This window comes from Lissotriton vulgaris, chromosome 5 (genome assembly GCF_964263255.1).
Source record: "Lissotriton vulgaris chromosome 5, aLisVul1.2, whole genome shotgun sequence".
NCBI classification, from domain to species: Eukaryota; Metazoa; Chordata; class Amphibia; order Caudata; family Salamandridae; genus Lissotriton; species Lissotriton vulgaris.
The window spans coordinates 1,992,884,185-1,993,354,862 of record NC_141693.1 but is presented as its reverse complement, the minus strand read 5'-3'; the positions used below and the strand labels follow the sequence as shown (position 1 = coordinate 1,993,354,862).

Sequence of the window (470,678 nt, the reverse complement as noted above, 5' to 3'; positions counted from 1 at the left end):
TCAGCTCATGGATTTCTGTCTGGGTGGAATCGACACGGTCTCTTAGTTCGATCACCACAGAATCTGCTGTGTCGCAGCTGTATAGTTGAGTCACATGCAGGGCCCAATCTTCTTCACGAACTGCGTTCCCTCTGATGTTATTCGAGGAACGGAGCCAATATGGGACAATTGGAATGACTTTGGTCCCATCTTTGCGGATCTTCCTCAGAACTTAAAGAAGAGTATGGTGTGGAAAATTGCTGAATGCAGGTCAAAGACCCACCTAAACTAAAAATGATGTTGCAAGGCTTCCCTCAACGGATACTGGAGGGCTGGCACTAAGCTCTTTCTGCGGAGGCAAACAAGTCCACCTTAATGAAGATGTCCAAGGACTACCTCCAACAGAAAAAGCCACTTGTGATCAAGATAACATCAGCAGAAGCGGTCAGTTCTGACATTCCGAGACTCTGCCAGGTGATCGGCCCTTAGCCACGTCCAGTGACTGTGTGCCCAAGACAACAGCCTTAACGCCTCTAAACACAGGAGTGGAGACTCTACTCCCACCTTGTTTGTTCATATACCACATTGCAGTCATTTAGTCTGTCAAGATCTAGACAGACAGACCTTGGATGGATGAATCGGAGGAAGGCCCGAGCGCCAGCTGAAACACCTGCACCTGCTACTCCAGTACCAAAAGACACCTGATCTCCCGATGAGCCCTCAACCCTCTAGAGGAGACATCCGTTACTACAGTTGTCAAAGTTGGGAGGAGAACTGAAGGGCATCCTTTAGGGAAGGTTTACCTGGTTTATCCAACAAACTAGAACCACATCCGCTGTAGCACCCCGGAAGACCACAATAGTGTCAGATAGATCTCTACCTCTCCATATTGAAGCTCCTGCCTGTGGAGGCACCACTGCACTGCCCTCATATGCATAAGGGGTTCTGAGACCAGGAAGCTAGAAGACCTTGCAGGCGTATTACTATCAGGAGTGGAACTCTTGTGTCGTCCATGAAAGATGGGACCATCGTCTGGATGTTCTGGATCATCAGGAGGAAAGGTATGGAGAAGTGCACTCCCTGATAGAAGCCCTCTGGAGGGGGAAAGGTAGGGTGCTATGGATCACCCCCCCCCCCCGCCAGACAGGTGCAATCACTCACTGAACCCCCATGCAAAGGGATCTCTGATACCGCTTTAAAGTGCAGGCAGGCTTCCCACCTGCACAGTAAAACTAGGAGCAGCAGCTTCGTATTTCACTTGAATATGCTGCCCCCAGGGCTGCATGTGTTTGGGGCTGCCCCTGGGGAAAGTACATTCACTGTTAACAAGCACACTTTCCTTGACTGCGCATGGCACGCCTATTTAAAGGAGCGTGTTGGCACAAACAGAAAGAGTGTGATGGGGCCCCTGGTGTTCCTTGGTATGATCAATCTACTTGCTCAGCACTCTTTTTGGATCCAAGCTATGGAGCGTCTCCTTCCTAGAGGGGTGAAGTGGAGTATAGAACACCGTCAAAGTGGAAGGTATAGCAGGGAAGAAACAAAGGGTAGGCATAGCCCCTACAAATGATCTAAAGTTAGAGTGGGTGGATTCTGCCTCAACAGGGGTCTGTGCTCCTGTAAGGGCATCCAAATAGCTTTGTCTGGTGCAGCTGCAGGGAAAGCAGTAGGGTGGGTTGACGGTTAACCCTGGCTCATGGGGCTGTGGGCACCTCGGATGCAAAACTGCCGGTTTCCTTGCAGAGGGGAGACAGGCTCACGGTATGGGGGTACCTCAGCCAATTTCATGAAAAGTGGTGAAACTATAGCAGGAGTGAGGTGGGGTGGAAAGGCCTAGCCAGTGAGCAAGTGCACTGCCCTCCTTAAAATGCTCTAGATTGGAACCAGTCTTGTCCCGGAACAGGCTAGTCCCGAAGACCAGGTCAATCAGGTAGGACTGGACATCACCTGAAAACCAAGTTGAGCCCAGCCACACATGGCACCGCTGGTGCCAGTTGCCCGTTCGATGGAATCTGATGTACAAGCCACAACAAATCATGAACTTGGCCACATCAAGATTACCCTGAATTGCCTGAGTGAGAACAGGATGAAGGTCTTTGTGCACAACAAGGAGGACTAATCCCACCGACCCCATGAGGGCATGGGAGTAGCAGCTGGTGTTAACCAAGAGGAAGGCAAAAATGGTGGAAGAAAATAAGTCTGCCAAACTTTTCCACTCACTTAGATTCTCGGTCCTGTTAGAGGACAGTTTTAACCTTCAAGGTGGGGAGCTCGGGGTCAAGAACTTCAGCTGCCCTACATATCACCATGGCGTAGAAAGCAGATTCTGCTGTGGCCGGGTCAGAGAACACCATTTCCTGGGAAGTATCAGGATCACTAGCCACCTGTAAGTCCTTGTAGCAATTATCTTGGTAGGAATGAGCCAACTCATCACCCGGGTCATTGTCAGAGTCCGTTCCAAAAAGGAATGTTCGCCCAGGTGGAAGTGGCAAATCAAGTGGCGGACGTGGCACCTCAGGCAAAATCCGGTACAAAGTCGGTCGAGATCGGACCAGCATTAACTCTGCTTCAGAAAAAACTATTGTGACCTCCTCCGCTAGCGTGTCAGTCTTCATTAGCATCAAAGTGCTTGCGGCAGGCAGTGGTGTCAGGACAGAGGCCGGAGACCAGACATGCATGGAGGGCCACACTAGCGGCGAGGGCGAAACAACTGGCAGTACTCCAGATGGGAGGACTCTCGGTTCCTTGGGGCCCAAAGGTGTGGCAGAGTCTGCAAGGATCCGAAGAGTCTGATCATGGCTGTGCGGAACTCTTCAATCTGATGTGGCATGGCTGCAGGCCTCAAACTCTAGTTTAGCTTCAAAGTTGGTCGAATTTATGAGCAAGATTGAGGAGTATAATGCCACCCCCTTGCACCCTCAGGCAAATGGCACAAAGAAGCAGAATACCGCTTTGATTTCTTGTGTTTTTTTTTACTTACCTGACAATTTTGACTGTGACGAAAACTGACGTCTGAAATGGCTTCAACAACTCTTGCAACTGGACCAAACTTTGGACACAGACGGAGACTGGTCCAGACGTGAAGTCTAATGCTTGATGATGCAAAGTTTCACCTTGCGGTCTCATACAGCCTTTGGGTTTATACGACACATAGACGTTGCCAGCCTTGGTGTTGTGGCCCCCATCTCAGACACACCTGGTGGGGATCGGCCACAGACATTTGTGTGCGACAGTCTCTTTTTGGGGGTGACATCCCTTGCACCTTTAAGAAACAATATTTTGAGGGAAATATCCAGGAGCCATGAGGGGTTCTTCGGATCCACGTCTGGTGGCACGGAGAGAAAGAAACGGACCTTGTGCAAGGGTGGTACCTGTATAAGAGCTGTTCGGCGCCACCCGACAGTGTGCTGTGGTACTGCTCAAACGTTTCCTGATCCAGTCAGATGCCTGGGGAATATTCAAAAGGTGAGGAATCCGGGACTAGAGGACTGCTTCAGAAGTAATTTTAACAGTGCACACCATAGAGCCGTGCTGGGCTAAAGGATGAGAACTGCAACACATCTGAACGGTATTCCTTAACGGGATCTACATTTTCCTATGCACCCCAGGCTGTGTCTGGCATACACAAGACTGTGTAGGGGTTGCAAGCTGAAAGGAAAACAACCATCTCCAACGGAAGGCACAGGGAGCCTTGTCCATGCTCCATTTCCTAGCAATATGATGATGGCCCTGGTGGTTGGGGTGCAGAACTTGTACGTTTGACCGTGAGAGAAGGTCCACTTTAAAAGGCATTTGGCAGGGAGGACACAGGAGGTCTGAATCTCACACCCTCCTTGGCCAGTGCAGGGGTAATTAGCATGACTTAGGCCCAGTCTTAGCACAATTTCTTCAACACGCAAAGAATTAAGATAAATGGCACCAACTCAGGCCGTCTGCTCTGGTATTCAGAGAATCTGCCACGGTTCGCTACCAACTAGATCCCATGTTCTTGCGCCCTAGCCCAGAGATCCTCAGCGAGGGGTTGGGATCCCCAAGCATCCCCGCTTGTTGACATATCCTATTGTCTGTCGAGAGCTGTATGGACCAACTGCAAAGGTAGGGCAGGAAAGCTTTCAGGGTTATATCGACACCTACAGCTAGGGCAGACTCTTGTGCAATACCTACCCCCTCATAGAAGAGTCCCTTAATATCCAGTTCCTCCAGATGCACATCCCACGCTAAGGCATCACTACTGTGGCCACTGTTAGGAGTGAGCACAAGGGTTTCCCTTTTTCAGGTTCTCCTCTTCTAACCACCACAGGAAAACCATCCCAGTACCCAGGGAATTCTGTTCAACAGATCATCTTGTTGGAACCACTGCAAACAGAGGCACCACTAGAGACCCCGTATTTGCCAACGTGCATGCGTGACCAGCAGAATACAGGAAGCCAGAAGACCTAGCAGGTGGAAAACCTTCAGGACTGGAATTCAAACTACCTCCTGAAAGAATGGGATCATATCTCAGCTTCCCAGGACGCTTTGGAAAAGAGGGAAAGTTTGGAAGGATGTGTACCTATGGACAGGATGCACTGAGCAGGCTCTAAGTGCATATTGGGTAGATTAACAGTGGTGGTGCTGGAGTCATCCACCGGAACAGTTGTGTTCCCTGGAATTCCACCCTCCAGACGCCAGGTCGAGTTTAGGTTTCAATAAACTCGTTTATGTCACCTGTGTTGGCGGAACTCCCTCCACATTGCCCCAAATTGATTGGTAAAAGTGACTAATACCCTTATAGCACCAAACTAAGGTAAGGGGGGTATTATATGAGACTGGGACAGTCAGATGTCCTGAAGAAGACCGAGGTGACCAATCATTTGAGGGCACGCATAGGTCGAAACATGTTGACTGTAGCAGTAAAGGAGGGGCGCTAGGGGGCCCTAATATCCTACCTTAGCACTACCATCCGTTATTTAGTTTTAATCCTGACCCTGGAACCTATTAATAAAGTTCTACTTGGTATCCAGGAGCCAGTTTTAATCTCACTATTTCCTACTGCAATTTTTTGTTCTATCACTGTACCTAGTCTTGGACTGTTTGTGTTGGTTTGTAAACATTGTTGTCACTTTCAGTTTTGTGTTGCACTTTGTTCTTGTATTATCTGTTCCCCCTCCCTATGCTCCGCCCGGTACGTGGCTACTCCTGGGCGTCGCAGCAGACCCAATGATGAAGCATGTCACACACATTGTGAGTGAGGGCAGTTTTTCACTATACACTAATGTGTCACTGCTTGTACACTTTCGTATGTGCTTTTCTTTCATCTCCATCCCTCTTTTTGTGTACATTACATTTACTTTAGGGGGTTCGGGGTGGTGGAGTTATGTGTAGACCCTCTCCCCTTTGTGTGTGTGAAAAAAAAACCTTTTGAATTGCCCATAAACTTTTGGCATGTTCTGTAATCTCAGGCTGGGTATGCCAGTGCCAAGTATCAGTCAGTTGCTCAAACCACCTGGAACCTCTCCACGGCTTAGTTGGATTTGTCACCGAACGTTGCCATATCCATGAGACTCTGCTGCATGTCTCCAAAGAAGCTGATGGACCTCCGCCATATCTGTCGGTGGCGAGGGCCATGGGCTTATCTATAGCCTGATGAAGATAGTCTGTGCCCAGGCCTGCTCCGAATTGATGATTTACCTGGAGGAGTCCTGGCCATCTCTGATCACCTCTGAGAAGCGCCCCTTTAGATCCTCTCCCACCACACCCTATGCACAAGACTCCGCAACGCCGGCATCTGCGAAAAAGCCTCAGAATGTATGGTCTCCTTCACCGGCCGAACACAGAGTCAGGCTACCACCGTTCCACTGTGAACGCACAGAGATCAACTGCTGAGTGCCTCTGGGCTCCTTCCGGAGGCCCACTCTCTTCAACACCTACATGGCCCCGAATGCACCATCGTCAGGAACCACGGACTCAACAATCTCCAACGCCAACACCCAGGTAATACGCTCCCTCACCAACTAACCCACAGTCAACAAGAACAACTTCAACAACGGGATGAGGGCTGTCGCCACCTGGATGACGACCAGCTTCCTGAAGCTAAACTCAGAGAAGACTGAAGTCCTCATCATGTGCTCAACCACCTCTGCTTGGGACGACTCCTGGTGGCCCGCAGATCTTAGACCTCATCCCTCCCCACACACCCATAGACCACGCACAACATTTTGGCATCATCTTTGACTTCTCGCGCAGTGTAAACCGCCAGATCAATGCAGTCACATCATCCTGCTTCCACACACTACAGCCAGCTCAGAAAGATCTTCATGTGGATCACAGAGTTTAGAAAAATGGTCACCCACGCACTCATCAGCAGCAGACTGGACTTTGGCAACACACACTATGCCGGCATCACCCAGAAAGTACAAAACATACCTCAATCACCGCCTCGCATTCCACGCACCCACCAAAGTCCTCAACTCTGCCCAACTGGCCCTGGCTGCCATCCTACGTACCCTCAAGACCACAGCCGGGGAAATATCCTTCTACCTCACAGCAAAGACCTCTCCACCTAAGGCAATCACTGTCATTGCCTCAATTCAGGAAGGACCTCTAGACCTAGCTCTTCGACTGAACCATAGTGCCGGCGACAGACCAGCACGTTGGGCTGAGAAAAAGGCTGGGTCCCCTGGAGCTGGACTGAACCAGCAGGCAATTAGTCTGTTTGTTCTAAGCCACCGAGATGTGGTCGAATATGGCCTCATTACAATGCCTTACTGAACCTGGCCAAAGCAGGCTACAGTACATCTGTGACAGTGCTGGGTCTAGCCTCTACTGTGGTTAGAGGCAGATATGAAACTGTCACTGCCTTCCTCAGGCCTGCATGGAAGGCGGTTACCTTAAGGCGATGCCAGCACTGAGTGAGAAACCATCTCTGTTTCTGGGGAGACAACAACCTCAGGTGTTTTGTAGTGCCAAGTAGACCCCTTCCCTGTGTCAGAGGGTGCAAAAAGAAACAAGCCTTCACCTCACTGAGGTATCTCCATAGCGTATTACTTCTGAAATCTGAATATAGACTGAATCTGACCCTAAGAGGTCATCAGTTATCTGACAGTACCATTAACGTAAAAAGTAACAAGCATTTGCAATGCAATAGGTCTCGCAGTTGCAAACAATAATGCAACGCCAATAGCTCAAACTTTCAGTAATGTGAGACCTATTGCATTTTTAATGCTTCTTGTTTACTCTTCTTGGGGAATGTCCATCTTTGGTGAGGAGCAGGGCAGCTCTCTAGTGCCACGACCGAGTTGGGCCCCCCGCGCTATTAAAGCAACGTGTAACTTTGAGGCAAGTAATTCACTTGTTACAGCGCTCCTAAGGCGGGTAGCCGGGAGCTAGGGCATTCTTTAGTATTATTGAATCTGCTTTTTAACTGCACCGTTTTTTAATAAAATTTGCATCATTTGGTGAATTTCTGACACTTCGCTACACTTTCTCTTTGCCTGCAATCACGTACCTTTGCCAGCTTCTCGAGTCGATTTAGGGCTCGACAGGCTCACGATTCCCTCCCTCCCAGGCGCAGACTTCGGGCGCCATCTTTGGTGAGGAGTAGGGCAGCTCTAGTGCCACGGCAGAGTTGGGGCCCCCGCGCTATTAAAGCAACGTGTAACTTTGAGGCAAGTAATTCACTTGTTACAGCGCTCCTGAGGCGGAAGCCGGGAGCTAGGGCATTCTTTAGTATTATTGAATCTGCTTTTTAACTGCGCCGTTTTTTTAAATAAAATTAGCATTATTTGGTGAATTTCTGACACTTCACTACACTTTCTCTCTGCCTGCAATCACGTACCTTTGCCAGCTTCTCGAGTCGATTTAGGGCTCGACAGGCTCACGATTCCCTCCCTCCCAGGCGCAGACTTCGGGCGCCATCTTTGGTGAGGAGCAGGGCAGCTCTCTAGTGCCACGGCCGAGTTGGGGCCCCCGCGCTATAAAATGAACGCCATTCTACGTCTGCGCAGCGGGCGCGACGATGGCGCGCCGGAGACACGCCAGAGGCAAGCCAGTCTGGGCCCAGCCGGGCCTAGGGCCACAATTAATGCCGGTTTCTGCAGATAGCAACATAAAATACTTAGAGGGATCGTCTTCGCCTAAGGCCCCCCAAAAATTTCCTCTGTCATTCTTTATGGGAGCCTGATAACCCTTTCTCTCATTGTGATCTCTGCCGCCCGCATTCTTTCAGAGCAAATCACAATCGTAATGCTTCTACACAGCTGCGGATGGCTCTGCTCAATTGCAGGTCACTCCCCTAGCATTCCTTGGAGATCAATTTCATGATACAGGACCATGATTTAGATATCCTATTTCTTACGGAAACATGGCTAACCGCCAACTCTGAGGCAGATATTGTCCGGACGCTCCCCCCAGGGTTTTTAATTCAGTCGCAGATCAGGCCCTTGGGAAGAGGGTGTGGGCTGGCCATTATTTACAGAGACCATTTTGTCTGTAGAGCTAAGGATGGGGGTATTTCGGAGGCTGAGAGCTGCCATTTCTCTCTTCAACTCTCGCCCACCCTCTCCTTTGCAGGCCTGCTAGTGTATCGCCCGCCAGGGACCCCTGGCGACTTTGTTAATTCGCTACTGGAAAGTGTCACGATTCTTGCGTCCTCCGCCCCGAACTTTACCATTCTAGGGGATTTTAATCTCCATCTGGAGGACCCGCTAGATACAGTGGCTGTTGACTTCAATCTCGACCTCAGATCATTCGAGCTGCAATCTGTTAACACAGGGGCCACACATAATAAAGGTCATCTGCTTGACCCAGTTTTCACCAACATACGAGCAATTCAGGCCAGCCCCCCTCTGCCCCTTCCTTGGTCAGACCATTTTTTGGTCACGTTCTTTTGGCAGGGTGAATTTGAAAGCAAACGCACCCCCAGTACCGGCATTGTTGACAGGGCGTGGTCCAAGCTCTCGGTGGGAAACTTTACCCGTGTGCTTGATGATTCTACCCCTCCCCAGATCACGGACCCGGTGCTAGCAGACACCAATTTTAAAAATTGGCTCACGAACGCTCTGGACTTAGTCCTCCCCCCCAAAAAAAAACTGGGATATAAAAAGAGCGGTGGTGTGGGTTCCGCCCCATGGTATACTCCTGAGCTTAGAGCGCTGAGAAAGGGTTGTAAGAGACTCGAGCGCCAGTGGAGGAAAGACTAGGACCATGCCAATAAGGACACATACCGTGCCGCCATTAGAGCATATAAAGTGGCTCTTAGGAAAACTAAGGCAATATTCTATGACAATAGAATTAAAAGTGCTGTTAATTCTACCAAAGAAACTTACCTTATTGTCAAAGAATTATTAAAGATTCCTGATTCCCCCCGCTGTCCCAAGATCCGTTAGGAGCCAAATGCAATGAGCTTGCGACTTTCTTTGATTCAAAAATCAAAAACATTCTGGCTACCTTGGCTCAGCAGCTGCCATTGACCGATCATGCTCTTGATGGCACTCCGCCCTGTGTCCTGGGCCCCCATCTCAATGCATTTAGTTCCATTTCAGTGGAGGAATTTCTTAAAGTCCTTGCCAGTATGGAAAGCGGCTCTCCCAATGACCCAGTCCCTATGCGGTTCTTTAAACAAATCGCCACCTCCATTGCTATACCAGCAACCGAGCTTATCAACTCCTCTCTTTCACAGGGCATCGTGCCCCCCAGCTGGAAAGGCGCCATTGTTAAGGCCCTCCTAAAGAAACCCCACCTCGACCCTATGGATCCTGCCAATTTTAGGCCGATCTCTCTACTCCATGGACTCAGTAAGATCACAGAAAGATTGGTGAATGTCCAACTCTCCCACTTTCTGGAGTCAAATCAGCTACTACGGAGTTCTCAAACTGGGTTTCGACCAGGCCAGGGCACGGATACGGCTCTCCTCGCGGTCATCGAGGAAGCAAGGTGCATCTTGGATTCGGGAGGATCAGTGGCAGTGATCCCCCTTGATCTGAGTGCAGCCTTTGACACCGTTAATCACCGTGTCCTGATCCAACGCCTGGGTGAGGTGGGAGTAAGGGGGGCTGCCTTGACATGGTTGACATCATACCTGAACAAACGCACCTTCCAAGTCTGGGATGGCAACTCGCGATCTGCCTTAGTCCCCCTCCAGTGTGGTGTGCCACAGGGCTCGTCTTTGAGCCCCACATTGTTTAATGTGTACATGCCCCACCTGGAAGATGTGGTGATCCCGTTTGGTATCAAGATCGTGAGTTACGCTGACAACACTCAATTGTCGTCTCACTTTCCCAACTCGACCAGCGCCCCGACAGTTTGAACTCATGCCTGCTGAAAATTCATACTTGGATGTGTGACATCACTGAAACTGAACGGGTCGAAAACCGAGATTATGATGCTAGGCAATAAGCTGGCTACATTACCAACCTCTATCTTGCCCAACTGCCTGGGTGAGCTCCCTAGCCCTAAAAAAGAAATTAAGAGCTTGGGGGTCTGGCTGGAGCAGGACCTTTCCTTTAAAACCCAGGCATAAAACACAGCTGGCATCTGTTTTGGCGTTCTTTGGTCTGCCCGGAAAGTCCTTCCCCTCCTTCCACAACATTCTAGGAAGTTGTTGGTACAAGGACTTGTCTTGTCCAGACTAGACTATAGTAACGCGCTCTTTCTGGGAGCCCCCCAAATCCACCATTAATAAACTTCAAGTCTCACAGAATGCTGCAGCAAGGCTACTGATGGGCACCTCCTCTAGGAAGTCAGCAAAACCAGCACTAAAAGCGCTCCATTGGCTCCCTGTTCGTGAGAGGATCAAGTTTAAGTCTATGAGTATTGCACACAAACTTCTTCAAGGCCAGGGCCCCGCTATTATGAAGAGTTTAGTCATACCCTACAAAGCCAACAGGCCTTTGCGCTCAGACAATGAACATCTGGCCACAGTCCCTAGATTTAGGAAGACACGCACGGGTGGTCGCCGTTTCTCTGTAATGCTCTGGAATTCCCTTCCCCTAATACTACATGCGGAACCCTGTCATCTAAGCATTTGTAAGCTTTTGAAGACTTTTCTCTTCCCCAAATGATTTTCTGTTCTTTCTCCCTTGGGTAAGCCTGTTTCAAGTGTAGCGCTGGGATGCCTCCCGCGCTTTATAAATCTGCTTACATTACATTATTCCACCCAATGGTGCACTTTTGCATCGCCTAGAAGACCATTTGCAGGCGTGAGTCCAGCTTCAGCAGCATCCTCCTTCCGCCTTGCGGACTCTCACCCTCCTCAAAGGGACCCCTTGAAACAAGAGCGTATTTGTGAATCTCCCCCGGAACTGCGTGCCAGGGCCCATCTCCTCTCTAATGAAAACCTTTAATCATATTCAAATAGGTTACTATTCAACGGGGAAATAGAAATATGGATTTGATAGCAATACATGTCAATCGCTGGCTAAGCTCACTGCTTAATTGTCCGGCCCCAGGGCTCACACATTTCATTGTTCGATGGGTGCTTAAGTCCCGCTCTCATTTAGTGTCGGTGACATTACTGCTGATGGGCCTAATACGCTCATAATTTGAAAGGGGATTGCATGATAGAACGCAGAGTATTAAAAGACGAGTTTAAGCTATTGACAATGCCTTTTGTTTTTGTTTTTAAAACATAAATAAAAGGCATTGTCATTTGCTATGTCAATAGCTCAAACTCGAATAAATACTAGACCTATTGTATTGAAAATGCTTACTTATTTGATTTCCTAAATGATGCAAGGATGCATTATGTACTCGAAGGAGGAGCACTACTTTCTTTCCCGAATCTAGCTGCACGATAATAAAGCAAGCAACAAACTTGTGGAAGGAGACTGGGAACAGGAGAAGGATTTGTGTTGTACGTAGAGCATGTACAATGCCTGGCTGCTCCTCGCCGCGGTGCTTCGAAGATAAAAAAAAAATACAAAATTGTCTAGTTAAATTTCCCCACTCCATTTTTCGCAATATAAGTCTACTAGAAACAGAAATATTGCACAAAAAAAAAAAAGGCCCAGTAATGAGGAGAAGACATGCATAATCATTCATCAGTTTCGTTACTGCACCGAGGGAGAATTTCTAGTACAGGATTCGATTCGACAATTTCCCTCAGACATTTCTGTTGCAACCAAATGCCACATGTGGCAAGGCTACATAAGTGGCTTAGATGTAAGGAAATGGGGAACACACGCAAGATATAGGTAACCCATTCATCGTGGTCTAAGTCAGAACCTGGTGTAACAAGCTCTTGGCATTGCTGTGGGGAGGGGGGGGGGGGAGGGAGGGGAAGAGGAGAAATGCGAGACACGGCCTGGCGGCTGTGAAGTGTGAAGAACACAGCGACTGCTCTCAGGCTTTACCCGCTGGTATTTTTACGGCTGAAGGTGCAAACAGCATCAGTGGAAAAGAACAGCTGTGGCACGGGCCGACCGAGTGTGCTTGGCTTGCAACACTTGCTTAGAACTAACACGCAATGTGCACACCTGGAGACAGAACTGCAGTCACAAGAATGCAGCAGTCTCTCGTGGGACTGCCATGCCTTGCAGCCTCCCTCTGTGGGGTGCAGCAGCCACGCAGCTCTTATAAGGCCCACATTGGTAATGCGAGCAGATTCGACTAAATCCCTTCACTGTTTGCACTAGGAGCGGAAATAAAACATGCACTGCACAGGTGCCTGATGCCCCCATCATAACAGTCATATCCACTGTAAAAAGACCTACAACTCGGAGTAAAAACGATAACTGCATCAAGTATCGAATATGCTACTTACCAGTATGCATCTGTTCTTGGCATGTACGGCTGCTGACATTCATATCTGTGCATAGATCGCCGCCTAGTGTTGGGTCCGGATGATTGCACATTGTTGTCCTGGAAGAGTCTTCGAAGTATCACGAGATAGGTGGCTCCTCCCCTGGAGCACAGTGCGCATGGGCATCCCCTCCATCCTCAGATTGTTTTTCGCCATTGTGGCAGAGATGGAGTGAAGTACAGTAAGTGATGACCATGCTAAGAGTAATTCTGAGTGCAGCAGCTGCTACAGGCGCAGAGGAGGAGGGCGGGTGATCTGAATGTCAGCAGCCCTACATGCCAAGAACAGATGCATACTGGTAAGTAGCATATTCGGTTCGAGGCATGTGGGCTGCTGAATTCATATCTGTGCATAGAATATATAGCAGTCCCTCTATTAGCGGCGGCTGCCCGTGCCAGCTGCAGCAGTCTGAAAAAGTGTTTTTAGAACAGCCTGTCCTACAGCTGCTTGCTGTTTGGAGTGCACATCTACGCAGTAGTGTTTGGTAATTGTGTGTATGGTAGACCATGTGGCTGCTCTACAGATTTCCTCTAAAGGAATGTTTCCAAGGAAAGCCATGGAAGCCCCTAACTTTCGTATTGAGTGGGCTCTTGGGGGAATCGTTAATGTGCGCTTAGCCTTTTGATAGCAAATCTGTATGCACTTACCGATCCACCTGGCTATACCTGCTTTTGAAATGGGGTTGCCTTTGTGTTGTGGTGAAAAGGCAACAAACAGTTGTTTTGTTTTCCTGAAATCTTTTGTCCTATCTATGTAGTACATTAGAGCTCTTTTGACGTCTACTGTGTGGAGCATTCTCTCTGCCACGGAGTCTGGATTCTGGAAGAACACGGTCAGTTCAATAGTTTTATTCATGTGGAACTGTGAGACTACATTAGGCAGAATCTTAGGGTTAGTGCGTAGTACCACCCTGTTGGAGTGAATCTGTATGAATGGCTCTTGGATAGTTAGTGCTTGAAGTTCACTAACTCGTCGTAGCGATGTGATTGCTATTAGGAAAGCCACTTTCCACGTTAAGAATTGTATCTCGCATGAGTGTAGAGGCTCAAAAGGTGGACCCATCAGTCTGGTAAGGACCACATTCAGGTTCCATACAGGTGCCAGTGGGTGTCTGGGAGGAATAACTCGTTTGAGTCCCTCCAGAAAAGCTTTGATGGCAGGCACTCTGAAAAGTGAGAGATGCTGCCTGTTTTGGAGATAAGCTGCTATTGCAGATCAATGTATACGAATGGAAGCATAGGTCAGATTGCATTTGTATAGATGTAATAGATAACAGATGATGTCGTGAGTAGATGCATCTAGCGGATTAATGTTATTGTTGGCACAATAAATGACAAATCGCTTCCATTTCACCGCATAACATGCTCTAGTTGTGGGCCTTCTTGCCTCCCTTATGATATTCATACAGTCAGGAGGCAGGTTGAGGTAGCCAAATTCTAAGACCTCAGGAGCCAGATCGCCAGGTTGAGGTGTTGCGGATCTGGATGCTGAATGTCGCCATGGCTCTGCGTCAAAAGTCTGGGTGTAAGTTGTAGCCTTTGATGCGGTACCACGGAGAGTTCTAGAAACGTGGTGTACCATGGTTGGCGTGCCCACGTTGGAGCAACCAGGATGAGAGTCATCAAGTGTTGCCTCAGTTTGCGTGCCACCAGCGGAATTAGCGGTGCTGGGGGAAAAGCGTACGCAAATATGCCTGACCAGTTCATCCATATTGCATTGCCCTGCGACTGTGGGTGTGGGAACCTGGCGGCAAAGCTTTGGCATTTTGCGTTTTCCCTTGTGGCGAATAGGTCTATCTCTGGATGACCCCACTGCTGGAAGTACGGTTGGGGTACTTATAGATGTATCTCCCACTCGTGCATTTGGTGGCTGTGCCTGCTGAGCAGGTCCGCCATCTGATTGTCCTTGCCTGGGAGGTGTTCCGCCATGAGGAAGATGTTCCTCTGAATGGCCCACTTCCACATGCTCTGAGCCAGATGAGACAGCTGCGGAGAGTGTGTGCCCCCCTGTTTCTGAATGTAGTACATGGCCGTCATGTTGTCCATCCGGATCAACACTACTTTGTTGCACAAATGTACCTTGAATGCTTTCATCGCCATGAAGATTGCCATCAGTTCCAGAAGGTTGATGTGCATCTTTTTCTGCTGTGTCGTCCATAGTCCCTGCACTGTGTAGTGGAGTACATGAGCTCCCCATCCCTGGAGAGATGCGTCAGTCAGTATTATCTGTGGTACAGGCTCTTGGAACGATCGGCCTTTGCAAAGGTTTTGTGGGTTTCACCAATGCAGAGAGCTGTATGCACGACCGGTCACCAACACTAGGTCTTTCAATTATCGGTGAGCCTGATTCCACTGACGTGCTAAGCACTCCTGAAGCGGACGCATGTGTAGTCTCGCGTGCGGGACTATGAAAATGCAGGAGGCCATCATGCCTATCAACTGCATGAACACTCGTGCTGGAAGTGTGGTTTGAATTTGCGTATCAGCAATTGCATGCTGTTGATCCTCACTGAATTTGGCTGTGCTTTGGCTGCCAGAGTGTCTATTGTCGCGCCCAAGTACTGCCGTACGTGGGCGGGCTGAAGGTGAGACTTTGGATAATTCAGTGAAAACCCCAGATTGTGAAGAAGGTGAATGGTGTGGGACATGTGGGTAGCACATTGCTGGGCCGACTTTGCTTGGATAAGCCAGTCGTCCAGATAAGGGTAGACGTGAACGTTCTGTCTCCGTAGGTGTGCAGCCACTGTCGCCAGGCACTTGGTAAACACCCTGGGTGCTGTCGTCACTCCGAAAGGGAGGACTTTGAACTGATAATGCTGATCCTGAATGGTAAATGGTAAATCTGAGATACTTTGTGTGACGGGTGTAGCGGTATATGGAAATATGCATCCATTAGATCTAGTGTTGCGAGGAAATCTCCCTGACTGAGTAACGGTAGAACCTGCTGTAATGTGAGCATGTGAAAGTGTTCTGACAAGATGTATTGGTTAAGAGGCTGGAGGTCCAGTATGGGTCTGAGGGACCCATCCTTTTTTGGGATCAGGAAGTACAGCGAGTACACCCCTTTGTTCTACAGGTACGAGCTCTATGGCTCCTTTTTGCAGCATGCTGACTACCTCCTGCTGCAATAACTGTATATGCTCTGCGGACATAGGACGGTGTCTTGGGGGTATGTTGGGTGGAGTGGATGTTAACTCCAGACAATAACCGTACTGGATAAGCTGCCTCACCCACCTGTCTGTAGTGATGGATTTCCAGACGGGCAGGAACTGCTGTAGTCTCCCCCCAGACCGGTGTTATATGGACGGGGCTAGTGACAAGACGTCACTGTTTGTTAGTGGCGGAGGATCGGGAGCTGTTGTTTCCACGACCTCTGCCCTTGGTGCTGTTTCCACGACAGCCACCCCTATTGTTCTTGTTGTAGGTGGTCTGCTTGCCTCCTTTACTGATTGTGCCTGCTGGGACACCTGGCCTCTGGAAGCTCCTCTATTGTTGGAGCGACGAAAAGAACCACCCCTGAACTGCTGCAACTGTAGAGCCCCCATAGACTTTGCAGTCTCTGTGTCCTTCTTAATTTTTTCTAAGGTGGTGTCCATATCTGGGCCAAATAAGTAATCAGACTGATTGAGTATGGTGGTTTGTATCTCAGGCTTAAAGCCGGAGATTCTCAGCCAGGCACGTCTTCATAACATAACGCTTGTATTAATAGCCCTGGCTGCAGTGTCTGCTGCGTCTAGCGCACACTTAATAGATGCGTTGGATATAAGTTTTCCTTCTTGTATTAGCATTTCTGCTGCCTCCTTATACTCATCTGGCAAGTGTTGTAACAGGGTCTCAAGTGTATCATAATGAGCCCTGTCGTATCTGGCTAAGAGTGCCTGTGTGTTGGAGATGCGCCAGACATTGGCCGCTTGAGCTGCCACCCTTTTCCCTGAGGCTTCTAGCAATTTACACTCCTTGTCAGGGGGAGGAGCATCACCCGTGGTCTGCGAGTTTGCTCTTTTACGAGCATTTGAAACAACCAGAGAGTCCAATGGCAACTGTCCTGATATATGTAGGGTCCACAGGTGCTGGTTTATATTTTTTCTCAATCCTGGGGTTTACCACTCTTGCCCTTGTAGTCTCCTTAAAGATGTCTCCAGCGTGTTTCAGGACACCTTTTAGCATGGGTAGAGTCTTGACAGTTCTCTCCGACGTTAAGGTGTCAAATAAAAAGTCCTCTTCAACAGGGTCAGCATGGAGCTGGACATCGTGATTTTTTGCTGCCCTCCCAATAAGCACGTTAAACGCAGCTGTGTCTTCTGTAGGTGAGGTTTTAACAGCATAGATATGACTGTCAGGGGCATTTTGTGGCTTCCCTGGGTCAACAGTGTCTGCCCAGGGTTCAGTGTGATCTTCTGGATCAGTGTCTACAGGATAACTGTAATCCTCATTGTCACCATCCCCTACATCCACATCTGAATGTGTGTCAAGTCAAAAATATGTTTATTCAGACCATTTGATCTATAAACCACAGTTCATCCTTTATCATTTAAAATCACATAACACAAATTCATATTCTTAACAGTAAAAATTATCCTACATCTGAATGTGTGGGTGAAAAAGGAGCGGGTTCTTGACCATATTGTTGTAGAGGTTCAAAAAGAAGAGGTGATGTTGCAGAATCCCTTTTTTTCTTGAATGGAATTTTATACGACTCCATAGGCTGTTCTGGGGCGATTTTTCGCTTGAAAATGGAAAGTCTACCAGTCTCAGCGTCGATGAACTGCCTCGACTGATCTTCCTGCAGAGGCTGTCAATGCTTTGTGGCCCCTTCAGTAGTTGCAGGCTTTTGCTCCATGGACACCTTTTTTGGCAGCCCCAATGCCCGTCTTGGGGGCGAACGCCTTAGGTGTCACCGGCGGCGGCAATACAAACTTAATCGGTGCCGACGCCTTCGGAGTTTTACTGACTGTCTTAGGGGGCGGAGTGGCCTTCGGTCCGACATCTATAGCTTTATCCTTAATGCGCTGCAGCGAGTCCAACACCTGCTTTGAGAAAGAGGCGGATGGTTGTGACGACTCGACGGGTCCTTAGAGCCACTACTTGGTTTGGGCTCGAGGTCTTTGCTGACCTTTGCTTTGTCGAGTCGACGTTTAGGATCGAGAACGTTCTGTGTGTCGAGTCCTTTGTTTGTGTCGACGGTCTTCGGCGCCAACTTCGTTGGGTCGATGTCTTTGACCTTCTTCTTTGGTGCCCCGGTCTTCGGGTCGACACTCTTTAGCGACCTCTCCGGGTTGATAGCACTCTTTTGTTTCGTCGGAGCCGATGTTTTAGAAGCCTTCGATCCGACCAAAGTAAGTTGTACTTTCGATTTGGTTTCCGGTGCTTTTGGTTTTGTAGTCCCCGATGTTTTTGGTTTCGATCGATCAACCGATGGCTCTTTTGAATCGTCCGTAGCCAGGCCTTGAAGCGAGGCTGTAGAACTATGTGTTTGATCTTGAGTAAGGCCTTGTGGCAATCCCTCGACCTGAGCCTTATAGAGTGTGTCAGTCTCGGCCCCCATATTAACGGTTGGGCCTAGCTCCTCGCTCGAGCTATCTTCTACCGCCCCAAAGGCCTCATCGTCGTCTCCTACCTCGTCGACGACGAGGTCTTCACGTTCGAGCATCTCCTCATCCTCTGCGTTATAACTGGAGTCAATCTCCGATGCAGGATCCGAGAGGTTCCCTCGAACCTCCTGCTCGACTCCATCTTCCTCAGCATCGAAGATGTTCACCGGGTCAGGTGCCGTCTGCTGGGCTTCCTTCCGCGCCGCGAGTCGAATGCGAAGTGTTTTCTTGGATCGGTACCGCGAACAAGCCATACAGCTGGCTTCATTGTGATCCGGAGACAGGCACTTGTTGCACACCGGTCGGACATCGATGTGAGGATACTTGGAGTTGCAAACGGGACATCTCTTGAATAGGCTCCGTTCCATCATCGATCAGGCCTCTGGCGTCGACCGGGCCTCAGTGCTGAATAGCCACGCGGCTCTTCTTGACGTCCGGCTCTAGGATTGAGCTGGAACGAGTACTCGGCACCGATCGCAAAGACAATACCGACGATACCTCGAGGCCTTCAGGCCAAATATAAAGTGTTCCATCGATTCCGAACTTGAGTTAACATATATACATCCGAACCCAATGGCGGAAAAAACAATCTGAGGATGGAGGGGATGCCCATGCGCACTGCAGTCCAGGGGAGGAGCCACCTATCTCGTGATACTTCGAAGACTCTTCCAGGACAACAATGTGCAATCATCCGGACCCAACACTAGGTGGCGATCTATGCACAGATATGAATTCAGCAGCCCACATGCCTGTATGTAAACCCACGTTTGACCATATGTACTAAACTTGCAATCACCTGCAGATACTATCTCCAAAGAAAAAAAGAAGTTCCTCTGCTGTATCCAGTGCCCTACCAAAGAAGAGCACCAGCGTAGAGACCTGTTCCACTTGGGGATGTGCAACTCCCCGGGGTGAAGCTGTGCACTGTGACCCTGACGACCAGGAGCCTCTCACAGCACTCTTTGAGAGGTGCATGCCCCTAGTGAAGGAAGATAGTCAGACACAAGCATAAACAGCCCTGGAAACAACAAAAAGCCTCAGTGGTGGCTGGAGCTGCCACAAAGATGGCAGCTGTAGAATAAATGGGGATTAGTGGCATGTGTGGGGGCAAAGAGTTGTGTGTCAGGCAGATGACAAATGTGGGGGAGGGGAGGGAGAAGTATCTACGGATGGGAGTTTGGGCTGTCCGTGCGCTGCATCTGAGGGGGTGGGGGAGAGTCTCTCTTTGCCGGAGACCATCTCACCTAAGAGCCCGCTGTAAGACTGAAATATGCCCCTGCTCTGATCTAAAATGTGAAAGACCCTCTTCAAAATATGGCTGAATAATGTGGTTGACCCTAGCCCACCAACGGCTGAAGGATGCTGACCCGCACCCATGTTTTTGACGTGGCGCTCTGACAGGCTGTCTTCAGCTACACCTAAAAACAACATTTTCCGAAAAGAGAAAAATAATCAATGGTTATTCGCCATATTGCCTTCCGTAACCCCAGGCCATCAAACAGAGATAAGTTACAAAATACAGGCACTTATTTGATTTCCTAAATGATGCAAGGCTGCATTATGTAATCTAAGGATGAGCACTACTTTCTTTCCCGAATCTAGCTGCACGATAATAAAGCAGGCAACAAACTTGTGGAAGGAGACTGGGAACAGGAGAAGGATTTGTGTTGTACGTAGAGCATGTACAATGCCCGGCTGCTCCTCGCCGCGGTGCTTCGAAGATAAAAAAAAAAATACAAAATTGTCGAGTTAAATTTCCCCACTCGGCTTTTCGCAATATAAGTCTACTAGAAACAGTAATGTTGCAAAAAATAAATAAATAAATAAATAAATAAATAAATAAAATGGCCCAGCAGGAGAAGACATGCATAATCATTCATCAGTTTCGTTACTCCACCGAGGGAGCATTTCTAGTACAGGATTCAATAATTTCCCTCAGACATTTCTGTTGCAACCAAATGCCACATGTGGCAAGGCTACATAAGTGGCTTAGATGTAAGGAAATGGGGAACACACGCAAGCTATAGGTAACCCATTCATTGTGGTCTAAGTCAGAACCTGGTGTAACAAGCTCTTAGCATTGCTTTGGGGATGGGGGGTGGGGGGGAGTAATGCGAGACACGGCCTGGCGGCCGTGAAGTGTAAAGCAGTGGGAGGAGAAATGGGAGACACGGCCTGATGGCCGTGAAGTGTGAAGCAGTGGGCGGGGGAGCCCTTTGAAGTGATGCACTCCGAGGGAAAATCGCGTGCTTGTGTTCACGTGAACTGTCGGAAATCCTCCCGATGGTTTGAGAACTTATTTTGCACACTAAAATTCGACCCTATCCATTCCTTGCGGAATGGGATAGGCTCGACCTAAAAAAGGGGCAGCCCAATAACCCTGTGAACAGGCTTCAATCATAAGAGGGCAGTGAGCTGCAGCTCCTTGAATACCAATCGTTTCCCAGTGGTGCTTTGACAAACAGACCCATTGATCCCTGGACAGTGGTTGCGTTATTAAACTACATTGCATCCTTAGACACTTTGAATGTTTGACAGTGGTTGTGTTATAAATTATTTTGAATCATTAGGAATTTTGAAATGGTAAGCCTTGCCGAGCTCGCTGGTGCACATTACTGATGATGGTTGGTGGAATTAAATACCCGACACCATGGCATGAAGAGACTAAGTAAAGGATTACCAAAGCAATTGGTTGCTTCCAAAAGCCTTTTTTTAAAATATTTTTTTTAATCCTCATTTGCCTTGCCCTCCTCTTGATTAGCCTCCAACTGCCATGCGCGTCTTAGATCTAAGTGCATAGTTTTACTGCACTTGAAAGCACGATTTCTGAGAATCGGCAGGAGATGACCCAAAGAGGTACAGGGGATGACTCCAAACTTGGTGTTAAAACCTGTAGAACCAGCCGTGAAACCGAGAGGAGGGCCTAGTTCTTGGAGTATTATGGCATAATCATCGGACCTGGGGAAAAAAAACACGGCTACTGTTTCCATTGAACCAAAAAGTCCCAAAAAGCCACATTACGTGTGCTGCAAGATCTCAACAAGTCTGTCTTGGATGTTTCATACAGGGATGACAGCCAGTTTGCATGTGTTGGTGCCGTATTTTCTATCCAAACTTTACATATCTGTCTTCTAGCAAGCAATACTGCATAGAACAAGAATGTCCTTGCATGACCCTTTATACTATTGTCCCATCCAAATATGATAAGTGGTAATGTGATGGACACCAAGATATTGAGAATAGGGTCCAGGGTCACTTTCACTTCATTCCAAAACTGAGCTATACAAGGACAATCCTTGAACATATGGATTTCCGAGGCTGCGATGTAATTACACTTATTGCATTTCTTTCCTGGAATGAATTTAGACAGTTTTAGAGGGGAGAAATAGGCTCGATGTATCGTGAAAAAATGATTACGCCTCAGCCATGCAGGTTTAACACTTTTATATAGCAAGGTGCAAGATTTCTGCCAGATGTCTATACTTTGGGCCCCAAGCTCGAATCCCCATAATTCTTCCGGGAGGGTGAATTCACCATCTATCTCCTCCAGCAGATTCCAGTACTACTGCGAAACTTCTTTACCCCCACCCTTGTCGTTCTACCAACCTTTGTTCTATGGTGCTGTTCTTCCCAAGTGTTACCCCTGACCTAGCCAGTGCTTTCACCCAACTATCTAGTTGTATAAACTTGAATCTCGAAAACTCTGGGCCCAGTTGTTCCCGTAACTCCTCCCAGGACCTCAGTGACTCTCCAACAAGCAAATCTCCCCATGTTGTTATTCCTCCATCTCTCACCAGTATTGCCAGCCTATCTTTGAGACACAACGGTAACCCGGGAGATTCCCAGATGGGTGCATAATTTGAGAAATACGGCAGACCTAATTTTTTCCTTATTTGTGACCAGACCTTCCGTCCCGATGAGGACCCTGATATGAGTAATGAAATAGGGTCGAAACATTGACAAAGATACTAGAAGACGGTTTTTAATATGATGTGGAACATTATACTCTGATAGAGTGGTGTTAATAATTGCATCCATATCAGCCACAAGTCATGTACATATGAATTAACGTAGTCTTATATTGCGCAGACTTAGCCCATGGGCATCAAGGCGCCTAATATACCTTCTGTATAGCACTTGCACACTTTAATTCACTCACTTCACTTTCCCTGCACCATTTTTGGAGCACCTTTCTACAATACAGGTTTGTAAAATATAGCTTTAGCCATGTTGTTTTAATGACTTGAATAAATGTGATCCTTTATCAAAACAATTTAGTGATGGTTATGTATGGTTGCTGAGGAAGTGGTCTCATTTCCCCCAAAGGGACTATTGTTTTTCTTTATGCAATACCATTTATGCGGCGTTGATTTGGCTTTAGACCAGACTGGGATTCTTCCTTGTTACTGACCTCTCCAGTCAATCTTTGTGCCTCCCATCCTGGATCTCATCGGATTTGCTATGGCTTTCGGGGTCTGTTCCTGGGAGGAGCTTGTACCAGGGATGGCTCTGGAATCTGCGCTAGTGGAGGAGCAACCAACAGGTGGGTTCAAACCGGTGTGGCTCCTGCCAGCAAGGGATGTGTGCCTTGAAAGATCTGGGTTCGGATAGCACAGAGGGCCAACCCGCCAGCGGTATCCTGAAAGGAACCCTGGGGTCCACAGGCACAAAGGGGGGTGCTACAGAGCTGAAGATCACCATCATGCCATGAAGGACTGTGGTGGGTTGGCACCCTGCGTCTGGTATTCTGCATCACTCTAAACAGGTACCAGAGCAGAGAGTCATGCTTTGACCCCAGGCAGACCTTGTGGAGTCAGAGAAGTACGTATTTAAACAGAGAGAGACCCCTTGTTAACAACCAATGGAGTGGAGTACTATCAGTACAAAAAACAAATTGTCCCTTGATTTAATCAACAAGAACACCCTGAAAAATGGTGGAATTCTCATTCCAAAAGGAATGAAGTAGGAAGGGGAATCCATGAGCCAATAAAAGCGCGACGTAAGCGCATCGGCTGGGGAGGAGGTGTATGTAGTAAAGCCCCTCTATTATTATTATTTTATTATTTTTTTCAATTTGTAGGGCGCAACAGCTACCCAAAAAGGGTTTCCCGGCGCCTAGACTCAGCTAGTTAGAAAAACAGAAGAAGGGTTTTGGCTATTGAGATTATTGTTCAAATAGCCAGGTCTTAACATGCCTTCTAAACCTGGCATAATTTTCCTCCTTTCGAATGAAGGGAGGGAGTGTGTTCCAGAGGGATGGTCCCAGATGGGCGAAAGATCTGCCACCTACTCTTGCCAATTTGAATCTCGGCACACAGAAATTGGCCGCCGATTGCGACCGCAGGTTGCGCTTGGGAGTGTAGGGGTGGGCTAGAGCTAGAAGGTATTTAGGTGCCGTGCCCGCTTTAATTCTGAACATATAGTTCAGGGCTTTGAAGCGGATTCTGTTCGACCATGAGCCAATGGAGTTCCCGGCGGTGACTCGAGACTCCGGAGTTTTTAGGAATTTTGCACAGTAGACTGACTGCTGCGTTCTGGACCAATTGTAGTCGGCCGACTACTGATTTGTTGGCTCCCAGATACAGAATGTTGCCGTAGTCAATCCGCGATGTTATAAGGGCATTGACTACGGTCTTTTGCGTGGAAAGAGGCAGCATCCAAAGGATTTTCCTCAACCATTTGACTATGGTGAGGCAAAGAACAGTAACTTTACTGGCCTGTTGATTCATGGAAAGGGAATTGTCCAGAATAAATCCCAGATTCCGAACATGGGTCACCGGGGTAGGAAGAGAGCCCATCTGGTCAGGCCAGTGTAAGGGATTCCACAAATCTCGATGTTTTCCCAAGACCAAGATCTCTGTCTTGTCACCATTGAGTTTTAATTGGTTTCTCGTCATCCAATTTAGGATGTTTTGGAGTCCTACTTTAAGTAGAGAAGGGGAATTTGGACAGGATTCGGATAGGGAAAAAATTATTTGGGAGTCGTCGGTGTAGGTCATAAGGGTGAGACCAGATTGTTCCACAAGGTCGGCCAGGGGTCTAAGATATAGATTAAAGAATAGAGGACAGAGAATAGATCCCTGCGGCACTCCATGGGGTGCCGGCAGGGTATCCGAAGAGGCTCGTGAGGAAGTAATTTGAAAGGTTCGTTCCGCCAGGAAAGACCGGATCCATTCAAGGGCCTTTCCGCGTACACCATTTTTGTGCAGTTCTTTAATGAGAGTTTTGTGGGAGATGGTGTCGAAGGCCGCGCTTAGATCTAGTAGCACAAGCGCGACCGTCTGACCTTGGTCTAGGAGCTTTCGAATGTGTTCAGTGACTCCAAGTAGGGCGGTTTCTGTGGAGAAACCAGCCCTGAAACCCGACTGTGAGGGGTGCAGCAATGAATTTTCTTCTGCAAAATTGGATAGAACTGAATGCACGTGCCTCTCCAGACATTTGGAGAAGGCAGGGAGTAGGGATATAGGTCTGTAGTTGGCAAGGATTTCCGGGTTTGCTGTAGGTTTTTTTTAGAAGAGGCGTGACCATGGCATGTTTCCATATGGCTGGGACAGTGGCAAGGTTAAGAGAGGAGTTCAGAAGGTTTACAATAATCTCCAAGGAGCTGTCGTCAAGTTGCTTGATGATTTTGATTGGAATAGGGTCCCTGGGGGAGCCGGATTTGATGGTCTTAAGAATCACTTTCAGTTTGTCTACTGAGAAGGCAGGCCAGGATTCCAGTACATTGGCACAGGAGGGAGTTAATTCTGAGTCAGAGGAAGGGGGTGGTTCTTTATTGTTAGCATTAATGTCAAGGATGATTTTTTCAATTTTCGCCGTGAAGAAGCATGCTAACGCCTGGCACTGTTGAGTATTTAATGGGGGTGCTGCGGCTATAGTGTGAGCGCCAGCCAGTTCTTTGACTTTATTGAATAGGGTTTTAGGCATATTAGTGGCTTCCATGATAGTTTTTGAGACGAATGCAGCTCGTGCTTTTGCGCAGGCCGTGTGGTAAAGATTCCTAGCTTCATGATAGCTTTTTTTAGCATCAGGGGCGTAGTGTTTTCGCCATTTGCGCTCAAGCGCTTTACAGTTAGATTTTTCAGTTTTTACCCTTGACTTCACATGCAGATTTTTTGGACACAGAGCTAGAAATCTGGGGATACGGTTTGAACTGTTCAAGAATATACGGGAATTGGGAAACGGTGATTATTCAAGTCTGTTTAAGAAGAGGGTCCATTAATAGACTATTCTTCGAGTCTGCAAAAGAAGTACAAGAATAAGTGCAAATATCAACTCCCTTTCATTCATGGTATAACAATCAAATCTACCACAAAGAAAAGTGAACGCAATGACTTGATAAAGATGGAATAATCAGATAACCATTGAAACGTGTTGACGCATTTCTGTTCATTATCCTGAGGACAAGTTGAACCTGTAGATACAAAATAGAGTTCATGTATCCAGGTTAATCTTGTAAAATTATTCCTAGGAAATTGTTGAGCTAAAAGAAAGTATACGGTCTATCATTTCCCTTCTTTTCCCTATTTTTTAGGGCTCTCTGTGTTAAAAGTTTCGAATTGATGAATGTTATGGTTTTTAATTATGTTGAACTGATGCATTGCATTTTATTTTAGGTGTTTTAATATATAAATGGTGTTTTAATAATATCCACATGTACTAAAGAAATAAATTGACCTCTTTGCACTGGATGTTATGGTGGGATCATTGTTTGAGTGTTTCAGGAATTTTGAGCGAGATCGTTTTCAAAGTTTATCTATGAGCTCTATATGAATTGAGAATGACACTATTGATAGGGTGTTCTTGTTGATTGAGTGAATCAAGGGACAGAGAAGTACACCAGGAGTGGCAAGGCTTAACCCAAAGCCACTGACAAAAGACATTTTTTGGTTGAAGAAAAGCATTGGGAAGATGTGAAAATCTACTGCCAGCAGATCAGGATTCTGGTAAAAAAAAAAAAACAGGAACCGACGTCAGAGCGGTGTGGTGACATTATATGACTCCAATGACATCACACCTGCCCTGTTTCTGGTGCCAATACCACCCAACGCTGTGGAAGAGCTATTGCAGTTTGCGCACCCATTCTGGCACTGGAGGGATAGTCAAACGGAGGGGAATCTGCAGGTAGAAGTATCGAAGAACAGTGATGTTTGCATTCTGAAACCACTGAACAGCAGGCTCCCTTGACACACAGCTGGAATTCATGAATTGCTGTAACAGCACAATGGACCCCAAGAGCATCCGAATTTCCCAACCTGCCCAGTCATGAAAGAAGCACAACAGAACCAGTGCAAAACAATACGTTGTATTTATTTCTTCACAGTTGAACACAAAGCAGCCGCCTCTACAGCGCAAGACTACTCTTGTCAGGACACCACACACCCAATATTCTGGCTTCACAGTCTTCCCATTGTACCGTTAATTCTGGGGGAACCGAATGGCTTGCTTTGTCAGTAAATGGTGTGTCGCTTGTGCGGATGGTCCAGCGCGCTTTAAATACTGTGGCAGAGAACATTGATGTGGAGAGTGAGACAGAGGTGAGGGGGGCTATGTGGAGATGTAGAATCACCCTGTCCCACCCATCAAAAGAAGATGAACAAAATCATTCAGTTTACAAGGAAAATCTCTTGGCATCTCATTGTGTATTTGTCTGTTACCCCACTCTAAAATTCTAAGAATTTACCTGTAACTGCAGAGACATCAAAAATTCTGCATGGGAGGTGACACTGCAGGAGATGACTGCGCCCTCCAATTTATTTGAACTATAAAAAATGGACTGATTACAGCAGTCTCTTTTCTGCAACAGACTGTCTAACCCAACTCCAGAACACAATTCTGTTTTTCAGCTGATCCAAATGCTTCATGGCTGGCCGCCATTTTTGATGACAGTGGCAGCAGGGACCCCCCCCCCCCCGCACCCCTCCAACACTCTGGTCCTGGGTCAAGAGGACTGGCCTCTGGGGAGGAGCTGTGGGGAAACCACCTACATCGTTAACAGTGGTGAGCCAATGAGGGAACAGTGTCTTGTAAGAACATGCAAACTGGTAGCAGAGGGAGTTTCTTCAATTATAGTGGCATGTCTGCTCAGCAAGGTACAGGGTCACTTCTCCCACCCTTACCTATCCCACTAGAATGTAGAGGTTGTCTCATCGATAGCCATCATATCCAGTATACTAGAAGGATAACACCCACTGCACCCATTGTAGCAGATCAAGCTGCAGAGGAGATGGACCTGGTCCAGGGGATTGACTGCACCCATTACTAGAAGGGGAGCTAAGGAATGACAGACACTCCCAGCCCCTGACCCGAGGACATAGTGCACCCAAACAGCAACATGCGCACAAGCCGCAGAACATCCACCATGGTCTTCTGCTGCAAACCAGACTCTTAAAAATAAAAAATGCTTCCGCTATGCCTTTTGCGTTGCTCCTGCAGTCAGTAATACTTTGCATTTGTGCTCTTCCCAATATGTAAAGGAAGGAATGAAGCAAACCCACTTAGGCTTGGGAAAGGACAGGCTGCTTAATCTTTAACCAAAACAGCAAATTTCTGGAGACAACAATAACCAGAAGATGACCAAATAGAGCACAGGTTGCACCAGTGGAGGGGGCGAAGCAGGCTCACAGCCAAGGAGTTTGTGGTTTGAATTAGTACAGCCTGTAACAGTTTGCGGTTACTGGCTACAACACCACAGGCAGGCCACATGAATAAGACTACTACTGGCAACCTGGCAAGCATGAATGTAGAGGTAGTAAATTTAAAAATACACTGACAAAGTAAGTCCTTGTTTGGCCATAGGGTAACAAACCCTGCAGTATATAAAATACTGGTTTAAGATTGTGCGAATTTTCACAGCTTAATCTGAATTTAAGATCTGTCTGCCTGCATGCTCAAAGCCTCTAATAACACACAATTCTGCAAGTTTGTGTGCTGATAGTGAGCTATGGATTTAAGAGACGTGGGTCATTGGATTTATTTCGATCAAGAATCACCCTTCTAACCATGCTCAGGGCCCATTAGCCTTAATTTTCCCCAGCAGGGCAAAAACTGCAGATTGACTGCACCAGACATTTCAGGTCACTTAAAGGGAGTAGTTACCCCTACACATTCTTCCAGTGCAAGCAACACGTGCTCTTTCACAGACAGACTATAAAGAAATGACCCTCTCTCCCAGAGAACCTCATCTACCTCCTAAGTGACGAATGATCTTAGGACACCTGTCCGTAACACATAGGAGAGTGAATGGGACCTCCACGCCCAGAAAATATTAGTTTATGTTCAATGTTGTGTATATGTAGGAGTGGGGAAACAAAGAGCCAGCAGTGGGGGATGTTCATAAGAATACCTTAATCTCAGAACACCAGTCTTGCTCAGAAATTTAAAACTAGTCAAATTTGTTAAATAGTTCTCAAAGAAATTGAAGACTTTCAGCAAAACAATCTTTTCCCAACTTTGTTAACACATGGGTCAAGCGGGATAACCGGTGCCAAAGAACAAAAAAAAGCACAAAGTCAAAGCCACATTCTTCAATCAATTAAACAAAAAGCATATAATTCACACCTTTGGAGAAGACATTCCCTTGCCCCTTCTTGCCGAACGCAAGGAAAGGCATTCATACTCTCATTCAGATAAGGTAAATAGGGACTGGGCGTGGGTGGAGGAGGTGTTGGTGATAAGGCAAGTAAGAGGGTATAACAAAGAGCAAAAAGGTTGCCCGGAGTAGTAGGGTAATCAGGAGGTTGGCAGCTGAGACCTTATGTTGGTTAAAACCCATGCCAATATGCCAGGTGGTACCAATTTTCGCTTCCGTAACTCAACATGATGGCTGGGTTAAATTGGTAGAAAGACGCAAGGAGGAAATGTGTGATAAGTGTCACGAGGTCAGAGATTCCAGTTGACTTTAAGCACCTTCCTTAGGTGCACAGACAGCACTCAAAACCAGCAGAGTATTGTGAGCTGAGCATCTGCATCCGCCCAGCGCAGCAACGGGATACGACTGAAGCCCACTAACACTGATCTCAGAGTTCTAGCTGTGGTCCCGCTACTCGTTGTAGTCCATGATATGAAACGACCTGGTTGAAGATTCACGAGTGGTGGCTGGTGGACTAGGATTGTCTGGGCTCAGAGGTGGCCTGGTTGTGCTGCCGAGTTCAGATTTGGGCACCTCAGCAAGGCTGCGGTTCACCATGCTCTCCCCGTCGCAATGACTCTCGCTTTTGTTGCGAAATAGCTCTCGTGCCCTCATGCCCAAGAAGCTCTTGGAGCTTGGGTACGAGCCAATGGTCAAAGGCACACGGGAACTGGGTTCGAGCTGCACTTTTGCGTTCATATAGTCACTGTGGTAGCCCAGAGGCAGGTGTGGGGGCTTCTCTGGGCTCACCCCTCCACTGCTGCTGCTGCTGCTTGCGCTACTGCTTCTGCTACTGCTGCTGCTGCTCTCCGCACTAGGCTGCTTGGGCGATTGCGCCTCCCCATTGGTTCCATTTGCCTCCCTGTTGGCAGTCGGAGAGAAACGTTTTACAGTAGAATTGTTAGCAGTTGGGGAAGTATTCTTTAACTGAGAATTCTTTGTAGAAATCGAAGAAGCCACAGGGGAAAAACTTTGGGGTTTCGGAGAATGGGGCATCACTGCAGAAGCTGAAACTTCCTCGTATGCGGAGTCGGGTCTGTATGAAATGAAAGCATATTATTAATGCATCAGAAGACAAAACCAGAATTACAGACAAAACTGCTAAAGACACGATTGAAAGAACTATAGCACTCTCCCAAGCTAGAATTCACCTCCCACCCGCGCACAGAAAAAAGCATGGCCATCAGCAATGAAATCTTCACTCAGAGAAGGCACAACAAATAGCCAGCAGCAGTGCATGCCTTCCTCACAAAAACACAATTAACAGCAGAAGTACAATCTTCCCCTCACGTAGTAGAGGGCATGGGAGGTCTCTTCCAGACGAGGACAACTTCCTAAAGCAAAGCTGCACATGAAGCATCAACTAACTCAAAATAGCAGGAGTTAACGTGTACGCAAGTTCAGGTTTGTGAAGTGTCTCCTACTACTAGAAAAAGGCCCCATTTACTTGCATCTGGACTTCTGCAGTAGTGTGTTGTAGTTTGCCTAATTTTACATTCACAAATGTAGTTTACTCTCGAATGCTTGTGGATAACGATAGCCCTTAAAAGGATCACTCCCATGAAAGATTATTCATGAAATATTATTCAGGCTACAAGAACAAAGCTCAACTTTTCTTGTTCAGCATGGATTTGCATCAAATAGGATCAACTTGGCAGGCCAAGTGTCACGCATCAGGTGTTAGACAAACGCATTTTAGTGCGGTTGTCCGCATCACTGCACTGAAATTCGAAGTCACGCATAATAGGCCTCCTTGGCGCTCGGTAAATCATGCACTAATATTGAAAAACTAAAGCTGGTCTCCCAATCTCGTCAGGAGTGGCAGTGCGCATGGCGAGCTGCTTCCGGCAGGCTTGGGGCGAGTCTGCTAAACACACACCCTCCGCACAGCATGATTAATGACTATACGTTATGACGCTGCGGAGCGAGTGGTAAATAGGTGGCTCGTGGCTGTAGTTGGGATAAACTAGTGACTGCAGGCAGTGGCAAAGGCAGACGCTGCTCACACAATCACCAAGGTGTGCAGCGGTGTTGTAACCAAACAGCGATGGACCCGTCTGACAGCTCAGCTGGCCCTTGGCCGGACCGTGGCGGCCACTGGAATTGTTCCTCAGCGCACAGCCCTTCCCATGTAGCTGCTGCTGCTAAGCTTCACAATCATGCCCGGGCTGGTGTTTGTTGCGGCCGATGGCCTTGTGGCGAGATGCGGCCCGTATGAAGATTTGCGCTGCAAACTAAGTAAGTTGTGCCTCGTGAGGTATCTCTCTGCAAAATTATGTGCTTTTAAATTGTTTTTCCTCGACGGTAAGGCGCACTCAATCGCTGCCATTATCCAAGCTGCTGAATCCTTGTAAAACACAGGTAGTCAAACCGGCACCACTGCATGCACTAGAAGTGTGTGCAGTGGTGCCTGTTCAACTACATGTGTTGTACAAGCATTCAGCAGCTTGGATAACGGCCGCAATTGAGTGCGCCTTACTGTCAAGGAAAAACAAAGCCACTGTTAGTGAGCGATGATTAGTTGGCGTGATGGGGCTAAGCAAGAGTGACCGTTTTCGCCCATCATGTGAAACCCCCCACACGAACCATCTGAACAGCTGTGGAGAGTCCAGTAACAGGGCCATAAACATCAGGCAGGCAGCGAGGAACTTCCTATTAAAACCCTATTCCGTAAAAGTGACTTTTTTGTGCTGTAAAGCAAGATTAGCGTTTGGTTTAATAACAGTTTTCACGAAAGAACATGAACCATTCATAATCTCAAAACTGTATTTAATGACAATTAGCTGTGAGTTATTGCTTTTTACTAGGCTAGTGCCCATCCATTTCTGGTGCTTTAAAGCAGTTTAAAGATTTTGTAAGAGTTTATTGTTGCTCAAATGGGCGTGATTTAGGATATTTATATGTTGCCCTGGTCTTCATTCCTTGATTTTGCGCCTGAGAAAATGTCACTCATAGTGGTTGAATGTCACTCATAATTACAATGAAATTATGAAAATGTCACACATGAGGCCCCCTGAAACCTTGGCAGCTACGTATGCACAACAAAATAAATGCTCTTTAGGTAGGCACAAAACTGTGAAGCATATTCTAGTAATACTAAGGAAAATTTCCTCAACAACAAAAAACTAATGAAAGTAGTACACTTCAAATCATGTTCTAGAAGAGTATGTTTTCTTGCACCGTGCTTTCAAAAGGCCATAATCAGATTGATGATTTAGATTCCATCATGGAGTAACTGTCCAACAGGGGCTTTTAATGCCATGCTTCAGCAGAAACAAATGATTTTTTTTATGGGCCTCTGGGCACCACTGTTTGAGTCCTGGGACAAGAACCGTACTCAGGCCTGTGCCTCATTTCTGCAGAGCAAGGAGCACCACTGCAGTGTTATAAACTCTGCACAAATCGAGAACACTTCCTGCTTTACATGTAACCAATTATGTGCTTCGAAGGGGTCTGCTTTGCTAGTACAATGCTGTAAATTAACCCACCGATAGACCAAATACTTCAACACACTAAAGCCAGACGCAAATGCCCTGGTCCATGCACCCACTGTCATCCTACAATCATTCCAGTCTTCTGTACTGGGCGGTGTCCTCAGTTAGTTTAAAATACAACAAAGTTTGTTTGTAGCGCATTCTGTGTAGAAGGGCAAGAACCACAGGTATCCAACCTCTCGACTACATAAAATGTCCCCTTTTAGAAGTGGTAGGTGTCTAGAGTGGTTCTCCCAAACAAATTTACAGTTCAAATAACATGGTAGCTGGACTGAAACCTGTATGGCCATTATAATAGTGACTAGCAAAGACAGGATGGGATCGAGGAAGAGCACCACTCCAAAGTATCAGGATCACATCCTGAATGTCCTCAAGTCTCTGGGGGTGGGCGAGAAGCTCTTGAGGGAGGCAGTGTCCAGCTCTGCTGTGATAAGGAGGAGAGGCTGACTGGGCTGTAGGTCAGGAATGGGTCAACCTGGAGTAGCCTACGTCAAATGGAGAGACTGTTCTGAAGGTGGTCTGCCACTAGCCGTTTTTAGATTGCCTTCAGCAACCAATTCTCCAGGTACAGTAACAGAAATCTCTGCTCTGCAGAGATGCGCCACAAGCTCAGTCTTTGCAAAGACATGAGACGATGGTAGCCCAAACGAAAGTACTACAAATGGATAGTAGGTGGAGCTCAGACTTTCTTGAAACAAAGTAGGCCTTCATGAAAGAGGCAGCAGACTGAAAGATTTCTGTGAGAATGTTCGCTTTGTTTTCCTCGACTGCTAAAGGAAATTCCATAACTTCATCAGACTTATGCAATACTGCTGTAAATGAGGCCGCATCTTTCGGGGGAGGCCCTGAGGAACACTCCAGCCCACCTTGGTGGAAGTATCTAGGGTAATGGTGTTCTGCAGGCCGAAACAGTCACGTGTGTCAGTGCCAGTAGGATGGAGAACACTGCCCGCCTCAGTGCAGTCATTATGGTATACCATGCCTGGCATCTAAATGTGGTCAGAATCTAAGCCAAAGATCTCCTCAAGGAGACCAACATTTTCAGCACAAGGCAAGTGTAAGGGAATTTTTCCTTCAAAAAGGAAAAAGTTACTGCCACTGTAAGCATCTGTTTGTGGCATGAAGTGCTGTAGATTCACATGCAGTGCATAGATTCCTGCCACCTAGTGTTGGGCTTGGACGTTGTTTTCTTTGAAGAAGTCTTAGAGCCAAAGTCTACTGAATCCACCTATTACTAGTAATGTGAATGGTCATAGGTTCCATTGTTGGATTGTTAAATTGTTTTTCCTGCAGTCTAGTGAGTATGGCAATGCAGTTTAGAGATACAGAAAAGGACCATGCGGAGAAAGAAAGGTATCTGCAAAATTTAGATGCTTCTGGGGAGGAAGATGGGCACATGTTAATCTACAGCACGCCATGCCACAAACAGATGCTTACAGGGTAACATGTTCCATTTGTGGCATCTGTAGCTGTAGATACACATGCAAAGCAGCCCTCTCCCAAGTGGTGGGTAGCTGGAGGATGTTGCAGAAGATTGAAAAAGCATATGAAGAACAGCCTAGGGCATATTAGCTTGTTGGTGAGCTAAGACATCCACACAGTAATGCTTGGAGAATGTATGGAGGAGACCAGTCAGCAGCTTTGCAGAGGTCAACTATTGCAGTGTTACCCAAGAAGGCCAGAGGGCCCTTTTTGAAGGTACACTAGGGATCGGCAAATGTCTTTTAGCATAACAGGTCTGGATACAATTAACTAACCAATTCCTGCCTTTGAGAAAGAGCACAGCCTTTGTGTGGTTTGGCATTGGAGATATAAAGCTGCTGTGTCTTACGGAAGGGTTTTGTTCCGTAAATGTAATACTTGAGGGCTCTTGTAATGTCTAGTGTGCCAAGAGCTCTCTCTGCCATGGACTAGTGAAAAGTATCAGGTAATCAATAGTTTGATTGTGGTGGAAAGAGGAGATAACCTTGTGAAGGAATTTGGTATTTGTCGTAAGGACTAGTCTTTCGGGGTGAATTTGAAAGACAGGTTCTTCCAGTGTAAGAGCTTCAAGCTCACTCATGTCTAAGGAAGGTGACTGCCATTAGGAAAGCTACCTTCCAAGAAAGGAATTGTAGAGGGCATGAGTGAAGTGGCTCAAAAGGAGGACCCATAAGTCTATTGAGGACTGTGTTGAGATTCCAAGCAGTGGCTATAGGCACCTGGGTGAAATAACTCAAAATCAAACTCTTAAATGACTGAGAACCTTAACAGGGATAGGTGTTCCATGTTCTGAAGGTAAGCAGGGACAGCAGCCAAATGGAGCACGATAGGGGTGTAAGCGAGGCCAGACTTTTGCAAGTGAAGCAGGTAATGTTTTGGATGATTGCCTGGAGAGGGTTGATGTGCCTAGGGAAAGCGGTCCCAGGATGCTTGTTTCTGGTCTAGGGAGGATCTGGTTTGGCAGCTCAGGCTGGACTGTTCCCGTGAGGCACAGGGTTAAGACGGATTTGCATATGGCTGGGTCCAAACTGTGGTGGTATAGTGAGCAAAAGAATGATGGATTTAACCCGGATCCTTGTGACTGGGGGTGAATGTTTGCATTGTCCAGCATTCCGGCCATCAATTGTATCTTTTGCATAGGAATACAGTAGTGCACAAATGTTTTCCATTTGGCAAAATAACAGGCTCCCGAAGGTCTGGCACCCTCGTTCCGGATGGTCATACCCTCTGGAGGCAGGCTGGGGTAGCAAAAAAAAAAAAAATCTCAGGAGACAAATCACAAGATTAAGCTATTTGGAGTTCGGGTGTACCAGTGTGCCGTGACTCCGCATTCGTAGGTCTGGCCTGTTGGGCACCTTCACTTGGGTCACTAGGGAGAGGTCGAGGATAGCAGACATGTGGGCCATCAGGATGAGCAAGGGATGTTGTTGAAGTGCTTGAACCACAGAAGTTCTGAGAGGTAGAAAAGCACAGGCAAATATCCCAGACATTTTCATCCATAGTGCATTGCCCAAGCCAGTGGGTGTGTGTGTATATGGAGGCAAAGGTTTGGCATTTTGCGTTTTTGGCGGTGGCAAAGAGGTCCATGCTGGGAAAACTTCACCAAGGGGAGTAGAACATGTGGGTGGAGCTCTTACTTGTGGACTTGTTGCTGCATCCTGCTAAGAAGGTCAGCTCCTGGCAGGAACTCCAGCTGTAGAGAAACTCTGTGGTGGAATGTCCACTGCCAAATGCTCTGGGCTAGCACAGACCGCTGTGGAGAGAGTGTGCGCCCTGCTTCTGTAGGTAAAACACTGGGGTCACGTTGCAGGTACGTATGAGGATTACCTTTTGCTGTATGTGACAGAGGAACACTTTGAAGACCAGCTGGATGGCCAGGGCTCCATGTGGTTGATGTAGGGACCCTGCTGAAGGGGTGATCATATTTCTTGCCTGGTCAAATCCTAGAAGTGCGCCCCCATCCGTTCAGGGAGGTGTCTGTGGTGATGGTCACCTGGGCCACTGGATCAAGAAAGGGCCGGCCTTGCAACATGTTGATGCTGTTCCACCACTGCAGAGAGAAAGGAGTGCAGCCTCATTACAACATTAGGTCCTACGAGGCACACCGATTGTGACCACTGTGCATCTAGGCACTCATGCAACGGAAGCATGTGTAACCTGGCGTGGGGTGAACTATGGCGATCCAAGAGGCCATCATGCTGAGACAACGCATGACTGTCCTAACTTACTTCGTGACCTGGCTGAAAAAGGGGGAAGCCGTGCTTGGGAAGCTTGCACACTCGCAGGGCTGCAGTAGGCGTTCCTGGCGACTGAGTTGAGTGCGCCCCCAAGACGGGCAGGATTTGAAGGGGCTGGAGACAGGGCTTTGCAGTATTGATGGTAAATCCTAGGCCTTCGAGGAGGTCTATGGTGGACTGTGTGTGAGGCAAGCACTTCTATTCGGTTGTTCTCCTTATCATCCAGTTGTCTAAGTATGGGAAGACATGGACACCGTTCCTCCTGAGAAAAGCGGCTATCACGGCAAGACTCTTTGAGAACACCCTGGGGATAGTGGTGACCCCGGGTGGCAGCATTTCGAACTGATAATAGTGGGCACTTACCATGAAGCTGAAAAACCACCAACGTGCATGATGGATGGGGACGTGGAAGTCGGCGTCCTTCAGGTCGCGGGCGGTCATGAAGTCGCCTTGCTGTAATAGAGTGATGACTTCCTGGAATGTTCCCATGTGGAAGTGCTCCGACGGGACGCATTCTTTGAGGGGCCTGATGTGGAGTACGGCCTAAGAGATTCCTTTTTCTTGGTAATGGGAAGTACAGGGAGTGCACTCCGTTGTCATGGTGGAGAAGCACAAGCGTTACGGCCCTTTTCGGAATAAGTGGCCCCACTTCCTCTTGAAGGACGCTCTGATGTTCTGGGGCGAGGGTGTGTTTGCGGGGATGGATGCCTGATGGAGCGTTTGTGAGATCCAAGCAGTAACCCTTGCTGAGGATGTTGACGACGCATCAGACAGGTGTTATGTGGTCGTTGGGGGCATTTTTTTTGCAACGCTGTTCGCTTGGTGGCTGCGGCTCGGCCTCTGGTGTTGTTGCTCTTATATTTCCCAATATAGCAGTCCCGGGGAGAGGTCTGCTGAATTTGCGGTCTCTGGAAAGATGTCGATATTTCAGGAGAGGTGGTATTGGAACCCTGTAGGACTCGACCAACGAAAGGAACCACAGGTAGAAGGTGTTTGTAGTGCAGCCATGGCCTCTGCGGTATCAGTGTCCTTTATCGTTGATCATCTGGCCAACCTGCGCTCCAAATAAGTACTCCCCATTGGTAGGCAGGTTGATGCTGGAAGTCCATCAGCCAGCGCTGAAGGACTTCCAGCTTGAAGCCGGAAATCTGTGGGCATGCGTGATGGCAAAGGAGGACTCTTGAATTTATCCGCAATTTATCCAGCAGGTTGCAATTTTGGCAGTATCAAGGGTACATTGAATATTGGTATTGGAGAAGAGTTTGTCCTCTGCCACAAGTTCCTGTCCTCTATTTGTACTGGTCCGGGAGGTGCTAAAAAAGTTCCTCAAATCATCCCAGTGCACCCTGTCGTACCGGAACAGTAAAGCAATAGAATTAGTGGTGCACCAATGTGTCCGAGTAGACCATGTCGAGTTTAGGCTGTATCTATTTTCTTACTTTCCCTGTCTGGAGGTGGTGCATCACCCATGCCCCAGGCGTTGGCATGCTTGTGGGCAGTATGGACGACAAGGGAGTAGAGGTGTAAGTTGTCCCCTAATGTATACTGGGTGAGAGATGGAGACCTTATAGTTCTTATCCACCTGGGGGATAGTAACCCTGGATTTTAAGGCTCCTCACCGAGGTCAGGAGCTGGCTTAAGCATTCCCTTAAGTATGGTATTAGATGGCGTAGTCCTGGACGGTCTCCTCCAAACCCAGAGTGTGTTGACACCTGTGGGCAGTGAGTCAATGGGTCAGCATGTGGTGAAGGGGTAAGAGGGGGAGGTCGAGAAGGAGGCAAAGGAAAGGAAGAGTAGGGGAAAATGTGAGGTGGATGTAGACGAGGCAGTGGAGGAGGTGGACTGGTGCCTCTGCCTCACACTGTGGAATCTTATGCACTGGCTCGGCGGGTGGGCTGAGGGCCTCCACAAAAAGCAGCATCATACTGTGAGGAGGGGGGGGGATCTTTAGCTTTTGGAGAAGGCAGAGTAAGGTTCATAATAGTTTTTGTTTGTTTTTTGAGGCATTGAGCTTGACGGTAGCGCAAGGTTTTTCCTATTACGGAATGCGAGGCAAACATTACAGGAGGCCTTGTGGGGCTGCGGGACAGAGGTTGCATACCTGATGGAGGTCTGTCCACAGATACTTAGAGCAACATTTCGGTCAGTTTTAGAATGGAGTCTTTAATCATGGATGTAACCTATTCGGGAGTCGAATGTCTACAAGGGCTGCAGCCCCGAGTGGGGTGTGGAGAAGTCTTGGTCGTGCTACTGAACGAGGGTGAGCGATCCTTTGAGATGACGAGAAGATGTGACCATTGTTACACAGACTATTCTAAAGGATCCGAACGGGACCAGCAGGACCACCACAAGGAGTCGACCCAGAACTCGGTAAGTACATACTAAACCTGAATGTGGGGAAAAAACAACAATCTAACGATGAAGCCAGTGCCCATGCGCATTACCAGTAATAGGTGGAGGCTTCCCCCTTTTAATAGGTGGAGACCTCGTGACTCAAAGACTACTTAAAGGAGTCCGAACCCAACACTAGATGGCAAGATTATGCACAACATGTGTATCTACAGCTACATATGCTACAAACAATGTTCCCTAGCCCTGAATGCAATGGCATTTCTGTTTTACAGAGAGAGACTTTCTGAAAAACAAAGTTGTTGCTAGATGTATTGAGGATGGATTTCCCACTGGCTCAGAGTGTAGAGCAACTGGCAATATCTTTGGCATTGGAAGAGGTACTGCCAGAACAGCATTAGAAGGGGGTAAAGCAGTGTTGGCCGGTTCCAGGAATGGGTTCGCTAGCAAAGACCCATATGTAGGCCTGGAAGGCTCCTTAGAGCCCCAAGATGAACCAAGGGAGCAGGACAAAAGCAGAAGATGACCAGCAAAGCCCGCTTAAGAGCTCAAAACTCTGAAAAAGGAGCAAGCGTCTCACATCCAGTAGTCATCTGCATCAACACCAAAAAGACTTATAGGACTAAAAGGGAGGCTGGAGCTGGGGAACAACGCCATTGACTTGATGACCTCTCTCAAGTGGAAGTGATGCAGGGAAGCAGAAAAATCCTTCTTGGTGTCCTTATTGCAATGCAGCTCGTCTTTGTTACCGGCCCACTCGGGAGACTTTACCAAAGAGAATCAGGAGTGGGACCTAGAGCGGTGGCAGTGCTAGCATTTGCTGTGGGTCCACGCCTTAAACAAATTAAAGTAAAATAAACACACAACAAACTTTCCTGCTTCTTCTGGAAGGCCTTAGCGTGCAGGTGGCCTTATCGCATAACCTGCAGCCATGTTTAAGCCCACATAACCAGATACAGACATTGAAGGCTCAGAGATAAACTTTGTGGTAAGAATGACATCTGTTAAACTTTGGTGAGACACTGCAAAAATATTGCAATGTATATTACTCTGTTACGTTATATCCAGGAAGGCTATCAGAAATTAATTGGAGCACCAGTGCCAGCTCTCCGTGCACGAGATCTATTCTGGATCCAGTCTGGGGCTTGGAGAAGACTCGAGAGCTGAGGAATAAAAAGACTAGTAATCTGCAGCTAGGAGTATCCATCAGAAAAGCCACAGCCAGACACATCGGAACTCTTGGGGGAGTGAGTGCCGGTGCATCAGATTGTGATCAAATGCCAACCATAAGCAAGGAATGGAAGGGGCACTAGGAATTATGGGCCCTGCTCCAGGAGCAGGGTTCCTGGAGGGGGCAGGGATGGGACATGCAAGTGGAGAATGTGTTTTATCTGACACTCCCAGATTTGCAGGTGAAGGCCCTCCGACACCTGGAGTACTGAAAGGAGACAGCCTAGGTTTCGAAATAAACAAATTATTTGAAGGCAATGCTTATGTAATTACTGTATGTAACCTTTCGGAACATGGCCTCTATCAACTGCTGAGCAGCGATTTTATTTTTCAGCCTTTAACTACAGCCTCAATAAATTAACGAAAGGCAGCTCATGTGATAGCTTTCGCTCCTGGCCCTCTGCCTCAAAGTCTCATGTGTGCTACCCAGTCCTATCTCTCCTATTTCACCAAATCCCACCACGCCAGCCTCACCGTTCCTCAGCCACCTCTGCTGCTTCGGCTTTCTCCTCGTTGGGGTTTTGCTTCGGACCCTCTTTCTCTAGACGGCTGTAAAGTCCCAGGATCTCCGCCTCAAGTGCCTGAGTGATCCGTCGCTGAGACTTGTACTTGCTCTCTACAGCCTCCAGTTGCCCCCTGCTCGGACACAAAAAGGTAAGATGATCACAAACTATCAAGCGGCACTGCCACTCACACATCATCCCAGTCTCTTAAAACAGAACTGAGTGCAACTGCCCACTGTTCAGGGTGTTAAACAATGATAGCTGCCCACCCCACAGCTGCTTGCAGACATCCGCCAAAAATACTGAACTGGAAAGTGGAGTGGAATGGTTCCAACCCTCGAGAGCCATGTGTGCTGCGCGTTCCTAACCTGGCCATGCTCTTAACATCCTCCAAGTACTTTTTTTGCTCCAGCAGCAGCAGCTCCTTCTTTGCCACATAGGCCTCCATCTCAGCTATTCCCCTCTGGGCGCTTTCCAGGCTCTGGCTTTGCTTTGCAAGACGAAACTCTGCCTGGTCCTTCTCGTTCTGGAAAGCAAGTTTCAGCATTTCCATCTCCTATGTGAAGGAAAAAAAATCAAACACAGCTGAACAAATGCACAACAGAGTCACGAATGAAGCTACATGTTCACGAACAAAGATCATTTACTAGGTTGGTGCAACCAACTTGGGTGCAGGTGCTGACAAAAAATCAAACACAGCTGAACAAATGCACAACAGAGTCACGAATGAAGCTACATGTTTACGAACAAAGATCATTTACTAGGTTGGTGCAACCAACTTGGGTGCAGGTGCTGACAAAAAATCAAACACAGCTGAACAAATGCACAACAGAGTCACAAATGAAGCTACATGTTCACGAACAAAGATCATTTACTAGGTTGGTGCACCCAACTTGGTGCAGGTACTGACTGCATAAAAGAAGTGGTTCAAACGCATGAACTGAGGGGCACAATACACCAAGGTCCACTCTATAGTTTAGTTCTGGAGAAGCACACGAGTTAGACGTAGGAAGAGGGCCTCCACATCCAAGGCGGTGTACCATTTTAATAGATGCGAGGCAGGTTGCTGTGGCAGAGATGCAGTGCAGGAGGCAAATGGTTAAATTTAAGGGCGCGCTGAAAGCAAACCATGTACGCCATATTTGGTGAATTCATACTTAAATCGGTTCCTTTTAAAAGTACTACAGAGGAGCAAAAAAAGAAATAGGGGCCGGACGGTGAGGAAATAAGTGAGATTCAAGCATAGCATAGAAAAAGAGGGATCATGGGTAGTGAACATTAACCACTGAAGGCTCCAGACTAGATATAACGGGAAGCTGATGCTTTAAGTAGTTATTATAGTAGCAAGGATGCAACAAATCGCATGCGCCTAGAACAAACCACAAATGACTACATTAGCTCGGGAGCAATGGGGTGAGGGGGTCAGCTGGGTGCTGCCTGTGCTTCAGAGGTTCTCTAGCAAGTGCATTGCTACAAAATACCAGGTGAATCTGCAACTCACTAAATAGCACCGAGGAGATAGCACCCTGTTAACACCAGTTAACTGCACAGTAAAGCAAACCATCTATAAAAACTGCACTCAGAAAGACAAACATTGCCCTTACGTTGGCCATACAAAGAGCAGACAGGGAAATGTAGGTGCAAATGAAATGCTTGCTTAGCTTGCAAAACAATATAAGCGGTACCCATTGCTTTCCCTCTCACCCAGTCAGGCTGATTTGTGGACCTTCCATGCTTTGTGTGCATATACATATTTATATTTTGCGGTGCATACAAGGGAGGTGTATGCAACTGCATGGAGTGCATATATACCTGTGTGGTGTGCGTGCGCTTGTTCTGCAACTGTTCCAGGTATAGCTCATTCACTTCTCCCAGGACCAGGAGTTGACGGTTCAGGAACTCCATCTGCTGCTGCACAGACTCGCTGTTTGATAGCTAGATAAGGAAACCAGAAAAGAGAGAAAACAGGATTTTTTTTTTTTTTTTTAAGTGCCCAGTTTGTCATTAACAGCACACATCACAAACTATACTCATTTCAGCACAACTAAACTACTTTACTTCCCTATACAGGATGAGAACTGGATGCCTTGAGACTGGAAAAGACTTATCTGAGGACATAAAAGCTACAAAGTGCAATTTAATGAAACAAAAGAAAAAGTACTTCTTTAATATAGGATGAGAGAGAGGGAAGCGTGTGTGTGTGTGTGTGGGCAAATTTTACATTTACAAACATTTATTGCATTTGATGTTGTTTGACAAGTATAACAACGTTCAATTTATTATAGTTTGCAAGTTTATCAATTATTCCCATGTATGTATTTACATAGTTGAAAAAACAATTTTTTTCAAGTCCAGGTGCAACAAGATTAGTCTGTTGTGAGAAAATGGGGTGTATTATATGGTGTAGTTGTGTGACCTCACCATGTAATAGTGTGACTTACACATAGTACACTACCAACCCCTTTCGGGCCAGTTTAGTTTGATACACCTTAGCTCAACCCTGGGTAGCTGTGGCTCTGAGCAGTCCGGCTTACACAAAGGAAAACGCGTAAAACATGTAAACAGCACCAAAACAACTGAAGAAAAGAAAGACAGGAAGAAATCAGACACCAATTTATAAAAAAAAGCGCAGATTTTTATGAATTTTAGTCAAACAAAAAAGATCCTTTGGATGGTTATGGAGATACACATTTTACAAGGTATAATGAATCAAAACTTTTCACTCAACCACTAACAACTTCAACAAATTTGACACTTACCAAAGTGTTTCTTGAAAGCGTTACTATGTGTTTACTTTACGCAACTAAAACCAACAGGGAGCTAAGTCAGAGGGACTAGCAAAACACTACTTCCTCCTTGTGGGGTTGCTCGTGTTATCCCCTGCCAATTTGTACATTATCGCTGATATTGCTTTTAATTAATTTTATTGTATCTGCTGATTATTTTACTATTGGGAACTTGCACTATGAATTTGATGTGGAGTTTAATACTTAAGGGCTTTAGGTAATACGCAAATTCATTTACCTTGGACAGGGGAGTCCGGGCCGGCAGCCACTTCCTGCTCTCTTCCACTTAACAACTAGAGACGCCATTTTTGTTCAGTGCGCACTCTAGTTGTCAGAGTGGCTTCCCCATAAGAATGCGCGCTGCGCAGATGCACCGCTGGCATGCCAAAGGCGAGCCCGTCTGCGCCCGTCAATGTCCCGGATGCGGCCAGTGCCAGCCACACTGTCCTTCTGCCATTGTGCCAAGATGCCCCTCGGGCCTACAGACGCAATGAACTGCTCATGCTTCGCCCACACCCTTGCCTCCAGTCTAGCAGGTGGGAGGTTTTAGATCAGCCTCCCCCTGTCTGCAAAAGATGCAATTTTTGCTGCGCCTTGGTATGGCGTTTCCCACTACTCCAGTACCCTTTCTAGTGACCGTAAGGAGGGGCCCCAGTTTAAAGCAGCGATTATTAACACTCGCTCATTAGGGAGACCCCATCAGGACATTTTTGACCCCCTTTCCGATAAACCGCGCGACCTGGGCCCAATGAATCCTCAAATCCCATTATTGAGATGGTGATACCAGTCGAATATAAGATTTCTCGGGCAGACCGTAAAGTCGGTAGGGGTGGTGGTGTTGCGGTTATATACAGGGACAAGTGGGCCTTCCGCCATGGAGAGTCTTCACAGCTAGGAGAGATTGAAGTCCTTGACTTCAGTATCATTATTTCCCCACACGCTTCACTAGGTGGAGCATTGGTTTATAGGCCCCCTGGCCCGGTAGGGCCTTTTCTCAAACATTTGGTGAATGTTATTATTCCCTGCGCTCTACGTTTTACGCACGCTCTCTTCCTGGGGGATCTTAATATTCATCTGGACCGGGCAGATGTAGGGGATACCAGGGAATTCTTAGACTCTAAGCCTTGCCCAGTTTACTTAATGGGTTAGGGCACCAACTCATTCAGGCAGTCATATCCTTGATCCTATTTGCTCCAACTTCCCAATTATGGTGGAGGATCCTCTTCTGGTGCCATGGTCTGACCATTTCTTGCCATACTTCTCCTGGGTCCCGGACGGTAACATTCTTCCAGGCAGCGCCGGTCAAGGTTCGGCCACTGCCAAAATGGACCTGCTGACTTTCAGCTGTGCTCTGGCTGAGCAAAGACCAGCCCCCTCCAATGATTTGGAGGGAGCTCTTGAAAGCTTCTCTAGCTGGATCAAGAGGGCAGTGGATCTTCTCTCGCCTACTTCCCTTCTCAAACGGTCCAGGGATTCTCCCAAGCTGTTGTTTTCACCCAAGCTCAAAACGCAGAAGCAACACTGTAAAAAATTAGAACGCTGCTGGGGGCAGGAATATTGCCCCTCGGCAAAGCAGACTCTTAGGAAAGCCCAGAAGTTGGATTTAAAGGTATAATACTTTACTATGCGGATCGTATTGATCTAGCCAGGAACAATTCGAAAGAAATTGTTTACATTGTCAAGAGGGTTATGGCCCCTAGAGCTGTCAGCAACTCTCACATATTTATTGATAACATTCGCTCCATCCAGGCTTCCTTTACTCCTTTACTCTAGGCAATCAAAGTTAACAGACTCATCAATCTGCCCCTCCAGGAGACTTATGTTCCTTCAGTATGGAAATAGGCCAAGATTTTACCACTTTTAAAAATACAGTCACTGGATCCGCTGAACCCAGTCAGTTATCGCCCTATTTCTCTCCTTCCAAGTGTGGCGAAAGTCTGCGAAAAAGTAGTAAACCACTTACTGACTTCCTCCTCAAGGTCTCTGACCTACTTCATGCGGGTTAATCCAGGTTCAGAGCCTCTTCTAGTACTGAATCGGTCCTGGTGGAGGTCTCGGAAGCCATTCGGGTGTGCTTGGATTCAGGCGCTAGGGCAGCTCTAATTCTGTTAGACCTCTCAGCAGCATTAGACACTGTCCCCCACTCTCTGCTGCTAACCCGGCTCTCAGGCGCTGCCCTGAGTTAGCTGAAATCATTTTCGGATGGGCGTACACAACCGTTCTGGCTCCCCCCGTTTTCCTCCTCACCTCAGGAGGTGGCTACTGGGGTGCCTCAGCCCCCTTCTTTTTTAATTTAGATGTCACCCCTCTGATTCACTTGGCTGAAGAGTTGGGAGTCAAAATTGTAGCATACGCTGATGACACCCCGCTTCTATTTACCTGGGGAAAATCATAGTGTTCCACGTCCTTGGCCAGAAATTGTTTGTCAGCAGTCTTTCAATGGCTTTCCTCAGCACAGCTTAAATGTAACGACGACAAAATCAGGAATCCTCCTCTATGGGACCTTTTCCCCAAGTTTAGGGAAGTACTGTGGCCAGTCGAATTTCCCTTGCCAGTCTCGACGGGGCAACCCGCTAAGAATCTTGGAGTCTGGTTCGAAGAAAAATCTTTCTTTTTTTACCCAGATTAAGAAGTTAGCAAGGAATTGCTTTGGGATACTTAAAACCCTTAGGAAATTTCTCCCACTCCTCCCTAGGGCTTCAACAGTATGGGTGACTTGCATGCCCAGGTATCGAAGGGATTGCACTCCCACACAAATGCCAGGGCAGGGAATACTTTTCTGTCCCTCTTTCGACACAGTTGATCATGACACTGTAGGTAGCTGACCATGTAAAGAGTCCAGGGGTTGCCTTATGAGTGGACAGGGGCTTGCTATGCAATCCCCAAGTGCTCTATTAGGGAGTAGTGTGACCGAGCAGCCTTAGGCTGAACACAGAGTAGTGCAAGACATTTGCAAATACACACAATGATAAATGACAGACAACTATGAGAGCCACACTAGTTTATAAAAAATACTAAGTGCCTTTATATATGGTTTGGCATCAGAGAAGGATTATGTTACTTATCCTATAAGCATCTGTTCTTGGCATGTGAAGTTGTAGATTCACATGCTTTGCATACTCCTGACATCTAGTGTTGGGTCCGGATGTTTGCAAGCTGTTTTTCTTCGGAGAAGTGTTTTCCAATCACAAGGTAAGGTGACTCCTCCTTTCGGTGATAGTGCGCATGGGCATCAACTCCATTAGATTGTTTTCCCGCAAGAGGGTGAGAATGGAGTAAATAAGTGTAGTACAGAGATGTCCATGTGTATACAATGTGAATAATAACCGCAACGAATATAGGTGCCCAGCATGGCGGGAGGGAGCATGTCAATCTACAGCTCCTCATGCCAAGAATAGATGCTTACAGGAGAAGTAACGATCACTTTGAGGCAAGTGTGCTTTAGATATACATGCTTTGCACAGACTGTATAGCAGTACTCTCCAAAGCAGTGGCTAACCAGTGGGTGTTAAATTTTTTTGAAAAAGTGTTCTTAGGACTGCCTGTCCTACATTAGCTTGTTGATGTGCGAATACATCCACAGAATAGTGTTTGGTAACTGATGTGGTGTAGACCATGCAGCTGCTTTACAAAACGTTAGCTATGGGAACGTTACCTAAACGGCCATAGATGCTCCTATTTTAAATGTAGACTGTGCTCTAGATACAGCCAAAGGTCTTTTGGGTTTAATATAGCAGGTTTGAATACATTTTACAATCCAACTAGAAATACCAGATTTAGAGATAGGTTTCCCTCTATGAGGGGGGAGGCAAAGGCAACAAAAAAGTTGTTTTGAGAAAATCTTTTGTTCTATCAATATAATACAATAATGCTCTTTTGAAATCTAATATATGTAAAGTCCTTTCTGCTACAGAATACGGTTGAGGGAAGAAAACTGGGAACAACTGATTGGTTAATATGAAAAGCAGAAACCACTTTTGGAAGAAACATTGGGTTGGTGCAAAGAACCTCTCTGTCTTCATGGAGTTAGAAGAATGGTTCTTCCAAGGTTAGTTCTTGAAGCGTACGGCCACGTCCTAGTGAAGTGAGAGCAATCAAGAAAGCAACCTTCCAAGAAAGAAATTGCAGTGGGCAATTATGCAATGGTTCAAAAGGTGGATCCATAAGTCTTGTTAGAACAATAGCACAAGTTACTTACTTGTGTAACGATATATCTGTAAGAGACATTAGTTTGTGATAAGATTCCTTACCTTAGAATATCCCCAGGCATCAGACTGGATCCGGAAAGTTTTTCTGCTTAGCAGTACCTCTGTGCGCCAGTAGGTGGCATCCTGCGGCTCCGCGTCTGTCACTGGCGTCGTAGGTGTCGAGATGACGTCACGGAGAGTTCTTAGGCGCCACCCATGTGCACTGACGTCAGTCTGTGCACAACTATTCTGCGCCGAAACGCAGAGCCATGCAAGATACTGACAAGTGGTGCATAAAACTAGGGCCCTAAATGGGGATGACCTTAACCCTAGCAATCAGTTCGCAAAACGAGGACGACGGGCGGGGCGGTAAGGAATCTATCACTAACTAATGTCTCTTACAGATATATCGTTACACAAGTAAGTAACTTATACATCTGAAAGAGACACATTAGTGATAGATTCCTTACCTTAGAATAGATATCCCAGCAATACCAAGTCCGGTGGAGGGTCTGCGAACAGGATTACACCAGAAAGTCACGAAGCACAGAACGGCCAAAGAAGCCGTCTCTCCGGACCGGACTGTCAAGGCAGTAGTGCTTGGTAAACGTGAGCAGCGAGGCCCACGTAGCTGCCTGACCAATATCCTGCAAGGGGACACCGCGTCCCAAGGCAGTAGTGGCTGCAGTTGCCCTGGTCGAATCGGCACACAGCCCCACAAGAGGCTCCTCCTTGGCCAAGGAGTAACATGCTTTGAGGCACAGAAAGACCAACCGGGAGATGGTCCGTTTGTGCACTGTCCGATCTTTTTTGGCGCCTACGTAGCCAACAGAGTTGATCATCCACCCAGAACTGCTGTGTACGTGCTGCAGAAAGGTCGGCAAAGTGATTGGTCTGCCCGATGTGAAAGGGCGTGACAACCTTTGGCAAGAAAGGACAGGTCCTCAAAACCACCTTGTCCGGATGAACAGAAAGGAGGGTTGAAAGAAAGAGCCTGGAGCTCACTCACTCTTCTAACAGAGGTGATAGCTACCAGGAAAGCTGTTTTGAAGGTGAGAAGACGTAAAGGACCGTTATGAAGGGGCTCAAAAGGAGCAGACATGAGAAAAGTCAAGACAAGATTCAAGTCCCACAGAGGCATTATGAAGGGCACAGGTGGGAACGTATGCGTAATGCCTTTAAGGAAACAGTTAACAACCAGGGATTTAAAAAGAGAAGGCTGATCTGGAAGGCGTAGAAAGATGTAGATGGCCAAAAGATATCCTTTGATAGTGCCCAGAGAAGAGCCCTGCTGGGCCAAAGAGAGAAGGAACAGAAGAACCTCAGAAAGGGGGGCAGAAATGGGATCCACAGCCTTTGCTGTGCACCATGCCACAAATCTGTTAGACCTGAAGGCGTATACCGTTTTGGTGGAGGGAAGCCTGACTGCCATAATAACATCACAGACTTCGGGAGGAAGATCGAAAGGTGTCAACTGTCGCCGCTCAATCTCCAAGCATGGAGGTGGAGGCTGGACAGGTTCGGGTGGAGGACCTGTGAGAAAGTGCCAGCTTTCTTGCCTTGGTATGCCCCCACTTCTTTCTGAACTGCTGATGTCCTTTGACTGAGTGTGCCCTGGGTTCCTGCCAACCAGGTACCCAGGGCCTGTGTTCCTGCCCTAAAACTGTGTTGAAACTAAAACCTAATTGGCATCTCTGGCCACCAGTCAGCCCCTAGTAAATGGTACCCTAGGTACCCAGAGTATGGTGACCAGAGAAGACCCCCGAGGGCTGCAGCACTTATTGTGCCACCCTCAGTAGCCCTGTACCCTGACAGTGGGTGTTTTGCAGGCTGAGTGTCTAGGTACAGAACTAAACAAAGTCGCATGGCACACATCTGTGTGCCATGCCCACAAAACCCACTGCCCTCGTCATAAAGGGGGGTGTGCCAGCCTGTGCCAACCCCACCCCTTAGGTGGGGGAGACTAGGTGAAGCACGACCCCGGGCTCTGGCCATCTTGAAGATGAGGAGCCCTGCCCAATCACAGCTAGGCTCCTTCCCCCCCCTCCCACAGGAGAGGAGCAGGTTAGGGGGTGTACCCACCCCAGGACAGGGACCTATTGGTCCCTGTCCTCGCCCTACCTGTAACGCCCCTAGCAAGTGACCAGGAGCCCACCTCCCACAGCCGCATGGCCTGCTAGCCAGCAGCCACCAACTGGAGGCCCCCTTTTCCTCATTGGATAACATTGGGCCTAACTACCTCTGGACCCGGCCGCCCCTGTGCCGCTGAGGGTGAACCAACTGTACTTACCTGACACTGGGGGACCCTGAGTCTATGCCCAAGACCCTGACTTCACCAGCCAAGTACTCACCTGGAAACCGGTAACTCACTTACCTGCCATTGGATAACATGAAGTAGTGTGGCTCACTGGTTAGAGGCGGCAGACCCGAGAGCAGAGGACGGCCCGGGACCAGGGTTCGATTCCCGGCGCGGCAGGTTTCTGGACCAGGGTCAGCGGACTCGATAATTCTCTCGCCTCGGTGCCCACTCTGATCAGCGATCACACTCGGCAACTCTGGGCATTAGCTTGCCTCATCTTCACTAACGGCCCCACCAGACCGCCGGGGATGCCTGGTCTCACCCTGGAGATACCCATTAAGGGACCATCTCTCAGAGAAGCCAGGAAGGGTTTCGCAGCGGTCGAAGCGCCTTGGGACCCTCCGGGTAAGTAGTGCGCTATATAAATGCCTATACATGAACTGGCTTGACTCGAAAAATCTAAGTGTGAAGTTTTGGAAACTAAAAATATTGATATAAAATCACCCTAATTCCGAAGTACTCACCCGTGAGAAGGGGAGAAGCCATTACTGTACCTTGTAGCCCAGTATTGAATCGCTAAAGTAATCCTTACCGGGTTTACTAGTAATCTGTATTTTCTCCATAGGAATCCATAGTCTGCTTTTGAAAACTTGAAATATTCTGTAAAAATCATACGAAATACTGAAACGCAATTACTTACCTGTTTTAAGATGAGACCCCAGTGCTGGCCCTAGGAGCCCAGTACTGGATTACAAAAGTAACGAGATCATACTTTACCTGCAACCTGAATTTTCTCCCATTGGATAACATTGCCAGATTTAAATTGAAAAGTTTTAAAGTGTGAACTTTTAAAACAGCTTTATATTCCTGAAAATTCACTACAGTAACTAAAACGTTTTTACTAAATTGGTTTCAGCTCAGACCCCCAGGACTGAATCTAGGATTTAGTCCTGGAACTACTAAAGTAATCTACAAAGTATTTAACTGTACTTATATGATGAAAACCCATTGAATTCAATGCTATAGTTTGTTTAGAATTGTGTTGCCTACTGCAACCTCTGTATCTATTGTGTCACAAAGTTTTATTGCCCCTTTACAAAGTAATTACACGAGGGTACTCTTATCGAGAAAAGTATAGTTATGCCTGTTGGTTCTAAAAATAAAACAACTATATCTTTTGATATAAAAACAATTGGCCTGGAGTTCCGTCCTTGAGTGTGTGAAACCTTTTTCTGACTGAGTGTGTACAACAAATGCTTTACACTGTCCTCTGGTACTGCCTTACTGCTCGACCAAGCTACCACTTTGGAGAGTAAGGTCAGCCCTGACTATCCTCTGTTATACCTCTGGGGGCTGTGGACTCTATACACACACACACACACACACACACACTGTACCTTATTCTGGTCCAGTATATATAGAGCCACTTTCTCACAGAACCATCCGCTGCTGCTGCGACAGAAGATCCTCCCGAAGAGGTAGACGGATGCTCATACTGAGTAGCTCGGGTACCATACTCTTCGAGCCCAGTCCTGAGGCACAAGAATGACTTGGGCCCAGTCACATCTGATTTTCTTCAACACTCTGGGCACAAATGGTATAGGCCGAAAGGCCTACAATAAAGCACAGCTCCACTCGCGACGAAAAGAGTCACCGAGCGAGTGCCGCCTTGGAAATTCCATCACGCAGAACCGATGACCCTGCGCGTTCTCTTCGGTGGCGAATAGACCGAACCAAGGCTCTCCCTACTGCAGAAAGAGACCTTGCGCCACGTGAGGGTTCAGACGTCATTCGTGATCGACCATGCACCGGCGTCCTGCCCTGGAGTTCAGAGAACCTGCCAGGTGTTGAACCACCTCGGTAATGCCTTGATGTTCCTGCCATGTTCAGAGGCGCAGAACCTCCTAACAGTGTCCACGACCCCACCCTGCCCTGTTTGTTGCAATACCACATGGCGGTGGTGTTGTCCGTGAACACCTGCACTACACTTCCCCAGACAGAGGGAAGGAATGCCTTCAGTGCAAGCCGGATCGCCCGCAGCTCCAGGAGGAGGATATGGAGCCTGGCTCCGCCGGAGACCAGAGGACTCTGATCTCTGCCTCTCCTATATGGCCTCTCCATCCCAGGAGGGACGCATCCCTCACCACTGTGTTCTCCGGTTTGGAGAAGGGTGAGGGATCTGCCACTGACCCAAACGAGATTCGTGAGCCACCACTGCAACTGTCATGCAGCACCCTCAGATCTGGAAGTGATCTGACAGGTTGCCCTAATGCTGCGCCCACTGGAACTTCAGGTCCCACGGCAGAGCCCGCATATGCATATGCCATCTGACATGCGTCACCAGCAGGATGCAGGAGGCCATCAGGCCCAGAAGCCGGAGGGTCACCCTGACTGAAAACCGGGATAGAGGCTGAAAGAGCGGAATCATAGCCTGAATATCCCGGACTCACTGCTCGGGAGGAATAAACCCGAAACAGTGTTGAATCCAGAACCGCTCCGATGAAGGGGGGCTTCTGAGAGGGACTCAGGTGAGACTTTGGCACATTGATGGAGAACCCCAGCAAGTGCAGGAGGTCGGCCGTAGTCTGGAGGTGGCTGATGACTGCCTGGGGAGAGCCCGTCTTCAACAGCCAGTCGTTGAGGTAGGGGACGATTGACACCCCTGACCTGCGCAGATGAGCTGCGACCACAGCCATCACCTTTGTCAACTCCAGAGGGGCACTGGTAAGGCCGAAGGGGAGCGCAGTAAACTGAAAATGCTCCTGGCCTACCATGAACCGCAGGTAGCGCCAGTGGGCCGGCAGAATGGGGATGTGGAAATAGGCGTCCTGCAAGTCCAACGCCACCATCCAGTCTCCAGGGTAGCCAGGGCCAGAGTTAACATCTTGAACTTCTCCTTCCAGAGGAAGCGATTGACGTCCCGGAGGTCCAAGATAGGGCGTAGGCCCCCCTTGTGGACCAGGAAGTAGTGGGAATAGCAACCACTCCCTACTTCCTGACTGGAAACCCGTTCGATGGCCCCCTTGGCCAAGAGGGCAGTGACTTCCTGACAGAGAAGAGCCAAATGTTCCCCTGACATGCGGTGGTACCAAGGTGGCATGGCCGGAGGGGAGGACAGAAAGGGGAGCGAGTAACCGTGACAGATTGTCTGCAGCACCCACCTCAGAGGTAATTTCGTGCCAGAGGTGGAGGTGGTAGTGGACCCTGCCACCCACCGCCTTGGGGTGACCCCTGAAGCTCGGATTAGGAAGGCTTAGAGGCGGAAACAGCGGGGGTGGAGATGGACTGACCCGCTCGCTGATTACCAGACCCGTCCCTGCAGAAGCCACATCCGCGGCCACGCTGGGGAGGGTTCTGCACAGGCTTAGTGGAGGAGCGTGCGTGGGTGGTTTTACCATGGCCACAAAAGGAACGAAACCCAGACGTGGCAGGGCTCTTCGTGGAAAGACCCAAAGACTTGGCCGTGGCCCGTGAGTCTTTAAAGCGCTCTAGGGCATGGTCAGCCTCGTCACCAAAGAGGCGGGAGCCATCAAACGGAATGTCCATGAGCAAGCTCTGGACATCTGTCGAAAACCCCGTAGACCGCCACCAGGCATGTCGCAGCAACGCTAGTCGTGGAAATCGCCCTGCCCAGCGAATCAGCAGTGTCCAGACCACACCTGATCGCAAACTTCGCTGCATCCTTGCGTTACGCAACCGCTCTGGAAAGGACAGCCTGGACCTCTTCAGAACACTGAGGCAAGACCTCAGCTACAGACTCCCACACCAACTCCCACACCGCATAGGAGTAGCGGCCCAACAAGCAGGCAGTGTTGACTGACCGGAACCCCAAGCTAGCTGAGGAGATCAACCTCTTGCCATATTGGTCCAGCCTCTTTGAGTCCTTATCTGGCAGAGCCGTGGGAAAGGCACTCTGCGAAGTCGAGGCCTGAATGACCAGGCTCTCAGGTGTGGGGTGAGTGGTCAAGAAGGCAGGATCACCAGGCTCTGGGCGAGGACGCCTAGCGACATTCATATCAACCGGCGCTCCAGAGGCCGGCCGCAACCAAGTGCCCAAGAGGACTTTGGGGAGGGCCTCATTGAAAGGAAGCAGGGGCTCCGATGACGCAGGCGCCGTCTGGAGAACCTCCGTAAGGAGGTTGGTTTTAAGGGCCACCATAGGGAGGTTGAGATGAAGAACCTCCGCAGCCAGACGTAACACCTTACTGTAGGAAGCGCCCTCCTCCATAGTAGGTAGAGGATAGGCAAATCCTGGGTCAGATGACATCAAGTTCACCTGCATCCTGAAGGTCATCCACCCAATCATGCTCTGAGTCACATTGCCACGCAAGGGGGTCCTCGGAGCCGTCCCAGTCATGGTCTGGCTCCGGGGTAGAAAGAGCAGGCCGCGGCGGCAGGACCAGAGCCAGAGAGGGGGTCAGCGGCGACGGAAGCGGTGTCGGTAGGAGTGCCGGTAATGGCGCCAGCCGGGTCCGCACTGGCGCCGCATCCCAATGCGGATACCAGGCTGGAAAAAAATGGTCCAGGGGCAGGGGCGGCATAAGCGGCACCCAGTGCGGCGCCTGTGGCGATGCAGGGGCTGGAGCCAAGGGCAGCGTCGGGCTGGATCCAGTGTTTCCAGGGCTGGCACCAGGGGCGGTGCAGCCAGGCCAACAGGATCTGGACATGGGACCGCGATGCCCGCAGGCACGCCGGCGGGAGCCCGAGGCCTTAAAAGGCGGTCCATGGCAGCAAGAAATTCTTGCATCTGCTCGGGAGTCGCCGACAGACCCGGGTGTGGCGGGTAGGCCGTAAGACTCCCAGGTTCCGGAGGAGCCGCAGGGGCGGAGCCCCTGCCCCCCTCGTCTGCCTCCAAGGAGTGACGGGGGATGTCTGAGAGTAAGCACGCTTCTTCGACTTCGTCGCTTACCGGAGTCTGAAGGCGAAGACAGAGCTCGAAGAGCGACGATTCTGGTCCCGGGAGTGGTCCCACGAATGGCCTCTAGACCCCAAGCAGCGGTGAGAGGAGTGCCGGGCCTCCTGCAACTTCCGGTGCCGCTATCGCAAGGCCTTCTGGGCTATGGCTCGACAGTCCCGACAATCCTGTGAGTCATGGTCTGTCTCCAGGCAGTTGAGGCAGACATCATGGGGGTCTGCCACCGACATATTACGGCGGCACGACCACAAGACTTGAAGCCGGGCATCTCTACGTACACTAGGAGACTAATTGAGGAGACAAAAAGTCTCAAAAAGTGGCCAAAAAATGGCCGAGGTACATGCTCAATATAGATCTGCACGAAACAAGAAAGAACCAGCGTCAGCGTGCATGGGTGGCACCCAAGTACTCTCCGTGACGTCATCGAAGTTGGAGTGGAGGTGAAGCTTCTGGTGTAGAATTACTGCCAGTTCTAGTAGTGTGGTAAACCATGGTTGACGAGGCCATGTGAGAGCCACTAGAATAAGGGTGTGAGATGTTTGCCTGACCTTTCAAACCAGAAATGGAAGAGGGCGAGGCGGAAAAGTGTAAGCCAATGTCCCTTACCAATTCATCCATAGGGCATTGCCTTTGGATAGAGGGTGTGGGAACCTGGAGGCAAAGTTTGGGTATTTTGAGTTCTCTGCTGTTGCTAAGAGTTCTCTTTGTGGAAACACCCATTTGTTTAAGTATGGAAGGAGGACTTGGGGGTCGTGTTCCTGTTGAGGAGGTTGGCAGATTTGAGGTCTGTACCTGGAAGGTGTTCTGCTAGCAATTGGACTCTGCGAAGTACTGCCAAATGGTCTGAGAGAGGCGTGATCACTGTAGAGTGTCTCCCTCCCCTCCCCTATTTTTGTACATAGTACTTAGCTGTCATATCGTCCGGACTAAGAAAACTTTCCCTATCAGGTGAGGTAGAAATGCTTTTAGCGCTAGTTGAACAAATAGAAGATCTAGGAAGTTGATGTGGCGATTTCTGTGTTTGGAGTCAGACACCCTGGCCCTGAACTGTTACATGTTGTATTGATGGGCACCCCACCCCGTGAGCGCGATCTGTGGAACAGGGTTGCTGAAGGGCTGGTCTTTAGGGTTTTGTGTGTTCCACCACTGCAGAGAGCGATAGGTGCAGTTGTCTACCAACACTAGATGTTTTAGTTGACCCTGTAATGGATTCCATTGATGTGCTATGCATTCCGGTAGAGAACGCATGTTTATTCTTGCATGAGGTACTATGGCAATGCATGATGCTATCATCCCTACAAGATGCATGAAAGTTCTTACTGTTAAATATTGATTGCTTTCAAATTGTAGTAACACTGTTTTAAAATTGTGAATTCTGGCTGCATTGGGATAGGCTAAACCTGTCCGAGTGCTTAGCATAGATAGGGTTGCAGCTGTGAGGGTGGAAGATGGATTTCTGTGAATAGACTAACTCCTAACTAATGAAGAAGATATATAGTAATCGGAGTGTGTTATAAACACTTGTTGTGTGAGTTAGCTTTGATAAGCCAATTGTCTAGATATGGGAAGACTTGAATCGGCTGTCTTCTTAGATGAGCTGCTACTACTGCTAGACATTTGGTGAATACTATGGGTGCAGAAGTGACTCCGAATGAGAGTGCTTTGAATTGACAGTGCTTTCCTGCCATCACAAATCTAAGATATTTGTGATGTGCTGGGCAAATAGGGATATGAAAGTAGGCGTCCAGAAGCACCTGTTGGAGTTTGTACCATATGGAAGTGTTCTGGTAGTATGTATAGGTTTAATGACCTGAGAACTGCCCTTTTGGGGGATTAGAAAGTGAAGTGAGTAAACCCCTGATCCTTGGTGTTGCATTGGAACTGGTTCTATAGCTCCTTTTGTTAGAGGAGCTTGTACTTCTTGTTTGAGCAGCTGTTGAGGCACTAGAGAGAGAGTGTGAATGAAAGGCGGAATATTGGGAGGGATTGCTGGTGAGCTCCAGAGAATAAAAATGATGAATAATGTTTTAACACCCATTTGTCAGATGTTTTGATTGCCAAATGGGAAGACCTTGTTGCAGTCTTCTACCGACAGGTGTATGATATTCGAGGAGAATAGTAATTAAGTCACTGCTTGCCGGGAGATGGCGAAGTACAAGTTGGTGTACCTCTGTCTCTTACTTTAAAATAGTTTCCTCTGTAACTACCATTGTAAAATCCTCTAGAGGGGGAGCATTGGACGAGTCTTGTGGTAAGATGTGCTGGCATCTGTGGAGGTACTTTTGAACCTCTCCGATAAAATGAGCGACTAAAGAAGCTTCCGCTAGAGGGTGACTGAAGTGATTCCATGGATTTAAATTTTCTTTTGTATTGGAATTCAGCTTTTCTTGCATGGTATCCAGAATTGGCTCCGGCGGCTTGTTGCGTGTTTATCTAGGTTCCTGATCGATACTGCGACCTTATGCCCCTATTCGGCTATAAATCCATTTATTCCCTATATTGGCATAACCGTTCAAGTGCGATATTCAGAAAGTCATCTCTGGCCTCACACGAACAGAGCCACATTCCAGAATAGTTCTCTGCCACTTCCTTTGCAACCAATTAGTGCAATGACAGAGCAGAAGTCACTATCTGATATTCCTAGATTAACACTCCGAGTTCTTCAACAAGATAAAAACTCAGCAAACCTGGAAATCCCCGCTTGCTGTGTTTTGATTAGTAATGGAACTCTAATGAGCAACTGATAGCTATCACTTCCTAGTGACATCTTTAATTGACGTCTTATGTCCAGCAAACTTGCGTCAAACCAGGCACCTGTCAGGTATAAATATTACCAACGTTGCCTTAAGCAATAGCCTGTTGCTGCAGCCTGCTACCCTGTTGCTAGCTGTTGTATGCTGTATGCACCCTGCTGCTGCAGCCTGCTGCCCCGCTGCTGTTGGTGAAACTACTAATACCATTATCGCTGCTACAGCTACATTATCGCTGCTACTGCTACAGCGCGAACGATGGTGTGGTGAGCTTAGGAGCTGAACAGCCGTCCCTCTGCGAAGAGCCCAGCAGATGCCAAGCTGCCCGCGGACGCTGTCCCCCCTCCTCCTCCTCGACGCGCTGAACAGAGAAATCCAGCTCCAGCGTTTCTAGTCTGCCCTCGCGGGTGACTGGGATACCGAGTTCCCCCTCAAGGAAATACCAGACTTCCATCATTCTATTCAGAGGTATGGTGTGGACTAAACCCTTAGATGAGAATTCTTGAAGCAAACCAACTTAACTTAAAGCTACTTACTTACTCCCCTTCCACGTGTTAGGCTTAGGTCAGGCACACTGGGGTAGGCGTAGTTAGAAGCACCAGTTGAGTATTTTAGCCTAATGTATATATGACTGTATATATGTTTTATTACTTTTAAACCATTGTATGGCTAAGAAACCATATCAATGCTTTTACAGTATTATTTCGCAATACTTATCTTACTGTACGTACTTTTTATAATAACAAGTCTTGCAATTGTGGCAATACATTTCTCTTGTACGAGAAGAAAGACTGTTCAATAAATGTTAACCCTTTATTGACAAACGCCCGTCTCTCTATTCTCTACATATCGTGAAAGTAAACTGCACTAATCTGACTGAGTGAAATACCTGTCTATTGTTTCACACGACCCTAGAGATTGACTCTTGATCTGAGGAGCAAAGTTGTCATGTTGCACGGTTGTTGGAAAGCTGAATCCCTTCTTGTCTGTGCCAGGGAAACTGATCACTTCCTATGCAGAGAAGAAAGTTTCCAGTGACCTCTGAGCTAGTTGGTAACACACCCAATTAAGTTTAGCATAGTCAGTGGAGGCCTGGAAGATCCGCACTTCTACATCGATACTACTGTTTATGTTATTCCAATGCGCAGGGCCTAGTGGGAAACTAGGAACTACACGTTAGAGTAACTCAGTCGTGCATATTTCACACAGACCCCTTTCTCCCGTAAATACTCCAATAGACGTCTGGAGTGGGTGAAAGGTTAAAATCCGCCCGACCTTAGTAGGAAGAGATTCCTATGTAAAGCTCTGGTTTATTCAACGTTGAAGGATACAATGTTCCAAAATATTGTGCACCTAATCTGTGTCTTGGAGACCAACTCTGCAAAGCCTGCATTTATAAAAATGACAGACAGTGAAGAAGAAAGGGAAGCAGTTAGACTGGCATCCCTACTAATAGGGGAGGACTCGAGTCTCCTACAGACTGACCCGGATGCAATTATCATCCCGGTTCACTTAAGAAAATCTATAACGTTAAAACTTATAGAGAACGGACTGACACCTCAAGGTGGTACAGTAATTTTCGTGATAGAGTCTCACGAATATCGGCAGACAGAGGTATTCTATTCATGGATAAACTTTCCAGCGGCAAACGCTACAACAAAAGAGTTTCACTATTACAGAATAGAGGAACCTCCGGAAGAGTACGCTCCTTTCGAGGAGATTGAAATTCCACTTAAATTTCAAGAGCACCTGCTCTGGTTTAATGGCGCCCTAAAACATAATGATCACATTACCAGGCTCGGTCCACTAGGTAGACCAGGAGCCACGTGGCCAGTTCTAGCCAGCTACACACCACATCCTAACATTGCAAGAATGTCTAGAGAAGAGCTGTTAGTACAGCTAAAAACATTAATTAAAATACATAGGCAATTAGTCCAATATGTAATGCGGACTGCAACAGTCCAGCCAGCTGTTAATGTACCACAGCTGACCCCTCATCAGGGGAACACTAATAAAATTACACCACAGAACATACAGTCATGTCTTGGTAAAACACCCGTAAAACGGGAACAAATTCCTTTCTGGTTAGCACAGAAAATCACTCAAATAGAGGCAGTATTTCCTGATACTACCCCTATTGAGAAACACAGAATCTTGACAATCTGCCTTCCTATGGGAATCGCACCACATGTGGAGGACTGCGACACTTGGGGTACAGTCTTTGCTTCCATTTACACAAAAACACACGGTGTTCCGTCTATGGCGGTAATACCAGAAGTGCTAAAACAGATTCAAAATGAATACGGTCCAGAGCCCGCTTTAAATCTAGGTATGAAATTACTGAAAGACTTCAAGCAGGTCTCGGCTATATTATTAGCCAACATAAAAGGAGAAGCAGCATCTGTGGCGATCCGCCAGAAGTTGAAGGAAACAGATATAAAAGATCCTGTTGAGCTTGCCAAAATCATAGAGAAATGCTATGAAGAATTAGGTAGAGACAGCTTGGGTGGAAAACCAGTTAAGCCCCAACTGCTCGAAAATCCTGAAAAATTATTTATTAAAAATAATTCAAACACTCCTAAAAAGAGCTGGGATGGAAATAAACAATCCACTCCCAAGGAAAAAGTTTTCCAGTCCAGAGGAAGGTCTCCTCGACGGAGTGAAAGAACTCCGACTCGAGAACGCCAGTCTCCCCAGAGGGAGCCCTCTGAGAAAAGATATAACCTTAGAAATAGGGATAATCTGAAAAAACCTGATAGATATCAAAGTATTGATACACGTCCCTCTCGATCTTTTCCACAGAATTCGGAAAGAAGAGGACGGTCAGACCCAGGAAAGCACACCAAGTCCAAAGACAAGGAACCTGCTCAGAGTAAAAAATCTCAATTTCAGAAAAAGAAGGTAGCCAGTATTAGAGTAATCAACCATGCCGAGAATACTCAGGACACAGTTGAAAAACGGGGAGTGGGCATTGACAATGTTGGACAGTGCAGCAGAAATCAGTATAGCGCGCAAGATCTTGATGAGTCATCTGGAGACAGTGGACACGAATGAATTCATTCAGGTTGAAACTGCCGACACCAGACTTAGCGAGCCCCATAAAATATACGAAATAACATTGCGTATAGAGGGTGATAAGACTAGGAAAATAAGAGGTCTATTTTGGGATAAGCTCTCAAAAGGCTATGATATTCTGTTAGCTGAAAAAAGATTGGCCCCCAGAGTTTGTCAGGGAGTGCCCTAGTGGCGAAGAAGTGATTATGCCTGCCTTCTCGAATCACATTCCGATTCACAAAAAATATACATATGCAAGGAAATGGGCAGTGGCCCAGGCACCTGCATTATATAAAAATCATGTAGGATGGGATGAGGACTCAACTCCTCACAAAATCCAATTAAAAAGTGAACCAACTGCCCAACGGCAGTATCCCATTAAGCAAGAAGCTAAAAAACAAGTCAGGGAGATCTTAGATCAACTTGAGTACCAGGGGGTGATTGAAACATGCACCTCTCAAATGAACAATCCTTTGTTTCCTGTCTCCAAGCCAGACAATTCATATCGTCTAGTTTTGGACTACAGACACCTTAATACATGTTGCAAAACATTTGCAGTACAAAACTCGCATAGTGCAGCCCTAATGAATAACATAGTTAGGAAAAAATATAAAACGACATTAGACATATCTAATGGTTTCTTTTGTCAAAACATTGCACCGGAAAGCAGATATTTGACCGCTTTCTCAGCATTTAGGTCGCAGAAAAAATTCTGTCGACTCCCACAGGGGTTCAAGAACAGCCCAGGACTATTCTCAGCTAGGGTAACAGAGTTACTACAAATATATGATGATGAGGCATTATCTTACGTAGATGATATCTATCTCACAGACGACGACTTGGATACTCACTTGAAAAGAGTGAACACCATTATACTTGGGTTCGCAGCAGAGGGTTACAAATTCAACTTTAAAAAGTCTCGAATTGCCCATCTGACAGTACTATTTTTAGGGTACGAATTATCAAGTGAAGGGAAAAGCCTAGCGGACAACTTCTTAGAGAAGTGCGCTGTACTCCAAGCTCCAAAACGCTGAAGAATTTACAATCCATTCTAGGTTTTCTGAATTTCGGAAGAACATACATTCTAAATTACGCAGAGAGGGTTAAACCTCTCTACGAACTAATTATACCTGATTTTAAACAAATCAATTGGACTCAAAAACACACAGAAATTTTGAGATCACTGCAAACTGACATGTTAGCTAAAACTAAATTAGATACACGTGACAACACGATCGATCTTGTAATCCGAGTCATCCCAGGAAGATGCGGATTCACGTACCTAACCTCTAATGAGGGAGAAAAGGTACCAATTTCAATTAAATCTCACTTGTACACACAAGCAGAAAAAGCATTCAGTCACACAGAAAGAACTGTGAAAGCAGTGCAAATCGCATTAGCAAATGAACGAGAACTAGCACACGGCAAACGGATTAATATCCTTACAGCGGAATCCGCCTTCGAAGCGCTATTCAGACCAGTAAACATGCCTACAGTGTCACTGGATCCGAAATGGATACAGTGTGTAGATTCTCTAGGAGCGGAAGATGTGAAATACTATTTCGCCCCGCAATTTAAAGAACTGAATGATTTAGAATATGAAGAAGAATATCCTCTGCCAATCGAACTTCTGCCTCTCCCACAATACGCATGTATAATCTATACAGATGGATTTGTACAGCATTTCAACGTAGAAAGCAAATCCTACGATGCAGCCTGTGCGATTATTAAAGGTCGTTGGCTGTGCGGTAAATTCAGACCGAAAGTAACAAAAACTGAATCTGTAAGAAACTGTTCGGTTCAGAGAACTGAAATCAGATGTTTAAAGATGGCGCTTGAAAATGCAGAACGTGAATTCCCGACACTTATCGTGTGCGATTCTCATTTTTGCGTCAACTCTTACAACAATAAATTGCAGAGGTGGATTGAAAACGACTACAAAGATGACACAGGTGCCACAATAAAGCATAAATTGCTCTGGAAACAGGTAGCTCTTTTACCAAAGAACTACAAAAGACTAACGTGATACACGCACAGAGTCTTCAACGTGATGGCGTTCACGTTGCAGGGAATTCATTGGCTAATACAGCCACAGCGGAAGCAACTAACCCGGCTTTCGTAGCCACCAAAAAGCGTACGGATAAATACATAGACGGGGAAACCATGCTGGCAGTAAAAACGACCGTAAAAGGCGACTGTGCAGCACTACCCGTGAACTATCCACTCAATTATGCATACGTAATCGATGCAAACTCCGTTCCTTTTGCTCGAATCCCTGGAGTGGGGGACAGAGTAATTCCAAACAGGAGCAGGAGGGGCTTCCTCTTACTGGAAGCACAAATGGGGTTGGGTCTGAGACACCAAACAATTAAGGATTCTCTGAAAGAATTACAATCAGAGTACTGGTGGCCAGGAATGAGCATAGATATTCAATGTTTTGCTCAAAATTGTGAAAACTACAACAGAGATCGCAGTAATGAACAGGCCAGTGTAGTTTCAGGATCCCTGCTAGACAGCATAAGGCGGTCTATCTGCGCAATCAAAGAAGAGAAGCGCGTCCCATTGTACACAGTTAAGGCTAAACACACTTAAATAATGTAGCCTCCTGCGCTCGGCTGACGCTAGAACTGTTATAAGAGAGATCTGAGAGTCCATATCGGCATATACGCAATTACCACGTTCCATTCTGACCAGGGTCCTGCTTTCAGCTCTCGAGCTTATAAGGAGGCCATGGCCAGCATGGGAATTGGGTTGCGGTATTCTTGTCCGTCGCACCCCGAAGGGAATAGTGTGGTTGAAAGGAAAAACCGGGACATAAAGCGATCTATAACAGCAAAGGTATTAGGTTCAGGCGCTGGGTGGGTCAAACATTTAATAAGTGTCCAGACTAGTCTTAATAACTTGCCAAGAAATTCTCTGAAAGGTTTCAGCCCATACGAACTATTGTTCGGAATTAGAATGAACATTCAGGACCTCGATAGCCAGATGTCAGTGGTACAAGAAAAAACAAAGCACTTTGATGTAAAGGATCGTTTGGCTGTTTTACAGGAACTGAATGAAACAAGAAAATCCTTAAGCAACATAAAGTTAAAGCAACAGCCAGATACCACTGACGAGGCACCACAAGCAACAGCCCCAGCAAGGCCTGTCTGGATTCCAAAGATTGGGGAACTAGTCAGAGAAAAGATCGCGGTGAAGAAGGAATTTGGGCCTTCTTACAGAAAAGCAGTACCTGTCTTGGCAGTCACCGGAACAAGATCAGTAGTACTACCGCCCCTTGCTGGTAAAAAGGAGAACAGAGTTGTGTCCATCGACATGGTAAAACCACAAGCATGTGGCCTATAATCAACAGTAGGCCCAGTGGACTCCCAAGAAACAACAGAATACCCAAACTTGCAACAATCCAAGAGGTTCAAACTGAAAGACTAATCACATTCGATCAGCCTGCAGTGCACAGTGAAGGACTATGCAATAATGCCATGGAACTCGTGCCTCTTGAGACACAGATTGAAACAGTTCGTCAAGAAACAACACCAGTCTAAAATAATGTGGCATCAGAAAATGCTACCGAAAGACAGATTGAAAGAACAATCCCATCAATTGACAGAACTGCCTCTGGTTATTTCATCAACTTCGACAACTTCTCTGAAGATCAAAACGACCCCGAAGTGATGCCAGAAACAAAAAAGACTTTTAAAGAAAAAGCAACAGAACTCTTTCATCAACTGAAGGAAATCTACTTTATTTCCCCTTGGCTAGAGTTCTGGTTCGGTCTAGGTGTATTTTTCCTCCTGCTTTGGCTCATCATGGTACTTTGGGAAAATTCATTGAGGGAAAATATAGTACAATGGACACAGCAAGTCAGAACATCAACCTAGTCCTGAAACCACACAGATCATCCCATGTGAAGAAAAGAGAACTGTCAACAGTAAATGTCACAGCAATTCCAATACCTGGTGGGGTAGTATGGGAGAAAACAGACTATGAAATATATGGTCCGGTCGAAATCCAGAAGTATCCTCATCAACTGAAGGTTTCCTTAAGTGACTTTGTAAAACCTAGTACATTCTCTGATGATTGGGACTTTAACAGTATTAATGACATGATGTCTGATTTAGTAATGTCAGCTAGATTCACAGATCATGATTATTTACAGGGTTCATCTAGTTATGAGCAGTTATTCTGTTACACACACTATGGTGATCATTACTTGCATAAATCTGCACAGCCTAGAAATGTTTTTATGTATAATCAATGGGAACATTGTGCTACACCACCTAAAAGCAGTTCTAAAGCATTTTTTGAGAAATTCAAATACTTCTCAGGGTTTAACACCAGTGATGCAGAAACGTTTTATTACAAACTGTTAGATAAAACAGGAATGAAAACAAGCTGACAAATTCTAAATTGATATATTCAGAAGCATTTTATGACAAAATGATGACATTTGGTTTTGATTATTGGAAAAATAACATTGAAACGAAAACAATTTGGGGTACAAAAGATTGGCAGGTACAAGGCCTTGAAGCACTATTCAGAACCTGCATGATACCAGAACAAATGTTGTTTTTAAATGACACAATACACCAAACATCCTGTCTTGGCCTAGCTAAGATCAAAGACCTTAAAACACCGTCTATTCCAAAGCCAATACCTGAAAATATAACTGCAGATATTGAGTTAGACGTGTCACAAATTTTACATTTTAACAGAACACATCCTGATTGGAAAAAGTGGTTAATCTGGCCTACTGACACAAACAACTGTCAAGATAGATTCCTGAATAAAACACAGGGGTTAAAAATGACCAGACTAGACCCGAGATACTCCCAGAGACAACATCCAGGGATAACAACAACAACATACAGTGTAGGGAAACTCTGCCTTGAATGGCTAACATCATCCACACTGGCTGAAATTAAGCAACACTTGTCTATACTAAAAGATGGTGCTGATTTGCGCGATTTCATTCTTGGACCACGCAAACGGCGTCAAAAGCGTTTCATAGCGACCAGTATCTATGCTGCGTACAACGAGGCTTGGAAAGTCAAACAAATTGAAACAGCTGAGAAAATACGAGAAATTGATCGTATTAATTTGGAGAAATCACTTTCTGTAGTAGACAATGGGTTAATGACTCTGTCTTCCAGAATATATTCGTTGGACAATATTGTATCCTCTGCCTTTGATGTGATAGAGAGAGACTTGCTAATGTTACAACATGGCCAATCTCAATTACGTTCTATTATACAATTGGGCTGGACGCTGCAAAATCTTCGTTCAGGCTATGTGCCTTGGCGTTTAATCAACACAACGTCATTATTTTCCATTTTTAACCTTACTGATAATCAGATCAGTTTGGCACAGAAAGGAGCAGACTATACAATCCTGAGCATCGAAAAACTTGAGAGATTACCATTGACAATGTCAGAGTCCTGTCATTGAATGGATAATACACGGAATTATCACTATTCCGATAACAACTTTCTGATTTAAAAAGTGCCTTGAATACATACCTACTGGCCAGTATGAACAATTGGGTAAAGGATATGTAAAATCTGAACGGAAATTACCATACACACATTCTTGCTATAGTGACAGCGACAAAAATGTATTTCTTAGTGGTGACAATTGTAAACATTCACTAAGCTGTATACTTTTGTGTCAGGGTATTAATTTACACGGAGCATGTGATGGAAATTCTAACAACCTTTCATGCCACCAGCTAGTCACACCTGCAACTCAGATAGAGCCCTTCTTTATGCAACTTGCTAACGGGAGTTACATTCTTAGAACGGATCACAGATGTTGTGGCCTTGTGCCAGGGAAAAGTTATCTAGTAAGCGTAACATCCATGGTCAAATGCTGTATGCAGGCATTGTTCCCGAGTGGGCCTGCAGACACAGTGACTCCCATCTGGCCTCGTCTGAATCTCTATTCTATACGAATTGATACTTTAAGCAAAATGAAGTCTGTGCTTTTACAGACAACAGTGCCTATAACGTCATCAAAAGAGACGTATGATCTTCTAGTTGCAAGGACAGCAACTGAAGTTCATGAACTTTTATCAACAAATTGCCCCGTGCATTTCGTATAAATGCTCAGCCAACTCCTTAACATGTCTAGTGCCACAAGCATCCCAGGCATATTTAAGACGGTCTTTACGGGACTGCTAACAACTTTTCAGGCAATTTTGGGAATCATTCCTAATTTTGTTCACTCTGTTTTTGGCGGCATACCACTATTTTTGGGACTTGTAGCAGGGATTTTATTTTTGACCCTCCTGCTTCGTTATGGCAAGCCAAAACTCAGACATAGCTCCCATGGGAATGGGAGAGACAATCCTAGCAATGCGCTACCGGGACAGGATAACTAACGTCCTCGGATTGGCCAGGCTGAGAGATCTAAACATGACCTGGTTCCTTTCATTCAGACCTATATGGCAGAATTGTATCTTACCGGTACTTCGATGTATGCTATGCGGAGATGAGTGCGTGTTGGACGTCTGTCTTTCACTTCCATCAGCAGTACCAATGGACAGTCGATACTTTGCTCAGTCCAATAACGGCTCATGCATTGTGTTGTCCCCAGTGGCTACCAATCCTGATGACGGCATTCGTTGAGACTCCTGTACTACGACTAGGTGGTAACAGTGGAGCGAGTGACAAAAGCAACATCACCCAGGTACGACCTTCTGTGAGCATTGCTGTGCCCGACTATGATGACAGCAATCATTCTCACACCTGCCAAGTTACAGCACTATCGAATTTGGTTGAACTGTCACCTGATTTTGTAGACCAATTCTTTGAGAGCCTGTCTGATACGATGTTCTCACCCGTACAGAAACAATAACTTTGGAGAAGCTTTCCGACACACAGCGTTCCCATGAACTCTGAATTCGGCCTTCAGTTTTGATCAACAAAAACTGCTAAAAGCGTTGGAACTCTATTTCCCCGTTCAAGCATCAATTCTTTTGAATTGGACATTTTTTAATATGGACCCTTTTTTGGCACGAACAATTCTTTGCTTAACGTAAAAACTATTCTTAGAGAACAGAAGCTTCACACTTCTATTTCTACACACATCTAGAGACATAACAAACTTACATAAGCCTCTAGCACATTTTTTGCAATGCATTTATATGTGATGATTTATCTCGCCCTTCTTCTGTTTCAGAGATACTTCATGTGTAATTCTTTTTGCATAATCGTTCATTGATTTCATATGCAATAATTTTTGAATGATTTCTATGCTTCAAAAACGTACAGTACCTATAATTTTCACGTATTACAATATACGCCTATTTCAAATGCATTTATGTATTTTGGGGTGGGCAATGTTACATATGCATCCTATTGCTCTAGTTTTAGTAATTTGATGGACATGAAAACGTGGAGTGGGTGTTGCGTGTTTATCTAGGTTCCTGATCGATACTGCGACCTTATGCCCCTATTCGGCTATAAATCCATTTATTCCCTATATTGGCATAACCGTTCAAGTGCGATATTCAGAAAGTCATCTCTGGCCTCACACGAACAGAGCCACATTCCAGAATAGTTCTCTGCCACTTCCTTTGCAACCAATTAGTGCAATGACAGAGCAGAAGTCACTATCTGATATTCCTAGATTAACACTCCGAGTTCTTCAACAAGATAAAAACTCAGCAAACCTGGAAATCCCCGCTTGCTGTGTTTTGATTAGTAATGGAACTCTAATGAGCAACTGATAGCTATCACTTCCTAGTGACATCTTTAATTGACGTCTTATGTCCAGCAAACTTGCGTCAAACCAGGCACCTGTCAGGTATAAATATTACCAACGTTGCCTTAAGCAATAGCCTGTTGCTGCAGCCTGCTACCATGTTGCTAGCTGTTGTATGCTGTATGCACCCTGCTGCTGCAGCCTGCTGCCCCGCTGCTGTTGGTGAAGCTACTAATACCATTATCGCTGCTACAGCTACATTATCGCTGCTACTGCTACAGCGCGAACGATGGTGTGGTGAGCTTAGGAGCTGAACAGCCGTCCCTCTGCGAAGAGCCCAGCAGATGCCAAGCTGCCCGCGGACGCTGTCCCCCCTCCTCCTCCTCGACGCGCTGAACAGAGAAATCCAGCTCCAGCGTTTCTAGTCTGCCCTCGCGGGTGACTGGGATACTGAGTTCCCCCTGAAGGAAATACCAGACTTCCATCATTCTATTCAGAGGTATGGTGTGGACTAAACCCTTAGATGAGAATTCTTGAAGCAAACCTTGGCAAAACCAACTTAACTCAAAGCTACTTACTTACTCCCCTTCCACGTGTTAGGCTTAGGTCAGGCACACTGGGGTAGGCGTAGTTAGAAGCACCAGTTGAGTATTTTAGCCTAATGTATATATGACTGTATATATGTTTTATTACTTTTAAACCATTGTATGGCTAAAAAACCATATCAATGCTTTTACAGTATTATTTCGCAATACTTATCTTACTGTACGTACTTTTTATAATAACAAGTCTTGCAATTGTGGCAATACATTTCTCTTGTACGAGAAGAAAGACTGTTCAATAAATGTTAACCCTTTATTGACAAACGCCCGTCTCTCTATTCTCTACATATCGTGAAAGTAAACTGCACTAATCTGACTGAGTGAAATACCTGTCTATTGTTTCACACGACCCTAGAGATTGACTCTTGATCTGAGGAGCAAAGTTGTCATGTTGCACGGTTGTTGGAAAGCTGAATCCCTTCTGGTCTGTGCCAGGGAAGCTGATCACTTCCTATGCAGAGAAGAAAGTTTCCAGTGACCTCTGAGCTAGTTGGTAACACACCCAATTAAGTTTAGCATAGTCAGTGGAGGCCTGGAAGATCCGCACTTCTACGTCAATACTACTATTTGTTATTCCAATGTGCAGGGCCTAGTGGGAAACTAGGAACTACACTACAGGCTTTTGATGAGCATCTTTCTGTTTAGACACCAACATTTTCGGTACAGAGCCAGATTTTACCCATTTGTCCTTCGGAACTGAGGTTTTAGGTGCCGACGCATACAGAACGCCTCCGAACACTTGATCCGTGACATCCCTCGCCGCAGCCACATCACACCCCACCTAAAAGACCTGCACTGGCTCCCGGTCAACAAGAGGATCACCTTCAAGCTCCTTACCCACGCACACAAAGCACTCCATAACACCGGATCGACATACCCCAACAGCAGACTCACCTTCTACACCCCGAACCACCTCGCCGCCAAAAGTTGGAACACCCTCCCCATCCTCTTACGGCAGACCCAGGACCTACTCACCTTCAGGAGGATACTCAAGACCCGACTTTGAGAAGTAGCAGCACCCCTCCCCTCGGCGCCTTGAGACCCTCTCAGGTGAGTAGTGTGCTTTACAAAGGTTATGATTGATTGATTGGTATCCTAACTCGAGCCTAAGCTGAAAGATTTGACTTGCACTTTCGGTGCAGAGACAGAGGGCGAGGCGTTCTAAGGAGAGACGCTGTGCCTACCAATGGCCAGATGGCAGTGGTCACCCGGAAGGCTTTTGTTTGTTGGAAGTGGGCTTTGTGGGCAAAGGATTTTTGGTACTCATGGCACCCTGGGACTCCAGTTCGATCTCCAGTTTGAAATCTGAGTCCTGTATGGAGAAGGTCTCTTCCTCTTCCACTGCAGATGCTTCCATTTTTTCCTGTTCGATATCTTCTCAGAAGAAAAATTCAGTGGCAGAGTATCGAAGACACCCCCGATATCTTCAATGAGCGAGATGGTCCAGCAGGGTCTTTTTAGATTGAAATGAGCAACAGGCATCACAGTGTTCTTCCTTGTGCTACAGAGAGTAGCACAGGTTACAGACGTGAAGGTTAGTGCAAGGATATTAAAAGAGACACAGATGGCAGAATTGGAACAGCGACAATTCCATCGGCCGATTACTCCACGTCCTCGAGTGGAAGTTAGCAGAAATGGGCTAGGCATGAAGGCCTCGGTTGGAGTTTTCCTGATCCAACTAGGAAAGGATTCTGATTTTCGACACATGGAAAATGAGAAGCGTGATCAAAACAATACCGACCAGGGTACAATGAGTTGTGCACCAAAGGGATCCCGAAGAACAGTCTCGAACCAGAGCGCCGCAAACCACGTCCTACCAGATGGTGGAAAGAAAACAACCTAACAATGGAGTGGATGCCCATGCACACTATCAGCCAAAAGTAGGAGTCACCTTACCTCATGACGGGAAAAGATTTTTGAAGAAAAACAACTTGTAAACATCCGGATCCAACACTAGATGGCAGGAGTATGCAAAGCATGTGCCTCTACGGCACACATTCCGGAACAAATTGTTCAGGTAAGTAAATATGTTTTTAAATAAAATTATTTTCGCTTTAAATAGCGTACAGTGCAATTTACAAGTTCTGCAATGTTACCCAATGGAAGGAAGAACAAGTTTTGAAAACCGGTATAGTACAGCAACTTACAGGACCAATCTCCAGAGGTTAAGGTGAGCTGGGAGCAAGGTCCAAGGCAGCACCAACAAAACACCATCAGTGGCACGAGGGCGGCATGGTGCAGGGTACAAAAGAGGACTGGGAGCCCAATTGATTTCTATGGAGATCGGTCACTGCAGAAAGAGGCTGCATGCTCTGGCTGGAAGGCATAGCCAGGTTGAACCAATAAGGGGTCAAGACTTGCGATGCTCGGTGACCTAGGGACACTTGGGGTCCTCTTCTACAAGATCCAGGGGGCGGCATGGGTGTCTTTAGGCATCAAGTTTTCTTAGGAGGAGCGGTCACGGTCAAGGGGGTCTGAATGCAGAGGCTGCAGGCAACATCAGGGAGTCCAGGAGGGGTGAAAACACAATGGATTTGAGTTTTGGATGGCTGGGAGACCTAAACACCGGTGACCCCCTTCAACTCGGGCCAGAAGCACAGGGTGCAGTGGTAGCTTCAGGTGTCGGGTTTTGGCAGTTCCGGAGGCCTCAGTCTCTTTGCTTTTTAGAGTTCCAGCAAGATGCAGGGAGAAGAGGTCATCTGATCATGGGTCTCAATCAAAGGCAGGCAGTCATTCCGAGGTTCTGGAGTCACACCTGAAGGACAAGTTGACTTTGGTACAGGTTTGACGAGGGATGTAGACAGGCCGGCAGGGTTGGTACCAGGTCAGCTGCCTCTTCAGTGTCCCCGCTCTTCTTAGGTCAGGTAGTCCGGCTCTCCTCTGGTGCCAGGGGCTCCCTTAAATACTGAATTTAGGGGTGTTATTTAATGAGGCTAAGCAGCAGGTCATCCTGTGGGAGGAGGTGTTACACCCTCTTCCTAGACAGGCTTTTGTTCTGGGTCTCCTGAAAGCAAAAGGCCCTCACCCTAGAGTTCAGACCAGTGTTCGGGTGGCAGGCTGGCAGAAACCAGTCAGCAAAGACACTAGAGGCTGGTAGGTTTTCAGGGGGCACGTCTAAGGTGCCACCTGGGTGCATGTATTGGTAAATCGAACACTAGCATAGTTGTGGGTTTACCAATACGGAATGTTTGATGCCCCTATTTTCAGTGAAGCCATCACACGGCTGGGGAATTCGTTTTCACTAGTGTCGAGCACATGTTTTAGGATGGCTTCCCTGGTCACTTATTCTGGCATTAACAGGACTGACCAGCATAGGCGCATATCTGCAGTTTAATCAAGTGGGCGGGCCGCGTAAGCCAAAGGACATGCGCAGCACTACGGAGGTAGTGCTAGGGACAGCCGTTGGCCGACAGAAGCAGCGAAGGGGTTACTAGAGGAATGAAAAATAACTAACCATCTTCAAAACAAAGAAAGAAATAAAAATATACATTTAAGTATTAGGTTATCATTGTATCCATATATAACAAGATAAATACTTCCTATAATAACATCTGTCATAATGTGTAAATAGAATTATAGCAATTGTATCTATAAGTGCTTCAACACTGAAATACTGGGGGAAAAATACATATGAAAAAAATAAACTGAAAAAAAGTAATTAGAGCAAAAGTGGAAAGCCTAAGTTATGTTTAATATTTATCCATGCATGTACATATGGAACTTTATTTAGTACAATGTTATAGCTCCCAATTTTATTTTCCAAGTGTATCATGTTAAAATCTACATATTTATATATTTTCTTCCCACTGTACAGATGTACAAAAAAAACCTACTAATATCCCCAAATCACCATGCAATGACTCATCCTGTCACTCATCCAAAACATCCCTACCGTGACTCACCCCACTCCTCTTCACTATGAGCTCCCAAATAACCCTTTCCAAATTCTTCCCTCCTCTATCCAATTTAGTCAACTTACAGACTTGTAAGTCTATCACTTCCAATATTAATTTATCCCTTCAACTAATCCACAACGAATCCCCTTTGGGTTTCATAGTAGCATGCTACTCACCAAAAATGACTTCAATGCCTTGTCAGAGGTAGTCAGCACTATATAAATACAAATTACAATAAGGCTAACCATCTGTTAAAGCTCCAGGGATACAAGCAGCCCCAAAAGGCTTTTCCTGCAGCCTCCCAGCCAATCGGTGGCAACTGGACTTGGACTGAATTCTGTCAGACAGCCAGTGAGCCCCTTGGCCTGAGCGGCTTTAGAAGTGTACTCTTATGGTGGATTGGGACTTAAAGAATTAAAAGTCAGAAGGTAAAATCCCGGACCGGGATGACCTACTTTGATATAATTTTGTTTATTAAAAAATGTACTATTCATTTTGGGATTATAGTTTTTTTATTGCATTGCATTTCAACGTTATTACTGTTTTAGTACAGCATACATACTTTACTGATTGCTTTTAAGATAAGCCAGTCTGCTCTGTGCCGAAGCTACCAAGGGGTTGAGCTTGGGCTACTTTAGTTAGTTTAAGATTTCACCCCGACAAGGACTGATTATTATTTGGGGTGGATACTCTCCAGTTTTAACTAAACCCAATTTCTTATAGAGCACATTGTGGTCTTACTGCATGGCGAATGAGCTTCAAATTAACATGTGCAACATGGAAAGACAGCCAAAGCAGAGCTTCAAGATAAACCAAAGCTCCTACCTTCTGTGAGACCTGTTTCAGTCTGAGCTCCGTGTGGCACACCTTGTTGTTTGCCTGCTTCAGCTCCAGCCGCAGCGCTGCAATCATGTTACGACAATCCTCCAGCTTGGTCTGCACAGAATACAAGTGTAGACTGAGGTCATATGTCACATTGTTGACCACACCCTTATCCAGGTAGAACTCAATACTATGATTACTAGAACACACGTACAGATACTTATATAAAATGCTGGAACAAGAGACCCATAAGAGTTTTGAAAAGTAAAAAGAAATGAGCAGAGGATCTCACCAGCCAAAGCATGGAATACAAGGAAAACAGCATTTCAACATTACCAAACAGACTTCAGAGCTACGCACTGTCAGATTAATTTTAGGTTTTAATGCACAGTCTTGAACAGGGCAGTGAAAGTAAAACTCGGTACATGTTTCAGGAAATTCTCAAATGCAATATTAGAGAAAACTATTCAGCCAAGTGGCCAACACACACGACCAGTGATCTTATCAATAACCAGAAATCTAAGTGCGAAAGGAGAAGGCTCAACTCTGGGAAAGAAAACTACTGCCTTTTTTGCATATTGGCAGCTTCGGAGACCAGGCAGTCCAGTTTAGTTGCAGCCTGCTCCAAGGTAATGCTTAGAGGATCTCCAGCCTTCGGTTCTCACTAAGACTGCCTGCCCCAATGCTCACTGGCGTTTCCTCCTTGGCAACCTCATTGATCTCCCACATTCTCCTCTCCCCAGTCATGTGATTCAGTCAGGCCTGGAGGGAAACACTGCCATGTTACATATACACAGGTCTTTCCTAAAGTTGCCTTCACTTTTACACGATGGCTTCCGACACACATTTGCATCTGTAAAAGTCTGTGCGCAAGTATAGTTTCCAAGAAACGTACCCAGAGTCAACTTAGCAAGAACACGATCATGCTATGTTGACACCATGTACAAGGCTTTTACAGATGATGTGCTAATGTGTTTGTTGTTTTTGTAAATATGGTGACATAGCTATTTATGAGTAACTGTGTAATCCCAGTGCACTCGGTAGTTCACAAGAGGGTTATTATCGATCTTGTACTTGAATCAGGTTGATGCTGCATTCGTCGCACGTAATCTAACCGTGCCTTATACAAAACAAATCAATGTTGTGGGTAGAGAAGTCTAACCAGCAGAATGTGCGCACTATAAACTTGAAACATGTTTCTTCACAAAGTTCCATTTATTGGTTTCGAAGTTAGTTTATCATTTCAACAAATATTTTATCCAAACCTTGTGGTTCAGTACATCTTTGCAAACATAATGAAAATCTTATGATGCAATATTCAATGCTTGTTGTCGATATGTTGCATATATACCCAATGCATTTCGGGTCGACAAAACGGGGACCCTTCGTCAGGGGTCTGTAAAAGAAGTTAAACAGGACCAATTCAAAACCTCCACGAAATAATGTCACAATGATACATCACACATTAAGAGATTTGAAGACCTGCGTGCATACCAAAAAGACAAACCGAATGGGTCAAAGGTGTGAGTCAAAGATTAAAATAAAGCTTTGGATTACATGCTGAATGCTTGTGGATCGGCGTGCGTAAAAGAGAAGGAAAGAGTTTGAGAACCGAGGTGCACTTTCTGCATACTAATTAAACGTAACTGTGAAATAAGAGTGGATTGTCATAGAATCAATGAAGTGCCACATGCAATATTTACAAATGCCGTAATCTCAATACAATGTGCAAACCCATAAACGAAACTATGTTAAGCAAACTTACATCGGACTGGACTGTGCCGCGTCTCAGGTTTCGAAATTCGGAAGGTTTACCTAACGGGGCTACCGGTTTGAGGTTGTCTACGCTACGGAGTCACTTGATGAGTGAAGAGTCACCAATAGGAAACATGAATAGAACCCAAAGCTGTGCCATGTGATATGAGTGTCGAAACTTCATAAGGAAAAGTGTGGACAATGTACACAAGCGAAATAGAGTTGTGAGAAAGTCAATAAAGTTTGTGAAAAAAAATTAATGGCGTGGGACATACTATACTACGAATGTCACTCAAACAAAGCATAATACAATGTGAAATTGCGGTCAAATGTGCTGTGCATAAGTCAAAACAGTGACGAAATGATACATTGAGATGGGGGCTCAGGGCATCTCAAAAGTCAATGCTGTGGATTAAATAACCAATTACAAAAAACATGAATGTTCGATCCGATCATTCATCCCGATCGGATGCATGGAATTCAATTTTTTGATCTAGAAATACTCCATTCTCAGTCTCTGTTTCAATGGATCCATGTCGCGACGTTGTGGAGCAGTCTCCCAAACCGTGAATCTGAGTTGAGAAATTTGATGACCAGCTTCTTTCCAATGAACTAGCTATAGTGGATTTCATATTGAGCAGGCGGATGTTACTCTTATGTTCGGTGATCCGAACCTTAATTTTACGCTCGGTCTGTCCCACATATATTTTGCCGAAAGGGCATTTGATGGCATAAATGCAATTGGTGGTGTCGCAGGTACTGGTATGACGTAAATCAATTTGATGACCTTGTGTTGGGTGGGTGAATGTTTGCCCCACTATAAGATTGTTGCAATGTGTGCAATTTGAACATCTGCATTCCTTTCCATGTGACATTTGTTTTCTCAGGAGTGTTTAACAATTCTTTAAGATTCTTAGATCTTTGAAATGGAAAGGAGACTTTTCCACTGTATAAATCTTGAGGTCTGGTTCCATTCTAATCAGTAGCCAGTGTTTGTTAATTATGCGTTTGATTCTGGTAGACTCTGTAGAATACTTCAAGACACATAGTTTTTTTCTCTGTAGTTTTTACCTTCTCTTGTAATAGTGTCACTCTTGGTAGTTCTGTGATTTTTTTTGAGGGATGTATCAAGAATGTCTTGTGGATATCCTCTCTGTTGATATTTAAAAGTTTGTTGTTCAAGGGAATCTTGTAAATCTTGGTCATTTGTGGCGATTCTTTTAAGTCTGATATATTGAGAAGTGGGTAAGTTTTTAAGGATTCTGGGTGAAAGCTTTGAAACAAAAGACTAGCGTTTTTATCCTTCTTTTTCGTGTAGACTTTAGTGCTGATGCTGCTGTTGCGCAATGTGACTTGAACGTCTAGAAAATGGATCGTTTCCGTTTCAATCTTGTGTGTGAATCTAATACGATCATTTTGAGTGTTCAATAATCTGATGTTTTCTTCCAATTGATGACGAGAACCATGTCAAATTAAAAAAATGTTGTCAATGTAACGTTTGAACATAATGAGACCCTCAACCCAACATTGTTCATGTAGGATATGATCAGTTTCGAATTGGTGCATAAAAATGTTGGCATATGATGGTGCCCCCCCGAAGCCCATAGAAGTGCCGTTGCATTGGTTGAAGAGTTGACCCTGCCATTCAAAATAACTGTGATATAATGCAAATTGCATCAGTTCCATGATGAGGATTTTCTGTGACTCTTCTAAATCACTATTCAGAAGGCTCCATTTGAGAGCTTCAATGCCCTCATTATGAGGGATGGACGTGTATAAAGCGGTCACATCGATAGTGCACAACCAATAAGTGTTATTTTTAACCAATGTCACTGATTGAAGCAAATTCTAAAATGCTGTAGTGTCTTTGATGTAAGTACTGCTTTTCTGTACGATGGGTTGTAAAAACCGATCTACAAATTTTCCAATGGGTTCAGAGATAGAGCCACAGGCCGAGACTATGGGTCTAAAAGGAGGTCTAATTGGATCCTTGTGGATTTTTGGCAACATATACAGTTGCGGTCTTCTAGGATATTTCATCTCAAAAAATGTATGTGTTTTTGGACTAATCCATTTCATTTCCAATGCATGATCTACACTTTTTTGTAGAATCTGTTGGTATGCATAGGAGGGATCTGAATCCAGAGGTAGATAAATGTCTTCATTCTTGACGTGCTCATTCACGCTGTCAAGGTAAAAATCTGTCCATCACGATGAGGGCGCTGCCCTTATCGGCTTTCTGAAAAGTTAAGCTCTTGTCTGGAGTTAAAAATGTTAAAGTATTCCATTCATTAGGAGACAGATTGCTTCTTCTCGGTTTAGTGAAAGGAATAACGTTGGACTTCTGATAAGACCGATCTTTCGAAGGCTTCCAGCGTCTTGTGTGAAAAAGGCGCACAAAAGTTATTTTGGTTTGAACTCTTTATCCCATGTATCTGTTATTTGTGTTTCTTGAGTATCTTTGAAGAAAAATCTTAATTTTAGATTTCTGAAAAATTTGAAGAGAGCAATTTCTGTCTCTGCTTGGTTCGAGCGATAAGTCGGAACGAAAGTAGTCCCTTTGTTCAGAAGTTTTTTTTGCGCCGGGGTCAAGGTCTTTGAAGAAATATTAATGATTAAGTCGCTTTTGACATCTGGCTCCTGGTCCTTTTGGCTATTTCTTCTGCGGTTTCTTTGACCCCCTTCTTGGGGAACTTTTAAAATTGGTGGAGCGTTGGCTGCTGGGCTGGTTTATAAAAAAGACGGTTGTTGACTGGTGTGGCTTGTAGATGGTTTTACTATGGTCTTGCTGGCGATGTTTACTGGTGCTCTTGATTGAGTGATATCAGAGTCTGAGACTACGCTTTCCTGTTGCACAGTCCGGTCCGATGTAAGTTTGCTTAACATAGTTTCGTTTATGGGTTGGCACATTGTATTGAGATTACGGCATTTGTAAATATTGCATGTGGCACTTCATTGATTCTATGACAATCCACTCGAATTGCACGGTTACGTTTCATTAGTATGCAGAAAGCGCACCTCGGTTCTCAAATTCTTTCATTCTCTTTTACGCACGCCGATCCACAAGCAATCAGCATGTAATCCAAAGCTTTATTTTAATCTTTGACTCGCACGTTTGACCCATTCGGTTCGTCTTTTTGGTATGCATGCAGGTCTTCAAATCTCTTAATGTATGATGTATCATTGTGACATTATTTCGTGGAGGTTTTGAATTGGTCCTGTTTAACTTCTTTTACAGACCCCTGACGAAGGGTCCCCGTTTTGTCGACCCGAAATGCATTGGGTATATATGCAACATATCGACAACAAGCATTGAAAATTGCATCATAAGATTTTCATTATGTTTGCAAAGATGTATTGAACCACATGGTCTGGAGAAAATATTTGTTGAAATGATAAACTAACTTCGAAACCAATAAATGGAACTTTGTGAAGAAACATGTTTCAAGTTTATAGTGCGCACATTCTGCTGGTTAGACTTCTCTACCCACAACATTGATTAGTTTGACATAGCTATTTATAACATACAAACAATGGCAGCCTGAACGTCAGTTCTGTACACGACTTTCCGCATCAGGAACGCAGAGCCATGCAAGATACTGACTACTGGTGCGTAGAAACTAGGGACCTGAAAGGGATTCCCTTCACCCTAGTAATTAGTTCGCAGAACAGGGAGGATGGGTGGGGCGGTAAGGAATCTATCACCAACTAATGTTTCTTACAGATATATCGTTACCGAAGGGAAGTAACTTGTTCATCTGAAAGAAACAAGTTAGTGATAGATTCCTTACATTCGAATAGATACCCCAGCAATACCAACCCCGGTGGTGGGTCTGCGAACCAAGATCACACCAGGAAGTCCTGGAGAACAGAACAGCCAAAGAAGCCGTCTCGCCGGACGGACTTTGCTGTCCAGGCAATAGTGCTTAGTAAAAGTGTGCACAGAGGCCAACGTAGCTGCCGGACAGATATCTTGTAAGGGGACACCACGTTCCAATGCCATAGTGGAAGCAGTCGCCCTGGTGGAATGGGCGCGCAGCCCCACCAGAGGCTCCTTTTTTGCCAGAGAATAACAGGATTTAATACACAAGAAGACTCATCTGGAGACAGTTTGCATGTGTACGGCCCGACCTTTCTGGGGCCTATCTAGCCAACAAAGAGCTGGTTATCCACCCGGAACTGTTGTGTGCGATTCAGGTAAAATGAGGGCGCGCGTTTTGGGTCCAGACAGTGGAGCCGCTCTTCATCTGCTGCGACAGAAGATCCTCCCTAAGAGGCAGTCTGATCAGGGAATCGATGGTCATACTTTCTGAAACCTGATTGTAATATTTTGATTGGCGCTCTGTGTATTTATTAGTTGCACTTCATTGCTGTAGTGTGCAACGTTAGTACTTTTGTTAGTGGCGCTTTGATAGAGGTATTCTGCAGGAATTGAGAGCATTGGGCTGCCTGTTGACGAGCATTGTGCTGTGCCCTGCTTTTACTTTCATTTTTGCCCTCCCTTTTGTGTTTTCCTCTCCCCTGACCCGCCTCTCTGATCCCGCCTCCCAGCTGACCCTCCCACGCTCCGCCCCCTCCACCATCCATTTAAGCCAGATGGTCCCACACGCAGCGTCCACGCGCTACGTCCTCGCCGAAGGTGCGCCAAAGGTAAGCCCGTCTACGCCTGTCCACGCCTGGACCGCGCCCAGCGCCAGAGCCCCTGGTACTCGCTTTGTCCACCCCTCCCGCATCACCTACGATGCCTCCACCCTCCTAGCCCTTAACCCCGGCCGTTCCCCCAACTGCGTCCAAGCCGCCCCTGGACACACCCATGGACCCTTTTCCTGCAACTCCTGCAAGTTCGACGGCACCAGGAACACCTCCTCATCCACTAACACCAACCAGATATCTGACACCAACCACCTACAATGCATCCTGCTCAACACCCGATCGGTCCACAGGCAAGCCATTGACCTCTGGAATCTACTAGACACCATCTCCCCGGACGTCGCCTTCCTAACAGAAACATGGATGAACGCCTCTTCCGCCCCAGACATCACCATTGCCATCCCAGAAGACTACAAGATCATACGCAAGAACCGTACCGGCCACACAGGAGGAGGTATCGCTATCGTCCATAAGAATTCCATCCGCATCTCAACCAGCTCAGACGTCAATCTCGCCAACTCAGAACACCTTCACTTCCAAATCCACATCGACCCCAAGACCACACTCAGAGGCAACCTCCTTTACAGACCTCCAGGACCCCGCGCACAATTTAGTGAGGACATCACGGACTTCATCACTCCACACGCGCTCCCCTCCAAAGATTACATCCTTCTGGGAGACCTCAACTTTCACCTTGAAAAGAACAACGACCGCAACTCCACCACCCTTTTGGACAACCTCGCCAACCTCGGACTTAAACAACTGGTCACTTCCCCCACCCACATCGCAGGTCACACACTCGACCCTATCTTCACCTCCAGCAGTCAGGTCTCCTTCAGCCACACCACGGCTCTCCTTTGGACTGACCACAGCTGCGTTCACTTCACCTACAACAAGCCCAAAGCCAACAACCACCCCCAATCAACTATGCAAAGAAACTGGAACAAAATCACCATCGACCAGATCTCAACATCGCTCCTTCTAAACCCCCCAGCCCACTCCTCAAATGCCGACCAAGCCGCCACCAACCTCACCCTATGGCTATCCAAAGGCACCAACATCCTAGCACCACTGAAAAAACGACAAAACAAACTCGGCAGCAAGAAGGCCTCCTGGTTCAAATATGATCTTAAGAAATCCAAGTAACTCTGCCGCTCCCTTGAGAAGGCCTGGAAAAAAGATCCAACCACCAGCACCAAGGAAGCCTTCAAGAACGCCACCCGCTTACACCACCAACTGATCCGAAAAGCCAAGAAAGCCACTTTCAAGGACCGACTAGATAACAACGCCCATAACAGCAAAGAACTATTCAATATCGTCAAGGAATTCACCAATCCCACGGCCAACTCCAACGACATCACCCCCTCCCAAGCCCTCTGCGACTCCCTAGCCTCATTCTTCCACAACAAAATCGCAGACATCCACAACAGCTTCGACAACCAACCCGAAGACCAACCCACCCAACCCCTAGCAGGACCCCCACCTCCCTTGAACACCCTCAACGACTGGAACCCTATCTCCACTGAGGACACCATCCGCCTGATGAACTCCATCCACTCAGGATCCCCAACTGACCCATACCCTCACCACATCTTCAACAAAGCTGACTCCATCATAGCACCACACCTCCGAGATGTCATCAACTGCTCCTTCAACTCCGCCACCTTCCCGGAAAGCTGGAAACATGCCGAACTCAGCGCCCTCCTGAAGAAACCCACAGCTGACCCCACCGAACTCAAAAACTACCGCCCAATCTCGCTCCTTCCATTCCCGGCCAAAGTCATCGAGAAAGCGGTCAACAACCAGCTCGCCACCTTCCTTGAAACTAACAAATCCCTCGACTCCTCACAATCCGGCTTCCGAGCCAAACACAGCACTGAAACCGCCCTCATCGCAGCAACAGACGACATCCGCACTCTCCTGGACAATGGAGACACAGTCGCCCTCATCCTCCTTGACCTCTCCGCAGCCTTCGACACAGTCTGCCATAGCACCCTTCTACAGCGCCTCAAAAACATCGGAATACAAGGAAAAGCATTGGATTGGATCACCTCATTCCTCACCGGAAGAACCCAGAGAGTCCGCCTCCCACCATTCATCTCAGAGGCCACTGAAGTCATCTGTGGCGTACCCCAAGGATCCTCACTCAGTCCCACCCTCTTCAACGTATACATGAGCCCCCTCGCGGCCATCGCTCGCCAACACAACCTCAACATCATCTCCTACGCGGATGACACTCAACTGATCCTTTCACTCACCAATGACCCTAGAACCGCCAAAACTAACCTACACGAAGGAATGAAAGAAGTAGCCGAATGGATGAAACACAGCCGTCTGAAACTGAACTCAGATAAAACAGAAGTCCTTATCTTAGGCACCTCCCCCTCTGCCTGGGACGACTCTTGGTGGCCAGAAGCCCTTGGAAAAGCACCCATCCCGACGGACCACGCACGGAACCTGGGCGTCATCCTGGATTCCTCACTTTCAATGAATAGACAAGTCAACGCCGTCTCTTCATCCTGCTTCAACATTCTTCGCATGCTCAAAAAAACTTTCCGTTGGATCCCCACCGAAACTAGGAAAACGGTCACCCATGCTCTGGTCACGAGCCGACTGGACTACGGAAACACCCTCTACGCCGGTACTACCGCTAAACTCCAGAAAAAACTCCAACGAATCCAGAACGCTTCAGCCAGGCTCATATTAGACATCCCGCGCAATGAACACATCTCTGGTCACCTGAAAAACCTCCACTGGCTCCCCGTCAATAAGAGGATCACTTTCCGGCTCCTAACCCACGCACACAAAGCACTCTACGAAATCGGACCAGAATGCCTCAACACACGACTGTCCTTCTACACCCCCTCACGCCAACTACGATCATTCAACCAAGCCCTGGCCACTGTACCTCGCATCAACAAAATCACCATGGGAGGTAGATCCTTTTCCTACCTGGCAGCTAAAACCTGGAACTCACTTCCCACTCACCTTTGCCTTACTCAGAACCACCTAGCATTCAGAAAGGAACTTAAAACGTGGATATTTGACCAGTAATTCCCCACCCCTCTTCAAGCGCCTTGAGACCCTCTGGGTATGTAGCGCGCTATATAAATTTTCTGACTTGACTTGACTTGACTGATTAGCTCGGTATACCAAACTCTTCGAGCCCAGTCCGGAGCGACAAGAATGGCTTGGGCCCTGTTGCGCCTGATTTTTTCAGCACTCTGGGCAGAAGTGGTATAGGCGGAAAGGCGTACAACAGACGCAACTCCATTCGCGACGAAAAGCTTCGGCTAGCGAGTGCAGTCTTGGAAATTCCAATGTGCAAAACTGCTGACACTGCACATTCTCTTTGGTGGCAAATAGATCTAACCAAGGAACCCTGTTGAAAGAGACCTTGCGCCACCTCCGAGTGAAGACGCCATTCGTAATCCATCATGCACCTGCATCTGAGTTCGTGCGCCCTCGCGTTCAGTGAACCTGCCAGGTGTTGAACCAACAGGGAAATGCCCTGACGTTCCAACCATGTCCCGAGGCGCAGGGCCTCCTGACATAGGGTCCACAATTCCACCCCGAATTGTTTGTTGCAGTACCACATGGCGGTGGTGTTGTCTATCAAGGGGAGAGCACTGCAGGTGTTCACAGAGGGAAGAAATGCCTATAGTGCAAGTTGATCGCCCGGAGCTCCAGAAGGTTGATATGGAGCCTGGACTTCGCCAGAGACCAGAGGCCTCTGATCTCCGCCTCTCCCATGCGGCCACCCCATCCCAGGAGGGGGGCATCACCACTGTGTGCTCCAGTTGGGGAAGGGAAAGCAATTTGCCACTGACCCAATGCCGGTTTGTGAGCCACTCCTGCAATTGTTGTGCAGTGCCCTCTGAGATCTGGACGTAATCGGACATGTTCCCCTGATGCTTCGCCCACTGGAACTTCAGGTCCCACTGCAGAGCCCGGATATGCCATCGGGCATGATCGACCAGCAGGATGCAAGAGGCCATGAGCCCCAGCAGCCTCAGTGTCATCCTGACCGAAATCCAGGATAGAGGCTGAAAGATCTAAATCGGAGCCTAAATATCCTAGACTCGCCGTTCGGGAGGATAGACCAGAAAGTGCGTTGTATCCAGAAACACTCCAATGATGGAGCTTCTGAGAGGGAATCAGGTGCGACTTCGGCACATTGATGGAAAACCCCAGCAAATGTAGGAGGTCAGCCATAGTCTGGAGGTAGGTGACAACTGTCCGGGGCGAGCCTGCCTTCAACAGCAAGTCGTCGAGATAGGGGAAGACTGGAACCTCTGATCTGTGCAGATGTGCTACAACCACCGTCATCACTTCCGTAAACACCCGCGGGACGCTGGTAAGGCCAAAGGGGAGCACGGTAAACTGAAAGTGCTCGTGGCCTACCGTAAACCGCAGGTAACGCTGGTGAGCCGGCAGGACGGGATTGTGGAAATATGCATCCTGTAGGTCCAAAGCTACCGGCCAGTCTCCAGGCTCGAGGGCAGACAAGACCTGAGCTAGAGTTAACATCTTGAACTTCTCCTTCCGAAGTCAGCAATTGTCCTTCTTGTGAACCAGAAAGTAGTGGGAGTAACAACCACGTCCTACTTCTGGCGCAGGAACGTGCTCGATGGCCCCCTTGGCCAAGAGGGCCACTACTTCCTGTTGATCAAGTGATCCTCCAACAGGCGGTGGTACTGGGGTGGCATGGCTGGAGGGGTAGTCTTGAAGGGGAGGGAGTAGCTCCCTTGGACCATTTGTAAAACCCACCTGTCTGAAGTGATGGTGCGCCAGTTGGGGAGGTGATGGCGAATCCAGACGCCAACTGGTGTTTGACAGGCCTGAAAAACCAGACTAGGAAGGTTTGGAGGCAGTGGTGGTTGAGGTGGAGGTGGACTGACCTACCTTCTGGCCCCCTGACCCGGCTCAGCAGGTCCCACGTCCGCATTGAGACTGTTTCTGCACAGGCCTGTGGCTCTGAACAAATGTGCCAGGCGCCCCTTCCGTGGTCACAGAAGAAGTGAAACGCAGAAGGCGGAGGAGGGCGTGTGGTGGAAAGGCCCAAGGACTTGCCGTAGCCCACGAGTCCTTAAAGCGCTCCAAGGTACTATCTGCTTTGCCGCCGAAAAGGCAATAGCCATCAAACGGCATGTCCATCAAACTGTTCTGGACATCCCCAGAAAAACCAGTTGTCCTCAGCCAGGCGTGGTAAAGGAGCGCCACAGTCATGGAAATCGCCCTGCCCAGCGAGTCGGCGGTGTCAAGGCCACAATGAATAGTGAACTTGGCTGCATCCCTGCCTTCAGCAATAGCTTGAGAGAGCACGGCGGGCCACCTTCGGACATTGAGGCAGCCCGCGCGCCACCGTATCCCACACAGAGTGGAAATTACGGGCCAAGAGGCATGCGGTGTTCAGCCGCAGCCCTGAACTGGCGGAAGATAAAATCTTACTGAAATGCTCCAGTTTCTTGGATCCCCTGTCCGGTGGTGCGGTGATCGCAGAGGCTGGGACAACCAAGCTCTCAGGAGTGGGGTGTTGGGACAGGAAAGTGGGAGGGGAGAGGGGGAGGTTGCCCGGGGCCAGGCGATGGCGTGGGGCCACGTTCCTATCCATAGGAGCCCCTGTGTTGGGCCTAGACAAGGTGCCCAAAAGAACGTCCGAAAGTGCACTGTTAAAAGGCAGCAGTGGCTCCGAAGAGGTAGCTAACGTGCACCCTCCTCCGTAGCCACATTTGGAGGAGACAGCATGCCAAGGTCAGGAGCGGTATCAAGACTACTGGCATCCCCAACTCCTCTGACCAGTCCGGGTCAAACTCACATTGTGCTGTGAGGGTCCTCAGACCTCAGTTCTCCCCTTCCTCCGAAGGCTGATAAACAGGCCGAAAATAAGGAGGAGGACGCACATAGGGATAGAAATCCCCCATCGGCATCGAGCGACGCCAGTCCGGCGCCGTATCCACATCGGGGGCTGAAACCGGGGGCGACGTCGGTGGGCCAGGCGACGTTGGAGGTGTTGCCGGTGTGGTAGACTTCGGTGGCGGTGTCACAGGGTCAACCAGCACCGACCGGGATCTATAGGAGTCCGCCGGGGCTGGAGCAGACAGCGATGCCGGAGCCAGAGCTGCCGGCAATAAGGGCTAGACGCACCAGTCAGGTCAGCGGGGCCCGAAGCTGCACCAGCGGGGCCCGACAGCTCAAAGAGGCAAGTCTTGGCTGACCGAAATTCCTGCAGCTGGGCCGGAGTCGTCAACTGACCTGGGAAGGGCAGCTAGGCAGGCGGCCACTGCGTGGGATCCGCCGGAGCCGCGGGGAAGGCACCACCCGCACCCTCAGCCGCAACAGGCGAGGGGAAGTTGGAGAGCGATGCCGCTTCTTCAACTTCTTTGAATGCTTCGTCATACCTGACCCTGAGTGCGAAGACTTTGATCCCGATGAAGCAGGGGAACTGCTGAGGAAAACTTTCCAGGTCCAGTCTGACACCTGGGGGTAATTCTAAGGTAAGGAATCTATCACTAATGTGTTTCTTTCAGATAGTGTAATTTTAACGTTGTTGTACAGGACTACCCGCTTAGCTGTGGCATCGATTTTTCTACTCGCCCTATTGGGCAGAGGCGTATCGTATCCTGTGGGGAGAAGGAACACCATTGTGTGATGTGTGTACGACAAGTGAGACAGGTGAACATGCCTGTGAATTTGGTTGGGCTCTTACTGGCAGTCTTGTATTTCTTTTCCACCCCGGGTGTAACAACACGTCTTCATTAGATATTTGAAGCTTTTGGCTGACCACTTAAACGTGCTTTTAAGCATAGGCAGGTATTGGACAGAAAGTGCGGTTTCTTGAAAGGGTCTTGACAAGTAAGGAAAATGCTACTTACCAGTATGCATCTGTTCTTGGCATGTAGAGCTGCAGAGTTGTACACTTTAGCATTAGATCGCCACCTGGTGTTGGGCTCGGACGATTGCAGGTTGTTGTCTTCTTGGAAGAAGTCTTTGTAGTCACGAGATAGGTGACTCCTCCCTTGGACAACAGTGCGCATGGTCATCGACTCCATCCTTAGATTGTTTTTCGCCATGAAGGGAAAGGATGGAGTTAGTATGAGTAAAGAGAAAGGATGTCCATGCGTGTGCATCTAAGTAAGATGAAAAACTGGAACGGATACAAGTCCCGGGGAGGCGGGAGGGCGTGTACAACTCTGCAGCTCTACATGCCAAGAACAGATGCATACTGGTAAGTAGCATTTTCCGTTCGAGTCATATGAGCTGCAGATTGTACACCTAAGCATTGATTGTGCAGCAGTGTCTCCCCTTAGCGGTGGTCACATGTATCCGTTGCAGTCGTTTGAAATAAAGTTTTAAGGACAGCTTGGCCTACTGCAGCTTGCTGCTAGGCTTGCACATCAACACAATAGTGTTTAGTGAAAGTGTGTGGTGTAGACCATGTAGCTGCCTTGCATATGTCCTCTAGTGGTATGTTTCCTAAGAAAGCCATAGAGGCTCCTAGTTTGCGAGTGGAATGCGCTCTAGAAGGGACTGTTAATGTACGTTTAGCTTTAACATAGCATATTTGTATACACTTTACACCTTTGGAGATGGGGTTGCCTTTATGAGGAGGAGAGAAAGCTACAAACAGTTGTTTTGTCTTCCTAAATGATTTAGTTCCATCTATATAGTATAAAAGAGCTCTTTTAACATCTAATGTGTGTCTTTCTGCCACAGAGTCTGGGGTTTTGGAAAAACACAGGTAACTCTACGGATTGATTTAGGTGAAAAGAAGTGATGAACTTTGGAAGAAATTTTGGATTGGATCTAAGAACCACTTTGTTAGGATGTATTTGAAAAAATGGTTCTTGGATTGTGAAGGGTTGTATTTCACTTACCCTCCTAAGAGAGGTAATGGCAACAAGGAAAGCTATTTGCCATGTTAGGAATTGCAGTTCACATTTATGTAAAGGCTCGAGCAGGGGTCCCGTGAGCCTTGTGAGTACAATATTTAGGTTCCACACAGGAGAAGGTGGTAACCTTGGTGGGATTATTCTTTTTAATCCCTCCATGAATGCTTTGATTGCTGGTACTCTAAAGAGACAGGTGTTGTCTGTTTTGTACGTATGCTGCAATTGGTGCAAGATGCAGGCGTATGTAAGAATATGCAAAGTTAGACCTTTTTAGAAGTAAAAGGTAACAGATGATATTCTGGATGGATGCATCCAGGGGATCAATGTGATTATTTTAGCAATAAATTGCAAATCTCTTCCATTTAGAGGCCATAACATGCTCTGGTAGTGGGTTTTCTAGCCTCTTTAATGATGTTCATACAGTCTGGTGGTAGGTTTAGATAACCAAACTAAAACTTCAGGAGCCAGATTGCCAAATTCAGTTGGTTCGGATCTGGGCGTCTGATTGCTCCATGGTTCTGTGTGAGCAGGGATGGTGTGAGGTGTAGCTTTTGATGCGGAGCCAAACAAAAGTCTAGTAGTGTGGTGAACCATGGTTGGCGTGCCCATGTGGGAGCTACCAGGATCAGTGTGAGAGACTGTTTTCTGAGCTTGCGCGCTACTAATGGAATGAGTTGGAGAGGCGGAAAAGCGTACGCAAATCTGCCTGACCAGTTCATCCATATCTCATTGCCTTCGGACTGTGGGTGTGGGAACCTGGCGGCGAAGGCTGGGCATTTTGCATTTTCGTGGGTGGCAAACAGATCTATGTATGGATGCCCTCACCTTTTAAAGAATGGCTGAATAACTTGTGGATGTTGTTCCCATTCGTGAATCTGTTGTGTCTGCCGACTTAACAGATCTGCTTTCTGATTGTGGACCCCTGGAAGGTGTTCCGCTAGCAGATGTATGTTTTGAGGAACGGCCCTTCTTCAAATGTTCTGTGCAAGTTGGGACAGTTGCTGAGAGTGTGTACCCCCTTGTTTTTGTATGTAGTACATGGCTGTCATATTGTCCGTCCGGATTAGGACAGATTTGTTTTGTACTTGAAGTTGAAAGGTTTCGAGTGCTAGTAATATTTCTAGCAGCTCTAGGTTGTTGATATGGAGCCGTTTCTGTTGAATGGTCCATTGGCCTTGAGTTGTGTGATGTAAGAGATGGGCTCCCCACCCTGTGAGGGATGCGTGTGTTGTAAGCACTACTTGTGGAACAGGCTCTAGGAATGGCCGCCCTTTTGTCAGGTTTTTGGTGTTCCACCATTGCAGAGAGCGATATGTGCGGCTGTCTACCAACACCAGGTCTTTTAGTTGACCTTGAGCTTGATTCCACTGTTGTGCTAAGCACTCTTGTAGGGGACGCATCTGCAGTCTTGCGTGTGGTACTATGACGATGCAAGATGCCATCATGCCTATTAGTCTCATGAACACCCTGGCTTGCAGAGACTGCTGGTGTTGAAAACTGGCGACTAAGGCTTGAATGCTCTGTATCCTGGCTGTGCTGGGATACTCTAGAGCTGTGGACGTATTTAGTGTAGCTCCTAGATACTGATGTACGTGCGAAGGCTGTAGGTGCGACTTGGTGTGGTTTATTGTAAAATCTAAGTTGTGCAATGTTTGAATTGTTTGTTGTGTGTGCTGGACAGACTGATTGAACGATTTTGCTTTTATGAGCCAGTCGTCTAAATAAGGGAAGACATGTATCTGTTGTCTTCTGAGATGTGCTGCTACTACTGCTAGACACTTTGTGAATACTCTTGGTGCCGTTGTTACCCCAAATGGAAGGACTTTGAACTGATAATGTTGTCCTTCTAGTACAAACCTTAGATACTTTCTGTGAGCAGGATGTATGGGGATATGGAAGTAGGCGTCCTATAGATCTAGTGTTATAAGGAAGTCGCCCTGTTGTAGCAGAGGAAGCACTTGTTGTAGAGTGATCATATGAAAATAATCTGATTGTATGTAATGGTTGAAGGGCCTGAGGTCGAGAATTGGCCTTAGTGTCCCGTCCTTCTTGGGAATTAGAAAGTATAGCGAGTAAACCCCCATTTCCTGTTCTTCTAAAGGAACTATCTGAATAGCATCCTTCTGTAGAAGTGATAACATTTATTGATGAAGCAGAGTCAGATGGTCTGTAGACATTGGACGCTGTCTCGGAGGTATGTTTGGAGGGGTTGCTGTAATTTCTAGGCAGTAGCCATGTTGGATAATCAGTCTTACCCACTTGTCTGTTGTAATGGAGTTCCAGACAGGCAGGAACTGTGTTAATCTGCCCCCTACAGGAGTGGTATGCTGTGGGGGGAGCAGAGGGAAGTCCTTGTTCGGTGGTGGAAGAGGATCGATTGTTGTTGTTACCGCGACCTCTTCCTTTGTTATTGTTTCCTCTATATCCTCCTCTAAAGTATCCCTTGTTGGAGGATGTCTGTGACTTAAAAGATGTTGTAGTGTCTGCTCCAGTCTGTTTGGAGCCTCCTCTGTAAGAGGCGCAGCAAAAGGAGCCTCTATTTGGTGTAGACTGTACAGCTCCCATAGACTTGGCAGTGTCAGTGTCTTTCTTCATTTTTTCTCATATGGTGTCTACTTCAGGACCAGATAATTGGTTTTGATTAAAAGACTGGTATAAAATAGTAGTTTGCACTTCTTGTTTAAACCCTGAAATGCGTAGCCACGCATGTCTCCTAAGTAGGACACTGGTATTGACGGCTCTAGATTCTGTGTCAGCGGCATCTAGTGCACATTTTATTGAGGCATTGGACATTAACTTGCCTTATTGTATAAGGTCAGTTGCTTGTTCTTTGTACTTGTCTGGTAGATGTTCAAGTAGTTTTTCTAATTGATCATAATGAGCCCTATCATAACGAGAGAGGAGGGCTTGTGTATTTGCTATACGCCACATGTTTGCAGCTTGTGCAGCTACTCTTTTCCCTGATGCATCAATGACTTTTGATTCTTTATCAGGTGGGGGCGCTTCTCCAGAGGTCTGAGAATTCGCCCTTTTCATAGCATTGGACACCACTAATGAATCTAGTGGTAGGTGTCCTTTAATATAGACTGGGTCTGTGGGTGCTGGTCTATATTTCTTTTCAATTCTAGGGTTTAATATTCTTGTGCGTACAGGGTCTTTAAATACTTCTGGAGCTGCTTGATTACTCCCTTAATCATTGGAAGAATTTGAGCAGTCCTCTGAGAGTGCTCAAAAGGTATCTAAGAGAAAATCCTCTTCAATATCATCAGAATGCATAGGGACTCCGTGGTAAATAGCAGCTCTGTTTAACAGATGACAAACTAATTGGGTCTTCTGGAGGGGAAGGCTTTGATGGGTATGAGTTTTCTGGAATGTCAGGCATACTCTGTGGGTTTGGAAAGTCATATATAGGTATATCTTTTGTGTTAGAATAATCCCATATACCCTCATCTATGTGATATGAGCTAGGCTCTTCCTCATCCTCCAAGTTATATTCATCATCATTTTGCTGTGAGGAATGTGATATCTGAGGTGATATGTTATGAGGTACAGGAGAAGTAGGAAGAAGAGGTGTAGGAGAGGAAGGGTGCATAGGAGATGTTGCACAGTCCTTCTTTGCAGGCACCACAGGTGTGGGTGGTATATCTGCTGGTCTCTTCTTTTGAAGATTTGGGTACCTCTGAATCAGGCTTTTTTGTCTTTGGCACCGAAGATGTAGAAGTGAACGGCTTCGGAGCCAGTGCTTCTTTCGGTTTCAGTACCAGTACGTCTTTATGTTTCGGTGGCGGTACGATTTTTGGCTTTGGTACCGAAGGGTCTTTCGGCTTCGGCGCCTAGGTGTCTATGTTTCGGTGCCGACGGGAGAGGTTTATTCGGTGTCGAGGCACTAGAAGGCTTTGTTGGTTTCTTCGGAGCAGAGCTCAATGGCTGGGCTGTCGAAGTGGATTTTCGGTCTCGACTGGGCCCCTGCTGACCTTTGCCTTCGGTTTGGGCTGAGTATGTGGTGCAGGGGCTGTAGTACTCACGCGCTGACCCGATGGAATGGAGTCATCTGAGTCGTCTGCCTCTGATACGATCTGGAGATCAAGAGAGTCTTCTTCGGGAACGAGGGGGACCTCTTCGTCGAAGATATCCTCCGCTGCTGGGGCTGATCTCCTCATCTCGTGTCGACGGGCCCGGATGGTTTTCTTCAATCGGAAGGACGCACAAGCTGTGCAGGTCGACTCGTCGTGTTCCGGCGATAGACAGAGGTTGCAGACCTCGTGGTGATCGCTATGTGGGAATTTTGCCTGGCATTTCGGGCATTTCTTGAACGGAGTTCTTTCCATGTGGTGTAGGCCGCATGGCGTCGATAAGCCTAATGGCCCACTTGATGACCGGAATGGAAGTTATGTAGTCGAAAAGTCTCGTCTTCGATGTCGAAGGTAGTTTCTTGAAGTTTGCGGAAGTTCTGCGCTTCGAAGTTGCTGAAAAATAGTTTTGTGGCCGGAGCGGAGAAACTTTCATCCGAACCCAGTGGCAGAAAAAAACAATCTAAGGATGAGTCGATGACCATGTGCACTGTTGTCCAAGGGAGGAGTCACCTATCTCATGACTACAAAGACTTCTTCCAAGACAACAACCTGCAATCATCCGAGCCCAACACCAGGTTTCGGTCTATAGCGAATGTGTACAATCTGCAGCTCATATGCCTCGAACACCCTCTTCCTTAAAAGGGAGTTTAACCTTTTAATGGTTTGATATCCACTGGATAACAGCATCCAGTCAGGTGAAGAAGGCTTTATGGGGTATGGCTCCAAAGACTGGATGTCTGGAGGGGCCACATCACAATCGTGCAAAGGGCCGTCTCCATCACTGGCAGGAACAGGGTCTTAATATCGCCTTGTTTGGTTTTCAGTAGGGTCCTGGTCCGAATCTGTATTCAGACCCGGATTAATTCTGTATGTAGTGAACATCGTGGTAGATTTTGTTGCTAGCCTCTAGGGTTTCTTCGCAAGACGTCTTGGTTCCAAGACAGGTTACATAGAGTGTGCAGACGCTTAGGCTCAGGAGATCAAGGAGTCTTTTCTGCTGGATGTGTCTGTTGAGGCATTGGGACTTCGGGGACACTGGGCCCAGACACCTTTTTTAGGACTATTTACAGAAGGTTTTGGGCTTAAGGAATCACTTTCTCAAGGCAGGTTCCTGCTCTGGTGCCAGGGACTCTACTCGGTCCCCAAGGGAGTCCTCAGTGTGTGGTGTTTGCGAAACACTGGGTGTCTTTGTCCTGGATCTGGGTTTTAACCTGGTCATTGGAAATTAGTTACCTCTGAAACTCCAGAGTTGTTAAAGGGCACCTATTCTGGACTCCGTTCTCCCAAAGGGGTCTTCGGAGTACCTGAAGTCCCAGCCTCCCACCAGAGTAACCCCTTTGACACCCTGTCCGAGCTGCAGCTCAGGAGTGCCTCTTCACTGCATCCTATTATATGCCCATCATCTATATATTTGGTGCTAGATAGGTAAATGGCTTACAATTTGGAAAAAAATACACTTGTGGTAGCTCCTTGGAGGATAGTGGTTACAGACCCTATGCTGGTCTGCCTACTGGAATACACGTTACAACTGGGGCAAACATTAAATTGAGTCTTCTTCATGCCTTTCCCCAGCACACGTTATTTCCATATATAAAAACCGGGCTTCTTCATCCAACACAGCTCTCAAGCAGACAACAGATATACAAGACTGTTTTGAAACAGCTAATGGTCAAACGAAGATCCTCACATGTGGAAGTTATTGTTCTGGTGCATCAATGTCAAAGTTCTCAGCTTCTGCAGAAAGATGGTCCTGGGGCACTCAACACATTCGAATCTCATTGCAGAAAAAAAAATTCTAATATGGAAACTATGTTCTGGTGCATTGTGGGTTTTGTGGAACATAACTAAAACATCTTCGAGGATAAATCTTGCAGCATCTGTGCCCAACACTAGATGACATGGGAGTGCACAGCATGGGATCTACAGAAGCACATGGTGCAAGTACATCGTTCTCTAAACCAATGCCTCAGACAGTGATCTAGATGCCGTTCTTCGCAGGACGATGAAGGGGGTGAAGTCTCCAGGACATACATAAATAGAAATGCCTGAGGTGGGGAGGAGATGGGAATTGTTCCAATTGCTGTATGTTTGTGACAAAAATGTAATAAAAAATTTGTTAAAAAAAAATATAAAAATAAATAGAAATGCCTGGTCATTACACAACCGACATGCAGTACTACCTCTCATCAAATTCCATGGGTTATTTGGGTGGCACTCAACATGTGGATACCATGTCAACTGGTCAGTGGTTTTCTTCCTTAGTTGTATGTTCTTGGTGAAGCATAGAAAGGAGGGAATGCAAACTAATATGAACTCCGTGTCCAGGCCAGCGGGGCCATCCCTTGCGTTCATATATCAGAAGAAGCAGCGTGGGAGGGTATGAGAGGAGAGAAGTCAGCCTATGGTGTGAACAGCAGCCGTATCAATCAGACTTCACCCTGACGCTAAGAAGTCTACAAGTTGCCCCCAACCCTCTACTGGCTGAGTTCTCAGGTTCTCTCCATTCATCCTCCACATGCTCAGTGCCCCAAGGTCATTTCCCACTCAGCAATGTTTAGTCTTGAATTACTTTTCATTCTTACGCTTATAGTTTTTCAGGCAGACAAGTATTCGAGTATACTTACAAAAGTGACTGAAGAGCATAAAACTACCACACAAAACACATGGCAGGTATCTAAATTCCTTCAAAAAGAGTCTCACATACGTACACGTACTTACCAAGCATCTTCTGGGTCTCTCTGCATCATGGACAAATAACCGCTGTACCGATCAAGCTCACCTGCAGCTCCTGTGTAAGGTTGAAGAATTGGTCCCGGTCCTGCTGCAGCTGTCGCACTTGCCCCTGGAGCTGCGTCACCACTGACATGCGATCCTCCTCAAGGTGCTGGTACCGAGTCTGCTCCATATTCAGACTTCCTTTCAGACACTGAATGTCAGCATCCTGGAGCCTCAGCTGATCTTTCTGCAATGCAGGAGGCACAATGTGTAACTTCACGCAATTGAACTCTGGTTCTCAAAACAAGCAAACTGGTGTACAATCAGCTCACTAATCATACATCTGACATTTTGAAGTGCTCAGCTCAAAGAAAACGGAGGAAAGCACATCATTTTGACTTCATTGTACAGCACGCCCAACAATCAAGCAGCTACTGGGGTCACAATCTGGACTATGCCAATGTTCTGTATGTTGCCTTAGTTCAAAGGGCCGGATTGCTTCCACATGCTTCACACTCCCAGCAAGTCTGTTTGATGGACATACTTCACACTCATCCAAAACAAGCCTTTAGGCTATAGAAATAACATTTTAATGTTCTGTGCGTCACTTGCAAGAGCCCCACAGTTGTTATCCATTCAATCCTAGAATGCAAAGCCAGGCAGTTGAGTCATAACAGCCATCACACGCCTTCCACTCACCATGGCAGCACTCTGCTCCTCCAGCGCAGTCACCTTGATGACTTTTCGCAGTAGCCGGCGGTTGCGCAAGGCGTGCTGCTGCCTCTTAAAGCGCTCATACAGCAGCTGGTTGTGCAACAGTATCAGCTGGTTTCGCAGAGTGTGGATCTCATCAGATGGGGGAGATCCTGCAGCCAAGACAATGTATGGTAATAATTTGAAACCGTAAGCGTGGGTTAGCAAAAGGAGGATTGTACTGCACTCATTTAGAATACTACAGATTACCAAACTCGTGATGACCCAAAATCGATGCAGATTTGGCATATATGGAGAGAAGAGCCTCCCCTGCCAAAGGTTACTTCGAGCAACTTACCACCAAAATGAGTCCAGTCTGCTGCTTTGCTTGGAAGAGGGAGCCTGCAAACAAGGAGGACAGTAAACCAGCCTGTTTCAAGCTACGGTTCAAATGACAAAGTAAAAAAATAAAAACACTTAAGGTACAAGTCACTACTACACACACTACCGCCCACCATCTTTTAAGGCCTTCATCCCTCTCCCCCAGAAACCTGTAAATCTGCTCGCAGTGGGAGGTTATTAGCCATTTACAGAGACAGTTGAGCCCATCATGCCACTATCCAATTACACTTCGTGAGGGGCAATCTTTTTCAGCTTTTGTCCCATTTGTACAAAGGTAATTTCCTTCCGGTTTGTGTCCTGAACCATTTATGCAGTAGAGCATGCCATCAATGCTGACCCTTGAGCACCCGGGGGTTCCAATATCACCAGATCAATATGCGTCACTCACCTCTCAAAGATGATCTGGTGTAGTCCAAGTCTAGCCTTGGTGTGAGGGCAACGCAAAGCCCAACCTAGATTTAGGAGAGCACTACATGATTCATCTCCAAAGCAGCAACAAATGCTTTCTATTGGAGATTGACACACTCTACGTCACCTCCATTTCCGTAAGTTAGAGGTAAGTCTTGTTCTGACTATTCTTGCTCTTCACTCCCAGAAGGTCAGTAACTATTTTTAGGAAGGGACAATGTAAACACAACCCAAATGAGGGGCCTACAAGTACAATCTGTAACCCTGATTAGTAACAGAGATTATGTGCACTTAACTTCACCTTCTCATTAGTACAAAAACCAAACCACAAACGCAATACCACATTGCAAAACCATCCCCAGTCTAATTCCCAACTCAAGCCCAGCAAAGAAAAGAAGGACCAGTCTTGCCCCATCTTACTTGTTGAGCTCCTTCGTATGAGCATCTGCTCCAAACTGAATGAGCCGATCCAGGACCTCTGCAGGCGAGAGCGAGGTGCTACCTTCTTCCATCTCCTCCACATTTCCCTTCACTTTCTTGAACAGCTCCTCGGACTTCTTGCAGATAAAGAGGTTAGCTGCTTTGGGTAAGGCCAGCTCAAAGAGGTGTTCATAAGAGAGTTGTTTGTTGCTGGGGAAGCCCGATCTCCTCTGCGCCGGACCTTTGCAAGGGCTGGGTGTGACAATGCTGCTGGAGGTTTCTTGCACATCATGGTTCTCCTCGGGTTCAGGCAGCCTTGGGCCTCCGCTGGGTCTTTCAATGGGTGTGAATGCCTGCTTCGTTCCTTCACACCACCCATCTTGCCCCAGCTTATCTGCAGCAGAAGAGGAGTGACAGAAGCTCTGGTGGGCTCCTTGCCCACTGTTGGCCGAGGACAAGGCTTTCTTCTGAGAGCCTGTAAGGCTTTCGCTGGAACGGTAGAAGGGAGAATCAAAGCCTCCAGGGCGCACCAGAGGATCCCGGTCAGCGGTTGTGATCTCAGACAACTCCTGAAATATGGCAGCTGGGTTAAATAGATTGCAAAAAAGAAAACAATGGGTGTGAGTAGAGAATATTCACAACAAATAAAAAAAATCCCCACAGTTCGAATGTTGAAGCTCCCTGCTCCTCACCACCAGTGTGCTTCCTCACCACTAATGTGTGCAAGACCAAATACCAGAAGTGTGAGGGTTCAAGTGTAGAGGAGGGAGGAGGACTGGGGGTTACCTGGAAAAAGAACTGTGCCAGGCCGCGGAATACAATGGCTTACAATAGGTGCAACCTTCTTTGGCTCTGAAATGGAAAAAAAATCAGGCACAGGGCTCTAACCAAAGCTAGGACCAGGGAGTCAGCCTCCTCATGGAAATCGACAACAGTTTAAGACCAGAGTATTTAACATGATTACTTTAGTGATTGGCTAGCTTGGGAGTCAGGGGACTGGCATTATACCAGAACAAGTTAAGAAGAGCTGCAGAAATGCATTTACTGCTGCAAGCATCTGCTGCTTTGGATGTGAAATGTCCCTGCATAGCCTACTCTAGCTGCTTCTATTAACACAAACTTCAGAAGACGAGATAAGTTACAAGCTGATAGAGCGGTAGGCAATGCCTACAAAACTTCCAAAAGCTTTCAACGTTATGAGATGCCTAATCGGCTAAATCAAACAAATATAAAAACACATTTCTATTTCACAGTTTGCAGAAATGCACGAACGGAAGGGGGAGCAATTTAAAGAATCCTGCTGAGTGAATACAAGCATTGTTGCCCGCCTAGGTGAAAGTACTTTTTGTCGGAATTCCCTACCACAGATCATCTTCAGAAAGGAAGAAAAAGGACATCTGCTCATTGGAGAAGGGTGAGTGGTTGCTAGAGTTCTCACTTGTGCTTAGTTACCCTCACAGGTGAATAGTCGCGCTCTACAAATCCCGACTGATTTATTGATCACCAGCCACTGTACAGTGGCCATCCCACACTGCAACTACAAGGTGTACAAAAATCATCTCATCTAAAAGTTGGGTATCAAGTAAATTAAATATGCCCACATGCCTCTGGTGTTTGTTGGTTGCAGAGGACGGGGCGATGATGAAGAATACTTACAAATCAAGAACACCACAATAAGTAATAAGAGAAGAGGTGGGGGTGGGAGAGACACAGATGCACTCACACCAATGAATTTACACAGGCACACACCACACACTCACAAATACACATATATATTCATCCACACAAGTGCAAACATTATAAAAAACGTAACTTACCTGCTCCAGCGTCTCGGGTGGGAAGCTTCAGAGGTTCCAGAAGGGTTAGTACTACCGCCGCCTCCTCTCATTGGTTGACCTCAGGTCACCAGTGAGGGGCAGATGAGGAGGAGACAGTTCCTGGCTCATCACAGATTGGGATGGGTTCAGAGAGACTTCGGACGCCCCCACCCCACTCTAACAAGATGCCCATGATTCACTTGGTCCTGGCCACTTCAGACTTAAAACTGAAGGGCCCAGGTCCGAGGCTATCAGTGACTCTACCCCTCTTCATGAGGGGGGAGGTCCTAGAGGTGCTTTGCAGGGTGAGGTCGATACCACTGAGCTGTGATATCAGCCCAACAATGTTCAGCTCAGACATCCAGGCGCCTCCGCATTTACCGCATGTATACTGCTTTGGCTGCATGACCTGTCCATCGGCGTACCTTTGCTCAACCTGACATTCATTCTTTTCGTCAGAAAAAAAAGAGGGGCCTCTACCCTTAATGAAAGACTGCTGCTGGCCACAATACCAAAGAACTTCGACATACAGAGAAACAATCTTGTATGAACCAGAAGTTTTTCAGCAAGCCTTTCCTTAGAAAAAAGCTACAGTCCTCTCATGCCTCTGCCTAATGAGGACTGAGGACTATTGTTTAGGATCCAACCACAAAAAACAGGACAGGACACTTACATTGTTTGAGCTAGAGTAGCCCAACCAGAGACAGTAATAAGTATTTGAACAGAAGTCTGGACAATGTTAATTGTAGACAGGAGTTCTCTTAAGTCCTCAACTGTCAAAGATTCAAGGCTTCGTTCAGAACAATGGATTTCTTGAATCCTTGGCACACTTAATTAATTGACCAACCATGGCCTTTGGTACAAAAACCAAGAGAACTAAAAGGGAAGCTCACTCGGATACTTATTTAAGTTATGGGATAACAAATAGTTTACCTGTCGGTGTAGTTTTGCAGCTTGAAGACTTTCTGGATTCACTATGCTGTGCATTATTCCGCGGTCTAGTGGGGGTGCCTGGAATCATAGTATTTTTCTCTTTTTTTTCGTGGCCCAGGTGGGCGTCGACGTCCCACCATTTGGTGTACTCACGTGATGTCTGCGTGGTTCCTCCAGTAGCTCCCACCTTTGGGCACCATCTTCGGATTCTTTTTTTTCTTGTCTTTGTGCCATCTTGGTTTATCCTTTTCCCTTTTTTCAAAGTCTTTTTTTCCCCTCCTTATAAAGAATTGTTTTTAATCCCCTTCCTCCTGTCTCATCTTTCTGGCGGAGGTGGGTGGGTTCGCTAGTGAATCCAGAAAGACTTCAAACTGCAAAACTACATCCAACAGGTAAGAAACTATTAGTTTTGCAGCATGAATCTTTCTGGGTTCACTATGCTGTGCACAGACTTTATAGAGCTTTGTTAAGTTTGTGGCGGCTGGGTAGAAGATGAGCGTTGGTTGTTGAATATATGTTGAAGCACTTTTTGTCCTACTTGTGCTTCCTTGTTCATCTGTATATCCACAAAGTAGAGCTTATTGAACGTGTGCACCGAGGCCCAAGTTGCCGCCAGGCAAAGTCTTGAATGGGTGCGTTTGCCAGGAAGGCTATTGTTGCTCCCTTTTTCCAGGTAGAGTGGGCTTGTGCCGCTCCTTGTAGTTCTTGGCCTGCCTGCCTGTGGCAGAATTGGATAGTCTGTGCGATCAATCTTTGTTACTTGTCTTCAGGAAACTGCTTGCGAAAGACACAAAGAATTGCTTTGCTTTCCTATGATCTTTAGTTCTTTCAATGTAATGCATCACTGCCCTTCTAGCATCCAGCGTGTGCAGTGCCCTCTCTGAGCTTGTGGATGGTTTCTGGAAGAAACTTGGTATCTGTATTGTTAGGCTTATGTGGAACTTTGACACCACCTTTGGCATAAAGTGTGTGTCTGTTCTCATTACCACCCAGTCATTGTGAATTTGAATGTAGGGTTCTCGTAGTGTTAGCGCTTGCAGCTCGCTTACCCTGCGTAGCAAGGCGATTGCTACCAAAAAGGCGGTCTTTATTGTGAGCATCTGTAGTGAGGCCTTGTGAATGGGTTCAAAAGGCGCTTTCATAAGTCCTGTTAGAACTACATTAAGGTTCCATGCTGGCGGTGGCATCCTTTTTGGGGGGGCGATTTGCTTGGCCCTTCCAGGAATCTTTTTACCACCTGAGATGTAAAGAAGCTTTTCCCAGTCTCTCCTCTTGTATAGGCTATCGCTGCTAGGTGTACTCTTAGCGAGGTACCGCTTAGGTTTGTTTTTAGCAAGTGTGTCAAATATTTTAGCACTGTTGATTCCTTGGTGATTTTCTTGTGGAGCTTTCCCCTGATGCACCATTGGGTGAACTGTTTCCATTTCGCTATATAACACTTCTGTGTGGTAGGTCTACTTGCCTCCCGTAGCACCCGCAGCGTGCTCTCGGGGAGTTTTAGGTGTGCGAACTCTAAGTCTTCAGGAGCCAAGCTGCTAGGCACAGGCCCTCTGTTTCTGCAGGGAGAGCAAGTCTCTTCTTCTTGCGAACTTGTGTAGTGGTCCCTGCGCCATCTCTGCTATTTGCGAGAACCAGGACTGCCTGGACCACTGTGGTGCTACCAGTATCAGTATCATGTTGCTGGTTCTGCATTTGCTGAGCACTTTGTGTCAGTGGTATCGGGGGAAAAGCGTAGGCAAATGTCTTCGACCAGCTTATCCATAGGGCATTTCCCTGGGATTGCTGGCCTGGCTGTCTGGATGCAAAGTATTGGCATTTTGCATTCTGGAGTGTTATGTTATGTTATGTTATGTTACGCAAACTTCTATAGCGTACAGCTGCCCCAGCAAAGGGGCGTCCCGGCGCTTAGGATAGGCAGAAGAATCATAACACTACACAGAACAGAGAACCAGAGGGAAGAAATCCTAGCATTCAGGGGGGAACAGAAAGGTTTTGATAGCCTTCCTGAACTTAAGTAAGTCATCTAAGGCATGAATATGGCATGGAAGTGAATTCCAGAGTTTTGCGGCCAGAACACGAAAGGAACGTCCACCTACTCTGCACAGCTTGAAACGTGGGACAACGACCAGATTTTGACCAAGAGACCTCAGAGAGCGAGACGGAATGTAAGGGGTAAGAAGATTCTCAAGAATCCGAGGGGAGGACAATTTGAGAATCTTAAAGGAGAGACAAAGTCTTAAAATCAATCCTTTGCGCCATCGGTAGCCAGTGTAGTGCACGAATTGTTCCTTTTGAGGAGCAGAACCTTGGTAAGCCTACAAAGGCCCTGGCCGCAGCGTTCTGTGCACATTGTAACCGGGCAATTTCAGCTTGATTAGCCCCTAACAAGAGGGAACTAGCATAATCAAGTCGGGACAAGATAGTTGCCTGAATAATCAACTGCCTAGTGGGGGCATCAAAGAATGTTAATACGGGCCTCAAACAACTTAAGATCCCGAAACAGGTCGCTGCTACTCTTTTTGTATGGCCACAGAAAGAAATGGCCAGGTCCAATCAGACACCTAGGTTTTTAACCTCCAAGACCGGGGTAGGAGTGATGCCTAGCTCTGGGGGCCACCAATTATCGCCCCTAGGTTGCTCTGCTTGCCCACGATCAGGACCTCCGTCTTCTTGGCATTGAGCTGAAGACAGTTAGCTGTCATCCAGCCAGCCACAGCCAAGAGACCATTTCGAAACCTCAGGGCATCAAGGTCAGAGTTCCCACTGAGAGCAACCGCCAGCTGCGTGTCGTCCGCGTAGGAGACAACAGTCATACCCCAAAGCTTGGTGACCGCAGCCAGCGGCTGCACATAAAGATTAAAAAGTGTGGGACTCAGAGCGGAACCCTGAGGAACTCCTAATTCCAAAGGGTAAGGTTTAGACTCAAAAGGCAAAGTGGCAACCCTGAATGAGCGATCTGCCAGAAAAGATCGGAACCAATCAAGTGCCATGCCAGAGACACCTGCGTCTCCCAACCGTTGCAACAGTATCGAGTGGGAGACTGTGTCAAATGCAGCATGGAGGTCAAATAACACCAGTGCCGCAGTTTGACCAGAATTCACCACCGTCCGCAGATATTCCGTCATCGAGAGTAAGGCCGTCTCGGTGCTGTGGCCAGCACGAAACCCATTCTGGGACGAATCCAAAATATTGACCCTCTGCAAATGTTCAGATAAGATGTTATTTACATGGGCCTCAGCTACCTTCGCGGCCCATGGGAGTAGAGAAATAGGTCTATAATTCTCTAATTTGAGAGGATCCAATGTGGGTTTCTTCAGAATTGGAGAGACATAGGCCTGTTTCCATTTAGATGAAACTATACCTGATGAAAAAGATACATTTATAAGGTGGCGCAGATGTGGCAAACATCGGGTAGAAGATTCTCTCAACTGTGCCGGTCTAAGTGGGTCTGCAGGGGACCCAGATTTTACCTTAGTTGCCAAGCTGTCGAATACTTCACCCGACATATCGGGAAGAATCGAAAGGACCACATCAGTGGTACAGCTAGGCCTCGAGGCCTCACCCCGTGGGATGGAGCTAGGAAAGGAGCGGTAAATGGTCTGTATTTTTTCAAGAAAGAAGGCCGCTAAGTCTTCACAATGTGCCACTGAGCGGATTTCAGCTGCTGGGGCTCTTAGCAGTCAGATCTTTAAGAACTTTAAAAATCAATTTAGAAGGATTGGAGTAAGTTTTGAAATCTAGCGCGTAGTAGGCCGCACAGGCTCTACAAATAGCTTTATGATAGATTTTAACTTTAGAAAGATACATTACTTTATTTCCAGCCTCATAGGTTTTATGCCAGCACCTTTCAGCCTGTTTACAAGCTTTTTTCAGAGGCAACAAGGTGCTGTTGTACCAAGGGCTGGGCTCTTGGGAGCGACATTTACTCCAAGTAGAAGGGATCAGAAGATCAAGAGCCCGAGTAATCCAGTCACAAAATAAATCATAGCCAAGTTCCACATCACTAAGGGGACCCAGCGGATTTTCATCAAGTAATCTATGAAAATCAACAAGCTTTCGTTTTTTCCAGGGGCGTTTCCAAGCAGTTTTCTCTAAAGGTTTAAGGAGAGGGTCCTTGGGCATAAGGTGAAATTTCACAAGAAAATGATCAGACCAGGCTACTGGGCTAGGCCGCAGCACCCCAGCTCCTGTTAGATTTGTAAATATGGGGTCCAGGATATGCCCACCCTCATGCGTGGGATGGATCACCAGCTGGCTCAGTTGTGCCTCCAGATCCGCAAGAATGCTGCTGTGTGTTGCAAACAGGTCTATTTTTGGGGTCCCCCACTTTTTGAATATTTTTTGCGTTTCCCGTGTATTGAGCTCCCACTTGTGGGATGCTGATGTCTGTCTGCTGAGCCTGTCTGCTTTCAGGTTGTCCTTTCCTGGTAGGTGTATCGCCAGGAGGTCTATTTGTAATGGGATGGCCCATTTCCATATTTTCTGCGCTAGGTTTGATAGCGCTACTGATTGTGTTCCTCCCGGTTTGTTGATATAGAACATTGTTGTGGTGTTGTCGGTTTGTATTAGCACCTTTTGCTCTTACAGTTGTTTCTGGAAGGCTTTTAGGGCCAGGAGCACGGTCTATAGTTCCAGATAGTTGATGTGTCTGATCGCATCTGTTGGTGTCCACAGACCCCTTACCTTGAGCTGGTTCATGTGCGCTCCCCATCCCATCTGGGATGAGTCTGTGGTGATGGTCACTGTTGGAGTTGGTGGTGTAAATGGCTTCCCCCTTGTTATGTTCTCTTTGTTCCACCACTTTAACTGCATGCGTAACAACCACTAGATCTTCCCAACTCCCTGTTGCTTGTGACCATTGTTGTTGCAGCCATTCCTGGAATGGTCTCATGTGGAGTCGAATATTGGGGACTAGGTGTATGCAGGACGCCATCATCCCCATGAGCTTGTTCGCTGTCCTCGCTGTCCTTACTGTCAGAGGTTGCCCCTTCCGGTATTGAAGTCTCTCCTTCAGCAGGGCAAGTGTTCTCTTCTAGCTGGGGAACACCCTGCTTGATATGGTGTTGATCTGTGCGGCCAGGAAGAGCTTCACCTGTTCTGTTTCCATTGAGGATTTCCCCCAGTGTATTGAGAATCCCAGTTCTGTCAGCGTTTGTGTGACCTGCTCTGCATGTAGTTGGCACTTTTTGTAGGAAATTGCCTTTACCAGTCAGTCGTTGAGGTAGGGATATACATGAATTCCCTATCTCCAAAGGTGCGCAGTTACAGCTGCAAGGCATTTTGTGAAGACCCTTGGTGCAGATTTTGGTCGAAAGGCCAGGGCTGTGAACTGGTAGTGCACTTTGTTGATGGCAAATCTCAGTAGATGTTTGTGTTGTTTGTTCTTGGGAATGTGTAGGTAGGCGTCCTTGAGGTTTATAGTGGACATAAAATCCCCGTCTCTTATTTGAGGAATAACCTCCTGTAGGGATGTCATTTTGACTTTTTGAGTCTTTATTTATTGGTTTACGAACTGTAGGTCCAAGATGGGTCTTAACGTTTCATCCACTTTTGAAACGAGGAAGTTGGAGTACACTCCCTTGTTTCTTCCTTTGAACGGCACTGTTTCTATTGCCTCCTTCCGGAGGGGTTCTTGTGCTTCCTGCAGGAGGAGCGCAAGCTCTTTTGCTGAGCGCGTTCTGTTGTTTGGCCTCCTGTTTGGTGGCTTCCTTTCCAGTTCTATACAGTATCCGAACTGTATGATGTTCAGTATCCATTTGTCTGTTTTCTACCACTCATGGAAGTAGTATTTTAGTCTGCCTCCTATCGGTGTTTTATGTCCCCTCATCTCTCTTTTGTGTGCGTCTAATTGCTTTTTGAGTCTTTTGTTGTGCCACCCCTGTAGAGGTGGTGTGTGGGTGGGCACGCTCAGTGCAGCGAAGTCACTTGGAGGTGGGTTGCTGGCTCCCTCTTCTCGTTTGTCCCCGTCCATTCGGTCGCCCCCGAAAGGACTGGTCCCTAGGTTGGTACTGCCAGGTTTGCTGTTGCGCTTGGTTGTTGCACTGATAGGTTTGCTGGAAGGTCTGGTGGGACGTTCCCAGCTGGTTTTCTCCTCTGCCGTTTGGTCTCCTTGAGGGGGTGCCCTTTCTCATTCCTCTGAACTGCAGCGCTCCCATGGACCTTGCAGTTTTATTCTCTTTTTTGAGCTGTGTCAGTTTCTCGTCTACTGGCGTACCGAACAGGGTTTCCCCATTGAAGGGTGTGTTTAGAATATTATTCTGGACTTCCGGCTTGAAACCTGAAATCCTCAGCCAGGCATGCCTCCTCTCTGTCACTCCAATCATTATGAGCCTGCTGGATGTGTCTGCCGCATCCAGGGCCGATTTCAGGCAGGTGTTGGCCATGTTCTTGCCTTCCTCCACCAGGTGTGTTGCCCTCTGCTGGTATTGTTCTGGGAAATGTTTGAGCAGCTGTCCGACCTCCTCCCAATGTTGGTACCTATGTCTGTTTATTAGGGCATTGGAGTTTGCAATGCGCCAGTGAACTGCTGCATTCCTCTCGATTTTCCTTCCTGTGAGGTCTATCCTCTTACTTTCCTTGACTGGAGGTGGCCCTGAGTTTGCGGGAATGTTGGCCCTCTTCCTGGCTGTTGCTGTAATAATTGAGTCAGCTGGTTCGGATCCCTGGATATATGGTGGGTCCTCAGATGAATGTTTATATTTTTCCTCTGTTCATGGGGTGACAGACCTGCAGGTTTATGGCTCCTTGAAGGCTTCCCTGCCCTGGTCCAATATACTTGGAAGCATGGGCAGGAATTGGCTCCAAGTTTGAATGGGGAGCAGGGTCTCTAAGAGGAAGCAAGCTTTTGGTTTCAATTCCTCAAATTTTACCCCTTACCTTATGTTGCTGAAGCATTCTTGATGACCATGGTATAGATGCCAATGTCATCTGGCGGCGAAGGCCTCGAGGGATATGATTCTACGTCTTTTTCCGTGCTTTCGGCGTAGAGGTCCTGCCAATCCAGGTTCGGCGCCACCGAGGATGTCGACCCCAAGTTAGTTTGTTGGTCTTCCTCGCCTTCTCCCTCATAGTAATATAAACCCTCCTTGTCCTGCTGGTTTTGGGAGTATTCGGCAGAGGAGAACTTCTCTTTGACTTCTACAACCGTCTAGGGCATCGAAGGGGTGGTGTATCTGCTCATCCATTCGTCGAAATCCTTCTTTCTCTGGAGGATACTATCCATTTCGGCCTCGTGCCTTCCCTTTTTCCTCTCCATTTCGACTGCTTGGTCGGCGTCAAGAGTTTCGGCGTTTCTCTTCGATGTTGGTGTCGAAGTCTCCTTCGGCTCTTTTTTCTTCGGAGTCTAGCGTGCCTTTTCGGGAGCGGGCTTTGACGACCTAGGTTTCTCTTGAGTTTTCGCCGGCTAGGAAGGCCGCAGGGCTGTTTGTCCATAAACGCAGCTGTGGCTGTCGATTGCTTCGACGCCAGTGCTCCTTTCGAGGACTTTGGCTCGGATTTTCGAGAGTATGTCCGGGTGTTAGGGGTCGAAGTCTCTTACCTCCTTTGTCGACCTCATATCGGTCTCTACGACAGTATAGTCCTCTGGTCCCTCGGCGATGTTGTCCTCTTCTCCGCTGGAGAGGCCCAAGTCCCGGAGCGACGGAGGCTGCCCTTAGCCCTGCATGGCGTAGTTCGCTCTCCTCTGTCTGACCCATACTCTGAGGGTCTTCGGGGTGAATGCCGAGCAGGCGTTGCAATCCTTGCTTTCTTGGTCGATTGGCAGGCAGAGGTTGCAAACCGGGTGCTGGCCCTTCTGCGCATACTTGTGGTGGCGATTCGGCAACATTTGAAAGGGGTTTTGTCCATTCCTGAGCTCAGGGGGCACCCTTTATGCGCATTCTCTGTTGGATGTCGAAGTTTCTTATCTTACTCTCCTTCTTAGTCGTCCCGGCTCTGTGTTCTTGATTGCGAGATGAAAACTCCAACTCCAACTTTTCGGAGGTTTTCTGCTTTATTCTCTCCTCTTCTTTCCAAAAACTCTGGAACCTCTCGGTGACGATACTGATCCACAGGCAGAAAAAAAAGGAGTAGTTTCTGTCCTGTAACTCCAGTTCTGTAGTAGGCGTATCTCTGTTATAGTCATAATCTAGTGAATAGTCCCGCCCATGTGCGTGGACCCCGGAGCAATCAAAAATAATCTCAAGGTGTCAAAAAATTGCAGAACTGCAAAGACACTTAAGAGATAATTTAAAGACAGATAATGCAGCCTATATCCACAGGCTACACTGTCCAGTACTTCAACTAGAAATTCCACCAAAGACACCACACAAACAGCACAGCCTGCCCAGTTTCCTCCACAGAGAAACTTGCCTCTACCAGCAAAAGTCTCCGGAATGATAGAGAGGAAGGTATGGACAGACAAGTCCCATAGGCTGCCATTATGTGGCTCAAACAGGATACTGTGCCTTTAAGAAAACTTTCCAGAACTCTCAGTATCCCAGAATGCACAGCAGGTCCCTTTTACTTTGTTCTTTTTGAAGGCGTTACACGCCAGACCTGTAGCATTCCTTACATGAATATCTTTCTCCACCGGGGAGGAGGGCGGGCGCTTATGTCTATAACAGAGATACCCCTACTATAGAACTAGAGTTACAGGGCAGAAACTACTCCTTCTGTAGTAGGGGATCTCTGTGTATAGTCATAATCTAGTGAATAGAATGGCAAGCCCATCCCCAGACCAAAGAGTCGGTGGAGAATAAAGACATAACACCACTACTGTGCGAACAGATTTCGCAGCGAAGCCTGCCGAACCTGAGCGTCTGTCCTGGCATCAGTGTCCAGACAGTAATGCTTAGCAAAGGTATGGCCCGACTTCCAAGTGGCCGCCTTGCAGATTTCTGCAATTGGAACATTACGTAGCAAAGCAGTCGTGGCAGCTTTGCCCCTGATGGAATGAGCCTTAGGTTTACCTCCTAAGGTCTTATTAGCTTTTTGGTAACACAATTGTATACAGGACACAATCCACCTAGAAATGGACTCTTTGGAGGTAGCAAGACCGGTCCTGACTGATCCATAATTGATAAACAATTGATCTGACCTACGAATATCTTTGGTTTTATCCAGATAAAATTTCAACACCCTCCTAACATCCAGGGAATGTAAAGTCCTTTCCGCTGGAGATGAAGGATTCTGAAAAAACGTAGGCAAAGTTATGGTCTGGTTGACATGAAAATCAGAAATAACCTTGGGAAGAAATTTAGGGTGAGTACGCATTGGCAACACAACGCCTGAATTTCACTCACCCTGCGGGCCGATGTAATGGCCACGAGGAACGCCGCCTTCCAGGACAGGTGCTGCAACGAAGCCTTATGAATAGGTTCAAAAGGCTCCTTCATCAATCTGGACAGCACCACATTCAATTCCCATGAAGGCGAAGGAAGCCGGACAGGAGGGAATACTTTCTTCAAGCCTTCCAATAAATCTTTGATCACAGGGATCTGGAAGAAGGAAGTCTGTAAGGAATATGCTACTTACCAGTATGCATCTGTTCTTGGCATAGAGGGCTGCAGAGTGGTACATTATGAATAGATCGCCATCTGGTGTTGGGCTCGGATGATTGCACTTTGTTTTTCTCTTGGAGAGTCTTTTGTATCTTGGTGACTCCTCCCTTGGTTGGTAGTGCGCATGGGCATCGGCTCCATCCTTAGATTGTTTTGCCATAGTAGGGTTAGATGGAGTAGTATAGTAGAATACAGATAAGAGTGCCCATGTAAGTGTATCTAAATAAGATAATGTTGGAACAGACACAGGTTTCCGGGGAGGCTGGGAGGGCATGTACCACTCTGCAGCCCTCTATGCCAAGAACAGATGCATACTGGTAAGTAGCATATTCCGTTCGAGGCATATGGGCTGCAGATGGTACATTATGAATAGACTATACAGCAGTTCTCTCCCTAGCGGTGGTCGCCCGTGTCTGTTGCAACTGTCTGAAACAATGTTTTTAATACTGCTTATCCCACTCTAGCTTGTTGTGTTGTTTGCACATCTACACAATAGTGTTTTGTGAAGGTGTGCGGTGTAACCCAGGTAGCCGCTTTGCATATGTCATCTAGTGGAATGTTTCCCAGAAATGCCATAGATGCTCCTAGTTTACGTGTAGAGTGAGCTCTAGGAGGAACAGTTAATGTTCTCTTTGCCTTTAAGTAGCATATTTGAATGCATTTTACAATCCATCTGGCAATGCCCGCTTTGGAGATGGGATTGCCTTTATGTGTAGGAGAAAACGCAACAAATAGCTGTTTTGTCTTTCTGAAAGTTTGTGTTCTTTCTATATAGTACAATATGGCCCTTCTAACGTCCAGTGTATGTAGGGCTCTTTCAGCTACTGTTTGTGGTTTTGGAAAGAAAACCGGTAATTCCACTGACTGATTGATGTGGAATGCTGAAATAACCTTTGGTAAGAATTTTGGGTTTGTTCTAAGAACCACTTTATTTTGGTGTAGCTGCATAAATGGTTCTTGAATCGTAAAAGCCTGCAGTTCACTTACTCTTCTAAGTGACGTGATGGCTATGAGGAAGGCCACCTTCCATGTGAGGAATTGTATTTCACACCTATGCATAGGTTCAAAGGGTGGCCCCATTAGTCTGGTAAGCACTATGTTGAGATTCCAGACTGGGGAAGGTGGTCTTCTTGGTGGAATGACTCTTTTGAGTCCTTCCATGAAAGCTTTAATTGCTGGTACCTTAAACAGTGACAGATGTTGCCTGTTTTGTAGATACGCCGCTATAGCTGCGAGATTAACTCTGATAGAGGTATATGCTAGGTTACATTGCTGTAAGTGTAATAAATAGCAAATGATTTGTTTAGTGGATGCGTCCAGAGGGTTGATGTTCTTACTGTTACAGTGTATAGCAAACCTCTTCCATTTTGCTGCATAGCATGCTCTGGTGGTAGGACGTCTTGCTTGCTTAATGATTTCCATGCATTCTGGTGGTAAATCTAAATACCCAAACTCTATGACCTCAGGAGCCAGATCGCTAGGTTCAGTTGTTTGGGATCTGGGTGCATTATTTCTCCATGGTTCTGTGTAAGATGCATGGGTAATAACTGTGTACTAGCCAGTAGTCAGTGGGCACCAGGAGGGCACCGGATGGTAGCCACCTCGACAAGGTGAGTGGGTGACGCTGTAGCTCGAAGATCTCACGGACCAGGAGGCGTTGTCGGCGACCAGGATGGAGGATCGAGCTGTCCCACGAAGATAGAAGCTGTCGGCGTCGCTGGACCCAGGATTGGGCAACAAAGCCTTGGCAAATTCAAGCCCACGCGGTGGACTTAAAATGGCGTCTGGAGTGGACCAGGAGGGTCCGGGGTGCCTCTCTTCAAGAAGGAAGCAAGGGCCAGTCTGGAGCAACCAGACCAGCAGTCGTGAAGTCGTTGGGCGTCGTTCAGAAGGCCACAAGCCAGCCGGCTAGTAGCCAAACAACGCGGTGCACAGCAAACAGCAGAAGGGCCCCACGCAGATCGTGGAGATGCAGGGAGGCTGACCTTGGGTGCTGGAGCTGCGCAGGGTCGGGGCTTCTCGGACCCCAAAGCACTCACCAGTGGAGGACACGGTGGGCTTGCAGTAAAGATGTCGTGCAGTCTTGGCGATCGTCGGTCCCTCGAGGTCTCGTCGCACTCACGGTTCTCAGCTTGGCTGTAGAGGTGAGTAGAGGTCAGAGGTGCCAGGGAAGCCGGGTCTCGTCGAGCTGGGTCGTCGGATTCGTGATGAAGGACTTGCAGCAGACCGCAGTGTTCTTTAGGATGGTGCCCGCTTGATGCAGGGTGACTACTCCTTAGCCACAAGGGAGAATCTTGAAGAAGAAATCGTGAAGTCCTTTAGAAGAAAGTGGTATCTTGATTCCAAAGATGATCTAATTTGAACAGGGGGCCCGCTCCTATCTTTATACTAAAAAAGGGGGCTGACCCGGTGACTAGGTCCTGCCTATGGGTGGGACCAGGAGGGGGGTGGTTACACCCCTCTCCCCTGCCGGACTTCCCCAGGCCAGGGGCTGGTGTGCCCCTGGAACTGGTTCTGACTGGCCTATGCGTAGTGAGCACCGGGGTGCCACTCAGCAGTCACCTTCCTTAAAAGCCCTGCCTACCCAGGATACACAAAACCATGTCTGGGACGGTGCTAGCACCGCCCCGGACAGGAAACCCTTTGTCCAGGCCTCCCTCGCTGGAAGGACTCCCAGCAGCAGGAGGTCAGACTCGTGTCTGTGGTGGCAGCATCCATTTTGTGGAGCTGAGGCTTCAGTTAACTTTAACCGGGGTTCACAGTTACATACATGTCGTGTCCCTCTAGAAGGGTGGAATGCTAACCCCGTCGCCAGAATTGGCGAGGGGTTAGTATTCCAATTCGTATGACACCTTACTCGACATGTTTTGATAAAGCAATACCAAAGATAGCATTTAACCGCGAGGATTATAATGCACTTAAGAGTATATGGTATGCGATATCATGGAACAGCTATTAGGACTTGGTTCCGCAAGCTGCAGACAGGCTCAGCTCATGCCAGAGCACCATCTCACACGATTCCAAGCACTCTGCCTTCAGGATTGTTAAGGCCTGCCATAGGAGTGACTGATAGGAATCTGTGTGTCCATTTTAGGGTTAGGTATAGGTATACTACACCTACAGCAAAGGGTGATTACACGACTTTGCCCCAGCTGTCATGCAGCCAGTTGTGTCAAATTTAGGAGGCCAGCCAGGGGTGGCATAATACATGCTGCAGCCCCTGGCAGCCCTGGGTACACCTATGCCCTGAGTTACAGGGTCTGATAAGGTGGCCCAGTACCAATTGGTAGATGCACCTAGGGTACATGAGGTAATTTAGAAAGAGAACAGCCAGGCTGTGGGTCTGATTGGCAGGCCCACAGCCAGAGAAAGTCGTAAACCAGTGAAACAAAAGCAAAAAATCTGGGTGATCATAGGATTGCAGACCCTACTCTCCTACATGACCCCCCCCAAACTTTGGGACAATAAGCTAACCTTGACCAGGTGAGTCTTCTTGTTCTAAGTGGAAATATCTGGAGAGCCCATCGGCATTGCCATGATCAGTACCAGGTCTATGTTCCACTGTAAAGTCCATCCCCTGTAGGGAAATGGACCACCTAAGCAGTTTGGGGTTTTCACCCTTCATCTGATTTAGCCATAAGAGGGGCTTATGGTCGGTCTGAATCTTGAAGTGAGTGCCAAACAAGTATGGTCTCAGCTTCTTCAGGGCCCAAACCACAGCAAAGGCCTCCCTCTCAATAGCTGACCAATTCTTCTCTCTGGGGGTCAGCCTTCTGCTTATAAAAGCAATGGGCTGATCCTGACCATCAAAATTCAGTTGAGAAAGAACAGCTCCCACACCCAACTCAGAAGCATCTGTTTGGACAATGAATGGTTTGGAGTAGTCTGGACTCTTAAGGATAGGTGCTGTGCACATGGCCTGCTTTAGGTCATCGAATGCTTTTTGACAGCCTGCGGTCCACTGAACCTTTTTTGGCATTTTCTTACTTGTCAGTTCATTTAATGGTGTCACAATTGAACCATAGTTCCTGACAAACTTTCTGTAGTATCCAGTCAGGCCCAAGAAAGCTCGAACCTGAGTCTGGGTGGTTGGAGGAGCCCAGTCCCTGATTGACTGTATTTTGCTCTCCAGTGGCTGAACCTGGCCTCCACCTACAAGGTGGCCCAGGTACACAACCTGTGTCTGCCCTATCTGGCACTTGGTGGCCTTGATAGTGAGGCCTGCTGCTTGCAGAGCCTCTAACACTTTCCTCAGGTGGACCAGGTGATCCTCCCAGGTGGAGCTAAAGACAGCAATATCATCTAGATATGCTGCACAGAAGTCATCCAGCCCAGTAAGGACTTGATTCACCAACCTTTGGAAGGTGGCAGGTGCATTTTTCAGACCAAAGGGCATTACCACAAATTGATAATGCCCACCAGGGGTTGAAAATGCTGTCTTGGGCTTGGCATCCTCAGCTAACCTGATTTGCCAATACCCAGCTGTTAAGTCAAATGTACTTAAGTAGTTGGCAGAAGCCAATCTATCTATAAGTTCATCTGCCCTTGGTATTGGATGGGCATCAGTCTTAGTGACTGCATTGAGACCCCTGTAGTCTACGCAAAACCTCATCTCTCTCTTACCATCTTGGGTGTGAGGCTTTGGCACTAGAACTACTGGACTAGCCCAAGGGCTATCTGAGGGTTCAATGACTCCCAATTCCAACATTTTCTGCACTTCAGTTTTTATGCAGTCTCTAACATGATCAGGCTGCCTGTAGATTTTACTCTTGACTGGCAGGCTGTCACCAGTGTCAACCTCATGGGTGCACCAATTGGTCTGACTGGGTGTCAGAGAGAACATATGTCTGAAAGACTGAAGAACCTGTTTACAGTCTTTCTGCTGATGTTCAGAGAGGCTGCCACAAAAGACAACACCATCTACTGACCCATCATCAGGATTCTGAGTGAGCAGGTCTGGGAGAGGGTCACTCTCTTCCTCCTGCCCCTCATCTATGGCCATGAGCAAGCTCATGTCCTTCCTGTCGACATATGCTTTGAGCCTGTTGACATGGAGTACCCTGTGGGGACTCCTGGGAGTTCCAAGGTCCACCAGGTAGGTGACCTCTCCCTTTTGCTCAAGAATTGTGTGGGGCCCAGACCATTTGTCTTTGAGTGCTGCTGGGGCCACTGGCTCCAACACCCACACCTTCTGTCCAGGCTGGTAAACAGTCAGGACAGCCTTTTGGTCATGCCAAGCTTTTTGAAGTTCTTGACTGGCCTTAAGGTTTTCAGATGCCTTCTCCATATACTCAGCCATCCTGGAGCGGAGACCAAGTACATAGTCCATTATGTTGGTTGCAGGCTTTTTGAGAGGTCTCTCCCATCCTTCCTTCACCAAACACAAGGGGCCTCTCACAGGATGCCCATACAAAAGTTCAAAAGGGCTGTAGCCAACCCCCTTTTGTGGGACCTCTCTGTAAGCAAACAGAAGGCAGGGCATCAGGACATCCCATCTACGCCTGAGTGTTTCAGGTAGTCCATGAATCATCCCTTTTAGGGTCCTGTTGAACCTTTCAACAAGCCCATTGCATTGTGGGTGATAGGGTGTAGTGAATTTGTAATTGACACCACACTCCTTCCACATAGCAGTTAAGTAGCTTGACATGAAGTTTGCACCTCTGTCAGAGACAACCTCCTTAGGGAAGCCCACTCTGGAGAACACTCCAACTAGGGCCCTTGCCACCACAGGTGCTGTGGTGGTCCTAAGTGGAATAGCTTCAGGATACCTGGTGGCATGATCCACTACCACCAGTATAAACTTGTGCCCTGATGCTGTCTGGGGTTCCATTGGCCCAACAATGTCAATCCCCACTCTTTCAAAGGGCACCCCCACCACAGGCATTGGTATAAGGGGGGCCTTTGTTGTGCCACCTGACTTACCACTGGCTTGGCAAGTGACACAGGAGCGACAAAACTCCTTGGTATCCTCATTCATGTGAGGCCAGTGAAAGTGTGAGACAAGCCTGTCCCAAGTCTTTGTCTGGCCTAAGTGACCTGCTAAGGGAATCTCATGGGCCAAGGTAAGTAGGAAACCTCTCTGAGACAAGGGTACAACCAGCCTCCTGGTCATGCCAGGCTTGGGGTCTCTTGACTCAGTGTACAGGAGTCCATCTTCCCAGTATACCTTGTGGGTACCTGTGGCGTTCCCAGCAGCCTCAGCAGCAGCCTGCTGTCTGAGGGGTTCAAGAGAAGGGCAGTCTAACTGGTCCTTCCCCAGGTCTTCCCTTGAGGGTCCCCCTGAACCCAAGAATTCAACTTGATCAAGTTCAAACTCTCTAGGCTCAGTTTCCCTCAATTCCTGTAGGTCAGCCTCCTCTGAGACTTGATCCACAACCTGGGGCAAGGGGGAAGGCACAGCCTTAACCCTACTGCTCTTTTTCTTGGAAGGTGTCTGGTCCATTGTTCCAGGATCCAGCACCGGTTCAGTGGGGCATTTCCTGGCCTGTGACCTGGTCACAGCAAACACATGTGCTGGCAAGCCTAACATTGCCAGGTGAGTCCTCTGCTCCACTTCTGACCATTGTGATGACTCCAAATCATTGCCCAACAAACAATCCACTGGGAGGTCTGAACTAACTACAACCTTCTTTTGGCCAGTTACCCCTCCCCAGGAGAAAGCTACAATTGCCATACTATGATTGGTAGTGACATTGCTTGCATTGGTCACCAGGAATTCTGTACCTGGCATGATCTGTCCAGGGTCCACAAAGCTAGGTGTCACCATTGTGACACTGGCACAAGTGTCCCTATAGGCCTGAGCCATTTTTCCATTAATGAAAGGTGTCTGTCTGTATTTGCCCAAAGTATTGGGACTTATGTCAGGGGATATATCCATATCCCCTGTACTGACAAGGACAGCCTGAGTGAGGGTGCCAACTAAGTTGTCACTCCCCTCAGAACCCAGGGTTAACCCTACTAAACCCTTGGGAGGTGCACTACCACTGCTGGCTGTACTAGGGGGCACAGGTGCCTTAGGGGCTGCAGTGGCAGGAGTCTGCCCTCCTCCTTTCTTGGTGCACTCACTAAACCAGTGAGTTTTACTTTTACAGTATTGGCACCACCTTTTAGATTGGCCTTCTTTCTTCTTTTGGGGAGCCTGACCCCCACCCTCTTTGGGTTGTTGGGGACCTGTCGAAGACTTCTGGTCATTTTGTTCCCCCTTAGAATCTTTACCCTTCTGGTCTGCTTTCTTCTGACCACCTTGATTCTGGCCCTGGTTCTGTTTAACTCTTGTTCGAACCCATCTGTCTGCCTTCTTTCCCAATTCTTGGGGAGAGGTCAGATCTGAGTCAACAAGATGCTGATGCAACAACTGGTTCTGACAATTGTTTAAAATTTGTTCTCTCATCATCAAATTGTACAATCCCTTATAATCAGTAACCTTACTGCCCAGCAACCAGCCCTCAAAAGCCTTAGTGGCACAATCTACAAAGTCAGCCCAATCTTGAGACTGAGTTTTCTGGGTATCCCTGAACAGCACCCTGTACTGCTCAGTGGTTAGGCCAAACCCATCAACCAGTGCATTTTTCAAGATTTGGTAATCATTAGCATCCTCTACCCTTGTGGTGAGGAGCTTGTCTCTTCCTTTACCTTCAAAGGAGAGCCACAAGATAGCTGCCCACTGACTTGGGGGAACACCTTGCACAGTGCAGGCCCTCTCCAAAGCAGTAATCCATTTGTGGATGTCATCCCCTTGTTTAAAGGGGGGCACTATCTTACCAAGGTGTTTTGTATCAAAACTCCTTTCCCTATTGCTAGGTACAATGCTGCCACCAGTGGGGACTGCCCCACTCAACTGTTGCTCTCTAGCAAAGGCAAGCCTCTCTTTGGCCAGGGCAAGTTCTTCCCTTGCAATCCTCAGATTGGCTGCCTTTTCCTTAGCTGCATACATTCTCCTCTGGGGAGATGTCATTCCTCTTTGAGAGGAATTTAGAGAGCCATTGGTATGAAGGGATCTGCCAGAGCCTCTAGATAGAGACCTAGCTCGTCCATTCCCAATGTTAAGCTGACCTGAGAGTGGTCCCAGGGCTCCCCTAGAATCCCTCTCATGTCTGCTTAAGTTGGTCCTGGTTAGTCTAACGACTTCTACCTGTCCCTGATCTGCCTCACCCCCAGACACCAAGTCATCATCCTCATCATCAGCATCATCTGCTTCCTGAAGGGGATGGTCCTGGCTCTCAAAGGGTCCCTGTAGGGAGGGCATATTGCCTTCTGAAGTAGAAGGGTCTGGGTTACCAGCCCTCCTTGCATCATAAGTCTCTAAGAGACCAATCAGAAAAGCAGTTGTGGGGTTAGACCCCTGTTTTAGTTTCCTGAGAGTACACACCTGTCGTAACTCATGGAAGCTAAGCGCAGTATATCTTGAAGGTATGACCTGTGGAGGGTCAACTGACAAGGGGAGACTCAGTGTTTCCACCTTTGTCCGACATACTGCTTCTAGTGTGGTGTAAGTGATGCACCTACCTACACTTTGTGTTACCTACTGATCCCTTGCTAGAGTTGCAGCCAAGGTGTGCTAAGCCTTGAGGAGCTACAACAGCTGGTTCAGTAGAACTCAGAGTATTCTAAGCTTTAGTTATATGTACCTAACAGTACTTTATGTGATCTTTCAACAAGATATTCTTAGGATACGTGTGGTAAAACAACAGCAAGCTCAAATCCCAACCGCTGCTCACCAATGTGAGAAGGTGGCCTGATATGCAGTGCTCACTATTCTAGTGAACACTATGTATCAGTCCAGCAACCCTTATTGATGATTGGTTGTAAGTCAACCTTATAGACCAGCTATCCTAGTAGCGTGGATACGAGCAGTCTAAGGCTAAAGACTCGAGAGGGCGTGTTAAGCCAGCTGTTTACCACACATATACCCCTTGAATACCAAGTGAAAGGACACCACACAAGTGTTATGAAAATAAACAGTTATTTATTAAGAATCACAACAGCCCTGTACTCTTTATGAGGACAGGGTACTAAGCACAAACCAAAACTCTTACAAAAATACTTAAGTTAGCACAGTATATACAAATGCCCGAGGGGCACGGAAAACCATATACTCTAAAAGTGGAATGTGAAATTCCTAGCAGGTAAGTACAGTACTAATAGCTTTTGGAATCGCTAGGACTTGGCTAGGGAATCGTTAGATTACTTCTAGGAGGCCTAGGGGACTCGGGTGCAGTGTGTGCACTCTCACGCGAGATGCGGACAAAAGTCTATGGTAGCTAGGAAGTAGAAAGTTAGTGTTCTCGGGCGAACCCGACCTGGTAGGGAGAAAACGAAAGTAGATTCTGACCCTTGGATAGTGAGGCTATGCTGGGGCACCGAAATGCCGAAGTTACCTAGCCCAGGGGCTGCAGCTGCATAGGTCTGAAAAGACGTCGGGAATCCTCGTAGACGGACCAGGAGCCGGAAGAAAAGATGCTGGCCGGTGACCAGTGAAGAAAGTTCAGTTGGATCCAAGCCTGGATCTCGAAGGTAGATGACACCTGAAAGCAGAGGGGACCAAGTTCGAGACTACTAGCCAGTAGTCAGTGGGCACCAGGAGGGCACCGGATGGTAGCCACCTCGACAAGGTGAGTGGGTGACGCTGTAGCTCGAAGATCTCACGGACCAGGAGGCGTTGTCGGCGACCAGGATGGAGGATCGAGCTGTCCCACGAAGATAGAAGCTGTCGGCGTCGCTGGACCCAGGATTGGGCAACAAAGCCTTGGCAAATTCAAGCCCACGCGGTGGACTTAAAATGGCGTCTGGAGCAACCAGACCAGCAGTCGTGAAGTTGTTGGGCGTCGTTCAGAAGGCCACAAGCCAGCCGGCTAGTAGCCAAACAACGCGGTGCACAGCAAACAGCAGAAGGGCCCCACGCAGATCGTGGAGATGCAGGGAGGCTGACCTTGGGTGCTGGAGCTGCGCAGGGTCGGGGCTTCTCGGACCCCAAAGCACTCACCAGTGGAGGACACGGTGGGCTTGCAGTAAAGATGTCGTGCAGTCTTGGCGATCGTCGGTCCCTCGAGGTCTCGTCGCACTCACGGTTCTCAGCTTGGCTGTAGAGGTGAGTAGAGGTCAGAGGTGCCAGGGAAGCCGGGTCTCGTCGAGCTGGGTCGTCGGATTCGTGATGAAGGACTTGCAGCAGACCGCAGTGTTCTTTAGGATGGTGCCCGCTTGATGCAGGGTGACTACTCCTTAGCCACAAGGGAGAATCTTGAAGAAGAAATCGTGAAGTCCTTTCGAAGAAAGTGGTATCTTGATTCCAAAGATGATCTAATTTGAACAGGGGGCCCGCTCCTATCTTTATACTAAAAAAGGGGGCTGACCCGGTGACTAGGTCCTGCCTATGGGTGGGACCAGGAGGGGGGTGGTTACACCCCTCTCCCCTGCCGGACTTCCCCAGGCCAGGGGCTGGTGTGCCCCTGGAACTGGTTCTGACTGGCCTATGCGTAGTGAGCACCGGGGTGCCACTCAGCAGTCACCTTCCTGAAAAGCCCTGCCTACCCAGGATACACAAAACCATGTCTGGGACGGTGCTAGCACCGCCCCGGACAGGAAACCCTTTGTCCAGGCCTCCCTCGCTGGAAGGACTCCCAGCAGCAGGAGGTCAGACTCGTGTCTGTGGTGGCAGCATCCATTTTGTGGAGCTGAGGCTTCAGTTAACTTTAACCGGGGTTCACAGTTACATACATGTCGTGTCCCTCTAGAAGGGTGGAATGCTAACCCCGTCGCCAGAATTGGCGAGGGGTTAGTATTCCAATTCGTATGACACCTTACTCGACATGTTTTGATAAAGCAATACCAAAGATAGCATTTAACCGCGAGGATTATAATGCACTTAAGAGTATATGGTATGCGATATCATGGAACAGCTATTAGGACTTGGTTCCGCAAGCTGCAGACAGGCTCAGCTCATGCCAGAGCACCATCTCACACGATTCCAAGCACTCTGCCTTCAGGATTGTTAAGGCCTGCCATAGGAGTGACTGATAGGAATCTGTGTGTCCATTTTAGGGTTAGGTATAGGTATACTACACCTACAGCAAAGGGTGATTACACGACTTTGCCCCAGCTGTCATGCAGCCAGTTGTGTCAAATTTAGGAGGCCAGCCAGGGGTGGCATAATACATGCTGCAGCCCCTGGCAGCCCTGGGTACACCTATGCCCTGAGTTACAGGGTCTGATAAGGTGGCCCAGTACAATTGGTAGATGCACCTAGGGTACATGAGGTAATTTAGAAAGAGAACAGCCAGGCTGTGGGTCTGATTGGCAGGCCCACAGCCAGAGAAAGTCGTAAACCAGTGAAACAAAAGCAAAAAATCTGGGTGATCATAGGATTGCAGACCCTACTCTCCTACAATAACCTTAGCTTTTGATGTGGTACTTGTGATAGTTGTAGCAGCGTGGTGAACCACGGCTGTCTTGCCCACGTGGGTGCCACTAGTATCATTGTCATTGAGTGTTGCTGTAGTTTCCGAACCAGTAATGGAATTAGTGGTAGAGGAGGGAACGCGTAAGCAAATTTGTTGGACCAATTTATCCACAGTGCATTGCCCTGGGACCTTTGGTGTGGGTACCTGGATGCGAATTCCTTGCATTTTGCGTTCTGATGATTGGCAAACAGATCTATCTCTGGTTGCCCCCATTTTTGGAAGAATGGCTGTAGTATTTGGTCGTGCAGCTCCCATTCGTGTACTTGTTCTGACTGTCTGCTATTTGATTTTGAACTCCTGGTAGGTGTTCCGCTAACAGGTAGATCTTTTGAGGAATGGCCCATCTCCATATGTCCTGTGCTAGTCTGGACAGTTGGAGAGAGTGTGTCCCCCCTGTTTTTGAATATAATACATTGCAGTCATGTTGTCTGTTCTGATCAGGACTGCTTTTCCTGCTATTTGCATTTGGAAAGCTTTTAGTGCTAGAAATATTGCTAATAGTTCTAGGTAGTTGATGTGCAGTTTCTTTTGCTGCACACTCCACTTCCCCTGTACTGTGTATTTGTCCATATGCGCTCCCCATCCGGAGAGCGATGCGTCCGCTGTTATTATCACGTGTGGAATTGGCTCTAGGAACGACCGTCCCTTGGAAATGTTTTCTGTGTTCCACCACTTCAGAGAGCGATACGTCCGGTCGTTTACCAACACCAGATCTGTAATCTGACCTTGAGCCTGATTCCACTGTGTCGCTAGACACTCTTGTAGTGGGCGCATTTGTAGTCTGGCATGTGGTATTAGCAGTATGCAGGAGGACATCATGCCTAATAGTTGCATAAACACTCGTGCTGGTAGTAAGTGTTGTGGTTGAAATCTCTGTATTAACCCGACCATTGTCTGTACTCTGATTGGGTTGGGGTATGCTATTGCCTTCTCTGTGTCTACTGTAGCCCCCAGGTATTGCTGAATCTGGTTTGGTTGCAGGTGTGATTTTTTGTAGTTCACCGTGAACCCTAGGTGGTGCAGCAATTGGATTGTCTTCTGTGTGTTGTGAAGACATTCTTCCTTTGACTTGGCCTTTATTAGCCAATCGTCCAAGTATGGGAAGACATGTATTTGTTGTCTTCTTAGGTGTGCTGCCACCACAGCTAGACATTTTGTGAAAACTCTTGGTGCTGTTGTGACACCGAACGGAAGGACTTTGAACTGATAGTGTTGTCCTTCTAACACAAACCTTAGGTATTTTCTGTGGGCTTTGTGAATTGGGATATGAAAGTAAGCGTCTTTTAGATCCAGTGTAGAAAGAAAGTCCCCTTTCTTCAGTAAAGGGAGTACTTGTTGGAGCGTGACCATGTGGAAATGCTCCGAATTTATGTAAGCATTGAGAGGTCTGAGGTCTAATATTGGTCTTAGGGACCCGTCCTTTTTGGGGATCAGGAAGTATAGAGAGTATACTCCCGTTCCTTGTTGATCCTTTGGGACCTTCTCTATTGCATGCTTTTGTAGAAGTGCTAGAACTTCTTCTCTTAACAATGTTAGATGATCTTGACTCATTGGACGCTGTTTGGGGGGGATGTTTGGTGGGGTAGCTGTGAGTTCTAGGCAATTACAATGTTGGATAATTTGTCTCACCCACTAGTCTGACGTGATGTTTTCCCAGACAGGTAGGAACTGTGATAGACGTCCCCCGACCGGTGTTATGTGGTCTGGGGGGAGTTCTATGAAGTCACTGTTTTGGTGTTGAGGCGTTGCGGTTGTTATTATTTCCGCGGCCTCTACCCTTATTGTTGTTACCTCTGTAACTGCCTCTTGAATTACCTCTGGGTGATGTTGGTGTGAAAGATGTGGATTGCTGATTCGTTCCTGTGTTCTTTGAGCCCCCTCTATAGGTGGATCTACGAAAGGAACCTCTGTGTGTTGGCTGTTGCAATGCTCCCATTGACTTAGCCGTTTCCGTATCTTTCTTCATTTTTTCTAATGTCTCGTCTGTGCTTGAACCAAACAATGTTTTCTGATCAAATGGTTTGTTCAATACGGCTGTTTGTACTTCTTGTTTGAATCCTGAGATTCTAAGCCATGCATGCCTTCTTAGCATGATACTGGTGTTAATAGACCTTGCTGCAGTGTCTGCTGCGTCTAATGCACACTTAATGGAAGTATTGGTTATTATTTTACCTTCCTGTATTAATTGATCTGCCTTTTTCTGGTGTTCTTTTGGGAGATGTATGAGAAGTTTTTCTAACTCATCGTAATGTGCCCTGTCGTAACGTGCGAGTAGTGCTTGTGTATTGGCTATACGCCAGCTATTCGCTGCCTGTGATGCTACTCTTTTGCCTGATGCATCTATTAAGTTCGACTCTTTATCTGGTGGAGGAGCCTCTCCTGTAGATAATGAGTTTGCTCTTTTACGAGCGTTTGAGACCACCAGCGAGTCTAGAGGTACATGCCCTCTAATAAATATTGGGTCCTTTGGAGCCGCTTTGTATTTTTTATCAATTCTCGGGTTTAACACCCTGGCTCTCACTGGGTTTTCGAATATTTCCTCTGTGTGACTAAGAAGACCCTTTAACATAGGAAGAGTACCTGATGTTCTCTGTGCATTAGGTAGAGTCTCTAACAAGAAATCCTCTATTTGAGGTTCTGTGTGCATATCTAGTTTGTGATACTTTGCTGCCCTATTAATGAGCTGCACAACCCCTGTGTTATCATCAGGTGGTGAAGGCTTTGAGGGATATAGCTCTGGGTCGTTGTCCTCATCTGACCCTACATCATAATTTTCCCATGGGTCCTCCTCATCTGGGATAGTTTCGTCATCCCCCTGAGGTTCTCCCTCCCCTAGATCACTGTCTACATCTGACTGAGGTGTAGCTGGTCTTGGCGTGGAAGGTGTAGGAATATTTGGCCTATTGTGAGGAATAGGAGAAGAGGGTGTAACTCTAGGACGAGGAGAAGCAGGAGGAGTTATATTCGTCCCCATTGTTCTCTTTTTTGAAGGAAGAGGTTTATCTTCTGACTGTTCACTCTTTCTCTTCTTTGTGACCACTTTCCCAGTTTGTGGATCAATAAACAAGATCTTTTGTTTGGGATCTGTCTGTTGCTCCTGAATCGGTACCGAAGGTCCTGGTTCCGAGAGGTGCTTTTGTTTTCGATCGTCAGATCTTGTTGTTTTCGACACCGAATGCCTGCTCGATTACGACTTTCTTGGTATCGAGTGTCTCTTGGGCGATAAGTCATATTTATGTTTCGACATGGAATGTTTCGATACCGAGCTCTCTTTTGCATGTAGCCTCGGTGCCGAAGTCGATGTCGCCCTTTTCTCGGATCCGACATGGTGGGAGTCCGAGTGTTTCGGTTTCAGTTTCGGTTTCGTTGCCGGGCCCGAGGGCGGGGCGTCGGAAACTTTTTTCAGCGGTTTGACCGGGCCCGAGGGCGGGGTCGTTACCGCACGGGGTCGGTTTTTCGGTAAGGGGACGTCGTCACTCACGGTTTGTTGATCGATGAGTTCTTCGGTCTCCGACTGGTCCCCTTCCGACCCCGACTGTTCTTCTTCTTCCTCGATTTGCTCGTCTCCGAACAACTCTGGGATCGCTTCCGCCTGCATTCTGGAAACCTCGTGTCTTCGAGCTCGACGATTTCTAATCGTTAGCTTGGAGGAGAATGCTGCACAGGCTTCGCAGTCCCTGGATTCGTGTTCAGGCGATAGACAGAGGTTGCACACCTCGTGTAGGTCCTTGTGTGGGAACTTAGCACCACACGTTGGACATTTTTTGAATGGAGTCCTTTCCATGGACTCCGGGCTTGACTGCGTCGAGAAAGGCCTCCTGTTCTTCGACGTAGATCCAAGTTTTTCTCTTCGATTTTTAATTTGCAACGCGTCGGAATGGAAATGACCGCGTTCGATAACAATACCGTCGAATTGGAAAGGGAATACGCGCCGATAAATCACTTTCTTCTGAAGTTGATCTGGAGCGTCTCGATCCTCATCCGAACCCGATGGCGGAAAAAAACAATCTAAGGATGGAGCCGATGCCCATGCGCACTACCAACCAAGGGAGGAGTCACCAAGATACAAAAGACTCTCCAAGAGAAAAACAAAGTGCAATCATCCGAGCCCAACACCAGATGGCGATCTATTCATAATGTACCATCTGCAGCCCATATGCCTCGAACAGGGTATTTCCTGTAGGCAGTCAATGCAGCGAGATGAACCTTAATGGAATGAAAATTAAGGCCAGACTGCGCCAAATGTAGAGATAAGGAAGGATGACATCCTCGTAGGGTCATAGTTCTTGGACTTGAACCAGATGCAGAATCTCTTCCACTTGTAAGCATAAGAAGTCCTAGTGGAAGGTCGCTTAGACTCCTTCAGTATGTCCATACAGTCTTCGGGCAGATTCAAATGGCCATATTGCACTTAGGAGCCATGCCGCCAAACTCAAAGACGAGAGGTTCGGGTGCACCATCTGTCCCCCGAACTTCGTGAGAAGGTCCGGCCTGCACGGCAACCGTGTGTGAGGAAGGAGAGACCGGTGAAGCAGGTCCGTGAAACACCACTGTCTGGGCCATTCCAGGGCGATCAATATCATCCGCGCCCTGGACCGGGACAGCTTGATGAGCACCGCCGGAATCACGGGAATGGGTGGAAAAGCGTACAGAAAGCTGTTCGACCAGTCGATCCATAGGGCATTCCCCAACGTCGCCTGTTGGTAGTACCTGGAGGCGAAGTCTCGGCATTTGCTGTTTTCGGCGGTGGCGAACAGATCTACGTCTGGAGTCCCCCACCTTGCGAAGACTTCTCCTAGCACTTCGTCGTTTATGACCCATTCGTGGTTTTCCTGAATCAGTCTGGTCAGTGCGTCCGCCTGAACATTCTGCACACCTGGCAGATGGGTAGCCGTTATCGTCAGTCCTCTGGCCAGAAGCCAGTGCGTGATCTCAAGCCGCCCTGCTTGTTGAGGTTATACATCGTGGTCGTATTGTCCGTCTGTACAAGCAGAGAGTTAGTCTGAAAGGACGGATGAAAGGCCTTCCGTGCCAAGTAAACAGCTCTGAGTTCCAGGAAGTTGATGTGGTACGTGGACTCCGACGGAGACCACGTCCCTTGAATCTGTAAGTCTCCGGAGTGCGCTCCCCAGCCGTAGAGAGACTCATCCGTCACGATCATCTGTGCGGGAATGTCCTTGTGGAAGGGAACCCCTCTGAGGAGATTCTCCACTGAACACCACCACTTCAGAGACTGAAGAGCATGCAGAGACAGTCATGTCGTCCCAAGAACTAGTCCTCTGATCCCACTGATCCTCCAAGCACTCCTGCAATGGTCTCATGTGCAGCCGTGCGTGAGGCGTGAGGAAGATACAAGAGGCCATCGACCCCAGTAGAGAAGACACCGTCCTCACTGTTGTAGATGGAGCGGTCATAAGAGCCTGAACCTTCCAAAGGCGTGATAACCGTCGCTCCTCCGAAGGAGACACGCTTGCTGACAGCGTATGGATGGAGGCTCCCAAGTACTGTATGCACTGGACCGGAGTCGGGACCGACTTGGACATTTTGATATGCAACCCCAGCTTGTTCAAAAGAACGCACGTCTTCTGGAAGTGTGCTTGAGCTTCCGAGAAGGAGGCCTTGATCAACCAGTCGTCCAGGTACGGGTAGACAAACACCTTGTTCTTCCGCAGGTGTGTCGCTACCACTGCCATGCACTTCGAGAACGTCCTGGGCGCAGACTTCAGCCCGAATGGCAGTACTGTGTATTGATAATGATTGGCGCCGACTTGGAATCGCAGGAACTTCCTGTGTTTCTGTGGAATGGGCACATGGAAGTACGCATCCTGTAGGTCTATAGCTCAAAGCCAGTCTCCCTGCTGCAGCTGAGGGTAAATCTGCTGCAACGACAGCATGCAAAATCTCTCTCTGCGAATCCACTTGTTAGCTTGCCGCAAGTCCACAATGGGCCTGAACTCGTTCTTGTCCTTCTTGCGGACAAGAAAGAACCTTGAGTACAGACCTCTTCCCCTTTGAGGCCGAGGTACGTCTATCGCCCTTTTCCTTAATAGGATGTCGGCCTCTGCCTGGAGCTCTCGCAGCTGAAACTGCGAGCTCACCAGCGGAATAGCTGGAGGCGGGCTGGTGAATCGAAGACTGTATCCATTGCAAACAATATTCAGCACCCAGTTGTCCTGAGTAATTTTTCTCCACTCTGCCAGAAAAAATTGAACGCTTCCCCCCACCGGAGTGGGTAACGGATGTGGGGGAAGTAGACGCTCAGGGCCTAGACCCGGCCGGGCCTTTGGTCGCTCTTTGCGGACTGTTGGTTTCCTCTGCCCCTCTGGCGCTTCTGGAAGGGCTTCCGGAATTGCTGCTGTTGTTGTTGCTGCTATCCGGAAGTCTGCCCCCGCCCTCTGCCTAAGTTTCCGAACCGTCTCTGGAACGGGCGGTAGTTGTTGTTCTCAGGCTTCTCTAACCCGACAGCCGTCAGAGTTTCAGCTTCTGCCTTCATACAGGCCATTTCATCGTCCGCATGTTTGCCGAACAGGGTTTCCCCCGAGAAGGGCAGGTTGGCCACCCGCTGTTGCGCCTCCAGTATGAGTGAGGTGGGACGAAGCAAAGCGTGGCGCCGTTGATTGATGCCGTGGCAGTATCCATGCGCCGCCAGAAGAGATACATCAGCAGCCGCGCTGATGATCTGGTTAGACACCATCATCCCCTCGTTTAATATTTCCAGAAAGTCCTCTTTCTTGTCATGAGGGAGGAGTTCAGCGTACTATGGAGGGACTCCCATAGGGCACGATCATATCGCCCCAGCAGAGCCCCGGCACTTGCCGCCTACATGGTGGTAGATGCCGTCCCACAGACCTTTCTGCCCGCCGAAACCAGCCACCGGCTGTCCTTATCAGGCGGCATTGTTGAAGAAGGAGTGGTGGCATGCTGCTTTTTAGCCGCTGTCACGATAACGGAGTCTGGTGTTGGGTCCATTCGAAGAAAAGCCGGGTCATATTCCGGAGCCCAGTATTTCTTGAGGAGCCTGGAGGGGGCTGCCTTCGTCATCGCCGGAGTGAGGAAAAACTCCTTGGTGGGCTCCTCCAATCCGGGTACCAACGGCAGCAGCGGTCGAGACAAATGTCTTTTGTGAAGTGTCTCAAAGATCACAGACGTCGTAGGCGTTGGCACCGTCGCCCCTAGCTTAGTTGCACCCCTCAACAGCACTTCCTGGAAGGAGACGATATCGTCCATGGGCGACACCCTCGTTCCTGGAGACTCCCACAGCGTCTGTGAATAATCCCTGGTGGAAGAGCCTGTGAGGGATCTGGATCTGCGCCTCCTGTGGCGTCGTCTAGATCGAGATGACGACCGGCCACGGCTCCGCGATCTCCCTCTCCGGCCGGAGCGGGAGCGCGACCTTCTCGGCCTTGGCCGATCCGCAGGAGCAGGCGATGTCGGCCTGGCCGGGGCCCTTTGCCGAGGGGTCCCCTTAGGAGGAGCTGGAAAGCATGGCAACGAGGCCGTCCTGGGTGGCGGCACAGGTGGAGGAGCGGAGGGAAGAGGCGGTGGGAGCTGAGGCGGCGGTGACTGACGAGGAGCCGGCCCACGAGGCGGCGGAGGCGGCGGGGTGGGGTTCCGTGGAGGCGGACCCTTCGGCAAAGGAGGAGTGGGTATCCTAGGTTTTGTAGGTGTATACACCACGGAGTACACCGAGCCTGGTGACTGTCTTCTTCCTTGGCGACGATGGCGAACCAATCGGCGACCTCCTAGCGATCTTCTCTTCGCCAACGGCGGTGCCGCCTCGACGCCGGGCCTTTCCATGACGTCGATGACTCTACGATGACGTCGCCTATGTCGCCGACGTTGCTGTGTATCACACTCTGGGCAACTGTCAAGCCAGGCATTTTGACAATATAGTGAAGAAAAAGAGCTTAGTACTTAAAAACAAGCACTACACACAAGAAAAAGTGAAAAAAATCACCAATTAAACCGTTGAAAGGGAGAGCTCAATGCTCCAGGGTCCTGCTAGCAGGAGCCGGAAAAAAGAACTGAAAGTAAAAGGGACCTGCTGTGCATTCTGGGATACTGAGAGAGTTCTGGAAAGTTTTCTTAAAGGCGCAGTATCCTGTTTGAGCCACATAATGGCAGCCTATGGGGCTTGTCTGTCCATACCTTCCTCTCTATCATTCCAGAGGCTTTTGCTGGTAGAGGCAAGTTTCTCTGTGGAGGAAACTGGGCAGGCTGTGCTGTTTGTGTGGTGTTTTTGGTGGAATTTCTAGTTGAAGTACTGGACAGTGTAGCCTGTGGATATAGGCTGCATTATCTGTCTTTAAATTCTCTCTTAAATGTCTTTGCAGTTCTGCAATTGTTTGACACCTTAAGAGATTTTTGATTGCTCCGGGGTCCACGCACATGGGCGGGACGGGACTATTCACTAGATTATGACTATACACAGAGATCCCCTACTACAGAATCTGAAAATGGTGCCCAAAAGGTGGGAGCTTCCGGAGGAAGCACGCAGATGTCACAGGGAGGACGACAACAAATGGTGGGACGTCGAAGCCCACCTGGGCCACGAAACAAAAAAAAAATTAAAAAAATACTACGATTCCGGACCCAACCACTAGACCGCGGAATAATGCACAGCTTAGTGAATCCAGAAAAATTCACGCTGCAAAACTATGATACTTAACTATTTTATTCAATCCTGGATCATTTATGCATGTATGTATAGTACCGCTTACAAGAACAAAGTGGAGAAATATGTTCTTGCTATTTTTCGTCCCCTTCAGTATTAGAAAAGAGTCAAATAGGAGTTCCACAAATTCAAACATATTGTTGCACGATGGTGTGTTCTCACTCCAAGACGTATAAAGGACAGAACAATTAGGGATTTATAAGTAAAGACATTTACATTATGTATTGATGGATGATTCGGCAAGCAGTGCAGGCCCTTTCCGTGGGTTAAAAGATCACACCGTGCAACTTAAGTTCCACTTTTAACTTATCTTTCCAATGTAGAACTTGGACAATTTTGTGCGTATTGTGAGACATTCATGGGATTGGAAGTTTTCTGTTTTGTTATTGAGTAGGTCCTCTTTTTCAGTTACCTTACCCTTTTCAGGTCTTAATGTTTCCAACAGAACTGGAAAGGCAAATTTGTTCATCGGTTCAAAAGAAGAATGGCCATCACAATCAGTCTGTTTTTTCGGGCTCTGAGCCCCAAAGCCTGTGCCCATTACAATTGAAAAACACGGTAAACGTTGTGAGAATGAAGTGGCAACTAGAAAATTGCATTAACAAAAGAGCGTATCCTCATTTGCCGTTCCTTATATAAACCAGATTAAGGTACTGTGGGGTGCACATGCTATGTGCCATTTTTAATGGATTCTTGAAGTTTATCCAAGGTGCCTTGGGACTGCGCCACCGTTTCCTGTGGACATTCACCACAGCTCTGTTGTGCAGCCAAGCCTCTTCTCCTACCTATACATGTTCCTCTCCAGTGATATCTCTCCATCTGGTTTTAAAGGTCCCCCTTTTCGCGGATGACAACTTTTTGGCTTTGCAATTCACTTCTTTCAACTCAGCCCATTACTACCACATCAATACAAGGATACACACTACTGTAATCACAACAACGATCTCAACTCGTTTCCACACTTGCCTTTAACACAAGAACCTTCACATCAGTCACTAAATCTGCCTTACCCCACATCCTCAATATTAGCCAATTACAGCACTACCACTAGCTCCACACACACACCGAATTTAAATACATTTTTTGCTGGCTTAGCACCCTGTTGTCGAGGAAGTTCACAATGTTAAATTACAAACTCACTCAGCTGTTCCCATTTTCACTCCTGCTCACAAACCCAGACATTCATGCTAACCCCACACAGACTACGTTTATCAGTTTCCAAAGCAATCTCCTTATGCTAGACTCTGGTTAAGACCTCACACACTGCTCGATGAGAACAACTGGCAACTGCAGGAACAACCCTGCAGTCCTCTGCATATATTCCTCTATACTGTTTGGACTATTCCATAAACAGACACCACTGGATGTCAAGCATATAAACAAAAAGACTGAAGACAAACCATATCAGGTGGAGACAAAATATATATTTTCTCTGTGCTATGTTCAATTTAAGTTTTTATGCAGCAAAAGGCTTTCCATCCTCCCCACTTTAACAGCAAATTTAAATCTGTGCAACAAATGTAGCCACTGGGGCAAGTCAGCATTTTTTAAGCTTTCCCTTTTAAAGTATGGTGCACAGACAAGCCCTTACAACACTCACCTTCCTCGTGGTCTTTCTCGCTACTGTCCAGAGAGGATACCAGGCCTTCAATCACTCTGGGAAGCTCACTAAGAGTCACCGTTTTTTGGGTTCCACCAGATTCCTCTGAATAAATGAAAATGCAATTTAATATACTCTGTAAACTACGTACAACAAACGTGTGCGTGATTCCAGGTTTGATCAGAGTAGAGAATTGTAGATGGTAATGAGCAATTTAACAACTAGGAAGAGAATACACTCAGCATCAGTTACCTTTCCCTTATGAAGTCAGACCGTGCAAATTTCACTTTTTATTAATAACAGACTTGGTCGCTGAGCCATGATACTATAGTTTGAGTCTCAGTGGTGCCTCCCCAGTTACTGAAGTGGGGCTCACCCATCAGTTGCAATTGCACTTTACCCTAGCTAGACAGTGAATTGCTGGCAATTTCAAAATCAAACATTTATGAATTAAAAAGTAGAACACAATATGCTCCAAAGTACAACTGACGCTGTGACTTATTACAATAAATGTTTTGACTTTCTTCTCAGTGGGCCACTACGTTCCGACTCTGGGCATCACCAGGTTCCCATTTCACAGGTATACCTGCCACCCCAGGTGGGCGTTGTTTTTACCCCCAACTATAATGCCACTCGGGTGATAAACACACTGCGGCGCAATATCACAAGGGTTCAGTCAGAGCATCATGGCCCACTACCTACCTGCACTGTGCTGGTCTCGGAGCTGGGATGCTCTTTCTGGATCTTTCCGCTCATCCTGAAATGTAACAGAGCATTATATGAAATATTCCTTTCCTTCAATGAAACAGACACCCTACTCAATACATGTCCAAAAATAATAAGAACTTTCAGCAACACAAGAAGTGTTTTGAGAAGAATATGCAGAGCTGTTAAAGAACCAGTAGCATTGAGGGCGTCTCATGTGCAGCCCAGTGGGGAAGCATTGGAGTTATACATGCAGAGCTGTGTGTGGTGATTAGTGCAAAATAACCAGAGGTGCAGCATTCCCGCCAGTGCTTCTGATGTCTCCATCTTGGTACAGCACTTGGTTTGTCAGGCCAGGATTGTGGTGCATACGCAACCGCCTGCATTAGTCAAAGTTAGAGTAGGGGGTGCCACAGCTCACAAGTGAGATGCATTAGCAGGGCTGTGTGCATCCCCAGCACTTCAATAGTATTAGGAGCAGCAGTCAGGATGAGTCTGGCTGCAAGAGGTTCATGCGGCTTCCAGTGCTGGAAACAGAGTCAGCTGCAGCCCCAGGTACAGATGCATTAGTAGAAGTGTGCACACATTCTTCTAGCTCTCCATCATGGGATGCTATATTAAGCTGCTCTAGGAGAGGGCCTCTTGGACTTCTCCATGTGGGTGGGACTCTCCCATACATTCCATTGGCCTTTGCGTGCGGCTTTCTATAATGTAAGCACGAAAATGACCAAAGACAGGTGCATGTTCTGCCTTTCCTCTAAACGTTCACGCCCATGGCCTTTTGGTCTCGGGAGCAAGCAGCGGCGAGCAAGCAGCGGCACGCAGGCTGGTCGTGGATCAGGTTACTAATTTAACATAGCGCGGTCGCTTTTACTTTCGCTGCGCGCTTGTTTTGTGCTTGTTTAAGTGGGCTTAATGGCAATTTCATTTTGTTTTTTTAAAAAGGAGCATGCCTCCATTTTAGATAACATTTACTAAACTCTATTCAGAAATCTGTTCCTAATAAATTGCTTGAGACTAGGAAATGCAATGAAATTGAAAATTATGTTTCGCATTAGCCTCTGCTGAAATGTCGGAGTAGATTCTGCGTATGCTGCAGAGTTGGGTGTGGAATCTCTGGAGTCAGGCTGCACCGCTCATCTTCAGAGCATGTTAAAAATATTCCCGTTAAGGCGCACATGGTAACATCTATTGTTTCAACTCAAAGTCAAAATTTGGTTTCAGATGCGCATCGTATTACTTATTATGCGTGATAATATTGTGGTTGATAAGTTTAATTTTGCTTTTTTTTTTACAATTTCCCACAGGTTTCTCTGTTTTTCTGTGCTTTAAGAGAATTGGTTCCAGGCGCTCTGAAAAATCTAGAAATTTACAAGTTGGCGCTATGTCCAATTCGTAGGTAAACACGCAATTTTAATAATCGCCTAGGACAAAAACGGTTTTCACAATGCAGTTTGTCTTTGAAAATCATTTCATGTGAGGGCAACGGAAGGGCACATCGCAATCTACATATGAGGTTTTTTGAATTATCCTATACTTAAGACCATAAATTAATCATATGCGTATTTCTTTAGTGTGAAATGCTTTTTTCACGTTCTTGGAAAGATAAAACCTACACCTATTGTCTTGGTGTTTGAGCAGTAGCAACATTTTTAGCGCCTTCTGCAAACTGAAAAGCCACTTGGCACTTAACGGGAGTTTACAGTTGTCACGTTTCTGGGTTGTGGCTGTATGCATGCGGGGTAGTCGTGGTTACAAATTATATAGCTCAATGGTAGACGGCGCTATAATGAACTGCTGCAGACACCTGTGTTTGATATGCGGAAGTGCAAGTTAAAATTCTAGCTGACTTGCTCATCAGCCTCCTAGCGTTGGACTCGGTACAAGTGAGATACATTGATCGTTGACAGAAATTTTGTATCTGGCCGTGTGCCTTGCAACCTCGTGCTAACCACTGGGCTGATTTCAATTACGGCATCAGTGGAAATAAGAACTACCTTTAATTCACACACTGTTTAAAATTCAGGCAGTGCATCAAGCACATAAGCATTCTTTACATCAGCAGTCACCTGCAAAATCATATTTTATGCAATCTGCGCTGACATTTCAAGCAATACCTCGGAATCCTGTGCAGCTGCTATTTCAGCAGAGTGACATAAGTTCAGTCTGATTATCATGGACTTTGCCCATATAATGCATATTTGATGGATAGTTTGCAAAATAAAATAATTATTTTGTCCAGAAATATGAGAAATGTATGAAGCATTATAAATCATGTTAAGTTTATTTTGTTCTTAGCCTTGATAGTTCACAGAATTATAACATCATATCATTTTTCGCCTATTTATTTATTATGGGAGTTTCATAAAGCGCTTAGTGCCGCCTTCAGTGTACTTTAGAGCACTGCACTTGAGTCAAGCCCAAATATTGATTTGCAGCAGGTAGTAAAAGAACAATTTGTCGGGGGCGAGGGGGACACAGCTTTCAGGACAAATTTCATTGACTAAGAGGTGTAACTCTGGACAAAGGTAACAAAAATGCTTCAGACACTTTATTATAACTTTTCAACATGCTGCACAGCAGTCACACTTCTCTCAGCATAGCGTAAAGACATTGGCAAAGTCAATTTATCTAGCTAAACACTTACAAGGTCACAAAGGCGAGACCTATTGGCTATGCCAATGATTGTAGTCATTGTCACCCCCACTTTTTGCCACTTGTACTGATATTTTTAGCCTAATGTGGACCAGGTCCCTGCTAACCAGGCCAGAGAGCCAGGAAAACATGGTTAAACTGTCTAATTGTGTTACAATTGGAACACACTTTAGCACCCCTGTAAGTCCCTAGTAAGTGGTAGCCCTGGTACCTAGGGTCTGAGTACTAAAGGGGGTTCGTTAAGGTTGCTGCATGCATTCTGCCACCCTAAGGGACCCCTCCTTACAAACTGGATGCAGACTACCATTGCAGACTGTGTCATGGTGCAAACCATGAATGAAAACACAGCATGGCACACTTATTGTGTGCCATGCCAAAATCACTGCATGCAATATACTTAAGTCACCCCTACAGCAGGGTGCACTATGTTACATGTGACAGCATGAGCTGCTGTGCCCATATGCTGCTCCATTCAATTACTAGATGATATAAGTGAAAAGAGAGAAGCCATTTTAAGTATATGTATAGGGCACTGGTTATTACGAGTTCTCCAGCTACACGATGGCTTTTCTGGTATCAAACACCTTGTCTTACTAAATCTGTATTATTGCCAGTACAAGATTTATTATGATGTGCACCCATAGGGTTACTTAGAAATGCCCACCGAAAAATCTACCACCATCTAGGGTGCTGGCTGTCTTGTTCAGCCTGCCACCACAAACATGTTTTAACCCTTCTCCCTTTGCAGGTGAGAGGACATGCTCTTTGAGGCCAGAAACATTGCCTGCTCCGGAGGAAGGTGTTCACATAACTTCCAGCAGGATGGCTAGTGATCTAGCGTATCAAGACCAGGGGCTTCAAAATCCCTGGTACCTTTGATATGAGACCCTGGCTTCGCCCAGACTTGGGAGAAATTAGCTATGCTAGTAGGCGTGTTGAACCACTAGGCTAGTCACACCCCTAAGGTGGGCTACCTGATTTGCTCCATGAAAGTGGGGTTCCACCATTTTGTTTTGGTGGAATTAGGAACTCTGGGACAGGGTTATGACCACTCCCCACAGGAAGTGGTCATATAGGGGGTGTAGTGACCGTATGCATCATTTTTTTCGCATTTTTATTGTGATTCGGTAAAAATCGCAATTTTTACCGAATCGCATAAAAAATGCAATTTTCAAATAGCGAATTCGCAATTCCCATTCATTCCTATGGGCTGAAATGCCCATAGGAATGAATGGGAATTGCGAATTCGCAATTTGAAATCTGAATTCAACAAAGCATTTCAAGGGTGGAGAGGGGGGGTCCAAAGCACCCCCCCCCTGCACCCATGAAATGCACTTTTACATGTAAGTTACATACACACATGTCCTAAGGACATGTGTGTCTGTAACTTAACAGTTTAAAAAATGCATTTTTGTGCTTCTTTAAACAATTTTGCAAATTACCACGAGGTTCAAACTCGTGGTAATTTGCACTTGCAATTTTAAAATTCGCGAATTTTTTTTAACAATGATGCATTCCATTTAAGGAATTGCAAAAATGCGATTCTTTAAATGCAATCGCATTTAAGAAATTCGCAAAATTAGCGAATTTGTACAAAAACTAATGATGCATATCAAAAAGCATTTTTGGAGTCGCAAACGGCCGATTTTAAGGAATCACACCGTTTGCGATTCCAAAAATGCTTGATGCATCTGGGCAATAGTGTATGTAACCCATAAGCGACTTCCCTTCACTCTCCTCAGTGCCATTAAATTCAGATTTCCAACACCATGCACTCAGATTCGCCTGACCCAGGAAGATGAAGTACAAAGAGGCAGAAGAACGCAAGAACTGAAGACTGTAGACTTCGCGCCAAACCCTGCCTGCTTCTGTATATATAGACAACTGCAAAGACCTGACTCGCCCTGCAGCTGCGCACCCTCCAAAAGGCATTGGAGAGCTGCCAGCACTTTGCCAAACCATCAGCAACTCCCTTGAAGTGGAGGAGCCACTTGCCTGCAGGCACCGACCGCAACACCTGGTTCACAGATCTATTGACCACCAGGTCCACTGACGCAGTAGCAGCAAAGGAGGAGGTCACCGTGCTCCAGGAGATCAGATCACTCTCCCCACCAAGGTTGGAGCTGCCAGGACCCACCCTGGACAAACACCCGGGGAAACTGGACCCCTTGCAGCAACAAACGCTTATTTGAAGCCCAATCCGGACTTCAACACCACGGAGACCGACCAGCTGACGAGGGACGTCAGCATCGCAGAGGTCAACACCAAAAGTGGCCCAGATGTCCTGTTTTGTCCACCTTTGCAGGTCAGACCGAGAACCGTGAGTGCCTTTGACGCACGGGCATAGCTGACCAAAAACCTCTGCACCAGAGCTCCCCGGCCTGGGACATTTACACCAACTGTATCCCACTGTTCCCAAGACCCTCACAAACTGAGCCCCCTGTTAAGAGCTCCCGGACATCTTCCCCAAGCTCCCCTCTGCAGCCCGTTTCTAGGTGCCCCGCCCCTCTTTGCCTAGAGTGTAGCACGCAAGGCTACCAACCAATCCAGCACATCTACACCCGGACACTCCAGGGCAGATAAACTTGAAATGCTTGTGGGAATTTGGAACTTGTCCCCACTAGCACCATAAATCCTTAAGGCGACCCTTGAGAATCGTTTCCAAATACCCACATGCAGTATATGCCTTTTTCTTCCAAGGGAAGCATTACAGCGTAAAACGCATTTGAGTGAACATTTTTGCTTACCTGCAAAAACTGATAAACTAAAAAGTTCTTACTTCATAACGAAGTTCTTAGTATTAAAATAAATATGAAAATATGTATTTTTCTAAATTGGTCACTCGTTTTTTCTTGAGTATGCATCTCATTTATTGACTCTGTTCAACAAATACATTAACACGACCCTCTGATAAACCTGTGCTCGTCAACACTGCCACAAAAGAGCATTTGGGATTATTAATTTAAGCCCTGTAGGCCAATAAGGGTGGTCTGGACTTTCTACATAGTGTACCTAATTTTGGCACATGACATAAAAAGCCAGCTTACTAAAATGAGATATTCAAGTCTACCACACTATCAGTGTGGTGGATGCGAACATCACGTTCAAGGCGTTGTAGTGGTTTAAATATCAAAGACTCCCACTCATGCTCAAGTGTTCCGGGATTCTGCACATAGAGGAGCTAGTACGTGTTCATAAAGATCCCAAAGCGAAGGACCACAGTGGCAAGGGATGCAGCACAAAAGTCTACACTCAGCTATGCTGTAATTTGAGCACACTGATGCCCTCAAGTTTGTTATTGTAAAACAGAGGATTTCTACCCAGTCCCTTTTCACTTAAAAAGTTAGCTGGACTTCAAAAGGAAGAGTAGCCTTATTACAGTTAGCTGTGAAAGTAGGACAGGTTGAAAAGCATCATCACATAGGTTTACATAGCTGTCAACCCCAACAAAGGCGAGGGCGGACTTCTGCAAAACATATCCAGGACTTTTCCTGTGAGCTAGGAAATTTGTGCTCTTGAAACAGACGGCTAACCTTCTTTATGTGTGCTGTATGGGTCTGATCATCCATAAGACAGGACGGAGGGGGAGAAACAGCAGGAGTCCCAGATGGTGTGTCTTTTCCATATGCTGTAAGGAAGAGTAGAGAGAAGAAGAAACACTGAATTGGCTTTGAAAAGTAGGCTTATTTCAGCTAGCTCACATCAACCAATCTTGAAGAAAAAAAAAAAACCTGATTGAATTGTCCCTGTCATTGTATATTTAGTAAGGTAAGCAATGTGAAGGGATTAAGTACAGAAGGAAAGTTCGGCCAGCTGCCTCGCCTCAGCAGGGAGGCAAGAGGATTACATGTAAAACAGGTATGTAGCCTTCTCCTTTTGTAGAATCAGCCTTCACTACATTCAGATGCTGTACACTCAATGAATCGCTTTACTCCCTTACCCCATCAAGGGTGGGGAGGATAGAGTGCAGGTGGTAGCAAACAGATTCTTTAAAGTACTCTGCTGCATGTCCGCCTTCCGTTTAGCCTGAATAGCAACACAGGGATATAGTCAGTGAAAGTAGGAACCAACAACTTAGTGGTCCTCCATAGATCACTGAGTGAAACCGAGAGTTTGGAATGTTGTTTTCTTGTGTATGCCGACTGAAGTAACAATGAATAATACAAATGTAACCACTGGATAATACATCAGGCACCACTAACAGAAATGCCTTTTCATTGGCATGCACAATAGAGTTGCTGTATGATTCTGAATTCCTTGGTTCTCTAGAAACAAGACCTAATGCTCAGACACAGGATGTGCGCAGTGCCCCTTTGACTGCCCTTTAGGGACAAGTATCAAATGGCAATTGAAGTGACTTCAAGCACACACTTACATTTAAATAAAGAGGCATGGCAAGCACATCTTTGTGCACGTGTTAACATGGTTGCTGAAATTAAAGGCCATAACAAGGCAACATCGCTCTATAAGCAGTTAATCAGGAATAACACTTTCAATGTTAAGTATTTGAGCAAACAGCTGTACACTGGCTCTAATGGACGGGAACATCAGGGAAGGGAGCATCATATTGCGACCCAACACAGGTGCAGTCGAACTATGTAAGTCGCTTAACTTCCACCAAAAACCTGGGAGTACATGGTCAGTCCTGCAACAAGTACCTTCAGTGAATCAATTGCTGGAAACTCAGGACCCCTTCTAAGCAATTTCTACAATTTGAATCTCAGAACAATACAGAGAATCTCAGAAACAAAAACACAAAGAAACACAAATTATGAAATAGTTTATTTATTTCACGAACAAATACATGCAGACAACAAAATTTTATTTGGAAGGCTGGAAGTATTTCATTTGAGGTTCCCAGTTGCCGATACTATATTCTTGTTGCTCCCGGAAATCAAGATTAGGATAACTTAATTTTTAGCATTAAAATTTTAAGTTCTTCACATTTACAGAGTACTTTCAATTATTCTTTTTAATGTGGGTATATTTTAGTAATGTGTTCATAGTTTTCCCAACAGAGAAACTCCCTGAGTAGCCGTTGCAGAACCCTGAAGGTCAGTGGACCACAGAATAAGAATTACTGCTAGGGTACATGTTTTACTGGCAGGATGCTGGGCTTGGTGCCTTCTTTTCATGGGCAAACAGCCACATATCACTTTTGCTTTGAACTTTCTTCAGCTACAAGAGACGTGGCACAGCAAACATCTTAGCAACTTTAAGACTTCAGGAGCTATGGTGCGAAGTTAAGCAACTTTGGGTCTGGGCTACTGACTGGACTCTTGTGGACTCTTAAAAGATGTGGAGTAAATATTCAAGGGAGGGACAAGGAGCTGTTTCGATAGGTCCAGCACTCCTAAGGACAACTTGGCAAAAAAGAAGGGTGCAGTTCCTGGAGGGGAGAAGGAAAACGGAGGAGAGAATGATTACTCGTGGGTGGATGCGAAATGACCAGAAGGACCTGTTGAGGGCAGGGAGAGGAGATAAGGAGGGACCAGGCAGTCAGATCCGAATACCCGCAGGAGGGTGTCGTGCTTCATCATAGGGTGCGCATAGTCGAGCCAGCGTTGCAATGCTAGACTGGCCCCTCAGTGGGGGCTCTTTGGTTTTACATTGCATTGCCCGTTTTTTAAAGCCTACTAGAATAGAGGGTGGTATTAGTGGAATGCGCACCGCACATTACTGCTTATTAAAGGTTTCTTTTAAATGAATGCTCATATGTACCATAAACCACAGATGAACGATGTTATACCTTTAAGTGCCACTACGGGGTCTGACTTTACCAATGGGCAGTGTTGTGCCGGGTCCCTAAACTTTGTTGTTGTACTTGCCGAAACAGGCATGTTCTTATGGCTGTTTCACCATTTCTCCCTACACAGCTTGGATCTTTCTTCCTGCAACGCAGCAGGTGCAAGAGCATGGTTTTAGATTGGATACCTACAATTATTTTTTAGTTTCAATCCGTAATAGGGTAGGAATAATTAGGTATGAAACATGTTGACTGCCGCTCACATTTCATATAGCTATCCAAGTAAATTATTACGACCGAAAACCCTTATGTTTTTATTGTGTCAAGGGGACCGCAACATTAAACCATTCTTTGGTTTCTTAGATTCTTAACCACTTGTGCAGCACCCTACACCTTTATACTCTCTCACTTGCACCCACAATAAGGCCAGATCAAAAGATCTCTGCTAAAGAGCCCCCATTGAGAGGCCTGACGATCATTGCAGCGCCAGCTCGACAAGGAGCACCCGATGATGAAGCATGTCATCCTCCTGGCTGTAAGAGTATTCAGATCTGACCACCTGGATCCCCACCCCCAACCCCAGGTCTTTCTGGTCATTTCTTCAGATCCACCCATAGGAGCTCATGCTCTCATCTGTTTCCCTTCTCCACTCAAGGAGCTGCACCCATCTTTTTTGCCAGATTTACTGGGAGTGTCTTATAGAAACCATTTATACACTATCAGATGTCTGATCCATGCAGCTACCATCAAAAAATGCTATATGAGAAAGTGAATCCTATTAGAGGACATCAAGTGTAGGAGGCTGGCTGAAGCACCTTGCACTAATCCAGCCAACCCTTATGGTGATTTTAGTGGTCTTAGAAAACTATAGAAAGTTCTCTAAGTGGTAGCTGTGGAGAGCAGCCTTCAGGCTTAGCCCAGAAGGAGTGTTAAGCAGCTTGTTTTACCAGAATTAATCATAAAGTGTAGGTTAAACGAAAAAGAACCACATGGTGTAGTTATAAAAATAAGTATATTTATTATACACACTCACTAGCACATTGGTATATCTCCTACCCGGAGATCCCAACACAATATTTCGAATGTAAACAGGTAAGTAGGTACAAATACACAGTGGTATCCAGAGGTGAGACCGAACCATACATTAAAGAAGTGGAAAGAACTGCGACCAAAGTTGGGACTTGACCCAGGAGACTTAGAAGAGTTGGGGACCCAAGGAACCACCCGAGGTAAGTACCCAGGAACCCCACGGAGGCTGTGGCAGAGTGGAACCACAGCCACGTATTCAATGCAAGTCAATGGGAAAGTCGAGGTTGCCGTTTTCAAGGAAAAGTTTTCTGAAGAAACCCAGTGGAAGACAGATGACTGGAAAGTCACCCCACCAATGGATACCCCAAGAACCAGGATACCTACACCATGGACTCCAGGTGCATAGGTGTAAAGTGACATTAGAAACCACCGTAGACCACCAAAGAGGACTTCAGGAAAGATGCCGCTGGTGAGGAAGGTGGAAGAGTCTGGTGGAATTCAAGGATGGATTCTTGAAGAATAGTACCTTCCAGAAGAGGGGACAGTTTATGCCACTCTGGGGTGACCAGGAGGCACAGAAGACCAATGACTGTGGTATGTCAGGAGCAGCAGACCAGTCAGCTTTGTTGTGGTGCCTGCAGATGCAGGGGAGTGATTCCTTCACTCCAAGGGAAATTGCTTCGGCTGTCTTTGATGCCCACAGGCCTGGAGATGAACCTGGATGAAGCACAGTCACAGACGATGAAGACTTGCAGAACAGCAAGACCAGGAAAAGCAGGAGTCTCCCTTGGTGCAGTTTTGGTTCCAGGCAAATTCCAGCGAAGTCCAAGGTGACCAGACAATCTAAGTTGAAGTGGTTTCGGGTTCGACTCTTGTCCCACAACGAATATGAAGAGCCACCCACAGGTACGCCCTTATGCACCCTAGGGAAAGGGTTGGAACGATTCAAGGGTTCCTCTCAGAGGAGGGGCTGAACTGAGGATACTCCCATGTCTTTTGTTCAGTTTCGAGCCAGAGCGGATTCCAAGGGCTCACTGAACTGGAAGGAGGGCACCAAATGTGGCCTTCAAAGCAGTCTGGTGGCGCTGGCAAGCGCCCCCACCCGGCCCAATACACTAAGTCCTGTCTGGGAGGTAGTCACACCTCCCTGTGGCAGGAACCTTATTGTTCTACCATTCCCTTCTCGAGCTCAGCACAGCATCAGGAGGAAGGCAGAACTGTGTCTGGGCTTGATTTTAGCACTAGCTTGCAGGCAGACACTGGAAGGCTGTTACCCGGAGCACGGGGACTTACTGGAGGAGCCCCCTGGTGCACAGAATCATACCTCCAACACCGGTAACTGTGTTGGGGTATGAATCCAACATGTTTGATACCAAACATGTAGGTAGTAGTAGTAACAATATGAGAGAGAAGGAAAAAGGGACACCCTCAGTCCCCCAGACAATCTTAGTTAAACAACAAGAGAGTGTCAAAAATAACACAGAAAATTAGCACAGGTTCAGAGATGCAGATCTTCCTATAAGATTCGCATTGGAAGTCTTGCAGGGATTTATTAGAAGCCCTCATTCACCACCCTGGGTGGTGACATGCTTCATCATCGGGCCCACCAGGAGAAGCCGAATGCCTCCCTGGTGTGCTACAACGCCAGATTACTGCGGAGCAGGTTTTGTTTGTGATAGTGATGTGAAAATAAGTGAGGTTGAAATTGTCAAAAGCTGTACCAGAAAGAACATTTTTTTATTCAACGGTCAGCCTGACGAGGTTAAAATATGTGTAGGGAAATGTGCCAATTAATCTTTTGGTTATATTTCCACTCAAGGTGGGGTCGACATGTTTCAGCCCTTATGTGTATAGTTACTGGGCTTTCTTCAGGACCATGTTTTTTGTGTACCTCGGCGGTGTGGGCGCGCTAAGGTCCACCCTACCAGAGGACGTGAAAGTTAAAATTGAATGTGTAAAAATCTGCAAAAAAATAAACAAACCATCAAGTTGTGGGGATTACCTCTGCTCTAGAGGAACCTGTATAGTCTGGAATAAACAAAGACATACAAACACGAAAGACAAACATATAGTTAGAGGGATCTCAACAGTGTTGTTGTCTGGAAGAATTACTCTCTGAATGTGCTTTGGCTAGTCAAGAAGACGTGACCGTTTGTGCCATATATGCTATGTTTAAGATCATAAAAATGATGCTTTCAGCGTGCAGAATGGCAAGAAAAATTGTCCGATAAAATATCAGACTGTGGTTGTAACAATAGTGAATTGCGATCAATTGGCCAGACGGTTAAGGCCCGTGGGAGTGTGTATACCATATTGGTATAGATTACCAGGTAGCTAAGGCTTACATAATAACAAGGTATTCTCACTTGTACAGAAAAGGATCCAAGCCCCATAGGTCTCGGGAGGAGGGTGGGGCGACAATGGCACAGCCTACAAAAGGACAGAGATATGGTGAAATTATGGATAGACAGGTAAAGAGAACCAGCTCTGTAATGGTAAATGGAGGCTGTTCTTACGCCTGCAACGCCCTGCACCCGCTCGGTACCTAGCGTCTCCTGCTACCGGACCTCGTGGATGGTCTCCGGAAAGCAGCGAAGCGCTAAAGAAAGCAACCGGCCAGTGCGTGGGCGCGGTCGGGATGACAGCAACCAATCCCGTGTGAGAGCCAAATTGAGGCTTGGGTTGTCTGCCAATCGCGCTTGCGTGTACCAGAACGAGGCCTGGAACGCAAGCGCGCTGAAGAGGCGACTGAAAGTCTCGGCAGTACGAGGCTTGTTTACAAATTGTATTTGGATGGTAAAGGATTGACGAGAAATGTATGATAAGCATTTCTATTGAAGTAATTTACTTCTTGAAAGAATTGGAGATCTTTATAAAAAATTATTATGTAGAAAAATTATTATTAGCAGAGTTGGGAACAACGTGACTTTGAAAAACAATAAGTAAAGATTAAAAATTAGCGGGTACTCGTTAGTTTCAGGTAAGCCAGAGTGGTATATTGGCAAATGTTATTGCCCAAAGAGGCAGGTGGAGAGTAGAACTGTTCACCAGCTGATTACGAAGTGCTCATGAGTTCAAAGAGGAGACACGAACGTCTTAATACGGAGGACCATGGGATCTGGTCATTAAGACCTGTTAAGTGGGTTCCTAATCTATAGACCCAACGTTGTTCCTTTTCAAAGAGGACGCTGGCAGTATTCTTGTTGGTAGTGACTTTTTCGATGATGGTCCAATGTAGGTCGTTAGGTGTGTGATTTTGCTGTAAGAAATGCTCACTCATTTTAGTAGCTGTTTTGCGACATCTAATGTTGCTACGATGTTCGCAGATACGTGTTTTAACCTTACGGGTGGTCATGCCCACGTATCTTTTTAGGCAAGGGAATGTGATAAGGTAAATCACGTTATTTGAATTGCAATAGCTATGTGTACTTTGTTCCCATATCTTTCCAGGTTCCAATGAGAGTTGTTTAGAGGGTGTAGTCAAGTGACCAACACTGCAGTTTGCACATGGGGTGTACCAAAGTTTCATCAAGTAACAATAATAACACTTACATGAAGCCTACTGTGGAGCCTGCTTTAATATATGCATTAGAAAAATCGCTTAAGGTATGTTTAAAACAAACATTGACAAAGCCAATAGGTCCCCCTATACAAGAGCTATTGGCTTTGCCAATGTTTTAATTGTAGCATCTCGAGATTGCATTAGCCCAGACTTCATTAAAGCACTGAAAGCAATGTTGTACATCATAGTGTATGCTGTTAGCGGGGTAAAGGAGTGTGGCGTGGAGTGTCGTAGAGTGGAAGGGCATAGACGTAAGTAGTGTTGAGTGGAGTAAAGTGCCAGAGTTGAGTTGAGTGTCGTGGAGTGCGGTAGAGCAGAGCAGTGTAGATTGTCAGCGTGGAGTCAAGCAGCATGAAGCCCTCAGAGGAATCTGCGATCGCTTTACCTTAATCTTGCAGTTCCCAAAATCATGCGGACACGATGCGGAGGAAGATCCTTTGTCTATAATGTGGCGAAACTGTGGAACACGCTTCCATTGCACCTCCGTGCTGACGCACAGCCTACCATTCCGGAAGCTTTTAAAAACAGGGTTATTCTAACAAATAGCTGCTTAAAAATATCGGTTTCTCTACTCAGTTGTTTAGCGCTGGGATGCCCGAGGATAGCCATGCGCTCTATAAATGTTTATTAATAATAATAATAATAAAGTGGCATAGAAGGAGTTGCATAAAAGTTGTAGAGTAGAGTAGTGGCATCGAGTGGAGTAGAGTGTCAGTGGAGCAGAGTTTAAAGGAGTAGAGTATTGATGTGTGTCTCTGTGTGTGTGTCTCTGTGTGGGTGGCTGTGTGTGGGTGGCTGTGTGTGAATGACTATGTGGGTGGCTCTGTATGTGTGTGTGGGTGGCTTTGTGTGTGTGGCTCTGTGTGTGGGTGCAAATGCAATAGGTCTCGCATTTGCGAGAGATTAAGCTATTGGCATTGTAAACACATGCGCTGAGAAGTTTCAATTCGGTTTTATTTAATTTAGTATTGTTGTCATGAACGACGGTGATTAATGTAAGCATCAGCGCCCCTTTCAAAGAGGCATACTATTTCAGTTTGGTTTCTCCAACTACACGCAATACAGTGCGTTGTAAGCATACTATTTCACTTTCATCACCCTAACATGGCCGACGGTACCCGTAGCCACTTTCTATGTCTATGTGACCAGCCAGCTTCAAGCATCACGACCCTATTAAGAGTACTCGCGATAACGGTTCATATTAGCCAGTAAAGCGGCAGACTACCGGCGAGAGAACTTGTGCAAACTATAAGCGTGTTTGAGTACACCTTCGGGTAAGCTCCTTTCATCTATCTAACTCGGGAAATCCTTTAAACACGCGTTTGAAATAGGACTGCGTGCACAGTTCGGCTGCTTATACAGGTTTTGTTTTGTGTTTTTTATAGACAGACGGCTACGTCTTTCAAGCCAAGCAGGTAACCACAAGTACCATCATAGAATTGAGGTAATAGAAATTTTTAGGTAGCCAAAGTGTCCCCCAACTCGCACCCTATCCATGCACCCATGTTCCTTGTATGTCGTGTAACTTCTGTTCTGTTCATGTTAGAGAGACGCAAATACATTTGCATCCATCCTTAACATGTTAGCTATCCAACCATACCAAGAAAGCCTGTTAAATATGTTCCTAAACATACGTTGCCACCGTCTTTATGTGGTGCACTTCTGAAATTCGCACACGTTTTCTCCATGTTACCTGACCCAGTCAAGCTAAGCCCTTAACGAGGCCTCTCTGCCTCATCTCTCCTGTCTCCGAAAGCTGCACGCATCCCTGACCCCTGCCTTACTTCCTGCCAGCGCGGCGGTGCCCGGCTCGGCCTGGACTGCCTGCCAAGTTCATGTTTTGCCTACAGGTATCTGCTCAGCCTCCTCGAAAACACATTCCAGTCTAGTGAAATAGGTAAACATCTTCCCGGCTGCAGAGCAAAGGGCCCGGCCTTTTCTGTCCTCCTTGCAAGTGATTTAATGACTCCGTTACCATGGTAGGACCATGGCTCCGCACGTTGCACCCAGACACGTATGCACGCACTAGCTTTCAGTATGGGATGGCCCCTGCCCGAGAGACCTTTTACTTCAGACACTACATCCTCCAAACATAAGATACCAGATATGCTATAGGTACAGGTTGCCCTGACACTCCAGACACCAGTCTACTCCACTAGTGCTAAAGTCACAAGCCCCCATTTTCACGTCATGCTAGTTGCGCGCGCATATAGGCGAAGGGTTTCTGCTGATCCTGCAACTTCTCACTTTACATCCACCCACATGTGACGATTCTTGTGACGTTTTCTCTGACATGTACAGTGTACGCCCATGTGTACGCCTCTTTTTCACGCCTCCTCTTACGCACATGTGTTCTTATCTTGTCTTTTTTCACCTGTTACGCCTACTGTATTGGATTCAATTATGTTACTTTACTATATATAATGTGTAATGTTAATAAAACGTTGACTGTCCCTTCCCGAACCTTAGTGGTGACGGAACATGATATCCATCCTCGAGGATCATCATTGATCATTGTCCATTAAAGCCCGTATGACTCAGATACCACGGACTCTGCCTCTCTTTTGAATGAGCTGTCTTGTAATGATAATTATGCGGAAAAATGTATAGGTAAATTTATTTACACACAGAATACCCATGCACTGCTGCGTAAATTGGAATATCTACGTTAAGCGGTCGTTTACACTCCCTGTCTCTTTCAGAAAAAACATTCGGATAAACGTGCATTCATTACGGACTGCTTCCTGTGAGAACGCTTCAGACACGTTGTCATTTTGTACGCGGCTACGGTAAACACACTGGTAAATTCGTAAAACAGCGTAGTGAGTAATTGAGATAAACGGGCTAGAAATCCTGAACGAATATTCTTTATATTGTTTTTAAACAGATATTGTTGAACAAGTTTGCTCGTACACAGCAAGGCTCTCTGGAAAAAAACCTGTTTAAACTGCGAGTGTTTATTGTTTTATTGTTACTACTTTGATGTGTTGAAACAGTGAAATGTTACGTCACAGTGTTTTGTCCAACAATGCACGGCAGCAATTGTGCTTGTAATGATGTATCTTTACATTGTTTTTGAAGTGATTGATGGTAAACATTGGCACAAAACATGGAAAAGTTCTTCAATGTTGTTACAGCGTAATGATGCAACATAGCAATTTTGTCATCAGGCATATGTATTTGGAGGTAGATATTGAGAAGGTTACAATGACGCAACAGCAATTGACACTCACTGTGGTCTTTTTAAGACAGAGCATGAAGTGTAAAAGTCAAAGCACGTGCTTAGGGAATAAAAATGCATAGCTTTAGTAAATGGCTGGAGATAAAAGTAGGACGGTGGACTCAAAACTGAAAAGTGGCATTTATGAATTAACCAAAACAAAAAATACCTATTTGGTTAAAATGGATTTTTGCTTGTGATCTTTTACAGAGGCCCCTGAGGAAGGGACGAGGTCCCGAAATGCATCGGGCCGACATTTTCAACGATTGTCGAAATTTGAATGTTTGGTTGTATGATTGTTAATACAACAAATGTATCTTTTTGGATTTAATGCAATTGAATAATGTAAGGCTTAACATTCGCAGTACATAATCATTGAAATTCCATGAGCAATTGAATAAATGATTACAAATAAATGTGAAAACCAAGTGATACTAGTCATTAATGTGTAAAGAGAGAGTTATTGAAAGAATTTGAATAGGTGGAAATAATTAATCAGTCCGCTGTGCGCTTGGTTAGGTTGTGATATTTTTATCACGTACCATTTACTTAAATGACAATGCTATTTATTTATATGTTTTAAAAACAAAAACATAAATAAAAATAATGTCATGAGCAATGCCAATAGCTCTAACTTTAACAATGCCGAGATCATTGCATTGTAAATGCTTGTTCCATTTGTGGGAACCCTCGTTCAATGAATGCACTAAAGAATGGCATGGTCCACCTTCCTTGTAAATTAGGGCCAATGCTATGCTCTCCTTGTATTTTCTTAGTGAAAGAACAAAGCTAATTTCCTGTAACAATAGTTTTCAAACTATTCTAGACACACACACACACACACACACAGACACATACAGACACACACACAGAGACACAGACACACACACACACACACACACAGAGACACACACAGACACACACACAGACACACACATGCCTAGAAGGCAGCATAATGTGTGTGTGTGTGTGTATATATATTTCTGTAATATTTATGTAGTCCACCACTAGAAGGCACCACACCCACCACACCACACCAAGCTGCCTTCTAGTGGTAGACTACATAAATACTTTTAGTGTTTAAAGTGTAACATGCACTCCTCCCCTTCACCAGGGAGGCCGGAGTTTAACTCCTGAACCTATCAAACTTTCACAATGCAAACTTACTGTCAGAGAGAAGTAGTTGTTTATTTTGCAACATAAACCTACTCTAGATTCACAAGCTGTGCACTGGGTAGTAAGCAAACATGTTGCAGCAGGATCTGACCTACAGGAGATATTTTCTAGTCTCAATATCAACAAAAGTGTCTAAAGCGTATCTGCTGATGACCACATAGCTGCCGATCAGATGCCATTAAGAGATACGCTTTCGAAGTAAACCAACGATCCCTTTTTCTTGCTGAGCATGCTTCAGGTCTAATTCAATAACGCCTTTCCTACCAATAACGAATATATTATTTGTCTGCACAATCCATGTTGCAACAGTTCACTTTGTAACGGATTTACTCCTCATATTATGTATGTATGTAGTTATTCACATAGCATAATCTAGAAGGAGGACAGAGGAGTGTGGTACAGGCAAAGTCAAAGATGCACTTAACGCGAGATTGGAGGGGTAGCTTGTTTCAGAAAGTGTCCTGTACCAGCATCATGATGTAGTGTTCTTTAAACAGACGGATCTCAAGCTCTTTTCTGAACTGGAGAAGGGTAGGCACAATCCTGATGAACACCCGGATGCTGTTCCAGATCCTGACAGAGGAGCAGGCCTGCTGCATTGTTTGTTCTGTTTTGCAATTCTTTGTCTCCAGTCTCACCAAGTCATGGCTGCAGCTGTGCCAAGAATCACAGGGCTCATCAGTCAGATAAGCATGGGTGCTGTTGGAGATCGCTTTATAGATGACGTAGCTGGTTGTTAAGATGTTGTTGGCTGGCAAGGGGAGCCAGTGGAGTTCTTGCAAGGAGGGGATGATGTCATATCCCTTCAGGCTCATGATGAGGTATGTTGGTTTGAACTAATAGTTGTGAACAGCAGACACTATTTTGATGGAGTTAAGCTTCAGGAAGGTCCTAGAGGTCTGGATGAGGTGCAGTCAGGCTGGAGCTCTGGAGCAGAGAAGTGAACGCTGTGAGCTGCTGGCCCATTGGTGGATTTTAATGTTGCCATTTATGAGAACAGATCTGAGGTTATCCATGTTAAAGCTGCGAAGTAATCATCCCATATATTAGGGAGAATGTTGCATCTGTCTGTACTATGTAGTTTCCTCCATGTAACACATTACAGCTTGACTAACTTCTTGAGCGCTCAGAGCCCTTTTTGCTTTTAGTACAAACATTGCAACTACATACTTCGACTCGCATGAAAACTAAACTCAAAATCAATTTTGACATGCATATTAGTTTTATTCCCATTGCACGCTTCCCTTGCCCAACTTTAAATAAGGCTGTAGAATACCAATTGCTTGTAATTTACAGATCCTCTATAATGACGTTAGCACCATCAAAAAGGTTGTCTTTAGTGTAAGATGGTTTAATGTAGCTTTATGTGTAGGTTCAAAAGGAGATAACATTTGTCTATCTAGAGCCAAATTTAGAATTCCTATTAAATTAGGAAGTCTGAGAAGGAAAAAGTTATTTTGCTTCCTGCCAGCACTGGTCAACTAAATGGAAAACCTATTTTCAATCTTGGGTCCCTTAAGGTTCACTTACATTTCGAATAATTTAGCTTTATCTAAAGCATAATTAGGTTGGCATTCTAGCAAAATCGCTCTGTATTGTTCAGTTTCATTTCTATTTTTAACACCAGAGATTACGATGGCACCACTCGACAAGTCTTCCATTCTGCACGGTCTTTGCACTTCTTAAAAATAAAAACACAGGAACAAGCATTTTTTAGACACATTTAAATGCCCTAAATCTAGGACTTCAGGAAGCTGCCAGAGTCAAGTTCTTGGGTTCTGAATGCTGCAGTGTGATCATGCTGCCTCAGCACTGCTTGTGAATCTTCAACACGTCTCGGAATACAAAAGGCATTGCTCAATTCACGCCAGTGTTGCACACAGCTTATTTTTCAGGGTCTGGAGTTCAGAGACATATGTCGAAAGAGGGGTTGGGCATTCAGACTGTACTAGTCATAGTAGGCATAGGCAGTTTAGGTCCATGGGGCCAGATTACATGACAGAGGAGTCACCCATCATTCTTGCAATACCACCTGTTCATGCAGCACATGCATACCCACATATCCTGGCATCTCCCATTTGCGTGTTCACACGGGGCTGCCTTTGCCCGGCTAGCAGCCTGTGCCATTCATGAGCTCTGCATCGGCCATTGATCATGCTAGTTAAGAATAGCCTTTGATGGCTGTTGGATTACTTTCTAAAAGCCGGGCCGAAGACGGCTGAAATGCCAGAAACCGGTCCCCGGGAAGCTTGTTTCCTTCCCAGTATAAGAATTGGCTTGGTAGTTTGGTCTGCCCTGTTCCCATGATGCACTGGGCCAGGGACAGACTAATTTGCATATAGCCAGGTTCTGAGCTGGGATGGTGCAGTGAGCTAAAAAACGGTGATGGATCAAGCCCTGATCTTTGGACTGGGTAAGAGTGGTCTGCTTAATTCGAACACTCTGTTCATCACCACCCCCTTTTCTGAATTGGATTTCTTTCTAAAGCCTTTAAACTAATTACTTCTTTCTCAGATCTTCACTCAAAACGGCACATCGCTATTCACAGTGCATTTAAAGTTAGAGAATTACCAGGTATGAGGGGGGCTTTGCTGGACGGACGAGAAGTCCCATTCACTGGTGAAGTGGGAGGGGTGGCCAGACCGCAAAGGGTGGACGGGCTCCAAAGAGAATCCTGCAAGGAAGTAAAACAGGAATCATAAAGAACAAGTATCTTGCGTGTAAATTAAAGTATTAACAGTAAGCGCGCTGCTACAGCAAACTATCTCCAACAGAAGCACAAATAAAAACCAATGCTATTATACTGGCTCTTCAGGTGAACCCAGGTTTTTGTGACCATTATCACTTTGAACCCTATGGAATCATGATGTAGCCAAAACTGAAGTGGTCCTAAAACACCACAAGGCCATGTTCCAAATTTGGCCTCCACTGGACACATCGAATGATTCGATTTAGAGACAAAAAAGACCCAGACACCAAGTCTAGTTGATCCTGTTCCAATCTGAATCACAAACAGAAAGGTGAGACAGGTCAAACCACATCTTCGCCAGTACCCTGGAGCCTTCCTGAGTGGAGCCTTGACCGTTCCCATTAGGCAACAAGCATTGGCATAGCCAATAGGTCTCGACTTTGGGACCTTATATGTGTTTAGCCGTGCAACACTTGTTGTTGTTGCACCAAGGATAATGTGCTGGACAACTAAACACTTATAAGGTCCCAAAGGCAAGACCTATTGGCTATGCGAATTCTTGTTTGCATTGACATGGTCATTTGACTACATACATTCTGAGCAACAAGTAGATCCCAGTTTCAATCTCGTAGTTCTCCTTGGCCAAAGTTTGAGATCCTGACAATATATATTTCCCTATGCTTCCATGACCTTATCACCACAATTGGCTGCGCCCACAGACTGGGTGAACCAAATATTAAGCAACAAATGGACATTTACAGAGTTTTACATAGTATTTGTGACGCTTCAGTTACGTACCCTGCGATGTTGAGGCTTTGTCATAACCAAGCATGCACTTAATCTTTCTCGGATTGTGAAAGAATTGGGTGGATTGGTGACAAAGAACACAAATGGTAAAAAGCACACAGAAAATGATCTCGGTCGTAAAAGCCAGGACCGTTTAGGTGGTCAACTACAATGCAACTATTGGCTACCAAATGACGAGAATACTTGCAGAAACCAGGCCATAGCCAGTCATAACCAATAGGTCTTGCCTTTGAGACTTTATAAGTGTGTAGCCATGCAACACTTGATGTTGCACCAAGGATATTGTGCTGGATAACTAAACACTTATAAGGTCCCAGGCGAGACCTATTGGCTATGCCAATGCTGGTTTGTCTGGGCACAGGCGATACAATTTCAGAATTTCCAGCATAGGCACACAAATTGTGTGAGCAGATAGTAATCAATACATTGAAAAAAGAGATCTGGTTTCACATTGGAATCTAAAGCCAATTCAGGAACATAACAAATGTGGAAATTGTATCGCCTGTGCACAGAGTATAGAAAGCTCCACATTTGTAAAAGGCTATATCCAATGGAAACACAGCGAGTTTTTCAACTGCAGGACGAAAAATGTTGTAAACGCATTTATGTGTCCACTTGAAAACATGTATATTGGAAAAACGAAATGTGAATGAGCGAAGGGGCATATCATGGTTCAAAATCCAAAATAAGGCAAGTACTCGTACAGAAAAGAATGAGTTGTTTTATGTCAGGGCACGTAATTTTGTAATATCCTAAATACGACATTGCTGGAAAAGTAATTGCAGTTGTTGTATGTTTAAAAATTCAATAAATAGATTAAAAAAAAAAACTGCGAATAGTACATAAAAAATCCCACATTAAAACCAAAACAGTCTCAGCCCCCCTAGTGAGCCATTTCCTCAATAAAGGGCATAGAGAACAAGGAACCCAGTCTGAAAAGGACGGGGCTTAGCGAGAAAGAAGGTCACTAGGACCTCTTCTCCAATGGCTGGCCACCATTTAGGAAGCCAGCCAATGGAGAAGAGGGGCAGGGCTTAACCTCGCTAGTAGAAAATACCCTACCTCATTAGATCTCGCCAGCTCGACTGCGTATGCGCGCAGTCTTGCCCAGGCACAGACCTAAAAAGACTTCAAGTGGACTATTCTACATGCCCTTCAGCCCAACCCTAGAGGAGGCGACGTTGAGGCAAGACTGATGCAAAAGGAAGCATACTTTATTTAAAAAATCAACACTGTGAACCAAGGACTTACCTAATTTCAGAGGCCAACAGACTTTAATGGCAGATAATGACAAATATTGCATGCCCTGCAGCCATAATTTACAGACTTCACGGAATCAGTATCACTATACAATATAGGCTTCCACACTACAAGTACCATAGTGCACAGCGATGCTGCGCTCAAGATGGACAAATTATGTCTCACTATATTTACCAGAAAGATTCAAGCAGCATTCACCGGCACATTTACAATGGAATGGCAGCGGAGTGAAAAGTGGTAAAACGCAAGAGAAATCAGAATAAGTGCGAGCCCGCTAGACATCAAACTTCATTGTATCCATGGCCTCGTAGAATTAGCCGATTTGGCCTGTTAACCACTACCAGTGTTTTTACCAAGCAGCTCCGCACACAAGTGTAACATAGTTTCCATTCTTTACAACGCATCAGAACAACCCAGCACGGGGCGTATTTCCCCGGCCAAGGTTCTTGGAACAGGATTTAACAGTTTAAAACTGCACCAGCTTGAAACAATGCGATATGAGTTTCTAGTGAAAGTGAAACGGATTAAAGTGATCGCGCGACCTGCTGCAGTTTAGGGGGTAGGGGAGTGGAGGTCAGCAGACTGACGCGATCTGGGGTGGGGGAGGGAATTGAAGCACATAGAGAGGCAAACTAATCTATCGAAAGACAGATGGCAGCTGCGCACGCCAAGGCGGAGTCACGCGTGGATGATGAGGTGCTAATAACACACGTTAATCAAATGTCCAGGACTTAATGCCTAGAACTACAAGAGACACTGGTGATTGTTGTTAAAGGATAGGTACCAGCAGCTTTTCACTAATTGGAAACACACAAGCAAAAGACATGAACTCGGCACCTAGAAGGCAATAACTGAGCACTTTACTGGCTGGTGCACGAATAGCAACATAGTGCCTAGAGGCTAGAGCACTAGAAACAGTGTGCCTGCATTTTGCGGCCCCAATCGCAAAGGGTTACCCTTGTGCAAACAGCAGCGAACATCAAAAACCTGGTAAGGCGGCCCGAGGACAGCAGCTTGTAACCGTGGCGCTTTGGAACTGGGACTATCTGACCAAGTGCTTCGCAGATGACAAAGTGTGCTTGTCGTTCGGCCTCTGGGCGCTGGCCTCCCTGCTGTGGATCACCTCGCATGCACTGTAAATATATCCTTTTAAAATGCCGTGCACGGGGCCGCACAAGCGCCCTCGTCTTCTCGCGTGTGGTTTGGAAAGCAATCATGACACGTCCGCTGTGCCATGCAATGGTGTGTTGTGGAACAGCCAGAGGGGACTTAACGTATAGATGTACGTAAATATAAACTAGCATTGGCCGCGCGCGAAAGTGAAAGCGGCGGGGGAGAGGCAGAGCGTTGAGAGGAAACACAGATGGCGCCTAATCGGCGCTGAAAGCTGGTGGTTGTCTGTGTGCACGTGAACGCAAGCGATAGGCCAGCCAAAGCAGCTTGTGGTAGCACTTTTTAAAGCCCCTGCTAAATGTCTCTCCGAACAGCACATGCGCTGGCTCAGCGAGACCTAAAAAGGGGCAGTGTAGCCCTACAGTAATGTCCAAGTTCCCGGGGTCTCGGCAGGCTGAATTAGTGATAACAGAGGCAAAGCTGTGGGTAGAGTCGATAGCATATGCAGAGGCAGGTGACTCAAACAGGCTGGCAACAGGTGTGTACCGAGCATTCCGCATGGGGAATGCAAAGACATCCAAGAGTAACATTCCCACAAGAATGTCAAAGGTACAAGACTTGCAGCAGAGTGAATTGCTGAAAGGAAAAGCTGGTGAAGGAAGGTGGGAAGAGTCAATTTGCATCATCTTAGGTGTAGGAAGAGATATATATATACATATATATATATATGTGTGTACAGGGAAACCCCAATGGATTTACAGAGAACCAAAGGATAACCCAAATGCTCTCCTTTGGGTAGTATGGGCGAGCAGTTAGGCGTATCAAAGGGTACTGCTAAATACTGCTAAATGTGTAGATTTTAAGAACCCTAGGGCTGAGGTTCTTCCTGCTTTCGAAGGCGTCTGTGGCCAGATAGCCTCCGATTTCACTGTGATAACAAAACCCAGTCTCAACATGGGCGAAAGCTGATTTGATACCAACTGTACACAGGCCCATCGAAATTTGTTTCAAGCCCTAAAAAGTCTCCTCGAGACAGGGATGAGATAGCCATCTTAAGGAAGGAGTACAAGTCCGTAGTTCATGCACGAACAGAACAGTTGAAGATTCTGGGCTATTGTTAATACACTCTTTTTCTGGTACGGAGATCAGCACTATGGAAAGTAACATCACAGAGGCACAGTGGCCTACCCACTTTGAGGCTATTTATGGCTCTAGTGGAATCCCTGGTCCCATCTCTAGCTTGGAAAAAGACAGAGCCTCGCCTCTGTTGGTTTTTAACACCTTGGTTGCTTGAGATATCCCTCTGCAACATTCTGTTTAGGGAATTCATATCAGATAGGAAGCCTTCCCTGGTCTTCGTTACCGAAACCTGGGCTAAGGACTCCTCCGGTCCAGATCTCATTGAAGCAATCCCGGAAGGATATTGCTTGGCTCGTCAAGATAGACTGGGCCAGGTGGGAGGAGGGCTAGCAATCCTTTATAGGGATCATTTCCACCGTCACACTGTTGCTGTTACTGATCCTAAGGACAGCTCCCAAGCTCTCTCCTTTTCGATAAAAAGTGGCCATAGAGCCCTCCTAAATGGAATCCTGGTATACCGCCCTCCTGGCCCACAAACTGATTTTGGGCAACGGCTGCTTTACACCCTAGAACCCTTTTTTGGTCGAAAAGAGTTTACGATTCTAGGAGATTTTAATTTCCATTTAGAAAGACATGACAGCAAGGATACCATCTCTCTGCTGGATGTCATGTCAGCTTGTGGTTTTGACCAGCGGGTTAAAGGGGCTACCCATCGAGCTGGGCATACGCTCGATGGATTCTTCTCCAATGATGAGAGGCTGTCGATTAAGGACCCTATTCCTCTGTCATGGTCTGATCATCTGGCCGTTCCATTTCAGCTAAGCTGTCCGCGCATTTATGCGCCCATAAATATACCCAGCAAACTCCGTAGGAACTATAAGGATATCTCAAACAGTTCCTTTTCTCCGTGGGCCATCCAACTTGTGCTCACCTCAGGAAGAAAGTGTTTCCACAGCTGGTATGCAGTTTGAAAGAACCATGACTGAGGCACTAGATGAATTAGCCCAGTTTCAACCCGGCCGTCGTGCCAGGAAAAGGCCCTCAGCCCCTTGGTTTTCAGAACACCTCAGACTCCTGAGACAGGAGGTAAGGAGATAGGAGCGCCGTTGGCACTCGGGATGGGACCAAAAAGATAAGGAAACTCACAAGATCTTGCTGAGGAAATACAAGGCTGAAATCATAAAAGCCAAACAAGAGCACTTCACGACCTTGACAACTTCATTGTCCTCCCCTAGAGAGCTCTTCAGGGTTGTAGATTCACTTATAACCCTTCAAACCCCAGATCCTGTAGTAGCATCCCAAGAGCTTTGTAACAACATCGCTTCTTTCTTCCAGGCAAAAATATCAGATATCTACTCTGCCTTGGAGTTGCAAAAATCCCTCATGAGTGGGCCCCCTGTTTTAGGGGCTATGGATCTTGCCCCGGCTGAAAAATCTTCCTTGGGAACTCTTGATTCCTTTCCCCCTCTCTCTGTAGAGAATTTGGACAGCCTCCTTAATAAAACCAAATCAGGCTCTCCTTTGGATGTGTGCCCCCCCCTTAGGATCCTAAAACAGTGCAGGGAAACTCTCTTGCCTCCTCTGGTGGATATTATGAACAGAGCCATGAGAGATGGCCTTTTCCCCACCCAATGGAAAAGTGCGGTGGTAAAACCTCTTTTAAAAAAGGCCTCCCTGGATCCGTCGGTCTTAAAAAAACTTCCGGCCCATTTCTCTACTCCCAGCTCCAGCAAAGATGCTAGAGGCGCATCTTAATGCGCATCTTGCCGCTTTTGTAGAGAGCTCGGATTGTCTTGATCCCTCTCAACATGGCTTCAGGAGGGAACACAGCACTGAGTCTGCCATCACCATAGTGTTGGATAATATCCGCACTCGCTTGGATGAGGGCCAGACTACCCTCCTGATCCTTCTAGATCTGACGGCGGCCTTTGATACCCTTTCTCCCTCAGTTTTAACATCTCGGCTGAGGGAGATTGGGGTGCGAGGTGCAGCTCTAGATCTTCTCACCTCTTTCCTCAACCACCGAGTGCAAAGAGTGAAGTTGGGGGAGTACCTATCTCCATCCCTTCCTGTGCAATGTGGGGTCCCCCAGGGGTCGGCCCTCAGTCCGACCCTATTTAACATCTATGTGACCCCACTTGCCAGGCTCATTAGATCTTATGGGATGGAGATAGTTTCCTATGCGGTTGACACCCAGATCCTTGTCTCTCTCTCCCAGCCTAGCGTCCCGACTGCCTCCAATTTTAGATCTTGCATGGAGGCAGTCGGTCAATGGATGATCCTTAATTCGCTTAAATTAAACGGAGAGAAGACGGAGGTGATGGTGTTTGGAGGGAAAGATGACGTATGGTCATCCTGCTGGTGGCCAGACTCATTAGGAGACTGTCCCACCCCTACCTCCTCCGCAAAAAAATCTCGGGGTTATGATTGACCCTGCCCTTGACATGGGTAAGCAGGTCAGCAGAACCATCTCCACCTGCTGGAGTATTATTCATGTCTTGAGGAGGATCAGGCATTACTTATCCCTACAGGCAAGGAAACAGCTTGCTGTTGCCCTCCTTGGCTCGAGGATGGACTACTGTAATGCGCTGTATGCGGGAATGAATAAGAGCCTACTGCAGCGCTTGCAGGTAGTCCAGAATGCCGCTGCCAGGTTTGTCCTGGATCTTCCTAAACGCACCTCAGCCACAGCGGCCAGAAAGCTGTTACATTGACTTCCTGTCGAGGCCCGCATTCACTTTAAGACCTGTTGCATGACATACAGGGCTTTGGCTAGGAACAGTTCTACTGGTATAGGATCTATCCTGTCCCGCTATACTCCCTCTAGGGATCTGTGATCCTCTGGCAGACTCCTGCTAACTGTCCCTCGGTTTAGGAGGGCGAAATGGGGTGGCAGGGCTTTCTCCACTTTGGTGCCCAAGTGGTGGAATGCACTACCGCTGGAAATAAGATCCCTACCCACTCTTCAGAAGTGCTTTAAAAACACACCTCTTTGTGCAAGCGTATCTGTAGTGATGTAGAGACTAATCTTTTGATCTGTTTTGTTAGGCGCCTTGATGCCTTCGGGTTATTGTTTGCGCAATATACATTTTATTCAATCAATCAATCTGCTGTGCTGGGCCATAATGTTAATGGGTGTGGTCATGACTAGCTCAGCTCGTCATGAGCTCCCTAGAGGTATACCTCATGACGAGCAGAGCTCGTCATGGGCATTGAAGGGGTTAAGGAGGAGGCTGTTGAAAGGGCAATTACAGAGACATCGAGTAATCCAGCACCTGGCCCAGATTGTGTTCCTGCAGACTTGTATAAATGCGATCCCAAATTTTGGGCTAGGATACCAACGTCTTTAACCCCTTCGCCGTGGGGCTAATTCCCCCGCGGAGCGGGGGAGGGGGTCCGCGCACGGCACCGCGGTGCTGATGACTAGCCCAGGCTCGTCATGCAGCACGGTGCTCGTGTGCTGGTGATGAGACTGGGCTCGTCATGAGCCCGCCCACGCAATGGAACACTCAGCGGGGAATTATCCCCGCGTGTGAGCGTTCCACGGCTCATGACGAGCCCAGGCTCGTCACCAGCACACGAGCACCGTGCTGCATGACGAGCCTGGGCTCGTCATCAGCACAGAAGGGGTTAATGCCTCTGGTTCTCAGGCGTTTCCTGTATTGTGGTCCTTGTCGACTATTGTACCAGTTTTTAAAAAGGGCCGGAGAGGGGATCCACGGTGCTATAGACCAATATCATTGATTGATTGATTCCGCAGTTCAAATCTTAGGTAAAGTGATCCTGGTTAAAATAAAGGACTGGGCGAACATCAATGAGGTCTTATCAGAATAACAAAATGGTTTTCGACAGGGCAGAAGCACTATGGACCAGTGCCTTAACTTCTACTTATTAATAAGTAAATACACCATAGCAAAAAAGGGTTCTTTACACATGGCTTTTATGGATCTTAGTTCAACATTTGATCTGGTGAACAGATCGAAGCTATGGACTATTTCACTTGATAGGGGTCTTGATCCTCCTCTGGTTCATTTTTTGGCAGATTTGCATTGAAATCTCTCAGCGTCAGTCAGGGTAACCCAGGATGGTAAATGCACCAGGCACTTTAAAATCAGGCAGAGGTGTCCGCCAGGGATGTATATTGGCGCCACTACTTTTTACTTTATATATTAATGCCCTAGACAAAACTTTAGACCAGGCCAGTTTGGACATTCCGCGTGTAGGAGAAAGGACTATTCCAGTCATCCTATACGCGGACGATGCTGTCCTATTAGCCCGTACTGCCCTGGGTCTTCAGAGGCTTTTGGATGCGTTTGGGGCCTATATGAAGACTCTGGACTGGACAGTGAACGTTGCACAATCACATGTCAGGTCAATGGGCCAAAGAAACAGAAAAACATAAGTTCTTTTGTCACGGAATAGAGGTGTCCAGGGTGACCTCTTTTACAAACTTGGGGGTCCTATTTGACGATAGATGCCTCTGGGTCCCTCAAGAAAAGGCTAAAAAACATGCAGTTGTAAGATCAATGTCAGGCTTATTATGGTTCGCGCAGCGTTTGGGAGCAAGGTCCCTGGAAGCCATGCTTAGCATGTATAGACCCAAATGTTAGGCTTTTGCAATGTACGGGTCAGCCATTTGGGGATATAAACAGCTGGCCGGCGTTCAGATAGCAGAACACAGATTTTGTACTTCTTCTTCTGTCTGTACCTCAATCAACCCCCACTTTTGTTATCCATCAGGAAGTGGGGTTGGGTTATGTGTCTGACCTGTTGAGAATAGCTTCATTGATATGTTGGCTTAAAACCTGGCTCAACTCAATTATGAGGGATTGTGTCACCTTGGATAAAGCCAGCAGTATTCCATGGCTATCCTATGTTAAGTCTAAGCTTTTGAATCTGGGCGCCCTGAACTTATTAATGCTCCTGAAAGGATAATAAAAAAAAAAGAGGATGTGAAATGGGTTAAGTTACAATTCACAAACATTCTGATAACAGAACATGAAGAGCTGGAGTTAAAGAAACCCACTGACAGGGCTCATTATTTGACAAAATCCTCACCATTAATGGAGCCATATTTGAGAAACTTAACTAAGCCTTTTCACCGCTGGCTCCTGACCAGGTTCCGCCTTAATCTAATCCATTTCTCGTTTGGTAATTTGACAAGCTGGTGCAAGCCAGAGGATTTAGGCACATGTCGGTGTGATAATTTCTCTCACAGGATACGCTGCATTTCATGATGTTTTGCTAATATTTTAGTAATATTCGTAGGAGGTTCCTGGTCCCCCTTTTGAGGGATAGGGGATTCCTACGGGTTAGTCCTGCATTTCTTTACTTCCAGATGCTGAATAACACTTGGGACATTTTTAATGTTGCCAATTATTTAATTGCTGCGGTCCGCCTTAGGAAAAAGAGACTCCCCATGCTACCTGTTGAATGAAATTCCAAATTTGTACATTTTTATGCAATTTTATCAAATTTGTTGATTAATTCTGATTAATCATATGTGCTGCGGACGCATGTTATGCTTAATTTCATCATTGCTCATATGTATTGTCTGATAACATGCATTGGTTTTTATGGATCTCTTTGTATTGTACTTTTATGATTTTAATTACTCGAATAAAGTGGTTATGTCTGTCTGGGTAGTGCTAAGCATTTGTTGACACAAACAAAGGCAATAAATTGTATTGTAATTGCATTTATATGGCGCTTACTACCCCTGACGAGGCGTCAAAGCGCTTATTCGGCGAGTAGCACGCTACTCAGGGACCCATAGATGATTAGTGTTGAATTAGTATAGTGAAACATGCAAGTACATTTTAAGTGGTGGATAGGTTAGTCAGTTATTTGGATTTATAATGATAGCAGAAGGATAGAGGAGGACAAAGGTTTGTATTTATATAGCACTTGTTGACGCACGCTATTCAGGAAGCCTATAAAGGATTAGTGGTGAATTAATATGGTGAAATATGAAGTAATTTCAGTGGTGGATATTAGTCAGTTACTTGGAGTGAGAAGAATAACAGAGGGATAAAAGGGGAAGAAAGATTTGCATTCATATAGCACTTGTTACCCCTGATGGGTGTTGAAGCGCTTTTCTGGAGAGTAGCACGCCACTCCGGAACCCATAAACGGCTGGCAGTCTCCCGGGGTTCTTGGAAGCTGGTCAGCTGCAGAACGAGTAGATGGGTTGTGATTGTAGAGACAAGGTGCGGCAGGCAGGGTTTAGTGTCAGAAGTCCACAGTAACCTTCAGTTCTTGCGGCTTTGTGTCCTTCCCTTCTTGATCTGTGGAATCTTAGTTCCTGGTGTCAGGGGTACCACCTAAATACTCAATTTAGAGGTGTTACAGGGAGTGATAGGTAGTAGCCAATGGGCTACTTACCTTTAGGGCGTCTACACGCTCTATATGACCACTTCCTGTGGGAAGTGGGTATAACCCTGACCCAGGAAGCCTAATTCCACCATACACAAGATGGTGGATTCCTATTTTCGTGTTCACTTCAGGCTATATCCCCTAGAGGTGTGTCTAGCCTGGAGGTGTAACACCTCGTGACCACTTACATTTTCCCAACTGTCCTGGTGCCAAATGGCCCCAGCAGGGGTGGCATTTCCCCTGTCTGGGAAAGCCTTGGGTCGCATATCAAAAATGACAGAGGCCTTTGAAGCATCCCATCTTGATATGCTGATCACAGCCATCTTGCTTGGAGGAATTGACAACACTGCCGGCCAGTGCAGGCATGGTTTCTGCCCTCAGACGGCTCAGGCTCTCACCTGCAGGGTGGTCAGAAACCGGTTTGTGGTGGTAGGCTGGTCTACACCAGTCAGCCAGAGACCTAATAGTCGGTCGGCTTTCAGGGGCACATCTAAGATGCGCTCTGGGTGCACATATTATTAAATCCATCACTGGAATCAGTGTGGGCTTATTAATAGGAGATGTTTGATACCAAACATTTATAGTTGGTGAAGCCATCATGTTGCAGCACATGTACTCAAAATGGCTTCCCTGTTCACTAGCACTATCCAAGAATGGACTTGGACATCACAGGGGCACATCTGCTCACACTGATATGTCCATACATTTATGAAATTGGACCCGAATGCCTCAACACACGTCTTTCCTTCTACACCCCCTCCCGTCAGCTACAATCCTCCAACCAAGCCCTTGCTACCGTACCTCGCATCAATAAAAACACCATGGGAGGTAGATCCTTTTCCTACCTCACAGCTAAAACCTGGAACTCACCTTCGTCTCACTCAGAACCATCTAGCATTCAGAAAGCAACTTAAAACTTGGATATTCGACAAATAATTCCCCACCCTTCTTCAGGCGCCTTGAGACCCTCCGGGTATGTAGCGCGCTATATAAATCTTCTGACTTGACTTGACTTGGGGACCCTCTTTAGCCACCTTGCCTTAGGTACCAGGGGTACCATTTAATTGGGAATTACAGGGGGTGCTAAAGGTATTGCCAATCGGGGTAACAACTGTACAGTTTCGAGGAAGAGATCTGGCACTCGGGACCTGGATAGCAGGAACCCAGGGCACTTTGTCAAAATTTCATCGAATACCATGCAAAAAGTGGGGGTGACAGGGGCACTTTTCTACATTAGGACAACAGGAATCAACAGTTTGCCGGAGCAAAACAACCACCTCTAGTTCTTCCTCCTCCTACAGAATGTCCAGTGAGCTTTACTACACCAAATTTGGAGAATCCGTTAGGAGTACTGTTGACATTTTAGGGCTTTCCCCCAAGGCTAAAAGCACAAGACATCAAATTGATTTGTTTAGGAGAACGGTCTGCATCTAAAACACCCTCAGCAATGACCAATGTTGTAAATGAAAATCTTCTGTTGTCAATAAGGATGCATCCTCATTAACTAGAAGGGGGGTTACCATGAGTTTTGTTCACAGAGAAAGTCTTTTTTGAACGGTTATGCATGGTGATGGCTCAAATGTGTGTGAATATAGCTAAACAACAAGTTACTTACCTTTGGCAATTCTCTTCTTGGTCGATACTTTAACTCCAGATTCTTCACCTTTAGCAGATTTTCATATATCAGCCCGGATGTGGAGAATTCTTTAGCAATGCTCCTTTGTGCTGGAAAATTGCACTTTTTGGCTCCACAAAGAGTCTGTACTGCCCTGGAAGTAACAGAGCGGAATTGTATATAACCACCACTCCTGCATGCGGAGCTCACTTTTTTGCATCTTTCTCTTTCTGCGACCTAAGACGCAGATGGTAGACAAATTGTGGGAGACTGTGTGCCGAGCTCTAATTGGGGACCTTTTTAGACTATCAAAGAGGCCACTACACAGTACGGGGAGTTAGGAGGGCTGTCAGGAATCAGATAACTTGGTACAAAAGGGGGTGGTGATGGACGGATCATCTGAACCAATCAAACCCTCACACCCAGTCAACAGATCTGGGTTTAATGCATCACCGTTCTTTAGCCCACTCTGCCACCCCAGTTCAGACATGGCTATGTGCAAATCAGTCTGACCCTGTGCCTCATGGGAACAGTCCAGCCCGAACTGCCAAGCCAGGTCTTCCCTGGACCGGAAACAAACTTCCGAGGACCGGTTTCTGGCATTCCAGCCGTCTTCAGCCCGGCTTGCTTGAATCCAGTGGCTAAGTGAGCAAGGGATGTGTGCATAAAATCAAAAGGACACCAGGAGGGTAGTTGCAAAACGAAGAAATTCTAACAAAATTATTAAAAAATTATGTATCACTTTTAATTAGTGTAATAAGTTAAAATCGACAAAAATATACAGAATAAATCCATGACATTTAGACACATTTCCATCTCATAGTAAAATCATTACATAAAAAAGAAAGAAATTTATAATAACAAATTATTATACAGTCACTTAAAAGTACAAAGAAAAAGTGGCAATTAATATTCGACGCGCGTTTCGGCGTTCAAAGCAACGCCTTCTTCAGGAGCCACAAAGTATACCTCTGCGTTTTAAAAGATAATGCCGAACGTGGATTATTCTGGCTTGTGTGTTCGGACGGCCTTCGAAGATTAAAAGTTAATTGGTATAGTTTTCAAGGCTTCTCATTTTTCCCTGTCGTTCATAATCAAATTTAGAATTTATTCCTTTCTTGAAAACTGTATGCTTTAAAATTTCACTGCACAGTCGCTTTTTACATATCCGGATTCCTTTGTTACCAGTTACGTGTTTAAAGGATCGCTGCGTTTAAAAACTGCAGGCGTCTCGGAGCCGTTGGTGGAAGTACAGAGCTATTCGTCTCTTCTTGGAGATATAACGCTCATTGGTTTATCTTTCCAGGCTCTCCCCTACGTGGAACGTGTTTAAAGGATCGCTGCGTTTAAAAACTGCAGGCGTCTCGGAGCCGTTGGTGGAAGTACAGAGCTATTCGTCTCTTCTTGGAGATATAACGCTCATTGGTTTATCTTTCCAGGCTCTCCTCTACGTGGAACGTGTGAGCGCTGCGTACGATAGCTGCTGGCGTCACCGCGGGACCGTCGGACAGGGTGTATACACCCTGTCCGACGGTACGCTGCGTACGATAGCTGCTGGCGTCAACGCGGGACCGTCGGACAGGGTGTATACACCCTGACGACAGGGTGTATACACCCTGTCCGACGGTCCCGCGGTGACGCCAGCAGCTATCGTACGCAGCGCTCACACGTTCCACGTAGAGGAGAGCCTGGAAAGATAAACCAATGAGCGTTATATCTCCAAGAAGAGACGAATAGCTCTGTACTTTCACCAACGGCTCCGAGACGCCTGCAGTTTTTAAACGCAGCGATCCTTTAAACACGTAACTTGTAACAAAGGAATCCGGATATGTAAAAAGCGACTGTGCAGTGAAATTTTAAAGCATACAGTTTTCAAGAAAGGAATAAATTCTAAATTTGATTATGAACGACAGGGAAAAATGAGAAGCCTTGAAAACTATACCAATTAACTTTTAATCTTCGAAGGCCGTCCGAACACACAAGCCAGAATAATCCACGTTCGGCATTATCTTTTAAAACGCAGAGGTATACTTTGTGGCTCCTGAAGAAGGCGTTGCTTTGAACGCCAAAACGCGCGTCGAATATTAATTGCCACTTTTTCTTTGTACTTTTAAGTGACTGTATAATAATTTGTTATTATAAATTTCTTTCTTTTTTATGTAATGATTTTACTATGAGATGGAAATGTGTCTAAATGTCATATGGATTTATTCTGTATATTTTTGTCGATTTTAACTTATTACACCAATTAAAAGTGATACATAATTTTTTAATAATTTTGTTAGAATTTCTTCGTTTTGCAACTACCCTCCTGGTGTCCTTTTGATTTTATGCACACATTTGTTTTTCCCTGAAGTATAAGCTATCATATTTCATCAGGGGGTCCTTGCTACTTACACTATAAGTGAGCAAGGGACTCACGTCTGAGCATACCCTGCCAACCTATGGCGCACACAGTTGTACAAAAGGGGGCAGACTGATTTGCATATGGCCGAATGCATTCACTCCCACAAGAGTCTGTCAGCTATCTAAAACTGGTGCAGCGGCCTTGGCCCTGTAGAAATGGGGCCGTAGTCCTTCAATGAGCGGACTCTTCGCCAGCATACAGCAGATTTTCATGTAAAGGGCTATACACCTTAACAAGCCGTCTTACGCACAGACTTGCCTTTTTTATACCTGAAAATCGTAGACAGAGCTGATTGTCCATCCTATATTTTTTTTGTGCCCTGAATTTTAAAGCTAAGCAAGCTCTTAGGGGTAAAGGCAAAGCTTCTTTGAGCGTTGAGGCAGAGCAAAGAACGCTGGCAGATTGATTGACTGGCCAACATGAAAGGGTGATGCAACTTTGCTGACAATGTTCTCAACAACCTATCTGCCGAGGGGAAAAGGTAGTGAAAGCTGACAGTACCGCCAACGCATGCGTTCTGAAGTGGCGTGCAGATGTGATGGCGGATTGACAATTGTTTTCAGAACCAAGCTCCTCACGAAGCAGCGACTCGTCGGCTCAAGGGGTGTACACTTAGGAAATGTCAGGACCAGATTAAGGTCCCACTGGGGCATCATATATGGCTGGTAGGGGGCATGTGCATCAAATCTTTTTGATAATACATCACAGCTGGTGATTTAAATAATGATTGGTGAGGCAAACAAGGCTGAAAAGGCTAATAAATACCAATTTCAAATCTTTATTTCGATCACATGATCATAAAATATGTACAAAATTACCACATCAGTTAAAATTCCAAAGTATCAATATGTCATTAGTGTTAAATACATTGAAGGTTAAAAAGAAAATAATTATAAAAGGGGTGGCAGTAAATCAAGGGGTAAGAATTTTCAAGAGTCTCCAGCCATCTTTATCAATCGGGTTCGGACATACCACATTGGAGTAAGAAATTTTGCCAAGGCAAACACTTTTATTATTATTATTATTATTATTATTATTATTTTTAATTTGTATACAGAAGCGCAACTAAACCCAAAGGCATCAAGGCGCTGAAGATGGTAACCAGAGAGCTCAGATATCAACCAGGGGGGGAACTTAGGGATAAGCTGCTAGGAATAGCCAAGTCTTAAGTGCCTTGCGGAATTGAAGGTGAGAGGAGATCAACTTGAGATCACTAGGGAGCGTATTCCAAAGTCTAGGCGCAAGGAAGCGAAAAGACCTTCCTCCCCACCGAACCTTGGATATACGAGGAACCACAAGCAGGTTTTTGTTGGAAGAGCGGAGTGCTCTCCCAGGGACATAGTGGGCCACCAGGGCACGAATAGCCTCTGGTCCAGATTCATTAAGGGCACGATGAGTAAGGCATAGAGCCTTAAAGTTGATCCTTGCCTGCATGGGGAGCCAATGCAGGTCTTTTCTGATGGTGGTGCCCGAGGAACGTTTGGGAGCACCTACAACAAACCGGGCAGCCGCATTCTGTACGGTCTGGAGGCGCTGAATGAGACCACTGCTGATGCCAAGGTATAGGGCGTTGCAATAGTCCAGTCTCGAAGCAATGACCGCTATTGCTACCTGTTTGCGTGCCTCAGGGGAAAGGTAGTGAGAGATCTTCCTTAAAACCCTCAGGGCATTACAGCAAGTGGACACTGTCCTACTGACCTGTTTGTCCAGGGAAAGAGAGGTTTCCAATATGATCCCAAGGTTACGGGCAGAAAAAGTGGGCGTAGGACAGGCCCCGAGGACAGACGGCCACCAATCCATAGACCAGATCTCACTTTTGCCTCCGAAAACAAGAACCTTTTACTGTGCCCTCTGCAAGGCAGAATGTTTAGCATGTAAGGGGTCTGGTTTCAAGTACCCATTTGGCTGCGCAATATGTGATAACTCTCCCCATTCACTACCGTAACTGTTACTTGCTGATGTTGATTTTTGCTCATGGGGTGGAGAATAAACGCGTGGCTGGGGAGACCGGGAGCACATATGTCTGGCCCTCCTCCGGTTTTATACGATTCCTTTTTCTTTCCTTCCTTTCATTCCTGTGTCTGTATTTCGGGTACTCTTTTTTTGGGCGACAGGCACACTGCTAGGGGGCGTAGGTCGTAGCCTCTGCATGTGTGTAGGGTGGGGGGTGGGTTTATTTTGTCCATTTTAAGTTTCTATGGGCCTTATTTTTTCTCTCTCCTTTCTTAAATTCTTTTTCTCTTCTTATTTCTTTCTTTGGGTCAGTAGGGTGGCTCGGTATGGGGTGGGTAATGACCGGCACGAAACATAATTTGTGATTGTTTATCCTTCCATATGTATCCTTGTGACGCTACTCTGATTATGTTTTTCTGCTTGTTGGATATCCTTTGGTAGACATTACCCACTCTTGTCCTCGGTGGGTTGTATGGACTCTGATCCTTCTTAGTTTCTATACTTTAAAACATACCTTAAAATTTTTTAATAAGAACCTTAATTTCTCCTGTTTCTCGGCAGTTCGATGATCTCCAGTGTAACTCGGAATGATTGTTATTTTGTATTGAGGTACTGCTGAGTCGCCGTATAACTTGCAAAAGTGCTTAAACTGACGTCGAGGCCGGCCTGATGGTTGTGGGCCCGTATTTGTTTGCTGATACTGCACAATAAAGGTTTTTAAAAAATTAAAAAAAAAAATCTCCTAGTTCCAGAGCTTAAAGAATCAGAGTCTGCATGAGCATCTTAAATTTGTAGAAAGGCATTAAATGGGCAATGGTCTGGAAAAGGCTAGAGTACCCCCACACTTCTTTTGGATGAGGAAATGGCGAGAGTCTGTATTGAATTTGAGCTGGTGGTTGCAGGTAGGGCTCAAGACAACTATTTTTGGGGAACAGCATTTACTCCCACTCAGACTTTGATCCAGAGCAAGTAAAAAAAAAAACAAAAAAAAACAAACAAGGGGGAAAGAAAGGGAGAAAGATCAATCAATTGTGACAAAGGGAGAAAGCAGGAATGAAAAAGAACCTCCAAGAGTGAGATACAGACAAATTGTTTGATGGATGCTTAAAGGGACATTAGGTGGAATCAAAATTAAACAATTTAGGTATTCCACACCCTGACCTCCGATAGCACAGCTGTAGGCTTCTGAGCAAAATCTTTGGCTCCAGAGCTTTTTTTTTTTTTTTTTTTTTAACAAAAGCACTGCCAAGAGCAACATTCCCTCCCTCCCTCTGAATCAGATAGCCACTCAATGGCACATTTAGCGAGCAAATGAGTGGCAGAATTCCAAAGTGTTCTGGAGTACAGGAAAGTGGAAGGAGTAGAAGTAAAAAGGTAGAGCATAACCCTTTCGGATTATTTGTAAAACATATCTGTCTAATGATTCCCCAGCCGGGGAGGAAACTTTGTACCCTGCCTCCTCCCGGTCGCTGCACTCAACCTAAAGCAGTTTGGAATCTACTGCAGCAGTGGAGGATGAGTTTGAAGTCTGTCCCCACCGAGATGTGAATTCTGCCAGTTTCCAGCAGGCAGCCTTGAAAGGAGTTCAGATTCTGTAAAATAGATTGGGAGGCTTGACATGGTCAAGAAACTAGCTCCTTGGAGTAGTCTCCGAATTTACTGAAGTGGTGGGGAAATGGTTTCTCCTGCATGGAGAAGCTAAGGGATCGCAAAGTGGTCTTCTGATTTAATCTTTCCAGCACTGAATCAGACTTCTCCCTGAATAGACTGGAGCCACCAAAGGCATATCCATGAGAGAAGCTTGCATGTCACCCGAAAACCAGGTTGACTCTAGGCGTATCTATCAAGTACAACACTAGTGCTTATAGGCCTACCAATACACTCCGTTGTGCCCAGTCTGGCTTGGAGCATATACTTTGCAGCATTCTGGCCGACATTAATAGTATGGGCTAACAAGACCCAAAGATCCTTTGGGACAGCCAGCAAAATAAGACTGGTCATGTCCCATAAGGCATGTGGGTACTGGCCTAGTAAGCAAACACTACATTGACAGATCCAAGTGCTAGGCTGGCTGAAGAGAAAGCCTCAACAAACTAATCAATTATGTCTGATGCCCAGTCTAAGGAATTGGTCAGAAAGGAACCAGAGATGACTATGTTGGAGCTTGGATAATAATCATCTGGGATGTCCGAGGTTTTGACCGAAAGTATGGTCTATTCCGTCGAGCTATGGGATGATTAACTGGGGGACATGGAAATGGCTTAGCCACATAGCCACGAGGGCATTCGTAAGGGCTTCAATTAAACAGTAGCAGTGGCTCAGATGAAGACCCCGGTTGGAGGATTTTAGTCAGAATATCTGATCTGCTCTCAATCAAGGGAAACTAGCTCTAATGCTTCAGCTACCCTTTGAATCAATACTGCAAATGAGGCACTTTACTGCTGCATATCCAGCGGTGTTTTCTGTATCTAGCCCATTGGCACTTTGGAAGTGCAGGTAAGTAGATAATCAGTATAGTCCCTTTCAAGGGAAGGTGCTTTAAGGGTCATAGGAAAGAAACTGATGTCAGCATGCAGGAGTGGCGCTTATATGCAGTCCTGCTGCAGCACTTTGGGGCAGTACAGACTTATTGAGGAGCCATATGGTGCCACCTACTGGACCATTGCTGAAGAATTATCTGGATCCAGTCTAGCTTCTGAAGCTGAAGAATTTGCGGTTCGAAATATCAATCAAAATTATAGGTCTACAACGTGGTAAATACTGTGGAAAATGTTACTTGTAATCCAGGTTCTGCATGGTAGACCAGATTTAATTACTGTTAGATTTCGGGGTCTCTAGTTGGCAGAGGTAGGTACCTTTGACTACATAGGGACTCTTGTGTCTAGTCAGGATAAGGGGCTACACTCCTAAGATAACCCCTGCTCACCCCCTTGGTAGCTTGGCACGAGCAGGCAGGCGTATCTCAGAGGCAGTGTGTAAAGCATTTGTAAACACATACAGTAATACAGTGACAGCACTATGGATGGACACCACACAGGTTTTATTATTAAAAATAAGTGTTTTTATATAGACATAACACAAGACCAAACAACAAAAATCCACAATACTGTACTCAAAAATAGACTTTAAAATAGTAGAAAATAGCTCAGTTCTCTCAAGTTGGAAATGCAACACTTTACTCTCGCAGTACCTTGGATGCGTAACGCCAAGAAAACAAAAGGGTCACCGGGAAGGTGATGCTTCGGTTCCTTACACTCAGGGGAGTTGATGCGTCGGTTCCTTACTGCTGCGCAGGGGAGTTGATGCTCGCTTCCTTACTGTGTGGGGAGGTGATGCATCGGTTTCTTACTGCTCTACGGTACGATGCAACAAGATGGCACATCAATGCGATACTTCTCTCCGGTGCGATGCAACAACGTTAATGCAATGAGTGCACGCTCGACGGCCATGCGGCAAGCTTTTCCGGTGATGCAACAGTGACCTCTACGGCAGCGAAAAGCTTCTCGTCGTTGAGTCGTGCTTCCAGCGACACGCAGTCCCTCAGAAGGCCCAGCACAACAGCAGGCAATTCAATTCCCAGCAAGGAAATTCACGGGGAGCTGGTAGGTGAAGTCTTGTATCCCTGAGACTTCAGGCAGGAGGCAAGCTCAGTTCAAGCCCTTGGAGATTCTTCTTCAAGTTGATGAAAAGCACACTCGGTACTCTTCTCCTTTCTTTGGCAATGAAGCAACCACTGCAGGCCAACCCCCAAACACACAGCACAGGGGGTCTCCTCCTTCAGTTTCCTGGTTCTTCTCCTCAGCAAAGGTTTGTCTTGATTCACAGACGTGATCTAAAGTTCTAGGTCCCCTCTTTTATACACCAAAACCCTTGGTCTCTGAAGGTAGAGAGTGTCTGTGCCTAGTCCAAACCAGTTCTGTGCAGTCCTGGAGCACTTTGTTTACTGGACTCCTTTCCTTTGACAGTGTGGGCCAGGGGCATCAGACAGATCACAGGAGGTGAAGCCAGCATTGTGGAAGGCAGGTACAACCCTATTCATGCCCAGGTGCAACTCCTCCCATCACTCTAAATGCAGACAGGTCTATTCCACCCTGTGCCGACTCACCCCGTCTCCTGGAGCCTCCTAGCCTCTGTCACTCAAAAACCAGACAAGGAATACACAACCTAGGATTGGATAGTAAGGCAAGAAAATACCTACTTTCTAGACTGCACACAGGCTCTGCAATGGCAGGCCTGATACACACTTTACAAGCTGCTCCGGTGGGTGGCACAATCAGTGCTGCAAGCCCACTAGCAACATTTAATTTAGAAGCCCTAGGCACCATGGTGCACTGTACAAGGGTCTGACAAGTAAACCAAACAAGCCAATCATGGAGTCACTAATCCATACATCAATTTACAATAGAGAACACTTGCACTGTGGCACTGGATAGCAGTGGCACAGTTCCCAAAAGCATTTAAAACCAGCAAAAACATAAGAGGAAACAGCACACAAAATGGAAGGGAGACCCACGCCAATGGTGCCAGGTCTAACAATTACTAAGATTGAGAGGTCTCATTGGAGGACATGTATTCCTCAATCTTTCCAGAAGTCGGACTACTGGAATGGTAATGAAAGATCTTTGAGTTGGCCATTTTCTGTATGGTGTAATGGCAGACAGATGAACTTTGATAGATGCATGTTGTAATTTTGAGTTGGTAAGATTAAGTAAATAAAGTACGATGACTTTATGACAATGAATGGGGTCATATCCCTTTTCTAAACTCCAAATAAAACATCTTTTCTATTTGAAAGCATTTAAAGCCCTAGTGGATGGTCGTTGGACTTCTTTAAGAATGCTCATACAGTGTGGTGGTGAATTCAAATGGCCGTATTGTATGTCCTCAGGAGCCATGCTCCCAAATTCAATGAGTGTACGTTGGGGTGAAGAATCTGTCATTACATTCACTGCAACGTCTTGTGGGGCTTGACAGATAGGTGATCAAAAGAGCATTGCCCTGAGATCTTGATTCCCACAACTTTGAGGAGTAATTTGGGAATTCTGCAATTGCTTTTGTTACAAAGAGGTCTATTTCTGGAAAGTTCCCAGTCGTGGCAGATATCTAATAAGATGTTTAAAAACATTTTTTAATTCCCATTTGTGATTTTCTTGAAAACACCTCCTTATAAGGTTAACCTGACAAGGTTACATTCGTAGTAGGAGAATTGCTTGATTTGACAATCCTCTCGCTAGCAACCAATGCCAAATTGATTGCGATTCCAGTGACAGAATTCTGGATTGGGTGCCACCTTGTTTGTTACTGTGGTGCATCATTGCAGTAGTGCATCGTTGTGGTATTGTCCCTTTGTACCAAAATTCTGTTCTTCAGTGTTAAGAATGCTATGAGGGCTAGGACAGCCTTCATTTCTAGACACTTATGCGGTAAAGAATTTTTTTACCACAAAACCTAAATAGTTATGTTGGTGAACTCACTTCCAGAATCTATCAGGGAGGCATCCAAAACAATTGTTTATCAAATCCTGATGAAAAGGCATTCCTTTCAGAAGGTTATTTTTACACTACCACCATTTAAGAATGGTTACCTCTGTAGAGGCAGAGTTAGACTGTTCTCCCAGTTGTCTTTCTATTGGGACCATCAATACTATAGGCATTGCTGTAAAGGTCTAATGCAGAGACGTGCATTGGGAATTAGATAAATGAAGGAGGCAACGGACCCCAACAGGGAACAGTTCGGATAAGATGTTGGAAAGGGCTTGATTAGTAACTGATGGCATTTTTGTAAAACGGTAATTCTGCTTCTCCAAAGAATACACTTTGTTTTGCATGTTTAGAGTTGCCCCTAAAAATATCAATTATCTGTACTGTAGAAGTGGTTACTTTTTCGAAATTGATGTGTAACCCGAGGCTTTTTAACAGATTGGTTATTGCATTGAAATCCAATTAGTTTTGATACGCAGTCTGTCTCTTGATTAACCAGTCGCCCAAGTAAGGGTAAATGTAGATTCTTTTCTTCTGGAGGTGATCAGCGATTACGGTCATGCATTTGGAAAAATACAGTGGTGCTGATTTCAGCCCAAAAGGAAGTACCTTGTATTAAAAATTAGCCCTGTCGACTATGAAGCTGAGGTATTGTCTGTATTAGGAACGTGGCATTACACAGCTTGCAGATCCAGAGAACATATCCAGTCTCCGTTCATTAGTTGATACATTTGGAGTAGGACCAGAATTAATTAGGAATTTGTTTTGAACCATTTGTTCGCTTGTCTTAGATCAAAAATAGGTCTGAATTCTTGCTTAGATCTTGAGTAGCAAAAAATATCTGGATTATGTACTTTTTCCTTTGTGAGATGTAGGAGTTCTACTGCATGTTTTTGGAGGACATATGGAATTAACAGATGTAGTTGATGTCGGGTTAGGCGGGATTGCTGAAGGTAATGATGCTCTGAATTGAATTTGAACTGAAGTCACAGAGATTGACAATGCCACTGGAGTCTGCACCAGAGGTATCGAGGTCTGTGATGCCATCCAACTTGGATGGCGAACAGAATGATGCTGATGGTTTTGATGTCCCTAGGTGATTTTGTGGCAATATTTTTTGGAATGGTAGCGATTAGGTTTTCTAGGCCTACTCTCTTCAGATCTTACTTTGTGGAAGTCTTTTTCACAAGAGGAAACCTTTTTAAAAGGGGGAAGCCTCTCCTCTCTGTTCTGGTTTTTCTGTTTCTTCCTCCTGCCCTAAGGTCTTTCATTTTACTTCTCAGCCTGATCCGATCACTTTCCTTCATCAACATTTGCTGTTTTTTACTGAACGTGGAGGTGGTAGACACACCACAGAGATTGTACGAGAGTCTGATGCTACATTTTTACTTCCTCATGAAGGGCGTCCAACGAAAAGAAATAGCTTTTGCAGTGAAATATTCACTTCAAATTAGATGAAGTGATGGAAAAGGGTCATTTAAAACTATGAGCAAAGTTGAAAAAACCTAAAAGCTGAAGACATTTTTTGAGGTAAAAATTGGGTTTTGAACCCTGAAGTGTTCGGAGATCTTCTGAGCACAAGCCGAAAAAAAGAATTGAGGCACAGAGCGGGCAAGATGGTCTTAGAACCTTTTAAAATGACCTGACCTCTGATCGCTCCCCACGCCGCACGGCTCCTCCTGTGCGCCCGTGACTCTCTCCTCTGCTGCCGCGAGTTCGCCGCTGGTGTGCCCTTGGTGACTGTTTGTCTTTGTGTTCTCCTGCTAGGTTGATTTTTCGCCTTGGCATTTGTTTTTCTGTATTTTATATTCTGTTTTTTATTCTGTTTGTCGTTCCTTTGCGCCCCTTGCCCTCTGTGCCCCCCCGCTTCACGCCGCTGCTCCCCTGCGGCCCGCCGCTCCCCTGCGGCCCTCCCCTTTTGCCTTCTGTTTTCCTTCCCCTCGCCCATTTGCTGCCCCGCTCCTCCTCCCAGCTGCTCCTCCCTCCCACTTGGCCTCTTATGGAGGTCGCCGTGCGGCAGCGGTTGTGACCTGACCTCTGGTCGCTCCCCACGCCGCACGGCTCCTTGCCCTCTTTGCCCCCCCCGCTCCACGCTTCCCGCCGCTGCTCTCCTGCGGCCCCTCCACCCTTTTGCCTTCTGTGTCCCTTCCCCTCGCCCATTGGCCGCCCCGACCCCACCTCCCAGCTGCTCCTCCCTCCCGCTTTGCCTCTTATGGAGGTCAGCGCGCGCCGAAGGCGCGCCAAGGACAAGCCCGTCTGCGCACGTCTGGGCCTGGACCGCGCCCAGCGCCAGAACCCCTGTACCCCGTGCCCACCGCTACACCAGACTGCACTACGAATCCAGCACCCTCCACGCACTCAACCCCGGACGACACCACCCGTGCTGCCAGGCCATCCCGAAGCACACCCAAGGGCCTTTCACATGCCAGAACTGCAGATACACCAGCATCCAGGCCGCCAAACCATCAGCCAGAGAACCCAACCACCTCAGATGCATCCTCCTCAACACCCGCTCCGCTCGCAAGCACGCCATCTAATTCTGGGACCTCCTAGACTCTACCTCCCCCGACGTCGCCTTCCTGACGGAGACCTGGCTGAACGCCACCTCAGCACCCGACATCGCCATAGCCATCCCACAGGGCTACAAGATCTCCCACAGAGACCGCGCCAACGGAGTTGGAGGGGGAATCGCCATCATCCACAAAGACACACTCAGAGTCTCGACCAACAGCGACGAAACCCTCACCACTGCCGAGCACATGTACTTCTAGATCCACACCGACCCCAACACGACCCTCCGAGGAACACTAGTCTACAGACCACCCGGACCACGACCACAGTTCAGCGACACCATCACCGACCTAGTCAGCACCCACGCCCTCGCCTCCAATGAATACATCCTCCTCGGGGACCTGAACTTCCACCTCGAGAACAACAACAATGCTAACTCCACCACCCTGATCGACAATCTCGGACTCAAACAGCTCTTGAAAACACCCACCCACGCCGCTGGACACACGCTGGACCTCATCTTCTCCGCAAGCCCGCACATCTCCTTCGACCACACCTCCGTACCCCACTGGACCGACCACAGATGCGTCCACTTCACCTTCAGGAAACCCACCACACAACACCGCACCCAACAGTTGCCACGCCGCAACTGACCACCACCCTCGCCCTGAGACCACCCGCCGACACCATCGACCCGACACCACCGCTACCAACCTCAAACAGTGGATCAACGACTGCGCCAACACCCTCGCGCCTCTCAAGATCTCCACAACCAACCACACCAACAAAAAAGCCGCCTGGTTCACCAAGGACCTCCGGACCTTCAAGCACAGCTGTCGGAAGTTGGAGAAGAAATGGCTCCGCGACAGATCACCAGACAGCGTCGCAGCCCACAAGAACGCCACCCGCAGACACCACCCGCTCATCAGGACTGCCAAAAGGACCGTCTAGACAACAACGCCCACAACACCAAAGAGCTCTTCAGCATCGTGAAAGAACTCTCCAACCCCAGATCCAACACCAAAGACATTCCACCATCACAAGACCTGTGCGACTCCCTGGCCACCTTCTATCACCCCAAGATCACCGGCATCCACGACAGCTTCTACTGCGACACCCCAGCGCCCACCACCAAGACCACCATCCCCGCGACCTCCACCCACACCAGTCGCCTGACCGCCTGGTCCAACGTCAGCGACGAAGACACCATCAAAACCATGAACTCCACCCACTCCGGATCCCCATCCGACCCGTGCCCTCACCACGTTTTCAACCTAGCCAGCACAACCATTGCATCCCACCACCGGAAAACAATCAACATCTCCCTCGATACAGCATCCTTCCCGGAAAGCTGGAAGCACGCCGAGATCAACGCCCTTCTGAAGAAACCCAAGGCGGACCCCAAGGACCTCAAGAACTTCCGGCCTATCTCCCTGCTCTCGTTCCAGGCAAAAGTGACAGAGAAGATTGTCAACAAACAGCTAACCTGATACCTCAAAGACAACATCCTGGACCCTTCCCAATCCGGCTTCCGCAGCAACCACAGCACCGAGACCGCCCTCATCGCCGCCACCGACATCAGGATCCTGATGGAAAAAGGAGAAACAGCCGCCCTCATCCTCCTGGACTGGTCAGCTGCCTTCGACACGGTCTGCCACCGCACCCTATCAGCACGCCTCCATGACGCCGGAATGCAAGAGAAGGCCCTGGCCTGGACCACATCCTTCCTCTACGGCAGAACCCAGAGCGTCAGTCTCCCACCCTTCCGCTCAAAAACCATCAAGATCTGCGGCGTCCCACAGGGATCCTCCCTTAGCAAGACGCCGTTCAACATCTACATGGCACCTCTCGCCCATGTGGCATGACAGCACAACCTCAACATAATCTCCTACGGAGACGATACCCAGCTGATCATATCCCTCACCGAAGACCCCCACACCGCCAAAGCCAACCTCCACAGAGGAATGAAGGCCGTCGCCGACCGGTTGAAAGACAGCAGACTGAAGCTAAATTCAGTCAAGACGGAGGTCCTCATCCTCGGGCCCACCCCATCAGCCTGGGACGACTCCTGGTGGCCCACATCGCTAGGGACAGCCCCGGAACCCACCGACCACGCACGCAACCTGGGGTTCATCCTAGACGCCACCCTCTCCATGACCAAGCAAGTCAACGCCGTCTCCGCGTCCTGCTTCAACACCCTCCGAATGCTCCGCAGGATCTTCAAATGGATCCCTCTCGACAAGAAAAACCGTCATCCAGGCCCTCATCACCAGCAGACTACTACGGGAAAGCCCTCTAGTCAGGAACAACCACCAAGCTCCTGAGTCTACTACAACGAATCCAGAACGCCTCGGCACGACTGATCCTCGACGTCTCCCGACGCAGCCACATCACACCTCACCTGAGAGGCCTACACTGGCTCCCTGTCAACAAGAGAACCACCTTCAAACTCCTCACCCACACACACAAAGCGCTACACAACACCGGACCAACATACCTCAACAACCGACTCAGCTTCCACACCCCCCACCCTCCACTCTGCCACCCTCGCCTTCGCCACAGTTCCTCGTATCCGGAAAACCACAGCCGGGGGCAGATCCTTCTCCTACCTCGCCGCCAAGACCTGGAACGCTCTCCCTACCAGCCTACGACAGACCCAGGACCTGCTGGCCTTCAGAAGACTTCTCAAGACCTGGCTCTTCGATCAGTTGTAGCCCCCCCACACCCCACCAGTGCCTTCAGACCCTCACGGGTATGTAGCGTGCTTTACAAATGGTTTGATTGATTGATTGAAAATGGGTTGGACAGCTGTAACTGGGTGCGATATAAACCGCAAGTAATACATGAATGTTTTGTTTCTTATCCATCAGAGAAGCCAATAACCAACAGTGATAATCCAAATGTGAAAATGTTGGAGTACAGAGCAACACTGAATGCAGTGCAGCCTAGCAAAAAGGTGACTAGGCTACACACTACTGAATTAAATGTGTGTTTCACATTTTCCGTCTATAACGCTTCACGAGAGAGAATTAACCTAAAAATGCAGGACCATTTAGAGCACTCAACTGCGAAACCCAATGCTAGAAGTCAGAATCAGCAGCAGTAAACGTCAAAATTAGAAGTGTCCCTTCAAGTTACAGCAACAGCAATACCTGCTTCAGTTTCATCCCCTAGCTGCCACTTCACCTTGTAGCTGCAAGCCACAAAATATTTCACAGTCATGGCTTACACTTACTGCCGCTTCAGAGTCCAGAGTTAGAATCGGACAGGTCGCCAGTAACACCATTTTATCAGAGTTTGGGCATACTCATGTCGGACAACTACTTTCAAAGTTTAATCTGTGTGCATTGGGTCAGAGGCACGTATTTACCATTCACTTACACAACAGGAGTAAGCAAAAGTCACTGGCACAAAGTGATTAACCACCATTCTCCTCTTTACTTCACTTCACTAGACAGGACAAACAGTCTCACCTGCGGTGGCTCAGACGGTGGAGTGGTGTGGCAATGGAGTGGAAGCGGCACTTCTGGAACGTTCGGCCTGGGAGTGGAGTAAGGGGTTGAAGTGATGCTTCCTGAAAGAGAAAAGAAAGGACACCCAACTTTTTAAAGTGCTCTGTCCTGCACGTTTTGCTACTGTAGCTAAACTGACAGCACAACCATCGAGCCCACCCACTGACCATTGTCAGCCCATACACAACCTGCATGAAATGTTAAAAAAAGGCCTTGCGTCTGGTACTGAAAAATGTATTTCACAAAGGGGTGGCTGAAGGGACTCTGATAATAATCTTTTCAACCAGTAACTTCACAGTAAAGCTAAGTGAATTGGTTCTTGCATTCCTCTGCAGAGCACTCAAGCCAACTGGGGAGAGACTTGCGTAAAGGACTAATCAAGGCAAGTGGAGGTGGGAATCGAGACCAACAGATTATTTGGTAAATCGGCCTCAGCTAGCCACCAATAAGAATATGGACACTAAAAATGAGAAGACATTTACATAGTCCTAGCTCCAGTCTTTCCTTTAGCACAGTCTGAGTATCAGACTAGAATGGACTGGGTCGTTCACAGCATGCTTGCAGGCGCCCTTAGTGGTACACGCAGGAAACTACAACAGCAGGACATCAAGACTTAATGCGTATTATAACAGTGCATTTACCGACCAGCTTTTCCAACTATTGCCCATTTATCTATCCTTTTACCTCAGCTTATTTTTTCACTTTGGTGCATCGGAAATGTAAATCTGATTGGCCCTTTAATGCAAAATACTGACATCCAAGAATAGACATCAATGTAAAAGAGTTTGAAACTTCCATATTATGCCCACAAGATCTGGCCAGGGAAGATTTTATAAATCAAGCTGAAGTTTTGAATCGTAATTTAACAATTTACAGACAAAAGTCTAGGTTCCTGGCTGGTGTATGTCTAGGTGTTGGAAATGCAGAACTTTATCAGAATCTGAAACATTTTAAAGATGGCAACTTTCACTACAGAGTCTGAAGGAAGAAAAAAAAAAGAAACATCTTAGGGTGGTTAAAAAAATAAAAATCATAGATCTAGATACATTCTCATGACTTCCAGAAGCCTAAGGGTGTCGCAACGTGCAAGTGGTGCAGCCCGTCAAAAAGCCCTGGCGCTAAACAGTGAGTAGTAAACACATGGAACAAGCTCTCAGCGCTTAAGAAGCAGATGCAGAATGCCATAAAAAAATCCATGGCATCAGTGAGTGGCGCGGAAGCTGGCATGCACGCAGCTCTTACCATAGCTGCTGTTTTTATCAGTGTAAGGGCTGGCATTGTAGTCATTCACCCTGTGGGTATTATGGCATGGGAGATGCAGGGATGAAGAAGAAAAGCCACCCTCGAAAGAGGCTTCTGTGGGGTCCAGAGATATTTTTCCACATTCGATCACCACATCGTGGGTCTCCAGTCGCTTCCACCTGCCAAAACAATAAGGGTTTAGATTTGCATCAAGTACAGTCTGTCAGAGCCCTTCAGAGTAAGCCTACAGAATAGAGAATATATTTGAAGGCCCAGACACAAACATGTCAGAACTGCACCAACAAGAATGCATGATCAGGCCAACCCAAACACTTCTTGGGCAAAACAAACCTGTGTGATCCTGGATAAATCGAGCTTCTTATGCCTCAGATGCCTTATAGCAACACACAGCTCTCACAGAAACATCAATATAAATCACTAGGTAAAGAAGAGGCAGCAGCATGACCACTAACAAGCCACACGATGTGCTCACCAGAACCTGCTATAAATGCATGCTATATTAATAAGCCTCGCTGCACAGCTGACTTTACAGGAGGATTCCCATTTGTGGGCTATAAATGTTTTGAAAAAGCAAACACTGGATTGGACCATACATAACTCTTTCAAAACACCTCAATTGCCCCATTAATGTTTTGATTAAGTAATTTATTTGCAAGGACATTACAAACCATACAAGAAGACATTCAGGGAAAAATTGGATGTAGGTAAATGACCCACCAACATACGTGTTATCACTCAGAACATAATTCATCTACTGTTTGTTGTAGAAACAGTTCCTTTCAAGTGGAATTAAAGTAATATTTGCGAAGCTAAAACTATCCGCCAATAACTGATAGCATAATGGACCAGGTCTAAACAATCTCTTTCTCCTGCTCGGCTATGCCTTCATGCTGGAAAACATGTTCTCCTTTGATGGACTAAACCCCCCTACCACAGATATAGTCTGCTGGACTACCAGGCTTTACTTGCTGCACTAAGAAATTCACATTGCTGAGCTACCACAAAGACTCTGGAGGACAAACAAGTTCCTTTCTGGGTTAACACAATCTGGCAACCTCTACTTGTTAAAGACCCCACTCCCTCCGCTGGGATGACATGCTCTCCCTTCTGGGCTTCCACAGAACCTCTCATGGGTCAAAAACCTCTCCGTGCTGGACTGCCACTGAACTTCCAGTGGGTTCACACATACCTGCTCGGGTCCAGCTCGTGGTCTTTGGAACCAGTGACCAGCTCTGGATGGATCCGGACATGCTCCATCATGGGCTGCAATAAAGATAGCACATATGTAAACATGCTAACCCAGCCCGACTGGTAGAAAACCAAAATAGGGCAAAAAGAGATCAAGTGTTAAAACCACATCATAGAATCCAAAACGCCATACAAACGTACAAGAACTAACAATGAAGTTAAGTAACTCTGCAAAGTCTGTTGCAGCCCAATATGGAATTCAGAAACGGCTTTAAACACCAAGCTGTGCATTTTTTCTAGTTGGAAGACAGACACTTATGCATGGCTCCTACTTTCTAGGGGCATAACAGATTAAGCACCCAATTTGGAAGGATGATTTGTATCAGGCAGGAGATTGAGAGACAGGAAAGTTGTCTTTGTCACAGCTGTAATGGCCAGAAGAAGCATTCCCTACTAGGGCAACAATTTCCTCCTACAGTATTTTCTCGACTAATTTTACCCCAAACAGCAATTTCCAACTACAAGCTGAGTTCACTCACATTATCAAAAGAACCCTTTCCTCTTCAGTAATTACAAGTAAAAACATAATTGGATTAAATTAATTAGTTGGTAGCTAGAATGCCAAAGTGGATTTAGCCAAATAGGTTTATCTATTCTTCACGGGCTCTGTGAATAGGGCCAAAAGCTAAACAAAAGGGACCAGGTGAATCGGTGGAAGATTGGATTGAAAGGCTACGATTTTCTTGAACAAAGATTTTACAGCAGAGGTTCAGAACAATGCTACAATGGCCATAAGTGCCTCTCCCTGCCTACAATATGCAAGTGTACCTTTGCTGCAGCGACGCTGCATCATGCACTGTAGTGCTGACATGAAAACTTGTGCCAAACAGTGCTTAGATAATGTGGTAACAATGGTGACAGTAGCGCAAGTCCACTTCACAGACTCCGAGGTCAGTTTCACTGCTACAGGACACACCAGCCATACCTTGACCAGCTCCTCAAACGTCTCCAGGTTCTCCTTCATACTGTAGTGTGATCGCAAGTAGGATACAAAGTTGCAGGGGTACATCCCATAAAGGCGATGGAAGAGGGCATAAACGCTGGCATGGAGGTGAACCAGATAGATCTCTGCCACGTGGCCTATGGGAAATAAAATGAAAAGTTTGGTCATTTACCCAAGGGAGACACTTTAAAAAAAATGGTTGCATTTTTTATAGCGCAAACTTGACTCGAAGGTATCCGAGTGCATTACAGGAGAACCAGTTGCATTACAGACAGACCCATTCATTTTTGTTAGGCATGGGGAGAATAAATGATTTGCCCAGAATTACAGGATGTTGAGCATCCCAGCTGAGACTCAAACCCAGTTCCCCAGCTCCGAAGTCGACCACTATAGCGGTTCGGTCACATCCTTCTGCAAGTGCAGAAGACTTCAAGCAAAGCCATCAAAAACTCACCAGTCAGTTAATCTCCTCACTGTATATAGAAGAATTTTCAGTATAGGATAACAAAAAGCAAATAAAAAAATTACTCTGCTCCGAATGCCTTTAAATACAGGAAATTTGTATTTCATATCTAGGGTGAGAATTGTTTTCACAGCCATAAGAGAATGGTTAGAATTCCTACGTTGGAGCATGCAAGCTTGTTGTGTGACACTTATTGAAGCATAACACCACCCATGCTGAGCTATACAAAACGTCATTACGAGCAATACAGGAAAACCGTAGTTATGTTTAGTTTCTATCAGGGATTCCGGCTGCTCAGATGAAATATTTGGGCAAAAATTACAGAATTAGGAATAACAAAGGAACTTAGATGTCATAAACATGCCTCCTCCACCCTGGCCAAACCTTTTCCCCTAACAAACCTTACAATGCAATGGGCATTAAGATTCTAACGTGGCGATAACGGAGTCTGGCTGCAATGTAATTTACACCGGTGTAATATCGAGTATTTTACATCGGACTTCTTATGCAAAATTCCAGAAATTACTGTGAGTAATCATGCCCCTTTCGCAGTAAAAAATATACCGCAAATGGCGTAATTTAGTGTACATAAACGCACAGGTGCACAACACAGATTTAAGCAATAAAAACAGTTCTAAGTCCAATAATCACAGGAGTAGAGTTCCTTAATTTCGATTCTTTTTATTCAAAAAACGTGAAGAGAAACGATTGTACAGCAGACGCGTTTCGTCCACTAGGGACTTCTTCAGGGTGGTTTATTCTAATTTGAGTAGTCGTGCTGGTAGGTCCTAATTCTGGATTTAGTCATATTTGGTAAGTGCTGGAACCGGATGATGGATCCATCTATTAATTGTGTCCAAGAGAGGGTCTTCACCAGGATAACATGGAGACCAATAGCAAGTGCAATGCTCGATCAGGGATTCAGCCCTTCAATGTCAATCTGGAGTATATATATATCCCAAAACTGGAAGTCGAGAGTAACCGATTTAAGCAATAAAAACAGTTCTAAGTCCAATAATCACAGGAGTAGAGTTCCTTAATTTCGATTCTTTTTATTCAAAAAACGTGAAGAGAAACGATTGTACAGCAGACGCGTTTCGTCCACTAGGGACTTCTTCAGGGTGGTTTATTCTAATTTGAGTAGTCGTGCTGGTAGGTCCTAATTCTGGATTTAGTCATATTTGGTAAGTGCTGGAACCGGATGATGGATCCATCTATTAGATGTGTCCAAGAGAGGGTCTTCACCAGGATAACATGGAGACCAATAGCAAGTGCAATGCTCGATCAGGGATTCAGCCCTTCAATGTCAATCTGGAGTATATATATATCCCAAAACTGGAAGTCGAGAGTAACCGTGCGGAGGTCAGTGTCAATAATTTGGTATGTCAAGCAAATAGTTGTGGCCGATGTTTTAAAAGGGCCAACAGACAAAAGGTATAGTTCAAGAGACTAGTCAATTATAGGCGATTCTTGACGAAGTGCATACAATCTCATACCAAAAATAAAAATGAGCCCTCAAATATTGAAGAGTGCTTCTTGGCTCATAAATAGACGGCACAATTCCCATCCATAGAAAGCAAGACGGCTTGTGATCGAATCGTCACAGCCCGACACGACCTCCTCTAAAAACTGGCAGCGATACAGGGTCCCGTGCAGCACCGGAGTAATTTAGTGATTTGCAGCAAAAATTTACCATGAACGCACAGGAACAACAGAACGCAAGCGGCTGTTCACTGTGCCTTTGTTTCACATTTATGTTGCAAACCTCTAGTGATTAGATTGTGGTAATTTAATAGTGCTCAACATTATGCTACCTTGCATTACCAACCAAACTATCTCCTGCCACCATTTGACGGATTTAGTATCTGCCTGAAGCTGTCAAAACCAAGCATTTTTTTTTAATAGTCTGGCTGACAGTGCAGTGTTGCCAGACAATTATGTGAGAATCATCAGAAGACGGGCTTTGGCTCTACCGACATGTTGGGAGCCAGGAGTACATGTTTTAATTGGGTAGAAGTTATGTGCTTCCATAAAAAAAAAGTGCATAACTTTCACATAGCTGTGATAATTGTATTTATGGACAATGTGCTAATGTTCTCTAGCAACAGCACCGAAGGAAGGAGGGCAGTCATTAACTTACATGGATTTTCAGGTCTGGCTTGACAGTGCAACTCACTGGACCTCTCAATATCCACTAATATTGGTCTACAGTTTTGTGCTTCAGTAGAAATACTTATCCATTCCTATGATATCTAGTTGCAATGCTTCACATTATGTCAAATGTCAAACGTTCTTATATAGCGCACAAATCACCGTGAGGTCTCATGGCGCTAACATTTACCATACAGCAATCCTTTAAGGCCAGAGCTATGGAATTGCTGATGTTTTGTGTAGTGAAAACTGGTACGTGTTTATAAAACGAGGAGCAGTTGTGTGGAGAACATTAAACATTTTTACAAAATCAAAACAAATACAGTACTTAAATATAACCAGAACGTAATGAACCTCATGATAAACAAGCTTTAGCAATTCTCAGGATTTAAGCTGAGCTACCCTCACAACCCCTATACAAATTAAACATATGACTACAGCTATAGTGGTTCATGTTTAAAACACACATGGAGAATGTTACTTTGACTGTAAGCATCAGTTCCTGGCTGTAGGAAACGGGGCTTTTGTTGCAATTAGCCCCCCACCCTCCAAATTTTTGCCCCCATTTTTAGCTACTAGGTGCTGATTTTCCACTCTGACAGTGCATGGACGCCTCCTAACCAGACCAGTCTAATTGTGCTACAATTGGCATAGGCCTTTAGCAACCCTGAAAGTCTCTAGTAAATGGCACCCCATGTACCTACGGAAAGAAGGTCCCTAAGGGCTGCAGCACATCTTATGCCACCCTAAAGGTCCCACATACAAATTTCCACACAGACTGCTATTGCAGGTTGTGTGACATGGTGAAAACAATGAGTGAAAACATGACATGACACACCCGTGTGTCATTCCAAAGTCACAATCATTTGAATCGGAAGATGCTGAGCAGCTAAAGTTGTTACTTTGCAGAGTGTGGTGTTCGCTGAGGTGCCGCTAGAAGTTCCCTGTGTCACTCTGCGCTTATCAAGATGCACTTTTGGGTTTCCGAAAACAATTGATGGACGGAATGCTGAATAAGGCTGGACTGGACTGTTCCCATTGGGAGCATGGTCAAGACGGATTTGCATATGGATCCAAAACTGTAATGGCACGGTGAGCAAAAAAACAATGGATTTAGGCCCAGATCTCTGTACTGGGGTGAATGTATGACATTGTTCTGCATTCTGTCCGACAATTGTTTTTTTTTGTTGCATTTGTCACACCGAGTGGGACTGGTATGCCCAGACGTGGGTCCCGTGCTCTCCATGCCACTGGAGTCAAGCTATCCTGGCTGATGAGGGCCGAACGCCCGATACCGGTCCTAGGATGCTCGTTTCCTGTACAGGGAAGACCTAGCCTGGAAGTTCGGGCTGGACTGTTCCCATCGGGAGCAGGGTCAAGACTGATCTGCATATGGCTGGCACCAACCTGGAATGACATGCTGAGCAAAATAAAAGATGGATTTAGGCCCAGATCTCTGTACTGGGGAGAATGTATGACATTGTTCTGCATTCTGTCAATCAATTGTTTTTTTTGTGGGTTTTTTTGCTATTGGGTTTCCGAGGTGCAGTTTGAGAGTACTTTATTGGCAACCTTTGCTGGGCATCAGTGTGGGCAGTATTGTTGGTGTTTAGTCTACATTGTGTACCTTTTGTAACGTACCTGGTTCTTTTGTATAGCGCTCCGACACCTTTGGGTAAAATTTGTGCTATATAAAACTGCATTAAATAAATAAAAGTACTAGAGGAAGACGAAAAACAGCTGGGAGAAAGAAGTAAATAAAGTCAGGGATAGAGAGGAACCAGAAAAAAAAGATGTAAACATCATCCATCATTATCAACAATTAGAGAGTGTGGGAGATGTCATCTTACATTTTCCTCCTTGTGTAACCCCCACATATGGCCCACTGCCATTAGTACACTTCTGAATAAACTTAAGCCAGCCATGTGTTTACATTCTTCTATGGGACTACTTGGCTGCAGTTTTATTACATGCATGGACTCTATGTTACATCATCGACCTCATAAATCCCACTGGTCAAGCATCACTCAAGATGAAAAGGCCATAAAACATTATTACAGTTTCATAACTCATTCTGAGTGCCACAAGTAATTCTGACAGGTTAACAAATCGTAATTACGAAACAGGTCATGCATACATCATCTCTGCTGTACATAAATCATTTTGACAGGATCCTAAAACTTCGCAGCGTGACAGATCATAAATCATCCAGGATTGACATGTCCTTTATTGGTTCTGATGTAGCGTGCTACTTGTCAAAAAAGCACTTCAACACCCCATTAGTGGTAGCAAGCGGTATATAAATGCGAACCTTTATCCCTCCACTATCCTTCTCAATCCAAATAACTGACTAACATATCCACCACTCAAATTACTTTCATATTCCACTTTACTAATCCACCACTAATCCTTTAAGGGCTTCGGAGAAGCGTGCTACTCGCTGAAAATGTGATTTGACGCCTCGTCAGGGGTAGTGTTATGTATGCTAATATTTGCGGACTAACATTGTTTTTACTGCTCTTACCTGTAGTTAATTTCAGACCCTCGTTGTTGGTCCTTGCCCTGTTCCGCAGAGGCAGCAGTGCCATTTGAGCGGAGGGCGGTACTTAGTTTTGCACTCACTTCCAGTGTGCTGTTGGTCACAGAGGTTGGCAGCCTAGTTTTGGCTGCTCTCCGCCTACATCAGATGCATGCCGGAGCAGGCGTGCAGTGGGCGTGCCTAAGGGAAGCCCATCTGCGCCCGTCCGCGTCAGCCATTATGTCGGATACAACCCAGATGATTCCGGCAGAATTGGATGACATTATTCGAGAAGCCTTGCAAAACACTGCCCTCACTGCCTTAATGTGTTCCATTTTCTCCTGTTGCCACAAGCAAGACGATGGAGTTTTACCCAAAGAACTCCTGAACAGAGAGACAAAAACACTCTGTGCACTTCTTAATACAAGATCTCTTGCTAAAAACGCTCAGGCTTTCCATGACTTCAGGGAGTAGCATCAAATTGATTTGGCCTTTGTTACAGAAACTTGGGCCAAAGCCTCTTCAGAACCGGATCTTCTAGAGGCTCTCCCAGAGGGTATTAAAATCCCCAGGAAAGAGAGAGGGGAAAGGGTAGGAGGCTTAGCGCTAATCGCCAGAAAGCAGAGTGTGAAGCAGTAATCTTAATAATCTGACTCGATAGTCAGAACACTCAATGGTACATTATGGAGGAAAGATAGTTCCTACTGAAGAAAGAAGATTGAAAAATGCCTTGGGGCTTTTACAAAACTAAGCAAAGTAGGAAGCTGATCTCGAAACAAGAACCCTAGAGTTCAGCAGCACTGGCCAAAAATACTGGGTTAAAATAGTGAACCAGTAAAGTACAGGCATCGCAAGGCCTTACTATACGGACTCTCGATTAACTGGTGATCCAAAGCTCTTATAAATAGAGCTCGGTGTCAACCACACTACTCCATCATACCCATTCACTTTACCCAAAGGGCCCTTGAAAATATTAACTATATGCCACTACGGGCATGACCTGAAAAAATGGCTGACAGGATAGGAGCTTCCGAGTTCTCGCCCAACCAGGAGACATTCTCCCCTGAATCCTGCATAATCCTACCCACAGTGTCTCATTTCACAAAGACATAGGTGCAGCAGATACGGGCAGAGCTGATCCTGGCCCCTGTTCCCGGACAACCAAGGCAAATCTGGGATATTCTCAGACTAAGGCCTCGCAGAGGAGACAAGTGGTAGGCACCGGCTCTGGGCTAGGGACGAGGGTCTAAGTCGTTCCGCACCAAGGCCGCTGGAGGAGGCTGCACCTGAGATGACGGACCGCAGTATACCACCCCACAACAGCCTACTCACAGGCTGACAAGGCAATCATGAGCTGCGGACAGCTGGGGACTCGGGCGAAGAGTGCTGCAGAGCCCTAGAGGGCAGACCTGCTGGTAGATACCCAGGGATCGCTTACAGCTCTGGAGCCTCAAATAGAGGCCATGCCGATAGAGGTCAATCTGCTGCGAGCTGATCTCCGAAATGTCTCCGACAAGCTTACTAATGCTGAAACTAAAATTGAAACACTGCAGGGAGAGGTGGCAACCTTGGCCAAATTGGGGTGTTGTGTTTGTCCAGACAGAGTGAAAATCACAGTGGAATAAACTTCCATTTAAGTTTTTGAGTGCAATAAAATGACCACTGGTGAGCAAAGCGACAAGTGACTGATCACTACACTGCTTGGAATCCGTAATAAAAAAGTGGTATACGAAAATCAGTTATTGACAAAGAGCATCAAAATGTAGGTCTTACAGTACGGGAAAGGGAGGAAAGGTAGGCACATCTCTCGAGGAGCCACGGCTCTACATTTCATTGACGTGCAGCGTCACCAGAAGCCATCTTTCTGTCTTGGTCTCAGCCTCTACAGTTATGAAGCTTTACACCCATCAGTTTTGCACAATGGCTTTAAGAAATGCGCTGTATATATCCATTGTTCTCATTCCACATATGCAAACGTCTCGAGTCCTAACTGAAGTATGAAACAGAGGGATAGCTTTTCATTTGGCTGTTTGTTTCGCCCTGACTGTCACATTCATGTCAATAGAAGAAGTGGAGCGAGGCAGTCCACAATCATGCAGGCCCATCACATGGCATCAAAAGGTGCAAGGTATTTTGCCAAAGTAATTCCATCAACTCTAAGAAATGTTTCCCATTAATATTAGACCCTGGAATGGTAAGTAGTCCTTTTTGTAAACTAGGATACCAAGATTGGTGCCATACAGCCCAGGTATAATTTCTAGCAATAAGCATGCTCCCCAGTGCAAAGGTCCCTTGCCTTTCTTACACACGTGCTGAGGCAGCACAGAGATACTGGGGCAATCCCAGCAGACACAAGGCAGAGCTCAAGGATGTAAGCACACTTTGCTTGACAAAAGGGAAACCATGTGTGGGCTGGATTCCCCTATGCGTCTCTGACCTGAATTGGAAGCATAGGCTCTGCACTTTGCAGTTACAGACTTCATTTTAGTCCCGCATACAGTACAAAAGCAAACAAAACACCACAAACACAAACTTTAATTCCTGAGTCCACCTCTACATGCCAAGATACCTTCACACCATCTATGACAGAACAGTGGGCAATTATCCAGCAATACTGCAGCTCTGCTGCAGCCAAATCACGTATTGTGCCCAAGCAGAAAACCAGTTACCTCTTTGCCATCAGCCTCTTACCTGGGTTCTTCATGCACCAAGTTGACAGACGTCCAAAAATGTCAAAAAAGTCATGAAGGTGCTGCTTTCCAGATTGCGGAATCATCGGTAGCACGGTAATTAACACAAGAACTCCTGTGGTAAGCACTACTACATCTGTGTCAGTCTGCAGAGCAAAACAGATACATTAATAGCAGTGAAATCAAAAATATCTACATACTGGCAGATACAAACCATTTCTACTCCATTATCTTCTAACTATTCTGAAATACATGCCCTGCCATTCCTCTGCCTTCCACACCCCATGGTCTGTGCAGCCTCAGCCTACGCAAACACCAGTGACGTATGTTCCCATGATTGCAAAGTAGTAACTGAGTAACTCAGTAACTTAGAAAACCACTATAGAGTAACCAAAAAGATAGATTTGACGTGGAGTGAACGAATAGTTTCTTACCTGTCGGTGTAGTTTTGCAGCTTGAAGATCTTTCTGGATTCACTATGCTGTGCATTATTCCGCGATCTGGTGGTTGGGTCCGGATTCGTAGTCTTTTTTTCTCTCTTTTTTTTTTTTTTTGTAGCCCAGGTGGGCGTCGACGTCCCACCATTTGGTGCACCTTCGTGACGTCGGCACGCTTCCTGCGGAAGCTCCCACCCTTGGGCGCCATCTTCGGATTCTTTTTTCTTTCCTCCTTTGTGGTGAATCCATGACTATGTGTATTAAACTTTCCTTCAACGTAAACTTCTTCACGTATATTTGTCTTGTTAAGCGTTCCCATCTTACTCTATGTCCTTCCACTTTCTCCAGCCTCATCTTTCTGGCGGAGGTGGGTGGGTTCGCTAGTGAATCCAGAAAGATCTTCAAGCTGCAAAACTACACAGACAGGTAAGAAACTATTCGTTTTGCAGCGTGAATCTTTCTGGATTCACTATGCTGTGCATTGATTTCGTAGCAGTTTTGTCACTCATGTGGCGGCTGGGTGGAAGATGAGCGTTGGTTGTTAAAGATATGTTGAAGCACTCTTTGGCCCACTTGTGCTTCCTTGTTCATCTGCACATCTACGCAATAGTGTTTAGTGAAAGTGTGCACTGAAGCCCATGTTGCCGCCAGGCATATGTCTTGGATGGGCGTGTTTGCCAGGAAGGCGATTGTTGCCCCTTTCTTCCTGGTTGAGTGGGCTCGTGGCCCCTCCGTGAGCTCCTCACCCGCTTGCATGTGGCAGAGCTGTATTGTTTTTGCAATCCATCTTGCTATGGTGTTCTTAGTCACTGGTCTACCCAGGAGACTCCTTGCAAAGGACACAAAGAATTGTTTTGTCTTCCTGTGTTCTTCCGTCCTTTCTATATAGTGCATTACTGCCCGCCTTGCATCAAGAGTGTGGAGCGCCCTCTCCGCATTTGATGTGGGCTTCTGGAAGAAGCTAGGGATCTGGATACTTTGGTTCATGTGGAATTTAGATACTACCTTGGGCATGAAATGCGGGTCTGTCCTCATCACGACCCTGTCACTGTGTATTTGTATGTACGGTTCTTGCAGCGTTAAAGCTTGTAGTTCGCTCACTCTGCGTAGCGATGTTATTGCTACTAGAAAGGCTGTCTTCATTGTCAGTATTTGTAGTGACGCTTTATGGATGGGTTCAAACGGCGGCTTCATGAGTTCCGTCTGTACCACGTTCAAGTTCCATGCCGGCGGCGGCATCCTCTTGGGTGGCGCTATTCTCTTTGCTCCTTCCAAGAACCTTTTCACTACTCTGGAAGTGAAGAAACTTCTCCCTGTTTCTCCCCTTGTGTATGCCACAATCGCTGCCAGGTGAACCCTCAGCGAGGACGAGCTTAGTTTGGCTTTGATCAGGTGCGTGAGGTATCTGAGTACTGTAGACTTTCTAGTCAGTTTTTTCTCCAGGTTTTTCTTATGGCACCACTGCGTGAACCCCTTCCATTTCTCCCCATAGCACTTCCGTGTACTGGGTCTCCTTGCTTCTCTCAGCACCCGAAGTGTGCTCTCTGGTAGTTTTAGATGAGCAAACTCTAAGTCCTCAGGAGCCACGCTGACAGGCAGAGGCTTTCTGGTTCTGGGTGTAGAACTTGTCCCCCTTCCATGGAGAGAAGGTCTCTTCTTTTTGGGAACTTGTGTGCTCTGCCCTGCGCCATCTCCATAATCTGGGAGTACCAAGTCTGCCTCGCCCATTGGGGAGCCACCAGGATGAGAGTCATGTTGCTCGACCTGCACTTGTTCAGGACTCTGGGGATCAGTGGCGTCGGTGGAAAAGCGTAGGCAAATCTCTTTGACCAGCTTATCCATAGGGCATTCCCATGGGACATTGGTTCCTGTTCCCTCGATGCAAAGTGTTGGCATTTTGCATTCCGGCGTGTTGCAAACAGGTCTATTGTTGGTGTGCCCCACCTCCTGAACAGGTTCTCTGTCTCTTGGTTGTTCAGTTCCCATTCGTGGGACACCGATGCTTGCCTGCTGAGCCAATCCGCTTCCACATTGTCCTTCCCTGGCAGGTGTATGGCCAGCAGGTCTATCCTGAGTGGGATCGCCCATCTCCATATTTCTTGAGCCAAGCTCGACAGAGGGAATGACTGAGTCCCCCCTTGCTTGTTGATGTAAAACATCGTTGTGGTGTTGACTGTCTGTATCAACACCTTTTTGTTGTAAAGGTGCTTTTGGAAGGCCTTGAGGGCCAGCAACACTGTTTTCAGTTCCAGGTAGTTGATGTGCTTGACCGCATCTCCTGGGTTCCACAGACCCCTCACTCTGAGCCTGTTCATGTGTGCGCCCCATCCTTTCTGGGATGCGTCTGTGGTGATGGTCACAGTTGGGTCCGGTGGCGTTAGAGGCTTCCCCATCGTTATATTCTCCTTCGTCCACCATGTCATCTCCTCCTGCACATTGTGCGTAACAACCACTAGATCTTCCCAACTTCCTTCTGCTTGTGACCATTGTTGTTGCAGCCACTCCTGTAGTGGTCTCATCTTTAGGCGAACATTGGGGACCAGGTGGATGCATGACGCCATCATCCCCAAGATCTTGCTCACCGTCCTCACTGTCAGAACTTGCCCCTTCTGGTAGTGACGTTTCTCCGTCAGCAGGCTGAGTGTTCTCTTCTCGCTGGGTGTCGCTCTGCATTCGACAGTGTTGATCAGGGCTCCCAGGAAGATTTTTACTTGTTCTGGGTCCATGGAGCACTTCCTCCAGTGGATGGAGAAGCCCAGGTTCGTGAGCGTTCTTGTGACCTGTTCTGCGTGGGCTTTGCACCTCGTGAAAGAGCTTGCTTTCACGAGCCAGTCGTCCAGGTAGGGATACACGTGTATACCCTCCCTTCGCAGGTGTGCGGCCACCGCCGCGAGGCATTTGGTAAAGACCCTTGGTGCTGACTTGAGTCCGAAAGCCAGGGTCGTGAACTGATAGTGGTCTTTGTTCACCTTGAATCTTAACAAGTGTTTGTGTTTCCTGTTCATGGGGATGTGCAGGTATGCGTCTTTTAGGTCTATTGTGGACAAGTAGTCCCCGGGCCTTATTTGTGGGATGACCTCTTGCAGGGAAGTCATCTTGAACTTTTGAGTTTTTACGTAGGTGTTCAGGAAGCGTAGGTCCAAGATGGGTCTTAGGCTTTCGTCCGCCTTTGGTACTAGGAAGTAGTTTGAGTACACTCCCTTGTTCCGTTCTCTTTGCGGGACTGGCTCTATGGCCTCTTTGAGGAGCCGTTCTTGAGCTTCCTCCTGGAGCAGGCGCAGTTCTCTGCCCTTGTGACCCCTTCTCTTTGGCCTCCTGCTTGGTGGGTATCTTTCCAACTCTATGCAGTATCCGTGTTGTATAATGTTTAGCATCCACTTGTCTGTGGTTATTTTTCTCCACTAGTGTAGGAAAAATCTCAACCTTCCCCCTACTGGTGTTGTGTGTTCTCTTGAGCCGTGTCCGTGTGAGCCTCTCCTTAGCTGTAGGTGCTCTCCCCCCGGAGGCTTTGGGTGGGTGAGCGCCTCCCTCTTCGTGGAGTCATTTTTGGGGGGGGTTGATCACCACCTCTCCGTCTTTGGCCCCGTCCGTTTCCTCTCCCTCGAAAGGACTGGCCCCTATTCTGGGAGCTCCAATTCTGCCTCTGTTGACCCTGTTGCCATTGGTTGTCCCCTTGTTGACCATGGTGGTGCGACTGATGCGAATGTGATTGCTGGTTTCCACCTCTACCATTTGGTCTCCTCGTGGGGGTGCCTCTCCGCATCCCCCTGAATTGTAGGGCTCCCATTGATTTGACGGTCTCATTGTCTTTCTTCAGCTGGGCCAGTTTGTCATCCACCGCTGTTCCGAACAGCGTCTCCCCATTGAAGGGGGTGTTCAGGATGTTGTTCTGTACTTCTGCCTTGAAGCCTGATATTCTGAGCCAGGCCTGCCTTCTCTCAGTGATACCTATGGCCATCAGTCTGCTTGATGTTTCTGCCCCGTCTAGGGCCGTCTTCAGGCATGCGTTTGCTATGTCCTTTCCCCCCTCGACGAGGTGGGCTGCCCTCTGCCTGTACTCCTCAGGCATGTGTTTCAGCAACTGGCTCATCTCATCCCAGTGCTGGTATTGGTGTCTATTCAGGAGTGCGTTGGAGTTTGCCATCCTCCAATGCATGGCCGCATTCCTTTCTATTTTCCTTCCAGTGAGGTCCATCCTCCTGCTTTCCTTATCAGGTGGTGGGCCAGATGTGGTTGGCACGTTGGCCCTTCTCCTGGCAGTTGCCGCGATAATAGAGTCAGCTGCCACGGTGCCCTGGATATAAGGGGGGTCCCCGGAGGAGAACTTGTATTTCTTCTCCGTCCTCGGGGTCACCGACCTGCATGTAGCCGGTTCCTTGAAGGCTTCAGCTCCTTGTGCAGTGACGCTCTTCAGCATGGGCAGGAAACTGCTTTTTGTCTGTGAGGGGAGCAATGTTTCCAGCAGGAAGTCTGCCTTTGTCTGTTCCTCCTCCAACTTTACATTGTAGACTGTTGCAGCCTTCTTGACGACTTCATAGTAAGCCCCGATGTCGTCTGGCGGCGAAGGCCTCGACGGATACGTCTCCACAGGTTCCTCGGGGTTATCGGCCTCGAGATCCTGCCATTCTTCGTCTAAGGACGCCGAGCATTCTGAGTAGTAGCTCTCGCGGAGGTAATCTCCCTCCGAGCGGTAGAAGTCCTCCTCTTCCCCTTCATCTGTGGGGTCTGGAGTTTTCGGCGGCTCTTCGGCCTCGAAGTCCTCCTGCAACTCTACCTCTTCGGCTGGCGCTGCGGTGCTCGAGGCGGCAGTCGCGGTCTTCGAGGGAATCGAGTAGTTCTTCATTTTCTCGTCGAAGTCTCTCTTCCTCTGGAGCATACTCTCCATTTCGGCCTCGAGCCTTCTTCTCTTTTTCTCCATCTCTGCCGCCTGCTCGGCGTCGAGCTTCCCGGCTGGTCTCTTCGACGGCGCCTTCGACGTGGAGGCCATTTTGAGCGTCTTCTCGCTCGCGGGTCCCTTCTCGAGGGCCTGCTTCGACGACCTATGCTTATCGCTGGTCTTCGCCATCTGGGAGTCCTTTTCGAAGGATCCGCTGGGCTTTTCGGAGGATGCAACTTCGGACGTCGAAAATTTCGTCGCCGGTGCTCCTTTCGAGGACTGAGCCTTTGTTTTTCGGGGTTCTCCCTCAGGCTTTCTAGGCCCTGTCTGGGTTTTCGGGGTCGTAGACTCTCCTACCTTTTTTGAAGGTCTCACATCGGTCTCTACGACCGTGAAGTCATCTGGTCCCTCGGCGATGTTCTCCTCTACCTCGGAGGAGGCGCCCAGGTCGTAAAGCGTCGGCGTGGTCCCTTTCCCTTGCATCGTCTGGTGGGCCACCCTCTGTCTCTCTCGAACTCTCAAAGTCTTTGGCGTGAAGACTGAACAGGCGTTGCAATCCTCGCTGGAGTGGTCGACCGGCAGGCAGAGGTTGCAGACTGGATGCTGGTCCTTCTGCGCGTACTTGTGGTGGCAATTACGGCAGAACTTGAATGGACTGTTGTCCATGTGCTCGGTCAGGGGGTCCCCTGCCCGCTCCTTCTCCTTGGCTGTCGAAAACCTCGATGTTTTCTTCCTCCTTCTCCGTTCTGGTTCTAGGAGGTCTTCTTCTCCGACCTTCCTCGGTCCTTTTTCTTCCAAAAACTTGTGTATTTCCTTCTTTTCTCCTGAAACTTCTCCGGAGCTTCATGCGACGATCCAGACCCAACGGCGGAAAAAAGAATCTGAAGATGGCGCCCAAGGGTGGGAGCTTCCGCAGGAAGCGTGCCGACGTCACGAAGGTGCACCAAATGGTGGGACGTCGACGCCCACCTGGGCTACAAAAAAAAAAAAAAAAAGACTACGTATTCCGGACCCAACCACCAGATCGCGGAATAATGCACAGCATAGTGAATCCAGAAAGATTCACGCTGCAAAACTTGAGAGTCTTTCCTTCTTGTGATTTAAATTCTGATCGAGGAAGGAAGGCATACATGTGTACGTTTGAAAAGGCTTCAGTAAGAAGGGCCCCTACTGAACTTCAAAGAACTAATTCCCATAGTGTAAACATACTTAAAGTGACCACATTTTATCCAAATAAACAAAAACTGATCTAGGAGCAGTGACAGACAGGCAGCCATACCGGATATTTAATTTGGGGGAAAGATTTCAAGATGTCAAATATTTAAGCAGAACATATGCTGAAATTTCAGCCTCAAACAAATTTCAATGTAACCGTGATTCTGTGCTCCATTAGATTTAGGTCTAGCAACAGGTTTGGGTCTAAACATTAGAAAGTGTGTAATGTGGCATGAAGAAGAAGACCTCCCCACTTACTATGCAGGATAGAGTGAAGCTCTAAGAGAATTCTTCCAAATGGAAGCAGAAACTAACCAAAGGAAGTTTGCTTGGGGAGGCTACACTATGAGGTGATAATCTCTGCAGAATCGGTCAAAGAATTTTAGAGAATTAACTGGAAGAATAAAAGAATGGATTTTGTGGATTGCAAAGAATAACCAGTATGTGTACTTGGTTTGGATAATTTTAGATTCAATGCAAATTATTTTTATAGTACTTGAAATGTAATTTAACTTTAATCAAAGGATCACTTTGTCTGAGTGAAATAGTATCTTGGAATGACCAGGCCCAAGATGCTTGCCTAGATCTTTGAATTCATGCAAGATACATGCTGCAAGAAGTCACTGGCTAACCATACGTCTGAGTAACAGAACTCTGCCTACAATGTATATCAATTTGTAGGAGCTGCAGAATTAGAAAGGCCAATAGGCCTTGCATTTGAGACCTACTGGCTTTGCAAGGTTGAAGGTTGCTAGAGAAAACAAAAATAAAAACATACTGATGCATAAGGAAGCAGCACAAAGGGCGAGCAGATGTAACATGGAGTAGGGGGGAATACAACATCGAAAGGATGGGCATGGAAGCAACATTTAGGGCGGTCGGAAAAGTAATGCCAATGTGGAGCATGTTGGGATCCAGCGAGGGGGGGGGGGGAGGGGGTCTTGATAAGCACCTGGGTGACAGAGCAAGCCCTAGAAACACTCTACGTTGAGCAAAACACAGGGGCGCGGGGGGGGGGGGAAAGCACCAGCCAGAGCGCAACAGGAAGTGCAGCAGGGAGAAGAGAAGTACATTAAGGAGGCAGCTCGAAAACACGTACTCTTATGGAGTCCCTAAGCAAACAGAAAACAGTGCCTGAAAAGCAAGCAGTGGAAGAAAATGCACAAGAACAGGAAGAAAAGCCCTGACAACCTAACAAGCAAAAAGTAAGGGAAAGTGAAAATTAAGTCAACCAATGGTATGCAGTGGGCGAGCTCTAGTCCACTTGAAGCGGACACTATGCGTCGGATTGGTCTGGTAAGCGATACCCATTGACTCCACAGCTCAACTCCTAAGCTGATCATAAACTACGATCTACTTAGGAAGGCTCAATGGCCAAAAGGTAATGTATCTTTCAAAAACAAACAGTAAAGTAGAAGATAAAAGACCACCCCATTGGAGGGACGTGGCTTGGACGGCAACGGCTGCCTAAATCAGTCACTCGGCACACAGGAGAGCTCTCAAAGCCGCAATCGGGAGTTAAATGACAAGGGGATGACCCCTTTTCCACCCTGCCGGGACCTGTAGAACTAGCCAGGACTGAGATATCTTGGTTTGCCAAACTCAATCATACTGAATTTGCCATTGGTAGGCTCGCTGCATGTCTGCTAATCAGGAGAGCCAAAATGGCGGTGGTGCCCACGACTGACTTGAACTCCGAGTAAGTTGCTGCCTCGGCGTGTTCCGTGTGCATATGCCACCCCCTGCTGTCACCCTGCGCAGTCTCCACCCCAAGTAGGAAAATACTATGCTTTCAGGAGTACCAGCGGATTGCAATTGACAACTCCTGACCCCGGCAATGGCGACTATGGCGGCACCCACAGTTTAAGCCAGGACCTAGGGAGTGCACCGTCTCTTACATATCAGTCATCGTGCACGCTTACAACTACCCCTGCGACCCTCGCTGTTCAGCACTCTAACAGCCGACACCAGGACTGCTGGAACTCAAGTTCTTTACTCTCGCGATGCCAGACTCAGCAATAGCAGCACTGGCGGCAATGGCGACATCTACATCTCAGAGCGGTGCTCTGTAATGGTGGCAGTGGCGGCATTGGTGATATCTGAAACCCAGTCCGGAATTTATAGCTTAGTCCCTACGTGCACCTGCAGAGCTCAGCAACCTGCTCATTAAAGGGCCCAGATCTTCGCCAGCCACGCTGTTCGTGAGTAAGTGTGCACATCCTCTCAGGTCTGTGTATGACTCACTGCCAGAGGAGAAGAGCTGTTGGTGGAGAAGAGTAAATGTGAGTGCTTTTGTGCCAGCCTGCAACCGTCTTTAACTGCACCAAGCGACTCTTTCTACACCTGCCACATCACGTACTAGCAGCACAGCGCTTGAGCAACGTATTGGTGAGTGTCTAGACTCCTCCTATGACTTACTCGTGTTACGGCAGTTCTGTGGCCCTACAGATGCCCCGAGGTAGCCCCACATTCCGAAGCTACCTCCACTCATGCACGGACCCTGGTTGTGGATTGTACTCTGATGATTTGAACGTACCTGCCTCCATCTGCGCTGTTTCCGCCCTTTACACCTCCACATCGTGGGAAGTTGCTCTTCGATAGCCACTTTATCAGTGCTGGCAATTTTAAACCTCACAGCGTAATACAGTCTCATCCCTGCATTGTACTTGTGTCCATCACAGCGCAAACACACGTACTGGGGTGAAACATTTCTGCACTGGCCACACTTTCAGAGTTCGCACTTGGCCACTGACAAGCGGGAGGCTAAATCTACCAGTAATCTACCAGTCAGAGAGAGGCTGCCATCCTAAATCCCCTAAGGGAGCGTTTATAGCTACCAGTTTTTCACCTCAAACACTCCATCCCAGCCCCATAATGGCGGACAGGGAAAGCGGAACCAACAACAAGAAAGTACAACAGGAACCAGCAATATCGGACTCTCCAATTAAGGCCAAATCAGATCTGACCAGCACAATGGACATGATTTAAAAAAAACTAGCTGAGGTCCATGAATTGGCGAAATCGACGACAAATAACACTGACTCCATGCAGTTGGAACTTACAGCAATCCGCGCTGACATGAGCACTACGAACAAGAGCATATGTGAGGCAGAGCAACGCTTAAGCGCTGTAGAAGACAGGACCTCCCAATCCTCCAAAGTCATTAATCACCTCCTGAGCACCACAAATGAACTCAAGACAAAACGCAGAATTGGAGGATCACAACAGGAGAGGGAATGTACGTATCTTTGGCATTCCGGAGGATTCAGAGAAAGATGCAGGCTCCTGTGTGGCCTTCCTTGAGGCTTGGATACCAATGAACAGAGGGATTAAATTCCACCACGGCCTGGAACTTAACAGGGCGCACAGAATACCAACATTCAACACTCCAAGGAGGAAAAGTCCCAGACCCATGATCAGTAATCCGCTCCGCTACCAGCACGCAGAGGCCATCTTATACTTTGCCAGGAAAAATCACCATGTCACCTGGGAAGGTCAACGCATAATTTTTACGCAGGACTACTCCAAGGAGACCATCGATACGAAGAAAGGTTTCCTTCAACTGAGAGACAAACTTAAAGAGAAGAATATTCAATATTCCTTTGCAGGCCCTTCGAAATTTTAAAATCACAGAAAATGGCAAAACACATTTCTTTACTAACCCTCAGGACATTATACACCACCTGGAAGACTCTCCCTCACAGAGTATGGACCGGTCTAGCGGCTCATCTAACAACCGGAAAACTGATACCCATGACTCTGCTATTCCTTGAGCTGCCTGACTTGTATGACCCACTGATACTTCTGTAACTCTGTCCTCATCATCTATTTACAAGAATGCTTTAATATGTTACTCTACATTATTACGCTGTCATACACCTGAGGCGTCCACTATTGATGTATAAGCTGTTGCCTCCCAAACGCATATCTCTCGCCTATATCACAAATCTTGCTCCCCTTGTGGGGTGTTCCGATCTCACTGTAGGGTTACGCCACAATGTGTGGTGTTGCCTAACAATCCTCCGGTCACTATTGGTCAATTCACCTGACACTCCTTCAAGTTGCCTATCTGCCCTAATGGGCCACTGCATGATGGAGTTCGCTGAAAACCGATGAGTCCTAGAATTCATAAAATGTACCTTGGTTCACTTTGTTCATACACATTTCGAGTTTACGTTAAATGATATCAGTGACACAGACCCCTATGAGTTTCACTCTTAAGAGTATCCTCGTGCCGTAATCGTTCCAGTTTTACCGCTATCCTTTTACAATTATGGTGTGGCGTAGTTCAAATACAAGTATTTCTCCTGATGAGACACTGTTCCATTATGTCTCTCTGTGTTGCCTTTAGACGGTGCTGCCGTCGTAGCTCCTGTCTTCGAGTTTTGCTGAGAGGGGTGGGTGGATAGGGGAGAGAGGGAGGAGGGGGGTAGGACGGGAGGGGGATGCAGGGCTTGGGGGTAAATGTAATTTTGGCTGTTTCCCTTTTGTTCATTCTTCATTTTTTTCTAATTGTTGATCTAAGCACAAATGTAGTATCTCGTTGGCCTTATTCAACTCGCAGACTCAAAACCAGACACCGCACATATTCCACCTTGAGGAGGGACTACAAATAGTTGGACCCATGTCCAGCTGCAGATACTTCCCCAGCGATATACCTTCAGAGACACCGCCTTACCATTTGCACCCACCACAATGCCTCTCAATCCTCTAGCGATTACTGTCACTTAGATGGCTCAGACTAAATCCCTGGCAGAAAACCTTACTATTGTTTCTCTGAACGTCAAAGGCCTCAATCACCCAGTGAAGCACAGAAAAGTCTGAGCATTTAGCTAAGTCCAAAGGTGATGTCATCCTGCTTCAGGAGACAAAACTCTCAGAAGAGGATATAGGGTTCATTAAACATCACTGGATCGCTCATACTCTGTGTTCTCCGGCCATTCATAAGAAGAGAGGTGTGATCACCCTAATCTCCAAAAAATCCAACATTTCCATCACCTCACACACTCGCGACTTGGAGGGGAGACTCTTAGTCAAACACCTAACGAGAGGCGAAGACCCCATTCACGTGGTAAATATATATGGGCCTAAAGCTGACGAACCAGATTTTTGGAAATCGGTCTCGACTACTATTGAGGGCTTACCTCAAGACGACCTTATTGTTGTAGATGTTGACTTCAATCTCCATTTAGACTCCCTTTCAGACCGGCAATCCAAATGCACATACCAAACCTCTCGCACACATGAGACACTTAAACGTATCTGCTCCAAATTTAACCTAAGTGATTCCTGGCAACTCCAACAACCAGATGTGAGAGACTACACATTCTACTCAGCGCCACATAATTCCTACTCTAGAATTGACTACATTTGACTCTCCAGCGCATTCAAACATCTCATAGAACAAACATACATAACACCCAAACTAGTTTCCGACCATTCATGTATCAGCACCACTCTCGCAGGTACCCACTCTATCCTACCACCGAAACGTTGGCGCTTTAATGAAGACATACTCTCAGATCCAGAGAACAAACGTAAGATTGTGGACGCCATACAAGAATACATCACATTAAATGATCTCCCTGATATTAACACTTCCACCCTATGGGATGCGCTCAAAGCTACAGTTAGGGGTGTCATTATAGGTATCAGAGCACAAAAACAACAAAACTGATACCCAATCTGGAACTAGACACACGAGAGAAAGATCAAATCACTAGAAATATCCCATTCTGCTAATGTAGACAACAAATATACACTGGACCAACTTGTTGAAAAGAAATAGGAGTATAGTACAATTGTGAGCAAACGCGCTGGAGTGTGGATAAATAAATTTAAAGCACTCAAACTATGTGAGGGGAATCGAGCTTGGAAGCTACTAGCATCCTACCTCAAACACAAGCAGAAGCAATTTACCATAGCCTCGATTAACCCCTTGCGTGCTGATGACAGAACAGTTCCGTCATCAGCATCGGTTGAGCTGTGCTGATGACGGAACCGTTCCGTCATGACTCCGCCCGCGCAAGGCGGAGTCAGCACAGGCGGGGAATACGCCCCGCACGCAAGGGGTTAAAGACCACACTAATACCACGCATACCAAACAAAACAAAATTCTAGACACCTTCCAAGCCTTCTACGAGGACCTATGAAATAAGTTAACACTAGATGCGGAGGCGTGCTCTAAATACCTAAACTCGCGGAACCTCCCCAAACTAACAGAGAAAGACAGTTCGGCATTAGGGTCCCACATCACTGACAAAACTCTCGTCAGCTATCAAATCCCTCAAAAGCAATAAAGCGCCAGGCCCGGATGGCTTTTCAGCCAGCTTTTACAAGTTATTTGATTAATGTCTCAGCCCTACTTTACTAATATTTTTCAACTCTATTCCGGCGGAGGGCCGTGTCTCAAAATCAATGGGCGAAGCCACTGTTATTGTCATCCCTAAAGAAGGGAAAGACCCCCTCAACAAAAAATTACCAACCAATCTCGCTCATCAACCTGGATTGCAAGATTTATGCAAAAATCCTTGCCAACAGACTCAATGCAGTCCTTCCAAAGTTGATTAGTAGCTCTCAAGTGGGGTTTCTCAAATACCGCATGTCCAATGACAATACCCGGTTACTGTGCCACGGTCTGGAGAAAGCTAAAATAACGGCCAGCCCCTCTGTTGACATCACCCTGGAAGCGGAAAAAGCGTTCGACAGGGTGTCTTGGTTCTTCTTGAAACAGTGCATGCTATCTTTCAACCTGGGGAAGGTTTATATTGACATGGTAATGGCCCTCTACTCTGCTCCGTCCGCCCAGATTGCCATAAATGGCACCCTGTTAGACCCATTCCTCTTGGAACAGGGCTGCCCTCTTTCGCCTGACCTGTTCCTCTTAGCCCTTGAACCCCTCATCACCGATATAAAACGTAACAATGAAATTACAGTGTGGATTTCGGAGACACACGGGTAAAACTTTCTGCTTATGCGGAAGATATCCTCGTTGTTACAGAGAACCCAGATACTTCCATTGAGGCCCTCATGACCACCATAGAGAGATACTCAGCCCACTCTGGATACAAACTATATCGCGATAAGTCAGAAGTTAAGCCACTGAACGTTTACGGCACCAGAGACATGCTGGGTAACTCTGGCCTCATGGCAGGCTGGTTTTATTAAGTATCTCGAGATTGAATTTGGCAGTACCCTACTTGAGACGCTCCAGCGTAATGAATCCTCCACCTTAGAAAAAATTCAAAGCCTCATGGACGGTTGATCTCCTCGTTTCATAACATGGTGGGGGATGGTCGAGGCCATCAAGATGATGATCTCTCCCCTAGTGAACTACCCAATCACAATGCTGCCCCTCACATTATCTCCAGACTTCCATCACAATGGACGTCTTGCTCTCCAAATTCTTATGGAAGGGGAAAAAGCAAGAATTTGCATAAAGAAACTGCACCTGGATAAGTCCTTGGGAGGGGTCAATCTGGCGGACTTCAAACTAGATCAGACGGTGTTCCTTGCCAAACAAAGCAACTACTGGTTGGCACCCCCGTCGACTATACCCCCGTCTGGCTGGTCATAGAGAAAGCTCTTCTTAGGAATCTCGCCCCAGCGGTCGTCCTAACTGCGAACCTGAACACGGTCACTTGCCCAAAATCCATTTTCCAGAACACTAAAATCGTTTTGCGGAAAACTGACAAACTCTTGGACATCGGTATAAGACATTCTAATATGGCATCGCTTTGGCATATCTCCACATTCCTTAATAAGGGGAAACCACTACATAATGAATTATGGGTTAAAAAAGGTATCTACTTCCCCCATCAGTTGTTTAGCGACTCCTACCCCTCTCCTTCAAAGAGGTCCAATCAAGATAAGACATTAATTACTCACTAGAATTATATCATTTTTAATATATAAAGTCAGCGATTACTAAAGCAAAGCTCTCTACAAAACCTCCTTTTCTCCCAAACTACCTTGCTAAACTAAATAGTTTATAGAGCCAGGAGACCTGGTGGCTGAGTCTAATACGCCTGCAACACTCCTCCCTCAATAAGCATCTCACACATTTTTGGGAATCACACGCCTCTTTTCCAATATCAGAATTCGATTGGTCCAAAACATGGGCTTCAACCATGAGACACAAAATTAGCCCAGCACTCTCCCAGACGAAGTTTTGGCTACTCCATAGAGCTTTCTGGACACCTGCGCGTCTCCATTCACACAACGCAGTTTGTTGGAACTGTAAGGATAAAGTAGGCGAATTAGAACACCTCCTGCTCCATTGTGTATGCGCGATACCCTTTTGGGACCAGATCTTTGCTTTTCTCTCCAACATTTTCTCATACACTCCCCCCCCTCCTCTCCCCCCCCCCAAAAAGAAAATATCGACCCTGGTATTCGGCTTCCTCAAGGCCAGGTCCCTTACTGATAATGATAGGGCCCTGCTAGATCTACTCCTCACTGCAGCGGTCAAGATCATCCTTAGTAACTGGAAAGACACCCGCAAAGCCTCCTTTGCCTGCTGGTTAAATTGGGTCTGCAACCTAAGAGGGGCTGATACTCGCTGTGGCGATCCCCTACCAGAAGTATGTGGGACACTCTTGACACCTATTTAAGCTCACACAAGCCACCATGAACCTCCTACCTTACACTCACGAACCCACCCTACAAAACACGTTCACTACGTCTGCTGGACTTCTCTATGTTGATTCTCTGTCCACCTCTCGTGCCAAAGTCTGCGGCTGTTATCTTCTGTGGGTCAATGCTCTTATACTACATATGCTACTTGAATCATTTATGTTATGTTATTTTTGGTTTCTTAATGTCTGCTACTGCCCACAAATGCTATTTTTCTACATTCATGATTTAAGTTTTGTATGTCTCTTCCCTATGTTTTTATGATTTCATATTGTCTGTATTACCTTTTGTTTGGAAACAACCAATAAAAACTTTTGAACACAAAAAAAGACCACCCCATTCCGGGAAGCTACAGGAGAAAAGCAGCCTTCACTGGCCAGGTGTAGAATCCGATTCACTTTGCTTTGATACTTTCAGGAAGGTTATTACCTGGCAGAACACGCAAGGAAATGGTTCGAGATGCTGAGGTGTACAGTTTATGGGCGCCTAGACGTTCCAGTGCAGTATTTACAACCAAGGGAATATATATTGAAAATATTTTAAGGTAATCTAATAAAACCTCCCTTCAAACCGCTAAAGAACCAACTTTTCATTAATGAAGTGATCATTGTGTTATCTAGCAGTATTTATAAAGCGCCAACAGTTAACCCCAGGGGGATATCATGGTGCTGTAGATGCCACATATTGTATTGCTGAGGGAGAGACCACAGGGGTAGGAGAAGATAATTGTGACAAAGCCACGACCAGACTGTGTTCAGCTGAACAGCCTGGGTCATTTTGTTCAGGAATGACCCAAACCAGCATAGGGCGGGGAATGAAGCCCTGTATTCTGGAGTTTATTTATCAATTGACAATGCGAGACAGTGTCAAATGCAGCGGAAAGATCAAGTAGAATCAGGGCAACAGCTTTGCACTGATCTACTTCTAATCTTGTGTTGTCCAGGACAGCCAGAAGAGTATATTCTATGCTATTCGAGGCTCTGAATCAGGTCTGAGAGGGGTCAAAAAGTTTACTGTTTTCTAGGAAGGCTGTCAATTATCTGTTGATGAGTCATTCCAAAACTTTGAACATAAATTGAGGCATGGAAATAGGGTGTAAATAGGAAACCTCACAGCTGTACCTCTGTCATCACTATTTCACATTACAGATCTCAGAAGCATCTCTCATGGCCCGAGCAGAATGTCCTCGATAAAAGCTGCAGACAAAGTCCACCAAACCTACTTTCCAACAACTGCCCCTCAACTCCTGTCCTCCACTCTTTCAAGGACCTTTATCTTGGTCTCCACAACATTTTGCTGATCTGTCTCCACAGAGCACTTCAAGAGCTACCTATCAATCGTGCACCTCAACCAACCTTCTTAATCGCCCTGCTATCCCTTGCGCCAGTGTGAGTACACTTCGATAGTAAACACGAGTGCTAACTAAACACACAGAAGTCTATAATCTAACTTCAGGAGCAGCCTTGCTTACCACCTCTGCTGCCACACTGACAAAGCAATAACCAGAATAATCTCTAAACTGTTCCTCAGCATCAACTAAACCCTGGCTGAATAAGGCACACAGTCAGAAAGCCCAGGTGCAGGGATCCTTAGGCAGCAATCACTCTGACCCAGTGAAGAGACAGAATGGGGTTTGAAACGCATCCCTGCCGGTACACATCTCAAAACAACAATCAAAGAAATAACAATTGCCTCCTATTTTCCCTAGGAGATGGCTGAAAAGGAAAATGCTACTTACCAGTATGCATCTGTTCTTGGCATGTAGAGCTGCAGAGTTGTACACTATGCATAGATCGCCACCTAGTGTTGGGTCCAGATGTTTGCAGTTTGTTGTTGTCCTGAAAAGTTCTTTGGAAGTCACGAGATAGGCGACTCCTCCTTAGGACCACATTGAGCATGGGCATCGGCTCCATCCCCAGACTGTTTTTCGCCATTAGGGAAATGATGGAGCTTTGCAAGTACAGGAAGGATGCCCGTGTAATTGACATCTAATTAAGATAATACGGGAACAGATAAGGGTAGCCGGGGAGGCGGGTGGGCGTGTACAAGTCTGCAGCTCTACATGCCAAGAACAGATGCATACTGGTAAGTAGCATTTTCCGTTCGAGGCATATGAGCTGCAGAATGTACAACATGCTTGGATTATATAGCAGTACCCACTCTTAGCGGCGACCACCCCTATCTGTTGCAGTAGTTTGGAATAATGTTTTGAGAACAGCCTGGCCCACATTAGCTTGTTGTTTTGTTTCCACATCTATACAATAGTGTTTTGTGAATGTGTGCGGTGTAGCCCATGTGGCTGCTCTGCAGATGTCATGTAGGGGAATGTTCCCTAAAAATGCCATTGAAGCCCCTATCTTTCTGGTAGAGTGGGCTTTAGGAGGAACAGATAGTGTACGTTTAGCTTTGTGGTAGCAAATCTGTATGCATTTGACAATCCATCTAGCTATTACACATTTTGAAATGGGATTGCCCTTGTGTGGTGGTGAGAAAGACACAAAAAGTTGTTTTGTCTTACGAAAGGGTTGTGTTCTTTCTATGTAGTATAGCAATGCTCTTTTGACATCTAAAGTGTGAAGAGCTCTTTCTGCTACTGACTGGTTGCGAGAAGAAAACGGGCAGTTCCACAGATTGATTGAGATGGACTGGAGAAATGACTTTAGGCAGGAATTTTGGATTGGTACGCAGAACAACCTTATTTTGATGCATTTGCAAAAAGGGTTCTTGAATGGTTAGTGCTTGTAGTTCACTAACTCTGCGCAGGGAAGTAATAGCTACTAAGAACGCAACCTTCCAGGTTAAAAATTGTAATTCACATTTGTGTAGGGGTTCGAAGGGAGGCCCCATTAGCCGTGTGAGAACGACGTTTAAATTACATACAGGTGAAGGTGGTACTCTGGGAGGAATTATTCTCCTAAGGCCTTCCATAAAGGCTTTAATGGCAGGCGCTCTGAACAGAGATAGATGTCTGTTTTGAAGATATGCTGCTATTGCAGCAAGATGTAGTCTAATAGACATATACGCTAAGTTACATCTTTGAAGATGTAGTCAGTAACCTATAATGTGTTGTATGGCCACATCCAAGGGATTATTATCGCTATTATGACAATATTTTACAAATAGTTTCCACTTGGCTGCATAATATGCCCTAGTGGTTGGACGTCTAGCTTCTTCTATGACATTCATACAGTCTGGAGGAAGGTTCAGATATCCAAATTCTAGGACTTCAGGAGCCAGACCGCTAGGTTGAGCTGAGTTTGGTCCGGGTGTCTGATCTCTCCACGGTTCTGTGTTAAGAGGTGTGGAGACAGGTGTAATTTTTGGTGCGATACTACAGACAGTTGTAGCAGTGTGGTGTACCACGGCTGTCTGGCCCACATTGGAGCAACTAGGATGAGGGTCAGATAATGCTGCTGTAGTGTGCGTACTACTAGTGGCATGAGTGGTAGAGGTGGAAAAGCGTACGCAAATCTGTTTGACCAATTCATCCATATCGTATTGCCTTTGGACAGTGGGTGTGGATATCTGGCGGCGAAGCTTGGGCATTTTGGTGGGTAGCAAATAGGTCTATCTGAGGGGGTCCCCACATCTGAAAGAATGGCTGAAGAACTTGCATATGAAGTTCCCACTCGTGGGTCTGTTGTGTTGGACGACTTAACAGATCCGCTATAGTAATTTGTACTCCTGGGACATATTGGGCTAGAAGGAATATGTTCTGAGGTATGCCCACCTCCATATTTCCTGTGCTAGTTGAGATAGTTGCAGGGAGTGCGTGCCTCCTTGCTTCTGTATGTAATACATTGCAGTCATGGTGTCTGTGCGGACTAACACAGCTTTTTTGCTACTTGCTTCTGGAAAGCTTTTAGTGCCAGGAATACTGCAAGTAACTTCAGATGATTGATGTGGAGTAATTTTTGTTGCGGTGTCCACCTGCCCTGCATGGTGTGTTGCAGTAGGTGGGCTCCCCAGCCGGAGAGCGATGCATCCGCAATCAAGATTATCTGTGGAACTGGCTCTAGGAACGGTCGTCCCTTGGAAAGGTTTTTGGTGTTCCACCACTGCAGAGAGCGATGAGTTCGACCGTTTCCCAACACTAGGTCTGCTAAGTGACCTTGAGCCTGGTTCCATTGACGTGATAAGCACTCTTGCAGTGGACGCATTTGAAGTCTTGCATGGGGTACTATGAAGATGCAAGAGGCCATCATCCCTATGAGTTGCATGAGCACTCGTGCTGGGAGGGAGTGTTGTGGCTGAAACTTTGTTAGGAGAGTTTGCATGCTGGCTATCCTTGCTGAGGTGGGATAAGCTAGTGCTGTTGAGGTGTTTATTGTGGAACCTAGGTACTGTTGTACTTTGGATGGCTGTAGATGAGACTTGGTGTGGTTTATTGTGAACCCCAAGTCGTGGAGCAGCTGGATGGTGGCATGAGTGCGTTTTGCGCATTGATTGTGTGAACTGGCTTTTATGAGCCAGTCGTCGAGATACAGGAAGACGTGGATGTGCTGCCATCACTGCCAAGCACTTGGTGAACACCCTTGGTGCTGTTGTGACTCCGAATGAGAGTACTTTGAACAGGTAGTGCTGCCAGTCTATTATAAACCTGAGATACTTCCTGTGATCTTTGTGAATGGGAAAGTATGCGTCCTTGAGGTCTAGAGTTTCCAGGAAGTCGTTTTATGACAAGAGGAAGGACTTGCTGGAGTGTGACCAAGTGAAAATGGTCTGACTGTATGTATGTGTTTAGCGGTCTGGGGTCTAAAATAGGCCTTAGAGAGCCGTCCTTCTTTGGGATTAGAAAATGCAGAGAGTAAACCCCCTTCTTTTGCTGGTGCAGAGGAACTAGTTCTATTGCACCTTTTTCTAGCAGAGATACTACTTCTTGCTTTAACAGTGACAGATGTTCTTGTGACATTGGACGTTGTTTGGTGGGGTAGATGTTAATTCTAGACAGTAACCTGATTGAATAAGTTGCTGCACCCACCTATCTGATGTGATGTTGATCCATGCAGGCAGGAACTGTTGGAGTCTTCCCCCCACAGGAGTGGAATGTTCGGGGGGGGGGGGGGGACTAAAGTCATTTGGTAGGGGTGGAGGTAGAGCGGGAGGTGTTCTTGCCTCTGCCTTTGTTGTTGTTACCCCTGTAACCCCCTCTCTGGTAGCCCTTGGTGAATGTGGATTGGCCAGGGGTTTTGTAAGAAGAGGATGGACTTTGAGGAGTAGCCTCTTGTGTTACCTCTGTACGATGAGCAACGAAAAGAACGTCTGGGAGCTTGCTGCTGCAAGGCTCCCATAGATTTTGCAGTGTCAGTGTCTTTCTTCATTTTTTCCAAAAAATGAAGAAAGACACTGACACTGCAAAATCTATGGGAGCCTTGCAGCAGCAAGCTCCCAGACGTTCTTTTCGTTGCTCATCGTACAGAGGTAACACAAGAGGCTACTCCTCAAAGTCCATCCTCTTCTTACAAAACCCCTGGCCAATCCACATTCACCAAGGGCTACCAGAGAGGGGGTTACAGGGGTAAGACACGTCAACATTTGTGCCAAATAGGTGTGTTTCATCAAATGGCTGATTAAGTATGGAGTTTTGCACCTCAGGTTTAAAACCTGAAATACGTAGCCAGGCATGTCTACGTAGTAAGGTGCTGATCAGGGCCGGACTGGGAACCAAAACCGGCACTGGCAAAGTGCTTGGGGATTGCCCAGTGCCCGCTATGGCCAGTCCGGGCCTGGTGTTCATTGTCCTTGAGGCAGTATCTGCAGCATCTAGGGCACAATGGATGGAAGTATTCATGATATTTTTACCTTCATGTATAAGTTAATTAGCCCTGTTCTTGTATTTGTCTGGTAGGTGCTGCATTAGGTACTCAAGTTTATCATAATGTGCCCTGTCGTATCTTGCCAGCAAGGCTTGGGTGTTGGCAATGCGCCAGATGTTAGCTGCTTGTGCCGCAGTTCTTTTGCCAGAGGTGTCAAGGAGTTTAGTTTCTTTGTGTGGTGGTGAGGCTTCCCCTGTTTGGGAATTAGCACGTTTACGTACATTGGATACCACTAAAGAATCTAATTGTGCCGGACCTTTGATATAAGCAGGGTCTGAAAGGGGCAGCTTTATATTTCTTTTCAATGCGGGGATTGAAGACCCTAGCTCTAACAGGGTCTTTAAAAATTTCTGTTGCGTGCTTTATGACGCCCTTAAGCAATGGTAAGAAGGTTGTAGACCTTTGTGTGCTGTCAAAGGTGTCTAAGAGGAAGTCTTTCTACACTGCGTCAGCATGCAAGTCCACCCTATGATATTGTGCAGCCCTCTGGACTAGCAGGTTAAAACCTATGGTGTCTTCTGGTGGGGAAGGTCTGGAAGGATAGGCATCATCCTGTGGGACATAAGTCACATCAGGGGTGTTGTAATAATCCCATGGATTAGTTGACTGAGGGGGGACTATTAGCCTGTGGTGGATAAAGTGCACCTCCACCTTCATAATCAGAATCTGTGTGTACGTCATCGTCTAGATTAGGAGATGGTGTAGGTGAATGCTGTGGTGAAGGAGGTGTATGAAAAGGAGTAGTATGGGAAGGTGGAGCAGAAGGGAACCTTACTGGAGAGGTTGCAATGTCTCTTCTTTGCAGGGGGAGGAGGTACTGGCGCCTCAAGTTGTCTCTTCTTGGAGCTGGGAGTCAATTGTCCCGTTTTGGGATCCTTTACAAGAGTATTTTGTTGTGGATCCGGTGTAAAAAGTTCTTGTGAATCAGGTACATCCTTTGGCGTCGAAATGTTCGGCTCCGTAGGTTTTTTTAGGCACCAAGTTGGCAGTTAGCTTAGGAGTGTGCCCTTTCGAAGTATCTTTTGAGGGAATCTGTTTTTTCGGTTCCGCTGGTTTTTTCGGCTCCGATGCATGTGAATCTGGAGCTTTGGCAGATTTTTTGCTCGGCTCAGAGTGCAGTTTCGATGTCGCTGAACCGTGCCAGTCTTCGGCGCCATGTGCATGGGTGTCGAAGCAACGGTCGCCGTGGAAGAGAAAGATGGCTTTTTCTTCGGTGACGGTACTGGGTCGGCACCGGAAGTAGGCTGGCTCGAGCCAGAGCCGCCTGAAGGCTTTGTTGCCTTCTTTGCCGAGCCCGAAGGCGGGGCGTTAGAAGCAGTGTCTCAATGTGCACCCAAGCCCAAAGGTGAGGGTGTGAGCGCAACCTTTTTAGATTGGTGTCGAGAAAGGGGTGGGGTCGACGGTCTTACTTACGACCCGTTGAGCTGGAGTGACCTCCTCGACGTCTGATTCTTCGGCATCTGATGATCCGATACTCTCTTCGGCGTGCTGGTGATCTGGCACGTCGACGCCTTAATTGAAGATGTCGTCGGGAATCAGAGCTGACGAGCGAGCCTTAGTTCTTCGAGCTAGTCGGTCCCGGATCGTCTTCTTGGGAGCGGAATGAGGCACACGCCGAACAGTCTTTGGCCTCGTGCTCCGGTGAAAGGCACAGGTTGCACACCTCATGTAGGTCGGTGTGGGGAAACTTCGACCCACATTGAGGACACTTCTTGAATGGCGTCCTTTCCATGAGCCAGAAAGTGATGTCTAGGTAGGCCCGAAGGCCTTCGTCGATGACCGTAATCGAAGACTTTGAAGTTGGTAGAGATTCGCGTCTTAGATCGCGATTGAGACAATACCGTCGAACTGGGTGAGGATTGCATGCCAAAGGAAATTTGGTTCCAAACCGAAGCGCAGGAAACACATCCGAGCCCAATGGCGGAAAAAAACAATCTGGGGATGGAGCCGATGCCTATGCGCAATGTGGTCCTAAGGAGGAGTCACCTCTCTTGTGACTTCCAAAGAACTTTTCAGGACAACAACAAACTGCAAACATCCGGGCCCAACACTAGGTGGCGATCTATGCATAGTGTACAATCTGCAGCTCATACGCCTCGAACATGTGAGTTCTGGATCAGGTGGCACCGAGGAAGCCAATTAACTCCAGGTCATTTCTGACAACTGGAACCCAGAGCAATCCAGTGTGATTTTGGTTGCACAGATAGCAGTCTGTTTTCTGACCCAGAATTCCATGCGAACGCCAAATTGTTTCCTAATAGCCCCCACTTTGCCATCACTTTCCTGGCTTCAATATCTAGGCCTGGGTCAACCAGAGAAACATACATACCCTGGGTGATTTCTGACATTGAGACCCCAAGTGTGTTAAGCGTGGGCCCAACATATTTTATTATCCAGAATAAAATAGAAATGTCAAAACTACCAACACCACCAAACCTCTTCTCACTTTCTGCGGCAGGGTTACTGAGGAGTATTCAGGCTAAAGCTATGCCACCATTTTGGATGACCTGACCAAATGGGGAGATATATGAAAAGCAGAGACCAATGTCAATCCTGGGCAGTATGGAGTGCCAGGATACCTGCACGTTCTCTCACCCACAATGCCATGTGAACATCAAAACTAGATCTAAAAATACCCAATCTCTTACCTGCTTCATGGGAGATCGCTGCAGTAGTAGGTAGCAGAGTTGGCCTGGGAAAACCTACCAACCTGGACATTTTTGAAAACTACAGTCCCAAAAGGCATCCAGGGCAGTGTGACTGGAGAATCAATAATCCAATGGTCAAACATTTATTTGGCAGAAATTCCAAGAACCTCCAGGCAAAGGCAAAAGTCTTACCATCCAGCATTCCCACATTTCTCCAGAGACCAAAACTAGAAGTGAAGATCAATGTTGTCTGAAATGGCATGCCCACCTACAAATGTAGGGTACCACTTTCATAAGGAGAAGTGTGCCATTCTAGAATGGGAGTACATTTTCTGTGTCAAAAAATTGACAGACAAATGAGGACAGAGTTTTTTTTCCAACAACACTGTTAGACCCGTCAGCCCTAGGGTGGTCTTTCCCTATTTTTTTCGCCCTGGCCTCATTTTTTCCCACCTTCTTTTTGTTGGGCTTAGGTCTCTGGGCACCTTCCCGTTATTTCCCAATGTTAAGGTGCAGGTGCAGCCCCTAACATGGCTGCCACTGACCCCTGCTACTGCAGAGCGGTCTTTGTAGATGCACTCTAGTAGCCAGGAGCTGGCTGGAACCCTTAAACAATGTTGCGATGCCAGCCTGCCCATAGCTAGAAAGAGGGAAGCTCCTGGAACCTTCTAGAACAGGGGAGGTAACACCAACTGCCACTGCCAACTGTCGCTATATAAGGAAAGGGAGGGAAACTTTCTAGTCAGTTGGGGCATCACTGACCGGGGCGACCCACGCAGGAGATTTAGGCGGTAGGGCCTAGTCAGGGACCTATGCCACTGGGAGTGACAGGGCTTAGGTGCTGCCTTCCAAGTAGAGTGAGGAACCCTGAGCTAGCCCACTGATCTGGCCCGGCGGGAGGGGAACCCAGGGACCATCTGAAGTGACCTGCTGAAAAGCCTTCAACTCAACCCCCCCGCCCCCCTTGTAAGAAACCAGGAACCTACTTCAACCAAAGGGCGCCTGAACCAACAATCGCCGAGAAGAGTCACCCCTGCGCTAATCAGGACTACTGCAGGATCAACCAGGTACTGGAGTGTGCTGCCCCTGCGCAACCCCCTGCCTTCACCTGGGCCTGCGCTGTCCTGCCTGCCTCCCCCCTGCCGAATTGCCCGAGAAGCGCTGTAACCTGCTGATCTGATAAGTGCTCTGGCTTAGACTGCCTTTCCTGTCAGAACTGCTGGGTGGGCCCCTACATTATGTATCACCCGAGCGCTGTAACCTATCCTGAAGCGCTATGTCTCCCAAGCGCTGTCCTGAGGCGCTGCAGGATAGTTGTGCCGTTGCCCACAACTACTGTGAAGCGCTGTGCCCTCGGACCGCTGCTGTGCCTTCTCAGCGCTCCCTGAAGTACTCACCACCACAACCCGTGGGAAGCGCTGTCCTTGAGGCGCTGCTGTCTGCCCCCGGCGGCCCTCAGAGCCAGGAGAGGGCCGCCGCTGTGTTGCTGAGGGCCACGACCGGCCCGACTGTGTGCAGTCCCCCCCCGCGCGCGCGGCGTCCCCCGGAGCCTTGGGGAGGCCACCGCGATCGCAGAGGCCGCGCCGGGATTCCTGTCAGGCTGCGCTGGACCTGTCAGGCCGTGAAGCCTGCATCCACCTCACGTGACGGGGGCGCGTCAAGCCCCGCCCCCGCCGCATGCTGATTGGGCCGGCGCCACACACCCCCCAAACCAGGCCTGCCATTGGCTCCCGGCCCGTGGAAGGCTTCGAGAAGCCGGAGCAGCATTAGGACTACCCCTAAGAAGAGCGTGGGAGCAGCGCGGGCCTCCCCTGACAGTCCACACCTCTGCCGGAGGGCTCCGAGGAGAGAAGGAGCCCTCTCCCTCTTCAGTAACCCTCGCAAGGGGCCGGAAAGGCCCGAAGAACAAAGGTAAAGCCCTGGGGGAGGGCGGAGGACCTAAACAGACGCAGGGCTTCCCAGGAGTGAGCCGGATGCCCCGTTTCCGCCCCTCCCCTCAGGAAAAACTATTGCTGGGCCCCGTTGGCCCTAATTGGCCCCTGCAAGCACTCGGAACTGGGCTAAGAGATTGGGTAACCCCCGCCTGGGGTCCAGGTTCCTGCCAGCTAGTGTAGGCCCTGTCGCTAGGGTTATGGTGACATAAGGAAGTGCTGCTGGCTGAATACTGGGGTATACGAGCCTTAATGAAATGCCAGTTCTCTTGTCTGCTGAGCTGAGGCCTAACCTTCACTGAGATGACATTTATGCTTAATTTAATGTTTATGCCTGTTTAGGATAGGCCCTGGACTGCTGATTCTGACCTAATGTCCTGGGGTAAGGTTCATTAGGCTCTATACATGGTTGGCCTGGCCACTGAAACTTTTACTTCTGCTAAACAACTGGTCTACATTTAATGAAAGTCCAATCCTACCCAATGAGAGGCCTGTTCACTTAGAATGGGATGTTGCATGATCTTTACTGAAATGGTTACCTTTCCCAGATGAAATGCGTCGTTCTGACTAATGCAATATTTATTGAAATGCCTACAGTTATTTAATAATTAATATTTATTCATGTAGTATTTAATGCCAAGTGATGAAATACTAAGTTATTGCTACTGTGAATTTTTGCTTGCCCGGATTCTAATCGTATATAAAAGCTTAGTAATATAAATCAAACACAACTGGTGTGGTCTAAGTCCTTGCGTGCACTTATTGTCTCAGTGGATGCGTGTGCTGTGTAGTCGCTTAACACCTGAGCTTTCGGGTGCCTACCTGCTCGTGCCAGGCTACCCCCGGGGGAACTAGTGACCCCCAGTTCTTACCAACACATTAAACTTTGCAGAGTATTCTGGGTAATAAGGGTAAGGATCCATGTAAACTAAAGTGCCCTGGAATCCCATACTTGCTAGTTTCCGGAAATATGTACGGTTGGTCAACCCTGGTGTTGAAAAGTGAGAAAACGTTTTTATTTCATATTTGCAGGAAATTCTGGAAATGAAAATGTACTGGTGTCCATGCAAGTCACACCAACCTGGATTTCTTGTAGGTGCCAGCCAGCCTAAGGCCTGATCCTACAATCACCCCTCATGGAATGAGTGGAAACTAGACATTTAGGCAGTTTGACAATTTTATTGAGTTTTGGATTGAACAACAAACAGCACCATTCAGAGCTATATTGTAAATTTGGGCAGAAGAACAAATCGCAGTGACATCAAGGCTACAGAAGGAAATCAAGAAGAGCGTAACATGCACCTGAAGAGCGTACCACTCCCTCTCAGTAGTCGAGTACCCCGACCCATTTGCCCCACATGCGGCGAAATTTCTCGGGACACCCCCTGGCTACATATAGAGGCCGCTCCTGCGCAGCGCACCAATCCACCCCCTGGCACCAGCACCCTAGAGTGGGAGGGGCTGTGTCCAGCCAGTAAGCAGCAATGTCCCTCTTGGCAACCACCAACGCTGTATTGGGAAGAGCTTCTCAGCCCTGGAGCCGTCTAGTCCGTCGGTGACCCCCAGCAGAACACGTACAGGATCGAAAGGCACCTCCCAGCCCAGGATCCCCATCAGGTCTTGTGTTAAAGACTCCCAATACCCCTAAATCGCAGTACATAAACCACACCATATGTTAGAAATCAGCGTGGGGGTGGGATCAGCGGGGGCAGTGGGCATCAGGCCACCGCCCAGCGCGGTGGAGACACAGGGGTGTAAGATAGAGGGCGTAAAGAAAATAGACTTGGACCAGGCGGAGCCGCGCCGATACCGCAATCGTCCTAGGGGCCATCAGGCCACCCCTCCAATGCTCATCCTAGAGAGCCCCAAGCAAGCCCTCCCACTTCTCTCGGAGTAGGGAAAGGGAGTTAGGGTTATTATTGTTGAGTGATCGGTAGGTACGAGAGACTTCACCCTTCCCCAAATCCCCGGTTAGAACTTGGCCTCGTGCGGGCTATATTCGGGCAGGGGCGTGCCGTCCGGAATGTGGGAGTGAAGGGCGTGGCGCAACTTCAAGTAGCGAAAGAATTGAGAGGGATAGAGGGAGTGTCTAGCCTGTACGTCTTGAAAGGATCGGATATGAGTATCACTTCCGACAAGATCACCCCGATGAGATCCCATTGCCGGAACCCTGACAGTGAAGCACTTCACAAAGCCTGGTGCCACACCACAAGGGAGTGTAGCGAGTCAGTTAGCCTGCCTGCCCGCCCAATGAGTAGGACGTAGTGATGCATGCCAAGCCAGGAATACTCCACGCTTGACCTCGGGGAGAGCTCGAGGAACCGTTGCCCCATAAAGCATCCCCTGGATAAAGGAGAAGCCCAAGATGTGAAGTTATAAAAGATACGCCTGGTCGGACCAGCCGCCATTAAACCAGTCATGAATCGCGAATAGACGAGTCTCCAAGTAGTAGAGGTTCGTCATTCCGAGACCTCCGTCAAAAGGTGAGATTCGGCATTGGGCCAGGGCTAGCCTGGACCTCCGACCCCACCCCCCCATAGGAATTTAGTGGCCATGCCATCCATGTCCCGGAATCAAGATCTAGCAAAGGAGAGGTGCGTGTTTTCCGGACCATGTACAAAAAACAGGGTAAGATCATCATTTTGTATAGGGCAATCCTGCCCAGTGGGTTCAGGGGCAACGTGCGCCATTTAAGGAGGTCGGCGCAGATTCGCCTAACCAGCGGGGTGCTATTGAGCTCCCATGCGAGGTCAGGGAGAAGGGAGACTCAAATCCCCAAGTACTTGAAAGACAGCCGCCGAAGAGGAATCGACGGCTGCCAGTCGAAACACTCGCACGATAAGTTTAAGGGGACAAGGACAGACTTGGACGGGTTAAGCCGCAGGCCGGAGACTTGTTCAAAAATGGCCAACGCCCGTAGGCAGCGAGGTCCCGATCGGGCAGGGTCAGCCAGGAACAGCAGCACATCATCCGCGTATAATGCAATTCTATCCTCCACTAGGCCGGGCCACCTCCAGCCAGTCAGGGAGTGCTCTAGGCAGTTTTACAGTTGCAATGCAATCTGGTTATGTACAGCAAGTGGGAGCCATGAAGCCAAGATTTACTGTATTCCCAGGTGTCTCGTTTTCAGAAATGCCTGGTTTAGCAGTTTTTCACAAGTGACAGATGACCCTGGGTCTAAATAGAGCAGCTACTCACAGCCCAGGAACTGATGTAGGTTTTTGATGTTGCACAGAGTGTTACTGGGCCACTCTGCTCCCAAGCAATAGGCCCAACCACATAAGTGAGACACCAGTTTTATAGGGAGAAGTGTGGTCACACTGGGTAGGACTTTGTTAATCATTGCAGATTCCAGAATTTTTTCCCAGACAAAAATGTGAAGACATTCTGGGATTTCTGATGAAGTTTGAGGTTTGAAGAGTTCTTGTTCAGACACCTTAGTAGGATCTGCATAAGCCACATCACCCTGCACTCATGCAGGTGTCTAGTTTTCAGAAATGCCTGCGGGTTGGAAGGTTTCCTTGAATACCAGGCGGCCCCCTGCCCAGAAGCTGCAGATACCCACCACCTCAAGAATAACTAACTAAATGGAAAGATTTTCCAGTGGCATATGGAACTGGAGAAACCGATATAGTGTAAGTCAGAGAGCACCCTGTAAAAGGTACTGGTAACACTGAAAAAGGGTTAAAGGGAATGATAGTGGCTGCCTAATGTCTAATGGGCAGAGTGGTATGATGCTGTCCAGGTTGGTAATAAGGCAGAAGCACTCAAGTTACCAACAACTATTGGGAGAACGTGGATGGTCTGGGACAACATGGTGCAATTCTGCCAGTAAGATAATTCCCTGCAAGAGGTACTCCTTGTGAGATTCTTCTTAAATAGACTCCTCTATAGATATAGAACCTTGAAAATATGGCTCTATCAACCCAACAGCACCTTTTTGCTAAAATGTTTGTCCTGTTGGAAAATGTCAGGTGACTGCAGTAATAGTTTCTAAAACATGGACAAATTGTGGCTTCCTCAGAGACTCCAGAGAATCAGAGCATAAGCTCTGCGAGTACTGCCAACCAAATGGGTAACAATGAAAATGACAATGCCTGAAAAGAAGAAAATCTCCAAGTTCTGGTGACAGGTGGGAAAGGCCGAAAATGAGGGTATAACGCGTTTGGTAGGGGATCTGCTAGGACTACAATCCCAGACAGTTTAAAGATTACAGCATATTTTGGAGAAAGGGTCTTGGGCCTGAACTAGTCTTCAGGTGCTCTCAACCATTTATGAAGGACAAGGTAGGATCCCTATCTCCAGAGCAACAAGTGCAGAGTTAAGGGCTCGCATGTAATGGGATTTCTGGAATCCTTTCCAACTCTCCACCACAACCCGATTACCACTAGACTGGAAAGCAAAAAGGGACTCTAAACCGGAGAACCACAGAAAACGTTCATTGTGCATGCTGCAGTCCGCAGACTCAAGGGTCAGGCAGTAGAGACATTAATTGCATGGAAAAGAAAATGAGACGGCACAGGGCCTGATCTGCCATCAACTGGAACCAATACGTAAAAAAAAAAAACGTACAAGAAATATTTGAAAAAGGCAGCTATCACAAAAGAATAAATTAAACAGGTCAAGCAAAATACAGCTTTTAAAGCCATCCTGCCAAACCAATCCTCAATTTTCCAAGCATTAGATCTTCACTTTATTGACACAAGTGTAGTCTAGGATTTCGTGGCTCTGTGCATCACTGGACTATTTGTTAGCTCAAGTCATACCTTAAGACATTTCAGCAGAGCATGGAAGATGGGTGCCTGAGATAGTTTATGCCTCCAAGAAGGCTGCCGCCGGACCACATGACCCAGCAGTGTCAGGACGGTTAGACGGGTCGCAGGCTTGCTGAGATATTCGTTCATTTTTTCCAGAAGGTACTGCAGTGAAACAAGCAAAAGAAAACAAGTCAGGACATCAAAAGCCAAAGGACTAATTGTTGACTTTAGAACCGCAGAGTAGGTATAGTATGGTTATGAATTGAGAAATGATGTAGGAATCTGGGGAGTGCATGTAGGGTACTAATCTGCTCTTACAGTCCTGACTATCAAGTGTTTGATTCCACTTTATAGGAGTAACAAAAGCCTTGCTCTAATTCCTTAGCATTCTCCTGCGTCTCCCACCCACAGCAGTGTCAGGACCCAAGCGCTCAGTGAGCATACGAACACCGGTTGGATTGACTGGGGAGTGATGAAGGTTGTTCTCACTGCATATTCTGGTTCTTCAGTTTCGGCTATTATACTTATTCAACATTTCTTGAGACAAACCAATTTCTTCCCTTGGAGACTCTAAACCACCCGCTCCCAACCACCTTCAAAGCAACATAGAAGGTAGACTGAAACCACCAGATTGCAACCAATAAGCAGAGCCCTATCTTTCTCCCCCAGAGTCATGTCTCAGAACAGATGTAGAGGAATTTGTGCACCTGGGGAAATGGATAGAGGCTCGCCCTAGAGTGATTACAGGAACAAAAGTAGTCTAGCAAAGGAGCTGGAGCATCAAACAACGTTACCAATCAGTTGAAAGAGACTGAAGTAAAACTTCAAGGTCAGGGAGCCAACTACAAGCTTAAATCTCACGTTTAGGGTGTGAAGCAGCATTTGCCTGAATTTAGGCCTTCAGAGCAGAACCAGACAAATGGTCATGTTCTTCTTACAAACAAGGATAGAAATAACATTCAGGAATGGTCCAGTACCAAGATTACTTATTAAGGTACAACACCCCCTTTGGTAGACAGAACCTACAGAGAAGGTTTCACCCTGGCCAAAGTATACCGTTTAATACGATAAGCACCCCTACCAGAAAACACCTCCTTAACAACTTACTATTAAGAGGACTCTGTGTAAATGCCTTTTAAACTGGGAGGTCTACGTTATCTGGTTTATTGCATCAAGGTGGTGTAAAAGGGATATCCTGTGCTTTTGGCATGTGGAAAAGGATGCCAAGCTATTGGATGTACTCTCATTTGGTGTAAGTGCAGCATCATTCGTGTGACGAGACTAATGGTGTGCAGTTGGGAGTGCAGTTCTGACAGCCTCAACAGAGTCAGGTGAAATGATAGACAGCTCAATTTTCATCGGTTTCTCTGCGTTTATTGTTCCATTTATTTTTCACTTAAGAAGTATCACTTGAACATACACCCGGTGCATACGTTGTTGTGTACATAATGTAGGCATAGGGTTGGGGTGGAAATGGTGGTACAAGGCAGAAGGCAAACAGATAACTTAAAGGCAAGTACCAAAGACCCTAATGGAATGGCCGAATTGAGTCAATGTAAACACCTATTTATATATTCCTAAATGTGTGCACGCCTCATAGCAGTGAAAATAAATGTGGCCCAATAACATGTTTAGAGCAACTGTACTAATAAACGCACATTCATGCATTTATTGGTACCGTGCAAAGATCAAAATCCAGTTTAATACCACAGTCTAGCCAACTTTACACGAGAAACACTCATGGAATGCACGTTATAATTTTTTTAACACATAAAAACTCCAAAATGGTCCAGAGGACTCTTCAATGCAATTTGATCTAACTGCAAACAATAGAACAGCTTCCTGCCTGGCTCGGATTAAATGTTTTTAACAGAAATAAACATGATATAATACCATGGGATAAACCAGATTTGCAGAAAGCACTATGCTATTCATTACCACTGTTGATGGACGGACATCATGCTCCACCGTGGCTTCATCTCTCCAGAGTCATGATACCATCCCATATTCAACAACAGCAATTATAAGGTTTTGGGTTGTTAGAGGAGAAGGATGCGAGCCCTTCACAAGTAATACGTTAACAATTGCCTTATTCCTTAGAGTCAAGAACCCCACTGGAGCACTTGACTCTCAGTGGAGAGTAGCCCAAGGCCTATTGAGGGAAGGTGGTGTTGCCTAGCAATACCAATTCGCTGGCACGCAACAACATTGAATAAATCATTGTCCAGTAATTGCTTTTTCAAAGGAAAAGTTATTTACACACACAACGCAAGAGAAGCGCTTTCCTCACATCAAGACCTTTTAAGGTCTCGCGCCTAGCGTTGCAGTGCACAGCACTGCCCGTGCAGTGCAAGTCATTTAGTAGGTGAAAAACGGGGTTCCAGCAGTGACCTAGGAATCGCACACGCTTGTGCTTTTCCTTTTGTGAGACGCGATTGGCCTTTGCGTGCATCTTTTCATAAAAGACAGCACGTAATTGGCCAAAGGCAGGCGCATTGCTCCACCCATGGCCTAATGGTGTCCGATACGAGCACCGTCCATCATGTGGTTTCAATTATCGTGCCCAGACACGGGCGCGATAATTAAAACCACATGTCTCGCTGTGGCACGCACACCACTCGCGGGATTGTTCTTTTTTAGATCCATTTCATATGGAAGCAACTAAATGAAAGAACCGCTGAGTGCAAATGTTGTCCATTGTAGGGTGGTTGTAGGGTGGTTGCCACTCGCTGCTGTGGAGAGTTATAGGGTGGTTGCCACTCGCTGCAGTGGAGAGTTAGGAGAAAACCTCCCCACAAGCTCTAGACCATCAAAACGGCAGGCCACGCAACTCCCCCCAGCCCAGTCCAGGCGCGACCAGGTGGGTGCACGGCAGTCCAGATTCCTCTCCAGCTTCTGAGGCGGCCGATGGCGCAGTGGCATGGGGAATGACAACAGGCTCCAGGTAAGTAGAGGAGGTGGTTCATTCATTCTTCGTTTGTTTGTGATGCTGTTTTATAAGGTGTCTTCCTTTGCTCATTGGATTGTTTGTTTGCTTCGGGTGTTAGTTGGGAAGGAGCCCTTCTGGGGTGTGGGGTGCAGCCCTCCTGCCACTGGCGCGCGTCTGAGCGCAGTCTGAGCAGGATGGTTGATGTTCAAGGGCAGGTGCCACCAGAGACTGTCCGGATTAAGCAGGGACGGCATGGGTGCAGGGTAAGGCCTGTGCATAAGGATTGCCTCATTACACGAGGCAGCCTGCGTGCAAAGGACGACCTGCGAACACTCTGTGCACAAGGGTAGCCTGTGCCTAAGACGGCATGGGCATTTATTGCATATACATATATGTAGGAAAAAGATGGCCGCCTGTTAGGAGCTCCCGTTAAGAGCTCCTCAGTGCTTGGGATCCCATTTCGGGCTGTATCCCTGTTAGCACCCACCAGTCGTCACTAAAAGTAACTGAAATACAACAAAAGTAACTGGATTGCCTTCCTACCTGATCGACGGAGGTTGGAACCTGCATAGCCCGGCGATCGGCTACTGGACACTCGCCTTCAGGCACCCCCATCGCGCTGCGGGACTGTGCGGCTGAAGCTCCGGGAGCCTGCGGAGCCTGCACTTCCCCCGCGGATCACCGCTGCAGCAGAGGAGTCCCTGCGGCGTCGGAGGGCTGAGAGAGGCCCCCCTCCCACCCGCTCCTTGGCAGAGGACGTTGGTTGCTGTGCCGGGACTACAATGGGACGAGACCACAACGGACCCGCCCGCCCGCTCCACTGCACCGGAGCACATGCGGTCTGACACTGGAATGAGCGGATGAGGTTGCCTAGAGCCTGCCTACACTGGCTCCTACCCCGCGGATCATCGCTGCGGCTGGACACGTCAAGCCCCCCCCCAAACGCGTTGCTGGGACTGAGCGGCTGAGGTTCCGGGAGCCTGCCTGCACTGGTCACAGCAGAGGAGTCCCAGCGGCGTCGGAGGGCTGAGAGTGGTCCCCCCCCTCCCGCCCGCTCGACCGGAGGAGCTGCTGAAGTGAACCCTGGGACCAACGAGAGCTAGAGGGCCGACAGGAGCCTGCCCCCACCGGCACCAGGAGTGGATACTTGGTGATGAGATTCCCCACCGCTCAGGGAAACACAGGTTTGAAACGCCTGTGGTAAACATTTGAGCTCACGTCGCCTGGAAGGTCTGGAGCCCTGAGGCAAACACACAGCTCACATATAGCTGCACTTGGAAGGGTCTGCGTCACACCTGGATTAAAACATTGCAACCACAAAAATTCTGCTGGCAAGCTCAACACGCTTACGGAGGCATAAGGAATTTATTTCACCCCACCCGTCTGCTCACATTTTTAGACTATCCCCTTTGTGCAAAATGGCTGGGGCCATAAAACTGCTCACATTTTTTAAACGACCTCCTTTGTGCAAAATGGCCTGGGCCATAAAACTGTAGAAATAAATCCCCTCCGGTACCTTTGATGTCCACGAGGCTCCTCAGCTTAACTCCCCCACACAAGACCACCAAAAAATAGAGATAAGACTCCCTCCCAGCAAGCTATGAGCAGTGCCTGCTCAAATAGAAAGTGAAACTGTCCTTCCCTGGGCTCAAAGTAATAGCAGCAGACAGAGGACTAATATTTCTATCTCCCCTATTGGTTCGGCCATCTTAGTCTGTCTATCTTTGGGCGACAATCATGGAGTAGTCATTTCTACCATCGGACCTAAGGCCTTTTAGACTACTCTTATCGGCTGCACAATTTACACAGCTTGGTGTTTTCACGTCGGATTACGATAGAGTGTCTGCCTTTTACAGTGGTATTATATTACTATATTCTTAATTGTATCCAGCACATTTCACTTTTCTGCACCTATTGCTACCTCATATATTTTTGCCTTTTACAGTGGTATTATATTGTTATACTCCTAATTGTATCTTGCACGTCCCACTTTTGCGTCACATGTAATGCACCGAAGCTACCTCATATTTATTTTTTTTGCTGCTCACTAATGTCACTTGTTTCATATAACTTTTGTTTGCAATTGTATTTTGCTACTGACTCATGTACCTCACATATTTTTGACTACTCACCATTGTCACTTTCGATTTAGATATTTCACTGTCTGCACAGTTATCTTATTCCAGTAGATTGTCAGTATTATACTTCTACTTTATTCTGCACTTGGTTGCAACCCACATCGAATTCACTTTTATTCCTGGAATGTCCCAATGAATATCTCATATAGACTTGTCACATTGATGTAACCTGCACCCATTACACTGTTCTTTCCCGTATACACTGATTACTACCTCATATTTTAGTTGCTCATGGTGTCACCACTGCTCCATGTAACTTACTGTCTGCATTTGTATTCTGCTCTCATATATCATTATTGTGCACCCTACATTTGTGCAACCTGCACCCATCTCAAGTTTTAGTCCTGTATGCACCGATTACTACCTCATTATACCTTGGCCGTTCGCTATTGTCACCCATTTCAAGCCTTATTCCTGTATGCACCGATTACTACCTCATATACTTTGGCTGCTCACTAGTGTCACTTTTGGTCCATGCAACTGGTTATGACTGTGCACCCTCCCACACCTACCTATACCATCATCCCAACATGGAACCCATAGGCAAGCACACATATAGAATCAACTACCCATCCACACTCACCAAAAAAGGCGCTAAACGCTTTAATCACAACTTCCTGAGGTCCCACCCTGAAACTCCTTGTGCAGACACCTACTTCTCACCAGTCAATGGTTCACTGAACATTGATATCATCTTCCACACCACACGCATAGCCCAATGGAGAAAATCGTTCCTCACCTTACTCACCGTCTCCACCTCCAGGAAATTCGCGCATGGCCTAAAACTCTCCATCACACCATCCCAACTCTTCCCGGGCAAAACCACCATCACTATCTACAATAATGGGATTATCCTAATTCAATCCACAGACAGGAACCTGGAACTACTAGACAACCTCTTCCCTACGTTCAAACAACACCTCTCCAATCATCGGACCCCCACTCATAGCACCTTCAGTCCCATCACCCTTGACTTCACAGCCCCCAACCACAACCCTTCTAACCTAGCTCAACCCCAAAACGACACGCACCTCTCCTCTACCCCCGGCACCTTCGTCATTCACCCACCTACTGTAGCCACCTCACACTCCTCAATCACAGACATAGATCCCTCGCCCACATACTCCAGTGGCACCCCCTCCCCCACCAACCTCACCTTGACCTCCATTCATACCACTCCCATTCTTGTCACCCCTGACATCACAGCCTCAAACCACAAACATTCTAACCTAGCCCAGCCCCAAAACGACATACACCTCTCCTCTACCCCCGGCACCTTAGTCATTCACCCACCTACTGTAGCTACCCCACACCCCTCAAGCACAGACATAGATCTCTCCCCCTCATACACCAACTACCTCACCCCTTCCCCCCATACACCAGCCCTCATTCCCATTCCTTTTACCCCCGACGCCACAGCTCCCACCCGCAACCCGCCTGACCGAGATCAGCACCAGACCGACACGCACAAAGACAAACCCCACCCTTTATCCCCCCCATTCTCAGCCCCCACTTCCACCCATTAACTAATCACACAGAACACACCACCTCCATTAACTTAACTCCACCCCCTCAAAAAAAGAACCATCTACAATCCCACTTCCCCCCCATTCTCACCCCCCACTACCCAACTTACACCCCCATCACCACTGACATACGCCCATCCTCCACCCGGCACTCTCCGCCTACCACCAATACTCTCATCCACACCACCAACCTCCCCCCTATGTCATCCACACCCAACCCTCCCATCCCCACCTCCAACACATATCCCACACTGGACTACATTACGGCCTCCCTCCTCCAGCTCAAAGAAGACATTCACATCATCAAACAACAACTACTCTGCACACACTCCAGTCACCCCTCACCCAACACCCTCCTCCAGCTCAAACAAGACATTCACATCATCAAACAATCACTCGGCACACACCCTAGACACCCCTCACGCGCCTCCACCATCACCACCCCTCCCAACTGGTCCTCCACCCGGGCAGCTAACTCTCGCACTCAACTCCCCCCGCACTGGACCTCAATCCCTGTTCGCAATCGCGAAAACCGCCCCCATCGCTCCTGCAACCCTCTCTCGGACCTCAACACAATCACCCTCCTCCGCTCCTACGACCCAGCTCCCCATAGCAACACACCAGACACTCTCCTCGCCATTCCTACGATTCACTCAAATCCCCTTAGACCCCCCACACTGAACAACAGAATCGCTATACATAGTAACCGGAGTAAAGTCCCCCTCGCTCTAGAACCCCCTTCCACCCTCGACACACCCAGTCTCAAATGCACCCTCCTCAACTGCAGATCAGCCTCTAGACACTCCTCCGCAATCGCTGATCTCATTTTAACATTGGATCTTGACTTAATCATCATGACTGAAACGTGGCTAACAGAATCTTCTACACCTATAATGGACATTCTGATTCCCCCAACTACCACATCACTAGACTTGACAGGTCTGGCAAAAAAAAAGTGGTGGAATCGCATGTTTATACAGGAGCAACCTCTCTGTCTTGAAAGTAACCTCCCCTTCCCTACCCTCCCCAACCTCCTGTGAATACATCTGCCTCGATATTCTCAGTGAGGGCAAACCGATATGCTCTCTTCACTGCATTTACCACCCACCCGGCGACAACCTTACCTTCTCCCAACAAATCATGGATATGATCTCAACCAACTCTGGGCGACAACCCACACAAATATACCTGGGTGACTTCAACCTCCACTGGAACGATCACAATGATGCGGTGGTAAAAGGTCTGAAAAATTTCCTCAACGCCCTTGACCTCACTCAAATATGCAACAGTCCGACTCACGAGAAAGGCTCTATCCTCGACCTTATCTCCAAAGGGGCCTCTATCCAACTCGAATCCATCCAACCCTGTGACTGGTCTGATCATCATATTATCACTTTCTTCATCAATGAAAAAGTTAAATTTAACCCTGCTCAATCCTCCAGGCCCAAAATCTGGAAAAGAGACATGAAAAAACTCAACTCAAACTCTCTACCCCCCAACAGCTGCAACCTATTACTTTCTCCTACTGGCGTTACGGACGTCCAATCCTTGACTGATCAATATCTCAACACTATGACCTCAATAATTAATGAAGCCGCACCTTTGCAGCTAAAAAAAAGCCTCCGCAAAAATTTTGCGATAGACGTGCCATGCGAATGGCAGAACGCACCTGGAGATCAGCTCCCTCTGCACTGAAACTAAAAACCCTGAAGAAAAAGAGAAATGCCTACTTCAGGAAAATAAAACGCTCAAAATCAGACTTCTTCAGCCTTTAGCTCGACCAAGCCAAAAATCGTCCGAGAAAGCTGTTTGAGCTTATCAGAACACAATCCAAGGAACAACCCCAACCTCTCAGCACTATGTGCGAAGCACCCTCCTGCGAAGACTTCGCCTCTTTCTTTATCCAAAAAACCGACAACATAAAGAATGATCTCCTCATTGACGCAAGCCTCTACTCCAAACCCCACTGCATAGCACCCACTAAACTAAAAAACAATGCTACATGGTCATCCTTTGTCACCTACTCGGAAGAAGAAATTGTCAGACTGCTCAGCACTCTGAAACCAACCAATCACCTCACTGACCCCCTTCCTGCTAACGCTGTCAAAGACCTTACCCCGTCACTCCTTCCACTCTGGACTAAAATCATTAACAGTTCACTTCAACAAGGGACCATTCCCGACTCCCTCAAAGTTGGACAAGTCACACCTTTACTAAAGAAACCTACAGCCGACCCCTCTGACCTAAACAATTACCGTCCCATTACCAATATTCTGACTCTTGCCAAACTGTTGGAAAAATGAGCACAAATACAATTGACTAAACACATTAATCAGTTTGATCTCCTCAACTCTCATCAGGCTTCAGAGCAAATCACAGTACAGAAACTGCTATGACTCTCATAATTGACGACGCCCTTCAAATCCTAGATCAAAATGATACCTGCCTCCTCATCCTTCTTGATCTCTCCTCTGCTTTTGACACCGTCAAACATGAGAATTTACTCGAACTATTAAACAAAAGAATGGGTCTATCTGGAACTGTGCTCAAGTGGTTCACGTCCTTTCTACACAACAGGTCGCAGAAATTCAAGAGTAACAACTTGATGTCCTCGCCAATACCTGTATCGCTAGGCGTCCCACAAGGATCCTCCCTATCCCCAACTTTGTTCAACCTAGTTATGGAACCTCTCATCACCTTGCTACAAGAATCCAATGTACACTTCCACATGTACGCCGATGACACCCAACTTTATCTCAAATTACAATCACCCAAAGACATCATGCTCTTGAATTCAACGATCAGAAGCACCCAATCCTGGCTGGCCGCTAATCATCTCAAACTCAATGCTCTTAAAACAGAGTTCCTTCTGATCTCACCTCCCGCGAAGATCACTACCGCACAAATGTGGCTTAAACACCTAACGGCACTCAATGTTCAACCCACCATCGTGGACTCAGCAAAATCTTTAGGCATAACACTTGACACCAATCTCAGCATGCAGGAACACATCAACAAAGCAACTAAGGGAGCAAACTACCAAATCAACACCCTAAGGAAACTTAAACCCTTCCTTCCAGCCAAAGACTTCCAAACTGCGGTACAATCACTAGTCATACCTCGAATAGAATACGGCAGCATCGCCCTCTGCAGTCTCCCCCTAGCTACTACGGCACCCATACGAGCTTCTCTAAACGCCGCAGCGAGACTCATCACTGGATCAAAAAAACACTCACACATTTCCCCTGACTTCAAATCCCTGAACTGGCTGCCTTTTGAAGCCAGAATACATCTGAAAATCGCTTGCTTGACGCACAAGGCTGTCCACCTGAGCTCACCAGGATACCTCGCTCAGAAGCTGACGATTTCTGGAGGCTCCAGAAACACGAGGCACAAACAATCTTTTGCTAAAGCCTAGAAGATTCCGCAAGGAAAAAACCTATAAACGCTCCTTCTCAGGAATGGCACCCAGGATTTGGAACTCACTCCCTCCTGAAACCAGGCTCATCTCCTCTACCATACTTTTTAAGAAAGAAGTAAAAGCTATCCTCATGGCTAAATGCACTTGAATTACTACTGGGGATTAACTTCAAAGACTCGATACTGAGCTGTACTACTTGTTCGAACCCTTTGCATTTTTGTATGACTTGTGATATTGACTTACCTGATTGTTTATGCAACCACTTATTTGTACTTTTATTATTATTGATGTATCTGTTTGTCTATGCTCCCTCATATTCCACCCCCACCCCAATGGTTATTCACTCACATGCTCATACCTCTTCTGTAAAGCGCTCTGATATCTGCAAAGATCTTGTTCACGCTATATAAAACTTTAAAAATAAATAAATAAATAAAGTATATAGTGCTATCACTGTGTGTGGCGCCGAAGCACTTGCTATGCCATGTAGGGTGTGGCGAGATGGGTGTAGGCCATGGTTTCAAATCTATCTTACATGGTGTACACGGCGCGGCCTGCCTACAAGCAGGGACGCCATTTGCGATGCACCACGGACCGCGTGTGTTCATAGGTCGGTCCGTGTTCACGGGGCAGCCCGTGTCCAGCGGAAAATCTATACACAGCTGACCTTGTATACAAATAAGGTAGGCTGCCGATGGCGGCCGCCCTGTGTGCCAAGGAGCAGCCAGTGTGCACGCGACAGTCTCTGCAAAAGGGTAACCACCTCCTTTCAATTGTGCAAGGGTCAGTCTGCGTACCTTGGGCAGTCAGCCTCCAAGGAAGGAGCAGTCTGGGTTCATGGGCAGCCCGTGCACAAGAGACTTTGCACAAGAGGACACCACCACGAGCCCAAACTGAATCTCACTGTCCTCACCAGCCCGTCCCGCACACACTAGTGTTTGGGAACACCCCCTCCCGGCCGGCCTTCCCTCGCAAGTAAACCCACAGTTAGTGGGGCACACTCTACCGAGTAACCAAGAGACTGCCATCAGCGATAAGAGGCTGTGTAAATAAAAAATGTGATTTATAAATACTCCCTAAAATATGCTTGTTTTTGGTTTCTTTTAGTGTGGGGTCCATCCTGGGGTCTGCAGTTTTGGTAAATTCCAGGAACCTTGGCACATTCTTAGAACGGGGTGCAAGACCAAGGGCAGGAGCAGACAGCAGCCTGTCAAGATGAGGTAGGGGCAGCCTCGGGTGTACATGGAGCAACCGGTATACAGGGGGGCGGCCTATGTACATGAGAAACCATGATCTATCCATGGAATAGCCTGTAAAAAAGGAACAGCCTGTGGACAGGAGAGCAAAAAATCCTATATTCAATGGGTAACCTCCTGCGGTGATGAGAAAGGCTGCTGCTGGGCAAGGTTGGCCTGTGTACAATGACACTGAACCCTGGCGGCCCACCGGGGAAACACCCCTGCCCGCTAGGGCCAGTCCGGCCCTGCCTATGGTGCACACAGGCCAGGCCACAGTTTACTATATCATGGGTAACACATGGTTTATCAAAGCACATTACTTGGTTATGGTAATCACAAAACATAAATGGACAGTATTTACACAGTCATTGTCCCAACTAATACTTCGGTGGAAAGAGAGGAAGGGAAGCAAGCTTTTCTCATGGAGACAGGATCGTGCTGGTCAAAGATGAGATCCGGAACATAAGAACCCAGAAAGGAGAAAGACAGGGCAGAGAGTGACAGACAAGGGGCGTGATGGAAAAAGGCATGGTGGAGAGACAGTTGGCAAGAGACAAGGACGGTCAGGAATGGAGAGTTGGCAATAAAGAGCTACAAGGCATTATATTCATTTCATGCATTTGGGGGGGGGGCATTCATCCACTTAGCGAGGCGTAGCTCCAGACCAGTATGCACTGAGTTGTATGTCTTGCTGCTCATGAATTCATATGTGTGTGCCAACATGCATGTTTTAATTGGATTATGTTCAGCTTTTATTCCTAGACATTTGCAGAACATGGACATAAAGAATTTCAAGGTGCCATAGAAGGCTTTATCTTGACTGCCATTGACAGGTTTCTTGTGCAGTCTGTAAGGGCCATGCAATCAGCTCTCTCGATAGTCACTTTTAGAAGTTTTGTAATGGTTTTTATTAAATCGTTAAAAAAAAATTCAATATACATTTGAGCTACAAGGCAAAAGGTGAAGATCGTAGCAGTGACCTCCACGAAAAGGGGCGACACTGGTGATCATGCATAAAAAGAAACCGAAGGAGGAGATTTGAAACAGGCTGGTCCCACCTCACCTCAGTGTTAGAATCATGGACACTGATCTAGTCCTGGGTTTCCGGAACACCCTAAAGCATTCTGTGACTTGTAGTCTTGTTTGCTTCTACTGAACAAGCTGGACTAACACACTTGACAGCAGCGCTTCATAGGGTAAAAAAGCAGACACAGTGTCTGTGATCACCAAGTTGATCTTAAGGATCTTTGAGTCCTATGTTGGGTCCCCGTATTCAGTGAAACCTAGACCATAGATGGCCCTGCTAGACCTTAAAAGCCCTGGTGTCTTAGCACTAGCAGGTGGACCCTAGTGGTGGCAAGTGTAGGTTAACCTTGATGCCTGTCCACCACAATATATACTGAAGTCCTGCGGGGAGGCCTATGAAGCAGCACACCCTAGAGCAACATTGACTCTGTCACTGAGGTCACAGGATCCGTAAGACGGTCCGGCTCTAGGGCGGTGCGACAAAAAACACATTACAAATACATTGGTACAGCAAATGTAGTACCACCAACCTATATTTCTCATACGTTCATTTCTACACAATATTACTATATTTTATCACAATACAGGCACACACAATTCCACTCTATAAACTTTCCTCCACTTTACTCAACACCACTCCACGCTTAACTACTCAACTCCACTGCACTCTATAATAATTTCCTCTACTCTATACTACACCACGTCACTGTACCACACTACACTCTATAGGTCTACATTACCAAAATTCGAGCTAGTAATGTTGCATTAATATTTGCTACGCCAAAAATTCTAACTTTTACTAATGCGAGACCTATTGCATTGCAAATGCTTGTTTCTTCTTTTCATAAAGAAAATCCTACTGGTGTACCAGTGTGAGGACAAACCTGTCACGTTCTCCACACTGCAGATGGTAGTGCAGTGGGCGCGAATGGTGCTTTCTTAACAGTTTATCAAACAGTAAGTTACATTAAGGGTCTCTTCCCTCTGGTGCACAGTCAGTGGAGGCCCTGGCAACATTTTTATGCAAAACAACCTCAATGTGGTCGCACTCAAAACAGCTCTGCCACTCTACAGAAGCATTCAGCTGTGGGTAATTACACCTGTTGTATTAAGGGCGAGAGCATGAGCATCGCAGTGAGAATTACGGTTTGCATAGCTGTTGGCAGAGTTATGGATTGTGGTCTTAACAATAATTTGTGAATTTCAGTGGTTCTTTGGTTTTAATTAGAATCTATACCTGCACTCGCTCTTGTGATTGTTAAGTGACTTTGTATGTGTGCGCACACACCTACATGAACATTCACCAGGTCCACTCACTGAAGAGAAAAAAACGTGGCAGTGACATAGTTAAGTGTTGTAATGAGGCACAAGCCAATTAAAAAACATTTAAAAATCCCTGAAATGGCCCAGGTATAGTTTAGTGACCTAATTATATCTTGTGCCCCCGTAATGCACTGCTTATATCCTCACATATTACATCCTCCTGACATATTAAAAGACGTAACTGATGACATTATTCAGGAAAACTCAGTCACTATAATATTGTAGTGTGTATGTAGCAGGACTGTGGAAAAGCCCAATCATAGTGAAAAATGAAATAGTCAAAGAAATTAGCACTGTGTCCCTATGATTTATACAATTTGCACAAAGGAGGGCATGGTGTTCCTAATGAAATACGGGCCAACAATGGACAAACAAAATATTATTGTAAGATTTCCTTTTCTTCGTAAAAAAATAAATGTCAAAAAACAGTAATGCAATAGTCTGGTACAAATGATCACAAATAATCAATACATCCTGCTCAGGAAAGGAAATGAATGATCGTTATAAGTGGGGGTAAATATGACCACATGCTCGAAGAGCCTGAAATAACTATACACAATCAGTTGTGAGGCTATTTGTGCAATACTGTCCAACGACTCAACCCACTGGAGCATGAACTCAAATGCAAATTCCCTCATCTGTACCCTTTGAACGGATCTTTGTTGCCTGCACCAGGACGCTTGAGGAGCGCGGTGGACTTGCTGCCTAGCTGACCCTTTTGCCATCACTGAGCCCACGACTCGCCGGACCCGCTTCGCGGGTCCCGCAGCACGTCGCTTGCTAAGAGGCTGCACCGAGGATTCCAGGAGGAGCGCGGGGACAGGCGAGTGAACCAGCGGGGCTGCGAGCGCAGGCAGGGGACTCCAGTGTCCAGGAGCCCCTGCACGCCCAATCAGCAACACCTGGGCTGCTCTCCCCGCTGGCCACGACCCCCCGCCAACGGAGCTAAAAGCAGACTCAGCCTGAGAGCCTGTGGGACACCCTTTGAACGGATCTTTGTTGCCTGCACCAGGACGCTTGAGGAGCGCGGCGGACTTGCTGCCTAGCTGACCCTTTTGCCATCACTGAGCCCACGACTCGCCGGACCCGCTTCGCGGGTCCCGCAGCGCGTCGCTTGCTAAGAGGCTGCACCGAGGATTCCAGGAGGAGCGCGGGACAGGCGAGTGAACCAGCGGGGCTGCGAGCGCAGGCAGGGGACTCCAGTGTCCAGGAGCCCCTGCGCGCCCAATCAGCAAAACCTGGGCTGCTCTCCCCGCTGGCCACGCCCCCCCCGCCAACAGAGCTAAAAGCAGACTCAGCCTGAGAGCCTGTGGGACACCCTTTGAACGGATCTTTGTTGCCTGCACCAGGACGCTTGAGGAGCGCGGCGGACTTGCTGCCTAGCTGACCCTTTTGCCATCACTGAGCCCACGACTCGCCGGACCCGCTTCGCGGGTCCCGCAGCGCGTCGCTTGCTAAGAGGCTGCACCGAGGATTCCAGGAGGAGCGCGGGGACAGGCGAGTGAACCAGCGGGGCTGCGAGCGCAGGCAGGGGACTCCAGTGTCCAGGAGCCCCTGCGCGCCCAATCAGCAACACCTGGGCTGCTCTCGCCGCTGGCCACGCCCCCCCGCCTATCACCCAATGAAGACATAGCTGTAGAGTCATAAGGAGTGCAGTATCTCCGCTTCGCGGGAGCGACCGGGACAAGCCCGGGACAAGGGCGGGACCGTTTGAGGCCGTTCGAGGACTGAGAGGACTGGACTGGCCCACCCCCCTTGGCTCAATATTTTGGTAACTAAATCATTACCTGAGGGGGAATAGATCTACTCTCGTCACAGTGCCCCAGTACTATGGATCCAAGGGTAACCCGTAGCAAGTCCTCTAAACGTGGGTCACTAGTTAGTGGCCCCATGGATGACTTTATAACCCGCACTAACATAGCTATAGACAAGGAAATATCTAAGCTCCAAACCCGGGTGTCGCTAGAACTAGACGCCGCAAGAAGAGTGTCCCAAGTAATTGCACTTACCAAAAAATCCTCCCTAGGCCACATAGCAACCTCTGTTACCCCTGAGCGCCCAGCTCACCCACATTGCATAGTCGCTCAGGCAGATATCCATCATTCACCGACCCCGGCTAACCCCATATCTGCATCAGGAAGTAAGGTTGAGGATACTCCACTGACACCTCCTAGTGTGCAAATCCCTACTCCCATTGTATCTTTCCCGAACCTGCCCCACAACATCTCCAGTGGCAAACAACCAAAGAGGAAACGCAATTCTCGCTCCGCTTATTTTCGTAAGAAAGCGAAAATTGCTGTTCCCAAAGATCTGCCCACGAATAACATCACAGCATCCAATGTTGGAGCTGAGTTTACCCCTAATACCCAGTCTTGTAGTGAGGGACAGGGAAACAATGCATCTATTCCCCTCCCTAATACCACAACAGGCGAGGACCCTGAAGTAGACGGGCTAACCAATAACAATAAAGAATTTATAGAGGTGGTTTGGGACACACTTAAAAAACTTTTGTCACCCCTGGACCTAAGACTATCAAGGATAGAAAATAATTTGTTAGAAATGGAGAAGAGCATTATTGCGTTGGCCACTCTTGGGTTGAAAAGTCTGGAAAAGCAGGGCATTATTGCAGCTGACCCAATGCCACAACCTACCGCACCCCAAATCAATCTAGCTTCCCCTTCAGCACCACCTACAATAAAACCTGTTCCCAAACCAAGGACAGTCACGGTGGAGCAAGCTCGTGTTAAACCAAAGGCACCTCCACGAGGCTCCACACGTAACTCGCAAAACCCCAAACACGAAACATCAACTAGACCGGTTCCCAGTGAAATCCAGGTCCCCCCAGTTAAAGATAACTTTAGAGGTGGCTATATTGACCTCCCCCCAGAGGCAAACGACTATGTCGTTGTATTGACGGGTGTTCCAACGTTAGGTAATGGCCAATTTGAAAACCACTGGTCACTTAAAAATAAAATAATGCACTGGTTAGATGTCAACAGACCTATCCCCAATGGCAGAAAAAGTAGGGTATTGATGGTTCGCAGAACCCCCTGGGTAGGGCCAACGTTGAAATCCAGTCCGGGGGACTGCATAGTAGTGACCTTCGAAGATTCACACAGGGCGCACTACATTTGCAGTTGGCCCAGTAATGATGACTCCTTAGTCAAACCCAAGCCATTATCCTTTTTCTATCCTCCCCGACCTAGCTGTAATCAGGGGGACAATTGGACATTGGTTCAGCACCATCAACGGCCGAATAAGTCCCGGGGCCACAGGGAGACCTTGCTACACTGGAATGGCCTCTCTACCTATAACAGATTTGGTGGTCTAGAGGAGGTGGATTGACTCCTTGTGCAAGCAGCCAAGCAACCTCGAAAGGTATTCTTAACTTCGCGAAGGCATCATTCCACTGATTGTGCTGCCCCTGAATCTGCAACAAGCCGAGTAGGACGATCTAGCAACGCAAGGGTTGATGGTGTGACAATGTCATTGGACATACTAGCAAATTGTAACAGGGAAGACTGGCCAAATCCGCTTTGCGTGACCCTCCCTGCATCCACTTCTCTTGAACAATTGGATCCTTCCTGCCCTGCCCCCTATGTGTCCTCCAATCTCCCGCAAACCGAGCCGCTTGTGAGGTCTTCAAAATCTGTGGGTGCGACTGTTTCTCCTATGCCGATGACTATTGACCACATCAGGGCTTTTCCACCAGCTGACTCTGTCCTAAAAATTCTATCTTGGAATGTGGCTGGTCTTGGTCGCAACTTTGACATCCCCGAATGGAGTGACTTCCTGGAACCCTTCCACATCTGCCTCTTACAGGAAACCTGGTGTCTGGAGCCAAGACACCGAGTGGGATTCTCCACTTTTTTTATCCCTGCAGTCCAGGAACAAGGATCCAAAGGTCGTCCGTCAGGCGGCCTTATAATATGGATTAGTATTTCTTTAGGCTTTAGGGTAAAAGAAAGAAACACCCATTCTTCGGATCTCCAGTGGCTAACGGTAACACACAAAGGGGGAAAAAGATTGGAAGTCTTTAACATCTACCTGAGGGGTGCCAAAGGCGGTGCATCCCATTTACCATCCACAGGCCTAAACTGCAACCTGGCCGCCTGTGATGCGGATTCCCATATATTGCTTGTTGGGGATTTCAACTGCTGTTTTGAGCCCTTGGCCAATGAAGATATCTTGGACACTTTTGAGGAGGACACCAGGAGAGGCATTCCCATTTTGAATCTTGCCCCGATCCCCAAATGGTCGCAAAATGCAATAGAGATCAATGCCCTGTGCATGGAGCATAACTTGCGACCGACAAATGGCCGATCCAAATCTGACCATATGGGCGCCCACACCTATAACAGACAAGATCACACGTCTAGGATTGACTATATCATGCTTAATTACAACCTCTGGCAACACCATCTAGATATGGAGGTTATAGTGTCGGGTGATAGCGACCACAACCCCTTATCGCTATCTATTTCATCCCCTTGGCAGGCTGAAAGGCAAGGCCCAACCGGTCATAAGTGGAAATCCTCCCATGAAATAGTCCCTACAAATTGCAGTAGGCGGTTAAAGTGGGCCAAAGTCTTAGCAGATGATACAAGAATTGCCCAAGCCGGAACAATTTTGGAAGAGGTGGAGTCCCGGATGATCACTTCTAACCAAAACGATAACAAGATCCTACCTCTATTCACTAAGACTGTTCTGGCGCTAAGTGACTTATTTATTGTTCCCCAAACCACACGAAGGGGTATTTCAAAATCATTGCCTAAACAGTCAGACAAGTGGTACACTCCAAAATGTCGTGAGGCCAAGAAGGAACTTGTTGTGACATTAAAGTCTAAAGATGCGGTTGCTATTAGGGCTGCTAGAAAATTTTATAAAAAAATCATAACTGAAGCCAAACAGATTTATGATTCTAATTTCTGGGGAGATCTAGTAGAGGCCAGCACTAGTAAGGATGCCAAGAGGTTTTGGGACCTATTAAGATCTAGGGAAAAGCCCATAGACCAGCAGCTAACATGCAACATTACAGGGGGTGCATGGTTCGAACACTTTTCACAACTGTACTCTGCTCCCTCAGGTCCAGCCCAGGTAGCTTGCCCATTTATGGGTCTTACAACTAACCTCCCGTGCTATGATGGCCTATTTACCAACCTAGAAGTGGAAAAAGCAATCCAATGCATTGTCCCGAACAAGGCAGCGGGTCCGGATGGAATCCCAGGAGACCTAATTAAGAACTACCCATCTCCTTGGAGTAGACTAATCGCCTTGCTTCTGAATGAAGTGATGTTGGGTGAAGTCTTTCCTGACTCTTGGAGGGGCGCTGAGGTCGTACCTATTTTTAAAAAAGGCTCTAGGGACGACCCAGCGAACTACCGCCCAATTAGCTTATTGGATTCTTCTCAAAAGGTAGCAGGGAAGGTGGTACTGGGCAGGATCATTGAGTGGGCAGATGAAAATCACATCCTGTCAGATCTCCAAGCAGGCTTCAGAACAGGAACAGGCACAATCGAGCAGACGTTCCGCCTTCTAATGATCTATTGGAAAGTGGTGGTGCTGGGAGGGGGCAGTCTGTATCTAGTCTTCATTGACCTACGGACTGCCTTCGACCTGGTACCACGCACGCTCCTATGGAACGTCCTCGACGGGTTAGGCCTCCCCCCCTATTTGCTGTCACTGCTTGTTAAATTCCACGATTGGAATTTTGCCCAAATTAGATGGGGTAGACAGGGAGAGAAAACATCTCGTATCCCCGTGGACAGAGGCGTCCGCCAGGGGTGTGTGCTTGCCCCCACTCTGTTTTCTCTTTACATTAACGGAGTGGTGGAGCATCTCCTACAACAACCATCAGATGCACCCACCCTGGCTGGAAGGAAGATCCCAACGCTTCTGTTCGCCGACGATACCCTCCTAATTTCAAAATCACTGATGGGCATCCAATCGTTGCTTTCTAGGTTTCAAACCTTCTGCAACGAAAGGGGTTTGGCAATAAATATAGGCAAAACTAAGTTTTTAGTTCTTAACCCGCCAAAAAAATCTGTTTATCCCCCGGTCCTGGATTCCGTTCCACTTGATCGCGTGAAAGAATTCGACTACCTGGGTATACGCATCAGTGATACTATGAGCTGGAAGTCACACCACCAAAAAGTCTTCCTTACCCACAAAAGGGTGGCAGGTGCGCTGCTCAAGGAGCAGCGAGCATCATCATCAAAACCTATTGGGGCTCCCCTAGATATCTATAGGGCAAGGGTTGTAAGTGCGGCACTTTACGGTGCTGAGCTGTGGGGCACTCAAAAAGTTGACACTCTGGCCCACCTTGAGAACAACTTTCACAAAGATCTAATGGGTTTGCCCCACAGCACACCAACAATTCCATTGCTGATAGATGCAGGTACCCGGGCAATCTACGACCAAGCGAAACTACGCCCACTCCTGTTATGGTCCAGAATCTGGAATGTGCAGGAATTAAGTAGTTACGCAGATGCCTTATCCGACATTTTGTCATTACCGGGCTCTCACAAGATCATCTGGCTTAGGGAGGTTAAAAAGCTGCTCTACAAATTAGGCCTAGGAGAGGCTTGGTCCACTAAATCTGTACCCACGAAACAACAGCTAAAGAAGGTCTATTGGGCATGGGTAGACAGCGAGAGGGCACGATCCACAACTCATTGTAAATCTGTAGTTTTGTTTTTGTCAGCCAAGGAGTTACCGCTAAGGGAACCTTATCTAGACACCATTCAGAACCCGAGGGACAGAGCATTGTACATTAAGTTCAGGTTGGGGGTGCTTCCATTATGTGAGTTTACTTCTACATGGAAACCGCCCGCTCAAACTGTACCCTATTGCCCCTTTTGCGATCTAAGGGTAGAGTCTGTGCCCCACATGTTGTTCGAATGTAGTGTCTATGTAGCCCCGAGACGTAGGTGGTTGAAGCCCCTCTGCAGAAGTTTGGGAACTCGCTCTCACTTGGAAGCCCTGCGTATTTTACGTACAGATGCTAGACCCTTATTCTCCATTTGCATGGCAAAATTCTTGGGGTGGGCTTGGCGTCTAAGAACTGCAAGAAAACTGCTAATCCAGTAAATGGGCCTATCCACCTAATATGCTGTTCTGGATATGAAATGTTTTAATGTTGATGATTGTTGTAAAAATGTTTTTTTTAAATGATGTGTAAATGCTTTTATGATATGTTTTTATCGAATAAAGCTACTACTACTACTAAAAAGCATTCCAAAAATGTATGGATTCTATAGTATAAAAAGAAGATTCAAATACACTTTTCCCTATCTGTAACATTTACAAATCACCAAGACTTGGTTGATTACCAATTAGTCAAATTAAAAATATTCACATGATAGTGAACATAAAACAATTTCATATCAATATTATAATAGAACACCTTGATCACCATCCCATATGTTACTTGGGGTACAATTATAAAAATAACTAAGTGGCAACCATAATATATAGAGGATCATTTCCATGCATCCCACTTCTAACTATCATCTATTTGTTTCCTTGTACTGGATATATTGATTAGTATTCATGTAATCATATTTTTCGCAACTACTATAATACTTTTGTTTTTAATCCAAGAAAAATAATTGGTGCAGTGGTGATTTAGGTATTCGTCTGTTTCCGTGTCTATTTCATCACAAACACAAACCCTTTGAAGAGGCAGTGGAAAAGCTTGATCCCTGAAAACATAGGCCCTGTCCTGGCCCACAACCCTCCTGTACTCTCATCTGATGTTAATAAGGATGCAGTGGCTATGTCAAAATGGATTGGCGATATGGTGAATTCCATTGCGCCAGCTAAACGGGCTATGTCCCGCAGAGACTCCCCCTCCGCTCCCTGGTTTTCTGAGGAACTGAGGGCGGAGAAGTCCGCCTGCAAAAAGTTAGAGCGACTTTGGAGGGTGGACTACTGCAGCTTGGCGAAGGCACGTTACAAGGCCGCCATCCGCGCTTTGCACAAATCCATAAAAATTGCGAGGAAACTTTTTTTCCTCACCTCCATCCAGCAAGCAGAACACTCTAGCAAAGAAGTGTTCAAGATAGTGCAGTCTTTTTTTAAACCCAGATGTATTGAGCTGGATGTGACTCCGTCTGACAAACTCTGTGATACTATATCTGAATATTTTGAGAACAAAATTCTGAAAGTATCTGACTCTTTCACTCCTGCAGTAAGCACTGTTAAATCTGATGTCATGGAGTATAGAGCGCCGCAACTAACTTTGGGCCAATTTCAACCAATCACACGTGATGCTGTTATACAGGAAATTAACAGTTGCAAATCAGGATCTCCTGATGATCCTTGCCCACCGAAACTCTGGAGTGTGATGGCGGATTTTGTGGCACCCACTCTCCAGCACATATGGAATGTGTCCATTTCTTCTGGAGTGTTCCCTGAGTGCTGGAAGCATGCTACTTTACTCCCGTTGAAAAAAAAGCCAAACGGGGCCCCAGAAGACTTGAGTAATCTTCGTCCCATTTCCTTACTGGCAGCGCCAGGTAAAATGCTTGAGAAATTAATCCAGCGGCAGCTAAATAAATTCACGGAGGACAGCAACGCTCTGCATGAAACACAATCAGGCTTTAGAGCCGGTTTCAGCACCGAGACCGCCCTGATTGAGGTGGCCGAGTCAGTCAGGTGGTCGCTGGATTCAGGAGTATCGGCAATGCTGGTGCTCCTGGATCTATCGGCCGCCTTTGATACGGTGGATCACGACAGGCTATTACAACGCCTGGCTGGGATCGGCCTCCAAGCCCAGGCATTAGGCTGGCTCCACTCCTATCTGTCCAACAGATCGCAGAAGGTGGCTCTTGGTACCTTCTCCTCAGATTCCAGGAGTTTGAACTGCGGGGTCCCACAGGGCTCTGCCCTGAGCCCGCTGCTTTTTAATATTTACTTGGCCCCGCTGTTCACACTGATTGCCAATTGGGGAGTCACTGCAATTTCCTACGCTGATGACACCCAGCTGGTCTTCCCATTCTCTGAGGTTTCGGAGGCAGCATTTTCTAACTGTAAGGGCTGCCTCCGCGACGTGGCCTGTTGGATGAATACCAACAAACTGAAATTAAACGCAGGCAAAACGGAGGTGATCTTCTTTGGCACAAGCGACCACCCCCCCGCTGAGTTTTGGTGGCCGGAAGAGATGGGTCCCGCTCCATCTCCGAGCATAAAGGCAAAGAATTTGGGGGTTACATGGGATAATGGCCTATCCTTTGCTCCCCAGATACAGAAGGTCGTTGGAGGATGCATTGGTAAACTGAGGAGCCTACGCAGATTTCTCCGACTGCTCCCAGTGAGCTGCCGCAAAACGATTATCCACGCCACAATCACTTCAAGGCTTGACTATGCCAATGGCCTCTATTTAGGCCTTCCGAAGTTTTTGTTGCAAAAGATGCAAATCGTGCAGAATTCAGCGGCTAGATTACTCAGGCAGGTCCCTTTTAGACATCACATTTCTCCCCATTTGCGCATGCTACACTGGTTGCCTGTGGCAAGTCGCATAAAATTCAAGGCGCTCACCTTGGCCTACAGAGCCCTTCATGGGACCTGCCCAAATTACTTAAAAAAACGACTGCCTAGATATTCTCAGGCCAGACTCCTAAGGTCTAGCTACAAGGTCCATCTCCACGTTCCTCGAGTGAAAAGGGCGCGCTTAGGTGGAAGAACTTTTTCCGTAAGTACGGCACGGCTTTGGAACACCTTGCCACAGGAAATCCAACAAGCACCCTCCGAACCTTGCTTCAGAAGCCTACTGAAAACATGGCTTTTCACGCAATAAATCTCTTCTCTCTTGCATTATGACTCTCACTGCCCATGCCAGCGCCGGGACACTTCATACGGAGGTAGCTGTTGCGCTCTATAAAACTCAGTATTATTATTATTATTATTCCATTGTCCAACGTTTATAAACCACAAGGATAAGATGCTAAATTCTTTGACTATTACACGTTTTACTAAGATTGGACTTTTTCGCTGTCTTGCAATATACAAACTGCAATAACGCAGTGCAGTTTCAATCCTCAATTTAGTATTTATTTCCGCATTGTGGCTCTTCATTCCTATGTGGCATTTAATGTAGTAACCCACTACATTGCATTTATGAATTGAATGAACATAACCCAGGCCCTCATTGCTGGGCTTGAGTGAAGCAACAGGATAGTAATGCTTTGAAGTTTCACCGATTTGTATATATTTTCTATAGATGACCCGCACACTTGTCTCAAAGGTTTTTTGTATCTGAAAGGCATCGGTTATCACCGACTGACATAAAATAAATGAAAGGTTGATTACCGACTCATGAGTTTTTCTTCCATCTCCGTTTGTTCAGGGAGTGGATTGAACATATATATTTATTTTATAAGGTCAATCCCAAGCACCCCCAAAACGGCCACAGAATTATTTTCACTGAGCGGTTTTGAATCGCCAAGCAGCACTTATGATTAATAAAAAAAATATGGAAACACTTTTACAAAAAGAACAAGGGATTGCAGATTTGACAAAAAAACAAATGTTTTAAAAAAGAATAAAGCAGATGAAACCTCATTAAAAGTACATGAATGTGTAGCTATGAATGTTATTTTTTTTTTTTAAATTAAAAAAAAACATTACCTGCAATTTCAGATTTTGGTAAAATCACCGCTACCTAAAATAGCCAGTAGAATATGATTTATAGCTAGCTGACAAAAAGGGGTTTGTCTTTCTGAAGGTATGGAGGAGCAGGTGAATGGCTTTTGCAATTAGACGTCTGGCAGCTACTCATGTGCGGGTCATGAGTGTCTGCACAGACTGCACACTTGAATTGTTCTTATACACACAAACCTGTTTTCTTAAGTACACATCAAGTGGGAATGCGAAGAACTGTGTGCCCGTATAGAAACACAAGTTTGCCTCACCCATCAAGCGCAAAGCTCGCCAAGCCCAACACACACCCAACAGAAACATGATTTCACCCTTCCTGCCAGCAAGCCTCAACAATCTTATTCAGACCCCAATCAGAGATGTAAACTTTGCAACAATTTGTATGGTCATTTAGGACTGCGATCCAGGACTAATGGCAGGCACATTGTGTGGTATATACATGCTGAATAAAAATACATGTGTCTTGTGCCATCTGAATTTTCATAAATGCTACCAGGTTTAATACTAGAGTCATCTTGGCGTATCTGCCTTTAAAGGTCTGCTCCCTTTAATGGCAGTAGGTAATATGAAGTTAGCAGGGGAAAGAGTACAACAAGCAGGAAGTGGTTGGTGCTCAATCTTGGTTACCGATCAGGATATGTTTAATGGCTCTAGTCAGGGTATCAAAGTCCAGAGAACTGCTCCACTACAAGTGAAAGTTAGAGTGTGTGGTGTAGCTGTGTGTAGGGTGGATTTGGATAGAAGCAGACCAGACTAACAGAATGGCGCACTTCTTACCTTGTCATGAGGCTCCTGTATTGAAGATAGAATCTGCATTGCTTGTTCCGAATTGGTTTCCAAATAGAAGTCCACTAGGTGGTTCACAAGTGTCGGCCCACGCTCTGTTGGACGAAGACAACAGGCATTAGAAGAGCCTGTGACATATTGGTCACTTAAAGGATTTCAATACTTCAACTGTCTGCTCTGGACCATTCACCTACAAGCAACTACCAACCAAGGAACATTTGAAGAAACCATCTATACCCCGCTGGCCTTCTCAGCTGGACACGCCCGTCCGCCATTGCTGCTCTCTTTCTGCAATTTTGCTGGAAACAAGGTGCACAGGGCACAGACAGTCCCACTAATCCATCTGCTTTCAAATCCATATTATCAGCTTTCCTTTTTGATTCTGTGTATTTTTCACATGATCAAAATTTTAAGGTTACAGATTAGGGCACTTCAACTGCCAAATAGGTCACCATCCGCTGGAAGATAGATCACGTCGCCCTCCTCAATGTCAACAAGTCAGATTCTCCTTATTGGGCAACAGTCACAATTCTGGAACTCTGCTTTTTGGCTGCCCACTTTGTGGCCTTTGCCTTTCCTAGATTAAGTTGTCGCACAAGTTACTACTTGTGTAACGATATATCTGTAAGAGACATTAGTTAGTGATAGATTCCTTACCTTAGAATATCCCCAGGCGTCAGACTGGATCCGGAAACTTTTGTGTAGCAGTACCCCTGCACGTCGGTAGGCGTCGTCTGCGGCTCCGCGTCCGTCGTCGGTGTCGTGGGCGCCGTGATGACGTCGAAGTACTTAGACGCCGCCTCCGCGTGCTGACGTCAGTTCTTAGCCACAGCTTTTCCGCGCCAGAAGCGCAGAGCCATGACAAAAAACCAACACTGGTGCCATAAAACTAGGGCCCTGAAAGGGGATGACCTTAACCCTAGATATCGGTTCGCAGAACGGGGAGGATGGGTGAGTCGGTAAGGAATCTATCACCAACTAATGTCTCTTACAGATATATCGTTACACAAGTAGTAACTTGTGCATCTGAAAGAGACACGTTAGTGATAGATTCCTTACCTTAGAATAGATACCCCAGCAATACCATCCCCGTGGTGGTGGGTCTGCGAACCAATAATCACACCAGAAAGTCCTGGAGGATGGAGCGGCCAAAGTAGCCGTCCCTCCGGACTTGACTGTCCAGGCAATAGTGTCTTGCAAATGTGTGCAGCGAGGCCCACGTAGCCGCCTGGCAAATGTCCTGCAAGGGCACACCTCGGCCCAAGGCAGTCGTAGTGGCCGTGGCTCGAGTGGAATGAGCCCTAAGGCCAACAGGTGGTTCCTTCTTAGCCAAGGAGTAACAAGCCTGGATGCACAAGATAATCCACCGGGAGATGGTCCGCTTGTGCACCGCTTTCCCCTTCTTAGCGCCCGCGTATCCAACAAAGAGTTGATCATCCACCCGGAACTGTAGTGTGCGATCCAGATAAAATGAGAGCGCACGTTTTGGGTCCAGACGGTGGAGCCTCTCCTCCTCTCTCGAGGGGTGCGGAGGCGGAAAGAAGGTGGGCAATGTGATGGATTGCCCAATGTGGAAGGCCGTGACTACCTTGGGCAAGAAGGAGGGCCTTGTCCGCAACACAACCTTGTCCGGATGGACCGAAAGGAAAGGAGGCTTACAAGAGAGCCTGGAGCTCACTCACTCTCCTGGCAGAGGTGATGGCTACCAGGAAGGCAGTCTTCAAAGAAAGAAGGCGAAGAGGACAGTTGTGAAGTGGCTCAAAGGGAGCGCACATCAGAAAAGTAAGAACCAGGTTCAAGTCCCACTGAGGCATCACGAAGGGAACAGGAGGAAACGTATGAGTGATGCCCTTCAGGAATCGATTAACGATAGGGGACTTGAACAAAGAAGGTTGGTCGGGCAGCCTCAGAAAGGCTGAAAGAGCTGAAAGATAGCCCTTGACAGTGCCCAGAGCAGAGCCCTGCTGGGCAAGAGAGAGAAGAAAGAGGAGAACCTCAGAAAGAGGGGCATTGAGGGGATCCACAGCCTTTGCTGTGCACCATGCCACAAATTTGTTCCACCTGCAGGCGTATACCGACTTTGTGGAGGGACACCTGGCTGCCAGAATGAGGTTACAGACTTCAGGTGGCAGTCAAATGGCCTCAACTGTCGCCGCTCAATCTCCAAGCATGGAGGTGGAGACTGGACAGGTTCGGGTGGAGGACCGTCCTCTGCTGCTGCGACAGAAGGTCCTCCTGAAGAGGCAGACGAACAGGGGATCGACTGACATACTGAGTAGCTCGGGATACCAGTACCTTTGTGCCCAGTCCGGAGCCACAAGGATGACTTGTGCCCGGTCGCGCTTGATCTTCTTCAGCACTCTGGGCAGAAGTGGTATAGGCGGAAAGGCGTACAACAGACCGCAGCTCCACTCGCGACGAAAAGCGTCTCTGAGCGAGTGCCGCCTTGGAAATTCCAACGCGCAGAACTGATGACATTGCGCGTTCTCTTCGGTGGCGAATAGATCTAACCAAGGCTCTCCCCATTGCCGAAAGAGGCCTTGCGCCACGTCAGAGTTCAGACGCCATTCGTGATCCATTGAGCACCTTCGGCTGAGTTCGTCCGCCCTGGCGTTCAGAAAACCTGCCAGGTGTTGAACCATCAGAGTCACGCCCTGATGTTCCAGCCATTGCCAGAGGCGCAGAGCCTCCTGGCAGAGGGTCCACGACCCCACCCCGCCCTGTTTGTTGCAGTACCACATGGCGGTGGTGTTGTCCGTGAACACTTGCACTACACTCCCTCAGATAGACGGGAGGAATGCCTTCAGTGCTAGACGAATCGCCCGCAGCTCCAGCAAGTTGATATGGAGCCGGGACTCCGCCGTAGACCAGAGGCCTCCGATCTCAGCCTCTCCCAAGTGGCCTCCCCAGCCCTGGAGGGACGCGTCCATCACAACTACGTGCTCCGGTTGGGGAAGGGAGAGGGATCTGCCGTTGAACCAATCGCGGTGCGTGAGCCACCACTGCGGACAGGTTGCCCTGATGCTGGGCCCACTGAAACTTCAGGTACCACTGCAGAGCCCGCATCCGCCACCGTGCGTGATGCACCAGAAGGATGCAGGAGGCCATCAGCCCCAGAAGCCGCAGCGTCAACCTGACCGAAACTCAGGATAAAGGCCCGAAGATCGGAATCAGAGCCTGTATATCCCGAACCCGCTGTTCGGGCGGGTAAACCCGAAACTGCGCCGAGTCGAGAACCGCTCCGATGAAAAAGAGCTTCTGAGAGGGGCACCGGTGTGACTTCGGCACATTGATGGAAAATCCCAGCCGTGCAGGAGATCCGCCGTAGTCTGGAGGTGGCTGACGACTGTCTGGGGTGAGCCCGCCTTCAACAACCAGTCGTCTAGGTAGGGGAAGACTGACACCCCTAACCTGCGCAGATGAGCTGCGACCACCGCCATCACCTTCGTGAACACCCGTGGGGCGCTGGAAAGGCCGAAGGGGAGCACCGTAAACTGAAAGTGCTCATGGCCTACCATGAACCGCAGGTAACGCCGGTGGGCCGGCAGGACGGGGATGTGAAAATACGCATCCTGCAAGTCCAACGCTACCATCCAGTCTCCTGGGTCTAGGGCAGCTAAGACCGGAGCCAGAGTCAGCATTTTGAATTTCTCCTTCCGGAGGAAGCCGTTGATGTTCCGTAGATCCAAGATAGGGCGTAGGCCTCCTTTGCCCTTCTTGGGTACCAGGAAGTAGTGGGAGTAGCAACCACGTCCTACTTCTGGCCCAGGAACGCGCTGGATGGCCCCCTTGGCTAAGAGGGCCGAAACTTCCTCCTGCAGGAGCCGCAAGTGATCCCCCGATATGCGGTGGTGTTGCGGTGGTATGGCTTGAGGAGTCGTCTCGAAGGGGAGGGAGTAGCCCCTTCGGACGATCTGCAGCACCCACCTGTCCGAAGTGACAGTGCGCCAGTGAGAGAGGTGATGGCGAACCCTGCCTCCCACTGGTATCACAAGGGCCGAAAAGCACGGACTAGGAGGGTTTAGAGGTGGATGCCGCGGGGGCAGGTGTGGACTGACTCCGCCTGGTTCCCCGACCGCCTCCAAGGCCGCCGACGCGCTGGACGACAGTTTGCGGTGAGTGGCTGGCGGCACGTGTGGGGGGCACCCCTTCCCTGGCCACGAAAGGAGCGAAAGGCACCCGTTTGCTGGCGCGGGGCCGAGAGGCCCAAGGACTTGGCCGTAGCCCTGGAGTCCTTAAAGCGCTCAAGCGCATGGTCTGCCTTGTCGCCAAAGAGGCGACGGCCATCGAACGGCATGTCCATAAGATTGTTTTGGACGTCTGCCGAAAAATTGGGGGATCTCAGCCAGGCGTGGCGTCTTACCGCCACCGTCGTAGCCATCGCTCTGCCCAGCGAGTCAGTAGTATCCAACCCACACCTGATGGAATACTTGGCTGCGTCCCGGCCCTCCACAAGGGCTTGGCCGAGTTTGGCCCGTACCTCCAACGGGCACTCTGGCAGCACTTCCGCCACCGTGTCCCACAGAGAGTGGGTGTAGCGGCCCAAGAGGCATGTGGTGTTGGAAGACCGCAGTCCCAAACTAAGGGACGAGAATATCTTCTTGCCATAGTTCTCGTACCTCTTGGATTCCCTGTCCAGCGGGGCCGTCGGGAATGCGGTCTGGGAATTAGAGGCCTGGATGACCAGACTCTTGGGGGTGGGGTGGGAGGACAGGAAACATGGGTCGCCCGGAGCCGGGCGGTGTCGTCTGGCCACGTTCCTATCTACGGGCGAACCCTTAGCGGGCCTGGACCAAGTGCCCAAAAGAACGTCCGTCAAGGCCTCATTAAACGGCAGCAGAGGCTCCATGGAGCATGACTGCGCCTTAAGGACCTCTGTGAGGAGGTTAGTCCTCACGGCCGCGACGGGGAGCTCAATGTCCAAGACCTTGGCAGCCCTCGTCAACACCACACCATAGGTAGCTCCCTCCTCCGAAGCCACGGTAGGAGGAGAGTCAAATCCAGTGTCTGGAGAGGTGTCCAGGCCACTGGCCTCCCAAAGGTCTCCTGCCCAGTCCATATTAGACTGACACTCCTTGGTCAGAGGGTCCTCAGACCCCTCCCAATCCTCCTCATCCCACATCTCCTGAGATTCAGGGTCGTAATTGTATGAGGTCGGCTCGTAGAAGTAAAAATCTCCAAACAGCGTCGGGTGCGGCGCCGATAGGCGCCGTCCGAACCGAATGAAAGGAGGCCCCGAGGACGGCGCCGGAGGTGACACCACACTGACCGACCCCGGGGGGGTCGTAAAGTCCACCGGTGACGATCCAGAGCCCGAAGAAGGTCCAGCGGCGCCGGGCCCGAAGGCGCCGACGGCGCCGGTGCCGCTGGACCCTGCGGCGCCGGGCCCAAGGGCACCGGCGGTGTCGGGATCGTGGGGCCCTGCGGCGCCAGCGGCGTCGGGGCCGAAGCATCCAACGGCGTCGGGGCCGAAGCACCCAACGGCGTCGGGGTCGAAGCCCCCGACCCACTAGGGCCCCCAGACGGGTCCGCTAGGCCCGAAGGCGCCACGGAGCCCGCCGGAGGAGAAAGGGACCTCATGGCCATGAGGAAACGCTCAATCTCCTCCGGCGTCGCGTTCAGCCCAGGGACCGGGGGGGTATGGGGCCGGACGCGGCGCCCGCGACTCCCGAGGAGCCGCGTGGGCGGTGTCACCCAAACCCCCGGCCGCATCGCGCGAGCGTCGGGGGGAGTCAGTAGAGTGATGTCTCTTCGACTTCTTATGCTTCTTACCTGACGACTTGGACCCGGAGGAGTGGTGCAGACTCCCAGAGCTGTGACGGCTCCGTCCCCGCGACCTGTCCCTCGACCTCCCGTGGGACCGGGACCTCACACGGCGTGGGGCCGACTGCCGGAGTTCGAGCCGCCTGCGGGACCGCTCCCGCCTGGCCTTCCTCGAAAGGGCCCGACAGTCGGAGCAGGCCTCGTCGTCATGGTCGACGCCCAAACACGTCAGGCACAGGCGGTGGGGATCCGTGAGCGAGATGGTACGGTTGCACTCGTCGCAATGCTTGAAGCCGGGCATCCCTACGGCACCGTCGGAGTCATACAGACTTCGAATGGATCAAAAAGATCACCAAAAACTCAGTCAAAAATTGACTAGGGTAGCTGCTCTTTCCAGATCTGCGCTGGCTGGCGCGGAAAAAAGAAGAACTGACGTCAGCACGCGGAGGCGGCGTCTAAGTACTCCGACGACGTCATCACGGCGCCCACGACGCCGACGACGGACGCGGAGCCGCAGACGACGTCTACCGACGCGCAAGGGTACTGCTACGCAAAAGTTTCCGGATCCAGTCAGACGCCTGGGGATATTCTAAGGTAAGGAATCTATCACTAACGTGTCTCTTTCAGATAAGATTGTTTTGGTCGAGAAGGATTAAGGAGAGGTGTTCAAGTTGCTCACTTTAGAACTTGTTGCCCTGGATTATAAACCCAGCTCTTGCATCTGCCCAGAAATCATGTAATTCTATGCAAAGAATCATCTCGCAGTGCATAAAAATGGAGAATGTGTGGAATACACCTGCACAAGGCAAATACCGACAACCCACTTGTACTACACTGTTTTGAATTCCCATTGCTTTGCAGCTAGGACTGTGCTAGATAAACAGCGACAGGTAAACAGATAGCATGAGCTAGGAAGATACAACCTGTGCATCCACTCCCATGGACCCTGCGTTCTATAGGTTAGTGGTTTCAGAGGCCGAGCTAGTGTCAACCATCAGCTATGCTAAGTCGACTCTGCAAACTCACACCCTGCTGACAGTCATGTTGGTGGGTGACTCGCAGAGAGCTTCGTTAGAAGTTTTAAGACTGTACTCTCCTTTTGAAAATGTCAATGAACGGGATACAAAAGCAAAGTGAAGAAACCAGAACTCATTTCTGCCTGCCCTTCCCAGCTTTAAATCAGACTATCCATCTGCCCACACTCAGAGGTCAACATCATGAGAAGCACATAACTGTCAGCCAGTCAAAAGGAAAGGGCTGCTGGAGACATCGTTAGGCTTGTGTTTCACTGCTGGCAAGATAGCTAAAACCACAGATCACAAGATGCCAAGCTGCACTCAGCCTGTTTACACGGAGCAAGATTTAGCATGTGAGAGAACTAACAGAGCCAGTGCTAGCTCACATCTGCCGGCTGGACAAGGGAACATGAACATGGCGTTTGCAGATGGAATTCTGGAGAGATTTAGAACCAAGTGCCCTTATTCTGGACATGTCAGATGCAATAAATCCAAATAGGAGCATCCCATGGTGCCTTTAGAAGATTCTGTACATACTACACCGTATAAGACACACTTGATTACAAACACATGCATTACTTCCAACTCCAACCCTTTCCCCCTCCTCCTCCAAAGTGTCATTGAGAAATCCCCGCTCTTCTCTGGGCCCATCATTCCAGCACTATCGGTCTCAACCCCCTACCTGTATTGAGATGTTCCTTAATGAGTGTGCGGATTTCCTCTTGAGTTTGTAAGAGTGGAGAATTGAGCAGGTAGAGAAGCTCCACGACGTTCACCGACTGTGCCATCCCGAGGCCCCCTGGCAGCGCGGGAGGCGGGTTCAAGACTTCCCAGCAGAGGACGGAAGACTAGAGAAAGGGCAAAGATGAACAGTTAGTATTTTTCTTACACAAATAAATTTACGAAGCACAAACCTATCTATCAGAAAAGCATGAGGTCCAGCAGGTGTCAAAGTCTTTGTAAATTTAAGGAACCCTGCCCCCCCCCGACCCCCCCACCCCCCAACCCTCTTCAAATGATCCTCAATGTGGCATTCCTGGCTTTGAGCAGCTGGAACATACAGATACAGCCAGATTCATCCTTAACGGAGATCCAAACTATATAGGAATAGGATGTTAAGGAGGTGGCAGGATTACTGCGCACGTGCATGCTGGGTCTCTGTTTTATGAAGTGCCACTTGAGACTCACTCAAGTCATCGGATGCATGCCTCAATCTTGAGGAGAAAAAGAAAAAGCATGCGCCCATCGCCTCAGGTAAGAAGGGATTTCAGTTGGGCAACGCACAAACCCACCCACCCTTTGACACTGGAAGCCTTCAGGCTGCAAATAACCTCAAGCACCTGTAGGGTAACAAGTATAGCTCTAAACAAATCTTCAAATAAAACCTTGTAAAATAACTCCTATAAGTCAACTGACTGTAATAATAATAAACACAGACAGTAGAGGTGAAGTCACCTGATCGCAAATTTACTACCAATTCAGGGAGCCGCCATAACTGCCCCTTGATCCAAAAATGGGCTCTAGATCTAAACCTAATCAATCGTGTCATTAACTATAGTGTTCAACGTGTGTGTGCCAGCATCAGACTCCCTGCCCTAGTCTAAAGCCTCAGCTACATTAGACTCCTGTGCTTCGATTATGTTAATGTCCACTAGCTCTCTTTGTAAGGGAACGTTTCCATTTTACCAGACTGTTCTGACTGGTTATAGCAGGTGTTGTAAAGACTGAAGTCCCTGGTGGTTGCTTCCTTCATCGCTTGTTTATTAACATCTGAAGGCAGATGAAGTCAACTTATCTTCATTTCAAAGCTATTGGGAGTTGAAGAGCAAAATAGAATGATCCGTTTGGCATTCTTGCAGTGAAAATGTGAGCTTGCCATATCCTGCACAAAAAGCATGCCTCTATATCTATTTGAATAAAGTTATCTTTGGAAACCTAGACTGCCACAAACAGGATTACAGGACACTCGATGGAAGACTGAACCAACCAAGAGAAGTAAGGGCATTCACTGATGGTACATTCAAGTAGGGGAGTCAGTTAGTGAGAAGGTTAGAAGGTCATTCCGTGGAGAAGTGTGGCCCAATGGTTAGAGCGGCAGACCCTGATGCAGAGGTCTAGCCCGGGACCAGGGTTCAATTCCCTTCCTCGGCGGGTCTTGGGCTCAAAATTCCGGACCTGATAATTCTCGCCTCGGTGCCTATTCTAATCAAAGAGTCCCACTCTGCAACTCTGGGCAATGGCTTGCTTAATCTCCACAACGGCACCCACAACGCTAAGGATGCCTGGCCTCCACCTTGGGGGTGCCCAGGAGTGGACACCTCACAGGGAAAGCCAGGACGGGTTCCACAGCGGTATTCGTACAAGCGCCTTGAGACCCTTGTGGGCGAGTAGTGCGCTATACAAGTATCAATTTACATTTACATTACAAGAAGAAAGGGCATGTGGAAGAAAGTTGCCGCAAGTGTTAAAGCTGCGGCTCCCAGGAGGTAAATCAATCATATTGGTAGCCTGGGGCAGCATGGCCCACTGGAGTTTGGCCTTCTTTCTAGGGGTAGCTTGGTCAGGTCAAACATTAAAAGTTTCAAACTAGACTGCAACCTACAATAATATTTTAGGTCTAGACGCCTTTATATTCAACCCACTTCATGAACGCTTTTGCTCAATTTGCATACCACCTTTTTTAAGGTTCTATTCTTTAATAATTATGCTAACACACACAACATAGAGTTGCAGTAGCCACTCTGATGTTAAAGAGAGGATTCCCAGACACAGGAATTTCTCTGGTTTTAGCTCGCTAATAATTTTGACACCATTTGACAAATGTCCACGAACCTTTGCCAATGTAGACAAGCATTGTCATAGCCAATAGGTCTCGCCTTTGGAACCTTATAAGCGTTTAGCCAGAGCTATTGGCTTTGCCAAAGTATTTAAGCTATACTGTAAAGCAGCATGGTTTCTGTGCAGCATGTTGAAAGGTTATAATTAAAAAAAAGTGTTATAAGTATTTTTGTTACCTTCTACGTAACCAATAAGACATTATATAGAACTGAACGACCCTATTAAAAAAATTAACATAAAAAAATGTCTTCTAGTTTCATAAACGCACTGGAGCATCGTGTGCTGCTGCTTGGATGGGGGAGCACATCACAAGCAATACAGTGAGATGCAAACAGACACCACCAGAATCTACCATGCTCGATGTGCTTCGCAACTAGAAGGGGGTACAATGAAGCACCAGTCGGCAAAATAAGGCAGCTAGGAGCATTTATTTGCAACCTCGACGCATTGCTCTCTCGTCTGCTGGACTTTGAAATGCCGAGCATTGTGGGTGTGGGGGGGGAGGGTGCGACTACACACAGCATTTATATGCAATACATAAAACACACAAGGGCACATACAATGGGGAGGCAGCTCTTTCTCTGTTACAAAGTAAAGCAGATGCAGGCACTGTGCATTACAAGAATGACGGTAATGTCTTCACCCCCCGTCTCTGGTGCTACTCTAAGAAGTTGCGTCAGCGAAGTAAAGGAGCACGAGTGCGATTCTTATTGTTTCGTATCAGTCGGCATAAAACCGATTACTGTTTGCCAATCCCGTGCACGGGCTCGCCTGCCCCTCCCAAGTACAAGGCAACCAGCAGCTGCCGACACTCAAACCTGTGACCCACAAAGATCTGATCAGAAAGCAGCGCTGGCGCTCTACCCAACTGGCCTTCCTCAGCGCACCCCCATTGTGCTTTGGCCCCCCCTCCCCCGACCCTCCCACTAATGCCAGGTACGACCTAGTGAACCAGCTCCGTCTTTCTCTACATTCTGGTCCTTGTTCGTTTTCATCACAAGTTCAAGGCTGCACGTGTCGAAAGGAAAAGCAAGGCTAGATGAGCACCTAGCACCGGACATAGATGACTGGCGTGAGCCACCCACAACTGTCAAAGCAAGGCTTCAGATGGTTGTCTGGGAGAGCATCACAAGCCCACGTGGGACAGCTTAACATCTGCTGGGGACTGAGATATAATCACACCTGACATATCGAGTTCCGTGGATAAGATCTTCACACCGGACGAGGGACGGTGTGAGTTATGTGTACTGCGAGAGCTACTCCCACTTACTTGACATTAAACGGACTGCACTATCTAGGAAAGGTGAACTGCTCGCCCCCGACAGTATACAGCCTGACATCCCAGGATGGGGTCAGCTACTCACACCTAGCACAGCCGGACATCCCTGGATAGGGTCAGCTACTCACACCAAGCAAAGCCTGACATCCCTGGATGGGGTCAGCTACTCACACCAAGCAAAGCCTGACATCCCTGGATGGGGTCAGCTACTCACATCTTGCACAGCCTGACTTCCCTGGATGGGATGAGCTACTCATACCTGGCACCACCCAACATCCCTGGATGGGTCAGTTACTCACAACTGGCACCCCCCCCGACATCCCTGGATGGGATTAGCTACTCATAACTGGCACCACCTGACATCCCTGTATGGGGTCAGCTACTCATACCTGGCACCACCTGACATCCCTGGATGGGATCAGCTACTCATACCTGGCACCACCAGACATCCCTGGATGGGATCAGCTACTCAAACCTGGCACCACCTGTCATCCCTGTATGGGGTCAGCTACTCATACCTGGCACCACCTGACATCCCTGGATGGGGTCAGCTACTCACACCTGGCACAGCCTGACATCCCTGGATGGGGTCAGCTACTCATACCTGGCACAGCCTGACATCCCTGGATGGGGTCAGCTACTCATACCTGGCACAGCCTGACATCCCTGGATGGGGTCAGCTACTCATACCTGGCACAGCCTGACATCCCTGGATGGGGTCAGCTACTCACACCTGGCACAGCCTGACATCCCTGGATGGGGTCAGCTACTCACACCTGGCACCACCGACATCCCTGGATGGGGTCAGCTACTCATACCTGGCACAGCCTGACATCCCTGGATGGGGTCAGCTACTTACACCTGGCACAGCCCGACATCCCTGGATGGGATTTGCTACTCATACCTGGCACCACCTGACATCCTGGATGGGATCAGCTACTCATACCTGGCACCACCTGACATCCCTGGATGGGATCAGCTACTCATACCTGGCACCACCTGACATCCCTGGATGGGATCAGCTACTCATACTTGGCACCACGTGCAATCCCTTGATGGGATCAGCTACTCACACCTGACATCCCTGGATGGGGTCAGTCACTCATACCTGGAACAGCCTGACATCCCTGGATGGGATCAGCTACTCACACCTGACACCGCCTGACATCCCTGGATGGGGTCAGCTACTCACACCTGGCACAGCCTGACATCCCTGGATGGGATCAGCTACTCACACCTGACACCGCCTGACATCCCTGGATGGGGTCAGCTACTCATACTTGGCACCACGTGCAATCCCTTGATGGGATCAGCTACTCACACCTGACACCGCCTGACATCCCTGGATGGGGTCAGTCACTCATACCTGGAACAGCCTGACATCCCTGGATGGGGTCAGTCACTCATACCTGGAACAGCCTGACATCCCTGGATGGGATCAGCTACTCACACCTGACACCGCCTGACATCCCTGGATGGGATTTGCTACTCATACCTGGCACCACCTGACATCCTGGATGGGATCAGCTACTCATACCTGGCACCACCTGACATCCCTGGATGGGATCAGCTACTCATACCTGGCACAACCTGACATCCCTGGATGGGATCAGCTATTCACACCTGACGCCGCCTGACATCCCTGGATGGGGTCAGTCACTCATACCTGGAACAGCCTGACATCCCTGGATGGGATCAGATACTCACACCTGACACCGCCTGACATCCCCAGATGGGACCGGTGGCTATATACACTGACACAGGAAAGCTTGAGAAATGTGAACAGAGTGAACTATTTACACACTGATGTGCGACATCTTGGCGTCTCCGGAGTGAGTGAGTTACAAAAACCCATCATGGGGCAACTTGAGATCAACGACTGTTTGTGCTACCCTCACCCGACAGGGAAGAGCATAATCTGTGGACAGGGTGAATGACTCACCTGGTACATAGTGTTTCTGTTCTGATCTCTTGACAGATTGCATTACTCACACCTAGCAATGTAGAGCTTCAGATCTCTAATCAAACAGAAACATACTGGTCACTGTCAATTGATGCAGTAAGAGCGCTCCGTTACCATCACGCGCTGCCAGATAATCCTACTTATGTGCCCGAGAGCCAGTCCGTGGTTTAGACTTTGGCTCGCTGTGCTCCTCCAGGCAGGGATGTTACCAGGCGTGTGCATTCCTGAGACAACGACCGACTGGCCTTGCGTGCTCGGATTCATGAGTGCACAGGTGCTCAGGCTCAGCCCTGCAGCTGCGCTGGTTACTCCAAAGCACCTTACCCTGTTCATTCCAGCAACAAACACTATTTGCTGTCACAGTGTGTGCCATCGACGCAGCTCATTTAGCACGTGCACCTGAAACATAACTCCTGCTCGCTCCCGAGACCCCTAAGCCATGGGAGTGAACGCTTAGAGGAAAGGCAGGACCTGCACCCGTCTTTTGCCATTTGCGTGCTTTCGTTATTGAAAGCTGCACGCAAACCTCTATGACACTTCACTTAATGACACTACAATTTAATATACATTTGTTATTAAAAGTAAAAACCATTGAAAACTCAATTAAAAAAAACTAAAAAGTAAAGGATAAGTCATAGCTACAAAAATTGTATTTATTCTTTAAGTGCAATCCCAACTTAAACTACACAAAGTTCGCGTTACACTCAAAATTTATTATTTATGCACCACCTTCAAATTACTGTATCTTGAACACCCATGTACACATGGTTGTCAACTCGCCAGATACACAACATTAACTATAACTCGCCTCTCTACCGTGGATAGTGTTTCCACAACTGTCAAAAGTGTTGTTATGATTGCTCTGATTTTATATGGTTTAAGTGATGTAATATGAAAGTGCATGATGACTGCGTGGCTGAGTAAAGGTTATTTGCCTAGCGAGTGGACAACCGTGTGAACGGAGGTGCAAGAGTTACAGTAATTTGAAGGTGGTGTGTAAATTATACATTATGTTAGAACTATAACTTTAGAATTGCTAATCTTTGTGAAGTTTAAGTTGGGTTTGTATAAAAAGAATAAAGTTTTCCTAACTATAACCTATCTATTGTTTTTTTTTATTGTGTTTAGATATACAGGATAGCTGGCCTTTATTTTTGTACATTCAGCCATTAGCAAATCATATATTTGCTTGGTCATTGGCACATCCAGCGGGATACAACAGCCTTGATCTGTGAAAAATCTGGGTGTGAATTGGAGGAGATGAGGTGTAGCAGTTATATAAAAGGACTACTTTGACTGCAAGAGTGAAAATGGGAGAATGCCTCCCAATTACCTCCCAACCTCTCCAGGTAAACAAGAACTTGACCCAAAGGCTGCAAAATCCCACATCAACTACAATGCTCCAGGAGACAATAGACCAGGGGTCTCCACCCTTTGCTGTAATAAGATATACTTATGATCAATTAAATTATTCTGACCTACTAATATTAGTGATGTAACAGTGACCACAAACACGATTACATCAGTAGCCACCCTATGCCAAATGACCAGGTGTGATCACCTCAGCTCATCAGGTGGAGTAGCAAGCAGTAATGTAAAACTGGCTTGGCAAATGTGGAACACCTCAGTGCGTAAGACATAACAGACGTAGCAGTAAAGCTCTCGGCACTTGGGGAATAATATCTCCACTACCTCACCATTTATCACTGAAAACGCTGCTTTAAATAGATTTCGAAAATGCACCCATTTTAGTCCAAACATCAATTTATGAATTCTGAAAATGCACACAGTCTTGCATTTTGGCATACTTTTTTTTTCTAGCTTCATAAGATGAGCTGCACACGAGATCTACTCACAGGCAGTTGGAGAGTTACCAGTAGCTCATGAGCCACACATTTGTACTTATGGAACACTGATCTCAATGTCCTCGGTGATTTTAACTTGCACTGGTTTAAAATGAACGTTCTGCAGCCTCACAGTAATTGCTCAGCACTAAAGAAAAACTCTCAAGTCCGATGTCCACTCCAAAGTCTCCATTTCAATCTTTCTGAATTGCAGTAGAAGGGATGTGAGTGTGTAGGGTAAGTGTGCACATGGACTCCAGCTCCTTTCTGAATATCCAAGGAGTGTCCGTCATTAATTCGGTGGGAATGCTGGAATGCATTTTGAGAGGTTAGTCTCAGAACATTTGTTATGGTGCAGCCCACCTCGTGTAGTTTGTGTCGTGGACAGGTATGGCTTTATGTGAATATTGGCTTTGTGTGTACACAGTTGGCGACTCTAGGGAGACGCTCCCACTCGCACATCAGTTTCAGAGGATGGATTTATAAAATTTGGTAAGCACACTTTTAAAGTTTGCATAAATCCCTCTGTATTTTTACAATTTCACTTTCACTCCAGGGAGGGGCTTGATGGTGCCTTCGGTATATTCGTAGTCTTGGATATATTTGCATGTAGCAGAGAATAGAGTGTGGGGATGGGTCATGCTTTGGAATAAGTGGGCAGTGACCGTTTGAAACTGAACAAAGATTTTGGGTTCTCAGTCTGTATAAACTGAGGAGGAGTGTGGGGCACAAAGTGAAACATGCACTGTTTGTCTGTCAGTGTTATGTACCACTGTTGGCGTTTTGTTTATTTATTTTATGCATCACTGCAAGAACAACAGCAGTGTGATTACAAGGTAATGGCCAGAAATGGTTAGATCTCTCCCTACCGGATATTGCGAGTAGGGCAATTGGGGCATTGTGGGATCTGTAGTCCTATGAAGGCAGGTTGGCAAACTAGATCGTTGCTGAAACAGGTCGGTTTTTGCAGATAAGAGGGATGTAAGGATAATAATTCTCCCTAATCACCGTCCTTTAAAACATTTTTTTTTATTCTGGCCAGATCATCCAAGAATAAATGCTTTTGGGGATATTACCGAGCCAGTTTTAATCACGGTTACATTGGAATTCTACATAATAAGATCCCTTTGACATATGTGTTTGTATGGTCGTACCCTCCCCTTTGCTCCATCTCAGGTGTCATGGTCTGCACAGGGATGTAGTTAGCAAGCCGAATGATGAAGCATGCCACTACTAGTGGGTTAGGGCATTTTTAACAAACATTGTGTTTTCTCTGTTCACACTCATCCTAGGTATGTCAGGGTATTGTTTCGGACTGGCTTGTGAGTGATGCACCTGACCTTTAAGATCACGCAACCAGGGGAGGAGGGAGCCAGTGTAGTCTATCCAGAGATATAGAGGGTGTGAAGTAAGTGGTTGGATTTCTTTAACTTTAAATCCCTGGTGAGACATGCAAAATGTATTTTATTTATTTTATTTTATCAACTTATATGGCGCAACAGCTACCCAAAAAGGGTTTCCCGGCGCCTAAACACAGCCTGGTATAGAGTGTAGACAGCATAGGTGATCGGATTACTGGTTAAACAACCAGGTTTTTATCTCCTTTCGAAACCTGAGAGGGTTTTGCTCTTTGCGTATTTGAATTGGGAGTGTATTCCAAATGACGGGACCCAGGTAGGCAAAAGATTTGCCTCCCATCCTGGCCAGCTTAAATCTGGGGACACAGAATTTATCAGCTGCTTTGGATCGTAAAAGTGTGCAAAAGTGCATACAATACCATAGGGGGGGAGATTGGTGCGGACCATTGAGCATAGGGCTGCCTTCATCAAGGTGTGCGAGGGGCAGAGCTTTCACTGTTCTAAAGTCTGTTTCTGGAATGAAGGCTTTTACTTATTCCATGAAGGAGGAGCTGGATCGCACCAAGCGGTTTTGTGGTTCCCTACAATGTACTCTTTGACGGCGAGATCAGAGTACACACTGCATGTAGCTTGTAGGGTGCATGAACGATAGATAGGCTGCCACTAACGGGGACTGGAAAGTAGGCGTAGGTCTGAGATTGCGCTTCTGGAGCCGAAACCTGCACATAGGGTTGGAGGCCAACATCTATGAAAGAAACCTCCACGAAGGACGGAAAGCGGTCCCACTTGCAAAACAATTTGCAAACTTTGCTTCAATTAATCGGCTGAGAAAATATCCTTAAATTCAAAGGGTATTTTTTCCTACCTGCTACTTTGTGTAGAAGAAAGTTTTACCATGCATACGAAGGCTAGTCTGTATTTTCATACATTTTACAATTCAGACTTCTAAAAGTAAACAAATAAGATTGCCTTAATTTCATTACTTTGCAGGAAATACCTACACATCAAATTTCTGTGGTACATGTTGCCACAGACTTCGGCCTGATTCTGAAGAACTTTGCCAATGTGGTAATGAACATTATTTTAAAACTTTAAAAAAAATGGCGTCACTTAATTGCACCGAATTCTGCCTGAGGAAAAGAAAATCCAGTACCTCTTCAGTTTTCAGAAAATCAAAATTAATTGCAGGTAATGAACAAAGAAGCAAAAGCAAAGACTGACTCCACAAAAAGGGCGCTGGGATAGCGATCGGCAGACATGAAAAACCCTGTCAGATGACAATCAGCTCAAATATTGGCTCGAGGGTAGAGAAGATACAAACTGCTGCAACACGTCGCTGGAGGCACCCAGCAGCTTCTTCACAGACGCTACAAGAACCCCCTTGGGGGACACAATGTGTACACGGTCCCATCAGAGGACAACCAGTCCTGCTTACACAATCTGAAGCAATTGTACCATCCTCTTCATCGCCTAGTGTCCTGATCAGTTTATATTTCTGTAAAGCTGCTCCACTGGGCTCCTGGATGCATCAAATTTGAATAAGAGATCTTCCTGGAATCTAACAAACTGGGTTTCCCAGTTGACCTGGGCTCACGGCTGAATTTCCAAAAAACAGCCAAAATGTTAAAATCCAAAACAAAGGAAGAGGTGTGGCGCAGCGGCCAGGGTGGCTGACTCCGGAACACTGGGTTTCACGGTTAGATCCCTGGCACAGGTGGCAGGTTAGCCCCGCACCATGTGATTCTGTGCAATAGCTCGTTTAATCTTCCAGACCGCCCCCAGAGCCTTGACACCCTTAGGGGTAATTGTTCACGCTTTATAAATACCGGGTTATTATTATATTTTAAAAAACTCTTCAAAACACTTAGGCTTGCAAAGGTCAGTTCACCCAGTCTTGATGTCCAGTTAATGAAGACTGCCAGATATCAAGTGCCAGGCACTTTGGTGCACCTATTAGAGCGACAGGCACGAGAGAAAGACGTGAGGTTGGAGGGGGCAATGAAAAGACTCCAACAACCAAAAAGTTCCACAGGTTAGAACTGTGAACTATGTAGGGAGAGGTGCAGACCAAAACTTACGAACACAAATAGCTGCAGAACCGAAAGAGCTATAGACTTGTTTCTAATTGTTCCAAAACTAAAGTGGCTGGCCAGAGCCAACAAAACACAGTCTCCAGAACAAATGGGAAAACCCGCAGTGTCCGTCGTGAGAAGGTTCTGCATTTGTAGGCTCCCTAGTGATAAGGATATCTAAGAGGCACGTCTGAGACTGGTATAGGTTCTCCACTTTTCAAGTATGGAAAAAATCTCTGTAGCCCCTCAACTACTGGTGATGCAGTTAACTCTTTGGGCTGTCCCAGGCCAGCTGGGCTGTCTGTGTCCTTCAAACTCCTTGACGACTGTATCCTCAACATATCATCCAAACAGACTTCGTTCACCTGGCTATCCCCCTGCTCTCCTCTCCATATGCAGTTCAACTTTTCTTAACAGGGCATTGCAGCAAGGCTTCTTTCTTGCTATAGCGGTCACTTATTGCCTGCATTCAGGATGACAGCCACAAGTAAAACATATTTGATGTTGGAGGAACAGATACCGTCTCAAAGTATGGTTGAATACAGAATGCCAGCATTTATCCAACTGGAGTGCAAATGTAGGAAAAGCGAGCCAAAAAATGTTAATTTTACTTTAAAATTCAAAGCACTCACAGCGTCAAGAGGAAGCTTTCTTCATCATCGTTCGCCTGGCTTTCCTGGCAGACAGACAAGCTCAGACCACGTCTGTCAAGGTGGTCTGTACCAGCAGGGGTGCCAGCAGACATTTGTTAACTTCTTTGGATTATTGGTCTAAACTCCAAGGGAAACTGTGGGTTCAGTACAGAGCAGGTCAACTTTTATTAAACAGCTATGGGAGGTTTATTCACAAGACAGCTGGCGCTTTGGGAACCAGGAACAGAGGACAGGCAGACAATCCATGCACCAGGCAATGACAAGGTAAACCGCCATCTTGTTCAGATATCATGATGATCTCTATGATCATCATTCACTGTGCAGAGTCTTCCTGGTTCCATGCATTCTAGGAAAGGAAAAGACCCAAATGAAGGGGGAACTGTTTGGAGTTTGCATGGGAACGAGCTACAAGCAACCCCCTATCAGGGGTGCAGATGGAAGGTCCTGCACCGTGACATTATCAATCTGCTGCCACGGTTCCGACTGCTGCTGGGCACAAAAGGCAGTAGCTACCCTTCAAATACTTTGCACTGCCAAAGGTTAAAGTAGATCGCAGATGGGAGACCTCCGAGGGAGACAAAGAAGCGCAGCACAAAAAAACACAAATAGCGGCTGAATTATGAAAATAGACTTCTACATTGGAATCACTTGAAAAATCAATTGGCAAACTACAAAGATTACAGAACACTGCAGCTGAAGAAGGCTCAACCTAAACAGATGAGACCGCATCACCTCTGGGCTCCAAGCACTGCACTGGCTACTGGCGGCCAGAAGAATATCCTTTAAAGCCCTCTGCGTTGCTGATTGGGTGATCCGCTGGCTGGGCTCAATCTGAACAAAAGCTCAGTCGATACAACAAATGAAGAAGATGCCTTCGAAGAGGCACCCACCAGTGCTGATAATTCCTTCTTTTCATAAAACCCACATAGAATGAAGCAACTTCTGACTACAGACATGCAAATAATAAACTGCGAATGGAAACCAGAACAGTAAGTGATAATTCAGAAGAGACTTCGGGGCATAGCTTTCCACAGAACGAAGATTCAAGTCTCTCCATGTTTATAACCCCTAACAGTTTGTGCCAGAGGTAGGCGAGCCACTTGAGGTAGCCAAGAGGCCTGGCTCAGCTCCAGGTCCTCTTGAGAACTCGAACCCAGATCGAGCAGAGCTTTAATGTGGATTCTGCCTGCACCTTCGCTCTACTGCCATCCACCAAAAATTAAATGTAAAGCAGACCCTTGGAGTCAGACAGGAAAGAAAAGGGTTACCATCTAATGGGTGAGTGAGTTGCACAATGTAAAACCAGCAAACCTATAACCAAAACAAACATGGCTTCCCCACTTAACCAAGCCATGTGATTCTTTGGTCAAATATGAGAGCACCTTTCAATACTTTAGTTTATGGTATGCTGTCACAAACCTGATGTATTATGGCAAAACTCTACTGCATATTAAAGAAATAACTTTTTTCATTTTTAAGAGAATCATTTTTACACGATGTTTCTTGCGTGGTATTTTCAGGGCTCGGTTCGTGCATGGGCTCCTAGCGCCCAGTCAGTCCCTTGGCTCGGCTCTGCCTATTCATTTGTTGACTCTCCCACCTCTGGTTTGTACTTACTGCTTGTGAAAGCATTCTCCAACAATGCTTTGCCCGGCACACAAAATACCCTTGCATGGCATCAGATCACATCTGGAGCACACTCTGGGCATTGTTCAACAAAACTCAACACTAACGGTTGGCAGCACCACCACCCTCCTCTCCTCCATGCACTTCACGTGAAGAACCACTGACCCAAGGTCTGCAAAGTGCTTTATAAACTGGCAGGCGCTACAGAAGTGCCGCAGCAGTGAAATGCTAGAGATGCATCTTCCACGAGGACAACAGTTTCTGTAAACCAGTCCACTGAATGCTGCAGCGATGTGTGGCTAAAGTAGACATCTAAATGAAAACAAATGCACACAATCACCCAACAGCACATGGTAACAACCTGACGAAAGGATAAAATACCCACTCCCAAAATGCAACAAGTACTTGCAAAGACTGTAAGGCTGGCGATTGCTAACAGCTTTTTGCCTTTGTCAAGGGTCATTTGGTTTGGCCATGGGACTTGTAAACCTCGTTGGGGTGCCACCAGGCCCACAACAATATAAATAATTTAAAAAAATGTCTAATAGCAAAAACTTGAAAAACTCTTCCCCTGGTACTGAAGAGAACTACTTTGTGTTTAGATGAGCTTCTTGTGAAAGAACAGAATGCTGTCAATCACAGTGCAGTTAGCCAATGGCTGATGTGGGCTGACCAATTGCTGCATCCTGTAATGGACGAAGAAAAAAGAGAAAGGGACAATACCAGACCAGGTGCTGAAGAATGCTGGCGGAAAGCCCCAATAAGCATATTCTATGTAAAATCAAAAGGTCTTGGCTAATGCAGACCTACAACCAGTGAATGTGCAGTCTCTTCACGTGCAACATAATGGTGTGAATGACACAACGAGCACATCCACAATCCGCTGCGGGTCGGGAGGTTGATCCTCATTAACAAACTAAAAGAAAGCTAAAGCAGCCTCTGGCCAAACGCAAAAAAAAGACAAGATTCCAGCTAAACAACAAAACATTTAGAGAACGATATCGCCCAGCAGTAATTGAGGTTTTTAAAATGTCATACTCGTGTTATTTATAAAAAAAATTAAAAAAACAACAGTTATGATTGGAGTAGTCGTGTGAACAGGCGAGAAACCTACAGTTATGAAAGCTGTTCAACAACCTGTCCACGCGCTACCGAAAAGATTTGCTCTCATCACACTGAACTGCAAAACACCAGGAAGAGCAGAGCGCTGTTCTACCTAAGGGTGTACACCAATTAGGAGTTTAATTTGAATTTTGACGCCCATGTTACAGACATTAAGTCTGTCCTGCATGATTCTTAGCCCGAGGAGCTATTAGATGCCCAGGTCTTGGCACATGTTTCTCGGAGCCATGTCTGTCAGGGGCTTGACAGCCAGTGCCGCCTGGGACCAAGGATAACACGGCTCATTCGAGAAAGTATACTCGCACAACATCTGGGGAGATGAAACGCCAACGCACATCAGGGACACAAGGCGCGAGCTCCGCATCTCATCACATGGGACATGTCCCCCTCAACCTGACATCTGCCAAGTGACTGCAGCGTTTACTGCCGGGCGTACATTCTTTTCCGTGTGGGCTCCGATGGCTGGATAATTAGTCTTGTGACCAGCTAAATCTGAGGAGGGTTAAGCCTGACGCCCTGCGAGACGGGCAGCACGAGGGGAAACCAAAGGCGCCAAACCCACAGAGCCCCGGGCTGGAGTAGAGATTTCATCAAACACTGCAGCACAAGAAACACAGCAAGTTCACAAGTTTAACGGAAAGCAAATGTTGGAGGCCGTGCAAGCGAGGAGCTCTCTTATTTATTTGTTTGCCCTCAGAGCTTTTATAGCGCAAACTTGAACCGAAGGTATCAGGTATCAGAGCGCTTTATAGGAACACCAGTTGCATAACAGACGAACACGTCCAATTTTGTAAGGCAAAAGGGAGATTAAGTGATTTGCCCAGGATCACAAGATGTTGAGCGTTGTTGCCGAGACTCGAACCCGGTTCCCCAGATTAGAGTTTGACCGCCCTAGCCGTTAGGCCACATCGTCTCCCCGTATCGATTTATTTATGTGTTTCAATATAGCGTGGACATTACTGAGAGGTATTTATTTAAAACAAACAGAGAGAGAAAGGGTATTCTACATATGTGTAGGGAGGGAACTCCTGGTCCCCTTGGTAATGTTTTAAACAACAAAATGGAGGAGTACCCCCTTGGGTTTTTTTGCAAAGAAATCCTCTGCAGTAGGAAATGATGAGCCCAACCATTTAAAGGATGCAGAAAATCCTTTTTGAAGACCCCTCACTCACCAACCTGGTTGGTGACATGCTTCATCATCGGGGTCCCACCCGAAGGCCGAGTGCCAACAGGGTGTGCTTCAACACCTGACTACAGTGGAGCGGGATATTTCTTTTTTATATGTGCAGTGCTAAAAATACAGTGAGTGATATTAAAAAAGGGGTCAACGCTACTCACTCATGGACTTTATTCCTGAGTGGTTGAACACCCTATAAAGTGTGGTGTATTAAAATCGAGACGTGTGTTATGTGATTAAAATACAGGTCTACATGTTTCAACCATCTTGCAATTGTCGGTTTTCGTCAGGACCAAAATAAATGACCTGGGTGGTGCACACACGCTAAGGCGTGCCCTGCCCTCGATCAATGAATAATCTGGAACCACAAACTTGTGGACCATTGCAAAATTGTAGAGTAGTCTTCTCCCGTGTCTGGGAAGAAAAAAACCTGCAAAGAAAAAGTAAGGGAAATGGGTGTTGGGATCACAAAGACATTTAGACAAACATTTGTTTTACATATAACACATAGAGCGTGCCAAGTCATGCTCATAGCAGCTGCACACGGATCGCGGTGTCTAAATCATGAGTGCCTGCTGAAAAATAGACAATCAAAGAGTGGATGTGCCACACCCAGACACGTGGTGCCAGTATTAATAACATCCATCCATAAGTCTAGTGTTGTCCTGTCACCTCTCAAAGAAAAGAGCCTAGTGCTCACGTCATGGGTGACGAAAGAAGTTACCTCGGCGGCAAAATATATATTGAATAGCCGCGCGAACACCTAATCCTCTCCCAACTACCACTGTATCACCACATGCGTGCTATTCTAAAGAACGCATAGGTGGTGGTAATCATGTCGAGGTAGTGGGCCTTGGAAGATGCAATCAAAAAGTAGCTTACTCAGAGCTCGGTAATTGCCAGCTCCATGGGCGTCCGGGTTCCAAGAGCGGAATGCTCACGTAACCTGGTAGGTGAAATAATTAACAAAAAAATTGGGAATGACAGCCGGAGCGTATAAGAGGATCGGCTCGGGAGGCCCCCGTTACCCCAAGACTTACTTGTGGCTTCTTCCTTGCGGTATAGTAACCTACTTGGATCTCTTTGCGGAGCCCTGGTGGTAGTAACTGGCTAACTGTGCGGTTGCTGGAAAATATACTCCGTCTCCTGACTTCTTGGTGTGGGTGTGGCCAGGGTCACATGTCGGCCTATCGGCCAATGGGGAAGGAGACCGTCGTCATCAGGCCCAAACCAAACTGTTGCCCTGGTTACAGAGTTACGTGGTTCTGTCAGCCATCAATAAAGCATTGACAAGCCGTATCGGCTACCTAAATCTACCGCATGTCTTTCTAATCGGAACGTGCAGATTTTTATGTTGGAGGCAAGGGGAGCCGGCATCAGCTGCCTCAGTTAGCCGCGTATCTTATAAATTTGGACGCGCGATTATAAAAGCAAAGGGAACATTAGTCAAAGGAGGAAGAAAAACAACGGAAATGTTCAGTGTAGAAAGGATCATGCCAGGTAGCCAGAAATTGGTGCCTCAAGGCAGTGAGCCATGTTGATGGGACAGAAGTCTTGCTAGGTACTTTCGTTGAACGGATTAAAGGACAAATGGTCTCTTATGGGGGGGATGTGGTTTTACCCCATAATCTAATTCCACAGAATATTATCGTTCAAGCCAGTTTTGTGGGTGGACAATCTATAGATCCAACTTTGCTCTTTTTCAAACAAACGTTGGTTGAGGTTGTTCCCAGGGTTTACTTGTTCGATAATGGTCCACAGTAGATCATCAGCGGTATGGCCTGTAGACATAAAATGTTCCGTCAGTTTTGTCATGGATTTTTTTACATCTGATCGTACTTCTATGCTCACAAATCTGTTGCTTTGTTTTTCTATTGGTCATGCCTATGTAATGGAGGTTACATGGACAGGTTATTCTGTATACAACGTTGTCACTATTGCAATTCGTGTGGCACCGGATGGTCCAGGTCCTGCCGGGTTCTAGCTGAAGTGTTTTTAGCGTTAGTGTTCCCACACTTGTAGTGACCAGTGATCTTAGGCAAGGATTAAGTAATGATTGGCTTTCCATGTTTTTTTTTGATAGGTCTGGTATTAACCACGCAGTCCTTGATGCTTCTCGCTTTTCGGAAGGAAAAGAGGGGTTTGGCCCCTTCCACTTTTCCTGTATTCAGGATGGACCAGTGCTTATTTATTACCTTAGTCACTTGGTTAGACACTGTGCTGTATGTCGTAATGCATGTTTAAGGTGTTTCATGAGTGGTTTTTCAATGTTTTCCAGGAGCGCATCCCGTGGTTGGTTATGTGCGCGTTTCTGGCACTTTTTCAGAATCTTGTCTGGGTACCCCCGGTCTTCCAGTTTGAGGGTGAGGTTGCTGGCCTGGTCCTTGTAGTCTTCAATCTTGCTACAATTCCTCCGGATTCGCAAAAATTGTCTGTACAGGAGGTTTTCTCGAAGAGGTCTAGGGTGGAAACTCTCAAAACGGAACAGGTTATTTTTGGCAGTCGGTTTGTAGTGTGTACGTGTTTCCACATGACCATTTTCTTTGGTGATTACTAGGTCCAGAAACACCATTGTACAGTGGTCCTTCACGTAGGTGAACCTCAAATTCTCATCACACGAATTAATCCATTCAAAAAAAGCGACCAACGTCTCCTTTGGTCCTTGCCAAATGGCCAGGATGTCATCAATATAACGTTTCCAAAATAGAATCTGAGGTCTAAAGGGGTTCTGATTACTGAGTATATATTTTTCTTCGAAGTCGAAGACGTAGAGTCCCGCCACACTCGGCGCGAAGGTACTCCCCAGGGAAGTACAAGGTCCCTTCAAATTCAAAAAACTTTCTTTTCAAGGCCAACCTGGCGCATTCCAATGTGAACTGCCTCGGTGTTCTAGACATCCATTCCTCCCTGAATGTTTAAAATGGCTCCCACGCGCTGACAAGCTCAGGGGCGCGCAACTCATGCTGAGAGTGGTAATATCCCTGATAAGATGACGGCAGCATGCACAGGAACCTATGAACTTTTTTCCCTACTGAAGAGAGAAGAATGCGAATTTGCCTAGCCTTGGTGCTGGTAAGTTCCAATTCTATTAAGGACTCGGAGGCGAGGATTATGCCATTCTTTCATCGCTTTATTCTCGATAGCAGCAAGAAAAAATATAACACAACTACTTTTCCCATGAACATTTGGGGGAAAAGAATAAAGTCAAACATGAGTCCTATTACAGTGTCCATGTACAGGTGTCTCCCATCATGCTCCACTGTACTTGTCTCCTCCTCTTTCTTCGCGCGAAGCCAGAACATCCGTCCACTCACGCATCTTGTTTAGAATTATCTGCTCCTGCAAAAGAACACACCATCAGATCCATCCTATATCAATAGAACGTCAGCTGTAAAACAGGAAGAGCAGTACACCGCAGAGCCATAAGCGCACATTCGAAAAAGAACATAAACGCTTTACTTACATTGCATACGGGGAGGGTACACTTCCATGAAGTCACTGGGGGGGGATAATCCTCGCCTCTGAGTCCTTAATAGAATTGGAACTTACCAGCACCAAGGCTAGGCAAATTCGCATTCTATGTCAGGACCGGAGGCTTCGGATTATGCCAGTTCAAAGCTTATCGACCACCAATCTGGCCACATCAATAACTGGCTTGAAATAGAACCTCTTAAACGTGGAGTCCGAGGACCAATCGGCCGCTCTCATCAGATCCTCCAACCGAGCCCCAAGGGCAAAAGCTTTAGACGCCATGGCACCTCGTGTAGAGTGAGCCCCAAACTGTTTAGTATCAATCCCCGCCTCCTGCATGATCCAACGCACCCAACGGGCGATCGTCGGAGAAGTAACTGCCTTATACGGTTTACGCAGGGCAATAAGCAACTGTCGCTCACCCGGAGGGCGAGTATCCTCTGTCATATTGTATCTCGGAGCTCCTGACTTCACTTTACGCAAACTACAATTAATACAGAACTGCGCAGCCAGAACACTTTTACAAATCCCCCGCAGATCCTCAGTAAAACCAGGACTAAGGATACTGCACTGGCTCCCCGTAAAGGAAAGAGTAGATTTCAAATCACTCTGCATCGCACACCAGACTTTCTGGTCTCGAGGCCCGGCTATCAATCTCCCTCTCATCACACCCTACCTACCCACTAGACAGCTGCGTTCCACCTCTGCTAATCTAGCCACTGTGCCGCAAATAAAGAAATCAAGGTCCGGAGGCCGTTCCTTCTCCTACAATGTCGCAAAAAAGTGGAACGCCTTACCTCAGCATCTCAGATCAAACCCTGACATTCTCTCCTTCCGCAAACAGCTGAAAACGCTACTGTTTACTGTATAATCAATGAAGCTGAATCTGCCTTCCTTCCAACTTAAACCTCAGCAATATTCTTAGCGCTTGGACGCCTCAGGGCAGCTACCCGCGCTTTAGAAATCCGAATTCATTCATTCATATCCTCATAAGCACGGAGGCACTGCACTACGCACAGCTTAGGGGAGTCCTGAAAAGCCGGGTACGAAATGACCCTAGTATGCGTTTTGGTCCGTCTGCTGACGGTAAAGGAAACTCCTTCAGGAGAAAAAACCTATATCCAACGCTCGCACATCCGAGACATGCCTGCAGGACACCAGGCACAACAACATGGCCAACTTAGCCGTCAACTCCTTACGCGTTAAAAACCTGTTCGGTTGCCAGGAAAGGAACAAATTCAGCACTCTGTTCACATCCCACAGGGCGAAATACCGAGGCTCCGGTGGCAAGGCAAGCCGTATACCCCGCAAGAGCCTACAGACCAAGGGGTGTTCGCCAACCGGGGACCCTTGAACCAGATCGTGCCCCGCAGACACCGCCGACCGGAACGTATTGATCGATCGATAGGCCAGGCCCTGATCAGACAGTTCCGCCAGGAAATTCAAGACACGCACTACAGGTGCCCCCACGGGATCCAAACCCCGTCGCACACACCAACGGCTCCACCGGAGCCAAGCCGATCTGTAGCGTTTGGTCATGCTGTCGGCCCAAGCCTTGGAGAGCAAGTCCTCTGCCGTTCTCGAAAGGCCAGGCAACGTCCAGCGTCGCCGGAGAGCCTCCACGCCATCAGGCGCAATGAGCCCTCCAGGACTAACCTGTGGGGCGCTCCCTCCGGATTCAGTAGAATGTGGGGAGACGGGGGGAGTAGGATCGGAAAATCCCAAGAAAGTTCCAGAAGAACCGGAAACCAAACTTGCGACCTCCACCACGGAGTGAGCAGCACTACCTGTGCCGATTGGCGGCGTAACAACGCTGACACTCGCGTTATCATTGAAAACTGTGGAAACGCATAGCCCTGTATTCCCGACCAGTCTTGGAGGAACGCATCCGTCGCCTCCGCCAGAGGGTCGGGGCGCCAGCTGAAATACCGCGGGAGCTGGTGGTCCAAGCGGGACGCGAACAGGTCCACCGAAAACGGGCCCCAAAGGTCTGAGAGCTCCGCAAACAGGGTAGGGTCCAGCTTCCAAACGCTGGCGTCCAGAATATTCCTCGAGTGCCAATCGGCCACCTCGTTCTGACGACCCGGCAAATACTCTGCCGTAACCGACACCTGGCGGTCTAGACAAAAGTGCCAGAAATCCCTGGCCAGGTCCGCTAACATCTTGGACCTGGTGCCGCCCAGGTGGTTGATATAACGGACTACCGACACGTTGTCCATCCTCAGAAGGACGCAGGATTGCACTCTGTCCTTGGTCCAACATTGCACTGCGAAGGAGCCCGCTAGCAACTCCAAGCAGTTGATATGCAAGGACTGTTCGAGAGCAGACCAGGCGCCGCCTGTGGAGAAGTCTACGTACCGCGCCCCCAGCCGGAACGGCTGGCGTCCGACTATCACGATATCTGGGGCGGAACCGAAAATCGCACGGCCATTCCAGGCCTCCATGTGCGTAAGCCACCACTGCATTTCGTCCCTCACGTCCTCCGACAAAGGAATCAGTTGAGAGTACGTCAGGCCCCTCCGCAGGTGGTACGCCTTCAAACGCTGCATGGCGCGGTAATGAAGGGGCCCCGGGAAGATAGCCTGGATCGAAGAGGACAACAGGCCCACTAGCCTCGCCAGGTGGCGCAAGGAAATCATCCGCTTCGCTAGGGTTTGTCGCAACTCGTGTCTGATCCGCGCCATCTTCCTGGCCGGCAGGCTCAAGGTGGCCGCCACCGAGTCTATGGTGAAACCGAGGAATGTAGCGCATTGCATGGGAACCAAGAGAGACTTCTTCTCGTTGATCACGAACCCCAGGCCTTGCAAAAGGTTGACCGCAGACTGCAACTGTGACCGCAGTCTCTCGGGGCACTGATCCATGAGCAGCATGTTGTCTAGGTAGACTATCATCCTGACCCCCTGAGCCCGCAAGGCCTCCACCACCGACCGCAACACCTTTGTGAAGCACCAGTGTGCTGAGGAGAGCCCGAAAGGAAGAGTAGTAAACTCGTAAACCTGGCCGTCCCACCTGAATTGGAGGAAACGCCGATGAGGCGGAAAAATGGGAATCGTCAGATAAGCGTCTTTCAAGTCCAGCCTGACCATCCAGTCTGACTGTCGCAAGACGTCGCGCAGCAGATGTATCCCTTCCATTTTGAAGTGCTGATACACCAACCACTCGTTGAACTCCTTCAGATTGATCACGGGGCGACTGCCCCCATCTACCTTGTCTACCAAGAAAAGATTGCTTATAAAACCTGAGGGGTGTTCGCAAGCGCAACAAATCGCCCCTTTTTGGAGGAGGGCAGCGACCTCTTCGCTCACCAAAGCCGCATCGCGCTGGGAAAAGGTAATGGGGCGAGGACGCTGTAGCGGACACGGACGGCCATGGAACTCCATTTGGAAGCCCTGAACCGTCTGCAGCACCCAAGCATCGCTGGTAAGGGAGGCCCATGCAGGAAGAAACTGCGCCAAGTGCCCCCCCACTTTCAAACTCGCGGAAGGCAGAACACTCACCTCGGCCACCGCCTTGCTGTTGGCCACGCTGACCACCACGACCTCCGAACTTCTGCCCTCTCGTGGGGTAGAAATTATTGAACTTGGCCCTGTCCTGGTACTGGCCACGTCCGGAGCCTTGACCTCGATCCGAGCTGGCGCCCCGGCCGAACGAGCGGCCCCTGCCTCGTCCGGCCTTGTCGAAAACCCGGGGCGCGAAAACCTTTTTGATATTGGACTGGGCACGATCCAGGGACGTGAAGGTCGCCACGAACTTCCCCAGTTCCTTGATGAACGGGTCACCAAACAAGCCCCCCTGGGCAACAGCACCCGCCTGCGACGAGGCGAGGTCGCCCAGCTTGGGATCCACCTTGATCAGCAGGGAGCGCCTCCGCTCCGTCGAGAGGGAGCAGTTGGCGTTGCCAAGGAAAATAATGGCCCTCTGGGCCCAGTTGGAAAGGACCTCAGGGGAAATCGCGTCACCCGACACCTTGGCTTCCTCCGCCATATCCAGGATCTTGGTCAGGGGCCCGACAGCATCCAGAAGCTTGTCCTGGCAAGTGCGCCAGGACCTGTCGATACCCTTCCGCGGGTCCTTGACAAATTTCTGTAGGAAGGTCGCCATCTTTGGATCGATGTCCGGGGTCATGGCCACCTTGCCATCCAACGACGGTCGGGGACACTCCGCGCGCAGGCGGCGCCTAGCATCCTTGTCCACCGGCTTCCGTAGCCTATTAGCGACGTACTGGGCCACCTTGTCGCACGGGACCCACTCTGAGGAACGGGGATGGACGATATCGTCCGGGTCCAGCATGTCTGACGGACCTGCAGAGGATGAGGGTTGAGAAGGGAGCCACGACCTGGAAGAACAGGCCTCCTCCGGGGAGTCGTCGCGCTGCAGGTCCGGAGACATCGCAGGTGGAGAAAGCGGCGGAGCCTCCGAAGGAAGAGGAGCAGGAGCTTGTGCGTCCTCCAGGGCCTTGAAGGCACTCTTTACCCTGGCGAAAGCCGCCGAATCAACCCCCTCAGTGCAAGGCTTCTTGGGAGGAGGAGGGGTAGGGGACGAATCAGGCCCGGAGGCCGGGACCAGCGCCGGACGCAATGCAGCAAACTTGGCATAGGCCTCGTCCAGGCGTGCCGAAAGACGTTGTTCCAGGGGGACCATACCCTGGTCGACCGCGCGGTAGATGGAATCGTCGACTGCCTGGTAAAAGTCATCGTCCAACGGGACATAGTTCAGAGGGTCCTCCTCCGGATAATTGTCCGCGTTCCCCTGCATAGCGAGTTAAATTAGGCTCTAGCAACGGGAACGGCAGGCAAGACAATGACCCTCCTCAGGGTGCTCTATAGTCTGGGGAGTCCCAGCGATATGGGTGGCCAGAGGCACACAATGAACGGGCAAAGCCCTGGGAACGCTGCAGGCCACAGAGTCTCGGGCGCCTCCCGGCAAAGCGGTCCCACAGCACACTTACGACCCGTAGGGTGTTCGCCAAAAGTACAACCCCAAGGGCGTTCAGAAGCAAGGGAAAACCTAATTGCGACCCCGCAGGGTGTCAGAGCCGGGAGGCTAGGCACGGGTCCGCTGGTGACAGGAGCGCGCCAGAACACTCTAGAAGCTTCTGGGAGCGCCCCTTCAGCAAACGAGACACCGGCCCCTGGTGGCCGCGCCACCACACCGCACACTACTGGGCAAAGATCGCGTAAGGAGCGCACTAGGCGTCCCGCGACCAATCAAGGGAATCTGTGGAGAAAAAACAGAAACCCGACACCCGGCCCGAAGGCCAAAGGCACCACACAGAAACCCAAAACCCAGGAGAGAAGGAAAAAACCAACTTAACTTGCTGCGAGCAGCGAAGAAAGAGGAGGAGACAAGTACAGTGGAGCATGATGGGAGACACCTGTACATGGACACTGTAATAGGACTCATGTTTGACTTTATTCTTTCCCCCAAATGTTCATGGGAAAAGTAGTTGTCTTATATTTTTAGGTCTCGCCTGTCGATGCGCATGCGCATCGAGCAAGGCGAGAGTATTGGCACTTATCCGCTCTTTATCCACACTGCAAGGAATCGTGGCGATTCCTTGCAGTGCACGAGAAATTTAAGCTCAATGCGCATGCGCATTGAGCTTAAATGCGCGTGCACATGCCCCCAGCCGCCTACTCTCTCACACAGCCTCCCCCAGCTCCGCCCCCTCACTACTTGATTGCACGGCCGCTAGGCCGTGCCTCCCCTACTCTCCTCCCCCCTCCTCCCCTGCCTGCTTGCCGCTAGGCCGTGCCTCCCCTACTCTCCTCCCCCCTCCTCCTCCTACTCTCCTCCCCTGCCTTCCATTCCGTGTCGCACCTCTCCCCTCTCCGCCCCCTCCCCTGCCCGCCGTGTTATTTCCGTTTGTCTCTCTCCTTTCAGGTATTCCCTTCCTGTATTCTTTTTCCTCGAGCTTTACCCCCTCCCCTGCCCGCCCCCTCCCCTGCCCGCCGTGTTATTTCTGTTTGTCTCTCTCCTTTCAGGTATTCCCTTCCTGTATTCTTTTTCAATGGCCTTCCTCTCCTCGTCCTTCCTTCCTCTTGCCTCTCTCCTCCGTTCCCGGTTCCCACGCTGCCTGTCCCTGCCTCCTGCCTGTCTTTGGGGTCTGCATGCCTCTCCTGTCTGACAGGGCGGCTGGAACTAGAAGGTCAGTGTGGATTAAGGAACAGCTGGTGTGTGCGCAAACAGCACTCGGCCTCTTCACCCCCCACCTCCGTGTTCAGGCTCACTGGGGCTGCAGTGCAAATCTGGGGAGAAACTCAGCGAGCACGTTCAGAGTGCCGCACGTGCTGTGCACAATTGCGAGAGACAAGGGGAGCGTCACACTCAGTTTTGCAATGTTACCGATTTTCTGGATGACAATAAAATGATTAAGCCAGATTAAGCCATTTTAGATGCCTCGATTTCCTTTGTTGATTAAGCCTGAGAGGCTTAGCCTCAACCAGAGGGGTTGTTGAGACTTCACACACTGTAGGACCTGTGGTTTTAGACACAAATGTCAAGTTTTGGTTCCTCTCTGTACTGGCGGACTTAGGCAACACCCAGCTCAACCCTCACCCTCACCCCCTCACCCTCCACCCTCACTCACCCTCAACCCCTCACCCACCCTCAACCTCAACCCCTCACCCTCACTCACCCTCACTCACCCTCACTCACCCTCAACCCCTCACCCTCACTCACCCTCACCCCTCACCCTCACTCATCCTCAATCCCTCACCCTCACTCACCCTCAACCCCTCACCCTCACTCACCCTCAATCCCTCACCCTCACTAACCCTCAACCCCTCACCCTCACTCACCCTCAACCCCTCAGCATCACCCTCACTCACCCTCACTCACCCTCAACCCCTCACCTACCCTCACCCTCAACCCCTCACCCTCACCCTCACTCACCCTCAACACCTCACTCGCCCTCACCCTCACTCACCCTCAACCCCTCACCCTCACTCACCCTCACTCACCCTCACCCACCCTCACCCACCCTCACTCACCCTCACTCTCACTCTCACTCACACTCACCCTCAACCCCTCACCCTCACTCACCCTCACTCACCCTCAACCCCTCACCCTCACCCACCCTCAACCCCTCACCCTAACTCACACTCACCCTCACTCACCCTCAACCCCTCACCCTCACACAGTGCAATAGGTCTCGGAGCATTTGAGTTAGAGCTTTTAGAAATGTTTATGGCTTTTTTTTAAAATTCTTTAGCATTGGCTACAGGAAACAAAAAGTGCTAAAGATTTACAAAAAAACCCATAAACAATTCTAAAAGCACTAACTCTAATGCTGCGAGACCTATTGCATTTCCAATGCTTGTTTCTTGCTGCTATAGAGAATAAAGCGATGAAAGAATGGCATAATCCGAAGCCTCCGGTCCTGACATAGAATCTCGAAACACGTGTATAGGGATACGGGCACTGGCCATGAAACTTGATAAACTTATCTGAAGCAAGCAACTTTGAAAACTACATTTACCATGATGCAATAAGGTAATCCCGTTGTGCATGTCCGCGGAGTGCCCCACCCTCCCTGATTGTTTTTATAGGGTGTTCAACCACTCAGGAATAAAGTCCACGAGTGAGTAGCGTTGACCCCTTTTTAATATCACTCACTGTATTTTTAGCACTGCACATATAAAAAAAATATCCCGCTCCATTGTAGTCAGGTGTCGAAGCACACCCTGTTGGTACTCGGCCTTCGGGGTGGGACCCCGATGATAAAGCATGTCACCAACCAGGTTGGTGAGTGAGGGAGGGGTCTTCAAAAAGGATTATCTGCATCCTTTAAATGGTTGGGCTCACCATTTCCTACTGCAGAGGATTTCTTTGCAAAAAAAACAAGCATTGGAAATGCAATAGGTCTCGCAGTAGTAAAGTTTGAGCTATAGGTGTTATTTATTTTTTTGTTTTTTATTTATGTGTTGTTTTTTCTAAATAGCTAAATTAATAGCTTTCTTCTTTACAAAGCCAATAGTTATAATTTTTGTAAATGTGACACCTCTAGCATTTGTAAAGCAACATGTTTTGTATTAACGGGACTTATATGTGACTTATATGTATTGATATAAAAAAAATCAATGGCTTTTAAAAATTTTTAATAATTAATAGGTAAATAAAATGGATTTTATTTTATATTGCCAATAGCTTAAAGTTTATTAAATATATTTAGTGAAGATGCTGTGGTTGCGCCCAGTGAGGGTGAGTGAGGGTTGAGGGTGAGTGAGGGTGAGTGAGGGTGAGTGAGGGTGAGTGAGGGTTGAGGGTGAGTGAGGGTGAGTGAGGGTGAGTGAGGGTGAGTGAGGGTGAGTGAGGGTGAGGGTGAGGGTGAGGGGTTGAGGGTGAGTGAGGGTGAGTGAGGGTGAGTGAGGGTGAGTGAGGGTGAGTGAGGGTGAGTGAGGGTGAGTGAGGGTGAGTGAGGGTGAGTGAGGGTGAGTGAGGGTGAGTGAGGGTGAGTGAGGGTGAGGGGTTGAGGGTGAGTGAGGGTGAGTGAGGGTGAGGGTGAGGGGTTGAGGGTGAGTGAGGGTGAGTGAGGGTGAGTGAGGGTGAGGGTGAGGGGTTGAGGGTGAGTGAGGGTGAGGGGGTGAGGGTGAGTGAGGGTGAGGGGGTGAGGGGGAGGGGTTGAGGGTGGGTGAGGGGTTGAGGGTGAGGGGTTGAGGGTGAGTGAGGGTGAGTGAGGGTGAGGGTGAGGGGTTGAGGGTGAGTGAGGGTGAGGGGGTGAGGGTGAGGGGGTGAGGGTGGGTGAGTGAGGGTGGGTGAGTGAGGGTGAGTGAGGGTGAGTGAGGGTGAGTGAGGGTGAGTGAGGGTGAGTGAGGGTGAGGTGTTGAGGGTGGGTGAGTGAGGGTGAGTGAGGGTGAGGTGTTGAGGGTGGGTGAGTGAGGGTGAGTGAGGGTGAGTGAGGGTGAGTGAGGGTGAGTGAGGGTGAGTGAGGGTGAGTGAGGGTGAGTGAGGGTGAGTGAGGGTGAGTGAGGGTGAGTGAGGGTGAGTGAGGGTGAGTGAGGGTGAGTGAGGGTGAGTGAGGGTGAGTGAGTGAGGGTGAGTGAGTGAGGGTGAGTGAGTGAGGGTGAGTGAGTGAGGGTGAGTGAGTGAGGGTGAGTGAGTGAGGGTGAGTGAGTGAGGGTGAGTGAGTGAGGGTGAGTGAGTGAGGGTGAGTGAGTGAGGGTGAGTGAGTGAGGGTGAGTGAGTGAGGGTGAGTGAGGGTGAGTGAGTGAGTGAGGGTGAGTGAGTGAGGGTGAGTGAGTGAGTGAGGGTGAGTGAGTGAGGGTGAGTGAGTGAGTGAGGGTGAGTGAGTGAGGGTGAGTGAGTGAGGGTGAGTGAGTGAGGGTGAGTGAGTGAGGGTGAGTGAGTGAGGGTGAGTGAGTGAGGGTGAGTGAGTGAGGGTGAGTGAGTGAGGGTGAGTGAGTGAGGGTGAGTGAGTGAGGGTGAGTGAGTGAGGGTGAGTGAGGGTGAGTGAGTGAGGGTGAGTGAGTGAGGGTGAGTGAGGGTGAGTGAGTGAGGGTGAGTGAGGGTGAGTGAGGGTGAGAGAGTGAGTGAGTGAGGGTGAGTGAGTGAGGGTGAGTGAGTGAGTGAGGGTGAGTGAGTGAGGGTGAGTGAGTGAGGGTGAGTGAGTGAGGGTGAGTGAGTGAGGGTGAGTGAGTGAGGGTGAGTGAGGGTGAGTGAGTGAGAGTGAGTGAGTGAGGGTGAGTGAGGGTGAGTGAGTGAGGGTGAGTGAGTGAGGGTGAGTGAGTGAGTGAGGGTGAGTGAGTGAGGGTGAGTGAGTGAGGGTGAGTGAGTGAGGGTGAGTGAGTGAGGGTGAGTGAGTGAGGGTGAGTGAGTGAGGGTGAGTGAGTGAGGGTGAGTGAGGGTGAGTGAGTGAGGGTGAGTGAGTGAGGGTGAGGGGTTTGAGGGTGAGGGGTTGAGGGTGAGGGGTTGAGGGTGAGGGGTTGAGAGTGAGGGGTTGAGGGTGAGGGGTTGAGGGTGAGGGGTTGAGGGTGAGTGAGGGTGAGTGAGTGAGGGTGAGTGAGTGAGGGTGAGTGAGTGAGGGTGAGTGAGTGAGGGTGAGTGAGTGAGGGTGAGTGAGTGAGGGTGAGTGAGTGAGGGTGAGTGAGTGAGGGTGAGTGAGTGAGGGTGAGTGAGTGAGGGTGAGGGGTTGAGGGTGAGGGGTTGAGGGTGAGGGGTTGAGGGTGAGGGGTTGAGGGTGAGGGGTTGAGGGTGAGGGGTTGAGGGTGAGGGGTTGAGGGTGAGGGGTTGAGGGTGAGTGAGGGTGAGTGAGGGTGAGTGAGGGTGAGTGAGGGTGGAGTGAGGGTGAGTGAGGGTGAGTGAGGGTGAGTGAGGGTGGGTGAGTGAGGGTGAGGGGTTGAGGGTGAGACCTAAAAATGCCAACCATAAGACTATCAGTACATAAAGAAGTTAGTAGCTATTCCTATTTACGTCTGGAAAACGTAATAAGTTGTATGGTAGAATTACTTTATTAACTCTCGGGAGCTTAAAGAACATAGGGCGTTTCCTTTGAAAAGCAATTTCATGGCAGGAGTTACAAATGACGTCTAGTACATCTTTTATGTCTATAACAGGAAGTGACTATATACGGTCACACCCACTACCCGTTAACCCACCTTCTGTGAATTCCGGTACCAGAAGCTCTTGGCGACGGCTGTCCGCCTCTCTTACGTACTGCATGTTCGGAGATGACTTATGTGACGTCACAGCTGTCACAGACGCTGTGCCCGCTATGCCACTGATGCACATCGACCTACAGGCTCCTTGTGGGCCCTTGTATGAGCTTGTAATAAACTTTACCTTGAATCTCTCCGTTTGTCAATCTATCTTCCCACTACACCGAGGTAAAGGAAGAAGGGCTGTAGAGGAAAGAGCACAGTGGTATGAGGAGGTGGGAAAGAGGGCATTGGATGGATGCATATGGCTGCATATGAGCAGCAGATTATAGTGTGCCCCAAAGAAGAGTATGTGTCGTTATTGAGAACTATATTGGCATGTACACACAACACGCATACCCCTTCTGAATGTTATTGTTATGGGGCATACATTTCTTTTAATATTGGCGGAGCGAAAGGAACACCGTCAATACAGTTCTAAAAAAATGTAAAAAATAAAAATAAAAAAAAACATAGCGAACCGCTTCTAATTGGACCTAAAAATCAACACAACAGGGGGCGCGTCTGAAAGCTCGAACTTTAAATGAAGAAAATAAAACGAAGATAGGCCTACAACCCATGCACGTAAAGCAACGGAAGGGAAGTGTATTGTAAGTAAAAATAAGCGGCCATCTTGAAGCTATTTCCTTGATATTTGTAACACTGAACGGAGCACGTACTAATGCCACGATTCAAAACGCAAAAACTGATTTTGAACAGGTAATAAAATATAATTAAGTCGAAATGGAAAATAAAGTATTATGGACGCCTACTTTGATGGTTAATATGCAGCATTCTTGTTTTTCTTCATTTAAAGTTCGAGCTTTCAGACGCCGGAGGGGGCGGAGCGGGGGTGTGGGAGGAGTGCGGGAACAGACGGCGAGGGGAGGAGAGTAGGGGAGGCACGGCCTAGCGGCCGTGCAATCAAGAAGTGAGGGGGCGGGAGAGTAGGCAAGGCAGGCGGCTGGGGGCATGTGCACGCGCTTTTAAGCTCAATGCGCATGCGCATTGAGCTTAAAAGTCACGGGCACTGCAAGGAATCGCCACGATTCCTTGCAAGTTGGACAAAGAGTGGATAAGCCCCCATAATCTCGCTTGCTCGATGCGCATCGACAGGCGAGACCTAAAAACCAAGGGGGTACTCCTCCATTTTGTTGTTTAAAACATTACCGAGAGGTGTTAGAGAGCTTTACAATAGAGTAAAATACGTTACTTGAGATGTTTCGAGTAACATGGCAGCAGGTGGCAATACATATAGCTACTATGGTTACTCATGTTGAGTGTTAAAAATATACAAATTACATAATCATAACAACTTACATATTTAGAAAAGTTACAGCGATCAGGCTTACAAAAAGACAAATTACATATTTACAGAGTTGGAGCTGAAAGGTCATTATAGCTTTCGAAGGTGTCCGGGTCACGGCATTATTTGCAAGGGCGTATGCCTGGTGGGGAGCCTGGCGAGGACTGTTATTGAGCAAAATGTTTTTGGAAGAGGAGAGTTTTAAGGTTAGTTTTGAAGATCCGAAAAGTGGTGGTACAAAGGTTGGAGATAGCTAATTCGAAATTCTAGTTGCATTACTTGAGAAAGACTGCGGCATACGTTTTTCCCTTCTGAAAATTGGAGGTTCAAGCAGCAGATTTTCAGCATTTCGTGAAGGTCGAGAGCCACCTGATAACAAGTTTGTTTGCTAGGTAGCGAGGGGTAGAAGTGTGAATGGCTTTATGGGTGATGCAAGCAGTCTTGTATATGGTCCTAGCTTCAATATGAAGCCAGGGTGGAGTTAACAGCATAGGTGTGATATGGTTGTTTCTTTTGGCCCCGTAGGCTCACCGCGCAGCCAAGCAGAGGATGGATTTTAAAGGAAATAGGTAGGTCTAGGGGAGGCCTGCAAGGAGAGAGCTACAGTAGTCCAGTCTGGAGAGTACCAAAGATCGGACCAGAGTTTTCAGGTCTTGCTCTGGAATGGAGCATCGGATTTCCCAGAGAAGGCCCAGTTTGTAAGCGTGCATTCTTGGCCGTGGTGTTGATTTGGTATTAGGGATTAAATGTTTTCTCCAGGATGACACCTAGGAATTTGGAACAGTCAACGATGGTAGGTTTACTATTAAGAAGGTTTAGATTTGTCCATCCATGACTGACAGAAGGTGAAGCATTTGAGATAGAGAAAAGAAGGAAATCAGTTTTAGAGGGATTCAGTTTTAAGTGATGAGACGACGTCCATTATAGAAGTCTGTAAGGCTTTATAGTAACGAATAATTAGCATTAGTGGAAGCACTATAGTTCGTGGCACAAGGCAACCCAAAATCCAATATTCTATTAACACTTACTACAGGAGCTCAGTGAATTTTGAATGGAAGCCAAGTCCTTGTCATGTAAAACGCACAAGCTTCACTAAAGCAACAATCTAGGCAGAAAAAGGAAAGGCCTTGCTGTCTGGGAACCTGGTGCAGACCACCAGAGGACAAGTGAGTGCCAGAACATGGCTGCCACACTGAAGTATGAAAAAGTGATGGTTGAAATGCTTGAATTAATCTCAGCACTGGTAATTATACAGAGCTGCATCCCAATTTTCCCTTATTTTGAGCAGCATGCTACCTCAGTTTGAACTCAGCCATATGTAAATCATTGTTGACTCGGCATTAATGGGAATAGTCCTTCCCGACTAGAATTACAAGCAAGCCAGGACCTAGAGCTATTGCCAGGTCCAGGAATAATTGAAGCCCTCCATCCATCACTTTATTGTTGCTGCAGTTGTGCGACGAATATGGCCAAACGTTGGTCAAGCTATACCTATATACCTGACTGATGAGCCCTAACATGGAGAAAACCAGCCCTGGGTTGCTTGTGTTCCATTTCAGGGAGGACTTGGCAGTTCAGGCTGGACTGTTCCTATGGTGCCAGGGTGAAGACTGATTTGCACATGGTTGGGTGCAAACTGAAGCTGCATTGTGGGTAAAAAACAATGCACTGGGATGCGTTCCGATCGACTGCCAGGAGTGGAGGCTAATTCAAGCACTTCATCCATCCCCTTGCCGATACAGAGCCCTGCTGACGGCTAAATTAAAAGTACTCCTCCCAGAAGTCAGATTCCCCCATGGAAATGAAGTGGATAACAGCTACTAGACCGCAGCACCAACTCCCTTCTCCTAGAACCTTTAGGAAAAGCTATGGGGCAGAGAAACGGGCAGCTGTAGGATGGTGTGCATGGCACAGGAGGCGGAGGAGGACAGTCAGTCTACTACATCCAAAGGAGTGTGTGGACTCCGTTTCTCTCCAAAAGGCTAGCCTAATGTGTAGGACCCCTAACAAGCCTCGATTCCTGCACCAAACAGACTAATAATCACATTTTTAAATTACAATATTTTCGCTATTCACACGGGTTAACAGTGGAATGCTTGTAAACTACTAAAACCAGTTTATTCCTGGGAGTTTGGGTTTTCAAATCACGGAAAAAGATAAACAGAATATCCTAACCAGGGGTCTTCAAACTTTTCTTTAATAAGAGCTAGTTCTGGTATAGGAAAATCATCCTGATCTACTACCATTAGTGTTGTAATGGTGACCACATCAGAGAAGATTACATACTAATTCAGCACTAATCATTCTGGGTTCCTAGTGGAGCGTGCTGCTCGCCGAATAGCTGCAGCGCCTAATCGGGGGTAGTAAGTGCTATACTGCCCCTTATTAAAAAAGTCCTATTTATTTTTGCTAAATGACTATAAAAAAGCTATATTGAGCGCCAAAACAGCCCATTTCTCAGCGAAAATATTGGCAGCAGAGAACAAGTCCAGGGAGATCTTCTCCATTGTCCAGGACCTGGCGTATTCAGACAGAGCTTCCCCCAAACCTCCCCAGTCCCTCTGCGATTCATTGAACATCTATTTTTTGGAAAAAATTGTCAATATCAGAGCTAACATCCCACCTCCTTCCCACGCTTTTGTGGAGCCTACTCCTCCGACTGTTCATTGCTTTCTTTCCTCCTTCCCTCCGCTCACTGAGGAGGCATTCCTTGCAACACTCCCCAAAATAAAATCTGGTTCCCCGGCGGATACCTGCCCTGCCTATATCCTCCAACAAATCTACTCGGTCTGCCCCAAACCACCTTTATCCCTTCTTAACAGCTCGCTGGCTCAGGGTGTAGTAATTCCAGCCTTGAAATCTGCCACCGTAGTCCCTATTCTTAAGAAGCCTGGGCTGGACCCTTCTATCCCAGCCAACTACCGCCCCATTTCCCTCCTGCCCTACCTGGGCAAGGTACTAGAGCGACACGTTACATCAGTCCTCAGTGCCCATGTGGAAGCAAATGGTGGCCTTGCGTCCAGCCAGGCGGGCTTTCGGCCTAGGCACTCCACCGAGTCCGTCGTGGTGTCGGTCCTGAACCATCTCAGGGAGGGCATGGACCATGACAACAACCAGGCCTTGGTGCTCCTCGACCTCTCCGCCGCCTTCGACACGGTTGACCATACCATCCTACTGTCCCGTGTCGGAGCGGCGGGGGTCGAGGGCCCAGCCCTGGTGTGGTTAGCGTCCTTCCTGAGGGACCGTACCCAGGCGGTTCGGCTGGGGGATTTCTCGGCCACTCAACTCCAACTCACTTGTGGTGTCCCTCAGGGCTCTTCTCTTTCTCCCCTCCTATTCAATCTCTATATCTATCCTTTGATTTTTGCCCTTCAACAGCTGGAGGTCACTGTGTTTAACTACGCAGATGACCTCCAGCTTATCTTCAACCTTTCCTCTTCTCCTCATTCTATCTCTAACTTTCAGTCTATTATGATTTTTATCAGGGACTGGATGAACCACAATCATCTGAAGTTGAATCCTGATAAAACAGAGTTGGTCCTTACAGGTGGTTCATCCAGTCCCTGGAACTCCCTCTTCTGGCCCTCCTCTTTGGGACCCCCTCCCACACCCTCTTCCTCAGTTAAAACCCTGGGTATCAAACTCAATAACCATCTCAACCTCCACTCACAAATCAGTTCTGTTGTATCTTCTTGCTTTCTTGTTCTCCGCACCATCCGCTCTGTCTCCCGTTTCTTTTCTCCTTCTGCCCTCAGGTTAATCATGTCCGCCCTGGTTGTTTCCCGGCTGGACTACGCCAATGCCCTCTACAACGGCATCCCGGCTTACAGTCTCCAGAAGCTCCAGCTGGTTCAAAACCAGGCGGCCAGATTGATCCACAGACTCTCGTTTCCATCATTCCACCCCCCTGCTGAAAGCACTGCACTGGCTGCCTGTAAAGGAGCGAACCTTATTTAAGACTGGCTGCATGGTCTTCCAGGCACGCCAAGGGACTGCTCCGGCCTTTATTTCTTCTTTACTCAAAGAATACACCCCTGTTCGCGAGTTGCGGTCATCTACCCAATCACTCCTACAAGTCCCCAGATACAGACGTAAGAAATGGGGTGGATCCAACTTTTCTGTTTTGGCACCCTCCTTTTGGAACTCCCTTCCTGACCATTTACGTTCGGCTACTCACTACCCTGCCTTCCGAAAAGAGCTCAAGACTTTTCTTTTTACCCAAGCTTTCCCAATGTAATTCCTTCCCCTCCCTGTCATCTCTAGTCTTGTTTGTGTCACTGCTAAAGTTTGCCTCCATAGCGCCAAGAAACCGCATGGTGAACGTTGCGCTCAACAAATACTTTTTAAATTAAATTAAATTAAATATAAAACTTTATAAATAAATATATATATAAATGCAATTACAATACGATACATTTGTGGGCACTCCAAGCAAGATTACCTGCACTGATCACCTCATTGCATTGGGCAGGGTTGCCAGCAATAATGTCAAAAAGCCTATAGGACTTTGGAATGCCTAAATATTGATAATACATGACAGCCGTAGCTGCAATGCCCCTGGCACCAATGTAGTAATATTTTGTAAGTCCCTGTAATGACGCACGATTGATACATCAAATATTTCAATTCCGGAATACATGCATTAATTCAACCAAGTAAAAGCTTCTAATTTAGTAGTCCGGGCTACACACCGAAGAGCGACTTACAGTAACTGGAGAGCTACCAGCAATTCACAAGCTGTTCGTTGGAGAAGCTTGCCCTAATCACTGCCAACTCGTACACAAAGGAAGTAACAGCACTGAAAGCTCCAAATCCCTTCCTACGCGCACCTATATGACATTATAAAACTGAAAGATCCTAATCAACCCCTACTCAAACACGCTAAGTAAGAAAACTAAACGCTCCCAATCCATTCCCACTCGCAACTATATGACAAAACCAAACTGAAAGATCCTAATCAACCCTACTCACGTGAAGTAAGACAAGCATTTACAATGCAACGGTCTCGCCTTAGCAAAAGTTAGAGCTATTGGCATTGTAAATGACAACTTTTTTTATTTATGTGTTGGTTTTGAAAAAAGATATAGATGGCATTGTCATTTACAATGCCAATAGCTTAATCTCTTGCAAATGCCTCACACACACAGATCCCCACCCACCCACAGAGCCCTCCACAAACACACACACACACACACACACACACACACACACACACACACACACACACACACACACACACACACACACACACACACAGAGAGCCCTATCCACCCACACACACAGAGCCCCCCACACATACAGAGCCCCACCCACCCCCGCACACAGAGCCACGCACACAGAGCCACGCACACAGAGCCTTTTGGGTAACATGTATACAGTACATAAAAGTTACTATCGTGGAAATAGAAGTTGCGAGTATGGGTGACAGGGAGTCAAGCAAATGCTTTGCGGCGTGCCGAAAGCATGCCGATTTAGAAATGTGATACAAATGTGTAAACATCTAGTTTAGACACTCGGTAAAAGCACTTGCAATGAAACATTGTACATGTGCACGAGCGGAGCACTTCCATTCTTATGTTGTAAAACAGTGAATACACCACAAAGAATGACGAGACAGGAACACGTGTTGAAAAAAAATAATTGTGCAACCTCTGAAAATTTCCTAGCACCGACACTTATGGTACTCAAACACACACCACTATATGTCACAACTAGGTTATCGGTCTCCCACAGAAAAGACACACATTTGCCCAAAGTTTTCACATCCATGGCCTGTAGACTGTAGCCCCTCCCCACGGTACACCCCGCCCAACTAGCACTTTTTTAAACACAACACCTCTGTACCATGCCAAATGAGACAAGGTTTCCAAGTCGTGGTGGGATCGAGCAGCCTGGGGTGAACATCCTCGGGGCAGCAGCGTGCAGTGCTCTACTACCCCCCCCAGGAAGCGCTGCACGTTAGTGCCACAACTTACTCATCCTTTTCTAAGACATTTTTGCAAAGGTAGAAACGATGAGGGGAAGGTTCATGGTATTTTAGCACTGCCTACAGAGAAATGCGAAGCATTTAAAGACATGGCAGACAGCGCGGGAACAATTTGACAAAGATAATGCACAAATGTACAAACTTGCGTAACAGACCCTAGCAAATTTGAACCACCTCAATGCGCTTTGTGGCATACAAGGATGGAGGGGCAGTCCCTCTTAGAACCTATACAGGTGGCCACCATATATTAATGTGTTATTTACTTGAGATGATGGTATACACCATTGGATACAGAATTAAAAACAGTGCATGGCGGTAACTAACCCCCGTGGTGACTCTTACAGGGTAACTTTGTGTCCATGGACGCCACCAGGTGCGTTGTTCATGGCAGTGTGCCCCCCTATGTGTCCCTGCTCCTGCCCCCACCCAAACTCCCAAGGTCTTACCATGATGAGTGTATGGTTTCGCTGCTCGGCCGCCTCCACCTGCTCCTTGCCAGGCTGCTGCTTGTTACCCCCGGGTGCGCCTTCCCCTGGGGCCCATGTGTACATTGTGTGAGTTGTAGAATTCTGCACACAGCCTTTTTTGTCTGTAAGCCCCGTCCTTTTCAGAATGGGGGCGTGTTTTTGACTGAGAACATCACTAGTAGAACAAAACCAAAAAACACGCCCCCCAATCCAAAAAAAGATGGGGCTTAGAGCAAGAGAATGACGTCACTGAGACCACTTCAATGGCTGGTCGCCGTTTAGGAGGCCAGCCAATGGAGAAGAGGGGCGGGGTTTACCCTTGCTACTCACGCATTAAATCTCGCCAGTGTGACTGCGCATGTGCGCAGCCTATGCTAGCTGAGACCTAGAAACAAAACACTCCCAATACCTTCCTACTGCTACACACAGGAGGGAACACCACTGAATGTGACCATCCACCCCCACATAAACAAACAGCGCTAGGAGCTCCCACTAGACACATGTGTGTTACACATGCCTGCGGACAGCTGCACACTGTTTTTCCACATGTGGAACAAGTCTTTGAAATGATACCACCTGGACAAGGACGCAGGTGGGTATCTAAAAGTGAACCGCTTATTAGCGGACACAAAGTTGCTGATATTGAATCTTTCAGCGACATGGCGCACTAGATGAATGAAACAGCCAGACCATCGGTGGCTAGAGAATAAAAAAACGATCTATGTTTTTGTGGACACAGTGATAGCCAACAAGATGCTATGGTCCCAAATCGTAAGAAAGTGCAGGCAACTTTTTTTTATAAACATGCACCGATGAAAATACGAGCCCTGGGCCTTCGCGGGCCACTCACCCGGAAACAGTGACAGCCCAACAGAATTATTTTCCGAACATTTGCAAAGACAGCCTATTTTGCCAACAATCCCTGTGAGCCAATATTCACGTCTTCCACATCAAAAACATACGGGTCGGTTTATGAAGCCTACTTTACCCAGCTGGAGAATGACCAGGCATTCCAGAGCTATCTTTTTTTTCACATGGATGGATATGCCTTATTTAATGTCTGCCAGTGGTTTCAAAGCCTGCATCTCATTCTCAAAGAAGATATCCCACTGTAAATTATTTCCCGTAATTTGCAGTGCTGAATTCATTTGCAGGATGTTTAACAAATCAAGTTAAAGACGGTATTTAGTCTTTCGTTCTCGTTATAAAAAAGCGTTCACAATGACAATGTTCCTCTGAGACCACTTATCAGGGCTGACAAGCTCCCGTTGATGTAAGCATCTACCAATGAATCCTCAGTGTGGGAGAAACACTTTGTAAACAGGACTGTCAGCAAAAAGTCACTGTCCAATATTGCACTGTTCATTTTTTTTATAGACCTTTTTAAGGTCTATAAAAAAAAAAGTCAATGTACAAAAAAAAAGCACACTTTAGCATGCATGTTTTGAATTTCTTTACACTGCGCTTTGAATTTAAAAACGGATTTTAAATATACATGGTTTCATAAAACATTTTAAATATGAGCACAACATCAACAAAATATACATCTCTCGAAACAATGCTATACATATCTGCCGTCTTAGTCAAACAGTGAACATTAACCCCTTCGCTGCGGCGGCTATTCCGCCGCAGCGCTAAAGGGGCGGGGCGGCCGCGCGGCCGCCGCATGCTGGTGACAGAACCGCTCCGTCACCAGCTACAGTTGAGCTGTGCTGGTGACGGAGCGGTTCCGTCATGACCCGCCCCGCTCTTTAGAACGCCCGCGCAGGCGCGAAATCAGCGCCGCGCAGGCACGGCGGCCGGGCCATGACGGAACCGCTCAGTCATCAGCACAGCTCAACTGTAGCTGATGACGGAGCGATTCCGTCATCAGCATTGAAGGGGTTAAGCAGATGTGTAAATGCTCCAAGTGTTTCTAAACATTATTATTACAAGTAAGTAGCAACATGTGCAATATAGTCCAATGTTGCTATCCCCGGGTTCAAGTGAGATTTGTAAGCCGGTCATGCCTTCGGTCACGCGGTTCATGGCTCAATGATCAACAATCTTTAGCTCTCCCAGTCATATCTGGAATAAAAACCCACAACTTACGAATAAAAACAGGCTGAAAACCTCACTTCAGTCAGTAACGAAGTAACCTCCTACACAAGAACATAACCAAAACTGTAGCGCACTTCGTTCAAATGTCCCTACCAGCAATTATTCTTTGTTTTTAGACTTCTACTAAAAGGAAAAAAAGAAAAATTTATTCTAGACCACACTATCCCAAAATATCAATCTTTACTGATACAGCGTTCTTCTGTCTCCGAACAGCAGATATGCGTTTCTTCAATACACCATCCTCCCACACAAAACCTACATTCACAAAGCACGGCCTGCACTGTGTTTCCATAAAATAACCTTGAAACAAAGATTAGCTGAAAGAAATACGAGCTGTACCAAAGGAAACCTCTACTTTGTAATCTGGAATATATTCATATCAATGGTTTTCAGGGCCCACTCATATAGCCAGTCAGATGCAATGCCTGCTGCCTTGTTCTGTCCACATGACAATTGGGCAACAAACTGGAGGTATATGCCCCATCCTTAATGTACGATCTCCCTTACATTAAACTTCAAGCGATTCCGTGCCAGATCCGAATGTAAAGACACATTGAACACTTCCTTTATTGTACGCTACATGTCCCTACACCACAGGTTGTTAGCCACTAGACGGCATCTGTCCAAACAGCCAGACAGAAATACAACGAAGGATACAGCCCACTGCTCTCCATGCCAGCGGATACCATGGCTCAGCAGGTGAATGATGAGACATCAAGAGAGTTTACTTTTTCCCTGATCCTGTGCGACTAGTACCTGCACCGAAATCTAGTACTTATAACAACAGCCAAAGAAAGCAAAGCCTCTAAAATTCATGGTAGATTTATCATGAACATACACAATTCGGTAGGGAGTTCCTGAAAAGGGTGTGAACTATGTTCTCCACCAGGTTTAACGATTAACACTGAGAAGTATAATTCTGGATATCTTCAAATGACTTGAAGGACAGACAGATGTGCCCCTCAGCAACACACCAAAGCCACTGCATCTCTTCAAGAAACATTGCAAAACGAAATGTCAGGTCACCCAACCTCACATCCTACTAATCGGACACCATACTATAGGGCTCTGCTAAAGGGTTGGATCATACTCCTCTCCAGGGTCTAGGGGTGAACGTGAGGCATCAAGCTTTCTGCAAGAGGCTCAGGAGACACAAATGAACCTTTCAACTGATCTGAATGGGCCATGTGCAGACCAAACTAGGAGCATCTTTCCAAGTGCAGCCACCGTCCTACCTCACGGTGCTCCACAAAGAAGCACGTAGCTCCCCATCAAAGCAGGCAGATCACAAGTGATGAAAATGTTAAAAATAAATTGTAGAAGCCGCCCAGTGGAGAAACCGCAGTGTGAGGTTTTATTTTAGACATATACGCCCTCTGTTGCCTCCTTCTAGGGAATAAACAAGCATTACTTAGTGTTGCCACTTAAGACAAAAACGTTATTTACACAAGGGCAACAGACTAACTTCCATGGATTAAGGTGTTACTTTGGGGAAATACATCACGAATGTGAACACTTTGAAGTTAGAACGTGGTGCAAGATCACTTTTCTGACAACCTTAAAGGGATCAAAATCAATGCCAGGGATTTTCTGGCCTTCCAAACTGATAATAAGCTTGAACAAGTTAATCAGATTTGAAGCAGCAACTCTAGGCCAGCAATTTACATTAAAAGAAAGGGGACACTGTTTTTTGAAAGTTCAGAGGAGAGAGTACCACAGTGGGTACCGCAAAGAACTTGTGTCTCAGCTCACCACTAGGCATATGAGCATGGTTTTAAAATAAAACTTTTTTTTAAAAAAACATACAAACAGAATTAGCTGCTAGTGTACCGCAAAACTTCAGAAAAAACTCCAACGCATCCAGAACTCATCAGCCAGACTCATACTAGACATCCCGCGCAAATAACACATTTCTGCTCACCTGAAAAACCTCCACTGGCTCCCCGTCAATAAGAGGATAACTTTCCGCCTCCTCACCCACGCACACAAAGCTCTCTACGAACTTGGACCCGACTGCCTCAATACACGTCTTTCCTTCTACACCCCCTCCCGCCAGCTGCGCTCTTCCAACCAAGCCCTCGCCGCTGTTCCCCACGTCAACAAAACCACCATGGGAGGAAGATCATTCTCCTACCTAGCGGCCAAAACCTGGAACTCGCTTCCCTTGCACCTTCACCTCACTCAAAACCACCTAGCATTCAAAAAGCAACTTAAAACCTGGATATTCGAGAAGTAATTCCCCACCCCTCCTCTAGCGCCTTGAGACCCTCTGGGTATGTAGCGCGCTATATAAATTTCTTGACTTGACTTAACATTATCGTGTTTTTTTTATTATCATATATAGAGAAGGCATTTAGAACAAGCATTTGCAATGCAATAGGTCTCGCCTTAGGAAAGTTTGAGCTATTGGTATTGTAAATGACACATTTTTTATTTATGTGTTGGTTTTGAAAATAGCGAAATAAATAGCTTTGTCATTTACAATGCCAATAGTTTTAACTTTCACAAATGTGACACCTATAGCATTTGTAATGCAATATGTGTTGTATTTAAGAGGCTTAGATGTATTGATATTACAAATAACAATGGCTTTAAATTATTTTTTAAATAATACTTAAATAAAAGTTATTGTAATTTATAATGGCGATAGCTTAAACTTTTGTAAATAACTTTTGTGAAGATTATGTTCAGTGTCTTTTTTTGTGACGAAAATCCAAGAACAGAAGTGAAATATTAACATCTTTTTGTGACATTTGTAATGAAGCTTCAAACATTGAGAGAACATATTTGAACCAGTTGTTGTTGAATGGTTGCCCAGATTGATGCTGTGGTGGCGCTGAGTGATGTAACGACATACAAAGGGCTACAGAGGATATGTACAGCCTATTGCCTACGGGACCCCATATGCGTTTGTCATATACAATTGGATACAGAACTCCGTGGTGCTTCTGAAACGGAACAGGCATAATGACAGACCACGCATGACCCTGGTGGGGTAAATAAAACAGAGGGGTAGATACCAATGCAGATGTAAGATGGATTGTGCATGGAGGACGTGAGTGCAGTAGGTCCAGCCTGGGCCTCTCCTGGTGCGTGGAAAAGGAATCAATCAGCGGCACTCAAAGTTAAGGCTGGCAAGGGTGAAGAGGCCATCTTGATAAGTGCTGGTGAAGAGAGACCTGAAGAAAATGAGAGCCCTTAAATACAAGCTTGACGTGAAAGATGGAAGCCTAAGGTAAGCACCTCACTGCGATGCGTGCAGAGAGCTAGTGGGCAAACATGGCAGCTAAGGCGGTAAACCTTGGCACCATGTCGTCAGATATTGAAAAGTGAAACAATGGCGCAGGGGAGAAAGGAGCCTAGTCACCCATAAGCGGTGACGTGCACCTGCACTAGTGGCGTGTGGCAACCTTACATGGTAATAATACAAAGAAAGGGTGGTGGCCTGCGGGTGCCGTGTGCTGGCGACCTGTGTGGGGCACTCAGCCCGTGCGCTAGCAGGCCTACGGGCTAATGGAGACACGAGGGGCCAGAATGCATGCTGTTCGTTTAGAACGCCAGTGCGGGCTGTAGAGAAAATACAATAAAAATGCCCAAGGTCTATGTCAGCGCGGCCGTTCAAAGGTCTTACCTAGAATCTCGGTCTCAGGTATCGGCTATCCGTGCAGGGTGGCCCTAGTGAGCCTGGGAAGCCGTATATAAGGGGGATGAAAAGAGCATGAAAACGTTAATTAGGCAGCATGCAGGAAGACCGACTGCAGAGTCCTCCAGCCGATAGGTGTCCGTTCGGTGCTGCTTAAGTTTATGCGTGTCTGTGATGGAAAAGAGACAGAGTCTCCAGTTAATGGTTGTTCGATAACCAGGATGCATGCATAGCACGGTGGTAAGGAAGCAAGACTGTCGGACAAATGGAAAAGAGGGCATAAATAAATATATATGTAATAAGAGGACTCCGCACTCCAGGTTTCGCCCGCTCGCGGCATATTTAAATTAGGGAGGGAGCCCACCCCTCGTGTGCCTTTAATTCACCACCGCAGCCCAGGAGTTGGTTAAAGTCCCCGCCGGGCCGCCGCGCTGCCTGCGACGACCCAGAAGCGGTTGGGCAGCCGGCCAATCCCATCGCGGCCCCAACCGGAAGTCCCGCCCCATCGCGGAGAGAGAGAGAGAGAGCCACGAAGGCTCCTGATTCAGTCCCGGTCCCGAGATGGGGGACCGGGTGAAGAGTGGCGGGGCGCATGGGAAAGACGGGGCTCTCATGTGGCGAGAGAGCCCCGCAAAGCGCTACCGACGCCTGAGAGGCAGAACCGCCGACGAGCACCGCCAGAACAGGTGAGTGTGTTGAGGGAGAGGAGGGGTGAGTGGGGGTGGGGTGTACGCGCGTGTGTCTGTTTGAGTGTGTCTGTGCATGCGTCTGTCTGTGTGCGCGTGTGTCTGTTTAAGGGGGGGGGGGGTGTGTATGCAGTGTGTGTATGTGCGCATGCGTGAGTGAGGCTTTCTTTGCGCATGGGAATACGTGCGCGCTCACGAGGTACAATCTCCGGCAGGAGAAGCTCGTGACAGTCTGCTGTCCACATTCCCCCTAAAGTGATTACATAAGTTGTCTCGCCCTAGACAGCAAAAGCTTCGCTTTTGCTTTCGTCTAGGCGAGACCTAAAAAGATGGGTAATTGAGGGAGGCTAGGGGGTCCTTTTAACAAATCTGTAAATGTCATACTCCAGTGACCAATCACTGAACCATGAAACTGTTTGGGTACCTAGAGGGGTTGCAAGTGTTAGTCAGCCACAGGCGGAATTATTAATTTACACTAAACACCCATAAGAGGATAATTCTGACCAGCCAAAAGAGCACCATGACTACCATTTATTGGGAAATAAACTAACATGGGAAAAGAGGTGCGGGCCACAATTTGTGTGATCAACTCGGATGCGCTGAGAAAATTACTGAATGCAGACATTTTGAGTAGAGATATTTTTTTAATTTTTGCGGCAACTGATGCTGTTTATAACTAAGGCCAACCTAACAGGTTAAAAAAACATTTGACCGAGCCAAGAAACAGAAAAGCAATGATCTGAGAATCATGGAAGAACAAGGAAAAAAAAAACAGCCAGCTAAGAATGTGAATACAAACTGTTTACACACCAGAAACTGAAGAGTCTCTTGGCAATAAACAAACTACCACACCACTCAAAGGGTACTCAGATTACCAAGGGAAGTAATGAAGGCCAAGGCAGCCCTGCTGGAAATCTGAACTTGTGATTGGCACAGGGCTGCCGCTGTGAGTTCAGCTGCAACCAAGCTTTTCTGTAATCAGATACCCCACAGCTGTTCAAATCCCTTGCACATTCATATTCGGGCCTCCACTTCATCGCCTGCGCAGATGTTTAAATGAGCGGATGAATAAATGATTCGCTTTTCTATAGCGCACGGCTACTCAACGAGCGTCCCAGTGCTTGGCAGGCAAGAGGTTGGAAGACCAGTCGAGTGCGAGCAGTCCGATTAAAGTTTAAATAGTTAGGTTTTCAAGGATCTTTTAAAGGTTACTTCATCTGTAATGGATCTCAGAGGGGAAGGCATCTGGGTCCAGATCTTTGCAGCAAGGACCATAAAGGAGGTTCCCTCCCTACGTTTGCTTTTAAAATGGGGGACTCAACAGAAGTGATTTACTAGAGTGCAATGCCCCAGCAGGTCTGTACTCAGGAATTCTCTCATTCAAGTGTCTGGGTCTGGAGCTGTGAAGTTTGATGAGCTATTGTGAGTGCATTGAACAGGATTCGCTGACGGGCCGGTAGCCAGTGTAGCTGCTCTCTAAATTGAGAAACAGGAGTGTGTTTAAGCAGCTTATAGAAAAGACGGACAGCCTGTTACCTGCAGATGTAATGGGCAGTCTGAAATTCCCGGGTACAGAACATTGACTTAATTCAGCCTCAACAGAATCAGAGCCCTGACCACTGTGACCTGCGTTTCACGTGGAAGGAAGTTCAGGAATCTACGGAGCATTCTTAGGATCCAAATGCAGAATTTCAAGGAGACTTGTGTGTCAAACAGTACGCCCAGATTTCTTGCCACCTTCACTGGGGTGGGTATGCGGCTACTGGGCGAGGCTCCTGCACGCCCTAACAGAATCTCTGTTTTGTCTAGGTTGCATTGTATAATATAATAACAAGAGGAGCTTAGAGGGAAAATAAAGGGTACTGTTAGGGAAAGCCCTCCACTCAATGAAATGCAATCCAAAAATTCCCTGTACCCAGGATTTGAGTTAGCAATTGTCTTGCAGGCATGAGAATAGTCTCCACTGGAATTTTCTATAATAAAATTCTGGATATACCTCTTCGTAATTCTCTAAGTAGGTATTTTATTGTCTCTAATGCCCCGCTAACCTAAGCAACCACATTACTTGTAAATACTAGTGAGAAAAGAGGGGGGGGGGGGTTCACTATGTATTCAACTCGGCGCGACCAATATAATCAGCCCTAGATAGGACTATACCAAACATCCACACTTACACAATTCGTACCAGAAAAAAAGGTGTGGCGGAGAGGAAGGCACCACACGGGCGAACACCCTCGGGGCAAATTGGTCAGATGTTTACCAAATATTGTGCCCCTTTCTCATCATAGGTGGCCATTCCGATTTCCAGAATTTGTGAATCAAGTGAAAAAAAAAAAGAGAAGGTAAAGAAAAAGTGCAGAGAAAGGAGCTTTAGAGCATAGCTTCTGACAGAGTGATAGTAAAATCAACAGTCAGACCTCTTGAACCACTTTATTACTAACTGAGGTCTAGGCTGCTGAGTTAAAAAGGCTGGTAGCTTATTGTCGCATACCACAACCTGCAACCGACATGTTTCACTGCCCGTAAGAAATTATGGCAGATTCTTCAGGGTTAACACTCTGTTGCTGCACCCACATCAAACATCTTTAAAACTGGAAGCACGGATCAGCTATGCTCAATCGTACCAGCTGAAGAGGCAGATCTCCGCCTTACTGTTGGTTGTCGTATCGACCGTACAGGTTATGAAATCGCGCCGTAAATCATCCCAGGAACCTGGGATCAGCAGTGGATTGCGGGTGCGCGATATATAGTTAGTGCAACTAACTATATATGCGAATTTCAATGGTTTTGTGTGAGTAAAATAAGGTTTTGTAAATGCTAATTCCTAACTATATATGGTCTATAACCTATGTTTTTTTCAGTGAATATATTATATATATATATATATATATATATATATATACATACATACACACACACACACACACACACACAAGTGTCCCAAGCGGGGGGAGCAGCTAATTAGGTGGTGCTGGCGTCGAGGTTTGGGACAGCCTCGCAAATAATGCGGTAGCAAAAACCTTCATTAAAGAAGACGCCGCACACCACTTCAAAGTGACTACTTCAGTTGTTTATTTTCCTGTAGATTTCCCACCTACGCGTTTCGGACCTACACGGTCCCTGGTCACGGTTAACAAACATTTGTGTTTATGTAGTTGATTCACCTTCTCGTATAGATTGCAATCTGTGCGATAAGGTGAATCAACTACATAATTGCCCAAACCATGTGCATTTTTTCACGCTTGCAATTAAAAATAAGCGTCAGATACATCCCCCATTATGTCGCTGACTGCCGGACACCGGTAATCCGTAACACCAGGATAAGCTTTGAATTAAGCAATGGCTTTTTTTGTTTTCTTTTTACTACATAGCCCATAATGCATCATAATGAGCCATATGGAATCTTTTGTATAAATAACAAACACAAATGAGGGACACTTGTTTGTTAACCGTGACCAGGGACCGTATAGGTCCGAAACGGTAAGTGGGGAACCTACAGGAAAATAAACAACTGAAGTGATCACTCTGAAGTGGTGTGCGGCGTCTTCTTCACTGAAGGTTTTTGCTACAGCATATATATCTCAGAGCTGCTAAATTAACTACATGCTAATTAAAGCATACTAAATGTATGCCAGACTCTCTGCTTGAAGGTTCTGACACCCGTTTAAAATGAACATATCACTTTTAGGTGTTAACCGATACATCCTCAAAAGTATGTTACCAAGGAAGTGGCATTTAATACTTCCCAAGATCTAGGATAGTACACGGTAGGACCTCTGGAAAGCATATTTTGTGAAACTTCAGGCTGCTCCTTTGAGGAGGTCACATGACTGTAAATGAACCTGTGGAGCACTACACACAGAACAGATTTCAAGGTGAGTGGTTCTGCATGTTCACATAGCTGCTTGGAAGGCCGCTAACAGATTTTGGCTGGCTTGACTTGCCAAAATCAATCCTGGGAAAGCTGCAAGGGTGTGGTAATTATCACACAACTTGTAATTCTGATCCCTGTACAAACTCCTATTTAAACAGGGATAGGATTCAGCTATAAACTTTTAATCAGGGCGTTGGCGGCATAGTTAGCTAATTTAGGAGAACAGGCTACATTATTATTATCGCCTTTAACAAATAAAAGGCTTTCATTCACAAGTGTTAACTCCGATACGAGCTCGGCTTGTGGCCTGGCTTTGGAAAGAGAAAGTATTTAGTTTGTTAATATTCATAGCGTCCAGACGATCACAAATGATTAAGTATGGCACAGAATAAAAAAAAGAACAAAGTCCGCCTTTTAGCTTTTGCGTTATTTACGTAAATCTCTTCACATTAAGGACAATAAACGACTTGCACAGCTAAGATATTTCATGGGTACATTCACATTCAGGTTGGAGAAACCCAGAGGGCCAAGTTTGAGACATGCAATAAGTTCATGAATGATAGGCCATGCCCGATCACCTGCCTACCATCTAAACCCGTGGGATAGCTATACAAGGTTTAAAAACTTCAATAAAATTGCATAAAAATTTGTGCTATACCATACACAAAGGGCATTCTCTCCTACCAAACAGCACAGTCTTTATTTTGGAGATGCCGATGCTTTTTGCTCATTATTGCTCAATAGAATTTTGAACAACCTCTGAAGCCGGTCCTGTGGTACTGCATGAGAAAGATCATACATCATTCAGCTCAGTGGAACCGGAGTCAACCACAAAGGAACATGGTTTGGCATTGCTCATTTCAATGGCTATATTCACCACATATGTTAAACAGAGCCGAGGGATCCTTATCGCACCATTCTCCAGCTTGGACTTCAGACCACTTTAGTGGTTTCGCCAGACTCAAATTTAATAGAAACAAAATGTATATTATAAATTAGTTTGTATGTACACACAGAGAAGCTTTTGGCGAGACCCCTTCACCCACTGGTATGTTCAAGAATCACTCTTATTTGGTTCAATCCACCCCAGCGTACGGCATGGGTCAGCCCACTTCATCTACATAATGTCTTGAATTTTGAGTGATACAGAAAAGGGGGTGGTGATGAACAGAGTGTCCGAATTAAGCAGACCACTCTTACCCAGTCCAAAGATCAGGGCTTGATCCATCACCGTTATTTAGCTCACTGCACCATCCCAGCTCAGAACCTGGCTATATGCAAATTAGTCTGTCCCTGGCCCAGTGCATCATGGGAACAGGGCAGACCAAACTACCAAGCCAATTCTTCACCGGAAAAGAGAGAAGCTTCCGGGGACCGGTTTCTGGCATTTCAGCCGTCGTCGGTCCGGCTTGCTTGAATCCTGATGGTGCAGTGAATTTTGAGTGGCTGCATATAACACAACAACCTCAAAGTGTGCACTTCTGACTTACTTTTATTTGCAAACAGGTGTTGGGCACTTTCAGAAAGGGACATTTTTCCTTTTAAACTTTTGATTTTGTTAAGGAAATGGCTCTATTTGCATGATCAACTCAACATATTTGGGCTGGTATGGCTGTTTTTTTCAAACTCTGAGGGTACGGAGGCCTGTGCGAACCAGACCTCAGTACCAGAGCTCTAACCCATAAACATGTATGTTTGATGGGCATATACCCAATTGGTATAACCTTATTTTTTTTTTTTTTTTTTTGGGTAAGACATTTATTGTGCATTGTCATAGAAAAATTACAGTCAATTCCGCCTACAACCTTAAAAGGCCGGCTTTGCAAAGTACGCAAGAATAAATGAACAGTTCACCCATACACAGCCCATCAGCCGACAACCATAGGTCCGGCGGTGCATGTTCGGTAGTAGCGTAGGCGGTGGTTTCGACAGTGCATCCGCATGGTAAATTCGCCTGAACAGTCTTACATTTTGTGGTATTTTTTACAAAAGCCCCCGTAACCTAGTGGGGACAATACAAACAACAAAGCAATAACCCCCTGTAAACCTTAAAGCACTGTATCACAGCATTCTTCCCCCCTCACTTGCCTATCAAGTGTAGCTCATAGTGGCAACAAGTCTTTAAAACAGTGGAGCGCTCAGCCCTCATTATCATCAGATGCCAACGACACCATATATTGTTGAAAGGGCTCCCAAAAGTCCCTGGGGCGGGATCCCATAGGCAACTCTTCCTCATACGTGACTAAGGTGTCTCTACAATAGGTCAGATCTTCCAGCCAAGTTCTCACTTTAGGCTTTCGCCTACTGTTCCAGTGTAGGGATATTCGTCTCTTCGCCAGTAATAGCGCAATCACACAAAGTTTACGCCGTCTCGCTCGCAAGTGCGGCACCAATCCCAGGAGACAAACTTTAGCGGTACACGGCAATTGGGCTCCCAACATAGCGTTGAGCGTCCGTATCACCTGGTCCCAGTAATGTGTTACAGCATCACAGTGCCACGCCAAGTGTATGAAGTCCGCGTGTTCCCGCCCACACCTAGTGCAATTAGAGTTGTCTCTCAGCCCATATCTGTCAGACGTGCAGGGGTGTGGTACATCTGGTGCAAGTATTTGTAATGGATCAGTCTAAGGTTCCCGTTAGGTGTTAGCATCCCCGTGAGCATGCAGGAGGCCTCCCAGTCCTCTTCCGTGAGATCCTCCCCCAGTACCGCTTGCCATTTCTCCCTGGCTCTTGCAGTGTTACCACCATTGCTAGCTTGTGCGCAGCGGTACAGCCGGGATACCAGATGTGCAGCTGAGGGGGTGTTGATCATGAGTGTCAGTGGTGCTAGAGCTTGCGGTTCCGCTGGGAAAGACACAAAGTGTTCCTTCACCGCCCTCTGAAGCCTATAATAGTTGAAGCTAAACAACAGAGTTGGATTCTGGATATATGTGAGTTGGTTCAGCTGCACAAAGTGCCCTTCCCTGTACAAATCCCCAAGGGTGTCTATGCCAGCCCGTTTAAGGAGGTCCATCCCCACCTGTTCTTGCGTTACAGACAGCGCCGGGTGGTGAGCCAACGGGAGTGCCGGTGCATAGAGTGGTGTGCAACGCGCCATCCTACTGAGTGTCCGCCATGCTTCCACCGTGGTGTTCACTGGGTTAATATCGCGGGCGTGTAATCTGGGACGTTTGTGTGTCAATATACTCGTTAGTGGGATAGGGTCAGCATCTCCATGCTCAACAGCCACATGCGTGAGGAAAGGAATCTCGTGAAACCAGTAATGCGCGTATTGCGCCTGAGCACACTGATAGTATAGATAGATGTCTGGCACCTTGAATCCCCCTCTAGCGTATGGGAGCGTCAGGGTCTGCAGGTCTAGTCTAGCCTGCTTACCCGCCCAGATTAAGGAGAGCATGAGAGATTTAATGTTACGGAACACCTCCGCCGGGGGCTTAATAGGGATATTATTAAAAAGATATAAGAATTTGGGCAGGAGCACCATCTTCACAATGGCAAGCCTGTCCGCCAGTGAGAGCGGTAGTCTTATCCATCTCTTGACCTTGTCCTCCAAAGCAGAGACAGCCCTCCCGTAGTTGGTGCGGATAACTAGCTCTGGATCCCTGTGGAACCAGACGCCTAGGTATTTCGTCGGCTCCTCCTGCCATTCCAGGGGATAGTCCAGAGGCGTGGGTTGGGTGCTATCCGTCAGTGGGAGTATGAGGGATTTGTTCCAGTTAATGTGGAGCCCTGCATATTGGCCAAATTTAATGTATTCCCGCATTAGGGGGTTGAGGTTTGACTCCGGGTTTTTCACATATAAGACCATGTCGTCCGCATACAGGGCAATGTGTATGGGCCGCGTAGGTAACTGAATGGCTGAGTAGTGGTGGTGCTGTCTTATTTTACACGCCAAGGGTTCCAATATAAGGGCAAAAAGCATAGGCGATAGGGGGCACCCTTGTCTGGTGCCACGTCGGATGTCAATCGGGGATGAGAGATGTTTGTTCACCCGTATACGGGCCGTCAGGCCCGAGTACAGCATCGTGATCCAGCCAATGAACAAGGGGGGGAATCCCATCCGGAGTAGAACTGCTTGCAGGAACGGCCAGTCAATCGTATCGAATGCCTTAGCCGCGTCTAGCAAGACAGCAACTGCCTTGATGTCCGGGGCCAGGTAGTGCGCCAAAGCAAAGAGGGTGCGAGTGTTGTGTGCGGTCGACCGGTCTGGGATGAACCCCGCCTGGTCTGGTCTTATTAACATCGGCATTAATGGCTTTAGTCGGTCCGCCAGTATGCTGGCTAGGATCTTGGTGTCAACGTTTATCAATGAGAGAGGACGGTAGGAGTCGCACTGTTCTTCATCCTTACCAGGTTTCAGAATGGCGATGATCAACGCCTCTCTCATAGACGGTGGCAGAGTCTGGGCTTCGTGGGCGGCCTCGTACAGATTCACCAGATGCGGTGCTAGCGTGCTAGCGTACGTTTTATAGAATTCTATGACGAAGCCATCCGGGCCCGGTGCTTTGCCATTAGGGAGCCTTTTGATGGTGTCAATAATTTCTTGTGTCGTGAGGGGCCTAGCTAGGTATTCCCTGTGCCCGTCTGCCAGCCAGGCAATCTCAACGTCAGCCATGTATTCCAGTATCTCCTCCCGTGGTACCTGTGGTCTGGCCTCGTATAGAGCCCCGTAGGTTTCCCTGAATTCGCCCATAATGGTCGGTATGTCGTGCGCGCGTGTGCCTTGTTTGGTGCGTATAGATGCTATATGTTGTGGTGCCCTTCCCGAGCAAATTTTTTCTGCTAGGGCCCTGCCCGGCCTACCCCCTTCCCCATATCTCCTGGCCGTTGTTCTCTTAAATATGTATTTGAGTTCGTCATCAGCAAACGTGTTGTACTCCAGCAGTATGGTTTGTATGTCGCTTAGTAGCGCCGTGTCCCCAGTGTGTGTGTAGCGCTGTTCCAGGTCTCGGAGCATCTCCTCCCTCCTGGTAAGTTGGTGGCGAATATCTTTCAGTATACCGGCAGACGTGTTAATGCACACGCCCCGTATTGTCGCTTTAAATGCTTCCCATAGAAGGCACGGGTCCTCTGTGGTAGGGGCATTTAGTTCGAAATAGTCAGTGATCGCTGTTTGGAGTGTATCTACATAAAGCGGGTCGCGCAACGCCTGTGCGTTGAAGCGCCATGTGTAGGGCGGTGGGACATATTGTGGGATCCGTAACCGTAGGAGCACGGGACTGTGGTCTGACAGTGTTCTAGGGAGATGTGTAATCTGTTCCACCCAGGCAAGGACGTCCTGAGTGGCTAGCCAAAAGTCTAGTCTGGACCAGCTCCTATTTGCAGCATTGATGTGTGTGGCTACCTGTTCCCCCGGATGCAGTAACCTCCACAGGTCACCGACGTGCAAATCAGACATTGCGTCAAGCAGCATTTCCCTCGCCTTGGTATGGTGCTCAAGCGTGTGTGCTGCCCTGTCAAGCCCGTCCCTGAGTGTGACGTTGAAGTCCCCTCCCCAGAGAACATTGTCCGCTCGTACATCAGCCACAATATGCCATAGCCTTTCAAAGAAGTCTGCATCGTCCACGTTCGGACCATATACATTCACAAGAGCCAGTCTATGATGTCTCGTCTCGCCTACCACTATCACATATCGACCCCCTGGGTCAGTGTGCGTGTCTGTGATTTTGAAGTGAGTGCCTTTTTTTATCAGTATACTAACGCCACGGGAGTATGATGAGTAGTATGAGCCAGTTGTGGATTCTGCCCATTTATTCCCCAGCCCGTGCGTGGAAGTGGGTGCCAAGTGTGTTTCTTGTAGGAAGGCCACATCGACCTTGAGCCTGTCAAAGTACGCAAACATTTGCCTTTTCTTTTTCGGGTTCCCCAGCCCCCTGACATTCCACGTGATGAGGTTGAGTGTGTCAGAGCGCGCCATTAGCGTGTGGTCTGGTGGAATTGTGCTCCGCGTGATCTGTGTGGCCACCTATGAAACAGCACAATCCCAACATTCGCTATGCAGGCAGCAAAAGAGGTCGCAATGCTTCTCAGACACAGTGCAAATACAGTAACTTCAATCAGCTTCCCCATCCCCCACCTCCCACTTTAGCACCCAAACTTCGCCAAAGCCATTCCCCCCCGAACTTCAGAACAGTGAGTAAACTTTTTGTGGGGAACACCCTCCTGGGGGTGCCGCCCGAAGCACACATCTCCATCCACATAGTGGATGTGGACGGGCGCGATTAGCGTGCTATTACATCATCGATATTAACATCCTGTCCCCCCCACCCCATCCCCGATTCCCCGCAGGCACTTAGTGACCTTCAACATTCTTCCAACCCCCCCCCCAAAGTATAAGACCACTCTCAATGTCAGTGTCTCGGGGCTGCACAGTGAAAGCCAGGTAGCGTACCTCGTTAGTTTTCTGTCCATAGTTAATGGAGGCCCAATGCTCCCGTGCTGGTTCTGCATTAACAGTTCCCCTTAGTACTCACTGCGCTGCCGCCATGTACGACTCCCATCCAGGGTCCGCCAGCAGTGGGTGTCTCAGTCTCGTGGCGCGCCACGCGAAGCCTCACCCAGTTTGTAGTGTCCGTCGTGCGTCGCCCACAATGCTGTAGCAGTCCAGAGAGGCACACGTTGGGCCATCGCGCTTTCAGTCGTTGTCGCTCATTCTGCTCGCGTTCTCCTGATTTTTCCGACGTTTGGTGAGGGTCTTGACGTACTCCTGTGCGGCCTGCACCGTCGTGAGGACCACCAGCTTACCATCCGTCAGGATTTTGAGTTTTGCAGGGTACAGCATCGCGTACCCAATGTCCAGCTCACGGAGCTTCTTCTTGACTGTAGCAAATTCCTTCCTGGCTTGTTGCACCGCCATGGTGTGGTCTGGGTAGAACTCCAGCGAGTTGCCCTGATGGTTAATGGCGCCCTTTTCCCTCGCCAGCCGGAGTATAGTGTCTCTGTCCCTGTAGTTGAGTACCCGGGCGATGATTATTCGAGGCGTAGCCCCTGGTTTCGGAACGGGGGCCAGAGAGCGGTGAGCGCGTTCAATCAGGAAGACTTCAGAGAAGCTGTCAGCCCCGAAGATGTCCTTCAGCATACTTTCCACGTATGTCTCCATCTTGCCCGTGTTGGTGGATTCTGGCAGGCCCGAGATGCGCACGTTGTTACGGCGGGACCTCGCTTCCTGGTCCTCCACCTTCGCCTTCAGGGTTTCCAGGGTCCTCTCAATGGCGCTGTGTGTTTTTGCGATGTCTCTGGAGTGATCCTCCACCGAGGAGATCCTGCGCTCCGCCTCCACCAGCCTCCCCTCGTGGTTTTCCAGCTTGTTAGATAGGGAGTCCACCCGCGCCACGACACTGTCCATCTTGCCATTCATGTCATGTAGACTCTGCTGGATAGCCCTTAGTACCGCCTCCATGCCGGCGCCCTCTTCCAGTACCTGGTCTCCAGCAGCGTCCTGTGTAGCGCCTGTTTTCGTCGCTTGCTTCCTTGCTTCAAAGGGCAGCTTTGACTGTTGCTTGTCCGGCTTGCCCATCGCGCTCGGGGGGCCAACAGGGCTAGTGACTTTTGGGCTCGCAGGTAATGCTGTCGCAGTCGTTGTCCGTGCGCGTCGCAGCCTTGGTCCAGACGAGGCCCTGCTCATTGGGCCATGTGGCGGGCTCCACGGAGGTGTAGGTCAGCTCAGCGCGCTGTGCAGGAGTGTCATGTGCCAGTGCATACGGTGCAGGGCGCTGGCCGTGTCCCTGTATCTCCTAGGCCGTGTGGGGCGGACTCGCTGGTGATGGCGGGTCTAGTTCGCGCCGTCAAGGCAGCGGTCAGCATCGGCGAGCAGCTTCCGACGCGCACGCTCCTTTCAGCTTACCTCCGGTCGATACTCCTCCCAAGGCACCGCAGTAGCCGCACAAAGTGAGGTCTCCACGCCGGTGGCACGCTGATATGTCACGATAGGGAGCTGGCAGCGTCCGGCGCAGGGTCGCTGAGTGTGCGTGTCACCGCCGCCGCCATTTTGGCCGCCGTGGAACGCATACAGTCCGCCGCGATTCCTGCAGGTTGTACAGGCACCCGTACCTGAAAGCCGCCGATATTGGCGCTCCACAGCTAGCGCGTTGAAGGGGGGTTTGACCAGTGGTCGTCGAAGGGCGGCATCGTGTGGTTTCATCTGCGGTCACTGCAGTCGCGCGCCGCCATTTTGGGCAGCCGGTCCGCTCCAGGAGATGTCATGCCGGTTTTCTTCGGCGTGCGGTCCGTTTCCCGGCCGAGATCGCCACAGAGTGAAGGCGAGTCTATCAGCCGTCCATTCCGCCGTTTTTCGCTGGGGTCGGGACAGGTTTAGGGTCAGGGGTTCCGAGGAGACGCGCCCGTCCGGCGGAGCCGACTTAGAAGTCAGCCATCTCGCAGTGCGCCCTCTAGCGCCCCCCGTATAACCTTATTTACCTATAGGTCCCTAGAATATGGTAGCAAGGGTACCCAGGGTCAGTAAGTTAAAGTGTCCCACCTGGGCTGCAGCACTTACTAGGCCACCCTGGATGTAAAAACATGTCTCCCACTGCAGACTAGCAGAGCAGTTTTAAATTGCTTACTCGACATAGCCATTAAACTAATGACAAATCCTAAGCCCCCCCCGTGCTGCTGCATCGCTCTCTCCAGCTTCTGCCTCGTTTTACAGTTTTCTCCTTCCTTTCCCCCATTTTCTGAGTGTTTTCTTCTGCTTTTTGCCTCGTTTTTACTGCTTTCTCCTTACTTTCCCCCCTGGTTTTCAGAGTGCTTTCTTCGGCGTTTGCCTCGTATTTCACGGTTTCCTTTATTTTTCCCATTGCTGCTTCTAACTGTTTTCCCGCATCACCCACCTCTTTCCAGCACCCTTCCTTCCTACCGGGACTTAATGGAGACCACAGTACATCCCCCCCCCCCCCCAATTGAGCAGGCAGGCCTCAAGCCCAGCTCTTCCATGCTGCTGCATCGCTCTCTGTCTCGCTTTACTGCTTTCTCCTTCCTACCCCCCATTTTAGCTTTCTTCTGCTTTTTACCTTGTTTTTCACAGTTTTCCTCTTTGCCTCTCCCACCTGCCGCCCGTTTTCCTGCCTCTCGCCCACTGGCTCCAAGGACCTAATTAATGGAGGCCAAAGTAAAGCACGTCTGTGCCCATCCACGCCTGGATCGTGCCCAACGCCAGGACCTCTTGTTCTTCCACCCACTAAGGTATAACGCCTCTGTCCTCAAAGCACTGGAAGCACCAACAACCCTGATGAACCTCCACACAGCAGCAATCAGCTCCAGCGCCTCGAGGCCCTTACAGGTGATGTCCAGTGCTTTACAAATGCTTGATTTGTTTAATATGTACAAGTCACCAATACAGCAAGAGGCTGTATATTAAAAAGGACTTTTTTTAAGTCTTAACAGCAAAAAAAAACGAATTGTTGTTTCACCTGCAGAAACACTAGTAGCCCCATTGCAGAGTACAGGGTTACACACGGACAACTCAGTTGTGCTAACTTCTGAATGGGACTACCAAGGATGGAACTTCAGGGTATCAATAGAATGGTCACATCACATATAAACCAGACTTGATGCCCAAGTTGAATTTATGGTAACTTGAGTAAATGCAACTTTTAGCAAGTTGCCACTCTGTTGCCTAAGTTTTCTAGTGGCCATTCAAAGGCCTTCTGCCCTCCTGAGGAGAGGTGTGAACAACTCCGAGGGGAAACAATAGCGGCCTGCCGCTGTAAGAGGTATTAGCTCTCCCTGGCAGGAAGGCTCAAAGGATGTGATCCCAAAAGGTGAGATTCAAAGGGGAAGCCACAGTTGAGGGCAAATGATTTGAGAAGCTGCACCAACCGCTGGACTGCACCTGCTGATCCTTGGGCTAGCAAAGAGATGTTAGTGCCCAGCTCGTGGAAATGTCACTCCTGAGCCCCAGACAGAAATACTGAAAACCAAGAGTCAGATGGCTGATTTTCCATGACCGCACCAGTGCCACAAATGCTGAAGAAACCAGTCTTTGCTAGTCAGTAATCACAATCGCCTGATCACCCTGACAAGCAGCCACAGAGACCAAGTGCTGATGCTCAAAAATTGCACACAAGTCTGCTGGACCTGGAAGAGTCATCGGAGTATAGACTGATTGTCCAAGACGGATACTAACTTTCACCAAAGGGAATGACTGGTTTTGCTGTGACCGGAGACCAGAAGTCGTGGCAGCTGGATTTTTGCTGGACCAAAGAGGACTTCAAGGTACACGGACCCTTCAAGGAACACCGAACCTTGTGGTCAAAGTTGCCCCACCCGGACCAAGGAAGAGCCCCAGGAAGTCCCTGGACCTCACAGCATCCTGTATCCCTTGCACTAGGATCACTTTTTTTAGTCTATGATGGTTCGCCAAAAGAATCTGGAACTGGACTGGAGACTGCTTTGGTGACACGGTAAATTTCCCACAACTCCTTACTGGCCTCCTTAACCATTTCTCTATCGGAGTTGGTCACCTAAACCAGTCCGGAATAGCTGAACAGAACTTTATAGAAGACATTTTACAAATTTTCCAAACTTTCAGCTTCTCAATGATTGTTGAAAATTTCCATGCAAAGCAGCGATTTACAATTTACTTAAAAATGTATCTCTCTAGGACCCTTTGGTCAATTTTGTTCATTTTGGTATCCAAAAAGTCATATAAATAAGATTTTTATCAATTGGTGTATGATATCTAACCCTGGGCATAGTACTACGCTAGTGGAGTGTGCATAGTTTGCAGTACTACACAAATTGCACGCAGCACAGTGCAAAAATGCGTAGCAGGCATTTTTTGCTTGCTCGCGGTCCTCAACGTCTAATTGGCGACTGCGAGCGAGCAAAATCAACATCCCGGCGAGACTTTTTTCCTTGTTCGCGGTCCGCAACATCAATTTGCCGATCGCGAGCGTGGAAAATAAACCTTCCGGTGAGATTCTCAACACGGGGAGGTCAGGTTTCTCATTGAGAGTGGTCGCGCATGCGAAACTACCAGTCCGCGTTAAGAAAGCTGCAGCTCTAGTACAAATCTATCAGAGTGACAGAAAACGACCGCTTGCACTGTGCAAGATGCCGTTTGCAATGATTGCACAGTGCCGGATGCTTGTCCGCACTGTCCAATCAGTGGGAACAGCATTTCCCTACCGCACTACACAGTTCGCGTAGCACGAATTGCACTTCGCATAGCTACGCGTAGCACTACTACGCAAACTACACCCAGGATTAATGATTTCCTTTGTGTTATGTGACTCTTATTCCGTTGTTTTGGTGCTTCAAATACTTTACACTTATTTCTGTGAGTCTGACTTCTCGAAGCCACAGTTATCCATGGTTGAGCTAAGCTTTAACAAACTAGCCTAACTGGACACAAATTAGTATACCGTGTGTACTACATGCGAGGTCAAACCACCACACCATATAAAAAAACACTACTGTTCTCACAGACTGCTACTGCATACGCTTGCAGTTTTTTTTTTTTAAGATGCCACATTTCTCAAGGACAGAGCTGTAGCCTGTCACTGCGCAACAAACTTTATTGGTTTCTTCGTAGAACTAGTAATTCCTACTTGACAACGCATCTGCAAGCAAGATCTATTGTTTCAGATTCTTTGAAACAGCTTTGACATTGCCGATGAGCATCTTTCTCTTACCTATTGTTGTCGGGTTAGAGTACCATTCTACTTCTGATAAATCACTTGTATGGCCTGAGGGACTATTTGACATCTCAAAGTACACTGACCATCAAAGATTAAAATAGTTATCTCATACATTCTTTATATCCAGAAAGCAATTGTTTGGTTTCTGGTTTTTTTTTTTTCCACTGCAGCAGGCGTGTTCAAATGTTACAGGCATGACTCAAAATGCAAGCCAGGCTTACTGGCTTTGCCAATACTTACTTCGACAAGTGACTGCAGTTTGTTGTAACAAATACCAACCTGTAGGTGGCTTAACCCCTTGAACGCTCATGACGAGCTGAGCTCGTCATGACGTTGAAACGCTCGCACGCTGGGCTAATTCCCCTGCTGTGCGAACGTTCTACACAAACGGGTGTGGTCATGACGAGCTCAGCTCGTCATGAGCACACGAGCACCGTGGCATATGACGAGCTGAGCTCCTCATGAGCACGGGGCGCTGTGCGCGACCCCCCCCCCCCAGCACAGTGGGGGAATGAGGCCCGCATGCAAGGGGTAAACAGTATATAGGAGTCTGAGAATTAAGCTTAATAGTCAATTAGATTAGTAAAATCATCTGTAACTTAAGAATGTACAGTAACTGCAACTAATCGTTCATGTTTCAATACCATTAATGAGCATTGGCAAAAACATTAGGACTGGCTTTAAAACCGTATTACTCAAAGTAGGGCCTGAGGGCCGCATGCAGCCCTCCTGACCTTTACATGCAGCACCCCTGTCTACAGCAACATTGGGCGGCTGTTTTCTCGACCCTTTCACTAACATTAAAAATATATTACATAAAACAGTCAGGCCTTTAGTTAAAGGTTAATTAAAGTTACAGAGAGGAAGACTGTAGGTTGCCCTGCACTGCTTAGCTTTTGGAACACCTTCCTTTTTAAAAAGGCATCTGCACTGATAAAGTAAAACCATAATAAAGTCTCTTCAAAAGTCAAAAAGTGCATTTTATTAACATGCAGAACGGTTTCACCTCAGTACAGCAGATTATCAGTGCATTGAGAAGTTTTTTTTATGTGGTAACTTTCAAACTTTAATTTAGAAACGTTCATACTTTCTACTACATAGACTACACTGTCAATAGTGAACTAGGAGGCAAGTCAGTTATGTGCACTCCGGGTTGCCTGGGTTCCTATTATACATGAACATGAACATTATAATTTATTAAATCAAACAATGAAGCAAGTTTTGTACAGTGCACATTCTGATGTTCTGTATTTCGAGGTCCTCATCATATGTGATAATGAAGAGAAGGAAAGTGAAATAAAACTGTTGACAAGGACCACACAATTTGGTAAAGTGAGGAAGCTGGGATTATTTCCAGTTTTGTGGGTTTCACATTGTGAAAGTCAGCCATTAGATGCATAGGCTTTGCTTGTAACGGCCTCTACAACGAAGCCGTTTCCACAAAATCCTTTACCACGCATGCTTTACAACGCATGTGTGGTTACAACGAGAGGCTTTACCACGCATACCTTTACTACAAAATACGTAGTAAAGGCATGTGTGGTAAATGAAAAAAAAAGGGGGGGCGGGTTGGGGGGGTCTCCCCCATAAAAAAATAAAGCGTTGGGATAAAAAGGGGGCCTGGGGGGGGTCTCCCCCCCCCCAAAAAAACAAAACTTACCTGAAAAGCCGAAGTGAAGACGAAGCTGAAGCAATCGACGTCGTTAGAGAAGAAACAGAAAGTAACTTCCGCTTCCTCTCAACGACGTACGACCGACGTAACCAAAGAAGAAGGAGAGAAGGCGAGTTAAAAGGTAAGGGGAATTTTAGTAAAATATATATATATATATATATATATATATATATATATATATATATATATATATATATATATATATATATATATATATATATATATGGTTAAGGGCAGGGGTAAATATAAGGAGTGGAGGCAGGGGGCATTTAAGGGGAGAGTTATAACCTTTATCAAGAGTATGCCCTCACCATGCATACATTTACAACGAAAAACGTTGTAAATGTATGCGTGGTAAAGGTATAGTCGAGGTAAAGGTTAAGCGCGGAAAACGAATTCCGTTGTAACGCATGCGTGGTAAAGGCATGCGTTGCAACGGAATTCGTTGTAACGTCATACATTCCCCCTACACCCAACTTACCACTAAACCCGGAACCCCACCTCCTCACTGCCCACTCCTGACCGCCACCCTGCAGCCATCAATGCGGCCCTGCGTCACATCAGAGATCAAATATTTTGGTCCCTGGGGAAAGATTTGCCCTTACCCGTGCTTTAAGGCATCCACAAACGTAAATAGTCATTCACAAATTGTGCTTGCATTCCTTGCATGCACAAATGTTGTTTGTCACATTAGCTGCTTCGCCACTGCAGAATAGCACAAATTACTGCTTTACAATGGACTGCATATAGCAGAAAAATAACTAATATAACATACAACATAGTAGAGTTTATTTTTTCCGATTTAGAATAATCCCTTGAGCATTCTAATGGAACTACTTCCTAAACGGTGGAATGATACATCACCAGCTGATGCTCTGGATGGAGCCAGGCTAAAGCCCATGTAAGCATATATTAAAGAATTGCTAAAAATAGGTCATCCAAACAGTTGAGCTATTAAGCCAGACCGAAAAAGCTAAGTTTAATTAACCGAGCTAGGCCATTATGAAAAATGTAGATTAGGCACAAATATTTTGTCATTCACAGATATACTTCCTTGGGGGCCATTGAGAATATGTGAGAAACTGTAAAAAAAAAAATAAAAAAAAATCCAGTGGTGGGTGAAAAGTGGTTTTCTGTGCATTAAACACTATTGTTTGCATTAAGCGAAACATACCGCATGCCATGCCTATTAGCACCATACCACGAACAAAAAAGCTGGTGCCAATTTACATCATAATTTCTGGAAAAGAGAAATAATCTGTGCATGTTTTCTCTAAATTTGCTGTAATGTCATGATTACTGGTTGTGTCAACAATATTACCGAATTGTGGTATAACACCAAACATCCATCATTCTGCAAATTACTCGACTAGTCGGGTAGTGCTCACTTTTCCCAAAAGGCAATGCAGCACAGCGCCACTGTACACAAACCCAAATGTAGTCCTGGAAGTGCTTCCTTTAAATCCCTTAAAAAACTGTCTTATAATTCTAAAACAAGCTAAGCTTTCCACGGTACACTTAGCTACTAAGGGGCTCATAACAATGTCCCTGATTTCAGCCGGTAACTTCTCCCCGAGTTCTAGATATCGCTGCATTAATAACTGCGTGGTGGGTGGTTGTGACAGCAATATCAGGACTCACAAGTGGGACCCTTGGGGTGGTCTTGGAAATGAGGAATTACCAGGAGAGATCAGTAATCTGAATCCTAATTCTTTCCAGTAATTCACCCTTAGATTCTCACTGCTTTTAGCAGGCAGAGTCCATGATAGGGTGTTAAGTGGTATTAAAGAATTTGAAGGGTTCAGGGATTAGTAGCTTTAAAGGGCAGTATGGGTTATTTAGGGCTCAGGAAGACTAGGGTTTAGGAGTAGGTTGTGATTTTAAGGGTTCCAGGAAGTATAATCGAAACAGGTAGTAAGACTTTTATAGGGTTCAGGGATGGGTGGCATTAAGGATAGAAACAGCCTTTTAGGTTTCAGTGAAGGGCAGAGTTAAGGGCTAGTGAGGAGCATTTAAGGTTCAGGGAAGAGTAGTGTTAAGGGGTGACAAAGAAGTCTGAAGTTTTCAGGAAAGGGTATTGTTAAGGGACAGTAGGGGTTGCCAGAATTCAAGGAAGGGTAATTTAAAATTACAGTATAAAATGAGGAAATTGATTTAATTTCGTAAATAAAAATATTCAAGTTGAAGTAAATGTAATACTACTAAAGTAATTTTTTTAACTAAATACTATAAAACTCAATTCTCTGTTGGGAGCAGAAGAGCTTAAAAAACCGTCTCTCTAGCCAAAAATCGTAAAACAAGGAATTGGACAGAAAAATGCCATGTTAGGGTAGCTCTCTATTGAGGATGGAAAGAGAAGGAGGTGGGAGGGTACTTGGGCTGCAATCGAGAAACATATACCCCCAACACCCCTCCTTCCTACTGGCTGCTGCCAGAGAGGATTAAACACCAAAATTATCTAGAAGGCATAAATAACATTGGAGTGACAAGTGTTTGTCCCAACGATCAATCTCTGTTGTAACACAATAGCTCAACCCGATCAAGAGCTCTGGCAACTTGATAAACAAAGGATTGGAGATTCTTTGAGGTTAAACGCCTTTTCTATGGCAGCGCATGTCTGCCCAATCAAAACAGGTCCACCAACACATGGGCGGAGTTTCTTTTTTTTCTTCCTTGAACACAAAGGTGTGACGACAGCCTCAAAAAAAATCTTCTCTTCAGTATACAAAGGACCAAGTTGTTTGGCAGGCCTCTGTTGCCTTTATGAAACAGAAATGATACACTACCTTTCAAAGAGTCGGGAAAGCATCTAACCACCTCTGAAAGCGCACAGCTACACCCAAAACGCTGGCCAGGGCTCAAAACCGAATGTGATAAGCCTCCCAAAAAAACAAAAAAAATCCTAGCGTGTTAGTGATTTTATCATCGGAATAATTATTCCTTTTGAAACAAGAGTCTAGCGGGTCAAAATAGAAGTTGGTGGCTGCACAGATTTGTTAAGATATAATAGTTTTCATCTAGCACGTTCAGAGGAGAGAGAAATGCTGCCACACAGGGACACTGTGCTCTTGTCATGGAGATGCTTAACAGGGCACAATGATCAGACCCCCAGAAAGAAAGATGGGCTGAGTCTGGAAAGGGAGGACCCCTTCTTCTATTGACACTGCTCAGAGAGTAACCCAGTGGAAGCTCTAGATTGAATCTGTAGGTGACATCAATAAACATACCTCGAGGCAATTCCCACAGTCAAATACTTTGCATTCACCGTGATAGAGGTGGCCAAGGATATGCTCTTTAATTTTATATTACAACTTTAAATTATCCTGTGACAGCGTATGTGTAAAATATGTGGAGAGAGAGAGAGAGAGAGAGAGAGAGAGAATACGAGTAAAATCTTGGCAGCTGCTTGTGAAGTGCTGCATGAAGCCCCGAGGTCAAGTCAAAGCAGTGGGGATATGACAGGAAAGGTGCTAATATAGGGGTAGAGCTGGAAAGCAACAGTACATTCTGGTCACCTAAACCGGAAGAAGGAAGCAGAGGCGACATGGCAGGGACAGGAGTTGCACAAATCAAATCACTAAGCAGAGAAGACAGAGGAACAGAAATAAGTAGAACGTAATGCACATATTTTGCCGTTTTTCTTAATACTGCGTACAAGTGGGTAAAATAAATTCTCTCACTACCTCAATGTGACAACCCTGAGAGTAGGTAAAATGTAGGCCTTTCACGTGTCTCCCCTAATAACCAAGCCCAAGAGTAAAATAAGTCTTTCTATAGATCCCTCGTTCGGCAAGGTCACATTAATATTAGATAATTTACTATTAGCATAGCACCTCATTGCCCTAAAGTGGTTCCCAAGTACTTCAAGAAAGGAATTCCTTCATTTGTGCTCTTAGTCGACATCGTGTTGATTTCCTGCCACTGTGCAAAGGGGTGTCAGCAGTGACATTGTTCTAACCAGAGTGGTCTCAAAAGGTAAGTCTATATTCATCCCAATGTAGCAAAAAATTAGACCTCAATGGACCACAGAGATTAAGCCTTCTAAATCACTTCTTCCCTCCACTTCGTAGTCAATCGCAGCATAACTCAAGAGCACAAGAATGCTGATCACAAATGGCACCAAAATGCTTCCACATTGGTCACACTACAAATCCACATACTTTTCATCGAGCACAACCTGTGGAATTCTGTGCCAGCCTTCCAACAAAAGTGTTTCAACAGCACATAATGCATATTAAACTCCTAACAGATGCAACTGCAATACAGTGCAAAAGAGTGAACTGCATGAGAATCATTATGACTGCCTTTAATACAACTTAACCACACTAAGGAGTACTACACATACCCTTAATAATTCCGTAACATAAAATGCATGTCTATCTACATACACACTTTCCTGAAAACTGTTTGATTGGTAAAATGCATGTGTTTTACCGTCCTCCTGATGGCCCTCTAAGTGTACACAATCCATGTCTTAGTACAGACCACTTGATAATTATTTGTGAGGGTTACACAAATGTCAAGTATTGTAATATTTATTTTGCGCTTACTAGCCCTATGTGGAGCACTTGCCTGCACCAATAGCATGTTACACTAAGTGTGGTTGGAAGGGTGTTATCTTTGTTTTGATTCGATGAGGGAAGGATTTCCGTGTTGTCTGCGATGACCACCTAAGTGTGATAATTGTGTTTTGGGACCAGCACTTAGCAGTGATGGGAATGAAGGTGCTGGCAGCCTTGACTGATGTGCAGAGCCAGTTATGTTATTCTCCTGTGTTCCACTCTACTCGATGGTTACTGCAAAGGTAGTCAACTCAGAGGTCTTAAGGACCCGAACAGGCCAGGGTGGGATGAAAGCAGGTCAGAGAATTGCCAGGCTAGGCTACATTACAGCCACGCTTTCTGTGAATGTCATTAGATGTTCAGGAATGGCCATAGTAGTATATGGCTAGCCAGGAAACGCAGGAATGGACTATGTTACAAGCCCTCCGCTGACCAGCAAATCTCCAAAAGTCACTTCACGACTGTGGAGATGGCGAGCAGGGTGATTCTGTGGACCGATATGGGTAATGGGTTACAGGAAAGGCATGTCGAAGACCTGTTCATATTAAGAATACAAAAGCCACGTGGCAATGTCTTTTATAATGGAGCCAGGACTGGTATAATATCAGACGCAGAACACTGAATGTTGGAGTATTGATTCGGGACAGAAAAAGGTAGAAGCCCTGGGGCTGCATTATACACTGTGTAGACACAATGGACATGTACTCTCGCTTTGTGCGCCCCTGGGCAATTTGGTAATAAGAAAGGGCTACCATCGCTTGTGCAGCCCCTTATTTAATACGGATATTACAGGTACATATGTAGCTCCAGCACTATCATAAGAGGTTATCCCCTCATTTGCACTGAGGAGCGGCACCATGCAAATAAGGAAATCCATTTCCCTCTGCGCCTGCGCTATATTATGGATGCAGGTGCAGAGGCAAACATGCCCGTAAAAGAGTGCATAGAAAGTGCACCACAAAGAGGAGGCATACGGTCAGAGGACCCTTCGAATGCAATTCTCTGGAGGGGAGAAAGGGTGTCCCCATGAACCCCCAGACATCTACCTGCATGCGGTTGCAGTCACTCGCTGCACCTGCCTGCAAAGGGATCTCTCTCCTCTCTTGAAAGTGCAGGCAGGTTGCGGCCTGCACTGTGAAATACGGAGTAGCTTTTAAACATCCCTGGGGGGAATAAGACACTTAGAATATAGCTAAAATTTCATTCTGTAAAGACTTGCTAAACTCCCTATTAACTGCCCTACTAAAGTGAACTTCGAACCGCTAAGTTCAGTTTTACAAGCAGAGGATCGCTTTGCAAATGGATGCAAAAAAAAATAGGGCCATAGCACTCATCATACACAACCCCACCATAGGGTTCGCCACTGAGGCTAGATCTTCAGGACAGCATGCATCACTTAAAGTCCACAACCACTTCTCTCTCCCTGACCCAACACAAATTCTCTTCTGTGGAAACAGACACTCAAAAACAAAAAAGCAAGAGCATACTACAGCTCAATCTTTAGGCATTAGAACAACAATTTGGAACTCTACTTTTTGTGCTACTGATTAACACTTCACTTGAGACAATGAAAACAAAGTTTAACCTATTCGATTAAAAAAAAGACTCTAAACTAGACTAAACTCTAGTTTCTCCCTTGAATTATCATAATTACCTGACCCATATCTCTCTACTACAAAATAGTTTGTTTTCTCCCAGTATCGCTCATATATACTTGTCTTTATTATTTACTACTCTGTCCTTAATCTGTGGTTAGCTTTCTGTAACACCTTCTTAAATCGTAACTAACATCTATTCTCACATATTGTGATGTTCTAGTTTACGCCATCACCACTAAGTTAACGCATATTTAAAGGACTGCCTTCATTTTATGTGCAGGCTTTCTGTTGCTCCTGTACCTTTCCTTTCATCTGATCACTCTGCTGTCTTTTATAAATCTATCTGTATCTGCTATTGATCTTACATATACACTTACTGCTGCCTTATGTGTGTATAAAGTTCTTTCAATTGCAAAGTGTGCTTGCTCCTTAGGGCCATATAAAACAAACTATGCTACGCAATACAAAGAAATTTGGATTTTAAATTAGCCTCATGTCAGGAAAAACTACTTGAGGAAAAAACGAGGTTGAAGTTTTATGTCCTACATTATCAGTATGAATGACAAATTAAATCTGCTGTGGGAATGATTAACATAAATTGGTATAAGTAATAATGTGTTACAATTTCAAAGTTTTGATAATGTGTCTGGTCACCACTTATGGTACAGCATGCGAAGGGCTCATACAAACGGAAAGCAATTGGTTAACTGAATTATTCCACAATGCCACTTAAAAACAAAAGCACAGAAACTGAACCTATAGGCGAACCAGACAGTTCAAAGTATACCTTGACATCCACATAGAGAGTTAAATAGATTGACAATGTAAAACCTCAAATTACAATTAAGGGGCATACTTAAATACCCCTGCGTAACCAAGGGCCACATTCCTTGAACTTTGCGTGCAGAAGTGGCATTACAATTCGGACTGCCGCATCAGGTCAAGGTCGGCATTAGCAAGAAGGACACTCACTGCAAATCTCTTAAAACACGGTGGACAGAAACTGCGAGAGCTAGCCTACTTAACGTTTTTGTTGTAGCCACAACATGAGACAGAGAGTGGTCTGTTGATAACGAGCTTTATTCAAGATAAACAACAAGACATCAGCGCGCCCGTCGCCCACAGTCAGCCTGTGAGAACTGACAGCTGGCATCCGGCGCTCGGCATAGAACCTTCGGCATTCCAGCATTCCACGGCGGTGCGTGGAGCGGAATGACGTCACAACATACCCCCCTTTCCTCTACACGCAGGTAGGGAATAAAAGGAAAACACTAGGAAGGAAAGGCATGTAAATGTCAGAAGCATAGAACATAACAATAAATCATCCGACAATGAAGTCATGCAAATGCTGAGGGGTTCTCCTGGCCCGTAAGGGTCTCTGATAGGATTGAGCCCTATGGAGATCAGGTGAGTCATCATTTGTGTTAAATGGCCTTTGACTATTGCTCAGGTTATCCCCACCAGGGCCTGGTGCCCTCACTCCTACACCTGTGCGAGCACTGTTGAGCAATTGACTGTCATGAGCCAACATGTACCCAGAACATGAATTCTTGGTAACCACTTTACTAACCACGCTTTTGGGAACATGATCTCGTGAGCAGTACTTTGCTACCCTACGTAGGTTCCACTTCTCACCATTCTCTAACACAACATAGAATGGGTGTGCTTCCTTTACCTGGAAGGGTCCTCGAAATTTGCATAAGCCTCTTACCCAGCGTCCGGAACGGACCTTGACCCAGTCACCAGCAATTATGCTGGACACATTCTTTTCCTTGTCGTGCACTCTACAGGAAGCATGCTCAGGAATGCTCACATCACATCCATTTTCTTTCTTTCCTTCAACCAATTCTCTGATCCACGGAGGCACCAGTTTGGAAGCTGGTTTCCTACCTCGCATGGCGACAAAGGGAATAGCTCCTGTTTTTGCATTCTCTGTTGTGCGATAGGCCCATACCAACTCGCTCAGGGTCTCCTCAATGTCAAGATTATTGGTTATTGCCAAACTTATCGCGCCCTTGATCATGCGATTGGCTCTCTCGACAATCCCATTGGATTGCGGGTTGTACAAAGTCGTGAACGTGTGTTTAATGCCACACTCACCCAGAAATTCTCTCATCTCACCAGAAGTTAGCTGAGTCCCGTTGTCCGTAATAAGGACAGCGGGATGACCCTCTTCCTTAAAAATCATACGCAAAACCTTAATGGTAGTTCGAGTGGTTATTTCAGGGAGTAGGTAGACAATGAGCCACCGAGTATGAACATCCATTACCACTAACCCAAATCTTTTGCTGGGGTGAACACCCGGCATAGGCCCAATGAAATCAAGGCATATGCTGTGCCACACTACACCTGGGTCATGGATGGAATTTGGGACAGATTGTGGTCCCACCTTGAGTCGCTTCTCACTTTCGCAGCACTCACTGCACCTCTCTACCCAATCGACCACCTCACCATCCATACCAGGCCACCAAAATTCGTTCCTCAACCGTTTCCTCGTAATGGTTTGGCCCAGATGCCCTTCATGCGCCAAGTCAAAGAGTCTTTTCCTTATGTCAAATGGGGAATTATTTTGTCTCCACGCACGATGACCTGACCAGCAACGATTGACAATTCGTCAATGACTGCATTAAAAGGTCTAATGCTGATAGGCAAGGTGCTCTCCCTACGTCTACCTTTGGAAATGAGATTCAAAACATTCTTTAGTACTTCATCCTTAGACATAGCTTCCACCCACTCTTTCTTACTGACTGCGCCGCTACTCCACTGAACTACATCTTCAACACTGGCGATGGCCCCTTCACTTTCTTTTTTTGATACTCCTGTCCTGTCTACATCCTCCCAATTCAAGGACAGTCGTGACATGCAGTCGGCCTGTACATTGCGCCAACCTGAAATGAACTCAACATCAAAATTGTATTCTTGTAGTCTAGAGGCCAATCTTGCTAGTCTGGCTGACCCCTTTCCTGTTCCACCTGGTGAGAGTATCTTCAACAAAGGTTTATGGTCAGTGCGGAGTTTGAATCTACGCCCCCACACATACATCCTGAAATACTCCACACCCCAAGCAGCTGCTAGGGTCTCCTTTTCTATCACAGAGTAACAGCGCTCAGTGGTAGTCAGAGTACGAGAAGCGAATGCCACTGTTTTTTCATTGGTGCCGTCACACTGCGACAACACAGCTCCTACGCCAGTATCACTTGCATCCACAGTAATGATGGTTTTCCCATCTACATCAAATGGAACCAAAATGCCTGCATTGCATATTTCTTCCTTAATGTCAACAAAACACTTCTTCTGATCATCCCCCCAACAAAACTTGATCCCTTTTCTCATGAGCACTTTTAGGGGTTCAGTCTTACTTGCAAAGTTCTTCACGAACTTGGAATAGTACTCGATTAGCCCAATAAATGATCGTAGCTGGTCTCTGTTGGTGGGGACTGGTGCCAATTTTATAGAAGCTAGCAAGTCTCTCTTTGGTTTTACACCATCTGACGAGATGGAATGCCCCAGATATTCCACCTCGGTTGCCAAAAATGTACATTTTTCCCTGCGTAATGTCAGACCAGATTCTAGGATTCGTGCTAGGGCATCTTTCAATGCAGAGTTATGGTCACTCACACTCTCACCAAATACCAAAATGTCATCCTGGAAGTAAATTACATTTTTTACACCTTTGAAAATCTCCGTGACCATTCTCTGGAACACGCTCGCAGCCGAACATAACCCAAAGGGCATCCTCGTGAATTGAAATATCCCCTCATTGGTGATGAAGGCTGTGAGGTGTTTTGATGACTCATGCAAGCGTATCTGATGGTAAGCATGACGAAGGTCAAGTTTAGAAAAGTATTTTGCCCCTTTGAGCATCACCATCAGTTCATTTATGTTGGGCAAGGGAAAGGTGTCAGGGATTACATTCTGGTTTAAACTTCTGAGGTCAACACAAAAACGTAATTTACCATCAGCTCGTTGTGAAATAACAACTGGGGAAATCCATGATGAGCACTCAATAGGTTCTATGACCCCATTGGCTAGCATCTCATTCAGCATTTTCTTTACCTCCCCCCTTACCATGATGGGAACCTTTCTCAGTTTGTGTTGCACTGGGACCGCATTACTTTTCATCCTTATCTTATGTACGTATCCCTCCAGATTGCCTAGCTGATCCCTAAAAACACCCTTACCCCCTTCCAGGATGTCTGCCACAGAGAGATCATCTACCACCATGACCTGTTCTACAGCATGTGGGTCAATTTTGATATGGAGGTCAAACTGGTGATACCATCCTAAGATTGGAGGTCCTGATTCTGCTACGTATACCTTACCCCTCACAGATCTTCCTTTAAAAATAATCTCTGTTTCCATGTAACCAAGTATGTCTATCTGCTCACCCTGATACCCACCAGGATTTATATCTTTGGGCATGAGCTTCTTATTAGGCCACTCCACTTTGAAGATTTTTTTTGGTATGATAGTATATAGTGACCCCGAGTCAACCATCAAGTCAACTTTTTTATCACCAATGACAAACCCTGCCTTAGGCCTGTGTTTCCTCCTATCATCTAAATTATGAGGTTCAGTAAGAAGAATTTCACCATCCTCCCCACCACCGCATGATGAAGGTTCAACACACAAAATCCTATTGGGCTTGTAAGAGCACTCATATGTAGTAAACTCATCTGATAACATTGCCACCTTTCCCTTGTTGGCATCCCTGCACATTCTTTCAAAGTGACCCCTGCGGCCACACTTTCTGCATTCTCCCCCAATGGCCCAACACTGCTTTGAGTCGGACGTGTGATAAGCACTGCCACACTTCCCACAAACATTGTTCCCGAACCTACTTGGATATGCTCTACCTCTGTAAGCATTCTTCACACCTTTAAACTTAGTAGAGGCAGCTACTTCCCCTTCACAACCCTCTACAACAGATGTTTCACCTTCACAAGACATGTTAACTTTGTTGTCCCTACGGTCCATTTCTTTCATGCAAGAGTCTGATTCCTCTATTATTTTTGCAATGTCAATTGCATCCTTGAGAGAGGGGTCCTTTGCAGCCCATAACCGTTCCTGAGTCTTCCTGCTTCTACACTGAACGATAAGCTGATCTCTTATCATTTCTTCAGTCATAGGGCCAAATTTGCACTTCAAAGAAAGTTCGCGAAGTCTTGTGACAAAGTCATCAATTGACTCTCCAACTCTCTGTGGCTGGGTATAAAATTTGTACCTTCTTAACGCTACGTTTGTATCCTTTGCAAATCTCAATTCTAGCCTTTTTCGTGCCTCCTCATAGACATCCTCAATGGGTTGACCACGTTCATTATTAGCAACAGGTAAATATTTAAATATGTGTTGTCCTTCTTTGCCTAAGTTAGTAAGCAGAATTGCCTTTTTCCTGTTGCTGCTGTAGTCTAGCGCATCCAAGGCTTCCAGATAGTTATCGAACACCTCAATCCACTCATCCCACTCTATGCTTGGATTCCCTGGCTGATTGAGAAAGTGAGGAGGTGTAGACACTGCAGATACGTCAAGGGCACTTACATCCATTTTATCTCAATTGTATACTCCCAGCCGATTCAATTTTCTTACTCCTAGGCACTGTCATATACAAGGTTCTGTCTTTATGCAGATATATTATCACAAAATTATATGGCCAACATATACCACAATTTACCATGAGGTGGCGCTGTTACCTAAGACTCACTGCACTTTTCTGTTAAATTCGCCAATTACACGTGAATGTAAATTCTAGGCAAAGCGTAGCTTATTCTCCTCACAATTCCTCATTTTTCCTGCCTCGCAAATCTCACAAATTGTGGCTTTCCTTCTTCTCTTTCATAATTTACATATACATCACATCCTCGCGCTTTCCTGACATGAAGCACAAACTTCTCCTCACATGACAGCCTACAGCTGACTGCTCGTGTTTAAATGAGTTTTTGCCTTCAACTCCCCTTTATCCTTGAAAGTTTCCTTCACGCTTCACAGGACAAGCTTTGTTTATACATTTCACGCGCGCGATGGCAGTGAGCTCAGTGAATGACGACACACGGCAGCCTCCTACATGCTTCACTCCATGGGCTCTGTTCACTGTCTCTCAATATATGTTCTCTCACGCTTGTTTATTATTTTATAATTTCGAGCACGAAGCAATGCCGGTCATTTCAAGAAACAAGTGCTTTCACGGGCATCATTATTCTTTTGATTCACTTTGCTGCTCTTAGTCACTTTCATTCAGTATGACCTAAGGCGCAAACTTCTCCTTTGAACGCCTCACCACTTCCACATTCTCCTCAGCGCTCCGCTTGTCATCACTAACCAGTTGTTGCTCAGATTGTCAGAGAAGTAATCTCTCTTGATCTCCAAACACCGGCACAGATGCTATCTTTTCCTTTACGCTTTTCTGCTCTAATCAGCTGTCACCCCGATTGCCAGAGACGTGACCTCGCTCAGTCTCCTCACACCAGCACAGACGCAATCTCTTACTTTTTCGTCTTCTGCGCTCGTCTTCCTTCTCCGCGTGAAGGCACCCTGTGAAGGTTTACTCACTTCACCTTTCACGCCTCAATATTCGCTGTATGCCCTGCTGCTCGCTGACTGTAGGCCGCCCTCGTCGCCAAGAACATGTTGTAGCCACAACATGAGACAGAGAGTGGTCTGTTGATAACGAGCTTTATTCAAGATAAACAACAAGACATCAGCGCGCCCGTCGCCCACAGTCAGCCTGTGAGAACTGACAGCTGGCATCCGGCGCTCGGCATAGAACCTTCGGCATTCCAGCATTCCACGGCGGTGCGTGGAGCGGAATGACGTCACAACAGTTTTACACATTCACTTAAAAGTCCAGGGGTTGGTACGGTGCCCATCTTTATATACCCCTAATGATTGTGGGCATGAGATATCATATAACATTATAAAAACCTGAGCGCAGCACAGTGTTCAAGGCAAACATGCATTTCTTTGATAAAGCCGATCAACAATCCTGGATGTACGATGCGTGTAATCAGGGCCTTAAGTGACCAGGTCCCTGGAGCGGTAGTAATTAAAAGCCAACATTGAAACGGGTCATTAAAGTGCCTTATAATCCTGTCCTCACATTTAAAAATAAAAGCACTGATCTAATTCTGAACAACAAAAGTAAAACACATTAAATAATCAAATTCAGAGATTTAGTTCATGTTTATACTTAACGTGTTGTACTTAATCTTCCATTCCCTAAGAGTGTTTGTTATCGCTTTGATGTTGTATTTATGTAGTTTTACTTTATGAAGCATTTCATTCGTGTAGTGAATACTTTGAAGTCGTATCCATGTGTTTATAATGGAGTACGATGGAGAGTTATGTGGATGAGGGCAGGGAGAGTTTCTTATAGTTGACGTCACAGGGTCAAAAAGCTGTTCAGAATATATAGCCATCCACTCCTTGGCCTCTCTGAAAACAGCACAGAGCAGCGGTCATGTATGCCAATTGTAACTGTGATTCTATGCAAATGTATTCGAAGGAGATAAACAGTGAGCACAATGTGTAAATAAAAAAACTGAACTGCTTACAACTGAGTGGGTGTGTCGAGTGTGGTGAACTGAAGGTGATACGTGCAAGTACATAAAAAGGAAAGTGACAAGATGGTGCTGAAGAGGAAAGAGGTGTGGTAAGCGATATGCAGATGAAGAGTTTCAGAAAGATGTGAAGAGAAAAAGGGTACACGTTTCTAACAGACTGTAGAGGAATGTGGTGTGAAGGGAAGAATGGGCGTGATTGAGACACTGAAGGATTTTTACCGCTACCGCAGACCTAAGTAAGGATTAAATCACAGCCTCGTGATTTTAGAACTGAAATATTTTCAATATTATTTACAACAAATAGTTGTTAAACAGTTATCTTACACAGCTAACAAATAATCATGGCTTCATTTACGTGTAGGTCAGTCGGTGTGTTCTATATCTTCATGCAATAAAAGAAAGCACAGATGCAAAAAAAAACCACTCACTTAAGCAACACTACATGTTTATACCACTTCTTTAACTACACACCTTCTAGAGACACCCCCCAAAACCACATTTTATTCACCCCATTTCAACCCTGGAGGTAATATGCAAGCATTTCACCAAACTCCGTCAATAATCCAACGCATGCACATCTAGCCGATCTCTAACCCAAAAACTGTGCATGCAAGTAACATGAACATTTATATAACGCATATCGCGACAGTGTTGAGTCTAAGATTCCCCTGTAGCCTCACGTGAAAGGTATGTCACTGTAGACACCACAAAGAAAACAATTCAGAGAAAAGTACTTGTATTGGCTGTGTTCTGCACAGGTTGTGTCACTGCTGTAAACACAGGAGGGGGTGGGGCAGGTACACAGAAGATTAATCAACGACTATATCGAACTTGAAGGGAGGAGCTACACCCCCGAAAATACAAAGAATGACAGCAGGAATGTGTCAAACAGCACAAATAAATGGAGTATGAGAGAATATAGGCTCAACTCTCCTTAGTTACGCTCTTCTATTGTTATTATTTTGTCCAAATAAAGTGAGTAACGGAGAGCTGCCACTACAGCATGCCTGCTAGGAGGGGGCACTTGCATGAGTTATTACACCCCCAAAAAACAAAAAATATTGAGGGGGACATTCCCTTATCAGCGGGATAAACAAATTAGCCAAGCATACACCCTACCAAAGAAACTTCCACCCCACTAGAAGGCGGCCCCTCTATGTTGGGGTCACCTGCCAGGACCCTGCTGCCCCCTCCCAACAACAGCCCGGGGGTCTCTACCTCTCACCGCTTCCCAGCGCTGCAGGGCGCCGCCATCTTGGGTCGGGGACGACTCACACAGCACTTTACAGGCTACTACCTCCGCGATGGATAAGTAGTGCGCGGCTCTCGAGGCGTTAACTGCTGCGACCATGTCCCCGTGGAGGTCACTGACACCCTGTGGGTGGGAGGGAAGAACGGGCTACTGTTGGACAAGTTGGGAGTCTGGGAGGACCCACCTGGCAATTAGAGAAGACAGTGCTGAGGCACGCGGATTCATACCACGGCGGAGGAGGACTCGTGACTTCACTTGCTGAAAGGGGGCGGATGGCCGGAGAGGCTGCTGAGTGACGTCACCGCGGGGAAAGACGGCTGGTAAACAAGTACGGGTGACAGTGGTCAATGACAGGGAAGAAGGACAGAGTCTCACGACCACGGCGGCCATATCTAAAAGGCTATGAGTCTTTGTCTTTTTTACAGGCTGCCTTTTTGAATTAAGTTGACAGATGACACATTTTTCTCGTTTCAGCTCAAAGATGTATATTCTGCTTAATAATATATTGTCACTCATTGAAAAGTATTTTTTGAAAAACATTCAGTTTGTAAGACAAGCTTTTTCACAACATAGTTATGCCAAATTGGAATGTTTCAACCATGTAGCTCAGGGATTTCGTGCTTTGGGACTGTCATGAAATAACGGCTCAGATTAAGGGTGTGTGAACGGAGCGGTACACTGAAGGTGGCTTCTTCCGTCCTTCCTATTAACAGCGACATGGCTCCCCGTACATGGCTGCGGGGTGTTGAAGATATATGACGTCATCTCCAGAGTTCTGGTAAACAAGCTCCAGGGGGCGGGTACCTTGGGCAGACAGCTCCTGCTTTTACTGCTGTGCTGAGTGAAGTGTAACCTTCCCTACGGACTAGACTTCCAAACTGGAATGTACAACATATTTAAGAATTAAAGACACGTTGTGCATTGTGTTGTTTTTAAACCATCCCTACTGCATTGCAAATGTAACTTAAAAGTTGCTTATAGAACCCACAATGATAAGCATGCCTAGAGCTTCAGTTAGCATTTCTTTCAGTGGAAGTCATACAAACCATAGCTACTTTTTTGGAAGTGATTTCAGTTTTTGATGTATATATACCGGCTGATATTTTTAGGAAAACTCCTGCGTAAGTCAGTTGCTTGATAAGGTCACAGGAATCCGAATAGTTTTTATTTTTAGATCTTACCTGAAGACTGCTATGGCTGGTTGTACTTGAAAGACCTGTTGTGTACAATGTATTTATTTATTTATGCTTTTTTTTATAGCGCAAACTTTGCTCAGAGGTGTCCGAGCGCTTTACAATAGAGCGAAGTAAATTACATGAAGAATGAGAGTAGCATGGAAGTAGGTACAACTACTTATAGGTACTCGTGGTGGAAGTTACATATTATCAAGTTATAAAATACGAAAAGTTGGCGAAAAGGGTACTATAAGTACAGAATACATATTTAAAAAATGTAATCTTAATAAGTGTGGGGCAGTCAGGGTCATGACCTGGGATGAGGCGGATTATTCATACAAGTGTCTTTGGAAAAGAAGAGTTTTAAGATCTGGTTTGAAAGGCCGGAAAGAAGCGGTGGTCCGAAGGATTGAAGGTAGTGAGTTCCAGATTCTAGTCACATTACCTGAGAACGGTTGAGCCATAAGTCTTTCCCTTTTAAAAGTTGGAGGTTCGAGCAATACGTTTTCAGCATTGCATGAAAGTCTGTAGCCGCCGGAAATTTTATTTTTGTTGGACAGGTAGCGAGGGGCGAAAGTGTGAATGGTTTTATGGGTGATACAGGCAGTCTTGTACATTGACCTAGCTTCAATGGGAAGCCAGCTAAAAGAAATCAGAATGGGTGTAATATGATAATTTCTACTAGCCCCATAGATGAAACAAGCTGCTGAATGGAGGATGGATTTTAGAGGGGATAGGTGTGTAGGAAGGTGGATATCTGACTATGGTTGCCCCCAACGTTTTGCCTGGTGTTTTGCTGGTTTTTCGACTTAGTTGACCTGGGGCCCTGCTATTCAGGACCCCAGGCCCACTGCTCTCTCTGTAAAATGGATTCCATGTACCTTAGCTGCATAACCAATTGGATACTGAGTCACCTTATCAGCCCCTGTACAGTGTACCTTAGGTACCCAGGGCATAGGTGCACCCCTGGCTGGCCATATAAACAGACACAACTGGCTGCACGACAGCTGGGGCAAGGTGGTGTAATCACCCTTTGCTTACTGATCACCGAGTACACCTCACAGCTCTGAAATATTCGGCGCTCTGCTCACTGCTGGGCTTTGTCATTGCTGAGTAAATCTTGCTTCGACTTACTGGCTGCTCAATTCGATTGCCTAGTGCACATTACCTATAGTACTGCCAAATATCGTAGCGCTTTACCCTCCCCCATAAGCGCTCCACTTTTATTACTGCCTGTGCCTAATCTCGTCCTGCCTTGCAGCATTTGTTTACTGTTGCTGCCATTTTGTTTGTAGTGCCGTCCTCCCACACCGTCACTCCACCGCGACCCCACCTCCCAGCGGCCCCTCCCACGCTCCGCCCCCTCCACTCTCCATTTATGTCGGATATCCACACGTGCAGCGTCCACGCGCTACGGCCGCGCCGAAGTTGCGCCAAAGGTAAGCCCGTCTACGCCCATCCGCGCCTGGACCGCGCCCAGCGCCAGACCCCCTGGTCCTCGCCCCACCCAACTCCCCCGCATTACATACAATGCCACCACCCTCCTAGCCCTTAACCCCGGCCGCCTCCCCCACTGCATCCAAGCCACTCCTGGACACACCCATGGTCCCTTCTCCTGCAAATCCTGCAAGTTCGACGGCAGCAACATCAACTCCTCATCCACGGACACAAATCAGATATCTGAATCCAACCACCTTAAATGCATCCTGCTCAACACCCGCTCAGTCCACAAACACGCCATCGAACTTTGGCATCTACTAGACACCATCTCCCCCGACGTCGCCTTCCTGACAGAAACATGGATGAACGCCTCATCAGCCCCTGACATCACCATTGCCATCCCGGAAGGATACAAGATCATCCGTAAGGATCGCATCGACCAAACAGGAGGAGGCATCGCTATCGTCCATAAGAACTCCATCCGCATCTCAACCAGCTCAGACGTCAACCTTACCAGCGCCGAACACCTTCACTTCCAGATCCACACCGACCCCAAGACCACACTCAGAGGCACCCTCCTATACAGGCCTCCAGGACCCCGTGCAAAATTCAGCGACGTTATCACTGACTTCATTACCCCACACGCTCTCCCCTCCGAGGAATACATCCTACTAGGAGACCTCAACTTTCACTTGGAAAAGAGCAACGACAGCAACACCACCTCCCTTCGGGACAATCTCGCCAACCTCGGACTCAAACAAATTGTCTCTACGCCCACCCACATCGCAGGTCACACACTTGACCCCATCTTTACCTCCAGCAAACATGTCTCCTTCAGTCACACCACTACCCTCCAGTGGACGGACCACAGCTGCGTACACTTTTTCTACAATAAAACCACCACTCGCAACCAACCCCAACCTACTTTACGAAGAAACTGGAACAAAATCACCATCGACCAGATCTCCTCATCGCTTCTTCAAAACCCCCCTGCCCACTCCTCAAACCCCGACCAAGCAGCGGTTAACCTCACCCAATGGCTATCCAACAGCGCCGACATCCTAGCACCGCCGAAAAAACGTCAAATCAAACTTGGCAGCAAAAACGCCTCCTGGTTCAACGATGATCTTAAGAAATCGAAGAAACTCTGCCGCTCCCTCGAGAAGGCCTGAAAAAAAGACCCAAACACCAGCACCAGGGACGCCTTCAAAAACGCCACCCGCATACACCACCAACTGATCCGGACTGCCAAGAAAGCCGCATTCAAAGACCGACTAGACATCAACGCCCACAACAGCAAGGAACTATTCAACATCGTCAAAGAATTCACCGACCCATCAGCCAACTCCAACGACATCACCCCTTCCCAAGCCCTCTGCGACTCCCTAGCTTCCTTCTTCCACAACAAAATCGCAGACATCCACAACAGCTTCGACAACCGACCCGGAGACCATCCCACCCAATCTTCCGCCATACCTTCACCCCCCTCGAACATCCTTAACGACTGGAACCCAATCTCCACCGAGGACACCATCCGCCTGATGAACTCCATCCACTCAGGATCCCCCACAGACCCATGCCCTCACCACATCTTCAACAAAGCAGACTCCATCATAGCACCACACCTCCGAAACGTCATCAACTGCTCCCTCAACTCCGCCACCTTCCCGGAAAGCTGGAAACACGCCGAACTCAGCGCCCTTCTGAAAAAACCCACAGCGGACCCCACCGAACTAAAAAACTACCGCCCCATCTCGCTCCTCCCATTCCCGGCCAAAGTCATTGAGAAAGCCATCAATAACCAGCTCGCCGCCTTCCTCGAAAGCAACAAATCCCTCGACTCCTCACAGTCCGGCTTCCGAGCCAAACACAGCACGGAGACCGCCCTCATCGCAGCAACAGACGACATCCGAACTCTACTGGACAATGGAGACACAGTCGCCCTCATCCTCCTAGACCTATCCGCATCCTTTGACACAGTCTGCCATAGAACTCTTCTACAGCGCCTCAAAAACATCGGAATCCAAGGAAAAGCACTGGAATGGATCACCTCATTTCTCACCGGTAGAACCCAGAGAGTCCGCCTCCCACCATTCAAGTCCCAGGCCACTGAAGTCATCTGCGGCGTACCCCAAGGGTCCTCACTCAGCCCCACCCTCTTCAACATATACATGAGCCCCCTCGCGACCATCGCTCGCCAACACAACCTCAACATCATCTCCTACGCAGATGACACCCAACTGATCCTATCACTCACCAAAGACCCCAACACCGCCAAAACCAACCTACATGAAGGTATAAAAGAAGTAGCAGAGTGGATGAAGCACAGCCGTCTGAAACTGAACTCAGACAAAACAGAAGTCCTTATCTTAGGCACCTCCCCCTCCGCCTGGGACGACTCTTGGTGGCCAGAGGCCCTTGGAAAAGCACCCATCCCGACGGACCACGCACGGAACCTGGGCATCATTCTGGACTCATCACTCTCTATGAACAGACAAGTCAACGCAGTCTCATCTTCATGCTTCAACATCCTCCGCATGCTCAAAAAAAAATTTCGCTGGATCCCCACCGAAACCAGAAAAACAGTTACCCATGCACTGGTCACAAGTCGCCTGGACTACGGAAACACCCTATACGCCGGTATCACCGCAAAACTCCAGAAAAAACTCCAACGCATCCAGAACGCATCAGCCAGACTCATACTAGACATCCCGCGCAAAGACCATATCTCCAGCCACCTGAAAAACCTCCACTGGCTCCCCGTCAATAAGAGGATTACCTTCCGCCTCCTAACCCACGCTCACAAAGCACTCTACGAACTTGGACCTGAATGCCTCAACAAACGACTTTCCTTCTACACCCCCCCTCGCCAGCTACGATCTTCCAACCAAGCCCTTGCTACCATTCCTCGCATCAATAAAACCACCATGGGAGGCAGATCCTTCTCCTACCTCGCAGCTAAAACCTGGAACTCACTCCCCACTCACCTACGCCTCACTCAGAACCACCTAACATTCAGAAAGCAACTTAAAACCTGGATATTCGACAAGTAATTCCCATCCCTTCCTCAAGCGCGCTATATACATTTCTGACTTGACTTGACTATGGCAGGCCTTATCAATCCTGAAGGCAGAGTGCTTGGAATTATGTGAGATGGTGCTCTGGCATGAGCTGAGCCCGTTTGCAGCTTACGGAACCAAGTCCTAATAGCTGTTCCATGATAACGCTATACCATATACTCTTAAGTGCATTATGAACCTCGCGGTCAAATGCTAACTTTGGTATAGCATTATCAAAACATGTCGAGTAAGGTGTCATACGAATTGGAATACTACCCTCTCGCCAATTCTGGTGACGGGGGTAGCATTCCACCCTTCTAGAGGGACATGACATGTATGTAACTGTGAACCCCGGTTAAAGTTAACTCGAGCCTCAGCATCACAAAATGGATGCTGCCACCACAGACACAAGTCTGACCTCCTGCTGCTGGGAGTCCTTCCAGCGAGGGAGGCTCGGACAAAGGGTTTCCTGCCTTGGGAGGTGCTAGCACCACCCCAGACAGGATTTTGTGTATTAGGTAGGACAGAGCTGAAAGGAATGAGACATGCCTGGGGCACACAAGGTGTCCCTGTGCATACACCGGTCCAAACCTGTTCCTGCGGCACTCCAGCCCCAGAGCTGGCGCAAGACCGGACAAAGGAAAGGGGGTGTAACCACCCCCCTTCCTGGTCCCACCCAGAGGAGGGACCTAGTCGTAGTGCAGCCCCCTTTAGCTGAATAAAGGTAGGAGCTGGTCCCATTCCAAAGTAGATTAATCTTGACAACTTCCACGAAGAACTCTTGACCTTCGCCCTCCTGAACATCAGAAGACTGAAGAATCTCCCCTATGGTCAGAGAGTGACCATCCTGCTTCGCAGGCACCATAAAGCTCCTGTGCGGTTTGCTGCAAGTCTTTCCTTCCTGGAACCCGACGACCCAGCTCGACGAGACCCGGACCTCCAGACTCCTCTGACCTCTACCCACATCCACAGCACAGCTGGGACCCGTGGGTGCGACAAGCAACTTGGAGATGGCCATCTTGAAGAAACCTGCACAGCGCTTCCAGCACGACAGCCGAGCGATCCTCGAGTGAGTGCACTGGGGTCTGAGAAGCCCCACACCGACGCAGCTCCTGCATCAAAGACCATCCCCCCAGCATCCACGTGATCTGCGTGGGGCCCTTTTGCCTGGTTGCTGCTTTTCCTGTTGTCTGGTCACTTTCCGGCTGGCTCGTGACCTCTGAGACGACGACCCGAAGATTTCAACACTGCTAGTCTGGTCCCCCAGACTGGCCCTTGCTTCCTTGTAAAAGAGAAGCACCCCGGACCCTCCTGGTCCGCATCAGACGCCATCTATGTTCCACCGAGTGGCTTGCACTTGCCAAGGCCTGTTGACCAGATCGACGATTCAACACCGCCATCAGCAGCAGACTACGTGGGACAGCTCATGCATGCCTCCAGCCTGGTCGTGAAGAACAGCTCCTGGTCCGCGCAGCTACAGAGAGAAGCGACCCTTCTTCCACCTGAACGCGGCGACAGCATCTGGTTCCCTCCTGGTTCCAGCCCCGTCACTGGCTAGTGACCGAGACTCTGTCCCCTTCCCTTTCAGGACTTCTCCTTCCTAGTTCCATCCTTGGAACCACCGGACTCCTCCATCTGGCTGCCTGCCAGCAACTACTTGTTTCAGGCATCATCAGGATCAACGCAGCAAACCCGACACCACTTCAGCCCTATGCACCCGCAGCTTGTGGGTTAGGTAACTAAAGCTTCTAGGTGCTGAAGTCAGTGTTCACTATCCTAGTGTCCAGGTCCACTGTTGTTTTTCCTCCATCCAGCCGGGTTCGTCCAGAATCCGTATCTTTGTAAACTGTAGCATCCATAGACGTTGGGACGCATCCCGCGTGAGAGTTTCCACTCTGCACGTGAGTCCCGTGGGACTCCTGCTCCTTACTTACCTAGTTTGTAGCGTAGTCCCAGCGATCCTCCAGCCTCTGGATCTCCTTACAGTACTTTCTTTCCTCGCATTCCATTGTTTCGAGTATATGGTTTGTCGTGCCCCTAAGGCACACGTGTAAATATTGTGCTAACTCGTATTTCTTTCTTAGTATTGTCATGTGCTTAGCCCTCTGATCTCATAAAAAGTTCAGAGGTGTATGTTAGTTAATAAATATCTGTTTATTTTCATAACAACCTATGTGGTGCCCTTTTATGTGGTATTCAAGGGGTTATATGTGGTAAAACAGCTGGCTTCACATGCCAAAAGAGTTTAGCCTAAAGACTGCTTTTGTCCATGCTACCATTATGATAGCTGGTCTATAAAGTTGACTTACAACCAATCACCATAAGGGTTGTTTGGACTGATACAAGGTGATCACTAGAACTAGTGAGCATCATATATCAGGCCAACTTCTCACATTGGTGGCAGCGGTTGGGATTTGAGCTTGCTGTTGTTTTTACCAAATATAATCTTGAGATATCATTTGAAAGATCACATAAGGTACCATAGGTACATATAACAAGCTTAGAAATACTCTGAGTTCTACTGAACCAGCTGTTGTAGTAGAAAGGGAGTAGCACACCCTGACTACAACTCTTAGCAAGGGATCAGTAGGTAAACCCATAGTGTAGGTAAGTGCACCACTTACACCTCACTAGAAAAGCATGTCTACCACAGTAGAGAACTCAGTGGCTCCCCTTGTGGCAGTTGACCCTCCACAGGTCATGTCAAGATATGCAGCCCTTAGCTTCCAGGAGATGAGACAACTGGGGGACCCCCATACTCAGGCAGGCTTAACATTGGGAATAGACGAGTTAGGGCTCTCTCCAGAGGCTCTAACAGATCTGTTCACACCCACGTCTCTCAGGCATCTTCTCAAGGAGGGATGACATCCCCTCAGAGAAGGGAGCATGAAGCCAAGATGGGGGAAGTCAATCTGAGGATTGAGAGGGAAGAACTTGCCCTTGCCAAAGAAAGACTTGCCTTTGCCAGAGAGCAGAAATTGAGTGGGACAGACCCCACTGGTGGCAGCATTATCACTAGAGATAAAGACAGGAGTTTTGATTCTAGAAACCTGAGTAAAATAGTGCCCCCCTTTAAACAAGGGGATGACATCCACAAATGGATGACTGCTTTGGAGAGGGCCTGCACTGTCCAGTGCATCCCCCAAAGTCAGTGGGCAGCTATACTGTGGCTCTCCTTTGAAGGTAAAGGTAGAGATAAGCTCCTCACTACTAGAGCTGAGGATGCTAACAATTACCAAGTCCTGAAGAATACACTGATTGATGGGTTTGGCTTAACAACTGAACAGTACAGGTTGATGTTCAGAGACACCCAGAAAACTCAGTCTCAGGATTGGACTGACTCTGTTGATTGTGCCACTAAGGCTCTAGAAGGCTGACTACTGGGAAGTAAGGTTACTGATTACACAGGATTGTATAATCTAATTATGAGAGAGCAAGTCTTAAATAATTGTCAGAACCAGTTATTACACCAGCACCTGGTAGACTCTGATCTGACCTCTCCACAAGAATTGGGTAAGAGGGCAGACAAATGGGTCAGAACCAGGATTAGGCCTAAGAACCAGGGTGGTGACCAAAAGAAAGAATCAACCAAGCCTCAAGAGAAGGGTGGGAATAAATCTTCTCATCAAACCACATCAGGGCCCCAAAAATCCTCTGAAAAGAGTGGGTCCCAGAATCCTTCCAAGACCCAAAAGAAACCTTATTGCCATACCTGCAAACAGGTAGGCCATTGAAAAACTGACAGCAGTTGCCCAAGGGACAACAACAATAAGGAAAACATACCCCCCAAGTAACACTTCCAAGCCTCCTGTTACTACTAGTAGTAATCCCCCAGGTGGTGGGAGTGCCCCCAAGAATTTGGGTGCATTTACTTTGGGAGTTCCTGGGGACTCTGGCCTATCCAGGTCCCCTGACTTAGATACTCTTGTCTGTGAGACTGGCATGGGGGTTGCCAACTTCACAACTTGCCCCAACACTTTGGACAAGTACAGACAGGAGCCCCTCATCAATGGTATAAAAGTTGAGGCCTATAGAGATACAGGGGCTAGCATCACCATGGTGACTGAGAGCCTAGTCCCCTCAAGGCAACTTTTACCTGGGGCCACCTACCAGGTGACCAACATTGATGGAGTGCAGAGAGATCATCCCATAGCAGTGGTCAATCTTAGCTGGGGAGGTGTCACTGGCCCCAAGAGAGTGGCAGTGTCATCAAACTTGCCTGTAGATTGCCTACTGTGGAATGATTTAGAGATCTCAGCCTGGGCTGAGGTAGAGCAAGAAACCCATTTTAAAATGGTAAACCTCCATGGTAAGGTTAGTGGGGCAGTGATAGCCACAGCCCCAGTCCAAGATGTCCTCCCTGAACAGGTCAGGAGGGCTGTGCCAGTCACAGCCCAATCTCAGACAGATTCCCTCCCTGAACAGGTTGGCAAGGCTGTGATGGTGATAGAGCGAGCTTTAGAAAATATTTTATTCAAGCTTGTGATGTCATACTCCCATAATTTGAATTAATACATTAATGAGTGTTTGCATGATTTGTTTGATTAAACCAACCTAGATTAAGTTTGCACCACACATGAACACGCGGGAAACTAATTAAATGTGCTCTTGTTGCAATTGCAAGTCTGTTTTTGTAACACATTATTAATATTGTCCTGTTTGTTATGTCTGTCCTATTGTCTTTGTCACCATTAACATGCAGCTGATCATTCATGGCATGTGCTTTTATATGTGCTTATATGTATGTCCTATGTTGTGTTTGTCTGTCTGTGTATTATTTAATCATCTTTTTACTCTTTCAGAAACATAAAGCTGGATTACATGAAGAATGGTAGTTATTATATGTGTTGCTTTATTTGTTTGCTTCTGCTAAATGTTTTATTAGTGGGTTAATTAATAATTAGCAGGGGCTGGGTGGTACAGAAGGGTTTGCTTTACTTGAATTAATTATTCTTTTGTGTTTGTTTAAATAATAGTTTTCTGAAAAAGTGACGCAGGCTGAAAGTGGGTCGCAAGCAAAAAGTGGCGCAGAAAATTGACGCCTTCTAAAAGAGGCCTACTGATGCTAAGCCACAGGAGAAAGTTATTTTGAAAAAAAAGATGACAAGCCTACAAACTTTTATTTTGAAAGCTTCAAAAAATGAACTGCTAAAGACAACTCTGTGGAGTGGGTTTGGATGTGCCACGAAAGTTTAGAACGGTCTGGCTCAAGGCTAAAAGGAAGAGACGTGACAAGATTTCCTATTGCTTGAACATTTTTGCTACAAATTGTAGCGGACTATGGAACTGTTGCCAGGATTCTGTGCATGGACAATGACTTTGTGTAAAGCCTGGTCTCGTGGTGGAAGATGTCACAGTTTACTGTGGCGTGAGGTGATTCAGCCAATGGAGAGCCAGAATTCAGCTGTTGGAATGTGAAAAATAGTTAGCTCAGCTTTTTTAGAGTGTAAGAATAGGCGTTAGCTGCAAACTTTTGGCTTATGCTCTTGATTCCAGAAGGACGTGTTCTGCTGCCCGATGATTACACGTAAGAAATGTAACTTTTAAGACTTTGTTTTCAGGCGATGAGGGTAGCGTCAGAGAGATAGTTAGGTTTTGGAAATGCTTTTCCTTTTCACTTATTTCTGCTAATTAATAATGTTTTCTTGAAATAAGCTCTCTTTATAAAATGCTGAATAAAACTTATATGACTTTTTCTAATGCTTGCTTAATAAAGTTCCAAACCTAAGTTTTCTTAAATATGTTTTAATAAACTTTTTAAAATGACAAGCTGGTCTTGTTTATTGTAGATAGTTTATTGCTAAAAGTTATACAACATATAGTATCCATTCACCTCACTCACTATGTTTATGGGCCTGGTATTGATTAGTAAGTGTGATAGTGGATTGAGCCATCATTTATAAAGAATTTTAGTTTCTAGGCTCTATCAATTGGTAGCATTCAGACGGTTTATATGTTGTTTTTGACATGCATGTTACATATATGTTGGTATAGACATAGGATTGATGTTTAACATATGTTAAGTTTTTGATTCTGTTAGGTTGTTATATGTAGTCTAAGGAATTTTTCCAGTAGTGTGAAAGATTCCTGGTTAAATTGCTGGCCAGCAAGGTAGTGTGACTAGAAGAGTTACACAGTGCATTTGTCTGTTTCAAAATTGTGGTATAGCATATATCACGTGTTGTGGGCGTACAACACAAGTTTAGGGACCTTAGATTGAATGGTTGAATGTATAGTGAGGATTGCCTATGAAATTGTTGCATTAAGCAGAGGGACCTGGTGAGCCTGTTTTAAAACTTTCTGTGAAGAGAGTAGTAGATATATCCAAGCTTGTGTGAAGGGTAAGGGTTGTTTTCTCTTCCAAGGTTAGAGTCCTAGGAGGAAAAATAAGCGTTGATTTCTCTTCCAAGGTTAGAGTCCTGAGGAAGGAAATAAGCGTCGTCTATTCTTATCAACGTCTGATGTTTTCTGTGGTTGGTTCAAGTCCTGCCAAGAATTCATGTGTGTATGAACAGGGTTTTCTTTGTTTGAAAGTGTGTGAATGATTTGTAATGTCAACTGGGTTGAGTTTGAACTTGCTGGATCTAGGTGTCCGCTTTTAAATGAGACTCTTTTGATTATTACCTGTTAGAAGGGTAGGGTAAGAATTGCCTTGCTAGTGAATGAGACTATTCTGTGAGAATAGCGTCGTCTATTCCACACTAGGGATACTTGAATGAATGTTTAAAACTATCTCTTTGTTAGAGAAGCAGACAAATGGTTTGTTTTCATGTTGTTATTAATTGCGTTTTATAAAAAAATGAGTTATAGTGTTTCTAAGCCTTTATGGTGAAGGATATGTTATTTTAGGCATTGTGCGTTATTTGAAACATTCTAAAAGCATTTTGTGTTGTTTAAATGCTTAAAAAACTGCCTCGATCGAAAATTGTGAAGGAGGGGCTATTTTAGGAGCGAGAAAGTGTGGGGAGAGACTGAAACTGCAGCGGCCGTGTACGTCATAGCCCCGCCGCGCTCTAATTGGTTAAGGCGCCTGAGGCATCTCAGTAAAGCAGCGCTGTGATTTGCTAAGCGCGTTTCAGTTATTTAAGTTGTTTACAAAATTAAATGTCCCCGTTTTGGTTTTCTTTCTCGCTAGCTGTGAGAATTGTAGCTGATGGAAACGGCTAGCGAGCGTTTTTGTAATCCAATATGAACTCACGGTAGCTATGTGTGACAGAGCCGCCCTGATTGACTGTGGTGCCGTGTTTAAAAGACTACGCTGTAATTTGTTGACAGCGTTTCTGAGTTGCGCTCGTTGATTTGCATTATTAATTGTAATTGCGCGTGTAAGTACTGGTACGGAGCTGTTGTGAAGGAGGGAGGGGGGCTGCTAGGAGCGAGAGCGAGTAGGAGAGGCTGCAGCGGCTGTCTACAGCCGCTGCGCTGCCATTGGAGAGACGCGCCGTCGCGTCATTCAAGCTCCCGCGCTCTGATTGGGCGAGGCTGACGAGCCCACAGAGGAGCCGGCGAAGCTCCCGTGTTGTTTAGGAAGCGCGCTCGCTCTTGCTCGCTCGTTTTCTTGTCACTGTTAAAGGCAAGACTTATGGAACGCGCGCATTGAGCGCATGAGCTTCTGTAACGAGCGCGTGTAAAGGAAAGCGCTGCATTGTTCAGTTCGTCGTCCACAACACCCACACACACACGTCATCTTAAATTCGCGCACCCATTGGATGGTGTCGCGTTAGTGTGCACTGATTGGGCAGCTTGGCGTGTCATAGAGAAGGTCGCGCACCCATTGGCTGTTGACGCGCAGCGTCATAAAAGGGCCGCGACCTCATTGGTTGAGGCTTCGTGAGCCTCGAGGTTATTTATTTTTATCTCCGCTTTTGTTCCCTCAGTAAACAGCTGAGTTTAACAGCTGATGTGAGCGTTCGAGTGTACATCTTGTGAAAGGGCTGTTTGGAGCGTGAGGCGAAAGCTAGGAGCGACTGCTCTGATTGGTTGAAGCATTGTCAACAGCCTTGTGATTGGCTGAGGCGCGTTGCTTCGAATGTCCCTGCTAAGGTGTGTCAGGGCTGATTTGCTGTGTGTCCCAGCTAATTTGTGTATAGCTGTCAACGAGTGTTCCGCGCTGTTTTGAAAATAATGGCATGATGTTGTGAGCCATAGTGTTCCTCATATTAAGTGTGGAGCTCATATTACATGAGGAGGCTACGTGAGCTATTGGGCGAGGCTCCGCGAGGCGAGGCTTTCCATTGCAGTGCAGGTCCCGAGTATCACATCACGGAAGAGCTGGCTGTGACGTGTGTGCAGTCACGTGTGAGAAGCAGCGACCTGATTGGTCAAAGCTTCGTGTAATTAGACTTCCTTTTCTTCTTTTCAAGGAAGTGCTGCTGAGCGCTGATAGTGGAATAGCGCTACAATTGAAAGGTTTTAGTTTTTAGATTTGGGGAGGCTGGCTTGGCTGAGGTTGAGCTCGAGTAAAGCTGTGTCCTGATTGGCTGAGGACGCTGTAGCGTCATAGAAAGGCGCGAACAGATTGGTTGAGGCTCGCTGGGTACTGGTTGGCTGAGCACTGTGCAGCCACATGCTGATTGGCTAAAACACTCGTTGTGCTGATGCACATTGTTTACCTTTTACCGAGTATTAAATATTATAGGCTGGTATTCCCAGAGCTTTATTTTAAATATTTGGTTATTTTTAATTTTACCACAATATTGGGAAGTGGAATTTACTATTAATTAGTGAATAACACAGCAAATATTTTGATTGAAACAATAGCAGCAAAGGTGATTAAAGCAAGGACATTAATTATTAAATTAGTACAAAATTAAGTAAAAATTATTGCCATTAGGGTTGTAAATAAAGTTATAGTATTTATTAGAAAAACAAGCACATTTAGGTTTAATTTTTACAGGTATATGTTGCAGAAGGTGTGTAAGTGAAAAATAAGTACATTTAAAACACATGTGATTATATGGTTTTTATTGTTGTGAATAAATAAATATTTTGCGTCGTTATTGTTTTTGCAAATTTATGTTTTCCCTTCCAGGTTTATTAAGAATAAAGATACAGGTAAATTAGGAGTTATATTAAATTGATCAGGTTATAAAGTTATACTTCACCTGACCTTGTTAAATTAATTAATTAATTGATCAGCGAACGCTATTAGGCCAATTAAGTGAACGTAATTATTTTAATTAATTTTAATAAAGGTAAGTATATTAAAACATGGATCAAAATTATTCAAAGACGAAGAAAATGTTTTTCTGCTATCAGAAAATGGAAAATATATTCAATAAGGTTAAAAGGGTTGTTGCTACATGTGAGAGCAAATTAATAATTCCCAAATCAGCAAAAATAAATAATAAATATGCCAGAGTAGAATTTATTGATCATTGTAAAAATGATGTTGTAAATACAGATCAAGATAGAAATTCAAGCAAACGCCCAGAGCAGATTAATGTGTCGCCAAGAGTCCCAGTTCAAATTAATAGAGTCCCAGTCCAGACCCTTTCTCAAGGTGTCACAACAGGTAGGTATGATGGGATGCCTAGTACTTCTGAAATTAATATTCCTGATCATGTAAGTTCTACAGGTGAATTAATTGAGCAGTTATCGTCCGTCATGGAAGTAGTGACAGTTCCTGTGACTAATGAACCTGTTTCCCCAGTGCTTAGAAAAGATGAAACTAGTCCCACAGCTTTAACGGTCCCAATTCAAAAGTTTGCTGAAAAACTTTATTCTAATGTACCTGAAAATAAGTTAATAATGATTCCAACTCAGCAAGAGAGAGTGATGACTCTAGTTTCACCTAGTAAAAACACTGACGTTGACCTGCATGGTGAGTATAAATTATTGGATAATACAATTAGTACAGACAGATTAAAAAGATTGCAGGATGATGAGGACATGGAAGGCTTGAACAATACAGGTAGGATTGCCTCTGCCCATATAAAAGATTTAATTTGGGCTTTGAGAAAAAGGGGTAGTCTGAATAAATGGAAAACAAAATGGACAAAGAAAAAGGAGAAGGAAAAAGCGACTTTAGCTTTTGTAGGTGAGTGTAAAAATCCACAGATGCAGGATGAGATAAATCAGCAGCAACAGCTACTGAATGAACAGCTACAAATTCAGCGACAGGTGGTGATTGAGCAGAATGAGATACCTTCGCCGCCATTTCTAAATTATGTTAATGAGCAGAAATACAATACAGATACAGGATTCAGTGGAGTTCAGGAAGACAGACCTGATCCAGTTAAAATTGCAAACAAGCAGGGAAACTCATTTCCTAATGTTCCACAGTACAAGATGAAGCCAGAAACAATTCCTGTTATTGAAACATTCATTAAGCAGGGTGTCCTAAAAGAGATTGAGAACAGTCTTTGTGACTCACCAGATATGGGAATTAGAAAGCCAGATGAAAGGTACAAAATAATACAGGACCTGAGAAAGGTTAATGAGATAGTTATCTCTTATCCTATTGTGGCCAAACCAGTAGAGATCCTTTGTCAGATACCACATGATACTGAGTGGTATTGGGTCCAAATGCACCCAGAGAGTCAAATAATTTTTGCTTTCAGGTTACAAGAGAGAAAGAGAATTCCTATTCAGGTAACTATTGAGAGAATTAAAATGATTGAAACAATGGAATTCCCAAAGACACAAAAACAGGTAAGAATGCTCCTAGTCATGGTTGGTTACTGTTGCCAATGGATTAGTGCTTTCTCAGTGTTTGCAAAACAATTGCGGAGACTGACAAAAGCAGATATAAAACACCCAATTGTCCTGACAGAAATTAAACTTGAAGCCTTTGAGCAATTTAAAAAGAATTTGTGTGAAGCTCCTGTTCAGGGCATGCCAAACTTCAACAAAGAATCTGAGCTTCTAGACCAAATAGCAGAGATAAAATGTGCTGGAGAAAAAAATGATCATGTCTCAAAAGGTAATGAGCACGCAAGTATCATTATTAAATTTTGTGCTCAAGAGTGGGTTGCAATAAAAGGGGAAAAATTCAATGAACATGTTTCAAGCATCCTCATACTAATCTTTGCAATTCAGACATGGCAAGAGTTAAAACAATTACAAGATGAGGCACATGTTGAGGAGAAAAACACATGGCTCAAAGAAGGTTGCAGTCAGCGAGAGGATGAAATTTGGTTTTACAGAGATGACAGACCTATTATGCCCAATTGCATGATTACTGACATGGCACAGATGTACCATGGTCCACGTCATTTAGCAAGAGACACAATGATTCAACTGTTCAGGGAAACAAGTCTAACATGTCAGAAAAACACATGCCAGAAAAACATTTCAGATCAAAAGACATTTGAGAATTTGGGAACCATATGCCGGGAGGGTGGTTCATTTGCAAAAATTCAAATAGATTTCTTTGAAATGCCCCAACAAAACAAACTGAGATATGTCCTAGTCATCATTTGTTTATTTTCAAAATGGGTCGAAGCTTTTCCAACAAGAAAGAATGATACAGCTTCTGTATTCCATCAGCTGGGAATAAATATGAAACAGGAGCAAGCTCATGATCTATTGCCAAGAAAATTGGTCAGAACAAAGGTTCATCGAAGGAGAAACTATCTAGTACACAGGTGGCAGAAAGCAAGTCAGGTGACAACAGATACTGGATGGATGCATATCAGTAATACCCTTTGTGTATCTGAACCTGATAACACTGATGAAGACAGTGAAGATACTACAACTGATTCAGACTCTGAAAAAGAAATTCCTGAAGAAAATCCAGATCTTGAAGATCGACAAGGTGGTCGACATCTGGATGATGATGTCAAAAATCCAGATCTTGAAGATCGACAAGGTGGTCGACATCTGGATGATGATGTCAATGCGAATGAAACATTGAATGAAGAAGATCTAGAGATTGTAATTCTAGATTCAGAAAATGATGAAAATCTGCTAGATGGATGTCAAGCAGAAAGAGAAGATTCAGAAGCAGAAAATTCTGAGCAAGAAGATAATAAAGTCCAGGAGAGTATTGAAAAGCAGAAGAGTAGCTCTGTGTGCGGGAACAAAAATCCTGAAACTGGGAAGCTAGTGGTGATCCCTGAAGAAGAGGAAGAATTACCAAGTACCAGCTGTAAGGATGATGTTTCTAACGGAGTGAAGCTGCTGAGTAAAGAAGTTCCTTGGTACAGATTTAAAGTCTCAGAAAATGTTACAGATGGGAGTGAAGAGTCTGAGATAAGAAAATTCGGAAAAAGGGCTTGGAAAGCTGAATGTAAAGAAAGCAAGCCTGAGAAGAAACTCTTGAGAAAAGGTGATGTCTGGCCTAAAGGTGATGTTTGGCCTAAAGATTTAAAGTTCAAATATGAAGTGTCAAGTCAGAAGAGTAATGCAGACAAAAAAGAGCAAGCTGAAGAGAAAATTGAAATGATTGCCAGAAAAAGCAAAAGATTGAGACCAAATGTAAAATACAAGTTTTCAGAATGGGCCTACATAACTATCTCTCCAATAGTGGAGGAGCGCAGTAGCAGTCAGGTGGTCTTGAAAGAAAATGGTGACAATGACTAAGTTTAGTTTTCTTTAAGTTAAGGTTTATTTTTGGCACAAGGCTGAAGAAATTGTGTTAGTTTTCTTTAAGTTGAGATTTATTTTTGGCATAAGGCTGAAGAAATTGTGTTAGGGTGACTCAAGGTCGAAGAAATTGTGTTAGCTGGAAACACTTCTATGTAAGACACTAGGTCGAAGAAAACATGTTTTAGTTTAAAAAAAAAAAAAAAAAAAAAAAAAAAAAGGAGGGGGTATATACTATGTACTAATTTTTCAAAAATTTTCAAAAAATTTACTTTTTGTTTTTTGTTTTATTTTATAATACTCAGATTGATATTTGTTTTGTTGGTGCAATTCAAAATGTAGTTATGCAATTTAAAACTTAGTTCCCTAAATTCATTGGGGGTTGGGGATTCAAAGGTGGAAAGGATCCAACTTAGCTGAATAAAGAAAGGGTATAGGATATAGAATTAGTAGAATGTAGTACTCAATACTAATTATGAGAGTTGCAGAAATATAGATGAAATTAGAGCTTAAATACTAATCCTGAGTAAGCCTGAAACATGTTCAATAGATAAAATTTTAATTAAACTTTTTGGGTGTTGTTTGGTGATTTTGAAATCACCAGATGAGGGAGTTGATAGAGCGAGCTTTAGAAAATATTTTATTCAAGCTTGTGATGTCATACTCCCATAATTTGAATTAATACATTAATGAGTGTTTGCATGATTTGTTTGATTAAACCAACCTAGATTAAGTTTGCACCACACATGAACACGCGGGAAACTAATTAAATGTGCTCTTGTTGCAATTGCAAGTCTGTTTTTGTAACACATTATTAATATTGTCCTGTTTGTTATGTCTGTCCTATTGTCTTTGTCACCATTAACATGCAGCTGATCATTCATGGCATGTGCTTTTATATGTGCTTATATGTATGTCCTATGTTGTGTTTGTCTGTCTGTGTATTATTTAATCATCTTTTTACTCTTTCAGAAACATAAAGCTGGATTACATGAAGAATGGTAGTTATTATATGTGTTGCTTTATTTGTTTGCTTCTGCTAAATGTTTTATTAGTGGGTTAATTAATAATTAGCAGGGGCTGGGTGGTACAGAAGGGTTTGCTTTACTTGAATTAATTATTCTTTTGTGTTTGTTTAAATAATAGTTTTCTGAAAAAGTGACGCAGGCTGAAAGTGGGTCGCAAGCAAAAAGTGGCGCAGAAAATTGACGCCTTCTAAAAGAGGCCTACTGATGCTAAGCCACAGGAGAAAGTTATTTTGAAAAAAAAGATGACAAGCCTACAAACTTTTATTTTGAAAGCTTCAAAAAATGAACTGCTAAAGACAACTCTGTGGAGTGGGTTTGGATGTGCCACGAAAGTTTAGAACGGTCTGGCTCAAGGCTAAAAGGAAGAGACGTGACAAGATTTCCTATTGCTTGAACATTTTTGCTACAAATTGTAGCGGACTATGGAACTGTTGCCAGGATTCTGTGCATGGACAATGACTTTGTGTAAAGCCTGGTCTCGTGGTGGAAGATGTCACAGTTTACTGTGGCGTGAGGTGATTCAGCCAATGGAGAGCCAGAATTCAGCTGTTGGAATGTGAAAAATAGTTAGCTCAGCTTTTTTAGAGTATAGGAATAGGCGTTAGCTGCAAACTTTTGGCTTATGCTCTTGATTCCAGAAGGACGTGTTCTGCTGCCCGATGATTACACGTAAGAAATGTAACTTTTAAGACTTTGTTTTCAGGCGATGAGGGTAGCGTCAGAGAGATAGTTAGGTTTTGGAAATGCTTTTCCTTTTCACTTATTTCTGCTAATTAATAATGTTTTCTTGAAATAAGCTCTCTTTATAAAATGCTGAATAAAACTTATATGACTTTTTCTAATGCTTGCTTAATAAAGTTCCAAACCTAAGTTTTCTTAAATATGTTTTAATAAACTTTTTAAAATGACAAGCTGGTCTTGTTTATTGTAGATAGTTTATTGCTAAAAGTTATACAACATATGGTATCCATTCACCTCACTCACTATGTTTATGGGCCTGGTATTGATTAGTAAGTGTGATAGTGGATTGAGCCATCATTTATAAAGAATTTTAGTTTCTAGGCTCTATCAATGGTAACAGCCCATACCCAAACTGAGTCCCTTCCTGAAAAGGTTGGTGGAGTTGTGATGGCCACAGCTCAAACTCAGACAGATAATAGTGTTGTGAAGCCTGAAACTATGGATCACTCCACTCAGACAGAGAGCATTGAGGAGGAAGAGAAATCTCCCTCCCACCAGACTTTAGGAAAGGATCAGCCTCCTCAGGGAACTGATCTGACCCCTTGTGAAGAAACTGCCCCAGAGGTAGTCAGGCCTAGCCTGGCAGAACCCCTGATGTCAGTGGACCCTTCCAAGGTGGGACCCAGTCTGGAGCAGGTAACCTGCCCGTCTCTACCCAGCCTCAGTCAGCCCAGGGCTGTAGAGGTCAGGGAGGCCAGTGGTGGACCCCAAAGGGCCCCCTGTCCAAAAGAACTCCCCAATCAGCAGATTAAGGGCACTGAAGCTAGCAGGCCTAGCCAAGTGAAAATAAAAAAACACTTCTGAGGGATCCCCCTTAAACTTAGTTAAGGACCTCCCACAGATGGACACTGTTGGGCACAGCCAAACCTGGGACCTAAAAGCCCCAAACCTGACCTGTCCCTCCAGTAAGCCAAACAGAGGGACCCAGCCTCCAGCTTTAGGTAGCCAGAGGTTGACCCTGAGAGCACACTGCAACTCAGTCCTGGAAAGAAAGGCACATATGGTGGATAGTGATTGGAGGAAGTTGAGCCCAACATTAGTGGAGTCTCACTTCAGTACTCCATCCCAGCACCAGCCTTTTACTTTGCCAAAACACACCACAGGTAGAGATTCCCTATGGTGGAGACCCTCAGATACCCTTAGGGTGAGGAATTGCTTAGTGGACCATGAGATAGAGGGTAACCATGCCAGTGCATATACCACCTCATATGGCCACTCAGGCAATATAGGCTTACCTGGTCAAGGATAGCCTTATCTCCTTTCATTGGGGGGACGGGGGGGGGGGGGTATGTAGGAAGGTGGATATCTGACTATGGTTGCCCCCAACTTTTTGCCTGGCGTTTTTCTGGTTTTTTGACTTAGTTGACCTGGGGCCCTGCTATTCAGGCCCACTGCTCTCTCTGTAAAATGGATTCCATGTACCTTAGGTGCATAACCAATTGGATACTGAGTCACCTTATCAGCCCCTGTACAGTGTACCTTAGGTACCCAGGGCATAGGTGCACCCAGGGCCTACCAGGGGCTGCAGCATGTATTATGCCACCCCTGGCTGGCCATCTAAACAGACACAACTGGCTGCACGACAGCTGGGGCAAGGTGGTGTAATCACCCTTTGCTTTAGATATAGTATCCCTATATCTAACCCTAAAAGTGGACACATATATTCCTATCAGTCACTCCTATGGCAGGCCTTATCAATCCTAAAGGCAGAGTGTTTGGAATTATGTGAGATGGTGCTCTGGCATGAGCTGAGCCCGTTTGCAGCTTACGGAACCAAGTCCTAATAGCTGTTCCATGATAACGCTATACCATATACTCTTAAGTGCATTATGAACCTCGTCGTCAAATGCTAACTTTGGTATAGCATTATCAAAACATGTTGAGTAAGGTGTCATACGAATTGGAATACTACCCCCTCGCCAATTCTGGTGACGGGGGTAGCATTCCACCCTTCTAGAGGGACACGACATGTATGTAACTGTGAACCCCGGTTAAAGTTAACTCGAGCCTCAGCATCACAAAATGGATGCTGCCACCACAGACACAAGTCTGACCTCCTGCTGCTGGGAGTCCTTCCAGCGAGGGAGGCTCGGACTAAGGGTTTCCTGCCTTGGGAGGTGCTAGCACCACCCCAGACAGGATTTTGTGTATTAGGTAGGACAGGGCTGAAAGGAATGAGACATGCCTGGGGCACACAAGGTGTCTCTGTGCATACACCGGTCCAAACCAGTTCCTGGGGCACTCCAGCCCCAGAGCTGGCGCAAGACCGGACAAAGGAAAGGGGGTGTAACCACCCCCCTTCCTGGTCCCACCTAGAGGAAGGACCTAGTCGTAGTGCAGCCCCCTTTAGCTGAATAAAGGTAGGAGCTGGTCCCATTCCAAAGTAGATTAATCTTGACAACTTCCATGAAGAACTCTTGACCTTCGCCCTCCTGAACATCAGAAGACTGAAGAATCTCCCCTATGTTCAGGGAGTGACCATCCTTCTTCGCAGGCATCATCAAGCTCCTGTACGGTTTGCTGCAAGTCCTTCCTTCCTAGAACCCGACGACCCAGCTCGACGAGACCCGGACCTCCAGACTCCTCTGACCTCTACCCACATCCACAGCACTGGGACAGGAACAGACTAATTTACATATAGCCAGGTTCTGAGCTGGGATGGTGCAGTGAGCTAAAAAACGGTGTTGGATCTAGCCCTGATCTCTTGACTGGATGAGAGTATTCTGCCTAATTCAGAAACTCTGTCCATCACCACCCCTTGTTGTTAAATATTTTGTCCACCCTAATAGTGGAAGGGTATACTCAGATGTGAGTCCCTTGCTCATTGCACCATCAGGATTCAAGCAAGCCGGGCCGACGACGGCTGAAATGCCAGAAACCGGTCCCCGGTAGCTTGTTTCCTTCCCAGTGTAAGAATTGGCTTGGTAGTTTGGTTTGCCCTGTTCCCATCATGCACTGGGACAGGAACAGACTAATTTGCATATAGCCAGGTTCTGAGCTGGGATGGTGCAGGGAGCTAAAAAACGGTGTGGGATCTAGCCCTGATCTCTTGACTGGGTGAGAGTATTCTGCTTAATTCAGAAACTCTGTCCATCACCACCCCTTGTTGTTAAATATTTTGTCCACCCTAAGCGTGGAAGGGTATACTCAGATGTGAGTCCCTTGCTCATTGCACCATCAGGATTCAAGCAAGCCGGGCCGACGACGGCTGAAATGCCAGAAACCGGTTCCCGGTAGCTTGTTTCCTTCCCAGTGTAAGAATTGGCTTGGTAGTTTGGTTTGCCCTGTTCCCATCATGCACTGGGACAGGAACAGACTAATTTGCATATAGCCAGGTTCTGAGCTGGGATGGTGCAGTGAGCTAAAAAACGGTGTTGGATCTAGCCCTGATCTCTTGACTGGGTGAGAGTATTCTGCTTAATTCAGAAACTCTGTCCATCACCACCCCATGTTGTTAAATATTTTGTCCACCCTAAGCGTGGAAGGGTATACTCAGATGTGAGTCCCTTGCTCATTGCACCATCAGGATTCAAGCAAGCCGGGCCGACGACGGCTGAAATGCCAGAAACCGGTACGCGGTAGCTTGTTTCCTTCCCAGTGTAAGAATTGGCTTGGTAGTTTGGTTTGCCCTGTTCCCATCATGCACTGGGACAGGAACAGACTAATTTGCATATAGCCAGGTTCTGAGCTGGGATGGTGCAGTGAGCTAAAAAACGGTGTTGGATCTAGCCCTGATCTCTTGACTGGGTGAGAGTATTCTGCTTAATTCAGAAACTCTGTCCATCACCACCCCTTGTTGTTAAACACATCCACAGCACAGCTGGGACCCGTGGGTGCGACGAGCAACTTGGAGACGGCCATCTTGAAGAAACCTGCACAGCGCTTCCAGCACGACCACCGAGGGATCCTCGAGTGAGTGCACTGGGGTCTGAGAAGCCCCACACCGACGCAGCTCCTGCATCAAAGACCAGCCCCCCAGCATCCACGTGATCTGCGTGGGGCCCTTTTGCCTGGTTGCTGCTTTTCCTGTTGTCTGGTCACTTTCCGGCTGGCTCGTGACCTCTGAGACGACGACCCGAAGATTTCAACACTGCTAGTCTGGTCCCCCAGACTGGCCCTTGCTTCCTTGTAAAAGAGAAGCACCCCGGACCCTCCTGGTCCGCATCAGACGCCATCTATGTTCCACCGAGTGGCTTGCACTTGCCAAGGCCTGTTGACCAGATCGATGATTCAACACCGCCATCAGCAGCAGACTATGTGGGACAGCTCATGCATGCCTCCAGCCTGGTCGTGAAGAACAGCTCATGGTCCGCGCAGCTACAGAGAGAAGCGACCCTTCTTCCACCTGAACGCGGCTACAGCATCTGGTTCCCTCCTGGTTCCAGCCCCGTCACTGGCTAGTGACCGAGACTCTGTCCCCTTCCCTTTCAGGACTTCTCCTACCTAGTTCCATCCTTGGAACCACCGGACTCCTCCATCTGGCTGCCTGCCAGCAACTACTTGTTCAGGCATCATCAGGATCAACGCAGCAAACCCGACACCACTTCAGCCCTATGCACCCGCAGCTTGTGGGTTAGGTAACTAAAGCTTCTAGGTGCTGAAGTCAGTGTTCACTATCCTAGTGTCCAGGTCCACTGTTGTTTTTCCTCCATCCAGCCGGGTTCGTCCGGAATCCGTAACTTTGTAAACTGTAGCATCCATAGACGTTGGTACGCATCCCGCGTGAGAGTTTCCACTCTGCACGTGAGTCCCGTGGGCCTCCTGCTCCTTACTTACCTAGTTTGTAGCGTAGTCCCAGCGATCCTCCAGCCTCTGGATCTCCTTACAGTACTTTCTTTCCTCGCATTCCATTGTTTCGAGTATATGGTTTGTCGTGCCCCTAAGGCACACGTGTAAATATTGTGCTAACTCGTATTTCTTTCTTAGTATTGTCATGTGCTTAGCCCTCTGATCTCATAAAGAGTTCAGAGGTGTATGTTAGTTAATAAATATCTGTTTATTTTCATAGCAACCTGTGTGGTGCCCTTTCATGTGGTTTTCAAGGGGTTTTATGTGGTAAAACAGCTGGCTTCACATGCCAAAAGAGTTTAGCCTAAAGACTGCTTTTGTCCATGCTACCATTAGGATAGCTGGTCTATAAGGTTGACTTACAACCAATCACCATAAGGGTTGTTTGGACTGATACAAGGTGATCACTAGAACTAGTGAGCATCATATATCAGGCCAACTTCTCACAAGGTGCAATTGGGGAGGCCAGCAAGGAGATAATTACAGTAGTCCAGTATGGATAGAACCAGAGATTGGACCAGCGTTTTCAGGTCTTGCTCAGGAATGAAATGCAGAATCCCCCAGAGAAGGCACAGTTGGTAGCGTGCGTTCTTGGCCATGGTGTTCATTTGGGAATCTAAGTTGAGTCTTTTGTCCAGGATGACACCTAGGGATTTGGCACTGTCAACGATAGTGGGTTATTGTTAAGAATGTTCAGATTATCTGTTAGACCTGGCACCATTGGCAGGGGTCTCCCTTCCATTTTTTGCTGTTGCCTCTTATGTTTTCACTTGTTTTAGATGCTTTTGGGCACTGTGCCACTGCTATTCAGAACCACAGTGCAAGTCCTCCCTATGGTAAATTGATAAAGGGATTAGTGACTCCATGATTGGCTTGTTTGGTTTACTTGTTAGACCCTAGTACAGTGCGCTGCGTGTGCCCAGGGCTTGTAAATCAAATGCTGCTGGTGGGCTTGAAGCACAGATTGTGCCACCCACCATAGCAGCTTGTAAAGTGTGTTTCAGGTCTACCATTGCAGAGCCTGTGTGCAGTCTGGTACTGCCATGTTAACTGGGCAAGTGCACCCACTTGCCAGTCCCTAAACCTTCCCTTTCCTGCATATTAGTCACTGCTATGGTAGGTCCAAGGGCAGGGTGCATTGTAGGTAAAAGGTAGGACATGCCCTGATGTGTGTGGCATGTCCTGATAGGGAAAAACTATCACAAGGCTACCTGTTGCCCATAGGCCAGAATGGGCAGTTTGATTATAACATCTTATAATCCTAACTGACTCAGGGAACTAGGTAGAAATTCGAGTTTAGTATGCCTGAACTCAAGATGATAAAATACATATTTAAATGAAGTTGGTTTTAACATTCTGTGTTTGAAAATACCACTTTTAGAAAGTCAGCATTTTCTTGCCTAACTATCCAAGCCTGACTCTGCTATGTTGTGTATTCCTTGTCTGGAGGTTGAGTGATAGGGACTGGGGATTCCAGGAGACAGGGTGAGTCAGCACAGGGATGAATAGACCAATCTGCATGTAGAGTGGTGGAAGGGGAGCACCTGGGACCTGAATAGGGCTGTGCCTGTCTTCAACAACGCTGGCTCCACCTCCTGTGGTGCGTGTGATGCCCCTTGCCCATGCTGTCAAAGGAAAGAAGGAGTCTTGTCAACAAAGTGCTCAAGGACTGACCAGAACTGGTTTGGACTAGGTACAGACATTCTCTGCCTTCAGAGAACAAAGATAATAGGTGTATAAAAAGGGGGCCCCAGGCACCAGAACTTTAGATCACTTCTGGGAATCAAGACAAACCTTTGCTGAGGAGGAGAACCGGGAAACTGAAGGTGGAGACTACCTCTATGCTGCGTGTTGTTGGGGTTGGCCTGCAGTGGTTGCTTCATTGCAAAGGAAGTAGAAAAAGGACTGAGTGTGCTTTCATTATCTTGAGGAAGATCTCCAAGGGGTTGAACTTGAACTTGCCTCCTGCCTGAAGTCTCAGGGATACAAGACTTCACCCCTTCTGCTTGCCTGCATCTAGACCGAGGTTTTAGCTGCTGCAGAAGGAAATTTCAACACCGACGCCGGCGAGCGACGCCGTCTTCTGCACTGAAGTCGTGAGCGCTGCTCCGACTTGCACCGTAGACCCAACGCCGGCCGCCGTGCCACATCGACGCCAGCGAGCGATGCCGTAACTTGCCCAAAGCAGTGAGCGTGTCTCCGACTTGTGCCGTGCTTCCGACGCCTGCTGCTGGGCCGCATCGACTCTGAAGCGGACATCCACTTTGTGGAGCCGATCCTCGACGTGGGTGACGGAGAATCCATCGACAGCCCGACATCGGAAGGAACCGTGGTTTCGGCGCCATCATGATATCACCTCCCGCTGCAGTAAGGAACCAAGTCTATACCTCCCCTGGGGTCATAAGGAACCAACGCCGTGCAGTGCCAACGAAGCCGCACCTCCCCGTCGCCGTGAGCTGTCTTTGTTTTTTATCACTTTTCCAAGGTACTGTTCTTTGGGGGTCTGTGTGACTCCGGGCCCGACGCAGCGCACCTCGCAGTTGGCGCCGTATTTTGGGATTTCTCCTGTCACGACACTGTGATAACTCACGTTGGAGTTATCTGTTGCTAGAGACTGATTTTAAGTGAACAACCTTTTTTAAGCATATCTTGAGTACAGTATTGTGGATTTTTGTCGATTGGTCTTGTGTTAAGTCTATATAAAAATACTTATTTTTATAATACAACCTGTGTGGTGTCTATCTGTAGTTTTGTCACTGTACTACTGTATGTGTTCACAAATGCTTTACACACTGCCTCTGAGATAAGCCTGCCTGCTCATGCCAAGCTACCAAGGGGGTGAGCAGGGGTTATTTTAGGAGTGTAGCCCCTTACCCTCACTAGACGCAAGGGTCCCTATTTGGTCAAAGGTACCTACCTCTGCCAACTGGAGACCCCCAAATCTAACATTATTCATCAATGATTGAACAGGAGGAGAAGAGTTTGAGGTAGAGAGAAGAAGGAATTACGTTTTAGAGGGATTCAGAATTAAATGATGAGATGTCATCCAATCTTGGATAGAATTGAGGGTGGTGTCAAGGATTGAACTGTCGTGTGCAAAGGACACCTTTAAGTACAGCTGAGTGTCATCAGCATAGAGATGATAATGGATCCCAGACTTTTTTAGAAGGTTTCCCAGTGGATCCGTGGAAAGATTGAAAAGGGTGGGCATGAGGATCAAACCTTGAGGGACTCCTTTATTCACAGCCTTTGATGTAGAGAGACAGTTTGCTCTTTTAGTCATCTGAGCTCTGCCAGAGAGGTTTAATTTAAGCCTTTGAGCACTGTGCCTTCAAAACCCATTCTTATCTCTGAATCTATGGGGATGTCCAGTAGCATTCTACTATTTTGTAGTAGGAAGGCCCAGGAATAAAACATGAAACCTGGAAGAGCTAAACCACTCTTCACCAACTGTCTTCTAAGTTTGCCCCATGATATTCGCGGCCCTTTTGATGCCAAAATAAACAAACCTATATCACTCTGTAGCTTAACAAACCACTCTTTTCTAAAAGATAACAGAATTGAATCAAACAAGAAGGTCAGTTTTGGCAGCATGATCACCTTTACTAAGTTCACTCTACCAAACAAAGTTAAAGGAAGATGCATCCACCCCCGTATATTAGCACAAATCTCCTTTCTAACCCAATCGAAATTAACCTTAGTGAGATCCGCAATATTCTGAGTGATCCTAACTCCCAGATTTCTCATTTCACTCTTAGTATCGATCCCAGTCACCCCCATATTCCAACTCATCACTTCTGTCTTGTCCTCGTTAATATCATACCCTGACACTTTGCCAAACTCAGTAGTTATTTCCATCATCACCCTCAGGGTTTGGGGAAGGTTTGTTGAGAAAATTAAAATATCATCTCCGTATAGCCCAATCTTCTTTGTCCAACCGTTAAACTCAAACAGCAAGATACTGCTTCTACTCCTAATTCTCCTGGCCAATGGCTCGTTATAAAGTTCAAACAGTAAAGGAGAAAGGGGACACTCCTGCCTAGTACCTCGCATGATCTTCACTAGCAAAGTCAGAGTACCATGAACTAACACTCTGGCTTCCGGAGCAGCATAAATGCTTTTTAAAACTCTACAAAAAGATAGAGAGAGATAGGTAAAATAGTTAGAGTAATACTGACAAAGGAAAAGGGAGCTAGCGTGGGTTTTATGTATAAATATGCTGATCCGAAATACTTTAAGAAGGTTAGGTTTAAGATTCTAAGAGAAATGGCGGAGGTGTGGTTTAAAATCAGAAAGGTTTTAAACATACCATATTTTAGTTATTGGGATCCAATTTGGGACGCACCAGGCTCTCCTAAATGGACAAAAGACTCATTGGCCTTACCTTTAAAAGAAGTGGGCATATTAAGATGGAAGCACCTGCTGTCGGAGGGTCAGATGGTTTCGTGGAGTTGGTGTGAGCAGGCAGTAGGCTCAAGGCTTTCAAGATTTAAATTCCTCCAGGTACAAAGTTGGTTCAAGGCAACGGGTGTAATGTTAGGAGATTCAAAAAAATTTGAAGAAAAGCTTCTCTCTACTGCAGTGTTTAAAAAAAAAATTGCACTATGGTACTGGATGATCCTGGAGATGGAGGATGGTGTGTTTACCTTGCCGGTAGATCTGTGGGGAGGATGCTTGCCAGAGACCGAGCTGGAAGACCAATGGCAAGTATCTATGTCTATGCTTTATAAAATAGCTAAACCTGCATATCTGAGGAGGAATCATTTCTTTACGATGCACAGGGCGTACTGAACTCCACGAAGGCTTTCCAAATTTGGGTCAGGATGAGTGGTGGTCTGTCCCAAGTGCAGCATCAGAGTGCTGATGACTTACATATGTTTCTATACTGTCCGAAGTTACAGCTCTTTTGAGAGTCCGTAAGTATATGCCTGGCTAGCGATTTAAACCTGCAGATTAAGGTAAGCGCTGTTTTGGTTATTTTTGGAAGTTTAGAATGCCAAAGTATTGTCACTAAAGATTGCGCAAAATAGTTTTTTTATGCTATGCTTTTAGCTCGTAGGGAGATATGTAAATTATGGGTATCTCCGACACCTCCAACACTGGAGGAATGGTTTAAGTCTATGAGTTATATTGCTAATTTGGATATTTCGATCATGGGAAAAAGAAATATGAATTTTGCACTCCCTTTGTATCTAGGGTTACTCTATGATTGGAGGGATCGGTCCAATGATTAAGCCTTCTTCGGCCTCTGCTGTTTATAGTCTTTCTGCGTGAGCAGAAGGATGGGGAAGGGTCTGAGTTTGAAAGAAGGGGGAGGTGTCTTTGAAAGGTGGTGTGGATGCTGTCTTGGGAGCCCCTACTTTATTACCCCCTGCTACAGCGAATGAGGTTATATAACCCTAGATTGGCATCGTTAGAAAGACAAAGGGTGGAAACAAGACAAATCAGGAAAAAAAAAACATTCTTTTTTTTAATGTGCTCAGAAGATTGTTATGATTAACAGTGTCAAAGGCTGCAGATAGGTCAAGAACAATCATGAGACAGGACTTGCCTGAGTCGATTACTTGTAGCAGGGCTGTTTCAGTGCTGCAGCCTTAATTGAAGCTGGATTGAAATTCATCAAGAAGGTCCTTGTCCATGATATGTTGGGAGAGTTGCCCCGCTACACACATCTTTCAGTGATTTTAGCAAGGAAAGGGAGGTTGGTGATGGGCCGAAATTGTTACGGTGAATCACATCAGCAGAGGGGTTCTTTAGAAGTGTGGTAACTTGACCTGTTTTGAGGACAACATGAAGGGAGCCTTGGCTGAGGAAGATGTTAACCAGATTATTCCAGTAGGGGAGCGTATATGTATAGAAGTCAATTGCAAAGTTGCTAGGGTGGGGTCATTAGAATGGTTTGAGTGTTTTGTTTTCAGAATACTCTTGAGGAGGGCATCTTCGGTGATGACATCAAAGCTGTACCAGGAGACTTTGGCTTTGCAGTCCTCAAGGGGGGGTAGGATGAGTGATTTGGTCAACGAGCGATTTCACTTTTTCATCAAAGAATTGTGCAAATTCTGCTGCTTTCCTGGGAGGGTCATCAAACTTGATGGTTGAGTAAGAGTTGCTGGTAGTTTTGATTGGTTCAAATAGTTTTTTAGGTCTGTTCTTGGCAGAGTCGAGGAGGGTTTTAAAGTGATTTTCTTTTTCACTAAAGATATGTTTGTGATAGCACAATCTTGCGTATCAGAGATTAGAGAGATTAATTGTGGAAGGCGATTGTCTCCATTGCTTCTCCAGGTATATCAGGTTCTGTCTTCCTTCATAGATGGACGTATTGAACAATGGTGTAGAAGGTGTCGGCCTTTTCTTTTTGATTTTTAGTGTAACAACATTGTCTATTACAATGGAAAGAGTGGTGAGACACGGGCGGTCAAATCATTGATGTTAGAGATGGGACTGAAGCTTGGAGACGCCTTCAAGGCTGTGTTGCAGAAAGTGTCATGGTTGATGCTTTTGGTTTTGCGAAACCACGTAGTAGCCCTATTAGGTTGGCAAGAGGTTACAGAAAGTGATAGATGTATTGAGAAGTGGATAAGGAAGTTGTCCGACCAGTCTACTGGTATTGGATCAATGGCTGTTAGCATATCTTCTTTGGAAATAATAAGGTCAAGTGTGGAGCCCTTGGAATGTGTTTGTTTTGTGCAGTGTTGTAAGAGATCATTTCCCGAGAGAAATGAGGCAAGCTGGTTGGCAGCTGAATCTTCCAAAATGTCCCAGTTAAGATTAAAGTCTTCTAGAAAGACCAATTTATCACTTTGTGAGTATTGGTCACTAGCAAAGAAATACGTTTAAGACCCGACCTCAGAGTGAAAGGCAAACCCCACAAGAAGAACTTAAAATGCAGGATGGCCTAGTATACCACCAGAGCCTCCCTCCTGATGACGGGGTAACGCTTCACACATCACCAGAGTCTAAAACAATCACATTTTTCTTCACCTCAGAAATAAGAAAAGGACCCAAGAACTTGCACAAACCCTTCAGAACAAACCCAGGCTTCCTCACAAACACTTTATCACTGGCCGCCAAATCCCAACATGAGCACCAGACTTGGCATCAAACTGCTCTTTGTATCTGTGCTAATGCATCAGCCTGCGCCACTTGACAGTATCACCAGACCATTTGTTGGTTACCCTGGGGCTAAAATTCAGCTGGGCTGGACTTAGGTTGTAAAGTGGCAGAGGCAAGCCTAAAAGGCATGCAAACTAAGCAGAACACACCCAAGAGGGGCACGAAGGAAGTGAGGTGTCTGGATTCTGGCTGGAACATGATCTGGTGATATGCGGAAGACAGGTCCATGACACTGAAGACCTTGGCATTCTTGATCAAAGCTAGGGTCTCAGAAATATTGGGTAATGGTTGCCTGTCAACCCAAATATATTTGTTTATGCCTCTGAGATCCACGCACATACGGATATCAGTTCCACCCTCCTTGAGGACCAAAACCACTGGGGCCAACCACTCAGAGCTCTCAATTTCCTCTATTACACCACTGCTCTTGAGTTTGTTGAGTTGTCTTTCCAAAGGCGACAGCATCAAGTGGGGAACCCTCCTAACCTTGGAAACAAAAGGTGTGGCATTGGCTTTAAGGACAATCTTTAAAAAAAAAAGAAATGTATTAGTTTTCTCCATGCTCATACCCTTCCGAATAAACGTTGCATGTACCGCCGTTACGCAGATGGCTCATCAAATATTACCATAGCAATCAAGGTTACCATAACAGTCCCCTTTCCCAACAATCCTAACACCCCCTCCCCTCTACACCCACCCCCTGCCAGTGTGCCCTACCCAGCCAGATCAAAATTAAGTTCTCGGACCGGTCTGTCGACCATCCAATCAAGCAAGGGAAAAGAAAAAAAAAAACAAGAAAAAGGTTCCATTACTAAAATGTATATTCCCTCGTGTCCTCAGTCTAATTCGCTAATACCACCAAGCCCGGAATGTGCTAGGTAGCCCTCCCCACTCAGCCATTCAGCACACCATCACACACTACCTGCTCTGTTAGTTCGGTACCTGCACTCGCTCCCCTTGATCAGACTCCACATCTTCCTCCTCTTCCTCGGTATCCTTAGCGGGGGTCTGGAGTTCTGCCACTAACGCCCCCATGCTCTTGCCGCCTCCAATGCCTTATCATTAGCAGTACACCTAGCCAGTAGAAAGTGGAGCGTCGGCTTTAAGGACAATCTTGTGCTCAAAATCCTTGAACAAGCCAATATTGTTACTAAATACCTTGGGAAACTTAGAATATGCATTCGGGAGAGCCCACTTCACTAACAGCCAACACCTTGTCCTTGGGCTTAAGAGTTATTCTCATGTCCCTTTCATGTCTCAAGCCCAACAAATTATCACTTCTCTTGGCTACATAAACTTTGCCCACGGTTTCACGTTCTTCAAATTGAATCCTCTGACATGATAACCCAAAACATCAATTTACTTAGCCCCATACCCCACAAGATTTATATCAGGATCTTGCATTTCTACCTTCCCCAGCCCAAACAAGGTGTCCCAATTCTTGTCGCCAATGATCGTCTACGGGGAATCCTAATCAGCTAAGACAGAAACGTTCCTCCCATCCACAGCTATGACATACTTGGGGATCTCAATGGGATCAGCATCCACCACCCGCTCATTTGTTACACTCAACACAAACTTGTGTTTGTCAGGAGTCAACTGATTTACATTAGACTTGACAACTGCTCCTTTGCACACATGAGCATAATGGCCCTTCTTGCCACACTTATTACTGGTAGCAAACCTTGCATAACAGTTCGGGCTGTTAAAGACATTGTGGGAGTGGGAATATCACTCCCACAATAAAAGCACTTTAAGCCCCCAGCTTTCAAGTCCTCCTGTGGCAGTTTCCTCCTTGAATAGGTCTCCTTATATTTGCCATACTCCTTGGGTTTCAAATTCTCATTGGCTTTTACTTTATTGACAGGCGTTTCTGACAAAGAGGCACTGTCATCCTTCTTCTCTTCTCTCATCTCCGTCAACCACATGCTCGTGTTTTTCATGGCTTGCACTATGGAAATGGCATCAGACAAACAAGGGTTATTTGAAAGTAACTTTTCCTGAACCTTAGAACTGTTAGAACACCTAACGATTTGATCCCTCACCAAGGAATCAGACAGATGGGCGAATTCACGCGTGCGGGCCAAGGTCTTCAACGCTGTCACATAACTGCCAATATTCTCCACCTTGCCCTGCACCCTGGTAAAGAAATTGTGCCTTTCCAACACAACATTCACACAGGAACCAATGTATTTCTCTAACATCTTAACAGACATGTCAATGTCAAAGATGTTGTCAGGTTCGCCCTCTCCCTCCCCTATCTCAGTCTTATCCAGATTTTCATATACGTTTCTACCCTCAATGCCTAAATTGTGCAGAAGAATCGCCTGGTTCTGTGCAGAAGAGAATTTCTCGCCACCAGAGTCAATGAGATAAGAGTAAAAAATCAGTTTCTATCGTTTCTACGGCAACACAGGTTTACCCTTATCAGAGAGGACATGAGGAGGCTCAGAAGTGATGGTCATGTTGAGGTCTAGGCAGAAATGGGGCACAAAACCAACAACAGTGAGCAAATCACCATGCCCACCCAAAAAGGAACCAAGTTGTGAGAAGGTTTAGTGCCCATAAAATTCTGAAGATGGTGTGCCAATCATTGCAAAACCCTGGCATGGTACTATTGAAGGTGTGCCTATCACCGTAAAAATGAGGCACTCTGTCAAGGTGTGCCTATCACCGTAACACAAATGAGGCACAATGTAAGAAAGGTGTGCCTATCACTGTAAAACTGAGGCACAAAGTAAGAGATGTGCCTGCATGAGCAGCACACACTTGAGCACTCAGTAACTTGACCGCAGAATCAGAGGACTTTCAACGCTGCTCCTTTGAAACTGCAATTGGTAAATGAAGAAAAGAAAAAAACGAGGCAAGAACAAGACCCCGGCAACACTGGAATGTCACCCTCAAGGTTGCACATACACTTGAGTCAATCTCCCAAATGGCTCCAAAATATCTCCAAGAGGACAAGACGATGTTCACCAGGGAACGCTGGAACATCCTATTCAGATTTAGGATAAAGTTCATCCCCAAGATGGCCGCCAACGTACAATGGCTTGCGTAACCACATGGATGCAAACTAGTATTCGGAACTCTGGAGCGACAACTCAATTGGGTGATGAGGAACCTAGGATGGTCGCCGACCTGCAACAACGTGCCACCGCCTCCTGGAAATATGTCTCGTCACTCACCCTCTTGACGGCACTCAGCAACGGTCATGCTCACGTCAATCCCACCGCTTCCAGTCTTGGCCTCACGTCATTATTAGGAGAGCGGAGCCAGGAGGTGAAACTTGACGAGCTCACCAATGCGGATCCGGCTAAGTCAAACCTTCCAAGTTCGACCGCCTTCAGGACTTCCTCGATGCCCCCAATTCTGGACGCTCAGGACTGCCAGAGACGCCAGCTGGACTCGTCACAGTCTGAAAATGCAGTAAGTTAATTGCAGAGCATGGTGTAGACTGGGGAAGTTCGCTTTTCTTCTGAGTGTTCAGAACACAGGTTTGACGGCACCACAGCTCGTCACCAGTAATAAGTTCAAGACTCCTGGATACATTGGCTTTATTGTAATCAAGGTTGGTACAGGTCATCATACCTTCGGAGCAGCTCTAAGTACAACCATCCTCCTACCAGGTCCCAACCGACACTGCCACCCCTGTATTCCACTCATGACATCCCAAAACTTCTAGTTCTTTAATGGAAGACACAACCAGGAAAGTAGAAAGCAAGAGAGAAGGTAAGATGGCAGAACATAGCACAAGTGGAAAGAGAGAAAGAAAGGAAGATAAGCAGAGATGGACATAACATAGCACAAAATCAGCAAATTCTTCCATAAAGGCAGAGCAGTCACCTGACGGGTTATAAATGGCATGAGACCTGAAAGGGGAGCTGTCTTGTTCTTGAAGTTCCAGAGAAAGGCATTTGAAGGTGAGGAAAGAGCTAATGGGAAATTCCCTGCATTTAAGGACGTTTCTGAAGATAACTGTGACACCTTCCCCGACTTTACCCTCCCTATCATTCCTGATAATTGAATAGTCCAGGGAGAGCAGAAGATTAAGAATAGTGTGAGAGGTGTCATTGAAGCAACTCTCAGTGAGGAAAAGAACATTAAGATTGCATTGACTGATGGTTCTGAGATTATCAGCTTGTGTTTATTTGCAGATCTACAGTTATGAAGCAAACAGCGCAGCTCTGAAATGACTGATTTGGTGGAGAGGGTATCAGGGCTTTTAGAGCAATAGGGGTGATGTTCCTGTATGTTGGTGCCTGGGTTGTAAATGGTTGGTGTTTGGATTGGACCTGGGAGATGGTTGGTATAGTAAGTACAATGATTTGTGTGGTCTGAAGAAGAGAAGGCGGAGGAGTTAGAGGTATTGTAGATAGCGAGTAAATTTGAAATGTCTGTTGAGGCCAGATTGTGTGTACCTCTTTTGGGGGTTGGGAGGAGAGTACTCCTCAGGATAAGGAGTTTGGTGTATTGTGTGCTTGCCAGCGGGAGTAGGGAGTTGGGTAAAGTAGACATTTTAGAACTTAGGTGGGAGATGGAAGCTTCAAGCTAGGAGATTGAGGAGATGAGGCAGCCTAGTTTATTTTCTCATAAGGAGGGCAGAGCTGAGCACAGAATGTTATGATTGTCGATGGGGGCGATGGGTTCTGAAGGGAGTTCAACTTGAGAGGTAGAGTGAGGGGGGAGGAAAGAAGACGTGTTGGGTGTTGGATTATGATGTGGAGAGTCAAGTGGTGTTGGTTAGAAATTGGTGTGGGTGCAGGTGGAGAAGAGTGGAGGTTGTGATGGGATGACAGTATTTGGAGAGGGGAGAGAGATGGGAGTCAAAGAAAGGTAGAGGGTTGGGGGAGGGGCGAAGAGAGGTAGAGGGAGAGATGGCACGTGAGCTAGGTAGTGTGAGTGTCCGGGGCAGGAGGCATGGAAGATGAGGAGATTTGACCAGGAGGGTGAAAGTTAAATGTGGATGGTTCTTCTTGGTAAGAGAAAAGTGGAGGGGAAAGGCAGAGGTTGCCATAGGTGAGTGATGAGTCAAGCTGCAGTACAGGAATGAGGGTGGGATGTGGAGAGATGCGTGGGGTGTGGGAGGGATTCAGGTCAAACGGAGAGGAAGCAGGGGAAGAAGGGTGTGGTGGATAGAAATGAAGAGCGTATGGTGGAGAGATCGCTATGTTAGCTGGGTAGTCTGGCTGTTGGAAAAATAGACTGGATAAGGGGGTGATTATCCTTGTTGGTGGGAGGGCTTCTTAAGAGTCACAGGATGGTATGCGGGGCCACTTGAGAGTGTTAGCCATTGGCTGGGATGGAGTGTTGAGGATAACGTCTCAGTTGGAGAGATTGGGAGGAGGGGAACAAGGGGCAAGGAGGGCAGCGGGTTGGCCAGAGGGGAATCCTGTTCCTCTTGGGGCCCTGCCTTCTGGTGTCCAGTTGGATAAGGAAAGGCGAGAGTGAAGTGAGGGAAGAGTCCATTGAAGAGTCAGGAGGGATCGGAGTGTCAAGGATGGTGAGCAGGGATGGAATTAGGTGGTTAAAAAGAGAGAGACAAGTGTTTTTAGCTTGAATCATGACCTTACCACTGTTGTAAAGGGAGATAGTGAGTGATCCATCGAAACAAGCTGAAGGGGGAATTTTTAGTTGGTACCCGTGTGGGATTGAGGAGGAGGAAGTAACGTTAAATGAGTTGTTGAAGACATACCTCTAAGATGAGATGTTGTTAGTAAAGAAAAGAAGGTCAGTTTTGAGCCTCCCATATCGGCCACTGTGGTATTGGTAGACGAAAAGGGAATCAGGAAGTTGTTCAAGGGTTTTATGTTTGAACCTTTTTACTGATGCTTTGGCCAGATTAGGAGGGTAAATGATCTTGAAGCAGTTAGCTCCAACTTTAGTCGACATTGTTGTGGAATAGAGGGGGCGTGGTAGGGATGAAGGTGGGGAAGGAGAGAGTCCCACAAGTGTAGTGGCAGCATTGAGAAGCAAAAGGTGGTGAAAGTGCATAACTCAGGATAGCCTAGATAAGAGAGGCGAAAGGGGAGGACAGAACGAAGGTTTGAATAACAGTTAATGCTAGAGGCACATTTACGCCGCTGACCTCCGGAGATGTAGGAAGGATCTGGTGGGGCCACTGGGAGAGTTACCATACAGGAATCTTATAGTGGTTCGCTGAAGGCAATGACATTAATCCTAAATTAGGGAAGATCTAGGCTGCAAACAGGGATGAATTATGTCAATTCATTAACAGGACCGGAGGCTTCTGATTATGCTTACTAAATTTCTTTACTGCAAACACAGCAGCCAATGACAATAAAACTACACGTTGAAAAACTTCAATACCCATGAGGCTTTGAACCACGACTCCATAACACACAGCCAATCACTGTATCTCAAAGTATACAAAGTAGAGGGGCACTAAACTGGCTTCCTCTTTCTTTGCTGCTCCGCAGCCCAGATAAGTGCCTCTCTACTTTGTACACTTTGCACTGATACTGTGTTTGGTTTTTTATGCATTTGTGCACTGTCTTTATTCTGTGTAGTGATTTATTGCATTCGATATGCATCGTTGTATGCTCCTTACTTGTTTGATGCCTTTCAGGATTTAGCGCATTCTCGCTGCTGTGTTCGGCCTCGCGCTTCCCTCGGAGCCTTACGCCGGGGAACATCCTTTACAACGCGGATGTTACACCGCAGTTCCATTACGACGCAACTTTTACAACGCAAGTTGTAACAACGAATTGCGCTGGGGGGCGCTCCAGGATAGTAAATAGTTTAATTTACTATCCAACTCCTTCCCTACTATCCACGGGGACTGGAGTTGGAATAGTAAATTAAACTATTCACTATCCAGCCCCCAACAACGCAAGTCGTGGTAACGACTTGCGTTGTAAAACATGCGTCGTAAAGTACTGCGATGTAAAACATCGCGAAGTAACGACATACATCCGATTATATATACTGAAAAACTCAATAAAAATACATTTTACAAACGTTTTTCGAATGCAGTGTTTTGCTGACAGCCATCCAGCTTCGTGTTCAAAGAATGCAACGGCATTTGTATAGGAAGGTTAACTAAGGTTCAGAGGGCGATGTGAATAACTGTAGTTAATGGTGAGGGCATGCGCAAAAAAAAATCTTTAGGAAATTCAGTGCAAAGCGGACCTTGAAAATTTCAATGTAAATATATTACAGACCAGATGCAGATTGTTATCAAAAATTGTTTATATTTAATCAAAATTTGTTTTTTTGTCTTTTTATATATAGAAAAAGTCAATACCAATACATTATGTACACATACAAAAATTCTCATATGGTTCAATGCATACCACTCAATTGATATTTTTCTGTAATTGTTCTTACTATATCCTTATTCAAGCATACGCCCACATTCATCCACTGCCTATCCTCTCATATGTTTAATACATATTTAATGCAGACATTTTCAACATTTGTTACACGTTAGGCAAAACAAAGTTTGTCCATTATTTTCGATGCAAGTGGCCTCTAGTCAGTGCTAGGATTATTTAGGACTTTTTGTCATTTGGGGTATTTGTTTGATCTGGGTATCATCGGCGTACGAGTAAATAGTGAGCCCAGCTTGCTCCGCAATAGTAGCCAAAGGTCTGACATACAGATTAAAAAGCAAGGGGCTCAAGATGGAACCTTGCGGAACACCGTACGCCGATTTATAGGTTAGGGAAGCTGATGAGGAAGAGAAGACTTGGAAGGTACGGTCGGAAAGAAAACTAGCAAACCAGTTGAGGGCTGAGCCGGTGATGCCAGATGATCTAAGGGCATTAATAAGAATGGGGTGGGAAACCGTATCAAATGCAGCACTCAAATCAAGCAAAATGAGTGCCACGGTTCCCCCCTATCCACTCGGCATCGGATGCTTTCAGAGACCCCTAACAGAGTAGATTCGGTCGAGAAACCGGACCTAAAACCGGATTGAGATGGATGTAAAATTCCCCTAGATTCAACATGGAAAGAGAGTTGAGAGTTAATATGCTTTTCCAAAATTTTTGAAAAAACCGGAAGAAGTGAAATAGGGCGAAAGTTAGATGGAATGCTAGGGTCAGCGTTAGCCTTTTTTAGCAGAGGCACTATCATTGCATGTTTCCATGCAGAGGGTACTATAGATTCTCTAAGGGAGGAGTTAAGAAGATCCACAATGAGTTCAAGGGCAGAATTTCCAGCATTTTTAATATTTGAGGGGGAAGAGGATCCAATGGGGAGCCAGATTTGATTTTACTGATAATATCAGAAAGAGTATTGATGTTAAGAGGATCCCATGTTCCGATCAACTGTGAAGAAGGAGGACTGGTATCCCTTGGGACCCCAGATTCACAGGAGATCGTAGGGTTAGATGCTGTGGGAGGGGTCTGCTGTGCAGGGGCAGGGGACCTATCCTCTAAAGTCACTCGATCACAAAATGTGACTGGAGCAGATGGATGGAGAAGAGAGGGAGGAGGGACAGGTTTTTCAAAATCAGAATAAATGGTGTCAATTTTGGCGATAAAAAATTCAGCCAGAGAGTTGCACTGTGCAGTATCTAGACATGGTGGTTTGGGCTGACACAATGTGCCCGAAAGCTTTTGTACTGCCTTAAAAAGTGCCTTAGGACGATTTTGTGCCTCAAGAATAGTTAAGTTGACATGTTCAACTTTTGCAGTTTTGCACAGTGAATGATATTTAGTTAAGGCAGCTTTATAAGTTTGCTTGGAGCACAGATCATATTTTATGCGCCATTTGCGCTCGAGGTTTTAGCAGATGGTTTTTTCTTTTTTTAATCCAGCTGTAATCCAGGGCGCAGGCGGGTGGTGAGGGTTGTGCTTTTGCATGCGCTGCGGTACGCATGCATCGACAGCATGTACAAGCCAGGCATTAACAACATCAGCTGCTTCAATACTAGTGACTTCTGTGAAAGGTCTGGAACTCTCAAGACAAGAGTTAAGTTTCTTAAAGTCCAGCTTATTCCAGTTTCTGGATGGCCTTGATTCGGTAGAAGTAGAGAGGGTGTTCGGTAGACAACCAATGGTAACGGAGAAAGTCACCATATAATGATGCGACCATACAATAGGTAAAGGAGCCTCACAGATAATGGTTTCTAAATTAGAAAGAATGGGGTCCAAAAGATTCCCTGCTTTATGAGTAGGACCTGAATTATGTAAAATAATGTTTAGAGCAGCCAAGTCCTGTAAGAGATTGATGCTGGTGGAACAGGAAAGATCATTCAAGTGCAAGTTCAGATCACCAATAATTGAAAAGTTTGTGGAATTCTGAATTAGAGGTGCTACGTACTCAGGAAAGGTGGAGGCCCAGGAACTCGCTGGGCCAGGGGGACGATAAATGAGCATTCCAGAGAGAGTAAAGTTGGGAGATAGCGAAAGTTTGAAAAGACCGGCTTCGCTGTTTGGTAGTTCAACGTCTTCCCATTTGCAGGAGTACAGTCTATTGTAAATTATGGCTATCCCTCCGCCATCTTTCATTAATCTGTTTTTTCCAACATAGAACCGGATTCGGGCTTTCACTCCTCAACAGCCAGCTTAGCTTGACTCCAGTGGCATGTAGAGCATGGGACCCACGTCTGGGCATAACCAGCCAGGTTAAAAGTATCGAACACATTGTTTTCTATTCTTTTAAGTTGGCCACTGAGTTGTGAGGCTCAATGTGCAGTACATAGTCACATCATGCACAAGGTGTGGACATTTTGAAAGTATGGAAACCATTGTTTTCTGTGCTTTCAAGATAGCCGCCCCATGGCATGACGCAACATGCATTGCATTGTCATAATATGCAATACGGAGGCCACTTTAGAAGTACAGACAACAATGTTTTCTGTTCTTTGAAGATGGATGGCAGCTTTGCATGATGTGACATGTGCAGTGGCATGCTATGTGGTGGCCATTTTGAAAGCATAGCAATCAATGATTTTTATACTATTACATTGTTTTCTATACCTTTAGCAAGTTACTGGCATTGCTAGTACTGGCAGATTTTAAAATCATTCAGCAATGCCAAAGCCGATAGAGGCTACCACAAACGAGCTAGAGAGGGGCGGCAGTTGAGGGCGACAACAGTTTTAAAAAAAAGGTTTTTAAAAATGAAGGCACAAAGAGACACTGGAATGCGCAGCAGGAAAACTTCCAGGCCATTCTCAAGGCCACATTAGGGTTCCGAGCACACTGCGGCAGTGCAGTGGATGGGATGGTGTGAGGGAAGATGGGGTTTGTGCAGGAGCAGCATTAGAAAGGCTTTTGAGAGTGTTATGTAGAAAAGGGAATCGGTCAAGACATGTACTCTCACTTAGTGCTAACTAACCTAAAAATAACAAGCATTGGCAAAGCCAAAAGGTCTCACCTAAACATGGTTTGCTTTTGTCAATTTGTTTTGGCCACACTAAACTTGGACTCTGATGGCTGGCGGGGGTGGGTGTACTAAGTTAAACCCAGTGTCTTCCAACATATAACACTAGAATGCAGCTTGGGCAGTCTTGGTACCCACAATAAACCCAGAGACTGGTGTCGGGTAAAACAAAGCACAGGTTTCCAGCAACTAGACAGCAAATACACAAGGATTCATTTGGCATCCTATTGGTGACCCTTGAAGTGTGCCCCAAGTGCAGACTTGTCAAGCAGAATTTGGCACTATAATGTCAAAAAGGATGCTCACAGCCCCACTCTGCATATTCTGTCAGATTCAGAGGGGGTCATCTCCTCCCATTCAAGTCAGCCTATTGTTTGCTCCTGGGAGGCATTTCACGCCCCTTCACACTTATTCAAATGCTAATTACTGGCTTTTAGAAGTGGGAGTGCAAATGCAAAAGGGCCACTCGAGGCTTTAGGCATGGGAAATGTAACTTTCTAAAAGTACCTGTTCCTCAATATTTATTAAAAGTCAAATTTCACCATTGAATTGGATTTTTATTAACTATTAAAATAGATGTTTAATTATTGTTCTACCTGTTTCCTAAAATAAAATTGCAGCATTAGATGTAATAAGGTAAACTAGTGTTTTCCTACAGATCAGTCAGCCTTACAAAGTGAAAATAGCTTTTGGGCTTTCACTGTAAGGACATGTTCAACAATAACGTCCTACATGCCTTACTTTTAAATAGCAAGCACCATGCCTTATGGGCAATAAGGCCTATATGGGGTAACTATTAAATATTTAAAGGGAGGGTGTTAACCTGATAAAGGAGTTTATTTTTACAGGTCAAATTTGCAGTTTAAAACTGCAACAGCCAAGCGTCAACAGGTAGGCCTGCAATCATGTTTGCTCTATCACTCCAGTGGGAGGCACAATAGGTGCTGAAGCCCAATAGTGACATTTAATTTACAGGCCCTTTGTACAATTTGTACTACATACTAGAGACGTATTTGTAAGTTAAATATGCCAGTAATGGGTATGTCAATTTCACCACGTTGAAAGCACAGGCACCTTTTTATTGGTTAGCAGAGGTGAAATGCACAGAGTTTTACAACAAGCAAAAATAAAGGGGTTCAGAAAATGGCATACAGTCAGGGGTGACCCTGAAGAAAAAAAACTTTCCTTCAAAACCTATGGCATGCCATAAGTGACTATGCTTCTTTTACTTTTGCTCTATAGGGATAGAGTAATTGAATAACTGTATGACCACCATATAAGTTACTGAATCTGCACAAGCCAAAAGTTGCTGTCCATCCTCTTTAAATGCATCCAGTAGGTGTTGTTTAAAATGAGGCTTTCAGTCAAATTACTCTCATGTATTGGAAGGACAGCACCCTTTTTTAAATCAATCCCATTTAATTGCCAATTAAATGAGTCCCTTTTCTTGTCTAGCTGCAAAACCTGTGTTTTAGAAATAACATTTACTCTATTCACTGTAAAATATGAATTTAAAGAATTCAGCTGCCTCTAGGATCACTAAATTATCTGCATACAAAAGTAAGTTTACCCTGGAGGGTTTGAAAGAAATTGAAAAAGCAAAAAGGCAAGAACACAACCTTGCTTCAAACCATTAACTCAAATTCTATCTCTTTCTACCCTCCAGTCCAGAATATACCTATGCCCTTCTTCTGCATGAAGGGCTTTCAAAAGTGAGAGAAACCCATTAAGTGTCTTCTTGGGTAACCTTCCACCATGATACCCTCAGTCCTCAAATCAAATGCCAATGTGAAATTGACTTACCACAGTGCTTCCCAAATTGTGGGTGGAGACCCACTGGTGGATCGCCATCCAACTTTTGGTGGGTCACAAAAGCCAACCCAATAAATAATAATGCCTTTAAAATTTGTATTTATTTTGCCAAATTTGCTGCACTTCAAAGACAGAGGTGAAATGTCAGGCTATTCTTCAGATAAATGGCTGCTTATGTTTTTTAACATGGGGATTGATGTTTATAAGCTCCTCTCACTTTGCAGTCAAGAGAAAGAAAGTTTAAGCAAATTATGCGACAATCTTGCTGGAGTGCAAAGACTGTGAAGGGAAAGGATGTAATTTTTTATAACACAAAACTAAATGTCAATAAATAATAAATCTTTATTCATTCATATGTATGACCATAAGAGCTCATTAAAATATATATATATATTTACAGCAGAGTATAAAACATGTGAAATACATTTAAATATTGGATAGAATCATGTAACCTCAAATTGCCAGTTTAAATTCATAATGAAATGAAATGAAATACCAGTATTTGTAAAGGCACAGCTACCACTGAAGTGGTGCCCCAGCGCTGGGGGCCGTCGGGAAGATTAAGCCAGCTATTGCCCAGAGTCATATGGTGCAGGGCTAACCTGCCGCCGGTCCTGGGGATTGAACGTGAACCCCGTAGTCCGGAGTCAGGCACCCTGGCCGCTGCGCCACACCTCTTCCACAATGCATACATGGTTCTCCGACTCAGCAATACATCATCAAGGACAGGAAAAGTACAATTAAATTTCAAATAAAAACAAATCATGGAACCTCTCATTGGCAATTTAGCTTCATGATACATACCTTTTTCTCAGGCTCTGGGCCTGAATAATAAAATTTAAAACACTGAAACAAATCAATGGGGACTGCAAGCGCTGCAAGAAAGTCAAACCTTCAAGATGCGAGTCAAAGTGTATTTATTTATTAGGTCATTTGATAACGCAGGCGACTCACTCCTGAAGGAGCATCTCAGGGCTGCACTGCGCGAGAAGAGAAAAGAAGGAGGTCTAAAACAGCCAAGTCTTAAGCCATCTCTTAAAGGAAGGAAAATCTGGGCACAAGCGAAGGCTAAGAGGCGGTTTATTCCAGTGAAAAGGGGCAGTGTAGGAGAAAGGTCCCCCCCCCCCCATATCTAAAGTTACGGATACGAGGAATCACCAAAAGCGCCTTGTTGGACAATCTCGGACATCTTGAGGGAAGGTAAAGATTTAGCTGGGAAGACAAATAAGCTGGCCGAAACTTAAAGACGGCTTTGTGTGTCAAACAACAGAGTTTAAAGATGACACGCTTCCTAAACAAGCAACCAATCAAGCTTTCTAAGGGTCAGAGAGAAAGGCGAGTGAGAAGGAAGATTACACATTAGCCGCGCAGCAGTATTCTGGGCCACCTGCAATTGAAGGAGCAGAGTATCATTTACTGAGGTCAACAGGTTGTTCTCATAGTCCAGGTGACTGGTGATGGGAGCCTGGACAAGAGTCTTCCTAGTGGTATCAGGAAGTTCTAAAAAAAAGCCTCACTGTAGCAACACATATGCCGCAGGTGGAGCTGACTTGGTCTTTCACAGAAAGAGATTGATCCAGCCTCATGCCGAGATTTTTTACCACCTTCTTAGGTGTAGGAGCCGAGCTGAGTTCTCCGGACCACCAGTTGGCTCACCATATCTCGGCCGCTTTGCCAATTAGCAAGATCTGTGTCTTGTCACTGTTTAATTGGAGACAGTTGCTACTCATCCAGACTGAGAATTCTGTCAAGTAGTTTGCGAATTTACTCTTCACCTTGACCAAAGCAGAGCAGTATTTGGGTATCATCCGCATATGACACAATCTCCATACCGCAGGCTCTAACGATTCAGGCAAACGGCACCACATGGATGTTAAATAAAGTAGGGCTCAGGCACGATCCCTGGGGGACTCCCTTGTCCATATACATCAGTCGACACTTAAAAGAATCCAAGCAGACTTGTGTTCCATGGGCAAGCAAATCCATGAGCTAATGTAGCACATTGTCTTATTGCCCTGTCTCAGGAAGCCTGCAGGTAAGAATAGAGTGGGAGACCATCTAAAATGCTGCTGACAGTTTCAACAATTCCAACATAACCAGACTTCCGACATCAAGGGAGAGCCTGATATTATCTAACACACCCAATAACACGGTCTTGGTGTTGTGGAGCTCTCTAATGTAAATGTAAATGTGTTTCGATTTATATAGCGCACTTTAACCCAGGGGCCTCAAGGCGCTTGCTTAGGGAACCCGTCCTGGTATTCCCTTGTGAGATACCCCGGCAGGGTATCCGCAAGGTGAAAGCCAGGCATCCTGCAGCGAGGGGCCGTAGTGGAGATTGCCCAGAGTCGCAGAGTGTGACCCCATGAGTCGAGTTGGCACCGGAACGAGAATTGTCGACTCCGTGGAATTTTTGAGCCCGAGACCCGCCGAGGCGGGGAATCGAACCCTGGTCCACGGCCGATCTCAGCTTCTGGGTCTGCCGCCTCTAACCACTGAGCCACGCTTCTCCTGTAAAGCCAGATTGCGAGATATCCAAGATACAGATTGCTTCAAGAAAGGCTTAAAGTTGTTTATTAGTAAACCTTTCTAGAGTTTTTGCAAGTAATGGTAATAGCGAAATTAGTCTTTTGTTGGAGAGAACTGTTGGATTAGCAGTAGGTTGCTTCTGCAGTGGAGATACTAATGCACACTTATAGTCCCTGGGCACTTTGGCATTAGTCAGCAAAAGATTTGAATAAATCTGTGACCATGGAAGCCAGACATGCCGCTAAACTAGCCACTGTCTTAGGGGGGCAGAGGTCCGGCGGGGAACCGGACTTGGTGTGGAGAAACAAGTCGAACACCTGGTCTTTCGAACAAAGTTTAAAGTTGCACAGCCTACCCATAGCTTAGGGATGTAGCTGGGTAAGATCAAACTCATTCTCAGGCGAGTCAGGCATGTCTGAGAAATAAATATACATTGTCTCGATTTAGTTTTTAAAAATGTCAGTGAACTCGTTGCACAGCTCTTGTGAAGCCACAATAATAGAAGCGCACGCCAAGCGGTTCATATAACTATTCAGTGCTTTATACAGCTCCTTGGCGGAGTTTCTGGCGTGAACAGTTGGGGCGGCTATATATGCATTCTGTGCTGCCCTAATCATATTATGATAGACTCTAGGCCCGGAGCGATATTCCTGGAATGACATTCTGCTTTGTCCTTGGGGGATTTGGCGAGATGCCACATACGCTCAAGTCAAATTAAAAGCCGATTTCTCTTGACGGAAAGAACCACGGTGCTGGACTTCTAGGAGGCAGAAGTCCCTAAATACCTCTCTTTAAGGATTGGCTTCAAGAATAGGAATCTATAGACTGCATAGGGTGGGCAGAATAATATAAAGTGATTTGTAGTTTTGCAGGAAATCCCGTCACAACGACAAGGCAACAAGGAGGTGAACCAAGAACCTGAGGTCGGGAACTCCCCTAAATAATTAATCATATCCATACGAAAACATGAGGGATAAAAATCTATTCTGGGGAGTTCTAATCCACAAAAGATAGGGCTCCATGACTAATACTGTTGGACTGATATCACGTCAATAGCTTTTTCCATTCTTAACTTTTCCTTGCGTTCTATAAACTCTAACTTAATCTGCGCCTTGGTAAGAATCCTAATGTTTCCTGTATTTTCCCACAGATCCCCAGCCCCAGTCCTTGCAAGGATAACTTAAAATAATGTAATCAAGGAATGGCCTGCGCATTACTCTGTTTTAAACAATCTTCAACAATATCACGCGTAAACTTCAAATCCGGAGACAGACATATTTTGAGCCATAGCATAATAAGGGCTAGCATCACCAAATCTTCCAAGAAACCTAGCCCTGTTTCACCATGAGTGGTCAGGCTCGTAATGGATCTCGGGAGTCCTAAAAGCTTAGACAGAAATGTATTCTCTACTGCTTGTAAGGATGACGTATGGGCATAGCCCCACACTCCCACTCCATACGTAGCCACTGACAGACACTTACTTTTATATAGTATCACTATTTCTTTCAGGATTTATCTCCCAATTTTTTAGCAAATCTACAGAGTGCTTTTCATGCTAGTTCAGTAAGTTGTGACCTTTGATTTACAAGTCTGTCCCAGGTCAAATGTGCAAAAATATAATCCCCAGAAATTTAAAGGTTGATGTTTTAATTATTGGCGTACCTCACAAAAAAAATCCTAGAGCGAGTGTTTGTTTGGCTACAAGTCAGAATATAAGATTTCTTATGATTGACTTTGAGCTTCAGATCACCCATAAAGGTATTGAACCCATCCAGCAAAATTTGAAGCCCGTTAGTGGTATGCGATAAAAGCATCACATCATCTGCATAAAGGAGTACTGGAACCGAATGGTTGCCAACTTTGGAAACGTCAGTGGTTAGAGACCTTAAAAATGCATCTAGCGTTATTATTATAAAATAAAAATAAAAAGGGGGCCTAAATGTAACTTTGATGCACTAGAGTAACTGGAATCGGGGACGTCAAATTCCCCATCCTGTGTAAAGCGAACCCTCATGGCAGTGTCTTGATCTAACCTTCTCAAAACCATTAAAAGGGGAATGGGGTGGTCAACCCCACCTGGACCCATAATATCCCAAAGTGTATCTCTGTCGACTAAATCAAAGGCTGAGGTAAGGTCCATTAAAGCCATATGCATTGCATCTCCCTTGGCCTTGACATATTTATTTCACATAAGGGCCAGATTAAGTAATTGTTCTGAGGTGCCTAGGCCTGGTCGAAACCTGTAGTGGACCTCCTGGAGAAGGCTCTCTATTTCGCCCAGGCGTCCGGTTTTCCCAGGATCACTCTCCCAATGACCTCAGCAGAAGAATCAATAAGAGCGGAGATGTGCCAGTGATTTGGCGGGTCGTTTTTATCTCCCTTCTTATATATGGGATTGTCACTAATTCCTTCCAGGAGTGGACTGGGCTTTTAATGACCAGAGCTCTAAAGACATTGGTTATCAATGGGGCCCAGAGGTCTAGATCATACTTACAAAACTCAACAGGAACCCCATCTGGGCCCGAAGCTTTTCCTGAAGTTGAGCTAACAATAGCTTTTTTGACTTCCCCAATAGTAATTGAATAACTGAGAATCGCCAGATCCTCACAATTACAAACAGTTTCTTGTGCAGCTACAGGAGTCACTTCACAACAAAATACCTGTAAACTAATTGTTAACATTCATAAGTTATGAAAGCAAAAACAAAGCACATTGTTTTGTATTTCCGAAGTGTGATAGAATCAAAGATTTTATTATCTATATATATAAAAACGAAAGTATGTCTGTTTGTCCTTTATGCATTACTACACCATTCATCCGATCGCCATGAAACTTTGGGAAGTTGTTGAGTACACTCCCACGAAGGTTTCTGGCAAAAAAAAAAAATAATAATTGTTCAAAGTTGTTGAGTACACACCCGCGAAGGGTTCTGGCAAAAAAAAAAAAAAATACATTTGTTAAATATATGCCCCCCGGGCCCCAGGGCTCTCATAATCTTTCCAGTACTGAACGCTTACAGTTTACGGTGCGACTCGCTTTTGCAATGACCATCAACAAAGCACAAGGACAATCGCTGCAAGTGTGTGGACTAGATTTGGAGAATCTGTGCTTCTCACATGGACAACTGTATGTGGCCAGCTCACACATCGGAAGACCTTCTGATTTATCCGTGTACACACCAGACGGAAAAAAAAAATACCGTGTATCCACAAGCACTCTAATAAATAAACAGAATTAAAACAACACTTTAAAATGTTTTCCATATTAAAATGAATAAGTTTCAATAAAAATGACACAATGTAAATTGAATGTTATCATAACAAGTTTCCTTAAATTTCCTTTCTTCTGAGATCGCAGCAACGCGCAACGGGTAAGCTAGTGATCAATACAAATCAAGTCGCCTTACTTGGTGATACTCCAATGATAAATATTCCCTGAAAGATGATTTCTACACATTATCATTTATGTGCCATATAGTTTTATCAGTAAAACTACGTCTGTACAAATGTAGTGGCCATTTCAATGGAAACCGGGCTGTCTGTAAATGCTTTAGTTGCATTAAAAAATCGCCATCCTCATGTCCTTTAAAGCTAGGTGGATCGTGAAAGTTTGATATTCTAAAAAATTAAGTTGTGGTTCTAAAGAGTGTGAAAACCACTGACTTAGATACAAATTGCTTTGATTCTTAAGGCTTTCCTCAAGATATAATGAATCAGTAAAATATGGTGCGAGTTGAATCATGGGTGAAGACAACCTGGTTTTCAGTAACCCAGCTCCAGCAAATATTTTTTAGGGTAAATCTGTCAGTGAAAGCAATCTTAAGACTCCCCTCAACTGTTTGCATTGTTTTGGTGGTGGGATTGATGCTCATTTTGTTTGCGTTCTTTCCACTTCTATGTGGCCCCCACATCAGGTTATTCGGGTGGGACCACTCACCCTCCCCTCAAGGTACTAGAAATAAAACGGTTGTAGGACTACTCTCCTTCCCATTGAGGCAGAACATTGAAATGGTGGAAGGACTATTCTCCTACCCATTGAGACAGGTCACTGAAAGTGTAGAAGGACTACTCACATTCCCACCTCTAGCCTCTCCCCTGCCAGCTGCCTTACAGGTTCTGCAGACATCTTGGAACTACCCCCGCTCTACACAAAAATGCAAACTTTTCCAGCTATCGCGACAAGAATTTTACATTCTATTAAGGACACAGAGGCGAGGATTGTGCTTACTCAATTTCTTTACTGCAAACACAGCAGCCAATGAGAATGAAACTACACATTGAAAAAACTTCAATACCCATGAGGCTTTGAACCATGCCTCCATAACACAAGCCCAATCACTGTATCTCAAAGTATACAAAGTAGAGGGGCACTAAACTGGCTTCCTCTTTCTTTGCACAAACTCAGTCCATAAGAGCGAACCAAACTTTCAAAAGGAGAGATGAAAAGTTCCTTTACGAATTCTCAACGGAGAATAAATCCACAGCATGCGAAGTCATCTGCTTCAGTCCTGACAGCGATGCACCTCCATCCGGGGTGATCCGTTAATTCTTGTTGGAATCATTTCCTAAAACAAAAACAAGGTTGAAAAAGGAAACCCACAATTTCACTTCTCAAAAGGGTGGGCACATAACAGTGTTGTAAATATAACTTCCAACAACTTAACAGTTGAATAAAACTGTCCCAACGGGTGGGATAATCCTCGCCTCCGTGTCCTTAATAGAATCTAAAATTTTTGTTGCGATAGCTGGAAAATGTTGTAATCTATAATAGGACCGGAGGCTTCTGATTATATGTAAATGTACAGGTATTTATATAGCGCAAATCAGATTATGCCAGTTCAAAGCTCATCAATCACAGCATCAGAAACATGGGAAATAGGCTTATAATAGAAAACTTTAAACATAGAATCCGAAGACCAGTCAGCTGCTTAGAGGATGTCTTCCAAACGGGATCCCGGCATATAGGCTTTGGAGGCCATAGCTCCTCTTGCAGAGTGGGCACCATAAACAGAAATATCAATACCTGCCTCTGACATCACCCATCGAACCCACCTAGCTAAGGTAGCAGCAGAGACTGGCTTGAAACGTTTCTGGACAGAAATTAACAACTGACCCAAGGGATCAGATCTGTGTGCAATAGTACGTTCTTTATAATATTTCAGGCATTGTAATACACATAACTTGAGATTGTGAGGGAAAGAAGGATGCTCCACCGAACGTGACATAGTCTTTGTCCGTCCCGTGATCACAAAAGAAACACCCTGTGAAGAAAACATCCTACCAGCCAGGTCTAAGGCTCGAACATCAGACACTCTCCGGCAGGAAATGAGGCATAGTAACATGGTAAGTTGTTTCAGAGACAGATTAGCGTTATCTGGCCATGATTCCAGAAGGGAAAGAACCTTGGAGACATCCCATATAGTCGAATACCTGGGACGAGGAGGGTTAGCCACCCTAACACCCTTAAGTAACTTACAAACCAGAGGATGCATCCCCACGGGTTTATCATCAACATGATCATGTCCTGCAGAAATAGCAGACCTGAAATTATTAACTGACCTGTAAGCAAGGCCAGATTCTGCACATTCAGACAGGAAATTGAAAATCTCAGTCACATTTGATCCCACAGGATCCATCTGCCGTTGAAGGCACCAACCCATCCATCTCTTCCAGGAAGCTGAATACCGCTTTCGGGTGGAAGGAGCCCAAGCCTGTTGCATAAAGTTGGCAGCCGCCTGTGAAAGGCCTGCAATGTCAGTCAGTCAGTCAAGTTTCTTTATTTGATTAATAAAAATCAAAAAAGATGGACACATAATACATTTCATCATTACATCATTACAACTTTACAAGCACAGTACATTGATCTATTGATTACAAATTTAAAAAGTGTAAGAAATTCATACAATCATATTTCATGAAATTAATACATATGGATGGTATCTAAAAGTTATAAAAAGTAATAAAAACATCATATATGCTAAAAATGATCAAATATTAATTAGTGAAGACCCTGAGTTTAAGCGATTCTTGTTAATGCGTATTCCCGCAACTAAAGAATTTGCTACATGGAATGTTACTTTTGCAGTGAGTAAAAGTTGCAGGAATATGAGTGCTGGCCTGACCTGTACAAAGCCTGCCTCACGCAAAATTGGTAGCAAGTATTTTTTCCTAATCATGGTGTAGTGATCACAAAACATAATAAAATGTAAAGTGTCCTGAACGGAAAAATGATCACAGTCACAGGGTTTCGCATTCCCTGGTATATCCCAATTTTGATAATGACCAAGCATTAAATGAATAAGGTTAAAACGAAATCTGATTAAAAGAAATCGATGAAATGGTCTGGTTACTAAAATAAGATAGGGTTCAATGCCCGGGACAGTCATTAGTGTTTAGTTCTTTCTGACAAGTGGCTTCTTTAGTTCAGTTTCTTCCCTTTCTGATATATACATATTAGCCAAGGTACTTTTTACTGTGTTGACATCCGCTTTTGTAGTACATTCTGGGGAGAAAAAAAGGTCAGGACGACCCGCTTGTGTGAGTTGTAACTTTACATATCTCACCCATGGGATGTTTAAGGCTCTATCCAAGGCTAAACAATCTTTAAGAATTATATGATTTAATGATATCTCCTTGTTGAGCCAGGTTTTTAGCCAGCAAGTAACTGGGGCTAACTTTAATGCGTCTGTTACGTAACCCAGACCCAGTTCCGCGTGTAGTGAGTATATAGGGGTGGAATTAGGGACAGAAAGCAACCATCTCAGAAATGTATTTTCCACCTTTTGAATCTTGTCGTGGTTCGTGTGTCCCCAGATGGCGGAGCCATAATAGGCTATAGACAGGCATTTTGCTTTATATACTTTTATAATAGCCTCCATTGGGCGGGCTCCCAGCCTTTTCGTAAATCCAAGCAAAGCTGCAGCCTCTCTAGCTACAGCGTTGCTTTTTGAAAGTTTCTGGGGGCCCCAGGTTCCTCTATCATCAAATAAGACTCCTAAGTATGGAAAGGATGGGACTCTCTTTAACTCCTGCCCAGTACAAAAAAAAGTTTTAGTTTTCTTTTTTCTACCTGCAGCTCCAGTGATCATGATCTGCGATTTCTGAGTGTTAATTTTCAGATCTAGGAAAGCCATAAAATTACCAAAAGAATCCAGTAGGCGGCTAAGGGCCACCCCCGAGCGTGCCAAAAGAACGGCGTCATCCGCGTACAGGAGGACCGGGATCTTTGTCTCTCCTGCACGCGGGATGTTCAGGGATGCGTCCGCCAAAGCTGGCTCTAGGGCGTTAATGTAAAGTGTGAAGAGGAGGGGAGCTAGGATACATCCTTGCCTAACCCCCCTCTCTGATTTAAAATGACAGGTGCACCTGCCCTCCTTGGTGACTCTGTTTTACATCGCAGTACTTTATGACGCATGTTTTACAACGCAAGCCGTTACCACGACTTGCATTGTTGGGGGTTGGATTGTGAATAGTTTAATTTACTATTCCAACTCCAGTCCCCATGGATAGTAGGGAAGGAGTTGGATAGTAAATTAAACTATTTACTATCCTGGAGCTCCCCCCAGCGCAATTCGTTGTTACAACTTGCGTTGTAAAAGTTGCGTCATAAGGGAACTGCGGTGTAACATCCTCGTTGTAAAGGATGTTCCCCCATATAATCTCAGCCATTTTATCGGAATATATGACAGCGAATTGGTAAGTACTCATATGCTACAAGTTCACTTACAGATGTGGGTCTCAATTTATATGCTGGAAGTAAAATCTATGTTATTGCTGTTAACTCGGTGTACAACATATTGAAACATTTTTAACTATGTCTGTGACATAAACAATAAGACATCCTTATACAGTTCTGTCTGATCTTTTCCTATTTGAGCTTTCATACACCTGCAGCATGCCGGATGATTCCTTGGGGAATGGCTGTTAAAATCATTCTTGAGTGCCAAGTGGCACGGGGAAGGGGCCCTCATGAATGTAGGGCCAAGTAATGTGCCAGTATCTGGCTGGCCTAGTAGGCGTCCATGTCAGTGAATTCAGACAAAGGGTTCATTCATTGGTCTGCTCTATGGGGCCCATTGTGCTATTGATTTTGACAGTGTTGAGCCCTTGGGTATCGCCCATTTCTAGCTGTCCTTCTTCCATCTACTATGAGGTGGGCCCTCTGGAGTGCACCAATGCCTTACTACTGATCTTCTAGCAAGTACCAGGACCTGATCTAAGAACCTATCACTAACATTCCCAGGTCTAGATGAGTGTACAACTCTAAGAGACAAATGTGTGTTCACTGATAGGTACGTCTTGCACAGACCAGTTATAAGGGTTTATCCTTTGATGAAGGTAAGTACGACACGCAAGTCTTCTTTTTGTGATTTAGTCAGCTCACCCCCTCCCACCGACCAAACCATTGCACCATAAACTAGGAACTGTGACTCCAGCCATCATCTCCCACCATAGACGCCAGGTCTCCGGACCACTCCATCCTAGTAAATGAATGAATCTTTATTGTTTGATTAATTAAAATCATTACAATGTGCAAAGCGTAAGTGCAAAAAAACACAGTAAGAGGAATAATTAAAAGTAAGTACATTGGAAATGTTTGAATTCTTAAAACCATAACTACGAGAGGACAACAAACTGATAATAAAAGAAAATGTCTAGTCAAGGCTTTTAGGTTTGCCTGTGCCAATGCTTGCTCCTGCTGGAGGAAGTGATCAGAGCAGAGACATTTGGAAATCATTTGCTTGGACAAAGTGGAACTAATCTCCCTCTTTATAGACCTGGTTTTGCTGACAGGAAGGAGGAGTTGGGCAGAGACAGAGTCTATCAGGAACCCCAGAAACTCCAGCTGTTGGCTCGGTATCATTAATGACTTCTTGGTGTTGATGACAAAACCCAGATTCTCTAACAGGGACATAGTCCACTCCAAGTGGGTGAGGAGAAGATTCTGATCCTGCGCCAGAATTAACATGTCATCTAAGTACACGAGGCGCACCCTCATTTCCCAGAGACGGGAAACAACTGGCTTCAGGAGTTTGGTGAAGACCCACAGGGCCGATGAAAGACCAAAGGGGAGAGTGCGATACCGGTGCCACTGCCCTTTCCAATGAAATTGCAATAATTTTTTATGAGAGGGGCAAATTGGCACAGTAAGGTAGGCGTCCTTCAAGTCCAGCCGGACCATCCAATCCTTCTCCAGAAGGAGATGTCTCAAAAGATGGATGCCCTTAACCTTGAAATGTTTAACCAAAAAGACGTTGCTGCAAAACCCTTCGGGGATGAAGGGTCCCACAGCAATAGCCCGCTTGGCCAAAAGTTCTTCTAGTTCTGAGTCTATACAATTCTGTTCTTGAAGGGAAAAAAGGAGAGGGTGAGGGGGAAACACCTGACGGGGACAATTCAACAGCTCTATTTGATAACCCTGGAGGTCTGAAGGACCCAAAAATCTGAAGTGAGAGTCGTCCAATTGCCCACAAAATGTAACAACCTGCCCCCTAAGGGGATCAATGGACCCACAGGACTTACCAGAGGACTGGGAGTCGAAATTCTTATATCCTTGGTTGACACCCCGGTTGAAGCGACCTCTGTAGCCGCGCGAACTCGAGGGGTAGAAACCAGCCTGTTCAGGTTCTTGGGTGTAACCTCTGCGACACCTGGGGGTGTATCCTCTCTGAGGACTTGGGTTCGAGTAGCGGCCGGTCGAGCGTCCTCTGCCAAGGCCTTACCAGAGACTTGGTGTAGCGCTCTCTTCAAAGAAGCTTGGGATTTGTCGAGGGAAGCAAAGGTGCTTACAAACTTAGCACTATCTTTTACGAATTTGTCTCAGAAGAGTTGACCCTGCCAAGGGGCCCGGTTCAGATGAGGCCAATTCCACCAACTGTGGATCAATCCTAAGCACGAGGGACTTCCGTCTTTCAGAAGCCAAAGCGCAATTAGCGTTTCCTAGCATGCAGATTGCCCTTTGCGCCCAACCAGCCAGGACCTCGGGATGGATAGCGGCACCTGTCTCTTGAGCCTGGAGGGCCAACTCAAGAATCTTTGCTAAAGGGCCCAAAAGGTCCAGGACCTTATCTTGGCACGCCCGAAGGGCGCGGTCAACCCCCTTCTTAGGGTCCTTTTTATACTTCTTTAAGAAGGTGGTCATCGAGTTATCTATGTCGGGGGTGAGAGCCACCTTGTGGGCTAAATCTGGGCGGGGGCATTCTGACTTCAGGCGAGCCCTAACCTCTTTGTCAAAACCTTTACGCAGGTGGGTCTGAAATGTTCAGCCACCGCGGGGGAGGAACCCAGTCCAAGGACCTAGGATGGACTATGTCTGAGGGATCGAACAAGAAGGGAGAAGGTTGAAGAGGAGAGGAAGAGTGTTTACGCTTTTTCGCACACTTGCGTGGCCTGTTCTCCTGGGAGGTGTCCGTGTCAGTATCCGTGTCAGTGGTGGTATCCTGGATGTGAACAGGGGAGGATTGGGGCGGAGGAGGGGCAGGAGCACCATCTTTGGCGGTTTCCATAGACTTGTAAAGTTTAGAGTACGTGTGTGCGTGAGGCCAAAAGGGGCCGGAGGGCTCAGTCAAGGGGAGACCCGGGGCAACAGGAGATCCAGAGGGGGAAGCGGGAGTCTTGGGAGGGACCAGAAGCTCTAATTTCTTAGCTAGGGGTAACAGGGCAGAAGACAAGACCTTGTCCAACTTGGCGTCCAATTTTTTATCAATAATGTCCTCCATGGACTCTTCTTCATAGTACTCATCATCGCCCTGATCCTCACACGCAGCAACTTCCTCCTGGTAGAAATCACATTCATCCATGATCGTAACAGAATATGAAAATTCCCCTCAACAGTCCCCAGAAGGAAGCACAATTATCAACCCTGAATTATAGGGTGTCGGGTGGGAGTAGAGCCGGGCCTAGGAGCCAGAAAACCAATACTAAAGTCAAATAAAGTCACACAAAGTCAAACAGTCCCACTCTAGGACTAATGGAGGGGGAAAACCCCTACAGAAGCAATGTAGGGGCTCCAAAAATTAACTTCCTTCCAATGTTGTGAAAAGTAAAGGTTAAAGCATGAGCCAATTGTAAGGTCTCTGGTAACCCAAGCGCTGCCTTATCTGATAAAAACTCGGTCCGATCTGGCTCCTGACGTGCTGCGTAGCTCCCCTGGGGCAGGGTGTCTATTCCGGCACTTTGGAAGGGCTGCGCGTGTATAGAGACGCGCGCGAGCCCTAGAGACGCAAGCCCAATGCCCGTGAAGGCCCGACGTGCGCCTCCCTCCCGGCGGGGGGAGGGGGGGGCCGCAAACCCCTCGCGATTGCGTACCGCCATCAGTACAAGCAGCGCTGGCAGCCAAATGCGGGGAAACCTAAAGCGCAAAACGCGCTAGTTCGGGGAACAAAGGAAAAGCGAAACAAAGCGGGACCGGAGCGGCGGAAGGGGATGCATGTCGTTACAACGCGATGTTTTACATCGCAGTACTTTACGACGCATGTTTTACAACGCAAGTCGTTACCACGACTTGCGTTGTTGGGGGCTGGATAGTGAATAGTTTAATTTACTATTCCAACTCCAGTCCCCGTGGATAGTAGGGAAGGAGTTGGATAGTAAATTAAACTATTTACTATCCTGGAGCGCCCCCCAGCGCAATTCGTTGTTACAACTTGCGTTGTAAAAGTTGCGTCGTAAGGGAACTGCGGTGTAACATCCGCATTGTAAAGGATGTTCCCCCATATAATCTCAGCCATTTTATTGGAATATATGACAGCGAATTGGTAAGTATTCATATGCTACAAGTTCACTTACAGATGTGGGTCTCACTTTATATGCTGGAAGTAAAATCTATGTTATTGCTGTTAACTCGGTGTACAACATATTGAAACATTTTTAACTATGTCTGTGACATAAACAATAAGACATCCTTAAACAGTTCTGTCTGATCTTTTCCTATTTGAGCTTTCGTACACCTGCAGCATGCCGGATGATTCCTTGGGGAATGGCTGTTAAAATCATTCTTGAGTGCCAAGTGTCACGGGGAAGGGGCCCTCATGAATGTAGGACCAAGTAATGTTCCAGTATCTGGCTGGCCTAGTAGGCGTCCATGTCAGTGAATTCAGACAAAGGGTTCATTCATTGGTCTGCTCTATGGGGCCCATTGTGCTATTGATTTTGACAGTGTCGAGCCCTTGGGTATCACCCATTTCTAGCTTTCCTTCTTCCATCTACTATGAGGTGGGCCCTCTGGAGAGCACCAATGCCTTTCTACTGATCTTCTAGCAAGTACCAGGACCTGATCTAAGAACCTATCACTAACATTCCCAGGTCTAGATGAGTGTGCAACTCTAAGAGACAAATGTGTTGTCACTGATAGGTACGTCTTGCACAGACCAGTTATAAGGGTTTATCCTGATGAAGGTAAGTACGACACGCAAGTCTTCTTTTTGTGATTTAGTCAGCTCACCCCCTCCCACCGACCAAACCATCACACCATAAACTAGGAACTGTGACTCGGGTAAGCCATCATCTCCCACCATAGACGCCAGGTCTCCGGACCACTCCATCCTAGTAAATGAATGAAACTTTATTGTTCGATTAATTAAAATCATTACAATGTGCAAAGCGTAAGTGCAAAAAACACAGTAAAAGGAATAATTAAAAGTGAGTACATTGGAAATGTTTGAATTCTTAAAACCATAAATACGAGAGGACAACAAACTGATAATAAAAGAAAATGTCTCGTCAAGGCTTTTAGGTTTGCCTGTGCCAATGCTTGCTCCTGCTGGAGGCAGTGATCAGAGCAGAGACAAAGGCGCTTGTGCTTGAAGTTGTCTGGAGCGCCTGGAGGCCCGGTCTTCTCAGCATACCTGTTTGATTCTAAATGTTCTCCTGAATGGATCTGCTAAGAACATTAACTTGTACAGTCCTGAATTTAATTCCCAAATAATAACAGGTTAAAAGAGCTGATTAGAAAACGAATCTCTCTGTTCGATGCAGGGTGAAAGATTGGGTTTCCGTTCCAGAAGAAATTGCCAATAGCACTTATCCATGCATCTGACCATCCTCTGAGCCTCCTGGAAGTAACACCCCCAACCATCAGCATAGAGGAGGGTGACCTTCTGAAGGTCTGTGGATAGAACCACTGACGCTGGTCATTGTGAGGTTGGGGACTCAGCTAGTATCCTAAACTGTTTCCGGATGCTTTGGGATGTAGTTCGATGAGGGATAAAGCCATTTTGGTCTGTGTGCATTTGAGCGTGGAGGTGCGTCTGTAACCGGTTGACAAGTAGGGATGCATGATAGATCTAATAAAGTTCGGCAGGTAGGCCATACATGGCAGGTGTCTTTCTGCTGCAAACTCCTTCAGTGCCTCTTGGACCTTGTCAGTGGACCCTACTGTGTACCCCAATCCTTGTCTGAAATCAGAGCGAATGCTACCCTAATCACGCAAGCATTTGCAATGCAATAGGTCTTGCATTTACGAGAGTTTGAACTGAGAGAATTGTAAATGACAATGCCAATAGCTTAAACTCTCGCAAAAATCGTCCCATGCTGCGCTTTCACATTAATGTCGGCCACGCCCTTTTCTTTAGACGAGCGCGTGTAAAGAAAGGGGCACAGCCGCCATCAAAGTCAAATCTCCGTATGGGGCGTTTTTACCCCCCAAAATATTTGTAATGTAATAAGTCTTGCATTTGCGAGAGTTTAAGCTATTGTCATTTATATTGGCAATTGCTCAAACTCTGGTAAATGCAAGTATTGCAAATCAGCGGCCGCGATTGTCCCGGGCTACTTTGAAAGTGAAAGCGCCCATGGCGTGCTGCACGTAGTGCCTGCAGGACCAGAAACCCATGAAAGAAAATAGTGCTTACAGACTAAAATAAACATACCGTGTAACAACAGAAGTAAAAGGGCTGGTCCTCATGGGAGGTTACAAATGGAGACAAGGCGGTATTAAGGAGGGACCAACAAGCCTATTAATGAATCAGAAGCCAGCGTTTACGAAGGACAATGACACAAACCAATGAAAAATATGGGTGGAGAGTAGGCTGGGTTCCATTTCCATACTCTAATACAGCATGGCTCGCAGAGCAGCGCAGGCGCTGCCCAGACTCGACCTAAAAATGTCAATCACTTTTGCTGGGGTCTTAAATCATAAAGGTCCCTGTAATTTTGCGTAAGAACATTATGGATGTCTTGTTTGGTGTGCCTGGACGTACTGGTGGCATCTGGGAGTTTTGTTATGGGGTTGCTTTTGGTCTCAGGTTGATTTAACCAAGCTAGTAGCCTCCCTGCCCTGCCACCCTCAGCCTGGTCTGTAGCTAAGTATTCTTTGTACGGCAGTACACAAAGGCGCTCAAGTATGGAAGTGTATTTCGCATGTTCTGCCAGTATTCTGGGTTTTATTGTGAGGTAATTTGATAATCTCCTCTCTAATGCTTGAAGGGTACCATCTATCTTTGTCAGCTCCCTCTCTAAGATGCATCTAATCCCCACTGCCTGACTCAAGCAGTGCCCTCGTACCACCACCTCGAAAGCCTCACATTCAATGCCTACATGTTCAATCATGTGGTGATTTAAGTGGAAATAACCTTGGATGACTGCTGCTAACAGTCCTAACAAGCATTTGCAATGCAATAGGTCTCACATTTACGAGAGTTAGAGCTATTGGCATTGCAAATGACAATAGCTTAAATTCTCGCAAATGTGAGACCTACTGTATTGCAAATATTTGTTGTTGATTGCAAGCGCCCCATGCCACGCTTTTACCGTTATTATAGGTCGCGCCCCCTCCTTTTGAGAAAATGCGTTTAAATAAAGGGGCACGGCTGCCATTAAAGTGAAAGGAATAACAAAAAAGTGAATACATTGAAAGAAAACATGCTGCTGCGTTCGGCACTGCAAATAAACCAATGGCGCAGCCGCCACTGTGGCATGCCGTACTATAAAAAAGAAAAATAAAGCATTAGGAGAGAGCCTGTCTTGCCTGCAACAGCAGGCAGGTGAAAACAATTTAAGGCAATTGTGCTCGGAGGCTGTAATTAAAGCCTAACGAGTAACAACACACTTAAGAGGTCCAGCCCTTAAGGGAAGTTGCAAGATGAGATAAGGCGGTCCTAAGGAGGGACTACTAAGCCTATTGACCAATGAAAAGCTACAGTTTACAGTGGACAATGACACAAGCCAATGAGAAATGTGGACGGAGAGTGGGCGGAGTTTCAAGTCCCTACCTGAATACACTGTGCCTCGCAGAGCAGCAGCGCATGCCCTGCCCAGACTCGACCTAAAAAGACGGGGTCTTGCAGGTGTATGACCAGGAGGCTTGGGCATGACTGACTTCCCTCCATGGCCGTACAGGCGTCTGAACTTTCTCTTATGTAATCTGTGGTGTTTCTACCGGAAGTCAACTCAGCAGGGGCTCTGATTAAACCAGCTGTCTTCACTGCAACCGACTTTACCATCTTTGCTTGTGCTGTATTGTGTCGCCTGGTTTCTGTGGCCTCGCATCTCTGCTGTCATTGGCTTTTCAGTGACATAGGATTGTCCCATAAGGGGGCACCCATACCTGCTCTATATTTGTCAAGGCATCCCCATGCCTCAGTCGGCTCATCAAAAAATAAGGTGCGTCCATCAATAATCACTTTGAGTCTGGCAAAGGACACAAGCCTAGACCGGAGGCTTGCCTCTCGGACACAAGCCTAGACCGGAGGCTTGCCTCTCGGACACAAGCATAGACCGGAGGCTTGCCTCTCGGACACAAGCGTAGACCGGAGGCTTGCCTCTCGTTAGCTGTTTTTAACTTCCAGGAACGATGCCATTTTACATTGGGTAGCAAAGGCATAGGTAGTAAATATAGCAACAGAGCTGTTTTCCACTTGTAGCTTGCTTACTGTGTGGTCTCGCTGTAGGATGATATCTCGGTTTCTATAGTGGAGTAAACATGCCACCTCCGGACGGGCGTGTGCCCCTGGTGGTAGAGGGCGTGCTGGGACCATGTGCTCTTCCCAGAACATAACATTTTGAAAGCACTTGTGGGGCTCCAACTCAAACAGCCATTTTCCCAGAAACGTAACCATATAGCCCCCTTCCACTTTCTCGGGAGATTGGCTCCTCCCAATCCGGCTTCAAAAAGAACCACAGCACAGAAACCGCCTTCCTCTCTACATCAGACGACATCCGCTCCCCCCTGGACACAGGAGAGACAGTAGCCCTCATCCTCCTTGACCTTTCAGTGGCCTTCGACACAGTCTCTCACTGCACCCTAAAATGCAGACTTCAAGATGCAGGGATCCTGGACAAGGCCCTCAACTGGATCCGCTCATTCCTCTCCGGCAGAACATTGCAGGTCAGATTCCCTCCCTTCCTCTTGGACCCAACAACGAGTCACCCAAGGATCCTCCCTCAGCCCCACATTGCTCAACATCTACATAGCTCCGTGTGAGGGGGTGGCTGGGGTATCAGGAAGAGACTGTAGCCGCCGTTTAGGTAATGAGGGTTTTATTTTCATATACAGTTTTTTTTGACGAAACGTCAGTCTTTCTTTAGCGAATTCTGCTGGATCCGTCGTGGCTCTGCTGGGAATACCCTCTTCCGTGACTGGATGACTTCGGGGGTTTCTGGATGGCAGCGGAAGCTTCCCCTCTCCGCTCGCCCCCTTTGTCAGAACCCACAGACTCAACATTGTTTCATACGCTGACGACACCCAACTCATCCTCTGCCCATCCAACGAACCGAACACAGCCAAACACAACATTCAAGAAGGCATGGGAGCCGTCACCAAATGGATGAAGAGCAGCTGTCTACAACTCAACATGGACAAAACAGAAGTACTCATCATGGGCCCACACCCCGATGCCTGGAATGACACCTGATGACCCCCCGCCCTCGATTGCTCGCCCAGCCCCACAGACCGGCACGCAACCTTTGAATCATCTTGGACTCCAAACTCAAAATGGACCGCCAGATCAACTCTGTTGCATCCTCCTGCTTCCACACCTTCCGCTTCCTACGCAAGACCTTCAAATGTATCCCCCTCGAACACAGAAAGACCTCCACACGCGCCCTCGTCACCAGCAGACATGATTATGGCAACTCACTCTACGCTGGAATCATCAAAAACCTCACCCACAAACTTCAAAACATCCAGAACGCCACAGCCAGACTAATCCTCAACCTGCCACAACACTGCCATATCACCCAACACCTGCGCACACTCCACTGGCTCCCCAATGAAGCTAGAGTCACCTTCAAGATGACACCCATGCTCACAAGGCCCACCACGACACCGGTCCAGCATACCTGAACAGCCGACTCACATTCCACGCACCCCAAAGTACCCTACGATCAGCCCAGCTCTCCTACGCCGTGGTACCCAGCGCCAAAAAGACCAGATCGGGCGGCCGCTCCTTCTCCTTCCTCGTGGCCAGAGCCTGGAGCTCCCTCCCACTCCAACTCAGACAGATGACATCACTCCCCAACTTCAGAGAGGGACCTCTAAACATGACTCTTTGATAGACCTCCTCCTTGATGGACAGGGCCTTGTGCCCCCATCCCCCCTACCCCCTCCCCAGCACCTTGAGACCCTTACAGGTGAATAGTCATGCTTAACAAACCTATGATTGATTGATTGATTGACAATGCAAATATTATTCCTCAGTCAGTCCCTGAGCGCCCTCCTATCCAGCTGGTCTAGTCTTCCAGTCAGATCCAACATTTGTCGTAATCAATCCATCGATGGCTGCCTCTCTTCTAGGGCCACTTTGCTATGTTGAACTTTATCTGCTAACGTCCAGTTGTCATCGCGGAGCGCCCATGTCTGCAATATCAGAATTCTATAAAGTAATGAAATTGACGAGCTTTAAAAACTAGCACGTTTTAAAAAATATGTTCATGAAATTAAAAATCTTCCCTAGCACAAACCCCCAAATAAGAGTAAATTATCCTCTTCACATTGGTACAGCAAAGCACCTCCTCTTTTACACGCACACCTGATTAATTCTCTAGACTCAGCACCTGCTGTCGGTTGAGGGATCCATCGTGGTTGCCACAGCCACGACTGTCCACCTCAGGTCCAACCAAAGATCTTTAAGTCCAAATATTGAGTTTATTTTGGAAGGGTCTGGCCCTTAATATGTCCTGCCAGGTAGGTTTCTCTGGCCATATTATTTTAAAGGGCATTCACAGTTGAAGGGGTACTATCTGAATATTTGTTTTGGTGTGATAAATACAACACAATAACGCAAGCCTGGCCTTATTCACACTTTTTTCTTGGCTGAAGGGTGAAAACATTTCAAAGTGCTCCTATCTCTTCTAGTGTAGGTAAGCTGGAAAGGTTACACTTTGTCCAGTGAGTTTTGTTGCCTCTTCCTTGAATCTCTGATGTGGCTTCACTCCTCCAGTGTCTGGTCGGGCTGTGCGTCAAACAATTTCTAAACCCCTCTGCCATGGCACTACTGTCGAGAATATGAAACACCGATGCAACACCGATGCATTTCCTTCACATTCCACAATGTTTGAATGAAAGCTGAAAGCTCCATGTGCACTCCAGAATATCAAATGATGTGAATCTCTGGCCTGTTGTTTGCAAAGTCTACAATACAACTATGTGATATTTCTACCTGGTATCCTGCATCCCCACCAATCACATCTCCCTTATTTAGCAATCAGCCCTTCATCTTGCAGATTGAAAGCACACTGCTGTGCAGGGGTACCCACTTTAAAGGATGATGATGCAAGGGGTATTGTGTGTTTCTGCATCACAGAAGAAACATTTCTGTTTGGCTTGTCATGACTGACAGCATCATTTCCCCTTATAAACTGATTAGTAGCAGGGGCATTGTCGTGACGGAGAGGTTGGGATCCGACAGTGTGGGCGACTGACAGTAGGGCAGTAGGACCCTGTGGGTCCTCAGGCAGAGTGACCAGGTCACCGGACACCAGATCCGGTGACGGGACAGGAAGGGGACAGAGGATGACCAGGACAGGGACGTGGACGGACGTGGGGACGAGCAGCTACATGATGCATGAATAAAGAAAAGTTAAACTAACCTGCGTCCTGTGTGTGATATACATTCCTGTGCCCAGCATGAACATGACAACTGGCGACGAGGGAAAGTGACGAACGACGCGTAGATAACAGAGCGGAAAATAGATGGCCGGAGACACACCAGGAGCCCACCCTGGAAGTGTAGAAGACAAAAAGAAAAATGCCCATTGAGCAGCGACGCGGGAGCACACCCCGACTATCACCGGTGAAGACGAGCGCGGATGCGGTAAGCGCTGTGAAAAAGGGGAGTGTGTTGAAGAGGCTGGCGCGAGCCGTCGCGAGAGTATCAAGAGCACCGGCGGCCATACTTGAATGGGGCGAGTTGAGAGAACAGCACTGAGAACAGCAGTGGGCCGGCCCCGGCGAAAGGGGTGCAGAGATGCGGACTTTTTACGAGTGGTTGGCTGTGCGTTAGGGGAGACCTACGTGTACACGGCCAAGTGATCTCGTATGTCTGTGTCAGCCAGGGCCCAGGCTTGAGGGCATCTAGAAAACAGCAGTGGCTGGATTATCGATGAGAGCATCATTGACTGTTGATGCGAAATGGGAAAAAAATAACAACAAACAAAAGAGAAGAGAAACTATATTTTAAGTGGCGGCCATCTTATGAACAGGCAATGTGATTGTGACCGCGAAATTGCGCGAAATAGCGGCGGCCATTTTAGATGAGGATAGAAGGACAATGGAGCGGCCATTTTAAGGCCAAATAATGTCGGAAAGGAAGAAAATGACAAGAAAAGACAATTAGAAAATAGAAATAAAGAAAACAAAGACAAACTAAGGAGAATAAAGAGGCATAATAAGGACAGAAAGAGCAAAGAACATTCAAGTATTGTGACGGCGGACATTAAAAGCAGAGGAAACAGCAGAGCAGCCATTTCGAAGTCAGGCAAAGGGCAAATAAGAAGAATAGCATAAGACAAGGTGAATTAAGGAGAACGCAAATAATAAAAAAGGAATAGAGAAGAAAAGACAGAAAGAAAAAGAAAATAAGAATGGAAAAGGTCTAAAAGGAGAAAGAAAGGAAAATAACAGTTTTGAGTGAAGAATAAAGGATAAACAAAGCGCAAAAAGGGCGCACAAGTGAAAAAGGGCAACAAGAGAAAGAAAGAAGACAGTGCAATAAGAAAAAGGAAAACAATAAGAAAAAAGAGGAAAGAGAAAGAGAAAGGAAGAAAGAAAAGAGGAAGAAAGAAGATAAAGAGAGAAGAAGAAAATAAAGAGAAAAGAAGAAGAAAAGAAGAAAGAAGATAAAGAGATAAGAAGAAAATAAAGAGAAAAGAAGAAAAGAAGAAAGAAGATAAAGAGATAAGTAGAAAATATAGAAAAAAGAGGAAAGAGAAAGAGAAAGAGAAAGGAAGAAAGAAAAGAGGAAAATAGAGACAAAAGAGAAAAGAGGACAAAGAGAAAGAAAACAAAAGGAAAGACATAAATATAAGAATAAGTCGCAGGAAGGATGCAAATACAAGAAAACAAGGAAATAAAGAAGAAGAAGACTAGGAAAGCCCAGAAGAGGCTGAATAAGAAAAGAAAAGAAACAAAAGGACAAATAAGAAAGAAGTAAAAATAAAGGAAAAGCCAGAGATAAGGCCAAATAGAGGAAACAACAGAAAAGAGAAATAACAAAGAAAAGAGGGACAAAGGTCACCAAAGAAACAGAAAAGAGAAAAGGAGAACATAGAAGAAAAGAAAACAAAAGGAAAGACACAACGACAAAGGAAATAAAATGGGTAAAAAGGAGCAACGTGACAGGACTTTGGCGCCGGAGAAACAGCAACAAAAGGAAAGGACAAAGACAGACAATGAGCAGAGCGGACAGGCGCCACCAAGGAAGATCAAGGCAAGAGACACTGCACAGCCAGGACCAAAGGTGGTGAGACAGAAAGGAAGAATATCGATATTCAGACAACCGGTTCTCCAAAGATTCACTGGCGGTGACGAAAGTGAAAGGATCGACGATAATGGCTGTCTCCGACCGACAACAAACAACAAGGAAAAGATAGCGTTTCAAGGAGCTAAAGGCGGATGAAGAAGAAATGGCAGCGGCAACTGCAGCCACATGGAAGGAGGAAGATAGAGGACAAAGAAGCGATGGAGACACTAGATCACGAAGGACATTCAGTAAATAACAGAGACTCATTGAAGAGATGTAGAGTGACAAGTTCTCTCTCTCTCTCTCTCTCTCTCTCTCTCTCTCTCTCCCTCTCTCTCTCTCATTCTTTCACCTTCATCAATATAACTGTGAATGAGGACTATGATAAATGTGTCACGAACATTTGTTTGCAACAAGGGGGGAGATGTCGTGACGGAGAGGTTGGGATCCGACAGTGTGGGCGACTGACAGTAGGGCAGTAGGACCCTGTGGGTCCTCAGGCAGAGTGACCAGGTCACCGGACACCAGATCCGGTGACGGGACAGGAAGGGGACAGAGGATGACCAGGACAGGGACGTGGACGGACGTGGGGACGAGCAGCTACATGATGCATGAATAAAGAAAAGTTAAACTAACCTGCGTGTGATATACATTCCTGTGCCCAGCATGAACATGACAGGCATCACATTCACCATGGGATACCCATGCATTATTAGACTCACAAGCATCCGCTTACTTACTTATCTAAATAAATAAATACATACATATCTTCTTCCATCTCTCAGTAGCACTGTTCACTTTGTTCTGATTGCAGCACGAATTGCACTTTCTGTGAAACTTACCATTGAGCTGGGGGAGGGGGGCTTTGATTCCATTGTCATCCTTCATTCAATCTAGGACAGTTTCTTCAGGCAAGCTACTTGCTGATTCAAGAGTCTAAAGATTTTTCCAGGAATCTTGAAGATTTTTCGAAGAGCCTGAAGAAATGTTTCTAAAGTTTCATACCCTGCAGCCACATTCCCACAGCATATACAGCAATCCGAAGCCCCCCTACCTTCTGGGTCTGACATACCATGACCTTCCAATTACTTAAAGGTTCTCATTGTGGTTTCTACCCATATCATCAGTTTCCAATTAACAAACACTTCACGCAGGTACAAGCTCCATTAAGTTCACTCGTCCTGAACTTGGAGTCTTAGAGTTGAACCTGTAAGAAAACCGAACCTTTGTTACCCAGCGCCTTGAGACCCTCACGGGTAAGTACTTGCGCTTTAGCAAACCTGATTGGTTGATTGTTACCACTGTCAGGATCCTTCAATCCTGGCTTCAAGTGGTGCAACCTGGCGACGCTCTGTGAGCCTACTTCCATTGTGAGCACTAGTTTGGATCAGCGAACGACCTTTACAATGCGGTTGTTACACCGCGATACATTTACATCGTGGTCATTACAACGCAAGTCGTTACAACGACTTGCACTGGATGGCGCTATACACTAAGGAATAGTATGATTTATTATTCCAACACCTTCCCTACTGTTACGTAAGCTGGAGTTGGAATAGTAAATCATACTATGTCTATTTCAAGCGCCTCTAGCGTAAGTCGTTGTAACGACTTGCGTTGTAATAACTGCAATGTAACATACCGCTGTGTTACGACCGCGTTGTAACATCACACACCTGTGCTGTACTTCAGTGTTTGCTCACAGACTTATGAGAGTCAGATGCAGTTCACATTCCATTCCAGGGTTTAGTTATCAACTCCTAATGCATTATGGTATTTTTATGCCTTACCTGAGCATGACGAGAGCTGGAGAGGAGCCTTTTAGTGCATCTTAATATACTTTGAACCCATCTTATTGTTTCAGGTACACCCAAATGCTCCTTCGTATGGATACCTGCCGTGCTCTGAAACAAGATCCGATCCTTGTTCCACTCCGGAGCATCGTTCTGCCCACTGGTTGCTTCCTGAACTTCATTGCTCTCCTTCAGGCAGAGGGCTAGAGGACGGGCTTCAACTCTTCTCACCTCCACAGTTCTACAGCTAGCTAACTCGTCAGAGTTCCAGTCACCCTGTGTGGCTGTGAGGAGGGATTCAAGACTGGCTTCTGCATTCAGATGTTGTGCTTCCACTGCTTTTACCGGGGGCGCCTGCTTTCTTCAGCATTTGCCTGCTTTGCTGAACCTTTGAAATCCTGAGAGAAAAGTACTGTTTCCTGCTACTGCTTTTTGCAGTGTCCTGATTTCCTGTAGCTTCCCTGTGCTTATGTGCTTCCTTGTTTCAGTGTCTCCCCTTTCCTTCTGTCCAGCCTTTCTGTCATCATATTCTGAATTCCCTTTTGGGCTTTTGACTACATGTTCACTGAGTTGGAGCGGTTGGCTTCATTCCATGTACCAGCTGGGCATTACTTGTGCCAAGTACCTTTTGGGTACATTCTTGAATTCCTCCTTCTGAATTCTAGTCTGAGTTTCCACGTACCAGCAGGGCAAAACTTGTCCCGGTGCCTGTTGGGTGCAGCATGAACTTCGTCCCAGTATTCCTGTTCTAGATTTCTGAATCCCCCTCATAATTCCATGCCTTGGTTTTCTCCCTGCCTCCTTGCTGATGTGTTTGTTCTTTATTCTAGTTGCTGTTCTTTCCACTCTGGTTGTCTGTTCTATTCCAAGTTCGTATAACTGTCTGTTGTGGTCCATATCCGTTTACAGTGTGACCCGTGGCTTGGTGTCCGTTCTTATCAGGTAAGGAAAAGACTGTTTGGCGGCAAATTCAAAAGATTTTCCACTTTCAGGTTCCCTTTTCACCCTCACTAGTTTTTCTTGGCTCCCTCTCTTCAGACCTCCCTCATTCTCCCAATCACTACCCTTTACTTGACCTTTTCATTGCTGTCGCCTTTCATATTGTTACTTCTAACTGGAAACAGGCCGCAAATATTTCTTATCAGTCCTGATGGAATGCAGTCTGTTTCAATCATCGTTTAGACACCAATTATGTATCCCCCATTTCCCTAGCTATAAAACGTGACATGATTTGGCTTCCTTTGGTAACATACCTCTCTTCCTCTGCCCCTGTTCCTCCCTCTCCTGAACCTGAAACAGTCGAAGTTCGCAAACCCCCGTGAGTTGCTCATTACTTGTTTTATCTTTTTACTTGATTACCTATAAATATTAAGTCTTAATATAACTATGTTTTACTTATGGTATTTGTACTCTTATGATATGTTAATAATTTGTCATGCTTGTAATGCTTACTTTTTATGAAATTATTATTATCATTACATTGTTTATTTCTTTCATCCGCTTATTGTAACTCTTCTTCCTCATCCCCCTTCCCTCCTTTTATTTTCCTCAATAAATCAAACTTTAAAAAAAAAGGTAAGGAAAAGACTTCTGTTGTTGTGCCCGGGTCCTTTCAAGTCTTACCCTTCCCAGTTTTGTTGTCGGTCTTGTTCCACCTTGCAGTGTGTATGACAGTCTCTCTAACAGCAGACCTGAATGATATCTTTAACGCATGGCTGTTGTGAAGAGCAACCTGCTGGTGTCAGTCCTAAGGGCTTCCCCTAAGCTACTATGAGACCTCTTGTCATATACCCAGTATATCTGTAACTTTGATCAAAACTTGCTCGTGTCTGTCTTATGTCTCTCTCTTTGTTCCTGCTTACAGCCATCTCCGACCCTCTGGAGTTCTGTGACCACAGTTATCTTTTGAGTGGCCTGGTATTTACCTTGCCCTGTCACTTCACCAAGAGTTGCCTTGCCTACTTATATATTGCAAATGCTATAAAGGCATGAAAACCCAATCATCTATCCGCTGTCAGGATGCAGTAATCTTGTACGTGGAATCCAGTGGGAGCATGCACTCACTCCGTCACTGCCCCCACCAATGGCCGCATTTGAAGGAACGGGGGAGCCCGAGGAAGAAAACACGAAAGGAGAATGGGGCAAGAGAGAAAAAAGACACAGCCCTCGGCACTCTGAAGTGCCACTTCTGCTGGCCCATCATGCCTGCAGGCTCTAGTGGCAAAGGAATATATTTATTAACTTGCAATGAAGGTTCTGCTACAGCTGACATTACAACACGTCCACACTATTTCTGCTCTTGTGGCCTTCACTGAGACACTTACACTTTCCTAATAATCCACAGGGCGGCAGTGTTGCTCATTTATTTCAACATTCTGAAACACACAAATAGAGTTTTATTTGAACAATCATAATACGTACTGGCTTTTAAATTAAGAACGTTCTACTTAACTAAAATTTGGAAAGGATATGCCTCAGCTAAATCTCTGTGTAACCAGCTCTTTATACTTTAATGTGGAACTGGCAAATTCCTGAAATTAAACATACAAATAATGAGTATCTTAAATATATGTTCACTGACGCGCCTCCCTTTGAGTAGACTAACGGCCTCAAGCTTCCCCGTTGTGCCCTCGCTGTGAAAGAAGAGGTATGGTATCTACCTGACTCGTGTCAGAGTGGAAGGTAACTAGCAAATGTTAAATATTCTGCTATTCCTTTGCTAATCATTTGTGTAAACATAGTAGAACTCTAATACTTTGTGACTTACGATAACAAAGTACACAGTCCTAGCTTAATAGCCCCTCCTCTCCCATTACTGGAAACCTTCAAGTGAAATGCAACCACCCCAGAGTCTCAGAAGAGATTGTATCAATGTTGAAAACAGTTCAAAGTTTCTTTACTGTCAACAACATGAGATCTGGAAATATTTCTCTATATTCCTAGCACCCTTCGCGCAAGAAATCACTGTCCACTACTTCTTAGTTAGCAAGAAAGGCCACTTTATTAAGACAGGTACAAACAAAATCTGAATCAAAACTATTTCAATTATTTATTTAATAAACCAAAATTCCTCCAGCTTAACTTAGCATCCTTACTAAAGAGTAAACCCCCCAAGATAATTCGAACAAACCCAGAAGCAACTGACTCTTGTAGATACCTGCCTCCTTTCCTTTAAATGCCCTTTGAGGATGGCCCAACCCGCTCCAGGCTGCCCACCCCCCATTAAAACCCGCCTACCAACTGAAATAAATGGACCTAAACCTGTCTTAGCGTGGCAAGCCTACAGACATTGTTGTCAGTACCTAAAGCACCTAAAAACTAAAACAACCTGACAGGGAAAAAAGAGGGAAGGGGGAAAAGAGGGAAGGGTGGGTGGGGCAAAACAAACTACACTACCCGCCTCCCTCCGGCGCACTTCCTTTCCTGCTCTCCCCGCCTCTATTTATGCCCTCTGTCCTCGCGCTGATTATCACCTGCTCCCCGTGGCCATCCCTTGCGTGAACCTACCCGGGGAGAGACCAGCTCGCGCACGGCTCTCCCTGTGTCCCCCCTAAATACAACTCAAGGAAGCAACTGGTTTTAGCAATGGCAATACTAGAGACCCATAGCAAGGTCCTAGCCACAGCATTATTGTATCATGATTGCCGAGCAAAGACCTCCTGGGCCACGAGCAGGTTATACACACATTTCCAATATGGCTGCCGCCTCCCCTGGCTGTAATAGTTCATACCCTGCTGGGAAACATAGAGCCCGGTGCACGAACCAATATAACGCTCACGAACACTCCAATTGGATGTTTGCGACCATATCAATGCTTTTTTAATGTTCTAAAGCCATTTTAGGAGTCGGTAAACATTTGCTGACCCCTAAAATGGCTTTGCGAATGGATACTGATTCACAATTTAGAAGTGGCAGGTTGTAGGCATCCCTTACAAATTATGAGTTGGTATGTGATGCATCACTGTTTTGCTTCTATAGTCCAATCATAAAACAGAAAACAATTAGTGTTCCCCGAGATAGGGTGGTAATGCATTTGCAAACGATGTGGGTCTGCTTAAGACCCCTTCCATTTCGTAATTGTAAATTTAAAAAAATGCTTGGAAGCAGGCAGTGCTCCTGGGGACCACTATATATTATCGAACAAACAAACTTTTTTTACATTTTCTTTTTTTAAACACAGCCCTTTTCCCTTAAGATAAACGAACTGCATTAAATAAAAACTTTATTGAGATGCAATCACAGACATGGTGGCCTGCGGAGCCCATCAACCCCCTATCACGAGATGGAATCCGTTTGGATTACGCACCAATTTGCGACCCACCTCATGAATTTTAATAAGGTTTGTTGCTCTGCAACCCACTCTGAACCCTTTTTTTTATGAACCGACCTATTCGTACATGGGTTGGTCACAAAAAAGCTTTTGGTCACTAAAATGTTTGTTGTAAATTGCAACCAGTATTTGCACCCAGAAAGTAAGTTTATTTAGCCTGTAGTTTGCTGCTGGGATGCTGTTGTGTAGTGTATTCTGTGTGCATGCACAGCCTTAATCTAGACAATGTCATCACTTCATTGGCAGATACTCAGTGTGAGCAGGTTTTGAGTATTGTCCATGAACACATCAAGTTCCAAGCAGTAAGCAATACCTCTAGTCCTGCTTTCTGGCATCCCCTCAATCTTACCACTACACCCTTGCACAATCGTTGCAACCCACAGTGAGGGAATTAAGCCACAAATGTTGGGCCCTATCAAATATTTTTCTTCCTTTATGAAAAAATAAATAGATCCCTACAGGGCAGTGATCCTCTTTATTGTTACTGTAACACAACTTTGAGACACAAATATGGCTTCTGGAAATTTGTTTAGGTTTTTTATGGAGGATTTTTGCATCCATCTTCCAACGCTGAGGCTTGTGGTGCTTGGGGCCAGTGCCCCTGCAATGCTTCAAATTCCAATTTGGGTCTAAACAACCTTTCTGCCATTTTTCTTGCACAATTTTACACACAGCATCTGAACTATAATGCAAACCACAAACCTTTAATGGAAAATTTTGGCCAGAATTATCAAGATGCCTGGAAAGTGAGAAGGGGTCATTGGCAGTCCTGTGTATTCTAGTTGTTGACTCCTCAAGAGTGACACACCTCCTGGCAGTATTGCAGCTCTTTGAGGTGGGTGAAAGCAAATACCAAGTGTAAACATTTATCAAACTCTGATTTAAAATCTTTGGCATCTTTCTAACCCTGCTATCTTATCCGTTGCCATACAACAAATCAGTTTCATAAAAGTTGTTTTCTTCAACGCACCTTCCCCTGCTTGGTTTAAAGATACTCTTCTCTACCAATGCAAACATGGGAATGCCAGATGAAACTTCCAAAGATTTGCATATGATTTCTTGTTTTGCAGTAATTAAATTGTGTACATCATAAAAGCTGTTCTTGGGAAGAGGTAGGGACACCTCAGAGAAGCCGCCATAGGTGTGTTTGAAAAGACTTGGGACCACAATCATCTCACAGCAGCCGGGGATTGGGTGAGCGATGAGTGAGGCACCTGATTGGATTAAGCCGCACAGGATAAGGGGAATGATTTAAAGTTTGTTGGACAGGTTATTCTGTGATAACTGTGGTCGCTCTCCAGTTCGCCTTATTACAAGGGCGATAGGATATGATAAAGGCTCCTTCTTTTCCATTTTTACAGATTTTTACAGATAAATAGAGACAGAAAAACATTTATTTTCTTGTCTGTATATATATTTTAAATATGGATAACAACGAAAATGTGTTTGCTTTTGAGTGATTCTACATGCTGTCAGTAATGACTGCCAGGTCAATAGCTGTGTGGATTGAGAGGTTAGGGGGTTAAAAAAAGGAATTATAGTAATGTGGCTTAGCTAGAAGTTGATACTACATTTTGCATATTTCATATATGTGCATTGAGTTTTCATCTGTGGGTGTCTTATCATTGAAACCTGTAAAGCAGTCAAGTATGAGTGCACAACTAGGTAAGCTTCCGGCTAAATCCAAAATAGACAGCAGTCCGGATTTCTGTAACACCTTGGGCAAAGTCCTTTGTTGACAAGGTGGAGACAGACTATAAAACCTTTCTGAATAGCAACCCTCCCTCCAACAAATCCTCAAAATCAGGGACCGAACCCTTTACGACGCATCCCAGTTTTTCCTTCTCTTCTCCCTCAAGGGAACAGATCATGCAAGCAGTAAAGGCAACTAAATCTGGAGCCCCAACAGATCCTTGCCCCCCCCAACATTTTCTATTTATTTCCTGAAATACTCAGTGAACAACTAAGTCTATTGTTCTCTGAGATAATATTTTCAGGACAGTATCCAGAGGCTTGGAAATCAGCCTCAGTGCTACCTTTGCTGAAAAAACCTCACTTGGATCCGGATGATACTAATAATTATCGGCCAATCTCCAGAATACCATTTCCATCGAAGGTACTGGAGAAGCTGCTCAATATTGAGCTCACCTCCCATATCTCCTCAAACAATCTTCTAGACCACTTGCAATACGGTTTTAGAGAGGGCCATGGGACAGAGACCGCTTTGATCACAGCGACTGAGGAACTGAGGAAATCATTGGATGAAGGAGGGAATGCCGCCCTGATTCTGTTAACTCTATCGGCGGCCTTCAACACTGTCAATCATAAAATACTAATCAACAGATTGACTGAGCTGGGCTTGCAGGAATCCGCTACTACCCTGCTAACTTCATATCTCACAGAAAGATCCTTTTTTGGAGAAATGGGCGGATCCAGCTCCAAAGCCTTCCATTTGCCGTGCGGGGTACCTCAGGGTTCATCCCTGAGCCCCACGCTATTCAACATATATGTGTCTCCTCTGGCCGCAATGATTAGACAGTTTGGTTTTTCCATAGTCTCCTATGCTGACAACATGCAGGTGGTCGTGTCAATAACTAACAACGAAGATGAGACAGATGATCTTTTTAACAATTGTATGTCTCATTTTAACATCTGGATGCAGACCAATTGTTTAAAACTGAATGGTGGAAAAACGGAAATCCTGCTCTTAGGCGCCAATCCCCCAGTTTGGTCGTGAAAATGGTGGCTGACTGACCTGGGTGAATGTCCTACACCAGTCCCCAAGGCAAAAAACGTAGGGGTGATTTTTGATAACAAGCTGACTTTTGACTGTCAAATCAATAGTCTCTCGGCCAGTTTTGGGGGCATTCTAAAAATGATTAGGAAGATTTGCTCCATTAGTCCTCTTGATGCTTTAAAAACACTAGTAACTACCCTTGTGTTATCCAGACTGGATTATTGCAACGCCCTTTATGTGGGGATTCAGACCCAATATCTGAAAAAACTACAGCGCTTGCAGAACGCAGCAGCCAGACTGATACTGAACGTCCCCAAATACGAATCAGTATCACTCCAATTAGTAGCGCTTCACTGGCTGCCTGTAAGGAAAAGAATAATTTTTAAATCACAATGTAGTGCGTTCAAAGCGCTCCATGGCAGAGGCCCTCTGTATCTGAAATCACGTCTGAAATACTAGGTGCTTTCTAGAAATCTGAGATCTGCTCAGTCAAAACTGCTTCAAATCCCCAGGTACAGACAGGTACGTTGGGGAGGTAGAAGTTTTTTTGCTAAGAACTGCAAAAATCTGGAACCTCCTGCCACTGACGATCAAAAACAGCACGTCACTTATACTCTTCAGAAGATCACTAAAAACATGGCTATTTTCAACTGACCTATAAGACCAGCTAGCAAGCGTTTCATTCTGACTACGTCTGGCCAAGTCTTTCAGCGCCAATATGCCCTCGGGCATTCATTGCGCTTTATAAATCTAATAATCAAATCAAATCAATCAAATCAAATCATTTATCAGTTAAGTGTGGAAATATACTAGTTGCAACTTCATTTTCCATAACCCCAAAATAAATATGGATAAATACAGATACAATTAACGAAAATAAATAAGGGTAAATACAGATAAAAATGTAAAAAACAAATACCAGAAAACTGGGAGCCATATTTGTAATTCACTTATTTGCAGCGCTTAGTTTGAGCCAGTGATTTCTGGTGCTCGGCACTGGCACTTAATTGTCAACACCAGCACTTATGAAAGGCTGCCACATGGTGGCGCTGTTTGTCTAATTGAGAGCCAAACACAGCAACATTTGCTTATTCATGCGATATGTATTAAAAAAGACTAATACCTGCTGCGCAAGCCATTTCTATAGCTTTGGGGGTCTGTAATAATCAGAATTGCACTTGTAGGAGTGTGAGGTTTAGTAGTTGTGTTGAAATTGTAATTGGCAGTGCTGGTAGCAGCAATGGGGGCTGCAAGTGGAAGTGGACTCTTTCCAGGGTACGGCACTTATTTTTTTTTTTACAAATTAAGCAGTCCTTGTTTGTGAAAGAGTACCCTGTCTGCCAAGCTCTAAATCAGACCCGACATTTCAGAGAGTCTGGAGCAAGGGAGGGGCTTCAGTCAGCGGCTTTGCACAACAGTCGCCTGCCTCTCTTTCTGGAGACTCAGAGGCGTAGGCTGATTGGCCCATAGTGAAGCCGCCACTGTTTGGAGGGTGGGGGAGGGGTGTTTATGATCCATTAATGCATTCCTTCCTATCAGCGCTTCACCAATTCCTCCTCAGATATGGGAAAAGAGAACTAATAAAAACTAAATTCAGGAAGACTTCCGGCATTCGCTCGGGGTTTGAATGTCTCTTTCTGGCAGAACTTGCTGTCTTCGAGATGTATTCACAGACTGGCAGTAAATACATCTTTACCTGTCATGCCTCGGCGTGTTTCAACTGCAATAATTATCTGATCATTTTTTTTTGAGAAAGTTGAAATAAACGAGCAACACCGCCCCTCTGTGGATAAATGGAGAAGTTCAGATGTCTCAGTTAAGCCCTGAGCAGCCGAGATAGCGAGGATGTGACGTAATATCGGCTGCAGCAGCATGAAGAGGAAGGGAGAGCCGCTAGAACAAATACATGTATTGATTATTTCGAAAAGAAACATAAACTGATGGAAGTCTGATTGTTTCTTTCTTCATATTGTTCTTTTTCAAGTGTGCATTACGTTTTATGGTTATGTTGGACAAATACAACATTGTGCTAATCTCGACGTAGAGATTTGTCAATATTATGCAAACAAAATGTTGGGATATTCAAAATGGTCAGATGTTTCTCTTGTGAACTCCGGGTTTTATTTTAAAGAAATTCTGAAACTGTATGAAGACAGTGAGTTTAAAAAAATAGTAAAATATTCAGAAAAAAGTATTTTCCAACAAATATATTGCAGGGCTGCTGTCCTGGTAAACCCCTAGAGGTCGAGGAGTATAACGGGGTATATTTACAAGGGGATAGAGCCACCAAAAAGTCACTTTTACAGACATTCTGGTGGCGCTTTGCCCTTCTCCATATTTACAAAGCGGCGGTAAGCCAAAGTGGCCTCACACCGCCTTGTAAATACGGCCCCTTTACATGCATCACTTTGGTGAAAGGGGAGTACAATGGGTGTTGCTGTGGGTGTTCCACTGCAACACCCATAGCTTTTTGATGCTGCTCGAGTATTCCGAAGATGTGAAAGTCTGAGGAACGCCCAAACCTAACGCCATGCAATAGCAGGCATTAGAATGGCGTAACGAGGAGAAGTACTTTTATTTCTCCTCATTATTTGCCTCCTCATTATTTACAGCGCTTAGTTTTAGCCAGTGATTTCTGGTGCTCGGCACTGGCACTTAATTGTCAACACCAGCACTTATGAAAGGCTGCCACATGGTGGCGCTGTTTGTCTAATTGAGAGCCAAACACAACAACATTTGCTTATTCATGCGATATGTATTAACCCGTTTGTTGCTTCGAACGTTCTGCGCCAGTGCTGAACGTTCGAAGAAACGGGTGCTGCCGCGTCGGCCAATGGACGTGTGCAGCACTGGCAAGGTAGTGCTCGCGACGACCCTTGACCGACGGCAGCACTAAAGGGGTTAAAAAAGACTAATACCTGCTGCCCAAGCCATTTCTATAGCTTTGGGGGTCTGTAATAGTCAGAATTGCACTTGTAGGCGTGTGAGGTTTAGTAGTTGTGTTGAAATTGTAATTGGCAGCGCTGGTAGCAGCAATGGGGGCTGCAAGTGGAAGTGGACTCTTGCCAGGGCCCTGGCACTTTTTTTTTTTTTTTTACAAATTAAGCAGTCCTTGTTTGTGAAAGAGTACCCTGTCTGTCAAGCTCTAAACCAGGCCCGACATTTCAGAGACTCTAGAGCAAGGGAGGAGCTTCAGTCACCGGCTGAGCACAACAGGTGGGTCCTCGGCCTCTCTTTCTGGAGTCTTGGAGGCGTAGGCTGATTGGCCCATAGTGAAGCCGCCACTGTTTGGAGGGTGGGGGAGGGGTGTTTATGATCCATTAATGCATTCCTTCCTTCAGGAGCTCTACAGGGTGCTGCGGGGGAATGGGAACCAGGCAGGAATGACCCCCCTCGGCCTACAGGATGAGGCAAGCTAAGAAAATGCTGCATCAATTCCTCCTCAGATATGTGAAAAGAGAACTAATAAAAACGAAACTCAGGGGGAAAAAACGAATAAAAACGGAATAAATAAATAAATAAATAAATAAATAAATAAAACTAATAAAAACGAAACTCCGGCATACGCTCGAGCTTTGAATGTCTCTTTCTGGCAGAACTTGTTGTCTTCGAGATGTATGCACAGACTGGCAGTATATACATCTTTACCTGTCATGCCTCGGCGTGTTTCAACTGCAATAATTGCTCTGGTAATTTATTTTGAGAAAGTTGGAATAATTGAGCAACACCGCCCCTCTGTGGATATATGGAGAAGTTCAGATGTCTCAGTTAAGCCCTGAGCAGCCGAGATAGCGAGGATGTGGCGTAATATCGGCTGCAGCAGCATGAAGAGGAAGGGAGAGCCGCGAGAACAAATACAAGCATTGATTATTTCGAAAAGAAACATAAACTGATGGAAGTCTGATTGTTTCTTTCTTCATATTGTTCTTTTTCAAGTGTGAATTATGTTTTATGGTTATGTTGGACAAATACAACATTGTGCTAATCTCGACGTGGAGATTTGGCAATATTATGCAAACAAAATCTTGGGATATTCAAAATGGTCAGATGTTTCTCTTGTGAACTCCGGGTTTTATTTCAAAGAAATTCTGAAACTGTATGAAGACAGTGAGTTTAAAAAAATTGAAAAATATTCAGAAAAAAATATTTTCCAACAAATATATTGCAGGGCTGCTTTCCTGGTAAACCCCTAGAGGTCGAGGAGTATAAAGGGGTATATTTACAAGGGGATAGAGCCACCAAAAAGTCACTTTTACAGACATTCTGGTGGCGCTATGCCCTTCTCCATATTTACAAAGCGACGGTAAGCCACTTTTTGTGGCCTCACACCGCCTTGTAAATACGGCCCCTTTACACGCATCACTTTGGTGAAAGGGGAGTACAATGGGTGTTGCTGTGGGCGTTCCACCGCAACACCCATAGCTTTTTGATGCTGCTCGAGTATTCCGAAGATGTGAAAGTCTGAGGAACGCCCAAACCTAACGCCATGCAATAGCAGGCATTAGAATGGCGTAACGAGGAGTACTTTTATTTCTCCTCATTTTTTATTTTTCTATATGTGCTGCATTCTAATGATTAAAGGTGTCCCTTTCTGCACATAAACAATCATTAAATAATTACGACTTGACACTGCTATGTGTGCTGCATTCCGCAGCACATAAACAATCCTCCCCTGAAACACAGGCATCCTTGTACTATGGTGCAAGGGTGACTGCGTTGGTGCTAAGCAGCTATTTTTAGTGCCAACACCAGGGAAAACACAGGGATGCACCGTATTGTTGTAAATGCAGCACATCCCTGCGTTTCGGAGTGGCTGAAGCGCTACCACGTTTGGCGCAGCCCCACCATCAAAGTCTCCCCAAATGCCCAGCAATATTGTTTTCCCTACCTCAAGAGGTGGTTTTGCCTTACATTGACAGAACCCTAAGCATGTCTGAAACAAAGTAAAATTATTGACATGCAGAGCTCTGGGATTCGTTTATCCCCTGGTTAGCATTTCTTTAGGGTAAACCTGCTTCTTCTGTTTTTTAAGAATTAACATTTAAAAAAATCTGAAAACAGCTGCTGCTTGTGAATTGATTTGTACCCTTAACCAGATCACCACTATTGACTAACACCAGGCTTGGCCTCCATCGTTAACTGCGTGTCTAATATCTCTGCATTTGTCCTCAAACACAAGATACAAATGCATCAAAATCTGACCAGAGGTTCTTTCTCCCAATATCCTAGGATGATAGCTCTGTGATCTGAACACTCACCACTGACATCTGCTGTAATCTTCAAGTGTGAGTACTGGCAGGGCCAACTCAGCCTTTCATCTTTCAAAGATTAGCACATTTAGTGCTAATAAATTGGATAATACTAACACCCTTTGTTTATAGTATTCATGAATTAGACACGCGCGATAGCAAAGCACCGTATTCATGTATATCATGACGTGTAGTTATTTTGCATTGTAAATAGTAGTTGTGAAGTATCTGATTAAATGTGCTTATTCTATAACATTACTCCCCCCTTCCTTGAGAGTTTTTTTTATCTCCAAGTGGGGTTTGTTAATATAGTGATCTGTGGATTTTCCCATGATGGAGGCTTCCACGGTGCGCCTTCAAGCAATGTCTCAGATGAAGCGCTTAACTTCACCACCTATAGTGCTGTCCAATGTTCCCATTGAGCTGCTGGCCCTCGATAGAAAGTTTCACCCTCTGTAGATCCCAGTGCTACTGCTAAAGGGGTGGTCTGGCTAGAACTGTCCCCTCTACATGCCACGCCCCCTCACCACCTCCATAGCCCTCAAAGTTACTCCTAGATTCAAGTCGATTCGCACCTAGAAGCCTGTTCACTGGAATGGACACAGTCAGCGCTTAGGCTCCAGATTACCTTTAACTGTACCCCCGCCCCTCAACTAGAGGAGTCCTCAAAACTGGCCACCACCTTTTAGTGCACCTTCCTGGCCGCTCTTGGCCTCCCTTTTCACCTCAGCTGCTACCACAATTAGTGTGAACCCCCTGTAAAGTCCTTCACCGTGTTTTTTAAAGCTTCTCATAGTTTACAAATAAATAACTGTTCGAAACATGGTGCACAATGTTGGAATTCAACATCATTCAGCAACAATGCAGATACGCCTGGGTCGAAGGTGATGATGGGCAGCACCATTGAAAGACCTTGTAGTTCCACTGGGGCCACACTCATCCATCCATTCACTCATCCAGCCGCTCTCTCTCTCAGGAATGGGTGTCTGTCCACTGGTAGCAGACGTATAGAGCAGAAAATAGAGCTGCAAACACAGACATTAAAGATGCACAAAAGCATTCACGACAGTTGTGCACAATGCATAATTCAGCCAGTGTTGAACTTGCAGTCCTGGCGCACCCAGGGCATTGCACATGCGCAGTGGACTCTGCGCACCTAAGTTTGGCTCATCAGGTGGGCAGGGCAGCTTAGGTTAGTCCACACACACTAACCCCAGACAGTGCTGGGGATGGGAAATAGAGGCACAGGACCTAGGGACTAGCCGGCCTCCAATCTAATATGGATACACAAAAATGGGCTGCCCCTAGTGTGGATTCCTACAGTTTCCTACAGAGTTATCTTGAGATGCGGCACCAATGAGGGCATCTCATAAAAAGTTACGGACTGGCCTCACAAACCGCCCGGTGTCATGCTTCATCATCGGCTGTCATCGCCCTCTAAAAACCTCGTTTGATTGAGGGCGGGTGCACACCTGGAGACAGGGATGCACTTATAAAGCTAAGTGGTGGCTGTGAAAAAAGCGAAAAGTGATCTGAAAACCATTACATTTGTCAACAGACTGTGTTTATTCAAGGAGCAAATGTATGGCATTGAAAGAGGTGAACGTTATTCTCGCTTTACCGTGTTAAGTGTGGTCAACATGTTTCTGCATTCGTGTCCCCGAAGAGTACGTAGCATTCGTCAAGACCAAAGGGTTTTTAACTATGGGCGCTGCCTTTTCGCATCTAGTGCAAGAAGGATATTGAGGCCAATCACGACCTGTGTACAAGCAGGTGCAGGATGTTGAGGCCATTCACGACCTGTCTACAAGCAGGGGCAGGATGCTGAGGCCATTCACGATCTGTGTACAAGCAGGGGCAGGACGTTGAGGCCATTCACGACCAGTCTACAAGCAAGTGCAGGATGCTGAGGCCAATCACGACCAGTGTAATAATAATAATAATAATACAGCATTTTATAGAGCGCGAACAGCTACCTCATAAGGAGGTGTCGCGGCGCTAGAGAACAGGATTAACCACGAGGACTGGAGTGATAACGCCTAGCGCAGTTAGGTGAAAAGCCAGGTCTTTAACATCCGCTTAAAGCAGATCTTGGAGGGGGCTTGCTGAATTGCTGGGGGCAGGGTGTTCCAAAGTGTCACAACATTAGCTGAGAAAGTTCGTCCTCCCAGCCGAGCCCTTTTTACTCGTGGGACGGCAAGTGTGGTTCCGTGGTCCCGAATTGGGTTCGATGGTTTGGAGACCCGATTTATAAAGATTGTCGGAAATGGACGATCTTGATGTCGGCAGACCGCAAATGACGAGTCTAACGTGTCTGAGGTTTTTCGTATGAATCGATATAGGAGAACACTCTGTATTTGAGGATTTAGTTTGAACCCTCAGTTTCCATTTTGTAAAACGGCAGCCATCTTGTATGGTTGCCCTAACATAGGCCCTATGATTGTGGCCAAATGAGTCCTTGACACGTACGCCTTAGCTGACTTCTGGTTGACCTGGCCGAACTGACTTCTCGCCTGGGGCGAATCCTGCTGAGCCAGTTCCTTGGTTAACAGCTGCACTGATAAAGATCAAAGAGCAGGACATGGTCCGATTTTATGGCCCACCGTTCAAACTCCTCTATCTCCTTTCCATCTGTTTCTGCCTTTCCTTTACGACATGTTCATCGATCTGTGTTGAAGGTTTTATGATGGGTTTGTCCGGTCCGATCGAACAGGTAACTAGCATATGTGCGATCGTTTGTGGTGGGCTGGACAACGGAAAGTGGGATTAACTTTGATTGTCGTGATTCGCTACTTTTTGAAATGCTACTTGCTCATTGGTTAGTTTTGTATGCACCGAATGTAAATTGTGATGTTGCCAGAAGCGTAATTTTCGGCATAAAAGACCGAGTTTCGTTCATTGAGATGGTGCAGTCTCTTTCGAACTACCCGTGTGTACTTCGTAGACCTCTGTCCCTGGTTGCAACCATTAAACTTTGGTCTTTGACGTCATCGAGAAGTATCCCGTGTCTCTGTTTGCCAAGACAGGGGAATCCGGGGTCTTTGGGTGTTGCCCTGACACCGCTGGGTTTTTGTATTAGTATTGGTTCCGAGAAAACCCAGTACCTCATTTGGCGCCCAACATGGGGCGACTTCAGCGGTACCGGTCCAAGCCAGAGGTTCGTGAGGAGCGTCGTGAGAAAATTCCAGAGGTTGGCCAGCCACTTCAGCGACCCCTGTATGTCGACGTGGTTCCGAAGGTCTTTGCTGCGAGGCTTCCCGCGTCCCGACGGCTACGAAGGACTGCTGCCCTGACTGTTGCCCTGTTTTGGAGCCTTAGACGTTTGTAGAGCGAGACGATCGACGGGTCTTCTGGTGATGCCATTGACAACTCAGTTAAGTATAAAGGGAGCGTCTCCTAGTTCTTAGTTCTTAGTATTGTTTTGTACCCTTTAGTGGATAGCTTTGATTTGGTACCTGCAGGCCCCAAAGCCAAGGGATTCGTGTATTCACGAGCTTATGGATTTTAGATTACCCTTGTTGTTTGAAGCTAGACTAGTGAGCAAGATGCCTGGTTTTAGCAGTCTTAGGAATTTGTTTAGTTGTGGTACTATGAGGGATTCCCGGTTAGATGATTCGTGTCCGGTTCCTCCGATCGGAACTCCTACATACGAGTTGTACGTGAAGCATGGAGTAGGTCCGATTAGCTATAATGAGGTTTGGATAAAATACACAAAGAATGACGGTGTCCTACAGTGGCCCCGTTATGGTAGTTTTGAGATAGAAGTCTTAGATAATCTTGAAGTGAAGTTGTTCAAGAAGAAAGCCCGGCCGGCGATGTTTGACTCTTTCCGCATATGGCGCAAAGAAGCCAAACAGAAAGAAATTAAGTTAGCGAAGAAGAATAGGAAGGGTATGTCAATGGTGCAAGCCGCCGTTGCATACAAAAATGATGAAGAAGAAAGAGACAGTGAGCAGATGCTTAGAGTGAGGAAGTTAGCGGTAGACAGATGCTACCCAGTCTTGCCGGCTAAAGAGCAGAAAGACGAGAAAGATCTTGTGAAAGACCCTTTGATGTCGCATTTGCTAAATTCTCCACCACCCTATATGCAGAATGCTACGGCTCCACCACAGCCTGTTGTGGCCGTGCAAGCTCCTCTTGCTTTGCCTACTGGTATTCCTTTACAGCCAGCTCCTCCGTTGGTTGTTCCTTCTAATGCGCAGCCTTCTCAAGGGTTGCCTGCTTTGCCTTCTGCTACTACTGTTGTTTCTATGCCTGTTCCGACTATGGATCCGACTACTACTGCTTCGTCTCCTCTTGCCCTTCCGACTGTTCCTTCTCCTAGACAGCGGATGACCGCTGCCTTTTCTAATTTTCTAACTCCTATCTTGGGACAAATGGGTATGTCTCCTGTGAGTGAGCGTAGACAATCGCGTAGTCAACTGCCCGATACAGATGAACGAGTGGTTCTAGACCACATGACACGTAGAATGGTGACGTATAAGTCCCAGTATGATCTGGAAGGTATTATGGATGTTTTCCGACAATGGGAAGCACCAAAGCAGCGTTACGTTTTTGAACTTATGTGTGCATTCCTCCATGAACAATGGATGGATGAAGTGGGTAGGGTTCCTGTAGAATTATCCCGATTGCGTTCGGAATTTGCCAAAGGAACGATTGTGAGTCTATCCGATGTTGAGAAAGCGGTATCAGTGTTACTGCTGCTACGTAGCGATGTTCCTATTGAACGGTTGTTTGAGCCAGATTCGTCAGTTAGAAGACAAGCGCGTCAATATCCGATGCGAGAGGTTCCTCCAGTATGGAGACCTGCTGATCCGGCTGCTCAGCCACCGACTTTAGCACACTTCCAACGTGTGTGGGTACATGTACCTTGGAAACGTGCAGAAGTTTTAGCGCTTAAGCAGACATTACCAGATCCACGAAAGAATCCGGCGGGATATTATAAAGAACTTGCGCAAACTGTGAGTTTGTGTGCCATGAATTTGGCGGATATAGATATGCTTTTTGGGAACGTTGTTCCACAGTCTATTTGGAATGTCATTCGTCATACAGATCATGATCTTGAATTGGGCGATTCGTGGGCGAATCTCGCTGCGGCAAATGATAGACAAGTTGGAGGTGCTAAGCCTGAAGATGCTATTACTGAACTTCCTGGTAGGATTATTACTTTCATGAAGACTTTAATGCCTGAAGTTCGTGTTAATTGGGACAAATTGTCAGCCTGTAAGCAGAAGAAAGAAGAGTCTGTTTCAGACTTTTTCTGCCGTTTCGAGGAAACGTTAGTTGATCATAGTGGTCAGGATATGGCTACAGAAGGTGGCCAGAGATTGTTTGTCGATAAATTTGTGCACAATCTTCTTCCCGAGTTGTGTACTAAGTTGAAGGATTCTGAGAGTTCTTGGCCGGTTTCTACTTCAGCACAGATTCTTGCTACGGCTCAGTACTACGAGAATAGGCGTAAGGATGAGTTAGAGAAAGCGGATAAGAAGACTAAGGAATTGAAGATTAAAGTTCTTCTACAACAAGCTTATCCACCTCGTGTTAATAATCAGCACGACTATCAGCAGCTTCAACAGTTTTCGAGGAACTCGCAAAGAGACGAGACTCCTCAACAACAGCGTATTCCCTATGGTCCTAATCAGTGTGCGTATTGTAGAGAAGAGGGTCATTACAAGAATAGTTGTCCGGTTTTGTTGCAACGCGCAAATAGTGCTCCTGGAGTTAGAGGTCGAGGTGCTCAACAAGTGCCTCGAGGTAGAGGTCGCGGACAAAACGCGAGCCCTTTGCCTCCACAGAATTCAATGAACAGTTTTGATCAACAACAGTCTTCTTCCGGTAAATCTACACAGTACTACGTAGATGATTACTATGTCGAAGGTATGGAGAGCAAGGTAATGATTATTAGGACAGCCATGGACAAAGAGAGGGAGTTGTTTCAGTTCCGGTAGATCAGAGTGGACCTTATGTGGAAGTGATTGCATCAGGTGTGTCAGAGCCTTTTCTGCTAGACACTGGTGCTACGAAGAGTTCTATAATGCATTCGAAACGCCCTGGCGCACCTTTGTCTGGCTTAAATAATGTTTCTATAGGTTTTTCTGGCGCCCCCGTTATGAATCCGATTTCTGTTCCATTACCTCTTTCTGTTGGTCCTCGTAGGTTTGAAGCAGCCCTTCTTTTGACAACAGGTTGTAATGAGAACTTACTAGGCCTTGACTTGTTGAAGAGATTGTATGCGACTTTGTATTGTTCACCGTCTGGAGTACAACTTACTTTAGGTGAGAATGTGATTTCTCCAATATATGTGTCGAAAGGTTGTCTTCCACCGGAATTATCCTTGCTACCAGATTCCTTGTGGGCTACGGGTCCAAATGATGTGGGCCTGTTAGACATTCCTCCATATGTTGTGACGTTGAAGGCGAATGCTCAGTTACCACGCATTCCGAAATATCGTATTTCAAGTGATGGTGAACGAGCGCTCTTAGCGATCATTTATGATTTGATTGATAAAGGTGTCATTGAAGAGACTCAAGGTAATGTGTGTAATAGTCCGGTTTTGCCTGTTCTAAAGAGAACTGATTCTTCACAGCCTCCTGTATATAGGTTTGTTATCGATCTTCGTGAAGTGAATAAGATCGTTGTTCCGCAATTCCCTGTTGTACCTGATATTACTGCATTACTGACATTGATTCCGGCTTCTGCTACCTGGTTTTCGGTGATTGATTTGAAGAATGCTTTCTTCAGCATCCCGATTGCCATAGAGAGTAGAGATATCTTTGGATTCTCTTTAGGAGGACGAAGTTTCCGCTTCAAGCGCGCTCCTCAAGGTTATTGCAACAGTCCATCAATTTACAGTCAAGCTCTGAAGACACAACTTGACTTGTTGGCCTTACCGGAAGGTGCGGCCCTTATCCAGTATGTAGATGATTTGTTATTCGCTGCCGATACTGAAGACATATGTAAGGATGCCACTGTGTCCTTGTTGTTTCATTTGTCTGAATGCCATCACAAAGTCTCTCTTTCCAAATTACAATTCTGTCGCCAAGAAGTTACCTATCTAGGTCACCTCTTATCGAAGGAGGGAAGGAAACTGACCCCAGAAAGAATTCAGACCATTTTGAGAATGAGTGTCCCTACGACACAGAGAGAAGCACGTGCGTTTTTGGGTATCACGTCGTACTGTAGACAGTGGATCCCAATTTTTTCCCTTTTAGCGAAACCTTTGATAGCCCTTACGGTTAAGGATACTCCAAATCCTATTCCTTGGGCTGACGAATGTCAAAAGAGCTTTTCTGAGTTACGTGATGCATTGTGTTCGGCTCCTGTGTTGGGTACTCCCGACTACAGTAAGCCTTTCACATTGTATGTTCACGAGAGAGAGGGATGTGCATTGTCGGTTTTGACTCAACAATTTGGCGAGAAGCAACGCCCATATGCGTACTTTTCGTCGACTTTAGATCCGGTAGCTAGAGCATTGCCGAGCTGTTTGAGAGCTACAGCGGCAGCGGCTGTTTCGATTCGACAATCTGCTGGTTTGGTTATGGATAATACACTAGTGGTTATGGTTCCACATGCAGTGGCTACCTTGTTGAATCGGACGAAGACACAGCACTTGACTAGTGCTCGGTTGTCAGGGTATGAGCTTACGTTGTTGGCGAGCCATGTGCACATCAAGAGGTGCAATACCCTTAATCCGGCTACGTTGTTGCCAATTTCGCTTGAGACAGACGATGATAGTGAAGAGCAACACGATTGTTTTTTGAGAACTGAAGAAGAGACGAAAGGGAGGATTGATCTGAAAGATACTCCTCTCCCTGATTGCAATGATGCCTTGTGGGTTGACGGCTCGTGTTTTAAATTACCAAATGGCGATACTACTGCTGCATATGCCATGACGACTTTACATACAGTTGTCGAAGCTGCACGCATACCATATAATTCTGCTCAAGCGGCAGAGTTAATAGCACTTACGAGAGCATGTGTGTTAGCGAAAGGGAAAAGAGTGAATGTATATACTGATAGCCAGTATGCGTTTGGAGTGGTCCATAGTTTTGGACGATTGTGGCGTGAACGTGGATTTTTGACATCGCATGGGACGAAAATCCAGCATGGGCAACTGGTGAATGAGCTTCTTGAATCTCTTACGCTACCTTTGCAAATAGCGATTGTGAAGTGTAGTGCCCATAAAAAGATTACAGATGATGTTGGTCGTGGTAATGCGTTTGCGGATGAGGTTGCGAAAGAAACTGCTAGAAATGTAACAAGTCGAATGTATGTTGTGGGTCCAGCAAGATGGGTTCCAGAGAAAGGCATGTGCGAAGACACCATTGAGAGTGTGAAGATTATTCAGAGTGAGGCTTCGGAGAAAGAGTTGGATGAATGGAGAGAGAATAAGGGTAGATTGGATGCGAGTGGTTGTTGGACTGATTTGTCCGAACATCAAAGATGGTTGCTGCCGAATGCGTATGTGCTTCCAGTTGTTACAATGGCACATGGATTGGCACATATTAGTGTGAAAGGGATTTGCAAGTTTTTGGCTCCGGTTTGGCAGAATGCAGGAATACCCAAATGTGCAGAGAACTTGGTTAAGAATTGCATGGCGTGTTTGATGCATAATCCTGGTAAGGGAACTCCAACACCAGCTGGTCATTTTGCTCCTCCTACGTATCCGTTTGAGGCATTGCAGCTAGATTTTATCCATATGGAAAGATGCAACAACTTAAAGTATGTGTTGGTGGTTGTTTGTTCTTTTTCTAGATGGGTAGAAGCTTACCCCCTTAAGGACAATACTGCTTTGTCCACTGCCAAAGCTTTAATAAAAGAATTCTTCCCTAGGTTTGGATTGCCGAGAATCATTTGGAGTGATAACGGAAGTGAGTTTGTGGGACGAGTGATGAAGAGAGTGTGTGAAGGTCTCGGGATTAGGCAGAAATTCCACGCTGCAAATCATCCCCAATCAGCTGGTTTAGTTGAGTGCTATAATGGCACTCTGAAGTTAAAGTTGGCCAAAATTCAAGAGAGCACTGGTTTACAATGGCCAGATGCTTTGCCTTTAGCGCTTTTGTCCACCCGAATGACTGTGCACTCGCAAATGGGTTTGAGTCCGTATGAGGTTGTGTTTGGTCGCCCGGCGAATATTTGGGGCATACCAAGACCAACGAAGTTTAGTGACCTTGAGTATCCTGGTTTGCTTGATTACTTGCATGAAATGACAACTAAAATGAGTGTTTTACGCCAACAGGTTCACGACTCTCTTCCACAAGCTACAGACGATCCAGGACACGTGCTTGAACCCGGTTCCTGGGTGTTCATTAGGAACTTCCAGAGAATGAAGAATACTCAGCCTGTCATATGGTTACTACGTTTCTATATATTGTGTTAAGTTAGCATGTGCTTATTAAATGTTTAAACGCCATATTTTCTTTCTGCTTCGGTTTGCACACAACACCTAATTGTTATTGTAGCTTCTAACCTAGACGAAAGAGGTGATTTAGTTGAGAATAATATGTTATTGCACTGGTATCAGTCGTGCTGGGTACACTTGGTACAACTGTCTGCACACTGAGAACTGCACACTCTAAGAATAACCTAACACAAGATTGCTGAAGGCCTGATCCTCGCACCACGTTAGTCATAACACAAATAATGTTGTTGCCAATATTGGGCTCTACGCGGGTTTAAGATACAGTTACAGGGAATGAATCAACACACTTGATGCTTCGCATGCTGAGAGCTGGTAGCGGTTGATGTGATCTCATTCTACTGAGAATTAGAGGTATGGGTCCGCCCTGCTAAGAACCCAGATGAGACCTTCTTAGATATAATATAATATGCTAATTAGGGTGCGCGAAATATAGGTGATACAGAATTCTATAGATCTTTGCATCATAACATGCTATCACCTTTTGCTTATTATGGATTAGTGACTATGCTGCTAACTCTGATTTTTATAATATGTATGTTGATATTATATAAGATACTGCGTTTGAGAATGTTGCATTGAAAAATAAACATTTCAAACTTGCACGTGTGTTCTCTGCCTCCCAGTTTCGGTTTGTAATGATTATATAACGAAAGAGTGTTCATGTGTTCCACGATACCTGAGGTATTCTAAGTTCATGTTCTGGATTGTCTAAGTCATTGGTAAGTTATTACTGCCGATGAGACACTGTAGCTAGCTTGGTAAGGGGATTTCTGAAACAAAGGTGAGTTTTGGGTCACCCTGACTCACCAAGATTCTAGATCTCTGTGCACAGTTCTGTGGGAGAACGGAAACCCTGCTACATGGCGCCCATACGTTGGTTGGCCTTATATCATGACACTCGAGTAGTATAACATTCAAACCTTAACGCCTTCATTCCCGTTTCCGGAAAACGGCAGTGTCGGAAAAACCTACCTATTTTTGAAATAGGTCTTTTTCAAGCTTGAATCTATCAGTAAAAGGTTTCTTTGAATTACTACCCAGTTGTGCTACAAAGTACTCTTTGTGTTTTCACTTTCCTGTGCTGACATGGCTCAAGCCGTGGACATCCCGCAGCATAGTCGAATTGCGGTGCGTGACCATTTGCGGATGTATGATGTTCCTCTAGAAGGCTTGGCTGTGGTTCTAGTGGTGAGTGCGGAACATGCTTACCCGTACGAACTGTTTTATTCGTGGGTGACATTTCCGCCGGTGGACGCTAATTCTGGTGTGTTCCACTCATACACTGCTTCAGATGTACCGGCTGCGTACGCTCCGTACAGAGCACTGGAAGTTCCTATTGACGCTTGGCAGCATGGAGTTTGGTTTGGTGGCGCCCTACCGCACGCTTTAACCGCTCCGAGGTTAGGTCCGTTGTCCATTCCGGGCACTCCTTGGCCCGCTTTGGCTGGATTTACTCCTCACCCCCGACGTGCCACTTGTAACGTGGGAGATCTGCGGCGGCTTCATGAAGTCGCGGTGGAAGTGATTAGAGCGCTTGTTCATTACACTAGCCGTAATGTTCAGGATGCGGCCCCTAGGGGCGCACAGCTTCGTGCAGAACATGCTGGTCTGAATATCAATCCGGTCATGGTAAATTCCGTGATGGGTAAAAAGCCCCAGGAAAAGGACGATTTTCCGTTCTGGCTTGCTGAGAAGTTCGGCCAGCTGGAAGCTGTGTTTCCCAATACGAGTCCGGGTGATAAACACCGGATTCTTACACTAAGTTTGCCGAAAGATCTGGCTCCTGACCTTGTTGACTGTGAGACCTGGGGCAAAACTTTTGCAGCGGTCTATTCGAGGTGCTATGGCTCCCCGTCTGTGACCAATCTAGGTGGGGTCCTTAAACGTGTTCAAGACGAACACGGACCAGAGGCGGCTGTTGAATTGGGCATGCGCCTGTGTGGCTCATTTGAAGTGGTTTGCGATCTGATCCTTGCAAATGTCAAGGGGGATGCAGTGAACTTTCAGGTGGCGAACGCATTGGCGTTGGTTCAAGAGGCCGACCGACCCCGACAGTTGGCAAAGATAATTGTGACTGCTTACAGAATGGTTGGCCGCAATGCGAAGGGGGTTAAAGCTTTTCCTGAGAAGGAGAAGAAACAGCCCCAGGGTCAGACATCGGAAACTAGTGGTCAACAAAAGTCCAAGAAGCAAAATTGGCCTAAAAAGCAGAATCAGGGTAAGCAACAACAACAACAAACACAGGTTTCTGCTCCTGCGTCTCCGTTGCCTGCGCAGTCGGATCGTGTTTATGATTTGCGCGACCGCGCGATGATTAAATCGCCTGAGAGATTTCAGGCTTCTGACCAACGCTCTCCTCGTTCCTTTCAGGACTCATCGGCGCCGTCAACCGGTGGTGGAGGGGGCGGCAGGGGCCGGGTGGCCAGCAAGGACGTGGTCAGCCCCGCCCACGAAACGGTGGAGAGCAGCAGGAAGGCTCTACGCCCAAGAGACCACAGTTTGCCACGAAGAAAGTCGCTGTCCTGACCGCGCATCGTTATGCCCCAGATAGTGAGAACGCGGCTTCGGAATCTGACGTGGGCTCTGACCTTGCTGGACAGCGCAGCAGAGATTACCATAGTGAGAGAGGCCCTCCGTCCACTGTTGAAGGTGACAGCGACTGATTCTTATGTTGTGATAGAAACTGCTGACACGCATGTTGCTCCCCCTGAACGTCTTTTTGAAATTGTCCTGTCAATTGAAGGTGACATGCAGCGAACTGTAAAAGGGGTATTTTGGGAAAATCTCTCGTCTACGTATGACATTTTGCTTTCGGAGGCTGACTGGCCCCCACCTTTTGTTCTCGCAGCTCCGCGAGGGGAGGAGGTAATCCTACCCAGCTTCGCGCACACTGTGCCGAGGGTGGAGGCGCTGCATTTTGCAGAAGAGTGGGCTCTGGCGCTTGCGCCGGCTGTGTACCGCAATCAGTGTGGCTGGGATAAATTGTCACCAAGCCACGAGATTCCTTTACGGTCGCAGCCACAGCCTCAACCTCAATATCCCATACGGCGTGAAGCGAAAGCTTCGGTCGCAGCTATCCTTGAACAATTGGAATATCAAGGTGTAATTGAAACGTGTGTGTCACCGATGAATAACCCCCTTTTTACTGTGAACAAGCAGGACGGCTCATATCGTTTGGTTTTGGATTATAGGCATTTGAACTCGCATTGCCGTAACTGTGCAGTACAGAATACGCATGGCTCTGCGTTAGTGAATAGTCTTGAGCGTAAACGGTTCAAAACCACGCTTGACATTTCCAATGGTTTTTATGCCCATAGATTAGACGGTCTAAGTTCCCAATGGACCAGTTTTACATGCGCCGGTGTGCAATAAATGTTTAAACGACTCCCAATGGGCTACAAGAACAGTCCTGGAGTTTTTTCCGCACGCATTGTCTCTCTTTTGGAGAGCTTCGACCCAGTTGCTTGTTCGTATGTGGATGACATTTATCTCACAGACGACGATCTTTGGGAGCATCTGTGTCGAGTAAATAGCATAATTTGTAACTTTGCTGACATGGGTTACAAGTTTAACTTTGCAAAATCGCACATTGCAGAGTACACAGTGTTGTTTCTAGGTTACAAGCTTAACAATGAAGGAAAGGGTTTAGCACCCCATTTCCTGGAGAAATGTGCACAATTGCGCTCTCCGACAACACTGAAAAAATTACAATCTCTTCTGGGCTTTTTGAATTTCGGGAGGACTTACATTCCGGAATATGCCCAGCGTATCAAGCCTTTGTATGCTTTGATACAACCATCTTTTTCCAAATCATGCTGGCTGCCTGAGCATTCGGCCATTCTGCAGTCTTTGCAGGCTGATTTGCTCGCTTCTGAATACTTACAGACTCGTGATAACCAGACCAACCTGGTGATAAGGATTATCCCTGGGGCGGTGGGTTTCACATACCTGACTTTTAATGAAGGAGATACAGTACCTATTGCTTACAAGTCACACTTGTACACTTCGGCTGAACTGCGATTTTCCACTGTAGAAAACGTTTTAACGGCTGTACAGATGGCAATTCTTAAAGAACGTGCCCTGTCACAAGGAAAACGCATGTTGGTTGTTACCCCGTGTCCAGCCTTAGAGGCGGTTACGAAAGCCAGTGTACCTAATTCCAAAGCTTTGCACCCTCGGTGGATTCAATGGGCTGCATCCTTGACGTCCCAGGATGTCACGTTTATTTTTGACGCCACTTTACGGTCGCAGGAGTATTTACAGTATGAATTTGTTCATCCTGCTCCATTAGCAATGCGGCCGTTGGAGGATTTCCATTGCATCATTTACACTGATGGTTCGGCGCAGGTTGCGCATGGCTCTAAACATGCCTACGTTTCCGCTTGCGCCATTGTGGTCGCTGCCATGGTGAACGATGAGTTCAAGTCCAGTGTCGTGCACACGCAGACGCTTGGGGACTGCACCGCACCGCACAATTAGCAGAGCTTCGTGCTCTGATGCTTGCATTGGAGTACGCAGCTCCTAGTGTGACGACTTTGATCGTAAGTGACTCTTACTACTGTGTCCAGTCTTACAATGAAAACTTGTTCTTTTGGATTCAGAATGAATTTCGTGACTCCAAAGGTAGCACAATAAAACATAAAACGATCTGGGTCCGAGTGGCAGAACTTAAAGAGAAGTTGCCACTCGTGTTTGTGATTCATACTCTCGGTCATCAGCGCGTGGGGGTCCACGCTGTTGGCAACTCGCTTGCTGATGAAGCAGCGAAGTCAGCGGTATCGAAATACTTGGTTGCAGCAGTCACGAGATCCAAAAGCAAAATAGATGATGACATCTTGGCAGCTATTGCTGCAACGGAGAAGGGGAGTAAATATCCTGCGGGGTTCCCTTCCAAATACACATACCACTTAAGTCCCGATAAGGTTCCTTATGTGAAAATCCCTGAAGTTGGCGAAGGTCTAGTTCCCAACTCGGATCGCAGGGCTGCTTTGATTACAGCGGCTCATGAAGGTGTGGCGTCTGCGCATGCGGGCGTCTCGGCCACTGTAACTCAGCTACAACAGAGATTCTGGTGGCGGGGACTGTACAAACAGACGCGTGAATATGTTCTTCAATGTGACATTTGCCAGCAGATTAAGCCTTCAACTGCTGCGCGTCCGCCTCAGACACAGTTGTATATCTCGAATAAACCACTTGGATGTGTTTATTTGGATCACTGCGGTCCATTTTCTTCTGATACTGCGTATAAGTACATCTTAGTCGCAGTTGATTCATGCACACGCTTTGTGTGGGTATGGCCGCATCGGAGCGCTGATTCACGTACTGTCATTAAGGATTTGCGAGTCTTTGTGGGAATTTTTGCCTGTGGTACCTTCCATTCGGATCAGGGTCCGGCATTTGCCTCTAAGGCGTATAAGGATGCTATGGTTTCGATGGGGGTCCAAGTCAAATTTTCGAGTCCCTACAGACCCGAGGGTAATAGTGTAGTTGAACGAATGAACAGCGACTTAAAGCAATCTTTGACAGCTCGAGTTATAGGCACTGGCAGTAACTGGTTAGCCCACCTCATAGGCGTGCAGCGTGCGCTTAATAATCTCCCTAGAAGGTCTCTGGGTGGGCGGACCCCATACAAATGCTCTTTGGTATCAAGATGTATGTACCTGACCTCGATGGGCTGGACTACAAGGCCCAGGCCACGGCCTTTGACGTAGATGAACATTGCAATGTTTTATAGAATCTACAAAAGACCAGAGACAGTCTTGCAAAGGAACATTTGCCCTCCACATCGGATGATGCGCTGCAGATCCCGGTAGTTGGCTGGCTACCCCGAGTTGGAGAACTGGTTCGAGAGAAGATCGAGAACAAGAAAGAGTTTGGTGCCTCATATCGAGCACCGGTTCGAGTTCTTGGAGTGAAGGGCACAAGAACAGTCATTTTACCACCACTTCCTGGTCGTAAGGAAAACAGATTTATTTCTATTGACAATGTCAAGACACACAGGGTGGCCAATTCTTCATAGCATGACACCGGCTGTATCCTGTCCTTCCATGGTGAGGCACTCTGTACTAGCAATAACATCTGGCGCAGAACAGGAGGTGTCCCTCGAGATGCCTGCCATATCCAGTCCTTTATTAAATACTATTCCTGTTACTAACATTGATGAGCTGAACTACACTTATCCTGCTGATTTATCGATGCCTGATTTGCAGACCCGTTTGGCCAACCAGTCCAGATTCTCTTTTGACTCTGATTCGGAACCTTCAAAGAAACTCTCAAACATTGCAAGATATGCCACGTTGTTTAAAAAACATTTTTTAATTCCCCCTTGGACATACATTTGGTTGATCCTATTTTCATTTTATCTTTTTATGTCAATTGGTTTTGTGTTTTATTTTTTCCGTCTGATTGATGGTCACTACGTTAAAGAGAGAACAGGAATTCGGTACCTTAATGGAACATTGGCCCCTCTTTCCTCTTCACATTCAGCGCACAGACTGAAACGAAACTTAAATACAGTTAACATTACTGCTTGGCCTGTCCTTGATGGGATTGTGTGGGATGCGGTTAGGTTTCAGATACATGGGCCCACTGAAGTGATTAATGTTCCAAATGTGCTTAGAGTAAACATGGGAGATGTTATTAAACAGAATATACGTTCTGATGATTGGGATATTCAGGCCGTAGAAGCATTATTCTCTGATTTGAAGTATTATGCTGCCTTCGATGCTGAGGATCTGTACACAGATTCTATTAATTATGGTGATTTGTTTTGTTTTCAACACTATGGTAATCATTTTTTACATAAGACAAATTCCAGGAGGGTTGCTGTAAATTATACACAATGGGAACATTGCCCTGCTCCATTCGGTGGCAGTTCCAATACATTTCTGAAAAAATATACCTATTTTACAGACTTTAATCAGTCTAATCCCGAGTCATTTTATTTTAAAATGACACAAAAGCCCATTTCCAAAGTTAGACTTACCGATACAAAATTGCTGTATTCGAAATCCTTTCTAGACAGGTTGGCTGTAGATGGCTACGAGTTTTGGAAAGGAACAATTGACCTTAAATCGGTTTGGGGTACCAAAGATTGGCAGGTACAAGGCGCTGAGGCTTTGCACCGTGCATGTCTCATCCCGAATCACATGTTGTTTTTAAATTCGACCATTTTCCAAACGACATGCTTTGGATTGGCTACTTCTAAAAAATTAAATACACCAACCATCCCAGACTTAGATGAATATACAGGTTGGGGTAATTTTACTGATTTCTCCATTCATGAGTTGCAAGCTCTTTTACACAATTCATCCTTTAACATTTCCAGTTTGGATTCCAAGGGTTGGCTGGTATGGCAAAAGAGTGCTGATTCTTGCCAACGCCGTTTTATGGGTTTGGCTGAAGGGTTCACAAATGTCAGGCCCGATCCCCGTTTTGAAGAAGATTATACTGTACCAACCTATTCTGTGGGGAAGCTGTGTCAAAATTGGTTACAACATTCCACGTTAACTGCAGTTAAACTACATCTGTCTCAATTAAATGATAATGTGGATTTGAACGATTTTATAAAAGGCCCGGCTAAAGGTAGATCTAAACGATGGCTGTATGCAATTTACAATGAAATCTGGAAAGTTACCCAGGTTGAGGCTGCTAAACGCCTGAGAGCTATTGATCAAGCAAATTTAGAAAAGGTTCTTGCAGTTGTTGATAACAGCATTAACACGCTTTCTTCCCGAATTTACACGTTAAACAATATTGTGTCTTCTGTTGTTGACATTGTACATGATGAAGTGTCCGTTTTATATCATGGTCAAAATCAATTACGTTCTGTGATGCAGTTTGCTTGGACACTACAGACTCTTAAGGCTGGTCGAGTGCCGTGGAATTTTATGAACGTATCATCACTATTTGCCCCATTTAATTTGACTGAAAAACAGCGCATGTTATCAATGAGAGATGCAACATTTTCTATGTTACATATTGAAAAATTAGAATCCCTGCCATTTTCTGTGGCTGAAGTGACTGCTGCTACATGGCTTATCCATGGTGTTATTACCTTACCTTTTGCTTTGTATAAATTTACAAATTGTATGAAATATATAGCTATAGGGCGATATGAACCATTAGGCAGTGCTTTTCTCCATGAGACATGGTCTTTACCATACACTTATAGATGCCTAAAAGAGGGAAATGAAGTGAATTTGAATGGTGAAGAATGCACACAGTCGCCTGACCGCTCACTAATATGCAGACACATCCAGTTGCATGGTTCTTGTAATCAGGACACACCTAATTTGGCCTGTGTTTTGAAAGGGACACCAGTTCCTGCAATAGTTCCCACGTTCACTTTGTTGTCCAACGGTAGTTATTTGCTTTTGAATAACGAGTTTTGTTGTGGGTTAGAGGCCGGTATCGCATATGTGGTTACCGTGTCTGAAAGGGTGGTTTGCTGCAAGAATGTGTTATATCCACCCACGCATGGAAATTCAGATGTTTTAATTTGGCCAAGAATACCAACCTTGAGAGCTGAGTTCAATGGTTTAGGCCGTATAAGAGCCCTATTGTCTCAAAAGCAGGTGGCCCTGAGCTCTGCCCGCGAAACTTATGTCCTTCACATAGCAAACACACGCACAGAAGTACAGGCACTTTTAAGTACTGATTTGCCGTTTCATTTTTGCGAGCTGGTTCATCAAATCTTCAATGCCTCCTCCACAACGAGCCTGGCTCATTTTTTTAAAATGGTTAGCAGTGGTCTTGTGACTACATTTGAAAAAGTATTTGGTATTATCCCTGCGTTCTTTCATTCTATATTCGCAAGCCTGTTTGGCGGATTTCCTGTTTTGCTGGCTTTGGCTGCAGGCGTTCTGGTGATATTTTACTTTATAAAACATGGATGCCCATCCTGCGCAAGGAAACGCTCAGCCCCTACTGATGCAGTTTCGCAACCGGATGCTTGATTATTATGGATCCCTGCCGCTTGCGACTTTAAGCACAGCTTTTGGATTATCCTTTAGATTTTCCTATTTCACATGTGTCCAGCCCGTGTTTCATTGCCTGAGCTGTGATTTCGACTGGGCCATTGATTTGTGTCTCTGTTTACCGACTTCTCCTGACGTCAACTTTGATCAGCTGATGTACCCCGTAGTGGCTCACGAGCTGGTCTGTTCTGGCGAAAGGGTTATGGCTGTGGCAGCGATGCATGGACTAATGGGTCAGTGGGACATATTCGCAGCGGCGCATGACTTTCTGGCACAGAGCGTTCTCGAGAACCCACTGAGTTGTCCTCTGATGTTGCTAGAGGAACCGGTGTTGGAGGAGCACGTATGTTCTTTCCCATTGCTTAATTGGATGGCTGAACTGTTTTCGGATGATGACAGTGATTTCATGTTGGAAGCTGTGGCTACCTATTTTGCATATTCATTCAACCATGAGTGACTTTGAAGACTTCCATCATTATGGCACGTGACTTTTTAGTAATTCTGAATGGTGCCTGTTTTCAATACGAACATTCGATTTTTTCATATGTTCTAGGCCTATTAACTGAGAGTAGGCCTTAAGTTCAACTTTTTATATTTTGTGTGGCCACTATAGGCATTCATACATAAATTTTGTTTTTGACTTTTACATATATTTGCATACATTTAGCTTGGCTCAATATCATTGAACTCTGCTTTCATGTCTTGCCTCTCATAGAGTATTGGCTTATATTTTTTGATTTTTAACCGTCCTCGGATCATTGGGGGGGTGTCATATGGTAACTACGTTTCTATATATTGTGTTAAGTTAGCATGTGCTTATTAAATGTTTAAACGCCATATTTTCTTTCTGCTTCGGTTTGCAAACGACACCTAATTGTTATTGTAGCTTCTAACCTAGACGAAAGAGGTGATTTAGTTGAGAATAATATGTTATTTCACTGGTATCAGTCGTGCTGGGTACACTTGGTACAACTGTCTGCACACTGAGAACTGCACACTCTAAGAATAACCTAACACAAGATTGCTGAAGGCCCCATCCTCGCACCACGTTAGTCATAACACAAATAATGTTGTTGCCAATATTGGGCTCTACGCGGGTTTAAGATACAGTTACAGGGAATGAATCAACACACTTGATGCTTCGCATGCTGAGAGCTGGTAGCGGTTGATGTGATCTCCTTCTACTGAGAATTAGAGGTGTGGGTCCGCCCTGCTAAGAACCCAGATGAGACCTTCTTAGATATAATATAATATGCTAATTAGGGTGCGCGAAATATAGGTGATACAGAATTCTATAGATCTTTGCATCATAACATGCTATCACCTTTTGCTTATTATGGATTAGTGACTATGCTGCTAACTCTGATTTTTATAATATGTATGTTGATATTATATAAGATACTGCGTTTGAGAATGTTGCATTGAAAAATAAACATTTCAAACTTGCACGTGTGTTCTCTGCCTCCCAGTTTCGGTTTGTAATGATTATATAACGAAAGAGTGTTCATGTGTTCCACGATACCTGAGGTATTCTAAGTTCATGTTCTGGATTGTCTAAGTCATTGGTAAGTTATTACTGCCGATGAGACACTGTAGCTAGCTTGGTAAGGGGATTTCTGAAACAAAGGTGAGTTTTGGGTCACCCTGACTCACCAAGGTTCTAGATCTCTGTGCACAGTTCTGTGGGAGAACGGAAACCCTGCTACAAGCCCCGCTGGACTGGACCTTACCAAGTCCTCTTGTCGACGAGATCTGCGGTGCGAGTACGTGGAAAGAAACACTGGATTCACGGGTGCCACACGAAGAAGGCACCCTTACCTTTACCATATGATAAGTGGGTTCAAGATGATCTTGCAGATTCAGAAACTGAGACTGTCCCGAAATTTGTCACGTTCAGTGATGCTCGCCTGATTGGTACTAATTTGGAACTGGAGAGCGATCGGCTTTTGCAAGCAGCAATACCTCCTGCGAAGCGGTTTGACACTACTGATCCTCAGCTGTTGTTTTCCGATCAAGAATTACCTGGAAGAGACAGATATAATTTGAGATCGAGAATTAAGGACAAATAAAGTTAATGAAGTTGATTTTTTTAATGTTTGCAGGTTAACTCTCCACCAAGGATCTACGTATTTTTGTTTTTCTGAACTGCCATCCGGTTCTTGCTGCTAGGGTCGCGGTTGCTACCAGTCTTGGGAGTGCAAGCCTGAGACACTAGGTCTTGGGTTCTGTTGGTCCGGGGCAGTCTTCCTGGGTTCAGCGGAGGCCTCTCAAGCAGAATCAACCAAGCACCGCGGGCAGCAACTTTAGTTTAGGATGGATTTCTTTGAGTTGGAGAGACCTGTGCAGACACTGACTTTTAGGAAACGTATTTGTAAAATAATGTCAAAGAAATGTTTTTTGATACCGTGCATACTTTTACTACTGAGTATTGTGCTTTTTATGATTGGTTATGTAGCATTTGTTTTTAAAGCGACGTCTAATTCCACTGTGCAATCTACACCTTCACCTACTATTTCCTCTCATTCTTTCCACCCTTTGCCTGAATATGAGGTAGTTAGACGTAAGGAGTTCGCTAATAATTCCTTCATACAGCTTTTACATCAGCACCAGTTAGTGATTAATACAACGAACTGCTGGATTTGTGGTTTAATGCCTCATACAGCCGATAAAGGAATTCCTTATTTGGTTTTGCCCTTTAGTTTAAATGGTTCGATCTGAGCTTATAGAACCATGTTCATATATGCCCACAGTGTTGACCCCTTACGTTCACCAAGAGATAATCCGAAGAATAGTCCTATAGCTAGAGGCATAGTCGATATGATTCAAGGGACTAATGCAGTAGAGACTATTCCGTAAGACGAGAGACAACCATATAGTGGTTGGAGCGTAAGTGGATATGGAGTAAGTCTGAGTATTAACCAGCGTGCGAAAAGTCCTCTACTGATCTGGATAGTGCCCCATAAGGGTTACTATTGTCTGCAGGGCAACGGTAAGAATCCGAAAGCTCAGTTAGGGAAGAGTGTTTGCACTGAGACTTACGTGTTTCCGTCTCAGTCTTCCCCAGCATTCTTAGCTGCCAAGGGTACTTATTTTGTTTGCTACGACAAGGCATACACATGGATGCCTCATGACTTTTCGGGCACATGTTTTGTTTCCTTTCTGTTACCCCCCACTTTTACAGCTGCGGCAGATTATCACAAGATGAGAATTACGAGAGGTATCTTTAGTCAAGAAGACACTGCAGGACAAGAATTGGGTGATTTCTTCAAGGGTTTTCTGCCGTTTTGGGGACCGATGGCTAACAGTAGGAATATTCATCAGCTTACGAGAGTGGTTGAGTCCACCATAGTTGAGACTGCCGGTGCCCTTGGTAACTTGACTGCTGAGCCTCAGTCAGATAGACTTATGACACTTCAGAATAGAGTTGCCCTAGACGTTATTCTAGCAGATCGAGGGGAGTTTGTAGACTGATTCAATCGAGCTGCTGCGTTTTTATTCCGGATAATGCTCCGTCAGTCTTCCAGGCCATTTCCAAATTGCATAAAATCTCCGATTCTGTCCATCTGGACAAAGGGGATTGGTCTCTGATGGGATGGTTATGGGGATTGATATCCGCTTGGGGTTGGAAGATTTTGATGGTCATTGGAATGGTTTTAGCGATGTTGTGTTCTGTCTCTGTGTACAGTGCGCTCCGGCTCTTTGTGGCCTTTGTGCTACTTTGTGCGTACGGAAGCCTGTCCGGAGAGAGATGCATAGTAATAAGATGATGCTACAGAAGCATATCGATGACCTGATGAATATAGATCCAGATTCAGATTAAAATGGGTTTGGGTTTATTGCCTATGATAGGGCAAAAGGAGGGTCTGTGGTTCCATGGTCCCGAATTGGGTTCGATGGTTTGGAGACCCGATTTATAAAGATTGTCGGAAATGGACGATCTTGATGTCGGCAGACCGCAAATGACGAGTCTAACGTGTCTCAGTGTTTTCGTATGAATCGATATAGGAGAACACACTGCATTTTAGGATTTAGTTTGAACCCTCGGGTTCCATTTTGTAAAACGGCAGCCATCTTGTATGGTTGCCCTAACATAGGCCCTATGATTGTGGCCGCACGAGTCCTTGACACGTACGCCTTAGCTGACTTCTGGTTGACCTGGCCGAACTGACTCCTCGCCTGGGGCGAATCCTGCTGAGCCAGTTCCTTGGTTAGCAGCTGCACTGATAAAGTTCAAAGAGCAGGACATGGTCCGATTTTATGGCCCACCGTTCCCACTCCTCTATCTCCTTTCCATCTGTTTCTGCCTTTCCTTTACGACATGTTCATCGATCTGGGTTGAAGGTTTTATGATGGGTTTGTCCGCTCCGATCGAACAGGAAACTAGCATATGTGCGATCGTTTGTGGTGGGCTGGACAACGGAAAGTGGGATTAACTTTGATTGTCGTGATTCGCTACTTTTTGAAATGCTACTTGCTCATTGGTTAGTTTTGTATGCACCAAATGTAAATTGTGATGTTGCCAGAAGCGTAATTTTCGGCATAAAAGCCCGAGTTTCGTTTATTGAGATGGTGCAGTCTCTTTCGAACTACCCATGTGTACTTCGTAGACCTCTGTCCCTGGTTGCAACCATTAAACTTTGGTCTTTGACGTCATCGAGAAGTATCCCGTGTCTATGTTTGCCAAGACAGGGGAATCCGGGATCTTTGGGTGCTGCCCTGACACCGCTGGGTTTTTGTATTAGTATTGGTTCCGAGAAAACCCAGTACCTCACAAGCTGAACTCGGCAATTGGAACGGAGAGAACGGGCCTGGATATATCTCGGGAGCCGAGTTTTCAGGTAATTAGGGCAGGTGCCAAACAGAGATCTAAAAGCCAACTTGAGTGCCTTGAATTTGATTCTGCTGGCTACTGGTAACCAGTGAAGTGACCGAAGATACGGAGAGACTGAATGCTTAAACGGGATCCGCATTAGCAGTCTCGCAGCCGCATTTTGGACCAGTTGAAGTCTTTGAACAAGCAAGTGCAGGATGTCGAGGCCAATCACTGCTTCTCCACATGCGGGTCCACCCAACTCCTGTAAGTAACACCAGGATACTGAAAGGAATCCATGCAGCAGAGAAAAAACTGGTTTGGGACAAGAGAAAGAGGCTCTCGTTCCAGCCAGTAGTTGGTTGGGAGACGCGAGCTGCATCAGCAGGACCAACCGCAATGGCTCAGCATCCGGAACAGCGGTCGAGGGACTGTGACTTCCCTGCTGAAGGGTAAGATTTGTATTCAGCAGGAAAAACCCAGTAGGCATACGCATTAAATATATCCAGCAATTCAGGGATCAGGCTTACCTGGGGCAGAGTTCTGGTGGACTGTGACCAGCCCCCAGGCACACCAGGAGTCCTACCCGAGAACCAAATAGGAGGACTCTTCAGCTCCGGTGCACAGAAGTCTGCAACAAGCATTTACAATGCAATGGTCTCGGCATTGTTAAATTTAGAGCTATTGGCATTGCTCATGACATTATTTTTATTTATGTTTTGTTTTTTAAAACATATAAATAAATGGCATTGTCATTTACAATGCCAATAGCTTAATCGCTCGCAAATGCGAGACCTATTGCATTTGCACCCACACAGAGCCACACACACACACTCATACAGAGCCACCCACACAGAGTCATTCACATAGAGCCACCCACACGCACACAAACCCACCCACACAGAGCCACCTACACACACACACAGCCACCCTCACACAGACAGTGTGTGTGCACGCTCTATATAGGGGACACTGGCATTTATAGTGAGATGTAGTGTAGTGCCTTAAAAACTGGAGTCTCATACTGTCTCCTGCCTATGGTCAAACTATTGTTTCATTCTGGGCAATGCATGCAGGGTCAGTAGGAACCTCCTTAGACAGCTATCCATTACTCTGGCCCAGATTCCAGATGGCAAAATGGATGTGCTAACGCAGAAAATAACCAACTAACTGCATCACATAACAACCAACTGGAACTGGTCAACCAGAATTTACAAAAGGGAACCACACCCTGGCAGAAATTCCCCGGTCCCTCACCATTATATATATATATATCCTTTCGAACATGCAATGTATACATAGAAACAGCAGCAATACTTGTAGTATTTAAAGTGTCTTATTTAGGTTTTGCTCAGCTGGCCTCTTTAACATCTTGGGCAGTTTCTCCACTTAAGAGTCACATCTGAGAAAGACATCCTGGCTGAAGAAACAAAGGAAGGACTACAACAGACGACTGCCGGCAGGTCTAGAGGCGGAGGACAATCGAGCAAAGGTGATGCAGCAATAGGAGCCGTGAACTCAACACATTAAATTCAGTGGCCAAATAGCATTAAAAAAAGCATGGGAACTGTAGTGCTTTTACATAATGTACCGGAGGGGAGAGGCTTGTAGTGGCTGAAGTAGAAAGCAAGGTGACTTACTACTTTTTGTGCTCAGCTCTGCTGCTCCGAGCCTCTGTAAAATTAAAAGTGTGATGAAGTGTGGTGCCGTGAAGTGTGCGCTGAGTGGTAGCTGCAAGATAAAGTGTGGCAGGACCCCGCTGAGTATGAAAACCAAACACGAGCACTGATGGTTTTGCTTGCAGTGGTGGGGAAGTTGTTCACATACAAGAAAACAATCCTCTCCTAGTTGTAAAAGCTTTATTTCATTGAATATGGACGCAAGAGGCCCACAACCTCTCATACAGAGCGCAGATTGGACAAACCTTGTACTGCATCTGGATGTTTAGGATTGGAGCATTTGGGTCATCTAGAAATACTTTTATAACATAACATAACATAACATAACATAACAATCCATGTGCGCTGCACAGAATCGGGACGTGCCTATTGGTTGTCATGTACTATGTGCCTTTGCAGTGTATAAACAATAAAAGAGAAAGATGGTAGAGGCCTAAAAGGGTGTGGTGTAACATAGAGAGCTGCTGACTTTGGGACTGGGGAACCGGGTTCGAGTCTCGTCATCAGCTCTCCTGTGCCTTCAAAATAAATGCCAATTGGAACAAATACTAATTGAATTGTGAAATGGAAACAAATGCCCATGCTCATCCGTACTGGCAATTATTTAACTCAAACAGTAGAAAAGCCCACATCAAAGTAAACAAGGGGGTAAAAGCAAAGGTGTTGTGCACATCCAAAGAAAAGCCCACATCAAAGAAAACAAGGGAGTAAAAGTGAAGCTGCAGTGCACGTCGGAGACAAGTAGATGCATGGGTCAGGTCATAAATACAAGGCAAAACAAGTAGATAAAGCGTGCACACATGAAATGGGCGCAGCGTTGAGAGAGAAACAACAGTACGTGAGCATGCTCTTTCTAGATAGAAAACAAGCCGTCAGGAGGCCAGTCGAACACCACCATCTTTCTCCGAGGCGAAGCAGAAATGCCTCGGAGAAAGCAGCGTCATTTTCGGATTTGGGGGCGTGGTTTTCTTTCTCTCCTCTTCCCATTGGCTGGAATGTAAAGAGGAGAGAAAGAAAACAGAAAGAAAGTGAAAAACACCCCCCGAATCCCGTCTTCAACGGAGTGATGCCCCTCTCCTCCAATGGCTGGCCTCCATTTAGGAAGCCAGCCAATGGAGAAGAGGGGCGGGTTCAAGCCCCCATACTGTGGACATAAAGTCTCGGAGCGAGACTGCGCAAGTGCAGCCTTCGAGTCCGAGACCTAAAAAGGGAAACAAATCAGCAACAGCGCAAACAAACCTCACAATACTAGGAGAATAGAGACATTGGATAAGAGGAGGGAGAAAAACAAAGAACACAGAAACACAACAAAGGTGCCAGGGTAAAAGGCCAGGTGATAAAACACCCTCTGTTGCCAGGCAACTGCTCACGTGCACGGGAGGCCTGGATTGATGTGCAAGGGTCAGTCCTTGCCGTCGGCCCTGGAGTTCCTGATGCAGTCTAACTAAACTATTGTGCCCTGGAATTGGCATGTTTGTTGTTTCCATTGCTCAGTGGTTTTTTTTATTTTTTTTTATTTTTGGAAGACCTTTATTTAGAAAAGGGTGCACACAGCTATTCAGCCAAACATCCCGGAGGCATGGCAGCAAAATTAGAGCATCAAATGTTTTGGCACACCCAGGAGAGCTGCCCAGGATAAGAGAGGTCAATTTTCTTTTAAATTAAAACAGGATATTCACGGTAAATACTTAGTACTGTTCCATATGTTAACGAAAAGAAGAGAGAGAAAAGTAAACAGGAGGGGGCCGCCTACGGGATCTAAAGTAGATACAATTACCGGGTGGGCAGGGAAGCAAGTCCAACTGCAGAGACACCCACATTTTGAAGCGAACAGTATAAGCAAGCATACATTTTCGAAGACTCTCGACTAACGCCCCACCCGATGATTCCAATGACAGGAGAGGCTGAGCGACCACAGTCCCAGCCCCGCCCCAAAAGTCCGTACAGTAACCCGATACACTGACCCCCAACCCAGGGAGAGAGGAGAAAGAAAAGTCCAGTCGAATTAAAAGAGAAAAAGGCCATAGAAATAAGGAACGGAAAAACAAAAATACCCCACACCCTACCCCCCACCCTGCACCCCTGCAGATGTCTACGGCTTACCCCCCTAGCAGCGTGCCTATCGCCCAGCGACCAAAAACCCGAAATATAGTAGAAAAGAGATTTATAAAGGAAGGAAACACAGAGAAAGAAAGAAAAGAAAAATGAAGGGAAGAGGAGAAGCACACATTCCCGGTCACAATGCCCCCCTCCTGCGACGTACAGTCCTGGTCATTAAACAATAAGCAACAAAGCAAAATAGATGTGGTAGAACCCAGGAAAGACGTCCTACCGCCCCGCCCCCAATACAAGAAAATGGCGGATCCCGGGTCCCTCACAAACCCCTAGCATCCGAGTCGAACACCAGTCTCACCCTTGACCTCTACGAGTGTTCACCATGAGTTCCGCACACCGCATTCGCCTATTCACAGGATAAAGCAAAAGTCCAGCCAGTCCACGAATCTGTGCGGCGAGTCCAACGGATATCCACAGTCCACCACAATCCTCAGCCGCCATGACACTCGCCGTGGTACGACCAGATCCCGACCGTCCCATACTCCACCTCACTGCACAGCTCACACGATCGATAGATGTTCGCTGTTTCCGTCGGGTCACAGTTTCAAAGAAGTCATTGGGGGACGAGCTCGTGAACATGACCCCAGGCGGACTCTTCAACGTAGGCGGGCGGTACACCATGGCGGCGGATTCAGCCGCACACTGCGGTACAGACAGTGCTGTCCATGTTTTGACACTAGATGGTCCTCGAGTCGTAGATTCCGGGATCAAAGTCGGGGAAACAGCTCGCTTAGGGGGACCAGACAGATCAGAGTCATTGTACGATCGGGCAGTTTCGGTGGCATCCGCGATCGGCTTATTTGAAAGAGCAACCATGTAGGAGCACAGACCCTGAATGGCGGCCATCACGGTTCGCAATGATGGCTCTTCTTCACCCCGCACTGCTGCGAACTGATCGACTCCAGACATCAGTGCACCCTTCGGGTCACCCGATTCCCCCAGGGACCGAAGTGCGAGGAAGGCAGGCGGGGGCAGGAGGCACACAGTCCAGCAGCGATAGGGCCTCTCGGACGGGGGCCCCACCCCGGCGGGAAGGAAACGCCGAGAAGGGGACCCCCGGCCACTCAGCCACTCACAGGATCATTATCGCCACCAGTCCAAGGGCAGGTTGCTCTCCACTTCTATCGACCGGGTCGTGTCTGGATCCCCCGGCCGCCGTTGTTGCACTGCAACCCGACAGGGTCAGTACTCAAGGTCCCGGCTCTCGGTCAGCGTTAGGCCAAGAACTTTCACTCGATATAACTCCGGCAATCCGGGTCGTAAGTTTCCCAGGACCACACCGCCAGTATCAGCAACGGGTCACCCACACGGGGGCGAGGCGAAAAAGCAGGATTCGTAGCAGGATATTCAAGCGGCAGGAGGAGGTCGACGGAGCCGAGAGCTTATGCGGCCATCTTCGTTCGTCGCTAGGCTCCTCCCCCCCCATTGCTCAGTGGTGCTTCTCTTCCATGTATGTCTTTTGGGTATCTGCTGAGCTACTGCAGCTTTGACAGGACTGCTCCTCCCACCCCCTGGTCTCTCCTGTTGGATTTGGGCTTAAATGAGAAACTTCTTGTGAAAACCAAAGACCAACTGTGTGGCATAAAGACAGGATGCTGGTCCCATACGTCATCTGACACATAATGCCCTCGTCATCCCACCAAATTCTTCCACCAAGAAAATGTGGAAACAAATGGCAATTATGGTGCAATCTACAACACATTTTTCATGATATATTCAATTGAATTAGTTTCTAAAGCATAGTAAATGATGACCTTACTGTGAACCTGGGTACGACAGTCTTTGTTGGAGCATTTCAATTATTCCCTCACTATCACCCTCCAACAGTGCACCTCATCTCTCCATAGCCCCTCTCTCACATATACTTTATTTGTTTTATAGCACCTCTCATCCCAGTATAGGGTGTCGGAGCACTTTAGATCACACACACACAGAAACAATGAATCATAGGTGTGTTATCAGTCTATAGAAAATATTACATGAGACAAAAGGACTGCAAGGTGTAGGATTCACGTGTCATCCATTCTGGTAGACATTTTTAATCAGTCCGAGGTCTGGAAAAGCACAAACTCAGGATTCTGAATGTAACACAGTGGTAAGGGTTGACTTTAGTAATAAGAATGTATTTCTACCCAAACAAACCCTTTTTAGCAAAATTAGAATCATAAAAGACAGGGACAAAAAAATACCTTTCTAACATAGATTGTAAGTATAACTTATGAACTGCACAGTAACAAAAGGACCTCTGTGGCAAAAGCAGTAACCCACTGAGCAATACGCATGAAATACTGTTCTATATAGTATAGTACATGCCCTTTGCAGCAAACATATTAACCCTCTGCCTACCTTAGATGCATCAAAACTGCCACTAGATAAAACTCTGATCTCTCGCCAGCAGGTACATTAATCAGAGAGTTCATTTGGCATTTTTATTGTTGCCTGAAAACTGTTGTGTATATATAAGGACTCTGCAGTGCTTTTAAAACTGCTGCATTGCTACAAAACCAACCCTCAGTAATCAAAGTGCCCCCCACCCTTCCATCCTCCCGGGAAACGTCCAATGCCCAGAACAGTCACTCCAGCCTTGCCCACAACCCAAAGATAGTTTGCTTATCTGCCAGGAGAGCGGTGACCTTACCAAGGGTGCCATAAAGTGGGCAAACATCTGTAGCCTGGTACCCCAGCAAGATCACCTCAGGTGTCAAGCCAGGTCTGACCCAGTGAATTTTGTATGTAGTGGTCAACACTGAGGACAAAAAGGCTCTCACCCTGCCCCTCTGGGGCAGGACAAGAGAATATGGGCCGGTGTCCTCTCCAACAACAACACTCTCCCTCCCCTCCCCCATCTTCATTTTGGCTAATCGTGCTGGGCATAATGCCATCTGTAAAGAATATTAAGCATTGTTTTTACTTCCCCAGCCTGGGACACGAAATGATTAGGTGGTATTGTTATTTCTTCCCATTGTTCCTGGTCCAGTGTAAGGCCCAGCCCACTCTCCTAGGTGGCTGAAACGTGTACATAGCGTTTCCCTGCTTGACATTTGAGCATATTATAGATGATCGATGTTGCATGTCTATCTCTCGTACAATTTAGGAGATATTTTAGTAAAGAGGTGAGGGCTTTGGTACCTCCTTGTTTTATTCGGGGGTCGAGTAGCCAGTGACGTCACTGTGTGCAGCAGTACCTTTCTATCTCTCGCAGAGCGTACTCCTCTTGCAGCTGCTCTAAAAGGCTTTACTGAGCCCAGTTCAAAGATATACCAGCATTTTACACCCCCACTCTAAGCATTTGTGTGCGGATCCTCTGTTCAAACTCAGGGTAAACTCGTGAGTACCCCACAAGGGCGTAAACAGGGACGGAAAGAAAGAAAGGCCACACATAACGTTGTTCTGTCCCATTCATCCAAGGTGGCCCTCGTGACCGGGGATAGATAAAGCGTTTTTGCTCATTCAGATGGAGGTTGCCATAGGACTTTCCATAGCGATCAATCATACACCAGCCCTTTTCAGTTTCCCTCTGGGTCTGGTGCAGTGCTTAATTTGAAGAAAAGTAAGTGCCAGGGCCCTTGTCAGTACGCCACCGAAGCTTGCACCAGCCATTGGCACCACTAGCGCTTCTGATGACAGTACCAACACAACTACTATCACACCCTACAAGTGTGACAATTCAGACTATTCCAGGTGCCCCAACACTAGGAGAATGGCTTGGGTGGCAGGTATTAATCCTTTTTAATGTATATTGAATTAATAAAATGTTGTTGTTGTGCTCATGTCTAAATGAGACAGCCAGTGCCACCATGTGGTAGACTGTCATAAGTATCGATGTTGACAATGAAGTGCTTGTGCGGAAACCCCGGCTCAAATTAAGCACTCTCAGGAAGCGGAGATGGGCCGCCGGATAACAGCAAGATCTTCTGCATGCCTTTCTACCCTGCCGTATAAACGAGAAGCCCATTGACTAAAGGTCAGCAATGTAGTCCCGATGAATATGGAGGACCATCCATCGACTACTTAATTAACAGTGCACAAAAAAACAAAACAAAACTAGACTGTATAAAGACGCCCAGGGTCCACAGGAGGCCATTGTAAAGGCCTTGCCACATCCATAAACAAGCACTTGCAATGCAAGAGGTGTGCATTTATGCGAGTTTGAGCCATTGACATTGTAAATGACAATGCCTTTTATTTATGTATTGGTTTTTGAAACATAAATAAAAGGCATTGTCATTTACAATGCCAATAGTGCAAAACTGAGTAAACGCGAGACCTATTGCATTGTAAATGCTTGTTCTGTTTACGACCAAAAAGGTTTACAATTGAAGATAAAAAGGTGTATGAGGCCTGGATACCCTGGGTGGGCCTTGAAATGCTCCACCGCTGACATGCCCTGTGGTATATGAGCACAGAGGCTTCTACACCAAACACCTGACAGTTCTCGCAGCTCTCAACAGAGCAGGGGTACCCCGGAAATGGTGGGGGAGGGGAATCTTCCAGCTTCTATCAGATGTCCCCCTTCCTCAAAACCATTTATGTCCCCCTTAGTTTTTAGCCAATGCATGAAATTCATTACTGACACATGATGTCAAGTGCATCTCAACAAGTCGTCAAAACAGGGCAATGTCGGTGATTGTTAAATATTTTTGAGACACTGGCATTGGTAGATTACAACGCTAAGGGGTCGATTAGGATCGCGGACGGAAACGTGTTCCGTCCGCCAAGGAAGGTGGCAAGATACTCCGGACCGGTCTGCGGATAAACCGCCATAGCGATTAGGATAATATTTGAACGAAACTCCGATCGCGGCGGACGGAGCACACCAAACTCCGTCTGCGGCGGTCGGAGTACACTTGAGACCACCGCAAGCGGACGCAACCGATGAAACACCAGCCTCCGCGTACGCACATGACCGCGTGAACAACCACATCTCCCGTTATACCTGCGGAGGCTCCGTGTCCGCGATTAGGATAACTCCGCAAGTACCCCGGTACGCACCGCAATCCACGTCCGCTGCGGTAACAATGCAACGAGAAACCGTGCATCACAGCGGAAGGCCAACATGAACAACATCCCTACCGTCAAACCAATGACAAAAAGTGCGACGGAAGTAAATAGCAAACACAGGAAACAAAAACTACCACCCACATGAAACTTCAAAACCAATCACAAGACACAATGTACCAAATAATGCACACTAGTCAACACACCCACCTAGCACCTGACTGCCAATAACCATTGAGACAGGACCAAGACACAGACTATAAAATTACTCCCACCCACTACCACAATCCTTTGCATCACAGCATAGCTGCTAGCAAGAGGCCCAAGACTACCTACAGCACACACCTACAGAAGAAACACAACCACCACCCAAACACACCCACAACACAAACACCCACCACACCATTCCTACACACCACACACCTGCACCTCCAAACTCACTCAAACCCACACCCTGAGCACCACACACCATGGCACCCAAAAAGAACCCTAAATTCACGGACACAGAGTTAAAGGTAATGGTGGATGAAATCATCCGTGTTGAACCCCACTTATTCGGGGCCCTATTCCAGCAGACCACCGTGGCTAGAAAAAATCACATGTGGGACAAGATAGTTACTAGGGTGAATGCGTCAGGGACCGTGCCGAGGACAAAGCAGGAGAGACAGACTCGGTGGCATGACCTTAAAACCAGGGTGAAAGGAATTCGTGCCAAAACCATCTCCGGGCACATCACACTGGCGGCGGAACCCCCCCGGAGCCCTTACCCTACACCGACTGGGAGGAAAAGGTGCTGGACATACTGCACCCAGAGACCCTTGAAGAATTGAGGAAGGAGAAGAGGCTGGTAAGTACAAACCAAGCAACACGAGCACAACGACATGGTGTGCCTCACACAACTCAGAAGACACATCTTCCAGGCCCCAAACCATGCATGCAGTCCACATACTCACCAACGTATAAACCACTCCAACAGGCCCCCATGTCCACAGGGAGGGCGGTGGTGGTGGGTGGGGTGTGTGAGAGGTCACGAGTACAACTCCTAACAGGCCCCCATGTCCACAGGGAGGGCGGTGGTGGTGTGTGGGGTGTGTGAGAGGATAGCACTACAACTCCCAACAGGTCCCCATGTCCACAGGGAGGGCGGTGGTGGTGGGTGGGGTGTGTGAGAGGAAAGCACTACAACTCCCAACAGGCCCCCATGTCCACAGGGAGGGCTATGGTGGTGGGTGGGGTGTGTGAGAGGATAGCACTACAACTCCCAACAGGCCCCCATGTCCACAGGGCGGGCGGTGGTGGTGGGTGGGGTGTGTGAGAGGATATCACTACAACTCCCAACAGGCCCCCATGTTCACAGGGAGGGCGGTGGTGGTGGGTGGGGTGTGTGAGAGGATAGCCCTACAATTCCCAACAGGCCCCCATGTCCACAGGGAGGGCGGTGGTGGTGGGTGGGGTGTGTGAGAGGTCACTAGTACAACTCCCAACAGGCCCCCATGTCCACAGGGAGGGCGGTGGTGGTGTGTGGGGTGTGTGAGAGGATATCACTACAACTCCCAACAGGCCCCCATGTCCACAGAGAGGGCGGTGGTGGTGGGTGGGGTGTGTGAGAGGAAAGCACTACAACTCCCAACAGACCCCCATGTCCACAGGGAGGGCGGTGGTGGTGGGTGGGGTGTGTGAGAGCATAGCACTACAACTCCCAACTGGCCCCCATGTCCACAGGGAGGGCGGTGGTGGTGGGTGGGGTGTGTGAGAGGATAGCACTACAACTCCCAACAGGCCCCCATGTCCACGGGGAGGGCGGTGGTTTTAGGTGGGGTGTGTGAGAGGATAGAACTACAACTCCCAACAGGCCCCCATGTCCACAGGGAGGGTGGTGGTGGTGGGTGGGGTGTGTGAGAGGTCACTAGTACACCTCCCAACAGGCCCCCATGTCCACAGGGAGGGCGGGGGTGGTAGGTGGGGTGTGTGCGACTGGACACTTAAATGTCATCAATTTGAAATGAACACGTAATGTCCACAGTACTGATCTGCACAATCTTTTCCCCCAGGTGATCGTAATCTCACTGGTGGAACCACCATCCGGCCTCAAGACTCGCCTCACACAGGACTCTCTGGGGACGATGCCACAGCCAGCTCCGGTGCGGAGGATGGTGCGGGCCCAAGCAGGCTGCCACGGCCATCTGGCTCCCAGGAAATTCCACCCCGACTACTGCCGCCTGTGCAACTCCTGCTACACCGGCCACAGTGACCTGCACAGCCACCACCTCCACCACCACCAGTACCACCCTCCTGCCTCTGCCACCCTGCCTAACCCACCGCACGACGCAGGGCCTACGACATCTGAGCCACGCAGGGAGAGTGGGCGTGCAACTAGAGAGCCGAGGCCACATCAGCCAGGCAGGAGTTCTACACAACATCGTGCAGAGGAAGGACACCCACCCCATGCTGTGGCACAGTCACTGGAAGCCCTAGCCAGGGTGGAGGCTAACTACGAGCGTGGCCAGGCACAGGCAGATCGTGCCCACCAGGACTCAGTGGACAACACCAACATGTTGCGGGCCATTGACAGCCGCCTTGGGCAAATAGTGGACATCATGGCCCAGCACACAACAATGTGGATGGGATGGATAGCCCACAACACCCCCACCCCCCCTCAACCAATGCCACGGGCAGCAACACCACCGCCACCGCCACCTGCGCCCCTGGTGACGGATGTGGCACCTGAGCAACCTGCCCCCCCCAGCTGACTCTGTCCCGCCTCCAAGACGGAGGGGCCATCCGAGGCTGGAAGTGGGGGAGAGCAGTGGGGATGCTCCATCCACACGCCCCAAGAGGGGCCGTCAATGACTGAGACACTGCCTGAGCCAGCCATTCACCCAGCAAACTATCCAGTCCCACATAGCCAATCATTGGCAGAGGTCTCCTGGACTAGCCAGACACCACCCAATGTGGTATCAGCACGGACATTTCATCTGCCATTACCTTCAACTCCCACTCCACCACCCCACACTTATTTGTAACTATGCACCAGCACCAATGCACAACCTGTAAATAAATACCACTTACTCACTCAATGATGTGTTGCCTCCATGTTTATTCACATGATTGTATCAGAAACAGACGTTACCAGGTGCAGGGATCCAAGTCGTACATAATCATGCCGCAGCGGGAGTGACCTAGGGAAAAACAGAGACAGCAAAGACACGTCAGGAAACAGAATCACACCCATCACAACACACTGCAGTGCAACATTCCACAAATCACACTCATCACAAAATCATTGGATGAGAGGACACACATCATGGAGACTTGCATGTCCAAATAAATAAACACACACACATGCAAACATCACATAGCAGAACATACAGATGATGCACACCACAACCACACAACACCAGCAAACATACATAAGGCATAGTCAACCAGCACAAGAGGTGGTCACTCACATTCAAGGGAAGTAGTGATCAATGACTTGGCGCCTCTGGTCCACACCTTCGTCCTCACCACTATCCTCATCAGTCGACATGGGGGTTGGGAGGCCGAAGAACTTGTTGTTCTTCAGAGTCCAAGAGCAGTTCTATGTTATTGCGCACAGCCAGGTTGTGGAGCATGCAGCAGGCAATCACGATCCTGCATACTTTGCCTGGTGAGTAAGGCAGGGCCCCTCCGGTCTTATCCAGGCACGAAACCTAGACTTCAGCAGTCCAAAAGTACGTTCAACCACTCTACGTGTCCTTCCATGGGCATCATTGTATCACATTTCACCCGCTGTAGTTGGATTACGTATGGGACTCAGCAGCCAAGGCCTGTTCGGGTAAGCCGAGTCGCCTATGTTGGGGGAAGAGAGAGACAGAAATATCACTACCAGAATTGGTGGGCAACCCATGCCACACAGATATCACTCCTGTCCCCACAGCATACTCACCAACAAGCCAAGCATGTGCTGGACGCAGATTTGCCATCAGTTGGGGGACAATGCTGCTCCGCATGATGTGGGTGTCATGTGCAGAGCCTGGAAATCTTGCACACACATGGGATATGATGTTGGCGGCCTGGCACACCACCTGCACGTTGAGGGAATGGAAGTGCTTCCGATTCCTATACACCTGCTCAAGTGCCCGTGGTGGAATGAGAGCGATATGTCTGCCATCAATGGAACCCACTAGTGTTGTTTCTGACCCAGTGCATAGAAGTCTGCTTTGACCGCTGCCAACTCTGCAGGCTGTGGGAAATGGATGTAGTCATCCTTGTACAGCATCATGGCTTTCAGAACATCCCGAAGTACCATGCTGAACATGGACTGTGACATCCCCCTGGCATGTCCAACTGTGTACTGAAAGGTGCCAGTTGCAAAGAAGTGTAGTGCCGCCATCACCTTTGCTGTGGGTGTAATGGAACCTAGATAGGTTCTTCGTGGCTGCAGGTGAGGAGACAACTGTTCTACAAGCTCCATCAATCTACGTCGATCAAGCCGGAATTTTCTGATCACCTCCTCGTCAACCATATCCTCCAGCACAGTGTATGGCCGATGGACATTTGGAGCCCTCCTGTGTGGGAGTAGATGGAATGGAAGTCAATTCACAAACAACGCATGGCTGTGCAACTCAGTCACATGTCAACAAACTCTACCAACAAGTAAAATGTTGTGGACAATTGTCATATGTGTGACATCTCTGATTGTCACTACAACATGGAGTGCCGTAGCAACAATGTGCAGCCACTAGCAACATGATGTGTCTCAACATGTGCAATGCAACTTAGTCTCAGGTCAACATGACTGCCAACAAGACATGTGTCATGACCCAAATGTGTAGATGCCACATCACAGACACACATGCAAGTGCATGCACACAAACGATAAAGTTACACACACACCATCTCATCATGCACCAATGGCAACACCAATAATGGTGGGCATACGGACATTACATGCATGGTGACACAACAGGCAACACACATACACTGAATACATGTGTACCCCCAACATAGTTTTTACCTCACATAAACCAAACACGGACTACAGATTCAGAATGTGGCTATACAGCCGGGATGTACTAGAAAACTAGAACTAGAAACGTGTGTAGGGAAATACCCGACGTCGACATGCACATGTGTTGCACATTGTGTGCACACCGATGGCCATAGTATGGACACACATGGAATAGAGCATGACATATGTAGTCACGCAATCACGCACACAACCGTCAGAACGCAACTGCAGACAATACACCACGGTGCATCGTCTGCAAATATACAATCATTGGCGCCGCCATGGCGGTGCACTGCTTCCGCTGTTTACGAATGGGCATACGCGGGCCGTGTTCCCTCTTCCCATTGTCTGCATGTGCACGGGCCGTCACGGTCACACATTGGCACCCGCATGTGCAAGCTTCCGGGACGGATGCTTCAATTGCAACAATGTTCAATCACTGGCGCCACCATGGCGGGGCACGTATTCGGCGGGGGAGGTGCAGGCCAACACATCCTTTAGCTGATGTCAATGGACATGGCAGTTCATGACCCCCCTTACAGTGACATTGCATCAGCCAGCCTACACCGGCCGGCCCAGCCCGGCCCAGGGCCGGCGTGCCAGCCATGTCAACCACCGCCGTTTCAGGCCCCGTCCACTACTGCCCTTTCAGGCCCTGTCCACTACCGCCGTGCCAGGCCCGGCACAGGACCGGCGTGCTCGCCATGTCAACCACCGCCGTTTCAGGCCCCGTCCACTACTGCAGTGCCAAGCCCGGCCCAGGACCGGCGTGCCCGCCATGTCAACCACCGCCGTTTCAGGCCCCGTCCACTACCGCCGTGCCAGGCCCCGTCCACTACCGCTGTGCAGGCCATGCCAACGTTGGTGGTTGAAATGGCGGGCACGCCGGTCCTGGGCCGGGCCTGGCACGGCGGTAGTGGACGGGGCCTGGCACTGCGGTAGTGGACGGGGCCTGGCACGGCGGTAGTGGACGGGGCCTGAAACGGCGGTGGTTGACATGGCGGGAACGCCGGTCCTGGGCCTGGCCTGGCACTGCGGTAGTGGACTGGGCCTGAAACGGCGGTGGTTGACATGGCGGGAACGCCAGTCCTGGGCCGGGCCTGGCACTGCGGTAGTGGACGGGGCCTGAAACGATGGTGGTTGACATGGCGGGCACGCCGGTCCTGGGCCGGGCCTGGCACTGCGGTAGTGGACGGGGCCTGAAACGGCAGTGGTTGACATGGCCGGCACGCCGGTCCTGGGCCGGGCTGGGCCGGCCGGTGTACGGTGGATGATGCAATGTGACTGTAAGGGGGGTCATGAACTGCCATGTCCGTTGACATCAGCTAAAGGATGTGTTGGCCTGCACCTCCCCCGTCGTATACGTGCCCAGCCATGGTGGCGCCAGTGATTGAACATTGTTGCAACTGAAGCATCCGTCCCGGAAGCTTGCACATGCGGGTGCCGATGTGTGACCGTGACGGTCCGTGCACATGCAGCCAATGGGAAGTGGGAACAAGGACCGCGTATACCCAATCGAAAGTAGCGGAAGCAGTGCACCGCAACACCACGGCCAGTCATTGGCCCTTTTACAAACACGCATCCAGGGCTGACCAATGGCTGGCGACGTATGCCACTGACATGGCCTCAGGGCCCTATATATGTGTGATTTCCGAAAGCAGTCAAGTCAAGTCAAGTCAAAGAATTTATATAGCGCACTACATACCCAGAGGGTCTCAAGGCGCTTAGGGAGGGGAGGAGGATTACTTGTCAAATATCCACGTTTTAAGTTGCTTTCTGAATGCTAGGTGGTTCTGGGTAAGGCGAAGGTAAGTGGGGAGTGAGTTCCATGTTTTAGCAGCCAGGTAAGAGAAGGATCTGCCTCCCATGGTGGTCTTGTTGATGCGAGGTACAGTGGCGAGGGCTTGGCTGGAAGAACGTAGTTGGCGGGAGGGGGTGTAGAAGGACAGTCGTGAGTTGAGGCATTCTGGTCCGATGTCGTAGAGTGATTTGTGTGCGTGGGTTAGCAGTCGGAAAGTGATCCTCTTATTGACGGGTAGCCAGTGGAGGTCTTTCAGGTGACCAGAGATGTGTTCGTTGCGCGGGATGTCTAATATGATCCTGGCTGAGGGGTTTTGGATTCGTTGTAGTTTCTTCTGGAGTTTAGCGGTAGTACCTGCGTAGAGGGTGTTTCCGTAGTCCAGTCGGCTCGTGACCAGAGCATGGGTGACTGTTTTTCTGGTTTCGGTGGGGATCCAGCGAAATGTCTTTTTGAGCATGCGAAGAATGTTGAAGCAGGAAGAGGATACGGCGCTGACTTGTCTGTTCATTGAAAGTGAAGAATCCAGGATAACGCCTAGGTTCCGTGCGTGGTCTGTTGGGATGGGTGCTTTTCCAAGGGCTTCCGGCCACCAAGAGTCGTCCCATGCAGAGGGGGATGTACCTAAGATGAGGACTTCTGTTTTATCGGAGTTCAGTTTCAGACGGCTGTGTTTCATCCATTCGGCAACTTCTTTCATTCCTTCGTGTAGGTTAGTTTTGGCGGTGCTGGGGTCCTTGGTGAGAGAAAGGATCAGTTGAGTGTCATCCGCGTAAGAGATGATGTTGAGGTTGTGTTGGCGGGCGATGGCCGCGAGGGGGCTCATGTATACGTTGAAGAGGGTGGGACTGAGTGAGGATCCTTGTGGCACGCCACAGATGACTTCAGTGGCCTCGGACTTGAATGGTGGAAGGCGGACTCTCTGGGTTCTTCCGGTGAGGAACGAGGTGATCCATTCAAGTGCTTTTCCTTGTATTCCGATGTTTCTGAGGCGTTGTAAAAGGGTGCTGTGGCAGACTGTGTCGAAGGCTGCAGAGAGGTCGAGGAGGATGAGGGCGACTGTGTCTCCATTGTCCAGTAGAGTTCGAATGTCGTCTGTTGCTGCGATGAGGGCGGTCTTGGTGCTGTGTTTTGCTCGGAAGCCAGATTGTGAGGAGTCGAGGGAATTGTTGGCTTCGAGGAAAGCGGCGAGCTGGTTGTTGACAGCTTTCTCGATTACTTTGGCCGGGAATGGAAGGAGAGAAATGGGGCGGTAATTTTTGAGTTCGGTGGGGTCCGCTGTGGGTTTTTTCAGAAGGGCGGTGAGTTCAGCGTGTTTCCAGCTTTCCGGGAAGGTGGCGGAGTTGAAGGAGCAGTTGATGACGTCTCGGAGGTGCGGTGCTATGACGGAGTCTGCTTTGTTGAAGATGTGGTGAGGACATGGGTCTGTGGGGGATCCTGAGTGGATGGAGTTCATCAGGCGGATGGTGTCCTCAGTGGAGATTGGGTTCCAGTCATTAAGGGTGTTCAAGGGGGGAGAATGTTCAGCATATGGTTGGGTGGGTTGGTCTCCGGGTTGGTTGTCGAAGCTGTTGTGGATGTCTGCAATTTTGTTGTGGAAGAATGAGGCTAGGGAGTCGCAGAGGGCTTGAGAGGGGGTGATGTCGTTGGAGTTGGCCGAGGGATTGGTAAATTCCTTGACGATGTTGAAAAGTTCCTTGCTGTTGTGGGCGTTGTTGTCAAGTCGATCCTTGAATGCTCTTTTCTTGGCCTTTCGGATTAGTTGGTGGTGTGTGCGGGTGGCGTTTTTGAAGGCGCCCTTGGTGCTAGTGGTTGGGTCTTTTTTCCAGGCCTTTTCAAGGGAGCGGCAGAGTTTCTTGGACTTCTTAAGATCATCGTTGAACCATGAGGCCTTCTTGCTGCCAGGTTTGCTTTGACGTTTTTTCAGTGGTGCTAAGGTGTCGGCGGTGTTGGATAACCATAGGGTGAAGTTGGCGGCGGCTTGGTCTGGGTTAGAGGAGTGGGCAGGGGTGTTAAGAAGGAGCGATGAGGAGATCTGGTCGATGGTGATTTTGTTCCAGTTTCTTTGCAGAGTTGGTTGGAGGTGGTTGATGGGTTTCGGCTTGTTGTAGGTGAAGTGAACGCAGCTGTGGTCAGTCCAGAGGAGATCCGTGGTGTGGCTGAAGGAGATACGATTGCTGGAGGTGAAGATGGGGTCGAGTGTGTGACCTGCGATGTGGGTGGGGGAAGTGACCAGTTGTTTAAGTCCGAGGTTGGCGAGGTTGTCCAAGAGGGTGGTGGTGTTGTGGTCGTTGCTCTTTTCAAGGTGAAAGTTGAGGTCTCCCAGAAGGATGTAATCTTCGGAGGGGAGCGCGTGTGGAGTGATGAAGTCCGTGATGTCTTCACTGAATTTTGCGCGGGGTCCTGGTGGTCTGTAGAGGAGGGTGCCTCTGAGTGTGGACTTGGGGTCGATGTGGATCTGGAAGTGAAGGTGTTCAGAGTTGGCGAGGTTGGCGTCAGAGCTGGTTGAGATGCGGATTGATTTTTTATGGACGATAGCGATTCCTCCTCCTGTGTGGCCGGTACGGTCCTTGCGTGTGATCTTATAATCTTCAGGGATGGCAATAGTGATGTCTGGGGCGGAGGAAGCGTTCATCCATGTTTCTGTTAGGAAGGCGACGTCTGGAGAGATGGTGTCTAGTAGATTCCATAGGTCAATGGCGTGTCTGTGGACCGATTGGGTGTTGAGAAGGATGCATTGTAGGTGGTTGGGGTCCGGAATCTGTGGTGTGGTCGTAGCGGGGATGTTGTCGGTGCCGATGAATTTGCAGGAGTAACAAGAGAAAGGTCCATGGGTGTGTCCAGGAGCTGCTTGGACGCAGTTGGGGGCGCGACCGGGGTTAAGGGCTAGGAGGGTGGCGGCAGCGTAGGTAATGCGGGAGGGCTGGGCAGAGCGAGAGCCAGGGGGTCTGGCGCTGGGCGCGGTCCAGGCGCGGACGGGCGTAGACGGGCTTACCTTTGGCGCACCTTCGGCGTGTACGTAGTGCGTGGACGCTGCGCGTGGGGGCATTGGCCATAAATGGATGGTGGAGGGGGCGGAGCGTGGGAGGGGTAGCTGGGAGGCGTTAGCGAAGTGGGAGGGACGGTCTGCAGGCACAAAAAAATGGAGGGCACAAATACAACAACAGGACGCTATGGGAGGTCAAGCAACAAGTAAATAATCACAAGAGAGGATTACAGCAGCAGCGCTAAGCACATATGTCAACAAATGCAATACTTAAGCCCAGAAATGGTAATCGGCAGCCAGCAGCGCAATGCTCGTAGGAAATAAATGAGATCAAATAGCTACGCAAATGCGGAGCGCTACGCAGGGAGCTGGGTGCTAAATAGGAATGGGAAAGCCAAATAGTGAATAAAAGCCCGAGGCTATGCAGCACGAACGATACCCCAGAGGCGCTTGTAGGAGGTGGGCAGGAGCAACCGCTCGGAACCAGTGCTGCCTGTGACCATCACCTCGACCTGCTGCTGCTGAGCTGACCACCGACTGCTGCCTGTGACCATCACCTCGACCTGCTGCTGCTGAGCTGACCACCGACTGCTGCCTGTGACCATCACCTCGACCTGCTGCTGCTGAGCTGACCACCTACTGCTGCTCTAGTGCCATACTCCGTGAACTTGCCATGTCGAGAGTCAAAGAGATCCGGTCTCGTCCCTTCACCGCCGCGGAGCTGGATGTCCTCGTGGACGGTGTGCTCCGCAACTTCGGACGGCTGTACGGCGCCCCCGGAAAGGTGGTAAGTGCAGTGGGGGACATGTTGGTGTGCATGAGGTGGTCAATGACTCCTGGCCTCTGCAATCTTGGCTGTGTGCTGTGGGCCCAACACATTTGTCGAAATGTGCATGGCTGCTGACAGATACGTGTTGCCCCTATCTGTGTGACTGGCCAACTGTCCACTGACTTGCACCCTTTTGTCTCCCATCATGATAGGTCAAGCTGCACCTTCGCAAGGACGTGTGGAGAAGCATTGCACGTGATGTACGGGCAGTGGGGGTGTCCAATAGACGACATACACACTGCCACAAATGCTGGGACGACATTTCCCGGCTGAGCAAGAATGTAGCGGAAGTGACACTGGGGATGATTCCAAGAACGGCCCGACGCTCCATGACCCCTCTCATGCACCGTATCATTGCTGTGACGCATCCTGATCTGTCCGAACGGCTGCGTGTGGATCAACAGCAAAGTAGCGGTAAGCAGACTGTCTGTGTATGTTACTTGGGAGTGCAATGCATGTATTGTTGCTCAGACACATTAGTGACTTCCGTGTTGCGTATGTATCATTGCAATGGCATGTTGGTGCCATTGGCAAAGTCTAATGTGACTTCCAGGTCCGGCATGTTGACACGCCACTTGCTTAGCAGTTGAGTGTTGAAGCACATGCCGTAGTGGTCCGTCGCCCCATGGCAAGACATGTGTGCAGATGTACGTGCTCCTGGCCTGTCTGCATGCTGTTCATGTTTCACGGACAACACCTCTTCTTTCATGTGAGGATGACTGGTAGGGGTGGGCCGTGTGCAGGTTGGACTAGATGTACTTTGTCAGCAATGGCATTAGGGATTCCTTGTCCTACTGCACGTGAGTGTTCCCATGACTTACACCTCTTTTCTGTGCATTACAGCTTTGGCAGAGGGCACTCAGCCACAGACGGCGGAGATGAGTGGAGGCAATGCATCCGGATCAGACTTCGCGCACACGCAGACTGACACAGAAGAGGGCAGCACCGGAGAGGGGGACAGGACCGTCCCTGAGGACTCGCATGTGGAGACAACATCGTCCTCATCTTCCGACAGTGTTGGTGAGTCAGCACTGTTGTCACAGACTGGGAGTGGGCAATCAACACCTTCGGTCGGGACACAGCACACAGGGCCCACACTGCCGTCAACTGCACCATGTACTGTTCGTTCATGCAGGAGTAGGGGGAGCAGAGTGGCGTTCGGTGCAGGCATCGCTGCCCCTGCCCCGGTGACACAAAGTGCACTTTGTGCTGAGGCTGTTGATCTGCTGCGACAGCTGTGTGTGGGGCAGACCAACATGATCAATGCATTCCCAGACCACGATAGGAAGTTGGGGCAGGTGGTGGCATTCATGGAAGGGATGCATAGCGATCTTGCTGGTCTACACAGGACAGTTCAGTCATTGGCAAGCAGTGTGTCGTCTGCCATTGTACAGTTGCATGGACAGGGTGCTACTTCTGTTTCCCCATCTACACCACTGGATGTCTCAGGGGGGAGTGAATATTCTGACCAGGACTCAAATACAGGTTATTGCACTAGAAGCAGCCACAGACAGCACGTCAGGGCACGGAGGGCACAGACACCATCCCCTAGGTCAGCAACATCTGTTCACAAAGACAACGTCAGATACACTGGAGTTCACACACGGGATCCACAAGAGGGGTTGGGGGAAATGCCTTCACATGCTACACAGGCATCCCACACTAAAGGTACTCCCAAGGCAAGGGATACTCCCAGGTCCATGGACACTCCCTTGGACAAGGACAGTCAGAAGACAAAGGCACCTCAAAAGAGCAGGGACACTCCCAGGGACAGGGACACTACTAAGGAAGGAGCCACTCCCAAGGGCAGGGACACTACTAAGGAAGGAGCCACTCCCAAGGGCAGGGACAAGGACAGTCAAAAGACAAAGGCACCTCAAAAGAGCAGGGACACTCCCAAGGACAGGGACACTACTAAGGAAGGAGCCACTCCCAAGGGCAGGGACACTACTAAGGAAGGAGCCACTCCCAAGGGCAGGGACAAGGACAGTCAAAAGACAAAGGCACCTCAAAAGAGCAAGGACACTCACAGGGACAGGGACACTAGTAAGGAACAAGCCACTCCCAAGGGCAGGGACACTACTAAGGAAGGAGACACTCCCAAGGGAAGGGACAAGGACAGTCAAAAGACAAAGGCACCTCAAAAGAGCAGGGACACTCACAAGGACAGGGACACTACTAAGGAAGGAGCCACTCCCAAGGGCAGGGACAAGGACAGTCAAAAGACAAAGGCACCTCAAAAGAGCAGGGACACTCACAAGGACAGGGACACTACTAAGGAGGGAGCCACTCCCAAGGGCAGGGACACTACTAAGGAAGGAGCCACTCCCAAGGACAGGGACACTACTAAGGAAGGAGCCACTCCCAAGGGCAGGGACACTACTAAGGAAGGAGCCACTCCAAAGGGCAGGGACACTACTAAGGAAGGAGCCACTCCCAAGGGCAGGGACAAGGACAGTCAAAAGACAAAGGCACCTCAAAAGAGCAGGGACACTCCCAAGGGCAGGCACACACACAGGGAGAAGGTGTGTTCTGGAGACAGGTACACCACAGACGACAAGTCTGCTGCCAGGAACAGGGCACCATCCAGGGAACAGGGAAAGTCCAGAGACAACATTCCTCCTTTGGAAAAGGAACATCCAAGGGACAAGTCTTCTCCCATTGACACTGGCGCTATCAAGGACAGGCATACATCACCCCTGGCTGCACTGAGGCTGCTGTTGTTAAGGGAACGGTATACAGATGTCTCCGCAGTGGAGTCACCCCTTACGTCCACTCCCATCAGGGCCCGTCAGGAGCAGAGGAAGGTGGACCCTGTTGTAGCATCCCCCATGACACAAGTTGCAGAGGCCAGAAAGCAGCCACATAGCAAACGTCAAGCAGGCTCCAGCACGTCCCCAGAGACCAGACCCCCGGCAGCAGATGCTCCACCTATGGTGGGTGATATTTCATTTCAGTCCGAACCACTTGCTACTCCTGTCCTGTCCAGGGTGCACTCACATATCCCTAAGAGACGTAGACACACACCATTGACACATGCCCACCCCGATGTCGCTCAAGTGCAACTATCCCCCGCTCCCAGAGCCACCCTGCCTCCTGGCCCATACAGCCCTGTGGCTCATCATTTCAGTGGTCCCAGTGGCGCAGGTGCAGTTGACTCGCATGTGTCAGATAGTGGCACTGTGTCAGTGCATCATGTAGTAGCACTGTCTCAGTTGTGCCCTCTCCTGTATCAAGTGCCGGCAGTGTATCTGGGTCAATGGCTCACGTGTCAGTCACTACATCTGTGGCTGTGTCTCACACTCCTGTATCAGGTGCTGGCAGTGTATCTGGGTCTGTGGCGCATGTGTCAGTCACTCGAGCTGTGGCTGTGTCTCACACTCCTGTTTCTGGTGCTGGCAGTGTATCTGGGTCAATGGCTCACGTGTCAGTCACTACATCTGTGGCTGTGTCTCACACTCCTGTATCAGGTGCTGGCAGTGTATCTGGGTCTGTGGCGCATGTGTCAGTCACTCGAGCTGTGGCTGTGTCTCACACTCCTGTTTCTGGTGCTGGCAGTGAGTCTGGGTCTGTGGCTCATGTGTCAGTCACTCAAGCTGTGGCTGTGTCTCACACTCCTGTTTCTGGTGCTGGCAGTGTGTCTGGGTCTGTGGCCCATGTGTCAGTCACTCGAGCTGTGGCTGTGTCTCACACTCCTGTTTCTGGTGCTGGCAGTGTGTCTGGGTCTGTGGCTCATGTGTCAGTCACTCGAGCTGTGGCTGTGTCTCACACTCCTGTTTCTGGTGCTGGCAGTGTGTCTGGGTCTATGGCTCATGTGTCAGTCACTAAAGCTGTGGCTGTGTCTCACACTCCTGTTTCTGGTGCTGGCAGTGTGTCTGGGTCTATGGCTCATGTGTCAGTCACTCGAGCTGTGGCTGTGTCTCACACTCCTGTTTCTGGTGCTGGCAGTGTGTCTGGGTCTATGGCTCATGTGTCAGTCACTAAAGCTGTGGCTGTGTCTCACACTCCTGTTTCTGGTGCTGGCAGTGTGTCTGGGTCTGTGGCTCATGTGTCAGTCACTCGAGCTGTGGCTGTGTCTCACACTCCTGTTTCTGGTGCTGGCAGTGTGTCTGGGTCTGTGGCTCATGTGTCAGTCACTCGAGCTGTGGCTGTGTCTCACACTCCTGTTTCTGGTGCTGGCAGTGTGTCTGGGTCTGTGGCTCATGTGTCAGTCACTCGAGCTGTGGCTGTGTCTCACACTCCTGTTTCTGGTGCTGGCAGTGTGTCTGGGTCTGTGGCTCATGTGTCAGTCACTCGAGCTGTGGCTGTGTCTCACACTCCTGTTTCTGGTGCTGGCAGTGTGTCTGGGTCTGTGGCTCATGTGTCAGTCACTCGAGCTGTGGCTGTGTCTCACACTCCTGTTTCTGGTGCTGGCAGTGTGTCTGGGTCTGTGGCTCATGTGTCAGTCACTCGAGCTGTGGCTGTGTCTCACACTCCTGTTTCTGGTGCTGGCAGTGTGTCTGGGTCTGTGGCTCATGTGTCAGTCACTCGAGCTGTGGCTGTGTCTCACACTCCTGTTTCTGGTGCTGGCAGTGTGTCTGGGTCTGTGGCTCATGTGTCAGTCACTCGAGCTGTGGCTGTGTCTCACACTCCTGTTTCTGGTGCTGGCAGTGTGTCTGGGTCTGTGGCTCATGTGTCAGTCACTCGAGCTGTGGCTGTGTCTCACACTCCTGTTTCTGGTGCTGGCAGTGAGTCTGGGTCTGTGGCTCATGTGTCAGTCACTCAAGCTATGGCTGTGTCTCACACTCCTGTTTCTGGTGCTGGCAGTGTGTCTGGGTCTGTGGGTCATGTGTCAGTCACTCGAGCTGTGGCTGTGTCTCACACTCCTGTTTCTGGTGCTGGCAGTGTGTCTGGGTCTGTGGCTCATGTGTCAGTCACTCGAGCTGTGGCTGTGTCTCACACTCCTGTTTCTGGTGCTGGCAGTGTGTCTGGGTCTGTGGCTCATGTGTCAGTCACTCGAGCTGTGGCTGTGTCTCACACTCCTGTTTCTGGTGCTGGCAGTGAGTCTGGGTCTGTGGCTCATGTGTCAGTCACTCAAGCTATGGCTGTGTCTCACACTCCAGTTTCTGGTGCTGTGAGTCTGTCCGATGCAGGTACTTCACGCAATCCACCTGATAGTGTGATGTGAGGTGCTGTTCACTTCACTCACATGTCATTGCACATGGTGAGTACATTGTCCATTGTAAACAGACTTGCACTGTTGTGGTCCTTGGGACGGGTTGCTTGGAACACGTACTTGTGCTGCCTCTGATGTACCTGCTCTGGTGTCGACTATGCCCTGTTGCTGTTGTGATACTGCAGTCTGCCCTCTCATGTGCTGCCTCTGATGTACCTGCTCTGATGCCCACAATGCCCTGTTGCTGTTGTGATACTGCAGTCTGCCCTCTCATGTGCTGCCTCTGATGTACCTGCTCTGATGCCCACAATGCCCTGTTGCTGTTGTGATACTGCAGTCTGCCCTCTCATGTGCTGCCTCTGATGTACCTGCTCTGATGCCCACAATGCCCTGTTGCTGTTGTGATACTGCTGTATGCCCTCTCATGTACTGCCTCTGATGTACCTGTTCAGTTCAATGGACTGTTGATGCACTTAGCCCCTCTCATGCACTGCCTCTGATGTACCTGCTCTGATGCCCACAATGCCCTGTTGCTGTTCTGATACTGCAGTCTGCCCTCTCATGTGCTGCCTCTGATGTACCTGCTCTGGTGTCCTCAATGCCCTGTTGCTGTTGTGATACTGCAGTCTGCCCTCTCATGTGCTGCCTCTGATGTACCTGCTCTGGTGTCCTCAATGCCCTGTTGCTGTTGTGATACTGCAGTCTGCCCTCTCATGTGCTGCCTCTGATGTACCTGCTCTGATGCCCACAATGCCCTGTTGCTGTTGTGATACTGCTGTATGCCCTCTCATGTACTGCCTCTGATGTACCTGTTCAGTTCAATGGACTGTTGATGCACTTAGCCCCTCTCATGCACTGCCTCTGATGTACCTGCTCTGATGCCCACAATGCCCTGTTGCTGTTGTGATACTGCTGTATGCCCTCTCATGTGCTGCCTCTGATGTACCTGCTCTGATGCCCACAATGCCCTGTTGCTGTTCTGATACTGCAGTCTGCCCTCTCATGTGCTGCCTCTGATGTACCTGCTCTGGTGTCCTCAATGCCCTGTTGCTGTTGTGATACTGCAGTCTGCCCTCTCATGTGCTGCCTCTGATGTACCTGCTCTGGTGTCCTCAATGCCCTGTTGCTGTTGTGATACTGCAGTCTGCCCTCTCATGTACTGCCTCTGATGTACCTGTTCAGTTCAATGGACTGTTGATGCACTTAGCCCCTCTCATGCACTGCCTCTGATGTACCTGCTCTGATGCCCTCAATGCCCTGTTGCTGTTGTGATACTGCTGTCTGACCTCATGTGCTGCCTCTGATGTACCTGCTCTGGTGTCCTCAATGCCCTGTTGCTGTTGTGATACTGCAGTCTGCCCTCTCATGTGCTGCCTCTGATGTACCTGCTCTGGTGTCCTCAATGCCCTGTTGCTGTTCTGATACTGCTGTCTGCCCTCTCATGTGCTGCCTCTGATGGACCTGTGCCTTGCCATGGACTGTTGGTGCACTTAGCCCCTCTCATGTACTTCCTCTGATGGACCTGTGCCTTGCCATGGACTGTTGGTGTACTTGGCCCCTCTCATGTACTGCCTCTGATGTACCTGCTCTGGTGTCCTCAATGCCCTGTTGCTGTTGTGATACTGCTGTCTGACCTCATGTGCTGCCTCTGATGTACCTGCTCTGGTGTCCTCAATGCCCTGTTGCTGTTGTGATACTGCTGTCTGACCTCATGTGCTGCCTCTGATGTACCTGCTCTGATGCCCTCAATGCCCTGTTGCTGTTGTGATACTGCTGTCTGACCTCATGTGCTGCCTCTGATGTACCTGCTCTGGTGTCCTCAATGCCCTGTTGCTGTTGTGATACTGCAGTCTGCCCTCTCATGTGCTGCCTCTGATGTACCTGCTCTGGTGTCCTCAATGCCCTGTTGCTGTTCTGATACTGCCGTCTGCCCTCTCATGTGCTGCCTCTGATGGATCTGTGCCTTGCCATGGACTGTTGGTGCACTTAGCCCCTCTCATGTACTTCCTCTGATGGACCTGTGCCTTGCCATGGACTGTTGGTGCACTTAGCCCCTCTCATGTACTTCCTCTGATGGACCTGTGCCTTGCCATGGACTGTTGGTGTACTTGGCCCCTCTCATGTACTGCCTCTGATGTACCTGCTCTGGTGTCCTCAATGCCCTGTTGCTGTAGTGATACTGCAGTCTGCCCTCTCATGTGCTGCCTCTGATGTACCTGCTGTGGTGCCCACAATGCCCATGCTCAAGCATACACTGTGATTATACCCCGATTATGTGTAATAAAGCAAGTCAATCATGTGTCGTGGTTTGTCGTAGTCATTCCTGCATGTGTGATACAGGTGTGTATTTGGAATTGCTTCAAATCAGTGGGTTCAGATACATGACACCCCCCCTCCCTACGTCACGACCCTTGCAGGTACTCCCCTCCACACAGCGAATGGTTTGTAGCATACCTGCGTCGTACTCGATAGTGGGCCAGGACTAGGACGTGGTAGATCGCGAAGAGTATCGGGTAAGCATGTAGTGCTGGGTCCATGTCGGCGAGCAGCTCGTGGTGGGTATCTCAGCTATGTATGGTATCTTCGCAGTGGGGCATCCGCAGTGTTCAGGCAGGTTGTTTTTCCGCAGCGCTTTTATGTGTATTTTCCGCTATCTTGATTTGGAGGACGGTCGTAGACGTCAGTCCGTATGGCGGAGTCTCTGGATTGGTTACGTCCGCCGCGTGGTTGGGTGTAGTTGGGCGGCAGTGCGTGCTCTTCTGTCGCGGACGGAATTTTGACACTCTTTCCTATCCTGATATGGCGGACACAGAAAAGGCTTGTTCCGCATACTCCAGGGCTGCGGACAAACTTCCGTCCGCCATCCTAATGAGCCCCTAAGCTTGGGACTTTTTCTGAAAGGAGCAGCGATACGTCTTCCTGATTACTCTGAGCTGATCAGTGCAGTCACCACAAGAAACACAGTCAAGGACGGAGCCGGGAATTACAACAATGATTCAGCTCTGACCAGGGTTGGATTGGGATTAAAAATTGACTTTCTGCAAAACACTGCTTCTGCGAAGTTTTATAAAAAGAAGGGTTGGGGGTTTCTCTGACAGAGGCATGTTTTCTTAACTTTACTTAGATGAAGAAAAACTGCACAGATTAGTTCACACTGGTGAAACCCACCTGAAAACTAGTGAGGCCACTTTTGCTCAGGCCACCTGCACCCGCTCAATATGCATACATGAATGGGGCCGGCCCAGCGATAGAAAGGGAGTGACACCCCTGCCTGTTGATAAAAGGGAGGTAATGGACGCCCATCAGCCTCTAGAAAGGCCACTCAGGCGCCCACTGGGCCGCTGGGGGCATCCGAACAACACAGACACCGGTAAAATCGGCCCCCCAGGCTGCCCACAAAAGTAGCCCACAGCTGGAACTCGGACACCGGCCCCTCGGCCATTTCCCGGGGGCCCTCCTTAGCAATCCAACCCTGGCTCTGACAGAATGTGGTTCTGTTGAAAATGGGAGAGCTTTGTGGTGATCCTGCAATAACATTTTTTGCATATTAATATTAACATTTCCATATGTATCCACGAATTTTGAGCAGCGAGGACGCAAGTAGTGACAAGAGAAATTATATTAGTTAGTTGATACCCATGTGACGGAAATAATCAGAATATATAACTCGAAAAAAGATTAAAGATGCACAAAGGTTTTTTTGCGTTCTTTGTGCAGCTTTATGGAAATCTTTTTTAAATCTTCCGTATTTTTCGCGTAAAAGTGTGTTTTTGCTGCAATTTGTGACACACACATGCTACTTTAGCACTGACACAACGGCTCTGCGTTAAATATACGCTGAAGAAAACGCAGCCTTGGTGCCAGCGCAGTGGTAATGTTTAAAGGAGCAGCAAATGGTGTCTGCCCTTATTACAGATTACCCATGGAATTAAAATCTGACTCCGTGGCAACCATCAGGCAGGGGTGGCTCTAGGCTCATGGCGGCCCTGGGCAGGGAGCGTAGGTAGGGGGCCCCGGAAGAGGGGGTCGGGCGGGGAGGAGCGCGGAGGCCAGAGAAGAGGGGGGCGGTCAGGGTGTTTGGAAGTGGAACAGAGCCGGAGGCCACCAAATCCCTGCCACTGGGGCCGCCACGCAAATATGTATCCATCCTCAGAGGATTATTATATTAAGGATATATATTGGCGTGGTGGCCCCTGGGGTTTGGTGGCCCTGTGCAGGTGCACAGCTTGCACATGCCTAAGGCCACCCCTGCATCAGCTGTGAACAGATGCTTTCTTCCGGTTCTGACGGCGGTGAGAGGTATGGGGTGGTTCGGAATTGTTGTTGAAAAAACTGCATGGGGTTGCCCAGGGCTTTAAGTGGGATGAAAAAACTAGGGGGTCTCTCAAAGGGGCATGGCTGGTGTAAGGGCGTGGCTTAAAAACACATAGGCCCCACTTGTATTTTGCTTTTTCTGTCATTGCATTCAGATGATATATGAAATAACAACATCATGCCTACAACAAGTCAGGATCTAATGTTTTTGTCACTGGTTGTTAATTGCATGAGATAAATAAGCAGCAACTATGGCTTGTATATAATACTGAAAAAGCTTCCCCTTAAAACCCTGGTGACACCACAACAATGTTCCTGCTCCTGAGTTTCAAAAAGCGAAGGGAAATCCAGAGAGAAAAAGACTCTCTTAAAAGGATTTCCCTTCCCCTACAAGGCTCACCTGGCATGACGTCATGCCGTAACTTCTCCACTAGTGAGAAGTGAGCAGTGTGAGCTGCGCACATCATGTGCCTGCTGTCACGGCAGTCCGGAAAGAAACGGCCCGCCTGTGGCAGGGCACAAAACAGAGTCCGCTAGAGACCCGTTTCGATGCCCCATTTAAAAAACTGCTGGTGCTCAGACCCGGTGCGACCCGGCCCACTTAAAGCCCTGGGGTTGCCATTGGGTGCTTCTCCAGAGGAAACTAAAGTGTGCAGCCGCTATAATAAAAGCGTGCCGTGCTTGCAAAACAGATAAGCAAATAATACATTCTAAAAGAATCAAGTTAAGACCGTGCCGTAAAATAAATAAATAAAGAAGCGCGGCTGCGCTGTAAAGTAAATAAACACTTTAATAATATAAAAGCGTGCGGGTGCTGGGATGTCATGGGTGGAATACGGGAAGAGCAGTAAAGAAAATAGTGCTCACCAACTTATAAAGCAGACCGTGTAACACCACCAGTAAAAGGTCCAGTCGTTATGGGAGGTAACAAATGCAGACAAGGCGGTACCAAGGAGGGACTAACCAGCCTATCTATGAATCAGAAGCCAGCATTTAAGAAGGACAATGACACAAGCCAAAGACAAATATGGGCGGAGAGTGGGCGCGGATTCCAGTGCATACCCTAATGCAGCACGCCTCGCAGAGCGAGCAGTGCATGAGCGTTGCCGCTAGGCTCGACCTAAAAAGCATGTACTGTCTCCAAAGTTACCTTATTTCACAGTCAAGATTGACACACCTGGGCCAATGCCAAGCCCTCCCGGCCTTAATTTAGTGTCGTTCTTATACATGCCTGGCATGCAAGTGACTTTTTCACAGAGCTGCCGGCCTGTGAGAGGTACTAGTTGGACATTTCAATGAGTCTTGCCCAACCCCATTGGTCTTTCAGAGATAATAGGCCATGCGCGTGACGCACTCTTCTTTGTCTCATCTGATATTTAAGAGATAATGGACTGACATCTAACTGACTCTACCCCAGCCCTGGAAGCCTTGCAGATGTGCCAGTCTGACACAGGCCTGGCTCTAGTGTGGTTTAATTGTACATTCAAAGGTACTGGTCTCACATGTGATAGCTGCTGCCCAGGCCCGCCGGCCTTTCAGAAGTTGAACCTTGACATCTCATTGACTCTTGCCCAGCCCTACCGGCCTGACAACAGTACCTGCCTGACATGTGACGGACTCTCGCTCCACATTACCTGCCTTTCAAAGGTACTAGCCTCTCACTCGCCTTACCAACCATTCAAAGATACCGGCCTGACAGGTGACTGACATTCACTCCACCTTACAGACCATTCAAAGACACCCCCCTTAACTCGTGGCAGACATACCTTTCTGGGTACCCGACTTGTCTGGAAGTGTCTCCCTGGGCTGGCCTGTGTCCCAGCCCCAGCCCTACCCGCCTTTCGGTGTGCTCCACTGGTCTGGAAGTGTCTCCCTGAGCTGGCCTGTGACCCAGCCCCAGCCCTACCCGCCTTTCGCTGTGCTCCACTGGTCTGGAAGTGTCTCCCTGAGCTGGCCTGTGACCCAGCCCCAGCCCTACCCGCCTTTCGGTGTGCTCCACTTGTCTGGAAGTGTCTCCCTGAGCTGGCCTGTGACCCAGCCCCAGCCCTACCCGCCTTTCGGTGTGCTCCACGTGTCTGGATGCGTCTCCCTGCGTCCCAGCCCTCCGTGGCCTTTTAAAGCAGATGATCAACCAGCCACGAGGGCGCCGCTGGTTTGCGCTGCTGAGACTCGCGCTCCGTGACGTGAATCCCGCCCATCATTGGATTTCAGGAGACAATGCGCGTGTTGTGTCGGCTGAAACCAACTGTCCCCTCTCGTCTGTGTTTAGAGATATGCAAAGCAGCCTGTTAGCTGCCTGTTGTGCTAACAGATTCCTTCATGCAAAGCAGCGGCCTGGGGAGAAAGAGAGACAGCTACCTACCTACCTCTGCATAGCTGGGACATGTGCACACAGAGCAGGCCTGGGGAGAAAGAGAGACAGCTACCTCTGCAGAGCCGGGGATGGGGCACACAGAGCAGACAGCTACCTACCTACCTCTGCAGAGCAAGGCGCCTGTGCACACAGAGCAGGCCTGGGGACAAAGGGAGACAGCTACCTACCTACCTCTTCAGAGCAGGGGCCTGTGACACAGAGCAGGCCTGGGGACAAAGGGAGACAGCTACCTACCTAACTCTGCAGAGCAGGGGCCTGTGCACACAGAGCGGGGGCCTGGGGACAAAGGGAGACAGTTACCTACCTACCTCTGCAGAGCAGGGGCCTGTGCACACAGAGCAGGCCTGGGGACAAAGGGAGACAGCTACCTACCTACCTCTGCAGAGCAGGGGCCTGTGCACACAGAGCAGGCCTGGGGACAAAGGGAGACAGCTACCTACCTACCTCTTCAGAGCAGGGGCCTGTGACACAGAGCAGGCCTGGGGACAAAGGGAGACAGCTACCTACCTAACTCTGCAGAGCAGGGACCTGTGCACACAGAGCGGGGGCCTGGGGACAAAGGGAGACAGCTACCTACCTACCTCTGCAGAGCAGGGGCCTGTGCACACAGAGCAGGCCTGGGGACAAAGGGAGACAGCTACCTACCTACCTCTCCAGAGCAGGGGCCTGTGCACACAGAGCAGGCCTGGGGACAAAGGGAGACAGCTACCTACCTACCTCTCCAGAGCAGGGGCCTGTGCACACAGAGCAGGCCTGGGCACAAAGGGAGACAGCCACCTACCTACCTCTGCAGAGCAGGGGCCTTTGACACAGAGCAGGCCAGGGGACAAAGGGAGATAGCTACCTACCTACCTCTGCAGAGCCGGGGCCCGTGCACACAGAGCAGGCTTGGGGACAAAGGGAGACAGCTACCTACCTACCTCTGCAGAGCAGGAGCCCGTGCTCACAGAGCAGGCCTGGGGACAAAGGGAGACAGCTACCTACCTACCTCTGCAGATCAGGGGCCCGTGCACACAGAGCAGGCCTGGGGACAAAGGGAGACAGCTATCCCTGTAAAGCAGGGGCCTGTGTGCACAGAGCGGGGGCCTGGGGACAAAGGGAGACAGTTACCTACGAGCAGGGGCCTGTGACACAGAGCAGGTCTGGGGGCAAAGGGAGACAGTTACCTACCTACCGCTGCAGTGCCGGTTCCTTTGCACACAGAGCAGGCCTGGGGACAAAGGGAGACAGTTACCTACCTACCTCTGCAGTGCCGGGTCCTTTGCACACAGAGCAGGCCTGGGGACAAAGGGAGACAGCTCTCGATGCAGGGCAGGGCACCTCTGCCAGAAGGTTGGAAATCGCAGCACCTCTGCCAGACTAAAGCTCTCTGAGTACCGCACCTCTGCAGAGCAGGGTCACTCTGCCAGGAGGTGGGGGCTGTCTGCCTGGGGCACCCTTGCCATAGGGTGGAAGGCGGGGGTCTTCTTTCAAGAAGGATCTCTGCCAGTGAATGGGCAAGAACATATCTCCGATTAGGGTGCCCCTCTGCCAAACATTACAGACACGGGGACAAGAGGAGACAGCTTCTTGTGCAGAGAAGGGGCACTTCTGCCAGGAGGTGGCAGAGGAGAATCACTGACAAAATATCGACCTAGAAAATATCGACCTACAGAAATATCGATGCTGAAATATCGAAGGCAAGAATATCGACATCCTATCGACAACATGGTAAGTACAAAAATATCCAAATAAAAATATAGATGTTAAAATATTGATGTTAAAACTATCGTTTTTTTTCTGTAAAAATATAAATGTAAAATAAAGTAAATAACACTAATAAATAAAATAAACATAGTTAAAAATATCTATTTTTTTTTAAATTAATAAATAATACATACATAATAATACATTCATTAAACATATACAGAAAATATATAATATATACTTACTTAACAATAAGTTATAATAATTATTTTAATAATTTATAAATTAATAAAAAATATTATAAATTACAAATACATTTACAAACATAAAACAAAAACATAAATAAAAAGCAAATAATTATGTTTAATAAATTTAAAAAATATATTTTTTAAAATATTTTTAAAATTAATTATATACTACATTATCTAAAATTATACAAAAATATTAAATAGCTAAATAAATAAAAATACTATTCGAAATCCAAAAGTAAAAAAATACATTAATAAAAACTTTGGATAGCATAGAACTTAAAATTACCATTCCCACTCCAGAGAGCGCAACAGTAGAGAAACCATTGGATAGTGTAGGGGTAAAAATTACTATTCCAACTCAAGAGAGTGCAACAGTAGAGAAAGCATTGGATAGTGTAGGGGTAAAAATTACTATTCCAACTCCAAAAAGTGCAACTGTAGGGAAAGCGCTGGATAGCGTAGGGGTAAAAATTACTATTCCAACTCCAGAGAGTACAACAGTAGGGAAAGCGTTGGATAGCGTAGGGGTAAAAATTACTATTCCAACTCCAGAGAGTGCAACAGTAGGGAAAGCGTTGGATAGCGTAGGGGTAAAAATTACTATTCCAACTCCAGAGAGTACAACAGTAGGGAAAGCGTTGGATAGCGTAGGGGTAAAAATTACTATTCCAACTCCAGAGAGTACAACAGTAGGGAAAGCGTTGGATAGCGTAGGGGTAAAAATTACTATTCCAACTCCAGAGAGTGCAACAGTAGGGAAAGCGTTGGATAGCATAAGGGTAAAAATTACTATTCCCACTCCAGAGAGTGCAACAGTAGGGAAAGCGTTGGATAGCGTAGGGGTAAAAATTACTATTCCAACTCCAGAGAGTGCAACAGTAGGGAAAGCATTGGATAGCATAAGGGTAAAAATTACTATTCCCACTCCAGAGAGTGCAACAGTAGGGAAAGCGTTGGATAGCGTAGGGGTAAAAATTACTATTCCAACTCCAGAGAGTGCAACAGTAGGGAAAGCATTGGATAGCATAAGGGTAAAAATTACTATTCCCACTCCAGAGAGTGCAACAGTAGGGAAAGCGTTGGATAGCGTAGGGGTAAAAATTACTATTCCAACTCCAGAGAGTACAACAGTAGGGAAAGCGTAGGATAGCGTAGGGGTAAAAATTACTATTCCCACTCCAGAGAGTGCAACAGTAGGGAAAGCGTTGGATAGCGTAGGGGTAAAAATTACTATTCTAACTCCAGCGAGTGCAACAGTAGTAAAAGCGTTGGATAGCGTAGGGGTAAAAATTACTGTTCCAACTCCAGAGAGTGCAACAGTAAATATAACATACTTATAAATGATTGTTGTAAATAAAATAATTAATCATTTAATTTTTAAATAACTCTACATCATTTCCAATTACCCATTAATAACTATTAAAAACATAATTACAATTGAATAACTAATTAACAATAAATTAACAATAAATACCAATAAATATTAATTAATAAATATTAGTTATCAAATAATAAATATTGAACACGAAAATATTTTTCAAAACAAAAAACATATCAGTAATTAAAAATTGATTAACAATTAAAAAATGGTAAGCAATAAAAAAAATGTAATCACATTTTTTTATGAAACAATTACCAATTAATAAAAATAATTTCCAATAAATAAAAAGTAATTAACAATAAAAAATATGAATTACCAATTTAAAAAAAGTAATTACCAATTAAAAAATGTATTGGCAATTAAAAAATGTAATTACCAATAACAAATATTAATTACCAATTACAAACATTAATTACCGATTAAAATAAATATCAATAATAATAAAAAAGTCATTACTTAATTGCAATTGCAATTGAATTACTTCCCACCCTGTTCTCCTATAAACCCACAACCCGTTACAGAACTTAAATGCAAAAATTAATTAAAATTAATTTACAATTACTAAAAATTAATGATTAATTTACTATAATTAAATTACTTCCCACCCTATTCCCCCATAAGCCCACAACCCGCTCCAGTTTTAAAACATTAAATTAACTTAAAAATAACATTATTAATGTATAAAAAATAGTACACATATAATTTAAAACAAATAAAATACTTAACAAAAAACATATAACACATACATATAAAATACATAATAAAATACATAACAATAACCACATATCGATATTAGTAACATCGAAATTAGTAACATCGATATATTTGATATCGATAATATTAACTTCGATATAACTTACATCGATATAAAAAAAATTGATATTACTTACCTTAGGGTCGATATTCTGTCCAACAATATTCTTGACCTCGATATTCTTCACCTTCAATATTTTCAACTCGATATTACTGTAGGTAGATATTTCGGATTCAATATTTACACTGTGCACCGGGAGAGGAGGCTCTCTACCCGGGGCACCGGTGCCAAGACGTGGGAGAGGAGGCTCTCTACCCGGGGCACCAGTGCCAGGAGGTGGGAGAGGAGGCTGTCTGCCAGGAGCACCTGTGCCAGGAGGTGGAAGGGAAGGCTGTGACAGGGGCACCTCTGCCAAGACGTGGGAGAGGAGGCTCTCTGCCCGGGACACCTGTGCCAGGAAGTGGGAGAGGAGGATGTCTGGCAAGGGCACCTGTGCCAGGAGGTGGGAGAGGAGGCTCTCTGCCCGGGGCACCTGTGTCAGGAGGTGGGGCTCTCTGCCCGGGGCACCTCTGCCAGGAGGTGGGAGAGGAGGCTCTCTGCCCGGGGCACCTGTGTCAGGAGGTGGGGCTCTCTTCCCGGGGCACCTCTGCCAAGAGGTGGGAGAGGAGGCTCTCTGCCCGGGGCACCTGTGCCAGGAGGTGGGGCTCTCTGCCAGGGGCACCTGTGCCAGGAGATAGGGCTCTCTGCCTGGGGCTCTTCTACAAGGTTATTTTAGAGGGGGCTCTCTGTCTGGTGTACTTATACCAGGTTGTGGTAAAGGGGGCTCTCAGCCCGAGGTCCCTCTGCCAGGAGCTCAGAAATGCTGAATCTGTGCCTTGGGCGCCTACATCAGGAAATACAAATTGGGGGTTTTGTGCCAAGAGACATCTTTCCTAGTGAAGCGAATAGAAAATGTGTCTGATTAGCGGGCCCCCTTGCCAACCATGACAGTCATGGGGCAGAGGGAGAAAGCTACATCTGCAGACCAGAGGCACCCCTGCCAGGAGGTGAGAAGGGGTTCTCTGCCTGTGGGGCATCTCGGCCAGGTGGTGAGAGTGGGCTCTCTGCCTCCTGCCAGAAGGCGGGAAAGGGGTGTTCTTCCAAGAGGCAGCTCTGCCAGAGAACAGGAGGGAAAGGTTTGATTTGGGGGGCACTCTGCCAGGGGTTGTGCAAGCACGGACATTGTGAGTCAGCCACCTCTGTAGACCTGTGGCTCCTCTGTCAGAAGGAGTGAAATGGGCACTTCTGTCCTCGGGGGAAGATGGAGGTTCTTCCAAGTGGGCAACTCTTCCAGGGGATGTCCAAACATGAAAGCCCTGAGGGCGACGAGAGATAGCTATATCTGCAGGATGGGACCCCCTTTTTTTGGAGTTGGGAGGTCTGTGCCACAGGGGCACCTCTGCCAAGGAGTTTCTCTTTGCCAAGTGATACTTCACGGGCAACCTCTCTGCCCAGGGATGTGGAAAAGGCTGGTTTGGCAAGGGGGCTCCTCTAGAACTCTATGGCATCTCTCTCTCTCTTTCAGCCCCCGCTTTGCCAGGGTGTGT

General features: G+C 46.9%; 1 protein-coding gene across 2 annotated transcripts; it reads right to left on the bottom strand.

Moving 5' to 3' along the window:
* Nucleotides 1-26,636: 26,636 nt before the first annotated feature.
* Nucleotides 26,637-329,093, bottom strand: TSC1 (TSC complex subunit 1). Of its 2 annotated transcripts, none has more exons than XM_086924753.1 (22): nucleotides 328,966-329,093; nucleotides 253,304-253,469; nucleotides 245,834-245,937; nucleotides 220,806-220,958; nucleotides 190,484-190,628; nucleotides 182,643-182,797; nucleotides 181,659-181,732; nucleotides 180,449-180,627; nucleotides 179,168-179,268; nucleotides 150,976-151,078; nucleotides 137,205-137,299; nucleotides 131,014-131,068; nucleotides 130,312-130,416; nucleotides 96,293-96,875; nucleotides 95,421-95,464; nucleotides 95,069-95,235; nucleotides 94,434-94,616; nucleotides 73,288-73,398; nucleotides 42,085-42,207; nucleotides 40,641-40,828; nucleotides 40,244-40,405; nucleotides 26,637-30,013 (listed from the first exon to the last, which is right to left on the bottom strand). In XM_086924753.1, exons 2-22 carry the CDS (start codon nucleotides 253,407-253,409, stop codon nucleotides 29,389-29,391), a joined length of 3,561 nt encoding a protein of 1,186 aa, XP_086780879.1. In that variant the 5' UTR covers nucleotides 253,410-253,469; nucleotides 328,966-329,093; the 3' UTR covers nucleotides 26,637-29,388. The 2 variants fall into 2 exon arrangements, with proteins under 2 accessions (XP_086780879.1, XP_086780878.1); XM_086924752.1 differs by having other exon boundaries at nucleotides 328,973-329,022.
* Between the last annotated feature and the right edge of the window lie 141,585 nt (nucleotides 329,094-470,678).

Bases quoted from the DNA above. Each gene is read 5' to 3' on its own strand.
- TSC1 (XM_086924753.1), bottom strand. From the start codon at position 253,409: ATGGCACAGTCGGTGAACGTCGTGGAGCTTCTCTACCTGCTCAATTCT. The intron at 190,629-220,805 runs GTATGACTTGAG...TTTGCTCTGCAG, and splicing joins CTCTGCTGAAATGTCTTAAG to ACTGACACAGATGTAGTAGT. The intron at 30,014-40,243 runs GTGAGGCTGGCG...CATTTCATACAG, and splicing joins GCAGAGGTGGCTGAGGAACG to ACCCGACTCCGCATACGAGG.